The following is a 565,798-nucleotide window of genomic DNA, read 5'->3' on the forward strand; positions in this document are numbered from 1 at the left end:
ATGAACAATAAGGTCCAGGCTGATGTGGTCTCAAATGGAGATAAGGAACTTGTTGGGAACTGGAGTAAAGGTGACTTTTGTTATATTAAAGAGACTGGTGGCATTTTGCCCCTGCCTTAGAGATTTGTGAAACTTTAAACTTGAGAGAGATGATTTAGGGTATCTGGTGGAAGAAATTTATAAGCAGCAAAGCATTCAACAGGTGACTTGGGTGCTGTTAAAGGCATTCAGTTTCAAAAGGGAAACACTGTAAAAAAATTTAAGGGGTGCATTAAAGTTTGAAATATTTGCAGCCTGACAACGCAATAGAAAAGAAAAATCCCATTTTCTGAGGTGACTTGGGTGCTATTAAAGGTATTCAGTTTCAAAAGGGAAATGCTGTAAACCAAATTTGAGGAATGCATTAAAGTTTGGAAAATTTGCAACCTGACAATGCAATAGAAAAGAAAATCCAGGCTGGGCACAGTGACTCGTGCCTGTAATCCCAGCACTTTGGGAGGCCAAGGTGAGTAGATCACCTGAGGTAGGGAGTTCAAGACTAGCTTGACCAACACGGAGAAACCCCAACTCTACTAAAAATACAAAATTAGCCAGGCATGGTGGTGCATGCCTGTAATCCCAGCTACTTGGGAGGCTGAGTCAGGAGAATTGCTTGAACCCAGGAGGCAGAGGTTGCGGGGAGCTGAGATCATGCCATTGCACTCCAGCCTGGACAGCAAAAGTAAATTCCGTCTCAAAATAAATAAACAAATAAATGAAAAGAAAATCCCATTTTCTGAGGAGAAATTCAAGCTGACTGCAGAAATTTGTGTAAGTAACAAGGAGCCAAATGCTAATCACCAAGACAATGGGAAAAATGTCTCCAGGTCATGTCAGAGACATTTGTGGCAGCCCCTCCCATCACAGGCCTGGAGGCCTATGAGGAAATAGTGGTTTCATGGGCTGGGCCCAGGGTCCCCATGCTGTGTGCAGCCTAGGGACTTGGTGTCCTGTGTCCCAGCCACTCCAGCTGTGGCTTCAGAGGGTGCAAGCCTCAAGCCTTGGCAACTTCCATGTGGTGTTGAACCTGCAAGTGTGCAGAAGTCAAGAATTGAGATTTGGGAACCTCTGCTTAGATTTCAGAAGATGTATGGAAATGCCTAGATGCCCAGGCAGAAGTTTGCTGCAGGAGCAGGGCCCTCATGGAGAATCTCTGCTAGGGCAGTGCGGAAGGCAAATGTGCGGTCAGAGCCCCCACACAGAGTCCCTACTGGGGCACTGCCTAATGGAGCTGTGAGAAGAGGACCACCATCCTCCAGACCCCAGAATTGTAGATCCACTGACAGCTTGCACCGTGCACCTGGAAAAGCCACATACACTCAACACCAGCCTATGAAAGCAGCCGTGAGGTAGACTGTACCCTGCAAAACCACATGAGTGGAGCTGCACAAGACTATGGGGACCTAGCTCTTACATCAGTGTGACCTGTATGTGAGACATGGAGTCACAGGAGATCATTTTGGAGCTTTAAGATTTGACTGCCCCCACTGGATTTCGGAGTTGCATGGGGCCTGTAGCCCCTTTGTTTTGGCCAATACAAAATGGAAATAACCAGCCATTTGGAATGGCTGTATTTACCCAATGCCTGTACTCCCATTGTATCTAGGAATTAACTAATTTGCTTTTGATTTTACAGGCTCATAGGTGGAAGGGACTTGCCTTGTCTAGGATGAAACTTTAGACTGTGGACTTTTGAGTTAATGCTGAAATGAGTTGAGACTTTGGGGGACTGTTGGGAAGGCATGATTGGTTTTGAAATGTAAAGATATGAGATTTGGGAGGGGCTGGAGTTGAATGATATTGTTTGGCTCTGTGTCCCCACCCAAATCTCAAGTTGTAGCTCCCATAATTCCCACATGTTGCAGGAGGGACATAGTGGGAGATGACTGAATCATGGGGGCAGGTCTTTCCCCTGCAGTTCTTGTGATAGTAAATGGCTCTTATGAGATCTGATGGCTTTAAAAATGGGAGTTTCAGCTGAGCGTGATGGCTCACGCCTGTAATCCCAGCACTTTAGGAGGCAGATAACCTGAGGTCAGGAGTTTGAGATCAGCCTGGCCAACATGGTGAAACCCCATTTCTACTAAAAATACAAAAATGAGCCAGGCACAGTGGCACGGGTCTGTAATCCCAGCTACTCGGGAGGCTGAGGCAGGAGAATCACTTGAACTGGGAGGTGGAGATTGTACTAAACCGAGATTATGCCACTGCACTGCAGCCTGGGCAACAAAGTGAGACCTTGTCTTAAAAAAAAAAAAAAAAAAGACATACAACTCAAAAGATATTGCCATAGTTAGCTGAGCATAGTGGTGCCCACCTATAGTCCCAGCTACTTGGGAGGCTGAGGTGGGAGGATCACTTGAGCCTGAGAGGTTGAGGCTACAGTGAGCTGTGATCACACCACTGAACTCCAGCCTAGGTGACAGAGCAAGACCCTGTCCCCTGTCCCTGCAAAAAAGATACTGCCACTTTATTAAAATCCTATTCAATCATTAATAGTTAGTCCCATCCATCATATTGTATGAATGTCTCCCACGGTGACGTCATTCAGGTTTGCAGGCTTCCATTCAATCTTGTCAGGTTCCAAAAGCAGGAGTGATCTCAGCAAATATATATCACCCTTTCCGACATCTGGGATAACTGACCACAGACAAAGTCATCTCTTGCTCTGAGACTCTTTTGAGGTGATAATGTAATATTGGGTTTCCCTCAATTCATAGTCCATTTATTAATTTCTTTTTTTTTTTTTTTTTTTTTTGAGACGGAGTCTCGCTCTGTCACCCAGGCTGGAGTGCGGTGGCCGGATCTCTGCTCACTGCAAGCTCCGCCTCCCGGGTTTACGCCATTCTCCTGGCTCAGCCTCCCGAGTAGCTGGGACTACAGGCGCTCGCCACCTCGCCCGGCTAGTTTTTTGTACTTTTTAGTAGAGACGGGGTTTCACCGTGTTAGCCAGGATGGTCTCGATCTCCTGACCTCGTGATCCGCCCGTCTCGGCCTCCCAAAGTGCTGGGATTACAGGCTTGAGCCACCGCGCCCGGCCATTTATTAATTTCTTTACCCTCAGCTACTATTCCTCCTTCTCTCCATTAATATCCAAAGAGTTTACCTTTGGAAGGGACATTAGGATTGCCACTGTGCTGGTCTACATTGCAGCCAGCAATACTAGTCTAGTAAGTACTCTTCCTTAGTTCACTCCAATTCGAATAGGATAAGATAGCAAAAGTGTAGAACTTGCGGGCGATTTTTACCACCAGGCAGTACGGCTGCATTCATTGTTAACTCCAATTTTGCACAACCCACCTCCATCAGGCCTTCAGGAATTGTGACATAAAGTTTAAAAAGGTAGTTCTAGTTTTTTGCTTAGGAATCATCCCTGCTGCCAGCACTTTCCAGAACTCAGGGAAACACTTATATTTACCAGTTTATTATAAGGGATACTACAAGTGGGGACTGTGATATCGTAGCTGCAGCCCTGATCCTAGGACTACATCAGGTAGAGGAGGGGAAAAAAAAATGTTTTTGAAGTGATTTGGGGAAGAAAGAAAAACAGTTATGGCCATTGTACCAGTGTATTCCTCCCTTGGCAAGAATTGAATAATCATAACAGCATCCTCCTCACTCCCTTTTTTCCTGGTCTATTGGAAACAATGAGGAAAATCTAGCGGGGGCACTCCTTTAGTCTCCACTTGTGTTGTGTGAGCAACATGCAAGCCAGTCTTTCATGCTTTCATCTCCCCCTATTTTAGACAAGAAATGTTTCAATTACCCACTCCACTTCTCTATCAAACTATTACTTTGAGGAGGATATCTCTCTGCCCATTATTATTATTTCATTTTAATTCCTTTTTTTTTTTTTTTTTTTTTTTGAGACAGGGTCTTGCTCTGTCACCCAGGTTGGAGTGCAGAGGTACAATCACAGCTCACTGTAGCCTCGACCTCCCAGGCTCAAGCGATCCTCCCATTTCAGCCTCCTGAGTAGCCGGGACTGCAGGTGGGCACCACCATGCTTGGTTAATTATGGCAGTATCTTCTGAATTGTATGTCCTTTTTTTTTTTTTAGACAGGATCTTGCTCTGTCTTGGAGTGCATGGAATGCAATGGTGCAATCTCGGCTCACTGCAACCTCCACCTCCCAGTTCAAGCAATCCTCCTGCCTTAGCCTCCCAAGTAGCTGGGAAGTTGTATGTACTTTTGATGTAAGAAATTCAGGTTTTTAGAGGATGGGTTAATAGGTGCAGCAAACCACCATGGTACACGTATACCTATGTAACAGACCTGCACACTTTGCACGTGTATCCCAGAACCTAAATTAAAATTAAAAAGAAAAAAACAAAGAAATTTAGGTTTGAAGGCCTGGTGCAGTGGCTCATGCCTGTAATCCCAGCACTTTGGGAGGCTGAGACAGGTGGATCACTTGAGGTCAGGAGTTCAAGACCAGCCTGGCCAACATGGTGAAACCCTGTCTCTACCAAAAATACAAAAATTAGCCAGGCATGGTGGCACATGCTTGTAATCCCAGCTACTTGGGAGGCTGAGGCAGCAGGATCACTTGAACCTGGGAGGTGGAGCTGCAGTGAGCCAAGATCATGCCACTGCACTCCAGCCTGGGCGACAGAACCACATCTCAAAAAAAAAAAAAAAAAGGGGGGGGTGGTGTTTGAAAACCAGAGGTGGACCGTGATATTGTGAAATAGATATTTGAAATAAGTAATGAAGCCTCCATAAAAAACCAAAAAGACAGGGTTCCAAGAGTTTCCCAACAGCTGAACACATGGATGTTCCTGGAGGACGCTGTGCCCATTCCCCCACACCTCATTTCCTGGCATACAATTCCTAAAATCCTTGGTGTCTCCAAAGTGATGCCTTTTGTATACTAATGATTTTGTATTTGTTTATTTATTTTTTTTTTTATTTTTTATTTTTTTTTGAGACGGAGTCTTGCTCTGTAGCCCGGGCTGGAGTGCAGTGGCCGGATCTCAGCTCACTGCAAGCTCCGCCTCCCGGGTTCACGCCATTCTCCTGCCTCAGCCTCCGGAGTAGCTGGGACTACAGGCGCCCGCCACCTCGCCCGGCTAGTTTTTTGTATTTTTAGTAGAGACGGGGTTTCACGGTGTTAGCCAGGATGGTCTCGATCTCCTGACCTCGTGATCCGCCCGTCTCGGCCTCCCAAAGTGCTGGGATTACAGGCTTGAGCCACCGCGCCCGGCCTTGTTTATTTTTTAGAGATGGAATCTCACTGTGTTGCCCAGGCTGGACTTGAATTTCTAGGCTCAAGTAATCTTCCCACCTCAGCCTCTTGAACAGCTTGGGCTATAGGTGTATGCCACCATGCTTTGTATACTAATGATTGACTGATGGCTAGCAGTCCCTAGGTAGCTTGAGGATAGGGCTGGTCACTGGGAAGACCAAGGCAGGGTTAAAGGGCTGGAACTTTCAGCTCCACCCACTGAAGGGGAGAAGGACTGAAAGTTAAGTTGATCACCAGTGGCCAATGGTTTAATCAATCATTCTTATGTAATGAAGCCTCCATAAAAAAAAAAAAAAAAAAAGACAGGGTTCTGAGAGCTTCCCAATTGCTGAACACATGGATGTTCCTAGAGGACGCTGTGCCCATTCCCTCATACCTCACCCAATACATCTCTTCATGTAGCCTTTGTAATTTCCTGTATGGTAAACTGCTAACTGTGTTTCCCTGTGCTTTAGGAGCTTCTCTAGCAAATTAATCGAACCCAAAGAAGGGGTTATGGGAATCCCAACTTGCAACCAGTCGGAAGTTCCAGAAGCCCTGATTTGTGTCTTTGAGGGTCAGTGTTGAGGAGTCCCTCAACTTGTAGGATCAATGCTCTCTGCAGGTAGACAATGTCAGAATTGAATTGGAGGCTGGGCACAGTGGCCCATGCCTGTAATACCAGCACTTTGGGAGGCTGAGGCAGGCAGATTCCTTGAGCCTAGGAATTTGAGACTAGCCTGGCCAACATGGCAAAACCCCATCTTTACAAAAAATACAAAAATTATCCAGGCATGACGGTGCACCCCTATAGTCCCAGCTACTCGGGAGGCTGAGGCAGGAGGATTGCTTGAACCCAGGAGGTCGAGACTGCAGTGAGCTGTGATTGAGCCAACCTTGGTGACACAGTGAGACCCTGTCTGAAGAAAAGAAAAAAGTGCTCACTTCGTCATATACTAAAATTGGAACAATACAGAGAAGATTAGCATAGCCCCTGTGCAAGGATGACGTGCAAATTCATGAAGCATTCCATATTTTTATTTTAATAATTAAAAAAAAAAAGAATTGAGGCTGGGCGAGGTGGCTCACACCTGTAATCCCAGCACTTTGGGTGGATCACTTGAAGTTGGGAGTTTGAGACCAGCCTGACAAACATGGAGAAACTCCGTCTCTACTAAAAATACAAAATTAGCCAGGTGTGGTGGTGCAAGCCTGTAATCCCAGCTACTCAGGAGGCTGAGTCAGGAGAATCGCTTGAACCGGGGAGGTGGAGGTTGCGGTGAGCCGAGATAGTACCACTGCACTCCAGCCTGGGCAACAAGAGTGAAACTCCATCTCAAATAATAATAATAATAATAATAATAATAATAATTGAATCAGAGGACACCCAGCTGGTGTCTGCTGCTTGGGGTGTGGGGAAAAAACCCCACCCACACATCTGGTCTGTGGTGATTGTTGCGTTGAGTGAGAGAATAGAAAAAGCGGGCCAGGCGCGGTGACTCACACCTGTAATCCCAACACTTTGGGAGGCCGAGGTGGGTGGATCATGAGGTCAGGAGATCAAGACCATCCTGGTTGACACAGTGAAACCCCATCTCTACTAAAAACACAAAAAATTAGCTGGACATGGTGGTGGGCGCCTGCAGTCCCAGCTACTCAGGAGGCTGAGGCAGGAGAATGCCGTGAAACCGGGAGGCAGAGCTTGCAGTGAGCCGAGATCGCACCACTGCACTCCAGCCTGGGTGACAGAGTGAGACTCCATCTCAAAAAGGAAAAAAAAAAAAAAAAAGGCACATTAGGTCGTTTTGGTTTTTTCTTTCCTCTTAACTGTGTGGCAGGTTCAGGCCACAAAACAAGCTATGCTGCCACCTCTGATTATATGATCCAAAGATGCAGCGTTGCTGGATGTATCTGTGTAAAGACGGATAATGATTCTGTAGGGAGGAAAAAAAATAGGATTCTGTAGAGAGTCTCTGGAAGTCCACACAGGAGAATTGCAGTTAGGATTCTTAGGATTCTGGAGTAAGGCTATGGTTACTGTGGTCCCTTTGGGAAAAGAAGCCCTGATGTGCCACTGAGCCCCAGTAGTGACTATGCATCTCACCACTGGATGCCAGGTAGCTATACATCTTAAGTTGGGTATTATCAGAAAGGTAGAGCAGCAATTCCATATGTGATGGAAGCCGGGCACATTGGCTCATGCCTGTAATTCCAGCACTTTAAGACCCCGAGGCAGAAGGACCACTTGGAACCAGGAGTTGGAGACCAGCATGGGCAATGTAGTGAGACCTCCATCTCTAAAAGAAATATAAAAATTAGCTGAGTGTGGTGGCACATGCCTGTGGTCCCAGATACTTGGGAGGGTGAAGTGGGATGATTTCTTAAGCCTAGGAAGTCAAGGCTGCAGTAAGCTATGATTGTACCACTGCACTCCAGCCCGGGCAACAGAGTGATACAATCATACCCTGTCTCTAACAAATGAACAAACAAACCAACAAAACAACAAAGAGGCTGGGCACAGCGGCTCACACCTGTAATCCCAGTACTTTGGGAGGCAGAGGTGGGCGGATCACCTGAGGTCAGGAGTTCAAGACCAGCCTGGACAACATGGCAAAACCCCATCTCTACTAAAAATACAAAAAAAATTAGCTGGGCATGGTGGTGCGTGCCTGTAATCCCAGCTACTCGGGAGGCTGAGGCAGGAGAATCGCTTGAACCCGGAAGGCAGAGGTTGCAGTAAGACGAGATCACACCACTGCACTCCAGCCTGGGGGACAGTGCAAGACTGTCTCAAAAACAAAAACAATAACAACAAAAAACAAAGAACAAAACAAAACAAAAAATATATGATGGAAATGGTATATTTAAGGCTGAGCAAAAGGGGTCTAAAAGGCATGAGTAAATTAAATAAACGGGGAGCTCAGAGTCCTGTGGCACCCAACTCTGTCTCTCTGGGTTTTCTCCTTGACCCACATATATGACCTCATGGAGTGTTCCCAGCAACCAACAGATAATGGAGGAAAGGAGTCGAACCCAATTCACAGATAAGTCAGTATAATATTTTGGTACCAGCTGGAAATGGACCACTCTATTACAGCTCCAGTTGGGGGTGGCCCTGAATAATAGTGAATCCTCCCAGGGGGCAGAACTAGGAGTAGTATACCGTGTTGTTCCCTCTGTATGCAGAGAGAGAGAGAGAGAGAGAGAGGGACTGAGGTACAGGCATACACCAATTCCTAATAAGTGGCCAGTGTCTTGGCTGGTCAGTCAAAGGCATGGATAGAACAAGATTGGAAGATTGGGAATAAGCAGGTGTGGGTTGGGGCATAAGAATGAACTCTGAATGGACATAAAGCACGTGGATCTCTGTGTCTCATGTTAATGCCGACCAGAGATCACCTGCTGCAGAGGAGGCTTTACAGCCCGATGAGCAGGATGTCCCATCCCGTGGACGTCAGCCAGCCTCTCAACTTAGCCCCACTATTGCCTTGCAATGGACCTATGAGTGTCTATTGCAAGGTAAGGATGGGGGTTAGAAATGAGTCCAACAACTTGGGCTCCCTCTCACAAAAACTGATCTGGCAATTGCCAAAATGTAGCCAATCTTCCAGCAGCAGGTAGCAATATGGCAAAATTGCTCAATGAGAATAGCCAGCCATCTGGTGGCAGGTCAATTATTTCAGACCCCTTCCACTTGGGAGAAGGCAATGATTCATCCTTACCGGAATTTCTATGTTTTCCAAATGGAGGTTGCATTTCTGACCTATAGTGCTTCAACCATCACCAGCCAAAGGCTTTAAAGAATGCTCAGTTCATTACCTAGGGCCAGAGGACCCATCTTGAAACTCAAGATGTATCATGATGGCCACACGAACACAGGCTTCACTGGTCTTACCATATGCCCATGCCGCAGAAGCAGCCAGCCTGAGAGACAATGGAACAAAGTGACTTAATTTCTAAAGTTCTGGGGGATTATAAACAGCATATGGTGTGTCACATGACTACTGTGGGATTGGAAAAAGATCATGTAAATAGAGCACTTTGCACAGATCCTGGCATGCAGCAAGTGCTCAATAAATGGTAGGTGTTGTTTATCAGTTGGATTGAAGGGTGAAAGGCCTGTGTGCCCCAGGGGGAGCTGGTGATCAGGCTTCACTAAGCCCAGTATGGCCGTAGCTGTCACCATAGTGTGACATGCTTTGAATACCCTTAGGGGCTCCAAAAGTCCTCAGCTTGAAGTGTATTTTTCTGCCAGCAGGCAGCACACAAATGCTTCTGCTGGGCGGAGCTGGGAGAGAGGGGAAAATGAAACTGCAGAGTGCAGGGGCTGGGAGAGAGGGGAAAATGAAACTGCAGAGCGCAGGGGCTGGGAGAGAGGGGAAAAGGAAACTGCAGAGTGCAGAAATAGAAACTCCGGCAGGGATTGGCTGCCTGGGGTGAGACGTGGGAGGATCCGCAAGTGATGATAAAAAGCCAGCCTTCAGCCGGAGAACCGTTTACTCGCCGCTGTGCCCATCTATCAGCAGGCTCCGGGCTGAAGATTGCTTCTCTTCTGTCCTCCAAGGTAAACTCAGGAGCTATGAAGTGTGGGCATCAAGCTGCCACCCTCTGCCAGGCTGCCTACCTGCCTGTAAATCTCATGTTCTGAGAGCCAGGAGGCCCCTTCTCCAGGGAGCAGCATCCCTGGGTCCCTTTTAGTGCCCTGGGCTGGGACTTGTCTAAGAGGATGGGTTGGAGATTTTAGGGAGACTGGATACAAAACCCCAAGAGGCATGAGACCCAGGTTACAGGTGCAATATCAGCGATCTGTGGCCTTAGCCCTGTCACCTCTTGGAACCTTAATTGCTTCCTCTGTAAAAGGAAGGTTAAGTTGCCTTACCTGCTCAAAGGACTGGATGATTTTAGAAGCCCCTTTATTATAGGATCCAATGTGACAGTGAGTTCATCTTTGAGGATAGATGAAGCCATCTGGAATGGTTGTTAAAAATGTGGGCTTTGGGGCCGGGGCCGGGCGCGGTGGCTCACACCTGTAATCCCAGCACTTTGGGGAGGCCAAGGTGGGCAGATCACGAGATCAGGAGTTCGAGACCAGCCTGGCCAACATGGTGAAACCCCGTCGCTACTAAAAATACAAAAATTTGCCGGGCATGCTGGCACATGGCTGTAATCCCAGCTACTCGGGAGGTTGAGGCAGGAGAATCCCTTGAACCTGTGAGGCGGAGGTTGCAGTGATCTGAGATCACGCCACTGCACTCCAGCCTGGGTGACAGAATGAGACTCTGTCTCCAAAAAAAAAAAAAAAAAAAAAGTGGGCTTTGGGTATTAGCCAATTGTGGGTTTAAACCCTGACTTTTCCATGACCTGGCTAGGCAGCCTTGGGAATATTACTTAACCTCTCTGAGCTTCAGTTCCTTACCTATAACATGTGGTTGATAACAATGGTACCGACTTCATGGTATCATTATAGATACACGTGGACTGCATGCCATAAAGTGCTAAGTACTCAATACTTGAGAGGAGTTTCTTGTTTTTCTTTTTAATTTAAGGAAATGGCATTGAGCTGACAAAGGTCGCGTTAGAGGTGAGTCTGAGGGCATACGCATTTTCCAGTTTGGTGGTATAAAGAAAAGAGCATAGGTTCTCAATTTTGACAGTCTTGAATGTATACCCATGTTGCACAATTTGCTGTGTGACCTTTATCCCTTGTGATATTGTAAAATATATTTTTTCATCCCCCAGGTGCTGGCATACAACTCCTAAAATCCTTGGAATCTTCAAAGTGATAAATATCTTTTGAGTGTTAACTGTCTAATAAGTTGAGTGATGGCTGGCATTTCCTCTGGGGAGGGGAGAGGGGCTGAAGGTAAAGCTGATTACCAATGGGCAATGATTTAATCAGTCGTGCCTATGTAATGAAGCCTCCACAAAAACACAAAAGGACAGGGTTTGACGAGCTTCCAGATAGCGGAATACAAAGAGGCTCCCAGTGGGTGGTGCTTCTGGAGAGGAATGAAAACTCCATGCCCTTTCTCCCATACCTTGCCCTGTGCATCTCTTCATCTGCAGCATTTGTAATATCCATAAGGAATCAGTAAATGTGGCTGGGTGTGGTGGCTGACGCCTGTAATCCCAACACTTTAGGAGGCTGAGGCAGGCAGATTGCTTGAGCTCAGGAGTTCAAGACCAGGCAACATGGTGAAACTCTGTCTCAAAAAAAAAAAAAAAAAAAAAAAAAGCTGGGTGCGGTGGTGCATACTTGTAGTCCCAGCTACTCTGGAGGCTGAAGTGGGAGGATCACTTGAGCCTGGGAGGCGAAGGTCGCAGTGAGCTGAGATGGGGCCGCGGCACACCCGCCTGAGCAACAGAGTGAGACCCTGTCTCAAAACAACACAAGATCAATTTTTTTTTATAGAAAGAAACCAGTAAATGTAAGCAAAGTGTTTCCCTGAGTTCTGTGAGCTGCTCTAGCAAATTAATGCAGCTGCAGAAGGGAATTGTGGGAACCCCAATCTATAGTCAGTCAGAAGCACAGGTAAAACAACCTAGGGCTTTCAATGGGCAGTCTGGGGGACTGAACCCTCAACATGTGCGATCGGCCACTATCTACCCATAGTGGTGTCAGAATGGAATTTGGGGACCCTCAGCTGGTGTTCACCAGAGGACTGATTCCTTGCTTGCTGGTGGGGAGAAACCTCCACACATCTGCTATCAGAAGCCTCTTGTACAGTGAGGGAAACTGAGTTTCTTTTTCCACACACCCTTCCGTACTTTCTTTCTGAAAAAAATTAAATCGATGTGAGGCCAATGTTTGGTGCCTGTAGATATTCAATGCATTGTAAGAATGAGTTTATCTTAAAAAAAATTTTTTTTAAGCAAATTCAATGCGTCAGGCACTGTTCAAAGTGCCGGGGATACAGCGTGGAACAGTTACTAAATTCACAAGTACCCTCTGAAATAGACTCTATTAATACCCTAATTTTAGAAATAAATAAACTGAAGCCCAGAGAAGCAAAGTACCCTGGTATCCTGCCCAAGGTCACTTGGGTACAAGGCCAAGAACAACCACAGTCATGATATTGACATCTGCGGTAAACACCGTGCGAATCCGCACACCCACCGGTTGGGGCAGGGACATCTCTGCCACTGATGCGGAGAGGAAACAGATTCCCGAGGCTCCTGACAGGGATCCTGGATTCCATTCACCGCACCTCGCTGCTTTTTACTGATTCAGTCGGAATTGGAAGGGAAAACAACGGAGCTGATGAGCTCCAAAAATGCTCCGGTGACCATCTCCCTCTCGCCTATTCGCAGGTCTAGCGACGGAGCCTGCGCGCGGCGCCACCATGCGGCAGAAGGCGGTATCGCTTTTCTTGTGCTACCTGCTGCTCTTCACTTGCAGCGGGGTGGAGGCAGGTGAGAATGTGGGTAAGGGTGCAGGTAAGGGTGCCGGTAAGGGTGCAGGTAGGGATGCCGGTAAGGGTGCAGGTAAGGATGCAGGTAAGGGTGCCGGTAAGGATACAGGTAAGGGTGCAGGTAAGGATGCAGGTAAGGGTGCCGGTAAGGATGCAGGTGAGGGTGCCGGTAAGGATGCAGGTGAGGGTGCCGGTAAGGGTGCAGGTAAGGATGCCGGTAAGGGTGCAGGTAGGGATGCCGGTAAGGGTGCAGGTAAGGGTGCAGGTAAGGATGCCGGTAAGGATGCGGGTAAGGTTGCTGGTAAGGGTGCAGGTAAGGGAACAAATAAGGGTGCAGGTAAGGGGACAAGTAAGGAGGCAAATAAGGGTGCTGGGGGATGGGAGGAGGGTGGGATAAGGGAGAGAGTTTCAGGGTCCCGAGTGTAGAGATTCTGGCGTGCTTCTGTAGAGACCCTGGCAGGGTTCATTTCAACGGACAGTGCAGGGTTGGTGTCGCCAGAGTCCCAGATTCAAATCCCACTACTCTGTTCATTCCTCCATCCTAACGAAATTTATTCAATGCTAGTTCTGTGCCAGGCTCGGCGCCCAGGGAAAAGTCCCTTCCGCTCTGTGAGGCTCTCTGAGTAGGAGAGCGATGGCCCCCGCCTCCAGGAGTGGTCCTGAGCATCAGACACAGAGCAGGGGAGCCCTGCATTCCACCCCAACACCCCCACTACGCTTTGTCTGCTCTCCTGCAGGCAAGAAAGAGTGCTCGGAGAGCTCGGACAGCGGTTCCGGGTTCTGGAAGGCCCTGACCTTCATGGCCATCGGAGGAGGTGGGTCTGGAGGGGGAGAATCTCGGGCAGGTGGGGCGGGCCTCTGCCGAGGGCGCTCCCTCACCCGCTCCTGTTCCTCCAGGACTCGCGGTCGCCGGGCTGCCTGCGCTGGGCTTCACCGGCGCCGGCATCGCGGCCAACTCGGTGGCTGCCTCGCTGATGAGCTGGTCTGCGATCATGAATGGGGGCGGCGTCCCCGCCGGGGGGCTAGTGGCCACGCTGCAGAGCGTTGGTGAGTGCGGGGCCTGGGCCCCTGGTAGAACGTTCTTTAATGTTATTATTTTCATCATACATATGGGGAAACTGAAGCACTCAGGAATTAAGTAATTTACTCAAGCAATTAAGTAGTTTACCAGGAATTAAGTGATTATTTATTTATTTTGAGACGGAGTCTGGCTGTGTCACCAAGGCAGGCTGAAGTGCAGTGGTGTGATCTCGCTCACTACAACCTCCGCCTCCGGAGTTCAAGCGATTTTCCTACCACAGCCTCCTAAGTAGCTGGAATAACAGGCACACGCCACCACACCAGGCTAATTTTTGTATTTTTAGTAGAGATGGAGTTTCACCATGTTGGCCAGGCTGGCCTCAAACTCCTGACCTCAGCTGATCCGCCCATCTCGGAGTCCCAAAGTGCTGGGATTACAGGTGTGAGTCACTGTGCCCGGCCAGGAATTAAGTAATTTACTCAAGTCTCCCTGCTAGTTTAGACCAGAGCCTAGATTCTGACCCAGTCAGTATGATGCCAGAAACCCCATTCTCAGTCTCAAAGGCTGGGTGCCTCACTGATGCTTTGGCCAAATCACAACAAGCCTCAGTTCTCTCAGCGGTGCGTTGGGGTGATCATCCTCAGTTTAACGTATTTTGAATCTGCTCAATCTCAGAGACCACAGTAGCAAAGAAATGTAGAGTAACTCAAATCAATCTCACACCAAACGTGGTCTTGACTTGCACTTTTTGAACACCATGGAGGGAACAGATAGAGCTCACAGTGACTCTTCTATCTATCGATTGATCAGTCTACTGATCTACTTATCATAGATAAAGGTCAAAACAAGGTCTCACACAGCCAGGTTGGAATGCAGTGCATGATCACAGTTCACAGCAGCCTGAAACTCCCGGGTGCAAGCTATCCTCCTGCCTCAGACTCCCAAGTAGCTGGGACTACAGGCGCATACCACCACCACGCCAGATTTTTTTTTTTAGAGACAGGGTCTCATTGTGTTACCCAGGGTGGTCTTGAATTCCTGGGCTCAAGCAATCCTCCCACTTTAGCCTCCCAAAGTGGGAGATTGCAAGCATGAGCCACTGTGCCGGCCCAGAGTGACTCATAAAAAATGGCCTCACTTCCCTCTCTGTCCTCTCTCCCCACCCTACTCCCACCACTCTCTCTCGCTCTGAGGCCTCCAAAATCCTGGAGAAAACCTGCCCCCGACAAACTTCCCTCTCTGCCTTTCTGAACCTTGCATTTTCTCTTCTCTCAATTCTGAATGGCAAAAGCCCAAAGAACCAGCCCAAAATAAGAGAGCCCTGCTCAGAGGGGGCCACACCCCTGCAATGGAAAGGGAAGAGTGTGGGCGAGCCCAGGGACACCTCTGGGCTATAAAATAGTTGTCCTCTCACATGCCACATAGCTGTGACAAGATGAAATGATCCCCGGCTTGTGAACCCCCCACACGCACACAGGGCTCCATGAAGGTGGCTGTTGGCATGATTAATAACATGGCATTTCCATGGCAAGACATCCAGTGAAGGAGCCATTATTTTTGCCTTTTTCATCACAGAAACACATCTGTGATGTGGGATGTCAAGGCAAGGTAAAAATGGGACTCACTTTGTGGTAGTGCCATCCCCTCTCAGGGCCTCTGTTTCTCCATCTAGAAATGAGGAGTTGGACTCAACCAATGGTTTCCAGACATCTGGATTCCGGGGCCTGGCGCTTGGGCCCCACTGACTCATCTGTGTTTGCTTTACAGGGGCTGGCGGCAGCAGCATCGCCATGGGTAAAATAGGTGCCCTGCTGGGCTACGCCACCCACAAGTATCTCGATAGTGAGGAGGATGAAGAGTAGCCAGCAGCTCCCAGAACTCTTCTTCCTTCTTAGCCTAACTCTTCCAGTTAGGATCTAGAACTTTGCCTTTTTTTTTTTTTTTTTTTTTTGAGATGGGTTTTCACTATGTTGTCCAGGCTAGAGTGCAGTGGCTATTCACAGATGCGATCACAGTGCCCTACAGCCTCCAGCTCCTAGCCTCAAGTGATCCTCCTGTCTCAACCTCCCAAGCAGGATTACAAGCATGTGCCGACCATGCCCAGTATCCAGAACTTTCTCTATCACTGTCCCCAACAACCTAGATAAGAAAACAGAATAAACTTCTTCCAGAAAACACTTTGTCCTGCTGTCAATCATGTTTGCAGTGAGAAACCCAAACAATCTGGCTCTGGCCTGTGCCATCCACACACCCCCATTCCCATTTTCCCTTCGAGTCAACCACAGCTCCTGGAACACAACCAGTTGATTTTGTTTCTGGGCCTTAGCAAAAGTTGGTCTCTCTACCGGGAATGTCTTCAGAAGCTCATGTGCCTGAAAAACTCCTTTCTATCCTTCCAGACTCAGTTCAGACATCCCCTTCTCTGGACTCCTGCCTAGCAGGGCCTCCTGTTTAAATGGACAGACTCGATTCCACAGGGTGCTTGGGGAGGCAGAACTCAGTTTCTTCTCACTGAGAGAAGCTTCCAGGTACTTCTCTGATTAGGCAGAGATGGAGAAGCCAGGTCTCTATTCTCTCAAGAAGTGCTAGTGATCACCCTCAGATGGAGAATAAACTCAGCCCTTTGCTCTGAGGAAAGGGTGTAACAGCAGCTTTTCGAGGGCTCGGCAAGGCCCCCGTTTCCTCATAGGACTCTGGGGATAGGGAGAACAGTTTGCATATGGAGTTCATAGCCCTTCTGAATAGGAAGGAAAGGACAACCCAAACGCATAGGAAGCATTCCGTAAATGTCAGTTATGATTGATTAAGGACTTGCCTAAAACAAAGAGGGAACAGCCAAGTGACAACCAGGAATTAGATCATATGACTTTGGAGTCAGGGTTTACTCTCTGGGGCTCACAGACCATATTCTTCATTTCTTCCAAAGTTGGCACCAAATTAGGGTCTCTGCCCTTAGAAGAAGCCCCCTCCACTTATTCCCTTGGACAGCATCAAGGCCAGAGAGATGGACAGCTCTGCCCCGGAATTTTAGATCTGAGGCCTCAGCAGGCCTCAGGCTGAATGACACTGGAAATGACCAGTTCTTTATAGGGAGATTCCACCTTCCCCAGGATCCCTTGGGACCGGCCTGTGCGGGATAACTCCTTGCCTTCATTCTGCAAGTGATGGCGGGGGCTAAGGACACCACCGTGGATGGAACCCAGTTCCTACCTACTTGGGGCTTATGGTGCACTGAGGACCCCACCTTTTCCTTCCCTGTCACCACCTCCCACCCCTATCTCCTTTCACCCACCCTCACCCTTGCCAGCTTTCAGGGACCACAATCATCCCATCTACAAAGCCTGTGGCAGAAGGGTGAGCACACACCAGAATTCACTATCACAAGTCCAGAGATGCTCAATGCACTTTTAAGTAATTAAAATTTTTCTTGAGGCGGAGTCTCACTCTGTCGCCCAGGCTGGAGTGCAGTGGCGTGATCTTGGCTCACTGCAGCCTCTGCCTCCCAGGTTCAAGCGATTCTCCTGCCTCAGCCTCCCAAGTAGCTGGGATTACAGGCACCTGCCACCACCTCCAGCTAATTTTTGTAGTTTTAGTGGAGAAGGGGTTTTGCCACGTTGGCCAGGTTGGTTTTGAACTCCTGATCTCAGGTGATCCACCTGAGGATCACTCCCAAAGTGCTGGGAATAGAGGCATGAGCCACAGCGCCTGGCCTCAATACACTTTTAGATGCCTCCCTGGCAGCAACCTTCAGAGAGATACATGGCTGAGTCCGGGCCCAGCTCCAGGACTGAGTCACCTCAGACAAGTTAAGTACAGTTTCCTTGTTTTTTTTTGTTGTTTGAGACGAAGAATCTTGCTCTGTTGCCCAGGCTGGAGTGCAGTGGTGTGATCTTGGCTCACTACAACCTCCACCTCCTGGGTTCAAGCAATTCTTGTGCCTCAGCCTCTCAAGTAGCTAGGATTATAGGTGTGCGCCACCATGCCCTGCTAATTTTTGTATTTTTAGTAGAGACAAGGTTTCACCATGTTGGCCAGGCTGGTCTCGAACTCCTGACCTCAAGTGATCTGCCCACCTCGACCTCCAAAGTGCAGGGATTACAGGCATGAGCCACCGCGCCTGGCCTTCTTCCTTGATTTCGAAACTAGGGTGAGGGTGTTAGATATCGTGGTCTCCAGAGCTTCCTCCTCTAAAACATCTGCTGAGCCTGAAGCACATGCTTCTGAGTCCCCTCAGCCCTGTCAGATCCTGGCTTTCTGAGGATGAATTTTATTTTTGGAAGCAGCCAAAAGCCACTCTGTAGTGCCAACTTTGGTGACTAAAGTGGGTGACGGTGTGGGGCGATGCCCATGTTTGGTCACAAATGAGGGTAACTAGAAACTAGCAGGGTTTGTCTCTACCCCGTCTCTACTAAAAATAGAAAAATTAGCCGGGCGTGGTGGTGCATGCCTGTAGTCCCAGTTACTTGGGAGGCTGAGGCAGGAGAATCGCTTGAACTCAGGAGGTGGAGGTTGCAGTGAGCCAAGATCACCCCATTGTACTCCAGCCTGGGCAACAGAGCGAGACTCCGTCTCAAAAAAAAAAAAAAGAATCCAAAAATAGATCCCATCTCTGACTGCCAATGTAGAGGCCCTCTGATCGCATCACTTTCCTATGGACCTGTTTCCCACTTTGTAAAATGGAGAAGGGAAGGAGTTGGACTCTCGTCGAGACCTAGAATGTCTTGCTCAAGTGCTCAAGTTAGGAGTGTCTTGCTCTTAAATAAAACATTTTAATCTAGGGATTTCCTTGTTCTTTAAGAGCCTTTCAGGACCCCCATACCCTTGAATCACCATTCTCCCGGTAGGGGCACTCAAAATTTCATGGTGCTATGTGCTTATCTGACCACCAGGTGGCAGTACAGTCCTATCTTGAAATCCATCAGCCCTCATCAGCCTTGAGCAGCTCCACAATTACCAACAGCCCTCCCTGGGGCAGGCCCCACCTAGGTTAGCTAGAGACGGAAATGAGTAGACCTTGCCCCTGCTCAGCAGCAGGAGCTCCTGAAGCTCACGAGTGGTCCATCAGAGAATCCTTCCAGAGCCCACCTCCTCCTCTCTTCTCCAAGTCCTCAGTCCTACAATTTGGGCATCTCCAAATTCCCGAGCACAGCACTCAGGATTCTCTGCAGTCAGGTCTCACCTCCAGGCTCACTGCCTGCGCTCCCAGACCCAAGTCACAAGGATGAAAGTTAACGAGAGGAGCGAGAGGAGCACGCCACACGCACTTCTTGGCTAGGCAGCAGAGGGGGTTGCTGGGAATGAGGCATCACTAGATTCTGCCTGGAAAGGGGGGTCTGGGCCAGCCGAGGGCCTGGGGCAACAGTAGCTGGAGGCTGCCGAGGCAGGGGAGGCCTGTGGCTTCCTGTGAAGAACAGAGGAGCCACTTCCTTTAAGCAGATGGCTGGGGGAGGGGTGGAAGATGAGGGAGCATGAGCTTCCTGGCTTAGCGGGAGGAAAAGGGGTCCCAGGAAGGCCCCTTGAAGAGGCCCACAACAGATTTCTCTTTCCCTCCTTCTGGGTCTCCATGGAACAGACAGCTGAGACAAGGTAAGGTCACAACTGTGAAGTTCTGCGCCGTGAAGCCACAGAAAGGATAGTCAGGTTAGGGGACAGGCTCATTTGTAGAGGCTAGTAAAGAAATGGAGCCTTGGTTATTCCAAAAAGCAAGTCCAAGCACCTACCCCCCAGTATCCAAGTCCCAGTCTCCGGTCTCAGAACCCAGCCCCAGAAGTCCAGCCCCAAGTACTTGGCCTCAAATATCCAGCTCCCATTTCCCCGCTCCAAGCACCAGTTCCCAGAGAAACGTCCAGTGCCAAGTCAGAAGCTGGCAGGGGCCCAGCGGTTCATTATCTGTGTGAACAAATGGCGTGGCCCCACGGGAGAAATTTTTTTTTTTTTTTTTTTTTTTGAGACAGGGTGTTGCTCTGTCACCCAGGCTGCAGTGCAGTGGTGCAATCATGGCTCACTGCAGCCTTGACCTCCTGGGCTCAAGTGATCCTCCCACCTTAGCCTCCCAATTGGGACCACAGGCATGGACCACCACATCCAGCTAGTTTTTTTTGTTGTTTTTATTTTGTTTTTTGTTTGTTTGTTTGTTTTTTAGATGGAGTCTCACTGTCACCCAGGCTGGAGTGTAATGGTGCAATGGCGTGATCTCGGCTCACTGCAACCTCCACCTCCCAGGTTGAAGTGAGTCTCCCGCCTCAGCCTCCTGAGTAGCTGGGTATGCGCCACCATGCCTGGATAATTTTTGTATGTTTAGTAGCGACGGGGTTTTGCCATGTTGGCCAGGCTGGTCTTGAACTCCTGACTTTAGGTGATCTGCCTGCCTCAGCCTGACCACAAATTCTTGAGGAACCAGTAGAGCTTGCCTCCCAGCACCCACAGCTACCAGGGCACAGCGTGCTTTAGCTGCTCCAGGTTCTGATCTGCAGAAGGGGTGGGGGTCTTCACTCAGCCATGATCACTCATCCTTGGAATCCACCAAACTAAGCCCATTTCTCCTCCAGTCTTTCACACTTGGGTCAAAGGCACCTCCAGGCATGCAGGTGCCTAGGCCAGACACCTTCCCAAAGGCTTTTCCCCCTAACTTTTCAATGATGGCTCCTTCTGCACTCTTTGGTTTTCACTCAAATGTCACCTCCTCAGAGAAGCCCTCCCTGACCACCTACTTTAAAATTGCCTCCTTGTTTCTCTCTACCACAGTAATTGACAACTTGTCTGCCCCTCGGAATCACCTGAGAGCTTAAAATTGTACTGATACCTGTGTCTCACTCACGGTGTGGGAACAGCTTGCTCTAGCATGTCACCCTTTTAATTTTCTGTATAAAGCCAGTAAAGACATAGAGACTTGGTGACTCCAAGAACTAGTAGACCCAAGTACCCAACCCCAAGTACCCAAGTCCAAGTCCTCAGCCTCAGAGCCCAACTCCAAACACCCAGGTCCAAAGGTTTACATATATTAACTCTTTTCATCGTTGCAATAATTCTCTCAGGTGTTCTTAGGATCTGCATTTTACAGATGAAGAGATCAAGGTACAGAGAGGTTAAATAAGTTCCCTAAGGCAAGCAGCTAGCAAGTGACAGGACAAGGATTTGAACCCAGAGTCTGCCTCTGTAGAACAGTGCCTGGCATCCAGAGGGGCTCAATAAATAATTGTTCAATGAATAAATGACTTAATCTTAACACCCTCTGCCTCACCCACCCCCATTTTCAATCCATCAACCCACCTGCCTGAGGATTGTATCTCCTAATTATTTATTGAGTCTGTTCATGTCCCACCCACGGTAGCCTCCCTCTCATCTAGCTTACTACCTTCCATGCTGGAGGGCACCTCCTAGGTGTCCCTGTGTCCACTCTTACTCCCATGTCCACTCCTGTCTATTCTCCGCACAGAGGTAGGGAGATTTTAAAACACTAAGTATCCAGTGACTGCCCATAGCACTTAGAAGAAAATTCTATTTCCTTACTATGGCCTCCAACGTCTTAAATAATTCGCTCCCCTAAACCTCCAGAGCTTCATCTCACTCCGTTTCCTTTCCCTTATTTTCCAGCCTGCTAGCCTCATTGCCTTTGCACAAGCTCTTCCCTCTGCCTGGAACACTTGTTGCTTCAGGAGTCGGCTGGATGTAACTTCTCCAGGGACCTGAGCCCCAATCCAAATTAGACACCTGGTTATTGTAGCAGCCTGTATCTCGCCGTCCCAGAATTAATCATGACTGCAATAAAAACGATGGCATGAGCATTTGTTACCATCAGGCTTCCACCCTAGATTATGAGTTCCCTGAGGACAAGCAGAGGGTTCATCTTTCTTTATAGCCAGAGCCCAGTACAGCGCCTGGCACACAGGAGGCGCCCAATTACTTTGGCTGAGTGGACAGACATACATACAGACAGACGGATAAATGGCTGGAAGAGGAGTGATTGAATAAATACATTTCAAAATGCCCTGGCTGCGTTTCTTAGAGCAGTTATAATGCGCGCAATTCACATGGGAGTTATTTTCACCCTTTGAGGGCCAGCACCCACTGGTACCCCGTCGCATTTCCCAGGCAAGGCCACTGGGCGGGGCATCCGGGGCTGGTTGAGTGACGTCACAGAGGGGCGCGTCCGGAGCCGGCCCTGACTTCCTGATTGGCAAGCGCGGTGGCTACACCCACTGCCGCAGCCGTCGGAGTCGAGATGGTGGCAGCGGCTGGCGTAGGGGGAGGCCCGTCCTCCGCGCAGACGGCGGTGGCGCGGTGGGGCGGCCACGCGGGCTTCAGGGCGTCAGGGTCGTTCGGGTCACGTTCATGAAACCGGCGAGGTGGAGACCGGGCGCCGAGCGGTTCGCGAGGCTCGCGCGGTTCTGGGGGGCAGTGGGACGGCGAAGGGCTAGTGCGCTGCGGCTGGACCGCTCCCCGCGGCGGGCCGGGCACAGGGTGTGACCGGGCCTCCGGGCGCTCGCTGCAGCGCGTCTATTTCGGGGCCTCTGACCTCAGCGAGGAAAGTCCCAGAAACACAGCCCCACCCTCCCCCGCACCCTCCTTGACACGCTCGCCTCTTCCCCACCACCCCAAACTCAGACCCAGAGGAACTGCGGGAAACTAGGCGCCTGCAGACCTGGTTTCTTGGCCCTAACTCTGTGTAACCCAGAACAGGAGTCCATGCCTCCTGGACATTAGTCCGCTTATCTGTAAAATGAAGCGACACCTGCGTTAGATGATGCGCGGTAGGAAGTACCCTGCACTAGGGGTGCTAGTGCTAGGTGCTCCAGGGTTACTAGTTTCTTCCTAATCCTGCCACTGATGTGCTCTGTGTCTTACAGCAATTTCACTTAACCTCAGGGGGCGAGGCTTCCCCCATCCTAGGATGAATCCGTTGTCTTTCCAGCTCCAGGGTCCTGGGGGCTGGGCCTTCTTAAATCATGGAGTCAGTGGCCAGCTAAGAGCAGGCACCGCCTCCTGGTGTCCAGGCTCTTGCCTTTCTGAGCCCTCACCCTCTTCTTTCCCCATGCTCCCTACCTCCCAGCTCAGGGCCCTCTAACCTGTCTCTTCACTTCTCTGAAGTTCCTCTGACAAGTGAGTTTCCTTATCCTCCCTGATGGCTCGAATGAGGTTCTGCCTAAGATGGCTGGGCTCCCCAGAGGCTCTGTGAGGTTTCAGTCTGCTGAGACCTTAAAGGGCATCCCAGGACAACCTTCCTGCATGTTCCTACCAAGGTTGAGTCACTCCCCTGCACAAAACCATCAGTGGCTCCGTATGGCCCTCAGGCCACTTGGCAAGGCCCACAGGCCGCAATACCAAGGTCTCTCTTCTCAGCCAAGCCCCCAGCCAGGCTCTAGCCAGACTCAACTTTCAGCTGTCTTTCCTCTCTCCCAGTGACACAAACCTCTGCTGGGATCACTTCTTCCCTGAGTCATCCCCTCACAAATTTTACCTGGCTAACTCCTCATCCCTGACCATCATGGAAGAGGGTGGATCCTGACCCCTAATGTGGGTCTCAGTTCACTTGAGGACTGGTGAGTGACTGCTGACCTCACTCAGCGCAGCCACTCCCCTTCGTACCTCCTTCCCTCTGACCATGTTGAACTTTCAGCTCCTTGAAAATACATGTCTTTCTTGCCTCTGAGCCTTTGCACCTGTTGTTCTCTCAGACCTAAACACTCATCCCTTCCCTACTTAACTGGTATTTGTCCTTCAAATCTCAGTTTAGGGCCAGGCGTGGTGGCTCACGCCTGTAATCCCAGCACTTTGGGAAGCCAAATCGGGCAGATTACCTGAGGTCAGGAGTTCAAGACCAGCCTGGCCAACATGGCAAAACCCCATCTGTACTAAAAATACAAAAATTAGCCGGGCATGGTGGCATGCACCTGTAGTTCCAGCCACTCAGGAGGCTGAGGCAGGAGAGTCGCTGGAACCCAGGAGGCAGAGGTTGCAGTGAGCCGAGATTGCACTACTGCACTCTAGCCTGAGTGACAGAGCGAGACTCCATATCAAAAAAAAAAAAAAAAAACAATCAGTTTAGAAGTCAGTTTCTCTAGGGGTTGGAGGTTGGAGTTTCATGAGCAGCCCTTGCAATATGGAGCACACACTTTCTTGGCAGTATTTAATGTCTCCCCATTAGAATGTAAGTTATGGGTTGGCAGTGGTGGCTCATACCTGCAATCCCAGCATTTTGGGAGGCCAAGGTGAGATGATTGCTGAAGCGTGGAGTTCAAGACCACCATGGACAACATAGCAAGACCTCATCTCTACTAAAAAAAAAATTTTTTTTTTCTTTGAGATGGAATTTCACTCTTGTTGCCCAGCCTGGAGTGCAATGGCGCAGTCTCGTCTCACTGCAACCTCCGCCTCCTGGGTTCAAGCAATTCTTCTGCCTCAGCCTCCCAAGTAGCTGGGATTACAGGCATGCACCATCACGCCTGGCTAATTTTGTATTTTTTTTTTAGTAGAGACGGGGTTTCTCCATGTTAGTCAGGCTGGTCTTGAACTCCTGACCTCAGGTGATCCACCCACCTCAGCCTCCCAAAGTGCTGGGACTACAGGCATGAGCCACCATGCCTGGCCTCTACTAAAAATTTTTTTAAATTAGCTGGGCATACTGGCATGCACCTGTAGTCCCAGCTAATCGGGAGGCTGAGGCAGGAGAATCACTTGTGCATAAGAGGTTGAGGCTGCAGTTAAGCCAAGATCAAGCCATTTGCACTCCAGCCTGGGCAACAGAGCAAGACCCTGTCTTTAAAAAAAGAAAAGAAAAAAACTTGAGTGTGGTGGCTCACGCCTGTAATCTCAGCACTTTGGGAGGCCAAGGTGGGTGGATCACCTGAGGTCAGGTGTTCAAGACCAGCCTGGCCAACGTGGCGAAACCCCATCACTACTAAAAAAATACAAAATTTAGCCAGGCATGGTGGTGGGTGCCTGTAATCCTAGCTACTCAGGAGGCTGAGGGAGGGAGAATCTCTTGAACGTGGGAGGCGGAGGTTGCAGTGAACTGAGATTGCACCACTGCACCCCAGCCTGGGTGACAGAGTGATACTCCATCTCAAAAAAAAAGGGCTGAGTGCTGTGGGTCACACCTGTAATCCCAGCACTTTGGGAAGCTGAGGTGGGCAGATCACCTGAGGTCAGGAGTTCAAGACCAGCCTGACCAACATGGAGAAACTCCGTCTCTACTAAAAATACAAAATTAGCCGGGCGTGGTGGCGTATCCCTGTAATCCCAGCTACTTGGGAGGCGGAGGCAGGAGAATCGCTTGAACCTGGGAGGCAGAGGTTGCAGTGAGCCAAGATCGTGCCTTTGCACTTCAGCCTGGGCAACAAGAGGGAAACTCTGTCTGAAAAAAAAAAAATGTAAGTTACAGGAGGGTAAAGATGCCTTGTCACTATATCTCCTAATGACAACGATGGCCACAGGCCCTGGCCCAAAATAGAATCTCAATAGGAGTTTATTGAATTAATGAGCAAGTGAATCTCTACCCAGTGCTTGTCCAGTCCCTGCTTACATTGCTTACATACCTCCAGAAGCAGGGAGCTCACTACTCTTTTTTTTTTTTTTTTTTTTTTTTTTTGAGACGGAGTCTCGCTCTGTAGCCCAGGCTGGAGTGCAGTGGCCGGATCTCAGCTCACTGCAAGCTCCGCCTTCCGGGTTCACGCCATTCTCCGGCCTCAGCCTCCCGAGTAGCTGGGACTACAGGCGCCCGCCACCTCGCCCGGCTAGATTTTTGTATTTCTTAGTAGAGACGGGGTTTCACCGTGTTAGCCAGGATGGTCTCGATCTCCTGACCTCGTGATCCACCCGTCTCGGCCTCCCAAAGTGCTGGGATTACAGGCTTGAGCCACCGCACCCGGCCGGGAGCTCACTACTCTTGAAGCAGCCCACTCCATTTGCAATTAGAAGACCTCTGATTCCTGCCCACCCCCAACCATTGCCCAAGAGATTCCCAGGAGCTGAGGCCCAGAGAGAGTGATTACCTTGCCTGAGGTACTTGGTGCAGAGCCAGGACTTACTCAACTGTCCTGAGGGCATGTGCAGGCTCACCTGGCCCTGAAAGAGCCCCTAGGTGTCAGCACTGGCCAGATCCCCCACAGCCTGGATCTATTTGTAGGCCTGGGACTTGAGACACCATCATAGCCCATTTCCCTTTTGCCCAGGAGCAGCCAACCAGCATCTGCTGAATACAGGGATAGCAGGTCCCCAGTCTGGGAGTGGGGAGGCTAAGAACGAAGCACTTTCAGACTGGACTTCTGTTGCCCCATTCAACCCCCATGCCAGCCCTATAAAACAGGAGTTGCTCTTCCCATTTTACAGATGCACAAACTGAGGTGCTAGTTACCTAAGATAACACAGCAAGATAGTGGCAAAGCCAGGTCTAACTTCAAAGCCTGACCTCTTTCCTCTGCCCCTCAGTTTGGTGCCTCTTGTCTACTTGCCCTACTTCCAGGCCAATTCTTTCTTAAGCCTCATGAGGTCCTGAAGTGTCCTATGGCTTTTGTTCCCCAGGCTGGGTCCCGCCCACAGTGAGGACTCACCAGCTGTGCTTTGGCAGCAGCTAAGAGCTGGCTGAATAACAGGAGTCATCCCTTCCATCTGTGCTTGGTCACTCCCTAAAACTGCAGGGGGACCCAGACCAAATTAGGCAGTGGCTAAGGAGGGGTTTTGGAGAGGCCAAGCCCCTGAAACTAGGCCGGGCCACCTATTTGCTGTATCACCTTAGGTCTGTTTCTTTCATGAAGCCTCAACTTACCGGCTATAAAGGGGGCGAATTATCCTTTCTCAGGGTCTCTGTGTGCAAGGATTCAGGAAAACTGCTCTCCTCTCTGCCAGGCCACCTCACCTTGAGGAACAGATCTCCACCCACCCTCCGGCCAGGGTCTCTTTGTTGGCAGAACTCCAGCATAAACTGCACATAACCTGATTATTGATGGGGGCCACAGATCTGGGGTTGGGCAGGCATTGGGTTGGGGGCCCAGCTCCCCAGCTTCAGCCCTTCCTGGCCTTGGTTCCTGCTGGGGAACAGGCTGTCATCTTGTCTGCTTCCTCTTCTTTCTGTGGCCTTTGCAGAGCCATTTCCCAGGGGGTTCTGCCTCTCCTGCCTCCGTCTGTCTCCTCCTCTGTCCTCCCACCCTTCTTCCTCACACAGTGTTTATCCGCGCCTACTTTGGGCCTGGCACTTGGCTCGTGGAGCTGAGTAAGCTCAGGGCCTGTCCTTGCAAAGCTCACAGTTTGGTGGGGGAAAACGGACAAGGAAACCAAGTTACAATTTATTCACCCATCCCAAATCCTATTGCCCTCCCTGCCACTGCCCTCACCCCAGCAGTCTGTGCTCCACGCAGTAGCCTGAGTGATCCTGTTAAAACGGAGGTCAGAACATGTCACTCTTTTGCTCAACCCCCGCCCCCCCATGGCTCCTGGTGTCAGAGGAAAAGCCAGTGTCCTTGCTGTGACCTACGAGGCCCTGCATGATCTACCTCACTGCCTCCCACTCTCCGCTCTGATCACTCCCTTCCAGCTGCACTGGCCGCCTTGCTGTTTTTCAGCACGCCAGGCGTGCGCCTGCCTCAGGCCTCTGCATTTGCCCTTGGTCCTGCCAGGCATGTCTTCCCCCAGGTAGCCACATGGTCTCCCTTCCTTCACTCGGGTATCTCCCCCTCATCTAGGGGCTTCCCTGGCAGCCCATCTAAATATTGCCCCTTAGTTGCCTTCTGCTCTTTTACCTGCTTTATTTGTTTTCTTAGCCACTACCAAATGATGTATAATTATTGATTTTTTTTCCCTACAAGAGCATAAATCCCATGAGGTCTCCTGAGGTTCCCCACCCCCAAAAACAAACAAAAAAGGACAGAAAGAGAGAGAAAGAAAAAGAATGCCAGAAAAATTCTGGAAAAAAAAAAGAAAAGGCAACACTCACTGACTACTGTTAGTTAACAATATTTAAAGCCTCAAAAATTAAAACAACTTGGGGCTGGACGGGGTGGCTCACACCTGTAATCCCAGCACTTTCGGAGGCCAAGGCAAGTGGATCACTTGAGGGCAGGAGTTGAAGACCAGACTGGCCAAAATGGTGAAACCCCCATCTCTAAAATACAAAACTTAAGAGCCAGGCATGGTGGCTCACGTCTGTAATCCCAGCAGTATGGGAGGCCGAGGCAGGCGGATCACCTGAGGTCGGGAATTCGAGACCAGCCTGGCCAACGTGGTGAAATCCTGTCTCTACTAAAAATACAAAAATTACCTGGGTGTGGTGGTGCGCACCTATAGTCCCAGCTACTTAGTAGACGGAGGCGGAGAACTGCTTGAACCCGGGAGTTGGAGGTTGCAGTGACCCGAAATCGTACCTCTGCACTCCAGCCTGGGCAACAGAGTGAGACTCCGTCTTAAAAAATATATATACAAAAATTAGCCAGATTAGCCTGGCCTGGTGGCAGGCAGCTATAGTCCCAGCTACTCAGGAGGCTGAGGCAGGAGAATCGCTTGAACCCAGGAGGCAGAGACTGCAGTGAGCTGAGATCATGCCACTGCACTCCAGCCTCCTAGACAATGGAATGAGATTCCATCTCAAAAAAATAAAATAAAATAAAAATAAATAAATAAATAAATAAATAAATAAATAAACAAGGCTGGGCATGGTGTCTCACACCTGTAATCCCTGCACTTTGGGAGGCCGAGGTGAGTAGATCACTTGAGGTCAGGAGTTAGAGACAAGCCTGGCCAACAGGGTGAAACCCCGTCTGTCTGACAATATAAAAATTAGCCAGACGTGATGGCGGGTGCCTATAATCCCAGCTACTTGGGAGGCTGAGGCAGGAGGATTCCTTGAACCCGGGAGGCAGAGGTTGCAGTGAGCCAAGATCAAACCACTGCACTCCAGCCTGGGCAACAGAGCAAGACTCAGTCTCAAAACCAAACAAAACAGAACAGAAAATAATAATTAAAACCACTTGGTTTGGTTCAGGAAGCAACAAACAGACCAATGGACTATAATAGAAAGTCCAGAAATAGACCTAATTGCACGTGAGAATTTAGTGTTTGATAAAGGTGTCCTCTCAAAGTGGAAAATGGACTCTTTAATAAATGGTGTTGGGACACCTAGGTAGCCAACTAAGAAAAAAAAATTAGATCCATGCCTCACACTGAGCACCAGGATGAGCTCCCAAGGGATAAAATATTTAAATTTTAGAAAGATCAAAATAAAGCCAAAAAGGCATTAGAGGAAAACATGAGAGAATTTATAATCTCGTAGTGGAGAAAGTTTAACCATGACTCAAAAATCAAAAAGCTGTAAAAAAATATTGATAAAGCCAACTATATAAAAATCAAAAACTTCTGCAAGGAAAAACACTGTAAATCAACATATAAGACAAATGACAAACTGGGGGAAATATTTGCAGCTCTAATCACAGACAAGGGAACATCTCACTTATTTAGAAAGAAGTCCAGGAAATTGATTAAAAGGACCAACAATCATAGAAATAGAGGCCTAGGCTGGGTGCGGTGGCTCATGCCTGTCATCCCAGCACTTTGGGAGGTCAAAGTGGGAAGAGTTCAAGTGGGAGGCCACTTGAACTCCTGAGGTCAGGAGTTCAAGACCAGCCTGACCAACATGGAGAAACCCCATCTCTACTAAAAATACAAAAAAAATTAGGTGGGCGTGGTGGCACATGCCTGTAATCCCAGCTACTTGGGAGGCTGAGGCAGGAGAATCGGTTGAATCTGGGGGGCGGAGGTTTCGGTGAGCCGAGATCATGCCATTGTACTCCAGCATGGGCAACAAGAGTGAAACTCCATCTCAAAAAAAAGAAAAAAAGAAATAGAGGCCTAACATATGAACTGACAGTTCCCAGAAAAGTAAATATAAATGATTCTTCAACACATGAAAAGAAGCTGAAACTCAAAAGAAATGCAAACCAGAAAAACTAGACTGGGGTATTGCTACAGTTTGAATGTTATGTCCCGAAAAGCAGGTGCTGGAAACTTAACCCCAATACAACAGTGTTGGGAGGTTGGGCCTAAGGGGAGGTGTTAGGTCAAGAGGGTTTCACCCTCATGAATGGATTGGTGGTGGTGTTATAGCAGGAGTGGGTTTGTTATTTTGGGAACAGGTTCATTATAAAAGGGCAAGTTCAGTTCCCTTTTCCTGTCTCTCACCCTGTCTTTGCCCTTCCACCATGGGATGACACAGCAAGAGGGCCCACGCCAGATGTGGGCCCCATGATCTTGGAATTCCCAGCCTCCAAAACTGTGAGCCAATGCATTTCTGTTTATGATTATCCATTCTGTGGGATTTTATTATAGCAGCCCAAAATGGACTAAGATACCATGTCTTATCAGATTGGCCAAAAAAAACCCAAAAGCTGAATAACATATTCTGTGAGTATTTCTATGAGGAAATAGTACTATTCTCACACATGTTCTCACACATGACTGTCACGTGTGTGAATATAAATTGGTAAAAGGGCATTTTGGCAAAATCTATCAAAATGCATTCAGATAACCTACTTCTGGGAATTTGTGCTTCAGATAGACTTGCATGAGTAATAAATGATGTATGTATAAAGTGATTCTCTGCAGTAGTGTTTCCAACAGCCAAAGACTGGAAACAACCCAACTATCAATTAGTAAGGGGCTAGACTAGGTAGAGCACAGTCCATCCATAAAATGGAATATTATATGGCTACGAAAAAGAATCAGGGAGATCTGTGTGTTCTAGTAGGGAAAGTTTTATAAAGGATACTAAGGGCCAGGTGCAGTAGCTCACGCCTGTAATCCCAGCACTTTGGGAGGGCGAGGCGGGTGGATCACCTGAGGTCTGGAGTTTGAGACCAGCCTGGCCAACATGGAGAAACCCCATCTCTACTAAAAATACAAATTTAGCCAGGCATAGTGGCGCATGCCTGTAATCCCAGCTACTCGGGAGGTTGAGGCAGAAGAATTGCTTGAACCCAGGAGGTGGAGGTTATGGTGAGCCGAGGTTGCACCATTGTACTCCAGCCTGGGCAACAAGAGCAAAGCTCCATCTCAAAATGAAATAAAATAAAGGATACTAAGTTTGGCCAGGCGCAGTGGCTCACACCTGAAATCCCAGCACTTTGGGAGGCCGAGGCGGGTGGATCACTTGAGGCCAGGAGTTCGAGACCAGCCTGTCCAAAATGGTGAAACCCTTCTCTACTAAAAATACAAAAATTAGCCGGGTGTGGTGGCGCATGCCTGTAGTCCCAGCTACTTGGAAGAGAGAATTGCTTGAACCCAGGAGGCAGAGTTTGCAGTGAGCCAAGATCGTGCCACTGCACTCCAGCCTGGTGACAGAGCAAGACTCTGTCTCAAATAAATAAATAAATAAACAAACAAATCATATACTCTCCTGCTCAGAAACCTTCCAGTGGTTTCCCATCACATTGATAATAAAAGCACATATCCTTCCTGTAGTGGACAAGGCCCACCAGTGTGAGCACATCCCTCCAGGACAGCTCTCAGTTCATCTCCCCTCGCTCACTGTCTTCCAGCCACACCGGCCCCCAGGCAGACTCTCGCCTCGGGGCCTTTGCACTCATGGTTCCCTCACTTTATTTAGATCACTGCTAAATGTCACCTCTGCAGAGAGGCCTTCTTTCACCTGAAAAAAAAAAAATTCCTTTACACAGGCCTGGCCCCTGATTGCCAAGACGTTCTAGCCCCTTCCTTGCTTTGCTTCTCTTCAAAGCAAGTCTCACCCCTGACATCATACATCTGTTGATTGTCTCCTCCACTTCTAAGTTCCAAGAGGGGAGGGGACTGGTGCTGCCTTGTTCACAGCTCTCTCCTCAGGCCCTAGCACAGGGCCTGGCACATTCGGTAAATATTTGTCGAATGATTGGATGAAATGTGACACCAGTTGTAAAGCGCTTAGCATGGTCCTGGCTCACAGCAGGGGTTTGATAAATGTGACTTCCTTCTTCTTCCCTGGGGCACCTTCACACTCCTCTCACCCCTGGCCCTCCAGGAATACCTCCCATGTGACCACATGGGCTCCTTGTCTCAGGGTGCCCTCCCTCTCTCCTTTCCACATGGCCTTTTCATTTGGCTGTTGATCGAGGGATATGACATGTCTCCTCCGTTAGACAATGGTTCCCCTGTACAGAAACAGTGGGAACTGTGGTTCCTCCTCACTCAGCCTCCCTCCTTTTCCAAAGCTCACCCTATGAAGCTGCCTACAGGGCCCACACGTATCATTTTCTGACTCTGATAAGGAATTCCCCTCTGGTTTGTTCTCCTTCTCTGTCAGTTCCTTCTGCAGTCTAACCGAAATCATTCTTGCTGCAGTAAAGAATGAGTTTCTTTTATTTCCCTAGGGCTTCTGAGAAGGCAGCTGGGCTAATTTTTTCCTGTTATCTTTTGGTAGTTGTTAAGGGTTTGGGGGTGAACCCTCCCCATGGAGTCTGCAGTCTCATTTCTTTTTTTTTTTTTTTTTTTTGAGGCGGAGTCTCGCTCTGTCGCCCAGGCTGGAGTGCAGTGGCGCGATCTCGGCTCACTGCAAGCTCCGCCTCCCGGGTTCCCGCCATTCTCCTGCCTCAGCCTCCCGAGTAGCTGGGACTACAGGCGCCGCCACCTCACCCGGCTAATTTTTTTGTATTTTTAGTGGAGACGGGGTTTCATTGTGTTAGCCAGGATGGTCTCGATCTCCTGACCTCGTGATCCGCCCGTCTCGGCCTCCCAAAGTGCTGGGATTACAGGCTTGAGCCACCGCGCCCGGCCTGCAGTCTCATTTCTCAGGCAGAGCAACTCTTGTCAGCTGCTTGGCAGGAAGGGTTCTCTTTATTCATCTTAGAGGATTTCAGCACACCCTGCGGGGCGGCCAGCTCCCCAGGACTGTGGCCCATCAGGTGGTTGGGAGCCAGGGACAAGATGGTGGGCATGGTTGTGGGCATGATTGAACCTGGATGAGAGGTGAGGTTGGCACCTTAACCTTGACCACCTTACTCCCACCTCTCCCTTCTTAATTTCTCCATCCATTTAGTCAGTCAGTTCAGAATAAGAATCAGAAACACCAACTACATGCTAGGCACCCAGCTCTTATCTTCTCTAAGTCTTGCTTTCTCTGTCTATAAAATGGGGGTAATAGTACTTACATGGTCATTGTGAAGATTAAATGAGCTCATATATATAAAACCCTTAGCATATCCTTGGCTCATAAATATTCAATAAACATGTTATTTTTCAATTCAATCAGCAAATACTGAGAGATGCCATCTCTGGGCCAGGCCCTCAAGGATCCAGTGGGAAAGGCAGATCTGGAAATATATATTTATGTATAAAGCGCAGGCCAAGTTCACACCTGTAATCCTAATACATTGAGAGGTCAAGGTGGGAGGATTGCTTGAAGCCAGGAGTTCAAGGTCAGCCTGGGCAGCATAGCAAGACCCTGTCTGTACAAAAAAAACTAAAAATTAGCCGCATGTGATGGTGCATACCTGTAGTCCTAGCTACTCAGGAGACTGAGGCAGGAAGAGCATTTGAACTCAGAGATTTGAGGCTGCAGTGAGCTAGGACCATGCCATTGCACTCCAGCTTGGGCAACAGAGTAAGACTTTGTCTCTTAAAAAAAGTCCAAACAACAGAGTATTTGGGGACAAGGTGGGGCTGGGAGCCCACCTGCCTGCTGCTCGGCTGGGTGATCTTAGGGAAGGCACACCCTCTTTAGTCCTGCCAGGGAGAATGCAGGAGTTGAGATGGGGACTCATGCCTAAAAATAAAGCAGGGCAGGACTAAGGACTTGGAGTTGAGCCAGCTAGCCTGCTTTCCAATCTTGCCTCTGCTGAATTCTCCCGGTATGACCTTGGGCAAGCCTCCCGCCACTCTGAAACTCAGTTCCCTCCCCTGAATAGTGGGGATGGGGATAATCTCATCAGGTGGCAGCGTGGCCGTGAGGATGCAGAATAAGGCAGATGGCAAAGTCAAAGGTGCTATGCCCTGTGTGGGAGCCAGCCCTGGCCCACCTGAGGATGAGGAGGAAGTTCTCCTGTGCAGCTCCAGGTACTCCTTGCTGCTATAGCTCCTCCCATGCCAGTGGCGGGAGTGCTCCAAGAGGCTGAGGGTCCCGTCCTTGCCGTGTTCCATGAAGTCTGGTCTGGGGTTCCCTGGCACACAGTGGTGTACCTAGGCTGAAGAGTTTCAGTTTCATGCAGAGCACATCTTGGGGTGGGGTCACAGCATATTACATCTGCTCCCACCCTGAACCAGAGGGGCTGAATGCCTGGTGCGGGGCCTTGGCCTGCTCATAGAGTCACTATATTCTTGGACCTCTCTGGACTTCAGTTTCCCCATTTGTAGAATAGGGACAACGGGCCGGGCGCAGTGGCTCACGCCTGTAATCCCAGCACTTTGGGAGATGGAGGCGGGCAGATCACTTGAGGTCAGGAGCTTGAAATCAGCCTGGCCAACATGGTGAAACTCCATGTCTACTAAAAATACAAAAATTAACCAGGCATGGCGGCCGGTGCCTGTAATCCCAGCTGCTCAGGAGGCTGAGGCAGGAGAATCACTTGAATCCCGGAGGTGGAGGTTGCAGTGAGCCGAGATCTCGCCCGCCACTCTACTCCAGCCTGGGAGACAGAGTGAGACTCTGTCTAAAAATATATATATATATATAGATAGATAGATAGATAGATAGATAGATAGATAGATAGATAGATATAGATACAGATATAGACATATATATATATATATATATATATATATATATATGGGGGGGGAGAGAGAGAGAGAGAGAGAGAAAGAGAAACAATGAAATTGACCCTACGGGAGAGTCTTTCAAAATTAACCTATCTCAGGGGCTAGAGACTACCTTTCTCTAGCTTGTGGTCCACTCCATCCTGCCCTCCTCCTTCTCCCGGCCCTGGTGACGTTAAGCAAAGTGGTCTCTCCTTCAGACCCGGGGTTCCTGAAAATAGAACTGTATATCTTTCCTCAAACGGGGGCAGGGCTATGTCTCTTCCCTGAGAGCTCCAAAGTTAGTACCAATTCTAATAGTGACGGTGCACTTACATGTCAGGCACTTCACATGGATCATCCCAATTCATCACATCACATGGATTTTTACTAATATACCCATATTACAGATGAGGAGACTGAGGCTTAAAGAGTTTATGCAACTTGTTCAAGGTCATCCAGACAGTAGATGGAGGAGTCAGGATATTTCCAGAGGCCCATTTCAGGATTATGGAGAGGAGGCAATGTTAGTCAATTCAGACAGACTCTGGACCACACCCCAGCTGTTTCACTCATGCACTAGCTGTGTAACCTTGGGAAAGCCTCTGGAATTCTCTGGCCTCAGTTGCTCTATTCATATAACAGAGTGATTCTACCACAGGGAGATAATGTCTGTAAATGTCTAGACAGGATCTGGCACACAGTAAGTGCTCGATAAATGGTGTTTCTTCTCCCTTTCTTCTTTTGCTCCTCTGGTAGGAACTCCAGGCCTGAGCATATGCCAAGCCAAATTGGCCTCCTGTCTCAGAGGGACAATTTTGTGTTCCCTCCTCTCATACTGATAAGGCTTAGGGGACCACTGAGAGCCCCCACTCCCAGAGTGTCTTGAGTCCCAGGGAACCTGGGTCAGGTGGCGGGTGAGGGGACACTCTCCAGGCTGATGGGGACACAGCCCAGTCAGTGGGGAGGTCCTGGCCCCACACCTGACACTGAGGAACCACAGCATTGTGCCACCTCATTGCGCAGCTGGGGCGTGGCTGGGGTGTGTGGACACAGGAGGCACAGAGTTGGTGCTCTGGAAGGGAGCGTGTCAGGGGTTCTAGCCTATGTCAGGTTAGCCTCTGGGGCCACTCACTCTAGGGAAGGTGGAATGTGTTGCGGTGTGAACAGCAGCTGGTAAAGTTGGCATTCCACTCGTGCTTGTCAAAGCCAGAGCCCAGTAAGTAGCGAAAGCAGTGCCTGGTGTAGTGGACAGGAATTGTCCCCTGGGGGGTTGATGTCACCTAGAACTGGCACTAACCTCTTCCTTCCACCACCCACTGACACCCTTTCTAGTATTAAGCACTCCTGGTCCCCAAGGTCCTCAGATCTCACAAGTTATGGGAGGTCCAGGAGCCACTGAGGCAGAGCCCAACAGAGCGCCCATACTCAGGATTAAGCAAGCCTCCCATCAAAGCAGGAGAGATGGAAGCAGACTGCAAAGACATCCCTAGAAGCAGAAGGTTCTGTGCCCAGGAATGCTCCCTACTTCATCTGGGAGTCCCACTCTTGGGAGAGAGCTGCTGGGGGAGGGAAGGGAGTCCTGCCCGCAGGCAGAGGGATGGCCAGGTTGAACTAGTCCTTACCTGGAAGCCCCAGAGCTCAAGCAGGATGCTCTGCATTGGGTGTCCTGGGACTGGCTGCTCCTTAGTGCCACTGACTTGGAAATAAACAGCAGACATTGGCCCCCAAGGCTATGATCCCTGATGTCAAGATGTCACTTTTTGGCACATGCAGAAGGACTGCTGTGGCGGAGCTGGAGGGCTGAGTCCTGACCTGCCCTGGTAGACAGGAGAAAGCAGAAGACAGGACTCCCAGGGACCCCCAGGATCCTTGACCCGCAGACTCAGGGCTGAAGGGGGCTCCCTGGACAGCCTCCAAGGGTATACACTATTCTCACTCACCTCTGAAATATACCAGCCTACCCTGGAAGACTCCAGCATCTCACTGAAATACTCTAGGTCCCCTCCCACTGCCCATAATATGCCAGTACCTTCTGAAATAACCCAGCCGTTTGTGAAACTCTTTAGCCCCCACTGCGCAATACTCCGATCATCTCGGAAGTTCTCCAGCCCCTATGGAAAACCTCCACTCCACTCTTAAAGTCCAATCTCAACTTGAAAATTTTGCTCCAACTTTAAATATTCCAATCCCCTTGAAATACGCCAGCACCCATTCGAATACTCTGCACTCCACTTTAATACCCCAGCCCTCACTCCCACCCTCAGTGAAAATCGCCACTTCCATCACCTCCAGCCCCTCTATAATGCTCTGTCCTACCCTGAGGGAAAGACAGACTCCACGGCTTCCCTGGAGTACACTACGGTGGTCCTCATTCTGGTCCCTGCTTGTTCTCATGTCCTCCTAGGCCTCAGATGGCTCCTGGACATTAGTGTAGGGAAGTGTAAGCACTCCTCATGGGAAGAGGCTGTGTGATGACCCCACTGGCTTCCTCACTGCACTGCAGGCAGGTAGAGTCCACCCACTCTAGAAACCCACCTCCCACCCCCAGAATAAGAGTCTCACTGACCATAAATATGGCAGCAGTCACCAAAAGTTGGAGGCACCCAGGTCCTGGGGGATGGCACACTCCTGACCAGACAGGTTGACTTGTGAGCCCCCTGGGGTGGGTCAGCCCCGAGAGGTAATCCCACAGGCTCAGCCACCATACTTGGCCCAGGTTCTCCATCATGCTGCACGGAGACACCTGTCCTGTGCCTCCATGGGTCTGCTGGTAAAAGGGCAACTAGGCCAAGGCCAGGTTGCCTCCAGCCAAGAAGCACAGCCTCTGGGTCATCAGGGAGTAGAGTGGGACCCCTGGGACAGGCTAGTTGGCCTACCTGCCCTGCTTTGTGTTTAGCAAAGCACCACCATGTGGAATACTCCCTTATGTGAGAGTGAGCATAGGCAGAGCCTAGCAATCTGTCTATAAAGTGGCTGCATGGATGGGGGACATTATTACAGGTTCTACAACTGAAGGGAACTGGGTTCCAAGCTCAACTCTGCTGTGGTACCTTAGGTAAGTCACTTTCCCTCTCTGAGCTGCAGTGGCTTCACCTTTGAAGCAGAGATAATAACTGTACCCTTGTCTTGCCCCTTACCAGTTTGCTTCAAGGCTCAAGTAAGATATTGGTTGTAGGATTAATCTGTCATTCAACAAATATGTATTGAGCACTTACTATGTGCCAGGCCTACTTTAGATCTAGACATACGGTATTTAGTATTTCTCTCTGCATAAAGCAGCTTGTGATGATGAAGAGACTAGAACCTGGGATGGTGATGGGAGAGATTCCAAAACTCCTCATCAGACCTCCCTCCCTGGCTCCTGACAGCTTTTTGTATACCTGTTACATACAAGATACTTTCAAAGCCATCATTTCCTTTACTCCTCATCCTGATAATCAGATATTACTGTTCTAGTTTTATTGGTGTGGACACTAAAGCCCAGAGTTGTTAAGACATTTGCCTAAGATCACACAGCCAGTAACTCGTGAGTCCTAAATTTGAGCCATGCTGCCTTTAGCCAGAATGGAGGTGAGAGTATCACCGCAGCATGTCCACACTGTGGGGTGATAGGCTGGGTCTGTTCCTGTGGGGTCCTGGCAGGGGCCTCAGCCAGTATCATCCCTGTCCCTTCGGAGTCCTCAGTGCCATAGAGGACTAGAGGACCAGACTCCAAGAAAGACATTTGAAGATTGAACAGGACTCTTGGGGCACCTTGTCCCACCTTGTCCTTGTACAAAAAAGGAAACACAGGCCCAGAGAGAGGCAGACACTTGCTCAAGTTGGCACAGCCTGTCAGAGGCCTTGCTTCTTATTCAGGCAGAGTTGTCTGTCCGAAAAAGGCGCATCGTGCCACAGGACCCCTGGTGGTGCAGACAAGAAGTGCTCAGGGCTTAGAGAAGGGAGAAAATACCGCTATCTCGAAGGTTGAGCCTGGGCAAAAAAGGCAACAGAGAGGCCGCCAGCTGGGAGGACCTTTGGGCAAAGGCTTAGTGGTGAGACTTGTGGTGGGGGTCACCATGCAGGTGCATTCCCTGCCTGTGCACGAGGTCAGTCCGTGTGAGTCCCCTCTGCATGCTCACCTTGGTACCTCCCCAGACCAGCTATTCTGCTGCTGAGCTATTCCCACTGCTGTAGTTCTTCCTGCTCCTTAGCTGAAATCCTCCCGGCCCAAGCCTCCACCCGCTGGTCAGAGTTCTGCTGTTTGGGTTCCCCAAAAATGAGTGTCATGCCTGGCACGGGAGCCACTGAGTGGGGAGGCTGAATCAGAGATGTCACCTGTGGGCAACCTATTTGCCCTTCAGAATCCTCTGAGAATCATCCCTCTCCCCTAGACAAAGTTTTATCCTTCCTTCATTCCTGTTTTTTCAATCAGTCTTTATTAAGCACCTAGTGGGTACCAGATGCTGCAAGATGCTGGTTGAACTGTGCTAAGTTAAAGCAACAAAACCTAGTGGAGCCCCAAGTCAAGGAGGGAGAGGGAAAAACACACCAACTAATATGCACAATGATAGTTGGGTCTGGTCACCAAAGAAATCAACCAAGGTTTATACATTACATTTGGTGGTGATATCTTTTTGAAGTCCCTTATAATACAAAACAGCCACCCTCTAATCCTGACTTTTTTATGACAACACACATTTATTTATTTATTTATTTATCTTTAAGACAGAGTCTTGCTGTGTCGCCCAGGCTGGAGTGAAGCGATCTCGGCTCACTGCAACATCAGCCTCCTGGGTTCAAGCGATTCTCCTGTCTCAGCCTCCCGAGTAACTGGGATTACTGGTACCCGCTACCATGCCTAGCTAATCTTTTGTATTTTTAGTAGAGACAGGTTTCACCATGTTGGCCAGGCTGGTCTCAAACTCCTGCCTTCATGTGATCCACCCGCCTCAGTCTCCCAAAGTGCTGGGATTACAGACATGAACCACCATGCCTGGCCAAAAAAAAAAAAAAAGGATTATTTATAGCGATGGTATATACATACATAGGAAGCACGGTTATGGGGTGTCCACCAGATCTCTTCATTGAAAAGGAGTGATCCTCTGCAAATACCAAATCATCTGTGTGGGGCTCCTTTCACACTGTGCAAACATGCTCTTCTTTAAAACTTTTCACCTAGTGGTTTTAGCATCTGTGATGGATTGAATTTTGTCCATCCCAAATTCATATGTTGGATCCCTAACCCCTAATGTGACTGTACTTGGAGACGAAGACTTTCTGGAAGTAATTAAGGTTAAATGAAATCATAAGGGTAGGACCCTGATCTGATAGGGTTAGTGTCCTTATAAAAAGGGACACCAGGCTGGGCATGGTGTCTCACCCCTGTTATCCCAGCACTTTGGGAGGCGGGAGGATCACTTGAGCCCAGGAGTTCCAGACCAGCCTGGGCAACATGCTGAGACCCTGTCTCTACAAAAAATAAACAATTAGCTGGGTGTAGTTGTACATTCCTGTGGTTCTAGCTACTCAGGAGGCTGAGGTGGGAGGATCGCTTGAGCCCAAGAAGTCAAGGCTGCAGTGAGCTGTGATCATATCACTGTACCCCAGCCTGGGTGACAGAGCAAGACACTGTCTTAAATTTTAAAAAAATTAAGAGACACCAAAGAGCTTGCTCTCTCTCTGTCATGCGAGGACACAGTGAGAAGGTGGCCATTGCAAGTCAGGGAGACAGCCCTCGCCAGGAACCGACCCTGCTGGACATCTTAATGATTCTTTATTTTTATTATTTTTTTTATTTTTTGAGACAGAGTCTTGCTCTGTCACTCAGACTGGAGTGCAGTGGCACGATCTCGGCTCACTGCAACCTTTGCCTCCCGGGTTCAAGCAGTTCTCCAGCCCCAACCTCCTGAGTAGCTGGGACTACAGGTGCATGCCACCATGCCCCACTGATTTTTGTATTTTTAGTAGAGACAGGGTTTTGCCATGTTGGCCAGGCCGGTCTTGAACTCCTGACCTCAAGTGATCAGCCTGCCTTGGCCTCCCAAAGTGCTGGCATTACAGGTGGTGAGACACCACCATCAGTCAACCATTGATGATTCCTTAAATTGATGATGTAATTGGGATTACAAAATGCAGTTTTTCCTGGCTGGGCACCGTGGCTCTTTGGGAGGCTGAGGCAGGCGGATCACTTGAGGCCAGCAGACTAGCCTGGCCAACACGGTGAAACCCATCTCTACTAAAAATACAAAAATTAGCCAGGCGTGGTGATGGGCACCTGTAGTCCCAGCTATTTAGGAGGCTGAAGCATGAGAATCAATTAAACCTGGCGGGGTTGGGGTGGGGAGGGCGGGGAGGTTGCGGTTAGCTAAGATCGCACCACTGCACTCCAGCCTGGGTGAAAGAGTGAGACTCCATCTCAAAAAATAAAAATAAAAATTTTTTAAATGGAGTTTTTCCAGTTCTCACATTCCTTCTAAATTTATTAGTGGGCTTTTTTTTTTTTCTTTCTTTTTCTTATAGTTCTGGAGCCTGGGAAGTCCAATATCAAGGTGCTGGCGAGGTAGGTTTTATTTTGAGGCCTCTTCTCTTGCCCTGTAGGCAGCCACCATCTTGCTGTGTGCTCACATCTAGCTGGCCTTTTTCTTTTTTTCTTTTTATTTTTTTGAGACGGAGTTTTGCTCTTGTCGCCCAGGCTAGAGTGCAGTGATACGATCTCGACTCATGGCAGCCTCCGCCTTCTAGGTTCATGTGATTCTCCTGCCTCAGCCTCCTGAGTAGCTGGGATTATGGGTGCCCGCCACTATGCCTGGCTAATTTTTGTACTTTTAGTAGAGACGGGGTTTCGCCGTGTTGGCCAGGCTGGTCTCAAACTCCTAACCTCTGGCTGATCTGCCCACCTCAACCTCCCAAAGTGCAGGGATTACAGGCATAAGCCACCGTGCCCGGCTTGTTTTTTGTTTTGTTTTGTTTTGTTTTGAGATGGAGTTTTGCTCTTGTTGCCCAGACGGGAGTGCAGTCCCTTAATCTCAGCTCACTGCAACCTCCACCTCCCAGATTCAAGCAATTTTTCTGCCTCAGCCTCTGGAGTAGCTGGGATTACAGGCGCCCGCCACCATACCCCCCTAATTTTTTGTATTTTTAGTAGAGACGGGGTTTCACCATGTTGACCAGGCTGGTCTTGAACTCCTGATCTCAGGTGATCCACCCGCCTCCGCCTCCCAAAGTGCTGGGATTATAGGCGTGAGCCACCGCACCCAGCTTTAGCTGGCATTTTTCTACAAAGAGGAGCTTCAGCTGGAGATGAACCACAGTTTCTCCTTAAATGCTTAATTCTCTAAGGAAAGGGTTTTGTTTTTTTCTTTGTAAACAGGAGATTCTAGAATGTGTTTGTATGCTAAAAGGGTAACTCTTGGAAGGAAAAGCTGGATGGTACAAGAGATGGAGTTACAGAGGTGTAACATCCCTGGAAGGTGAGAGGATTTAGAGTCCAAGTGGGGAAGAAGTAGATGGGGTGGGATGTTGGAGGACAAAAGAAAAAGTGTGAGCTGCCCATCTGGGCAGAGTGATAGGGCCCGCTTACTAAGAAATGCACCAAAAGACTGCTGGGCCTGGTTAGTGTCTTACTGAGGCTGGGAGCTGTGGCCCTGTCTGCATAGCAAGCAGTTTTCTCCTCCACTTTCAGAAGGTAGGTGAGGTCGGGCACGGTGGCTCATGCCCATAATCCCAACACTTTGGGAGGCCGAGGCGGGTGGGTCACCTAAGGTTGGGAGTTCGAGACCAGCCTGACCAACACGGAGAAATCCTGTCTCTACTAAAACTACAAAATTAGCTGGGCGTGGTGGCACATGCCTGTAATCCCAGTTACTTGGGAGGCTGAGGCAGGAGAATCACTTGAACCTGGGAGGAGGAAGTTGCAGTGAGCTGAGATCGTGCCATTGCAATCCAGCCTGGGGTACAAGAGCAAAACTCTGTCTAAAAAATAAAAATTAAAAAAAAAAGGTAAATGGTTAGATTCCTGCAGGCCTGGGTTTTCCAGGCAGGTGCACTGGAGGGAGAGGGAGGCAGGACAGTGCCAGGTCTTTGCAACAAATGACCATGAGGACTGACAGCAGAATCTAGGCTGGCTGAAAGCAGGAGTGAGAAGAGGAGGAGAGTGATGGTTAGCTGGGAAATGGATGACAGAGGTCTCATTGGGCTTGCTGGGCTTTGATTTTTGATTTTGGTATCAGTTTTTAGAATTGTTTTATTTATTTATTTAGAGACAGGATCTTGCTCTGTCACCCAGCCTAGAGTGCAGTGGTACAACCATGGCTCACTGCAGCCTCGATCTCCTGGGCTGCCCCGGCTGGTCTGGAACTCCTGGCTTCAAGTGATCCTCCCGCCTCAGCCTCCCAAAGTTCTGGGATTACAGGTGTGAGCCACCACACCCGGCTTAGAATTGTTTTCAAAGAGCTTGTGAGTACATGGGCTGAAAGGATAGGAGACTGTGGTCAGAGAGTTGAGGTTTAATTGAATGAATGAATGAATGATAGTGAACACTTATGTGGTATTTACTTTGTGCCAAACACTCCTCTAACAGCTCACTGATTTCTCCCAAGACTTCTGTGAGGTGAGGTCTACTAAATTTCCATTTTACATATGAGGAAACTGGGTACAGAAAGGTGAAATAACTTGGGCAAGGCCCAGTGGCCCACATCTATAATCCCAGCGCTTTGGGAGGCCGAGGCAGGCGGATCACTTGAGGTCAGGAGTTTGAGACCAGCCTGGTCAACATAGTGAAACCCTGTCTGTACTAAAAATACAAAAATTAGCGGGGTGTGGTGGCTCATGCCTGTAATCCCAGACACTCAGGAGGCTGAGGCAGGAGAATCACTTGAACCTGGGAGTTACAGTGAGCCATGATCACATCACTGCACTCCAGCTTGGGAGACAGAGCAAAACTCTGTCTCAAAAAAAAAAAAGGTAAAATAACTTGTCCAAGGTCATGGAGTTAGGAAGAGGCAGAGTTGGTCTGCAAACCAGGCAGTCTGGGCCCAGAGTCTGTGCTCCTAATCAAGGTTATTCTGAAAGGATGAATGAGGGCATAGAATCCACTTGTCTCATCCTAAGAAGTGCCAGCTGTTTCCTAACCTCAGATTGGGTCAGAGCCCTAATCTGGTCAAGAGAGGTCCAGAGACAAAAAACAATGAACACAGAAATATGTAATTCCAGATGGTGATAGCCATGGAGGAGACAAACTGGAGCTGAGACCAAGAATAAGGAGACCTTAGAGGAGCAGTCAGGGGAGGCTTCCCTGAGGAGATGGCACTTCAATTGAAGAATAAAAAGGAAGCAGTATTGTGAAGAGCAAGGAGAAGAGAATCCTAGGAAGAGGGAACACCATGTAAAAAGGCCGTGAGAAAAAAATTCAATGTATTCTAGAAACTGAAAAAGATCCGAATGTGGGTAAAGGGAAAGATGGCTCAAGGTGGGACTGCGAAGGAGGCAAAGGCCAAGCACACAGGGCCTCAGAGGACAGGACAAAGCTGCTGGATTTTATTATTCTTTATTATTATGGCATCGTATGTATTGTATTTTTATTTTTCCAAGCAAAATGAAAGGTAAGCCACTGGGAGATTTTAAGCAAGGGACTAATGTGGCCCAACATATATTTTAAAAAGTAGAAGCAATTTCTATTTATTTATGTATTTTTGAGACGGAGTCTTGCTTTGTCGCCCAGGCTGGAGCCCAGTGCCGCGATCTCAGCTCACTGCAACCTCCGCCTCCCGAGTTCAAGCAATTCTCCTGCCTCAGCCTCCTGAGTAGCTGGGATTACAGGCACCGGCGCCATGCCTAGCTAACTTTGGTATTTTTAGAAGAGACGGGGCTTCACCATGTTGGCCAGGCTGGTCTCGATCTCCTGACCTCAAGTGATTCGCCCGCCTCGGCCTCCCAAAGCAATGGGATTACAGGCATCAGCCATGGTGCCCCACCTGAGAAGCAATGTTGTTATTTTGTTCTTCCATTCGTTTGCTTATTCAGTCACCAGTTCTTGAATTTCTTTATTCATTCTTTCTTACCTTCCATTACTCCGTTTTTCACTGGGCTTTCCTTTGTTCACCTGTTAATTCCTTTGTCCTTTGGTTGATTCATGTGTTCCTATACACAGAACGCCTGCTACTGTGTGCCGGGCCTTGTGTGGGTACTGGAGGCATCTACAAGAGCCAGATCCCTGCCCTTGAGGAAAACATATCCCACACACCCATCCCCCAGGAACCAGGGGTGCACCAGGCACAAGATGCTGAGGTTCTGCTGGGGGTGCGGAGTGGGTAGGAGGCAGCAATCAGGGAAGGCCTCTTGAGCAGATGCCTGTGAGCCAGACCTTGAAGGATGACAGAGCGAGCATGATAGATTGGGGGGATCCCCCAAGAGCAGGGACCAGTCTCTCATCTCTGTTTTCCCTAAGGCTGGCACCTAAGACACAATGATAAATGTTTGCTTGTTTCCTAATTGAACATGTGGGCCAATGGCCAGGCAGGGAGCATTTGATGGCGGAGGTGATGCTGCCCGGCTAGGGTGAGGCCACTCTTCCAGAGACCCTGCACCGCCACTGGCTCCTCTGTCTTCCTCCTCATCCCTCCTCCCATTTCCTAAGAGAAAAGCATTCTTATCTGCATCCCACCACTCTGTTACCCCAGTCACATTGGGACATACTTGAGCATGTGAACGCATGCACACATACATCCCCACACGCTCCTGCCCATACATACAAACACACCTGCCTGCATGCCGTGGCCTAGTTGTTGATTCCAAAAGCAAAGTCATCATGTCATTGCTTTCTCTCTTTCTCTCTGTCTCTCTCTCTCTCTATATCTCCCTCTCTCTCTCTCTCTCTCTCACACACACACACACACACACACACACACTCTCTCTCTCTCTCTCTTCTGTGTTTATACACACTCTCCCTGCCTCTCACCACATCCCAACTGACACATACTTCTCCACCAAACAGCCCTCCCCACCACACCTCTTCCTCTCCTGGACAGGAGGGATATTCCGGGTTCTTGCTTTTAAGGCTGAAGTAACAGTGGTGGGAGTGGGGACTGAACCCCAGGTTGAGGAAGGGTCAGGGATCCCTACCAGACAGAGAGATTGGAACTGATAGAGGATACTACTGTTTCTCTTGTTTTTAAAAATCTTTTTCCACATGTTCTAAGATACTCAGTTTTTCTTTTTTCTTTAAAAAAAAAAAATCATTTTCTGCAACAAAACCCACATTCTTTTTTTTTTTTTAAGGCAGGGTCTTTCTCTGTCACCCAAGCTAGAGTGCAGTAGCTCAATCACAGCTCACTGCAGCCTCGACCCGCCTGACTCAAGGGATCCTTCCACCTCAACCTCCACAGTAGCTGGGACCACAGGGGTACAACAGCACACCCAGCTAATTTAGAAAACAAAAGATGGTGTCTCCCTATGTTGCCCAGGCTGGTCTGGAATTCCTGGGCGCAAGCAATCCTCCCACCCAGCCTCCCAAAGTGCTGAGGTTACAGGCTGAGCCACTGCCCCCTGCCCAGTTTTTCTAAAACTTGGGTGTGTGGGGGAGGCTGACACCCTTCCCGCTCCTCTGAAAGGCAGTTGCCTAACAGAAAGGTCCTCTGCTGCTCACTGCCCTGTGTCCCCAGTGCCCAGCCCCTGAGGAAGGGAAGGCATGCTGACAGGGTCCAAGTGATCCATGTCCAGTGGCTCTGGTGACAGCAGTCTGAAGTCAACTGGCTGTGAGAACTCGAGTAAGGCCAGTCCCGATCTGGTCCTCAGTGATGGAGAAAAGCCCCTCTTAACCTCCAATTCAATGATCCTGAAAGAACAGGTGCTTCAGGGGTGCGAAAACTGCACTTTTGGAGGGGGCCTTTGGGAAGGCCGTGCTGGGGACTCAGGTCTGGAGGGTGACAGACCTGACCTCCCGTAACCTGGGGAGGAGGAAGGTGGGGGCGGGTGGGCCTGGGATCTGAGGGCGCCTCCTCGCTGCGGGCAGCTGGCTTGGGGCTGGGGCGTGACTGTCTCCCCGCCACCACCACCGCCCGCCCGCCGCGACTGCAATAAGAGAAGTCCGAGGCGGCTTCCTCCTCCCTGCCCAGCAGGGGCGGCGGTCAGAAGCGGGCAGCACCCCAGTTCTCCCCGCACGCCGGCACTCGCGGCTGCTGGAGCCCCGGCTGGCTCGCTCCGGGGCCAGGCAGAATTTGGCTCCAGGTAAGAGACCGCGTCGGGTGGGGGCTGGGCAGGTCAGGCAGTGCCCTCCCCCTCGGGGCTCTGGGGAGAGGACTGGGGGTGGAGGGGAAGAAAGCCTGAACATGGGTGTGGGGGGACACCTGAGCAAGGTGACAGCCAAAGGGACCCCAGCCCGAAAAGGCCTAAAGAGTAAAACTGGCGACCTGGAGAGCAAGGCTGATAAACCTGGGGGAGAGGGCGGAGGGGAGCACCGGGGAAGCCGACCAAAGGGACCCCAAAAAGGTCTAGTGGGTAGAATGGAGGGGACTTACGAGAGTTTAGGAAGGGGGGCTAAGACAGGCGGGGGAGAAGGACTAAGGGGAACCCCAGGAGGGTCTGGGGGAGAAACTGGAGGGATCGTGAGAGTGGGACTTCGGGGAGAAGCCGACGGGTCTGATGGGTCCGGGAGAAGGGAAATGGGTGGGGGTGCTGGAGGGAACAGGTGAGGAAGCTGGCGGGAAGAGGGTCGAGGAGAACGATCTCTGGAGGACGGAGAACCTGAGGTGCAATTGCGGGTCCAGGAAGTTCCCCTTTTCCGAGCCGGCCGAAGTCGGGGTGAAGCCCACAACCCGCAGGGTAACGTAGGCGGCCGCGACCCTCCCGGCCCGCCCTTGCGGTGGGTTCCGGGCTGCAGGGGACTCCTTCCCGGTGCGCAAGGCGTGGGTCCCCTCTTCCTGGGGAAGTCCCCGCCCTCAGCAGGGACTGGCCTCTCCGGGCGCCCCCTCCGCGCCCGCGGCGGTCTCGGCCCGCGCTCCCCGCGGGATCCGGGAATTGCTGCCTCCCCGACGGAAATCCTGCCTTTGACCGCCAGTGCCCGCAGGGGCTGCCTCCATGGCAACGCGAGGGCGGGCCGCACTGGGCCGCAGCGGGGCTCCTGGCGGGGGCAGCCCCCTTTGCTCTCCACCTTCGCCCCCTTTTTGAATCCTCGGTCTGGTGGGTGGGGGGGGGGGCTTCCCGACTTAGGAGGGCGCGATGCCGCTGTGTTTAGGGATCCTGAGTTGGAGGATCTGCTGTTTGAGAGACCTGGGTTCTTAGCAAGACTGGGCCCTTAATTGCTGTGTGACTGTAGGCAAGTTACGGGGCTTCTCTGGGCCTCCTTTTCCTCATCTGAACTATGGGGAGAAATTATCCTCGTGTCCACCCTTCCCCCACGAGGATCAGGTGTAGAAAGCAGTATTTGCTGAGTGTCCTAAAGGGTTAAGGGCTATCCCTGACTCAGCGAGCCTCCCCTTCACTATCTCAAAAGCATGCAGAGGAGACCAGCCTGGGCAGCACAGGAGACCCCCGTCCTGTCTCTACAAAAAAATATAGTTAGCCGGAAGGCCAGAAGTGGTGGCACCTGCCTATAGTCCTAGCTACTGCAGAGGCTGAGGCTGGAGGATCGCTGGAATCCACGAGTTCAAGGCTGCAGTGAGAGCTCCTGGGTGAGAGAGTGAGATTTTGTCTGTAAAAAACAGCAACAAAAAGCATGGATGAGGCCGGGGGCGGTGGCTCAAGCCTGTAATCCCAGCACTTTGGGAGGCCGAGACGGGCGGATCACGAGGTCAGGAGATCGAGACCATCCTGGCTAACCTGGTGAAACCCCGTCTCTACTAAAAAAATACAAAAAACTAGCTGGACGAGGCGGGCGCCTGTAGTCCCAGCTACTGGGGGGGGGGGGGGCGGGGGGCTGAGGCAGGAGAATGGCGTGGACCCGGGAGGCGGAGCTTGCAGTGAGCTGAGATCCGGCCACTGCACTCCAGCCTGGGCGACAGAGTGAGACTCCGTCTCAAAAAAAACAAAAAAAACAAAAAAAAAAACAGCAACAAAAAGCATGGATGAGGACCAGACAGCCCTGCTCTCACTGACAGGGCCTCCAGGGACCAGCGCTCAGTTGACATCTAAATAAACAGTCTATGGCTCTGATGAGGGCCCACACTGGGGAGGTCAGCAGAGTTGAAATCTGTCTCGCACCCTCTCTGGTGCCGCACCCAGTTGGCCACACCTCGGGTGTGTACTCTCAAGGACCCTGACGTCCTCAGCATCCTTCCGACTGTGGTGGTGATGGGAGAGCAGGACCCTGTTCCCACTTCACAGATGGGAAGATGGAGATTTGGGAGTTGGCAACCTGCAGGGCCAACAGTAGGGACCAGAAGTCCAGGACATCTCGTCTCTGATGTAGCCTGAGCTGAGGCCTGAATCCTTACCTCATCCAGACCAAGTTTCATGTCCCCACCAGGGAGGAGGGTGTGGGATTCCAGGGCTTCATGACCACTTCCCGTTCCAGTGAGTCGGTGCTCCCATGCCCTCCTCCAGTGAGGGTGTGAGTGTTTGTATGTTTTGGTCTCTGAGTGAATGAGCATGAACCCTTGAGCACACAGGTGGATGTTCGGGTGTTCTCTGCAGCCACCTGGAGCTGATGTGGCAAAGGAAGTGGCCAGACCTCAGGAGGCTGAGTAGGGAACCCCAGAGCTGGAGAAGTAGGGGCAGGGCTTTTCCCACGGGGAGCAGACTGGGCTGACCTAAGGTGGGAAAAGGCAGGATGTCCTCCTCACCGCCCCCCTCCCCTGAGGAACCAGGGACGGGGCTTCCTGTCTGGCCACACTGAAATCTAGACTCCCATCCCTCGCCTGCCCCTGGACACCCCCATGGCTCCCATCTCCTGAAAATCCTGAGTCCCAGGACAGATGGCACCTAAAGAGCTATGTTTTAGAGGCTGGTGGGTGGTTTTCAGCAACAGGTGGAAAAACGCTTTTACCCACAAGAAGTGGAAAAAACTGCTGATGGCTTCGGGACCACATGGAGGGTAAAGGCTACCCCCAAACACCCCCTGCACACACCTGGCCTCACCATGGTGGTGGTGGAGTCACACAGGGTTGGGTGGGCATGTCTTCTTCAGGAGGCAGTTTCGAGGCCTCAAGAAAAGATCGTGTGAGATGAAAGGTGGTTAATGAAGGCCAAGCACAGTGGCTCACACTTGTAATCCCAACACTTTAGGAGGCCGAGGTGGGTGGATCACCTGAGGTCAGAAGTTCAAGAACAGCCTGGCTATCATGACGAAACCCCGTCTCTACTAAAAATAAAAAAATACAAAATTTTAGCTGTGCATGGTGGCGCATGCCTGTAATCCCAGCTACTCAGGAGGCTGAGGCAGGAGAATTGCTTGAACCCGGAAGATGGAGGTTGCAGTGAACCGAGATTGAATCATTGCACTCCAACTTTGGCGACAGAATGAGACACTGTTTCAAAAAAAAAGGCCGGGCGCGGTGGCTCAAGCCTGTAATCCCAGCACTTTGGGAGGCCGAGACGGGCGGATCACGAGGTCAGGAGATCGAGACCATCCTGGCTAACCCGGTGAAACCCCGTCTCTAGTAAAAAATACAAAAAAATAGCCGGGCGAGGTGGCGGGTGCCTGTAGTCCCAGCTACTCGGGAGGCTGAGGCAGGAGAATGGCGTAAACCCGGGAGGCGGAGCTTGCAGTGAGCCGAGATCCGGCCACTGCACTCCAGTCTCGGCGACAGAGCAAGACTCCGTTTCAAAAAAAAAAAAAAAGAAGAAGAGAAAGAAAGAGAGAGAGAAAGGAAAGAGAGAGAAAGAAAGAAAGAGAGAGAGAGAGAAAGAAAGAAAGAGAGAAAGAGAAAGAGAGAGAGAAAGAAAAAGAAAAAGAGAAAGAAAGAAAGAAAAGAGAAAAAGAAAGAAAGAAGGAAGGAAAGAAAGAAAGAAAGAAAGAAAGAAAGAAAGAAAGAAAGAAAGAAAGAAAGAAAGAAAGAAAGAAAGAGAGAGAAAGAAGGAAGGAAAGAAAGAGTTAATGAGCAGTGGGGGTCTCAGCGAGAGAAATGGGGATTCAGCAAAGGCGCTGGGGTTCAGCAGGGTGAAGGGTCTCTATGAGAGGACTGGGGATGAGGGATGGAAGCCCGGTCTGGGGGACAGAGCCTAGTGAGAGATGCGGCACAGTGGGATGGGAGTCACCTGCTCCCTGCTCCTCCAACCCTGGCCTGCCCCCGGTCAGCCCAGAGCCCAGAGGAGAAGCCGGAACTCTTGCAGGATGGTGGTTTCCTGCCCCTGCCCAAAGTCCCAGTTCCCTTTTGGTGAAATCCCCCAGGCAGCTGGGCCAGCTCAGCCCTCTCACCTCACCCTGGGAACTTCTGTTTCTTCTCAGCCCTGCCCAGTCCTGTACCCTCTGGTCCCATACCATCATTGCCATGGAGGACCTTTCTCAAGGGAAAGGAGGGAAGTGAAAGTTCACTGGGCACTTACTGTATGTCTGATGCTTTCAAGGATGAGAACCCATTTGATGCTGAGAAGCAACCCCAGGAGGTGGACATTTGTATTCTCATTTTATAGGCAAAGATGCTGCCGCTCAGGGAGATAAACTGACTTGCCCAATGCCTTAAGTCAGTTGTCAGGCAGGCTAGAATGTGAGCCTAAATCTGCCTCTAGATCCCACAGACACTTGGTGAGGGTTGCGGGGGCAGGACATCCTGTGTCTACATCAAAGAACTGGCATAGCTTTGGGAAGTATGGGCCTCGAAAAAGAATGGGTGAACCTGGGGTTCCTATGTCCAGCAGTAGGGATGGGTGGGAGGCAGGGTCCCTCCCTGCTGGGTGACCAGCTGCCATATTACAGGGGTGGTGTGTTCGACCGGAAGTATGACATTCACTAGTTAGGAACAGGATGATCTCCTGCTCGGGCTTTGGAGAACACAGCCATGGGGGAGGGAGCAGAACTCTGGACTTGAATTAATAGTCCTGACTTTGAATCCCCTGTCTGACTGTGTGATCTTGGGAAAATAACTTCTCCCTATGCAAAAGAAAGGGTGGAGTTGTAAATGGTCCCTGGGGGCCATTCTGGTTTTGGTTATTGGTCACACTTGGCCACTGCACATTGGGCAAGAGCCACATGTCATGAAGCCCTCACAACAACTGCTCAGAAGGTGCAGATGCAGCAACTAAGGCTCAGAGGCTTATGTCAAAGATCCAAGGTCACAGAGCTACTGAAGAATGGAGCTGGGGAGGGCCACAGGGCAGATGTTGAAGTGGGGAGCACTATGGTCCAGGGTTGGACCTTAGTTTGATACTTGTAAACCTGATTTTGACCCTGATGGTGATCTCGGAGCCAACTCCTGTAAACCAGATGTTCAAGAGACATATTTATAAACAGAACTAAGTGCCCAGAAGGATGCTGTGGCTACTTTCTGAGCTGCCGCCTTTCTGGTGTTAGCAGGCAGCCAAGTTCAGTGCTGAGAAAAGAGAGACCTGGCTTCTTCAGATTCAGTGACTTCCTGAGAAAATCTGGGCAGATATGGCTCGCTCTCTCTCTCTCCCGCACCCCTCCCTCCCCCAACCTGCGCCCTGCCTGCTGGATCAAGGATTCAGAGCATGAGGCACAGGGCTCAGAACACTAGGTGCTCCTTAAGAGACACACGTTATTGCAGGGATGTCCAATCTTTTGGCTTCCCTGGGCCACACTGGAAGAAGAAAAATTGTTTTGAACCACACATAAAATACACTAACACTAATGATAGCTGATGGACTTTAAAAAATTGCAAAACAGGCCGGGTGCAGTGGCTCATGCCTGTAATCCCAGCACTTTGGGAGGCCGAGGCAGGCAGATCATGAGGTCAGGAGATCGAGACCACCCTGGCTAACATGGTAAAACCCCGTCTCTACTAAAATTAGCCGGGCATGTTGGTAGCACACCTGTAGTCCCAGCTACTTAGGAGGCTGAGGCAGGAGAATCACTTGAACCCAGGAGGCAGAGGTTGCAGTGAGCCAAGATCATGCCACTGCACTTCAGCCTGGGCAACATAGTGAGACCCTGTCTCAAAAAAAAAAATCTCCAAAAAAAAAAAATCTCATAATGTTTTAAGAAAGTTTATTCATATGTGTTGGGCCACATTCAAAGCTGTCCTGGGCCGCATCTGGCCCATGTACTGTGGGTTGGACAAGCTTGCATTATTGCTTCTACTAGGATTGCAGAATGGACCAGTGGTTACAGTGGTTTTTGGCAACAAATTGATCAGCATTGCATTTTATCATCCTTTAGTCACAGTGTAATCTTGGGCAAGTTACTTAACATCTCTGTGCCTCAGTTTCTTCATCTGTAAAATAAGGGCAGTCATAAACCCACCTCATAGGTTCACTAGACAAGACCATGACTGGGAATTGCTTGGCAAGATGCTAGTCACTATTTAATAAATTAGCATATTTTTACTGCCACCCAGATTTCTAGGAAGTCAAATTACTCTCCAAAGGATTGGTGGCACATAGAGATCAGAGTAAGGGGAGGATGACGAGTCCTAGGGCTATTTTTATGTAGATGCCTGAGCAGAGTGAACCCAATCTGCTCTCCCTCCGAGGTCTTTTCCCCTCCTTGTCTCTTTAGCTCTCTCTCTCTTTCTTTTCATCTCCGCCTCTCTCTGTTTCTGTCTCTTTCTGTCTCTCGGTTACTCTTTCTCCTTAATTCTCGTTTCTGCCTCTGTCTCTTTGTCTCTGTTTCTTGCTGGCAGTGTGTGCTGGAGCCAGCTAGTTACTGGCTCAGGGGAGTTCATTCTGCGCATCTCTTCCACCCCAGCTTTCAGGAACTCACTCTGGTAGCTTTAAATCAGCCATGGTGGGAATATTTACACCATGGAAATCAGAAAATGCGACAGATCAGGGCTTTTTTTATTTTTTTGAGAGTCAGTTTGCCAGCCTACCACGCTGTATTTCTCTGTCTCTGGCTCGTCCTTCTGTCTCTCTTTCTGTCTCTCTAACTGTCTCTGGCTCTTTCTCTTTATCTCCCTGTATCTCTCAAACTCTGCCTCTCTCTCTCTCTCTCTCTCTCTCTCTCTCTCTCTGCCTCTCCTTTTTCTATCTTTCCCCATCTCTTTCTTTCCTCTGACAAAACAGCATGAACATGGCTACATGCAGTGTGGCCCCTCACTGCCTTGGGCCATGCAGATGCCATACCCTGTGCCCTACATCCCCTGACCCCTCAGCATACTGGTCCCCAGAGAGCCAGGCCTGGCCAGGGCTTTGGTCTGTATCGAGTCTGGAAGTGGTAAGACTCAAGAACTGCCTACCTCTGCCTGCTGACAACACTGTCAGCCGTGCCAGGGCTCTTCCTGAGCCCACAGAGCTTCCTTCTCAGATGCTGATAGTCTCTCCTTCCAGCCATACTGGGCATGCAGAATTCAGGGATCCCCTTGGTCTGATGGAGATATGTTGTGGCAATATATACGTGGGTATTATTGGAAGTGGCAACATTGTATCTGTGTGTGAACATGAGAGATTGTATAAGTCTATGTTCTATAGAGGAGAGCTCTATGTGGGTCTGTGTCACCGGAGAGAGCTGTGTATATCTGTGTGTGTGTGTCTGTGTGTGTGTGAGTGTGTGTGTCCCTATGTGGGGGGCAGGGGGACAGTGTGGGGGCATCTGCATTTGTGCATGCCAGCAGGAATGGCTGCATCTGTCTGTATCTGTGATGGGCAATGGAGAGAAGTACTTGAAAGCTCAGATTCTGGAGCCAAACACCAGGATGCATCATATCTGTGGCCGCCTTTTTTGAGACAGAGTTTCACTACTTTGCCCAGGCTGGAGTGCAGTGGCATGATCATAGCTCACTGCAGCCTCTACCTCCTGATCTTAAGCGGTCCTCCTGCCTCAGCCTCTCGAGGCACGTGCCACCATGCCAAGCTAATTTTTGGAGGTTTTTTTTTTTTTTCTTATCGAGACGGAGCTTCACTATCGCTCAGGCTGGAGTGCAGTGACAGGCGTAAGCCACCGTGCATGGCCAATTTTTGCATTTTTTATAGAGCTGGAATTTGCCATATTGCCCAGGCTGGTCTCGAATTCTTGTGCCCAAGCAAACCTCTTGCCTTGGCCTCCCAAAGTTCTGGGATTATAGACATGAGCCACTGTGACTAGCCAACCCTGGGCAGATTTCCAAACCTCTCTGTGCCTCAGTTGCCTCATCAATAATAATAATACTTAGGCCAGGTGCAGTGGCTCACACGTGTAATCCCAACACTTTGGGGGGCCAAGGTGGGTGGATCACTTGAGGTCAGGAGTTCAAGACCAGCCCGGCCAACATGGTGAAACCACTGTCTCTACTACAAATACAGAAATTAGCCTGGCATGGTGGTGGGCGCCTGTAATCCCAGTTACTCGGGAGGCTGAGGCAGGAGAATGGCTTGAACCCAGGAGGCGGAGGTTGCAGTGAGCCAAAATCATGCCATTACACTCCAGCCTGGGTGACAAGAGCGAAATTCCCTCTCAAAATAAATAAATTAATAATAATAATAATAATACTTAAATCATAGGGTTGTGTGGATAAAATGAGATAATATAGGTAAAGTGCTTAATGCAGTGGCCAGCACATAGTAAGTGCTATAAATTCTATATTTGCTATTCTTGTATAGAAGATGTGTGTGTGTGTGTGTGCACATGCGTGTGCATACACATCTATGTGAAGACGCATGAGGGCTGGACGTGTGTGTATATGGGGTGTGTGTACACTGAAAGATGTTTGTGCTAAGAATCTGCAGAGTAGCCTGAGACTGCATGAGGCAGCTGAGGTAGCGTGCCATCTGAGAAGGGGCTGAAGGGCTGTGTGGATCTGGGTATCAGCACGGTGCACCATTTGAGGTGTGTGTGTGTCTTCCTGTGAGAAGGCTTTATTCTCACCCTTGGTTTTTCTGTTTTCTTTTTAAAATAGAGACAGGGTCTTACTCTCTCTCCCAGGCTAGAGTGCAGCGGTACAATCACAGCTCCTGCAGCCTCAAACTCCTAGGCTTAAGCAATCCTCCCACCTCAGCCTCCCGAGTAGCTGGGACTGTAGGTGGGTGCCATCAGGACTGGCTAATTAAAAAAATTTCTGTTTTGTAGAGACAGGGTGTCCCTATGTTGCTCAGACTGGTCTCAAGCTCCTGGGCTGAAGCAATCATCCTGCGTTGGCCTCCCAAAGTCCTGGGATAGCAGGTGTGAGCCACTGTGCCCGGCCTCACCCTCGTTTTTGTATCAGCCTCATTTCTGTTGTCACCAGTCCCTGAAATCCCTCCCCTTGGGCCCTGGATGGCTTCCAGTCCTCCACCTCTATTTTCTGCCCTGGCTCTGACTAGCCCTGTAGCATCCTGGGGCCTTTTAGACACAGTGGTTTCATCCCAGGGAGGGGTCCCAGGGCACAGGTCTCAGGCAGGGCCCAGTGAACAGGGGCTATTTTAGGGCAGGCTTCTCACCACAGCCCGCCCCACAGTTCACCACATGGGTGTGAGGCCCCTACCCCCACCCAACACACACATGAGAGCACACTTACAGCAAAGGGTGAGAGGGGCAGGTGGGGCTAGGGTGGAGACCAAAGCACTGATGTGACGGAACCATCGGCCAGGCAACTGGAGCTGGTGGATCCAGGAAGACTTCCTGGAAGAGGTGAGTGGTGCTAGGAAGGAAGGACAGGACCCAGAGAGAAGAGGAAGAGAATATCTGTAATGGTAACTGGACTGGGGATCAAGAGGAGAAGCTGGTGGGTCCTTGCTTCTAGGACCTTGGGGCCCCTCTGGGGCAAATCAGGGTTCACTGGATTGGCCCCACCCTCAACTCTCCATTCTTCTCACATCTTAGGAAACCAAGCCTTCTCACCAGTCAGTTCCTCTCTGAGTGTTGCAATGGCAGAGTTTCTGGCAGGGTGTGGGGGACCCTTGCTCAATGACCTCCTGCCCTGTTGCTCAGAGGATACAGCTGCCAGAAAAGAGTTGGCTCATTGTGGGCCTTCCCAAGGGACTCTGGTGGCCCCAACTTCTGACGTGGTCCTTTCCCTGCTATGGGGATAGGGGCAGAGCTCTGGAGGCAGGTATCCACTGTCACTCAGCCACCACATGGAACCCTAGGGTGGCTGGGAGCACAGCAGGGTTCAGAAGAAGGACTGTTTTTTGTTTGTTTGTTTGTTGTTTTTTGAGATAGAGTCTTGCTCTGTCACCCAGGCTGGAGTGCAGTGGTGCGATCTCGGCTCACTGCAACCTCTGCCTCCCGGGTTCAAGTGATTCTGCTGCCTCAGCCTCCCGAGTACCTGGGACTACAGGCGCCCACCATCACGTCTGGCTAATTTTTGCATTTTTAGTAGAGATGGGGTTTCACCATATTGACCAGGCTGGTTTCGAACTCCTGACCTTGTGATCCACCCACCTCGGTCTCCCAAAGTGCTGGGATTACTGGCATGAACCACCGCGCCCGGCCAGAAGAACTGGTTTTTAGGAGAAGGTGACTGGGGACTATGAGGGAGCTGAGCATGGCTTGATAGAAATCCTGTTAGAGAGATGATTATAATGTACAAAATCATGCGTGTCTGAGTGTGTGTGTCTGTTAACCTGGCAGGCACCACATGTATATGTGCATGTGTCTGTGTGTGTGTTATTGTGAGCTTGGGCTTGTTAGAGCCTCTGTTGGCGTGTGACGGTGTTGGCATGCACACTCATGCAAATGCATGCTGTGAGTGTTGTTGCGAGACTGTGCTGGTGTGTCCCGTGAGTATGAGTGTGAAAGAGAGCTGGTGTGGGTGGTGTGCCCTGTGTGACAGTGGTTGTGTAAGTGTGCCAGGGGTGATAGGAAGGAAACTGAAGGCAGAAGTCATGCTGGGGCAGAGCCCAGGCCTTCTGGCTTCCTGAAGAGGGCAGGAGCTGGGCAGCTGCTGACAGAAACATTGGCAGAGCCTTCATCTTCCTTGTCCTTCTGTCTCACCCTCAGGTCTCTGACCCCTCCCAAGGATCATGCCGCAGCCCCACTGACCCAGGAGTAGGGGCCTAAGGGGTGAGTGGGGTGGACTGAGGGCTTTCAGGGTCACGAAACAGGGTGGGGGTGGCCTTCCTGAACCCCACAACTCCTCACAGCCCCTTCCTCCTATAAGGACCCTGTTGCTAGGTAACAGATGGGGGAGCCAGAATGAGGCAGCTTGAGAGGCTGGAGACTGGACCCATGACAGGAAATGGCCTTGATCCCCCTCTGCAGTGACTCTCCAGGTGCAGACACACAGCCTCACACACACTCACACACAAACATGCGCAGATATATAGACATACACGCAGAGATACATCCAGAGACAGGCACACTGCTCCCACACAGAGCTACGTGCACATTCCTAGACACACAGACACAGAGACACCCACTCACACAGACAGGCACACATAGACTCACACAGAAGCACATACACACAAACACGGTCTTACAGACATACACACATGCAGCCAAACACATACATCGAGACTTTTACACACTGTCACATACACACAAACCTGCACACACAGACACACAGACATCCATAAAGAGCTGCACACACACGCATACCCACACAGGCAAACTCACCCATACTTAGAGACACACAAAGACACACATGTACAAGCACACTGAAAGAGTCACAGAAACACAACATATCAAAGCATTAGGACCCAACCTGAGCAATATAGCAAGACTTTGTCTCTACTAAAAATCGAACAAATTAGCCAGGGGTGGTGGCACGCACCTGGAGTCCCAGTTCTTGGGAGGCTGAGAGCAGAGGATCACTTGAGCCCAGGAGATCAAGGCTGCCGCAAGCTGTGATTGTGCCACTGCACTCCAGCCTGGGCAATAGAGTGAGAGCTTGTCTCAAAACAAAACAAAACAAAAAACAAAGCAATAGGAGGCAAAAATATACAAATAAGCATAGCAATATCCCAATGTAGAAAGCCAGCCCCGGAGACATAGACACGAGCCAATGGAAAGAGAAGCACTGAGCGGGGACATACTGTGAGGCAGACTGAACGGTACAGTAGGTGGCCCGGCTCCGCTTTTTTCCCTTAGAGGGAGGACCCCAATCTAGGCCCAAGAGAGAAAGTCATGTGCCTGTATGAGCGTATGAGCATGTGCGTACACGTGTGTGCACAGAGTGATGCACCTGGCAGGGGCCCTTGAGTGAGGCATGCCCCATTCTGTAGCAGGGAACCTGGAATGGGCTGTGTGTACTGCAAGAAATTGGAGCCGGCGGCCACGGCCAAAGAGGATGCCGGCCTGGAAGGGGACTTCAGGAGCTACGGGGCAGCAGACCACTATGGGCCTGACCCCACTAAGGCCCAGCCTGCATCATCATTTGTCCACATCCCCAACTACAGCAACTTCTCCTCTCAGGCCATCAACCCTGGCTTCCTTGATGGTGGCACCATCAGGGGTGTGTCAGGTGAGTCCAGGGGGCAGGAGTCAGGTGCTGCCTGGATCCTGGGAGAAACTGAGGGAAGAAGAGGAGATGCGGACTTGCCCTTAGGAGCCTCCAGTAGGATGTGGCAGACACAACCCCGCTTTCAAGATCACACAGGCTGAGGGAGTCTGTACAGCCCTACCGTCAGAAACCACAGTCTGCAGGGGAGGGTCAGGAAGCTCTACTCCCAGGCTGAGAGGGGCATGACCCTGTGACAGATGCAAGTGACAAAGAGAAACGTCTTGCCCTTTTAGGAGCCACTTCCCAGATGGGAAGTCTTCTTGGTGGGGAAGAGGAGGAGTGGGCAACAAGGGGATCCTCCGTGGTGGGAGGAATGGGCTTGAAGTTGTGTGTCCTAAGCTGTGGAGACCAAATCTGAAATTCCTTAGACTCCAAAGGCCTTTGGGAGCCGGGGCACTAGAGGAGTGGGGAGGTGCAGCGCCTGGCTGGGGAACAGGAATTTGGGGGTGCAGCCCCCTTGGTGCTTCTGCCCCATGCCCTACCCTGCTGAGTAGCCCTGACTCTGCAGGGATTGGAGTGACCCTGTTCATCGCCCTGTATGACTATGAGGCTCGAACTGAGGATGACCTCACCTTCACCAAGGGCGAGAAGTTCCACATCCTGAATAATACGTAAGTGACCAGGCCACCTAGTCAGAACATTGTCTGGGCTGGAAGCAGGACCCAGACAGGAATCCCGCCTGGTCCCTAGCCTCAGAATGCTCCAGCCTAGTTGCGAACACATATACATAAAAATAAAAACCCTGGATAATTGCAACTGTGTGCTGGGGTGGGGTGGGGGGTGGGGTGGGGGGTGGGTGGGCAGGTGTTGGGCCACTGCAACCGGCCTGGAGAAGGTGATTTTTTAAGCTGAGGCTATAAAAATGAGATAGACGGCCAGGTGCGGTGGCTCACGCCTGTAATCCCAGCAGTTTGGGAGGCCAAGGCGGGTGGAACACCTGAGGTCAGGAGTTCAAGACCAGCCTGGCCAGCATGGTGAAACCCAGGCTCTACTAAAAACACAAAAATTAGCTGGGCCTGGTGGTGTGCACCTGTAATCCCAGCTACATGGGAGGCTGAGGCAGGAGAATCACTTGAACCCGAGAGGTGGTTGCAGTGAACCGAGATCGCGCCACTGCACTCCAGCCTGGGCAACAGAGCAAGACTCCATCTCAAAAAAATAAATAAATACTTAAAAAATAAAAAATAAGAGGGAGGAAAAAAGGAAGAGAGTGACAGAGAATGAGAATAAATGATAACTTCTGAAAACCACAAAGTGGTTCACCTTAGGTGGTTCATAAAATACGGGATGCAGAATGGGAGAGAACAGAGGCTAGAGAGGTAGGCAGAGGCAGATTCTGTCAGGCTTTTTTTTTTTTGAGTTGGAGTCTCACTCTCTCTCCCAGGCTGGAGTGCAGTGGTGCAATCTCAACTTGCTGTAACCCCCGCCTCCTGGGTTCAAGTGATCCTGGGACTACAGGCAGGAGCCATTACGCCTGGCTAATTTTTTGTATTTTTAGTAAAGATGGGGTTTCACGATGTTGGCCAGGCTGGTCTCGAACTCCTGACCTCAGGAGATCCACCTGCCTCGGCCTCCCAAAGTGCTGGAATTACAGGCATGAGCCACCACACCTGGCCTCTGCCAGGCTTTTTAAGCCACGTTGAGAAGTCTAGATTTTATCCAGAAGGAAATCTGTAGCCATTTTCTGTGGGGAAGTGACCTAGTCAGCTGTCCACTGTATTCCCAATCCCCAGCCCAGCCCAGCTGAGGAGCCCATGGAAGAAGCTAAGAGGCCCAAGTGCCCCCGAGCTTATTCCTTCTGCAGGGACAAGCCCTCCCAGGGAAGCTGCAGTGGCTGGGGCAGAGCAGACAAAAGACCTGGTGGTGATGGGGTGTCCAAGATGGGGGGTTGGCAGGATTCATCTCTGCAGTCCTGTGTGGCTCCACCTGGCCCCAGGGTGCCTTGGGGGCTGGGGGTGCTGCTGACCATGCCCTGTTCTGTGCCTACAGTGAAGGTGACTGGTGGGAGGCTCGGTCTCTCAGCTCCGGACAAACTGGCTACATTCCCAGCAACTATGTGGCCCCTGTTGACTCCATCCAGGCTGAAGAGTAAGTGAGGATTGCGGCAAGGCCAGCCCTATGGACAGGACCCTGGAGTCCAGACTCCAAGGCCACCTCTTGGACAAGTCATTGCTCCAGTCTGAGCCTGTCTCCTTATCTAATAATTTTGTAAGGTCATTGTGAGAATAAAAGAAGATTATACTGATAATAATAGTAGTAGATAATACTTACAGAGCATGTACTATGTTCTGGGCACTATTGAAAGTACTGTCTGTGTATTAATAGGGTTAGAAACTACTATTACCCTATTTTACAAATGAGGAAGTTGAGGCACAGAGAAAGTAAATATCCTGTGCGAGTTCACACGGCTAGTGAGTGGTGGAGCTGATGTATGAACCCAGATAGTTAAGCTGCATTTGCTCAGCATTATACATATTGCCTCCCAGTAAAAACAACAGTGTGTGAGCTTTAAAAAATTGTAAAGTGCTGGCCGGGCGCGGTGGCTCAAGCCTGTAATCCCAGCACTTTGGGAGGCCGAGACGGGCGGATCACGAGGTCAGGAGATCGAGACCATCCTGGCTAACACGGTGAAACCCCGTCTCTACTAAAAAGTACAAAAAACTAGCCGGGCGAGGTGGCGGGCACCTGTAGTCCCAGCTACTCGGGAGGCTGAGCCAGGAGAATGGCGTAAACCCGGGAGGCGGAGCTTGCAGTGAGCAGAGATCCGGCCACCGCACTCCAGCCTGGGTGACAGAGCGAGACTCCGTCTCAAAAAAAAAAAAAAAAAAAAAAAAAAATTGTAAAGTGCTGAACAAGTGCAAGGGAGCATTACTAGGAATTAATTCTATTAAGGAGACAAGAATTTTTCTTTTCTTTTCTTTTTTTTTTTTTTTTTTTTGAGACAGGGTCTTACTCTGTCGCCCAGGCTAGAGTATAGTGTAGTGACACAATCACAGCTCACTGCAGCTTTGACCTCCCTGGCTCAGATGATTCTTTCACCACGCCTAGGTAATTTTTGTATTTTTAGTAGAGATAGTGTTTCGCAATGTTGCCCAGGCTGGTCTTGAACTCCCGAGCTCAAGCGATCCACCCATCTTGGCCTCCCAAAGTTCAGGGATTACGGGCATGAGCCACCGAGGCCTGGCCCAAGAGGCAGGAATTTACCATTCATTGAATGCCTTTATATACTTGAGCAAGTATACTACAGCAAGTATTTACCACCTTGGTTCATTTAACTCTCACAATAACACTGTTGATATTATTAGTTTTTTAAGAGACAAGGGCGTGCTCTGTTGCCCAGGCTGGGGTACAGTGACATGATTTTAGGTCACTTCAGCCTCAAACTCCTGAGCTCAAGTGATCCTCCCACCTCAGCCTCCTGAGTAGTTGATACTACGGGTGTGTGCCACCATGCCTGGCTAATTTTTATATATATATATTTTTTTATAGAAGCAGAATCTTGCTATGTTGCTCAGGCTGATCTCAAACGTCTGAGCTCAAGCAATCCTCTCACCTTGGCCTCCCAAAGTGCTGGGATTTCAGGCATAAGTCACCATGCCTGGCCTTGATATTATTATTTTAGACAGAGTCTTGCTCTGTTGCCCAGGCTGGAGGGCAGTGGCTCAATCTTGGCTCACTGCAACTTTCACCTCCTGAGTTCAAGCAATTCTCCTGCCTCAGCCTTCCAAGTACCTGGGACTACAGGTGCACGCCACCACACCTGGCTAATTTTTGTTAATTTTAGTAGAGATGGGGTTTCACCATGTTGGCCAGGCTGGTCTCAAACTCCTGACCTCAAGTGATCTTCCTGCCTCAGACTCCCGAAGTGCTGCGATTACAGGTGTGAGCCACCATGTCCAGCCCCTTGTTATTATTATTGTCCCCATTTTACAGATGAGGAAACTGAGGCTCATAAAGCTTTTAAAAAGCTATCCTCACAAATGTCATACATATATGAGAAAAGAAGGGATTGAAGAGACTGCAAAGTGAGAATCCAGGACTCTGTGATTGATTTGGGTTATGGGGAGTGGGAGGAATCAAGGGTGACTCAAAGTCTCCTTAAGGAGCTGGGTGGATGATAGCACCATTTGCTAAGGCAGGGAACACAGGAGCAGGTATAGGTTCATGAGTTCTAGGGGGTACTTGTTGGATTGTGGTTTGTGGAGAGGAACATCCATGTGGAGGAGGCTGCCAGCAATTCGATTAGGTTGTGCTTTGTATGGCAGGCAACCAGCCCATGCTAATCCATGCCCCTGAATCAGCCCAAAGGAAGGGGCACCTTTTCCTAATTGGCACTAAGACTCCTCAGTTTGTTTGCTATGGTCCTTGCAGAAGTCACAGTGGGCTAGGGCAGAAATGTGGAACTCATGAAAGTAAAGATGATCATTAAAGCTAAATAGGAGGGGGCCAGGGGCAGTGATGCATGCATGCAATCCCATCACTTTGGGAGGCTGAGGTGGGTGGATCACCTGAGGTTAGGAGTTCAAGACCAGCCTGGCCAACGTGGTGAAACCTTATTTCTACTAAAAATACAAAAATTAGCTGGGTGTAGTGGCAGGCAACTGTAGTCCCAGCTACTCAGAAGGCTGAGGCAAGAGAATCACTTGAACCTGGGAGGTGGAGGTTGCAGTGAGCCGAGATGGAGCCACTGCACTCCATCCTGGGTAACACAGCGAGATTCAGTCTCAAAAAAAATTAATTAATTAAAATTTTTTTAAAAAGCTATATAGAGGGTTAAGGAAGAGAGCAGAGAGTGAAAAAGATTGGCTCTGGGACCCCACTTTGGGGAAACCTGCCCTCGAAGGAGAAGGAGCCACTGGAGAAGTGAGGAAATCCAGACCAGGCCAAGTCAGAAGAACCAAGAGAGCGCAGAAGCTTCAGGAAACTAGAGAGGGCGTGTCAGAGGCTGCCACTGGATTTGGCAGTGGGGGTGACCTTGGTGAGAGATTTCTCTGTGCGAGGGTGGGAGGCGGAGGCCAGACAGCAGAACCTGGGAGGCAGTGGGAGGTGAGGAATTGGAGACCCAAGTGCGAAGCACTTTTTCAAGTAAAGGGAAGGCGAGAAGATACAGCAGAATGTTGATGGCAAGATGGAACTTAGAATAGTTTCCTTTGGGGAAGGGAGAAATGTGGGCATGTTTGGAGGTTGTTGGAATGGAGAGGCTGCATGCAGGTGGAGGCTGCTGGCAGGAAGTGGGTATGACTGAGCAGGAGCGGGTGGGCATCGCTGAACAGGAGTGGGCGGGCGAGGTTCAGAGGTCAAGTGCAGTGAGGCCCAAGTCTGGGGAAGTGGTAGGAGGCATGAAGGAGAGGAGGGACAATGATGCAGAGGACAGGAGGTTTGTGGGGAGCTTCATGCTTGTGTCCACATCTTGGAGCCAGTGTCACCAAGCGCTGAGAGGTGCTCAGTGCAGTGTTGTGGTTACGGGTAGTGTGGTTAGGAGCACAGGCCCTAAAGCAGACAGCCTGGGTTCCTGTTCTATCAACTGCAGTCCTGACTGTCTAATGGGGGTAAACAATGGTAGCTATCTCACAACGTTGTTAGGAGAATTAAGTAAATACATACATGTATTAAGGCAGACCCTAGCATGAAATACGTGCTGTTATTATTATACTGATTATTAAGGAAGTAGCTAATGTCATGCTTGTGGGAGGGGGGAGGGCTTTGAAAAAACTTGACAATGTGTCCTGTCTATACAGTCCTTCAACACTTCCTCCGTCCCCCTCCCGCCTGCCCTCTTGGACACACCACTTGCCAGTGCTTTCTCCTGTTTCCTGAACTGTGCCTAGTACCCAGGGGCGGACTGACTTACCCAGGGGCGGACTGACTTTCCCAGGGTCCACTAAGACTTCCATCACCCTTGGTTTGAAAACACGAGGCTCCTTTAATTCAACCCAAGATGGCCACAGGCCAGTTGCATGATCATCTGAGTCTTCTATGGCACCTGTGGTCATGTCAGCTCCCCCATTGTACCTGCACAGTTGGTTTAGGGCTACAGTTCAATCCCGGGAAGAATCACCCAGGGAGAGGAGTGATTGAGGCCTGAGGTTGAAGTTTAGACTTAGGACAACATCCAAGTCTAAGAGAGTGCAAGAAGAGCAGGAGCTGGGGCGGGAGCAGCCAGAGAGAAGAGAAGCAGGAGACCATGTTGCTCTGGAGGCCAAAGGAGGAAAGGATTTGGAAGTGGGGGTGGGAGAAGGATCTGAGTGATCTGATTACTGGAGTGGTGAAAAAAGAACTAGGGTGAGGGGCAGAGGATTTTAGGTAGATCTCATTAGCCAGCCTGTGGACAGGTCACTTTCCCTCTCTGAGCCTCAACTTCCTCATCTGTAAAATGAGTGCACAGAGGGGCTAGAGTGAGATGAACTGAGGGTCCATGGCACCCTGATGACTGGGATTGAAGCAATTTTAATTCAAGAGAAACCTAATGAGAAGAGATGCTAACCTTTGCTGGGCACCTACTGTGTGCCAGGCATTTTACATTCCCCTTCTCTGTGATCCTCCCAGCCAGGCTGTGAAGCAGGTGTACCAGCCCCATTGTACACATGGGGAAAATGGAGTATTGACTTGTGAAGTGACTGCGCAGGAGGCTGAGGTGAGGATTGAGCAGAGCACACCTGACTCTTGCCTGCCTTTCCCAACAGGTGGTACTTTGGAAAGATTGGGAGAAAGGATGCAGAGAGGCAGCTGCTCTCACCAGGCAACCCCCAGGGGGCCTTTCTCATTCGGGAAAGCGAGACCACCAAAGGTAGGGGTGGTGCCATGCGCCAAGGTGACTGGGAGGCCCAACCATTGGGGTAGGGCTAGGAGCGGTAGGGTGCTTGGGTCAAGGCCAAGACTGGGACCAGGTCCTAGGGATGCTGCTGTCGGGCCTCTCCCAGCTCCCAGACTAGGGGAGAGGAGAACAGCAGATCCAAAGTGATCCTTCTCCACAGGTGCCTACTCCCTGTCCATCCGGGACTGGGATCAGACCAGAGGCGATCATGTGAAGCATTACAAGATTCGCAAGCTGGACATGGGTGGCTACTACATCACCACGCGGGTTCAGTTCAACTCGGTGCAGGAGCTGGTGCAGCACTACATGGGTGAGGGCAGGGGCCTCAGATCCCTGAACCAACCCACTGAAGCATTGTCCAGATGGGGAGACTGAGGCCCAGAGAAGGGAAGGGTCTACCAAGCAGTATTGGCCAGACCAAAACCAGAACCCAAGGAGTGGTCTCCTAGGCCAGGAGCTTTTGTGAGCTTCTGGAGGAAAGCAGTCCATCACCACGCAGCACCTCCTAATAACTGAGCAAGGCATTGGTCAGTTTCTTGCCTCAAGGCCTCAATTTGTGGAAACTTGATGGAATGTTTGTGCCACCTGAATGCCCCACCAAGGCACCAGGACTGCCCTGTGGGCAGACAGGGAGCCATCATCACAGGGCCCTGAGCAGGGGGTGACAGAGGCTGGTCTCACTTTTGTGAGAAACTCTGGCTGCTGGTGGAGCTTGGATGCCAGGGGACAAGGCAGAATGAGGGGTCCATCAGAAGGCAGGGGCCGTTGTTGATGGTGAGACTAAATTGGTGGCAGTGGAGTAAAGACGAAGCAGATGATTTTGAAGCTGGGTAGGAGGCAGAATAGGCCTGACTTGGTGGAGAATTGGCTGTGGGGGTGAAGGCAAGGCAGGAGTCAATGCCCACGTTTCTGCCTTGATTGGTTATGCCAAGGATGAAGTCCATGGAAGACCATGCGCCTCATGTCCACACCTTTGCCTGGAATCCCCAACCCCATGTCCACCTGTGAGAATCCCACCTTATCCTTCAAGGCCCAGCTGGAGGCTACCTCCTATGGGAAGGCCCCCAGGCCTTACAAAAGGCTTACAGGGATCATCTCTCCCTCTGGGTGCCACTCCCTTCCTTGGGCACCAACATGTTCCCCTATTCAGTGGGTCGAGTTGCCTTTCTTCCTGGCCTGTGACCTCATTTGGGGCCTAGTTCCTTATAATTGATCTTAGGGTCTGGCACCAGGCTGGTATAGGATAAGGAGTGGAGGGGGGTGTCCTGGCCCTCCTGTGACTACCCCATGACCCCTCCCCTAGAGGTGAATGACGGGCTGTGCAACCTGCTCACCGCGCCCTGCACCATCATGAAGCCGCAGACGCTGGGCCTGGCCAAGGACGCCTGGGAGATCAGCCGCAGCTCCATCACGCTGGAGCGCCGGCTGGGCACCGGCTGCTTTGGGGATGTGTGGCTGGGTACGGAGCCCCCGGGGGCCGGGGCGAGGGCCTGGGATCGGGGGAGAGGGTCCTGACAAGACAGCCTCTGAGCAGGCACGTGGAACGGCAGCACTAAGGTGGCGGTGAAGACGCTGAAGCCAGGCACCATGTCCCCGAAGGCCTTCCTGGCGGAGGCGCAGGTCATGAAGCTGCTGCGGCACGACAAGCTGGTGCAGCTGTACGCCGTCGTGTCGGAGGAGCCCATATACATCGTGACCGAGTTCATGTGTCACGGTTCGGAGGCGGAGCCTGGTCGGGCGGGATTCGGGAGGAAGTTAAGAGGGGAGTTTTCAGGCGTGGGACCTGGGACGCGATCTGTGAGGGACGAGGGACAATGGGTAGAGTCCCACTAAAGGACCAGGTGTGTAAAACGACTGGAGCGCTGGGGTGTGAGCCGGGCCGAGTGAGACCACTACGGATCTGGGGCTGGGGGCGGCGCCTCTGGTGTTGGGGGTGTGGGGTTTGGGCTAACGAAGGCAGAATCGGGAATGAGGGAGGGTCTGGGGCGGAGTCTGAGTGGGTCGTGTCCGGGGCACCAAGGAACAGAAGAAATGAGATGTGGGCAGAGTCCGTGTCCGGCAGCAAGGCCAGCGCGAGACAAGTGAGGGGTTGAGGTACCCGCGGGGTCCTAAGTGAGGGGCGGGTCCAGGTGGGCAGGGATGGAGGGGCGGGGCCAAGCGAGAGGAGGAGGGGCTGGGGCCAGGGCTAGGGCTGACGTTCTGGCTTCCTCTTCCCAGGCAGCTTGCTGGATTTCCTCAAGAACCCGGAGGGCCAGGATTTGAGGCTGCCCCAGTTGGTGGACATGGCAGCCCAGGTAACTGGGCCAGCAGCCTTTACCTCCCGGACCTCCTACCTATTAACTGTTCCCAAATTCTCTGTCCCTTCAAACGCCTGGGAGGGCGGCCCCGCCCACTGCATCAGTTGTGCCTCCAGCTGTGCCTGAGAGGTACTGCCTCTCTTTCTGGGCCTCAGTCTCCCCCTCTGGAAAGTGGGTTTTTCAAATGGTCCCTCACCCCTCACACAGGCCACGGTGCTGTGAGTCCACATGAGCTCCCATCTCTCCACACTTTGGCCCCCCAGGTAGCTGAGGGCATGGCCTACATGGAACGCATGAACTACATTCACCGCGACCTGAGGGCAGCCAACATCCTGGTCGGGGAGCGGCTGGTGTGCAAGATCGCAGACTTCGGCTTGGCCCGTCTCATCAAGGACGATGAGTACAACCCCTGCCAAGGTGCCCTGCCTCACCCCACCTTCCAAGAGCTCCCCATGCAGCAAGGGACTTCCATGGGGCCCCACACACTCAGGAACCCTTCTTCACCCCAGGTCACCCGAGTCACCCCCATCCTGATGTAGTATGAGAGGCAATTCTGGGCTCAAATCCCAGGTCAGCCACTTACCAGCCATGTGGCCTTGGGCAAGTCACCTGACCTCCGGAAGCTGCCTTTTCTCTTCTGTAAAGTGAAAATATTCAGATAACAGCAAATCAGCAGATGTTTACCAGGCACCTGCTATGTGACAGGCACAGCTATAATTCTTAAATGAAAGACAATGACGTTCAACAGTGGGAATTCTGTAGCCAGAATGCCTGAGTGTGGATCCTAGCCAGGTATTAACCCTGTGATCTGGGCAAGTTACCTAACTAATCAGTGCCTCTTTTCCCTCACCTGTAAAATGAGTCTCTATCTCATGGAGGTTTTGTGAGGGTCAAATGAGTTAATGCATGCATATCACTTAAAACAGTGTCTGGCACACAGGAAAGGCTAGCCAAGTATTGGCTGTTATTAGGATGAGAATTATTGCAATGTTTGGAACGTGCCCATCACTATACTAGACACATAGTAGGTGTTGACTAGATACCAAGTCCTTTCTACTATGCCCAGAGACCCTTGTGCTCAGGATCCCCAAGATCCTCATCCCTAAAGTCCCCATTCTCTCTCTCTCTCTTTTTTTTTTTTTTTTGAGACAGAGTCTCACTGTCACCCAGGCTGGAGTGCAGCGGTGCGATCTCAGGTTATTGCAACCTCCACCTCCTGGGTTGAGGCGGTTCTTCTGCTGCAGCCTCCCTAGTAGCTGGGATTACAGGCACCTGCCACCACGCCCAGCTAATTTTTGTATTTTTAGTAGAGACGGGGTTTCGCCATCTTGGCCAGGCTGGTCTCAAACTCCTGACCTCAAGTGATCCGCCTGCCTTGGCCTCCCAAAGTGCTAGGATTACAGATGTGAGCCACTGTGCTCAGACCCCATTCTCTTAATCCAGCTGTTTCCAGGGACCCCCTCACTAACTTTCCCTGCTCCCCCATCCTCTCCAGGGTCCAAGTTCCCCATCAGGTGGACAGCCCCAGAAGCTGCCCTCTTTGGCAGATTCACCATCAAGTCAGATGTGTGGTCCTTTGGGATCCTGCTCACTGAACTCATCACCAAGGGCCGAATCCCCTACCCAGGTTTGCCCCACCAGGGGTAGGGCTGGGGTGGGGGATGGTCACGGGGAAGGGCTTCTTCCTGGCTGTCCCTTTGACTAACAGAGCCCCATCCTTCAGGCATGAGTAAACGGGAAGTGTTGGAACAGGTGGAGCAGGGCTACCACATGCCATGCCCTCCAGGCTGCCCAGCGTCCCTGTATGAGGCCATGGAACAGACCTGGCGTCTGGACCCAGAGGAGAGGCCCACCTTCGAGTACCTGCAGTCTTTCCTGGAGGACTACTTCACCTCCACCGAACCACAGTACCAGCCCGGGGATCAGACATAGCCTGTCTGGGCATCAACCACCTCTCTGGCGGTGACCACCAGTCCTTGCCAATCCCCAGAGCTCTTTTTCCAAAGTCCCCAGGCTGGCTTAGAAGCCCATAGAGTCCGAGCATCTCCGAGGAGGCGGGCTGCTCTGACACCACCTAGGGCAACTCACTCACTTTACAGATGCGGCAAAAGGAGGCCCAGAGCTGATCCCTCATCCGCTCTGGCCCCAAGCACTATTTCTTCCTTTCCCACTTAGGCCCCTACATGCCTCTAGCCTTTCTCACTCCACCCCCACCCAAAGTGCTCAGACCTTGTCTAGTTATTTATAAAACTGTATGTACCTCCCTCACTTCTCTCCTATCACTGCTTTCCTACTCTCCTTTTATCCCACTCCAGTCCAGGTGCCAAGAATTTCCCTTCTACCCTCAATTCTCTTGTGTCTGTAAGTTACAAAGTCAGGAAAAGTCTTGGTTGGACCCCTTTCCTACTGGGTGGATGCAGTGCTCCAGGACTGGGGTCTGGGCCCAGGTTTGAGGGAGAAGGTTGTGGAGCGCTTCCCACCTCTCTGAATAGTGTGTATGCGTTAGTTTACTGATTCTGTAAATAAGTAAAATGACAATATGAATCCTCAAGCCATGAAATACTCTTGAACTTTCCTTTGGGAGGGAGGATGGTCAATGGGAGGTGAACGGACAGATTTGGCCACAGGCAGCAGCAGGGGAAGCTGAGAGAGGGCCCTAATGCCTACCAAGCATGGGGCATCCAAGGTGTGGAGTTTTAGAACACCCAGAGTCCCACTGCCCATCTGCTTGTGAGTTTAGAAGACAAGCAACTGGCCAGACGAGGTGGCTCAAGCCTGTAATCCCAGCACTTTGGGAGGCCGAGGCAGGCGGATCACGAGGTCAGGCGATCGAGACCATCCTGGCTAACATGGTGAAAACCCATCTCTACTAAAAATACAAAAAAAAAAAAAATAGACGGGCGTGGTGGCGGGCACCTGTAGTCCCAGCTGCTCGGGAGACTGAGGCAGGAGAATGGCATGAACCTGGGAGGTAGAGCTTGCAGTGAGCCAAGATTGCGCCACTGCACTCCAGCCTGGGTGACAGAGCAAGACTCTGTCTCAAAAAAAAAAAAAAAAAAAAAAAAAAAGGCAAGCAACTGAAGATACATTAAAATTAAAATGTCCCCTTCGTTACTGATGTGGCCTTCAATCTGTGTACAATAGGTTTGCTAATTCTTTATGTGAGTTCGTCGGATTTGGCATTCATCACAGGCGCAGTGGGACAACCTTAGGCCTCCTTTGCCACGGCAAGGAGGAAGACCACAGCGGAACTTCTGGAGCTGTCAGATTCTCCAAAAGAGGACAGAAGAGAGGGGAGGAGAGAGGAGAGGCCTGAGGGTTAGTCTAACTCACTGTATCTCACTAGGGGAGTTTTGCCCCCAAGGGAGCTTTTGGAGAGGTTTAGAGGCAGTTTGGTTTGTTTGGCTCCTACAGGTAGGGATCAGGGATGCTGAACAACCTGCAGTGCACCTGTGCCACGATGAATCTTCACACTCCCTCATTCCCCTTAGTGAAACTCTGGAAGCTGACATGCCTCCGTGTGGAAACAAGGGGAGCAGGGAATAAAGATTCCCACCTCTCCCGTCAGTAAATTTTTGTTGACCATCTGACTGACTAAGGGAAAGGACAGGGAAGGAGTCTGGAAGCTGGGAATCACTGCTGCAATTGGCAAATCATTACTGAGCATTGACTCTGCAAAGCATTGACTCTTTGCTAAGGAGGACCCTGGGAACACAAACATGAATAAGACCTGTCCCTGCCCTGGAGGAGGAGTTCATAGTCAAGCAGAGGAGGAAAATTGTAATAATAATAACTCATTTATTAAGTGTCCTCTGAATGTCAGATGTATTTACAGCCATCTTTTCATTTTAATCCAGTCCTGAGCCTGGTTCTGTGATTAGTCCCATTTGTAGGTGAGAAAACTGAGGCTCAGGGGTTACATGATGTACCAAGGGCATGCAGCTGTATGTGACAGAGCTAGGATTTGAACCTAGATCTTACACCAAAGCTCATGGTCTTTTCACTAGACTTCATTGCCTCTAGGCTTTGGGAAGAGAGCATCTGTGGGGTGTGGTGTGTGTGTGTGTGTGTGTGTGTGTGTGTGTGTGTGTGTGTATGATCTTTCCTCCTCTAGTTATTGGTGGAAAGATTCCCTGGAAATCCTCCTATGCTGGGTGACCTAAAGGAAAGAAAGATAAGGCGATCAATGCAGACTGAGAATTCCCTGTGTCCTGCCCTGTGCTGGGGGTTGTTGAATGAGAGCAATAAGATGGAGAGAAGCCAAATGGCTGCTCAGAGGGGTTGTCATAGGGGTGGCAGCCTTAGCTCTACAGAAAAAGTCTCAGGGGCCAAGGCTTCCCAAGGGATACAGTTTCTGGTTGACCAAACTCACAAGAGCCTGATGTATAAGCCAAAGGCCAGTGATTCTACCTGCCATGAAATAAGCAGAGAAGAGCATGGCACTGGAGCTGTAGTGCCTGGTGTGAATCCTGCCTCCACCACTCACTAGCTGTGTGATTTAGTGTAAATTTTTCACCTCTCCAAGCCTCGATTTCCTCATCTCTGAAATAGTAATCAAATGATCAATACATGTTAATTCTCTTTGTCACTACCATTTGCAAATTGTTGACTCTGTGCCAGGCATCCTGCTAAGTGCATGCATGCTGCCATTTTATCCTCGCAGATCCCTATGAGGAGGAGTTTGTTGTATCTTCATGTTGCTAATGAGGAAACTGAGGCACAGTGAAGTGAATCAGCAGGACAGAAGTGGCAGAGCAGGGGCTTACACCAAGTCTTTTGACTCCAAAATCAGTGCTCTCAGTCTCCATAGCATTTTTCAGGGACCAGAATATTCTTGTCCGCCCTACAGGGCTCTGTCTGGTACTGGGATGCCTGTTTGGTTTCAACGAAAGCCCAGCAGGGCAGTGAACCACCCGGAGTTCACCAGGCCCCTCACTGCTCCTCAGTAGAGACCAGGGCCTCCTGAGCCTGGAATCCCTGTGTCTACTGGTACCTTCCTTGTCTCTCCCTCTGAAACAGCTAGATGAATTCTCCCTTGCACCCCATTTTCTGTGCTGCCTTCTGTTCCCTTTAGATAGAGCACAATGCAATTGATTAGGCTTCTGCTTTCTCAATTTCAATCACATCCTCGCCCTGCCTCCCTGAGATTACAGGCGGGTCACCTTGATTGCGGTTTGCACCGTTCACAAAACTCTTCAGTCGTTTACAAAACCATCTCTCGCCTCATTCACTCCCCCACCTGGCTCTTCTCCTCCGTGATGCGTGGATTTTACTGGTTTAAGACTCAGAGGGCAATTTTATTTCCAAGTTCATGGTGGGGGAGGAGGACACCTAATTGACTAATGCTGGGTATTTCGCATGCATCGTCTAATTTGATCTTCACCACAAGGCAGCACAGATGTGTGATTATCCCCATTTTACAAAAGAGGAAACAAGACTCTGAGAGGCTACAACACTGGCTCAAGGTCATACAGGCGGATGGTAGAGCCAGGATTTGAACTCAAAGTCTCATGTGTTCCCCGGGTCATATTTCTTTATTTGAAGGAGCAGCCTGGGAAAGTGTCATATTGACCCAGAGTCAGGACCAGGAAGGGCCTGGTGCACATAGGGCTCAGGGGTAGCTCCATACATGCTGAGGATTGTACTCGTAAAAGAACTAAGTCATTTATTAATTTCACACACATCTACTGATGTCTCCTGTAGGCTGGTCCTGTCTAGGAGGCAGAACAGTAAACAATGACAACACTTAGGGGCAAGGTCAGTCTGGGAGCCAAGTCTGGGGGATTTCTTGGAGTCTGTGAAATAAAAATCTGCTTGATGAAGCAGCCAGAGGGTGAGGTCATCTCCAGCAGAGGGAACAGCATGTGCAAAGGCCCAGAGGTATGGTGGAGTAAGGCCCATTCAGGCTAGGCAAGTGCCAATAATTAGGCATGGGAGGGCTGAGGGTGAAGATGAGGCATGGAAGAAGAGGGATGGAGAGTCAAAGGCAAGAAGTAGGAGGGGGAAAACCAAGGGGTATGGGCCCTGAGTTGTGGGGAAAATAAAGAAGAAATCTGGGGGACCCAGGACTCATTGTGGGGAATGGAGTCTAATCTGGATCCCACTGCTCCAGGACTGAGCTGAGTGGATCCTCTCTCCACTCCAGTAGTTGTCTCCCAGGTACAGTATCTAAGACACACACACACATACACACACACACACACACCCTCTCTCCACTCCAGTAGTTGTCTCCCAGGTACAGTATCTAAGACACACACACACACACACCGCGCCTGGATGGTCCTGCAGTGATGTTCACACTCTCTCTAGTGGTGACTCTGAGTACTACATCCAAAACTGCAAGAAACTTTCCCCTGGGATGGGAGAATCAGGTCTTTTTAGAAACTTCCCACCACAGGACAGGAGGTATGGCACAGTTCCTGCTCTCAAAGAGGTCACAGTTTAATGGTGATGGGTGCTAATGGGACAGATGCAGGCACAAAATGACAATAAAGCTATGTGGGAGAACAGGGGAGAGTCCTAACTCAACTGGGCTGGGGGAAGTCTGGGAGGCTTCTCAGAGGAGGTGTTGATTCACGAGAAACAAGAGTAAGAGTAAGAGTAAGAGTTTGCTTGGTAAAGAAAGAAGCAACAGAAAGGCATTCCAGACTGGACAGAATTAAGTGAGCTCAAAGGCAAGAAATGAGACTGCTCAGGGAGTTACAATTAGGTAGGTGTGCTAGGAGTGTGAAATTTCAGAGGGGTTAGTGGCTAAAGATGAAGATGGCAAAGGCAGGCATGGGTCTTGTCTGCCACGCACTCGAGCTGGGATCCTAAGCCTTGGGCAATGGGGAGCCACTGAAGGGTTTTGAGCAGGGTAGTAGCAAGGTCAGATTTACTTTTTTTTTTTTTTTTAGACGGAGTCTCACTCTGTTGCTCAGGCTGGAGTGCAGTGGTGCCATCTCAGCTCACTGCAACCTCTGCCTCCCGGGTTCAAGTGATTCTCCTGATTCAGCCTCCCAAGTAGCTGGGACTACAGGCGGGAGCCACCATATCCGGCTTATTTTTGTATTTTTAATAGAGATGGGGTTTCGCCATATTGGCCAGGGTTGTCTCGAACGCCTGACCTCAAGTGATCCGCCCACCTTGGCCTCCCAAACTGCTGGGATCACAGGTGTGAGCCACCGCGCCCAGCCAGATTCATTTTTCAGAAGGAATCCTTTGGTGACAATGGGGAGGAAAGATGGGAGGGGAAGAGGCAGGAGAGGGACACCCTTCTTGGACACAAAGAACCATACCAGGTCACCGTCATATAAGGACATGTAGCTTTGACCGCACCAATGAACCAGACAGAGTGATACAAGTTATGGCACCTACAGACATGTCAGTGGGATCCCAGGCTGAGCACCCACAGACAAACATGTACTGCTTCACACGTAGACACAGAAGTCAGGCCCGCAAGCGAAAGCAAACCGAGGACACACAGTTATCCCCCAGACACAGGCGCACAGCGGGAACTACACAACCCTGATGGCCACAGGAATTCACACACACTCAGTGTGGCTGTCAAGGGCCCGACCCTGCTCCCCCTCTGTCTCCCCCAGGTCCCTTACCACCCCGGCAGGAACAAAGCTGACCTTTGCCCTCTGGCCTCTGGCCTCTCCTCCCACACCCCCTGCCCCAGAGGGAGGAGCTGTTTGAAGTCTGGGCTGCAGCTGGGGTTTCCTGTGGCCTAGAGGAATGTGGGAGGACTTGCACGGGGGAGGGGAAAGAGGCTGGCCCAGGAGGAGGGCTAACGGGGCCTGGGGGCCTTAGTCCCCACTGTACCACAATGAGGGAGGCTTCCTGCTTGCATGGCCTCTTGGGCTCCAGCTTTGAGTTGTTCCCATCCAAAGAAGGGGAAAACCAGGGCCATAATGGCTCCAGTCCAATAGGCCTCTTGTTCCTGGATCTGCAGCTCAATAGCTTAGGATAGGCCCACAACCTCTCTAGGCCTCTGTCTCCCCTTCTTCATACTGGGCTGAACCACCCTCTAGCAGTCCACACCTCCCCTGAGGCAGCCCCAGGAGTAGGGCCAGTCCCAGAAATTCCTTATTCAGGGAGGGCCATGCTAGTCCCTACCCTATCCTGCCCTTTCCATGAGGCCCGGGGGCCTGGCTCCAGGCTGCTGGGACCTGTCAGTTATTGTCATTATTAGTGTGACTCATCATCTCTCTCACCATGCCCTTGCCAGTTTTCACAGTGCTTTTACATCTATGTGCTCAGTTAATCTTCTCAACAGCTCTGCTTCTATTTTACACACGGGAAAACTGAGACTCACACAGACTGAGGACACACAAGTAAAATCAAGATCAGGACCAGGTCTGTCTGGCTGCTACTCCACATGGCCTCTCAAACCCGACTCCACAACTTTATCTCCAGACTCTCATCTTTATTTTCTAGGGTCTAGCTACACCACCTTCTGCTTACACTGAAACAAAAGCGGCTGGAGGGAGCTGAGCCCAGAGAGGGATGATTCAGGCGCTTCCAGAACCTGTGTCCTCTGCCTCAAGCCTCCTTTCCCTCCTGCTTGCTAACTGCTGAAGCAGAAATGGAGATTAGACACTAGGTGGCAGCAGCAGCCCACGGGAAGACAGCTTGAGTTTGGGGAGACCCCCCTCCCCAGCTCAACACAATTTGGAGAGGTTCCACGAAAAAGACCAGCCCCCAGATAACAGGGAGACTCTGCAATGCTTGGTTTCCAGTGATGATCAACACTTTAAGGGCTAACGGAATTCACCCTCACAGGGGAGGGGACGCTGAAGTAGCCTGGGGTGGGAGGGGCATCCTTGGGAAACCCTACCTAACTTCTATTTCCCTCTAACTCATAGCCATGGGTCCTACTAATCTTGCCCTCTGCATCTCATTACTTAACCTCCCCCTCCCACGCTTTTCCCAAACTCCCCTTCATCCCAGCCTACTGGGGCTCTCCACACCCCAGAAACCATCCTATATTATCCCACCCAACTCCCTCCTAAAACTTGATTCAAACTGAGTAGAGTCTTCATGTCCAGGGGCAGAATCTAATGGGTAATGGGGGAAGGGAGGGAAAGGAGGAGGAACCTGGGCCTCTTCCACCTTCCCCAACGCCAAAGTTGTCTGTCCTATAGGGGGCCAGCTAGGGCAAGGTGCCAAAGCCTCATCTATTTGCGATCACTTCAGGCCCAGGCTTTGGAGCTGCAGAATTTCTAATGACTTTAGCCACTACTTTTATGAGTATATTTCCCATTCAATGAATAAATCTTCGAACCCAAGGTCTAACTTGTCTGCAAGGAGAAGCTGCTCCAAGATGATGGTCTCTCCAGCCGGTCATGGCAGCCCCATGATGCCAAATCAATAGTGTACCGTTTAGAGCCCTAGACCTCTCCTATTACTGCTGCACACACCCTCTGCCAAGGGCCAATAGAGAGTGCTCCCCAGATTCCATCTTTTGTCCTCTGGGGGTACCGGACTGCCATAGAGAAGGAGCTTGGAAGGAGTGGAGGTGTGGGGAAGATAGTGACCAGGGAGCTGCAGTTGGCAAAATGTCACCAGCTGCCTTTGTCACACACTGGCCATCACCCTGCAAGGCCAAAGGAAGAGTCAGAAACAGGGAGGCCAGAGACAAAGGCACTGCTCTAGGAACTTCAGACCTGGAGCAAGATAGACAAGGCCAGCAGACACAGAGTGTGGAACATCAGACACACAGATGAGGTGGTCCAATGAGGTGGGACCGCCGCAGGGCCAGTCAGGGCCGGCGTTGGTAGACACCTAGGACACAGGACAGGACAGCCACTATGCATTATTCATCTCCGAGTCCCCTGCAAGCCCTGCATACCTCAGTTAACATTTGTTGAATTGCCAAGAAAGGACACACAGACACAGGGAGAGAAGGTCAGTTACAGAAATGGAGGGAATCACAACTGCTTGCCATAGCCCAGGGTTTAAGCTTGTGGGGTTTGGGGTTAGTCAGACCCTGGTTCAAACCCAGCTGGGCTCAGCCACTTGCTAACCAGAAGAACCTGGGCCTCAGTGCCCCCATCTCTAAAATGGAAATAACAGCACGATTTTACCGCAGCAGTTCAGCCATCTCTGGGGGCGGTAACAAGGCCCTCAAGCAGCGCACATTCCCATCTGTGGGATAGGCTAGGGAGGGGGCCCAGGAGCCAGGGGCTGGAGAACAGATGTGACCTGAAGAGGAGGTAGGTGAAAGTGCTGAGCCCAGCCCCCGGCCGCGGCAGGAGGTCAGCACCGTTCAATCTGAATCCTGCTTCCTGACACAACGCAAATGCTCAGCAGAATTCGGAAAAGGGTGTGTGTGTTCTATCTGTGGATTATCCACGACTTCTGAGCCCTCGCCGCCCTTGGACATGTAGGAAAGCTGGGTTGCAAGGGCGAAACCCAGAGCTCGGAGTTTGAGAGGAGGGGTCACCGAGTGGGGAGGCAGCGCTGGCTGGGTCTCCTCCGCTGCCCCGCCCCAGCAGCCCTCCCGCCATAAATACTTGCGCTTTACTCAATAAGAAACCTTTTCAGAAAAGGATAACGTCCCCAGATTGAGAGAGCCGGTCCTCTCCTCCGTCCTTGCCTCCTCACATTTAACTGGGACGCCCCAGAAAGTCGCAGCCCCTTTGGTTAATCCCCTGGTTCCCTATTCCACTCCCATTCCGCTCTCAGACCCCGCCCCTTCACTCCCACTCGCAACCTCCGCTCGAACCAGAGCCCCCCGGTGGAGACAAGGAACACGGGGACCATTCGTAACTCTTGGGGAGGATCTGCGCCCGTTGGTAAACGAGGACGCGCCCCAGTCAGACGCGCCCCAGGCACGGGGTCCCCGGGGCTCCCGGCCGCGCCGTCGGAGCACCCGGCGCGGCCCCGCCCTCCCCGCGCGCGGAGCGGCCGGGGCGGGGACTACAAGTCCCGGCGTGCCGCGCGCGCGCTCCCCCCTAGGGTTCCGGATGGTGAGCGGCGAAGGTAAGGCGAGCTCGCAGAGGCATCGGCGGCGGCGGCGGAGACGGAGAGAGGCAGGCAGGCAGGGCGAGGGCGAGAGACGGAGGGAGGGAGCGAGCGAGGCGGACCAGACAGACAGACAGGCGGGCGGGCGGGCAGAGCGAGCCACCCGCCAGGCTGCGCTCAGCCCCGCTCGCAGCGGAGAGAGCAGAAGGCAGGAGGAGGGAGGGGAGGAGGGGGAGGGAGGGAGAGAGGGAATCCAGCTACCACCACCCAAAGCCAGCGTCTGCTTTCTGTCCTCATTTCCTTTTCCCACCCAGCTTGGAGAGCAGAGAAAGGCAGAGAGAGCGAGAAATAGAGACAGTCTGAGAGACAGACAGACAGCCAGAGAGAGCGGGAGGGAGGAGGGCGGAGGAGGAGGAGCAGGAGGACTACGCGGGGCGCGTTCCCTCCCAGGTTTGCAATTGGGGGGGTGGGGGCGGGGGTGTCCAGGGCTGGGAGAGTGTGTGCGCGGCGGGAGGGCGAGGGGAGCGCAGAGAGCGAAGGAGTGATCGAGGTGGGGGGGCGCCGCGGGAGCGGGGGGCCGTGTCCAGCGGAGTTAGCGGCGGAGAATGTGAGCCGAGGCGCGAGCCATGCTGTCAGCGACGGCGGGCGGCTCAGGGCTCTTCCACGACTCCTCTCCTCAGCAGCCGGGCGCCCGCGTCGCTGCCACCGCCGGAAGACAGACGCCCCCTAAAACCCCTCGCTTGGCTCGGACCCACGGAGCCGGCAGCCCAGCACTCCGGTGAGTGGCGCCTCCTCCCCAGCCCTAGACCCCCGCTGGGGACCGGCCGGCCGGGCTCTTTTGTGCAGCGCACGGTGGGGGGGGCCCGCGTCCCCCGGTCCGGTCCGCTGGACCCGGTGGCTGCGGTGCCCGCGGTGCGATCGGTCTTTGTTTCCACCGGGGCCCGCGGCTCGGCTGGGCTCGGCTCGAAGCCTGGCAGGCAGCGCCGGGAAGGGGGAGGGGGAGGTGGACGGGGAGGGGGGGGCGGGGAGGGGGGGTTCTCGGGTTTCCTGGCCGCCCCGCGGCTCCCCCGGCTCGGGGGCGAGGTGCGCGCCCAGCGCTGCCGCGCGCCCCCTCCTCCTTCCCCCTCCCTCCGCCTTTGGATTTAAAACTGCAATTTGCTCTCCAGCTTGCTGAGAATGTGGGGGGGGGGAATGAAGGGGGGACCGTGGGAGCGGAGAACAAGGCTGGATTTTAGGATCGGCGCTGGGAAAAGGGGAGACTGCGGAGGGAGGAGCCCCTCCCCTCCAACCCCCAAATCCCTAGGATCCACTGGCTCTCGGGGAGTTGAGGGGCGGGGACCTAATGACCCGGAGGGGGTGTGGGGCGGAGGAGGGATTTGGGGGCGGCTAGGGCTGAAGGGGTTGGGCCGCGTGCCCGGTTACCTGGCGAACAAAGTCGGCTCACTTTTGCATAAATAAATAAATAATCGCCTATCAATGCGTTTCCTCTGGGGCTCTGATTGAATCGGCCCCCTCTTCCCCAGGGGGTGGGGTGCTGAGTGACAGCTGTCAGCCCCCTAGGCAGGGAGCTGGGGTGAATTGCTGAATCTCTGCTTGCTGGTTGAGGGCGCCTTCCCCTGCTGGGTCTGGGTCCCCGGGCAGAGCCAGAGGGGCAGGGGGCTGGCTCTGAGTCTAGGAAATAACCTTGTTTCCTGTTCTACAGGAAAAGGGACAGCAACCCAGAGTTTGGGGGCTGGGGATGAGGACTGATGGGAGCTTGGGGGGGTTCCCCAGCAGCCTGACCCCCCAGCCTCCTGCCAGGCGAAGGGGCCAGCTGAGGGAGGAAGGATGTGGGCCTTGCTGGCCGGAGGCGGGAGCTGGGGCTGTCCCTGAGGCGGGCAGCGGGCACAGAGCGGGAGGAGGGAGAGAGAGAAGCGGGGGCGGGAATTCTCTACCGCAGACCCTGGGGGCCAGGGCCAGATGTGGAGGGGTGGGGAGTCTCCCCTCCCTCCCAGCTTGGGGGCCCTGGGGCTGGGCTGGGAGGGGCTGAGCCTGGTGCCCTCGGTTCTGCACCAGTGCCTGACTGGCAGGGCCAGCTGAATTTGGGCCCAGGCGTCACCCTGGGAGGCAGGGCCGGACTGCACCAGCCTGGTCCCTGAGCACAAGGAGGGACCCTTGGGGGGCCTGTGCCTGTCTGGCTGGGCAGGCGTTTCCCGCCGGACCAGTTGGTGTCAGGCGGGACTTGGCCCCAGCTCCCTGGGCAGAGCTCAGGGTGTGAGGACAAGCTTTGCCTCCGGGTCAGGGTGGCCACATTTTGTCCGCTGCTGCTGTCGCCGCCGGCTGGGCGGGGGCATGTGCCTGGGCCTGGGCAGAGTCCTGCCAGGGGCATTTGGGGTGTTTCTATTGTTGGCTTGTTCCTGTTCCGTGTGGCCCGGTGTGTGTGACTGTGTGAGCTGGGGCTGTAAGTGAAAGATTACCAGTCTGTCTGTCCCCCAGCCTGGCGTGGGGCGGGGGCAGGCAGGCTGGGTTGTGGGGGGGGACCCCCCAGGTGGCATGTGCATGCTGCTTGCCATCTCCCTCCTTTGAGCAGATGTATATTTATTTTTATAGTAATGGAAAATCAAACTGGATAGTAAGTTGAATTCATTTTTTTCTCCTGCTGTGTCAATAGTTGGAGTAATCCCCAGAGACTGGTGAACTTCTGGCCCCAGAGCTCCCACTCTTCAGGGGTTGCAAAGACCAGTGAGGGCATGAGCTTTGGGGGACCAGTGGCCACCAGCCCAAACCAGTGACTTGTCCTTCTTCATCCGGCTTTGGGGCAGATGCCCAGGTGGGCAGGCATTGCCCCCTCCCCAGGAATCCCCCACAGCCCAAGGTGTAGCCTGGCCTTTCTAATCTGGTCAGTGCCTAACTGTGCCCAAGCCCTCAGGGACATTCCCCTGGTGGGCTCTCTCCTCTATCTGGGCTCCCGGCCCACGTGCTGATATTTATTTTCTGTAGTAAAATCCATTTTTAATGCCGTTACTTTTGAAATAATATAGAGAGAAACAAATGTGATGTGTTTAAGTTGCCCTCTGTGAGTTTTTAATGTGATCTATGGCTGAGGTAGTGATGGAAGGAGCTGTTGGGCTTGGAGAAATTTGGTGTCATAAAGAAAAAGAGCTAGCTGTTTATTATTGTTGCTGGGCTGGGGGGTCTGGAACAGGGTCGTGGGGGCAGGGAGCCCCTACCACCCTCAGGCGCTGTGAATGGACAGCATAGCTTCTCAGTTTCAATGCATGAGGATTCTGGGGTTATTTTGCATTGCTCCCCAGCCCTTGATGGGGCCTTTGGGGAAGGGGTTTGGGAGCTGGGGGGCTTTGTTAACCCCCACTGCATGTACTTAGATCTGGGCTGGGAGGCTTCTGGAACCCCCTGCTGAGCTAAGTGGAGGTGTACAGTAGGGAAGTTGGACTTGGACTCAAAAGATTAAAAGATGGGGTCTCCACCTGATTGCTATGGTTGTGCTGGAGGCTTGAGGGGCAGACTGCCCCTGGCAGAAGACATTTGGGTAGGGGGAGCTGTTCTGGACTGACAGAGCCCCAGAGGGACATTGTTGTTCTCCAATCAGCCTGGAGCATTGACTTTGAACCACTCCCTCCTCTATGCTTCTGTTCCCCATTGGACAGGGGCTTCCTCCAGGCAAACCTGATCTCCCTCATTTCCCCCTTCCCCTCTCTGTCCCACCCCCAGGTCAACTTCAATTTTTTTTTTTTTTTTTTTTTGGTTTGTAGAACACAGAGCTCTGTGTCTCATGCCAGCCACCCAAGACCAGGGGGTGTCATGCCTGCGTACCAGATGCCCAGGCCCTTCTGGTCTGGCTTGGTGAGGTCAAGCAGACTCACTATTATGGGATGGAGCCCAGCTCTGTCTCTCGGTCCCCTGGGTCTCTTGGGACAGAGTGGGGAGGTGGAAGCCAGGATGGAGTGGAGCTGGGGACTATGGGAGGAAGCAAGGGTAACATTGTTGCTAATGCCAGCAGATGGGCCCCCCACAGGGAGAGGGGTGGGGGCATGGGGAGGAGAGACCCACAGCCACATGCATGGTGAAGAGAGAGAAAGATGGAGACCAAAGCCAGTGATGAGAGTGAAAGAGAAAACAGGCAAGAAGAGCTGGGATTACAGCCCCTGGAGGTGGGGGCCGGGGACCAAGAAGGCCTGGGAATATACCACTCCCCACCCTGGAGCCAGAGAAGAGGCAGCACTGAGGGCCTCTCACCCAGGATCAGATTCTGGGGTGGTTTTTGGAGGAGAGACAAGCAGATGTTTGGGAAGAGGGAGGAGGACAGGTGGGGGTCGGGGAGAGAGAGAGACTCTCACAGGAGGAGGGAAATGGGGAGACAGAGGGATTCCAGGGTTTTCGACAAATGCTTCTGGTCCCAGGGTAGCATCTCCCCTCTGCCCTCCCCAAATGCCTGGAACACAGCTGAGCTTTTATTGGGACCTGGGGGGGCGTGGCCTGTGGCAGGTACTGCACACTACAGGTTGTCAGGTGCTCTGTGCCAGAAGACACCCAGGTTATAAAAGTGGGAAACATTAGGGTCCCAGAGTTGCCAGGAGCATCATCCAGTTGGACACCCCCCAGTTGTTTGACAAGAGAAAGCCAAGTCTAGGGAGAGGAGCCACTTGCCCAGCGTGGGGGTCACAGATACCTTTGGCAAGGCCAGGCTGGGATCTGGGCTGTTTGCACTCCACCTCACTGTAGTTAGAGAATTAGAACAGCTGCAGGGGGCCTCCTGGGAGCGGAGGGGGCTGGAGCCTGGGGAGAGAAGCAGGCGGGCACCCTTGCGGCCAGAGCCCCCCCAGGGGAGGGGGAGGCGCCACTGCTGCCGGGAGAGAGAGGGAGGGAGGGGAGAGAGGAGGGGAAACAGTGAGTCAGGCTTCCAAGAGCTGAGGATGAGAGAGCCAGAGCTGGGAGGGAGAGGGCAGGGAGGGCTGCTCAGAACGGGGGAGAGGGAGGGGGCCCAACCAGGGGCAAGGAGAGCTTGAGAGGGAGGGAGCCAGCCCCTGGCCCTGGCCCTGGCCCAGTGGAAGGGCTGTGTGGAGGGCGCAGCCAATACGGACTTTGCCCGTGGTAGGTCAGGAAGGAGCCTGATTCTGCCCCTGCAGCATCTCTTCTTTCCTCATTTATGATCCTATCCCTGGGTCTCAGGAGGGATGACTGTGTCCTCCCATCCCTTCCTCTTGGGCCTCAGTTTCCCCATCCACTGTGGGATTTGGACTGTGAGCTATTGGAGAGGAGTGGGGGACAGGGATAAAGTAGCCAGGAAGAATGTTGAGGGATGCTGTCTGAAGCTGCTGGCTTTGTGACGGGGGCGCTGTCACCGGTGCAAGGTAGGGTGCTGGTCTCTGCGTTCATGTCATGACGGTGGGTAGTGGTGTTAGGGGGCGTGGGCAGGCGGTGCGTACTGGGATGCACTGTATATATGTGTGTGTGAGGTGCTAGACTCAGGATGGCCAGTGCCTAGACAGGGCCAGGGTCACTACATAGCCACAACCAGCCTCCACCATTGTGGGGGTGACACTGGTTTGATCCCCCCATGTCCCTATGGGTTGATGGAGGTGGGAATGGCCCCAGTGCAGTTGGCAAGAACAACCCCTCGTGCCTGGAACTGGGACCAGAGCAGGAGGGGTCCCCAGGGACTGCCTGGAAACGAGTAGGGAAGGAGCCCCCCTCCAGCCCAGCTGACAGGAAGCCCTGGCTCCCAGCCCCTCCTTCCCCCAAGGCCTGGCCTCTCCTGGCCCCTCCCTCCTGGATCCCAGCATCTCTTCCATTGGCCAGGGGATGAGGAAGGTGGGCATCAAGGATCCCTCTCCTGCAGGGCCTGGCTCCGGGGGCAATGGTGAAGTGAGAGTAAAGTGAGGCCCTGCCTCCCTCTAGCCCCCTTCCAGCCCCCCTCCACCACACACGCAAACCCAACTGCAATGAGGCCCTGTTTTCTCTCCTCTTCTGCTCTGGGGTCCTTGGCCTGGGAGCCCAAGGGAGGGGCCGCTTCTGCAGCTGGCTGGCCCCGAACTCCCAATTCAGCCCAGCTGCTACTGAAGCTTCCAGAAGCTGCAGCTCTGCACCCCTTCCCCACCCCCTGAGCCAGGAGAGGCCTTGCTGACCTGGGGGAGGGTGCCTTGGGGAGCGAGTGGGCACCCTTGGAAGGACTAACACAGACAGCCAGACAGATGGGTGGTGGAACAGATGGACAGAGACACCCACACACAGACAGACGGAGAGAGACGGACAGATGGACTGGGACAGGGAGAGACGGACAGACAGAGGTGCTGGCAGAGAGGAGGAGGCAGAAAAATGGAAGACAGAGACTTAGAGACAAGAAAGGAGACAGGGTGACTGAGATTGAGAAGGAGAGAGATGGGGAGGCTGAGAGACAGGAAGAGATAAAGAAAGGGGGAAACCCAGACAGACAGAGAGAGAGAGGGAGGGAAAGGGAGGGAGGAGAGACTGGAGGCTACAAACCACAAACAGGGATTTGATGAGAATCTGGAAGGTGTTTTCTCCCTCTTCCCTCCCCAAACCCCCAGGCCAGCCAAGTCTCCATTCCTTCCACCCCCGGCTCAGCTTCCAGCTGCTAAAGAGGTCAGGGAGAAAGAGCAAGAGAGAGAAGCCGCCCAGAGCCCCTTGCTCCCTGCTCCTCTTTTCGTAGGGGAGGGGTTGCTGAGAGGCCTGCAGCCCTGACCCCTCCACCAGTTGCAGATGTGTACCTCTCCTGTCTTGGGAAGCACCCCCTCACACTCACCTGGGGGATGTACCTCGTATAAACGCAGCCCCCATGGCCACACCTGTCTACACAGGCCCTGCGTCTCTCTCTGTCTCTCTCACACACACACACACACACACACACACACACACATTTGTGACATGTAAATCTCTACCCGCACACTCATTCTACGTTTCACGAACATAACTGGTGAACACGCACCTGTGCTTCTTTCCCCGTGCGGGTGTTGACTCGCAGGCCCTGTCATGGGTCTCAGGACATGTTATCACACCCTCACACATACAGTGGCAGTCACACCAGAGCACAGAGAACCTGCCCCTGCCGCCCGCCCCCCGCCCCCGCCATACTCTGACCCAGCTGGCAGGGTGGGGAGGCAGAAGGTCCTCTCAGTTGGTGAGAGCCCTTCTGGGAAGCTTCAGGGCCTGGCCTGGACACCGAGAAATGCCCAGTGGGTTGGGTAGTGGGGAGCTGTCTCAAAGGTGGTGAGGCATGTGTGTATAAACATGTGCTTGCATGTGCAGGTAGAAGAGATGGCGAGTGTCATGGAGTGTGACAGAGACTGGGTGTATGGGAGATAGGATATGGGTGTGACAGGGAGCTCCAAGGTGTGTGGAGTGTGTGGCTGTATGTGTGAGAGTGACTTGTCAGGTATGTATGTGTGGATGCACATTTATGTGATAGGTGTGTGTGTAAGATGGGTGTGTGTAACTGCAGGTTTTGCCGGGTGGGGTATGTGTGATGGGGGTACAGAGACGAAGGTTTAAGGGCATGGGGCAAACTGCACTGTGAGGGTGCAGTGGCAGGCATGCATGTGGGAAGGTGTATGAATGCATGTGAGTGTAGGGACTGCAGATATGAGGGTGTAGTTCAGGTGTGAGGCTGGGAGCCTGTTGCCTAGATTGGAGCAGTGTTTGCCAAGGCCTGAGTGCTACCTGAACAGGAACATCCAGCACAAGCATGTGGGAAGGGGCCCCTGGCCTGGAAGTTGGGCACTGACCCACACAGATGCACAAGGACAGACATACCCGCCCCTGTCCTCCCTCTTCCTCTCTCCTGGCGTCAGTGGTTTTTAAAGGAGCCTCCGTGAGGACTGTTTGCTGTGCAGTTCCCCCACCCCCAGCCTGTGTCTCTTCAAACACAGTGATGCCCTCCAGGCAGATTTGTGGAGGCTCCTGCCTCGACCATCTGAAGGCAGATGGGTGGGCTCAGATCTGCTGCTGCCCCCCAGGGAGCGAGGAGGCAGCTCCGCTCCTTGGGCCTGGGCACAGGCTGAGACAGATGGACTGCCTGTCTCAACACCCCCGCACAGGCACCCCATACCATAGGGGTTCTAGCAGGTAGCCCCCAGTTAGGCCCCGGAGTGAAGGCCAGGACGCTGCCCTTCATTCTCCCAGAGGGGCATCCCCCCTAACACACACACACACCCTGCAGCTCCATCACCTCTCTGGGGCACAGGGACTCAATTACAGTTCCCAACACCTTCTAAATAGACGACTGCCCCGTATACACACTCACAGCTCTAACACCTAAAACACAACTGATCCACCTACAACACCCAGCCCACACACTTCCACACACACTCTACATACAGACACCCCCCGACATCCAGCTACCTCACATACACACACCCCCAAACACACAACCACCATGTGATTACCCACACACCTGCAACACCTCCCCAACACCAGAAACCCGGTTACAGCCCTCATACCTGCCCACGCATGGACCATAGCCCGTGGCACATCTCTGATATCAGAGACCCATTCTTCCCTTCCCACATACAGAGGGACCTCAGGTCTCTAACACCTCCCCAGACCCTTGCAGGTACCCAGTTAAAATCCCAATAACCTTTCCAGAGACACTCCCCAGCTCCTCCCCAAAACCACAGTGCATCCTCCACCCACCACAACACCTTTCCAGGCACATGTTCACAGCCCTAGTACTTAAAACCCAGATTTTTATGATCCCCCAATACATCCCTAAACACCCCAACACACACACACACACACACACACACACACACACACACACACACAGAGCTCCCACACCCTCAGCATATCAACCGCCTGTCCAACCCCAACACTTTGCCAGATACACCCAGGACCCAGCTACAGCCCTGCTACCTTCCCACTGACTCACACCCTCAAAGCCCTGACACCTCCCCAGACACACACACTCTGCCCACAGCCCCCACCATTTCTCCCAACTATAGCTCAGCACTTCCCCAAACACCGGTATCGTCTCCTATACCTTTCCAAACATACAACCTCCCCCTACAACACACATACACTCACTGCTTCAAACACCCACTCAAACAAGAACACCCTCTGTAGCCACAACATTTGCCTCAAACACACAGAGACATGGCTTCAGTTATAGTATATCTCCAACAGATCAGGCCCTGAATCTTCTGATACCTCCCGAAGCTTGCACGTGCACACGTGCACACTGCCCCCTGGATCCCAGCACCTCCTCGACAGGCAGTCCTAAAGGCCCGGCCCCACCACTCCCCAGACGGTCTCAGCTCCAGTACTTTCCTCAGCCACCTAAGGGCTCAGGGACACCCCTACACCTCTCCAAACACCCCGATACCACACCTATACACAAAGACATACAGCCTCAGCAAGTCACAACCCTGCACCCATTCTGTGCTCTGCCTGCACCCCACGGCACCCTGTCACATACCCCGCCTAATTCTTCTGCAACCCTCACTCCCACCGTTGGCACATTCCAGCACACCCTCTCCCCCACCTTGTTCCCCTAGACAGCCTCAGCCTGTCACACACATTGCTCACTCTTGTGTGCTCTCTCTCTCTCTCTCTCTGCTGCCCAGGCCTCCCCCTCTTCCCAGAGCCTCCTCTGCCTGGGGAGGCATCTCCACCCCTTCACCGCCCCAGGCTCTTCATTCCTGGACAGTGAGGCTGGACATCTGGTTCAAAGCTGCCCCACCCAAGACCCTGTGCTCTGGGCACCCTGGCCTGGGCTTGAAGGTTTGGGGCCCCTTTGGGGTGGGGGCAGAGCCTGTTGGCACCTGGTCACCCTGGTCTTTCAGCCAGGAAACTCTCAGTACCCAGCCCTGCCCTGGCTCTGGCATGTATGTGGGAGAGGGGGACAGGGGGAGTTGCCCCCAGCCTACACTTTTTCAAGTGCTTGCCAAATCACTGCCCCCTCCCCCAACCCCTTGGCTCACCTGAGAGGGACATGGGGCCTGGGGCTTCAGGGAGAGGGATGGGGAAGGTGCTGGATTGACACTACCCCCCACCACCAAATCCAGGCTGCGGGGCTTGGTCTCCCTGGGAGTCAGTTCCGACAGTGAAGGTTACTTTACTAGATGCATGATTTTAAACGGAATCTCCACCATCTGTTCCACCCCCTAATTACAGATGCACAGAATCCGCCTCAGAGGGCAGCATGAGGGGAGTGATTTAGAGGCTGAGCTGCTTCTGCCTGCATTAGGACTCGGGAGATAGGGGGGCTCTGGGTATTGCTCACAGCCCCCAAATCCCTTCTCTTTCCTAGGGGTCCCTCGTGCCTCCTCTCTTGCCAAGGGAAGGCTCACAGAGGGGCTCCACTGACCCCCAAGACCTGAAAGAGGAAGCAATGGCAGTGCTGTGGGAAGGGTCCCCAAGACATCGCCTGTGTCCCAGTCCAGCAAGTCCTGGGATGCAGGCTCCATTAGGGCCTTAAAAAATTCAGTGAATCGATCTCCTGCCTGCCTCTTGTGCCCTGGGGAGCCACAGGCACTGGCTTAGTCCAGCTGTCTGCCCACCCTGGGGGTAGCAGGGATTGGTGAGATAGGGAGGGGTTCGGAGCAGAGGTGGGGCAGCCAGGTTCTGGCAGCAAAGCCCACGGGCAGGCATGCCAAGATCCACCGGGGGTGTTTGCACATATGTGCCCATCCGCCCTGGCGCAGCTGGCATGCCTGACCCCAGCTGGAGCCATGGCTGTGGGACTGGGGCAGCATCAAGGGCCAGAGGGAATGGGCCGGGGCCTGGGCCTTAGAGGGTTCTGAGGGACACAGGGCTACACCCTGAGAATGGGTCCATCTTTGCCCATGGACACCAGGGACCTGGGTCCCAGCCTGCCTGGGGGTAGTGGCGGCGGCAGCAGTGGGCACACTGCGGTAGACTCTGGAGCATTCACTGCAGGGAGAGAGGTTGGGCTGGAGGAATTTTAAAGATTGCTGCAGGCAGGAGGGTCTCTGGAACCCTGTGGAGCGGGCAGTCATGCAGAAGTAATCCTATCGCTGCCTGCCTGGAGGAGTGGAGGGGGAGGGGAGGGACGGAGCTGCTCCCCCTTCCCCACCTCAGCCCCTGCCCCAGCCAGCCCTGGAGGGAGCCCGGGACCCTAGGGGCCTTCCCTGAGGAGGCACCGTGTCTTCTCCGTTCCACCGAGGCCTGTGCCCCCTGGAGGGGCAGCACCGCAGCTGTTGCTCAGTTCTTTGCTCTGGGTTTTATAAATAATGCAGCTCGGAGGTGGGGCCAACTCTGCCCCTGGTCACCTTGGGTCACCCAGTATGGCACCTCCAGCTGGCAGTTCTTTGGCAGAGCCCCTCTCCTGTCCAGCCTGTGCCTCCTCATCTGCTGTGTGAGCTTGGGCCAGGGGCCCAGCCTCTCTGAGCTGGGCCCAAGGTAGAGTAGTGTGGAAGAACCCAGAAACCCTGGTCCTTTCGTCCCACCCCCAGCCCTCACAGGTTAACCGGCAGCCGACTCAGCCAATCCGGGCTGGAGAGGGATGGCCTGTCTACAGGGCCTCCTCCGTTCCGGCCCCTCCATTTTGCAGATGGAGTAACCGAGTCCAGAGGGGCGCAAGGGTGGTTAAGGCCAGCCAGCTGGGGAGCCCCCTCCTTCCTGCCCCATTCTGCTGTCACTCAGGCTCTTCTCAGCCTCAGCTCAGCTAAGCTAAGAGCAGGGCCTGGGGGGGGGGAGGGCGGGGGATGTTTGGGAAAGTGGTTGCGGCTGAGAGGTTGCCATGGCGATGCTGCAGGATGCCGAGCTGAAGTGGGGGTCCTACAGGGTCTCTGGGGCCCCCAGCTCTGCACCCCTGTGGTCTTCTCCTCCCCATCTCCTGTCCCCCACCCAGATGTCTGTCAGGCGGCTCTGGTGACAGGCTGGGTGGGTGACAGGTGGTGCAGGTGATGGGCTGGGTGGGTGACGAGCTGGGTGGGTGACAGGTGGTGCGGGTGCGAGGCAGGCAGGTGACAAGCTGGGTGGTGACGGGCTCTGCGGATGACAGGCAGGGGGTGTGGTTGGCGAGGATGCTGTCTCCTGGCTGGTGGCCTGTTGCAGCCCCCTACCCTCATGCGTGTGCACACATATAGACTCTGGGCTCAGAGCTTGGGGCTAAGATACTAATGAGGCTTATTACTCGTGGAGGGGCAGGTGCCCAGGCTTACTAATGAGAGGCCTTTAACGAATAGGGGAGACAGCTAGGGGGCTTCAAGGAATTGGTCTGGCCCTTCTGGGCTGAGACCCTGGGGGTCCTGATCTGGCTCAAGGATGAAGCTGGCATCGCCTCCAGCCAGGTCAGGGATCCCTCTTTCCACTTCTCCCTGGCCACTGGATTTATGTTAATACTAACCACAATTATGATCGCTACCACTGTTCAAGCCCTTATTATGTATCAGGCACTGTGCCAAGGCCTTTGCATGCATTTTCTCATTTCAGCTCAACAGTCCTAGGAGGAAGGCACTATTACCCCATTTTACAGATGGGGAATCTGAGGCAGAGAAAAGGCACAGGACTTCATATAACAAGTTACCAGTGCAGTTAGGACATTAATCCGGGTCTATGTGTCCCTAGAGCATGTGCTCTTAACCACCTCACCAGTAAAACTCAGGTCTTGGTGCAGACTCCAGATCCTCTCTCAGGGACTGGAAAATGGGCATGTGGTGGAGGGGTAATCCCCATAAACTCTTCAGCTCTGACTTGGGTGGCTTTGAGGACTCCTTCAGGTAGCTGCTGTGACCTTACCCCTTCTGGGCCAGATTCTGGACAGAGGGCAAGGCTTAATGCTAAGGGGGCTGAGCCAAAAGGGGGTCACCTGGGATATCTGAGCCACTTTCTGCATTGTGCAGTGGGAAGGCTGAGGCCTGGCGAGGAGCAGTCACCACCCAAGGTCACACACCCTGTGAGCTGTAGGGCCCCATGGGATCCCAGGTCTCCTGGCCTCTTGAAAGGGTAGAGCTGGGTGTGGTGCCAGAGCTGGGAGGCTACCTCCTCCTGGGCCCCACCCGCCAGCCTAGTTTCCTCCCTGGATGTTGTGAGCCCCCAGCTTCTGGGAGGGTGTAGGGGTCTGTTGGCAGACTCTTTAGGGCCATGCCCTCTCCCCATCAATCTGAGCCCCTAGTGTCAGTTGTGCCCCTCCCTTTGGAACCCACTGGGGTGGAAACTCCCTGGCAACAGCTGATGGATGGGTTAGGGCTTTGACATTGGCCTGGGGCCACAGCATGGCCCTGGAGGGACCAGGCTGGGGGGGGGGTGGGGGTTGGAGGGGAATTTAAGGGAGAAGAATTAGGTTCATAAATCATGGAGCATCTCGTTTCTCCTCCTCAACCTTAATCTCTTAGCAAACCTGCTCTCCAACTGCTCATCCAAGGTGCTGAGGGTTGAGGGAGCCCACCTGCCCATTCCCCACTCCCTCCAGCTGATGCTCATCCCCTCCGGAAATTGCACCCTCCCACGGGAAAGAAAGAACTGCAGCCACTATTGCTAGGCAGCACTAAGACAAGTCCAGATGACTGGGTTTTGCCTCTGACTCATTGTGATGAGTAGGGCGGAGGGCTTCACTGCCTCAGTTTCCCCAACTTTGGACCTTAAATCCTCTCCTGGTGTCTCTCAGCCCAGCCAGGAAGGAGAGCTAAGACCAAGAGGGATTTAACAGATACGGGACACACAGCCTTGTCCTCAGACCCCTAGGTCTGAGAGGAGAAGCAAAACCCTCACCTTGAGCGCCCTCGCACTTGGAGGCGAGGTGCAGAACCCAGGCTGGGTGTGTGCTGAGGGGTGGGGGGGCGGGTGGTGCTGGGTGGCTGGCCTGGGAATGCTTTCTTAAGCTAAGGTTGGGGCTTGGGGGAGGCCAGAGGAAGGGTAGTGGTTTGCTGGGGGTGCTGGGGAGCCATCTTTGGTTGGGAGGTATGGGCCTGGAAGGGTCTGGCTTTCCCACAGGCCCAGGCAAACAGTAGGTTGGAGTTGTGGGCCTCCCACCCCCAGCTCCCCAGAGAACCCGCTGCTGCCTGGCCCCAGGGACCCAGGCATCCTGGCGGGTGAGGGCGGGTCTCCAGCAGGCGCCCTGCCAAACCCCGCAGCCTGCTCACCAGGAATCTTGTTGCTGAGAGATGGAAAATCCCGGCCGGGCCTGCAGCTCATCCCTCCCCTCCAGGAGAAGGAGGGGCCCAAAGAGTCCTTCCTGCACCCCCAGCTCTCATCTCAGGGCAGGGCCCTCCTCAGCAGTGGGTGGGGCAGGGGGCCCAGGACAGGCCTCTAAGGCCCAGTCACATGTCCTGGAGCCCTGCCCAGCCCACAGTGGGCACTAGGGCACTCTGGAGGCAGAATGAGCCTGGTGCAGCAGAGGAGGGGGTGGGGGTGCTGAGGCCAGAAGGCAGCCTGGGTGGGGGCCGGTGCCTGGCCCTGGCCCCACTGGCTCCCCCAGGGTGGAGGGTGAAGAGTTGGTTCTCTCCTTGGACAGGAAGACGAATGATCCCATTATGGGAGCGTGATTTTATTCCACGTGTCACGGAGTCTGAGATTAACTTGCTCACCAGTCTGTGACAAACCCCTCACACCCAACACACACACAGACACAGACACACACATATCCTTGGTCTCACAAGCATCACACAGACAGATAAGCATCTCTATACTACAACACATGGCATAGTCTCCCATACAGAAACACAAGCACACACTTAGATACACCGAGGCCTAGACCCACAGTCTCAAAAACACAATCTGCCCTCACTCACACCGAGGCCGCATAGACCCACAAATGCAAACAGCAGTCCAGCAGGATGCTGGCACCCACTACTTAGACATGCATGGAGTCTAGGACACACGTAGACACCCACAAAACCAGACACTGCCATGCAGACAGGCATAGATCACCAGCCACACACACGGAGACAAAGGCCCAAAACATATAGAGACAAAGACAGGCACAGACACACAGCCGGAGGTACTCACACAAGCACAGGCGTGCACACCCGGACACAGACAAAGACAAAGAAATGCCCAGAGGTTTTACTGTGGACAGATGTGGAGGCGCACGCACATCTGGGCCTCCTCCTCGACCTCCCTGCCTAGGGACATGGTAATCTGGCGCCTGTGGCTCCAGGGAGGACTCTGAGGAATCTTCTGCTCTGTCAGAACCCCCCACCCTGGGCCCAGGGCCAGCCCCCACCTCTGGCACCAGGCCTGTGGTCGAGGCCATGGCAGCTGCACCCTCAGCAGAGCCCTGACACCTCTTACCTATGTTCCCCACTGGTCACACTTGCAGGGACACCATCTCCTCATGCACATGTTCACAACAGCCCCCCATATATAGTTTCTCACTCACTCGCCCCTCCTTCGTGTGTCTCCTCTTGTCTTTCTCAATGACTCCCTCCTAGCGGAAGTGCACAACCTCCATCATGTACACACACGGCATCCTGTGCACACACACAGCCTTACACACACACTCATAGATACCCAAGCCCTCATGGCATGCGTACACAGCCCCCCGACAAACACACACATGTACATGTTTGCATACTTCCCTGCCTTCTCACACAGGCCAATTCACAAATGCAGCACACACATGTGTCCTCACCTCTTCTTGCCTATGTACACACACACACACACACACACACACACACACTGAGAGCCTCCCTCACACCATCATTTTCCTTCCTCTGTCTCTCATAAACACTGTCTCTGCCAAGAGTGTGGCCTGCTGCAGATTAGCTCTGACGGTATTTGTTACTGCTCTTCACCGTGTCCTTGCCCTTCCTGGCCTCAGTCTCTCCCTGTCTACCTCCGGCCCTGCCTACTGTGGCCTTGTATTCTTTTGTCATTTCTCTGTTTAGTCAGCAGGTCTATACAGAGCATTCACTGATTCATTCAACAAATATTGATTGAGCATTGATGAGTTAAGCCCTGGGGATACTGTAGTGACCAAGATGGACATGAGCCCTTCCCTCACAGGGCTCTCAGTTTTGTGACCAGCCTATTTGTTGCCTGTCTCTTCCAACTCCATTGTAAAGTAACCCTTGATCTTGGATGTTGAGGGATGTGTAGGAATTCATCAGAGGAAGCGTGGGAAGGGTGTTCCAGGCAGTGGGAATAGCGTATGCAAAGCCTGGAAGTGAATCAAGTGTGTTATGCTGGGAAAGCGGAGGACATTCACAGACCAGAGGAGACACTGCAAAGAGGCCGGAAGGCAGATGTCACAGCGTGTAGATATCATGCCCTGGGGCTTGAGTTTTATCCAGTGGGCTACAAGGGGTTATGGGAAATCTTTGGTGGCAGGACCAAGGGAGGGAGAGACTGGAGGCAGGGAGGCTAGTTGAGGGGCTTAGGAAGTGCAAGTGGGAGATGATGGTCTAACCTAGAAGTGGTGAGTAGGATGGAGAGGAGATCCAATTAGAGTTAAGGATCAGTGGGGTTCCAGTTCCTGAGCTGAGTGACCTTAGGAAAATCATACAGCCTCTGTGAGCAAGGTTCGTCGTGCAAGGATGGGGCAGTGCAGCTGTTGGGCTTGTAGTAGCTGCTCAATAAATGACAGCCATTATTGTCAGTTATCACTTGGATATAGGGGGACATCAGATGAAGAGATTTACTGAGCATCTTCTGAGAGCTGGGTACTGTGCCAGCTGCTGGGGCCCAGACTCTTCTCTTAGTCTACAGAAAGCTCACCTGATAACCGTATCACGCAGACCGCAGAGAGGGAGTCTTCGCTTTCAGCTCCACCCCAGAAGCTTACAGGAAGTTGTCAGGGTTCTGGGTGGCTCATGGAGGAACTGGTATTGAGCTGGCTGGCAGACTTTGGGCAGGGAGAAGTTGGGGAAGGAGCTTCCAAGCAAACTATGTGAACAGCAAGCCCGAGGGCAGGAACTGAGGTTGGTTGAGGTCTAACCAGTTGCTGCACAGGACAGAAGGGAAAATTGTCAGATGGACTTATGGAGGCAAGGCCTCAGTGGCTAGCTAGACTGGGAGGGGGCAGCGTGGAACTGAGCTGCCCTCTGAAAATCCAGTGTTGTAGCGGTGACATGGAACGGACCCCTTAGAGAGCTTTAGGTTCTCCTACTAGGTCATTGGGAGACCACAAACAAAATGCCTTGTCCTCCCCGGCCTCAGTTTCCCCATCTGTGCAATGAGCCGATTAGTCTTGTGTAGGAGGCAATTCTGGCATCACGTCCTAGGGGTTGGTTGGTCTAGCCAACTGGGTCAGGCATTTTCTGGCTTGGGATTCTGGGCCTCAGCAGTGCTTTCTTCCAGAGCATCCTAAGCCAAAGAGTGGAAGAAAGTGAGGGGTCCTCAGAGATGGATTTTGGGGCACTCCAAATGAGGGGCTAGGGGCTCAGCACAGAAGTTGGGGGGTCTTGCCGAGACCTGACTCCAAGCCCCAGAGGGAACCCAGAAGAGAGGGCCAGGGGCCCTCCTTTCTTCTGCCCTGACCTGTGTGGTAGATGTGGGCCATGTGTTTAGGAGGGCCCAGTGCCCAACCCCTGACCTAGAGGGTGTCAGGACCGTTCCTGCCCACTAGGGAGCAGGGCTTGGAGTCCCCCAGGGATAAGGAGCCAGGAGGCCAATCTTGGGGTGGCAGAGCCAGGTGGATGCCTGTGGGTGGCTGGGCTCCGCCGTTGATATTTGGGGCTGTCGGGAGTTGTGGTAACAGGCAGGTTTTGGCGACGCACGCCCCCAGCCCAGGCTGCCCTGGATCCTGGCTACAAGGGGCCCGTTAAGCACCTCACCTGTGAGGTGGGGCTGGGAGAGAATTAATTTCCTGTGCTATTTTAATTTTGCTGTATTTAATCTGCTGTTTATTTTAATTAATTAATGACGGGTAATCGCCTATCATAACCTACTGCTGCTGGCTCCTCTTCCTTTTCGAATGGGTGGAAGGTTGGGCCAGGTGATTGCTGGGTTAGCGGTGGGGGAGAGGGAGGTCCTTGGGTGCCTGTCCCTCTCCCCTTCTGCCCCTCTCATCCCAGGGGTCCTCCCCACCAGGGTCCTCTCCTCCCATCTCACCTGTGGCTCCACCTTTCCCTCCCTTTTCTCACCCAGGTCTGCTTCAGGGCCTTGGAAGTAGTGACTGTGGCAATGAGGGGCCTGACCTGAGGCCCCTGCCTGTCTCTCAATAAACAGTATTTTGATGTCATAGGATGGTGGTTGGAAGGATGGGGAACTTGCCTTGGATGGTGCTTAGGCACCCTTGGGGAAACTTTTGAAGTTGGGGTCAGTTTTTAACAGCAGCCCCTTTCCCCTCTCCCCAACCCCAGTGCCCAAACAGCATCCCCATCCACATTTTCAGGACTGTGGGACACCAGCATGTCTTAGTATCTATGGACATATCCGTGGGTATGAGTTCAGTTATTCATTAATCCCTAGGACAGACCTCCAGGGGGATTATCCCCTTGTATAGAGGAGCTCGCTGAGGCTCAGAGAGGCTAAGTAACTTGCCCAGGGTCACACAGCAACTAAGCAGCAGGGCCTGAATTCTGGCCACAATCTGATTGCATGGGAAGAGTTAACAGTTGGAGGGAGGGGAGGGGAAGTGGCTTGAGGACTAGGGTGGGGGGATTAGGACAGAAGACTGATTAGGCCAGGAAATGGGGTCCTCTGTCTCTGGAGGATGTGGGGAGGAGGAGTGGGTCCCTGCCACAAGGGGCTTCCCAAAGGTGTGCGGTCTCTGCTACCTCTTCACGTTTCCTTGTGTGTCTTCAGTTATATGTTTGGAACGGGCTTTGTCAGTAGCTCTGTACCCTACCACGGGGACCTTTCCAGAGCTAGGTGGAGCTCAACTTTTATTTATTTAACAAACACGTATATAGTGTTTACCATGTCCCAGATACGATTCCAACTTTGTAAATAGATCTTCACTTAATCATTATAGCAGCCCTTTTATTAGTGTCTTTGTTTCATATATCAGAAAACTAAGGCATAGAAAGGTAAAGTGACTTGCCCAAGGTCACACAGTCAGTATGTGGTGGAGCCGCCCTTTGAACTTGAAAGGCTGGGATCCAGAGTCCTTGTTTGTTCATTTGTTCGTTCTTTTTTTTTTTTTTTTTTTTTTTTTTGAGACAGGGTCTTACTCCTGTCACCCAGGTTGGAGTGCAGTGGAGCAATCACAGCTCACTGCAGCCTCGACTTCCCAGGGTCAGGTGATTCTGTTCTCAAGTAGCTGGGACTACAGGCATGCACCACCACGCCTGCCTAATTTTTTGTATTTTTAGTAGAGACAGGGTTTTGCCATGTTGCCCAGACCAAGTAGCTGGAATTACAGGCGCCTGCCACCACACCTGGCTAATTTTTGTATTTTTAATAGAGACGGGGTTTCACCATGTTGACCAGGCTGGTCTCGAACTCCTGACCTCAGGTGATCCACCCACCTTGGCCTCCCAAAGTGCTGGGATTACAGGCATGAGCCACTGCACCTGGCCTGTCCTGCCCCCTTGTTGTCCTAAGTAGGAGATGGGAGCCCTGAATTCCTGGGAGATAAGGCATCTCTGGGGAGCCTCTAGTTTAGGTCGAAGGGGAGACCTAGCCCTGCCCTTCCCAACACTAAGTTTGATGGGGTGATAGGGCAGAGTGCTATGGGGGAAACAGGCAGAGTGTCAGGCTATGCCTCCCTAGGAGTGTGCAGATCAGCAGTTCAGAAGCCTCTATAGAACACAGCTCACCCTGCTACAGTGCTGGCCACCAATGGGAGAGGCGGAAGGGTTGGCCTCAGAGAGCTTGCTGCCCAGCTCACTGGGAAAACAAGGCAGATACGTCCATTCCCAACAGCTGGATAAAACCATAAGAGAAAAACATTGCAAAAAACATCATATCATTTAAAGAATTTGGGCTTTGAATCCTGTGTGTCCTTAGTTACTTGACGCCTCTCTGAGCCTCAGTTTCCTCACCTGTTGAGGGGAAATAATAATGGCACTGGTGCTATAGGGTTTTGTGAGGCTCAAATGAGATAAAACATGAAGGTTTAGCTTTGGAGCAGGGGCTCAGTGAGCATCTCTCTAGATGCTAAGATCCAATACTTGGAGAAAGAAAGGGTCCCTCCCTGGGGTTGGCATCAGAGCAGATCAGGATGGGAATGGCAAGGATGGAATGGGCAGTGAGCGGCCCAGCTTTGGAGTCAGACTGCTTGGGTTTAAATCCCAGCCCCTGGGAGCTGCTTTCCCTCTCTGGGCCTTGAGTTCCTTGTCTGTAACATGAATATAATACTAGTTCTTCTCTCCTCCATAGGGTGTTGTGAGGATTAAATTAGCTGATTAATTTATTCAACAACTAATACCAAGCAACTGCTGGGTGCCAGACATGTTTCCAGTCACTGCAGATCGTAAGGGGTCATGTTAGCAATCTTATTATCATCGTCATAATCTGGAAAGAAGGGACAACTGTTTGGGAAGGAGGCAGAGAGGAGGCTGAAGACTTCAGAATGGAGATAAGTGACAAGATAAGATGCTATAGAAATAATAAAGGGCTGATACTTAGTGCTTACTATGTGCCAGGCACATTTGCTCATGAAGCAAGTGCTCATATTATCCTTATTTCACAGATAGAATCAGGTTCAGAGAGGTATAGTGACATGATCAAGGAAACACAGCTAATAGGGAGAGGGTGGAGCTGCAGTTTGAGAGACTCAAAAGCCATACTATTAATCACAAAGCTTTAAACCTGATTAAGAGACGAGTTAGGGGTGAGGGCATTAATCCAGCAGAGGAAGGAGGGGGAGACCTGGCCAGGAGAGGGACAGAGGGAATAGAAAGGAAGGACAGAGGTGAGCAAGGCCTTCAACTTCAGGAAACAATTAGAGAATGAACCAAATCAACGTACACTCCCCGAGTGGGTTTTACTAGCAATAAACAACAAGGCATGAGCTCAGGGAAGGGAGCAAGTGAAGTCTGGAGGGAGGGCTTCCCGGGAGAGGTGAATCTTGAGAAATGGGTAGTTGAAAGAGATGGGGGAGCCAGAGCATTCCAGGCAGGGTGCGCAGCACCAGCAAAGGCCCTGAGGTGAGAATGAACAGCGGTTCAGGGCCGAGAAGTGGGAGGAAATTGCTGAGTGAGATCAGGATGAGGATTGGGAGGGCTGGTGGCCTCAGGGACATAGGAAGGGTGACAGATTTGAGAGGCTTAGCTAATGTAGAAATAGAAATAAACAGCCGGGCACGGTGGCTCACGCCTGTAATCCCAGCACTTTGGGAGGCCGAGGTGGGCGGATTACCTGAGGTCAGGAGTTCGAAACCAGCCTGGCCAACATGGTAAAACCCCACGTGGTGGCGGGCGCCTGTAATCCCAGCTACTTGGGAGGCTGAGGCAGGAGAATCGCTTGAATCTGGGAGGCGGAAGTTGCAGTGAGCCAAGATTGCGCCACTGCACTGCAGCCTGGGTGACAGAGCAAGACTCTGTCTCAAAAAAAAAAAAAGAAAAGAAATAGAAATAAACCCCCATCTGGACAGAAACTACAATATAGTGATGAAGAAAGCAGGCTCTGCAGTCCAATCCTAGCTAGGTTGCATCCCACCACGTGACCAGGGCAAGTCAGCTGAACATCGCATCTCCAAAATGAGGGGTCATCAAAGTACCTGACCCCTCCGATGAGATGCTCTGTGAGGAGTGCTTAGCACAGTGCCTGGCACGCTGTAAGCACTTGACTCATGCATTCCTTAACCATCAAGTGCACACTTGATGTCAGGCACTTTTCTAGGACACTCAGCAGTGAACAAAACAGACACAAATCCCTGCCCTCAAGGAGCTTACATTTAAAGGGTAAAACAGTTAATGTAAAAACAAGTGAAATAAATGGTCATTAGATGGTGATATGTACAAAGGAGGAAAATGAATCAGAGAAGGGGCATCGGGCAAGCCCACGTTACAGGGTTATTGCAGTTTTAAGTCAGTGTACAGATGGAGGCTGTTGTTACTCTTATTTGTATAGTAGGTTTTAATAGAAAAAGCATCTTCCAGTTTACAAGGCAGTTATTCCTCGTGAGAATCAAGTGACATGCAGGTATTGCCATCCCCATTTTATAGATAAGGACACTGTGGCTTGAAGACAACAATCCGACTGAATCAGGAGTCATGACTTTGAGGACAGAGCTATACCTGCTAACTCCCTGTGGGATTCGCTGTTCTGTTCCTGAAAGTCTAGAGGACAAACAAAAGAGATGGGAATTGGAGGGATGTGGGCAGTGCCGAGGTGGGTCAATGTCCAGGGATGGAGCTGCACTGGAGAGCAGGGGCAGAGGCCTGTTTCCTGGAGCCAAGCCTGGCCAGCTTCTGCTGGTCTGGCAGAATCAGGGTGAGTTCAGAGGTTGGCTGGACCCAGAGGCAATCCCGAGGGCATAGCAGGGGAGGCCTGAGACACTGTGTGATTGAGCAAAGGGGCAGAATCTGTCCAGAACGGAGTGAGTGTGTGGGTGGCATTGAGACTCAGGGGAGGGCAAGAGAGAAGAGGAAGAAGTCAGCCCTGCTGACCAGATGAGAGGGAACAGCCAGGAGGTTGGTGGGGCCGGAGCTGGCTCTGAAGGCCCTTGAATGTCAGGCTAAAGACCTCGGCCTTGATGTTGTCAGCAGTAGGGAGCTGTTAAAGGTTTCGGGGCAGAGACGCAGTGTCGTGAGAATGGGATTTGAGGAAGGTGTAGCTAGCTCGAGGTGGAGGAGATTCAGTGGAGGCGACTGGAGGTTGGGAGCCCACTGGGAAGCTGCCACAGCCAAGCAGGTGAGAAATGATGAGGTCAGATCAGAGAGACCACTTGGACTGGTGGAAGGAGTAGGGCCTGGGAGAGGATACCCCTGGGTTCTGGCCTTGGATCTGCCCAGATTTTCTGAGGGTCCCTTCTTTATTATGCACCTCTGTTTTCCCATTTGGATTGAACTAAAGGCATGTGCCTGCCCTTTTTTTTTTTTTTTTTTTTGCCTGGCTACCATTTTGGCTAAGGACCCATTTTGAGAAGATGATGAGACCTAGGGGCTTTCTCTCCAGAAAAATTAAAAAAAATAAAAAAACTTTTAAAAAAGTCTTGAGCCTGGGCGACATAAAAAATTAAGTAGCCTGGACTGGGCGTGGTGGCTCACGCTTGTAATCCCAGCACTTTGGGAGGCCGAGGCAGGCGGATCACGAGGTCAGGAGATCGAGACCATCCTGGCTAACACAGTGAAACCCCGTCTCTACTAAAAATGCAAAAAATTAGCCGGGCGAGGTGGCGGGCGCCTGTAGTCCCAGCTACTCGGGAGGCTGAGGCAGGAGAATGGCGTGAACCCGGGAGGCAGAGCTTGCAGTGAGCTGAGATCGGCCACTGAACTCCAGCCAGGGGGACAGAGCAAGACTCCGTCTCAAAAAAAAAAAAAAAAAAAAAAAATTAAGTAGCCAGGTGTGATGGCACATGCCTGTGATCCCACTTGGGAGGCTGAGGTGGGAGGATTACTTGGGCCCAGGAGGTTGAGGCCGCAGTGAGCTGTGATCATGCCACTACACTCCACCCTGGGATACAGAGCGAGACCCTGTCTCAAAAACAAAATAGGCCGGATGTGGTGGCTCACACTTGTAATCCCAGCATTTTGGAAGGCTGAGGTGGGCAGATCACCTGAGGTCAGGAGTTCGAGATCAGCCTGCCAACATGGTGAAACCTTGTCTCTACTAAAAATACAGAAATTAGCTGGGCGTGGTGGCGGGCACCTGTAATCCCAGCTACTTGGGAGTGGGAGGTAGGAGAATCACTTGAACCCGGGAGGCAGAGGTTGCAATGAGCTGAGCTCGCACCACTGCACTCCAACCTGGCGAGAGAGTGAGACTCCATCTCCAAAAAACAAAACAAAACAAAAACAGAAACCAAGTTTTTGGTTGGTTAAAATTTTGTGAGGCTTATAAACCTGCTGAAGTCCATCTACGGAACTAAGCTAGATGATCAACAGTAATAAAAATAGCAGCTAGCATTAAATGCTTACTATGTGCCAGGCACTGGGCAGAGCGATACACCTCAGGATCTTGTTAAAGCTATACAACAACCTGTGAAATAGTTACCATTGTTATTTGCCATTTTACAGATGAGAAAACTGAGGAGGCCTAGAGAGATGAAGTGGCTTGCCTAGAGTCAGAGTTGGAAGTTAAGCCTGGGCTTGTCAGATCCAGACCCTGAGATCTTAACCACAAAGATTAGCCAAGGATTCTAGGATTCAGGAAGAAGAAATGGCAGGGAAGGGGACAGGTATGGGAAGGTTTTCAAAGAAAGCCGTGGAGATAGCAGAGCAGGAGAAAAGGGAAGAGGGGTAGTGGTGCCAGCTCAGCCCTGAGGGGAGATATATCAGGTAGTTGGAGGTAAGGGGCTGGAGATGCGGATTTCATTTAGAGCTCGCTGACCTGGCTTCCAGAGGGCTTGGTATCTGTCCCACATGACCCCCAGCTAAGTGACCTGCTCTGGAGCCTGCCGGGAAGGGGTGGAGGTGGGGCTCCTCTATCTCTTGGCCTCATTATATTTTGCCCCCTTGTTCTGGAAGGACTTACCCCTAACTCTTTGACTCAGCCTCCAGTGCTGTCTCTGGAATCTACCCTCCCTCCCACATCCCAAGGCCATCAAGAAGGGCCCATGGGCCTTGATCTCTCTAGGGGAGTTAAGAAGTAGAGACACCCTTTCCATCCCAGAGAGGAGTCCTGGGGCCCATCTGCTGAGATCAGAGTAGGATTCGGAACCCAAGCACCAGGGGACCAGTGTTAGGCTCTGGTTTTAGATCCTGGTCAGCAGCACTGTCTCGAACCACAGCAGGAGGTGATCTAGATTAGACTAGGCCATGGTCTTGGACTGGAATCTAAATTTATAGTGGGTTGGATTTGTTGCTCATCTAAAACGGTCATTCTGGAAAGTAAAAATTTTAGACTTTGTAAGCATTCAGTGTCTGTCATGAGTAGTACTTAACTCTGCTATGGTACCTTGAAAGCAGTCATAGACAGTGCATAAGCGAATGAGCATGGCTGTGTTCCAATCAAACTTGAATTATAAAAACAGACAACAGGCCACATTTGGCCCATGGACCATAGTTTGCCAACCTCTGATCTAGAACCTTAGGGGTATGTAGATTTTAAACCTAATTAGACAGTGATCTAAGCAAACAATGTTGGCCTGTCAGGCTGGAACCTTAGATCCGTGGCAAGTTAACATGAAAGGTGATCTATAGTCACACTCTTGCTGAGATCTAGATATTGGGGATTGATGAACAAGAAATGCACTAAATAGTGTGTATAAAGCAGACTAAGCCATAATCTCTGGCTGAACCTAGATTCACAGAAAATTGAGGTAGGGTGGTATGGGGTGGTGAGATTTAGACTAACACATAAGGCTGTGGTCTGGATATGAGAAAGTGAGTGAGCTAAAGTCACACAGATATTGATCTAGAGAAGGCAAAGCTTTAGTCCAAAGCCAGAACCCACAAGACCTAGAACACCAGCCTGGGCAACATAGTGAGACCCTGTCTCTACAAAAACGTTAAAAAGTTAGTTGGGCATGGTAGCGTGTAGTCCCAGCTATGCAAGAGGCTGAGGTGGGAGGATTGCTTGAGCCCAGAAGATTAAGGCTGCAGCGAGCTGTGATTATACCACTGCACTCTAGCCTGAGTGACAAAGCCAGACATTGTCTCAAAAAAAAAAAAAAAAAAAAAAAAGAGTTAGAACAGGACTATCCAGTAGACCCATAATAGAAGACACATATGTGGCCGGGTGTGGTAGCTCACACCTGTAATCCCAGCACTTTGGGAGGCCAAGGCAGGTGGATCATGAGGTCAGGAGTTCAAGACCAGCCTGGCCAACATAGTAAAACCCCGTCTCTACTAAAAATACAAAAAATTAACTGGGCATGGTGGTGGGCACCTGTAATCCCAGCTACTTGGGAGTCTGAGGCAGGAGAATAACTTGAACATGGGAGGTGGAGGTTGCAGTGAGCCGAGATCACGCCATTTCACTTCAGCCTGGGTGAAAGTGTGAGACTCCGTGTCAAAAAAAAAAAAAAAAAGCCACATATGTAACTTAAAATTTTCAAGTGGCCACATTAAAGTAAAAAGAAGTAAGTGGAATTAATTTTAACAATTTAATCTTTTTTTTTTTTTTTTTTTTTTGAGACGGAGTCTTGCTCTGTTGCCCTCGCTGGAGTGCAGTGGCACAATCTCAGCTCACTGCAACCTCCACTTCCCGAGTTCAAGCAATTCTCCTGCCTCAGCCTCCCAAGTAGCTGGGATTACAGGTGCCCACCACCACACCCAGCTAATTTTTGTATTTTTTGTAGAGACAGGGTTTCACCATGTTGGCCAGGCTGGTCTCGAACTCCTGACCTCAGGTGATCCACCCACCTCGGCCTCCCAGTGCTGGGATTACAGGTGTGAGCCACTGCACCCGGCCCAACAAATTATCTTATATAACCCAGTATATCCAAAATACTATTATTTCAATGTATAAGCATTATAAAAATTATTGAGGTATTTTACATTTAAAAAATGTATTAAAACTTCAGAATCTGGTGTATATTTTGTACTTACAGCGCATTCCAGTTCTGACTAGCCACAGTCACATGTGGCTAGTGGCTACCATGTTGGACAGCACAGGTTTAGAAACTGACTTTTCTTTGGGACCAGGGTCCAGAGGAGTTATGAGCCAGAATAATCTGCAATAAGTAGGGTTGCACTCGCTAGAGGTTACACCCTTAGCAGACTTGAACTGGGTGTAGTCTGACTGCCTGGGAGAACATCTGGGCTATGGGCTGGGGAGTGGGAGTTTCCCTCCCCTGGAGTCTTGACTCCCTGGCCTCAGGTGGAATCTCTGTCAGGGCTCTGGCCTCTCAGGGTATTCAGTATCACCTCTGAGCACTGGCCCCCAGTTCCTGTCCCTTACCCAGTGTCACCTCAGCCTTGTCTGGCCTGGCAGGTCAGGGGGAGGGAGCAGGACCCTTGAGAGAGCAGGAGCTCCACCCCTCCAAGCCAGCTGCTGCCAGCCTTCCTGGAGTGACTCTGTGGAAACAGGGGGCCCAGAGACAGAAATAAACTGCCAGGTTTCCGGGGCGGAGTGGGGGGCCTGCCAGCCTTTGTGCTTCCTTGCTTGGGAGTGGGGGGAGCAGGAAGCAGCTCCAGGCCCTGTCCTAGGCTGTTCCCCCTGTATGCCATCTCCCCTCACCCCCAGGTGCCCCTGCCCCCATGGTTCTGAGGCTGGGCTGAGTCTAGAATTTGATGGATTAGTGAAACCTGGGGGCCCAGTAGTCTGGGACTGACACTTGGGAGCAGAGATTAGTCCTTAGGACTCTGATTGCAGCTTGGTGCCCATTTCTAGAACCCTATCATGGGGGCCCCTCTAGCTGCCGCAGGGCAGGAGCTGAACAGATTCAGAGGGCTGCAGTGGGGCAACCAACCAGGAGCTGAATGATTTCTGTTGGATGCCCATGTCTGTCATTAACTGGCCAAAGGCAATTTTCTTTCCTCATTTATGATCCTATCCCCGGGTCACAAGAGGGATGACTGTGTCCTCCCATCCCTTCCTCTTGGGCCTCAGTTTCCCCATCCATTGTGGGGTTTGGACTGTGAGCTATTGGAGAGGAGTGGGGGACAGGGACAGAGTAGCCAGGAAGAATGTTGAGGGATGCTGTCTGAAGCTGCTGGCTTTGTGATGGGGGGCACTGTCACCAGTGCAAGGTAGGGTGCTGGTCTCTGCATTCATGTCATGACTGGGTACTGGTGCTGGGGGGTGTAGGCAGGTGGTGAGCACTGGGATGCACTGTATATATGTGTGTGTGAGGTGCTAGACTCAGGATGGCCAGTGCCTAGACAGGGCCAGGGTCACGGGTCACCACATGCCCAAAACCAGCCTCCACTGTTGTAAGGGTGACACTGGTGTGGTCTCCCCATGTCCCTATGGGTAGATGGAGGTGGGAATGGCCCCAGTGCAGCTGTTGAGAACAGACCCTCATGCCTGGAACTGGGACCAGAGCAGGAGTCCCCAGGGACTGCCTGGAAGGGAGGAGGGAAGCAGCAATGCTTATCCTGCCTGTGTCAGGGTGTGAACACTGTGTTCAGTGGTTAATGGGTTCTGGAACCAGAGTTTCTGACTTTAGGCTCTGACATTGTGTGACCTTTGGTGGGTCACTTAACCTTCATCGTGAACTTCAGCTTCCTCGTTAAGAAAAAGGGGATAACATTACCTACTTTATGGAGGACTTATAATTAAGTGAGCGCATGCTAACAATGCAGGGCAGGTGCCCCGTGTTGGCAGTGACCATTGGGTAGTCGCTAGGCACAAATAGGTGGTCAGTGAAAACGCATTGTTCGGATGTCCGGATGCTTTCCCTGCAGAGGGTCTTTTCAGACCCCTTCATTTTAATAAGGAAAACGGAGTCCCCCAATTGTGACAGCGTTTTGCCCAAGAAGAGGAACAAAACCTTTATATGGCACCTACCCTATAAAGCCAGGTAGCTCATCCCCAATTTACAGGTAAGGAAATCGAGGCCTGTGATTGGCCGCCGGTTCACGGTGGCGCTATCCAGTTAGGCCTCAGTCCGCCGCTGCGGAGGGAGCGCCGGGCTGCCTGTGCTCTCTGGAGGAGGGGCGTGCAGGTAGCGGGCGCCCTGGAGCCACTGCCCGAGCCAGGCGCGCTATTAATAACCCCGCCAGTCAGCCCCGGCCGAGAGCGCAGGTCCGGACCGCTGCCGGGCGCCTCCAGTCCCCCGGCCGAGCCCGAGCCCGAGCCCGACCCGGATCGCGACGGCTCTTCCCTCTCCCTGCCACGTGACGCCCCCCCCCCCCCGCCCCCGATTCCGCGGGCAGCGGAGGGCCCGGGCTGGCGGGCCGGGGGCCAGGAAAAAGCCGAAAACACCGAGGGCGGGCCGCTCCCCTCCCGCTCAAAATAGCCCCCGGACGGGGCTGCCACGCATTCCGCCGGGCCCGGGGCGCAGGAAGGGGCGGCCGGCTTGGCCCCCGCCCGGCCCGACGTGGCTACCCGGCCGGGTTGGACCGGGTGGGGGCCGAGGGCGGGCCGCGCGGCCGGCCGGCATGTGGCTCTCCTTCTGGGAGCCTTGGCAGCCCGGACTGCGCGCTGCGCGGGGATGATGGAGAGCTTCTGGAATTTCCTGCAGCTGGAGAGCGCGGCCGGCCGGGGGAGCGAGCTAAGCGCGCGGCTCGGGCAGGGGCGCCTGGCGCTCGACCCTAGGGGGCGCCTCCGCGGCAAGGGTGGTAGGGGGAGACCTCGCCGCCCGGCCCCAGACTGCGGGAGTGGAGGGGGCACTCCTCGCCTCCCCGGCCTCTCTTTTTGGGTCTGGCGGGGGTCCAGTCCTGCGCCTCCGGGCCTGAGCGGAGTAGAAGGGCCAGGTGCAGGCAACGCCCCTCCCCCAGCCGCCTGGTTTCCCTCTCGGCCCGTCACCTCCTCCAGGAGCCAGAAACTCTGCGGCTTCATCTGGGAGGGGGGCGGAGGTGGCAGGGATCAGAGGGCAGTATAGCCTGCCAGGTAGCCCCAGAGGCGATGGCGGCGGGAAAACTCGGAGGCGGGCTGTTCGGGCCCGGAGAACTGCTGGGCCTGCGGACTGGAGCCTCTTGCTCCAGCCAGAGGAGTCTGAGGGCTGCTAGGAGGGAGGCAAGGCAGTCTTCTCCCAGCATGCCCCCCCTCCCACCTCCGCCGCCGCTCCGCCTCCCAACTGCGGAGCGGAGGGCTGGGAAAATCCTGGATAATTTCCCCGACGGCGACAGTGGCTTTCTTTGAGGGCAGTTCTGCACCTTGCAGGCCCCAGAGTCCAGAGAAGGGCCCCGGAGTGGGAGGGGTTTCCTTTTACAGGAGCCCTGAGAATCCAGGGGAGTAGGTAAGTGACCTCTCAGGGCTCACTCTTGGCACTGTGGGTGGGAGAAGGAAAGAGGTCTACCCTGCCCTTTGTTGGGGAGGGGAAGGGGCGCTTTCCCACAATTTTGTTCCCTTCCAGCACCATTTGGTGCTATGCAAACTGATGAACCTTTTGGCAACTCAGCAGGCGTCTTCCCCATCTGATGGTGGACCCTTCTCCCCCTGCCAGTTGCCCCTGTTCAGTTGTTTCCTGCCCCCACCTAGCATACCCTCACCATGGTAAACAAAAGCAGTGGGGATAGGCACCCTTCACCTATGCCACAGTTCCCACTTACTGGCTATGTGACCTTGAACAAGTCCCTTTACTCCTGAGTTTCCCTTTCCTCACATGAAAAACTAGGTAACACTAGATAGGCCATGGCCTTGTGGTGGGGCTTCAGGTTGCACAACGTGTCAATCAGTTAGCATAGCGTCTGCACATAGTAAGGGTGGGAAATGAAGGGCACCCGTGTGACATCAGCCCCATCCCGAGGAATAGAGGTAGCCCCCAAAACATTTGAATTCCTTTCCCCTGCACCAAGCCTGTGAGAGTTCACTTCTCAAGGTCTCTGTCACACTAGTCTCCTCACAGTGCTCCTTTTGCCTTCCACTGGGGATGGGGCGGGGGCTGGCAGAGAGCACCAGGCTGGCTCCCCAGGGGATGGTCCAGGCAAGCTGTGAGGCTGGTGGAATTCAGCTTTCCTCTTCCTCCCATCTCTTTGCTGACCTTTCACTCTACCACTGCCAGATACCCAGATTCAAATTCAGATGCCTTGGGGCTCCTCCTCAGCCCAGGATGTCGGGTCTGGGCCTGTGTGAACTCCCAACCTCCCCCACCCCCAATTCTCCCTGTTTCCTGTTTGATTGGCCTTCAGTGTCCACTGGGAAAGACCCTGGTGTACTGGAAGGAGCTCAAGGCCCCATTTATTGTCTGTGTGAACTTGAGCAAATTACCCTACCTCTTGTGAGCCTCAATTTGCTTTTCTACAAAATGGAGTTGAAATAAAAACTACCTAGCAGAACACCTCTTTACTCATGCATCGCAGAGGCTTCCTGGCAGACATCTATGTAAATAATAAAAGGCAGGGATGCCCTGGACCACAGAGGGAACTTGCATTTAAGGCCAGGTATAGGGATCCGTGTAACCTTCCCTTGCCTTTGGTTTGGGGAGACACCTCTCTGGGGCCCTGGGATAGGAAATGGAGCAGGAATGAGCATCCACTAGCTCTTTCTGGCAAAGCCTGGATTCCGCCAAATTTATGTGACCCAAATTCCAGGGCTGCGAGGTGCTCATGGCTTTGGATGCACTGCTGGGCAGTTCTCATAAACTCCTCTCTAGGACTACAGATGCCTCTTCCAACTAGTCCACCTCCCTCGGCCTCAGAAAAGTCTTCCTGGGCTAACTGTACCCTACTCCCGAGTGTCTCTCCCACCCGTAGAGGGCTCCCAGTGGGGAACTATGAAAGAAAAAGGGGCTGGCAACCAGCAGTTGGGCTGTGTGACGTTAGGCAGGCTGCTTCCCCTCTCTGGGCCTTGGTTTCCTTCCTCCTTCGTAGTGAAGGAGGTTGGATTAGTGGCTCCCTAAGGCACCTTCTAGCTCTGACAGGCTCCAAGCCTGTGTTGACTGATGTATCCTAGGAGATAGGCGCACACAGAGAACTAAGTCAGCTCGGAGATTCCTGTCAAGGTATCCCCACCCCACCCCCAGAAGGCTGGAGTGCCTCCCTTCCTGAGACACACCCTTCAAGGATACTGGTGGAGGTTGTGGTGGGTGGAGGGGGCAGATCACCCAAGCCAGTGGCACCGCTGCTTCCCTGGGTCCCTGTTGTCTGTGGAGAGGCCTGTGCACAGGAACAAGAGCTTGTGTCAGGCAGGGCTGTGAGACTGCGTGCTTCTAGGGGAAGGGAATGTGTGTGTCAGTGACCAGTCAGCCTCCAGGGAATGGGGGCGCGGTGCACAAGGCAGCTAGCTCGCGGGATGGTGGTGTCTCCAGAAGAGCGATCCCAGGGGCAGTGTGTTGAGGTGTGTGCAGGACGAGGGGGCTGGCAGTGGGAGGGAGGAAGAAACATCCATGAACCAGGCTTTGGGTCAGGACAGGCTCCTCAGGGAGGCTCCAGCCTCTTGGGGAAGCGGCTGGAGTCAGCACAGTCCCACACTGCGTGGTTTCGCCTGCGCCTGGGTTTGTCAGTTGTTTATGGATGTTGAACTGAGTGGCACTGTTCGGAATTGGAGTTGTCATGTTCTGTTGTGGGGGTATCTGTAGGGGTGTTGTCAGGGCCTCTGAACAGTGTGTGTGTGGCTGGCTGGGGTACGACGCGTAGCTGTCCAGAACGGTGTTGTAAGGCAGTAGGCAGCTCCTGGTCATTTGGGCTATCAGATGTCAGGTTGTACTGGGACCATCCGGTGGTGTTTTCAGGCTGTGAGTGAATCCTGGCCATGTTTTGGGTGCCTCGTCTCCTCTATCTTTATACAGAGGGAGGCCCCAGTACACCTGGAGGGAGGTCTCCTGTCTTAATCAGTCCCTCCACAGGTAAGCAGGCGGGCAGCCTCAAGCCCCCTCACTCTCAGTAATTTTACCACGGTGCCTAAGTCAGGAACAGGCGTGAATTGACCTTTTAACCCCTTCCCCACCACAGGATTAGACTCTGTTTCCTGTTCAATCTCCTCCAGAACCAATTCCACCCTGTCTGGACCACCCCCCAAAATGGATAAGCAACCCCCTCCATCTTTTCTCCCCCACCCCTGTTGGGCCTTGAGTGAAGGTTTGAAGGCCAGGCTGGTGCAGGGTCTGGCAGGAGCTGAGGGCCCAGGCGGGAGTGATAAATATTGAAGAGGAGGGATTTCGGTGTGGGCTGGAGCAGCTGCAGTGGTTCGAGTGTCACACTATCTCTCCCCAGGTTTACTGACCCATTTCCATTCACGCGGCTGCTGGTTTCCTAGCAACGGCAACAGTCCCCCCAGAACAGGCGGAGTGTGTGTCTGCCATTAGCGACTGCCGCAACTGTGTCAAGGTTACCCCGCTCCCTGCAAACCCACCCCGGCGGGTTTGTTTTCTGCCAGCGCCTGGCACACACCATGCCAGCCTGGGAGGGGGAGGGGAGGGGGCTGGGGGCCAGCCCCAGGGCTTGGGTGAGGTAGGGGGCCGAGGAGGAGCTGCTGTTCCCGGTCCAGTGGGAGCCAACTTGGACAGAGGCCGAAGCAGCCACCCGCCCCCCCCTTGGCTGGTGGAATTCCTGAGCCTGAGGGGAGCAGGGGGTGGGGCTGTCCCTCAGCCCTGACCCCCGAGATTCCAGAGCCTGGGGGGAGGGCTGTGGGCCGAGGGGGCCACGGGGGCCTCCGGGAAGCCTGTCCGGTCTGACCCCACCTGACTTGTTCTGCTCCTGCCCTGACTTCTTCCTCCTCCTGCTGCAGCTCCAGGCTCTGCTCTGCTCCAGGCTCTTTGTCCCAGCCTGCCTCTGTGCCTGGTCTCCCCAGTCAGACTCCCCAGGGCAAGGTTGTATTTCTCCCATCAGACTAGGGGTTCCCGAGGTTGTCTCTTCCTTCTCCATCCTCAGCACCTCTTTTCCTTCTCCACCCTCAGCACCAGCTCATGACTGTTTTTCCAAATGGCATGGGAGATGAGATGAGACATTTGGGGTGGCAGAGAATACTAGTGGGGACTCTGGGCAGATACCCTCATTCCACCCCCACTCACTGAAGGAGATTCTTCCTACACTCCTTCCACCTGGCAGCCCACACTGGCTCTGGTCACAGGAAGTAGAGTACCCTGCCTTTTCTCCCTGACAGTCAGGCTGCAAAGGGTTAAAGGAGCTCTCCCACCCCTTGCCTTGGTATGTGAGCTCCCCCAGGCTGGGGGGATGGGAGAATGGGGGGGTCTGTCACCTTATAACCACTCATGTGGTCAGCTCAGACCTGACCAGTCACATTCCTGCCCAGGAGGGCTGGGGCTTGAGGCAGAGGGACAGGGGCAGGGGCCTGGAGGGGGCTGGGTTTGCAAGAATGGAAAGGGGGGACCAAGAAGCTGGGGCAAGGGGCTGCTGGGAAGTATTAAGATACATAAAGCTTGAGTCCATCTCCTTATTCCTCTAGGCCTCAATCTCCCTATCTTTCCTCCCAATTTGCACCCCCTAAAACCTTCCAGTGGTGCACGTGCCTGTGACACAGGTACAGACCTGGTCCCAGTTCTAAACAAAGAGAAGAGTGTGGCCAAGGCAGTTTCTGACATGCAGGGCAGCTCAGGGACTTGTTGGTAGCCTGCAGTGTGACTTTCTGGTGCTTAGGGGAGGTTGGCTAGGTTTTTGGCTGGGTCAGAGGATTTGAGATCTAGGGTATGGATCAGGCTGTGCTAGACAGTAGAAAGAGACCTGGGCGGGGACCCAGGAAACTTGGTTCTTTGCCCAGCCCTGTGCCTGACTCCTAATGGCCTCAGTATCCCTGTTTGAAGGGTTTAGGCCAGTGGTCTCTAAAAGCCCTCCTGTCCTGTTAGTCAGTAGCCCTGGGTGAGGGATGAGGGGTGGGGGGCGATGGTCTGGAGGGGTGTGGGAAGCTGCCAGCTCAAGGGGGAGTTTGCAACGTGATCCCAGAGCGAAAATAGCCCAGGTCATTTTCAGCTGCTTGGGCGGAGGTATCTGATCCCGGCAGGGCAGCTTGGGCAGGGGGCAGGGAGGAGCATTCTGTAAAGCTCTCTGGGAAACCGGACCCTAGGATAGGAGGGTAGGGAAAGGTTGGCATGCCCGGCTGGGCTTCCTGAGACCCGCTGGGGGCCGGGGAATGGAAAGATGAGGAATGCAGAGGGTTAACAGGAGGTGAAGGCTGGACTCCAGCCCCCTTTGGGTCCTGGCCTGGCTGAGGTGAAAGGTCAGCTCCAGGGAGTCCAGGCACAGCTGGGGAAAGAGTAACCCGATCCTTCTCCCTAACCAGGCTCAGGGCATCACAGTGCCGCCTGCCCCAGGAAAGGTGCTTTGACATCTCCAGGAAGGAGTTTGTTTCTACTTGTTCTCAGCAGGAGTTGGGGGCTAGGGGAGGGTCCAGGCCTATGGGGTCAGGGAGAGCTACAGGCCAGGCACCCCAACCAATATGGCAGTGCTTTGTCATCCTGGGGTCAGGGGAGGTGGAGGTGAGCCTGCTGGAAAGGTTAGAGGTAGCCTGTTCTGGCCCTGCTCTCACTCTGCCCCATTTATGACTCCTGACGGCCAGCATCAGGGCTGGGGAAGCTTAGAGGTAGGAGACACTCCTTCCTTCCCCAAACACACTGAGTAGTGACAGAACCCTCCTGGTACTAGACTGTGACAGCAAGATACGTTTGGGGTGGAGAATTACACCTTAACTCTGAGATAGATGGCTTTGCTGTCTGCGGTTGTGTGTGTGGTGGGGTACTAGGGTATAAGGTGGTGTGATGGGAGGCTGAGATGATGCGACATGGAAGAACATGGGGTTCAAATACTTGCCCATCTTAGGCAGGCTATTTTACCCAAGCCTCAGTTTCCCCATCTACAAAATAAGACTAATAGGACTCACCATGTAGGTGATGATGAAGATTGGCACAGAGTAAGTGCTCAGTAAAAAGTAACCTTAACAGGCCTTATTGGATGCCAAGGTCACACAGTGTGGAGCCAACATTGCAGCTGGCAGTCTGACTCTAGAGCAGGGGTTGGTGAGCTATAGACCATATGAGGGAGAAGGCAGTTTCCAGAATGTGACTGCGTCAGTGTCCCCAGGGCTGCACACTAGGTGATGGGGGGTAGTATCCAGATGATTTGGAGTGGGATGGGGTGAGGGGGCTTTCAGTATGTGGCAAGTGGGGAGGTTCGGGGCAGGGCTCTTCTTACAGCCGACTTCTGGGGCTTTCGCCAGCCCCCCGCGCCCCACCCTGACAGGCTTTGTGTGGCTGTGTGGGTGTAGTTGTCCCTGGAGTGCGGCTGTAGGTATGTTTGAGAAGGCGCAGGCATCCCGAGAAAGAACAAGTCGCCTTTTGTACGCGTCCAGCCCCAGGCTGGGCTGGGCGCTCTCTGGGGGATCCCCTGTTTCCGCGCCCAACTCCCCGCCCACGGACAGCGCCCCGGCCCGCCGCAGGCCCCCCACCTGAGGGGCGCATTGAGCGGGGCGCCCCCTCCCGGGGACCCGCGCCGCGGCGGGGGAAAGGGTCCGGGGAAGAGGGCCGGGGGAAGAGGGCGTGTCCGAAGCCCCGACCCCGCCCCTCTGACATCACTCCAGGTGCTACCAATCTCCGGGAGCCCGGCCCGCGCGGCCCGCCCCCTCGCCGGCACGCTCCTAGTGTTCGGGACGCGCCGTGGGTGGAGTCGGCGGGAGGTGGAGGAAGAGGGAGGGCTGGCCTAAGGGGCGGAGACCGTTGAAGGCCTCGCCCTTCCAAGTCTAGGAGAGGCTGAACACGCGACCTGGAGACCGAGCTGCTCTGCTCCGGTGAAGCTCCTCACAAGACCTCTGTCCTGGAGTGCTCCACCTTCCTGCCCACCTGCCCCAGATCTTGCCAAGTACCACTTTGTGCAGGAAGCCTTCCCAGAACCTACCCTCCTACCTTTTCTGATTACCTGCACCCTCTAGGGCCCTCTGTAGTAAGGGCAGTACCAGCCCTACTGCCAGCGCTAGCTGCCGTCCACTGAGCAGTTTGCTGTGTACCCCACACTGCTCCATGTTTTTCATGGAACGTCTTACCGGCTGCATTTCTGCTGGCTGTCCACCTTGTATTATCGGGCCCTTCTCACCCACAGGGTTGGGTGTTCCTCTGGTCAAGCGTTACAGACACGGGCCCGCCTCAGAATAGTCACTACTGCCTCCAGAGTCACACAGAGCAAGGAGGTAGGAGCATCAAAGCTGGACACCAGGTTTCCCAGCTCCCTTCAGGCCTTTGGTTCAGGCATGTGACTAAGAGCAGGGAGTTGCACAGAGACTTGCTTTAGGCCTCACCTTTCCCCATAGGAGGCCTCTGCCCTTCCCTGTCCCTCCCCACAGATTGGAAGAGCCCTAAGCCTGCTTTCCTCTGCAATTCACAAATCTGGACCAGAACCCCAACTTCTGGGAAGAGGGAGAGATGTTGTGGGAGCTGGGAGGGCTTTTGCAAGCCAAAGGGGCAGTTCTGGGCTACAAGGAGTATTGTGGGCCCAGTGGATTTGGGGGTGCTTGCGTTGGGGACATAATGATTTAGCTTGCAGGTGGGAGGTTCCAAGTTAGGCAAAGAGGAGGGTTAGGAGCCACAAGTATGTGGGGTTCAGTGCAGTGCAAGGGAGGCAGGGATTATGCTGGGCCAGCACTGCCCCCACCAACAGCCTGGCCCGGTGGAATGCTGGGAGGCCCCAGGGATGGGGCCAGGCAGCCAAGGTGTCTCCGGTGGCACGGAAGCAGTTAAGAGCTGCCTCAGCCTGTTCCTTCAGACAATTAGTGACATCTCGCTTGACAACACCACACTGAGCCGATGCAGACCTCAGCCCCCCCTCCCGGCCCCCCGACGGCCGCTTCAGCTGTTTATTCTTGGGCTTTAACAATTGGGATTCTGACTTGGAGGAGCGGGCGCCCCGCGCTGCCCTCTGACCCGCCGTCGCCTTGGCAACTGGAGCCCGGTAGGCCTGGGCTCTGCGTTAGGATTACAGATCCTGAATTCACAATCTTGCTGCTCCCCTGCAAGCAGCAGCGGCAGCAAGCAGCAGCATGCAGGATCTTCAGCTAGACTGGAGGGGACAGAGAGGAGGGTCCCCAGGGCCAGCCTGAGGCGCATGCAGGAAGCTGGGATGCCCACACACAGCCTGGAGAGCAGTGCACCCTCCGCAGCCTCCCTAGGATTGGGCAGGGCCCAGAGCTGTGCTCTACTCCTAACATCTCTGTGGCTCTCTGGAAACTTTCTTCCTGGTAGAACCCCGAGGGCAGGGGCGAGGCTTCTTCCTTACCCTGCCTTTCCCCCTCAGTCAGCCCCCTACCATGCCCAGAGCGCCAAGTGCCAGCAGACTGTGCCCCTGCCGTGCCCGCCGCCATGGCAACAGGCCCCCCTCCCTCGACAGCTCTGCTCCTTCTTCCCCCCACCCTAGCAGCCAACTGCCCCAGCTGAAACCAGAGCTGATGCATCTGTGAGCCTCATGCCCAGACCCACATTCCATTTCTGTCCTCTGTCCCCCCCAGTTCTGGCAACGACATCCCTCCTCCTCCTCCTCCTCCTCCTCCTCCCTCTCCCCCTCCCTCCTCACCTCTGCCTACTCCTGCTGTTCCCCCCACACTCTAACACTTAGTGTCACCCCCTCTTCCCGCCCCATCTGAGTGTGTCTCACCCTCCGACTGTCGCTGTGGGGCTCTGGGTGTGTCAGTCCCTCTGTCTGTCTCTGGCTCCTGGGTCGCTGGTGCTCTGTGCCTCCGCCCGTCTGTGCAGACTCCTCAGGTTCCTTCTCCATCTCTTCCCCCCGTGCATGTGTCTTTGTCTCTGCATCATCCTGCCTGTCTCTCTCTTTGTCTTTTTCTTCCTCCTTGTCTCCCTCTCTTCCTGAGTCTCTTTCTTGCTGTTTTCCTTCTTCTGGCATGCTCGCCCTCTCTCTCCCTCTCTGGCTCTCGCCCCCTCCCTCCAGATCATTTTCTCCTTCAGCCTCTTTCTGCCCTGTTTCTTTTGCCTCAGTGTCCTTCGTCTTTCTGTCTCTCTTCCTGGATCTGAGTCTCTGCCTTGATTTCTCCCGCCCCCTCTCTTTCTTCTGACTTTCTCCTTCTAAATACATATCTTTCTTTCAGAGCTGGGCCTTTCAGTTCTCCTTACTCTATTTCCTACCAGGTTGTTTCCTTCACAGGCCTGTGAAGGTTGGGGAGCTGGGGCGGGGGGCGGGGCTCCAGAGTCACCCCAAAGGGTTCCTCTTTTTAGTGGGGGCCAGATGTCCTGGAAGCCCCACTGGGCTTGTGTGGTTGAACCTGAAATGGAGGGTGCAAGGTTAAAGAACCTGCAGAGAGTGTGGCACCAGGAAACAAGAGTGTGAGTCTGCCTTTCCAGGGTTTTAGGGGATGGGCTCCATCCATCTAGTGTACCTTCCACTAGCCCAGGTTAGGAACAGAAGATAGTCCCAGGAGCTAAACTGGCCCAAGAAGCTCTCTAGAGGGCAGGCCTCACTGATTCCTGGAATTTGTTCCTTCCCTTGCTAAAATGATGGCAATTTCATACTATGCCTCAGTTTCCCCAGATGGTATAGGGATACTATCCTTGCTTCATGTCTGACTTCTTTAAAGTGCTTTGAGTTCCTGGAACAAAGTCAAAGTTATGAGGAACAAGGAAAGACTAGAGTGACTCCCGCCCCTTGCTCACCAGCGCCGGGGGACACCAGACAGAATGTTTGTCCAGGGCATGGGTGGAATCAGGGTCCTGTCTCCTTAAGGGTTGGGTGGAGGACAGTGCCTCGCCTCCCCTCAAGACTGGCAGCCCCTGCTGTCTGGCCCGCCCTCCCAGTCTGGGCAGTGGCCTCTGTCCTTCCTCTCTCGCCCCTCTTCGTGGCATGAGCTTGGCATCGTGGGCAAACAGGCCCTTGGGTGGGGAAGCCAGGCCTCACCTCTGGGTATGGTGAGGCCTGGTAAGGCAGGCCGTTCTAGGATCCTGGGGTCTGGGCACTACTCACCAAGGGGCTAGGCGGGGGAGTAGGGGTGCCTGGGGGAGGCAGGTTGCACGCAAGGCATGCTGGGCCCCCTCGGCGGGTGGGTGGGGGGAACAAAGCTGGCATCGAGGCCTCAGCTAAAATTAGCCGCTTCCCTGCGCGGGAGCGAGCATGCCTGCCAGCCGCCCAGATCGCCGCTGCCTCGGCAGGCCATCTGTCGCCACGCTTTGCTCAGTCCCCCAGGGCCCCCCAGCTCCAGCCACCCCCAGGGGCTAGAGGGACTCTGCTCTGAGGCTGTTCCCGGCCAGGACTCTAGGCTCTTCTGCTGTCATGCTGTGTGACGTCAGGCTAGGCCTTTCCCTCTCTGGGCTCCTATAAAACGAGGGGCCCTAGACACTGACATCTCAGATCCTCTGGTCCTTCCGAGCACCAGGTGCTGCTGCTGGTCATGGTGGGGTGGGAGGTGGGGTGCCTCCCTCTACTTAGAGCCACTCCTCTTGTCCAAGCTTTGGACCAAGTGGGGTTTAGGGACTCCTGTCAGATTCATTGGTCTTCACTGGGCGGCAGGGAGGCACTGCATCCAACAACACCCCAGCATCTCCCCTGTCCCCCTCCACACTTGACCTCCAAGCAGTCTTAAAGAAACAGCTCCAGGTGGGTAGCCAGGAGATAGAGGCTGAACTCAGCTGATCCTAATTTGCTCTGTGGCTTGGGCAAGTCTCTTAGTCTATTTCTCCCTCTCTTCAATCAGAAGCTTCCCATTTCTTAAGCAGTGGCCCACTTTATGCTATCTTGTCTCATGAGGCTGGCACTGTTGTCCCTATTTTACGGATGAGGAAGCTGAGGTTCCTTGTGAAGAAGCAGGGGAACGGGGCTGGAGCCCTCCGTGGCCTGAAGTTTCCTGTCTGCTGGTCTCCAGCTTCAGCTTCTTTTCTCCGACCCTGGCACTTCTCTCGCTGCGGCCCCTTCCCCCCTCCCCAAAGCCAAAGAGACTGAGCTGCTGCTCCAGGGTCACCCAGCTTGGCCCTGGAGGAGCTCAGACTGGAACCCGGGCCTCTTGGCTCTTGGCCTCCCTTACCACTATGGCCAGCAGGCTGGGCCTGTTCCCTGGGTGAGTCATGTCCCTGGACTTTGGCCTCCTTGTCCCCAGCTCTGTGGCCTGAAGTTTGGAGAGGGGGCCTTTGTAAGGAAGAAGTGCTTCCCTGGAAGCTGTGGGGGTCTCAAGCCATTATCCCACCCCCTCCCCACTGAGCACATGGTGATAGCAACCCCTAACTGCCCTACTCCCCACTGATCTCTAAGCAGTCTCATAGTAACAGCTCCTCAGGCCTCAGGACAGCCCTCCCTCCACCACTGATTCGGCCCCCTTCCTAGATACACAACTACAGTGAATGAGAAATGGAGTGGAGTGGAGTGGGGGCCGGGGGAGGTGAATGGAGTGGAGTGGGGGCTGGGGGAGGTGGCATTTCCAGGTAGTCCGTGTGACCAGCAGCTTCCTCCCCAGCACTCCTCTCCCCCAGCACCCGCCACTGGGCGGGAAGCCACAGCACCTCCCCTCCTGGTGTCCAGAGACCAAGGTCACACCAGAGCCCTGTGTGCCTTCACCTTCTCTGGGACCAGTGGTGTTTGTCACTGGGGCAGTGTGTGGCTGTGCCCGGCTCTGGCAGTGCTGGGGTGACATTCATGCCCTGTGAGCTGTGACGCCTCTGCAGGCAGAGGGACAGCACTACCCAGGCTGGTGACAGTGATAGGGGAGGGGTGAGGTGGGCTGTCACCTGTCTGAGGCAGCCGGGGAGGTGACATGTTGTGTACCCATCCCACAGTCTTCAGGGAGGATTCCCAGGCAGGGGCGACGTTGTGTCCCTGCCTCATGCTGTATGGTGGGTGGAGAGCTCCATGCCTTCCTTACACCTGGAAGGTGGGACTTGTCCCGTGTGTGTGTGTGTGTGTGTGTGTGTGTGTGTGTGTGTGTCCTGGTCAACTGTGTGACAGGTTCTCTGTGTGTGCATGTGTGTGTGTGTGTGTGTGTGTGTGTGTGTGTCTTGGTCAGCTATGTGACAGGTTCTCTGTGTGTGCGTGTGTGTGTGTGTGTGTGTGTCTTGGTCAGCTGTGTGACAGGTTCTGTGTGTGTGTGCCTGTGTGTGTGTCTTGGTCAGCTGTGTAACAGGTTCTCTGTGCATTCACATCCTATTAGTGGGTGTGGGGGTGCCTGGTTGCATGTCAGTTATGCCATTGTGCGGGGTGACAGACGCCTGCCCCATGCTGTTGAAGGTGTGTCAGGTGCGCCCATCTCATGCTTTGGGGGAAGCGACAGGTTATGTGCTTAGTTCATCCCGTTAGGAGAGTTGTCACCGACTTGTGCGCCTGTCTCTGGCTGTTGTGTGTGTGAGATGTCACCATGTGCCCGTCGCAGGCTGTTGTGGGGAGTGGCATGTGTGATTCTCTCATGCTGTTGGGAAGTTGTCAGTAACTTGGGAGCTCGTGTCTCACTCTAAAGAGACGACATGTTGCCTGGTGATATGGGGCTGGCAGCTGGTGGGGCCTTCCCATGCAGACCACAGAGCCCCAAAGGGCTGGCCAGAGGAAACGCTTGGGGCCCTGAGCAGAGGGACAAGTGCGGGTTGGGGGGCGCTCAGTCCCACATGATCTACCCTCTCACCCATATGCCAGCCCGTGGGACTGTTCCCCAGGCGGAGGGACCCAGCATTCTTCAGATGGTGTGGAGAAGGGCCTTTGGGGCCAGGACAGGTGTGTGTGAGGTGGGGCACCAGGCAGGGTTTGCATGGGGAGTGGGGAGCTGTGTCCCTGAGGGCCTGGGGACCCTATTTCCTGCCTCTCCTGCCCCTGAAACTGTTAAACTAATTAAGGCTGTGGAGCCGCAGGATTAATCGGGGCAGCTCTGCGCGGGCCGGGAGCTCAGGTAGTCGATCAGTGCACCGGGGAGGATATTGGATTTCTGAACCGCAAGTCAGCACTATTCGGGCCTGTTATCTCTCCCAGGCTCGAGGGTCAGGAGGCGGGAGGCTCGGCACGCTGGCCGCCCCCGCCCGGCCAGCTCGGGCGTGTCCACTCCCCCTGCCCACACATCCCAGCTCCGGCCTGTCTGCTGCCCACATAGGCCTCCCCTCGGCCCTTCTGCCCGGCCCACCCTGCCTGTGCCTCGCCGCCTCTTTCTCAGGCTCCTGTAGAAATCCCTGGTCCCTGCTCTCCCCTGCCTTTCCCATTTCTGCCTGGCTCACTTCCCCCATGCCTCTCTTCCCTCTGGGGCTCTTCCTTGGTCCTTACTGGCCTCAGACTCACTCTGGGCCTGAGCTACCCCCTCCCCTCAGCCTCCGACGAGGTCTCACCCGGCTCTCTCTACCTTCCTCTCCATCTCCCTTCTTCCGTGAGCCCCTCATCACCAGTCCGTCTCTGCTTTTGTGTTTGTGCTTGCCCATCGCCCAGTTTCTGTCTTTCTCTGTCTCTCTGTCTCTGTTTCTCTCGCCATGTCTCTGTCTCCCTGTGTATCTTTCTCCCTCTTCCTCTCTGTCTTCTCCTTTCTCCCTCTGGCACGCTCTCTCTCTTCTGTCTTTTCCTCTCTCTCTCTTGTGTGGTCTCGGCTGGTGTCTGCAACCAGAACAAATCTCCCCCAGCCAACACCCCCTGAACAAGGAGGCCAGAGCAGCTAATGGGAAACATGTGATTCTGCCTTGCGCCTGGAGCACCGTGAAGGGAGCCTTAGTCCCAGCCCAGCCCCTGCACCCCTCCTTGCTGCGTTCTCTGCACCACACTGTCCTCTGCCTCCCAGCGGCTCCCCCAGCCTGTGTGGGCACTGTTGGAAGTTCATTTACACTGGGTGGAGGCCTGACGTTTATCTGCTGGGGAGTATCAGGTTGTGGAGGGGCTGAGGGCAGCTTTGCTCCTGAAGTCCCCCCAACCCCCAGGGCCAGGCAGACCCCATGCAGACTCCCCCCACCCACCACTACCATATGTAGGAGAACAGGGCCAAGATGAGCTGAGCTGTGGGGGCCTGGATGGGGGGCAGCCAGTCTACCCCCACTGGAGGGCTCTGGGGCCACCCAGATTTCCATCTTTTCCTTCCTCCTGGGCCTCTGGGGAGCTGCAAAGGTGGGGGCTCCCCAAGGGCTTGGGAGCTGCCGGGCTGTGTTTCTGTGCCCACCCAACCACAGGGAAAGGGGGGACAGATCAGAGGAGGGAGGCTCTGGCAGGTTGGAATTCTCCTTCTCTGCCTGTGGATAAATTGTCCCTAATCCAGGCTTGGGGAGTTGTCTGGCTCCTACAGAGAGAGAGAGGAAGGGAGGGAGAGGGAGGAAGGAGGGAAGCAGGCACACACAAACACAGTGACACAGACACACACACACCATCTCACAAAGGGTGTCTCACATGCATGCTCACACGCACTCATACACTGAGCCCTTCACAAAGGTACCACACAAACACTGGGGCACCATTGTGCTGACACACCATGGCACACAGACCTGCTCTCACATGTTGACGCTGACACACGGCCATACTGGCACAAACATACAATGACATAGCACAAGGACCCACGACATACACAGAGACACGCAGTGGTGCACAGACACAATAAGGTCACACAAATCCACACATGCATGGACACACACACAAGCACATACTGACCCATGGTGAAGGAGACCCACAGGGACACCGTGGCCAGTCACACTACCACACCATGACCCTGAAAACACAGAGAAAGGCAGAGGTGGGAGGGAGGGAACACTGATCCACAGTGACACCAGTGCCTGCAGTCACAGGCCTCGAGATTGGAAACCTGCAGGGACAGCAGAGGATCAGCCGCACGCCCCCACCCCCTGCCAAACACACATCCAGAGAGCTCTGAGACAGGCAGGAGCCGGTTTGGCTCCTGACACAGCGAGATGCAGAGAGCCAGGCAGAGCGTGTGCACACCGAGGCATGCTCACACCCAGCCACAGCTGGGCTCACCTGGCTACACACAGGCACACATGCACCCCTGTGTCCTCACACGCATACAAACAGGCTTAGCTAGACTCACACACACACACACAAAAACTGAATAGAAGAAACATGAAAAGTGCACATACCCACATGTATGACTGAAGACACCAAATCCAGGCACACACTCAACCTGGCATCACACTTACACACAGCTGACCACACCAGCCACAACTGAGCAAACGCGTGATCCTACACACAGACATGCTTAAGCCCTCGTGTACCCACACAGACATACAGAAATACAGAGAAGCACACAGACAGGCTAAATAGACCCAGGAACCCACATGCAGGTATATTTACCCAGACAGCTGAGCCTTGACAGATATGCATTTGCAAAGGCAGAATCTCAATCACACACATACAAACTCCCAGGCAACCAGAACCTGTAAGCAGTCCGTGAGGCCTGGTTCCCAGACCCCCTCTGGGCTCCAGTACAGACCTCGAGGAGGCAGACAAATGGGCAGGAAGCAGGGGGGTGGTGAGGCGGGCCATGGTGGTTAAAGAAAACAAGAGACATAACCAGTTACTGATGGAAATGGGTAAATGCCAGCTGCATATACACCCTTGTGGAAATTCACATCCACCATCACTCTGAACAGCACCTCTCACACCTACATTGTCAATAAGCTCTTTGCATTATAGTTTCCCCGGATGTTCCTCCCCATTCATAAGATCTCACTTTTCCCATTTTATAGATGAGAAAACAGAGAGCCAGAAAAGTTAACTGACTTGCCCAAAGTCACACAGTTCCGAAGGTTGAGCCAAGGACTGTCTGACTCCCAAAGGCCAGGTTCCTTCCACTATAGTATATGTGCGTGTATATGCATGTGTGTACATAGATGTGCAAAAACACTGCTTCTCAGTAGGAGCCTGGGATTTCAAGAAACAGGTTTGGCAGGCGCAGTGGCTCACACCTGCAATCCCAGCACTTTGGGAGGCTGAGGCTGGAGGATTGCTTGAGCCCAGGAGTTCGAGACCAGCCTGGGCAAGATGGTGAGACCCTATCCCTACAAAAAATTTTTAAAAAACCAGCCAGGCATGGTGGTGCACACCTGTAGCCCCAGCTACTCGGGAGGCTGAGATGGGAGGATCACTTGAGCCCAGGAATTCAAGGTGGCAGTGAGCTATGATCATGCCACTGCACTCCTACTTGGGCCACAAAGCGAGATGAGGCCCTATCTCTCTCTAAAAAAAAAAAAAAAAAAAGAAAAAGAGAGAGAGAGAGTGTCTCACAGTTCCCTGGTGGGATAATGGGGTGAGGTTGGAGCTGGATGGGACTTCATGTATGAGAGCCTCCCGGCTTGGTGTCCCTCTGCACCCTGCTGTCTGGCTGGCTTACCCTGTATCCATGCTTATCTCTGTGGTGTTGTGTTTGCTTCCACAGATGGGAGCTTGCCTGATTGTCAAGCCATCGGCCTGGACCCCAGAGCCTACCCAGCTGAGCATGTGCAGAGGGCCCCGAGTGCGGGGCGACGCTCAGGCCATTACAGAGACCACCCTGGAGATGCTGATGAAGACGGGCCTTTCCTGCTGAGCCGGGCCTGTCTGCACAGCCTGCTCAGGTAACAGTGTGCAGGGAAGCCAGGCTTGGGCCTGGGCCACCTCCAGGAAGTGGGGATCAGGGGAACTTGCCTCCCAGTCCCAACAGGGATCCCCTCCCAGCTTAGGTCAAAAAGAGGTTCTTTACAGAGTCAAAACATATTAACCCAACATTTACTCAAACTCCCCATTATCCAGAAAGGGGAACTGAGGCTCATGGATATACAGTGAGTCCTACCTCCTAGCCTGAGGACTCTTCCCTGCGCCTTGATGACCTGAGAGAACTGGGAGGAGAAAGGGGTTGTGACAATGACCAGGACTCAGGGCAGAGGTGGAAACCAGAGTGCCTGATGTGTGCAGCTGCTGACCCCCCAGGACACCTCTCTACCGGAGTCTGTGGAAGCAGAGAACTGGGAGGCCAAGGTGAGGTGCTGGGAGGGCCTGGGTAGCCCAGGTATGCTAAGGTGCCCTTGCAGGACAGGGAGGGGGGTGGGGGCAGTGGCAGTGGCAGGACCCACCTCACTACTCCTGGCCCAGGTTAGCCCACCCAGGCTCAGGAGCTGCGGAGCCAGGTGAAGCTGCCCTGCCCTGCAGAGGCAACTCCCTGAACTGACACATGAAGCCTCCGGCTCCAGGAAGCTCCCTAGAGCTGAGCCTGCCTGGGGACCCCACCCAGCTTCCAAAGGAGCATTCCTGGGGCCTGAGGTCTGGGGGTGGAGTCTCCTGGGATTGTAAGGGTGGGGAGGTACAGCTGTGGGAGGATGCAAGGCTGTGTGTATCCGACTGTAAATGTACAGGGCACTCAAGCTTGTGTGCAAGCAGGTGTGTGTGGCGGGCTCTGTCCTTCCGTGCACATGGGGTAATATACAAGAGTTGTATAAGTGGACCAGGCTGGGGAGTGTTCAAGGGCTGTGTTATGTGGTACATGGGAGTATGAATATGCAGGATTCTGGGTGTGTACTGGGCAGGTGTGGGGATACTTCGTGTGCCACACTGGATGGTGTGTGTGCAAGGGTGCTAGTGTACACTGGAGAGATGTGTGTATAGACAAGATCTGAATACACTGCGATGGTACCGTGTGTGCACACGGGGATCTGTGTGTACACTGGCTGTGTGTGTGCCCAGGGTTCTGGATGCACAGTGGGAGTGATGTGCACATGTGGCTCCATTTGTGCTTTGGAGGTGGGTTGGGCAAGCCTTGAGCTGAGCTGGGCTCAGCAGTGCCCAGCCTTGTGGCCAAATCGCTGAAGTCACTTCCTTTCCAGCAGCAACTTTCCAGGAGGAGGAGTTCTTCAGACCTGGGCGGGGAGGGAGGGGGGGCGGAACAAGGAGCTCTCTGGGGAAGGAGGTGGGCGGGGGTGAGAGGCTGCAGGGAGGGCCTAGTGGGGCTGGAGGAGGGGAGTCCTCCGGGAGACAGAAGGAAAGACAAGGACGGGAGTCTGCAAGGGCCAAGGGCAGGAGGGGAGGGGGGCGGAGCAGGGCGGGAAGCTTAGTCCCTGGGTGACCTCGGAGGGAGGAAGGGAGGGCCGCCGGCAGGGTGACCCTCGGGTCCAGCCAGAGCTGGCGGTGGTGGTGGCGCCCGCACACCTGGCACCCAGGGCAGGGGGCTGGCAGCGGGCGGTTCTAGGGCAGACCTGCTTGCCAGGTGCCCCGCTCCAGGGAGGAAGGGGGTGGGCGAGGGTTGCACAAAGGAGCTCTGTGTGGCTGGGGGTAGGGTGGGGTGGGGTGTGCAGTGCTGTGCTGTGCTGTGGGGGGGCCCCTGATGGCCCCAGGGGGTGGGGCAGGGCCAGCTCCCCTTGGGGGCATCAGTGGCTCCAAGGGGACACCTAGTGGCGAGGGAGAGTAGTGCATCTAGTTGAATGGTGGTTGGTGGGAGGTGGTGACTAGAAGCTGAGAGGAGAATAGATTAGAAGTCAAAAATTAGAACTGATGGTTGGGACTGGGACAGTTGGAGGAGGCTGCATGGGAGGGGGCTGAATCTCTGGACACCGAAGCAGTTTGATTTAGAGAAGCCCTACCTAAATTCAGACACCAGCTGAATTGAGTGAGATGGCTGTTTGTCCTTAAGGGCATAACTTAACCTCTCTGTGCCTCTATTTAAATGATGCCAAATGAGTGACAGCTGCCCTTATTATTGCCATCATTGTTATTTGTATTATGATATTGTTCCTGGGATCAGGCTGAAAGAAGATCTTCAGGTGTTACTGTGTGGGCAGGTAGGTGGCTGAAGGGAAGGAGGTGGAGAGAGGTGAGGACTCATCCCCCGAGGGGCAGATCCTAAGAGATAAGGCCGCTGGAGGAAAAAGGAGGTGATGGGAAGGTCTCAGAGCAGAAGTAATGGCCCCTTTGATGCAGTGTTTCCCATTTGAGGACATCCCAGGGCCTTCGAACCAGGCTAGGAGGGAAATGGTGGGGGAGGAGGAGTGTGCAAGCTGGAGAGAGGGTCATGAGGCCGGAAGTGAGAGCTGGGGCTGGCAGCCTGGCTCCCCTGGGGAGGCAGTGGGTGGGGGAGGGGAAGGAGGGCTGGGGAAGGGGTGGGGTGGTCACAGCCACAGCTGGGGAGGGTGGGGCTGGGGACTCAAGGATGTGGGCTGGCACTTCCCGGCACTGTGCACAGCAGGTTGGGGCCCCCAGCCTCCTCCCAGCCGGCTGGTGTCCCTATGGGCGAGCTCAGACACACTGACCCAGCAGCAGACAGGCAGACAGAAGGACCCCTTTGACTTTGTCCCCAGACCAGGGCTAGGTGGTACCCTTGGGAGGGATCCAAGAGAATGGCCGCCGGGGTGTGGTGAGGAGGGGAGCCAGCTGCTTCCCTCAGATCCTGGAGGCTGCAAAAGAGAGCAGTGGCCAGCCTCAGGAGGCCTGGCAGGAGGACGTGCCCAGAGGTCTTCATGGGTGGATGGAACAGAAGCCACCACCAGAGAGGAGGTTTTTCTCTTCTGCCAAGATCACACCCTCAGGCCCCAGCTGGGAGGTCTCCAGAGCGGGGAAGGCTCAGCTAGCCTGACCCTCAGTAAGGGAGGGAGGGGGCTTCTGGTGGTCATCTCCAAGTGGGTGCCAGGAGCCACGGCGCAACCACACTATTGGAAATTGGACTTGGAGATTCCAGAGTCTGAGCCCCTTTTCTCGTTTGTGAGGGTGTTACCCACTGTCCTCCCTGCGAGGGCAACAGTGCTCCAAGTTCTTGGACTAGAGAGATCCTGACCTAGGAGGGGCCAGGTCCACAGCCAGGCCTGGGAGAGAGCAAAGTAGGTGGGACCAGTAGGTGGGACAACGAGGAGCAGCTGAGGCCTGGAACCTGCAGAGAGAGAAGGAAGAGTGAATAGAGGGATGTTCCACCTGGGTGGGCAACAAAAGGGCCCCTTCCTGTGCCATTTTGTGACCTCAGACAAAGTCTCTTTCCCTCTTCAGGTCTCAGTTTCCTCATCTATAAAATGGGAGGGGCATGAGATGGCACTAGAAAGTGTACCCACTGGGGTAGCTGGTTAAAAATACAGATTCCCAGATGTCCCTTCACATCTATGAGTCACATTCCCCTGGACTAGGGCCTGGGTATCTGGAATGTTACACAGCTCCCCCAGGCCCAGGCTTTGGAAGCCAATGGGTTAGATAATTTTAAGGTTCCTCCCAGCCTTAAATTAGACCACGGCGCTAGAAGGAGCATTTTCAGAAGTGGCTGAAGGATTGTTACAGGAGCTGGGAGTGGAAGGAGGCTTTGGACTTAAGGCAGAATTAGAAATCCTGCCACTTAGCAACTGTGTGACTTCAGGCAAGTTACACATCCACTCTGAGCCAGTTTCCCCTGTAACATGGGGATAATAAATCATGCCTCCCAGGCTGCTGTGAGGATTCAGTGGGTCATAGATGTGTAGGTAGGTGCTTTGTAGATTGCAAATCACCATCCCCCAAAGGGGAGCGGAGAAGTGTCTCTTTCTACTCTATCCTGTCCCTACAGCTCTGCAGTCTTCCTGTGGGGTGACAGCACTGGGAGGTGGGGAGAGTCTACATGAGTCTCTGGCACATAGGTCTCAGTGACCCAGTACTAGGTCAGAGCCAAACATTAGGCAGGCATCAAGGTCAGTCTTTAAGACCCTCACAGTATTGGGGCCCATTCAGCTCCCTGCTCCCTGAGATCCCAACTCCTGGAATCAGCCATGGCCCTGAGTCCTCGGGCTCCTTTGGGAGTCAGACATGCCTGGATCTAAATCCCACCTCTGCCCTGACCAGCTCAGGGAGTCAGTCGGTAAATATTTATGTAGCATTCATAGCCTAGGCCCTAGGGTCAGGCAATACAGCGATAAACAAGACAGACGTGATCCCTGCTCCTGAAGAGCCCACACTGTTGCAGGAGACACACTAAACAGCCAGTCACACAAGTAATTGATTATAGTTGCGATAAATACTATGAAGGTGAAATAGATAGGGCTCTGAGAGGATGTAGCAGGGGCCAGGACAAGACCAGAGGTAGGATGGAGCAGCAGAGTTTTTCCGATGAAGGTGGAAGAAGGATCAGAGAATGTCCCTTTTCACACTCTTGGGTCCCTCCCTCAGCATCCTTCTTGGGTCTGGAGAAGAAGAAAGAGCCTGAAGGGAAAAGGCAGGGTTGATTGCTCTGTGTACCTATTCGTTTGTTGATTCATTCAACAAACTTTAAATTTAATGTTTTGGAGAAAGGATCTCACTCTGCTGCCCAGGCTGGAGAACAATGGCATGATCATAGCTCAGAGCAGCCAGCCTGAACCTCCAGGGCTCAAGCAATCCTCCCACCTCAGCCTCTTGAGTAGCTGGGACTACAGGTGTGCACCACCATGCCCAGCTAATTTTTAAATTTTCGTAGGGATGGGGTCACGCTATGTTGCCCAGGCTGGTCTCGAACTCCTGGACTCAAGCGATCCTCCTGCCTTAGCCTCCTAAAGTGCTGGGATTACAAGTGTGAGCCCCTGCACCTGGCCAAACAGCCATTTTTTAAAATGCTGCTATAGGCCATGTGCTGTTCTGAGTGTTGGGAAATACATATAGCAGTGAATAGGACAGATATCTTTGCTTTTATGGTGTTTACCATCTTCCAGGGGATAGTTTCTGTAAGACTGGGGAAGATAATCATATTGATCTCATGTTTGTATGGGGAATTTGATGAGATAATCTATATGAAGCACTTGGCCCAGTGTTTGGCAACAGAAAATGTCCCCAAACTATGGACTTTTATTGTTGTTGACTCCCCGTGTGATTGCTCTGACCTCAGGCATCTTCACTTTTTCTTTGCAGCTCTTATCCCACTAGTAATTAAGTAATTTATAATGATCTGATCAGTGTCTGTCTGTCCAGTCCTTGTCCAAAGTAGGTACTTCATAACTAATGAGTGTATGAATGAATGATGTTACTTTATCTCTGAGCCTCCATTTCTTCATCTGCAAAATGGGGTTATTAATAGCCCCTACCTCACAGGATTGGTATGAAGAATTAAATGAAACGATGCCTGGACAGCTTCCAGCCCAGTACCTGGCGCGCAGTAGGTGCTCACTAAACCTGAGCTGCGATGGTCCTTTCCAGGCGCTGTCCACGCCCCGAGGCCTGGGCTCAGGCCGAAGTTGCTCCACAGCACCCCCAGCTGACAGCCAGCGACTGGCAGAGCCCCCAGGCACGGGGGCCCTCTCTCTTCCAGGTCAGCCGGGTGTCTGCGCTGGATGGAGCGCTGAGGGAGCCGGGGGTGGTACCTGGAGGAGGCCGGGCCGGTGGGCAGGGGTTGAGCTGTGGCCACTAGACCATTTGGGGAATTCAAATCTATTTCCTGTCTTATTGCCCACAGAGATCTCCAGTGTGACAGCCCAGGCGGCAGAGCCGAGGGTAAGTGGTGGGGGTTCTCCTGGAGCCCTTTGGGGGTAAGAAGCAGGAAGGCTGTGCCCTTGTTAGAGCTTCCTGGCCTTCTCCTTAAGTTTGATCACCCTGCTGATGTGCTTCCCTCTCAGAGGCAGGGGTCCTGTTCTTCCTGAGCACATAGCCAGATTTCCAAAGGGGATGAGCTGTCAATAAGTGAAGCTGGGCCAGGCATGGTGGCTCACGCCTGTAATCCCAGTACTTTGGGAGGCCAAGGCGAGTGGATCATCTGTGGTCAGGAGCTCAAGACCAGCCTGGCCAACATGGTGAAACCCCGACTCTACTAAAATACAAAAATTAGCCAGGCGTGGTGGCGCGTGCCTGTAATCCCAGGTACTAGGGAGGCTGACACCTAAGAATCGCTTGCACTAGGAGGCAGAGGTTGCAGTGAGCTGAGATCACACTACTTCACTCTAGCCTGGGTGACAGAGTGAGACTCTCTTTCAAAAAAAAAAAAAAGTGAAACTGGGGCCCATGAGGGGCTTGCTGTACATATGGTGGTTTGAGAAAGGCTGGGAGTCAGCAAGGGGATTGGGCTTGGGGTGGGGATGGGAGCTTGGTAAGGAGATGAGACCTCAGGAGGGAGGGGTCCAGGAGCTCATCGAGGATATGGGAAGCTGATGAGGATGTAGGTGTTCAGTAAGGGACCTCCTGCTCTTCCTGCCTGGCAGGTCCTGGTCCCGGCTTCTCGCACCCTCATGTCAGCCCCGGCCCCGCCCGGCGGCCTGCGGAGGACAAGGTCAGGATGCGTGTGAAGCCCCAGGGCCTGGTGGTGACTTCCAGTGCCGTGTGCAGCTCTCCTGACTACCTCCGGGAGCCCAAGTACTACCCCGGCGGCCCCCCCACCCCCCGGCCCCTGCTTCCCACCCGGCCCCCTGCCAGCCCACCCGACAAGGCCTTCTCCACCCACGCCTTCTCCGAGAACCCACGCCCACCCCCACGCCGGGACCCCAGCACCCGGCGCCCACCAGTCCTTGCCAAGGGGGACGACCCGCTGCCCCCACGGGCAGCCCGTCCTGTCTCACAGGCCCGCTGCCCCACACCGGCCGGAGACGGCAGCAGCTCCCGACGCTGCTGGGACAACGGGCGGGTGAACCTGCGACCAGTGGTGCAGCTGATTGACATCATGAAGGACCTGACACGCCTCTCCCAGGACCTGCAGCACAGTGGTGTACACCTGGACTGTGGTGGGCTCCGACTGAGCCGCCCGCCTGCACCGCCACCCGGCGACCTACAGTACAGCTTCTTCTCCTCACCCAGTTTGGCCAACAGCATCCGTAGCCCTGAGGAGCGAGCCACCCCACACGCCAAGTCAGAGCGGCCCAGCCACCCCCTCTACGAGCCTGAGCCTGAGCCTAGGGATAGTCCCCAGCCTGGCCAAGGCCATAGTCCTGGAGCCACGGCTGTGGCCACGGGTCTGCCCCCAGAGCCTGAGCCAGACAGCACTGATTACTCAGAACTTGCTGACGCTGACATCCTTAGTGAGCTGGCCTCCCTCACTTGCCCAGAGGCCCAGCTGCTAGAGGCCCAGGCCCTCGAGCCACCATCTCCTGAGCCAGAGCCTCAGCTCCTGGACCCCCAGCCCCGCTTCCTGGACCCGCAGGCACTAGAGCCGCTCGGGGAAGCTCTGGAGCTGCCACCCCTGCAACCTCTTGCTGATCCTCTGGGGCTGCCGGGCCTGGCTCTCCAGGCCCTGGACACCCTGCCTGACTCCTTGGAGTCGCAGCTGCTTGACCCCCAGGCACTCGACCCCCTGCCCAAGCTGCTTGACGTCCCAGGTCGCCGTCTGGAGCCCCAGCAGCCCCTGGGGCACTGCCCACTGGCCGAGCCCTTGCGCCTGGACTTGTGCTCACCGCACGGCCCCCCCGGGCCTGAGGGTCACCCCAAGTACGCCTTGCGGCGTACTGATAGGCCAAAGATCCTGTGTCGCCGGCGGAAAGCCGGACGGGGGCGCAAGGCGGACGCCGGACCTGAGGGCCGCCTACTGCCCCTGCCTATGCCCACGGGGCTGGCAGCCGCCCTGGCCGAACCCCCACCGCCACCGCCGCCTCCACCCCCTGCCCTGCCAGGCCCAGGCCTGGTCTCAGTCCCAGAATTGAAGCCAGAATCTTCCCAGACCCCAGTGGTCTCTACCCGCAAAGGCAAGTGCCGAGGCGTGCGGCGCATGGTGGTGAAGATGGCCAAGATCCCCGTATCGCTCGGGCGACGGAACAAGACCACATACAAAGTGTCTTCCTTGAGCAGCAGCCTGAGTGTGGAGGGCAAGGAGCTAGGCCTGCGTGTGTCAGCTGAGCCCACCCCGCTGCTGAAGATGAAGAACAACGGGCGGAACGTGGTAGTGGTCTTCCCACCCGGTGAGATGCCCATTATTCTTAAGCGTAAGCGCGGCCGCCCTCCTAAGAACCTGCTGCTGGGTCCTGGCAAGCCCAAGGAGCCAGCTGTGGTGGCGGCCGAGGCAGCCACTGTGGCAGCAGCCACCATGGCCATGCCAGAGGTGAAGAAACGACGGCGGCGGAAGCAGAAGCTGGCGTCTCCCCAACCGTCCTATGCGGCAGATGCCAACGACAGCAAGGCTGAGTACTCAGACGTCCTGGCCAAGCTGGCCTTTCTGAACCGCCAGAGCCAGTGCGCTGGACGGTGCTCGCCACCCCGCTGCTGGACACCCAGTGAGCCGGAGTCAGTGCACCAGGCCCCTGACACCCAGAGCATCTCCCACTTCCTGCATCGTGTGCAGGGCTTCCGGCGGCGTGGGGGCAAAGCAGGTGGTTTTGGTGGCCGGGGTGGGGGCCATGCGGCCAAGTCAGCCCGATGCTCCTTCAGTGACTTCTTTGAGGGCATTGGCAAGAAAAAGAAGGTGGTGGCCGTGGCAGCCGCTGGGGTGGGGGGCCCTGGCCTTACCGAGTTGGGGCACCCACGCAAACGGGGCCGGGGGGAGGTAGACGCTGTGACTGGGAAGCCAAAGCGCAAGAGACGGTCCCGGAAGAATGGGACTCTGTTCCCAGAGCAGGTGCCCAGTGGCCCAGGCTTTGGGGAGGCGGGTGCCGAGTGGGCCGGAGATAAGGGTGGTGGCTGGGCCCCTCACCATGGGCACCCAGGCGGGCAAGCTGGCCGAAACTGTGGGTTTCAGGGGACCGAGGCCCGGGCCTTTGCCTCCACTGGGCTGGAGAGCGGAGCCTCAGGCCGTGGCAGCTACTACAGCACGGGCGCACCCTCAGGCCAGACCGAGCTCAGCCAGGAGCGCCAAAACCTCTTCACCGGCTACTTTCGCTCGCTGCTCGATTCGGATGACTCCTCCGATCTCTTGGACTTTGCCCTCTCAGCCTCTCGCCCAGAGTCCCGGAAGGCATCAGGCACCTATGCAGGGCCACCCACCAGCGCCCTACCTGCCCAGCGGGGCCTTGCCACCTTCCCTAGCCGGGGAGCCAAGGCCAGCCCAGTGGCAGTGGGTAGTGGTGGGGCTGGGGCGGACACCTCCTTCCAGCCTGTCCTGCCCACGCGCCAGACCTTCCCACCAGGACGGGCAGCGAGCTATGGGCTAACTCCGGCCACTTCAGACTGCCGGGCAGCGGAGACCTTCCCCAAGCTGGCTCCCCCGCCCTCAGCCGTGGCCCGCTCACCTACCACCCACCCGCCTGCCAACACCTACCTGTCCCAGTATGGCGGCTACGGGGCTGGACAAAGCGTATTTGCCCCGGCTAAACCCTTTACAGGCCAGGACTGCGCTAACAGCAAGGACTGCAGCTTTGCCTATGGCAGTGGCAACAGCCTCCCTGCCTCACCCAGCAGCGCCCACAGCGCCGGCTATGCCCCACCGCCTACCGGGGGCCCCTGCCTGCCACCAAGCAAGGCCTCCTTCTTCAACAGCTCTGAGGGGGCCCCCTTCTCTGGTTCAGCCCCCACGCCCCTGCGCTGTGACAGCCGGGCCAGCACAGTCTCGCCTGGTGGCTACATGGTGCCCAAGGGCACCACAGCCTCTGCCACCTCTGCAGCCTCTGCCGCCTCCTCCTCCTCTTCCTCCTTCCAGCCCTCGCCCGAGAACTGTCGCCAGTTTGCGGGGGCTTCTCAGTGGCCTTTCCGGCAGGGCTATGGAGGCCTGGACTGGGCCTCAGAGGCCTTTAGTCAGCTCTACAATCCCAGTTTTGACTGCCACGTCAGCGAGCCCAACGTGATCCTGGACATCTCCAACTACACACCACAGAAGGTGAAGCAGCAGACGGCTGTGTCGGAGACCTTCTCCGAGTCATCCTCCGACAGCACCCAGTTCAATCAGCCGGTCGGTGGCGGCGGGTTTCGGCGTGCCAACAGCGAGGCCTCAAGTAGTGAGGGCCAGTCGAGCCTGTCCAGCCTGGAGAAACTGATGATGGACTGGAACGAGGCATCATCTGCCCCCGGCTACAACTGGAACCAGAGTGTCCTCTTTCAGAGTAGCTCCAAGCCGGGCCGTGGACGGCGGAAGAAGGTGGACCTGTTCGAGGCCTCACATCTGGGCTTCCCAACATCCGCCTCTGCCGCTGCCTCAGGCTACCCATCCAAACGGAGCACTGGGCCCCGGCAGCCGCGAGGTGGACGGGGCGGTGGGGCCTGCTCAGCCAAGAAGGAGCGGGGTGGCGCAGCGGCCAAAGCCAAGTTCATCCCCAAGCCACAGCCGGTCAACCCACTGTTCCAGGACAGTCCTGACCTAGGCCTGGACTACTATAGCGGGGACAGCAGCATGTCACCACTGCCCTCACAGTCGAGGGCCTTCGGCGTGGGAGAGCGAGACCCCTGTGACTTCATAGGACCCTACTCCATGAACCCGTCCACGCCTTCCGATGGCACCTTCGGCCAAGGCTTCCACTGCGACTCGCCCAGCCTGGGTGCTCCCGAGCTTGATGGCAAGCATTTCCCACCGCTGGCCCACCCGCCCACGGTGTTCGACGCTGGCCTGCAGAAGGCATACTCGCCCACCTGCTCGCCTACACTGGGCTTCAAGGAAGAGCTGCGGCCACCGCCCACCAAGCTGGCTGCCTGCGAGCCCCTCAAGCATGGGCTCCAGGGGGCCAGCCTGGGCCACGCAGCTGCAGCCCAGGCCCACCTGAGCTGCCGGGACCTGCCACTGGGCCAGGCCCACTACGATTCCCCCAGCTGCAAGGGCACAGCATATTGGTACCCTCCAGGCTCGGCTGCCCGCAGCCCGCCCTATGAAGGCAAGGTGGGTACAGGGCTGCTGGCTGACTTCCTGGGCAGGACGGAGGCCGCGTGCCTCAGTGCCCCTCACCTGGCTAGCCCACCAGCCACGCCCAAGGCCGACAAGGAGCCACTGGAAATGGCCCGGCCCCCTGGCCCACCCCGTGGCCCTGCTGCAGCCGCTGCTGGCTATGGCTGCCCACTCCTTAGTGACTTGACCCTGTCCCCCGTGCCGAGGGACTCGCTGCTGCCCCTGCAGGACACCGCCTACAGGTACCCAGGCTTTATGCCCCAGGCGCATCCTGGCCTGGGAGGGGGCCCCAAGAGCGGCTTCCTGGGGCCCATGGCGGAACCTCACCCTGAGGACACATTCACCGTCACGTCCCTGTAGTGCCAACTGAAGTGCCGACTGGACCGCGAGGTTTTGTTCCTGGGTGAGTCTGGGGATGCGGGCGCAGTGGGCAGAAGCCTGGGGGTGGGGAGAGGACATCAGAGCTTAGTCAAGGACAGAAGTATGGAGTGCAGGAAGCAGATGCAGGATTTAAGGGCAAGGCTGGGGACCAACAGCAGGGCATAGGGACTGAGGATTCGCTGTTGCGGACAGCCTCAGAAGGAGATGGGGTACTTGGGCTGGGAACTCGCAAGGGGCTTGGACTTTCAGGGGGTCTTGTTAATTGAAATGGCCAGAGGACTATACACTGGATGGGTCCCCGTAGTTTGGTTCATCAAGCTTTCAGTTCTTTGTTCGTGCTATGTCTTGGATAGGAAGTATTTCCCAGGAAATACACTGATAAGGGCGGGCATTTACATTGCCCTGTGTGAGACAGGTGAAGGGAGGAGCAGGTTGGATGGTCGTCTACCCAGGGCCTATCCAGAGCACCAGCCCTGCTGGCACCCCCATTTCCCTGGGAACTTCATCGATTCTAAGAGGCAGCCTGGTGAGGGCCAGGCCAAGAGTGGCCAGTATGGCATGGTCACACACTCTGCGAGGGCTTCACAGGATGGCCCAAAGTGTCTTCCCTTGACCTCTCAAGGTACCCCCAAAGGCTATTTTCCAACATCTTTGGCCTGAGATAGGCTAGGTGTGGCCAGGAGCATATGGGGTAGGGACCCAGAAGTGGAGAAGGGGTGCTGGGATCCCACTGTCCCTGCAAACCTGCAACCAGTGAGACTATCTTCAGGCAAGGTATTTTGACCCTAGAAAAGCCAGTCCCTTTCCTGAAGCCAAAGGCTTTTCTGAGAGTACAGTTAAAGAGTGTTAAATGTTTCGATACTGTTTTTATCAGGTACTGTGACCTCATTAGTTGGAGTCAGTTTTAGTATTCTCAAGATTGGGTGTTTTAAAAAAGGAAAATAAAATACAGAAAAATGCCCCCAAAATGATCAAAGAGAACAAGGTGGAAGGAGCCATCTTCTTGAAGAACAGCCTGCTCCAGAAATACAGCCGCCACTGGCCCCGCTTTTGGACAATAGATCTGTCACAAAGTTGTCCCAGATGTGGTAGTGGGTGGCAGGGCAGGCTGGGGGCATGCCTGCGCCCCTCACCCTTCACCTTTGCTGCCACTGAAGCTTCCTGGGAGTTTCTCTTCCTGGAGGAATAGCTGGGCTCCTGGAAAGTCCCATCCGTGCTCTGGGAGGCCATTCAAGGCCAGGGTGACTCAGGGTCCTGAAGTCATGTCAGTGGAAACTTGTTGCCCGCTCTCTGCCAGACCCCAGCTCCCCTAGTGCCTGAAGGTGACAAAGGGCAGCATGCGGGAGTCAGAAGGCCTCCGGGAGGATCATTCCCAGATTGGCCACCAACTTGCCACATGCCCTTGACCAAGCTTTTGTCCTTCTCTGTGCCTCAGTTTCCCTATCTTTTCAAGGAAATTTACTTTGATAATCCCTTAGGCTCTCACAGCTCTGTATGGCAGAGACAGTGAAGCAAACTTTTTTTTTTTTTTTTTTTGGCAGTATCTTTTCCTTCCTAATGAAGCCAGGCCAAGATTAAAACGGCCTTCCATTCCCCATGCATCTCATTGCAAGCAGCAGAACCTCAGATCTGAAGCAGGCCAGGGAGAAGCTGCTTAGGGTTTAAAATGTCAAACTGTTGATCCTTCTCACTGGAGGGGAGATGTCTCATGGATAATCCAGAAATGTGAAATAATCCAAAAACCGTTCCTCCCAGGCTCTGGGTGGGAAAATGGACGGGTGTGGGGGCTGGGTGTTTGGGCAGGTCACAGCTCAGTGAAATACATAATGGAACCACCCAGTGAGGCCTGAACGCAGGAGGAACTGGGATGCCATCCAGCCCCACATTCTGGCCCTGCTCCCCACTCAGGGCTGGGAGTTAACTGCGCTGTCCTCAAACCAATGCATTCCATTGTTCTAGAGACATCTGTCCAGCACTCACTAGAAGCCAGGCATTGGGGGCATCACAGTGAACACCACAAATGAGGTACTGGTCCTCAGGGGGCTTCCCATTTAGAGGGAAAGACAGCAAACAGTGGCATTAAGCATGGATGATTCCAGCTATGGGAAGCACTGTGTAAGAGAAAAAAGCTAGAAGCTTGTGAGCGCACACAGCATGCTGACCAGACCTTGAAGCTGAGGCCTGAGGAATGATGGGGCTGGACAACTGGCGGGGAATGGGAAGAACATTCTGGGCAGAGGGAACAGCAGTGTGGAAAGCCTGGAGGCAGGAAGGGGCTCAGCTTTGAGAAACTGCCTGTGGGAACGCAGTAAAGCTAAGTGAGGGGACGAGGCAGGCAAGTCCAGATCACGTGGGGCATTGGAAGGCGTCTGAACTTCATTCCCAGACACACTGGGATCCACTGAAGAGTTCCCTGCCGGAATTCCCCGGGCCACCATGGAGCGGGGCTAGTGTTGAAGCAGGGAGACCAACTGCAGAAGTCCACACACGCAGTGATGGTGGCCCAGACCAAGGTGGTGGGAGGGCTGCCCCCTTTCCCTATCTAAGATGGCACACAGGCTCTAGGGCAACCCCACAGTGCCAGGGGATGATCAAAATCACCACGGGAATGAGAAAGAGTTGGAGATACAGAGAAAGAGAGTGGTAAGGAAAAAGAGTTCATATAGGGAGTTGCCACTTTCAACAGAGGGCTTAAGCAGAGAGGACAGGGACACACTCATTCACCAATAGCAGTGAGCGGTTTTGACGCCAGGCCCTGGAGAAGCAGTAATTGAGCTTAGTTGCCCAACTTGAGCACCTGTGTGTCCATCCAGTACTGGGTACTGGGGAGACAAAGCAGACATGGCCCCTGTCCTCCAGTTCAGCCTCCACCCCAGGAAACTAAAACAAGTACACAAAGAACCTGAAAACACCTGGTAGAGAGTGGCAGGTGCCCAGAGGCAGTGAGAAACAAAGATTTGCACTGGGCAGCTGGGTGTTGTAGTCAGAAGTCAGCCCTCTGCTCCCTTGATGAGAAAAGGGACACTTGTGCTGGGCTGTTTATGTAACGCTGCCTCCCTGACCTTTCACAGCAGACTATGAGGTGGGGTGTGTGTCCCCACCACAACCCCCTGCCTCCCGCCCTATCCCACATTAGAGAGAGTTGAGGAAATGGGTGCAGCTCTGAACCTTGCCCAGGGGATCCATTAGCAAATAGTGGACCCAAGATTAGAACCCAGTACTGTCCCTCCTGAGCCTGGGTACTCTGCCGTATGGCTGCCTGTCATCTCCCCATGCCTGATTCCCCATCTGCAAAAGGACAGATTAGATTGAACAATCCCTACAACTTATGTATTTATTTATTTATTTGAGATGGAGTCTCACTGTATCGCTCAGGCTGGAATGCAGTGGCACGATCTCAGCTCACTGCAACCTCTGCCTCCTGGGTTCAAGCGATCCTCCTGCCTCAGCCTCCTGTAGCTGGGATTATGGGGGTGCGCCCCGCGCCCAGCTAATTTGTTTGTATTTTTAGTAGAGACGGGGTTTCACCATGTTGGTCAGGCTGGTCTCGAACTCCTGACCTCGTGATCCACCTGCCTCAGCCTCCCAAAGTGCTGGGATTATAGGTATGAGCCACTGCGCCTGGCCCAGTCCCCACAGCTCTTGCTGGTTCTGATATCTTAAATGGATTTTGAGGTTCTGTGGAAGAAGCTGCACTTGAGCTCAACCTTGAAGAATAGGCAAGGTTTGGACACATGGAGACCGTGAGAAGGGCATTCTGGGCAGAGGGAGCTGTGGGCAAAGGCAGGTCACATCCCAATGTGAATTAGAAGATAAAAGCTCCGGCCGGGCGCGGTGGCTCAAGCCTGTAATCCCAGCACTTTGGAGGCCGAGACGGGCGGATCACGAGGTCGGGAGATCAAGACCATCCTGGTTAACACGGTGAAACTCCGTCTCTACTAAAAAATACAAAAAACTAGCCGGGCGAGGTGGCGGGCGCCTGTAGTCCCAGCTACTCGGGAGGCTGAGGCAGGAGAATGGCGTGAACCCGGGAGGCGGAGCTTGCAGTGAGCTGAGATCCGGCCACTGCACTCCAGCCTGGGTGACAGAGCGAGACTCCGTCTCAAAAAAAAAAAAAAAAAAAGATAAAAGCTCCGAGGAGACAGAATGGGGAATGTGGGGCCCGACTGATCTGAGAGCTGTGGCTGATGGGACAGGGAACAGAACGGGTCAAGCAAGGAGGGGGCCTTGGGCCTGTGCAGACATCTTCTCCAGGCCTCTAGATGGAAAGTAGAGCCAGACAGACTGGCTCCACGTTGGGCCCTGTGGGCTAAAGATCGACCCTGTCAGACACTGGGGACAGGGGTGGGAGGGTACGAAGGGCCCTCCAAGGTGTTCAGGAATCTGGAGTCCCTCTCCCCTCCCTACTCCCTCTCAGGCCTGACCTGAGGCCAAGAGAAATGTCACAGGTCCTCCAAGGTTACTCCAGCTGGGGCCTGACCGGAGCAGGAAGCAGTTTCCAAGGCCACCATCCAGCCGGGGTCAGCAGGCATGCCCGGGCCTGGGCCAGGCCCCAGCTGCTCTGGGCTTTGTCTCTTCGTGTCTTGAAACCTCGAGAGGTCACTTGATCTTGCCTGTGACTCTGAGCAAGAGGCCTTACGTCAGGGCCCAGCCAGTCCTGCCCTGACTCTTCTGGGCACAAGTTCTTCCCCACACTCTCTGAGGCCATCCTCCCTCTGATCCTATCTCTTGCCACTCCTGCAGCCATGTTTAGGCCAGGCCTTGTTCTGAGCCCTCATTTCCTGAAAACGTAATCTCTCCACAACCATGCCGACTCACCCTCCTTCTTTCTTATCTTCCCACGTCCCAGAGCAGGGCCACGGAACTGGAGGGTGGTGGCTGGGAGCCTGCCTGTGGACACAGATAGGCCTCTATGCACAACCCAGTTCCATCCCTTACCAGCCAGGTGACCTGGTGAGTCATGTCACCTGATGAGTCACGTCACCTCTCTGCGTCTCTTGTGAGAATTAAACGAGATTACACGTGAAACCCTTGGCCAGGTCCCTGGTACACAGTGAGCACGTAGTCAGTGGCTGGTGATGGGTAGGTAAATACCCCGCAGAGGCTGAACTCTGGGGCCTCTGACCAGCCTGTGTGAGTCACACACCTCCAACCCTCGCCTCTTGTACCTTCGCCCAGGACCACAGAGCCGGCCCTCCCTCGCCTGTGCCCCTCCTAGGAAGGAGCTTGTATTCTAGTGTGGATTTGGGGCCTTGGGGGAGGCTTTGTGATAGCACCTAGTTCTTTGCTTTAGCAATTGGGCCGAGTCCTCCCTGGGGAACCCAAGGACAAAATGACCTGGCTCAGCTAGAAACCCTGTCATCACAGTTATGCACACCAATCCTCTCCCCCACTGCAAATATGAAAAATATTTTCTCGTGACTGTAATATGTCATGATTTTTCCCCTGGCAGTTGTGCCATCTTTGTCAGCATAACCTTTGCTGCCATAGGGCACTGCGTTTGTGCTGGAAGGCTGGGGGAAGTAGATGAATTCTGTGTTCACACACATGAGCTAGTGACCTGTTTGGGGCCAGGCATTGTATCCCGTTCTGAGGGTATCACTGAGCAAGACAGGCAGTGCCCTGCCCCCACAGGGCTTGCAGCCTTTTACAGGTGTTTGTTTAAAACCTCCTTGCCGGGCGCAGTGGCTCACACCTATAATCTCAGCACTTTGGGAAGCCGAGGCGGGAGGATCACCTGAGGTGGGGAGTTCGAGACCAGCCTGGCCAACGTGGTGAAACTTCGTCTCTACTAAAAATACGAAAATTAGCCGGGCATGGTGGCAGGTGCCTGTAGTGCCAGCTACTCGGGAGGCTGAGGCAGGAGAACTGCTTGAGCCCGGGAGGCAGAGGTTGCAGTGAGCCAAGATCGCACCACTGCACTCCAGCCTGGATGACAAGAGCAAAAACTCCGTCTCAAAAAAAAAAAAAAAAAAAAAAACCTCCACATGGGCTGGGCACAGTGGCTGACGCCTGTAATTCCAGCACTTTTGGAGGCCGAGGCGGGCAGATCACTTGAAGCCAGGAGTTCGAGACCAGCCTGGCCAACATGGTGAAACCCCCTCTCTACTAAAAACACAAAAGTTAGCCAGGTGTGGTGGTGTGTGCCTGTAATCCCAGCTACGTGGGAGGCTGAGGCAGGAGAATTGCTTGAACCTGGGAGCCGGAGGTTTCAGTGAACCACAATCACACCACTGTACTCCAGTCTGGGCAACAGAGCAAGACTCCGTCTCAAAAAAAATAAATAAAAAATTTTTTTAAAAATCCTCCACATGAGCATCACTGTGTAGAGCAGGGCCTGGGACACTCCCACGAGAAGGATCAGGGACCACCCTCTAAAACCATTGTGAGCAGGGCAGGCAGCAGGAGATTCCTGGAGGCAGGAAATGGGTCTTGACAAATTTGAGACTTCAGAGGCTTTAGTTCTAGCTCAGCCACCTGAGTTTCTGGCCCAACTCCCTCCCTGCTCCAGGCATGTACCCCACCCCCAGCCCCCCAGTTCATTCTCCCCATATGGCCACCAAAGTGCTGGGGAATTTTTTTTTTTAAGCATTTTTAGATGCACAGTGTCTGGAGTCCCTAAAATATTTATTGGATGAATTGATTAAAACACATCTGCTCCTGTGACTCCATTGCTCTACACCTTCTGATTGCATCCCTCCCTCTCCAGCCTCCTTCCTTGCCTACAAAATAAAGGCCCAGCTTCCCAGTATGGTATTCAAGGTATTCCAGGCTTCCGTCCTGGCATCCAACCTTTTTTCCAGCCCCGATCTTCCTCACACACACCCTCCCTTAACAGCCAGGAGCATGTGTGGAAACAGGAGGGAGCACTGGGAGGGCTGGCTCCCAAAGGTGCCCTGTGCTTTTGCTGTTCCTGGCCTGGGTGGCCCTTTCCTACCCCATCTCCCACCTGTCAGTTCCTATCTTTCACTCAGACATCACTTCCTCCAAGAAGCATTCCAGAGTCCTTCTCAGGCCCAATTAATCTCTCACCCTTTCTGCATCCGTGACAGCCCTTCCTGGGAATGCCCTCCTTGCCACGCCATCAACTCCTTTAGGGCGATTACTCATCTCTGGGCACCGTCCTCCCCTCCCCCACCCAGTGTCTCATCATGCCTGGGACATCTCAGGTTTTTTGTTTTTTTTTTAAACTTGAGTTGAAGAAAAGCATGTAGAATAGGGAGAATTCTAAGAGGAAAGGTTAAGCCCTGGGGAACGGGATGGGACAATTTCACCCTGTCATCAGGAAGTGCTCCTAATAGAAGGGCAGGGACCAGTTCAAATTTTCAGGGCTCACTGGGCCTGTGGATGTCTCCAAGCACAATCCCTCCGGTTTACACAGAGGGAAGGGTCCTCGCCTGAGGACTCAGAGCCACCTACCTGGTCATTGAAGCACGGAAGGTAGAGCCAGGAAGGGCCCCTGGGGATTGCCTGGTTCCATGGTTCTTGCTCTTTCCTCAGCCTCCACTTCAGTTGCGTGTCCGACACAAACCTGTCAGGAACACCTGTCTTTACATATGGCATCTCCAGCCACAGGGTAGAGGGGGAGAGAGAGAGAAAGAGAGAGATGGAGGAGGTGAGGCTAGCCTCCTCCCAGGACAGGTAAGGAATGTGAGGCTCTGAAAGCTGGTGGAGACACAGGGTCACACAAGGCTGGGGAACCCCATTTGGTCCTACTGCCCCACAGCTGCGGAGACAGGGAAAGAACCTTAAGGAGGGAATGGCTGGCAGAGCTAGAGTTTAAGGAGCACCTCTGGTCAGTAGTGGACACACATTTGAAAAAATTCTCAGGCCAGGAGCAGTGACTCACGCCTATAATCCCAGCACTTTGGGAGGCCCAGGTGGGTGGATCACAAGGTCAGGAGTTCGAGACCAGCCTGACCAACATGGTGAAACCCTGTCTCTACTAAAACTACAAAAATTAGCTGGGTGTGGTGGTGCGCACCTGTAATCCCAGCCTCATCAATAATTCAGTGAATTCCAGGTCCACCTCTCTAACGGTATTTCTGCATACCAGTTGTGGGCTGAGCCCCCAGGAAGCAGTATCCTCTCCACATGGAGGTGACTCAGAGGCCTGGCTGCCTTAAAATGTTACAGGGATGGATCAGGCTTTGAGCCTCTGTGGTTTGCCCCTGACTCTTTGTCTTTGGGGCACCATCCCAGTGCCTGAAGATCTCTCCCATCACCTGTTCAACTCCCTTATTTTATAGAATAGAAACTCAGGCTGCCACGGTGGCTCACACCTGTAATCCCAGCACTTTGGGAGGCCAAGGCAGGTGGATTGCTTGAGTTCAGGAGTTTGAGTCTAGCCTGCACAACATAATGAAACCTTGTCTCTACAAAAACTAAAATAAAGTAATTAGCCATGTATGGTGATGTGTGCCTGTAGTCCCAGCTACTCAAGAGGTTGAGATGGGAGGATCGCTTGGGCCTGGGAGGTGGAGGTAGCAGTGAGCCATGATTGTGCCACTGCACTCTACCTTGGGTGATAGAGTGAAAACCTGTCTCAAAAAAAAAAAAAAAAAAAAAAAAAACTGAAGCCCAGAGAGGGAAGGGACTTACTCTGGGTCACACAGGAAATCAGTCTCTCAAATTCACATGGACTTTTTCCTTTTTTTGAGACAGTCTTGCTCTGTCACCCAGGCTAGAGCGGAGTGGTGCGATCTCAGCCCACTGCAACCTCCACCTCCCGGGTTCAAGCAATTCTCATGCCTTGGCCTCCCAAGTAGCTGGGATTACAGGGTGTGTGCCGCCACACCTGGCTAGTTTTGTGTGTGTGTGTGTGTGTGTGTGTTGGTTTTTTGTTTTTGTTTTTGTTTTTCTTTTTGTTTTTGTTTTGACAGGGAGTCTCACTTTGTCACCTAAGCTGGAGTGCAGTGGCATGATCTCGGCTCACTGTAACCTCTGCCTTCCGGGTTCACGCCATTCTCCTGCCTCAGCCTCCTGAATAGCTGGGACTACAGGCACCCACTAACACGCCCGGCTAATTTTTTGTATTTATAGTAGAAACGGGTTTCACCGTGTTAGCCAGGATGGTCTTGATCTCCTGACCTCATGATCTGCCCACCTCAGCCTCCCAAAGTGCTGGGATTACAGGTGTGAGCCACCGCGCCCGGCCCAGTTTTTGTATTTTTTCTGTAGAGATGGGGTTTCACCATGTTGGCCAGACTGGTCTCGAACTCCTGACCTCAAGAGATCCACCCACCTCGGCCTCCCAAAGTGCTGGGATTGCAGGCGTTAACCACCTTGCCCGGCCTCATGCACTCTTTTTGCCTTCTGCTCTACTGCCTTGTTTGACATTGGACCCTTTCAAGAGAGTAGAGACCAGATAGTAGAGGTTAGACCTTAACTCATGTCCTGGCAGCCAGTGGGCATGAATACATGTTTGCTGGTTGCTTAAATGAAAGCACCAATATAGATTCCTTTTTGGAGGAGAGCAGCCCTCTCTGGACAACCTGATTTATATGTGCTCTGCAGCACTTTGAATCTCTGCTCAGCTGTCCCTCAGTGCTGCCAGTGCCCCCCCCCGACAGGCAGAGACCACTTAATGCCCTGGCACCTCAGATGGTGAAACCACCGGAGCGTGAGGACTCAGAGGAATGTGACTCTGCAGTTGTGTGTCACAGAGGCACTAGAAGGTGAAGTCTGCGTAACAGTGGTTGGTGTGCTGGGGGCTGGTGCGTGCTAGTGCTGGGTGTGCAGCAGTACCACATACAGGTTCCTGCCCTGGAGGAGCCAGGTCGGGATGACAAGGGTACCGTAGCTATGGTAACAGGGTGGTATAAGGAGGTGTTCTGAAGGTGTGCAAGGCCCGAGCTGGACCTTGACATGCTGACCAGACTCAGGTCAGTCCCTGCTCTGTCATTCAGTCAGCGCATGTCTCAGCCCCAGCATGTGCTGGGCAGTGTTCAGTAGTGGTTGAAGAGCCACAGTCTCCTGCCATGACCAGGTTAGCTGCCTCCCCAGGACCTTCCGTGGCACAGCCACTATCTCCCTGCATGGTAATTACCTGGTTTGGGGTCTGCTTTGCTTTCCCCTCTATCTGCGAGCCTCTCAAGGACAGGAACCAGATCGGTCTTGGTCTCTGCTTTGTCCCCAGTGCCTAGCACTGGGCTGCGTGTTAGTGTCTGGTCCTGCTTTGTGGAGAGCTGAACCTGGTGAGGTCAGAGTTCCACACAGCCACAGCATTCTCCTCCCACCTCCATGAGAACCCTGGGGCTTTTGGGCTTTGATTCCCCCCTCCCCCACTCCCTCCCATCCTGAAGATTCTGCCAAAGTCTCTGGCTGGCCAAGTCCTGAAAGCTGGGGAGGGTAGTGGGAGGAGGAAGGTGAGACGCGATGGGCGGCTTAGCAGAGGGTGAGAAAGCCTCCTGCTGCCTGGCCGCAGGCACCGCGGGAATGATTCTGGCAGGAGCCGCCTGCTGGGCTGAGATCACCATGGAGACCTGGCTTAGAGAGGGTCACTGGCAGTGGCTAAGGGCCGGGGGTGGGGGTGGGGGTGCAGGGATTTATGCAGAGGCTCCCAGCCTGCCCCAGGGCCCTTGGAGGGAGCAGAGGAGGCTGGCATTGGACAATATCAGTTTGCCAGTGGTTTGGAGCAGCCCATCCTAAAGTCCCCTTCCCTTGTCACCCAACACCCCAACAGAGGTTCTTTAGCTTGACAAGTGTTCTTCAACCGCAATAGAGCTGTCCTCTGGATAGATGCCCCCAGCCCTCTGGTTCAAGCAGTTACCCCAGATAAAATCCTTCTGCTCCCTAATACACACCCCTCTTGTCTCTGCAGCCTGTTTACCGCCTGACTATGGAGAGCTTGCATTCATCCCAACAGCAGCCCCTGCCCCAAGAGCTGCTTTTCTACCTATCACCCCATTGCAGCACAGCTGTCACCCTCCCAGGCACACCGCTCGCCCCTACGGCTAGTATTCCATCCTCCTGTAACTGCAGGCGACCTGACAGCTTAACAAAGATGCAGCTCTTCTCCTCTCCCATGCCTCTGCCTGCCACCTGGTCTGATCCACCAGAACGGGGTGCTGCCCTGCCTCTGCAGGAGCCCACCTGGTTCCCCTGGACCTTGGGGTAGTCCTGGCAAGTCCAGCCTCAGGACAAAAGTCGTCCCTGGGGCTGACTGCCCAGCAGACAGCAGCCGAGGCTGAGCAGAATTTAAATGTGGCTCTGGTAGAAAGGAAAGCCAAGAAAGTACAAGGGAGGAAAGGCTTTCTGTCGCTGCCTGGCTCCTGCTGGTGTGGGGGAGGACTGATGGGCTCCTAAGGAACCTGAGGAGGCCGCTTCAGCATCCTCACCTCGCCCCTTAATTCGGATGGAGATGGTTGCACACTGAGGGTGGGAGATGTGTGTCTCGGGGCTCTGAGAGGAGGACAGAAGTCTGAAAGGACCAGGCTAATGACTGGAGCTCTTAGGAAGTCCCGAGCCCAACCCTGTCCTTCAGGGGACCTTCTCACTCACCCTAGCAGAGCTGTGAATCCAGGGGGTCTAGCCAAGCTGGGGGTCTGGGTAGGGAAGTCAGATCCCCAGGGCCCCGCAAGCATAATGAGAACTGTCTGGGAAAAAGGGGTACTTCCAATCTCGAGTGTCTGGCGATGGGAGGAACTGGGAGCTTGGGAGTGTCTGAGCTTCAGGAAGGCAGGGTTAAGCCAAACACAGATGGCATTGTGTTGGGCAGTTTCTGTTCCTTCACTGAGAAAGACTTCCTCCTCACCTCACCTCTCTAAGGAACAAAATGGCATTGGTAAGAAGAGGATTGGATTTAGAAGAAATAAAAGCAGTGGTTCACACCTGTGCTGTGTGCTGAGGCCCTGCCCTCCCCATGATGTCATTCCTCAGAACAGCCTAAGTTGGAGGAATTACTAAACTCATCATGACATGAGGAGGCAGGTTTGGAGAGCCCAACTGCCCCAGAAAAATAATAATGAATAGTAATCAGTATAATTTATTATGCACTTAAGGACCAGGCTTCCTCTGCCCTATATCACTGAGTCCTCCCAACAAACCAGTGGGGTAGTTCAGTTATCTTCTTTTTACAGATGGGCAAACTGAGGCTCACAGAAGTCCAACAACATGCCCAAGGTCATAGCGCTATTAAAGGGTAGCGCTGGTATTTGAACTCAGCTGTGTCTGATTCCAGAGCCCAAGCTCTTAACAAATTCCACTGCCTGGAACCCCAGCTCCTCAACCAGCACCTGCTTCACCCTGTGGTTTGGGGCTTGGACATGCATGTTTTACAGATGGGTAAACTGGGCTCAGAGAAGGCAGGTCTGAGTTTTCAGGAAAAAGAACAATGGGTAGCTTTCCCGGACAAATCCTAGGAGGAGCTGGGTGAGGGTCTCCCTCTTCACTTCCCTGATCTCAGAGCAGTCAATGCCTGCCGCTCACTCCTGCCTCTTCTCTTGTGTTTCTTTGCAGCTTTCAGAAAACCAACGCCAAGATCCCTCCCAGCGTCCACATCGTCCTTTGGCAGGAGCGCCTGCCCCTCTGCCTCCCACCCTGCCCCCTACGCCCCTTGCAGACCCATCTCCCTCCACCCCCTCCCGCCCATCTCCTCCACGCAGAAGCCGAAGGTGAGCCCTTTCTGCACAAAACCAGCAATTGTAAATACTTTTTAAAAATGTACAAAACTTAAAAACAAAACACAGTTTTAGAAAAAGACAAAAAAAAAAAAAAGAGAGAGAGAGCGAGAGAGCGAGCGTGTGCAAGAGGTTGCGAGCAGGGCCCCGAGGTGTCCAGAGCCCCTGCAAGTATGCACTGAGAAATTTATCTACAGGTCGTTTGACAAAAATGAACAATATCCTATTTATTGTATATACTGTTTTATTATAAATCGTGGATTGTATATTGCATTCTGTAAACCTGCTGTGGTCCCGTGGTGTGCAAATTCGCATGGTGGGGGGGAGGGAGAAGAACCTCTTGCGGGAGCTTTTTTTTTCTTTCTTATTTTTCACTCTTTTGGGTTTTCTCTTCTGTTGTTGTTGTTGTTGTTTTCTGTTGGCAGGACACACCCAAAGATCCAAGTTTGTATTAAAAAGAAATGAAAAAAAGCAAAAAAAAAAAAAAAAAAAACCAACCTTGTGTCTTGTGAAAGGGGGAGTGAGGGTGGAGGGCCATGGAAGGGACACCGCTGGGTTTTGTCACCAGCTACTGGTTCTCCAGAGGAGTTGAAATACCTGCATGTGTTGCCAGCCACTGAGTTCTCCCTTCTGCCTGAGATCTTGGTCACCCTTGGATCTGGGTTCCCCCCCATTTCACTCCAGGCCCTGGGTCCCCCCCTGCCTCTGAGCTCCCCACTCTGCTACCAAGGACATCCTGGCCCTTGATCATGCATTCAGTCCCAGGTCCAGGGATTCTACCTCTTGGACCTTCATTTTGTCCTAGGTCCTGGGTCTCCTCTGACTCTGAGACCCTATATTCTATCCAAGTCCAAGGTCTCCCCAAATCCTGGATTTCCTCTCCCTGAGGAACCTCCATCATGGACCAGAGTTTGGGGCTCCTGCTTGTGGATCCCCTTATTCCATCCAAGGTCCATGGTGTACTTTGGAGTCCCTTTGTGTGTCCTGTGTATTCATGGCTTTTGGGCCTCACAGTTCTACTTTGGTTCAGGGACACCTCTCTTGGCGACACTCATTCCATCGTAAGTCCAGGAACCCTCATGGGGCCTCCCTTTCCCACTAAGAATGGAGTACCCCCTGTCTGTGTATCTCCCATTTGCCCCGGGTCATCAGTCTTCTCTGCCTCCAGGCCCTTCATTTTACCCCAATATACCCACATCTGCTTATGCAGAACCTGGGATATCATCAGGCCAGTCACCCCAGTGTTGCTCTGCCCTCCCCTTTCTGTCTACCCTGAACTCCAAATGTTTCCTCCCAGCTTTGGTAAACTGTGGAAGAAGAAAACTAACCGTGTGCCTGCGTCCGGTGGGCTGGAAGAGCTGAGCTGTTTCCTGATCCCTGACTTTGGGGACTTCTTGGGTGCCCTTGCCCAAATGGTGCCCACTTTGGCCTCCCTGGTCTTTGGGAAGCAGTTTTTCCCATAGACCCATTTTATGTTTAAGTTCTGCTGAGTGTGGCTTCATGTCCCTCCTCAGTGAAGCTCAGGGAGACGTCAAGGGGTAGTACCATGGCGCCTGCCCTCCCTGACCCAACCAGCTAGGCCCTGGCCTCAGGAGAGTCAGAGGAGCCCGTGGTCTGAGGAGGAAACACACCTGGGCACACCTGTCTGGAAGAAGAGGCAGGAGGACTCAGGCCACAGTCCCCTGAAACTGTAGCCTCTGTGCTGGATGTAAAAGGCTCATCCACCCACCAAGCCCCCTCCTTGCATCCCCCAGACTCAGAGATGAAGACATTACCCTACACTTCCTGACTGCTGACGGGGAAGACAACACTACACTCAAGCTAACGATGCTGTATGGAGCTGGAAGTGGGGGCAAGAAGCAGTGAGACTCCCTGAGAGTTAGGGAGGAGGGCTTCTCCCAGGAGAAAGTGTTTATGGAGCCAGGCCTAAGGTGCTGGGAGGGGGTTCCTGGAGGAGGAAGAGGATGTGCAAAGGCCCAGAGATTCGAAAGGCTAACAGGAGGCAAGAGCCACATGCAGTTAGCTCTGTTGGGCACACCCTGTGTTGAGGGAGGGGAGAGGGCTTTGGCAAGGTCACTCTGGGTAGGGTGGAGCCTGATTGCAGCGGGTAGGGAGCATCAGAGAAAGCAGTGGGTGAGGCTGAGACAGGCCAACCCAAGAGAAGCCTGTGTTCAGCCCCAAGAGTCACCTGCAGGGAGAAAATGCCTGTGTGCAGCAGCTGCTGAGGAAGCAGAAGAGACTCGAGGAGGCTCTCCAGGTGGGGCAGGCTGGGCCCAGTTGGCGTTAGGAGAACCAGAGTGGGGCCTGGTGAGTCCAGCTGAGGGCTCAGAGAGGTGACGGCCCAAAGGAGGTTTCGGGGAGGGGAGGGGACAATGGTGGATTGCTCAGTGGAAGGGACTGGGGCTCAACATGAGATAGGAGAGGAACTTGAGAGGGAGAGGAAGGGCAGTGAAGGGTTGTGGGCCCCAGGGCTGTGGAACTGGGGCAGAGAGACAAGACCCAGGAAGGAAATGGAAGTTTGACGAGGTGATTATGGCACAGTGAAGGAGCCCCTTAACTCAAGGGAAGATGAGAGTTCACTATGAAAAGAGGCGCATAGCGAGAGGGAAGGGATGGGAGGAAGGCTTGGTGAGAACAGGAGCTCCAGGAGATGGGAAGGGAGGGGCAGGAAGGGAATGGGCGCTCAGGGAAAGGAGAGGTTTCAGCCTAGGGTCTGCTGCTTAGGAAGGGGTGAGGCGGGCCGTGGTGTACTTTGGAGACCAGACTCAGGAGATGGACCAGGGCCTCTGGGATGGAACGTTCTCTGTGCCCTTACGCAAGGGCAGCAGACACCCTGCACAGTGTATGGTGCAGGTTTGGGGCACGCTCTGTTTTGATCTGTTCTTTTCAGAGGTCGGGGCCCTACCGCCACCACAGTGCCACACCTGATCCCAGAATGCATCAAGGCAATGTGGTTCTCAGATACGTGGGTTTCGCCATCATTTATTAAACACTTCCCTGAGGTGTTTATTCTTCGAACAATCCTTGAGGTAGAGAAAGATGCTCACTTGGGTTTACAAATGAGAAGACAGGTTCCCAGACACAGAGTAAGGGCCTGGTCCAAAGCTCACATGGAAAGTGGCAGAAGTAGGTTGGCCTAGGCTTTAAGCCCTTCCTTTATTTTTCCCCCCTTTTTGTATTTTTCTTTTATTTCTGCTTTTTAGAGATGGCGTCTTGCCATGTTTCCCAGGCTGGTCTCAAACCCCTGACCTCAAGCAATTCTCCCAGCTTGGCCTCCCAAAGTGCTGGGATTACAGGTGTGAGCCACCATGCCCAACCTTTTCTTTTCTTCTTTAAATTTTTTTCCCTTTTTCTTCTTCTTTTTTTTTTTTTTTTCTGATACGGAGTCTTGCTCTGTCGCCCAGGCTATAGTGCAGTGGCAAAATCTTGGCTCACTGCAACCTCCACTTCACAGGTTGAAGCAATTCTCCTGCCTCAGCCTCCCAAGTAGCTGGGATTACAGGTGCCTGCCACCACGTCCAGCTAATTTTTGTGTTTTTAGTAGAGACAGGGTTTCACCATGCTGGCCAGGCTAGTCTTGAACTCCTGACCTCGTGATCCGCCCGCCTCGGCCTCCCAAAGTGCTAGGATTACAGGTGTGAGCCACTGCACCTGGCCTCCCTTGCTTTTCACAGTTTTGGGCGGGGGGGCATCTGCTTATAAAATCCAAAAATCCATTCTATAATTTAAAATTTTTAATAATAGATATATGGCACTTATATATGCCAGCTGTTCCAAACACTTTGTATATATATTAATGCGTTTGGTCTCCACCAGAATCCTATGAGGCTTCTTTTTAATGATTATTATCCCCATTTTACAGACAGGAGACTCAAGTGCAGAGAGAATTTATGAAGACCACTCAGTGAGTACGTTCAAACCAGAACTTGCTAAGTGGTGACACCAGAGTACAGACCAAGCAGTCTGGCTCAGAAGTCTGTGCTTCACTGTACAGTTAAAAGTGAAAATCCCTGGGCATGGTGGCACACGCTTGTGGTTCCAGCTCCTCGGGAGGCTAAGGCAGGAGAATTGCTTGACCCGGAAGGCACAGGTTGCAGTGAGCCGAGATGGCGCCACTGTACTCCAGCCTGTGTGACAGATCCAGACTCCATCTCAAAAAAAAAAAAAAAAAAAAGTGAAAATCCTCTCTACTCCCATCCCGGGCTATAACCCCTGTGTCAACACTTGTTAGTCTCTTCATGTACATAAGGGGTTCTAGATCCTAGAACGGAATTGCCTGGAGAGCTTCAAAATGCTGATGCCCAAGTCTTACCCAAAAATATTCCGATTTTATGGGTCTGGGGTGGGGCCTGGGCATGGGGATTTGTGAAGGCTTCTTGGGTGGTTCCAATGCACAGCCAACTGGATAACCTCTAATTGAGCTGTTGAGCTGAGTGTCACACACACCTGTATTTAGTGTACTGTCCTAGGTGTGCATATGATGCCTTCTTGTATGTACACTGTCGTATCCATTCGTGTTTTTCACTCCGAGTGGCTGTCAATTACTGTGGGTTCTCTGAGAGACCTGGTGTGAACACATTCATTCAAACATTTCTTAAGCACCTTCCAGGCACCGTCGAAGGCACTTAGGGAATCAACAGTGAGCAGGACAGTCAGGGGCCCTGCCTTTGAGTGTCTAGTCTGATGGAATTGACATATTTAGTTACGAGTTTTTCCCTGTGAATGGCAGGGGTTCGAGCCCCTCGAGGGTTGCTGAGTGGGGGAAGGGGTGGACATCTGACCCGCAGAGCTTAGGATGGGCAGAGACTTTCTGGTGGGGCTGTGTGTGCTGGGTCTTCTGGCCCTTTGTGGATGGGATTGAGAGAGGGAGGCCCAGGACATGTTTCTGGACTTGAATGAGTGTGGCTGGCTGTGTGGCAGGTGTGTAAAGGTGTGCATGATTTGGGCCTGTGAAAATGTGAACAGTGGTGGTGGGCAGAGGAGGTGTTTAATGAGGGACGGCTGTGTACAAGGTAAGCACTAGCCCAGTGCGTCACACAGATGCGCACATGCATGTACACGTGTCCACACACACACAGCCAGCTGTGAGGAGGAGGCTGGCTTCCAGTCCCAGGGCCAGGAGAACTCTGCTTTGGGTATGTGGGGGAGGCACAGCTGGGGCTGGAAACTCTAGAGTGGGAGGGAGGGAGAGAGGAAGGGAGGCTGGGGAGCTGCATCCTTGATCTCTTCTGTTTCTGCAGTTCCGGACGCCGTGCTCTGGGTCTCTGTGTGCCTCTGAGTCTCCCTCTCTCTAATGTCCGGATCTTGGCATCTCTGTGCCTCTCTTCTCCGTCTTGGGCTTTGAGGCTGATCACGTGACTGGATCTCCACCTCTCCAGCCTACTTGGCTGTGTCTCCCTCCATGTCTCTGTCTCTGCCTCCATGTCTGCCTCTGCCTCTGCCTCCCTGTCCTTCCCTGTCCTTGCCAGGTTGGGGGAGGGGGGCCCAGTGCTCAGGGAGCAGGTGTCGGCTCACTCAGGCAGCAGGGAGTGAAGCCGAGGAGGGCAAAGAGCCAGCAGCCCCTGGACACACAGCTACACTCCAGGAGACGTGGGGCACTCACAGGAACACACAGTGCCATGCGTGGAGAGAGGGGCTCCTGGGGGCACTTACAGGGACATACACGTACAAAAGTCCACACACAGCCACACCCAAAACACGCATGGATGCCAGACACAGATATCCACGGGCCACACACACAGGTACTCATTCAGACACACACGGACATCCAGAGTCGCAGACACACCCAGGGCGTTCCTCCTGGGGAAAACCCAGAGCCATGGACGCGGATACGGACACACACACACCCCTCGGAAGCGTACAGACACACAGAGGCACAGGTACGCTCGGTTAACAGTGGCAGTCACACTTAAGCACTTGGGGCTAAGGAGGCAGATGAGCACAGACAGGCACAGACCCTCCAGGACAAGCGGAGACCGACATAAAGGCACGGAAGGCCCGCCGAGAGACCCACTGAGGGGCACACCCAGGCACGGGTAGAACGTCCTCGAGGACATACTCCTCCCTCGGGCCTCACTCCGGAGCACCTGGGGACACGCCCATGGGCGGCTGCACGGGCGTCAGGACGCCCCAGCGCACCTGGCGCCCCCGGCGCTCCCCTAGGCTCCCGGGCCGAGTGTGCGTGCGTGCCCGTGCGCGCCGCCACCTGTGGGAGGAGAGGTGCGCGCTGCGCCCGGGGCTGCCCGGCTAGCGCGGCGCGGGGGGAGCTGTTGCCATGGCGCGCGGAGCGCGGCCGCATACTAATGGGGCGGCCACGGGCGCTGCCCCCACAACTGCCCCCTTGCCGGCCGGGCTCGCTCCTCCAACTCCTTCCTCCGGCTCCAGCCAAGTCACCCCGGGGGCTGGTGGCCTCGGCCCACGCACCCCCTCGGAGGGCCTGATCCCCTTGCCGAAGGCCTGGGGGCCCTCGCCTCCCCTTTCCCGGCAGAGAAGTCCCAGGCCGGGCAAAGGGCGACGCTGGGGCGGGCAAGGGCGAGGGCCGGGGCGCTGCGAGGGCTGCCTGGCCTGGGCTCAGGCACCAAGCGGGCACGGCAGCTGGGAGCGCAGGTGCTGCCCTGGAAATGGGGTGGCTGTCCTGGAGGGGGCGGGACAGGGGAAATAAAGGGGGAATTTAACCCTTCCTTCCCCCAGGCTTGGCTGGGGAAGGGAGAGGCCTTGACCAAGCCCTGTGCCATCTGCCTCCAGCATCTCTCCAGTCCTGGTTGTGGCTGCTCTGAGGGTCCCCATCCCTCAGGACCTGCTCCTCATCACTCCCGGCCCTAAAGTGACTGGTGAAGTTAGGGGTGTGTGAAGTGCCCCAGGACTAGGTGGAGGGGGTGGTGGCACGTGAAGGGTTAACACCTTCTCATACCTTAATTCCAGTCCCGGAGCTACGCTGACCCCCTACCCCCTCAGTCCCGCTGTGTTAATTGGCGCGGAGGGGCGAGGCCTATCCTGGCTTGGGGGGAGCCAACAGAGGGTTTGCAGGTAGAGCCAGTGGGAGGGGGCCTAATGGAGGGGGGAGCCAGGCGGTTGCCTAGCAACCCCACAGCTGTCTGTTGACCTAGAAGAAGCTGCGCCGTCTTGACACAGCTGGTGTTTACATGTAACCGAGGCTCTGGCTTAGCGCTTGCTTGGAGGAAAGCTGAGGTAGGGCCCTCGTGGCAGCCTGGCCCTGGCCCCCGGCTGTCGTGGGCTCCCTGCCTGCCTGCCCTCTTTGCTTCAGCTCCCACCTGAAGTCCAACGGAGAAAGAGTGGGAGAGCAGATCTCAGGGCTGCAGGCTTTGGGGCTGGAGAAAGTTGCTGTACACACACACACACACACACACGCACACACACAATGCCTAAGGCCTTCCACACAGAAATGGTGGGAGACTAGGAAAAGCAGAGGCAGATTCCAACCCACATGGAAAACACCAACATACAGAGGGACACATGGCCCTACAGACCTGCAAAATCAAACTGACCTAGGCACACAACACAGGCACGGAAGTGCCATAGACATAACGACAGCCAGGAAGACAGACATACAGACACACAGAAACATGGTAATTGAAACACTGACACACAGATGCACCCACATACACCTCCATACACAGGACAGGCACTGACCATCGGACAGAGACACACGCTCGAGCACACTGACACACAAACAGAAACCCCCATGGTGACATCGGCAATTCCCGCATGAATGCAGAGTCCATCCCGGCTAGTGTCTGCAGGCCTGCACAATGAAAGGCAGAAACCCACATACAGAGTCATCCATGTGCACACACAAGAACACAGAGAAGGCCGGGAGTGGTGGCTCATACCTGTAATCCCAGTGCTTTGGGAGGCCAAGGCAGGCAGATCATCTGAGGTCAGGAGATCGAGACCATCCTGGCTAACGTGGTGAAACCCTGTCGCTACCAAAAATACAAAAAATTAGCCAGGTGTGGTGGCACACGCCTGTAGTCCCAACTCTCGGTAGGCTGAGGCAGGAGAATAACTTGAACCCGAGAGGTGGAGGTTGCAGTGAGCAGAGATTGTGCCACTGCACTCCAGCCTGGGCGACAGAGCAAGACTCCATTTAATTAAAAAAAAAAAAAAAAAAAAACAGAGAAACACACAACACATCCAACTTGTACTGATTGACCACAGTGCCCAAGGCGGGCAGTCGCTGACACCACTGATGCAGGCAGGAGCCCGACATGTGGAGAGGCACAGGCCCCCAGAGGACCACGGGCCCTGACATGTCCCACCTGCACCCACACAAGTACCCATAGCACAAACACGTGCCAGCCTAGGGTGTGGTGTGGGCAGAGCTGAGACTCCTCCCTACCCACAAGCTCTTCATCGCAGCAGATCTGCCCTGGGGTCAGAGGGCCCTAGTGGCCCCAGAACCAGAGCCCAGTGAAGCCCTGTCTGGCCTGGGCTGCATCCGTAACCCTCAGGCTTAGGAAGGAGACAGCACTAGTCTTTTCCCTGGGAGCCCCTGGTCTGAAGCAGACAGAGCTGTGTCCCCTGGAGTCCCTAGATGGGCAGAAGAGGCAAAGACCTGCCCCGTGGAGCTCCAGTCTGATGGGGGCCATATCTCCTTGCCAGGTAGACAGACACACAGACACACAAGCTCCTGGGGGGTTCCTGAGGGCTTCCTGAAAGAGGTGAGCCTGTAGCCTGGCTTTGGAGCCCAAGAGGAAAGGGGGAAGGGTGTGTACTGAGGAGGGCCTCCCTTCCTTCCCCTGTACCCCGCCCCCTCATCCAGCAGTTCCTCCTCCCCCTAGGGCCCAAGGGGCCGGCTGGGGCCCCACAGTCCCATCAGCTCGAGCAGTGAGCAGAAGGAGGAGAGCAGATATTTTTAGCTTCTCTGCCACTGACATTTCGCAGCAGGCGACCTGGGGTGAAGCTGAGTGAGTGCTGAAGGCTGGGAGAAGTCGACAGCGCCTTCCCAACCCCATGTACAAGCACACACAACTGTGCACGCACACAGACGTGGCCCAGCTTCAGGTACACAGTCACACACCTAGACACACATGCACCTGTGCACGCACTTGGTTCATAGGCCACTTATGCTAGAAACCTCACATATCCGGACACAAAAATGTATCCATTCACACATCCAGACACACACGCACGATTCATACGCATAACACACTTCCCACACCCTGCCAAGCATGCACACTCTTATTCATCATTCATTGGAGAAATACGTATCCAGTGCCTACTAAGTATTGAGCCCTATTCTGGACACTAGGAATACAGTTAGCAAAATAGATAAAAATTTCAGTCCTCATAGAGTTTACATTCTGACAGGGGAAGTTCAACAATAAACAAAAAATAAAGTATAGCCTTAAGAATCACAAATATAGGCCGGGCACGGTGGCTTGCACCTGTAATCCCAGCACTTTGGGAGGTCGCAGCGGACAGATCACTTGAGGCCAGTAGTTCGAGACCAGCCTGGGCAACATGGCAAAACCCCGTCTCTACTAAAAATACAAAAATTAGCCGGGCGTGGTGGCACACACCTATAATTCCAGCTACTCAGGAGGCTGAGGCACAAGAGTTGCTTAAACTCAGGAGGCAGAGGTTGCAGTGAGCCAGGATCCTGCCACTGCACTCCAGCCTGGGTGACAAGAGTGAAACTCCATCTCAAAAAGAACCACACATATAACCTAATCCCCCAAAATACACAACCGCACATGTGAACAGCTTCCTAATATTCACTACTCCACAAATACACACGACTGCACATACAACCTACAGGCAAGACTCATACAGATAACTCCACACATATACCTCAAGGTAATTACAAACACGTGTACACATCTACACATATATGCAATTACACATTTAACATATAAATACGCAATTCAAACACATGATACACATTCATCCAGACACACAACACACACAACTGTACAGAGCTATACAGTTCACCTGCCTACGTACACAGGATACAGCCCTCGCAAGAACATGTAAGGCAGGTTCACACAAATCTTTCCACGCATACATAACCACTCCCTGCCGGTCACAGACACACATTCCTGCAGTCCTTCCCCTCCCGGCTGAAGTCCCAGCTTGTTCATAGCTGTCCACACAGAGTCCCAGCATACTCACAACCTCACGCACACTCTCAACAACCCTGCTCCAAAGAGACTACACACCCTAAGTCAATGCATGCCCAGGTTCATGCCCGCTCAGTACCCGCAATCCCCTCCCTCCTTTTCCCATGAGGGCAGTTCGGTCACTGTACCCCACACCTGCACCCTGAATACTGCTCCCAGGACTCCAACCCAGCTGCCCCCAGGGTTTGGGGGTTGGGCTCAGACCCTGGAGGAGCCCTGATATCCCCTTCCCAAGGCCCCAAGAGGCAGGACTCAGAGTCTCTGAGCTCAGAGCTCGCCCCTGTGCCCAGGCTGGAGGTGGAGGTAAAGGGGAGCCTGGGCTTCTCAGCTCTGCCGCCAGTGCCCTCCCCTAGCTCTTCTCTCTTCCTTCCTCTCGTCTCAAATTTCTTTCTTTCTGTTTCTCTGTCTCCCCATCCCACCCCTACCTCTCCAATAGCCCTTGACCAAAAACCAAGCTCTCTTCTCTTCCATATTCTGCCAGAGGGTATTGAAGCCCTGTGACAAACAGATGGACTAACAGGCAGACAGACATATCACCTGGGCAACAACAGCAACACAAAAAAGAGGTCATTGTCATATCCCGAAGACCTGGGAGGGAGAAAGAGTTAAATGGACCAAGGGAAAGATCGGACTAAGTGGCCCACGGGCCAACATGCACAGCGAGGAGAAGGAACCCCGGGTTCCAGTCCTGGTTCTGCTGTGTGACCCTGGATCAGCTGCTGCTCCTCTCTGGGCCTCTTCTGCCTCTCTGCAAACAGGGAGTTGCAGTAGGTGATTTTCTGAGGCAACAGGACTCTCAAAGACACTGCAGCAGTTGTATAAACAGGGAGAGGGGCTGGGGACCTTGAGGGCCTGGTTAGGGCCATAAAAGTCCCTCCCCAGAGGCTCTCCGCAGCCTCTTCCCCACCCTAGGCCTGGGCTCCAGTCTGGATTGAAGCACCGGAGGCCAACAGCACCCCCTGCCCCCAACATACATAAACACATGTGCTCCTCCAAGACTCAGCCACTTCCTTTGCCCTCTCTGGACCTCAGTGTCCAGGGTTGTGCATTTAGGGGGCTCAGGTTTGGGCTCTGTGCCTATGAGCCAGTCTATGTGTGCACTGTCTGTCTGTCTGTCCGTCTGCCAGCAGCCTTCAGGCGCCAGGAGGGGAGGCAGCAGTGGAAGGTGGGGGCAGGGAAGGAGGTAGCGTTGACAAGTTCCAATGTCTGGCTTTCCCTCCTGGAAACCCCGAGCTGGGGCTGGCCCCCCCTTCCCTTCCTGTCTCTCTCGCTCAAGCACGTCCCTTCTAAGAGCCCCTCTCTGCAGACACCCCCAGTGGAACCAAGCCCAGATTTGCTGCCAAGAAGGCCGACATTTCTTAGACTTGCCACGTTAAAGGGGCCTGCACAGGCACGCACTCAAATCCCCCCCCCCATGTCCTCCGCCTGTGCACATTCAGGCGACCCGAAACACACAAAGACACGGTTGGACACAGCGGCCACCTGTGCACACAGGAGGTAGCACATGGAGCGCATCTGACCCCGGGCTCACAGACAAGTACAAACACAGCCATGGACTCCCTCCGCCCTCCTCCATTCAGCCTGCCACAGACCCAAGCACGCAGTTTCCAGCACACCGCGCTCACAGACACGCACAAACGCAGTCACACGCAGGGCCTTGCCACACAGAGAAACAAGTGCAAACCTGTAGCACAGCACCGTCACCATCACCACCACCACTGCCGCCACCGCCCTGTGTAAATGCAACCACAGAAACACAATGCCTGTGCTGCCTGTTCCCTGTACACACAGCCAAAGCATATACAGTCACACAGTGTTCCCCTGAGTCACTCTCAACAACCACACAGACAAAGTCTGTTGGGCACAGAAGCGCCCATACCTACCCTCTGGACATTTGGACTGGCCCACACCACCAGTACAGTGCCTTCCTGGGCACGAGACATGCACAAAATCCCAGCCACCTGCAGCGTTCCCTTCTGCACATACACTGTCCCTTGCACATACACAGACAAGCTCAAACCCACAGTTATGCTATTATCCTCTTGTACACCATAAAAATCACAGGGGCTCCCAACACACCCAGACGTGACATACACAAACTCAGGCACACGTACCAACTCTTTTGTGCATACAAATATTTATTGGCACTGACGTGGTGCCCATCCGCTACCATGTGCACACACTGCTAGATCCCACGTGTCTCTGTACACAGGCCCGAGTTCAAACTCAGGGCACACAGCTTTCCCTTGTGCTTACACAAACACACAGTGGCCCCGATGTCGGCACAAACTCACACACATAGCATTATCACCTGTGCACATTGAGGCAAACACAGACTCACAAATCACCCCAACATGCTCTTCCATGCACACACGTATGTGTGCATGCTCCCACGGACAGACCCAGCTATCGGAACCTCACTCTCAGATACTGCAGCCCCCAGCCCCCAACCCCAGCTTCCTGCCTCCTTCCCTTGGCCAGTGAGGGTGGGGAAGGGCTGGGAAGGCTAGGGGCTGGCTCAGCCCTTGTTCCCTCCCTCCACCGGCTGGCTCGCTCCCTCCTGTCTGGCAGAGTCAGCCAGCCAGCCCAGCCCCGGCTCCGGCAGCCCTGACTGCTCTGGGCAAACTCTCGGCGGGTTGGTCTCGGCTGATGCCGCATCAGCAGCAGCAGCAGCAGGGGCGAGAAGGCTGAGGGTGGATGCCAACGTGGCAGACGGCGGGCAGGGCGGCAGGAAGGAAGCTGGGCCCATTCTGCGCCCACTCACTGGGGGAGACAAAACCAAGGGGGCTGGATGAGCAAGCGAGGCAGCTGGGCAGGGGACCTTGTGCACAGCCTGGCTCTTGGCCCACACTGGCCCCAGACTCACAGGGTGACCTTGGGGAACTTGCTCCCCCTCTCAGGTTCTATTTGCTCCTTCAGTAAGTGAATAGTATGGACTGGACGCTTCCTCCAGCTCCAAATCCTTGCATCCAGTTCAGTGCTCTGTGGTCTCAGGCTAGTCCCTCCCCCTCTGGAATCTTAGCCTTTCAGCCCAACGATAAAAATTCTTCGCCTCTGTGTAGCTACCACTATTGACAAAAGGTTTTCAGTCTACAAAATTAGCACCATTTTAGAAATAAGAAAACTAAGGTTCAGAGAGGTCAAACAATCCACCCAAGGTTACCCAGCAAGAGTGACAGAGCTGGAACAAGACCTCAGGCCTCCTGCTTTAGTCTCCGGAATCAGTGCTGCCTCCCTTCTCTTCCAGCCATCCCATGCCCCAGCTCACCCTTCAGGGTTGTCTGCCCACCCCACCTCCCAGCCCTGGGCCCCACTAGAGCCACCTGGCTCTGCCCTGGGGAGTCAGGGTGCAAAGGCCAGATAGGCCTCCCACCAGCATTCCAGCTGCCACTGGGAACACAGCTGTCAGCAGGGCCGGGAGAGCCAAAAGCCGCCTCCCCAGCAGGCCGGCATAATTGGTACATTGTCAGCTCAAAAACTGAACTGCTGTGGGATCTTGGGCTGTCCAGGCCTCAGTTTCTTCATCTGGCTGGCTGTCGTGGATCGGAGGAGATGATCTCCAAGGGCCTTTTCAGCGTGGAGTGTTGCCTAAGGAGTGACCGAGGGAGGAGGCAGCTGTGCCAAGGTCCTCGGCCAGCCACGGGTGTGCCTCAGGTGTCCGGAGCCCCAAATTGGGTCCCTGCCTCACCTTTAGTTTGGGATGGGATCTGCGTCCTCTCTGAGGCCCCACAAAAGGGAGGGGCTTGGAGAGTTTGCAGGCCGGATGGAGAGACACACAGATGGAGGAACAAAGGTCTGAAGGAGAGAAGGAAAGAAAGTCTTCAACCTGCACTAAAGGAGGGTGTGAAGGCAGAAGACTGAGGGAGGCCCCCACGCCCTTCCTTTGTTTCTTCCGCCACCCTCTCCTGAGGCTCACTCTGCCCAACCTCACAGGGCTCAGTCTGTAGGAAGGACAAATGTGGGACAGTCACAGGCGGGTGCAGTGTGCTGTGGGATGAGCCCGGGGACTGTGGAGGAGGCCCCGCTGGTTTGTGGGGGTGAAGAAGACTCTCGGGGAGGCATCACAGGTGTTGAGCTCAGGTTTCCAGGAAGAGGAGGAGTTAGCCTGTATGTGCAATGATTACCCCCGTTTTACAGATGGGGAAATCAATGCTCAGAGGTAGAGAAACAGAGCCAGGCCTTGCACCCAAGCCTGCTTGACTGCAAAGCCAGTGTTTTTTGTGCTATGCCACGCTGCCTCCTGAAGGAGTGCATTGCTAATGGTGGCATTTCAGATGTAGTGACAGTGCACCGGGAAGAGGTTCTGGACAGATGGTTCCCAACTGGGTCCCTGCCTCGGGCTAGCAGAGCAGAGGGTTGTCAGGGCAGGCAAAGCGTGCCCTCCTCCACTCTGCTAGTGTGTGGGCTGCGGGCAGGTCCCCACTCCACTCCTCACCAACCCCCTCCAGCCCTTTGGCCTTGCCTGGGTGACCTGCATGAGCTCAGCTTCCCAGCAGCCCTGCAGAGGAGTCAGCCTGGGCAGAGGCTGCCTCTGCCCTCTCGCTGCTTGGCAGTGCCAGGGGAGGCGGGGCTACAGAGGGGTTGGGGAGACTTCCAGCCACCAGACCTCCGGTCCTGTCCCCTGGCTCTGACGCCCCTGAGGTCTTCTGCAGAGGGCCAGGCTGGGACAGGTAGTGTGGAGCTGGGCACACTGGTCAGGCCCATCCCTGTTGCTGCAGCCTTGTTGAGCTGCCATTAACAAGTGGCCGGAGGTTGCCGTGTCTCCATGGAGACCAGACAGTTAGTGCGGCTCCGGGGTGAGGGCCGTGATTAGTGAGTGTCAGCTTTGCCAGCCCTGCTCTTCCCACCGCCCGCCCGCCGCTGGGCTCAGAGACAACAGGCCTGGCAGGGGGATGGGGAAGGACTAGGAGGGGGCTCAGGGCCCTCACAGGCAGGGGGGCTCCCAGGCCCAGCCCCAGGTGCTGCATCTTTGTCTCCCCCAGTGGCTCCTCAATTCCCCTTCCTCTAGTCTCCCGCCTTCCCTCCCCAATCCATCTTCCACACAGCCACCAGGGTGAGCTTTCTAAAACCCGAGCTGCATCCTGACACTGCCTTCCTTTAGAACTTTCCATGGCTCCCCGTCTCCTGGAGGCTAACAGTCAAATCCCTTATCATGGCGTTCAAGGAATTCATTCATTCATTCATTCATTCATCACTCATTCATCCAACAAATATCTTTTGAGCACATACTATGTGCCAGGGAGCCTGACAGGTACACATGGTCAATAAAACCAGCGAGATCCCTGCCTTCATGGAACTTCCAATCTAGTGAGGAAGACACACTGAAAATAAAATACAAATCAAGGGATACACAATTACAATCATGAGGTTTGGGAGGAAGTGGAGAGAGTGCATTGGTAGAGAATAATTTGTAGGGTAGGCAGCCTAGTTAGAGTGCTCAAGGTGGCAGCATTTGGACAGTCACAGACATTGCTGAGGATCCACTAGTCTACACAGCATCCCAGAAAGGAAGAATACTCCAAGGAACGGCCTGGGCCAGGACCGAGTCTCCTACCAAGGGAAGGCTCTGCCCTGCTCCTCTGCCCTGTCCTACTCCTCCCTCCCTGCCTCCAACCCCCTCCTCCATGGTTCCTATCTTGATTAGAGGCACAGGGCTTACCCAGATGAAAAAAAAACCTCTAAGTCATCACCAACTCCTTCTCTCCCCGTGTTCCCCTCTCGTGATTCCTGGGTCCTGTCAATTCTATCGTGTCTCTTCTCTCCTCGCTGCCACCGCAGACCCCGTCACTTTCACTCAAACTATCACACCTGCCCCAACAGGCTTAGCCATTCATTTGTTCCCTCTCAATCATGGATTGAGGCTCCAGGCACTATGCCTTAGGGCCTTGTGGATACAGCAGTGAGCAGTGCCACAAGGTCCCTGCCATTGGCCACAGTCCAGTCGGCGAGGCAGGCAGGTGGGCAGGTTTACAAGCGCAGAGGAGAAGTAAGTAGGAGGATCTAATCTGGACTGGGAGGGGTGTCTAGTAGAGCTTCCGGGTGGAAGTGCTGGCTAAACTGAGACCTGAAGGTGGACAAGGAGTTAGCCAGGCAAAGTCACGGGAAAGATACTCTAAGCAGAGGCAAGAGCACATGGGAAGGCAGGAAGTTGGAGAGGTCTCAGCGTGAGCTAGGGCTGGTGGGAAGCATGCTCAGATCTGCTCCCTGATAGCCAGGCTCTCCTCGTCCAGTTCACAGTCTACACTGCGGTTAGAATCATCTTTCTAAAATAGGCGCAATAAGGCCAGGCACCGTGGCTCACGCCTGTAATCCCAACACTTTGAGAGGCCGTGGAGGGTGGATCACGAGGTCAGGAGTTCAAGACCCAGCCTGCCCAACATGGCAAAACCCCGTCTCTGCTAAAGATACAAAAAAAAATTAGTCAGGCGTGGTGGTGCACGCCTGTAATCCCAGCTACTCGGGAGGCTGAGGCAGGAGAATCCTTTGAACTCGGGAGGCGGAAGTTGCAGTGAGCAGATTGTGCCATTGAACTCCAGCCTGGGCAACAGGGCGAGACTCCATCTCTAAATAAATAAATAAATAATAAGAATAAAATAGGTGCAATCCTGTCCCTTCCCAACTCTTAAAATCCTGCTCTGTCTCCCCAGTCCTTTAAAGTCTGCACTCAATAGCAAGGCACTGGAGGCCCTCAAAACTGCCTTTGGAGCCTCATTTCCTACCATTCCTCTCAGTCAACTCTGTGTCCAGCCACACCCAAACAGGTCATATCCTTCCATATCCCTAGGCCTTTGTCCACAAAATACATTCCTCCCGGAATGCCCCCCACCACTTTTCCAGGTGAACTCTTCATTCTTCAGAGCCCAACACAGATGTTCCTTTTCTCTAAGATGCCTCTCTGGACCCCACCTCTCCAACAATAAGAAGTTTCTCTTCTATGCCCCATTACAATTTATTTTCATTTATTTTTATTTATTTACTTTTTTGAGACGAAGTCTCGCTCTGTCGCCCAGGCTGGAGTGCAGTGGCGCGATCTCGGCTCACTGCAAGCTCCGCCTCTGCGGTTCACGCCATTCTCCTGCCTCAGCCTCCCAAGTAGCTGGGACTACAGGCACCCGCCACCTCGCCCGGCTAGTTTTTTGTGTTTTTTGGTAGAGACAGGGTTTCACCATGTTAGCCAGGATAGTCTCAATCTCCTGACCTCGTGATCCACCTGTCTCGGCCTCCCAAAGTGCTGGGATTACAGGCTTGAGCCACCGCACCCGGCCTATTTTCATTTTTTTTTTTTTGAGACAGAGTCTTGCTCAGTTGTCCAGGCTGGAGTGCAGTGGTGGGATCTCGGCTCACTGCAACAACTGCCTCCCAAGTTCAAGTGATTCTCTTGCCTCAGCCTCCTGAGTAGCTGGGATTACAGGTGCACTCCATCATGGCTGGCTAATTTTTGTACTTTTAGTAGAGATGAGGCTTCATCATGTTGCACAGACTGGTCTCGAACTCCTGACCTCAGGTAATCTGCCAGCCTTGGCCTCCCAAAGTGCTGGAATTATAGGCGTGAGCCACTGCACCCAGCCTATGCCCCATTACATTTAATTCCAGATAGCTAATACTCACTGAATGCTTCTTTCTATGTGCTGGGGTTTACATAAACATTCCATGTTCGTGATCATATTTAATCTTCATGGTTATATCATAAGAAAGTGTCATGTCATCATTCCCATTGTGCTCGTGTGAAACTGAGACTCAGAAAGGTTAAGTGACCAGCTCAGTTCACAAACATAATCAGTGATAGAGCTGGGATTTGAACCCAGGCACTTTGTTGCCACAGTTTATGTGCTTAATCCTTGTTCCACACTGCTCTACAGTAAGGTTTTCTAGCAATGTATTTGCCTCCCCTACCAGACTAGCAGCACTTGGAGGGCAGAGGCCAAGACTGATTCATCCAGGTTCCCCAGGGCCCAGCACATGGCTCCACACACAAGTTGCGGTATGCAAATGTGTGTAGAATGAATAAATAACTTTAGCTAGAATGCTGCCAGACGTTGAGATGGGCTTAAAGGTTACTTAGGGCAAATTGAGCCTTCGTGTCCTGTGTGGGTCTGGTCATTATCTTGGGACAGATACCGTGCCCACTCCAGCACCTACCTCTGGCACAGCCTCAAAAAGGATCTGCTGGTGGCCTTGGGATTCCCACCCCTTGGCTAGCAGCCCCGTTGGAGTCAGACAGATTCAGCTTTGAGTCTCAGTTCTCCCCTTAGATATAGCAAATGACTTCACCTCTCTGAGTCTCAGCTCTTCATCTTCAAAATGAGCGCAATAGTACCTGCCTTTCAGGGTTGTTGTGAAGATAATGAATGGCAGCCATTTTTACTATTTCCCAAGTGTCAGCTATGTGCTGTGCCAGCATTTGTCATTTACTCTTAATTAGTACAGACCCTAGGCCCAGGCAGCCGTGGAGACAGGGGCCCCAGTGTTTTAGAAGGCCACCCTAGCCCTCCTCCCCTAGGTCCCTCCCCATGGAGTGAGGAGTCAGAGAGGCCAAGAGGACATACCCACCCGGAGCCCACCCTTACCCCTTTCTAGACCACCTCTGAGTACCCAGGATCCTAAATTTCGCTGAGCTAGTTTCCAGGGCCTGGGTGGGCCCTTCCCTCATCCAAACCACACTTCCAGGGTAGATTCCTAGGCCTGAGGGGTGGCCAAGGGCAGCAGGGGTGGGTGGATACAGCTTGACACGCAGGCAAAGGGGCAGGCAGGGAATGTGGGAGGAGAAGGGCCTCTGGTGTACTCTTTTTTTTTTCTTTTTGTTTTTGAGACAAGGTCTAGCTCTGTCAACCAGGCTTGAGTAACATGCCTGGCTTATTTTTGTATTTTTGGTAGAAATGGGGTTTCACCATGTTGCTCAGGTTGGTCTCAAACTCCTGGGCTCAAGTGATTCACTTGCCTCAGCCTCTCAAAGTGCTGAGTTAACAGGCGTGAGCCACTGTGCCCGGCCCACTGCTATACTCTTATTAGGGACCAGTTTGCGCTTACTAATCTTCACAAATGCCCTGAAGCAGGAACTATTAGCCCCATTTTATCTATTATCTTCTATCTATCTATCTATCTATCTATCTATCTATCTATTTATTTTTTAGAGACAGGGTCTTGCTCACCCAGGCTGGACAGGCTGGAGTGGAGTGGTGTGACCATAGCCCACTGCAGTCTCAAATTCCTGGGCTCAAACAATCCTCCTACCTCAGCCTCCTGACTAGAGGGTTTTGTTTGTTTTGTTTGTTTGTATTGATGGGTCTCACTATGTTGCCCAGTATGGTCTCAAACTCCAGCACTCAAGTGATCCTTCTACCTTGGCCTCCCAAAGTGCTGGAATTACAGGCATGAGTCACTGAGCCTGCCTTGTCCTGTTTTATTTATTTTATTTTATTTTTTATTTATTTTTGAGATGGAGTCTCTTTGTGTTGCCCAGGCTGGAGTGCAGTGGCACGATATCAGCTCACTGCAACCTCCGCCTCCCAGATTCAAGTGATTCTTCTGCCTCAGCCTCCCGAGTAGCTGGGACTATAGGCGTGTTCCACCAAGCCTGGCTAATTTTCGTATTTTTATTAGAGACGGGGTTTCACCATGCTGGTTTCTAACTCCTGACCCCAAGTGATCCACCCGTCTTTGCCTCCCAAAGTGCTGGAATTACAGGTATGAGCCACTGTGCTTGGCCCTGGCACCCCATTTTAAAGATAAGGAAACTAAGGGTCATCTAGAGGAGTGACTCCAAAGCCTATTCATTTTACTGCCTCTGAGGAGGCTTTAGATCCAAATGTTTTACATATATTATCTCATTTAATCCTCGCAATGACCCTATAATGTAAGTAATGTTATTATCTCACTTTTCAGATGATGAGACTGAGGCGCAGAAAGGTTAAGAAACTTGCCTGCAATTGCATAGCTCATGAGTGGCCGAACTGGGAGTTGAACCCTAATAGTCAAGCTCTTAACCCTGGGCTCTGCTGTCTATTACCATGATCATAGTTATCACTCAGTTCCTTAACTTGGCTAGCAACCCCCTGCCTCAAACACCTGCCTGAGGACAGGAATACAGTGAAGGTGCTCTGGGTGCGCCCTGGGGAAAAAGCCAGAAAGAGGTAGAAATGGAATCCAACACGAAGGCATCTGGGCAGAACGTGTGGAAGGAGCTAGGGACTGGGTCTTTTTTTTTTTTTTTTTTTTGAGACGGAGTCTCGCTGTGTCGCCCAGGCTGGGGTGCAGTGGCGCGATCTCGGCTCACTGCAAGCTCCGCCTCCTGGGTTCACGCCATTCTCCTGCCTCAGCCTCCCAGTAGCTGGGACTACAGGCGCCCGCCACCACGCCCGGCTAGTTTTTTGTATTTTTAGTAGAGACGGGGTTTCACCATGTTAGCCAGGGATGGTCTCGATCTCCTGACCTCGTGATCCACCCGCCTCGGCCTCCCAAAGTGCTGGGATTACAGGCTTGAGCCACCGCGCCCGGCCGGGACTGGGTCTTGACCCTGCTCCTCACCCTCTGTCCTTCAGTGCCAGGACAGCTGGGCAGTGCCCCGGGGGCCGTTCAGAGAGAGGGACCTCTGGCCTGAGCCTGATACTATGTCCGTCCTTCTTCCCAGCCTGTGGCTTGAGAAGATGGCGCTTTCCCAGGACCGAGGCAGAGGCTGCCCCCCTACTTCCCCTCCAAGGCCCAGCTGTGAGGCGCCTGCCCAAGCTCCCACCAGCCCCGCCTCTCCCACTCCCCGGCCAAGCTGCTGCTGCTCTGTGGTCACCTGGACCCAATTTTCTTCTTCCTGCCTCCTCCCATCTCTGGGAAGCACCCCTTGGTTGCCCTGCCAATTTCCAAAGGCTTCTCCCCCAGGAAGCCATCTCTGTCTTCACCCCAGTCTTATCCCCAAGGTCCCCTACCTCCACTCGGAACACTCTGGCTCCTGTCCTTTCACCCGCACATGCAGAGAATCACTTGGACCATCAGCCCATTTTCCATTTGGTTCCTGGCGGAACACTGGGTCTGCCTGGCCAAACTATGAGTTCTCTTTCCCTGGGCAGTATCACTTCCTGTGCTTCCCTCTCCCCCAACAGTGCCTGGCAGGGAGGAGGCCAGAGCTAGAGAGCTGCCCATGCATCAGGAACTGAACCTTAGCACTCACAGGCCTGGAGTCAGCGTGACTATTATTCAAGCTTTTGAGGTCAACCTCCCTGTCACTTGCTAAATGAGAAAACTCAAGAGGCCCAGGGAGGGGAAGGGACTTGCCTAAGGTCACCCAGAGGCCAGGCCAGGACTCAAATCCAGGTCTTCCAACTCTCAGACCCAGGCTTTTCACGCTATGTGAGATCAAGTTTCCAACCCTCCCCGATCCTCCTCATTTTCAGACAGATGACCAGAATAGTACCTGAGAATGTACTGTCAGAAACTCAGGGGTTAATTCTGCCCCAAGGGCCATATCTGGAAAAGCCCCAAAGAGATTATTAGTCCAATCACATCACTCTCCATCCACATCCACTCCCATCCTTTTTCTTTTTTTTTTTTTTTTTTGAGATGTAGTTTTGTTCTTGCAGCCCAGACTGGAGTGCAATGGCAAGATCTCGGCTCACTGCAACCTCCGCCTCCCGAGTTCAAGCGATTCTCCTGCCTCAGACTCCTGAGTAGCTGGGATTACAGGCGTCTGCCATCACGCCCGGATAATTTTTGCATTTTAGTAGAGATGGGGTTTCACCATGTTGGCCAGGCTGGTCTCAAACTCCTGACCATAGGAGATCTGCCCCCCTCAGCTTCCCAAAGTGTTGGGATTACAGGCGTGAGCTACTGCGCCTGGCCATCCACTCCCATCTTACAGACAAGCACGCTAAGACCTAGAAAGCAGACTATCTCTAAAGAAAACAAAAAGGGGGCAGGGCGCGGTGGCCTGTAATCCCAATACTTTGGGAGGCCAAGGTGTGCAGATCACGAGGTCAGGAGTTCGAGACCAGCCTGGCCAACATGGTGAAACCCCGTCTCTATTAAAAATGGAAAAATTAGCCGGGTGCGGTGGCTCACGCCTGTAATCCCAGCACTTTGGGAGGCCGAGGCGGGCGGATCACAAGGTCAGGAGATCGAGACCACGGTGAAACCCTGTCTCTACTAAAAATACAAAAAATTAGCCGGGCGCGGTTGTGGGCGCCTGTAGTCCCAGCTACTCGGGAGGCTGAGGCAGGAGAATGGCGTGAACCCGGGAGGCGGAGCTTGCAGTGAGCCGAGATCGCGCCACTGCACTCCAGCCTGGGCGACAGAGCGAGACTCCGTCTCAAAAAAAAAAAAAAAAAAAGAAAAATTAGCTGGGCATGGTGGCAGGCACCTGTAATCCCAGCTACTCGGGAGGCTGAGGCAGGAGAATCTCTTGAACCTGGGAGGTGGATGTTGCAGTGAACTGATATTGCTCCATGGCACTCCAGCCTGGGCAACAAGGGCAAAACTCCGTCTTAAAAAAAAAAAAAAAAGGCCGGGCGCGGTGGCTCACGCCTGTAATCCCAGCACTTTGGGAGGCCGAGGCGGGCGGATCACAAGGTCAGGAGATCGAGACCACGGTGAAACCCCGTCTCTAATAAAAATACAAAAAATTAGCCGGGCGCGGTTGTGGGCGCCTGTAGTCCCAGCTACTCGGGAGGCTGAGGCAGGAGAATGGCGTGAACCCGGGAGGCGGAGCTTGCAGTGAGCCGAGATCGCGCCACTGCACTCCAGCCTGGGCGACAGAGCGAGACTCCGTCTCAAAAAAAAAAAAAAAAAAAAATACTGGGCGCAGTGACTCACGCTTATAATCCCAGCACTTTGGGAGGCCGAGGTGGGCAGATCACGAGGTCGGGATATCGAGACCATCCTGGCTAACATGGTGAAATCCTGTCTCTACTACAAAATGCAGAAAATTAGCTGGGTGTGGTGGTGGGCACCTGTCGTCCCAGCTACTTGGGAGGCTGAGGCAGGAGAATGGCATAAACCTGGGAGGCAGAGCTTGCAGTGAGCCGAGATTGTGCCACTGCACTCCAGCCTGGGGGACAGAGCAAGACTCTGTCTCAAAAAAAAAAAAAAAAAAAAAAGAGAGAGAGAGAGAACCTGTTAATTCCAGGCTCTGTTCTGAGTGCTGAGAATATAAGAGTAAGAAAGACAATCATAAGGCCAGGTACGGTGGCTCATGCCTGTAATCCCAGCACTCTGAGGGGCCGAGGTGGGTGGATCACCTGAGATCAGGAGTTTGAGACCAACCTGGCTAACATGGCAAAACCCTGTCTCTACTAAAAATACAAAAATTAGCCAGGTGTGGTGGCACACGCCTGTAATCCCAGCTACTCAGGAGGCTAAGGCAGGGAGAATCGCTTGAACCCAGGACGCAGAGGTTGCAGTGAGCCAAGATCACACGACTACACTCCAGCCTGGGCCACAGAATCATTGCTGGAAAAAACAGGAGGTGGCTTCTGGGTACAGGAAATGTTCTGTGTCTTGATCTGGGGACTGGTTATATGAGTGTGTTCAGTTTGTGAAACTTTATATCAAAGTGTATGTTTTGATATGTGTATTTTTCTGCATGCATATTTCAATAATATATATATATATATATATTTTTTTTTTTTCCTTTTTTTTTTGAGACGGAGTCTCACTTTGTCACCAGGCTGGAGTGCAGTGGCGCCATCTCGGCTCACTGCGGCCTCCACCTCCCAGGTTCAAGCGATTCTCCTGCCTCAGACTCCCCAGTAGCTGGGACTACAGGCACTTGCACACACACAGATAATTTTTGTATTTTTAGCAGAGACTGGGTTTTGCCATGTTGGCCAGGATGGTCTTGATTTCTTGACCTCGTGATCTGCCTGCCTTGGCCTCCCAAAGTGCTTGGATTACAGGCATGACCCACTGCACCTGGCCTGATTTTTTTGTTGTTTTTTTTTGCTCTGTCGCCCAGGCTGGGGTGCAGTGGTGCCATCTCAGCTTACTGCAACTTTTGCCTCCTGGGTTCAAGTGATTCTCCTGCCTCAGCCTCCCAATTAGCTGGGACTACAGGTGCTTGCCGCCATGCCTGGCTAATTTTTGTATTTTTAGTAGAGACAGAATTTCACTATGTGGACCTGGCTGGTCTTGAACTCCTGACCTCAGGTGATCCACCTGCCTCAGCCTCCCAAAATGCTGGGATTACAGGCGTGAGCCACTGCGCCCAGCCTAAAATGGATTTTTTTTTTTTTTTTTTTTTTTTGAGACGGAGTCTCGCTGTGTCTCCCAGGCTGGAGTGCAGTGGCGTGATCTTGGCTCACTGCAAGCTCCGCCTCCCGGGTTCACGCCATTCTCCGGCCTCAGCCTCCCGAGTAGCTGAGACTACAGGTGCCCGCCACCACGCCCGGCTAGTTTTTTGTATTTTTAGTAGAGACGGGGTTTCACCATGTTAGCCAGGATAGTCTCGATCTCCTGACCTCGTGATCCACCTGCCTCGGCCTCCCAAAGTGCTGGGATTACAGGCTTGAGCCACCGCGCCCGGCCTTTTTTTCTTTTTTTTGAGACGGAGTTTTGCTCTTGTTGCCCAGGCTGGAGTACAATAGCATGATCTCCGCTCACCGCAACCTCCACCTCCTGGGTTCAAGCAATTCTCCTGCCTCACCCTCCTGAGTAGCTGGAATTACAGACATGTGCCACCACACCTGGTTAATTTTGTATTTTTAGTGGAGACATGGTTTCACCATGTTGGTCAGGCTCCTGATCTCAGGTGATCTGCCCGCCTTGGCCTCCCAAAGTGCTGGGATTACAGGCGTGAGCCACCGCTCCCAGCCTAAAATGGATTTTTTAAAAAGACAGTCACAAGCACTGAGCCCACAAGGCTGCAGTACAGTAGGGGGGATGAGATATTAAACAAGGAATTACACAAATAATTGTTTAATTACCGTTGTGACAAGCGCTACAATCAAGTGGAAGGTGTGATGAGATATGGAGTAGGATGACCTGATCTAGTCTGGGAGTAGTAAAGGAAGACTTCTCAAAGGAGGTGGGGTATCAGCTGAACTGTAAAGAATAAGAGTTAACAGAGTAGGAATGATTCTCAACCCCTACTTCACACTGCACAAAAGTTAATTCAACATGAATCATGGACCTAAATGCGAACACAAACACTTTGAAGCTTCAAAACCTATGGGGCTGGGCGTGTTGGTTCATGCTTGTAATCCCAGCATTTTGGGAAGCCGAGGCAGGTGGATCACCTGAGGTCACAAGTTTGAGACAGCCTGACCAATAGGGTGAAAGCCTGTCTCTACTAAAAATACAAAAATGAGCCAGGCATGGTGGCGTGCACCTGTAGTCTCAGCTCCTTGGGAAGCTGAGGTACAAGAATCGCTTGAACTCGGGAAGCGGAGGTTGCAGTGAGCCAAGATCTTGCCACTGCATTCCAGCCTGGGCAACAGAGCAAGACTCTGTCTCAAAAAAAAAAAAAAAAAAAAAAAAGGAAAGAAAGAAAACATATGGGAATATTTTCATGACCCTGAGATAGGCAAAGATTTCTTTTGTTGTTGTTGTTGTTGCCGTGTTTTAGAGACAGAGTCTTGCTTTGTTGCCCAAACTGGAGTGCAGAGGCATAATCATGGCTCACTGCAGCTTTGGACTCCTGGGGTTAAGCAATCCTCCTGCCTTGGCCTCCCAAAGTGCTGTGACTACAGGTGTGAGCCACTCTTCCCGGCCTAAGCAAAGATTTCTGAGGCATTGAAAGCACTAACCATGAAACAAAATTATCAGGCAGTGGGGGAAACATTCAAGACGGAGAAAACAGTATATGTGAAAGCCCAGAGGAGAGAAGGGGAAAGGTGTGTTGGAAGAGCTGAGGAAAGGCCAGAAGAAGCAAAGTCAGGGAGAGAGTGAAGTGTGACAGAAGGGCCAAGAGGTTGGAGACAAAGGTCAGCGATAATGTGACTTTAACCAGAGTTTGCAAAAACCTAGTATGACCCTCTTTGACGTGCTCAGGACTACAAGGTGTTGCCTACACAAAAAGGAGAATAAAAGGGAACATGCCCCCTTCTCCCAGCTCAGCAACAAGGCAAGGCCAGGCTTGGATTCTGCTTCTTTGCAATCGAGACGTAGTTTTTTTTACAACTTGAAAAGTCACTTAATCCAGGTGCCAGGATGAGGTGGGGCATTGCAGGTGGGGACTCGGGCTGTTAGGCCCCGTCCTGCCAGGCCCAGCCCTGGTCTTAGAGGAGCTAGAGTTTGCCAGTTCCCACCCACGCCTCAGCTCCTGCTATAGCCCCACCCCACTCCTGCTCAGCACCTGGACCTCCTCATCTCCTCTTCCCTCTCCCCCTCTCTTGGAGGGCTGATAAGTCCCACAGGAAAGAAAGAGCTCAGAGGTCAGGAGTTTCCTCCACCCACTCGCACTCCCACATACATCCCAATATACCCTAAACCAGAGCTGGGGGCGGGGGGTGGCCTCAGGCAACCAAGTAGCCACAGAGTTCAACTGTTTCATCATTAAGGCCTCTTCCCCGCAAGGCGCTCAGGAAAGACTGATGGTGGTGACTCCATTCAATTCAACCAACATTGAGTACTTGCTGCATGCCAGGCCCTGTGTTAGAGTTAAGAAGGGTGTTGTTCCTACTCTCTGGGAACTCTTGGGGCAGTGGGGGAAAGATAGTGCACACAGCCCACAGTATTATATGTGCTTTATAGTGGTGCAAAGTGCAATTGAGTATAGAAAGTGAGACTGATTTCACTTGGGGAATGCTGAGTGGATATCAAAGAAGATTTCCTCTAAGAGGTGGCATCTGAGCTGGGCCATAACGAATCAATAAGACTGCCAGTAAGAAATGCTCTTTGAGGCCAGGCATGGTGGCTCATGCCTGTAATCCTAGCACTTTGGGAGGCTGAGGTGGGAGGATTGCTTGAGGCCAGGAGTTCAAGAGCAACCTGGCCAACATAGCGAGACCGTCTCTAAAGAAAACAAAAAGAAGCCAGGTGCGATGGCTCATGCCTGTAATCCCAGCACTTTGGGAGGCCGAGGCAGGCAGATTACAAGGTCAGAAGATTGAGACCATCCTGGCCAACACGGTGAAACTCCATCTCTACTAAAATACACACACACAAAAAAAATTAGCTGGGCATGGTGGTGCGTGCCTGTAGTCCCAGTTACTTGGGAGGCTGAGGCAGGGGAATCACTTGAACTTAGGAGGCGGAGGTTGCAATGAGCTGAGATCCTGCCACTGCACTCCAGCCTGGTGACAGAGCAAGACTCTGTCTCAAAAATTTAAAAAAAAAAAAAAAGAAGTGCTCTTTTTAACAGAGGAAAGTATGAGAATTATAGTGACTACCAGGAATGTGAGGTAGTTTGCTCAGCACCTTATGTATTCACTCAATTGTCACGATGACTTTGTGAAATTGTATAATTATGGCCATTCTCCAGATGTGGCAGCTGAGGCTTTGAGACATACAGCTAGTAAGAGGCAAAACTGGGATTTCAGCTCAGTGCTATCTGCTTCCATGAGTTGAACTTCTGCCACCTAGAGTAGCCTGAGCAAAGGACATGTGGCAACATGAGCAGAAGACCATGAGGTGAGGCTGGAGGGCTGAGTAGCAGGGGTTGGGTTCGGGGAGCCTTGGTTGAGGAGTGTGGGCTTTAGCCAGCAAGCAATGACGGGGGGTCATGGGAGGTTCACTAATGGGGGTGTGGGGTAAAGAAAGATGATGCTTACGATAAGCTTTCTGTTTTCAGAGGCCCACTTTGAAGAGAAGAAATTAGAGGCAGAGAAACCTGTGTGGGAGTTGCTGCAAAAATCCAAGAGAAAGATGGGGGTTGAGGGATGAAGAGGAAGGGATGCATCCAGGAGATACCAAGCGGAACCTAGGGATTGATTGGTTCCGGTAGACAAGTGGAGGGAGGAGTCCAAGCTGATGTCTCAGGCTTTTGGCCTGTATGCTCCAAAAGGAAGCCCAATAATTAGGTTTTGTGTTTCGTTTTGTTTTTCGTTTTTTGAGACAGGGTTTCACTCTGTCTTCCAGGCTGGAGTGCTATGGCACGATCAGAGCTCACTGCAGGCTCGACTTCTCTCCACACTCAGGTGATTCTCCAACCTCAGCCTCCTGAGTAGCTGAGACTACAGGTGTGCTCCACCATGCTCACCCATTTTTTGAATTTTTTGTGGAGATGGGGTCTTGCCATGTTGCCCAGGCTGTTCTGGAACTCCTGGGCTCAAGCGATTCTCCCACCTCAGCCTCCCAAAGTGCTCAGATTACAGGCATAAGCCACCATGCCCGACCTTGGCTAATTTAATTTTTTTTTTTTTTTTTTTTTGAGATAGAGTCTCGCTCTGTCACACAGGCTGGAGTGCAATGGCGCGATCTTGGCTCACTGCAACCCCTGCCTCCCAGGTTCAAGCGATTCTCCTGCCTCAGACTCCTGAGTAGCTGGGATTACAGGCACGCGCCACCATGCCCAGCTAATTTTTGTATTTTTAGTGGAGACAGGGTTTCACCATGTAGGTCAGGCTGGTCTTGAACTCCTGACCTCATGGGGATCCACCCGCTTCGGCCTCCCAAAATGCTGGGATTACAGGTGTGAGCCACTGCGCTTGGCCAATTTTTAAAATGTTTTGTAGAGACGGGGTCTCGCAGGACAGGCGTGGTGGCACACACCTGTAGTTCCAGCTACTCAGGAGACTGAGGTGGGAGCCTGGGAGGTTGAGGCTACAGTGAACCCTGATTGTGCCACTGTACTCTAGCCTGTGCAAGAGAGTGAGACCCTGTCTCAAAAAAAAAAAAAAAAAAAAGGCCAGGTGCAGTGACTCACACCTGTAATCCCAGCACTTTGAGAAGCCAAGGCAGGCAGATCATTTGAAGTCAAGAGTTCAAGACCAGCCTGGTCAACATGAGAGATTGGATCTATGTTGCCCGGACTGGTATTAAACTCCTGGGCTCAAGCAATCCTCCTGCCTTGGCCTCCCAAAGTGCTGGGATAAGAGGCATAAGCCACTGTGTCCAGCCCCAGTAATTAGTTTTTGTTTTGTTTTGTTTTGTTTTGTTTTGAGACGGAGTCTAGCTCTGTTGCCCAAGCTGGAGTGCAATGGCCGGATCTCAGCTCACTGCAAGCCCCGCCTCCCGGGTTCACGCCATTCTCCTGCCTCAGCCTCCCGAGTAGCTGGGAGTACAGGCGCCCGCCACCTCGCCCGGCTAATTTTTTTTGTATTTTAGTAGAGACGGGGTTTCACCGTGTTAGCCAGGATGGTCTCGATCTCCTGAACTCGTGATCCGCCCGTCTCGGCCTCCCAAAGTGCTGGGATTACAGGCTTGAGCCACCGCGCCCGGCCCAGTAATTAGTTTTTAACAACATACTGGGTACCTCCTAGTCCCCTACCATGACTCAGCCCTACATGTGGCACCTGCAAAACTCACTCCTGAAAGGTGCTTTATTCTTCTCCAAATATTTATATTCATCACCTATTTGTGCATGTATTTATCTAACATATATGGAGCACCTACTGTATGCCAGAGGCTGTGCCAGGAACCGGGGATACTTCAGGACACAAACTAACCTCGTGTCATTAGTGATATAATGGTTACAGCCAGGGGTCTGCATTTGAATCCTGATGTGCAGCTTATTTGTGGTGAGTCCTGGCTCAGCCTCCAACTTGCTGTGACTTCAGGTGAGTGAGTGAACCTCTCATTGTCTCAGTTTCCTCATCTGTAAGATGGTGATACCAACAGTACCTACCATGCAGATTAAATGGGTTAAACGTAAAGTTCTGGGCCCCGGGTCAGCATTTGACATTAGCTATTATTAGAGTTTACATTTTAATGAGGATCCAATTGCACTACTAATTATTTAATTTGTTAGTATTATTGAGACAGAGTCTTGCTCTGTCTGTCGCCCAGGCTGGAGTGCAGTGGTGCGATCTCGGCTCACCACAACCTCCGCCTCCCGGGTTCAAGCAACTCTCCTGCCTCAGCCTCCTGAGTAGCTGAGACTACAGGTGTGTGCCACCACACCCGGCTAATTTTTGTACTTTTAGTAGAGATGGGGTTTCACCATTTTGGCCAGGCTGGTCTCAAACTCCTGGCCTCAGGTGATCTGCCTGCCTCAGACTCCCAAAGTGTTGGGATTACAGGTGTGAGCCACACCACCTCTGGCCTATTTAATTTATTTTTATTTTTATGTTTGAGACAGGGCCTCGCTCTGTTATCCAGGCTGGAGTTCAGTGGCGCAATTACAGTTCACTGCAGCCTCCTCGACCTCCCAGGCTCAATCCATCCTACCACCTCAGCCTCCCGAGTAGCAGGGACTACAGGCACATGCCACCATGCCTGGCTAATTTATTTTTTGTAGAGACAGGGTTTTGCCATGTTGCCCAGGCTGGTCTTGAACACCTGGTTTCAAGTAATCTTCCCACCTCAGCCTCCCAAAGTGTTGGGATTACAGGCCTGAGGCACCACACTGGCCAATAATTTTTTTTTTTTTTTTTTTGAGACAGAGTCTCGCTCTGTCGCCCAGGCTGGAGTGCAGTGGCCAGATCTCAGCTCATCACAAGCTCCGCCTCCCAGGTTTAGGCCATTCTCCTGCCTCAGCCTCCCGAGCAGCTGGGACTACAGGTACCCGCCACCTCGCCCGGCTAATTTTTTGTATTTTTTTGGTAGAGACGGGGTTTCACCATGTTAGCCAGGATGGTCTCGATCTCCTGACCTCGTGATCCGCCCGTCTCGGCCTCCAAAAGTGCTGGGATTACAGGCTTGAGCCACCGCGCCCGGCCACTGGCCAATTATTTAATTATGTACAACCATGATAAATACAGCACTGCTGTCTTTCTTCTTCTGAAGGTGCCTCCAGCTGGAGGTAAGGGAAGGTTTCAGAGCAGACGATGGTCCCACTGAGCTGAGCTAAGTGAGTTGGGGCTGGCCAGGGAAAGCATGAGGGAGGGAGGGGCATTTAAGGCAGAGGGCACAGTGAGAAGGCAGACCAGCAGGTGGAAGGAAGCGCTGAGAGCTTTGTATTTCCAGAATTTTACTTGGAGCCTCAAAACAGTGCTGAGAAGTAGATCAGGCAGATACTGTGCCCCCATTTTACAGAAAGGGCACTAAGGCCCAGAGAGGAACAATGACTTAGCAGGTCTGTGACAGAGGAGGTGCTCGTCAATGTTCTGCCAGCTGATCCAAGGGGCTGGAGAGGACAGGCCTGAGAAGAGGCCTTTGTCCCTTTGCCGGCTGGGGCGGGAGCAGCAGAGGCTGAGGCTGCAGCTGGCCACCAGCAGCTGTGGTGGCCAGAGCTGCATTCCTTCCCCTGCCAGCGAGCAAGTCCAGGCTTATGACAGGGGTTGGGAATTTTCTTTTTGTCTTTAAGAAAAAAAGCACTTTAGTCAACATTAAGTTGTGACTTCAAACAGACACAGCTCCTAAGTGTCCTCCTCAGCTCTCCAACTCCCCAGGGTAAGCCCCCAGGCAGCCAAGTTTCTGGGAAAGGCAGGAGGCCTGGAGGTGGAGTCCAAAGACTGTGGTGAGCCTTGGCTCAACCTCCCACTTGCTGTGTGACCTCAGGCAGGTCACCACCCTCTCTGGGCCTGAGAGTCCTCTGCAAAACAGGGAAGGGAGGGTTGGATGACATAAGGTGGGGTGGGGAGCCCAGCAGCTGGCTCTAGCCAGTGGCAACACAGCTCTGCTGCTCTCCAAGTTTGAGGCAGTGGGGCCTTGGGGGTCCGGAAGCTAGGGACAGGCAGCCTTTCATCTCTGCTGGCCCAGGGTCGCTGCAGGTTGGCAGGCCCCACATCCCGAGATCGCGTTTCAGGCTGGAAGAGGCCTTCCTGTGACCTCAGCTGGCCAGGCCTGCCCCTGCCTCCCTCCTCCCCATTCTCACCAGAGGGAAGCAGGCAGTATCCCGCCCAAGGTCACCAGCCAGCAAGTGGCTGTCCTTCGGCCTGCCCTTCCCTCCCACCCGAGCCGGCCCCCACCGGCCTCCCACTGTAAAGCCTCAGGTCTCCTGGGCCATTAGGAATCTGCCAGGCGAGGCGTGGTCTTTTTCCTCTCTCTTGTTTCTTGGCTTGTTTTCCCAGTTCTCCAACAGCCGCCTCCTGCAAAAGCCTCCGGGTGCGTGTACAGGAACATTTTTCTTTAAAAAAAAAAAAAAAAAAAAAGAGAGAGAGATTGAGAGAAAGACAGAGAAATACAGCAGAGTTTGGGTAAAAAAGCAAGGAACTCCTTAATCCTTTCTCTGTAACCTCTGGCTTCTCAGCTGGGTTGGCCCCAGGCACTGGGAAGGCAGGCTTTGCTGGGGTGAGAGGCCTGGGCTTGTCCCCCACCCGCCCCCTCCTCACCCGCCTCTGTTCTCCGGGGTTTGGTCTGGCTTTTGGAGCCAGGAGGAGACGAACTGCAGGGCTCAGCAGGGCTGGGAAAACATGGGGGTGCTGAGGGGCTTGGCTGGGACTTTGCCTCCCTGCCCACTTGGCCACCTTCTATGGAGGTTACAGGATCTGAATATTTCACCCATAACCCATTCTCTCTCTTCCTGCTTTCATTCCTTTATCCTCTGTCTTCGGAATCACTGGCCTGTCCAGTGCTAGCTCCCTGAGTGCCGTCTCCCATCCCTGGACGCAGTCACCCCACACGGGGCGTGGCTTTCTTGTTTTGTGAAAGTCATACACTTTCACACTTTGTCTTTATCCAGTCAGACCCCTCTGTAGAAGTGGCACTCAGTGTCCTGCCCTTTGTCCTGTCTGAGGAACGCCTAATTATCTGTTATAGTCACAGTTCCTGGGTCCATGCCTGACACATAGGAGGTATGTTGGGGTGCTTCTCGAATGAATAAATTCAAACCATAAATAGGTCGCTCAAAATATTCAGAGTAAGCCGGGCGCGGTGACTCATGCCTGTAATCCCAGAACTTTGGGAGGCCGAGGCAGGCGGATCACAAGGTCAAGAGATCGAGACCATCCTGGCCAACATGGTAAAACCCCATCTCTACTAAAAATACAAAAATTAGCCAGGCGTGGTGGCGTGCACCTGTAGTCCCAGTTACTCAGAAGGCTGAGGCAGGAGAATCGCTTGAACCTGGGAGACGGAGATTGCAGTGAGCCGAGATCGTGCCACTGTACTCCAGCCTGGGCGATAGAGCCAGACTCCATTTCAAAAAATACATATATATATTCAGAGTGATCCTGCAAAAGGGACATTTGATTGTGACACATCTCTGTTAAAACTCTTCCATGCCTCCCCAGCACCCCTAGAATCCAGTCCAATCTTCCATCTCCACCTCTCCCCACTCACCAGCCCTCATCAAAGGATGTCCTTTCCCCCAATGAGTCATCATTTTTTCTCTTGCCTCTGGGCCTTTGCACATGAAATTCTGACCACCTGCCTGCCTCTGCTGGCTGACTGTCTCAGACCTGTTCCCTTGTCAAATTCAGAGCCCAGCAAAGCAGGGACACTCAAGACTTTTTTTTTTTTTTCCCCAAATAGTTTGACATTCAATAATTTTTTTAAACCACTGAAATAGCCAGGCGCGATGGCTCAAGCCTGTAATCCCAGCACTTTGGGAGGCCGTTCTGGGCGGATCACGAGGTCAGGAGATCAAGACCATCCTGGCTAACACGGTGAAAGTCCGTCTCTACTAAAAATACAAAAAATTAGCTGGGGGTGGTGGCGGGCTCCTGTAGTCCCAGCTACTCGCCAGGCTGAGGCAGGAGAATCGCTTGAACCCGGGAGGCGGAGCTTGCAGTGAGCTGAGATTATGCCACTGCACTCCAGCCTAGGGGACAGAGTGAGATTCCGTCTCAAAAAAAAAAAATTAATAAAAAATAAATAAATAATAAAAATACAAAAATTAGCCAAGCATGGTCGTGGGCGCCTGTAATCCCAGCTACTTCAGCAACTGAGGCAGGAGAATCACTTGAATCCAGGAGGTGGGGGTTGCAGTGAGCTGAGATCCAGCCACTGCACTCATTCCAGCCTGGGCGACAGAGTGAGACTTCGTCTCAATAAAACAAACAAACAAACAAAAAAACACTGAAATAGTGTTCATGGGAAAATTCAGAACTCTATTGGAGCTTCTTGGTCTTATTTTCTGGATGGCGAGTTTTGTTTTTATGTTGAATTTATACCTAGGCTGGTATGGCACTAGGTGACACGATCTGGCTCTGGTCTTGAAGTCTCAGCCTAGATGTCAACTACTCCTCCAGACCGGTTTAGATCTCTTCTTGGTGCTCCTGAAGCCTCTCTCTCTCTCTCTTTTTTTTTTTTTTTTTTTTTTTTTTTTTGTGGAGATGGGATTCTCACTATGTGCTGGGATTGCAGGCATGAGCTGCCACACCTAGCCCCCTATGGATTTTTTATATCCATATTTTTGTTTTACTTATTACTTTCCATTTCCTTACCCCAAGTCTGTAAGCTCCCTGAGGGCCTAATATTTTTCTACTTTTTTTTTTTTTTTTGAGACGGAGTTTCGCTGTTGTTGCCCAGGCTGGAGCACAATGGCATGATCACGGCTCACCGCAACCTCTGCCACCCAGGTTCAAGCAATTCTCCTGCCTCAGCCTTCCAAGTAGCTGGGATTACATGCATGTGCCACCATGCCCGGCTAATTTTGTACTTTTAGTAGAGACGGGGTTTCTCCATGTTTGTCAGACTGGTCTTGAACTCACAACCTCAGGTGATCCACCCACCTCGGCTTCGCAAAGTGCTGGGATTACAGGCATGAACCACCACGCCCAGCCATATTTTTCTACTTCTATACCTGCAGTGCCTAGTATAGAACCTAACATAAAACTGACCCAAGACATGTTACTCTCCAGTCTTTTTTTTTTTTTTTTTAATTTCTTCTAAAAAAAATGGGATACATGTGCAGAACGTGCAGGTTTATTACATAAGTATTCATGTGCTATGGTGGTTTGCTGCACCTATTGACCCATCCTCTAAGTTCCCTCCCCTTACCCTCCACCCCCTAAACAGGCCCTGGTGTGTGCTGTTCCCCTCTCTGTGTCCATGTGTTCTCAATGTTCAACTCCCACTTATGCGCGAAAACATGCCATGTTTGGTTTTCTCTTCCTGTGTTAGTTTGCTAAGGATGATGGCTTCCAGCTTCATCTATGTCCCTGCAAAGGACATGATCTCATTCCTTTTTATGGCTGCATAGTATTCCATGGTGTATATGTGCCACATTTTCTTTATCCAGTCTCTCATTGATGGGCATTTGGGTTGGTTCCACGTCTTTGCTATTGTAAATAGTGCTGCAATAAACATACGTGTGCATGTGTCTTTATAGTAGAATGATTTATATTCCTTTGGGTATATACCCAGTAATGGGATTGCTGGGTCAAATGGTATTTCTGGTCCTTGAGGAATTGCCACAATACCTTCCACAATGGTTGAACTAATTAACATTCTCACCAACAGTATAAAAGCATTCCTATTTCTCCACAGCCTCACCAGGACCTACTGTTTCCTGACTTTTTAATAACTGCCATTCTGGCCAGGCATGGTGGCTCACGCCTATGATACCAGCATTTGGGAGGCCGAGATGGGCAGATCACGAGGTCAGGAGATCGAGACCATCCTGGCTGACACGGTGAAACCCTGTCTCTACTAAAAATACAAAAAAAAAAAAAAATTAGCCAAGCATGGTGGCGGGCACCTGTAATCCCTCCCAGCTACTCAGGAGGCTGAGGCAGGAGAATGGCCTGAACCTGGGAGGTGGAGCTTGCAGTGAGCCGAGATTGTGCCACTGCACTCCAGCCTGGGTGACAGAGCAAGACTCTGTCTCAAAAAAAAAAAAAAGAAAAAAAATTCGCTAGGTATGGGGGCACGCACCTGTAGTCCCAGCTACTGGGGAGCCTGAAGCAGGAGAATCACTTGAACCTGGGAGAGGGAGGTTGCAGTGAGCTGAGATCACGTCACTGCACTCCAGCCTGGTGACAGAGATAGACTGCACTCCAGCCTGGTGACAGAGCGAGACGCCATCTCAAAAAATAAATAAATAAATAAATAAAAATAACCGCCATTCTGACTGGCGTGAGATGGTATCGCATTGTGGTTTTGATTTGCATTTCTCTCAAGGCCAGTGATGTTGAGCTTTTTTTCATATGTTTGTTGGCTACATAAATACCTTCTTTTGAGAAGTGTTCATATTCTTAACTCACTTTTTGATGGGGTTGGTTTTTTCTTTTCTTTTCTTTTTTTTTTTTTTTTTTGAGACGGAGTCTCGCTCTGCCGGATCTCAGCTCACTGCAAGCTCCGCCTCCCGGGTTCAGGCCATTCTCCTGCCTCAGCCTCCCGAGTAGCTGGGACTACAGGCGCCCGCCACCTCGCCCGGCTAGTTTTTTGTGTTTTTTAGTAGAGACGGGGTTTCACCGTTTTAGCCAGGATGGTCTCGATCTCCTGACCTCGTAATCCGCCCGTCTCGGCCTCCCAAAGTGCTGGGATTACAGGCTTGAGCCACCGCGCCCGGCCGGTTTTTTCTTATAAATATGTTTAAGTTCCTTGTAGGTTCCGGATATTAGACCTTTGTCAGATCGGTAGATTGAAAAAATTTTCTCCCATTCTGTAGGTTGCCTGTTCACTCTGAGGATAGTTTCTTTTTTTTTTTTTTTGAGACAGAGTCTCGCTGTGTCGCCCAGGCTGGAGTGCAGTGGTGCAATCTCGGCTCACTGCAAGCTCCGCCTCCCAGGTTCACGCCATTCTCCTGCCTCAGCCTCCCGAGCAGCTGGGACTACAGGCGCCCGCCACCATGCCCAGCTAATTTTTTTGTATTTTTAGTAGAGATGGAGTTTCACTGTGTTAGCCAGGATGGTCTTGATCTCCTGACCTTGTGATCTGCCCAGAACGGCCTCCCAAAGTGCTGGGATTACAGGTGTGAGCCACCGTGCCCGGCCGATAATAGTTTCTTTTGCTGTGCAGAAGCTCTTTAGTTTAATTAGATCTCATTTGTCAATTTTGACTTTTGTTGCAATTGCTTTTGGCGTTTTTGTCATGAAGTCTTTGCCCATGCCTATGTCCTGAATGGTGTTGCCTAGGTTTTCTTCTAGGGTTTTTGTTCTCTAGGCTTTTTTTATTCAGTCTGCTTTGCAGGGTAGATCATATTCTGTTCCTACTTCCTAATTCTGTCTGAGGAACTCCTACTCACCCTTCAAAACCCCTTCCAAACCCCTTCCAAATAGCCCCTCCTCTGTAAGCCTGTCCCAATCTCCCAGTTAAGTTCTCTACTTCTGTAAGCTCATAACTCCTACTGCAATCAGTGTCTTCCACTTTTATTGTCATTTTTATGTGTATCTTCTCCCTCATCAGATTGGGAGCCACTCAAGGGCAGAGTCTGAGTGGACTGATCCCTCCATCCCCAGTGCCCTGCACAACCCTGGCCAGGGCAGGCAGCAATATATCCTTATTAAATGAATAGACTGGAAGATGTCACAAAGGAGGTAAAATTGAGGCAGGATTTTGGACTGGGTGCTGTGGCTCATACCTGTAATCCCAGCACTTTGGGAGGCCAAGGTGGGCAGATTGCTTGTGCTCAGAAGTTCAATACAAGCCTGGGAGGCTGGGCCGGATGGCTCATGCTTGTGATCTTAGCACTTTGGGAGGCCAAGGCAGGAGGATTGCTTGAGGCCAAGAGTTAAAGACCAACCTGGCCAACACAGCAAGACCCCCTGCCCCACCCCCCATCTCTATTTTAAAAAAGAATAAGAAGAAGAAGACCAGCCTGGGCAACATGGCAAAACCCTGTCTCTACAATAAATAAATAAATACATAAAAGTTAGCCGAGCATGGTGGCATGCACTTGTAGTCCCACTACTTGGAGGCTGAGGTGGGAAAATCACTTGACTCCAGGAGGTAGAGGCTGCAGTGAGTTGAGACAGCACCACTGCATTACAGTCTGGTGCCAGAGTGAGACCTTGTCTCAAAAAAATAAAAAATAAAAAATAAAAATAAATAAAAAATTCAGGCCAGGTGCGGTGGCTCACACCTGTAATCCCAGCACTTTGGGAGGCTGAGGTGGGAGGATCACCTGAGGTCAGGAGTTTAAGACCAGCCTGACCAACATGGAGAAACACCATCTCTACTAAAAGTATAAAATTAGCCAGGCATGGTGGCACATGCCTGTAATCCCAGCTACTTGGGAGGCTGAGGCAGGAGAATCGCTTGAACCCAGGAGACGGAGGCTGTGGTGAGCTGAGATGGCGCCACTGCACTCCAGCCTGGGCAACAAGAGTGAAACTCTGTCTCAGAAAAAAAAAAAAAAAAATTTCAGGCAGGATTTTGAAGGTAGGAGGAAAGAGAATAACAAGTACTTACTGAGGACACAGTACCAATAAGAACAGGCTGGGCACAGTGGCTCACACCTGTAATCCCAGCACTTTGGGAGGCCAAGGTGGGCGGATCACGAGGTCGGGAGTTCGAGACCAGCCTGGCCAACATGGTGAAACCCCATCTTCCAAAAATTAGCTGGGCGTGGTGGTGGGTGTCTGCAATCCCAGCTATTCAGGAGGCTGAGGTGTGAGAATCACTTAAACCCAGGAGGCGGAGGTTGTAGTGAGCTGAGATCATGCCACTGCACTCCAGCCTGGGTGACAGAGAGAGACTTCAACTCAAAAAAAAAAAAAAAAAAGAAAGAAAAATCATAATCGTCATCATCAGCAGCAGCATCATCATGTCATCACGGGAACTATCACTAAGTGTGCCATAGTGTGATGAGTAAGAGCACAGATTAAGCTCCACCCCTTACTGGCTGTGAGAGCATGTGCAAGTTATACAAATATCCTTGTGCCCGGTGGCTCAAGCCTGTAATCCCAGCACTTTGGGAGGCCGAGACGGGCGGATCACAAGGTCAGGAGATCGAGACCATCCTGGCTAACCCGGTGAAACCCCGTCTCTACTAAAAAAAATACAAAAAACTAGCCGGGCAAGGTGGTGGGCGCCTGTAGTCCCAGCTACTCTGGAGGCTGAGGCAGGAGAATGGCGTGAACCCGGGAGGTGGAGCTTGCAGTGAGCTGAGATCCAGCCACTGCACTCCAGCCTGGGCAACACAGCGAGACTCCGTCTCAAAAAAAAAAAACAAAACCAAATTTCTTTGTGCCTCAGTCTCCTTATCTGCAAACTGGGGTTGGTAATAGTATCTACCGTATCAGGAGTTAAATAGGTAAATATATGCAAGGCGCTGAGAGCTGTGCCAGGTACACATGGGCACTGTGTATTTCCTATCACTGTTACTCTCTCAATCGCTGAAAACTTTGGTCCTGCCAGGCAGTTTTATCTGCCATCTCACTTGGTCCTCACAACAGCCTGAGAGACAGGGACTGTTGTCCCCTTTTACAAAGAAATGAGGCATAAACAGGCCAGGCAGCTTGCTAAGGTCACTTGCTGGGTAAGTGGCAGGAATGGGATTTGAACCTAGGTCTCTCTGGCCCTGCCACCCACCCCATTTCCCTGACCGTGGGACCTGCCTGGAGGAGGAGGAGGAGGAGGAGGAGGAGGAGGAGGAGGAGGAGGAGGAGGAGGAGATGGCATAGTGGGAAGGCAGGGAGGCTTCACCGAGCCGGGGCCTCGGAAGCAGAGCAGCAGGCATTTTTCCAGAGCTTTCATTTCCGTCTGCTTCTTCTAAGCAGGTGAAAAACCCCACAGAGGGCCCTTCCCTGAGTACCCCCGCCCCCACCCTGTTTCCTCCCCCACCCAGCACTGCCTCCATCCCCCACGCTGGCAGGGGGGAGGTCAGGCATGCAGCATGGGGGATGCAGGGGAGGGGAGTGAGGAGGTGGGGGAGCATCATTCCAGATCCTTCTCCTCAGCAACCCCCTCTTCCCCATCAAAGGCACTCAGGGAGGAGAGAGCATTCCAGGTGGAAGGAATGGCAAATGCAAAGGCTGCAGATTAAGGATGTGGAGGTGGGGAAAGCCTGCAAGCTTGGCTGGAACCGAGGTTCGGGGCCCCCTGGGATTGCTCAGTGGAGAAGAACTTGTTTGACGAGAGAAAGAGAGAGAGAGAGAGAGAGAGAGAGAGAGAGAGAGAGAGAGAGACTGTGGACCCAGCAAGAGCTCAGGATGCTAGAGGGAGGGGGGTGACCTGGAGATCATTCTGGGCTCTGAGTACAGTGCTCTCCACCCTTCTCCCCTCAGACAGGGGTCGGGGAGAGGGGAAGAGTGATTCTTCCTGGTCCCTGCGCTTTGTTGCTCCCCCTGGAATTCGTCAGCTGACTGCACTCTGTCAGTTCTGTACCTAGTGCTGGCTCATAGCTTTTTAACACATTCTCTCACTGTATTTGTATTTTCTCTCCAGCTCCATAAGACTAGTTTTATTCACTCCGTTTTATAGGTTAGAAAACTGAGGCTCAGCCAGGTTTTTTGTTTTTTGTTTTTTTTTTTTTTGGCCGGGGGGCTGGGAACGGAGTTTCACTCTGTTTGGCTGGAGTACAGTGGCTTGATCTTGGCTCACTGTAACCTCTGCCTCCCGGGTTCAAGCAATTCTCCTGCCTCAGCCTCCTGAGTAGCTGGGATTACAGGTACCCACCACCATACCTGGCTAGTTTTTGTATTTGTATTTTTAAAAAATGTTTTTCGAGACGGAGTCTCACTCCATCGCCCAGGCTGGAGTGCAGTGGCACGATCTTGGCTCACTGCAACCTCCACCTCCCGGGTTCAAGCGATTCTCCTGCCTCAGCCTCCCAAGTAGCTGGGACTACAGGTGTGTACCACCATGCCCAGCTGATTTTTTTGTGTTTTTGGTAGAGACGGGGTCTCACCACGTTGGCCAGGATGGTCTCGATCTCTTGACCTGGTGATCCACCTGCCTCGGCCTCCCAAAGTGCTGGGATTACAGGTGTGAGCCACCATGCCTGGCCTCAGTCAGGTTTTGTAACTTGTTCAAGGTAAGACAAGGCATAAAAGGCAGATCTGAGACTTGAACCCAGATCTGTTTCCAGAGATGGCAATTTGGCCTGCTGTACCGACTTAGGCAGCTTTCCCAAAGTGCTCACTGTCCCCATAGCAACAATGAGAAGAACTCTTGTGTGGACTGCACTGCAGGGCCTATTTCTTCTCCTCACAACCGCCTTGTACACAGAGCTGCTACTCCTATTTCACAGATAAGGAAACTGAGGCTCAGAGAGAGTGTGTGACGTGGCCAAGATTATCCAGCCATTCAGCAGCAAAGTTCTGGCGACTTTAAATGTCTTCTTGCTTCTCCTTGTGGAGGAAGACTGTCTGTCACCGGGTCTTATCAGGGAACAGGCAGGGGTTCCTTTTGAGAATTCGTAGGAAAGGAATAGGGGTTGGCCTTTGGAACTGGAGAACTTGCTACCAGCAGTGAGTAATTTCAGTGCTCTGGGAAACAGCTTTAATTCCTTGGGAAGCAGAGGAAAAAAGCTTTTTTTTTTTTTTTTTTTTTTTTTTGAGACGGAGTCTTGCTCTGTCGCCCAGGCTGGAGTGCAGTGGCGCAATCTCGGCTCACTGCAAGCTCCGCCTCCCGGGTTCACGCCATTCTCCTGCCTCAGCCTCCCGAGTAGCTGGGACTACAGGCGCCCACAACCGCGCCCGGCTAATTTTTTGTATTTTTAGTAGAGACGGGGTTTCACCGTGGTCTCGATCTCCTGACCTTGTGATCCGCCCGCCTCGGCCTCCCAAAGTGCTGGGATTACAGGCGTGAGCCACCGCGCCTGGCGGAAAAAAGCTTGAGAGTGGTAGCAACCCCTCTCAAGTTCCATGGCTGTGTTTGAATTCTACCTGTGTTGCTTCGTAACTGGGTAGCGTCCTTGGGCAAGTCACTTAACCTATCTGTGCTTCCTTTACCTCATTTGTTATTGATGTTTTGGAGACAGAGTTTTGCTCTTGTCACCCAGGCTGGAGTGCAATGGCACGATCTCAGCTCACTGCAACCTCCGCCTCCTGTATTCAAGTGGTTTTCCTGCCTCAGCCACCTGAGCAGGTGAGATTACAGGTGCCTGCCACCATGCCCAGCTAATTTTTGCATTTTTAGTAGAGACAAGGTTTCACCATGTTTGTCAGGCTGGTCTTGAACTCCTGACCTCAGGCAATCCGCCTGCCTCGGCCTCCCAAAGTGCTGGGATTACAGGCATGAGCCACCGCACCTGACCCTGTTTTTTTACATTTTTATCTATTTATTTATTTATTTTGAGCCTAGATTATGAAACTGGCTAAATTTTGTATTTTTGGTAGAGATGGGATTTTGTCATGTCACCCAGCTGGTCTTGAACCCCAGGCTCAAGCAATCCCCCGCCTTGGCCTCCCACAGTGTTGGGAATACAGACAGGAGCTACCATGCCTGGCCCCTTCCCCTCATTTGTAAAATGAGGATGATAATAACAGGACCTAATTTATAGGACTGAGGCTGGGCATGGTGGCTCACGCCTATAATCCCAGCACTTTGGGAGGCCGAGGCGGGCAGATCACTGGAGGTCTGGAGTTCACGACCTGCCTGGTCAACATGGTGAAACCCCGACTCTACCAAAAATAGAAAAATTAGCCAGGCATGGTGGTGTGAGCCTGTAATCCCAGCTACTTGGGAGGCTGAGGCAGGAGAATCGCTTGAACTGGGGAGGCAGAAGTTACAGTGAGCCAAGATTGTGCCACTGCACTGCAGCCTGGACGACAGAGCGAAACTGTGTCTCAATAAACAAACAAACAAACAAACAAATAAATAAATAAATAATTTATGGGACTGATATGAGGATTGATGAGTTAATGCATGTAAAGCAATTCGCACATTCCTGGCACATAGCAAATGCTCACTAAATGTTGATCCTTATTAATATTACCACTAAATGCACAATACCACCTCCCACCCTGAAAGCAACTTCTTTATCTGCATTGCCTAAAAGGAAAAATTAAGGCTCCTATTTTTGGACAACCTTCAAGCAATCAGTGTGCTAAGTTTTTCACATTTATGATCATGTTTAATTTGAACATATCTGGGAAATAAAAATAATTATGGCCATGCCTGGAGGCTCACGCCTGTAATCCCACCACTTTGGGAGCTGAGGTGCTGAGTCCAGGAGTCCTAGACCAGCCTGGGCAACACAACAAGACCCCATCTCTATTTTTTTTTTTTTTTTTGAGACAGAGTCTTGCTCTGTTGCCCGGGCTGGAGTGCAGTGGTGCAATCTCGGCTCACTGCAACCTCTGCCTCCCAGGTCCATGCCATTCTCCTGCCTCAGCCTCCTGAGTAGCTGGGACTACAGGTGCCTGCCACCACGCCTGTCTAATTTTTTGTATTTTTAGTAGAGACGGGGTTTCACTGTGTTAGCCAGGATGGTCTCAATCTCCTGACCTCGTGATCCGCCCGCCTCAGCCTCCCAAAGTGCTGGGATTACAGACGTGAGTCACTGAACCCAGCCAACTCCATCTCTATTTTTTTTTTTTTTTTTTTGAGACGGAGTCTCGCTCTGTCGCCCAAGCTGGAGTGCAGTGGCGCGATCCTGGCTCACTGAAAGCTCCGCCTCCCGGGTTCACGCCATTCTCCTGCCTCAGCCTCCCGAGTAGCTGGGACTACAGGCACCCGCCACCGCGCCCGGCTCATTTTTTGTATTTTTAGTAGAGACGGGGTTTCACCGTGGTCTCGATCTCCTGACCTTGTGATCCACCCGCCTCGGCCTCCCAAAGTGCTGGGATTACAGGCGTGAGCCACTGCGCCCGGCCCCCATCTCTATTTTTAAAAATTATTAAATAAAAACAATTATGATTTTCATTTTATCAATAAGGAAATAGAGGCTCAGAGAGGTGAAGTCACCTGCCCAAAGTCACACAGCTAGGAAGTGGTATAATAGTAATCCCAGCACTTTGGGAGGCCGAGGCAGGTGGATCACCTGAGGTGAGGAGTTCGAGACCTGCCAGACTAACATGATGAAACCCCGTCTCTACTAAAAATACAAAAAAAATTAGCCGGGTATAGTGGTGGGCACCTATAATCCCAGCTAATTGGGAGGCTGAGGCAGGAGAATCGCTTGAACCTGGGAGGCAGAGGTTGCAGTGAGCCGAGATCATGCCATTGTACTCTAGCCTGGGCAACAGAGCAAGACTTTGTCTCAAAAAAAAAAAAAAAAAAATTCAGCCAGGCACGGTGGCATGTGCCTGTAGTCCCAGCAACTTGGGGGCTGAGGTGGAAGAATTGCTTGAGCCCGGGAGTTCAAGGCTGCAATGAGCCATGATTGCACCACTGCAAGCCAGCCTGGGTGACAGATTAAAACCCTGTCTCAAAAAAAAAAAAATTAAGTTCAGATGACAACTTGTCCAGTTCATGGATGTGTGTATCAGCTTGAACCCAAACCATCTGCTCCAACTGCTGCCTCAGGCTCACTTCCTTCCATGCTGGGAAGACCAAGCATTGTTTACTGAGCAACTTTTATGTGCCAGACAATTTACATATATTTCCCATTAAATCCTCACCCCCGCCTTATGACCCTCTATTGTTATCCCCATGCCTTAGAAGAGTAGCTGAGACACAGTGAGGTTTGATGACTGTTCAGGTCACACAATCCTCTGTGAGTTGGCAGAGCTAAGATTCAAACCCAGGTCGGTCTGCCTCAAAGCTTGCATTCTTTTTTTTTTTTTTTTTTTTGAGATGGAGTCTCTCTCTGTTGCCCAGGCTGGAGTGCAGTGGCCGGATCTCAGCTCACTGCAAGCTCCGCCTCCCGGGTTTACACCATTCTCCTGCCTCAGCCTCCCAAGTAGCTGGGACTACAGGTGCCCGCCACCTCGCCCGGCTAGTTTTTTTGTATTTTTTAGTAGAGACGGGGGTTTCACTGCGTTAGCCAGGATGGTCTCGATCTCCTGACCTCGTGATCTGCCTGTCTCGGCCTCCCAAAGTGCTGGGATTACAGGCTTGAGCCACCATGCCCGGCCAAAGCTTGCATTCTTTCAGGGACTATAAGAAAAGTACAGAGACCCTTGATGAACAGCACCACTTTATTTGTTTATTTATTATGTTTTTAAATAAATGAGATGGGGATCTTACTTTGTTGCCCAGGCTGGTCTCAAACCCCTGGCCTCAAGTGATCTTCCCACCTTGGCCTCCCAAAGTGCTGGGATTACAGGCAAGCCCCCACTTTCAAAGCTGAGTTTCCTCCCCTGTAACATCCTCACTCATTCATTAACAACCATGATACTTTCCTTGGTGGCCCACAGGACCTGAGTGCTCCACCCTTCCTCCCCACTGCCACTATCCCCATTGGTTTCCATGCCTTTCCACACCATTTCCCTTGGCCTGCGACACTTTTCCCAACCTCTAGTTTATTCAAGAACCCCAGGCCAGGTGTGGTGGCTCATGCCTGTAATCCCAGCACTATGGGAGGCCAAGGCAGGTGGATCACTTGAGATCAGGAGTTTGAGACCAGCCAGGGCCACATGGCGAAACCCCGTCTCTACTAAACGTACAAAAATTAGCTGGGTGTGGTGGCACATGCCTGTAATCCCAGCGACTCAGGAGGCTGAGGCACAAGAATCGCTTGAACCCGGGAGGTGGAGGTTGCAGTGAGCCGAGATTGTGTCACTGCACTCCAGCCTGGGTTGTAGCCTGGGTAACAGAGCAAGACTCTGTCTCCAAAAAAAAAAAAAAAAAAAAAAAAAGAGCAAATGAACCCCCATTCATTAACTCACCTCAGACATCATCTCTTCAGGAAAGTCTCCTTTGACCCCACCCCATCCCCTGACATTCACTCTCATAAACACATTGCACTTTACCTTCTGCTTCCTTATCTCAGTTTCTGTTTTTGATTTGTCTGATCATTTGGTTAACAACTTTCTTCCTTCCCAGACTTTAAACTCCATGAGGGTCTGAGTCTGTTTTGCTTGCTATTGTAGCTACGCCACTGTCAGGCTGCCCTCGATGTGGGTGCTTAATAATTTTTCACTGAATGGATGAATCCATGAATGAATAAATAGCTACCAGGCACTTTATATACATGACTCATTAATGCCACAATTAACTCATTGAATCCTCACAACTGCCCTTTTGTAATCATTTCAGAGAAGAAGTAGGTGAGGCTCAGAGAGCTAGAGAGTGGTGGCGCTAGGACTCGATCTCAGGTCTGCCTAACCCCAAAGCCACTGCCTTCGGCACAGCTGCCTCCCAGCACCCAACAGCCACAGCCAGGATTTAAATAGTCCTCGGTTGTCAGACCACATGTCCCAGTTTGAGCCTGGAGGACACCAATTCGGATGGCACCAGGGCCCTGCTGGCACCACCCCCTTGGCTGTCTCTGCCCTTCTGAAGTCTTAGGCTGCTTCCCCTCCCACTCCCTTCTTGGCCTCCTTCCTTTCCAGGGAGGGAAAAGGACTAGGAATTACAGCCAAGCAGCTCTTCTGGGAAAAACAATCCTGTGGTGAAAAGAGGCCTGTTCTGAGAGCAGAGAAACCTGGATTTAAGTCCTGGCATGGAGGCAGCCCTGCTGAGGGCTCACAGTGGCATCACTGCCCCCCTCTGAGACTCTCCATCCTCATTTGAGATTCTGCGTAGGTTCTCGACCCATCTGTCACCCCCTTTTCACGTCCTGACTCCTCGGACCCCAGAAACAGCCTGGGCACACCCCTAGTGTCACTTTTCTTCAGGAACCCTGATGGTTAACAATAGCTGGGGGGTGGCCTGTGCCCAAGTCTATGTTGATCAGAGAGATGAGGGACTGGCCTGGCACCCTTAAGACCTTTCCTGGAATGCTAAAGGGATGCGTGAGGGAAGAGTGCGGGGGGCGAGGGGAGGGAAGTCATTCTCATATGATAATAGGCCTGAAAAGGGAGAAATACAGGAGTGGAAACCAAAAGATACAGGTTTGAGTTCCGGGGCTGTTTCAAATTCCCTGGAGGACCCCGGGTAAGTCATGCAACTTCAGGAAGACTCAGTTTTCTCTTCTGCAAAAACGAGGGTAATAATCTGCCTTACAGAGTTGCCCTAGAGAACCAAGTGAGGTATCTTTGCTAACGTGTGAATTTGTCACATTTCTATCTAGCTGCGGCCTTTTTTTTTTAGACTCGTTCTGTCTCCCAGGCTGGAGTGCAGTGGCATGACCTCGGCTTACTGCAACATCCAACACCCAGGTTCAAGCGATTCTCCTGCCTCCCAAGTAGCTGGGATCATAGATGCGCACCACCACGCCCAGCTAATTTTTGCGTTAATAGAGGCAGGGTTTCTTTTTTTTCTTTTTTTGAGACAGAGTTTTGCCCTTGTTGCCCAGGCTGGAGTGCAATGGCGTGATCTCGGCTCACCGAAACCTTCATCTCCCGGGTTCAAGAGATTCTCCTGCCTCAGCCTTCCGAGTAGCTGGGATTACAGGCATGGGACACCATGCCCGGCTAATTTTTTGTATTTTTAGTAGAGACTGGATTTCACCATGTTGGCCAGGCTGGTTTCAACCACCCGACCTCAGGTGATCCTCCTAGAGGCGGGATTTCACTTAGCCAGGCTGGTCTTGAACTCATGACCTCAAGTAATCCACCCGCCTCGGCCTCCCAAAGTGTTGGGATTACAAGCATGAGCCACCGCGCCAGGCCTTTTTTTTTTTTTTTTTTTGAGACGGGGTTTCGCTCTAGTTTCCTAGGCTGGAGTGCAATGGCGTGATCTCCGCTCACTGCAACCTCCGCCTCTCGGCGGAGAATTCAAGCGATTCTCCGGCCTTAACCTCCTGAGTAGCTGGGATTACAGGGATGCGCCACCACGGCTGGCTAATTTTGTATTTTTAAGAGACGGGGGTTTCTCCAAGTTGGTCAGGCTGGTCTTGATTTCCCGACCTCAGGTGATCCGCCCGCCTCGACCTCCCAAAGCGCTGGGATTACAGGCCAGAGCCACCGCGCCCGGCCAGCTGCAGCCTTTTATAATCAACAAGACGATCATATTCCCCACTCATGCATGAATCCTCAACAAACACTCCCGCATGTGAGGCACAGACGACTGCTCCTATTTTGCAGAAGGACAAACTGAGACCCAGATAAATTCTGGAAGATGTCTGAGGTCGCAGAGTGAAGTGGCTCAACCAGGGATCCGCTCACTTTGACCATGGCTTTTCAGTACTATCCCCCATTCCCAGCACCCGGGCCTCACCCCACATGGACAGTGCAGGGCGGGCTAGAGCTTGTGACTCACTCTCCCCACCCTACTTTCTGCCCCGGCTGAGACCGGAGTGAAGGGACAACACCATCTGCAACTTGAGGGGTGTCCACAGAAAGTTTACGGGCTTGGCCCCTTCCTTTCGCCAAATATAGCGGTTCTTTGAAGGCTAACAAGAAGAATTAATCTTTCAACACACTCTGTACGAGGTTTTACACTCTCTTCGGTGAGTTTTCCCTACTTTGAACTTAGGAGTCCGTTTGCCTTAATCTCTGCCCCCCACTTCACTTGGTTTGCACCCCGCTGTTTACTCGGATTGCGGAAGTCGCCCGGGTGGAGCTCCGGGGAGGGTACCCGTGAGTACGTCTTTTGCGTAGTTATTTAACTGGCATTTTACTCAGGCCAATGGAATGCCCCGAAGCCCCGGGTGGGTTGGGCAGTGAACCAATCAGGGCCATTGGCGGGGTGTGGCTGCGTCCCAGGGCGGGGAATACCGTAATGGCGGACACGGGCCGGGCGAGCGCGGCTGGGGGCGTAGCGCGCTGAGGGGGGTCCGGCCGTGTGGCAGCCCGCGAGGCGGTCCGCGGGAGCACACTCTGTGCGGAGACTGTGCGGCCGGCCGGCCTTTCCTGTCGCTGACGGCGACTGCGGGAGGCCAGGTGAGCAACAAGTCCCCTTGGGTAGACCCCGCCGGGAGGCGCGGGCCCCGGCCGGGCCGCTCCTCCCGAGCCGCAGGGTTCCGGGGGAGTGGGTGCCGCGACTCTCACTGCGGAGTGGCAGAGGCTGGGCGAGTGGTCAGCGCGGGGTGGTGTTTTAGTCCACCCCACCCCCTCAGGGAGGGAGGGAGTGACCCGGAGTCCCCTTCCGAAACTTGGAGGGGTCCGCAAGTCTGAGGGACTACGAGTGTCCCGACCTGACCTGGTTCTGCCATCAGCTCCCTGTGTGATCTTGAGCAAGTCACTTTCCTCTCTAGGCCTTAGTTTCCCCATGTGTAAAACGAGGGTTTCGTTGGCAGATGTATGTACAGGAGTTGGGTCCCAGCTGTTGTCTGAGATCTTGGACAAGTTCTTCCGCAGGCTGAGCCTCAGTTTCCATCTCTGGACCACGAAGTAACTGAGGTGCTCGTTGAGGCCCCGACCTGCTAAATATTGAGGAGCGGGAGGAGGGCACTGTGTGTGTGTGTGTGTAAGAGTGCGTGTGGGTGTGTGCGCGTACAGGATGGTCTGCAGAGTAAGGAGGAGAGTTGTCTAAAGGGGCTATTCCAAGGAGGACGTGGGTGCTACCCAGACCATGATGGGGTGAGTTGGGGTCCTCTTGGTTCTCCAGGAACGCTAGAGCCTCTGAGAGGGGAAGTTTTAATACGGTTGTCCATAGAACCAGAGAAGAGGAAGGACTCCTTGGAGCCCCTTGGGGCTCTGATTGGAATTTAGGCCCAGAAATCAGGAGGGTTAGAAGGAGGAGGAAGAACTTTTATGGCAGCCCTACTAGGTGCCAACCCTCGCTTAGGCCTATGAACTTTTACAGTGACCCTTGAGAATTTACACATAAGGAAACTAAGTTTCAGAGGAGTTAAGTAACTTGCCCAAGGTCACACAGTAAAGGGCAGAGGTTACTTAACTAAATTGTTTCCTCTCAGAATCTCTAGGCAAGGGGGAAGTCACTGCCCACTTAAAAGATAGTGTTAGGGAAGTTTGCCTTGTTGCAGATGGGGGCAGAGGTCTGGCCCCAGGTATGTGATTTGACTTCTGGCATGGGGACAGTCTTGATCTCTGGAAGGTTAATTATAAGTCCAGCCCCTTTATCCAGTCTGTAAGTTGGAAAGAACTATTTGTAAGTCGTAAAAGTCACTTTGAAGTGTGTCAGATCCTCAGAGAGCTCCATTTGAATCCTGGTAGGGTTGCCTGTAGAAGAAAGTTCAGCAGCTGTTGGTGTGTAGACTAGACTTTGGTTCAGGGTGGTGCCAGCCCATTCACTTTTCTCCTCCATCAGAGGGCCACATTTTCTTGGGATGGGAGAAATTTCCCATTTTTTAGTTCAAATTTCTTTGGATTTCTTGGGGTGAAAGGTTCAATAGCCCGCCTCTGATTAAGCTTAATACCCCTTTCTTTGTGCAACCTGTTATTTGACTTCTAAAGAGTGAAGATTGTGGATCTGAGGTAGGTGGTAGTTGGGTACAATAACTTGCTGCCCTTAATTTTTCCAAACCTCAGAGCTTTTGATTAATCAGAATGGTAGGAATGGCTATGGGTATTGTTCTCATATGTGAATGGTGGAGAAGAAAACTGGAAGAGGAAGTTGCTGAGAAAAAGGGCGTTTCTTAGCAGTGGAGCCAGTATGTATTTCTTTGTTTGAAATTCTAAAACCAGAAAAGCAGCAACTAAAGGAGGAAGGAAGGAAAGAACTGTGAAACTCTTTTTCCCGTTCAAATATCTTTAAGAACTGTTCCTGTCTCTAGCCATGTCCCAGGCTCTACTTTCATAGAAAAAGTCAATTGTAATTTGTTCAGAGTTTTCTTCTAGAATGAAATAATTTTAAATCTTAAAACCTCTGAGAATAATTGTTTAAAAATCAGAGCATTTTATTGAGTAAGTTATTTACAGTGGATTATTCTTTTTCTCAGCATATTACTAATTCGGTCTTATATATAAAATATATAATATAATAAAAATATATAATATAAAATAAATATATATAAATATAAATATGTAACATATACAATATATATTATAAATAATATATGAATTTATATATAATACATAAATATGTCATATATCATAAAATATATAATATAAAAAATTTATATATAATATATAAATATATATTATATATAAAAATATATAAAACTTATAGTATATAATATATAATACATATAATATATAAAAATATATGTATTATATATAACAAATATATATATATATCTGTCACCCAGGCTGGAACGCAGTGGCGTGAGCTCGGCTCACTGCAACCTTTGCCTCCTGGGTTTGAGCAATTCTCCTGCCTCAGCCTCCCAAGTATCTGGGACTACAGGCATGCAACCCCACACCTGGCTAATTTTTGTATTTTTTAGTAGAGATGGGGTTTTGCCATGTTGGCCAGGCTGGTCTCAAACTCCTGACCTCAGTTGATCCACCTGCTGCGGCCTCCCGAAGTGCTGGGATTACAGGCGTGAGCTGCTGCGCCCGACTGAGTCTTTGGCTGTATTTTAACTGTGATTTCAACCTAAGGAATTGATTTAGATATTACAGGATGCAAATATCACCATCACTTGAAAAACACATAATAATGTGTTTGGCTTTTGACACGTTAAGTCTTTTATTTTCTTTTTTTTTCTTTTGAGACAGAATCTTGCTCTGTTGCCCAGGCTGGAGTGCAGAGTGATCTCAGCTCACTGCAAGCTCCGCCTCCTGGGTTCATGCTATTCTTCTGCCTCAGCCTCCTGAGTAGCTGGGACTACAGGCGCCCGCCACCACGCCCAGCTAATTTTTTGTATTTTTAGTAGAGATGGGGTTTCACAGTGTTAGCCTGGATGGTCTCCATCTCCTGACCTCGTGATCCGCCCGCTTCGGCCTCCCAAAGTGCTGGGATTACAGACGTGAGCCACCGCGCCTGGCCTGACATGTTAAGTCTTTTTATGCTTTATTTTCCAGGATTGTGTGTACATGATAGTTGTGAAGACCCTGAATTTATTGCACGTGAAGCTCTATTAATACATTAATTCTCAATGTGTTGTATTTTCTGTAAAATAATTAGTCTTACTTGGTATACCAGTTCACAGTACCTTATTCAAAATCCTTGGCGCCAAAAAAAAAGTTATTGGGACCAAATGTATATCCAAATTTAAAAATTTTTGGATTTTTGGGTTTTGGAAAATAAATATGATACTATGTGTTATGTAATACCCCAGAGAGGTCAGGGCAGCACTTTTTAAATCAGATGCATTATTATTTCTGTAGTAAAATATCTGGATGTTCATACTAACTGGGATAAATAAATACTGCACTATTATTAGCCTTAAGTCATTTCTTGTCAGGTTTTGCCTCCAAATGAATAATGAAAAACCTATTTTTCACAGCCTTTGAATTTTGGAGATAAAGTGAAGGGATTTTAGATCTCTATAGGAAAAACTTACATGACAGGCCGGGCATGGTGGCTCAAGCCTGTAATCCCAGCACTTTGGGAGGCCAAGGCGGGCGGATCACGAGGTCAGGAGTTCAAGACCAGCCTGACCAACATGGTGAAACCCCGTCTCTACTAAAAATACAAAAATTAGCCGGGTGTGGTGGCGCCCGCCTGTAATCCCAGCTATTCAGGAGGCTGAAGCAGGAGAATCACTTGAACCCAGGAGGTGGAGGTTGCAGTGAGCTGAGATCACACTACTGCACTCTAGCCTGGGAGACAGAGCGAGACTCTGTCTCAAAAAAACAAACAAAATTACATGATAACAAGAGCAATTACAAGGAAAAATATTGTATAGCCCAGCTAATTTCAAAGTCATGGGTCCTAAAAATAATATTACATAGAAGACACCTTTTTTTGTTTCTGTCATACAGAAATCTTACTGTGATTAAAATGTGCCTGATAAGCATTTTTCCTTAAGTACCACAATTTATCTTTTAATATCTTCACTGGTCTCTGAAATGTTAGAATGACACCCTCCACCTCTTTTATTTTTAATTTTTAAATTTTTATTTCTTTTATTTTCTTTTTTTCTTTTTTTAAACAGTAGAGATGGGCTTTCGAAATGTTGCCCAGGCTGGTCTCAAACTTCTGGCCTCAAGTGTTCTTCCTACCTTGACCTCCCAAAGTGTTGAGATTACAAGTGTGAGACTTCACACCCTGCCCCCACCTCTTATTTAAATAGTAATTTGTAGGGTCTTTGCTCATCATTTTTTTGTGTAGCATTTAAGAGAATTGTACTTTTTGCATATAATTCAGAGAAAAACAAATCAAATGCAGATCTGTAGATTCATGTTTGCCAATTTTTTTTTTTTTGAGACGGAGTTTCACTCTTGTTGCCTAGGCTGGAGTACAGTGGTGCAGTCTCGGCTTACTGCAACCTCTGCCTCTTGGGTTCAAACAATTCTCCTGCCTCAGCCTCCTGAGTAGCTGGGATTACAGGCATCTGCCACCACGCCCGGCTAATTTTTGTATTCTCCAAGTTGGCCAGACTGGTCCCAAATTCTTGACCTCAGATGATCCACCCACCTCGGCTTCCCAAAGTGCTGGGATTACAGGCATTAGCCACCGCGCGTGGCCATGTTTGCCAAATTTTAAAGCTGATTTTTTTCCTTTAGAGTATTCTTTTTTTCTGAGATGGAGTCTCGCTCTGTCGTCCAGACTGGAGTGTAGCGGCACGATCTTGGCTCACTGCAACCTCCACCTCCCGGGTTCATGCCATTCTCCTGCCTCAGCCTCCTGAGCAGCTGGGACTACAGGTGCCGCCACCATGCCCAGCTAATTTTTTTTTTTTGTATTTTTAGTAGAGACAGGGTTTCACCTTGTTAGCCAGGATGGTCTTGATCTCCTGACCTCGTGATCCGCCTGCCTCGGCCTCCCAAAGTGCTGGGATTACAGGTGTGAGCCACCGTACCCAGCCTAGATAGTATGAGGTAAAAACTGTGGATGAGATTTGGGTCAAAATTTTGTTTACTTTTAATTTATGAAACTTCCACAATTTGCACATCTTGGTGTAAGGAGTTTACTAAAATACATTTAATTTTGAGTATTTTTATTTTAAGTGTATGCTATATGAGAAACTTCTGTTTACCAGCCATATGAATTTGGGTGGTTTCTTTAAATGGCCAAGGGCCTCTACTAGCACATTTTCAATAACTCAGGCTACTCTTAGTTTTCTCGGACATCTCTACTGTAGAGTGAGATGGACTGGTATTATTGGAGGATGAAGAATTATTTTTTCTCTTTAGAAGAAAGCCCCATGACAGCATGGATTTATGGAATTCTGTCCTTTAAGAAACCACGTAGTTGCCTGGTTTGAGGGCCTGAATTCATCTACCTACTTGGGGTGGCTCCATAGTTCCTAAGAATGGTACCTTCACTGTCTTGGAGATACAAGGGATGAGAAGCTGTATCCAGAGTTGCAGGAGTATGATTGGACTTGGGAATGGGAAAAATTATTATTGTTATTATTTGAGACAGGGTCTCACTCTGTTGCCCTGGCTTGAGTGCAGTGGCAGTATCACAGCTCATTCACTGCAGCCTCAACCTCCTACGCTCAAGCAGTCCTCCTCTTGCCTTAGCCTTTCAAATAGCTGAGACTATAGGTGCGCGCTACTATGCCCACCTAATTTTTAAGATTTTTTAGAGATGAGGTCTCACTATGTTGCACAGGCTGGTCTTTTTTTTTTTTTTGAGACGGAGTCTCGTTCTGTCACCCAGGCTGGAGTGCAGTGGCCGGATCTCAGCTCACTGCAAGCTCCGCCTCCCGGGTTCACGCCATTCTCCTGCCTCAGCCTCCCGAGTAGCTGGGACTACAGGCGCCTGCCACCTCGCCCGGCTAAGTTTTTGTATTTTTAGTAGAGACGGGGTTTCACTGTGTTACCCAGGATGGTCTCTATCTCCTGACCTCGTGATCCGCCCGTCTCGGCCTCCCAAAGTGCTGGGATTACAGGCTTGAGCCACCACGCCCGGCCCCAGGCTGGTCTTAAACTGAGCTCAAGCCATCCTGCTGCCTTGGCCCCCTAAAGTGCTGGGATTACAGGCATAAGCATAAGCCACCATGCCCAGACCCCTCACCCCCTTTTTTTTGTTGTTACATGAGATGGAATCTCACTCTGCCACCCGTGCTGGAGTGCGGTGGCATGATCTCGGCTCACTGTAACCTCTGCCTCCCGCGTTCAAGGGATTCTACTGCCTCAGCCTCCCTAGTAGCAGCTGGGATTACAGGTACGCGCCACTATGCCTGGCTAATTTTGGTTTTTTGTTTTTTATTCCGAGACGGAGTTTTGCTCTTGCTGCCCAGGCTGGAACAATGGCACGATCTCGGCTCACTGCAACTTCTGCCTTCCAGGTTCAAGGCAAGTCTCCTGCCTCAGCCTCCCCAGTAGCTGGGATTACAGGCATGTGACACCATGCCTGGCTAATTTTTGTGTTTTTAGTAGAGATGGGGTTTCACTGTGTTGGTCAGGCTGTTCTTGAACGCCTGACCTCAGGTTATCTGCCCGCCTCAGACTCCCAAATTGCTGGGATTACAGGCGTGAGCCACTACGCTTGACCTAATTTTGTGTTTTTAGTAGAGACGGGGTTTCACCATGTTCACCAGGCTGATCTTGAACTCTTGACCTTAAGTGATTTGCCCACTTCGGCCTTCCAAAGTACTGGGATTACAGGTGTGAGATGCTAATAATGCTTTAATTATGGCCTCTGTATTGTGCTTCATTCTTGTGTGCTCCTCTTCCATTTCATGGTCAGACCAGGAATACTTAAGCAGCATCCTTGGTCTCTACTCACTGGATGACTGGATGCCAGTAGCACCCCCCTGCCCCAGTTGTGATAACCAGAAATGTCTCCAGATATTGTCTCTTTTATCCTGGGGGGATAGATTTCCCCCTGTTGAGAGCTACTGTATCAATAGGGGTAGAAGTGGTAGAACAATAGAGGAAAGTGATTATAGATGTCCTCAAGTGCATGTTCTCCTTTTTCTCCTTTTTTCTGGTAATGCAATTCCTGTCTCTGACTTTGGATAAGAAAATGAGAAAAATCAGGAGGTGACCACTTAAAAATAGCCCCATTATTTTTATTCTGTTCAAATTTTATTTTATTTGGTTTAAATACATTAGAGCAGGGCAGATAGCTGAATTATTTATGCAGATCTATGTAAATTTAATTTCTACCACTGATTAATATTAGATGGAGTAAAGAACTACTGGAATATTATTACCTACCTTGCATGAAAGACTGTTTCTCACAAAAGCTCATAGCTGAAAAGTTGAACACCTAAAGGATAACCAGCATTGCTTATATAAAGAACTTGCCAGAACTTGTCAGGATTCTTTGCTAATTTTTGAGCTTCATGGCTAAGATGTATCTCTTGATGTCCCTGCATAGACACTTTATAACTCCAAAAAGCATGTTTAGAATGGGCATGCTTTTCTAAGCTCAGTATTTTTTGTGACAGGCGGATTGGTCAAGGCAGTGGTCCTTGGTTCCTCTGGGCATTCATAAATTAATGACAAGGTAGTGGTAATATTTGAAGACTTAATTCTCTTTTGGCCAACTCTATACAATATAACATTATAATCATTCATGTCTTAGTCACCATTAAGGTAAAGTTGAATGAGTGTTTTTTCCCCATTCTGTTTGAAGTTATGAATGGTACTTTACAGAATTCAAATGTATAGTTATGAATAGTATCTCAGAATAGTTACCATTTATGCAAATGAAACACACTTCTTAACTTAGAAACCAAACAGAATTGAATTAGAAAAGAGAAGAATAGAAACAAGAATTGTTGAATGCTTGCTGAAGAAATAATGTTCAGATATAGAAGTATCTCAGAAAAATTTGCTTTTCATCATGATTTCCACAAACTAATAAACAATTTGAGATTGATAGGAGACGCTATTAAACTGCCTGTGATATTTCTTTTCAAGCTCTGTTTTTCTTTCTGGTAAAATACGGAGAAGTCTGAGATGTACTCTCAGCTGTAAGATTAATTCCATTTGAACAAAATAGTTTCTTTTTTTTTCTTTTTTTTTTTGAGACGGAGTCTTGCTCTGTCGCCCAGGCTGGAGTGCAATGGCCCGATGATCTTAGCTCACTGCAGCCTCTGCGCAAGCCCTCCCCACCCACCGCGGGCTCAAGCAATTCTCCTGCCTCCTCCTCCTGAGCTGAGTAGCTGGGATTACAGGTGCCCCACGCCTGGCTAATTTTTGTATTTTTAGTAGAGACGGGGTTTTGTCACGTTGACCAGGCTGGTCTTGAACTCCTGGCCTCAAGTGATCCGCCCACCTCTGCTTCCCAAAGTGCTGGGATTACAGGCGTGAGCCACTGTGCGTGGCCCCAAGTTGTTTATTTTGAGAAGACAGAAAGCCTTTTGAGAAAAAGCAGTGGTTTGACTCATTTCCAATTTGAGTGAATATGTGTATGTGTATACACACATGCATTATTTTTTTTTCATACGGAGTCTCCCTCTGTTGCCCAGGATGGAGTGCAGTGGTACGATCTCAGCTTACTGCAACCTCTGCCTCCCAGGTTCAAGTGATTCTTCTGCCTCAGCCTCCTAAGCAGCTGGGACTACAGGCGCATGCCACCATGCCTGGCTAATTTTTTTTTTAGTAGAGACCAGGTTTCACCGTGTTAGCTGGGATGGTCTCAATCTCCTGACCTCTATACATGCATTTTTGTTCTTTTTTTTTTTTGAGACGGAATCTCACTCTGTCGCCTAGGCTGGAGTGTAGTGGCGCGATCTCGGCCCACCACAAGCTCTGCCTCCCGGGTTCACGCCGTTCTCTGCCTCAGCCTTCCAAGTAGCTGTGACTATAGGCGCCCGCCACAACACCCGGCTAAATTTTTGTATTTTTAGTAGAGATGGGGTTTCACCATGTTATCCCAGATGGTCTCGATCTCCTGACCTCGTGATCCACCCGCCTTGGCATCCCAAAGTGCTGGGATCACAGGTGTGAGCCACCGCGCCCAGCCTTATTTTATTTTTATTTTATTTTTTTTGAGAGGGAGTCTCATTCTGTTTCCAGGCTGGAGTGCAGTGGTACGATCTCAGCTCATTGTAACCTCTGCCTCCCGGGTTCCAGCGATTCTCGTGCCTTAGCCCTCTTGAGTAGCTGGGATTACAGGTGCCTGCCACCACACTTGGCTAATTTTTGTATTTTAGTAGAGCCGGCACTTCACCGTGTTGGCCAGGCTGATCTTGAACTCCTGACCTCAAGTGATCTGCCCACCTCGGCCTCCTAAAGTGCTGGGATTACAGACATGAGCCTCCACTCCCGGCCATAGTACTCAGTTTTAAAAGTTTGCTCTTTTTTTTTTTGAGAAAGAGTCTCACTCTGTCACCCGGGCTGGAGTACAGTGGTGCGATCTCGGCTCACTGCAAGCTGCACTTACCGGGTTCATGCCATTCTCCTGCCTCAGCCTCCTGAGTAGCTGGGACTACAGGCGCCCGCTACCATGCCCGGCTAAGTTTTTGTATTTTTAGTAGAGATGGGGTTTCACCGTGTTAGCCAGGATGGTCTCGATCTCCTGAGCTTGTGATCCACCCGCCTCGGCCTCCTGGGATTACAGGTGTGAGCCACTGTGCCTGGCAAAAAGTTTGCTCTTAAATCAGGTCTTGAGAAATTTTGTTTAACTGTGTAGAAGAAGGTTTTGGGTCATGCCTATTGATACTCCTTTTCATTCACAATTGGGAACTATAAGTGAATTTCCCTTTGTAGAATATTGATAGTCTTTAAAGAATAGTATTTCTGAATACCAAACACATCTGTGGAATTATGAGAATTAGAAGACTAACTTCTTCCCTCTCTTTACTTTTAAAGTTCCTTCAGCATTCATTGGATGGAAATTTGCAAAGCACAGTGCTCCACTTTGTTGTATTCCATTACAGTTAGTCCCTAGCACTTGAGATATGTTAGTAGCTACAATTTTTTTTTTTTTTTTGAGACAGTCTTGCCCTTGTCACCCAGGCTGGAATGTAGTGGCGCCATCTCGGCTCACTGCAGCCTCTGCCTCCCTCGTTCCAGTGATTCTCCTGCCTCAGCCTCCTGAGGCTGAGACAAACCACAACTACTAATTTGCTTATTCTTACATCATATACTAGGATTATAAGCATGTGCCACCACATCCAGCTAATTTTTGTATTTTTAGTAGAAACGGGGTTTCACCATATTGGCCAGACTGGTCTTGAACTCCTGACCTCAGGTGATCCACCTGCCTCAGCCTCCCAAGATTTTTTTTTTTTTTTTTGAGATGGAATCTCACTCTGTCGCCTACCCTGGGGTGCAGTGGCGCAGTCTCGGCTCACTGCAACCTCTGCCTCCTGGGTTCAAGCAATTCTCTTGCCTCAGCCTCCCGAATAGCTGGGATTACAGGTGCCTGCCACCACGCCTGGCTAATTTTTTGTGTTTTTAGTAGAGACGGGGTTTCACCGTGTTGGCTAGGGTGGTCTCGAACTCCTGACCTCGTGAGCCACCTGCCTTGGCCTCCCAAAGTGCTGGGATTACAGGCGTGAGCCACCATGCCCGGCCCTAGCCAAGATTTTTAGAGGTAAAACTTACATACAGTGAGATAGAAGTATATAATTAGATAAGTTTTTACAAATATAAACACCTATGCAGCCAACACCCACATCAAGAAACAGAACATTTTGGCTGGGCGCGGTGGCTCACACCTGTAATCCCAGCACTTCGGGAGGCTGAGGCGGGTGGATCACCCGAGGCTGGGAATTGGAGACCAGCCTGACCAACGTGGAGAAACCCCGTCTCTACTAAAAATACAAAAAATTATCTGGGTGTGGTGGCGGATGCCTGTAATTCCAGCTATTTGGGAGGCTGAGGCAGGAGACTCACTTGAACCAGGGAGGCAGAGTTTGCAGTGAGCCGAGATCAGGCCATTGCACTCCAGCCTGGGCAACAAGAGCGAAACTCCATCTCAAAAAAAGAAATACAACATTTTTATAACCCTCCAAAGTTCCCTCCTTCCAGTTCCCCTTCCAGTCAATCTTCCCCATTTTATAGGCAACCAATGTTCTGATTTCTGTCCCCACATATTAAATTTACCTGTTCTTGAATCATACAGTATGCACACTTTTGTGTCTGACTTTTTCTGTTCAACATAAAGTTTTTCACATTTGTCCATGTTGATGGGTATATGAACCCAACTCCTTTGATGCGTGTCTAGTGTTCTTTCCAACAAACCGCAGCTACTAATTTGCTTATTCTTACATCATATCCCTTTTTTTTTTTTTTTGCTTTGCTATTTGCATGAAATTTATTTTCCACTTCTTTCTTTCTTTTTGAATTTTTTTTGGAGGCAGAGTCTTCCCTCTGTCCCCCAGGCTGGAGTGCAGTTTCAGGATCTCTGCTCGCTGCAACATCCACCTCCCGGATTCAAGCAGTTCTTCTGCCTCAGCCTTCCAAGTCTCTTTTTAGTAGAGATGGGGTTTCACCATGTTGGCCAGGTTGGTCTTGAACTCTTGGTTTCAAGTGATCTACCTGCCTCAGCCTCCCAAAGTGCTGGGATTACAGGCGTGAGCCACCATGCCCGGCCTGCCTCCCATTTCTGATATCCTGGATTTATTTGTTTAAAAAATCTCTTTAAAGTTACAAAAGTAATACTTGCTCATTGCAACAGATTATTTTTTGTTTTTTGAGATGAAGTCTCGCTCTGTCACCCAGGCTGGAGTGCAGTGGCATGATCTCTGCTCACTGCAACTTCTACCTCCCTGGTTCAAGTGATTCTCCTGCCTCAGCCCCTCGAGTAGCTGGGACTAAAGGCATGTGTCACCACGCCCAGCTAATTTTTATATTTTTAGTAGAGATGGGATTTCGCCATGTTGGCCAGGCTGGTGTCAGATTTCTGGCCTCATGTGATCTGCCAGCCTCAGCCTCCCAAAGTGCTGAGATTACAGGCATGAGCCACCGTGCCCAGTCATTGCCACAGATTATATAATCAGAAGTGAATAAAGAGTGAAAGTTTCCTGAGATTTATTTTTGTTTCTGCCTTTTCCCAATTATGAAAATAATGAGTGTTCTTTGTAAAAAAAAATAAATAAATTTAAAAAAAAAGATAATATGAAGCAGAAAATAGGTATCAGTCATTATCCTACCAGTTAGCATTTTGATACATTTTCCTCTCTCCCAGAACTTTGTTTACTACAGCTGAGAACATAGTTCAGGGATTTTTAGGTTTCTCTTTTTGTTAGGTTTGTCACCTCCTCATTTATCAGTTCATGTTATTTCAGTGTTCATACTTTGGGCCACCCTAAATCTGACTAGCTGCTGGTACCATGGCTGGCTTGGCCTAATGGGGCACTTCTTTTTTTTTTTTTTTGAGACAGAGTCTTGTCTATCACCCAGGCTGGAGTGCAGTGGCGTGATCCTCTGCTCACTGCAACCTCCGCCTCCTGGGTTCAAGCGATTCTCCTGCTTCAGCCTCCTAAGTAGCTGGGATTAAAGGCACCCGCCATCATGCCCGGGTAATTTTTGTATTTTTAGTAGAGACGGGGTTTCGCCATGTTGGCCAGGCTGGTCTCGAACTCCTGACCTCAGGTGATTCACCCGCCTCGGCCTCCCAAAGTGCTGGGATTGGAGGTGTGAGCCACCGTGCCCGGCAATTGGGCACTTTTTTTTAACATTTACTGTACACTCCTTTGGCTGGGTGTGGTGGCTCATGCCTGTAATCCCAGCACTTTGGGAGGCCAAGGAGGGCAGATTGCTTGAGGCCAAGAATTTGAGACCAGCCTGACCAACATGGTGAAACCCCATCTGTTATGAAAAAATACAAAAATTAGCCGTGTATGGTAGTGTGGCTACTCAGAAGGCTGAGGCACGAGAATCGCTTGAGTTTGAACCTGGGAGGCAGAGGTTGCAGTGCGCTGAGATCATGCTACTGCACTCCAGCCTGGGTGACAGAGTGAGACTCTGTCTCAAAAAAAACACAAAAACCAAAACCATTTAGTGTACACTCTTTTATCACGTACCTCATTCTTGCATACCCACCACTCAACATTTCTTGTAGAATAGGAGACAGTATTGTTCCATGGTTAAGAGTATAGATTCTGGAGTCAGACCATCTGGGTTCAGTTGTGGGCTTCTCCACTTACACTAGCTCTGTAGCCTTAGGTAAATGATACATACAGCCTCTCGTAGCTTCAGAGATCTCATCTGTAAAATGGAGACCTATCTCATATTGTAAAATACAGAGCATATATCAGAGGCGTGTTGGAACTATTATGTGATATTACTTAGTCCAGTGCTTAATAAGTGTTAACAGTTGTTATAATTAAGAAATGGCATATTTGGTTAGAACATCATCTACCTAATCCAGAATTCTACCTTTTTTTTTTTTTTTTTTTTTTTTGAGACGGAGTCTCACGCTGTTGCCCAGGCTGGAGTGCAGTGGCGCGATCTCGGCTCACTGCAAGCTCCGCCTCCCGGGTTCCCGCCATTCTCCTGCCTCAGCCTCCTGAGTAGCTGGGACTACAGGCGCCCGCCACCGCGCCCGGCTAATTTTTTTTGTATTTTTAGTAGAGACGGGGTTTCACTGTGGTCTCGATCTCCTGACCTTGTGATCCGCCCGCCTCGGCCTCCCAAAGTGCTGGGATTACAGGCTTGAGCCACCGCGCCCGGCCTTTTTTTTTTTTTTTGAAACAGAGTCTTGCTCTGTCACCCAGGCTCTAGTACAGTGGCATGATCATAGCTCACTGCAGCCTCGAATTCCTGGACTGAGGTGATCCTCCTGCCTTGGCCTCCTGAATAGCTGAGACCACAGGTGCCTGCTATTGCACCTGGCTAATTTTTTTTTTTTTTGAGATAGAGTTTTGCTCTTGTTGCCCAGACTGCAGTGCAATGGTGCAATCTTGACTCTTTACAACCTCCACCTCTCAGGTTCAAGCGATTCTCCTGCCTCAGCCTCCTGAGTAGCTGGGACTACAGGTGTGCGCCATCAAGCCCAGGTAATTTTTTGTATTTTTAGCAGAGAAGAGGCTTCACCATGTTGGCCAGGCTGGTCTTGAACTCCTGATCTCAAGTGATCTGGCCTCCCAAAGTGCTGAGATTACAGGTATGGGCCACTGCGCCTGGCCACATCTGGCTAATTTTTGTATTATTTGTAGAAACAGCATCTCCCTGTGTTGCCCAGGCTTGTCTTGAACTCCTGGGCTCAAGCAATCCTCCCACCTTGGCCTCCCAAAGTGCTGGGAATATAGACATGAGCCACCACACCCAGCCTTTGTGTATTCATGGTTAACCAGCTGAACTCAAGTTGGATGATTCCAATTTTGCTGGCAACATCGAAAGCATAGTCAGGAGCTGGTCAAACATATGTTGTCTTCCATTCTGATCAGGGTGTTGACTTTGACCACTTCAGTGTTGTAGAGCTTCTTCACAGCCTGTTTGATCTGGTGCTTGTTGGTCTTGACATCTACAATGAAAGTAAGTGTGTTGTCTGTCTTCTTCATGGCAGACTCAGTGGTGAGATGATGGCATAGGGTTCAAGTTTGTTTCCCCTGGGGGTGCTCTTCTGAGGATATTTGGGCTGTCTCTGGAGCTGCAGTGTCTTGGGCCACCAAAAGGTAGGTAACGTGTGGATCCTGTTTTCTTGTGTGTGGCTGTGGATGCCTTTTAGCATCGCCTTCTTGGCCTTCAAAGACTGCTTTGGCTTTGGCTTTGGAAGGGGCAGGAGCTTCCTTCTTCCCCTTTGGTGCCATCTTGGTTAAAAGGCAGAATTCTACTTCTTAAAACCTTCCAAAGGGTTGTTTGAAGGGAAGGCATGAAAATGTTCAGCTTCAAAATTCAGGCCTGTGTTGCCCCAAATTGACAATTTCTCTTATGGGAATGTCACCTATGAATTTATGCTATTTTTGAATTTTTTTTTCTTACATTCTGTACTCCCCACCTGAGTAATGAGTGCTATGCTGTACTGTACTTCTTGTTTTTTTTCTTTTTTCTTTTTTTTTTTTGAGACGGAGTCTCACTTTGCTGCCCAGGCTGGAGTACAGTGGCACAATCTGGGCTCACTGCAACCTCTGCCTCCCTGGTTCAAGCAATTCTTCTGCCTCAGCCTCCCAAGTAGCTGGAATTACAGGCATGCACCACCACACCTGGCTATTTTTTGTATTTTTAGTAGAGACAGGGTTTCACCATGTTTGCCAGGCTGGTCTCGAACTCCTGACCTCAGGTGATCTGCTTGCCTTGGCCTCCCAAAGTGCTAGGATTATAGGCATAAGCCACCGTGTCCGGCCTATACTATTTCTTATATATACTAGATTGGGTAGTAAACCATTATTTTTTATGGGTTCTGATACAAGCAATAGCTACTATATAGTGAATATATACTCTGTGCCAGGCAATGTGCACATCTTCATCTTCACAGCAATCCTTCAAATTAGTTGTTACTTACTGGTAAAAGAGGCACAACAAAATTAAGTAACTGCCTGTGGTCACATAGCTAAGCCTACTGGGACTAGAATTCAGAATCCCCATTTCTCTGATTTTAAAACCTGGGCTTAAGAAATTCTTTTTAAATGTATTTCTTGGCCAGGCGTGGTAGCTCACGCCTGTAATCCCAGCACTTTGGGAGGCCAAGGCAGGAGGATTACTTTACCTCAGGAGTTTGAGACCATCCTGGGCAACATAGCAAGGCCCTGTCTGTAATTAAAAAAATAAATAGGCCGGGCGCGGTGGCTCAAGCCTGTAATCCCAGCACTTTGGGAGGCCGAGACGGGCGGATCACGAGGTCAGGAGATCGAGACCATCCTGGCTAACACGGTGAAACCCCGTCTCTACTAAAAAATACAAAAAAAACTAGCCGGGCGAGGTGGCGGGCGCCTGTAGTCCCAGCTACTCGGGAGGCTGAGGCAGGAGAATGGCGTGAACCCGGGAGGCGGAGCTTGCAGTGAGCTGAGATCCGGCCACTGCACTCCAGCCTGGGCGACAGAGCGAGACTCCGTGTCAAAAAAAAAAAAAAAAAATATACTTCTTTCTTTTTCTTTCTTTCCTTCCTCCTCCTCCTCCTCCTCATTCTTCCTTCTTCCTCCTTCCTCCTCCTTTCTCTCTCTCTCTCTCTCTTTTTTTTTTTTTTTTTAAAGAAACAGGGCTTCATTGTGTTGCCCAGGCTGGACACAAACTCCTAGGCTCAAGTAAACCTCCTTCCTCAGCTTCCCAGGTAGCATGTGCCTTTCGTTGCACATGGCTGTTTCTTTAGATTTCTAACTGCTTCATAATTTCTTTTTCTTTTTTTTTTTTTGAGACGGAGTCTCGCTCTGTTGCCCAGGCTGGAGTACAGTGGCCGGATCTCAGCTCACTGCAAGCTCCGCTTCCCGGGTTCACACCATTCTCCTGCCTCAGCCTCCTGAGTAGCTGGGACTACAGGCGCCAGCCACCTCGCCCGGCTAGTTTTTTGTATTTTTTAGTAGAGACAGGATTTCACCGTGTTAACCAGGATGGTCTCGATCTCCTGAGCTTGTGATCCGCCCGTCTTGGCCTCCCGAAGTGCTGGGATTACAGGTGTGAGCCACCGCACCCAACTGCTTCATAATTTCTAAGATGTGATACAGAAGTCTCTATCTACCACTTTGTTTCTTGTTAAAGTATCTAATTTACCATATTTTTAAAAAGACATTTTTTTCCCCCAAGACAGAGTTTCGCTCTTGTTGCCCAGGCTGGAGTGCAATGGCGCGATCTCAGCTCACTGTATCCTCTGCCTCCTGGGTTCAAGCAATTCTCCAGTCTCAGCCTCCTGACTGGCTGAGATTACAGGTGCATGCTACCACGTCTGGCTAGTTTTTGTATTTTTAATAGAGACGAGTTTTCATCATATTGGTCAGGCTGGTCTCGAACTGCTGACCTCAGGTGATCCGCCCGCCTCAGCCTCCCAAAGTGCTGGGATTACAGGCGTGAGCCACTGTGCCTGGCCTTAAAAAGACATTTAAAAAAATCTGTGCTCATATGGAAGCCCCTCTGGTTCCTTTGGTCTTTTGCGATATCTTTCTAGGCCTTCTCTATTTTACCTTTTTTGTGCTATGATGACTACAACTACACATTCTACTCAAGGTACAGGTACACTTTGGTTTGTACAAGGATAGGATAATATGTTCTGTGTTTCCAAAGCTTTCATAATGACAGCCACTATTTTGTTGCCTTTTTGTAGCTGTATTCAGGGTACAGTCTAGGGACTTTGAAACCCCTTTCCTATGTTAAAACAGGTAGCTTTAGAGCTCATCATCTGATACAGTTTGAGCTATTTTTCTGTCACTAAATTACCTTATTTTTGTCTACATGGAAGCTGTTTTTCACATTCCTGAACACATAGAGCCTTGCACCATTGTACTTCTATGTGTTGCTGTAGAGTCATCTGCAAACTGGGAAGATTTCACTATTGTTTTTTCTAGATAATTTCTAAAAATGTTAATTGTGGTAGATTTCAGCCTTGATCCCTAGGGGACCCTTTATTTATACATCTTTAGAGAAGGGACTGTGTCACAACTCTCTTATTTCTGTTTTTAGATGAATTCTCTGGGGGAAAAATAGTCTACTTATTTGCTTTTTTTGTTTTTTGTTTTTTAGTTTTGTCCACTTAATTCTCATTACACCATGTGATGTAGTTTGAATATGTATCCTCTCTAAATCCCATGTTGAAATGTAATTCCCGGTGTTGGAGATGGGGCCTGGTAAGAGGTGTTTGGGTCATGAGAGCAGGTCCCTCATGAATGGCTTGGGCCATCCCCTTGGTGATAAGTGAGCTCTCACTCTGAGTTCATATGTGAAGTGCCTACATGCACTTTTCCTTCCACCATGAGTAAAAGCTTCCTGAAGCCTCCCCAGAAGCACATGCTGGCACTGTTTTCCTGTACAGCCTGCAGAACTGTGAGCCAGTGAAACCTCTTTTCCTATAAATTACCCAGTCTCAGATATTTCTTTATAGCAATGCAAGAATGGCCTAATATACCATGTATCTTCTCATCAAATGTGTGTATGTGTTACCTGAGGCCTCGTAAACAGTAGGTTTTCTGTAAGCCTTTGCTATATTAAACATTCAGCAATAGGCTAATGCCTAGTATTGGGTTATTAGTTTAACATTCAACAGATTTATTAAGTGCCACTGTGTGTCATATACTACTAAGGATGCAACTCAGTGATCTTGAAAGAAACAAGGTCCATGCCCTCATGCAGTTTGGGAAGCCTTGGATAGACAGTAAAGACATAAATAAGACTGGCTGTAGTGGCTCATGCCCACTTGGGGAGGCATGAGGCCAAGTATTTTGGGAGGCCAATGTAGGCAGATCACTTGAGCCCAGGAGTTTGAGACCAGCCTGGGTAACATGGTGAAACCCCATCTCTACAAAAAATATAAAAATTAGCTGGATGTGGTGGTGTGCACCTGTAGTACCAGCTACTCGGGAGGCTGAGGTGGGAGGATCACTTGAACCCAGGAGGCAGAGTTGCAGTGAGCCAAGATTACGCCACTGCACTCCAGCTTGGGCAACAGAGCCAGACACTGTCTCAAAAAAAAAAAAAAAAAAAAAAAAAGGCATAAAATGTTAAAGATTGTGATGTATGTTAGAAAATAAAATAGAGTGCTATAATAGAGAGTAATAGAGGAACTTAGATAAGGATGGTCAGGAAAGACTTCTCTGAGAAAGTGATATACTGAAAGTAAAGAATGAAAATGAACCATCCAAATAAAGAAATGAGGGAAGAGAGTTCCAGGGAGAAGGAACTGGTAACGGCAGAGGCCCTGAATCAGGAAAATCCTTAGTGTATTCTGAGAGTGATGGAAGCCTACCATGGCTATATATTAGTGAATGATGGTAACAAAATATGTGATTGGAGAAGGGTAGGAGCCAGATATTTCAAAGCTTTTTAGGACTATTAAGGGGTTCTGTTTATTTATTTTTTGAGACAAGGTCTTGCTCTGTTGCCAAGGCTAGTGGCACAGTCATGGCTCGCTGCAGCTTTGAACTCCTGGGACTGAAGTGATCCTCCTGCCTCAGCCTCCTGAGTAGCTGGGACTACACCACACCTGCCTAATTTTTCAATTTTGTGTTTAGAGATTGGCTGTCACTATGTTGCCCAGGCTGGTCTCAAACCCCTGGCCTCAAGCAGTCCTCCTGCCTCAGCCTCCTAAAGTGGTAGGCTTTCAGATGTGAGCCACCACATCTGGCCAGGAGTTTTGTTTTGTTTTGTTTTTGAGACAAGCTCCCACTCTGTCACCTAGGCTGGAGTGCAGTAATCTGTGGCTCAAATGATCCTCCCACCTCATCCCCGTGGGTACTTGGGACTACAGATGCAGGCCACCATGCCAGGCTAATTGTTTTATTTTTTATGGAGATGGAGTCTCACTATGTTGCCTAGGCTATTCTTGAACTCCTGGGCTCAAGTGATCCTCAGCTTCAGCCTCCCAGAGTGCTGAGATTACAGGCGTGTGAGCCACTTTGCCTGGGTGTGTTTTATTTTTAAGTAAAATGGGAAGTCTGGAAGAAGTGTTTTGTTTTTAAATTGAAGTGCTTGAAGATTAAAAAAAAAACTTTTTAATGAAAAATATCAAGCATATATAAAAGTAAAGAGAATGATGTAATGAACTCCTGTGTATCTATCTCCTAGCCTCAACAAGTATCAACTCATGGCCATTACAACAGGTCTTTGAATAACATTATTTTGTTCAACTTCATTGCGTTATAATGTTGATGAGAAAAAAAAATGTGTTTCTGGCTAGGGCTACTGTCTGTGTAGTTTGCACATTCTCCCCACATCTGTGTGGACTTTCTCCAGTTTTTTGGTTTCCTCCAGGTACTCTGGTTTCCTCCTGCATCACAAAATTGTGCGTGTTTGATGAATTGGTGTCTCTACATGGTCCCAGTCTGAGTGAGTGTGGGTGTGTGTGTAATTGATGGGATGGCATCCTGTCCAGAGTTGGTTCCTACCTTGCTCCCTGGGCTGCTGGGACAGGCTCTGGCCACCCATGACCCTGAACTGGAATAATTAGGTAAATACTTATCTTTCTTGTCTTTATTAATCTTTCTTAAATGTTTGTATAGCTCACATTTGTTTCAGTGTTTAATATTAGAAGTGTTTTGGTCTTTAGAAGTTTGGTGATGTTTTTTGTGACCAGAAATATGCTATAGGAACTTAACTTTACATTAGACTATGGTTAAATTGGTTTTGTTATACATTGTGTTGCTTAAAATGGTGATATCCAAGAATCTGTTGATGAGTTAAGTGAGGACTTACTGTGTTGTTTTTTCCAATACCCCTCTTTCCTCCCCTATTACAATCTTTTCAATGATTAGCAATGTACCTTTTTTTTTTTTTTTGGGCCATGGGGTCTGGCTCTGTTGCCCAGGCTGGAGTGCAGTGGCGCAGTTTCGGCTCACTGCAACCACCGCCTCCTGGATTCAAGTGATTCTGCTGCCTCACCCTCCCGAGTAGCTGGGACTACAGGTGCCCACCAACACGCCCGGCTAATTTTTTGTATTTTTAGTAGAGACGGGGTTTCACTATGTTAGCCAGGATGGTCTTCATCTCCTGACCTTGTGATCCACCCGCCTTGGCCTCCCAAAGTGCTGGGATTACAGGCATGAGCCACCGCTCTTGCCCATTTATTGGCTATTTGTATGTCTCTTTAAATCTGTTGCTTCTTTTAAAATTGGGTTATTTGTCCTTTTATTGTATTTTAATAGTTCTTTATTCTGGATACAGGTTCTTTATCAGATACATGATTTACAAAGATTTTCTCCCATTCTGTGGGTTGTCTTTTCACTTTTCATGATCATGCCCTGTAAAGCACAATTTTTTTGTTGTTGTTTGTTTCCCTTTTTTTTTTTTTTTTTTTTTTTTTTTTTGGAGACAAGGTCTTGCTGTATCTCCCAGGCTGGAATGCAGTGGTGCCATCATGGCTCACTGCAGCCTTGAATTTCTGGGCTCAAGGGATCCTCCCACCTCAGCCTCCTAAGTAGCTAGGGCTACAGACTCACATCCTCATGCCATGCCAATTTTCTTCCCCCTTTTTTTTTTTTTTTTTTTGTAAAGATGGGTCTTGCTTTGTTGCCCAGATTGGTCTTGGAACTCCTGACCTCAAGTGGATCCTCCCCTTGGCCTCCCAAGGTGCTGGGGTTACAGGCATGAGCCACCCTGCCTGGCCTGATTTCCCCCTCGCTTTTTTTTTTTTTTTTTTTTTTTTTTTGAGACAGGGTTTCACTGTGTCACCAAGGCTGGAGTGCAGTCGTAGAATCTCAGCTCACTGCAACCTCTGCCTCCTGGGCTCAAGCAATCCTCCCACCTCATCCTTCCAAGTGGCTGGAACTATAGGTGCTAGCCACCATGCCTGGCTAATTTTTGTATTTTTTGTAGAGACTGGATTTCACCATGTTGCTCAGGCTGGTCCTGAACTCCTGAGCTCAAGTGATCCACCTGCAGTGGCCTTCCAAAGTGCTAGGATTACAGACTTGCGTCACTGTACCCAGCCCTGATTTCCCTTTTTTTTTTGAGATGGAGTCTTGCTCTGGCACCCAGGCTGGAGTGCAGTGGCATGGTCTCAGCTCACCACAACATCAGTCTTCCGAGTTGAAGCAATTCTCCTGCCTCAGCCTCCGGAGTAGATGGGATTACAGGCGCCCGCCACCACAGCTGGCTAATTTTTGTATTTTTAGTAGAGACGGGATTTCACCATGTTGGGCAGGCTGATCTCCATCTCCTGACCTCGTGATCCGCCCTCCTCTACCTCTGAAAGTGTTGGGATTACAGGCGTGAGCCACCGCACCCGGCCCTGATGTCCATTTTTAAAAGACTAACCCAATTGCTACAAAGAGAGTGGATTATTTGGGGGCAGGACTTGATTGAGGTGGGTTGAACAGAAGGCTACTGCAGAAATCTAGGCAGTGATAAAAGTTTGAACTACTAGGTAGGTGGCTAAAGAGATGGAGAGAAATAGATGTGTTTAGTATATATTTTGGAGGTAGAGCTGATAAGACTTATTGATGGGTTGGATTTGTGGGTCAAGGAAGAAGATAAAGATTGAACAGGTCTTCCTTCTGGACATTCTTCTCTTAGCTTTTATGACACAGTATTGTTCTGGTTCTCTTTCTGCCTTTCTGATCCTCCTTTGTCAGTCTCTAAGTTGTCTCAGGCCTTGCTTCTCTTTTTTTGCTTTTGCATGGGGAGGTCATCTACTCTTGTGTGTGTGGTTTTTTTTGTTTTGTTTTGTTTTGTTTTGTTTTTTGAGACAGGTTCTTGCTCTGTTGGCCAGGCTGCAGTACAGTGGCGCCATCCTGGCTCTCTGCAGCCTCAGCTTTCTGGGCTGAAGTGAGCCTCCCACCTCAGCCTCTCAAGTAGCTGGGACCACAGATGTGTGCCACTATGCCCAGCTAATTTTATTTTTGTAGAGCCAAGGTCTCACTGTGTTGCCAAGGCTGGTCTCGAACTTACGGAGTCAAGTGATTCTTCTGCGACGGCTTCTCAAAGTGCTGGGATCACAGGTTTGAGCCTCTGTGTGCAGCCTACTCTTGTGTCTTCTATTACAACCTTCATGCAGTAACTCCCACATCTATATTTTTGCCTCTGAGCTCCAGTACCAGAATTCCTATTGGACCACTTCATTGATGTCCTGCTTGCACCTCCAGCTTTTCATGAGCTGTCTGCTTTTGAGAACCTGTGGTCAGATTGTACAGGTTGTCTCCTCCTTGCTTGGGAGGCATGTTTACTGGCTTTAAGGATGAGTTTTATACCTTTTATGTAGGTTTTAATGATGAGTTCTTTTTTTTTTTTTTTTTTGAGACGGAGTCTCGCTCTGTCGCCCAGGCTGGAGTGCAGTGGCCGGATCTCAGCTCACTGCAAGCTCCGCCTCCCAGGTTTATGCCATTCTCCTGCCTCAGCCTCCCGAGTAGCTGGGACTACAGGCGCCCGCGACCTCGCCCGGCTAGTTTTTTGTATTTTTTAGTAGAGATGGGGTTTCACCGTGCTAGCCAGGATGGTCTCGATCTCCTGACCTCGTGATCCGCCCGTCTCGGCCTCCCAAAGTGCTGGGATTACAGGCGTGAGCCACCGCGCCCGGCCAATGATGAGTTCTTTGCTTTAGAGAAGTGCATTCCCAAGAAAGATGCATAGCACTCCTGGGCAGCATTTTGTTCTTCAGAACCTTGTGAGGAACACAGGTTCAATGAGAAGGGTCAGCTTATCTCCTGCCCATCCCACTCCCCAGCCCCCCAAATCCCCTGACTTACTGTTCTTCATCCTGACTCATGTATTTCTATTTATTTATTCACTCAGCCAGTCATTTATTGAACACTATTCAGGGCTGGTATAGGTCTGCCAGCATGCGAAACGTGGGCCCCACCATTCTCCCAGTTCATCCGATTTTAAAATCTTAGTTACTGTTGACTTCTCAACTCCTGCCTGTTTTCTTGCCCAGATACTCTCAGATCCCTCCCTGTCTTTTCCTCCCACTACTCCATTTTAGGTCCTGTGTTATCTTTTGCCTTGATTATGTATCCTTATTTTCATCCCCCTCCCCAGCTCTATTCTTTTCTGCTATACTTAGGTGAGGTGTATAGTTTCTTCCTAAATATTCTATCATCTAGAACTCCAAATGTGTGACTCCCAATGCTTATTGACTAAATTACAAACTCAGCCTGATATTTAAGATTCTATGGTCTAGCCCCTACTTGTCTTTCCAGCCCTGCTTCCCACTATGGGTGCAATAATGCGCTCATCTTCATTTCCCAAAAATGTTTCATTATATTCTGCCTCTGTGCTTCTGCTGACACTGTCTGTACACTTCACATATAATACTCCCTTCCACTACATGTCCAAATCCTATTTTTCATGCCGTTATATGACACTCTTCTCTGATGACTTCTGATATACTTAAAAAGTACCTTGCTTATGATACTTAAACCATAACTTCACCTTTTTTTCTTTTTTTGACACAGAATCTCATTCTGTTGCCCAGGCTGGAGTGCAGTGGTACAATCTCGGCTCACTGCAACCTTTCCACCTCCCGGGATCAAGTGATTCTCCTGCCTCAGTCTCCCGAGTAGCTGGGACTACAGGTGCACACCACCACACCTGGCTAATTTTTGTATATGTAGTAGAGATGGGGTTTCACCATGTTGGCCAGGCTGGTCTCTAACTCCTGACCTCAGGTGGTCTGCCAGCCTTGGCCTCCCAAAGTGCTGGGATTACAGACATGAGTCACTGCGCCTGGTCAACTTCATCACTTTTTACCTTGTTTTATGTTTAGGTACTTTTCTCATTTCTCTTATATGACTAAAGTCCTGAAACAGAAACTGTTTCTTATATTTCTGTGCATCTTCTATGTTAGCGCCTTTGTGCTTAATAGTTAATAAATATTTGCTGAATGTGATAATGTTGTAGTGTGTCCTGGAGGCAGTACACTGGGATCGAATGATCTCTTGAAGTATTAGCCAACTCTGTGACTTATTTTCATATATTTTTGTAGATTCAAAAGCTACAAGAAGTTTTTATAGATAAACTTGTCTGCTCATCTCATTTTTTGGAAAATTATATAAAATTTCAAACATATACAAATGTGGAGAGGATGATATAGTGAGCCCTTATATGTCCAACACTCAGCTTCAACAATTATCAGCTGATGGTCAGTCTTGTTTCATCCATACCCCTATTCGTTCCCTCATCCCCCTTGGATCATTCTGAAACAAGTCCCAGACATATCATTTCAATGCTAATTTCTGTGTATAGCTGTAAAAAATAAAAGACACTCTAGGCCGGGCGCGGTGGCTCAAGCCTGTAATCCCAGCGCTTTGGGAGGCCGAGGCGGGCGGATCACAAGGTCAGGAGATCGAGACCACAGTGAAACCCCGTCTCTACTAAAAATACAAAAAATTAGCCGGGCGCGGTGGCGGGCGCCTGTAGTCCCAGCTACTCAGGAGGCTGAGGCAGGAGAATGGCGGGAACCCGGGAGGCGGAGCTTGCAGTGAGCCGATAGCGCGCCACTGCACTCCAGCCTGGGCAACAGCGTGAGACTCCGTCTCAAAAAAAAAAAAAAAAAGACACTCTTTAAAAAACATAACCACACTGTATCCTGTTGATGTTTAGATTTCCACAATTAATTTATCTTTCCACTCTCCCTTCATCCCTGCCATCCTTTCTCTCTGAACATTTGGTTTATTTGAATCAGGTTTCAGACAAGGTTGATACATTGATTTGGTTTACATAGCTTCTATGTCTCCTTTTTTCTTTTTTTTTTTTTTGAGACAGAGTGCCCCCTCTTTTGCCAGGCTGGAGTGCAGTGACGTGATCTCAGCTCATTGCAACCTCTGCCTCCACCATGACACCCAGCTAATTTTTGTATTTTTGGTAGAGACGGGGTTTCGCCTTGTGGGCCAGGCTGGTCTTCAACTCCTGACCTCAGGTGATCTACCCTCCTTGGTCTCCCAAAGTGCTGGGATTACAGGCGTGAGCCACGGTGCCTGGCCTCTTTTACGTCTTTTTTAATCTACAGGTTCTCTCCGTTTTTTTTTGTTGTTGTTGTTTGTTTGTTTGTTTGTTTCCGGAGACGGAGTTTTGCTCTTGTCGCCCAGGCTGGAGTTCTGTGGTGCAATCTTGACTCATTGTAACCTCTGCCTCCTGGGTTCAAGTGATTCTCCTGCCTCATCCTCCTGAGTAGCTGGGATTACAGGCGTTAGCCACCACGACCGGCTCATTTTTGTATTTTTAGTAGAGACGGGGTTTGACCATGTTGGTCAGGCTGGTCTCTAACTCCTGACCTCAGGTGATCCACCTGCCTTGGCCTTCCAAAGTGCTGAGATTGTAGACGTGAGCCACCACGCCTGGTCAGTTCTTTTTTTCTCTTGTGGTTTTTTTGTTGTTGTTGTTATTGATGCTGTTGTTAAAGAAACAAAGTTGTGTAATTTTCCCGTCTGGACCTTGCTAATTGAATTTCTGTAATTCACTTATGTTCCTCTATTCTTTTTATTCCCTATAAACTGGTTGTTAGGTCTAGAGAGTGTTGTCTAATAGAAATATTCAAGCTTCAAATTAAATTTAAAATTTTAGCCTGGTCAACATGGTAAAACCCCATCTATACTAAAACAGAAAAATTAGCCGCTTGTGGTGGCATGTGCCTGTAACTCCATCTACTTGGGTGGCTGAGACTCGAGAATTGCTTTAACCCAGGAGGTGGAGGTTGCAGTGAACTGAGATTGTGCCACTATACTCCAGACTGGGCGACAGAGTGAGACCCTGTCTCAAAAAAAAAAAAAAAAAAAAAAAAAATTATTTGGCACGTTAAAAAGATAAGAAGAAACAGGAAAATGATTTGTCACCCAGGCTGGAGTGCAGTGGCGCCATCTCGGTTTACTGCAACCTCCGCCTCCCAGGTTCAAGCGATTCTCCTGCCTCAGCCTCCGCAGTAGCTGGGACTACAGGCGTGTGCCACCACGCCTGGCGAGACAGGGTTTCACCGTATCAGCCAGGCTGGTCTCCATCTCCTGACCTCGTGATCTGCCCACCTTGGCCTCCCAAAGTGCTGGGATTACAGGTGTGAGCCACTGTGCCCCATGGAAATTCATTTTAATAATATACTTTATTTTGGCCAGGCACGATTTAAAAAGTAGCTGGGTGTGGTGGTGTGTGCCTGTAGTCCTAGCTACTTGGGAGGCTAAGTTGGGAGCCCAGGTGGTTGAGGCTGCAGTGAGCTGAAATCAGACTACTGCACTCCAGCCTGAAAAACAGAGAGCTCATCTCAAGAAAAAAAAAATCACAATAATTTTTTATTGATTATATGTCATTATATCACTGTTAAAATAATAAGAGTTTTCAGGCTAGGGTGTGGTGGCTCACACTGGTAATCCCAGCACTTTGGGAGACTGGGGCAGGCAGATCATTTGAGCCCAGGAGTTTGAGATCAGCCTGGACAATGTGGAGAAACCCCATCTCTATAAAAAATATAAAAATTATCTGGGTTAGTAGTGCACGCCTGTAGTCCCAGCTACTTGGGAAGCTGAGGTGGGAGGATCACTTGAGCCTGAGAAGTGGAGGTTGCAGTGAGCCAAGATAATGCCACTGCACTACAGCCTGGGCGTCAGAGTGAGACCCTGTCTCAAACACACACACACACACACACACACACACACACACACACAAAACAACTAATGAAAAAAATAATAGTTTGCAGCTATTGGTAAAATAAAGTTTTTTTGTTTGTTTGTTTTTGAGACGGTGTCCAGGCTGGAGTGCAGTGGCCGAATCTCAGCTCTCTGCAAGCTCCGCCTCCCGGGTTTACGCCATTCTCCTGCCTCAGCCTCCCGAGTAGCTGGGACTACAGGCACCCGCCACCTCGCCCGGCTAGTTTTTTGTATTTTTTAGTAGAGACGGGGTTTCCCCGTCTTAGCCAGGATAGCCTCGATCTCCTGACCTCGTGATCCGCCCGTCTCGGCCTCCCAAAGTGCTGGGATTACAGGCTTGAGTCACGGCGCCCGGACTAGATTTTAATTCTGTCATTCTTTTTTTTTTGTTATTTATCAAAAAAGAACAAATACTGAAATACTAAAGAAAAAGTTTACCATATCAACTCTTTGGTTACCCTGGGGTTTGATATGTACAAGGAAGGCAAGATAAATACTTTTTTTTTTTTTTTTTTTTTTTTTTGAGACTGAGTCTGGCTCTGTCGCCCAGGCTGGAGTGCAGTGGCGGGATCTCAGCTCACTGCAAGCTCTGCCTCCCGGGTTTACGCCATTCTCCTGCCTCAGCCTCCCGAGTAGCTGGGACCACAGGCGCCCGCCACTTCGCCCGGCTAGTTTTTTGTATTTTTTAGTAGAGATGGGGTTTCACCGTGTTTGCCAGGATGGTCTCGATCTCCTGACCTTGTGATCCGCCCGTCTCGGCCTCCCAAAGTGCTGGGATTACAGGCTTGAGCCACCGCGCCCGGCCGCAAGATAAATACTTAATTCATTCCCTTTATTCTTTTATTTACTAGTTTTCAAAATAATTAGTTGGTTTTCAGATATACTCCAGAGAGGACCAGTGACTTTTTAGGGTTTTTTAGGGAATGATCAGGAACTTTTAGGTGTTAACATATTTGATGTGTTTTAATCCATTGTAGTTATTCTTATTGATGTTCAATTTGTTTCATATTGGACCAGTGGAAGTTCTTCAAGCTCGCTCCTGATTCCTTTTGACATAACTTCAGCAGTCTTCGATAGTGTTCCTTCCTTTCTAGTACGATAAGGTGTTCCCAACTCATCTTGTACATTTTCTGCCCTTTCGCTTAAGAGCTCTGGATCCTTTTAGTGGAATATTGTGTTTAGAGACCACATTATTAGCTCCCTAATTTTGTAAAAGAGGCAACTGAAGGCAAGAGAATTCGAGTGATTTAACTCAGGTAGCACAGATTTAGTGCCATAATCTGCCCTAGAACCCTAGGCTTCCTTAGCCATTGCCATTTTGTCTTGCTTCCTCTGCCTAGTCTCTAGGACAGGTGGTTTAACTACATTTTAACTTATACTCTAGGGGTCATCAGGGGAAGATAGGTTTTGTGGGTCACCATGGAGGTAGTATTAAACCTCATTAATTTGGGCTAATTGGGGGAAAACCTAGTGAGAGTGTTATAGGTTGTTTTTCTTTAGGTGCAGCTGTTACTTTGAGTTCATACAGTAATTGAAACTAGGCTAATAGTGTTACCAGGTTATTTTGTTAGATAGAGATCCTTGTACCTGGTTTAATGAATAGCTGAGAATGATGTGCAAATTAACTTTAATTGTATGTAAATTAGACTTGAAATGCTTAAAAACAGCTCATTAAACATTTCTCCCTGCGATCTTATTTACACTGTTTTCTTAGTCTTTATTAGAGTGCAGAGGTAAACTTCAGCTCAATTCTGAATTTATCTCAACTTTCATGTGTGGAGTCTGTATTAATAAAGTGTTGCTGTAACGTTCAGAGAATTTTAGAGAGATATTTGAGAAGTAAAGAGGAACAGCATCTGAAAGTCAGACATCTGGCAGTCTCAACCAATCAGAATGTATTTCCTTGCATCTAAAAGTAAGCTGTTTTTCTCCTGCTGCTTTTGGAAATAAAAAATAAAAGTAAAGGCTGTAATCCTAGCACTTTGGGAGGCCAAGACGGGTGGATTATGAAGTTCAAGATCAGCCTGGCCAACATGGTGAAACCCTGTCTGTACTGAAAATACAATAATTAGTTGGGCGTGGTGGCACGCGTCTGTAATCCCAGCTACTCAGGAAGCTGAGGCAGGAGAATTGCTTGAACCCAGGGGGCAGAGTGAGACTCTGTCTCAAAATGAATAAACAAATAAATAAATATAAAAGTAAGCTGAAAGTGCTTCTAAGTGGTAAAGATTGTTCATTTTACCTCAAAAGTAGCATCACCTCAGGGCCTCACTCAGATAATTGTGTGTGTGTGTGTGTGTGTGTGTGTGTATTTTTTTTTTTTTGGTGAGACAGAGATTTACTCTTGTTGCCCAGGCTGGAGTGCAATGGCTCACTGCATCCTCCGCCTCCCAGGTTCAAGCGATTCTCCTGCCTCAGCCTCCCGAGTAGCTGGGATTACAGACATGTGTCACCACGCCTGGCTAATTTTGTATTTTTAGTAGGAAATGGGTTTCACTGTGTTGCCCAGGCTGATCTCGAACTCCTGACCTCAGGTTATCCGCCCGCCTCGGCCTCCCAAAGTGCTGGGATTACAGGTATGAGCCACTGCACCCAGTGAAAATTGTGTATATTGAGACACAGAGGACCCAGGTGTATGAGGGCTGACTGTGTTGCCTATTGAGTCTGTGGCCCAAAGTGTCATTTGACCTCTTTGAGCCTTAATTTATTTGTCTATAATTAGGTAGTTAAAATTGGGAGTAGTAATATATGTTTTTTACTTCACAGACTGCTTGCAAGATTCATATCAGCTAATTAATCAAGTGATATATTTATTGAATTAATGAGAGATATGAAGGGACTTTCTGTTTTTTTTTTTTTTTTTAGACAGTTTTCGTCTCTCGCCCAGGCTAGAGTGCAATGGTGTGATCTTGGCTCACTGTAACCTAACCTCTACCTCCTGGGTTCAAGTGATTCTCCTGCCTTAGCCTCCCGAATGACTGGGATTACAGGCACCCACCACCATGCTCGGCTAATTTTTTTAATTTTTAGTAGAGATGGGGTTTCACCATGTTGGTCAGGTTGATCTCTAACTCCTGACCTTAGGCGATCCACCCTCCTTGGCCTCCCAAAGTGCTTAGATTACAGGCGTGAGCCACCATGCCCAGCTGAAAGTACTGTTTAACTAGAAGCTTTGTATGACCAAAAGTATTATTAGAATAATATAGTTGAGGCTAGGAGGCCGGGGTGGGCGAATCACCTGAGGTAAGGAGTTCCAGACCAGCCTGACCAACATGGAGAAACCCTAATCTCTACAAAGAATACATAATTAGCCAGGCGTGGTGGCGCATGCCTTTAATCCCAGCTAACACGGGAGGCTGAGGTTGCGGTGAGCCAAGATCATGCCATTGCACTCCAGCCTGGGCAACAAGAGCGAAACTCCGTCTCAAAAAAAAAAAAAAAAAGAATAATATAAAGGAGGCATGTTAATACATACTCGTGATCAGAAGCAGGACAGCAGATGGAGATTCAAGTTGTCTGTCCAGAACTTTGTAGCCATTTTACTATATAGGCATATATAAACCTCACACCTCAGGTGCCTCTGACAGTATCACAGTTTTTTTTTTTTTTTGAGGTGGAGTCTCGCTCTCTCACCCAGGTTGGAGTGCAGTGGCGCAATCTCAGCTCACTGCAAGCTCCGCCTCCTGGGTTCACGCCATTCTCCTGCCTCAGTCTCCCGAGTAGCTGGGACTACAGGTGCCCGCCACCACTCCTGGCTAACTTTTTGTATTTTTAGTAGAGACGGAGTTTCACCGTGTTAGCCAGGATGGTCTTGATCTCCTGACCTCATGATCCGCCTGCCTCGGCCTCCCAAAGTGCTGGGATTACAGGTGTGAGCCACTGCACCGGGCCAGTATCACAGTTTTTTTTGTTTTTGTTTTTTTTTTTTTTTGAGACGGAGTCTGGCTCTGTCGCCCAGGCTGGAGTGCAGTGGCGCAATCTCGGCTCACTGCAAGCTCCGCCTCCCGGGTTCACGCCATTCTCCTGCCTCAGCCTCCCGAGTAGCTGGGACTACAGGCGCCCACAACCGCGCCCGGCTAATTTTTTGTATTTTTAGTAGAGACGGGGTTTCACTGTGGTCTCGATCTCCTGACCTTGTGATCCGCCCGCCTCGGCCTCCCAAAGTGCGGGGATTACAGGCGTGAGCCACCTCGCCCGGCTCAGTATCACAGTTTTATAGCAGTACCATTGCAGATGTGAAGACCCCGAGTTTCTAAGAAAAAGTTAAGGCTGGGCGCGGTGGCTCAAGTCTGTAATCCCAGCACTTTGGGAGGCTGAGACGGGCGGATCACGAGGTCAGGAGATCGAGACCATCCTGGCTAACACGGTGAAACCCCATCTCTACTAAAAAAATACAAAAAACTAGCCGGGCGAGGTGGCGGGTGCCTGTAGTCCCAGCTACTCGGGAGGCTGAGGCAGGAGAATGGCATAAACCTGGGAGGCGGAGCTTGCAGTGAGCTGAGATCCGGCCACTGCACTCCAGCCTGGGCCACAGAGCGAGACTCCGTCTCAAAAAAAAAAAAAAAGGCCGGGCGCGGTGGCTGAAGCCTGTAATCCCAGCACTTTGGGAGGCCGAGACGTGCGGATCACAAGGTCAGGAGATCGAGACCATCCTGGCTAACACAGTGAAACCCCGTCTCTACTAAAAAATACAAAACACTAGCCAGGCGAGGTGGCGGGTGCCTGTAGTCCCAGTTACTTGGGAGGCTGAGGCAGGAGAATGGCGTAAACCCGGGAGGCGGAGCTTGCAGTGAGCTGAGATCCGGCCACTGCACTCCAGACCGGGCGACAGAGTGACACTCCGTCTCAAAAAAAAAAAAAAAGAAAAGGTTAAAATATCTATAATACATTCTGTTTAGAAAATAATTGATATGTACAATATATTTTACATATTTTCCTTAAAAATAACTTCAAAAAGCATAGTGTCTAAATAATTATTTCCATTATCTGGCCGGGCGCGGTGGCTCAAGCCTGTAATCCCAGCACTTTGGGAGGCCAAGGCGGGCGGATCACGAGGTCAGGAGATCGAGACCATCCTGGCGATCGCGGTGAAACCCTGTCTCTACTAAAAAAATACAAAAAAACTAGCCGGGCGAGGCGGCGGGCGCCTGTAGTCCCAGCTACTCGGGAGGCTGAGGCAGGAGAATGGCGTAAACCCGGGAGGCGGAGCTTGCAGTGAGCTGAGATCCGGCCACTGCACTCCAGCCCGGGCGACAGAGCCAGACTCCGTCTCAAAAAAAAAAAAAATATATATATATATATATATATATTTCCATTATCTGACAGTTTTACTTTATATGAAATCTGCCATTCTCTAAAAGCAGCTAACGGCCAGGCATGGTGGCTTATGCCTGTAATTCCAGCACTTTGGGAGGCCAAATCAGGCAGAGCACTTGAGGTCAGGAGTTCGAGACCAGCCTGGCCAACATGGTGAAACCCTGTCGCTACTGAAACTACTGAAATGAGCAGGGCATGGTGGCACGCACCTGTAATCCCAGCTACTCCGGAGGCTGAGGCACAAGAAATGCTTGAACCCAGGAGGCGGAGGTTGCAGTGAGTCTAGATCGCACCCCTGCGACAGAGTGAGACTCCATCTAAAAAATAATAATAATAAAAATAAAAGCAGCTAACACCTGCACTAAATATCAGCAAATGTTCTAAATTCTTTTATTATATTTACTCTTTCATTTTTCTCAATAATCTTATGAAGTAGGTGCTATTATTAATCTCCATTTTACAGATGGGGAAACTGATATACAGAGAGGTTAAGAAATCTACCCAAGATTCTTTATTGGGATTCTGGGTTGAGGAAAAAATTTTCCATAAAGAGGATTAGTATGGGAGGCTATGGTGGCTCATGCCTGTCATACCAGCTCTTTGGAAGGCCAAGATGGTAGGATCACTTGAGCCCAGGAATTTGAGACCAGCCTGGGCAACATGGAGAGACCCCATCTCTCATTCTCTCTCTCTTTTTTTTTTTTTCTTCAAGAGTATTAGTGAGACAACTGGTAGAATTTAGATAATGACTTCACGAAGTTAGATAATAATAGTGTGTTGGCCAGGCGCGGTGTCTCACGCCTGTAATCCCAGCACTTTGGGAGGCCGAGGTGGGTGGATCACGAGCTCAGGAGATCGAGACTATCCTGGCTAACATGGTGAAATCCCGTCTCTGCTAAAAAAAAAAATACAAAAAATTAGCTGGGTGTCGTGGTGGGCGCCTGTATTCCCAGCTACTCAGGAGGCTGAGGCAGGAGAGTGGCGTGAACCTGGGAGGTGGAGCTTGCACTGAGCCAAGATCGCGCCACTGCACCTTCAGCCTGGGCAGCAGAGCGAGACTCCGTCTCAAAAAAAAAAAAAGTGTTAATTTTCCTAGTGTGATAATTGTACTGTAATTTCTTTTTAGAAAATAACCCATTGAAGTATTTGGAGAAAGGACATGATGTCTACAACCTATTATCAAATGGTTAAAAAATTAGTAATAAGGCCGGGCACGGTGGCTCACACCTGTAATCCCAGCACTTTGGGAGGCTGAGGTGGGCAGATCATGAGGTCAGGAGTTTGAGACCAGCCTGGCCAGCATGGAGAAACCCCTTCTCTATTAAAAATACAAAAAATTGGCCGGGCGCGGTGGCTCAAGCCTGTAATCCCAGCACTTTGGGAGGCCGAGACGGGCGGATCACGAGGTCAGGAGATCGAGACCATCCTGGCTAACACAGTGAAACCCCGTCTCTACTAAAAAATACAAAAACTAGCCGGGCGAGGTGGCGGGCGCCTGTAGTCCCAGCTACTCGGGAGGCTGAGGCAGGAGAATGGTGTAGACCCAGGAGGTGGAGCTTGCAGTGAGCTGAGATCCGGCCACTGCACTCCAGCCCGGGCGACAGAGCGAGACTCCGTCTCCAAAAATAAATAAATAAATAAATAAATAAATAATACAAAAAATTGGCCAGGAACGGTGGCATGTGCCTTTAGTCCCAGCTGCTTGGGAGGCTGAGGCAGGAGAATTGCTTTAACGTGGCAGGCGGAGGTTGCAGTGAGTCGAGACTGCACCACTGCACTCCAGCCTGGGTGACAGGCAAGACTGTCTCAAAAAAAAAAATTAGTCATAAAATAGTGAGTGGCTGGGTGTGGTAGCTCAGACCTGTAATCCCCACACTTTGGGAGGCCAAGGTGGGAGGATAACTTGATCCCAGGAGTTTGAGGCTGCCTGGGCAACATGGTGAAACCCTGTCTCTACCAAAAATACAAAAAAATAACCAGGCCTATTGGTGTGTACCTGTAGTCCCAGCTACTTGAAAGGCTGAGGTGGGTGGATCACCTGAACCTGGGAGGTCAAGGCTATAGTGAGCCATGATAGCGCCACTGCACTCCAGCCTGGGCAACAGAGTGAGACCTGGTCTTAATTAATTAGTTAATTAATTAATTGTGTGTGTGTGTATGTGAATGTGTGTAGAGAGATGTGTAAAGTAAATGTGGCAAAATGTTAGCAGTTAGTGAACCTAAGTGAAGGGTATATGGGAATTCTTTGTAATATTCTTGCAACTTTTCTCCAAGTTTGAAATTATTTCAAAATAAAAAGTAAAAAACTTTTCTAAGTTATACAGCTGAAGAGTATATGTAGCAGGACTAAGATTTGAACCCAGGTCATTTGATTTCAGAATTCATGTTCTGAATTATAGGACTATTTTGCTGTATTCACAGCGTTAGATAAATGAGGTATATCTGTACTGCATTTTGACTATGGGACTATGATTGAACCCTGAACATGGGGCTATGTTAACAGCTCTGCCTCCTGGTTCTTCAAGGATAGGATGATCATATAATGTAAACTGGTTCACTTTTAAGAGTGAGAGGAAATACTTTTAATAATCACTCTGGGATTATTGATATAGCAAGGTGAATGGACACCCTGAAATGATACCTCTTGGCAGAGTTTAGTTTTCACAAATGTGACAGGGCATGATAATTGCTTCATTTTAATTGAATCTTGTTTACCATGGATTGTTATTTACGTAATACAGGTGCATTTTTTCTTCTGCCATCAGAACTCAGGCCTTTACCTGGTTCATTTTCATATTCTCTCGATTTTGCTAATTCTTTTACTTCCCTCCAGACCACTCAGGAAATACTCTTTGTCAAACTTCATTTCCTCCAAGTCTGAAAAATACCAGCAGGAATTTCTATAACACTTGTCCCATTAAAAAAAAAAATTGGCATTTAAAGCCATAAATCCCAAAATATCTTTATTAACATGATTTCTACAAGGAGAGGAGCTGGTAAATGCATCTGCATTACTAGACTGGCAGAGAAATATTACTGTCATCAACTTCCTATAGATATTTGGAAATAACCTTATTGTATGGTACTAGAGGCTGTGTTAATGTTTGTTAAAAAGGATTATACCAGTCTAGACTCAAAGCATATATGTTGTCTCATTGATCTGTTGTATCATACTTATTTGCAGTAACACTGTTCTGGAGCTGCATCCAATTAGAGGTTGTCCTTCATTGATAGAGGGTTAGTATTTGTAGTCAAATCGCTAAACTTTCAAAATTATTCTAATAGAATCTATTCTGGATTTTTAAAGATCAAACTACCTCTTTGCTTCCTTATACAGTATGTATTTAACCAAGTATGTATCCACTAGGGTGATAGGGGGTGGGACAGGCAAGGACACTGAAATTTATATCAGATAGCTTTCTTACCAGTTAACTACTATGGTATAAAGTTTGGGGGAAGAATGGATAAAACAAATGTGAACCTAAGTTTTTTTTTAAACCACTAAAATTACTTTCCCCTTAAATTATGAGATGTACTTTTATAGTAACAATAGTCTTAATTACATTTTTATTTTTTAAAAATAATGTATATTTTATAGTTCAAAGCTGTTTAAATTTCCTATTCTTGGTGGCTGTTTTCTTTAAATTCAGTGAATTCCTATATTTAAAAGGATAGATGTTTTATTTATGTCAAATTTTATGAATGTGGCCCAGCAGGGTGGCTCAATGCCTGTAAATCCTAGCACTTTAGGAGGCTGGATCACTTGAACTCAGGAGCTGGAGACCATCCTGGGCAACAGCCAGACCTTATCTCTACTAAAAATTTTAAAAATTAGCCAGGTATGGTGGCACATACCTGTATTCCTAGTTACTTGGGAGGCTGAGGCAGGAGGATCACTTGAGTATGAGAGATTGAAGCTGCAGTGAGCTATGATCACGCCACTGCACTCCAGACTGGATGACAGACACGGCCAGGTCTCAACAACAACAAAAAAATTCACAAATGAGAATGGCCTCTGAAACTTTTTTTTTTTTTTTTGAGACAGAGTCTCACTGGTGTTGCCCAGTGGAGTACAACGGTGCGATCTCGGCTCACTGCAACCTCTGCTTCATGGGTTGAAGTGATTCCCCTGCCTCAGCCTCCTGAGTAGCTGGGATTACAGGCGCACGCCACCTCACCCAGCTAATTTTTGTATTTTTGTTTGTTTGTTTGTTTTTTGAGACGGAGTCTCACTGTCGCCCAGGCTGGAGTGCGGTGGCGCGATCTCGGCTCACTGCAAGCTCCACCTCCCGGGCTCATACCATTCTCCTGCCTCAGCCTCCCGAGTAGCTGGGACTACAGGCACCCGCCACCACGCCCGGCTAATTTTTTATATTTTTAGTAGAGAAGGGGTTTCACCATGTTAGCCAGGATGGTCTCAATCTCCTGATTTCGTGATCCGCGCGCCTCGGCCTCCCAAAGTGCTGGGATTACAGGCGTGAGCCACTGCGCCCGGCCTAATTTTTGTATTTTTAGTAGAGACAGGGTTTTACCATGTTGGCCAGGCTGGTCTCAAACTCCTGACTTCAGGTGATCCGCCCGCCTCAGCCTCCCAAAGTGCTGGGATTACAGGCATGAGCCTCTGCGCTAGGCCGCCAATTTTTACAATTTTTATTTTTTTTTGAAACGGAGTCTCGCTCATAGTGGCGTGATCTCAGCTCACTGCAAGCTCTGCCTCCCGGGTTCACGCCATTCTCCTGCCTCAGCCTCCAAGTAGCTGGGACTACAGGGACTACAGGTACCCGCCACCATGCCCGACTAATTTTTTGTATTTTTAGTAGAGACGGGGTTTCACCGTGTTAGCCAGGATGGTCTCGATCTCCTGAGCTCCTGATCCACCCGCCTCGGCCTTCCAAAGTGCTGGGATTATAGGCGTAGGTGTAAGCTCCCACGCCCAGCCTTTTTTTTTTTTTTTTTTTTTTTGAGGCAAAATCTCGCTCTGTCACCCAGGCTGGAGTGCAGAGGAGTGATCTCGGCTCACTGCAACCTCCACCTCCCAGTTAGTTTCAAGCAATTCTCCTGCCTCAGCACCCCATGCAGCTGGGATTACAGGCGTGCACCACCACGCCCAGCTAATTTTTGTATTTTTAGTAGAGACGGTTTTTCACCATGTTGATCAGGCTAGTCTTGAACTCCTGGCCTCAAGTGATCCACCCTCTTTGACCTCCCAAAGCGCTGGGATTACAGTGAGCCACCGTGCCTGGCCTAATTTTTGCTTAATTTTTAAAAATCTTTATTTTTGAGGATAACTACAAGTATTAGTTATCTTTAACTAGGATCAACCTTGCATAATCACAATGAGCTATTACAGTAACAAAATAAATACCTATTTGCCTTGAATTACCAATTTTGTGTTTTTTATTTGATATAGGAAATCAACAAGGCCTTTTTTTTTTTTTTTTTTTGAGTCTCCGCTCTGTCACGCAGGCTGGAGTGCAGTGGCGTGATCTTGGCTCACTGCAACCTCCGCCTCCCGAGTTTAAGCAATTCTCCTGCCTCAGCCTCCCGAGTAGCTGGGACTACAGGCGCAGGCCACCATACCTGGCTAATTTTTTTTGTATTTTAATAGAGACAGAGTTTCACCGTGTTGCCCAAGCTGGTTGTGAACTCCTGAGCTCAGGCAATCCGCCTGCCTTGGCCTCCCAAAGTGCTGGGATTACAGGAATGAGCCACCGCGCCTGGCCAACAAATACTTTTGACAACATAGTGTGTGCAAAAGACACAATCTCCTGTCCAAAAGAAACCTACATTCTGAGAACACAGAGATACATTAAAATATTGAAATATTAGGCTGGGTGTGGTGGCTTATGCCTGTAATCCTAGCACTTTGGGAGGTAGAGGTGGGAGGATTACTTGAGGCCCAGGAATTCAAGACCAGCCTGGGCAACATAGTGAGACCTAATTTCTACAAAAAATTTTAAAAATTAGCCAGGAGAGGTAGCTCACATCTATAGTCCTAACTACTCAGGAGCCTGAGGCAAGAGGGTCACTTAAGCCCAGGAGTTTGAGGCTGCAGTGAGCTATGATTAAGCCACAGCACTCTAGCTCGGGCAACAGAGTAAGACCCTGTGTCTTTAAAAAAAAAAAAAAAAAAAAAGGCCAGGCGCGGTGGCTCAAGCCTGTAATCCCAGCACTTTGGGAGGCCGAGACGGGCGGATCACGAGGTCAGGCGATCGAGACCATCCTGGCTAACACGGTGAAACCCCGTCTCTACTAAAAAAAGTACAAAAAACTAGCCGGGCGAGGTGGCGGGCGCCTGTAGTCCCAGCTACTCGGGAGGCTGAGGCAGGAGAATGGCGTGAACCCAGGAGGCGGAGCTTGCAGTGAGCTGAGATCCGGCCACTGTACTCCAGCCTGGGTGACAGAGCGAGACTCCGTCTCAAAAAAAAAAAAAAAAAAAAAACCAACAAAACAAAACAAAAAAAAAGTGACAATATTGTTGAATCCCAGATCTTTATGTCTGGATTATACTCTGCCATTATTCCATTCTTCCATTCTTCTATCCATTTTATCTTAATAACAATAATTTTTACTAATCCGCCTCGTGGGCTCAAGTGATCCTCCCACCTCAGTCTCCTGAGTAGCTGGGACTACAGGCGTCAGCCACTATGCCCGACTAATTTTTGTAAGGTTTTGTAGAGTCAGAGTTGTCCAGGCTGGTCTTGAACTCCTGAGCTTAAGGGATCCACCTACCTCAGCCTCCCAAAGTACTAGGATTATAGGCATGAGCCACTGCGCCCGACCCTACTAATCAATTTAAGAAATACTGTGCCAGTTAATTTGAAGACTTACATAAAAATGGACAAACTCCTAGGAAAAGATAACTTATCAAGATGATGTGAGAAAAAAATAGAAAACCTGGTCGGCGTGGTGGCTCATGCCTATAATCCCAGCACTTTGGGAGGCTGAGGCAGGTGGATCACTTGAGTTCAGGAGTTCAAGATCAGCCTAGCCAACATGGTGAAACACCCCATCTCTACTAGAAAAAAATACAGGCCGGGCGTGGTGGCTCACACCTGTAAATCCCAGCGCTTTGGGAGGCCGAGATGGGTGGATCACCTGAGGTCAGGGGTTTGAGACCATCCTGGCCAACATGGCGAAACAGCATCTCTACTAAAAACACAAATAATTAGCCGGGCGTGGCGGTGGATGCCTATATTCTCAGCTACTCCGGAGGCTGAGGCAGGAGAATCGCTTGAACCTGGGAGGCGGAGGTTGCAGTGGAGCTGAGATCGTGCCACTGCACTCCAGCCTGGGTGACAGAATGAGACTCTGTCTCCCAAAAAAAAAAAACAAAAAAGAGAAAAGAGAAAACCTTTAACTGTTAAATGAATGGAAGTTTTACTTAAACAACTTCTTCCAGAAGAAAGCACCATGACCAAATTATGTATTTATTTATTTATTCCTAACCACTACGGAATATCCAAGTAACTATCCAGTTAGATTTGATCACTTTCAAGATACAGCTGTAGTTTTAAAATCAGTTATAAATTTCACTTTCCATGTTGTTGTCCCCCACATTAAAATGGTGAACTATGGTTTACATTTTTACTTCCTGGCCTATTTGATATGGATCTCTACTAAGGGGACCCAATTGTCCTATTTTCTTTTTCATTAGCTCCTGCTCCTTATCTCTTTCCTTGCTTTTTCTCTGATTTTTTTTCTTCATAGTCTGCAAGAGTCAGAAAGAACCTTTCCTTTTTTTTTTTTTTTTGAGACAGAGTCTTGCTCTGTAGCCCAGGCTGGAGTGCAGCGGTGCAATCTCAGCTCACTGCAAGCTCCGCCTCCCGGGTTCACGCCATTCTCCTGCCTCAGCCTCCCGAGTAGCTGGGACTACAGGTGCCCGCCACCACGCCTGGCTAATTTTTTGTATTTTTAGTATAGACAGGGTTTCACCGAGTTAGCCAGGATGGTCTCAATCTACTGACCTCGTTATCCGCCTGCCTCGGCCTCCCAAAGTGCTGGGATTACAGGCGTGAGCCACTGCGCCCGGCCTAACTTTTCCATTGTTTAGAGATTTGTTTCCCAGTAGATTTCTGTTCATCTTTCTATCCACTTATCAGGAATTTTATGAAGATTTGATGTGTGACAGAAGTGCTGCTTAGCACGACAAGATTTGAAAGATAGTACCTTCCCTCAAAGAACTCACAGTCTTCCCGTTCCAACTGTAATATGGGATGGGTTCTATAATAAAGTAATAATAGAGTGCTCTTAGAGTAGATGAAAGCTTGATTAATTTTTTCTGGGGAATGGGGTCAGGATAGTTTCATGGAAGCAATTACACTTGAACTGGGCCAGGAAGCATTAATCACATTTTAAGAAGCAGGAAAAAAACAAAAAGGTAAGTAACCCAGGAAGTGGGAAATGTCTTGAGTGAAATCACAGAGACATCGGAGTGCAGGGCTTCTGTGGTGAGCAGTGAGTGACGAGGCTAGAGCATTGGAAAGGTGTGGCCAGAAATGAGGCTAAACAAGTACGTTCGTGTCAGATAGTGAAGGGCCTTAAATAACACATATTCTCTCTGATCATTCTTAGTCTGATTTTTCTCAGTCTCGGCCTTTCTCACATCCCACCTCAGTCTCCTGAGTAGCTGGGACTACAGGCGTCAGCCACTATGCCTGACTAATTTTTGTAAGTTTTTGTAGAGGCAGAGTTTTATCATGTTCTCAGATAAAAATTTTCAGCTTTCCTGCTATGTCATGTGTTGATACATGCCAGAGATTTGGTCATATAGTTTTACCTTAGTGCTGAAAGAGACCAGACTTCATCTGGTTAATTATTAGGAGGTAGCTGCTGGCACATACTCTAGCCATTCCAGGCTTGCATAGAGAGAGCTTGATCTCAGTGTTTTGGAAAAACAAAAAGTAGCTCCTTCCTATGAAAAGGGTTGGGGATGCTCAGCCTCATCAGTAATTGGAGGAATGTAAATTAAAACTGCGGTGATTTATTGGTTTTATGTTCATCAGATTGGTAAAAATTAAAGTCTGACAAAAAATATTGGGAAGGATGTGAACTAACTAGAACTCTGCAAGCAGAAGTGTAAATGAGCACAACCATTTTGGAAGAACAATTTGGTATTGTCTCATAATTAAAGATGTATATGTCCTGTGACCCAGAAATCCCACTCCGGGGTATCTACCCTAAAGAACTCTTACATATGTGGACTAGGAGACATGCACAAAAACATCCATATAAACACCATTGACAATAGCAAAACAAACTAACAAAAATTCAAGTGGGAGAAAAAATCCCAGTGTCGATCAACTTGAGATTGGATAAGTAAATCATGATATGTTCCTATAATAGAATACTATATAACAGTGAAAGTGAGTAAACTGCAGCTATAGCAACATAAATTAATCTCAAGAACAAATTTTAGAGTAGAAAATGTTGCAGAAGGGTATATATGTTAATATTAGAAATAAAAAAATCAGGTCAAGACCAGCCTAGGCAACATAGACACCGTCTCTACAAAAAAATTTTAAAAGTGGCTGGGCACAGTAGCTTATGCCTGTAATCCCAGCATTTTGGGAGGCCAAAGCAGGAGGATTCCTTGAGCCCGGAAGTTTGAGACCACCCTGGACAATATAAGAACACCCTGTCTCTACAAAAAATTTTAAAATTATCTTGGCATTGGTGGTGCATTGCCTATGACTGCAGCTACTTGGGAGGATCACTTGAGCCCAGGAGTTTGAGGCTGCAGTGATCTGTAATTGTACCACTGCACTCTACCCTGAACAACAGGACAACAGTCTCAAAAAAAAGAAAAAAGAAAATTAGTTGGGTGTGGTGGCACATGCTTATGGTCCCAGCTACTTAGGAGGCCGAAGCAGGAGGATTGCCTGAGCCCAGGAGTTACAAGTTACAAAGAGCTGTGATCATGCACTGCACTCCAGTCTGGGCAACAGAGTGAGAGCCTGTATCTTTAAAATGAAAGAAAAGAAAATTTTAGAGTCATATGAAGTTCTAGAATGTGAGACTAAACAATATAACATTTAGAGATAGAAATGTGATAAAACTACAAAGAAAAGGAAATGGTAAACACATTTAAGATATTTCAGGATAAAGAAAGGTGATGGCTTTGGGAGAGTATGCAGGGGGCTTTAAGGCTGTTTTTGAGATGGAGCCTTGCTCTGTTGCCCAGGCTGGAGTGCAGTGGCATAATCCTGGCTCACTGCATCCTCCACCTCTCAGGTTCAAGCATCCTCCTGCCTCAGCCCCCCAGTAGCTGGGATTACAGGTATGCACCACCATGCCCGGCTAGTTTTTGTATTTTTAGTAGAGACGGGGTTTCGCCATGTTGGCCAGGCTGGTCTCGAACTCCTGACTTCAGGTGATCCTCCTACCTTGGCCTCCCAAAGTGCTGGGATTACAGGCGTGAGCCACCGTGCCTGGCCCTTTTCTTTTTTTTTTTGAGACAGAGTCTCACTCTGTCACCCAGGCTGGAGTGCAGTGGCGTGATCTCCACTCACTGCAACCTCCGCCTCCTGGGTTCAAGCAATTCTCTTGCCTCAGCCTCCCGAGTAGCTGGGATTACAGGCACCCACCACCACACCTGGCTAATTTTTATAATTTTAGCGAAGATGGGGTTTCGCCATTTTGGCCAGGCTGGTCTCAAACTCCTGACCTCAGGTGATCCATCTACCTCAGCCTCCCAAAGTGCTGGGATTACAGGCGTGAGCCACTGCTCCCAGCAATATTCTTCTTAAACTGGGTAATAGATAAACTGGCATTTGTTATATCATGATTCTTTCATATATATATATATATATATATATATATATATATATATATATATTTTTTTTTTTTTTTTTTTTTTTTTTTTTTTTTTTTTTTTTTTTGAGATGGAGTCTTGCTCTGTCGCCCGGGCTGGAGTGCAGTGGCGAGATCTCGGCTCACTGCAAGCTCCGCCTCCCGGGTTCCCGCCATTCTCCTGCCTCAGCCTCCCGAGTAGCTGGGACTACAGGCGCCCGCCACCTCACCCGGCTAATTTTTTTGTATTGTTTTAGTAGAGACAGGGTTTCACCGTGTTAGCCAGGATGGTCTCGATCTCCTGACCTCGTGATCCACCCGTCTCGGCCTCCCAAAGTGCTGGAATTACAGGCTTGAGCCACCGCGCCCGGCCTCTTTCATATATTTTTAATTTTTTTAATTTTTATTTTTATTTTAATTTTTTGAGATGGAATCCCACTCTGTCACTCAGGCCGGAGTGCAGTGGTGCGATCTCAGCTCAGTGCAAACTGCCTCCTGGGTTCAAGCAATTCTGTCTCAGCCTGCCAAGTAGCTGAGACTACAGTTGTGTGACACCATGCCTGAGTAATTTTTTGTATTTTTAGTAGAGATGGGGTTTCACCATGTTGGCCAGGCTGGTCTCAAACTCCTGACCTCAGGTGATCCACCCACCTCAGCCTCCCAAAGTGCTGGGATTACAGGCATGAGCCACCGCGTCCAGCCTATTTATTTATTTATTTATTGACAGAGTCTCTGTCACCAGGTTGGAGTGCAGTGGCATGATCTTGGCTCACTGCAACCTCCACCTCCCTGGTTCAAGCGATTCTCTTGCCTCAGCTTCCCTAGTAGCTGGGACTACAGGCACGTGCCACCAAGCCCAGCTAATTTTTGTATTTTTAGTAGAGACAGGGTTTCACCATGTTGGCCAGGATGGTGTCCATCTCTTGACCTCGTGATCCACCCGCCTTGGCCTCCACTGTGCCTGGCCTGCATCCGGCCTATTTTTTAAAAAAACTATATCTCTAAATAATGTTAAAGCATTAAGAAAAGATTGGTGGGCCGGGTGTGGTGGCTCACGCCTGTAATCCCAGCACTTTGGGAGGCTGAGACGGGCGGATCACGAGGTCAGGAGATCGAGACCATCCTGGCTAACACAGTGAAACCCCGTCTCTACTAAAAATACAAAAAATTAGCCGGGCGTGGTGGTGGGCGTCTGTAGTCCCAGCTACTGGGAGGCTGAGGCAGGAGAATGGCGTGAACCTGGGAGGCGGAGCTTGCAGTGAGCCGAGATCACGCCACCGCGCTCCAGCCTGGGCGACAGAGCGAGACTCCGTCTCAAAAAAAAAGAAAAAGAAAAGATTGGTGACACTTGATCTAGCCTAGTGTTCTCCCTAGTTCTTCTTTTGCAAATAAACACATTTTTCAGAAAGTAAAAACTGAGGCTCAGAGAGATTAAATACAGTGGTCCCCCCTTATCCAGTTTCAATTACCTGTGTTCCACTCTGGTTCAAAAGCAGGTGAATACAGTGCAGTAAGATGTTTTGAGAGACCACATTCGCTTAACTTTTACTACAATATGTTACTATAATTGTTCTGCTACTGTTCTTAATCTCTTATTGTGCCTGATTTATAAATTAAGCTTTATCATAAGTATGTATGTATAGGAAAAAAATACAGAGTTCAGTACTATCTGTGGTTTTAGGCATCATCTGAGGGTATTGGAACTATGATCTGACGATAAGGGGTGACTACTGTAATTTAACTGTTCAAGGAAGAAAGTGTGCCTGGTCTTTCAAACCCAGTATAGCACACTTTCTATCATCCTGTTTTGCAACTCTCCCATTCTGTAGATTCTGCCAATTAGAAGTGCTTCTACTTGGACTGCTTTTTTTTTTTTTTTTTTTTTTTTTTTTTTTGAGACAGAGTCTCGCTCTATAGCCCAGGCTGGAGTGCAGTGGCGCGATCTCGACCTCAGCTCACTGCAAGCTCTGCCTTCCGGGTTCAGGCCATTCTCTTGCCTCAGCCTCCTGAGTAGCTGGGACTACAGGCACCCACCACCGCGCCCGGCTAATTTTTTTTTTTGTATTTTTAGTAGAGACGGGGTTTCACTTCTACTTGGACTTCTACCTCAGTCTTTCACTCCCTCATGTAGTACATTTTCCATACTGCTGCCAGAGAGTGCTTTCTAAATGCAAATCTGATCATGTCACTCTCTGGCCTCAATCTTAAATAGCTCCCTATAGCTTTCAGCACACTCTATAAGTGCTGTAACCCGGCATACAAGGCTCTCTGTGCCTCCGCTTCTGTCTGCCTTATTAGCCTCATCACTCATGACTTCCTGCACTTCAGCCACATAAGCCATTTGCTGTTCCTGGAACACGGTTTTTGCCTCTGCATATGCTACTTCCTCCACCTGGAAGTTCTTAACTAGGCTTATTTGTCCTTTACCTTTTCTTAACTGACCCCCCCCTCTTTGCCCCAGCTTGAGCTGGATATTTCCATTATACTTTGAACTTAATATTTGTAGTCACACTTACCAGAGTATTATTGTCCCCTTTATTTATATCTCCAGGAGCTTGCACACTCTCTGAGAGCAGAGGAAGTATTAAATTAATATCCTAAGTGTATGTCACAGTGCCTGGTATATAAGTTTCATTGAATGAACAAATAATTGTGTATTACTTTATACAAAGACAATATATATGCATGCTTTTTTTTTCTTTTTTTCTTTTTAAGAGATGGGATCTCACTATGTTGCTTAGGCTGGCCTCAAATTCCTGAGCTCAAGTGATCCTCCTGCCTTGGCCTCCCAAAGTGTTGAGATTACAGGTGTGAGACACCATGCTTGGCTCCATATATATTTTATAGTTGTCATTTGTGTGCCAGATTTTCATCAGGTCTACTCATATTTATTGAGGAAAGAAATGAAGAAGGAAGGGAAGGGAGGAGAAGGGAAGGAAACAGAAAAGAAGGGAGGGGGAGGCTGGGTGTGATGGCTCACACCTATAATCCCAGCACTTTGGGAGGCCAAGGCGGGCAGATCACCTGAGGTCAGGAGTTCGAGACCAGCCTGGGCAACATGGAGAAACCCCATCTCTACTAAAAATACAAAATTAGCTGGGCATGGTGGCGCATGCTTGTAATCTCAGCTACTCAGGAGGCTGAGGCAGAAGAATCGCTTGAACCCGGGAGGCGGAGGTTGCGGTGAGCTGAGATCGCGCCTTTGCCTGGGCAACAAGAGTGAAACTCTGTCCCAAAAAAAAGGATGGGGGGCCGGTGCGGTGGCTCAAGCCTGTAATCCCAGCACTTTGGGAGGCCGAGACGGGCGGATCACGAGGTCAGGAGACTGAGACCATCCTGGCTAACACAGTGAAACCTCGTCTCTACTAAAAAAAAAAAAAATACAAAAAGCTAGCCGGGCGAGGTGGCGGGCGCCTGTAGTCCCAGTTACTTGGGAGGCTGAGGCAGGAGAATGGCATAAACCCGGGAGGCGGAGCTTGCAGTGAGCTGAGATCTGGCCACTGCACTCCAGCCTGGGCAGCAGAGCGAACTCTGTCTCAAAAAAAAAAAAAAAAAAAGGTGGGGAGGGGGATAAAAGAAAGGCAGACAGCTTGGTGGGTAGATGGGTGGGAGAAAAGTATTGAGGAGAGGAAAACAAGAAGCTGGTTTGGGAGATTCAGGGTCTTATTAACATTTTAGGCCAAGTACCTGGGAAGTTTAAAACACCCTGTATTTCTTTGGACGTGTGTTAATTTTCATGACTTATTCTGACATTCCTTAGCCTTTTTGGAGATTTCTCTCCCTTGGCTGATAACTATCATTTTTCTTTTTCTTTTTTTTTTTTTTTGAGACGCAGTCTCGCTCTGTCACCCAGGCTGGAGTGCTGTGGCCAGACCTCAGCTCACTGCAAGCTCCGCCTCCTGGGTTTACGTCATTCTCCTGCCTCAGCCTCCCGAGTAGCTGGGACTACAGACGCCCGCCACCTCGCCCAGCTAGTTTTTTGTATTTTTTAGTAGAGATGGGGTTTCACCGTGTTAGCCAGGATGGTCTCGATCTCCTGACCTTGTGATCCGCCCGTCTCGGCCTCCCAAAGTGCTGGGATTACAGGCTTGAGCCACCGCGCCCGGCCTATCATTTTTCTTTCTTTACATTAGGGAGTAAGAGCTTTGAGGTACAAGAATGAGATGATTATGGCAGACAGCTCATGTTGGTCAGGGTAGTCTTGGTTTCTAATTTTTTTTTTTTTTTTGAGACGGAGTCTTGCTCTGTTGCCTAGGCTGGAGTGCAATGGTGTGATCTCCACTCACTGCAACGTCTACCTCCCGGGTTCAAGCGATTCTCCTGCCTCAGCTTCCCGAGTAGCTGGGATTACAGGTACCTGCCACCATGCCTGGCTAATTTTTGTATTTTTAGTAGAGATGGGGTTTCACCATGCTGGCCAGGCTGGTCTCGAACTCCCGACCTCAGGCGATCTGCCCGCCTCAGCCTCCCAAAGTGCTGGGATTACAGGCGTGAGCCACCATACCCAGCCAATAGTTTTTCACTTCTTTCTCTGCTCTGTCCCAGATTGGACCCTTGAGTTTGAGGGGTAAATGTAGATCCTGTCTCGCGACCTGGTGGGATACCAGGAATCTATTTCTAAAACAAAGGTTGAACTTGGGTTATCTTCTCTCAGGAAGCAGTGCTATGAGACTGGAGGTCCAGACACCCTCTTTATCCTTATCTTTGTGAGAGCCAAAGCACGAGAACCAACTATGGCTTCATTCATTTGATAAGCTTTTTTTTTTTTTTTTTTGAGATGGAGTCTTGCTCTGTTGCCCAGGCTGGAGTTCAGTGGCCCGATCTCAGCTCACTGCAACCTCTGTCTCCTGGGTTCAAGCGATTCTCCTGCTTCAACCACCCAAATAGTTGGAACTACTGGCACACGCCCCCATGCCCAGCTAATTTTTGTATTTTTAGTAGAGACGGGGTTTCACCATGTTGGCCAGGCTGGTCTCGAACTCCTGACCTCAAGTGATCGGCCCTCCTTGGCCTCCCAAAGTGCTGGGATTATTGGCGTGTGCCACTGCACCTGGCCTTGATAAACATTTATTGACCATTCTCTTAGTACCTAGCGTGGTGGTAGGCACTAAGAGATGACTCATAGCAGCATCCTCAGAGAACTCACAGTCTAGTGAGAGAGCAAGTAAAAAAACCACTCATTTTAATCCCGTGTGATGGTACAGACATGGACAACGTGTTATGGACATTTAGAGAACCATTATGGCATGTGGAAGAGGGGACACCAACTTCCTTTGGGGCAAGGCCCATCAAGAGGTGTTTTGCTTGAGCTCAGACTTGGAATACCTTATAGGCTGGTGGGAATTGTGGTGGGTGGTCAAACTTGAGCAAAGGTATGGAGGTAAGAGAGAACATGGTACAGTGGGGAGCGATGGGAAGGTCTGTAGGACTGCAAAGAAAGGTATATGTGTATGAGAATGTGACAGGAGATGAAACCAGAGCCATATAAAGGGCTGTATTGTGGATGCCTGTGCTTTTTTTTTTTTTTTTTTTGAGATGCGGTCTCTCTCTTGTCACCTAAGCGGGAACACAGTGGTGTGATCTTGGCTCACTGCTACCTCTGCCTCTCAGGTTCAAGCAATTCTCCTGCCTCAGCCTTCTGAGTAGCTGGGACTATGGGCATGCACCACCGCACCTGACTAATTATAGTAGAGATGGCATTTCACCATGTTGGCCAGGCTGGTCTTGAACTCCTGACTTCGAGATCTACTCACCTCGGCCTCCCAAAGTGCTGGGATTACAGCTGTGAGCTATTGTTCCTGGCCAGTGGATGACCTTTTCTACTTTCCTAGATAAACGGGATTGTCAGTAGAAGTGTTTCCATTCGTCCAATGTTTGGTGTTAGTGTTTCTCTTACTATTGTCTTTTGAGTAAATGAGTTTTATCACTTTTCATTTCTTTGATTTGTTATTTTTATGATGCCCAAATTTGGAACTCTCTTTTTATTCTTCAGGTGATTCTGCTTTGAGTACGATCTAGTCAAACCCTACACTCAGGCATTGTGGAATGGATGATACATTGCTTTTAAGGCAGTTTGGAAAGAGGAGGATTTAAATGACCTTCAAAGACTAATGTCAAGCCCCCATGTCAATGTCACTGCAATTCATGCATGCATGGAGAATGGGAAAGCAACTTAATTATGGAGGAGGGGAATTGTAACCCTGTTTGAATGGGTAGTTCAAAGTCCTGGGCCCGCCCCTAAGGCTCAGAAAAGGACTTTCTTACATTTGCTGCCAAGAGGTCAGAGGGAGAGCCCATATAAATACCATCCTCCCTCGGGGTGTGTGAGCCAGTCTTACTCTTTTACTTCCACAGATGCAGAATAGGTTCACCAAATAGTATTCTGATCTCCATTGAACAGAATCTGGCATCATATTGTCCTTCTTTAGAAAAGCAATCCCTTTAAAGCATAGAACATGGCAATTTTAGGTCAGCAGGCATTTAAAGACACCTTTTTAAATTTCAAGGGCTGGCCTAGTAAGATATATTTTGTACAAAATACCGGTGTTACCAAGATCAAACTTGAATCGTTTAAATTTTGCAAGGGACTTAGTTTTAGATGCTGGTATACCTTTTACCTGTGGAATTACTTCTTATTTTCTTTTAATGGTGCTGTCCTTCTGGAGCACTGTGATCATCATCAGGTATCAGGCTCCATTCCTTCAGCTAAACTTTGGTAACTGTTCGGAATCCATTAGTGTTTGAGATGAGGGAACCTGCAGTAACCTATGTCACTGTCTTTTTGGATCATAAAATAACTTTTCGTCGTTAGGCTGGATGACTGCAGAAACCAGTGCCTTACATAGTCAGGAGCTGCCGCAACATAGATATAATCTGAACAACCAAAGGAATTAATCACAGCCAGCCTCATGCTTTTCATTAATTTGTTTTGCCAAATGGTATCAGTGAGGCAGAGATACACCTTTGGCTCATTAATATAAGATCTGAATGGGAAAAATCTATTTCATTGAAATCCTTAAGAGTTGCTGAAAACACATGATACGTCTTAGTTTTTTTTTTTTTTTTTTTTTTTTTTTTGAGACAGAGTCTCGCTCTGTCGCCCAGGCTGGAGTGCAGTGGCCGGATCTCAGCTCAATGCAAGCTCCGCCTCCCGGGTTCACGCCATTCTCCTGCCTCAGCCTCCCGAGTAGCTGGGACTACAGGCGCCAGCCACCTCGCCCGGCTAGTTTTTTGTATTTTTTAGTAGAGACGGGGTTTCACCGTGTTAGCCAGGATGGTCTCGATCTCCTGACCTTGTGATCCGTCCGTCTCGGCCTCCCAAAGTGCTGGGATTACAGGCTTGAGCCACCACGCCTGGCCACGTCTTAGTATTTTAAATAGAACTCTTCTAATTTGGAGGGAAACTGCTGTACAAACATAGCCCATTGCTACCTTGACAGCTTATCTATTCATACCGCTCTTGCCTTTTCTGAATTTTGGAAAAAGTTCTGTGTTAATGTAAATATAATTTTATTTTTCTAAATACATATTCATATCTTAAAATAATACTCATTAGTAGATTTTGGTAGGAAAGCTCCATCTTCTTAATTTCTCATTTATATAAGCTTCTTCCCTGCATTCTAGAAGACATTCTTCGGTGTATAGACGGTGTCAAAGCCCATTTTCAAGGCAGTTTATAGAGATTTAGCTATGCAATTTATTTACCATTGGTCACTAAGAAAGTAAAAATGGAAGAACCAGAAGTCCGCTGAGGGAAAATGTTATAACAGCATACTCCAGGGGCTAGAGACCAGAGAGCAAGAAGAATACTGAAGGGTGGTCCCAGGGAGCCGTGATTGATAGTAACAGAATAACAATTAGGTAATGGAAAGTTTCGGCTACTGTACCAGAGACAGTCCTCTTCTTTTTTTCTTTTTTTTGAGACAGGCTGTCACCCTGTCACCCAGGCTGGAGTGTGGTGGCACAATCTTGGCACACTGCAGTCTCCACCTCCCAGGCTCAAGCGATCCACCCACCCCAGTCTCTTGAGTAGCTGGGACTACCGGTGTGCGCCACCACACCTGGCTAATTTTTGTGTTTTTTGTGGAGATGGGGTTTTGCCATGTTACCCAGGCTGGCCTCCAACTCTTGGGCTCGAGTGATCCACCTGCCTTAGCCTCCCAAAATGCTGGTTGGGATTATAGACGTTTCTTCTAACAAATTTTGTCTTGGAGTTGTCTTTACAAGTGAAGCTTTTGTGATTATTGGAATGCGATAGAATTCATCTCTAGGCTTCTTGTCCCACTAAAGCATTAGAATTTAAAACAGACCCTTTAACATGATTTATAGCAGACAAGAAATAGCAGTTCAGTTTGGGCAGGTGGTATTTAATTGACCCTCTTTGCGGTTCCTGTAAAATTGTTTGTAGGTGAAATCACAACAAAGATCCATAAAGAACAGCTTTATATATATTTTGAAAGAAATATCAGTTTCTTGCATTTTTCTAATGTCAAAGGTTAATTTAAAATACTAATGCTGAAAAGATTAATTTAAGATATTAAATCTAGGCAAGAATACATGTACATATTGTAATTACTTTTTACAATTAAAGTAATTGGATTATATTTAATGAGCTATTTACATTTAATAATTAAAAAAAGACTCATCTTTTCAGTATTCCCTATATGCAGAAATAGATGGGAGATAACTCACTTCTGATGTAATTATCTTAGTTTGGGCTAAATAGGAAAAACAACTGTGCTTTGTAGAAAAAGAGTCGGAAGAATATTATATTAAAATACACATATACAGGTTAAGAATTACCCGTAGGAGCATTTTAGTTCATCGTAAAAGAAGATGAAAGATTAGGTGCTTTAAAAAAAAAAAAAAAAAAAAAAAAAAAAGTCCCTGATGAGAAGATTTGATGAGCTAAACAGAGAATGAAACTTAAAGTGATTCTCAGAGACCCTGCAGATAAAAGTAACCTGTCAGAAGTGTTGGAACCCCTAATGCCTAGCTGTTTGAAAACAGGAGTTTGAAAAGCAGTAACATCTGCACATGTTATCTGAGGCTGGGATTTTAAATAAGCCTGTGTTTATGTTGTTTAAAGGAAAGATGTGAAGCCCCTGAGCATCTGGCTAAAACTGGGTGCAGAGAGGGAGAAAACAGTATGTTTTACTCATTAAAACCATTTCAGTTTTAGGGTAAATAGGAAGGGTTTCTTGTGTTATCATGCAGTCTTTTTTCCATGGGAAATAAAGTAGTCTGGAATTTGATGGCACTTGTGTATAAAGATGAGAAGTCTAGGCATATTTGTCTAACTTCTTAGTTTGGGTGTTTTGTGTAGAGTCAGTGTGGTGTCATGGAAAGAACATGAAGTTGGGACACAGTTGGATGTGGGTTTGAAAGCTGTCTGTGTGACTTTCATAAAGTTATGAATCACTCTGGGTTTTAATTTTCTAATCTGTAAAATCAAACTACTACTACTTACCTTGGAAAATTGTTTGGAGGATTAGAAATATTCAAGAAAATGTGAATAAATATCTGGTACATTTTAGGAATTTAATAGGTATTTATTGAGCAGACACTATAGGATGAAAAGAAATTTTAAGAATCTTACTTTGTCACCAGATAGTTGCTGTTGCTACTACTGCTTTATGTTAGGTTTGAAGATACTTTGTTTTTCAATTCCTGTACTCGAAGAGTTGTATACACCAAAAATCTATGCTATAAAATAGACTGTAGTGACTGCTATAAAAGAGGTTCAGCATACCTCATTGACACTTGGAGAGAGGAAAATGACTTTAGACTAGAAGAGTCAAGGAAGGCTTCTTAGAAGTGGTGACACTCACCTCAGGCTTTTAAGATGAAAGGTTTTTTGTGTGTTTTTATAAAGAAATACCACAATCCAGATAATAGTCTCTTGAAGAATGTTTTGCCTTCAAAGTACATAAAGTGAAAATACTGGATTGACTCTTGACTGTGATTTGGAAGACTGATACCCTTTGTTGTAATCCTTAAAATAGGTGTAATGTAAGCAGAAGCCATCCATCTTTTTCAGTATTTGTCTCCATATTCCTGAAGAGCCTGTCTCAGAAGGTAAGAGGCCCACCTACTTCTTGGCCTCCACTGAAACCAAATAAAAGAGGACCATTTAGGAACACCTTTGTGTAATGCTCATTGTTGTTTAATTTGACCTGTTCTCTTCAGATTATTTCATTACTAGGAGGTACGTCCATATAAACTCATCATTCCTTCGAGTTAGTAATAATGAGAGCTATCAGTTACTGAATACCTACTGGGTGCTGGGTACCCCTCTGGAATGCTTACATATGTTATCCCATCTTATCCTTAGAACTATCCTAAGTTGGCCGTGATGGTTTATGCCTGTAATCCTAGCAGTTTGGGAGACTGAGGTGGGAGGATCACTTGAGTTCAGGAGTTTGAGACTAACCAGGGCAACATAGTAAGACCCTGTTCCTACAAAAACTAAAACATTAGCTGGGCATGATGCTGCACGCTTCTAGCCCCAGCTACTCTGGAGGCTGAGGTGGGAGGATTACTTGAGCCCAGGAGACTGAGGCTGCATGAGCCACATTCACACCACTGCACTCCAGCATGGGTGACCGACCCAGACCCTGTCTCAAAAAAGTAAAAATAACTAAGGCCAGGCTTGGTGGCTCACTCCTGTAATCCCAGCACTGTGGGAGGCCAAGGTGGGCAGATCACAAGGTCAGGAGTTCGAGACCAGCCTGGCCAACATGGCGAAACCCTGTCTCTACTAAAAATACAAAAATTAGCTAGGCATGGTGGTGGGTGCCTGTAATCCCAGCTACTCTTGAGGCTGAGGCAGGAGAATTGCTTGAACCCAGAAGGTGGAGGTTGCAGTGAGCCAAGATCGCCCCCACTGTACTCCAACCTGGGCGAAAGAGTGAAACTCCGTCTCTAAATAAATAAATAAATAAATAAAACTATAGTATAAGGTAGTTTGTATTTTCCCCATTTTATGGATGAGGCTCCGAGAGATTAACTACCCTAAGGTTATATAGCTAGTGACTCAAGAAATCCTTGCTCTCTTTGTCTGGACATTCTTCTGGATTTACCAAGCTATATTAATTTTTTTTTTTTTTTTTTTTGAGGTGGAGTTTTGCTCTTGTTGCCCAGGGTGGAGTATAGTGGCATGATCTTGGCTCACTGCAGCCTCCTCCTCCCAGGTTCAAGCGATTCTCCTGCCTTGCCTCCCAAGTAGCTGGGATTACAGGCATTTGCCACCACACCCAGCTAGTTTTTGTGTTTTAGTAGAGATGGGGTTTCACCATGTTGGTTAGGCTGGTCGCGAACTCCTGACTTCGTGATCTGCCCACCTCGACCCCCAACAGTGCTGGGATTACAGGTGTGAGCCACCAGGCCCGGCCCTTTGGCTAACTTTTTATGTTTTTCATAGAGATGAGGTTTACCCAGGCTGGTCTCAAACTTCTGGGCTCAAGCAATCTGCCCATCTCAGCCTCCCAGAGTGCTGGGATTACAGGCATGAGCCACCATGCCCAGCCTATTTTCATTATTATTATTATTATTATTATTTTGTTTTTTTTTTTTTTTGAGATGGAATCTGGAGTGCAGTGGCACAATCTCGGTTCACTGCAGCCTCCACCTCCTGGGTTCGAGCGATTCTTTTGCCTCAGCCTCCCGAGTAGCTGGGACTACAGGTGCATGCCACCACCCCCGGCTTTGTATTTTTAGTAGAGACGAGGTCTCACCATATTGGCCAGGCTGGTCTTGAACTCCTGACCTTGTGATCCGCCCACCTCGGCCTCCCAAAATCCTGGGATTACAGGTGTGAGTCACTGCGCCGGCCTTTATTTTTAGTTTTTAACTTTGTAGGTACATAGTAGTTGTATATGTTTATGGGATCCAACAAATTTTAAAATTTCTTTGTAAAGATAGGGTCTTTCTGTGTTGCCCAGGCTGGTTATATTGATTATTTATTTTATTTACTATTTTTTTTTAGAGATGAAGTCTCATTTTTTTGCCTAGGCTGGAGTGCATTGGAGCAATCAGTCATGGCTCACCACAGCCTCAAACTCCTGGGCTTAAGGAATCCTCTTGCCTCAGTCTCCTTAGTAGCTGGGACTACAAGTGCACACCACTGCACTCAGCTGAGTTTTTCTTTTCTTTTTTTTTTTTTTTTTTTTTTGAGACGGAGTCTCGCTCTGTTGCCAGGCTAGAGTGCAGTGGCACAATCTTGGCTCACTGCAACCTTCGCCTCCTGGGTTCAAGCGATTCTCATGCCTCAGCCTCCCGAGTAGCTGGGACTACAGGCGTGTGCTACCACGCCCAGCTAATTTTTGTATTTTTAGTAGAGACAGAGTTTCACCCTGTTGGCCAAGCTGGTCTCGAACTCCTGACCTCAAGTGATCCGCCTGCCTCGGCCTCCCAAAGTGCTGGGATTACAGGTGTGAGCCACCGTGCCCGGCTGTGTTTTTCATTTTTTATAGAGACAGGTCCTTGTCATTTTGCCCAGGCTGGTCTCAACATCCTGGGCTCAAGTGATCCCTCCACCTTGGCCTCCCAAAGTACTGGGATTACAGTCATGAGCCACCACTCCCAGCCAGTATGTATTTGTATATCCAAACATACCTAAACCTAGAAAAGGGGCTGGGTGCGGTGGCTCACTCCTGTAATCCCAGCACTTTGAGAGGCTGAGGTGAGCAGATCACTTGAGCTCAGGAATTCGAGACCACCCTGGGCAACATGGTGAAACCCCATTTCTACCACAAATACAAAAAATTAGCCGAGCGTGGTGGCACGTGCCTGTGGTCCCAGCTACTCGGGAGGCTGAGGTGGGAGGATAGCTGGAGCCCAGGAAGGGGAGACTGCAGTGAGCTGAGATTGTGCCACTGCACTCCCGCCTGGATGACAAGTGAAACCCCATCTCAAAAAAAAAAAAAAAAGTGTTATGATCTTATGGGACCTCTGTCATATAGGTGGTCCATCATTGACTGAAACGTTGTTATGTGGTACATAACTGTATTCTCTTGTAAGTCTGAGTTATAGAATGCATTTTAGTGTTAGAGAGATTTTTTAAAGACCACCTTGTCCACCTTCTGAAGCCGGAGGATTGCTTGAGCTCAGGAGTTCATGGCTTCAGTGCACTATGATTGTGCCTGTGAATAGCCACTAAATTTCAGCCTAGGTAACATGATGAGACCTTATCGCTAAAATAATATGTTTATATTTCATTGACTCGAGGTATACATTTTTTCCTCACATTTTAACATCGCTTTTTTTTTTGAGACAGGGTCTCACTCTGTTACCAGGCTGGAGTGCCATCACTGCTCACTGCAGCCTTGACCTCCTGGGCTAAAGCGATCCTCCCATATCAGCCTCCTGAGTAGCTGAGACTACAGCTGCACGCCACTGCATTCAGCTAATTTTTGTATTTTTTGTAGAGATGGTATTTCTCCACATTGCCCAAACTGGTCTAAAAAGCCTGAGCTCAAGCAATCCACTCTCCTTGGCCTCCCAAAGTACTGGGATTACAGGCATGAGCCACCATACCCACCCCATTTTAATATCTCTTGAATCGTAATACCTCTTTCAATCAGTGGCATCCTAAATTTGATGAAATATGGTAGAAACCTGTTGGAATTGTAACTTTTCCATTAATACTAGTGGTAAAGTTCAAGACTTCTGTTTATCATATTAGATCTCCTTGAAAAACCTTTCCCTCTGTTTTTTACATCCAAATTCTACCCAGTTCAGATCTTGGGTTTTGGGTTTTGTTTTGTTTTGATTTTTTGAGACAGAGTCTTACTCTGTCCCAAAGGCTGGAAGGCAGTGGCATGGATCTTGGCTCATTGCAGCTTCAACCTCCCGCGTTAAAGTGATTCTCCTGTCTTAGCTTCTCAAGTAGATGGGACTACAGGTGTGTACCACCACACTTGGCTAACTTTTAAGTTTTTTTGTAGAGACGAGGTCTTACCATGTTGCCTAGGCTAATCTCGACCTCCTGGGCTCAAGTGATCCTCCACCTCGGCCTCCCAAAGTACTGGGATTACAGGTATGAGCCACTGCACCCAGCCCCAGTTCAGATCTTTAAGGTTCCAAGGAATCTGTTCAGTCCTTTCAGTTCACAGTGATCTTTTCATCCTTTCTATTGTCATAATTGAACTTCTATTTATTTGCTATATTGTTACTTAACTGTGGTCTTCTTTCTCTCTCCTCAACTAAATTATAAGCTCCTGGAGTCAAGGAAGAGATTTTATACTTCTTTGTGTCTTTTAGTGTCTTCTTGATAAATATTCAGTGACTGATAAGAACACTGTAATTAGTAGTTAACCATTAATACGACCTGAAGCTTATTAAGACAGTATTGTATAATGGTTAAGAGAACCATATATAAAACATTTAGAACAGTGCATGTGCTAGATAGATGTTAATCATTCTACTGCTACTACTACTACCACCACCACTACCATGATACTACTATTACTACTACTGTTGTTTTAATTATTCTGTGCCAGGCACTGTGCTAAACATTTTATAAATGCATTATTTCCTTTTTCTTCACAATAATTTTACAGACGAGGGGTCATGATAATTATTTAACAGGCTAGGAAATAGACTGAGAGATTAGACTGCTTGCCAAGGTTCCAAAGCTATAAAATGTGGCAGTGGTGGAGTGAAACCCACACCTGTGTCTCTTAATGTTCATGCTCTTGCTCTGCCCCACTGCTTACTAGATTTTTAGGGCTTTGGCAACTTCATGGTAAACTGAGGTTAGAAATGAAAGAACAGATACTTATTTTTCCCTCTGCTCAAGGACTTTAGCTTGTAAATCTCATGCTTTGAGTGCTGACTAAACATTGTGAGAGATGTACAGCTGCCCTTTGCTGCTGACTCTTAGTCACTTGGTGGCTTGGCCATTAGTGACAGATGTGTGTGTGACACTTTTTCAGGAATGAATTCTTGTTACAGCTGGCTATTGAATAGTTCATATGGAATTGCATGGCAGTTTGCTCCATAATTCCACTCCCTGTCTCACATGTAGTTGTGATTGCTAGGTCTCTCTCCTCACTTAAGTTGGTGTATTAATAGTCACATCTCAGGACTGCTGCTTCTGCCTGCTCCATGAACACACGGCGTGTTTGTGTATTGCCCTGAAGTGTCAACAGAACATTTTGCTGAATTTTCTTTTTGTTGTTGCTCTGCAACCTTGTTTTCCCTGGCCTTTCTCAGTTGTGTAAAGTTGGTTTCTTTTTTGGTCTTTCCATCCCAGAGAGGGTGCAGTTACTGCAAAGAGAAGCTCGAAATAAGAAGTAAGGCATCATAACAATTAAAACAAATGGTTACACAGCTAGCCAGATGAATTGAGACTTAGTGCCTGATGTGTAATTCAGCTCTTATTATCTCCTTCCTCTTCTATTTTCAAACCTGCCACTGTAGCTAATCCATCAGTGGGTACTCTAATATCTTGTCCAAAGGAAGTTTAACCTAGTACAGTACTCAGTGCAACTTGCAAGAGCCAAGAAAGAGAGGTTGCAGTCTAGCCCCATCTTCTCCATCCCAGAGTAGGATAGTAAAATGGGGTTAGACCCTTCCATAAAACCAGGCTGTGTATTGGACTTTTGGCTGTTTGTCTAGGAGAATACATGCCCAGGTTTGGCTTTCTCCCAGGTTCTTGGAGAGGTAATGCATTTTGTGTCTGTCCTCTTATCTCAAATTTCTGGGTACCACTAATTGGAGAGCACTCTCTTCTGTCATTGGCTATAAATTTAAAAAGAAGCGTTTGAATATGAAGGGTATTTTATTGCGGCTTGTGTGAGTTATTGACATATATCTAGTAATCTAGTGAACTGATTTGTTGAGGTTTGATACTTTTTTTGTTTTGTGTGTGGGTGTTGTTTTTTCAGAACAGCTTAGTTGTTTTTCATGTTAAACTCCTGTGTAAATTTAATGTTCACTTGATGACAATGGCTGAAAGAAATCTGGTACCTTATTAGGGGTAAAGGGTAAGATTTCTCCATTTATGAGTATAATTATTCGTAATCTATATTTATCCAATCAAAGTAAAACCCCATTTAGATGGGTAGTTTGAAGTATTTCAAACCATACAATTTTGGTGATATGGGTTTTACTAGAAATTGGCATTAGATTGGGAAAGTAAAATGAACTTTGTAACTGAAAATCATCAGTGACCACGTTGTAGATCCTGTGTCATTTAAGTGGCTCCATAACAGGGAATTGGGCCAAGATGGAGATACAAGAAATATTTTATGCGGGTAAATCTTTTCCTCAGAGCTCTGAATACTTTGCATATAAAATCTCTGTTTCATATAGCATCTTTCAAGCATTTTTTAGTGTAGTTTACAGCTGGACTAGAGGGATGAATTGAAATTTTATCCCCGATTGCCTGTCATCATTAGACTTAAGAGCTAGAATCCAGGTTTCCAACTCATAGTTTAAATGTATTTTCTTTTGGACAACCAGATGGATCCTGCTAAAAAGAGAGTCTAATTTTGGCCATTTAGAAGACAGTTTTCTATGAAAAAGTTGATACTAGAAGAAACCAATTTTGAAGGTTAAAGAGATTCCCCCAATTTTAGTTTTAAGAACAAAACTATGATTAGACCCTGAAGTGTAAAAAGGTAAGAACAAAAGGTGCTATTGCCCCCAAAAGATAATAAAAAGTGACGGAATTACCAGGTGTGAATGAATGGTCCTTCATGGATGTACCTTGTGCTCAAGGAGTAAGATACTGGAGTGTAGAAGTTCTGTTTCCTCAGCTACTGTCTTGAAGCCTTATCAAGACAAGAAGTATCCCTACATTGATTGGATGTAGGCACAGAATTGGTGTGTCATTCCTTTATTAAATTGGAAATATCTCTTTTAGATCACAAGTAATCTATTTTTCTCAGTTTTCCCAGTCAAATACTTTCTGTGTCTACCCGCAGGAGTTCCATTTCTGTCCTACTAGCTCCTTTGGACGTTGTTTTAGTGACCTAAACGGATTTGTCATTCCTTGTGCTTGGAGAGAGAGAGTGGTTATATTTGTTAGTTCAGCCCCACCCTGTATTTCAACAGGAAGTGGGTGGGTGCATAAGCCTATAATGAAGTGTTCTTCCTTGTAGTTGCTGTATCGTAATGAGGACTGCTATATGCAACAGTAAATTCATACTTTAAACATTTTAATATACAGACTTAAATTACAGTAAGACCATGTATTGTCTATCATTTTGAAGTCAAATGACTATTCGACTTTCCAACTGAAATTCTTAAACCTGGTGAAATGCATATTCTTTTTCTTTTTTGTTGCCTTCTTTTTGAGACAGGGTCTGGCTTTGTCACCCAGGCTGGAGTGCAGTGGTGTGATCATAGCTCTCTGCAACCTCCAAGGCTCAAGCAATCCTCCTGCCTGAGCCCCCTAAGTAGCTGGGACTACAGCCGTGTGCCACCACACGCAGCTAATCTTTTTGTTTTTAGTAGAGATGAGGTCTGACTTTGTTGCCCAGGCTGGTTTCAAATTCCTGGGCTGAAGCAGTCCTCCTGCCTCTGCCTCCTAAAGTGTTAGGATTACAGGTGTGAGCCACCCCACCCAGCCATATTCTTTAACATAAAGAAATGTACCTCTTGAAAGAGGTAACTCGAGAGTAAACCTCTTCTCATATGTCCCCATCCAAAGTGCTGTTAACTACAGAACAGTGGGAAACGCTGAAGTGAAAGCAGAAGTCCTAATTGCCACACATGCAACATCCCCACATGTTCCATCCCCTGCTACTGCTGATCAGCATTTTGGGGGTATGTTTCAAAGAGGAACTGCCTTGAGAAGCATTTCTGTTGTGACGGTTATTGCTATAGCTCAAATATGCTTGCTTTTTGGATATGACCATAGAAATCTGCAGGTGTTATCAGTGACCTTGGCTCAAAATGTAGCATTGTTTATTTGTCATGAACAGCTAGTAATAAACATAGCCAGAATGAGCAGTCATCTGTCTTCTGTCCTGGTAATAACAGGAATTAAGAGTGTGGGGCACAGATGAGTGTATCCGCCCTTCTCTCACAGATATGCCTCCCATTGTATTTTCTTCTACCCTCTAACCCCCAGCTCACCTCATCCTACCCCACCCCACCCCACCCCAGGCTGTTGGGAGCAGAGTCATGAGAGTTCAGAAAGTAGGGTGGATATCAGAGTCTCTGTTGCCCAGACTGGAGTACAGTGGCACAATCACAGCTCACTGCAGCCTCAACCTTCTGAGTTCAAGTGATCCTCCCACCTCAGCTTCCCGAGTAGCTGAGACTGTAGGCATATAGCACCACACACCCAGCTAATGTTTAAACTTTTTTGCAGAGACAGGGTCTTGCTTTGTTGCCCAAGCTGGTTTTGAACTCCTGAGCTCAAGCAATCTTCTGGTCTCAGCTCCCAAAGTGTTGGGATTACAGGTGTGAGCCACTGTGCCTGGCCCCAGAGTCTCTTTTTAACTTTATACTGACCAAATATGATATATAAAAATATTCCATGATAGGCCGGGTGCAGTGGCTCACGCCTGTAATCCCAACACTATGGGAGGCTGAGGTGGGCGGATCACCTGAGGTCAGGAGTTCGAGACCAGCCTGACCAACATGGAGAAACCCTGTCTCTACTAAAAATACAAAAATTAGCGGGCATGGTGATGTATGCCTGTAATCCCAGATACTCGGGAAGTTTGAGACAGGAGAATTGCTTGAACCTGGGAGGCGGAGGTTGTGGTGAGCCGAGATCGCGCCATTGTATTCCAGCCTAGACAACAAGAGCAAAACTCCATCTCAAAAAAAAAAAAAAAAAAAAAAAATTCCATGATAACTTCAAATACACAGACTTGAAGAATCTCACTGTTTGAGGGGACCTTAAAGGGCCTCATCCAGTTTCCATTTCAAAGCACGAATACCATCATGGCGTTAACAGTCCAGACTGGTCAGTATACTGCCAGGCCATGGCTAGAAAGGCCTGGCAGTCTTTTATTTGTTTTCACACTCATTCTCAAGTCCCTTAGGCTGAAACTTGCTACAGATGAAGATGGGGTTACTGCTGAATCTGGCCTGGATGTTTGGAGCTGGTCCAAAATACAATTTTTCCTTTGGAATTTTTTTGGGTAGCTAACTCCCCCATCAGTCCAGGAGCCTCTTGGGTATAAATAACCTCAGGGCTCTGTCTGGAACTTCCTTTGGGCCATTCTAGATCTCACAGGTCCTGGTAATTAGACAAATGTAGACCTGGAGAAGGGGCATGATTCGTGGCCATAATCCACCCTTCTCTACAGTCCCTAAATGTGCCTCTGATTGTGTGTTCAGAATGCAAGTGGATGTTGGCTGAGTGAGGAGATTATGGCAGCTTGGGTAGAAGCACATCTAGAAATTTTAGAGCTGAGAAGCTTCTAAAAGATTGTTTAGCTTAGTCCGTTTATTTTGTAGATGAGGACACTAACGCCCAGAATAAACATTATAACATCTTTGATTTAGAAGGCATTGTAGAGGTCATCTAGTCTGACCTTCCAGCGCCTTCATAAGTGCTAGAAATTTCTCCCCCAACATGCCTGATAGCTGATCATCCAGAGCATGGGGCTGGAGAACTCATAACCTTATCTAAAGATAAGCCATTCTACTATAGGACAATTCTAATTAAAATGACCTAGATAAATTGAAATCTACTTCCCTGTAACTTTTATATTCTCAGCAGTTCTAATTTAATTCCTTTCCTATTTAACATCTCCCAAGGTAAGACCTTCTCAAATCCCCAAATTAGCAGATATCACTATAGTATATAATTTCCCTAATCAAAGTAAAAGATGTCTGAAAAAGACCTTCACAGATTCCATAGAGATAAGGCATTCCACTCTTTTGTGTATCCAGAATTTCTTTTTTTGACCAAGAACCACCACTTCATTGGTTTTCTTCACTTTCTCTTCGTTTTCCTTCATTGGGGCTAGCATTCAGCTCTTTTCTGACGCTTTTAATAAAGAAACGTACATTTTATCATTTGTGAGTGTAACTGTATAAAACTAAAGAGAGCAGCAGGTGGGGCTGAAGGGCTGGACTCACCCCTGCAACTGCCACCTGTCTAGTTTCTCAGTTCATATTTGCTAGCTATGGTGGGGTGGGCCTTTACATTTCTACTTTCTCCTTCTCAGCCTGTGAAGAATTTCCCAATTGGTCTTCTTACTTCCAGCCTTCTCCTGCCCAAATATAACTTCTGTGCTTATGCAGAATGATTTGTCTAAAATGCAAATGTGGCCCTGTTGTACTTCCTTAATTCAGTGGTTCCCCAACACCCAGTGCACTATACCAGTAAAGTGCTACTGATGATAGAGAAGCCTTTCTCAACTGGAGTTCCATGAAAGAATTAAATCTTAATGTCATTAGGCATTCATTGTATGTAATATATTAACTTTCCTCCAGTTCGCCTAGAATGGTGCTAGTTATGTACAGTCTTGAGGGGAACTGAGAAAACTGTCATTCTAATCTTTTTTCTGTGGTTCACATGAGGAATCCAGTTATGAAAGACTGGAAGAAAGAGATAGTATATGTTCTTCAGGAGGTCCAGGATCACAGCTGGAAACAGCCTCCAGGAAAAACCCACCAAATTCCTTTGAAGGCTACAGTTTTGTCTTTAAATTTTTTATGTAAATATTGCATTCCACCACATGTCTATGGTTAAAAGTATTTTTAAATATTTATCAATGAGGGGCCGGGTATGGTGGCTCACACCTATAATCCTAGCACTTTGGGAGGCCAAGGTGGGAAGATTCCTTGAGGCTAAGAGTTAGAGACCAGCCTGGACAGCATAGCAAGGTGCCATCTCTATAAAAAATAATAAATTAGCCAGGCATGGTGGTATGTACCTGTAGTCCTAGCTACGTGGGAGGCTGAGGTGGGAGCATCACTTGAACTCAGGTGTTTGAGGTTTCAGTGAGCTGTGATCATGCCACTGCACTCCAACCTGGGCAACAGACTGAGGCCTGGGTGACAGAGTGAGACCTTGTCTCTTAAATAATAAAATAAAATATTTATCAGTGAATAGGATTTATTCTACAGGAGGATTTGCCTAGGATCTGTGGAACCACAAATAACTGCCTTTTTTTTTTTAAAGCCCTGTAGTGGGTATTTTATTTTATATATATTATTTAATGTCTCTAGGAAAATTGCCCCCAAGATCACACAGTTAGTAAGGTGTACTAGTCAGGGTACTAACCTAAGAATGTCTTGACTCCATAAAACCCATACATTTTCTATAACTTGAAGTGTGAGAGAGAAAGCCTGGAAATCTTTTTGCCCAATTCTAAGTTTATCTTCACCTGAATGTAAGATTTTTTCTTCTTGGTCAAGTTACTGTTGTGGTTCAGATCATGCATAACTCCATACTTCTTGTACAAACCAGTCCTTGATTATCCAAAAGAAAAATGAGCAATGGTGCATGTAATTTCACATAACAAGGAATTTTGTCTCTTTTTGGTGGCTTTGAAACAAATCACTTTAAACAATAGCAGATAAACTTTTCTAATTGTTTTGCCCTAATAGATATTGACATATTGTTATTTCTTGAGTACCCTCCCGCTGTTTGTAGTAACTGGCCTTTTTGACAAGAAGCCATTTGCTTTTGAAAACTTGGTTCCAGGTAAACCCTAAACAGAATTTTTTGTTCTGCTTATCCAAGGCACTTAGAAAACCACAAATGCTAAAGTACCAAGGTGTTAGAATTTGCCCCCCACCCTCAATCTGAAATTTATGTAGCCATCTGGAATCTAGTTTCCATTAGGTATCCAGAGGGAAAGTCCAGAATGCTCTGTCATTGGTCACATTCAGCACAGCATTTCAAGGTGGTCTGGTTCTTTTAGCTCTTCTGAGAAACTGGAATGAGTACTCAAATGATTACCAGTGGAAGAGCCACAGTGGCTGTTTTCAGTCATTCCTGGCTGTACACCAAATTTCTGGTTGATCTTGAAAGTTTGAAATTTGGGAATCTAAGGACACCTAGAGGATGGTGTTCAGAGCCCTGCAAGGTTCTTTCATGTGTAACCTCCTCCCACCTTTCCGGTTCTAAACTCTTTTTACCATGTGTTGCTGAAGATTGCATCTTAGGACCTGATACCCTTTACATTAAATAAAAGAGGGAAAGAGTTAAATTGGAAAGTCCAGGATTTGGACTAGAAAACCCATGGGGTCAAAGGGAGAATTTAGCAGAGGAGTGGAATGGAAATCATTTCCTTAGACAGTAGACAAGTATTCAGGAAACACCTCTGCACCCCAAAGATAGGCACAGCTGCCACACAGTGACTATTAAAGGGAGGTTCAAAGTTATAAGCAAACAGCTGATTCTCTTGGTTCTTGGGCTGTTGCTGTTGGTGACAGGAAATCTTGTTCCCCAAGCTGCTGGCTTCCTGTTTTATTTTTACTTGTAGCAGATCAGAATGTCCATAACAAGGAGCAGTCTGTTCCAAAGGGTTCTACTCCCCCTTTGAGCCTGAAAGATTTTTTTTTTTCTCTTTTGGTCAGACAATATGTCTGTAATGTTTAGTTTGGTTTAAGCATTTTGTATTCACAATCAACTTTTTGGTGATGAGCTGGTATTTTAAGATTTGATGTAAGTAAACCCTTGTTTTGCTTTATATATTTATATATAAAGAGGAGTTTATAATATTGGGGACTTGGCCCAGCTACTCAGAAAGCTAAGGTGGGAGGATCATTTGAGCAAGGCGGTCAAGGATGTTGTGAACTGTGATTGCACCATTGCACTCTGTACTGGACGACAGAGTGAGACCCCGTCTCAACAAAAAGGCTGGGCGCGGTGGCTCATGCTTATAGTCCCAGCACTTTGGGAGGCTGAGCTCAGGAGTTCGAGACAAGTCTGGGCTACATGGCAAAACCTCATCTCTACAAAAAATACAAAAACTAGCTGGACATGGTGGTGCATGCCTGTAGTCCCAGCTACTCGGGAGGCTGAGGCGGGAGGATCGCTTGAGCCCAGTAGTTGGAGGTTGCAGTGAGCTGAGATCGTGCCACTACACTCCAGCCTGGGTGACAGAGCCGAGACCCTGTCTCAAAAAAAGAATAAAAAATAAGAAAAAAAATTGAGGACTTAGATATGTTAACTTTATGCTTCACCTTTTCACGTGAAGTGAATTTGTCATTTTCCCTAGCATGAAAACCATTAGGCTGTTTTAGATTTTTTTAGTTTCATAAGATGTGGAAAGAGGACCAGTCCAGTGTGCCTTGACTGTAGTCATATCCATTTTGTGGAAATTAAAACTCTCTCCTATCCTTATAAAACTGGGAATTTGGTGATCTAAATCTAAAACAATAGCTCAGCATGAACCTGAAGTGCTGGGGGATTTCCTAGGGAAAGGGGCTCAGCCCACCGGATAAGAAACAGTAACTGGAAGGTTTCCGGATCTGCTCCAGACATTTCCTGCTGTCTCTAGAGCCTTTTGGCCCAGGTGTGTTGAACCGGATGGGAGCGAGAAAGGGAGCTGTTGGGTAGAAGAGAAAGCACCAGGGAATCTTACAGCACAGTTTACTCAGCATCATGTTTGACATATTGAACGTGTAAAATGTTTACTTTATATTCTCTCATTCTGTCAATTTACAAACTAAACTTCAGAGATACTGGCATTAGTAGTTAGCTATACTTTTTTTTTTTTTTTTTAGATTTTGAGACGGAGTCTTGCTCTTGTCACCCAGAATGGAATGCAGTGGTGCAATCTCAGCTCACTGCAACCTCCGCTTCCCGGGTTCAAGCAATTCTCCTGCCTCCTGAGTAACTGGGATTACAAGTACCTGCGACACGCCCGGCCAGTTTTTTGTATTTTTAGTAAAGACCGGGTTTCAGCTGGGCGCAGTGGCTCAAGCCTGTAATCCCAGCACTTTGGGAGGCTGGGACGGGCGGATCACGAGGTCAGGAGATCGAGACCATCCTGGCTAACACAGTGAAACCCCGTCTCGACTAAAAAAATACAAAAAACTAGCCGGGCAAGGTGGCGGGCGCCTGTAGTCCCAGCTACTCGGGAGGCTGAGGCAGGGGAATGGCGTAAACCCAAGAGGCGGAGCTTGCAGTGAGCTGAGATCCGGCCACTGCACTCCAGCCTGGGCGACAGAGCGAGACTCCGTCTCAAAAAAAGACGGGGTTTCACCATCTTGGCCAGGCTACTCTCGAACTCCTGGCCTCAGGTGATCCACCTGCCTCAGCCTTCCAAAGTGCTGGGATTACAGGTGTGAGCCACCGTACCTAGCCTAGCAGTTACCTGTACATTAACAGCCATTCACCAAGGAAGGACTGGAAAAGTTATATCCTAATGTATATCAGTCACTATTGGCAGCTTGATTTCATTGTGGAGATTATCAGGTGAGAGTGTTCTTTTTTGATTTTTATAATTGGTGGCCTAGAATCTGATCTGTCCTGGTTATGAACACCCCAAGGATAGGATCTATACCGTCCAGTGTCTGCTGAATGGGCTGTTTTCTAACCATGCCTCCTTGCCTCTGGGGACTCTTGTTGGTTGGAGCAGTAGTTGGCACTTTAACGTTTCTGTGCTGCCTATCACCAGTCCAGAATTTCTAAACTTACATAGCAGATCTTCTAATAGCAAACCTTTAAAAGGGCAGGGGAGGGAGAACTTAAAAATGAAAGAAAAAAAAAGATAGGGGGAGTGAAGATTTTTTTAAAAGCTGTTTTAGATCAGAGTAAGACCAAAAAAAAAAAAAAGGAAAGATTCACACAGCCCTAGTGTGCCTGGAATTTGGAATTTGTGGTTGAGTAATACTTTCCTGTTATTTCTTTTTTAGGTTGTTTTTCATCATTCAGAACATTGCCTGAAGCAGGTCCACCATGCCGTTAGTAACGAGGAACATCGAGCCAAGGCACCTGTGCCGTCAGACGTTGCCTAGCGTTAGAAGCGAGCTGGAATGCGTGACCAACATCACCCTGGCAAATGTCATCCGACAGCTGGGCAGCCTGAGTGAGTGCCTCGGAGAGCCTATGCTTTGCCCTCAGGGGTCGTTGGTGCTCTTTATTTAGTTTCCTTCTCCTCCCGCGTTCCTGTTTCTCCCCCATCTGCCTTCCCTAGGTAATGCGAAAATGTATCCTCCCTCTCCTCCCCAAAGAGAGGCTCCCTTTTGGTGTAGCTTCTCCTCTTCAACCTTCTTTATCTACCACCACCCTCTAAATTCCCTCCCCCCTCCCCCTCCACCTGCTTCAACAGAAATCTGTGGGAAGGGTGGCAGGAAGGGCTGCAGCAAAAACTGCAGACGGAATGACAGAGCAGAATTCTGTGTGTGTAAAGTGGGAGGTTCACAGAGCAGTATCTTGGGTCGGGGAATGTGCCTGTAATTACACGAGCTGTTCGATGTAGCTTGACTTTGTTGAAGCCTCAAATGTGCCAATAGTCTTTATCTACCCAACACCCCCACCCCTTTTCTTCCCAAAGAGGAGTAAAGCAAACATGCCTTTGGAGAGATTCTGACTGTCTTGTCCACCCTGGTACACATTTAATTGTGCTGCAAGCCCCCAGGTCCAAGTTCAGGGTACAAATTACTTCTGCATTCTCTGGGGTATTGGGAGTTTTGCAAGCTGTGTGAACATACAGTGACACAAATAGTAGCTGGAGCCATTCTTCCTTAGGAGGAAGATGGGGGTTAGCCCAGACTGTTTTGGAGCTGAAGGAAAGCCAGCTCAACTATATATATTTTTTTAATTGGCAAGAATGAATGAGACTGCCTTGGGTGGGGTACATGCATGTGGTTTGGATTTCATTCTGAATCAAGTTGACTTTGTTTGCTTGAAGCTGAGATATGGGAAGGGCAGATGCTTGGATTGGCTCTGCATTTGTCTAGTGCCACTCCAGCTCCCATAAGAACCTCCGTCAAAATGCCATTTTAGTGATCTTCCTTAGCAAAGGCATTTTGGTGTGAATTATTTCAGATACTCACGCCTCCTGTCGCATCACTGCCCTTAGTGAAGGCAGTGGAATATCAAGAAAGCCTGCATTCCCCTGTATAGCAATAGGCCCAGCCTTTAAAATAGGAGCCTGAGGAGACAGAACTCTATGACCAGATGATGTATGGAGTCTGAGATTCCTAAGCCTTCACGTACCTCAGGGACCATCTCAGTTGATCCAGGGCTTAGAGAAACCTAGATGGGGCATCATGAAGAAATGAAACCCTGCCGGTGCATGTCTTATACAAAGGAACACTGACAGTAGCGCAACAGCAGTGCAGCTGACAAGGAAGCACATCAAGGCTGCAGAGATCTCACTGATTTTTAAAGGCATAATTTCTGCCTCTCTCTCTGAGAAGGCCAAATGGGTGGAAGTCAGTCAATCACACACTGGTTCCTTCTTCATAGGACAAAGAACATCTAGCTAATGATGCTTCTTATTTCCACTTACTGAAGTTATGCTCTCTCTCAGCTATATTTCCAGGGTGGTGTTGATGGATGCCGTTGCTCACACTCCCACTTGTGATCAGACCACTCCTATCTTGAGGAAGCTGATCTGAGGGCCAAAGCCACCTTATGCCCAAGGAAACAAGATTTTCTTACATTGTGGGGGCTAACTGACCCTTTATTCATCCAATAAACATGTGTTGAACATATTTTATGTACCAGATGCTGAGGGGATACAGCAATAATAAGAAATGGTCTCTGCCCTCTAGGAGCTCATAATCTATAAGGGGAGGCAGAAATAAATAATTCCTAAGAGGAGAGAATGGGGAGAGAGTGAGAAGGGAACCCACATTTGTTGATTGCCTACTTTATGCAAGGTTTGGATAAGATCTTGACATAGATTATCTCATTTAATCTTCTCAGTAATCCTATGAGATTAGGTGGTGGTATTCCCATATTTCAGATAAAGAAAATAAGGCTCAGAAAAGTAAGGTAACTTGTCTAGGCACAGTGGCTCACGCCTGTAATCCCAGCACTTTGGGAGGCCGGAGGGTGTAGATCAGTTGAGGTCAGGAGTTGAAGACCAGCCTGGCCAACATGGTGAAACCCTGTCTCTACTAAAAATATAAAAATTAGCCAGGCATGGTGGCACACACCTGCAATCCCAGCTACTTGGGAGCCCGAGGCACGAGAATTGCTTGAACTCGGGAGGCGGAAGTTGTAGTGAGCTGAGATTGTACCACTGCACTCCAGCCTGGGCAATAGAGTGAGACTCTGTCTCAAAAAAAAAAAAAAAAAAAAAAAAAAGTAACTTGCCTAAAGAGATACAGCCAGTAAGAGGCAAAGTCACTGTTTAAACTCAGACTTCCTACAAATTTCTCAACTCTGTCCCTTACTCTCTGTCTCTGCCAGTATTGCCCTATTTTAGACTTCATTGACTTTCACCAAGCCTCCCTCTACCTTCTTTCTCTGATCCAGCCCCCTTAAATCTGTTTCTATATCCCTGCAAGAGTGATCTGCCTAAAAATCAAATCTTACTTTTTACTTTTATTATTCTGAATTTCTGAAGCTTTGAAAGTTAATTCTGGGACGGGCGCGGTGGCTCAAGCCTGTAATCCCAGCACTTTGGGAGGCTGAGACGGGCGGATCACGAGGTCAAGAGATCGAGACCATCCTGGCTAACACGGTGAAACCCCGTCTCTACTAAAAAATACAAAAAACTAGCCGGGCGAGGTGGCGGGCGCCTGTAGTCCCAGCTACTCGGGAGGCTGAGGCAGGAGAATGGCGTAAACCCGGGAGGCAGAGCTTGCAGTGAGCTGAGATCCGGCCACTGCACTCCAGCCTGGGCAGCAGAGCGAGACTCCGTCTCAAAAAAAAAAAAAAAAAAAAAAGTTAATTCTGTGTTAACTTTTGTAATGTAACAAGTGTTTTTATAGTCAGAGTACACATCTCAACTATTTCTCTCCCCTCTTCTTCACTGTGGAGTTATTTAAGTTCCTTGGCCTAGCATTCAGGACCCTGCAAGACCTGTCTTCCTTTCTAGCCTCATTTTCTACAATTCCATGTTAACAATTTTTAAAATTTTTTTTATTTTTGAGACAGAGTTTCGCTCTTGTTGCCTAGGCTGGAGTGTGATGGCGCGATCTCGGCTCCCTGCAGCCTTTGCCTCTGGGTTCAAGTGATTCTCCTGCCTCAGCCTCCCGAGTAGCTGGGGCTACAGGTGCATGCCACCACACCCAGCTAATTTTTTTTTTTTTTTTTTTTTTTTTTATTGAGACGGAGTCTCGCCTAGGCTAGAGTACAGTGGCGCCATCTCGGCTCACTGCAAGCTCCGCCTCCCAGGTTCATGCCATTCTCCTGCCTCAGCCTCCTGAGTAGCTGGGACTACAGGCATCTACCACCATACCTGGCTAATTTTTTTGTATTTTTAGTAGGGATAGAGTTTCACCGTGTTAGCCAGGATGGTCTCGATCTCCTGACCTCATGATCTGCCCACCTCAGCCTCCCAAAGTGCTGGGATTACAGGCATAAGCCACCGCGCCTGGTCAGTTTTTTGCATTTTTAGTAGAGACGGGGGTTCACCATGTTGGCCAGGCTGGTCTCGAACTCCTGACCTCAGGTGATCCACCCGCCTCGGCCCCCCAAACTGTTGGGATTACAGGCGTGATCCACCATGCCCAGCCTTCACTTTAGTCTTTTAAAATGGAAAAAGGGGGCCTGGCACACTGGCTCACACCTGTAGTCCCAGTACTTTAGGAGGCTGAGGCACAAGTATTGCTTATGCTCAGGAGTTCGAGACCAGCGCTGGCAACATACTGAGACCCTATTGCTACAAAAATTTAAAAAGTACCCAGGTGTGGTGGTGCACACCTGTAGTCCCAGCTGGTTGGGAGGCTAAGGTGGGAGGATCGCTTGAGCCTGGGAGTTCAAGGCTGCAGTGAGCCATGATCATGCCACTCCAGCACTGGCCAACAGGGCGAGACCTTGTCTCAAATAAATTAATTAAATAGAAGGAAAAAGGAAAGGAAAAAAGAATGAATTATCACCTACTAGTAGTTCTCCTGAGACAGACCATGCTCTCTCATATTTCCAAACAGTGCTCTTGCTATCCTCCCTGGCTGAACAGCCCTTGCCATCTTTGTCTGCCTGGCTGCCTGTAGCTAATCCTTCAAGGTCCAGCTCAGGAATCTTCTCTTCCAGGTTGGGCTAAGAGTGCTCCTCTGAGCTCCCATTATATGCCTGTATTATCCTATCACATTATATCACAAATCACCTATGGCTCATACTCAATTAAAAATTCTTGACTGGGCACAATGGCTCATGCTTATAATCCCAGCACTCTGGGAGGTTGAGATGGGAGGATTGCTTGGGCCCTGGAGTTTGAGATAGCTTGGGCAACATAGTGAGACCCTTTCTCTACAAAATATAAACTAAATTAGCTGGGTGTGGTGGCATGAGCCTGTACTTCCAGCTATTTGGAAGGCTGAGATGGAAGGCTGAGGTAGGAGGATCGTTTGAGCCCAGAAGGTCAAGGCTGCAGTGAGCTGAGATGGCGCTGCTGCACTCCAGCCTGGGTAACCAAAAAAGAAAATTGTTGAAGGTAGTAATCATGTGTTATTTGTCTTTGAACCCCAGTGTCTACCTTGTGTAGTACCTGTCACCCAGTAGAACCTCATTAAATGTCGAATAACTCACGCCTATATATCTCCCACTATTCCATGCTGTTGATGCACAAAGAATGTAGGAATGGAAATAATACTTTCTGTGGGTAGTGGGGGCACAGGTAGGGATAGGCAGGGTCAAGGAAGACTTCATAGAAGAGGTTACATTTGAATGGGACCTTGAAAGATGACTGGGATTTCATCTAGCTGAGAGGAGTGCAGGGAAGGGTTCATATGTGCTTCAGGCTCATGACCTTGGCCTCATGTGCATTGTACCTGGGTGGAACTTCTCAATTTAGTACTGAAAGGCTGATTATGGAATGGATAAAGCATAAAACTAAAAATCCCACAGCCATAGATTGCTCCGTGACAGCACATCCAGAATTCTTATTTTTTTCTCAGAACAGTGAGATGGCATTTCGCATATTCGGTTGCTGTATCTTAGAAAATACAGGCACAGCCAGCCAGCACTTTGTATCAGTATTGTGGCCACCCAGGAGAATGGAACCCCCACTTGGGTCATTAGAAAATCAAGCTAGATATTAGGTTTCTAACTGACTGCAGTGTGGGTGAGGGGGGTGGGGCATGCCATTGGGGAGCTCCAAGACTCCCACTCAGACTTCAATAAGAGCAACTTCACATTTTTAAAAATCAGTTTTACCTGTTCTACTTCCACGTAACATTTCATTTGAAGAGTTCTGCTAAGGAAAAAACAAAAATTGAAGACTGCTTCCTAGAATCTTCTGCAAAATGTGGTATCTGTTATGAATGTTGGATAATGATGGATATTGGGTCTCTCTTGGTAATCTGAATGAGTGAAGTTTAACTCTGAACAAGACACTTTGGTTTTCCCTAGTTCAATATCACATTTCTGTTTTCAAAAGTTGGAGTAAATTTTAGCACTTGAAGAATAGAGACTATCAAATTACTAATTGGAATTATATTTAAAATTTTCCTCTAAACTTAAAACTTAGGATATTTAGGCTGGGCACAGTGGCTCACGCCTGTAATCCCAACACTTGAGGAGGCCAAGGCAGATCACTTGAGGTTGGGAGTTTGAGACCAGCCTGGCCAACATGGTGAAACCCCTTCTTTGTTAAAAATACAAAAATTAGCTGGGCATGTGCCTGTACTTCCAGCTACTCAGGAGTCTGAGGCAGGAGAATCTCTTGAATCCAGGAGGCAGAGAGGCAGAGGTTGCAGTGAGCTGAGATTGTGCCATTGTACTCCAGCCTGGGCAACAGAGCAAGTATCTATCTAAAAAATAAAAAAAAATTTAAAAACAAAAACTTAAGGTATTTAGAATTTACGCTGTTTTGTTTTGTTTTGTTTGTTTGTTGTTTGTTTGTTTGTTTTTTGAGATGGAGTCTTACTCTGTCACCCAGGCTGAAGTGAAGTGGTGTGATCTTGGCTCACTGCAACCTATGTCTCTTGGGCTCAAGCAGTTCTCATGTATCAGCCTCCTGAGTAGCTAGGATTACAAGATGGTATGCCACCATGCCTGGCTAAGTTTTATATTTTTAGTAGAGACAGGGTTTCACCATGTTGGCCAGGCTGGTCTCAAACTCCTGGCCTTCAGTGATCCACCTGCCTTGGCCTCCCAAAGCGTTGGGATTATAGGCATGAGCCACCGTGCCTGGCCTTAGGTATTTATACCATTAAGTCATGTAATGTGGTTGAGGAGTATAAGGAAGAATATCATTGTAACAACTCACATTTTTAGCTCACTTAATCCTTATGGTAACTTGATGGGGTAGTATTATCCCTACTTTACAGATGAGGAAACTAAGGCTGGGAGATTGTGACTTGCTGACGAGTACACAAGTATAAATAGAAAGAGCTGAGACTTTGATTCAGATTTTCTGATTTGAAGTCAACTGCTCCTTCCATGTCTCATAGTATAGTTCTAAGTCTGCCTCAGGCCTGAGGTGATGAGACAGTGGGGAAGCCCTCACACCACTTCACTTCCTCTTAAAATAGAGATCTTATACTTACTAGTTTTATATGTTGAGGTTCTTTGTAAGATTTTATCTTGAAAACCACTGTGCCACACAGAGCCTCTACTTCTACTATCACTACCCTCTTCACTTAAGGACCAGGAAATCCTAGGTACTCTTGGTGACTCTTTTGGTGTAAGTTGATTGGTATTTTTTTTTCCCCTCCAGAATAGCTGGAAGATTAATTGATATTTTTCTTTTTTCTTTTATTTCATTTTATTTATTATTATTATTTTTGAGATAGGCTGGAGCCAGTGGCACGATCTGGGCTCACTGCAACCTCTGCCTCCCAAGTTCAAGTGATTCTCATGCCTCAACCTCCTGAGTAGCTGGGATTACAGGTGTGCACCACCACGCGCAGCTTTTTTTTTTTTTTTTTTTTTTTTGAGATGGAGTCTCGCTCTGTCACCTAGGCTAGAGTGCCGTGGTGCGATCTTGGTTCACTGCAACCTCTGCCTTCCAGGTTCAAGCGATTCTTTTGCCTCAGCCTCCTGAGTAGCTGGGATTACAGGTGCCCGCCACCATGCCCAGCTCATTTTTGTATTATTAGTAGAGATGGGATTTCACCATGTTGGCCAGGCTGGTCTCAAAATCCTGACCTTAGGTGATCCGCCTACCTTGGCCTCCCAAAGTGCTGGGATTACAGGCATGAGCCACCATGCCTGGCCTAATTTTTTTGTAATTTTAGTGGAGGCAGGGTTTTGTCATATTCCCCAGGCTGGTCTCGAACTCTTGGCCTCAAGTGATCTGCCCACCTTGGCCTCCCAAAGTGATGGGATTACAGTCATGAGCCACCACGACTGGCCTTTTATTTTTAACAGATATTTTTGAGCTTGGTTTATTTTCCACACATAATGTTGCATATTTCTCTGTTTTAGCCTTCCAAACACAATTTTCCATTACCTAGACAAGCATGATACAGTATGGTTTTTGTAGGAACTTAGCCATATTATGAATAGGGATCAGATAAAATCCTCAACCTGCAGAGTAGAAATGCTTATCAGCTGATTTGAGTTATTTGCGCCCAGGAGCTTCCCATAATTGTTTAGGTCACAAATGATCAGTATGCAAGGACTTGCTTCTTCCTTGATTAGAAGTCCTTATTGACTTAATAAGCAATTCAAAATATGCAGTTGATTGGTCTTATCCCCACTCTTCAGGTTGTACTGGGAAGGTGAGCTGCAGTTCACCCTGAAGGTGTGGTTTTGGCCTTTCAGGCTATTTTTTTTCCCCTCAAATATGGACTAAGCATAAATGTAGTTTCGAAGCTAGAAATTAAAGCCTACTTTAAATAGTTCTCAAAAAAAAATTATCATTTGATTGGGCACAGTCTCTTATGATTGCCTTCACCTTGCAAGAAGCTCAGATGGTAGGTCTGTGCGCAGTGGCTCGTGCTAGTAATCCCAGTACTTTGGGAGGCTGAGGTGGGCAGATCATCTGAGGTCAGGAGTTTAAGACCAGCCTGGCCAACATGATGAAACCCTCTCTCTACTAAAAACAAAAAACAAGCCGGGTGTTATGGCAGGCACTTATAATCTCAGCTACTCGGGAGGCTGAGGCAGGAGAATCGCTTGCACCCAGGAGGCAGAGGCTGCAGTGAGCCGAGATTTTGCACCACTGCACTCCAGCCTGGGGGATAGAGCAAGACTCTGTCTGGGGGAAAAAAAAAAAAAAGCTCAGATGGTATATTTATTCATATGCACTACTTTTCATTCCTAGTAAGAATGTGCCTGTGGCTTGGAATGACAATATAGAGGTAGTGTCAAATTGCTGTTATGTTTCTTTGGCTGCAGATTCTCCTTGCATTCCAGGGTTGAAAGTACGGAACTTTTCTTTTTCTAAAAAACAAGACATTGTGGAAAGAGACCACTGGTATGCTGCTTTTCAGAGGGCTTGAAAGTTTCAGCTTTTCACTTGGTTCCTGAGATGTAGATTTGAAGGATTGTAACCTAGAGCAAAGACTTTGAAAGTTGTAGGTGACAAGCTGGGCATGGTGGCTCAACACCTGTAATCCCAGCACTTTGGGAGGCCAAGGTGGGCAGATCACTTGAGGCCAGGAGTTTGAGACCAGCCTGGGCAACCTGGCAAATCCCCGTCTCTACCAAAAATACAAAAATTAGCCTGGCATGGTGGTGCACATCTTTAATCTCAGCTACTCGGGAGGCTAATACATGAGAATTGCTTGAGCCCAGGAGATAGAGGTTGCAGTGAGCCAAGATCATGCCACTGTACTGCTGCCTGGGTGACAGAGGGAGACTCTGTCTCCAAAAAAAGAAAAAAAAATTATAAGTTATAAAACATAAAGTAACCTTTCTACCTCTTAAAAGAAGTTGTACATCTCTGCTATGGGTTGTTGATAAGCTCAGGGCCCCTCACATTTAACACACTAATCATAGTTGTTCACTGTACTTTCAAGGCTCCATTGAGGAACTAATTTCTTACTTTTCATGTTAATTTTAGATACCTAGAATGTCCTCTAAACTCCCAATCTGTTTTTCAGAACCATTTTATAAGGTACTTTTACAGAACAATAAGAGGCTAAGGGCTATGGGCAAATGTGTAGTGTTATTTTATTAGTTTAGTTTTAGTCTCACTCCGTCACCCAGGCTGGGGTGCAGTGGCTCGGTCTCAGCTCACTGCAACCTCCACCTCCCAAGTTCAAGTGATTCCCCTGCCTTAGCCTCCCCAGCAGCTGGGATTATAGGTGCCTGCCAGCACACCTGCCTAATTTTTGTATTTTTAGTAGAGACGGGGTTTCACCGTGTTGCCCAGGCTGGAAATGTGTAGAAATATTATCTGTTCTTCCAGGCTTAATTTTTTGCATTACACCTTTCAGTTTTATTCAGCCTGTTTTGAGTCTCATGACTGTTCACATCTGTCAAGAAGACTCTATTAGTTATAGAACATATGCAGACTTCCTAAACTATGAAGAGTATTTCTCTAAGAGCAGTCATCTGCATATAGCCCAAACCGTCTTAGGGTATGTGTGTGTGTGTAGTATGTGTTTGGTGGTTAGGGAATACAATCTTTAGTAGCCAGTTTTTCTGACCATTTACATTACTTCTATGCACTAGTGACTTGGTTTCTTTGCTCTTTCCAGGTAAATATGCAGAGGACATTTTTGGAGAGCTCTTTACTCAGGCAAATACCTTTGCCTCTCGGGTAAGCTCCCTTGCTGAGAGGGTCGACCGACTACAAGTTAAAGTCACTCAGCTGGATCCCAAGGAAGAAGAAGGTAAGAAAGCTGAGCTCAGCATTTGCAGGCTTTGCTGAGCAGTTTTATAGAATTTTTTCCCCCTGATTTATTTTTTAAAAAGTGAGGGGAGAAATCACAGAGACCTATAGAGTTCTGCTTTGAAGTGACACAAGCCTGAGTGCTGGAAAGAACCTTTTTAGCTCCACCACACCCTCATGCACTCCTTTCTCCCATTCCCCCAATTCCTTCTTTCTCAAATTTCCCCTCCCTCAATCGTATTTTGCTACCATAAAAGTACTTGGAAGATTCATTCCTCCTAAGGAGAGGCCTGCTAGATCTGGCCACATAGTAAACCTTTGTGTTGCCTCATTTTGTTCAGTCGTGAAATGACTGGGCTGCTGACAGCCTTGTGGGGCTTCCCCAGAGGGGGAGGGAAAAAAAGCCTTACTGCAGACAGCCGCAGCCAAGAAATGCAGCAGCTGAGGCCTCTCTGACTGGTGTGACTCAGTGTTTGCTCAAATAGCCTGTCGTCCATTTTCTAACGCCTTCCATCTTCTCTCAGTGTCACTACAAGGAATCAACACCCGAAAAGCCTTCAGAAGCTCCACCATTCAAGACCAGAAGCTTTTTGACAGAAACTCTCTCCCGGTGCCTGTCTTAGAAACATACAATACCTGTGATACTCCTCCCCCTCTCAACAATCTTACCCCTTACAGGTAATGGCTGGCTAGCTCCTCCCTTTTTCAACCTGTGGTTTAATAACACTAAATTGTCTTTTTATCTGAAGCAGTTGTTTACATGAGAGGATTGTATCTAAAAGCTTACTGCCTACCCCAAAGTTGTCTGTGGCAGCAGAAACTAAAATTTACCCCATAAACACTTGTCACTTATTATTGTTTGGTTTCTGAAATTCACAGTGAATGTAATACATATTGAAAGTTTACTGTAACCATAGCATGCTACAGAGTTTAATTTCATATAAACCAGGTCCATCTTGGATTCCATCCAAGGAATTTAGTTATTATAGAACCAAAAGGACTTTGTTACAAGGCGGTCCTACAGCATGGATCCCAGGGGCAACATTCTAGCAAGGCTCCCACTTACTTGGAAACCACTAGATTACCAGATGTTTGGGTGTGTTAGTGGGGCCAGCCTCTTGGACTGGCTGCTCTGGGCCCAGAGGGGTCTTTCCAAAGCTTAAGGAGTAATTGGCATTCTTCCAAATGAGCATCGTTCACTTTGTTTTGAACATCCTTTGGACATTTCCTTCTGAAAGGACCTACTCTGCTGTCCCCGGACTTGAAAAAGAACATAGCCTTATAGACAACTTAAAGCCCCTCTCCTCTAGTGGTTTGGTAGTATTGTCATCCTGCAAAAAACCACTGAAGAGGGACAGAAGGTGAATATTTATCTTGCTTACATCCGTACATATCTTTGGAGCAGGTAAAAAATAATTACAGATAGCTGGAGGCGGATGTCTTCTATCAGACGTGTACACTGCAAGGTAGAGTGTGTGTGTGTGTGTACCCATGTGAAATTCAAGGACACCAGTCCAATTCAGGGAGCCTTCTCACACAGATACAAAGTACATGGCATCTGTCCTTCATTTTACTGTGTAAAATTATGTTTGCCCCTTGGCTTTCAAAGGGACCAGCACAGCAGGACAGAGGTTTGACTCTGCAGCCTCCATTATTGAGTCTAGTTGGGTTTGGGCAGAGGAGTTATTGGGCAGAAAGGGGTCATACAACTGATAATATTGTAGGGAGTATGACATAGGGTTTGTGTAGTGGGATTAGATAAACAAATGATATTAGGAGAATTTTTTTCTTCAGTTAATGGTATTTTTCTTTTTAGCATATAGTATCAGAATTAGCATGGCCTCTCAGTTATCTGAACTTGGCCCAACAGAAATGAGTAGTGGTGTATCTAACTCAGGAGAAGATTTAATATAGAAATTATTAATGTTTTATTTGGAAGCACTTTCTGTGTTGTGATAGGATTGGAGGGCAGGGAATAGAATTGCCTTTCCATTTCTTTTTAGTTCAGAATAATGTTAAGATAAATGTTCACTCCTAAGCACATACTTTCTGGATAGTGAGAGGACCTTATCTATGCCAAAGTGCAAGATTCCAACCAGGACCGTTGAGTCTGGCAGATAGCCCTTATATGGACACTCAATAGTTTACTCTGTCCCACTGGCACAGCCACTAATTAGGAACTGGTGATTAAACCTTGTGGTCTTAAAACAGCTGGCCGTCTTTTCTCACTGGAGCCCCCTTGTGGTTGGGGTGTGTGTGGATGCTGAGCTATTCTAGAAGGGAGCAAGAAGGTGGAGTGCTGTGGCTGGTTTTCTGTGTGTGCAGAGAAATAACAGCCATACACACACACTTTTCATGTATATATGTGTACATATGCATACACATGAACCCCCATATGTGTACACAGGTTTCCGGTGGGTAGGAAGCTACTGATGCTTCCTAAAGAGTCCTGCGGAACTGGTGGGAAAAGAGGAACCAGTGGTAGAAATCCCCTCTGATGTACCAGGATATCCGAATATCCTCAGGGAGCTCTCTGTGGCCATGCAGATCATTAGAAGTAATCAGGATCCCTGCTGCTATCACCTGTTCTTGCCCTGACAATGCAAATTCATCTACCAGGAATTGAAAGTAAGGCTAAGGTTCTTTAAAAGTCTGATAAGTAGAGAGGTGCCATTCGGGGGCATTGAAATGCTGGTATGGGAGAGGAGGTATGCAATCGATTCAAATGACTTCTTGATTCCTTGGTGTAAAAACTGCTAACTGGTAGGTGTTTGGAATATTGGATTTGGTTGGGAGCTCATCTGTCTACTGACAGCTACTTGTCTTCATTTCTATCCCAGGGACGATGGAAAAGAGGCACTCAAATTCTACACAGACCCTTCATACTTCTTTGATCTTTGGAAGGAGAAGATGCTGCAGGACACCAAGGATATCATGAAAGAGAAGAGAAAGCATAGGGTGAGGGGAAAGGGGCCTCTGTTCTCCACATCAGTAGGCACGATTGTGGAGGGGGATAAAAAGGAAGCCAGTCTTATGTGAAGTAATCATTTCGAGTGGCTGCTTGCTTGGATGCCAGGTGAAACTCTTAAAAAAATGTGTCCACACCAAGCACAACCAAGATGAAAGTATAAATCACACCAAAAATGTGTTTGTTCCCCCCAGTGCTATTAACAATTGAGTATATTCAGGCTGAGTTTTAGAAATTGACTTTTCTATTCACCATTTATTTCTCTTGCAATTTGCACCTGACTCTGCTGGACACTCAAGCTAGGCTAGTCCCTTCTCCGCCAGTTTTGCAGCTCATTTCTCAGAGATCAGCACAAGGTTCTGCAGTGTTTGATTTGCAAAAGGAGCAGTTTAATGCCTTCACTACTGACTGGATGGGGCTAAGGTGGGGGGATATATATGTAGGTTTCGGAGATTCTCCCTCCCCATAGACTCTCCCTGGTATGTATGTGACCTACCAGTTGCAACCTCAATCCCATTAGCATGGCTGCCAGGAGGCCCAGGAGAGTGCCAGGGGCAAGAGCAGCTGCACAGGCTGAAAAATTCTTCATTGGGTTTTGTTTTGTTTTGTTTTATTTAAACTATTTCCTTATATATGCCCCAGGTCTCATTACATCTCATCTCTCTTGACTGACCTTTGGGGCCAAGCAAATAATAAATAGCTGTTCACTAACTTCTAGCAATTAGAGCTTTTCAAAAATATGAATGAGTTATCCAAAGAGGAAGTGGGGTTCCCGTTGCTGGAGGCATTTGAGTGTGGGATTGAGCAAATGTTTCACCCAGGGATGGTTTGGATTAGATGGCCTCTAGGTCACTTCAAACCCAGTAATTCTGTAAGTTCTGTAGTTATTATGTGTTGTCTAGGCAAATCATCTCTTAGATATGCATCCATGAAGATGGGTAGAATTTTAATGAAGAACTTTGGAAAATGTTCTACAAAGACCTTCCTGTTCCTTTTCATTATAGAAAGAAAAGAAAGATAATCCAAATCGAGGGAATGTAAACCCACGTAAAATCAAGACACGTAAGGAAGAGTGGGAGAAAATGAAGATGGGACAAGAATTTGTGGAGTCCAAAGAAAAGCTGGGGACTTCTGGGTAGGTAATGCTTTTGTACTGTTGGTAGCATTCTTTGAAGGGAGTGGGGACAACAGTCTGACAGCTCTGGTGTGACACCTTTCACACCCCCTGAAGTCTGTCTCTGTGGCTTAGATCAATACCACTGTTAATCAGCTACTTTAAAGTGCATCCCTCTGGTGATTAAAATTTGCTAAATAAATCAAGAGACTCAGCAATTTAAATGAGGTGACTGGAGGGGTCTGGAAAAGAAAGCCCATGACTCCTAGTGCCCTTACTCTGCGAGACACACATCTAAGGGCCCCAGAGGAAAGACTGGAAAGGGAAGAAAAGTGGTCTTGGGAATCCTTTGCCTCCAGAGCATTGATTTGAAGGTCATGCCTAAGAACTGGGCATTTCACTCTCAGGGCTGGGGAGGGCCAGGCAAGAAAGCTGTTCACATCACCAAAGCAACTTTTCAGTCAGCCTTTGTCAGTCTTGGGAGAGAGGCTGGCCAAGGGACTGAATGCAGACCTCATAGACAGTGTGGGAAAGGTTGCTCGGCCAGTATTGAAGCTATATATCTCTGTGGAGAAATAAGAGGTGTCAGTCTGACCCCATTTCCCAATACCAAATCACACTGGAGGTTTAAAGGGGGGAAAAGATGGTTTTAAAGGTTGGTTTGATGCTTATCCTGGTGTCTGACCTGGTTGACATTCAAAGCCAAGTCACCATGACTGCTTGGCATGAATGTCGCCCTGGTTTTTACTCTAAATACATTGCATCATGGCTGTCAGAGAACCATGCCAGCCTATGCTGGGTGTCTAGGAATGATAAAAGAAAAGAGTTGAGTTGTTCTTGCTTTTAGAAATAACTCTACCATGAAAATCTCGACTTTTAAAAATCTTGACACTTCTGACACTTGTTCTTCGTGGATTAAGAGATCTGTTTTAAAGAGTGATGAAGATGGTGAAAGAAAAAATGAACCTTTTTCTCTACTGGGAAATCAGCCCTGAGGGTACCTTCATTACCTTCACCTCCCAGTAAAGGGGGCCATTTTGTTCCATGGACCCCTTTTCACTACTGATTGGGTGGGGCTAGGGTCAGTAGCACTGTTCAGACAGGTACTTGTCATAGGTTCAGTGACTCTAAGGCCAGAAGCTTGTGTGTTCAGAATGCCAGCTACCCATGTGTGTCTTTTATTTGTGGAGTAGGAAGATGAGGATTTGTCTCCCATTTTCCTGTTGTCCAGGCGGTTTGGAGTTGGGGCTTCATGGTTAGTCTATCTGGACATGCCTGTTGGTGAACCTATAAAGAGACGTGCCAAGGCTCCAGGGCTCCAGGCCTTGGGGATTTTCCACATCAGAGCATCTTTTGATTCAGTTAGTTTCCTCCAACTCTGTTCTCCCTGGGGTCTGTTTTAGATGAGTTCTTTAGACCCCAACAATAGTGGAAAGAGGGGGAAGTGGAGCAGAGCAGGCCAGATTTTGTTAGCTGATGCTTGGTGTATTTGTGCTTGTTTGAAGTTTTGTTGTTGTTCACCCAGAACAAATTCACCCAAGGCCCAGTGCACTGAGGGACAGGTTTTCATGAGGCAAGCCCTAGCACCCTACTTTAATCGTCAGCTCATTTTGTTTGATAAGAGACCTGGCAGAAAGACCACATTTACTACCACATAGCACCCTGCATTCATCCGGAGCTTGATTTTGCAATCCAGTGCCTCCTTGGCCTTCCAGCTTTCCAGAGGCTTGCTGACCTCAAAATCAGGCTGTGTGCCAGTCACGTGTTTGCAGCTCACTAGCCTCTGGGATTTGGCTTCACCCTTTGCCACAGGACTTTGGGATTCAGGTATATCTGCACCTGACACTGGGGAGATAATTTAAAAGAACTGCTGGGCTTGACAAGGCCAACACTGGGCAAGGAGCAGTTTTGATAATCTGGGTTGAATCCTGTTACTACAAACAATTCAGCAGAAATATCTGGGATATATTTGACAATAGAATATTTAGTCTTAAAATAAAATTTCAGTGTAACAGAAAATATGTGGGAAATATACCTATTTTATTTCTCCCTAATAGCTTTTGTATCAAATGCATTTTTGTAGTACCTTTTAAGAAGAAAAAACCCACTCAGGCTCTTTAAATGACAGTTTTTGGCATTCGGTTCATTGACAGGTATCCACCCACCTTGGTGTACCAGAATGGCAGCATTGGCTGTGTTGAAAACGTGGATGCAAGTAGCTATCCGCCACCACCACAGTCAGACTCTGCTTCTTCACCTTCTCCTTCCTTCTCCGAGGACAACTTGCCTCCTCCACCAGCAGAATTCAGGTAAATGGTGGTACCTACTCCATCCACTGTCGGTGGTTATACACTCAAGAACAAAAGGATGGACCAAGAGCAGTGGCTCATGCCTGTAATCCCAGCATTTTGGGAGGCCAAGGTGGGAGGATCTCTTGAGGCCAAAAGTTCAAGACCAGCCTGGTTAACATAGCAAGACCTCATCCCTACTAAAAACCAAAAAAATTAGCCAGGCTTGGTGGCACACGCCTGTGGCCCCATCTACTCAGGAGACTGAGGTAGGAGGATCGCTTGAGCCTGGGAGGTTAAGGCTGCAGTGAGCCATGATCATGCCACTGCACTCCAGCCTGAGTGACAGAGCAAGACCAAAAAAAAAAAAAAGAGTTAAAACCCTAGGTCAGGATCACTAAAATAACTTCAAACAAGACTGTCTAGATCATAGAAATAATTAACACTCTATATATATGTTGCTTCATTCCCATTGGAGTCCTCTTTTGAGATAGGTACTGTTATTCTCATGTTATAATGAGTAAACTGAGGCACAGGGGGAGTCAATGAAATGACCCAAAGGTCACAGCCAGTAAGGGCAGAGCCATGATTGGTCAGTTGGACTCCAGAACCTATATTCTTAACTACTCCTGTTTAGCCTAGACCCAAACAAATAGAAGTTACCACCTTCTTTCTTGTTTTTTCCTTAACTTTATTCATTTATTTATTTATTTATTTATTTATTTTATTTTTTTGAGACGGAGTCTTGCTCTGTCGCCCAGGCTGGAGTGCAGTGACCAGATCTCAGCTCACTGCAAGCTCCGCCTCCCGGGTTTACGCCATTCTCCTGCCTCAGCCTCCCGAGTAGCTGGGACTACAAACGCCCACCACCTTGTCAGGCTAGTTTTTTTTTTTTTTTTTGTATTTTTTTAGTAGAGACAGGGTTTCACTGGGTTAGCCAGGATGGTCTCGATCTCCTGACCTCGTGATCCGCCCGTCTCGGCCTCCCTATTTATTTATTTGAGACAGAGTCTCTGTCACCCAGGCTAGAGTACAGTGGCGTGATCTTGGCTCACTGTAAGCTGCGCCTCCCGAATTCATGCCATTCTCCTGCCTCAGCCTCGCGAGTAGCTGAGACTACAGGCGCCCGCCACCACGCCCAGCTAATTGTTTGTATTTTTAGTAGAGATGGGGTTTCACTGTGTTAGCCAGGATGGTCTCGATTTCCTGACCTCATGATCTGCCCGTCTCGGCCTCCCAGAGGACTGGGATTACAGGCATGAGCCACTCTGCCGCACAGGCCTTTTCCTTAACTTTAACTCATCATGAAATGAAGTGGTACAATCCGCTCTTCAGGAAATAGTTAGCAGATACCTTGCCCAGTTGTCTAGGAACCTAGCATAGAGTCACTTCCTCTCTTAGTGCTGGTTAGTTTCACTGCTATGTTGAATCTCCAGAAACAATGAAACAAAGGGAAAAGGGGGATGAAACTCCAAATTCGTCCATTTTTATATTTGTCAGTGTCCCTGGCAGAGGTGTACAATGGAAGTGTTAGGCAGTAATGACTGAAAAGAGATCTGAGAATTGTTCAGATTGCACTGTTTTCTCCGTTACTTTTGTCCCTTCTAATGCCTGATAAATGAGAGCTTTGAAAGATGCACTTTTCTCCTTGGATACTGCTTAATTAGAGATTGAATATGTTGAGGACCCCTCAGATGGAGACCTAAAGCAGTGCTGCCCTCCTCCTCTCCCCTCGTTCTTCTTGGCCCTAGAAACCATTAATCCCAAATCTCCTGCTTCCCAAATCACTTCCTGCTGGTGGCCCTGTCAGATGCAGCTAAGACTGGAAGGTCTGTGGAAAATTCCAAAATGGCTGCTTTTCTAAGGCGTAGCTGTTAGTGCAGGGCAGATACAAAGGTGGAAAAAGAAAACCTTCTGCTTCACACATGGCCTGAGACCTTGCAGCTGCAGCCAAGCAAATCTGATCCCAGGAGAGGTGTAGCCGTAATCCTCTTTCAGGCCTGGGTCAAGAGTCTGGTGGCACATTCATTTCCCATCTCTGCGGATTCTCAGATTGAGATTCATTCTCTCTCAAGATTTTCCCACATGAGCACTGAAGATGCATTCACCTAAATCTATATCCCACTCAGGTGTGGTCAGCCTGGCTTGGGTTTCCTGCCCTTTCCAATGCTGGTGAATGTTAATAGCCTGAGAAACAGAGCCTAGTGTGTGGGTGGTGTTTGAATTTTTATTCCAGTTCTTTCTTGCATGCACCCTTAACCTGGCTCCAGGATTAAATTAGCAACTGCCATGGACCATCCTTCTTAGAGAAAGGGAGGGAGGGTGCCTTCCCCTTAGAGCTGGAAAGGCAGAGGGGTCTGAGAGATGTCTCAGCTAGCCCTTACCTGATAGAGGAATCTCAAGTCCACTTCTTTCAGGTAGTTTTACTCAATCTGGCTATCCTCCTCTACTGGTGGGAAGCTCATTACCTTACAAGGCTGCTTATTTCATTATTTGTCTGTTCTGACCATCTGTAGGTTTTTCTTTCTGTTTAAGCCAAAGTGAAATGGTATAGTCAACCAAGATAAACCTCGGCTTATAGACAAGGCTAACTGTAGGTAGGTGTTTGCATTCTAAGGGTGATGGTGAGTGTTTTTTCTTTGGCCTTTTAGTTACCCAGTGGACAACCAAAGAGGATCTGGTTTGGCTGGACCCAAAAGATCCAGTGTGGTCAGCCCAAGCCATCCACCACCAGCTCCTCCTCTAGGCTCTCCAGCAGGTCCTAAACCTGGGTTTGCTCCACCACCTGCCCCTCCGCCACCTCCGCCTCCAATGATAGGCATCCCATCTCCACCACCACCTGTAGGATTTGGGTCTCCAGGGACGCCTCCACCACCCTCACCCCCATCTTTCCCACCTCACCCTGATTTTGCTGCCCCTCCACCTCCTCCTCCACCACCGGCAACTGACTACCCAACTCTGCCACCACCTCCCTTGTCTCAGCCAACAGGAGGAGCACCTCCTCCTCCCCCTCCTCCTCCTCCTCCGGGGCCCCCTCCTCCCCCTTTCACTGGTGCAGATGGCCAGCCTGCTGTACCACCACCGCTTTCTGATACCACCAAGCCCAAGTCCTCCTTGCCTGCTGTGAGTGATGCCCGTAGCGACCTGCTTTCAGCCATCCGTCAAGGTAAATTTCAGTGGTGGGTTTGGGACTGTGGAGCCTTGTCTTTCTGAAGCTGGGATGATTGATTGGGGGGTGGGTGAAGGGGTCCCTTTGCCCTTCCCAGGAAACAGCTTTCATTGGGTGGGGAGAGATTGGGACATTAGGTCTGGGAGCAGCCTGAGAAAAGGCTTCACCCTGAAAATATGGAGATTTAGATTTCTTTCCACCTTGGTTTAAAAGTAAAGGATTCTTTTCTTTTTTTTTTTTTTTTTTTGTTTGAGATGGAGTCTCACTCGGAGTGCAGTCAGTGGTGCGATCTTGGCGCACTGCAGGCTCCGCCTCCCAGGTTCACGCCATTCTCCTGCCTCAGCCTCCAAGTAGCTGGGACTACAGGCGCCCGCCACCACGCCCGGCTAATTTTTTGTATTTTTAGTAGAGACGGGGTTTCACCGCGTTAGCCAGGATGGTCTTGATCTCCTGACTTCATGATCCGCCTGCCTCGGCCTCCCAAAGTGCTGGGATTACAGGCGTGAGCCACCGCGCCCGGCAGTAAAGGATTCTTAAGCTGGGATCTTTGAAGTCCTTGGAAATGTATGCTTATGCGTGTTTGCATGCATTTTTTTTCTTGGGAAAGGATCCCCATTTTTCATCAGTTTCTCTGAAGGGTTTTGTGCCTTCGAAAAAAACAAGAATCACTGTCCTAGTGGGCCTTTGTTCAACTGGACTCAGCAACCCCCAGCCTTCTTCACTGCTCTGCCTTTTGTGTCTTCCTTCCTTGCCCCCTGCCCTCTTTCTCACCCCTTTTTTCTCCCATTTTCTTTTATCTCCTCTTTTCTCCTCTTCCCTCCCCTCCCCTCCCGCTTCATCATTTCACCCTCCTGGAACATTTGAGCATTTGTTCTATCAAGGGGCCAGGTGTGGTCCCAAGGGGTTATCGTGGTTTGTTCTGTTTGTGATCCTCAAAAAACTTCTAGTCTAGAGAAGACAGTCTATGGCAGCTGAGCCCCATTATAATTGATGGAATTGGGCAGGCTGAGGATCTGCTGGATGGAATGTGGTGCCTGCTCCCCACTTCAAAGCCTCATGAGAAGTCCTTACCAGCCTGAAAGTGTGTAAACCAGAAAGGACAGCAGGCTGCCTTTCAGACACACCTCACCAGTTTCATACACTCATCTTCTGCTTTTCCATAACAACCTTCTTTTTCTCTGTCCTTTGCAATACCCCTTACCCACTGGTGGCCACTCCCCCTTACCCAGTTCCAGATGGATTCCAAGGCTGAGGACACGCCTTCCTCACCCCTCTGTCTCTTTGCCACCAGGTTTTCAGCTGCGCAGGGTTGAGGAGCAGCGGGAACAAGAGAAGCGGGATGTCGTGGGCAATGACGTGGCCACCATCTTGTCTCGTCGCATTGCTGTTGAGTACAGTGACTCAGAAGATGATTCCTCTGAATTTGATGAGGACGACTGGTCGGATTAACGCTTTCTGCCTGCTGTCCACCTTCTTTTTCTTTCCTTCCTACCTGCCTTCTTTGATGCCAACCCCAACAGATCCGTAGGGGAGAAAGGGGAGGAAAAAAGTAATTTTAAGGGGCCAAAGCTTTCCCTGAAGCAACCAAAGATATATCCAAGTGCTTCCTCCAAATCAACATGTATTTCCTCTCCCCATTGTCAGGCCCTTTGGGGCTCCTGAAGTTCAGTAGCTGGGATGTTCCCTCTTTCCTTCAAGTGCCTGTTGCATATTGAAGGGAAGGAGAAATCCCAAAGCAGATTCCTTTGATCAGGTTTCCGTTGGAGATGGGGCCTTCCCTTAGGAGCCATATTCAACTACAGTCTTCTAAAACCTGTGCCCTCAGCCACTTCAAATAATGCCAGCCACTCTCTGGTTCTAAAGCAGGGGGAGTGGCCTGAATGGACACAGCTGGCCCCTTTTCTGTGCCCTGAAAGGGCAGAGCAGGCCGAAGGCTCCAACGGCCAGACTGCCTCACCCTTTGTCCTAATCAGCAGGGTGGGCCTGCCTTGTGCTAAACGATCTCTTATGCCTGGGATGCCCTTTATTCCAGAAGGCATCAAGCCTCTAAAGAATGTCTCACCTCCTCTGCCCAAAAATGATGCCTTTCTGTAGGCTGGAGTTGTTGCCTCCCTCCCAGGATCCCTTTGGTGAGTATGGTGTTCAGGATGCACCACCACCACCTCTAGATGCCTTCAGGCAACACAGCCCAGTTTTAACCTCTAGTCCATGACCAAACTGTCCCTGACACATGAGAACAGGGGCCTCTTCTGGCTGTCAGGAGCAAAGCCTGAAGACTTGGAGCTGCAGGACTGGAAGAACAGCGGAGCCCCATGGGTCCCACCCTTTAAGGGTGCTGAGGCCTAGAGATGGGAAGTGACTTGCTCAAGGTCACACAATTGGATAGTGACATAGCTAGAGCCCAGAGTTCCTGATTCCAAGTCACCTGTGCTTTCTGGGACCAAAGAATGGGCACCTACTGGAGTCTGGGCAGAGCTTTCTCGGCTGTATTGCTACTCCAGACCTCACCATAGGTTGGGGTCCCAGTAGGAGGGCTCAGGGTCTGTGCCAGCCCTGTCAGTGCTGCTCAAACCTTCATAACCTCTCTTGTCATTCTTTGTTGCCCCTTTTCTGTCACCAACCAACCACATAGCCTTGGGACCAGCCCTTTTGGGGGACCAGAAGTAGTGAGAGAAGGAGGGGGATAGGCAGCTGTGACAGGTGCTGTTTTCAATTCCTCTGCAACTCCTCCCCCTTTTATTTCCCCAATTTAAACAAAGATTCTGCCAACTGTGGAAACTTCAGTTCCTCAGGCTGCCAGCCGTGCCGATACCTGCCTTGGGGGGCCTGGCAGCCGTGAAGTAGGCTGAAAGGCAGAGGGGCTCCAGGTCCTGTTTCCAGCTCCCCTCACTGCACATGGTGAAGCTCCCTCCCTGCCTCCCTCCCTGCCTCCCTCCCTGCTTTTCCCAGAGCTAATACACAGGTGCTATTATTCAGAAAAAAACTGGTCAGCTCTAGCCAACAGTGAGGCTTCTTCTCTTCTGCCCTAACTATTGTGTAGCCTCATATGCTGAAATCGGCTTCTGCTGGCTTCTCCGGCTTTCAGAGCCCTGAAACAAAGAGAAACAGGATCTGTCCCTACCCAGCACAGCAAATAGTCGTAGTAATTGCCAAAGCCCTCCTAAAGCCCTCTGGCTTGAGGGGAGAGTGTAGTCATGGGTTCTGCTTCTGTGCCCTTGCTGGCCGCTTCCCCTCTGCTTTCTTTCCTGGAGCTCAGGGTGTGGGGACTGAGCCTGTAGGGGCCAGGATGCACTCCTGCCGTGGCCACTCCCAAGTGTGCCCTCTTCCCTCTCTCCAGATCAGGTGTCTCTGGCACAGGACTTGGCACCAAGCTCCATGCTGAGACACCAGGCTCTGTGGACCCCCACCTTGTTTCCCAGCCTGCACCTTAGAAGCCGAAGGCGCTTTCATCAGAACCCTAAAATGGCCGTTGAAGGCGTCTGGGCCACAGCCCAGCAGTAGCTAGAGAGGCAGGCAGAGGGCAGTGGTTCTCCCAAATAGGAGACCTGGGGCCTGGCCAGGCCAGGGTTTGGACCTAATGGCTTTGACTGAATTACCCCCATCCTCCTCCTTTCCGGAAAAGGGAGAGCTAGAGCCACTCACTGTCATTCTGCTCTGACCTTGAAGGGGGCGGTGTTGGCCTGCCTTCTGGAATGGACTGAGTCCATCATGGAAAGGACTGGGGGCAGGAGGAGGTGGGGAGGGGCACTGCCTGCGGAAGGTAGGATTAGATCATTAGCTCAGTGACCTCCTAGGGTTTCGATGTGCTGTGTTCTCATCCTACAGCTGGTTTGGTAATGATCTGCAAGTCCCGGAGAGCAACAGCACAGCTCTGCCTGACGCTCTCATTAAAATCTATGCAGCCAAGCTCGGCACTTTGTAGCAGCCGGCATTGCGAAGCCTCCTCAACTCGGGGGGCCGGGGACCCAGTGAGCTGAGAGGCCCTCTGGGCTCCACTTATGCATATGCACCAAAAAAAAAAAAAAAAAATGGCTTCTTTAGACCCAGAGCCCTTTAAGATGATAAAGGACCCAATGCAGGTAATCCTGTTTTTGGACTCACGTAACACAGAATGCAAAGTTTAGTGATTATTTAATCTGGGCCTAAGCTAGTGAGAGTATGGAACAATGGACCATAAGGACTCCTAAGCGCTGAAGCCAAGGAGTTTCCTCCCTTCCTGGTTCACCCCGCCCAGGGGACCTGCCCCCATTCCTGTGGCCCTGGGGCCCAGCTTCCAATAGTGTCAGAAGCGACTTGTGGCTTTGCCTTGGTTGTGAGATGGGTACATTCCAAAGGAGCAGCTCGGGGGAGGAGGCGGGCTCAGCCAGCCCTTGGAGGCTCAGAGCAGCTGGCCCAGGCTCCAGCTCGCCTCTAGTGGAAGCTCGAGCGCCCTCAGAAACGACCCTGGCCGATGTCACTGCATAGCCGAGGCGGTGTTGTCAGGGCTAATGTGAAATCTCTTCCCGTGGCGCCGATCCTCCGACTCTGCAGCGCCAACTTGGACAGATTGAGGTCTCTGTGGTTTTGGTGACCCTGCTTAAGCATTCCCACCGTGTCCCAGCTCTGCTCTAGGACTACCTCCCACTGTGGCCCCTCACCTGACCTCAGGGCATGGGGAGGGAGGGAGCCAGTGCTCCAAGGCCAGGGGGCTTTGCTCATGAGAGATGTCAGGCTTCCTGGAGGCATCAGGCTTTGAGCCCTGCTGGGGTCCAGCTGACCTGGGACCAGGTGTCGCACAGAGATGTGCCTCATTGTGTGCCTCCTGCCGTGTTCACTTTAACTGTGCCTCAGTGTGGGTTAGGGAACAATTGTGTTATTGTATTAAGTTTATTCAGTTAATTCACTTGAGGAACTAACCAAGTTTTACTTTCTGTCTAGAATGATGTACATGTAGTAGAGTAAGCCATAATGCTCCCGAAGTGCCTTGTTTTCTCTGATACAAACATATTTATAAGGACGTATTCCAGTGGGTTCTTGGGTGTGTTTGCCACATCAAGATTTTAGGGAATGCGTGTATGTGTAGTAGGGACGCTGTTTGAAAACAGGCCCTCTTCCCTTGAGGATGGGAAAGGAGTTCTTCAGTTGGAGATCTGGGCAGTGGGTTAAGCCAGACCCCTAAAGTGACCCTTTCCTATTCTGCCCTGTTCTTCTCAGACCGTCAGAAAGACATCCAATTTTTTTAAAGCCCTGTAGCTCCAAGCCTGGTCTTACTTGCTTCCCTGCCAGGCTCATCGTGTGTATACCACCTTTGCGCCCCATTGACCTGAAGGTTCCATGTAACTGGATACACATGAATACTTAAATGCCAACATTTTAAATAATTTGATAAAGTCTTTGTAGCCACTCAGCCACCTCTGGTGTTTGTGGTATTGTTTTAATGGGACAAGAGATTAGAAGGAAGTGATACTAATAGTCACAGGTGGTGGCCAGAGCTCAGGAGGGGGCTCCAGTGTGGGTGGGCCTGAAGGGCAGGAGGCTTTGGGTGCAGAAAGTGCACCATGTGCAGAAGGCTGGAAACCATTTCAATTTAGGAGGAGACCCAGGTTGGAGGGCCTGCAGGCCCAGATACCCAGTCCCCTTCTCACCATGAGAAAGGGGGTGTGCTGGGGCCGCAGGAGACAATCTGCTGGCAACTGTTTGCATCAAGCAGGAGAGGAATACAGGCTGAATGCTGATGCTGCGCCCAACATCTGGCCGGCATCTTGTCTGCCTTTCAGACCCAAGCAACTTACCTTAAATAGAACGATTTACAATGGAATCCGATAAAAGGTTTAGGCTGCTGCATGCCCCTTCTGCCTGAGGAAGGCGAGGGGGCTGGGTTTGTATTCTGACCCAAAAAATGACCTACCCAGGAAGCAACGGTTGTTCCAAGCACAGCTGCTGCGGGTAACTGTCCCTGGGGGTAATTTATGAGCAGACACCCAGTTCCGGACCCAGCAGACACAGTGTAGTGGCCCCCGGGAGAGGGGCGGGAGCAGAGTTGGTGACTCTGCGGGTCACGCCTGCTGTTCGGAGAGTCACCCACTGGCGTCCCAGGAGAGGGGGCAGAAGTTTTGAATTGTCAGCAACTGCTGCGCCAGCCGCTCTGAGCTCATCGCTGGAGGTGGTGGTGCAGAGAAGGGGGCCGCGGAGCCAGTTCGCCCCTGCAAAGCCCCTTCCCTCCACCCGTCTGCTCAGGCCTGTGTTTAGTCAGCACTTGGCTTCCCAAGGCCGGTGACTGACAGGCAGCCAGACGCCCGCCCTGGCAGAAGACAAAATGGTGGTTCGGGAGCCGCCCTTGCTAGGGAATTGGAGGGAAGGAATGTGGCTCTGGGAAGAAAGAGGCCTGAGCTTGAATTCTGGCCCTGCCACTCGGGAGCTGTGACCCTGTGCAAGTCTCTTCACCTCCTTGGGCTGATCCTAAGAAGAATAAGCATTTATTGAGCGCCCACTACCTGCCAAAGACGGCATATCTTTTATTTCATTCTTAAGAGGCAAGGGTCCCCCATTTTACACAGGAGAGAAACAGGTTCACAGTTGCCTGAGATCACAGCTGGCCAGGAACAGAACGTGGTTCAAACACAGGCCCCTCTCTAGCCAGAGCCCAATGCTGTGTTTACCATGCAACTGAAACAGCTTAAGAGTCTCCATCCAAAATCATTGAGGGCTTTAACGTCGTAGGGAGCCTGTTAAAGGTTTCCATTCTTACCTGCCCCACTCCCTGGTGCCCACTTTTATAAGGGCAGTAAATGGTGATGGTCATTTTTGCTCTTGCTTTGAAATACAGTGAGCTTGGCTGAGGGCCTGCCTATCCCAGACTGTTAGAGCAGAAGTGTCTGCACCCTTGGCTGCCTAAGAACAAAGTGGATTCCCTGGGTATGGGCTGGGGCTTCATAGAGCCACACGAGTGGGCACACATGAGGACCAGTGTACATATTGTGCGCAGATCCCTGTCATTTACACAAGGACACAAACCAGCACATGATTACAGGAACCCATAATCGCAGGCAGCCCTCACACATTGCTCAGGAGCTGTCCTCCCTACTTGCTGCCTCCACCAGTTCCTCACTGCCCCCTCCTGGCTGCCCAGTGGCCAGGGCAACCTGGCACTGTTTCCTGGAAGTTCTGCTCTGGGCTAGTTAACTAGTTCCCTCCTAGGTCATGGGGCTGGGAGCAGTTTCAGGTGCTCCCCCTGAACTGCTCCTCAGCCCCAGGAGGTGTGGGTGGTTAGAGGGTGCCTTTGAAGCTTAAGGACAAAAAGCCTTTTGTGGACCAGGCACAGTGGCCTACACCTGTAATCCTAGCACTTTGGGAGGCCAAGGCGGGCAGATCACTTGAAGTCAGGAGTTCAAGACTATCCTGGCCAACATGGTGAAACTCCATCACTACTGAAAATACAAAAACGAGCCAGATGTGGTTGCGTGCACCTGTAGTCTCAGCTACTCGGGAGGCCGGGGTACAATAATCGCTTGAACCCAGGAGGCACAGGCTGCAGTGAGCTGAGATTGTGCCACTACGCTCCAGCCTAGGCAACAGAGTGAGACTTCATCTCAAAAAAATAAGTTAAATAAATAAAAGCCTTTCACATCCAAAGGAATCTTTTATGGGAGAATTGCCAGTCCCTTGATGACAAGGAGAGCAGTTAATACTTGGGGGCAAGGGGTCCTGCCTAGATGCCTTCCCTGCCTTTACCGAAGAAGCTGTCCATGCATGTCCACAGTATGCACACACGAGCTCACACTGCACACATCGTTAAAAAGGAGCAGACTTCCTGGCTGAGAAGTCAAAGGTCAGATCTAGCTCCCACCTTGGGCCTCAGCTTCCTCACCTATTCAACAAAGAGTTGACTGTGATGATGTATGCAGCCCCTCCACTCTGGCTTTGCACCATCTTGGGAACTGATGCCACTCCCAGAGTATGAGTCTTGGAAATATTACAAATACAACGCCTTTTGTTTCTATTGTATAGATGAGGAAACAAGGTACAGAGAGCCACAGCAACTTGCCTGAAGTCACACAGCAAGCTAGCAGCAGACATTTGAAATAGAAACCTTCCTTTTTCCAATGCCCTAGACTGCCTAGGAGAGCAGTAACACCTTGTGGGCTTGAGCCACAGCCAAGGAGACTGAAACTGCAAGGGAAGCCAGAAGTTCTGGCCTTTTGTCTTGGAACCATGACAGGGTCCCTGTGGCTGCCTGAAGGCTTAGGGGGAACCCAGAGGAGGTCCCAGGCTTAGGTATTTAGCATGGAGGCTGGGAAGAGACAGGTTGGAACTTGAGTAGGTTCCATCACTCCCTCTCCCCAGTAGTAGACTGAGCAAACCTCAAGCTTTTATGTAAAGCCAGAGGCTAGCTAAAGAGCGTTCTTCCTAGCATGTGGCCACTTGGTAGCTTGTTCATCAGGGTATATACACACATGTGAGCTGTGTGCATGGATGTATGTGCATGCATATCTGGACTCCACATGTATATATCACAATGTGGATAGTAGTTGGATGTTGGTGCATGCCTGCAAGTACACTTAGGACCTTCATGGGCATGTGTATGTTTGTGAGCCCATATACATGCAACTGCATGTGTGTTTGGATGTAAATATATAAATGATGTCTGCATATCTGGCAGGTGACTATGAACATGTAAAATTTTGCTTGCATGCATACTTGGTACATTTTTGAGTGTACTTGGGTATGTGCAGATGTTCACCTGTTAGTGTGCCAAGCGGGGTGGAATATGTCTGCACACATGGCTGGTGAGTGTGTGTAAATGTGCATGCAGGGCTGGCTTCAGGTGACTATGTAGATAATGAATCATAGGAGTACCCTCCCAAGAGAATAGGAAGCCACTGTTCTGCCCAGCCCTGGAATAGGGGGTGCACTGCCTGGCTCCACCCAGGCACTGCGCTTGCAGTGCCCCCACCCTCATCCTCTATATGCACAGTATTCCCTAGACCAATCCTGCTTGGCCAATTTGCAGCCTCTTGCTCCCAGCTCCTGAGAAGGCCTGCAGCAAAGTCAAGGGGCTGGTGGCCAATTAGCGAGGGGGTTAATCAGGATCGGGGGCTCCCCAGGGGGCGGGAAGCTGAAGGCAGGCATTGGGGTTGGCAGGAGCATGAGCTGCCTGTCATGAGGCAAGGGGAGAGGGGAGACAAGGAACGGAAGTTGAATCAGCTGGTTGGTTCTGGAAACCGAGGGTCAGCCTGTAAATTCAGGATTGCTGAGCACTGCCAGCAGCAGGGAGCATGTGCGAGTGTGTGTACGCTGTGTGAAAGCGCGTGCACATGCATTCAAGTCCTTGAATCTGGTGCTGCTTGCAAATGTGTATACATGACTATGGACATTATATACACGTGCAGTTGTGTGTATGTGTGAATGTGCTAATGGGTTTAGGTATGCATACATGTTTGTTGTGTCTGTACACATACTTGTACACAAGGGTGTGCAAGGGCATATGTGTGCTTCAGCACTAAACATGCACAGAAAGTTGACATGGTCAGTGTACACATGTACAATGATGTATCTGAACAAGTGTGTGTGTGCTAGTGTGCTGGTGTAGGTATGGTTGTACCTACGTATGTGTCTGCATGTGTGTGCTCAGAACAGCCAGGGGCCTAGACATGTGTGCCTGCATGTGACATGAGTGTGTGTCTGTGCCCTCAGGTCTCAGCATGGAAGGAGCAGGGGGATGTGGGACCGGCGGTCTCCAGGCTCCCGGAGGGAATCTGACAGCCGAGCCTTGCCGCAGCCCCCAGCCCCAGGAGCCTGTTTTCCAGCCTGCGGAAGCTGTGAGCCTGTGAACTCATCTTATATTAATAGCTGCTGTCTCCTCACTTATTGCAAGGAGAGGCGGACATGGCCCCTGCGGAGGCTCAGCACTCAGGGCTGCCCCCACACACCCACACAGGACCAAGGGAGGCGGGGAGGAGAGATGGGCTCCAGCCCCATCCCAGGGCCTACCCCAGCAGGAAGGTGGAGCTCTTGGCCCTAGCCTTGCCTACCCCAATTCGGGGGCCATGTCACACCCCAGCTGACCTTCCTGGACCCCTGTAGCTGGGTGGGATCAGGCTTGGGGGTTGGAAAGCTGGCAGAGGCAGAGAGACACGCAAGCAAACGCGTGCACGCGCGCACACACACATACACACACACACACAAGCATGCGGTGCTAAGCAGCTCCAGGCTGAGCACCAGAGGACTCTGAGGCTTGAAGGAGACACAGGAGGCCTCAGTCTGAGTGGGTAAGACAAAGTCCTACCCTCAGGGGTCCTCAATCTGAGGCAAAAGACATGACCCTGTTCTCAAGAGGCCCCCAGCCTGAGGGGGAAGACAGCCCAGCTCTCAGAAGTTCCCAGCCTGACGGGGGAGACATGACTTTGTATTCAGGAGCCCCTAGTTCTGAGGAGAGAGAAAGATCTGCCTTCAGGAGCCTTTGGTTTGAGGAGACAGATATCCCTTCTCTCGGGGACCCTCAACTGGAGAAGGACATGCAGCCCCGTCTCCATTCTGAGGACGGGGGAAGACTTCTCTATACATGTTTACTCAGGGGAGGTGTAGTAAGTCATATTGTATGGATCACATTCTCACAGCCACAAAAGGGCTCAGGCAGGGAGGCTTCCTGGAGGAAGCAGGGAGTGGAGGTACTGGGAAGAAGCGCTAAGCTGATATGCAGAATTCTGAGAGGAGGGAAAAGCCAGCCAGCCCCACCATACACACAGGGCCCAACCTGAGGGACAGATTCAAACACCCCTCAAAGTAGGCCCAGGACCCAAGGCAGAGACCCCAGATCCAGGCTGCCAGAAACACCTCAGCTCCAGCCCACAGCCACCCCCAGAGGGACAGAGGAAGCCCCTCGGTGCAGGGGCCTGACACAGGCCCTCCCAGACACAAGGATGGCAGCAGGTCCCTTCTTGGGCCCTGGAGCTGGAAGCTGGGCTGGGGAAGCAAAGGGCTGAGCCTCACCCAACGTAGGACGGGCACTTGGCCCCTCTCCTCTGGACCTTGGAGGGCTCCTCAGGAGCATGATGGTGGGGGCAGCAACAAGGCCCTGCCCTGTGCCGTGCCTCCAGAGGTCTGGGTTTAACCCGGAGACGCCCTGCTTCCCCCAGCCTGGGGATTTGTCCCAGTTTCCTTGCTTGATGTTTCTGGGTTGTTCCTGAAACACCCTCCCTCATCCAGGAAAGAGAGATTTGGAGTCAAATGGACGTGGGTTCAAATCCCAGCTCAACTCCTTACCAACCGTCTGACTTTGGACCAATCCAATGTCACCTCTCAGGGAGGCTTTTCCTGGGCACCCTCATTTAAAAATTACTCACATCTTCCCTATCCTTCTTCCTCTGCTCTTTCTCTGAGGACTTACCACTGTGTAATGTTACATTTTTGGAAAAACTTTGTATTACTATTTCTCCCAGCTAGAATTTAAGCTGTCCACAAGGACAGCAGTGAATGAATGAAGGCCCACTACTCTTGGAGCCTCAACTTCCTCTTTTGTAAAATGGGGAAGAGCAATGGTATCCATCTGACGAAGCCACAGTGATGGTGTGGAAGGTTTGGCGTGGGGCAGGGGCTTGCTGAGTAGGAGCTTTTCCCAGGGACCTGTCAGGAGGGTGGGGATAGAATAAAGCTTGGCCTGACCTGGTGCAGCCTCACCACTTTGTGCCTGGGCCTGTTGGCATGACGACCCTCTTCAGACTGTTGGGGAGGAATTTTTTTTTTTTTTTTTTTTTTTTGAGACGGAATCTCGCTCTGTCACCCAGGCTGGAGTGCAGTGGTGCGATCTCGGCTCACTGCAACCTCTGCCTCCCAGGCTCAAGCGATTCTCCTGCCTCAGACTCCTGAGTAGCTGGAATTACAGGCTCCACATCTGGCTAATTTTTTGTATTTTTAGTAGAGACGGGGTTTCACCATGTTGACCAGGCTGGTCTTGAACTCCTGACTCAGGTGATCTGCCCACCTTGAACTCCCAAAGGGCTGGGATTACGGGCATGAGCCACTGCACCTGGCCAAGGGAGGGATCTTTACACTAGACAAAAGGGCTCTGCCAGAGAAATGGAGAAAGGCCTGTGTCCCAGCCTGGCACAGCTGTGCGAGTTTGAGCAAATGGCTGCTCCTCTTTGGGCCTCAGGCTCCCTGTCTGTATATGGAGGGGTGAGCCAGAAATGCTCTGAGAGCCCCACCTCCAAGCTTTGCCCAACAATAAGGCCTGGGAAGCTGGGAGGCTTGGCCAATCAGAGTTTCCTCTTCAGCCACACCCCAAACCTGTTGCTGCCCTGGCATGATAGACACTTTCCTTCTGGGGTCAGCTTCCTCTCCCCAAATACCCAAACTCTGGGTCCTGCACACATATGTCCCCAAAGGCACAGACTGATAGTCACCCGCCTTTGCGTAGAAAAGCTCTTCTGACTCCAAAATGACCAGACCCCCTCTGACCATTTCCCAGATGTGGCCCTAAAAATGAACCCCAAAACAAATCAGGGTTCAGCTGGGCGCGGTGGCTCACGCCTGTAATCCCAGCACTTTGGGAGGCCAAGACGGGCGGATCGCCTGAGGTTGGGAGTTCAAGACCAGTCTGGCCAGCATGGTGAAACCTCCGAATCTACTAAAAATACAAAAATTAACCAGCGTGGTGGCAGGTGCCTGTAATCCCAGCTACTTGGGAAACTGAGGCAGGAGAATCATTTGAACCCGGGAGGCGGAGGTTGCAGTGAGCCAAGATCGTGCCATTGCACTCCAGCTTGGGCAACAGAGTGAGACTCCGTAAAAAAAAAAAAAAAAAAAAAAGGCCAGGCGCGGTGGCTCAAGCCTGTAATCCCAGCACTTTGGGAGGCCGAGGCGGGCGGATCACAAGGTCAGGAGATCGAGACCACAGTGAAACCCCGTCTCTACTAAAAATACAAAAAATTAGCCGGGCGCGGTGGCGGGCGCCTGTAGTCCCAGCTACTCAGGAGGCTGAGGCAGGAGAATGGCGGGAACCCGGGAGGTGGAGCTTGCAGTGAGCCGAGATCGCGCCACTGCACTCCAGCCTGGGCAACAGCGTGAGACTCCGTCTCAAAAAAAAAAAAAAATCAGGGGTCCAGAATGCCCTAAGCTCCAGGCTTGGGAAGGAAGGAAATTGCTCACTACACAGCACAGATTCTAGAAACAGATGCTCCTGGCTTTACCATTTTTTAGCTGTTATGTCCTTGGGCTAGCCACTGTCCCTCACTCAGCCTCAGCTACCTCGTTTGTAAAATGGAGAAGACACTACCTGTGCCATGGGATGCTTATTAGGCATAAGCGAGGTGGCATGTGTGCCAGACACACAGTAGGCACCCACAATTAGAAGGACCTATTATTATTAAGGAAACACATGCTTTGAGCACATTCATCATGCCTAAGCCCCACAATGGCCAATGTGGGCAGGATGTGGGCATCCTTGACCCAGGAAGAGCCAAGCACCCAGGTTCCTGTCGCCAGGGGGAGGTAAGGTCCTTGCCAGTCAGTGCCCAGGTCTGAGCAGAGGAGCACTGACATCTGAGAGGGAGTCACCTGCCAGCCACCCTCCACCCTCTGTCCAGCTCCCCAGTTCCCTCAACAGCCCCCCCAGGCCTGGCTTGACCCTCTCATTCCAGGCCATCCTCCATCAGGCCCCACTCCATGCCCTCCACACACACATGGGGAAACATATTTATGACAAAATCATTTTTTATTGAGTTAGGTTGGAGACAGGAACAGGGAATGCACTGGGGGCCATACCCCGGTTGGCAGAGGGGTGGGGTGTTGGCTCGTGCCCCCCCCTCTTCTAGGGCACCGCAGGATGAGGCTTGGCCCCCGGGCCATGGCTGTGGCGCTGGACGCCAGGCTGGAGTGGAGCTGGGGTTGCATTCTGGTCCCAGCTGCCTGGCTGGGCTGCAGTTTTCCCCAAATGGCCACCAGAGGGCAGTCGGACCCCAGCGCAGAGGAATTTTTGGTTGCTCAGGTGATGGCTTCTTAAAAAAATAAAAAACCAGAGGCTGGTGTGTTCCCCTTCCAAACCCAAAGAGGGCAGGCCTGGGGAGAAGGCTCTGGTTTCTATGATCTCTTCGATAAAAAATAATCCAAAATAATAACAAAATACGTGGTTTCTCTTTCTCCCTTTCCCCCCTCCAGGAACTGAGGTCAGAAATGGGGGTGAGGGGACAACGGGTACCCTGGTATGGCCTGGATATCAAGGTGTGGGTATCTTTTTCCCCCCTTACCACCCATAAGTAAATTTATAAATAAATAAATCATAAATAGACACTCTCTTTGTATGTGCGCGTATATAATCTTTCTCTCTCCTATTTAGGCAACTATGTGACTAATCTCTCTGACTCTTTAGTTCAGAAATTCAAACGTAAAGTGACATGGTTAAGGTCAAGTATGGGGGAGGAGGGACATCTGGGACTTGGAATGGCACTGTAAAACTCCCAGCATTCCGGAATTGCAAGCCAGCTGGGCTGTGAGACATTTCTGAGTAGATCCCTGACCACCTGAACATTCTGGAACCATGGAGCCAGCTGGACCCCCACAGGGATCTGAACAAGAACCTTCAAACACCCAATGTCGTAGAACTCCAGAACCAGCTGGGTCTGGGGGGTGTGGAGCTGGGGGTTTGGAAAGAAGCCCTGGAGAGCCTAACATTCTGGGATTCTGTAGTGATCAGGGCTGAAGGATCACGAAGACTCAGCTAGACATCACTGGGGGAGCGGGATCGGAAGGGTATCTTGGAAGAGGAACAGCAGCAGCAGACAGCCCACAGCACTTTCTGCACATCCTGGTTGCGGAAGGCATAGATGATAGGGTTGATCATGGAGTTGTAGGTGGCGGGGAGCAAGGTAAGATAGGTGTAGAGAGGCGGAGAGTGGGCATCACCCAGCAGGCAGTAGACAGTGAAGGGCAACCAGCAGGCGGCAAAGGCTCCAAGCACCACGGCCAGTGTGGCAATGCCCTTGCGGGTGGCCACATAGTGGGAGGCAGGCAGCAGGTGCCGCTGGAGGGCAATCTGCTGGGCATGGCGGCAGACGATGCGGCAGATTTGGGCGTAGAGCTGCAGCATGATGCCAAACACCATGAAGAAGGCAATGGCCAGGACTACCAGATGGTTCTTGGAGAGTGGATAAACCACGCCACATGTGGTCAGGCCATCCAGGCAGTTCCAGGCCATCACAGGCAGCAGCCCCAGGCCCAGGGCACCTCCCCACACTAAGGCCAGCATCACATAGGTCCGTGTCACTGTTGTCTCTGAATAGTAGGTGAGGGCATTGTACAGAGAAAGGTAGCGGTCAACAGTGATGGCCAGTAGACTGCCGATGCTGGCGGTAAAGGCCATTGCCAGCACGCCAACCAACACCAGGCTCATCTCCGCTGAGCCGATGCAGAAGACAGCAGCAAAGTACAGGACCAGGCCCAGGCCTGCCAGCAGGTCTGCCACGGCCAGGCTGCCCACCAGCAGGAACATGGGGGCACGGAAGGCGGGCGTGCCCACGATGATGGCCACCACTAGTGCATTCTCGCAGGACACCAAGGTGCCTGAGATGCAGAGCACCACATCCCAGGCCTTAGGTGAGGGCAGCGGTGCAGCTGGACCTGTGGGCCCCTCTGCTGGGCCCACGCTGCTTACATTCACGTTGCCTGAGCCAGCTGAGAGCCAGGCCAGAGGGCTGCCTGCACCCCACATCATGGTACCTGTAGGAGAAAGGCCTTGTGAGAAGCTGACCAAGCTGGATGATGCGAGGTGGGGTCTGGAGGGGGTGAGGTGCCCCTCAGGATACATGGTGGGAGTCTCTCCTCAGGATACCTTATAGGGTCCCAACGCCTTATCCCCACATTCATCCCCTGGGGCTCCTCCCAGGATACCGCTGTCCTCTCCAATGCCCCCAGGCCTCTAAACAGGGGTCTCTTCCTGGGGATCCCTGTCCTAGGTCCTGCACGTCTCTTTTTCCATGTGTGTGACCAGAGGAGAGACAGAAGAAGGGGTACTATAAGCGGATGAGGGCCATAGGATCCAGGGGATGCCCCCAAAGGCTCAAGATTGGGGTAGGGAAACATCTGGAGACTGAGCGGCTCTGCTCCCTCCCATCAGAGATGATGATGCTAGCTCGTGCCTGAGTCTCCCAGACCCCTCACGATTCTCAGTACTGCCAGCCTTAGACTCCGCCCCCGGGGAATGCGCGTGAAGCTCCCACCAGCCACCACCCCGCACTCCCGCGGTAACACCTGGGAACTCAGACCCCACCCGCCACCCTCCCAGGCTTCTGTCCCTGGCTGGACCCTTCTTTCTGCCTGCATCTCTAGGTCTCTAGGCAGACCCCCCTGCTGGAAGCCCGGATCCCTGAGTCAGATGCCTTCTTCTGCCCGGACACCTGGATTTGGGGCCTGACTCCGCCTTCTGTCTAGATACCTGGATTCCCAAGTCGGACACCTCCTGCTGTTCGGACGCCTGGGTCCCTGCCCCAGACGCCTCCTGCCGGCTTAACCTCAGATGACCATCAGTCCCTCCAGGGCCTCGGGTCCCTGCAGGAATGCTCACCCTTCGCCGGGTCATCCAACTGAGCCCCAGCACTCAAGCACTTAGGCCCACGTCTGCTAACCCAGAATCGCCTAAACCCAGAATTCCCACCTGGAATTCGGACCCTGGCCGGCCGCTAGGAGTCTTCCGCCGGCCCAGTGCCCCAGCATCCTGCGTGCCCTCCAGGACCCCTAGTGTCCGCGGCGGGGCCCACTACTCACCGCTCAGGACCAGGCGCGGCCAGGCCGCGGGGAGGCTCCGCTCGGGTCCTGGCGGCGCAGGGCGTGCGTGGACCCCGAGAAGCCCCCGCGGCCGCGGGAGAAGCGGCGTGAGTCACCCCGTCCCGCCCCGCCCCCGGCCACCGGTTCGGTGACGTCAGCGGCCCGATTAGCCAATGGGCGCGGAGCGCTGGGGCGCAGAGCGCGTTGCGCGGCATAATAATGAGGCCTCGCGCCGCCCGCTCCCCCATTCATAAAAAGCGACTGTGGCTGCGGCCCCGCCTCCTCCCGAGTCGGCCCGCGCTGTCCTTGACGCGGCGCCCTCTGCGGGCCGGGGGTTTCAGCGGCGCCGGTGGGAGAGCCTTGTAGTCTCAGGGAGGCTGCTGGGAACGTGGTGGAAGGGGACCCGGCTAGGCTGTGGGGTGATGGGACCCTTGGGTGGCAGAGAGGCTGACGAGATCCAGATGACGAAGGAAGAGCTTGTGATGGGGCTGGTTGGGCGTCCCTGGTGAGGATGACAGGGTTGCCAAGATGATGGGGCCCTGAGGTGACGATGACGGGGAGCACGAGGGAGCGGGGAGGTGGGTGGCAGTGACATTAGCATGGTGACAGAATCTTGGGGGGCGTGATGGCCGTGGGACACCAACGGTAGAGAGGAAACCCCCAGGGCAACCATGGCAGTGTGACGGTGACTCTGCAGCAGGGAGGAGTTCAGGGACCCCGGGATGGCAGAGGCGGCAGCCTGGGAACATGGAGTGTCCAGGTGACTTCAGGTCACTATGACCCTGTCAGAAGGGCTGGGGTACTGAAGCGACAATGCTAAGCCATGAGGGCCGTGGGGCCCTGGAAGGAAGATAGCAGGTGGCCGTGGTGAGTGGGCTCCAGGGTGAGGGGCACAGGGTAGAGCGTCCGGACTGACAGTGACCAGGCAGGTAAGTTGGTGCCAGGGCAGGTCCCATGATGCTGGGGCTGGGATAAGAGCTGGGTGACGTCACTCATGTCAGCCCAATAGCGCCCTCACAGCACCGGAGGGGTGGGCCTGGCAAGATTTCAAAACCTGAATTATTTATTCAAGGATCTAGAAAGCCAGAGGGGAGGGAGTCGGGGGTGCACTTCCCCGAAGCAGGAGGAGATGGGGAGCCGGGAAGAACTTGGAAGCAGAAAGCCTGGCAGCTCAGTCCTCAGGGCAGGCCCCTCTCAGCCTCTCATTTTAGGCATCCTGATGGGTGGAGCAAGAAGGAGCTCCCTCTTCCCCAACGCCGACTGCCCTTAGTCCAGGGGAACCACTCTGGGCAGATTTCTCCAGATGTGACAGATGTGGCCAGTCCTGTGGCAGGGGGACTGACTGCTCTTTCTCCCTGTGTTTCTTGCCTTGATGCTCCCTGGAATCATGCAGGCCTGTGGGAGGGAAGATGAGGTTAAGAGGCCTGAGGATCCCAGGCCCCACTGGACACCCCCATCACAGCACTATCACTGCAGCCCCATGGTCAGCCTCCACCAGGCAGGTTTTGGGTTTGAGTGTGAGGCAGCAGAAGGTCAAGTGGCAGGAAACATGGGAAGAGGAGGGGTTGGAGCTGGAGAAGAAGATTCATTTCAGGTTGGATGTGGTGAGTTTAGGGGGCTTAGGGAGCGGAGGTGGTCAAATCTCAATTTCTCCATTTCCTAGCTGTGTGACTTTGGAGAGTTTCTTTAGCTCTCTGTGCCTATTTCCTCATCTAAAAATAGGGATAATATTAGTTCTGGCCTCATGGGGTTGTTGAGTGGGATCTGCACGCCGTTGGCCATCAATGTTACAGTTGGCCAATGAGGGACACACCTGGCGGTGTAGGTGTGCAGGTGGCACACCTGCCTAAAGTTTTAGGGGTAGAGGACATCACCCAGGGGCGGGAGCAGAGAGTGAGGAGGGGCTTCAGGGGTTCCTGTTCCTGGGCTCTTGCTCCTGACTGTTCCCTCTGCCTACAACCCTTCTCTTCATCCAGGTCTCTGCTCCCAAGTCACTTCTGAAACAGGCTGCTCTGAACTCTCAGATCGCCACTGACCTCCCCATCAGTCTCCCTCCCCTTCTCTTGATTTATTCGTTTTCGGAGGATGAAGTGCTCTTGAAATTATAAATAAATTCATGTTTGTTTGTTTTACTACGTGTCAACCCCACTAGAATCTAAGCTCCAAGAGGATAGTGACTATATCCCATTTCTGCTGGAGAACAGTGCCTGACATGTAATGGGTGTTGAAGAAATAATCATAGACTGGATGATTGACCTAAAAGGGAGCAACTGGAGGAAAAAGGAAAACAGAGAGAATAGTAATATGCCTGGTGCCCAGGAAGGTGGGGGTGTCAGAGAGAGGATCCAAGGGCATCAGGGCCCCAAGCCTCAGGGATCCACTTTCTCTCCCATCAGAGCTAGGTCCCTACAGAGTTCTGGTCTCAGCGATGGGTGAAGGCTGCGGGGAGGTTGGCATCAAAGGGGAGTATGGGGGACTATCTTCTGCTACTCTGAATGGCGATTATATATTTTTTAAGTTTTCGTAGTTTATTAATCCTCTGGTGAAAAATCTGCACCGTCGCTGCAGCTAAAGTCATTCCTGTTTGCCAGCACCGGCACCACACTCTTGTGACTCCCTGACTATCTTCATTCTGTTCTTGAGTTCTCAGCTCACTGCAAGCTCCGCCCCCCGGGTTCCCGCCATTCTCCTGACTCAGCCTCCCGAGTAGCTGGGACTACAGGCGCCGCCACCACGCCCGGCTAGTTTTTTGTATTTTTTTTTAGTAGAGACGGGGTTTCACCGTGTTCGCCAGGATGGTCTCGATCTCCTAACCTCGTGATCCGCCCTTCTCGGCCTCCCAAAGTGCTGGGATTACAGGCTTGAGCCACCGCGCCCGGCCTCGAGGTCTTTTTCTTTCATGTCTTGCAAGTCTGCGTTTGGATTAATTTTTCTTTGCATAATCCAAGGAATCATAAATCATACCCAAGCCAACACCACCAAAATAGGTTCTGTTTTTATTTTATTTTTTTGAGACAGGATCTCAGTCTGTCGTCCAGGCTGGAGTGCAGTGGTGCAATCACTGCTCACTGTAGCCTCAACCTCTTGGACTCAAGCAATCCTCCCATCTCAGCCTCCAGAGTGACTGGGATTACAAGCACGCGCCGCCACACCCGGCTAAGGCGTGAATTTTTTGTAGAGACAGGGTTTCGCCACGTTGCCCAGGCTGGCTTGAACTCCTAGGCTCAAGCGATCTGCCCACCTTGGCCTCCCAAAGTGCTGAGATTACAGGCATGAGCCACTGCGCCCGGCCCAAAATGGGTTCTAAATACAAAGATGACATCCAGTGTGGTCTTCTACTTTTTGAGTGGTTTTCTGTGTTAGGCATTGTTGCCTTCCCAGGGCGAAGGACACAGAAAACCATTTATTTCCGCTGAAGTACTGGTTGGTCGTGAACTTCCTGATCCCGATAGTTATCCTGTGGTTTGCAAGTGAGGTTGATCCCAAGGCAGCCAGGGAGGAAAAGAGTACAGTGACATTTCTTTTCTTTCTTTCTTTTTGTTTTTCTTCTTTTTTTTTTTTTTTTTTTTGAGACAGAGTTTCCTTCTTGTTGCCCAGGCTGGAGTGCAGTAGCGCAATCTCGGCTCACTGCAACCTCCGCCTCCTGGGTTCGAGCAATTCTCCTGCCTCAGCGTCCCAAGTATCTGGGATTACAGGTGCCCGCTACCATGCCCAGCTATTTTTTTTTTTTTTTTTTTTTGAGACGGGGTCTCGCTCTGTCACCCAGGCTGGAGTGCAGTGGCCGGATCTCAGCTCACTGCAAGCTCCGCCTCCCGGGTTCACGCCATTCTCCTGCCTCAGCCTCCGGAGTAGCTGGGACTACAGGCGCCCGCCACCTCGCCCGGCTAGTTTTTTGTATTTTTTAGTAGAGACGGGGTTTCACCGGGTTCGCCAGGATGGTCTCGATCTCCTGACCTTGTGATCCGCCCATCTCGGCCTCCCAAAGTGCTGGGATTACAGGCTTGAGCCACCGCGCCCGGCCTTTTTTTTTCTTTCTTTCTTTCTTTTTTTTTTTAGTAGAGACAGGGTTTTACCATATTGGTCAGGATGGTCTCGAACTCCTGACCTCAGGTGATCCACCCTGCTCGGCCTCCCAAAGTTCTGGGATTACAGGTGTGAGCCACAGCACCCGGCATGCAGTGACATTTCTAACCCCAAGAAACCCAGGAGAGCCAAGAGACTAACCGGGGGGCTATGTGTTTTCACATGAACTGCATGTGCTCTCCCTCACGCACCAAAACTGCTCATACCAATCAGGTCTCCATTCCCTGCATACTTGCTCTCTAAAGGAAGAGATAGTTCCTTCTCTCCTGTTCTCCTCTGTCCCTACCTCATTGATACCTCCTCCAACCCTTCCCACCTACCAGGTGCCGGGCCAGAGCCCAGGGCTTACAACAACCTGGCAAAAGTGAGGGACCATGTCCCCATTTCTTGGGTGAAGTCCAGGAAAGCCAAGGGATTTGCCGCAAATCACATAGTAAATGGCAGAGCTGGGATCTGAAGCCAGGTCCATCTGTCACCAAGTCCAGCGTGCCTTCCATTCTGGCCTAGATGTCACCTTCTTCCCAGAAGGGGCTGAGGCTAAAGTTTGACTAGGGCTGACAATATCTGCAGTTCTCCAGGTGGCCACCAGATGGCTGTGAGGACTCACTTCCAGGTGAGACTTTTTTCCTTGCCTCTTCTGTCTTCACCAGTCCGAGAAATCCCTTGGGGAGGGAGGAATTGGTGGGAAGCGGGTGTTCGTGCGTGTGTGTGTGTGTGTGTGTGTGTGTGTGTGTGTGTGTGTGTCGGTCATAGATAATCTCCACACCTGAGTCCTTTGTCTAAGACCCAAGGGTCTAGGCATCATCAGTGCCCATATTCTATTTTTTTTTTTTTTTTTTTTTTTTTTTTTTTTTGAGACGGAGTCTGGCTCTGTCGCCCAGGCTGGAGTGCAGTGGCACGATCTCGGCTCACTGCAAGCTCCGCCTCCCGGGTTCACGCCATTCTCCTGCCTCAGCCTCCCGAGTAGCTGGGACTACAGGCGCCCACAACCGCGCCCGGCTAATTTTTTGTATTTTTAGTAGAGACGGGGTTTCACCGTGGTCTCGATCTCCTGACCTTGTGATCCGCCCGCCTCGGCCTCCCAAAGTGCTGGGATTACAGGCGTGAGCCACCGCGCCCGGCCCAGTGCCCATATTCTTAGCATAGACCCATTCATTCAGCCATTATTTATTGGCAGTTCCCCTGGGCTTAGGGTTTGTTCAGTGGGTGTTAGGGACAGAAAGATGATCTGGCCACATTCCTGCCTTTTCAACTGTCAATAGACACATTTATTGAGTATCTACTATTTCCCAGGCACAGAGGATACAGCAGTGAACAAAAATCCCTGCCATCTTCAGTGAGCTTCAGTTTTATTAATTAATTAATTTAGTTAGTTATTTTGAGACGGAGTCTTGCTCTGTCGCCCAGGCTGGAGTGCAGAGGTGCGATCTCAGCTCACTGCAATCTCCGCCTCCAAAGTTCAAGCGATTCTCCTGCCTCAGCCTCTCAAGTAGCTGGGACTACAGGGGCATGCCACCACACCTGGCTAATTTTTGTATTTTTTAGTAAAGACAGGGTTTCACCATGTTGGCCAGGCGGGTCTCGAATGCCTGGCCTCAGGTGATTCATTCGCCTCGGCCTCCCAAAGTGCTGGAATTACAGGCATGAGCCACTGTGCCAGGCCAAGCTTCAGTTTTAATGCAGAGAGATGGACAATCTACAAATAGATCCTTAAAATCTATTCAAGTAGGGAGCTCCTGGGGGCCTCACAGACCAGTGGGACAAACATGTACACAGATGGTCACAACATGGCATAGTAAGGTTACTTAATAAACATCTGGCTGGGCACGGTGGCTCAAGCCCGTAATTCCTGCACTTTGGGAGGCTGAGGTGGGTGGATCACCTGAGGTCAGGCTTTCAAGAGCAGTCTGGCCAATGTGATGAAACCCTGTCTACTAAATACGCAAAACATTAGCCGGGCATGGTGGCAGGCACCTGTAATACCAGCTAGTCAGGAGGCTGAGGCAGGAGAATTGCTTGTATCCGGAAGGCGGAGGTTGCGGTGAGCCGAGATTGCCACTGCACTCCAGTTTGGGCAGCAAGAGCAAAACTCCGTCTCAACAAACAAACAAACAAACAAAAACTCCAACATCTATTCAGCCCTTACTGTGTGCAAGGAGTTCACTGAGGAGGGAAGATCAACGTGGTTCCTACCTTCATGAAGCTTACAGCCTAGGAAACAAATGAGTAATTAATTATACATTAGATACATGCTCTGAAGAAAAGAGCAGCTGTTGGGATGTAGAATCACCAGGTGGCCTCTCTTAGGAAGAGAGGTCATGGAGCAAGTCACGTGAAGAGAGAACAGGAGTCTTAAGGAGAGGACATGACAAGTGTAAAGTCCCCAAGAAGAGAAAGCACTGATGGGTGTGAGGACCACAGAGAGGAGGCTAGTGTGTCTGCAGCTAAATCAGCAAAGGGGAGAGGGAGGAGAGGCGAGGTGGGCAGAGGCAAGATCGTGTGAGACAGAAGTGAGCTCTTGGGGGCTCACAGGCCGGTGGGACAGACAAACATGTACACAGAGGGTCACAACATGGTACAGTAAGGTTACTTAATAAACAACTGGCTGGGCACAGTGGCTCATGCCTTTAATTCGTGCATTTTGGGAGGCCAAGGCGGGTGGATCACCTGAGGTCAGGAGTTCGAGACCAGCCTGGCCAATATGATGAAACCGTGTCTCTACTAAAAATACAAAAAATTAGCCAGGCATGGTGGCGGGCGCCTGTAATCCCAGATCAGTGAGACAGATGTCATTGGTGGGAAGGAAGTGTTGTGATCTGACCTGACACGTTTTCAAAGGGTCACTCTGACTGCTGAGTGCAGAACAGACTGGAATGGGGAGCAGGCCTCCACTAGGAGGCCACTGCAGTCATTCAGGCAAGAGATGGGGAGGGCTCTGAAGTGGAAAAGCAGATGGATTTAGATCTCTAGCTAAGTGCTGCGGCAGCTCAGCCTCATTCTGTGGCAGTCACAGAAGGCTTCCTGCAGGAAGTGGTCTTGTAGTAGTGTCTTGAAGAATTAGTTTGCCAGGCAAATGAAGTCCAGGGTTGAGGTGGACCCTCTAAGAGAGAGAACGGCTAGGATAAAGGAAGAGAGATATAGGGGGAAGGCACTGTTCTATCTTCTTAGAGGGTAGGAAGGTGATGGGAAGCACCCAGGCCAGGATAGAGAGATTTCTAGAGCCAGAAATCAAAGGGTTGTGGAGGTCAAGCCATTGTTGAAAAGTTATTAAGTGGGGCCAGGCATGGTGGCTCACACCTGTAATCCCAGAACTTTGGGATGCCAAGGACATGAGATGTGGACATGAGATGAAATTGCATATGAAAGCTCTCAAAATGTACATTCTGCTAGTAAGGGGTCAATAATTGCTAGCTATACATTGTCAGTTACAGGTGTGGCAACTGTGAAGTCAGAACCGGCCTGGAGATGATTAAGAGACCTGTTGGCTTTAAAAAAAATTTTTTTAATGGGTGCATAGTGGGTGTATATATTTATTGGCATAAATGACCTGTTGGCATGCATGCATTCATTCATTCATTCAAGACAGGGTTTCGCTCTGTCGCGCAGGCTGGAGTGCAATGCCATGATCACAGCTCACTACAGCCTCAAATCCCTGGGCTCAAGCGATCCTCCTGCCTCAGCTGTTGGCTTTTAGATGGGGACTGATGGCAGTGGAATGTCCAGGATGACCCCAGGAGAGTGTGGAACAGGGCTTGGGACTAACCTGGGCCACCATCGATTAAGAGATGGTTAGGAGAAGCAGATGGGGGAAGGAGGGGAGAGGAGGGGAGAAGGAAGAGGAGGGAGAGGAAGTGCCCCCTAAGGAGCCTGAGGAGAACCAAACGAGGCTGGTGCCAGGGCAGGAGTGGTAGCCGTAGCCGTGGGGAAGGCTGCGGAGAGGCCCAGTTGGCCTAGTAATGGCGTCACCCCTGACCTGGCCAGAGGATGTGGTAGGCCGGAGGCAGACACAGCGGATGAGGGGCAGAAGGGAGGCGGATGGAGGGGTGCAGTGAACAGAGAGGGAGCAACGGAGCTGAGCTTGGGCAACCAGAGGGCAGGGGCCAGCTGGGGCCTGGCCCAGCGGTCATGGGGCCTGGGTGGAGGGTGTACCCGAGAAAGCGGGGCCTGCACCCAGCTCTAAAGACAGGAAGTGACCTTGTTTCGAATCCAGATTTTTGCCACTGCCTCTCTCTGTGACCTCGAACGAGTCACTCATCTTGTTTGAGCCTCAGTTTCCTCACCTGTGAATCAGGGATCAAAGTAGTCTCTACTTACTAGAATTTTCAAGAAGTTGCCCTTGGAGGCACACAGTAACCATGCCAGCCACCAGTCCTGGACCCCGCCTGCTTTAGTCCAAGCCCCGCCCCAGACCCCCGAACTCACCTGGCCGCGAGCACTAGCCACGCCCCTAATTGGCCCCGCCTTCACCTGGCTCCGCCCCGACCGACGAGCCCTGCCCCACCTGCCGCTCCCACTGGCCTCGCCCCCACCTGGCCACGCCCCGGTTGCCCAGGTCTCGCTCCGCACACGCTCAGCTGAGCCCAGTCTGGGAGGGACGCGCACGGCCGCTGTCCGCCGCCCACGGCCCCCGTCCCGGAGCCCATGGAGGCGTCGGGACCCCGCGCCTTGCGGACTGCGCTCTGTGGCGGCTGTTGCTGCCTCCTACTGTGTGCCCAGCTGGCTGTGGCTGGTAACACGCGGCAGGGTCTGGTTAGGGGCCTGACGGGGGCGGGTGGAGCTTGCACCTCAGCCAGCCGCCTCCCCAGGAGCAGCCTGGGCTTGAGAGGAGGGGCCTTTCTGGACGAGTGCAGGCCTCCAGGGGTGGAAGAGGGGGCTCCAGCTCTGTGTGGAGCCCTGTGTGTAAATATAGGCCCCAAGTGTGGGGGCCTAGGGAGCTTCAGGTGGTCTGGGGGAGGTGGCTCCAACTGAATCTGGGAACCCCAGATGTATGCAAAGGGAGGGGCTCTGGGTGAATGTGGGGAGGCTCTAGGTGTGTGTAGATCTGTTCTGTGGAAGCTACAGGTGTGCACTGGGGCTTGGGGATCCGGGGGCGAGTGTATGTGAGAGCCCAGATGTGTGCAGAGGGGCGAGGGCCGCCGGAGTGTTGGGTGGGAGGGTGGGCGGATGCCACAGCTTGGCTTCGAGGAGTTCTCCCTTCCCACTCTACCGCACTACCAGGTAAAGGAGCTCGAGGCTTTGGACGCGGAGCCCTGATCCGCCTGAACATCTGGCCGGCTGTCCAAGGGGCCTGCAAACAGCTGGAGGTCTGTGAGCACTGCGTGGAGGGAGACAGAGCGCGCAATCTCTCCGGCTGCGTGTGGGAGCAGTGCCAGCCAGAGGAGCCAGGTAGGGAGCTGAGCCCTCCCTAGGTTGAGTACCCCCAGCTCTGAACCCCAAGGACCTGGCCCCTCTCCCTAAATCTCCCCCCTGCACCTTCTTCCTCCAGGACACTGTGTGGCTCAAGCTGAGGTGGTCAAGGAAGGTTGTTCCATCTACAACCGCTCAGAGGCATGTCCAGGTAAGGGGATTCTTGCGCCTACGCCAAGTTGCATGGGTCTCCCCAGCCATAGCCTGCCCCCCAGGAGGAAACAGCCTCTCTCAGGGGTGGACTGTGCTCATCAATACCTGGGCCCGGTATCAGTTCTGCCTTTAGCTCACTGAGAAGTCCCCTCCTCTCTCTGCCTGTTTCCTCATCTGAAAATTAGTACAGGTGTATGGAGGGGATGGGAGCCTTAGCTCTTCTTCTAGTTTAAGGCATAGCAAGGACTTTGGAAGTTCAGAGGGAATGAGAGGGGGTGCTTCCTGGAGGAAGTGGCATCAGTAATGAGCCTGGAAGGTAGAGATGGAGAGAGAGCACATCTGGTGGAGGGAACTGTGTGACTGGGGCTTGCAAGTATGTTGAATGTCTAGAGCAGGGACAGGGCTGCATCTGAATCGGAAGTTTAGCGGTGAGTGGGGGCTGGGGTCTTGATGGGAGTCAGGGTGAGGAGGCTGCTTTGCTATGGATCCCCTGTCTCCTCAGCTGCTCATCACCACCCCACCTATGAACCGAAGACAGTCACAACAGGTGGGTACTCCCTGGGTACGGGGCAGTGGGAGGAGCATAGGTGCAGGGGAAGACAGCTCTGGGCTCAGGCACTGACATGCTCTGTGACCTCAGCCCTGCACCTTCTCCCTCGGAGCCTGTCTCCGCATCTGTGAAATGGGCTGGATGATGCCTTCCTCATAGAGTTGCTGTGCAGGTTTTATGAGAAGCTGTATGGTGCCCACTTCAGTGTCTGATTCACTGAAGGCAATCAAGAAATGACAGTTCCCATCCCTCCTCCCCATTGCCAGTTCTGGGAACTCAAGGTGACCCCTCGGGACTTGTCCTTGGAGGTGAGGGTGTGCAGCTCGAGTTGCTCAGGAGACATCCTCAGGGCCTGCCTACTGTATCCTCCAGGCCCAGAGAGGGTCACAAGGTGGATTCCTGGCAGAGCAGAGGCGAGAACACCACCCCTTGCTTCCCATTCCCTCTCAGGGGCTGGAGGTCACCAGACTTGGCAGGGATGGCTGAAGAGGCCCTTGGTTAATTAAAGCCAGAAACTGATCTCAGAAGCTGAATTATTGATGGCTCAGCTCCCTCAGCTGGAGCCCCAGATCGGCCTCGTGCAGCTCATTTCTCCCCTCTTCTGCTCCTCATCCCCCAGCTTCCTTCTCTGGGGCTCCCTGAGCAGGAGCTGGGACCATTGTTTGCCCTTCATATTGTCAGACTCCTTCCACCCCTTATACCTTCTGGGAGGTGGACCCAGCTCAGGCTGGGCCCCTTTCCACTGTCCCAGAATGCTTTTCCATCCACCAGCCCTGCCCTGTTCTGGGCACCCAGCCCAGGGCCTGAAATTGAATCCCTGCTAGGAGTGGACAGGTACCGTGGCACAGCTGGGAGCCACCCAGGCATAGCCTGGCAACCATGGCCCTAAGGCTCTACCTTCTAAGGGGCAGAGGAAATGGTCAGGGGACCCTGTGTGAGTCTGACTGTGTCTTGTGAGGTGACTTTGGCCAAGCCTGTCCCTCAGCCCTGTTCCCCCCAACACACGCTGTCCAGTTCTCGCTTACCCACTTAGCAGGGTGACAGCTGGGCCTTCCACTTCTCCCCCTGCTCTGAGGGCTCTGACGTTGGGTGACACTGGGGTCTTAGGGCTTAGGGGTCCTAAAAAGGGACTATATCATCTGCATCTTGGCTCTGAACCCTGAGGTCCAAGACTGAAAGGAATTCTGAGCAGGGGGTCTGAGTTCTGGCTCTGTCTTCACCCTATTGGGCTAGTGAGGCCCAGGGAGTGTGGGAGCCCAGTCACTGGTCCAAGACACCTATTGGACCATGTGATCATGAGGCCCAGAGAGAATGTGGGTGGCATAAAAGCCACAGAGCAAGCCAGGAGCAAAGCCAGGGCTGGACAGCACCCCACCCTCCCCTGCCACTGTTCCTCCCACCAGGCGCTTCCCAACTGCCTGCAGGATCTGGACTAAACTTCTGAGCCCGGGGTTCAAGGACCCCATATTGAGGACCGGGGCCTCCAGGTTACTTGTGCCAGTTGTGGGGGTGGGACTGGGATCCTGGTTCACAGTGACTGCTATGACCCCTGCCCTGCCTCCCCCCTGCAGGAAGCCCCCCAGTCCCTGAGGCCCACAGCCCTGGATTTGACGGGGCCAGCTTTATCGGAGGTGTCGTGCTGGTGTTGAGCCTACAGGCGGTGGCTTTCTTTGTGCTGCGCTTCCTCAAGGCCAAGGACAGCACCTACCAGACGCTGTGAGTACCTGGCCAGCAGTACCTGAGTCCCAGCTCACCTCCTGGTTCCTGCCCCACCGTTCCCCTTCAGTACCCAGGGTGCTGTCTTCTCCATGGGCAAGCCCTCAGGACAGTGACAGCATGCCCCACGTGAGCCGCACCCCCTTTGTCTCCTCCAGTTGCGGGGCTTTCTTTGTCAGGTGTTGGCTGGAACCAGGACTCAGCCTGGGCTGGCCTAGGAGCCCAGCTGAGCCCTCCCATGTCTTTTCCCTTCATGCTGCCAGCAGGGAAGAGAACCAGTAGGTGCCAGCCCAGGCAAGCCTGTGGCCTGCATTTGTGTGGCTGTGGGCAGGAGCTGGGCCGTGTGTCTAGCTGGGTTTTGCTCTGAGAAGGGGAGCTGTGCCTGAGGCCCTCTGCGTGCTGTGTGTGCTGTGGGGCGGCTCGCCGCAGCCTGTGTTAAAGTGTTTGCTCTTCCTCTGCTGCCTCCTCTCGAGGCAGGGGGTCCTTGGCTGGCTGAGGCAGGGTCACCTCCCTGAGTGTCCTCTTTGGCCTCCGCAGAATCTGACCCCCTTGGGCCTGCACTCCATTCTGAGTGGAAAGGAGGATGCAGAGGCTGGCCTCTTGGCCCCCTTGTGGGCAAGTGGGGGGCGGGGGTGGGTAAAACTCTGGCCACCAGTTTTTGGCTCCTGTGGGCACCAAGCAGGCTTAGTGTCTGATGCCTGACATCTCCTCCTGTCTTGGCCCTGGAACTTGCAGCTGAGAGCATCCCTCAACCGCCTCGTCTCCTCCATCACCCCTGCTGGGCCCCCCAGCCTGGCACTGGGTTGTGTGCCTGCCTCTTTCCACCAACTGGCCTGGGCACTGCCCCCAAATAAAGGAACTCTGCACTGCACTTCATGTCCTGTGTCTTGGGCTGTGTGTGGATTGGATGGGGTGAGGGTACGGCCATTGTCCTCTTCTTAACGGGAATTCCACCTAGGACTCTCGCTGTTACCTTTTAAAATATTTTCACCTGGCCGGGCGCAGTGACTCACGCCTGTAATCCCAGCACTTTGGGAGGCCGAGGCGGGTGAATCACCTGAGGTCAGGAGGTCAAGACCAGCCTAACCAACATGGTGAAACCCCAACTCTACTAAAAATACAAAATTAGCCAGGCGTGGTAGTGCACACCTGTAATCCCAGCTACTTGGGTGGCTGAGACAAGAGAATCGCTTGAACCTGGGAGGCGGTGGTTGCGTTGAGCCAAGATTGCGCCATTGCACTCCAGTTCAGGCAACAAGAGTGAAACTCTGTCTCAAAAAAAAAAAAAAAAAAAAAAGTTCATCTTTGACACCTGCTTAACCCCCACCCCCTGCCCTTTTACAGATGAGAGACTCAGGTAAGTACACATGCTCAAGTCATACAGCCGGACAGGACAGGGCTGGGGTTTCAGTTCAGGCTCTTCTGGGCTGGGCGTCGTAGTTCATGACTAGAATCCCAGCACTTTGGGAGGCTGAGGCGGGCGGATCGCTTGAGTCCAGGAGACCAGCCTGGGTAACATAGTTGAGACCCCATCAATAAAAAAGAAAAGGAAAATAAAAATAAAGAATAAAATGAATTCAGGCTTTTCTGACTCCAGAGTGAGCAGAACAGCATTCCAGACGCATCTCCAGGCTTGCTCAGCCTCCAATAATTAGGTCTCTGTCCCAGTGCCAAGGTGGAAGTGCCCAGGGACTCCGAGTAGCCATTTCTGGCCTTCCTCTCTCAGGCCCTCCTGGGAAGCCCTGCCTTCTGTCCCCAGACACCGAAGTCTTCCCTGATGGTAACATCTCCCACGGATGGGTACTTGTCAGGAGCCAGGCATGTAGCTGCAAATCTTATAACTTTTTATTTTATTTTATTTTATTTTTTCTTTTATTTATTTATTTATTTATTTATTTTGCAACAGAGCCTCACTGTGTCGCCCAGGCTAGAGTGGCAAGATCTTGGCTCACTGCAACCTCCACCTCCCCCTGCCAACCACAGTCCACCTCCTCACCCCTCCCTCGAACCCTCACTTCCGCCAAAGCTCCCAGCCTCTGGAAATCAGCCTCCCCTTTGTGCACTCCCTGCTGGCCTCCTAGAGCCCCTGCTGCTTCCCCTCTATGGGATATGATAACATCCCATCTGCTTTGCCTTCTCTCTTCTCCAGCCTTCTGCATAAGCAGCTCCTCCTGCCTGGGTCACCCTGCCCTTGTTTCTCCCCCAGCACGAGTTTTCTTCTTCACCCTCCTCCTTTATTGGATGCTTTCTTTTTCTTGCAAAAGTAGTAAATGCCTGTGAGGGTTTGAAAAAGGACTATACAGAAGTTTATATGAAGAGTGAGAACTGGGCTGGGTGTGGTGGCTCATGCTTGTAATCATAGCACTTTGGGAGGCCCAGGCAGCAGGATTGCTTGAGCTCAGGAGTTAGAGACCAGCCTGGGCAGCATGGCGAAACCTTATCTCTACTAAAAATACAAAAATTAGCTGGGTGTGGTGGTGCACACCTGTGGTCCCAAGTACTCAGGAAGCTGAGGTGGGAGGATCACTTGGGCCTGAGAGGTCCAGGCTGCAGTGAGCCAAGATCATGCCACTGCACTCCAGCCTGGGTGACAGAGTGAGACCCTATATATATATTAAAAAAAAAAAAAAAAACTGGCCAGGAGGTACAGTGGTTCACACCTGTAATTCCAGCACTTTGGGAGACTGAGGTGGGATGACTGTTTGAAGCCAGGAGTTTGAGACTAGACTGGGCAATATAGTGAGAACCCATCTCTACAAAAAATAAAAATGTAGGCCGGGCACAGTGGCTCACACCTGTAATCCCAGCACTTTGGGAGGCCAAGGCAGGTGGATCACTTGAGGTCAGGAGTTTGAGACCAGCCAGACCAACATAGTGAAACCCCATCTCTACTAAAAATACAAAAACTAGCTGGGCATGGTGGCATGCACCTGTAATCCCAGCTGTTTGGGAGACTGAGGCAGGAGAATCGCTTGAATCCAGGAGGCGGAGGTTGCAGTGAGCCGAGATCGAGTCACTGCGCTCCAGACTGGGCAACACAGCAAGACTCTGTCTCAAAATAAATAAATAAAATAAAAATAAAAATTTAGCCCAGTGTGGTGGCTCTGCCTGGAGTCCCAGCTACCTGGGAGAATGAGGTGGGAGGACTGCTTGAGTCCAGGAGGTCAGGGCTGCAGTGAGTTATGATGGCACCACCGCACTCTAGCCTAGGTGAGAGAGTGAGAGCCTGTCTCCGAAAAAGAAAAAAAAATGAGAACCACCTCTTCCCTGGTCCTACTCTCCAGAAATAACCACAGTTCACAAGGTCTGTGTCAGAACTTTTTCTGTGAATTTACTATACACACACACACACACACACACACCTCTAGCATTTTAAAAATACAAAGGGGGATAACACAACACTGTGCATACTGTCTTGCATTTCCGCCCCTCTCATTTTTAGATCAGATTTACCCTATGAGTTGTCTGAATGGTCCTAATTCATGTGAATCCTATCAGTGGCTGGTTGGGTCATTTCCACGTTGATGCTTACAAACAGCACTGTGGTAAATAGGCTTATCTGCAGATCTTGGCACACTCGTGGGACAGTCTGGGGAAGACAGATTCCTAGAACTGGAATTGCAATCTCAGGGCATCCGTCTCGCTGGCACATCCTATCAGGCAAACACAGCCTCCACTCCCCCTGACACCTCTTGTACCTCAGCCCTCCCCACAAGCACTGGGGAGGTGCAGAGGAGGCCTTGAGGGAGGGTTTGCTGAATGAGTGAATGAATGAGCCGTTCCTCTCCTCCCTTATCACCTGAGGTCCCTCTCCAGCTCAGGCCTCATCCTTCACATCTGGACCCTGGCTGCTGCGTCATCCCGGCCTCCCGGCCTCCCGGCCTTCCTACAAGGGCTTCCTGCTCGATTGGCCTACATTAGCAGCTGTTTCCCAAGCCTCACGGGACTCAAGGTTGAGCATGGAGTCACTTTCTTTTTTTTCTTCTTTTTTGAGATGGAGTTTTTGCTCTTTTGCCTAGGCTGGTATGCAGTGGTGCAATCTCGGCTCACTGCAACCTCTGCCTTTTGGTTTCAAGTGATTCTCTTGCCTCAGTCTCCCGAGTAGCTGGGATTACAGGTGCATGCCACCAAGCCCGGCTGATGTTTTTATTTTTAGTAGAGATGGGATTTTACCATGTTAATCAGGCTGGTCTCGAACCCCTGACCTCAGGTGATCTGCCTGCTTTGGACTCCCAAAGTCCTGGGATTACAGACATGAGCCACCACAGCCAGCCAGAATCACTTTATTAATGGTGCTTTTCACTGGGGGTCATGGGGCTTGGGTAAAACTCTGTGGCTCTCAGCATATAAGTGGCCAAGAGAACAGAAGTCACGTCCCATCCATGGGCCTCAGTTTCTCTTTCCTTATTCATTTAACTATTTTTTATTGAGCACCCATTTTGTACCAGGCCCATAATGCAATAATAAGGATTAATAGCAAGTCCGTGTAAGGATCGGAGGTGACATCAGTATGACACTGGAATGCAGTAGATGCCCAGTAAATGGTAGCAGTTGTCACTATTCATAGCATTGACAAGGATTGAGGAAGGATTCCCAGTGGTGATGGCTGTAGAGCTAGACCTTCATGGACAGATGGGCCTTCATAGGTAGAGATGACTGTGAATGTAGAGGTCTAGAGAGATGGCTGGGGAGCCCTGGAAGCCAGGATCAGAAGTTGGACTCCTTCAGCGTGCGGTGGCTCACGCCTGTAATCCTAGCACTTTGGGAGGCCGAGGTGGGTGGATCACCTAAGGTCAGGAGTTCGAGACCAGCCTGGCCAACATGGTGAAACTCCATCTATGCTAAAAAAAAAAAAATGCAAAACATTACCTGGGCATGGTGATGGGCGCCCATAATCCCAGTTACTCAGGAGGCTGAGGCAGGAGAATCACTTGAACCCAGAAGGCAGAGGTTGCATTGGTTGCAGTGACCTGAGATTACACCATTGCCCTCCAGCCTGGGCAACAGGAGTGAAACTCCGTCTCAAAAAAAAAAAAAAAAAGAAAAGAAGATGTTGGACTCCATCCTGGTTGGATAGGGCAGGGATAATGCCCTTTCTCTCTGGGGTTGAGGAAGGAAATACTCCTACTCCCTGCTGGCTCCAGTCTGGGTGGGGTGTCCCTGGGGAACAATGGAAGGAAGTCTTACTTCATGTCCTCCCACCAGCCTGGCCGCCTTATAATCTGGCATCCTTCCCCTGGTGGCCCCAGCAAGATGGGTCTACGGTGGATCCTGCCTTCCCTGTGGCTCCTCCTGCTTGGGGGACCTGCCTGCCTGAAGACCCAGGAACACCCCAGCTGCCCAGGTAGGTACCTAGGGTGCCCTCCTCACCAACCCACTCCTCATTCCCTCACTGGGTGTCCCTCCACCAAGGCTCATCAACCTCAAGGAGCAGGATGGGAGTTTCATAATCTGGGCTCTGCATGTAAATATATGCAAATGCATGCAAAGCATGTGAAACCTTGCCAGCTCAGGAGACAAGCATCCTGACAGAGGGAATCTGGGAGACAGGAAGAGAACTGAAGAGGGGTCTGGAAGAGACAGTCTACCCTGTGTCCACCCTGCCTGTGTCTCCCTGTAGGACCCAGGGAACTGGAAGCCAGCAAAGTTGTCCTCCTGCCCAGTTGTCCCGGAGCTCCAGGAAGTCCTGGGGAGAAGGGGGCCCCAGGTCCTCAAGGTGAGAGAGGCTGGGGAGTGGGCTGGGATCTTGGGAACAGGGAAGGCAGGAATGCAGCAATTTTTGTCTGTGCTGAGGGGCCATGACAAAGAAGCAAGGAACCTACTCTGTGCCAGCTCCAGGCTGGGCACCTGGCATCCTAAGACCAACTCTGCCAGCTAGGTGGTTTCATCCCCATTCTGCTGAGGAGGAAAGGGAGGTTCAGAGAGGATAAGATATTTGCCCACAATCACAAAGTGAGTGAAGGGTGAAACTGGGATTTGAACCTCTGGCTCCAAGTCTCTTGTTTCTTTTTGGTCCAGGGCATGGGGTGGGACTCAGGGCATCTCTGCCTTTGAGATTTCAGGGCAACCTGGACCACCAGGCAAGATGGGCCCCAAGGGTGAGCCAGGTGAGTAAGTGGGGCTGGAGACCTCCCTGCTTTCTTTGCCCCTGTCTCTGGACTCTAGGGTGGGATCTCTGCTTGACTGCTGCGCCTATGACGGCTCTCTCACGGGGGAATGGATGGCTGGGAGGAGTGGGAAGGATTAGGAGAAGGGCCCGGGTACCCTATGATGGCCCTCCCACAGGGTATGGAAGGCTGGGAGGAGTGGGAAGGATTTGGAAAAGAGCCTGGGTACCAGCTCCGCTGGTGGCTCAGTGCTGGGGTGCTGAGACATCAGAGCCAACACTCATCCTTCCTCTGGAGCAGGAGATCCAGCGAACCTGCTTCGGTGCCAGGAAGGTGAGGCAGCCCTTGCAGGAGGTGGGAACTTGGGATCACATGGTGTTAGGTGTTGGCAGACCCCCAAGTGTGGCCAAGCCCCTCCCCACAGCCTCCTTAGAACCCCACTTCAGCGACCTGAAGGAGCCAAGAGGATCCCTGGGGCCCCATACTTGTTCCACTGCCTGGGGGTGGGGGTGAGGGAATAACCTGGGCACCACCTCCCGAGTCCATCTTCCCTTTCCCAGGCCCCAGAAACTGCCGGGAGCTGTTGAGCCAGGGCGCCACCTTGAGTGGCTGGTACCATCTGTGCCTACCTGAGGGCAGGGCCCTCCCAGTCTTTTGTGACATGGACACGGAGGAGGGTGGCTGGCTGGTGAGTGTCTGAGAAATGGGCTAACAGGCCAGGCCCAGTGGTTACTTCTCCTCCTTGGCCCCTAGGGGAGCCAGAGCCCACCAGAGTAAGGCATTTCCTAGAGGAATTCACTGACAAATGTTTAGTGAACCCCCAATGGGACCTGAAGAAGTATGAGGGCTTCACAGAGGAGGTGCCATTTGAAAGGACCTTGAGTTGGGTGCAGTAGCAGGTGCCTGTAACCCCAGCAACTCAGGAGGCTGAGGCAGGAGAATCGCTTGAACCTAGGAGGCGGAGGTTACAGTGAGCCAGTGAGCCGAGATTTTGCCATTGCATCCAGCCTGGGCGACAAGAGTGAAACTCTGTCTCAAAAAAAAAAAAAAAAAAAAAAAAAAAGGGTGTGGAGGGGCATTCCAGCTAGAAGTAAAGATAAACTCAGGGAGGCAGCAGAGTACAAGAAGGTTTGCAGGGAACGCGTGACTGAGCTGAGAGCAGGCGTGGGTGTCGGCTAAAGTCTGCCAGCACTGAAGGAGCGTGGATTGAGGACCTCTGTAATGGCCAGTTCATGGAAGGCACTAAATGATCAACTTAAGTGTGCAGGGCACCCAGGCGCAGTGGCTGGCTGGACGCGGTGGCTCACACCTGTAATCCCAGCACCCTGGGAGGCAGAGGTGGGTGGATCACCTAAGGTCAAGAGTTCGAGATCAGCCTGGCCAACATGGTGAAACCCCGTCTTTACTAAAAATATAAAAATTAGCTGGGCATGGTGGTGCGCACCTGTAATTCCAGTTATTCAGGAGGCTGAGGTGGGAGAACTGCTTGAACCCAGGAGCTGGTGGTTGCAGTGAGCCAAGATTGAGTCACTGCACTCTAGCCTGGGCAATGGAGTAAGACTCTGTCTTTAAAAAAAAAAAAAAAAAAAAAGGCCGGGCGCGGTGGCTCAAGCCTGTAATCCCAGCACTTTGGGAGGCCGAGACAGGTGGATCACGAGGTCAGGAGATTGAGACCATCCTGGCTAACACGGTGAAACCCCGTCTCTGCTAAAAAAATACAAAAAAAACCCCCAAAAAACTAGCCGGGCGAGGTGGCAGGCACCTGTAGTCCCAGCTACTGAGGCAGGAGAATGGTGTAAACCGAGGAGGCAGAGCTTGCAGTGAGCTGAGATCCGGCCACTGTACTCCAGCCTGGGCGGCAAAGCGAGACTCCGTCTCAAAAAAAAAAAAAGAAGAAGTGTGCAGGGCAATGGGTAGCCCCAAGAGAGTTTTAAGCAGGGGAGGGGCCAAGTAGAACTTCTGTTTTAAAAAGATGATTTGGGCTACGCTATGAAAGATGCACTGCACTGGGGGACCAGTGGAGGCAGGGACGTGGTTTAGGAAGACAGCAGGGAGCCAGGCAGTAAAGACAGTGGAGCAGGCCTGACGCAGTGGCTCACGCCTGTAATCCCAGCACTTTGGGAGGCCGAGGTGGGCGGATTGCCTGAGCTCAGGAGTTCAAGACCAGCCTGGGCAACATGGTGAAACCCCGTCTCTACTAAAAATACAAAAAATTAGCTGGGCGCGGTGGCAGGTACCTGTAATCCCAGCTACATAGGAAGCTAAGGCAAGAGAATTGCTTGAACCAGGGAGATGGAGGTTGCAGTGAGCCGAGATCATGCCACTGCACTCCAGCGTGGTGACAGAGCGAGACTCTAGCTAAAAAAAAAAAAAAAAAAAGACAGTGGAGCAATGGAAATAGAGGTACTTAGGTTGAAAACTCTATAGGGCCTGGGGCCTGCTTGTCTTGGAGGGGGAGGTGGAAGACATCAGGGTAAGGCCAGGGGTCCAACTTGGGCTGTGGGGGTGGCCTCTCTAATTTAAATATCTTGATTCTTTTTTTCTTTTTTTTTTTGAGATGGAGTCTTGCTCTGCCACCCAGGCTGGAGTGCAGTGGTGTGATCTTGGCTCACTGCAACCTCCACCTCCCAGGTTCAAGCAGTTCTCCTGCCTTAGCCTCCCAAGTAGCTGGGCTTACAGGCGTATGCCACCACACCCAGCTAAATTGTTTTTGTATTTTTAATAGAGATGGGATTTCACCATGTTGGCCAGGCTGATTTCAAACTCCTGACCTCAAGTGATCTGCCCGCCTGGGCCTCCCAAAGTGCTGGGATTACAGGTATGAGCCACCGCGCCTGGCCAAATATATTGGTTCTTACAGTAAATGAAATTGGGTTATTTTGACTGACTCCCAGCAGCGCTGGCCATCTCCTGAGGGTGGGGACAGTGTTTCTGTCAATTCAATCTTCCCAGGGCTTGCAAGCCTGTGACATGAAGTTGAGTGTCAGTGAAAGCTAATAAAGGAATGTAGAGTTCATAGAAATATTCAAAACTGACTTGAAGGATCCCCATTTTATCAACAGGCCCCAATCCAAAGAGAGAGAGGTATCCACCCACCCCTCACAGTTCCTGCATCCTCAGCAGCTGGTGCCCAGCCTGGAGTAATAGCTGCTGTACCTCCCCACCCCCGCCCCCGGCTAGGTGTTTCAGAGGCGCCAGGATGGTTCTGTGGATTTCTTCCGCCCTTGGTCCTCCTACAAAGCAGGTTTTGGGAACCAGGAGTCTGAATTCTGGCTGGGAAATGAGAATTTGCACCAGCTTACTCTCCAGGGTGAGTTCCCAGCAGGGACCTGGAGTTTGGGGGTTACTGTCTGCCATCCTGAATCCCTGCCCCACTCCCAAGATCTGAGGGTTCCTCCATCCTTGCCTCCTCTTCCTCCCAGGTACCTGGGAGCTGCGGGTAGAGCTGGAAGACTTTAATGGCAACCGTACTTTTGCCCACTATGCGACCTTCCGCCTCCTCGGTGAGGTAGACCACTACCAGCTGGTGCTGGGCAAGTTCTCAGAGGGCACTGCAGGTGAGTGAGCCTAAGGGCAGCAGAGGAAGGAGGCCGGATCCTTTCCCAATGCTGCCACTGCCCCCATGAATGCCCAGGGCAATCCTGTCTCCTCTGTGGGCCTTAGTTTCTGCATCTGAGAAATGGCAATCATGAAACAGGATGGTGCAACAGTGAAGAATTTGGGCTCTGGAGGCAAACAGACCTGAGTTTGAATCCATCTCTGCCACGTAGCACCTATGTGACCTTGGGCAAGTCCTACCCCTCCACTGAGCCTCAGTTTCCTCCTCTATAAAATGGGCAGGGAGGCTGGGCGTGGTGGCTCATGCCTGTAACCCTAGCACTCTGGGAGGCCGAGACGGGCAGATCACTCGAGGTCAGGAGTTCAAACTCAACCTGGCCAATATGGTGAAACCCTGTCTCTACTAAAAATACACACAAAAAAAATTAGCCGGGTGTGGTGGCAGGTGCTTATAATCCCAGCTACTCAGGAGGCTGAGGGCTGAGAATTGCTTAAACCTGGGAGGCGGAGGTTGCAGCGAGCCCAGAAAGTACCACTGCACTCCAGCCTGGGCAACAGAATGAGACTCCATCTCAAAAAAAAGAAAAAGAAAAAAAAAAAGGCAGGGAGGCAAGGAGGAGGTTTTGGGTACCGCCTGAGGCTCTGTTGAATGTTAGCACTCTCTGCTTTGGAAGAGGAACCAGGGAAGTCTTCTTTTAGAGAAACAGTGACTGTTGGGGAGAGATTTAAAAGAGGGAAGTGGTTATGAGGGAGTGCCTCAGGGAACCACCTTTCCTGACCAGGCACCTAAGAGGTTCCTCCCAGCTTTTCCTAGCAGAGTTGCTCAGACTGGATGGGAGCTGAGAGAAGACAAAGGAGCTAGAGAGAGGCTGGGGATTCTGGAGGGGGTAAGACGGGAGGAAAAGCTGGGAGTTTTGGAGCCAGACAGTCCCAAGTTCAAGTCCTGCTGCTGCTTCAACTAGCTGAGTGACCCTGCGCAAACAACCTGGCCCCTTGGTGTTGCTTGTGGGGACTGATAAAATTCAACTCGTAGCTGCTTTGAGACTCCCATGGGATTATATCTCCAAAGGTGCCAGGCATGGTGCTGGGCACCAAGGTGCTTTCCATCCCCTCCCTGCCAGGGGATTCCCTGAGCTTCCACAGTGGGAGGCCCTTCACCACCTATGACGCTGACCACGATTCAAGCGGGAGCAACTGTGCTGTGATTGTCCACGGCGCCTGGTGGTATGCATCCTGTTACCGATGAAATCTCAATGGTCGCTACGCAATGTCTGAGGCTGCCGCTCACAAATATGGCATTGACTGGGCCTCAGGCCGTGGTGTGGGCCACCCCTACCGCAGGGTTCGGATGATGCTTCGATAGGTCCCTCTGGCAGCCATTGTCCTTACCTCTCCTGTGCAGCTTCCAGATCCTCAGCCACCTTGCCTTTGCCAACCACCTCTGCTTGCCTGTCCACATTTAAAAATAAAATCATTTTAGCCCTTTCAAGACTCTTTCAGTTACTGGGAAAAACCCTAGAGGGCAGAGCAGGGACACAAGTTTCAGCTCCTTTCAGGGAAGAATTTCCTTCCAGTCAGGAAGACGGAAAGGACAGCCTCTAAAGTAGTGAGGCTTCTCTCTCTGGAGGTGTGCAAGACAAGGCCAGAGGGGCATATGGTGGAAGGAGTGGAGGAGATTCAAGCATCCATTGACAATTTCCTCTGTGACAAGGCCCTCTGTGTCCTGCAAGTGGATGGCTTTGTGGCAGGAATTGCACAATTGCACAGCCTTCTTTTTTTTTTTTTTTTTTTTTTTGAGGTGGAGTCTCGGTCTGTCGCCCTGCATAGGTTGGAGTGCAGTGGCACGATCTCCACTCACCTCAACCTCTGGCTCCTGGGTTTAAGCCATTCTCTTGCTTCAGCCTCCCACGTAGCTGGGATTACAGGCACATGCCACCACGCCCTGCTCCTTTTTTTTGTATTTTTAGTAGAGACGGGGTTTCACCATGTTGGCCAGGCTGATCTCGAACTCCTGACCTCGTGATCCACCCGTCTTGGCCTCCCAAAGTGGGATTCCAGGTGTGAGCCACCTGGAATTGCACAGCTTTCTCAGCCTGTCAGTTGCTCATGCTTGTCCCTTGTAAGTTGTCCGTTTTCCACTCCAGCCTCTGTTGCAGGCCAAGTTCTCAAACTCTGCCACTTCCTGCCTGTCCCATTGGGTGCTAGTTCGAATCCAAGGTCAAACCAAGGAAGGTACATTTTTCTTCCACAAGGCAACAGGGCAATGAAAAAGCCATTGAGTAGCATTTAAGCAGTTTATTTGCCCAAAGCCACGTTCTAGTAAGTGGCAGAATTAAATAGTTAAGAGCCTGACAGGCGGTCCTGGGTTTGCACCCTGCTCTGTCATGTGCTGAGTGATCTTGGAGAAATTATTCAACTTAAGTACCCATTTCTTGATTTCAGGGTCCACTGAGGCTTATACCAGGTTGCTGCCTCACCAAGAAAGTTGGGGATTCTTGGGGATTTGAAGCTGAGAAGCTTTGTAGTGCAAAGGGCTGGGGTTGACTCCTTCAAGGGGTGGCTTAAGAAATGTTTAAGAGTGGGAAGTGCTTCTCAGGTCCAATGGTCACCTTTCGCATAGAAGTCAAAGGTCAGCGGGGGTCCATAGCAGGTTGGGTCCTGGGGAAAGCAGCCCCCTAGCGACAGTAAAGGCTCAGATGCCAAGTCCCACTCCAGGATTGAAGGCTTTCGGACAAGCAGCCTAAGGTGTAGGTTTCCCCCATCCCAGTCCCTCCCTGCCTGCACTCACTGGGCCCGGGAGGACACCCACTGTTCATCATGCTCTGAGCACCCTAATGTCTCTAGAGAGCCATTCATTCAACAGATCCCTGCAGGGCAGGCCTTGAGGATCGAACCTTTTCCCTATAGCCCCGGCCTCGTCACACATTTTATGTGCGCTTGCTGTGAGCAGTCCACAATCTTTGGCGTGCACAGGGGCACAGGCTGTTCCGGAAGCCGCCAGTCTCCAAAGTTCTGGCGGGAGAGAAGGGAGGGGAGAGGCTGAGTCTCAAGCCGCTAGGGAGCGGCGCTGCCCCAGGGCCGAGGGTGGAGCTTTCTGGGTCGGCCGGGAAAGGGCTGGGCTCAGCCTACAAGTGAAGGCAGGACAGCGTTGGCGGGCGCTCCCTTGAGGAGTCCAGGTGGCGGGCACCTCCGAGCCGATTCCCAGGATCCCTCAAGTGGCTCTGAGCTGCCGACCATCGGATGCCCCAGATTCCTAGGACCCAATCCCGGATTTCAGAACCTCAGGACCTTGCAAGTCCGAGCTCGGATTTCTCCCTGGACTTTAGATTTCTGGAAAGGGACGTCAGGCCGGATTCCGGATCCCTAGATCCCGTGGGAGATTCTCCGATTCCGACCGGATTCCAGGTCCCAAGATTCCTGATCTGCCGGCCCAGGCTCCTGCCCCGCCCCGGGTTCCCAGTGCGCAGCGCCCAGCGCCTGAGCGCCCCCGCATGGCGGGGCAGTGTCCCCGGTCCGGGGCGGAGCGCGCCGGCAGCTGCTGGCAGGACCCGCTGGCCGTGGCGCTGAGCCGGGGCCGGCCGCTCGCGGCGACCCCGGGCCGGGGCTGTGCGCGGAGCCGGCCGCTCAGCGTGGTCTATGTGCTGACCCGGGAGCCGCAGCCCGGGCTGGAGCCTGGAGAGGGAACCGAGGCAGAGCCGCTGCCCCTGCGCTGCCTGCGCGAGGCTTGCGCGCAGCTCCCCCGGCCGCGGCCGCCCCCGCAGCTGCGCAGCCTGCCCTTCGGGACGCTGGCACTAGGCGACACCGCTGCGCTGGATGCCTTCTACAACGCGGGTGAGCGCGCTGGGGGCGGGGCCGGATCCGGGCGGGACTCAGGGTCCTGGGAGGGGACCCAGCCGGGCTCGACGGCTCAAGGGAGGGACCGAGAGGGTTACCGGGTCTAGGGGACTTAAAGTGAGATGCAGCTGAAGGGCTTGGGACAGGGCCGTGAAAAAAGTGGGATTTAGGGGATCTGGGGCGCGGCCAGGCTCGGGACGAGACAGGGATCTGGGCGCAGCTCCAGGGCTCGGGGTTGGGGCTTAGGCACCCTTCAGTCGGAGCAGTGCCCAGCGAGCCGGGCGAGGATGGGGCGGGGCTTTGGAACTCTGGGGCGGGGCGGGGAGCGGCGCGGGGCTGGACTCAGCCTCAGCCTCAGGAGGATGTCACGCGGATCTCTTGAGGACAATTACTGGGAGAGGAGCTTGGACTTAGGGAAAGGGGCTGTACCCGGGAGGCTGGAGTTGAGGAGTCCTAGCATACTGTTTCCGAGGATCGGGCTGGAGAAGTAAACAGAGAAGCGAAGGGGCCCAACGGGACTGGATACTGGGTGAGGGAGCTTAGGTTAAGTGGCCTCAGCGGCCAAGAAAGAATGGGCGGGGAAGTGGGCGGGGAAGGATGGGCCAGGGGCGGGGCCAGAAGGAGGCTATTCCCCCGCGGGTCACTCCTCCCTCCAACCAGCCCGGATGCTCCGCCCCCATACTTACTTGCTCATGCTGGAGTCCGGTAGCTGTGCTTCCTGGATGTCCATGAAATCGTAGCCTAAAATGAAGGCTGACCCGACGACCACTCGGACACAAAGACACAATTATCGACAGACACAAATCGCATACATGTTGACTCGTGCAGGCCCTAGCAGACGCTGTCATACACACAGGTACAGTCAGACATAGTAAGCTGTACATGTCACACATATACACATACATACATTTAGGCACAGCGTTGTCCATGCACACTGATGGTAGCCCCTTTCAAGAGACTGTGCTGAAGACCAAAGGGAGGGGACTTCTATGTTTGCGCAACTCCCACCTCCCAAATGTCCTGGAACAGACTCAATTGGTCCACAGCCTCCCTTCCCCCATGCCAGGTGCTCACAGGCTCTGAACCGTGGCCTGAGGGTCCCAGCCCAGTGATCCCAACTCCTCTCCTGCAACACCACAGAGATCAGTTCTGTGAAAGTGCCGGGGGCCCCTAAAAAGGGCCGACTGAAGCCCAAAGCAGAAACAGACCCTACTGGAGTCCCACAGCAAGGCAGGTCAAGCCAGGATGGACCCCAGCTCCTTCCCCATCAAGCTGGGCTTCAGGGATCAGCGCCGCCCTCTCTGTGCCTGCAGACGTGGTGGTGCTGGAGGTGAGCAGCTCGCTGGTACAGCCCTCCCTGTTCTACCACCTTGGTGTGCGTGAGAGCTTCAGCATGACCAACAACGTGCTCCTCTGCTCCCAGGCCGACCTCCCTGACCTGCAGGCCCTGCGGGTAGGTGGCCTGGGGCTGGTGGGGGCAGGCACGGGGCTGGGGTAAGGCCTACACAGAACACCAGTATCTGACTGTCTGCCTCCTGCAGGAGGATGTTTTCCAGAAGAACTCGGTGAGCAGAATCCACCTCTCACTCGAAAGTGCCCTTTGACTTCCACTATGACCTCTGACCTCCACTAATCCTCCTGGCTTCCTCAGTCACCTAACGCCCCCCTGACATCCCATGTGTTCCTCTGTTTCCTGTTGCCTCCTCTCATGACGGGTGCCCCTTTCCTGCGATTCCAATTCCCACTGGTGCTGACCTTTGATGCTCTCACTCCCCTTGTCTAGCCCTGTGCTGACCTCTGACCTCACTGATTCCTGCCTCCCTCCCACCAGGATTGCATTGGCAGTTACACACTGATCCCCTATGTGGTGACGGCCACTGGTCGGGTGCTGTGTGGCGATGCAGGCCTTCTGCGGGGCCTGGCTGATGGGCTGGTACAGGCTGGAGTGGGGACCGAGGCTCTGCTCACTCCCCTGGTGGGCCGGCTTGCCCGCCTGCTGGAGGCCACACCCACAGACTCTTGGTAATGAGGGCCCCCAGGGAGGGTGCTCCAGGAGGGGGTTGGTGAGGGTACAGTGGGCTGGGGCTGAGGTGCAGGCCCCACCATTCTCTCTCCCTGCCTCCCCTGCCCTGGGCATCAGTGGCTATTTCCGGGAGACCATTCGGCAGGACATCCGGCAGGCGCGGGAGCGGTTCAGTGGGCCGCAGCTGCGGCAGGAGCTGGCTCGGCTGCAGCGGAGACTGGACAGCGTGGAGCTGCTGAGCCCCGACATCATCATGAACTTGCTGCTCTCCTACCGCGATGTGCAAGTGCGTGGTGCTCAGAGAGGCAGTAGGGCAGCTGGCATTTGAGGTCAGACAAACCCAAGTTCAGGTCCTGGCTGGGCCACTTGCTCACTGGTGGCTTTGGGCAAATGATCAAACGTCTCTGAGTGTTGGCTTCCTTATTTGTTAGACAGGATGAGCATGTCGCTGCCTCCTGGGGCCGTTGTGGGGTTGGGAATGCCCAACATGGGGCATACAGCAGGTTCTCCCTGTGAGGTGTGGTGTCTGCTGGGCCTGAGGAGGCATGCAGAAGATGGTGGCTGGGTGGGATGTCAGGTGTGGGAAAGGACCCTGGCCCAAGGTTCCTCGGGGCCTGGAGGCCCATGATGCCAGTACTTGCCGTTCCCTGATGCAGGACTACTCAGCCATCATTGAGCTGGTGGAGACGCTGCAGGCCTTGCCCACCTGTGATGTGGCCGAGCAGCATAATGTCTGCTTCCATTACACTTTTGCCCTCAACCGGTGAGTGGCAGAGCAAGGGTTAGGTCATAGCCACATAAAGGTTTCCGAAACCTGGGTCTCTGCTGTGCAAAGCCATTGCTGTCTGGGATCACTGCTGTTCGGGGAATTGGCTGACCAGGGTCACTGATGTCAGTAGGTCCCTGTTGTTCTGAGTTACTGCTGCCTGGTCGGGGTGGGGGAAGTGGTGCTGCCTGTGGTATGGTCACCACTGTTCAAGATCACTGCTCCTAAGGGTCATTGCATCTAGGAATCACTTCTATCTGAGGTCACTACCCCTAGAGAGGTCAGTGCTGGCCAGGGTCACTATCATTTTGAGGTCATTATTGTCAGGCCCATGGAAGGGTCCCTGCTGTTCAGTGTCTGGAGGTCCCTGAACAGAGTAGGCCAGGGCCATCAGGGAGGGCCTGACCCCATCTTTTTCCTAGGAGGAACAGGCCTGGGGACCGGGCGAAGGCCCTGGCCGTGCTGCTGCCACTGGTACAGCTTGAGGGCTCCGTGGCACCTGATCTGTACTGCATGTGTGGCCGTATCTACAAGGACATGTTCTTCAGTTCAGGTTTCCAGGATGCCGGGCACCGGGAGCAGGCCTATCACTGGTAAGGAGCACAGTGAGTGGCTGGTGGGCTGAGCTATGAGATGAGGGATGGTGCTGTGGGCATCGGTCCAGCCTTGTGCCCCCTACCCCCACCCCAGGTATCGCAAGGCTTTTGATGTAGAGCCCAGCCTCCACTCGGGCATCAATGCAGCTGTGCTCCTCATTGCTGCCGGGCAGCACTTTGAGGATTCCAAGGAGCTCCGGCTAATAGGTGAGCACAGATCCTGGCTCTTGTCTCGTCACCCACAGGGGTTCAGAGGGGCCTGGGAAGAGGGCAGGGAGAGAGCACACTAGGTAAGAGTTAGGACGAGTTCATCCATTTGGACTGTCCTGCCCATACCCACACCTGGCTCCTAATACCTGTTCTGGGCCCTCAGGAGCCCTCAAACCCACAAATGTTCCCTAACACATCTGCATGTTCATATACCTGTGCCTGAACTCCTGTTCCCACCCGAGATCTTGCCACACCCAATGGTTTACTCATATCTATGTTCATGTCCACACTCGGGCCCACAAAAATGGTGGGCCTCACTCACCCCTGCACCCACACTCACTGGAGCCCATGCCCCTCTCCCCCAGGCATGAAGCTGGGCTGCCTGCTGGCCCGCAAAGGCTGCGTGGAGAAGATGCAGTATTACTGGGATGTGGGTTTCTACCTGGGAGCCCAGATCCTCGCCAATGACCCCACCCAGGTGGTGCTGGCTGCAGAGCAGCTGTATAAGCTCAATGCCCCCATATGGTAGGTGGCCCCCTCTGCATTCTTGGCCTGACCTGGGCTGTCAGCTCCTGCACCTATGTCTGTTGGCATGCTAGACTGAACCCTGAGGCAATGACCTGGCTACTTTTAGACCAGTGCCCGTGGCACCCCATGCCAACGTTCTAGCTATATCCAGGCCAGTTTCCTCTCCCTGGCAGTGCTGGTTGGTGCCTGCGCTGAACTGAGGATGCGGCTTTGCATGCAGGTACCTGGTGTCCGTGATGGAGACCTTCCTGCTCTACCAGCACTTTAGGCCCATGCCAGCAGAGCCCCGTGGAGGGCCACCACGCCGTGCCCACTTCTGGCTCCACTTCTTGCTACAGTCCTGCCAACCATTCAAGATGGCCTGTCCCCAGGGTGACCAGTGCTTGGTGAGGCTTGTAGGGGTGGTGGACCTGGGAAAGGGGTAAGCCCCTTCTGACCGACCCTACTCTCCCACTGCCTGCAGGTGCTGGTCCTGGAGATGAACAAGGTGCTGCTGCCTGCAAATCTCGAGGTTCGGGGTACTGACCCAGTGAGCACAGTGACCCTGAGCTTGCTGGAGCCTGAGACCCAGGTGAAGTCGCTGCTGAGGCCCCTCACTCACCTCTGCTGGGACCTTTTCTGTGGAGCCTTTCTCCCATTCTCAGACCCTTCTCCTGTCCCCAGCACCCCTGATCACACCCCATTTCTTCTTGCAGGACATTCCCTCCAGCTGGACCTTCCCAGTCGCCTCCATATGTGGAGTCAGGTGATAGGCGGGACCTGGGGCCACTGGAAAGACGGGAGGTGAGGGTCGCTGCCACCCAGCCTGACACTCACTGGGTTCTTCATCCCTTCCCAGCGCCTCCAAGCGCGACGAGCGCTGCTGCTTCCTCTATGCACTGCCCCCAGCTCAGGACGTCCAGCTGTGCTTCCCCAGCGTAGGGCATTGCCAGTGGTGCGCAGTCTTTCATGGTCAGGGTACTCTGAGGACCAGGATGCCCGGGGGAGTGGGGGAAAGAAAGGGACGACGTCCCTCGGGTGCCCCGGGTTATGTAGGGACCAAGATGCCCCTCCCGTGAGTCTTACCTCCCCCACCTTCAGGTTCTGCGGCCTGATCCAGGCCTTGGTGACGAACCCGGATTCCACGGCGCCCGCGGAGGAGGCAGAGGGCGTGGGGGAGGTGTTGGAGGTGAGGACGCGGGACTGGGAGCTCGCGGAGGGCGAGGGGCCGCGCGCCCTGCTGAACCCCATCTCACTCCGTGCCCGGCAGTTTGATTATGAGTACACGGAGACGGGCGAGCGGCTGGTGCTGGGCAAGGGCACGTATGGGGTGGTGTACGCGGGCCGTGATCGCCACACGAGGGTGCGCATCGCCATCAAGGAGATCCCGGAGCGGGACAGCAGGTGCGGTGCGTGGCCGCGTGGGCGGGGCTGAGGGCTTGTGAGGGCTGAGTGGCTCCTGTGGGCGGGGCCTAGTGGGCGGGCTCGTAGGACCTGAGAGTTCGAGCCCTGTGGACTGGGCCCGTGGGCGGAACAGCCAGGACCGTGCGGGCGGGATTGAGGTCTGGAGGGTCCTACGGGCAGGGTAGTAAGGGTGCGGAGGTTGGGAGAGGGCTTGTGGGCGGGGCAGGTCCTTGGGGCGGGGCCAGGCTGGGGCGGGATGGGCTGGGCTTCTTTGCCCACATCGGTCCCTTTCCTCTCTCCCCTACCACCCCCCAGGTTTTCTCAGCCCCTGCATGAAGAAATCGCTCTTCACAAACGCCTGCGCCACAAGAACATAGTGCGCTATCTGGGCTCAGCTAGCCAGGGCGGCTACCTTAAGATCTTTATGGAGGAAGTGCCTGGAGGTGCCTGCCCTGTGTGGGATGGGAATGAAACCGAGGTGTGGGGCATGGTACCGAGGCAGGCAGGGTTGGAGAGCCCAGGGGGAAATGCACCCTAGTGCGTGTGGGTGGTGTAGCCTAGAATTAGCTGAGGAGTGGCGCTGGGTGATGGAGTTGGGGCTACGACATGGGTGTGTCTGGGCCTTGAGCAGAGATGTGGGCTGGAGCCAGTGGGTGGGAACAATGAATTTGGACTGTCCCCACCCAGGCAGCCTGTCATCCTTGCTGCGGTCAGTGTGGGGACCCCTGAAGGACAACGAGAGCACCATCAGTTTCTACACCCGCCAGATCCTGCAGGGACTTGGCTATTTGCACGACAACCACATCGTACACAGGGACATTAAGGTAAGCCCTGGGGCTGGCCCGCCCTCATCTGCTGGGGGTGGCAGGGGAGGACATGGTCTCAGACGCAGGCTGGCAGATTAAGTGAGCAGACCTGTTGCAAAGGGTAGGAAATTAATCAGGGAGGCTCTTTAGAGAAGGAGGGGAGAAGTTCAGCTCTGAAGCCAAACCAATTGTCAGCTCCCAGCCCCAGAGGGCCATGTAAGTGGGATGGCAAGGGGAGAGTGTTGACAGAGGCAGGACCAGGCTGGGATCTCCAGGAGATGGGATCCCAGAAAGAGGGTCTAGTTCTGCTGGCAGGGGCCCAGCCCAGTGTCCACTAATGACTATTGACCAGGGGGACAATGTGCTGATCAACACCTTCAGTGGGCTGCTCAAGATTTCTGACTTTGGCACCTCCAAGCGACTGGCAGGAATCACACCTTGCACTGAGACCTTCACAGGTAACAAGGTGTGGGGGTGCTGAGTGGGGATGCTGACCTGGGGCAGAAGATGTCTTGGAACTTTCCAGGGAATGGGATTGCTCCTAGGCATGGAGTTAGAGTCCTAATGGGGAATGAAACCCAGGGTGAGTGATTGGGCCAGGGCTGAGGTGATGGCATCTAGAACTGGAGCTTGGATAAGTGATGAAACTGACTTTAGCACTTGAGGAGTGTCGATGTAGGCCAAGGTGGGAGTTGGAGGAAAAAGCTGGTGATGGAGTTCAGGGGGACGATGCAATCCAGGATGTGCGCTGGAGCGCTACTGTGGGTGATGGAGTCTGCGAATGTGGTGGAGCCCAGGGTGAATGATGGAAGCCTTGGCAGGTGATGGAGCCTCGGGTGGTGATGGAACTCAGGATAGATGTTTGATGACCAGGATAGGTGTTGAGGTACGTTTTGGATGATAGGTTCAGTATGGGTGCAGTCGGCCTGAGGATGATGGCATTCCCCTCCCCTCTCCAACCCCATGTTAAAGCCTAGATGGGGCCAGGCACGGTGGCTCAAGCCTGTAATCCCAGCACTTTGGGAGGCCGAGACGGGCGGATCACGAGGTCAGGAGATCGAGACCATCCTGGCTAACACGGTGAAACCCCGTCTCTACTAAAAAATACAAAAAACTAGCCGGGCGAGGTGGCGGGCGCCTGTAGTCCCAGCTACTCGGGAGGCTGAGGCAGGAGAATGGCGTGAACCCGGGAGGCGGAGCTTGCAGTGAGCCGAGATCCGGCCACTGCACTCCAGCCTGGGCGACAGAGCAAGACTCCGTCTCAAAAAAAAAAAAAAAAAAAAAGCCTAGATGGGCATCAGTGCTCCTGCTTCTGTCCTAGGAACTCTGCAGTATATGGCCCCAGAAATCATTGACCAGGGCCCACGCGGGTATGGGAAAGCAGCTGACATCTGGTCACTGGGCTGCACTGTCATTGAGATGGCCACGGGTCGCCCCCCCTTCCATGAGCTAGGGAGCCCACAGGCTGCCATGTTTCAGGTAAGACCCCTTTGGGCCTGGCACATGGAAGTGGCATAGGGCCAGGCTGGGCCTTGGACACCTCTGAATGTCACCCTTGTTCACCCTCCCCCAACAGGTGGGTATGTACAAGGTCCATCCACCAATGCCCAGCTCTCTGTCGGCTGAGGCCCAAGCCTTTCTCCTTCGAACTTTTGAGCCAGACCCCCGCCTCCGAGCCAGCGCCCAGGCACTGCTGGGGGACCCCTTCCTGCAGCCTGGGAAAAGGAGCCGCAGCCCCAGCTCCCCCCAACATGTTCCACGGCCCTCAGGTGCTTGGAGGTGGCAGGATGGACACACTGGAGGGCAGAGGAGTTGTGGAGCTGTGAGGGGGGAAGAGGGCCCTGCTGACAGCTCTGTCCCTCCCTCAGATGCCCCTTCCGCCAGTCCCATTCCTTCAGCCGACTCAACCACCCAGTCTCAGACATTCCCGCGCCCTCAGGCACCGTCTCAGCACCCGCCCAGCCCCCCGAAGCGCTGCCTCAGTTATGGGGGCATCAGCCAGCTCCGGTGAGACCTAGGCTCCTGGGATGGGTTCCCTTTGCCTGGTTTTGCCTTTTTCTCCCCTCCTACAAAAGCCCTCCTTGGGGACTTGGGCACCTTGACCACTTGTGAATGTGGCATTTGGTGCCTCCCCATGCCCTGTTCTGGCAACTCTAACTTGGACTTGTTGTGTCCTCTCAGTGCGGGATTTATCTATGTCCATCCCTGTGAGGTAGGCATAAAAGTAAGAGAGCCAGAATTCAAACCCGGCAGCAGAGGTGACTGGCTGGTTGCTGCCGGTCTTCAATCAGCCGCTCGCCCTTGTGCCCAGGGTGCCCGAGGAGCCTGCGGCCGAGGAGCCTGCATCTCCGGAGGAGAGTTCGGGGCTGAGCCTGCTACACCAGGAAAGCAAGCGTCGGGCCATGCTGGCCGCGGTGCTGGAGCAGGAGCTGCCAGCGCTGGCGGAGAATCTGCACCAGGAGCAGGAGCAAGAGCAGGAGCAGGAGCAGGAGCAGGTGGGCGGCCCACCCTAGCGCCCCCTGGTGGTAGCACGGGGTCAGGACACCTGTTGATGTCCCCGCACCCCACCACCCCACCTCCGCGGCAGCGTCTCATTTGGCTGGAACACTCGCTGACCACTCCTCTCTTCCTTCTCAGGGGTCCCGTCTGGGCAGAAACTATGTGGAAGAGCTGCTGCGATGCCTCGGGGCACACATCCACACTCCCAACCGCCGGCAGCTGGCCCAGGAGCTGCGGGCTCTGCAAGGACGGCTGAGGGCCCAGGGCCTTGGGCCTGCACTTCTGCACGGACCGCTCTTTGCCTTCCCGGATGCGGTGAGGGCGCCTTCTGGTAGTCAGAGCTGCCCAACAACAGGTAGTGAGCTCCCCGTGCCTGGGGAGGTGCCAGGACTTGATGTTCCAAGATTCCCTGTCTCCTCCCTGAAGATCAGGCCTGCAGCAAAAAACCGTCTGCCCAGTCCTAGCTTCCCAGCCCCTCCCTGGACCTCAAGCCCGCCCATCCCACTTGCCTCCCGCCGAAGACTTTCTAGGCCTTTCCAACTCAAGCCCTGCCTCTAGTTGAGGCTCAGCTGTCTCAGCGGCGCCCTCCCTCCCCCTGCAGGTGAAGCAGATCCTCCGCAGGCGCCAGATCCGTCCACACTGGATGTTCGTTCTGGACTCACTGCTCAGCCGTGCTGTGCGGGCAGCCCTGGCTGTGCTGGGCCCGGGTAGGAGGGGAGTGCCACGGGCCTCCTGCCAGCGAGGGTGTGGTGCTTGCTGGGCGCGGTGAACATCGAATGGGGCCGGTGGGGGCCAGGCGGGACAGGGGCAGGCAGGCGCCGGTGGGGGCGTGACTAAATGGCCATCTCCCATACCGGCACTGCCTGGGGCCTGCCCAGAGCTGGGCACCCTACCCCCGCACTCCCTTGCTGGGGTCTAGGGGTCCCAAACAGGCGTTGTAGCCTTGCCTGAGTTCACGGCACCCGGCTGCAGAGGTGGAGAAGGAGGCGGTCTCACTGAGGTCAGAGGAGCTGAGTAAAGAAGGGGACTCCCAGCAGAGGCCACAGCAGAGCCCAGGCCAGCAGAGCCTGCTTCCAGTGGAGCCTGAGCAGGGCCCCGCTCCTCTGATGGTGCAGCTGAGCCTCTTGAGGGCAGAGACTGATCGGTAAAGCCCCTTGGAATCGCTCATAGCCTCTGCCGGGCTTCAACTCACTCCCCACTCACCACTCCATTCTACTCTTCTCTGCCCCACAGGCTGCGGGAAGTCCTGGCGGAGAAGGAACGGGAGTACCAGGCCCTGGTGCAGCGGGCTCTACAGCGGCTGAATGAGGAAGTCCGGACCTATGCCCTGGCCCCAGAGCCCCCAGGTGAGTGGGCCTTGGCTGGAGAACACTATTGGTGGGTTCGAGGCAGCTTCTAGCAGGAGGCACTCTTGGGCTCATCACCTGACTGCTTCTTGACAGCCGCTCTTTCAACGGACCAGGGCCTGGTGCAATGGCTACAGGAACTGAATGTGGATTCAGGCACCATCCAAATGGTGAGGTGGGGAGTGCTTGGCTATCTCTGACCTCACCAGCCAAAGCCTCCATCTCTGTCCATCTGCCCGCTCTTCTCACTGTGCCCTCTGATGCAGAGAATCTCAATACTGGAAGAACACTTAGTATTCTCTTTCCATTGTATGGATGAGAAAACTGAGGCCCAGAAGGGGGGTGTGATCTGCCTCAGTATTTTGGCAGCAGAGCAGAGCTAGTACCTGGGTCTCTGGACACATCTTTCTGTAATTTCTTATTTCCCTGTTTCTGCGGGTCTTTGTCCACATCCAGCTGTTGAACCATAGCTTCACCCTCCACACCCTGCTCACCTATGCCACTCGAGATGACCTCATCTATACCCGCATCAGGTACGTCCTGGGTCCCCCAAGGGTGAACCATGCATGTGGCCTCATCCTGGCCAACTGCAGGCCTGCCTAGGTTCCTTCCTGGAAACCAAAGGGGCACCTGGGTCCCCTAAGGACAGAGGGGGCACTGGGCAGACAGTGGGTGCAAGAGAGAGTCCAGGGCCACCTTCTGGCTGAGCCACACAGAGTCCATTACCCCCAGGGGAGGGATGGTATGCCGCATCTGGAGGGCCATCTTGGCACAGCGAGCAGGATCCACGCCAGTCACCCCTGGACCCCGAGAGGCTGAATGAGGGCATCAGAGGCCAGACAGATCCAAGGATGGATGAATGGAGAGGACAAAGGCAGCTTCTGACACACCAGCCCCAGGACCTGGGGTGACTGGAGGAAGCCAGGCGAGTGGGGGCCAGGACTGGTTCCAGTGAGAGAAACCAACCACAGGCACCCAAGCACTACCAGACAAAACGTATTAAACAGAACACTTTTGAACCTTTGTCCTGGCAATTTTGGAGGTGTATGGGGGGAGGGGTACCCTGGGAAGAGCCTCCTAGGTCTTTTAAAAAAAAATTTTTTAGGCCGGGTGTGGTGGCTCACGCCTGTAATCCCAGCACTTTGAGAGGCCAAAGCGGGTGGATCACGAGGTCAGGAGTTCGAGACCAGCCTGACCAACATGGTGAAACCCCGTCTCTACTAAAAATACAAAAATTAGCTGGGTGTGGTGGCTTGTGCCTGTAATCCCAGCTACTCAGGAGGCTGAGACAGGAGAATCGCTTGAACCCAGGAGGCAGAGGTTGCAGTGAGCCGAGATCACACCATTGCACTCCAGAGCAAGACTTTATCTCAAAAAAAAAAAAAATTTTTTTTAGAGACAAGGTCTTACTCTGTCATCCAGGCTGGAGTGCAGTGGCATAGTCATATTCACTGCAGCCTCAAGCTTCTGGATTCAAGCGATCCTTTCTCCTCAGCCTCATGAGTAGCTGGGACCGCAGGTGTGCACCACCACACTCAGCTAATTTTTAAACTTTTTTTTGTAGAAATAACATCTTGCTTTGTGGCATAGCTCACTGCAGCCTCAAACTCCTGGGCACAAGCAATCTGCCTGCCTCAGCCTCCTGAGTAGCTGGGACTACAGGCATGTGACACCACCACTTACAGCTAATTTTTAAAATTTTGTAGAGATGTGGTCTTGTTATGTTGCTGAGACTGGTCTTGAACTCTTGGGCTCAAGTGATGCTTCTGCCTCAGCCTCCCAAAGCATTGGGATTACAGGTGTGAAACACTGTGCCTAGCTTCTCTGAAGTCTTTGTGGCGGAGTCTAAAGTTCCTTAATCTGGCCCCTCTTACTTCCCTGGCTCTTTCCTGCAATCACTTTTCTTCCTCCCTGCCACAGCAGACACCAGCCTTTTATTGCCCTTAGAGCAGACTTTATTGACTTTAGCCAAGGGCAGGCCCTGAGATGGGGGTCCAGAGAGAGAGGCTTGGTCAGGCTATGTCCTGGGGGCCAGGTTGGTTCTGAGGGGTAGAAGGCCATCCACCCACTCGCATGGCTGCTCCAGGAGGGCCTGCCACAGCCGCTTCTCCTCCGGTGTGGAATCCATCCAGGGCACCTGCAGCCCATAGCTGCTGCCTGGATGTGGGTGGGCAGGGGTTGAGGGCATGATCACATTGGACACCCTGGGGCCCCCAAACACATAATCTGCCTGGTCCCAGATTATGCACTGTCCCCCATTACCACCCTCAGTTCTCAGTAGATATCAAAGCTCAGGAAAGGACAGAGAGGTATCCAGGGCCACACGCTGAGCCCCCATCTCCCAGGGCCTGTCTCAGGGAGCTACCCCACTTACCGGTGCCCAGGCTGAGGCGTGTGCCCCCCAGCTGGCGGCTGGCCAGGGCCCCATGGTCCCAGAGGGAGAGCTCGGCACAAGCCTGGCGCAGGTCGGCAGGCCCAAAGCCATCGTACACCATGGTGTGGTTGAACACAGGTCTGAGGCTGCGTCGCACAACCCTTGTACGCTGGCGGCTGGCCCGGCTGTCATCAGGCAGTACGAAGCTGTGCGGGAGGTGGCCTGGCATCAGGTGACCACCCCTCACACTCCCTAGAGTCATCCAGTCACCATGTCCCACTCATTCTCCCTCACATATGTCCATGTCCCCTGGCTCCTGCCTGCCTGACCTCAGACCCTCACTGCCCTGGGACCTTTGCAGCAGCCTCCTCTCAGGTCTCCTGGCTTTAAAAGTTACAACTCCTGGCTGGGCACAGTGGCTCACACCTATAATCCCAGCACTTTGGGAGGCTGAGGTGGGTGGATCACCTGAGGTCAGAAGTTCGAGACCAGCCTGGTCAACATGGTGAAACCCCATCTCTACTAAAAACACAAAAATTAGCTGGGTACGTTGGCGTGCACCTGTAATCCCACCTACTCGGGAGGCTGAGGCAGGAGAATCGCTTGAGCCCAGGAAACTGAGGCTGCAGTGAGCTGAGATCGTGCCACTGCACTCCAGCCTAGGCAACAGAGCGAGACTGCGTCTTAAAAAAAATAATACTAAAGAAAAAATTACAACTCCTATTCACAGGGCTGCCGAGCGATGTCTCTGAAATGCAATTCTGCTACTCTCGCTGGCTCAGTGACTTTCATTATCTCCCTGTTGCTCCACCACCACCCCTCCTCAAGCAGTTTCCAAGGTTTTTCTTTCTTTCTTCCTTTCTTGTTTTTTTGAGACAGAGTCTCGCTCTGTTTTGCCCAGGCTGGGGTGCAGTGGCATGGTCTTGGCTTACTGCAGCCTTCCAGGTTCCAGTGATTCTCTCGCCTCAGTCTCTCAAGTAGCTGGGATTACAGGTGCCTGCCACCACGCCTGGCTAATTTTTTGTACTTTTAGTAGAGATGGGGTGTCACCATGTTGGTCAGGCTGTTCTAGAAATCCTGACCTCAAGTGATCCACCTGCCTCAGCCTCTCAGAGTGCTGGGATTACAGGTGTGAGCCACCATGCCTGGCCTGTTTCCAAGGTTTTCAAAGCCCGGGAACCCCCTCTTCAAAATACAGTGTTGCTCAGAAGTACAATACCTGAAAGAAAGAACGCCTCTGGCTGCATCAGGGTGGACACCCAGAAGTGATCTGCCCACGGCCATTTCACTCTCTAAGGGTGGGGGCAGCACCTGGAGGCACCCCTAGAAGTCCCCTGGAAGCTTACTTTGAAGACCACTGAACTGTAAGTTCCAGGCCAAGCCCCACAGCCTGACCTCTCAGGTTCTCTGTGGAAGGACCCCTGCAGCCCTCAGCCTCAGCTTTTCAACAAGTCCTACAGGCGGCAGTCACACTGAAATGCAGCTCCTCAAAGGTGTCCTCAACTTTCCTGACTCCAGGCCTTTGCTCAAACCATCCCCTTCACCCCTGCTCAGTGGGGAAAGCCATGGCTGCGTGATCAAGGGTTGATTAGTAGGGGTTTGTCGAGGTTGGGCACTCCACTGCAGTCAAAAGAAAGGGAAGCCCCGAGGGCCAGCACTCCTCACCATTGTACGTAAGTGTCCAGGGATCCTGCCCGCAGTGGCAGGAGGTCCCGAGCCTCCTTCACCCAGAAGTGCAGCTCCCCGCTCGGGGGCAGTCCAGCGCCTGCGGAGAGGCTCGGCTCAGGCCCGCAAGTCCACCACCCCTAAACCCAGGGACAGGAGTCTCCCGCTTTTCAGGGCGTGTCCAGCTTGGCCTCTCCGGCTATCACTCACCCTCGGAGCCGGCGGGGACGTACTTGAGGGACAGGGCGAGTAGCCCGCGGCTCGGAAGGTCGTCGGGAGAGAGTGGGACCTGCGAGAGGTGGGCTTGTCGTGGAGCAGGGGCTAATGGAAAGGGGTCTCAGGAGGGTGGGGTCTGCAGACCCGGAAGGGGTGCGGTTAGCAGAAACGGCGGGGCCTGCAGGGCGGAACCTAGGGGTCCCAGTGCCCTCATGGAAGGGGCCGTGGCAGGCCGGCTCCACCTGGGGCCGTGAGGTTAAGAGGTTGAGGGGAGGCTCTGTCGAAGGAGGGGTCTGAGGGGGCTGCGGGAGAGCCTGGTGGGGTAAATGCAGGAGACCCGAGCCGCAGGTCTCCCCACGCGGCCTGGCTGCCTCACCCGGGGCTGCAGGGGGAGCCAGGTGGGCTCAGAGCCCCAGTCCCACGTGTCCAAGGGCACTTCAGCTTCACCCAGAAAGATGTTGCGACCCAGGCTTTCGCGGTGCCACACGGACAGGCTCAGCACGCGGCCCTGCAGCTCGGCCTGCGGGACGGAGTACTGGGGACAGGAGGTGCACTTTAGCGGAGCACTGCTGGTGGCCCGCGTAGATGCTGCGCGAGTTGGCTGGGGCGGGTCCTACCGCGTTCCTACCGTGAAGGAATTCTGGGGAGCCCCGAAGGGCATTAATGGGGGCCTGGACTATCACCACGCCCACCACAAGGCTGACACACTGGAGAACGAGTTAATAGCCCCCCCGCCGATCCTCCAGGCTGCCCTTGCCACCTCGCCCCGCAGGAAGGGGCGTCCTGTTCATTAACGGGGAACCTCACCGTGGTCCCAGCCTTACCCGGAGAGTCTCGTTGAAAACCGGATTCAGATTCCGTTTCTTCACTGCCGTCTTGCGCTTGCTCTGCTTATCCGGGAGGAGGTAGCTTTTGACGTAGCTGGGAAGGTGAGAACCCGAGGTGAGGAGGGGCCCTCCCAGAGTCTTCTCCCCTGCCTGTGGGCTCCCCCAGCCACCACCCTGAACACATGCCAGGCCTCGTGCTAAGCGCTTTACAGGGATTGTCTCAATCCCACACCTCCCAATAACGCTGTTGTTCCCATTTTGAACATGAGAACGAGGAGGCCGGCCGAGACCCTGTGAATGGTGGGCTGGGCTGTGACAGCCGCGCCCCGCTTGGCCGACCGGGCACTCACGGGTCTGAGCGGCGGCGTCGGGCGGCGGCCAGGCCCTGGCACTGGATCACGTGCACGCGCAGCTCGGAGGCACCCGGCTCGTAGTGCAGCGCGAAGTGCACGGAGCCGCGGACCTGCACCGCCTCCGCCTCGCCGGACAGGCTCATCTGGCTGCCGCTCAGCTGCGGACGGGATTGGGTGGGAGTCAGGGCCGCTCGCAGGGCTCACGTCGGGGCCGGGGGCAGCGCGGAGGCTTCAGACCGGAGTTATGGGTGGTAGGCCAGGGGGCTGCAGCGTTGGGTCCCGCGGCGAGGGAGGGGCAGGCAGGGGCTACGCGTCGGAACGTGTCCACCTCCCCGGCCGCCCGGGTCCCCTCCCTCCCGCCTCACCGTGGAGGAGTTAAGGCTGGACACCGAGGAGCTGCTACTGAGCATGCGGTCGAGTGAGGGGTCCGGCCCCGGGGCCTCCTCCCCGTTCTCCAGGATCTGGGACTCGGCCTTGGTCTGCAGAGGGGGCAAGTGACGGGGCGCCCCTTCTTTCCCCGCCCCTGCCTCGAGCGCCCTGGGTCGCGGGCGGCTCGCAGCCCTGGGCAGGAGCGCTCCCCGCCCGGAATCCGCTCCGGATCTTGAGAGCAGCCGCGGGCCACTCCCGCCTACCTGGGCTTGCGGGGGCCGCGGCTCCTGCCCTCCCCTCGACGCGGGCTCCAGCTCCGGGTCCGCCTTCTCGGCACAGACCAGCAGGTCTCCTTGGCCAGGGTCTGGGGTGGGGCATGAGACGCTAAGCGAGCCCTCTCCTGCCCGCCCCTGAACGAATTTGGAGGAACTGGTTTACAACCCCAGCGAGCTGCAGATTCAGGCCCCGGTGCTGCCCTGGGATCGTCCCCACCTCCGAGGCAGGGTGGGAGTGGGGGTGAGGAGGGTGAACGCAGGTGGTTGGGGCCCTTTAGAGCTGCCTCTGACCCCTGAAACCTCTCTGTGCTCCCCAACAGGCGCTCCCACTCACCTTCCTGGGCCTGGGACGCCTCCTCAGGATCTGAACCCTTTAGCGGGACAGAAGGCGATGGGAAATCAGGTTCCTGAAGGAAGGAAGGGATAGAGGTCACAGTGTGGGGGCTGGTGAAGAAGGAGTCAAAGGTCATATTGGGGTCAGAGGTCACAGACTCCAGCCAGCTACCCCAGTTTCAGGTTTAGGGCAGCCCACGGGGCAGGGCTGGCAGCAAGCTGCAGGAGCGGTGGGACCGGGGCTTCACAGCCCACCCCGCAGGGCTTGTGCCGCCTGACTCCCTGCTCCCATTGGTGAGAGCATTGGTACCTGAGTCCTGCACCTCTGCCAGGCCAGGCCAGTCCCAGTCCCTCCACACTCCTTTTTTTTTTTTTTTTTTTTTTAATTGAGAGGGAGTTTCACTCTTGTTGCTCAGCCTGAAGTGCAATGGCGCGATCTTGGCTCACCGCAACCTCCACCTCCCAGGTTCAAGCGATTCTCCTGCTTCAGCCTCCTGAGTAGCTGGGATTGCAGGTTATGCACCACCATGCACGGCTAATTTTGTATTTTTAGTAGAGACGGGGTTTCTCCATGTTAGTCAGGCTGGTCTCGAGCTCCCGACCTCAGGTGATCCACCCGTCTCAGCCTCCCCTACAGACGTGAGCCACTGTGCCCGGCCTTTTTTTGAGACGGAATCTCGCTCTGTCACCCAGGCTGGAGTGCAGTGGCTGGATCTCAGCTCACTGCAAGCTCCGCCTCCCGGGTTTCCGCCATTCTCCTGCCTCAGCCTCCAAAGTAGCTGGGTCTACAGGCGCCCACCACCTCGCCCGGCTAGTTTTTGTATTTTTTAGTAGAGACGGGGTTTCACCGTGTTAGCCAGGATGGTCTCGATCTCGATCTCCTGACCTTGTGATCCGCCCGTCTCAGCCTCCCAAAGTGCTGGGGTTACAGGCTTGAGCCACCGCACCCGGCCCTTTTTTTTTTTTTAATTTTATTTTTTATAGAGATGGGGGGCATTTTGCTATGTTGCCCAGGCTGGCCTTGAACTCCTCAGCTCAAGCGATCCTCCTGCATCAGCCTCCCAAAATGCTGGGATTACAGGCATGAGCCACTGCGCCTGGCCCCACTTCACCCCTTAATAGCCAGATTCAGAAGTTCCCTTAGAGGCTGGATCCATACCACTGTTCACCACTGTTCCACCCAGGAGATGATGAGGTGCAGACACGGCAAGGGACATGTCCAGGGTCTCCCCATTCCCAGGCTGGGGCTCTTTTCCCCCCTGCCCCCCCCCACATTCCACCTTCCCTCCAGGGACACTGTACTGACTTGCTGGTTCATTCACTCTTACCTCAGTCTCCCTGAGCCTCTCCTGAGGGGCCTCATCAATGGTGAGCCTAGGAGTAGGAAGAGGACGCTCTCAGAGGGAGGGACCCTGGTTACTGGTGGGCACCATCTCCCTCTTCCCGAGACCCCTCCTCACCTGGGTTCTGGCCCCTCTTCCTTCTCTTTCACAGCAGCCTCAGCCTCCCCGTCGCTGCCTGGAGCCTGGTCTCCTGGGCGCAGGTGAGAAGTTCTGTGAGCCCCCATGCTCAGGAAGCCTGGCTGTGACTCGAGAGAGGCCCTGGGAGATGCCCACCCGCCCCACGCCCACAGAGGAGCATTGCCCACTCAAAGACACACAGTACCAAGGGCAGTCAGGACTGGAGCCCCGGTGGTCCTCTCTCCCTGTCCACATACAGACAGCGCCCTGGACGGCACATGGCTTGCCCTGCCCCGAAGATCTCTCACCCCTGGCGCTCTTCTTCCTGCGCATAGAGGCTCGGACAAGGTCAGAGCCGAAGTGGGCATTGTGGTGCCGCTGGGAGCGTGCTTCCTGGAACCAGTCCCCTGTCAGGATCTTCAGCTGCCCAGGGTCTGCCAGTGAGGCCCGGAGCTTGCTGGAGGAAGGGGGAAGGTGTGGCTGTCATGACTCACTCAAGCAACATTCCACCACCCACATGGTACCAGGCTTGGGACCGGGGGCCAGGGACCCAACAGCAAATCAGACTTGATCTGTGCTGTGGAGGAGCTCGGGCTGCTGGGGAGACCGAGTCCAGAAGAGACAAGTACACTATAGTGAACCGGATGATGTGATAGAAATAAGAAGAGCCAGCTCTGCCTGGGAGAATCCGGGAGGGTTTCCCAGAGGAGGTGACATTCGAATTGCCTTTATTTATTTATTTACTTAATTATTTTGAGATGGGGTCTCCCTCTATGCCCAGGCTGGAGTGCTGTGGCGCAATCTCAGCTCACTGCAACCTTCACCTCCCAGGCTCAAGTGATCCTCCCACTTCAGCCTCCCGAGTAGCTGGGACTACAGGCGCGTGCCACCTTGCTCAGCTAATTTTTTTTATTTTGTTTTGTAGAGACGGGGCTTTTCAATGTTGCCCAGGCTAGTCTCTAACTCCTGGACTCAAGCAATCCACCTGCCTCAGCCTCCCAAAATGTTGTAAACCACTGTGCCCAGTCTTGAATTTCTTCTTAAAAGACAAATTGGAGTTCTCCAGGTAGAGAAGGATAATAGTTATTACACTTTTTATTTTATTATTATTTTTTGAGATAGGGTCTTGCTCTGTTGCCCTGGCTGGAGTGCAGTGGCATGATCATGGCTCATTGCAGCCTGACCTCCTGGGTTCAAGCAATCCTCTCACCTCAGCTGCCTAAATAGTTGGGACTACAGGCACATACCACCACGCCAGGCTAATTTTTTTATATTTTGTAGAAATAGGGTCTCACTGTGTTGTCCAGGCTGGTCTTGAATTCCTGGGCTCAAGCAATCCTCCCGTCTCAGCCTCTCAAAGTGCTGGGATTACAGGAGTCGCCACTATCCCTGGCCAATTCCTCTTAAATCAGTGAAGTAGGACTCCTTAGCCCCATTTTATAGACAAGGAGCGTGGTGCTCAAGGAGGTCAGGTGAGTTGCCAAGGTTACAAATCTAGGAAGTATCTGTCCCCAAACATTGCTTGTAACACCCATGCTCTTCTACCACCGTGCTCTTCCAGTACCAGCATAGGCATAGAAGTGAAGTGTGGGTTCAGGGACTGGGGAGCACCTGAGTGGCTGGAGGGGTCACTTTGTGTCTGTGTGTTGGGTGGGGGTTATGGTGGAAGAGGAGATGGTGGGGGCTGGCAAGGACCGACCAGGGAGGCCCAGTGGACCATGCCTAGGAGCTTGTCCTTGACACTGGGGAGCCAGGAGAAGTTTCAGCGGGGACATTAAGGACAGATCTGGCCAGGCACGGTGGCTCGCATCTGTAATCCCAGCACTTTGGGAGGCCGAGGCGGGTGGATCATCTGAGGTCAGGGGTTTGAGACCAGCCTGGCCAACATGGTGAAACCTCATCTCTACCGAAAATACAAAAAATTAGCTGGGCGTGGTGGCATGTACCTATAATCCCAGCTACTTGGGAGACTGTGGCAGGAGAATTGCTTGAACCCGGAGGGGCGGAGGTTGCAGTGAGCCAAGATTGTGCCACTTCACTCCAGCCTGGGCAAAAAAATGAAACTCTGTCTCAAAAAAAAATTAAAATTAAAATTAAAAAAGGACAGATCTGGGGAGCATCAGCTGCAGGAGGTGGGCCCAAGAGGCAAGCCTGGAGGCAGAGAGGCTGGCGAGAAAGCTGGTGCAGTCACCCTGGAGAAGTGATAAGCTGTGAGCTGGCCAAGGCCAGAGGAGACTAAAGGGCGAAACCAAGAACCACGCAGACATCTGACGGCAGTGGTGTCAGTAGGGAGCAGGGTGGGGGCCACTCAAGCCTCTCAATGCTCCCTGGCCAGGGTCTGCCCTGCCTTACCTGACCCGCCCTGCCTCCAGCTGGCGCAGGCGGGCATCTCGTTGGAGGACACCAGCAATGGCCTCCTGCTCCTCCTCTGTCAGGAAGCTGAGGTCCAATAGTCCTTCAGTCTCAGGCTTTGGCCCATGCGCCATGGGGAGGGAGGGCAGAGCCCAAAGCCCCTCTTGAGATGGGTGGCCCCTCTGGGGCATCAGCTGGGGCTGTGCCCCAGCTGGGCACACGTAGCTTCCTGGGGGCAGACCAAGGGTCAGGTCAAGCCCTGCACAAATGCTTGGCACATCCTGGAACCAACAGCCCTTTTCTCCCCAAACACTTGGCCAGGTATGGGTAGGGTGCCACCCCAGGACGGCTGAGCTCAAGGTGGGGTGCCAGGCACTCATGCACACATGCATACACTGGCCCTTGAACGCACTCAGGGACACAGTGGAAGACGCAAGAGACACACATGCACACACCCTGAGGTAGGGCCACACAGAACTGCAGCGATGGAACACACAGACACACGTGCACACGCGGATCCACGTAGGCATAGATATGGCCGCACATGCACATAGACACCTGCATAAAGACAGGCGCATGTACAGCTGTTCCCCCAGAAAGGGCCCTCTACAGACACAGACCTGGACCCGTGCCCACGAGAGACATGCACACACATTCTTTTTTTTTTTTTTTTTTTTTTTGAGAAGGAGCTTTGCTCTTTTTTTCCCAGGCTGGAGTACAGTGGCGCGATCTCATCTCACTGCAACCTCCACCCAACGGGTTCAAACAATTCTGCCTCAGCCTCCTGAGTAGCTGGAATTATAGGCACACACCATCACGCCCAGCTAATTTTTGTATTTTTAGTAGAGACGGGGTTTGACCATGTTGACTAGGCTGGCCTGGAACTCCTGATCTTGTGATCCGCCCGCCTCGGCCTCCCAAGGTGCTGGGATTACAGATGTGAGCCACCACGCCCAGCCCTACACATGTTCTTAAATCTGCACACAGTGGCCAGGCGTGGTAGCTCACACCTGTAATCCCAACACTTTGGGAGGCCAAAGTGGGCCGATCACCTGAGGTCAGGAGTTTGAGACCAGCCTGGCCAACATGGTGAAACCCCATCTCTACTAAAAATACAAAAATTATGGCCGGGTACAGTGGTTCACCCCTGTAATCCCAGCACTTTGGGAGGCCGAGGCGGGTGGATCATCTGAGGTCAGGAGTTTGAGATCAGCCTGACCAACATGGACAAACCCCATCTCTACTAAAAATATAAAATTAGCTGGGCGTGGTGGTGCATACCTGTAATCCCAGCTACTTGGGAAGCTGAGGTGGGAGAATTGCTAGAACCTGGGAGGCAGAGATTACGGTGAGCCAAGATCACACCATCGCACTCTAGCCTGGGCAAAAAGAGCGAAACTCCGTCTCCAAAAAAAAAAAAAAAAGAAAGAAAAGAAAAATTAGCTGGGCTTGGTGGCTCATGCCTGTAATTCCAGCTACTTGGGAAGCTGAGGCAGGAGAATCTCTTGAACCCGAGAGGTGGAGGTTTCAGTGAGCTGCGATGGTGCCACTGCACTCCAGCCTGGGCAACAGAGTGAGACTCTGTCTCAAAACAAAAACAAGCAAAAAAACCTGCACACAGCATATGCACACCAACAGGGATGGGCCCACCCGGATGGGTTCACCTAGACAAGAACAAGTCTGGGGACAAATGTGTCCCTCAATAAAGATATACATAAAAATCACACAGACTCTGGCACACACACATTGTCCAGCTATCTGAGTTGTGAGCTCCTTGGAGGCAGGGAGAGGGAGTGACCCTCAAAGCCAGTACTTTGCACACAACAGATGGTTGGTAAAATTTTGATTAATTAAATGCAGAAATATACCTGCACATACATGGGAATGCACACATACAACCACCCACCTAGACAGACACACACGCGCATACACACACACATGCACGCGCACACACACGTACGTGCACACACACACATGCACACACACACACATGCTCACTCCCCTGGGCCAGGAACCTCACAGCCTGGGTCCCCTCCCGCCACCCTTCACCTCCACCCTGCCCTGGCCCACTTGGCCTTCCTGTCTGAGGCAACCTCCTCCTCAGCCCACACCCCCAACTTCCTCCCCTGAGGTAACTGCCGCACACACTCCCACCGAGGCCTCCAACCCAGGGATGCCCCCGCCGCCAGCCCTGCCCTCTTGCCTGGAGCCACCGGGCCCCTCTGCTCTGGCCACACGGTTCTCCCAAGACCAGGGTGGGGTCCCGGCGGTGGAGGCCTAAGCTGGCACAGCAGCCCATGCTCAGGTACCACAGTGACTCCGGAAAGAAAACATTTGCCCAGCGCTGAGGGGCATGTAGACGTGGCAAGGGGCCCATGACTTGGTCAGGGCTGTGTCCTGAGCCCACTGGGCGGCCTCTCCTCTCTTCCCCGCCCCTTCCATGCCAGGGCTCCAGGTGGGGCCGGGACCGGTGGAGGCAGCTTGGCAGGCAGGTCCTGGCTTGTGTCCACCGCCTGCTATGTTCTGTCCCCTCCCAGCTGAGTCAGTGGCCGAGTCCCAGCGATCCCTCCTGACACCCTCAGGAGCTGAAGGCCTCGGCCTGGCTGCCCGGTGTGCATTCGCTCTGTGGATACCTGTGTGCTCCACAACAGCAGTGTCCCTGAACTTCTATGGCCAAGGTGTGGGTCTTGCAAACGCACAGTTTGGGCTCCCCCGTGGATTGGTGTGTGAACCCATGTCCCTCTCTGTGCCCTGGTCCGAGTCTGGTGGGCATGTCTGCGTAGTGTGGGTCTGTGAGCTGTGTAGTTGCTGTGTGAGTGTGTCTTTGTGTCCTGCTGCGGTGTGATGCTGCATGGTGACTATATTGTCTGTGCGGTGTGTTCAGTGACGTTCTAGGTGACAGCGCCATGTGGGGTGTGTGCAGTATGCATTGTGCGTTTCCTCCTGTGCTGTACGTGTGACTGGGCTGTGTGCTGTGGGGTGTCCCCTGGTGCCTTGGGGGCCACCAGGTATGTGTGTCTGAGTGTGGATGGAGGTGGGAGAGGACATTTGGCAGAACTGGGCCTATTTCTGTCCTGCAGGCCTGCCTGAGCTGGGCCATGGGCATCAGCCCAGCCTCCTCAGCAGTTCCCCTCCCTGAAGTCCCCTCTCCTACCAGAGGCAGAATCAAGTGTTTGGTCTTCCCTGCTGTTTTGACACTGTGGGACAGACCCATTGGTCAAGAGGAGGGTCTGTCCATCTGTCCGGCTGTTCCAGTTCCAGACATGCGCCCACCTCCCCCAACCCCAAGGTGCTGGAGGGTGCTCAGGATACCAGGTGGCAGTGCCTGCGTCTCTGGACCCTGGCAGGGGACCCTGGCACCGACATGTGTTACCTGTAGGGGTCCAGTATGGGAGGACACCTTCGCAGGTGACTCCAGCTCCCCTGGCAGCCGAGTTTCAGGGACTGGGAGAAGAGCCGTGAGGGAAGAAGGCTGACTCAACAGGCAGCCCAGCCAGCAGCTGCCCCACACTGAGGAGGAGGAAACACCTCGGCAGGGCCTGATGCAAAACCGGGCCTGGACTCCCAGCGCCCCGGGGTGCGCCCCCGCAGCTGACTGGAGAGGCCGGGCTTGGCCCCAGCTCCCCAGTTAGGCCACCCTGCGCAGAGTCCCTGCTCTGCCACTGGGTGTGTGACCTTAAGCAGGTCTCTTCCATTTCTTCTGATGCAAACTGTGGGTAGCAGTGTGCAAGGGGCCTATTCTAAGGGAAGTGAAAGTGCCCGGTGTGAGCTGGCAGAGTCGGGGTGAGGTGTCCCCACTCCAGCATAGTCCAATGCCCATGGCCATTTCAGCAGCTGCTGCCCTCTGTATCCACATGTACCTCTGGGACATGCTGGCCACAGCAGAGCAGCCCTCTCTGTCCGCTCTGCTGTCCTGGGCCCCATCTGTTTGAGGAGGCCTGAAATCTTCCAGTGCCAAGGTGAGGGTCCCACACTGGCACCCTGAACACCCCTGAGCCCCTCTGAGCACCCCATTCTACACCCAGCTTCTGCCCACCCTGAGATTAGAAGGTTTAGGCCCTAGATTACATTGGCTTCAGGACCCTGAACCTCCTGGGTTGTCTTGGGCACAAGAGGCCACACCAAAGCTTTCTGACTCCCCCCAAGTCCACTTCACTTTCCATGGCCTGCCCTGGCCCGACCCCCTCCCCTGAACCTAGGGCCATGGATTAAAGATTAGAGGGCTCCTCATAGACCCCTGGGAGAGGTAGGGCAAGGGGTGGTTTATAAACAAAACCGGTCTGGGCACGGTTACTCATGCTTGTAATCCCAGTACTTTGGGAGGTCGAGGTGGGCGGATCACTCTAGGACAGGAGTTTGAGACCAGTCTGGCCAACATGGTGAAACCCCATCTCTACTCAAAATAACAAAAATTAACTGGGCATGGTGGCGAGTGCTTGCAGTCCCAGCTACTCGGGAGGCTGAGGCAGGAGAATCGCTGGAACCCAGGAGGCGGCGGTTGTAGTGAGCTGAGATCTTGCCACTGCCCTCCAGCCTGGGCAACACAGCGAGACTCCGTCTCAGAAAAGCAAACAAAAAACCCACTCTTCCTCCCCGTCATCAGAACTGGCTCCCACCACCACTGAGAGACAGAGGGCCCCTCCTCCATCTCAGCCCACAGTTGAGGCTTCCCTACTTATTTTTTGCAAGTTAATCTTATTTTTCTCATCTGTTAAATGGGGGTAATAATCCCTCCTCAGGATTTTCACTAAAATTCAGTGAGATCCTTGAAGACTTTATTTATTTGTTTGTTTGTTTTGAGATGGAGTCTCGCTGTGTTGCCCAGGCTGGAGTGCAGTGGCACGTTCTTGGCTCACTGCAGCCTCCACCTCCTGGGTTCAAGTGATTCTCATGCCTCAGCCTCTCGAGTAGCTGGAACTACAGGTGCCCACCACCATGCCCGGCTAATTTTTGTATTTTGAGTAGAGATGGGGTTTTACCATGTTGCCAGGCTGGTCTTGAACTCCTGGCCTCAGGTGATCCACCTGCCTCAGCCTCCCAAAGTGCTAGGATTACAGGAGTGAGCCACCTTGCCCAGTCCCCAGTAGACTCTTGATTAATGCATTTATGCACCCACACATGCAATACCCATTGAGCAGCTGCTGTGGGACCATTACTGTGATGCTGCCTCCTCCATTAAGGCCCTCAAAATGGAAGGAGAGTGGCCAACAGTATCCTCACGCCTTCCTGCCATCCTGGTCCCGGTGCCTGCAATGATGTTTCTCTGCCCCCTTCTCACCTCTCAGCAGCCCTCCCTCCTGGAAGGCATGAAACTTCATTATCTGGTCTTCGGGTTTCTAAATTTCCCTTCCTTTCTCTGTTCTCCTGTCCTTCCTATAGCTGTGACTCCCTGACGCTGATACTTCCAGCCATCTCTCCTGCTGTGTTTCAACCTGCATTCATCTGGCCTCTTCACCACTTGAAACCTATTTCCAAGTTTCCACCTCTAACCAGCCCCCATCATCCTGGCCCCTGGCCTCCTGCTGCTTCCTGCCACCTCCGGGTGCTGTCCACACTTCACTCCAGGTGCCCTCCCATCTGTCTGTCTCCACTGTCCTCCCCCTGCCCAGGTCTCAGTCCTCGCTCAGCCTCTTCTGGAAGCCTCCTCTTCTCCTGCCTCCCTGTGGCCACACGAGGCCCCTCTGGCCCTTTGTTGCACAGCTTTCGAACATACTTTTCTTTGTCATCCTCTGGTTTGGAACGTGCCAGCAGACAGCCAGGCCATCCCTCGGGCCCATTCACACATTTCCAAACCAGTCCAGTCCCATTTAGACACGTCCTGAGATGGAAGCCTCACCACTTCCCAGGACAGCCTGGCCCTCAGCCTGACCCTCAGGATTGCTGCCCTTACTCTGGCTTTCTCCCCTTCATCACCTATACCCATAGAGCCTTAGCTACGGACTATTTCCTGTCCTTCAACACCCCTGGGCCTTCTGTGCTCCCTGTGGGAATACTTTTCCCCAGCTCTAGGACTCGCTCAGCCTCCTCGAGTTCAGTGCCCCTGCACTGCAGCCAGTCTCTAGGCAACGTCCCTCTGTTAAGAGGCAGGGTGCTAGAGGCCAGCAGATCTGGGTTAAAATCTGGCTCTGCCGCATGGTTCCCTTGTGGCCTGGGATCAATGACAATCCCTGTAAGCCTCACTCTCTTCCTTTATGAAGCGGGGACAATAGCCATCTCACAGGCCTGCTGCCGCCAGGAGAGCTTTTCACCTCCGCGGTCATTCTCCTTTTGCATCACAGCACCTCTCATTTCCACTCCTGTGCTCCAGTGAGGGCATCGCACAGGGTGGCTCTGAGTGGGGGCGCTGGAGCCCAGCTGCTGGGTTTGAACCATGGTTCCACTTTTCCTACCTCTGTGACCTGGAGCAAATCACTTCTCTGCTTACTTCTTCATCTGTAAAATGGGATGGTGGCATCTACCTTGTTGTGGGGCTGTTGTGAGGCTAAGACGATATTTCATCACAAGGCCTAACACAGAGTAAGCACTCGCTGTTGGTGACTTTTTTTTTTTTTGAGAGACAGGGACTTAGGCCGGGCACGGTAACTCACACCTGTAATTCCAGCACATTGGGAGGCCGAAGCAGGCAGATCACGAGGTCAGGAGTTTGAGACCAGCCTGGCCAACATGGTGAAACCCTGTCTCTACTGAAAATAATGGCTTCTGCCTATAATCTCAGCATTTTGGGAGGCTGAGGCAGGCGGGTCACCTGAGGAGTTTGAGATCAGCCTGGCCAACATGGTAAAACCCTGCCTCTCCTAAAAATACAAATTAATATTTGTATGGTAGGCACCTGTAATCCCAGCTATTTGGGAAGCTGAGGCATGAGAATTACTTGAACTCAGGAGGCAGGCGTTGCAGTGAGCTGAGAACGCACCATTGCACTCCAGCTTGGGCAACGGAGTGAGATTCTGTCTCCCAAAAAATAAAGAAAGAAAAAGGAGAAAAAAGAAAAGTAAATGGAATTGCTCTGAAGTGGGGAGAGGGCACCTCTGCCTTGCCCTGGAGAAGTCTCAGGCTTGGAGACCACAGCACTACAGGGTCTGGGGTGAGCTGGCAGATGCCTGACCAGGGACTCCATGGTCAGCTGCTAGAGCATGTCCTCAAGGTCACCTCCGAGACCAAATCCTTGGCTAGTTCAACTTAAGTGATGCATGGACAGGATTGGGAAAGGCTTCAGGGAGGAAGCAGCTTTTAAGCTGGGCCTTGGTTAGGCAGGGCCGCCATGAGAGGGACGGTGGAGAGCAAAGGATCAGAGGTAGGCGAGGGCTGGATGGATACAGGGGCCAGAGGCTGGCAGTGCTCTTAGCTCATCCCCAACTCTGCACCCCTGGGGGCGGTGGGGACAGCAGTGGAGGCCCTACTCAGCCCTAACCCCAATCCTACAAGTCCTTCCCAACAGGGACAATGGAAGGGGTTTCAATGCTCACCTGCCTCAAGAGGAAAGCTTTGGAAGGGAATGTAGAATGGCAGGGAATTCCCAAACTGCAGGGGCGGGATATACCTGAGGGGTGCTGATGGCTCCAGGCATTGGACATAGACTCAACCATGGTGCTGGCAACCAGACCCTTGTCAAGGGTAAGAGGGTCCCAAGAATACCAAGACGCTATGAGCTGAGGGGCGAGGGGGCCCCAGAGAGGGAGAAAACAATGACAGGGCACCAACTGGAGTCAAAAGTCTTTATTGTCCTGCCCCGGAACCCTTCCCAAAGGAATCCACAGAGCAGAGGGGTGAGGCGGGCGGCACAGGGCCTTGGTGATGTGAAGAAAGGGGGAGCTGGAGTTAGGCGGTGGACAGCCCCTTCAGTTCCCTGATGGCACTGGCTGTGCTGGCAGGCCACCCAGGGGAGCCATCACCAGCGTGACGTCCACACCTGGGGCTGGGGCTGAGTGCTGTCTACAATGCTCTGTCTACACAGTCACTCTGGCACTTGTCAGGTCCACTCACCTCTCTCGCCCCAAACTGCAGGGGTAGATGGGTCCAATGCTGGGAGGCACTGGGAGGCCGTGGGACAGTGAAGAGAGGACTGCATGGGCTGGAGGATGCCAGGTGGGCACACACGTCCCCCAGGGCAGTTGCCGGCAGAAGTCTGACAAAGGGACCAGCCAGCCCCTCCGGACCATTCTAGAGGTCACTGGTGAAGGTCCTAGGGCAGCTTGGCTTATAGAGACTACTAAGTGTACCCCACCCCATGCTGGGACCAGAGCTAATGCAGGACAGGCTCCCAATCCAGCTCTGGTCCCAAGGCCACCTTGACAGGTGAGCCCAAATGTCCTCCTCTCCCCGTTCTGGGCTGGGCTGAGGCAGGACCCCAGCAGGCAGTGACGGGAGCAGCTTTACAGAGGGAAAACAAGGCCTTTCAACAGAAGAACAAAGGGGCTTCCAGGGCCGGAGTCACAGGCCTGGGGAGGAGGGAACAGGGTGCTTCTGAGAGGCAGGGAGACAACAAACCCCCGCCTCATGCTGGTCCTCAGCCCTTCCATCCTGCCAGCCCCGATCCCCGGTCCACAACAGCAGGCCCAACCGTGCCTTTTGGGGTGAGGAGAAAAAAATCTGGAACCAAAAGGGATGGCGGCTGTTTCCTCGGGACCCTGGTGGGTGCGGGGCCACAGAGCAGCCATCACCGGAGGTTAAAGACCAAGCTGACGGTGAGGATGATGCCCAGGAGAAGGATGAACGGCAGCCAGGTCTTCACGAAGGCCCCAACACTGACAGAGAGAAAGGAGAGAGCATAGGTGGGCAGGGCCTGGTGAACAGGTATGCGGCCCACAGCCCTGTGCACCCACAGACCCTGATGGTGCTGCCATCCCTAAGGAAAACCCTACAACCAACCCCTCACCCCAAACTCGGTCAATCAAGGAAGCAGGGTGGGCCTGGTTGCTCACTATGGGGGATCACCAGCTATGGTCCTGGTCAGGGGCTGCTCCACGCTCCTGGTGGAGATTTACGGACACCTCAATGGTTGGGAACAGGAGACATGCTCCCCCTTTCTAGGCTTCACTGGCTCCATCTATAGCCACCCACCTCTGGGGTGAGGTCTCCAGCAAGAGGACCAGGAATTGCAGTTTCGGTATGGAAGCCACATGTGCCCTCTGCCCACGGACTTCATAATGGGGACTGCTGGGAGGTCTGGGGCTGGCAGGGGTCAGCAGTGTTGTGGCTGCAGCAAAGCAGCTGGGAGCCGGCGGCCTGAGTTCAACCTATGTGTGACCACAGTTATTCTCACGGGACTTCTAAAAGCCATGCAGTACTTAAAAATATCCCTAAAAGTCTGCTTTTCAGAAGCTCTTAATGATGAACATGGCTAAGAGGAAAGCTTGGAGAGGCGGCCAGATCAGCACTAGCCTATGCTGGCTCACGAGTCTGGGCTCTGCTGTGGCCATGCTGTGGGGACCATGGGCGACTCACTCAACCTCTCTGCCTGGGAAGGGACCTGTGGGGGCAGTCATTCTGAGAGGATCTATCTGCTCACTCTACCGGAGCACAGGTATCTGTAGAAGCCTCCCTGAGGCGCCGGAATCATTGTCTGCATTTCACCAAGGACAGCTGTGGCTCAGAGAGACCAAGGCAGTTGCCCATGGTCTCACAGCGGGTAAGTGCCAGAGCTGCATTTGGGGCCCAGGTGGAGCTGGACTCCAGTACAGCCACCTCCCTCTCCACCAGGCCCTTAGCTCGTCACTCTAGAACCACCACGGCTCCAACTGGCATCTAGATGTTCCAACTGTCCCGGCTGACTGAAGTTCGCCAGGAATGGTCTTTCTAGGATCCTTGGGAGAGCAGCCTCTGCGCAGCGTGTGGGTGGGCGGGCAAGAGGGCAGCTCACCTGACGTACTTCCCATAGAGCAGGCAGAAGAAGCAGAGCGTCACCATATTCCAGTTGGTGCTGTTGTTGTAGCGCATCAGATTCAGGGCCAATGCCACGTGCGAGTGGCAGTTGTCACAGCAGAGATTGTGCTGGAGGCACCGGAAGGGCTGGTCAGGACAGGCTGCAAGGGAGTCTCCCCCCTGGTCCCAGCCTGGGGAGTGCTGGTGCCGCCCTGGCCCACCTACCATGCGGTGCTTGTACTCCTCAGAGGCATCATGCACAGCCGTGTCCCACGCGTTGGGCCCGCTAGCATAGACCTGAGCAGGGTCCAACTTCCAGTACCTGGTGGGAGAGAAGGGCTCTGGAAACTGACTTGGCTCCTTTGTGCCCTCAGCTCTACGCATGTCGTCTGAGGCCTGCCCTGTGCCCGGGCCTGAGCTGGGTGCCAAGGTGTGCAGTGAACCACATCTGGGGTGTCACGTGGCAGTCAACTGTGACATAGGGTGAGGTGGCCGGTGTCATGGGGGATCCTGGGGGGATATGGAATGAAGTTAGGGGTGCTATGCTCTGAGAGTCTGTGTCCCCACTAAATTCATATGTTGAAATCTTAACCCCCAAGGTGATGGTATGAGGAGGTGGGGCCTTTGGGAGGTGATTAGCTCTCATGAATGGGATCCATGTCCTTATAAAAGAGCCCTGAGGGAGACCCCTCACCCCTCCACCACGGCGGGACACAGTGGGAAGGCGCCTCAGGTCCTCACTAGACACTGACTCTACCAGCACCTGCACCCAGGACTGTCCAGTCTTCAGAATTGTGAGAAATACATTTCTGCTGTTTCTAAGATACCCAATCGATGAGATTTTGTTATGGCAGCCAGAAGGACTAAGATGGGGTGTGAGGCGGCTTCCTGGAGGTGACACCTGGGTCCAGTCTGAAGGAAGAGGGTTAGCCAGGCAAAGAAAGAAGAGGTGGGCATTCCAGGCCAAGGGAACAGCTTAAGCTAAGTGAGAGGCATAAAATTGTGCAGTGTGTCCCATAACTGAAGTGACTGAGCCCTCCTGGAGGATGCGGAAGGAGGAACACGGTGATGGAATGCTGGCAGCTAAGGCTGGAGATGCAGGTGAGGCCACATCATGTGGGGAGTTTACCCAGCAGCAAGCACTCTCCCTGTCTCCCATGCAGCTTGCCAGGGTGAGTGGGAGGGAAGCTGATGGTGCTAAAGCCCATAAACCTCAAGGTGGGTGAGGCTCCAAGCACCAGAGTGCCTGGTGGGTCTCAGGCCAAGGAGAGCTAGGAGGTCAGGGTGCCCCCTGGCTGTTGTGTAGGGGAATGGCTTGGTGGAGGAGTCTAGAGACCACGGCCTGGACTGGGGCCGCTTAGGGGCTACTGCTTGGAAAATGATGCCCTTAAAGCTGTCCTTGAAGAGCAGCTGGCAGCGAATACCTGGCGGCCCAGAGGCTCCTGGACCACACTGCCGCCTGCCGGAGGAAGCCAGAGCAGGCAGCAGGAAGCCCTGCTCCAGGCCATCTCGGCTGTGTGGGACACCAACTCCTCCTTGGCCCTGTCCCTCCCCCCAGTGCAGCCTTGGGCAACAGGTCACCTGAGGACACTGATGACTGAGGCACTGTCACCAGGCCCGCAGCTGAGGTGGGCACCCAAGACTGCAAAGATGAAGACAAAATGTCCCAAAACCAAACCAGCAATAGCTCCCAAAAGGCTGAACAGTTTTTATTCTCTCCAACCAGAACTTTCCAGCAGAGCTCCAAACAATGCCTCTCTTCTACCTTCCATAGCTCATTTGTTCCCAAAGGGCGGGAGAGTGAGTCTCGAGGGAGACAGATCTGGGTGTGGGTCCCAGCTCTGCCACTTCCTGTGTGACCCTGACCAAGTCCCCTCCCTTTCCTCACCCTTGCCATGGAGTTGAACATACAAACCTGAAGAGCTGTGGTAAGGCCCAGATGGTCTACAGGTAAAGGCCCTAGCCAGGGGCTGGTGCGGTAGGCACTCCGTACAGGGCTGCCATGCTCTGGTGGACCCTGGCTGACTCCCCCTCCACCCCAAATACTCTATCCTCAGGGCGCTGTCCCCTACTGTGCCCCAGAAGGCCTGGCCCACCTGGGCAGGAGCAACCTGCCTCTAGAGCCAGTCACATGGGTGTTCATCACTTACTTGGCAGGCTTTCCAAAGGCCATATTGTCCTCCTGTTGAGGGACAAAAGCAGAGGTCAGTAAAGAACTTACATTGGGGTCAGATGACAAACCTGGGTAGGTGGTGGAAGCGCAGTGACTTAGAAGGGGGTATGTCTGGGGTGGGGGGGCCAGAAGTGGTGCCTGGGTCCTGCCTTGGGGCTGGCATGGCATCTGAAGAGCTAGTGGCTGTTCTGCAGGAAGAAGGCAGTGTGGCACAAGTGCACAGAGCACTGCATCAGAGATAAAGACCTAGGGCTCCAACTGCCACTGTCCCTTCGTGTGGCACCCAGGAATTCTCTTGCCCTCTCTGGGCCTCATTGTCTCCAAGTTCTCTGGTCAGTCTTCTCTGATCTTTGAGGTTTCCATCATGGTCTGGCCTCCAGACTCAGCAGTGGTGGCCCACATGGAGCCCATTTCCGCACCCAGCAGTCTGACTGCATTCATAGCAGGGCGCAGGCCCTGGGCCCAGAGGGACTTCCTGTGAGGGAGACTCTGCAGTGAAGTCCTAGACTCATCACATTAGACCTGGGGTACAGGAGTTACACAGAGACAGACTCTGGGTGCAGATCAGGGAGACCCTGCTGACAGACCTGGCCAATGATTAATCACCATAAAAATATATGACAAAGTAATGGATGTGAAAGTATTTTTAAGTACAAAGTGACAGACCTTTGTCGTGTTAAGATGATCATGACAACTATTAATATAAATAGGTTGGTGCCACCACACCCCTTCAGTCCAGTCTCTGACACCTGGAGACAGGATGATGCATGCTTCTCTGCTGCTGGCCCACTGGACCAGTCTCGGTCACATCCCCAGGGAACAGACCTGAGAACACAGCTGGTTCATTCTAAAGCCCCACCCCCTCTTCTCCATGACCACACCCAGGGAACCGTATCAGCCTCCCCTGTCCCCCCACCTTGACTCCCACCTTCTGAAGGTCCAGAGATGTGGTTCCTGGATGGTCTGACTCTCCACTCTTGCCTCTAATCCCTACCCATGTCTCGGTACCCCAGGGGTGGGGGCAAAGGGCTGGGTCAGTTACTTAAGAATCCTTCTGGCCACACTGCCCTCCCGGCCTGTCCTGGAGGCAAGAGAAGGGGGAAAGGGGTCAAACACTGGTGAGGGGTACAGGGCCAGGGCCAGGACTGCGGGTTATCTGTGTTCTCCTGGGTCTGGGGAGACAGGAAGCCTGCAGGCAAGACAGGACAGCCTTCCACTTAAACCTTGGACCCCCCAGGGTGGGCAGAATGGGGACTCACCGAGACAAAGTAGGGGCCTGCGAAGTCCCGAATGACTCCTGTGGATGTGCAGATGCCCATGTGGCCGATGATGGGGAAAAACCACCTGTGAGGAAAAGGACAGGGAAGGGACAGAGCTTAGGGGATCTTTCAGCCAGTTAAGACAGATGCTGGGGACGCTTCATACCGCACAGAAGCATGTGAATATTACGTTTCGTTGATGAATGGCCATTCGGGTGATTCAGAGGGCTGGGGAAGCACAGACAAGGGCAACTGCAAACTGACAGCACAATGGGATACCTCGGCATCCCACCAGGACAGCTGTAACTCAAACGACAGCAACACCGATGCAGGTGAGGGCAAGGGACAACCAGCGCTCTCTCATTCATTGCTGGTGGGAGGGATGAACTGTTTCTACCACTTATTTATTTATTTTTAAACAGAGTCTCACTCTGTCGCTCAGGCTGGAGTACAGTGGCATAATCTTGGCTCACTGCAACCTCCACCTCCCGGGTTCAAGCAATTCTCCTGCCTCAGCCACCTGAGTAGCTAGGACTACAGGTGCATGCCAGCATGCCTGGCTAATTTTTGTATTTTTAGCAGACACGCGGTTTCATCATGTTGGCCAGGCTGGTCTCGAACTCCCAACCTCAAGTGAACTGCCTGACTCAGCCTCCCAAAGTGCCGGAATTACAGGCGTGAGCCACCGCGCCCGGACTGTTTCTACCATTGGGGAAAACAGTTTGGCACTATACTCTATGCCTCAGCAGCTTCACTTTTGGAGCCCTCTTTGCCCTCACCCCTGGGAAATAACATTTGCCAAAACTCACTGAACTGTACTCTTAAAATGTGTACATTTTATTGTATATAAACTATAATTCAATAAAATTGATAAAAACAACTATAAAGAATCCAAATGTCCAACAGTACAATGAGTAAGTGTGGTATAGTTATACATTGAAATAGTCCATAATAATGAAAAAGAGTGTAACTTCTTTTTTTTTTGGAGTGTAACTTCTGATACACACAACATAGGCTTTCACAGACATAAGGGTGAATGAAGGAAATCTTACACAGAGTACATAACACAGCACTCTGTTTACACGAAGTCCAAGAAAAGGCAAAACTGATCTATGGCTAGAGGTCCACAGCAGGGAGGAATCTGTGGTAGAACTGACTGTGAGGGCACAAGGGGGTCCTGTGGGTGTTGGCAATGCTTTCTAGCCTCTGTCTGGGTGGTGGTTACATGAGTGTGTGATATGCAAAAATTCTTTCAGCTGTATACCTGAGATTCGTGCACCGTTCGGTACATAAGTTATACCTCAATAAGAAAGTTAAAAAAAAAAAAGGTGGGCGGACATGACACCAATGTGGGTGGGGGAGTTCAGGAAAGGCTTCCCTGAGAAAATAACGAAGAAACAGAATGTGCAAGGGTAGAAATTGGAACAGAAGCATAGTGTATGCCAGGAAATAAAAGTTCCTTTTAAAAAAAAACATGGGCATTAAAAAACAACAACAAATCCCAGATGCACCCCAATATGCCACACATAGGAACCCCAGACCTGTCTGCGTTCTAAGAACCATGGCCCTACAGGACCTGGGTGCTGGAGAGACTGATGCAGTTTAAGGAGAACTCACAGGGCCAGTGGTCAGGTCCTGGCCTCAATGCTGTCTGGGCACGAGCACAAAGCACCTGGCTAGGGGTGGAGGCCAAGCCTCCAGAGAGGCAGTTCAAAAAAGCAGTTACAGGGGACTGGGGTGGAGTCAGTAAAGATTTCACAGAGGAGGTGACTTTTAACCTTGACCTGTGAAAGGACAGAACATCGACAGGCAGAAAACACCACTGCAGAGCAAGAAAGTGGTGCATGTGCCCGCAAGAATGAAAGGGGGAGAGGTCAGCTCAGGGGCCACTGCTGTACCACTGGCAAGAGATGACGGAGGTCCTGACTAGAGGTTCCGGGCAGGGTGGTGAAAAGCACATGGATTCAAAAGATCTTTCAAATGAAGACTGGAGAGTTTACAACTGACAGGACAGGGGTCTTCCGGGTCTACAGCTTCAGCGCTTGAGAGGATGTTGGGGACAGAGTGTTCTTTTGAGAACTGAATTCAGATTCCATCATTCCCCTGCTCAATGCCCATTAATGGCTTCCTACTACACTTATAATACACTTCAAACTTCTTCCAACACTGTGGCGGTAATTATCCCTCGAACCTCTTCTCACTCCCCTCTCTAGCTACACTGCCTGCTTGTGGCTCCTCAAACATGCCGAATCCTCCCACCCCATGCTTTCTCTGTATCTGCCCTCTCCACCGTCTGCAACACTCTTCCCCAAGAGCATGGCACAGCTAACTCCTCACTGATTAGGCCTCAGCCTCACTGTCAGCTTCGGAGGTCTTGCCTGAACGGTGTCTTCCTGCACAGCCACCCAATCCCAGATTCCACTACAATGCTTTACTTCCCTCATAGTATCTACTACTATCCAAAATTATCTCAGTTATTTACATGCTGTCTCTCCACTAGCACATAAGCTTGGAGACAGCAAGGATTTTGTCTTGTTTATTACGGCAGTGCCTGCATATAGCTGCAACTCACTAAATATTTGTTGACTAAATAATGAATGAACATCCTGCATTTAAGAGTGGAGTCAGGGTCTGGGTGCTGTGGCTCACGCCTGTAATCCTAGCACTTTGGAAGGCCAAGGCAGTTGGATTGCTTGAGCCCAGGAATTTGAGGCCAGCCTGGGCAACACAGTGAGACCCTGTATCTAAAAAAATATCTAAAAATTAGCTGGAGGATCGCTTGATTCCAGGAAGTTGAGGTTGCAGTAAGCCAAGGCCAGGCTCAGTGGCTCACGCCTGTAATCCCAGCACTTTGGGAGGCAGAGGCCGGTGGATGACTTGAGGTCAGGAGTTCAAGACCAGCCTGGCAAACATGGGGAAACCCTGCCTATATTAAAAATACAAAAATTAGCTGGGCATGGTGACGTGTGCCTGTAGTCCCAGTTACTCGAGAGGCTGAGGCACGAGAATCACTTGAACCCCAGAGGCGGAGGTTGCAGTGAGCTGAGATCACGCCACTGCACTCCAGCCTGGGTGACAGAGCAAGACTCTGTCTCTAAATAAATGAATAAATAAATAAACAAACAAATAAAAAATTAAAAACAACAAACACACACCAAGAGTGAAGTCATGCTCAGATATCATCTGGGTTGAGGCTTGACTTTGTTCTGGGCAAGTTACTCATTCTCATCTCTCTGTGGATAGTAAAAATTACCTTAATGAGGAGCTACTGTGAGGATTAAATGGCTAGACTTATCCATTTACACAGTGCCTAGGACCCTGCTTTCTGCTTGGCAGCTGCTCAGTGTTGTCATCTCGAGGTATTCAATACATAAGCACTATCTGACTGACTGCACTAACATAGAATAAGTTGCAGAAGATCCATAGGCCACAGGATGAACACTCAGGATTATGGGAAAGTAGCTCATCCTGATCTCAGGACTGCCCTCCACCCCCATCTCTGCCCCCATTCCTTTCATCTGCTTGGGAGGAAGTCTGGGTCCAACCAGGATTCCACACGCCACAGCTGTGCTGGCAGCAGCTGATGGAAATCAGAGTAAAGGCTGGAAGCCCCAGAGAAGAAACCCTCAAAGTGGTTTGTCAGCCTGGAAGCTCCAGGAAGGCAGGTCCAGAGCCGCCTTGTGGACTAACTTCTATTCAGGATCTAGTATATAATAGGTGCTTTATAAAGATTTAATGAATGAATAAATGACTCACTCACCCTGGAGCTCAATCTGGGAAGGTAGGCTAACTCAGCAAAAAAGCCCCACACTGGCTTCTAAGCCTTACTTCCTCATCTATAAAATGGGGACAACAGTATCTATTTTCATAGGTTGACATAAGGATTGAATGAGTGAACATACAATGTTTAGGACAGAGGAAGCATCTAATCTAGCTGTTTTTTTAGTAGCAGCAGCCATTAAACTGGTTTTTATTTCTTTTTTTTTTTTTTTTTGGTTACTGCAGCACTTTTATTTTTCCTTCACAATGACGTGCTGCTGGGGCCTAATGTTCTCACGTAACAGTAGAAAAACAAAATCTGTTCTCATCTCTTTAAAGAATTGAGAACTGCATACAAAAAACCTTACATAAATTAGAACCATGAATATATTTACAGGTGTAAATGCAAACCGCTTCCAACTCAAGGCAAGTAACGGCCCACAGTGTTCTGGCAGGAAAACATCAGCTAAGAAAGGAAACTGGGTCCTATGGCTTTGACTTGCCAACCCTGACAGACCCGCAGGACAGAAACAACTGGTTCAGGAGCCCTTGCCAGCCTCCAGAGAAATCCCAGAACACTCAGCCATGATATATTAATACCCTGCACAGATTGGAGACTGCTGGCCACGCAGACTCACCAAGCCACAGGCTTGTCTTCCACAAGCACGTTCTGACCTTACCATGCAGTGACCAAGCCACATGTACTAAGGGTTGAAAGCAAAGATGCGTACAGGGTATTAAACAAATACCAAGGGGAACAGTTAACTTGAATACAAGGTCAAAATCAGCAACAAGTTCTACAATCCCGTGCTGATATCAGATACAAGCTTCAAGGACAATTTCTTTTCGAAGGCTTATTACAGTTTCGTGAGGCTAGCATGAGGTGTATGCATTTGCCAGGGGCAAATTTACACTTCTGAATTAACCCATGCAGCAAATGCTATGCATCTGCTCGCAGTCCATTTAGAAGCATTTGCAGTGGACGACAGAGGGGTCTGACTTGTACTCCTGCTTGCTAATCCACATCTGCTAGAAGGTGGACAGTGAGGCCAGGATGGAGCCGCTGATCCACATCGAGTACTTGCACTATGAGCTTCATCTTCATGGTGCTGGGTGCCATGGCATTGATCTCTTTCTGTATCCTGTCGGTGATGCCCGGATACATGGTGGTGCCGCCGGACAGCACCACGTTGGTGTACAGGTCTTTGCGGATGTCCACGTCACACTTCATGATGGAGCTGAACGTGGTCTCGTGGATTCCGCAAGATTCCATACCCAGGAAGGAAGGCTGGAACAGCGCCTCCAGACACTGGAACCGCTTGTTGCCGATGGTGATGACCTGGCCATCGGGCAGCTCGTAGCTCTTCTTCAGGGAGGAGGATGCAGCAGTGGCCATCTCCTGCTCGAAGTCCAGGGTGACAAAAATATGGAATGCTTCACGAATCTGCGTGTCATCCTGGCACAGGGGCCATGCAAATCTTCTCTGTATTGTTCCAATTTTAGTATACGTGCTGCCGAGGCGAGCACTAAACTGGTTTTTCAAGCAGAATTACCAACATCTCTGAGAGGGTAGACAGATCTTTGGGTTCCATTTCCTCCTCTGATCTCTCCTCAAGACAGGTGAGAGTTCCTTGTGTCACATCTATGCCTAGCTCTGCAATCATCACTATACACTAATACTACAATGGCTAATTGACCTTTACCTCCCTCCTGCTGGAGGTAAGTCCTTTGAAGGTGACATGGTTTGGATCTGTCCCCACCAAATCTCCTGTCAAACTGCAGTCCCCATGTTGGAGGTGGGGCCTGGTGGTGGGATCATGAGGCTAGCTTTCTCATAAATGGTTCAGCACCATCCCTTTGGTGCTGTTCTCGTGGTAGTGAGTTTTCCCAAGATCTGGTTGTTTCAAAGTGTATAGTATCTCCCCCCTCACTCCCTCTTGCTCCTAATCCTGCCATGTGAGATGCCTCGCTCCCCCTCTGCTTTACACCATGACTGGAAGCTTCCTGAGGTCTCCCCAGAAGCAGAAGCTGCTATGCTTCCCATATAGCCTGCAGAAGCATGAATCAATCAAACCTCTTATCTTTACAAATTATCCAGTCTCAAGTATTAGTGCAAGAATGGACTAACACAGAAGGGAACATGAACCGTTTGACAGGAACAGAGCATCTTATTCATCTTGTCTTATGAACACCTGTACACAGATCTGAACAGAAATGGGCTATGAGCTGCTTTTGGCCCAGATGATCAGGCATTGTGGTGCCTCCACCTCACGCTGCTACCACCCTCTGTGGAGGACCATGCCACAAATGGTGTTTTTGAGAATAAGAAAGGCTAAAGAGAGTTTAGGATCACAAGACAGTTTTAAGAAAATCAATACATTTCCTGAGTATCCCTCCCTGTTATTTTCTTTCTTTTTTTTTTTTTTTTTTTTTTTTTTTTTTTGAGACGGAGTTTTGCTCTTGTTGCCCAGGCTGGAGTGCAAAGGCACAATTTTGGCTCACCGCAACCTCCACCTCCTGGGATCAAGCGATTCTCCTGCCTCAGCCTCCTGAGTAGCTGAGATTCCAGGCATGCGCCACCACCCCGGCTAATTTTGTATTTTTAGTAGAGATGGGGTTTCTCCATGTTGGTCAGGCTGGTCTTGAACTCCCGACCTCAGGTGATTCGCCTGCCTTGGCCTCCCAAAGTGCTGGGATTACAGGCGTGAGCCACCACACCCGGCCCCTCCCTGTTATTTTCACACTAATATTTTATTTTCTTCACATCACTAATCACTATCAGGTGCTCTTTTATTAGCTTACTTATTTACTGTCTATCTCCTTCCACTATGACTTAAACTCTCAAAGGTGTAAAGACCATATCTCCTTTATTCATCACTGTATATTCACATCACCTAGAACTATCTGGGAACACAGGGGTCACTTAGCACATGTGTTAAAAGAACACTGAATGAATTAATGTACACATTTTCCTAAGATTTTATTTCATTATTTGAGACGGAGTTTCACTGTGTTGCCCACGCTGGAGTGCAGGGGTGCAATCTCGGCTCACTGCAAACTCCATTTGCCGGGTTCAGGCAATTCTCCTGCCTTAGCTTCCAGAGTAGCTGGGATTATAGGCACGTGCCACTATGCCCAGCTAATTTATCACCACGTTGGCCAGGCTGGTCTCAAACTCCCGATCCACCTGCCTTGGCCTCCCAAAGTGCTGGGATTACAGGCATGAGCCACGGCGCCTGGCCCAAGATTTTATTTTTAAAGAACAGTTGGATGCTCTTATGTGCATAAGTATTTGAAAACACAAAATAATTCAAGTATTTTAACATAATTCAAAAACTACGATCTTTTTAGAATCAGCAACACCTAAGGCCCCAAATGATCCCTTCTCCACATCACCACTTGGCTGTTACTGATATCAGGGGAACAAGTTATCCCATCAGGTGAGAGTGGATAAAACATAGGGCAAAGAGCAAGTTAGATCAGAAAACTGAGTTCTTAATGCCTTTGCTTATTGGGGTGCGAACCTGATCAAGACACTTAATGCTACAAGCAGCTCAGCTTCACCATCTGAGAAGATAACCCACCTTAGAAAATGGATGTTTAATTCTGAGAAAATGGATGTTTAAGAGCTTGGCAAACTGTCCAGCACGGTGAGGAGAGGTTATATTTATCAGCTGTCAAGGCTGAAGCAGGAGGGCAAACCACCTCTCCCCTTATGAGAGCTCCTCCCAAAAGGCGGCAAGCGGTACCAGAACACCTGCTTCTCCCCTGACAAAGGCTGACGTTATAGAAAGAACTTTGGTCTGTGAGGCAGACAACCTGGGATCTAAACCCGCTTTGCAACTGAGATGGCACGTGAGACAAAGGGTTGGACTTCCAGATCTCTGGGGGCCCTTCCAATGTTGACATCCCAGGATCTTGTGTGGTCCCAACCAAACTCCCACTCCTGCTCCCAGACCCAGCAGGATGTCGAATACGGTAAGCGACCAGTAAGCATTTGCTCAATGAGTGAATAAACCAGTGAATTAATAAAAATGTCTCCTCAGATCCGATGAGGGACTCCCTCTTCTACACACTCACAGCTCGAGTCTCCCAGCCACTTGCCCTTTCCTGCTGGCCTACAACTCTCTACCCGGCTACACTAGGTGTATTGAGAGCAGGGAGCGTGTCCCAACGGTGTGCACAAATTGGCACTGCATGGACGGCGGGGTTCTGGTGACTGGGCGAGACGTGCGGGCCAGACCAGAGGAAAAGGCTTGCTGCGCGTCGGGGCCGGAGGCTAGCCCGGGCCAGCCGAGGGACACCAAGTGGACTCCGGTTCTCCCTGGGCCCTCCTCGTCCCCAGGCGGATGCCGGAAGAGACTCACGTGAGCACCGGGATGGGCGTCCACACCACGCAGTAGGGGAAACGGCTCCGTTCCACGTCCATGGCGACGCCGCCGGAGCCGTGATATTGCTTCATGTCCGTCTCGGCCGCCGTCGGCGCCTCCACTTCCGCCATCCTGGGCGGGGGTGGCGGCGGCGGCAACAAGAGCGGAGAACCCCCTTCCGCTTCCGCCATGCTGCGCGCGCCCCGCTGCGACTGGCCCCGGCTCTAGTGGCGTCACTTCCGGGAGATGGGTCCGCTCCGCTTTGCTTTCCCCCGGGAATCCGAGCCGCGTCCTTCTGGGCCCGGCCAGCCCCGCCCCACTCCGTCTGGGCCTGCCAGCCCCGAGTCTTTGCAGCTTACGCCCCGCGGCTGCAGAAAGGATGCCCTCAGGCAGTTCGCAGTCTAGCGCCGGAGACTTATAAAGAACTCTGTAATTCAGTACGCTGAGGGCTCTTAGGAGGTGTGGTACAGTCGCTATTTATTGAGCACTTCTTAGGTGCCAAGCACTTGACAAGAATTGTTTCTAATCCCCATAAACTGATTAGACATCCAAATTAGGTATTTCCCTTCTGTTACAAGTGAGAAACTGAGGCTCAAGAGGTGAGGTGAGAGGCCACGATTCAAACCCAAGTCTTTTTTTTGGGGGGGGCGGAATTTTTTGCTCTTGTTGCCCAGGCTGGAATGCAATGGCACGATCTCGGCTCACTGCAACCTCCACCTCCCAGGTGCAGGCGATCCTCCTGCCTCAGCCTCCCGAGTAGCTGGGATTACAGGCGTGCGCTACCACGCCCGGCTAAGTTTTGTATTTTTAGTAGAGGTGGGGTTTCACCATGTTAGCCAGGATGGTCTCGAACTTCTGACCTTGTGATCCGCCCACCTTGGCCTCCCAAAGTGTTGGGATTACAGGCGTGAGCCACCGCGTCCGGCGCAAACCCAAGTCTTATACCTCCCTTGCCCTTTTCATTCTGTGGTCCTCTCACGAGGTAGTGGTAGCGTAATGAGAGACTACGATTGTGTGTGCGCACGTGTGTGTGTGTGTGTGTGTATGTATTTTATTGTATATACAGGGAAGACCTGCTAGAAGATAGGATATTATTGAGTCTTGATGTCTGCCATGTGGCACGGGAGTGGGGGTATGGGTGCAGCGGTGCAAAGAAAGGAAGGCCGTGCAGAGCACTATGTACAAGAGTGTGAATACTTAATAAGCCTTAGATGTGATCCAATCCCTTCATTGTACAAATGGGAAAACGGGCTCAGGAAAGTTAATTGTTTGAGATCACACACAACCATACTTACAGAGAAGCCAGGCTCAAATGTTGGAGCCTTTTGGCTTTTTTTTTTTTTTTTTTTTTTTTTGAGACGGAGTCTCGCTCTGTCGCCTGGGCTGGAGTGCAGTGGCCGGATCTCAGCTCACTGCAAGCTCCGCCTCCCGGGTTTACGCCATTCTCCTGCCTCAGCCTCCCGAATAGCTGGGACTACAGGCGCCCGCCACCTCGCCCGGCTAGTTTTTTGTATTTTTTTTAGTAGAGACGGGGTTTCACCGTGTTAGCCAGGATGGTCTCGATCTCCTGACCTCGTGATCCGCCCGCCTCGGCCTCCCAGAGTGCTGGGATTACAGGCTTGAGCCACCGCGCCCGGCCGCCTTTTGGCTTTTTAAAGGATACCAAGACAGACAAAGGAAATGAAGTCTACTGGGGTGGGGAGGGGAAGTGGGGGAGAGTCCAAAGTCAGAAGGAAGACTGCCACTAAAAATCAGGCTTAAAGAAAAAAGAACAGAAAGAGTAATCAGGTAAAGGTATGGACAAATGCACTCAGGAAGTTAGGAGCTTCCCATTTGGGGAAGGTCCTTCTTCCATTGAATTACCCTCCCTCAATGCTGATCTGTGGAGAGCTTGCTGTCCTGTTTGTAGCACCTAATATTTTCATGTTTTTTTTTGTGGGGGATGTCTGCCTCTGCTATGGAACTCTAAGGTCCTTGACTTCAGTAGCTGGCACAGTTCCTGGTGCAAAGCATATGCCCACTAGATGTTTACTGATTTATTAAATGATTGAATAAATTGATGTTTTATAAAGACCTCACAGATTCACAGGTGTGATAATGATTATGGTGGGTTAGAAAGTGATTATAACCCACTCTAAATTCTTTGAGCACATTTGTACCTCTCCTTGACCCCTCTGCAGTGTGTGATCCTTGAAGGGCAACAACCAGCATCCAGCACAGGGTTTGGAATAGATTAGGTGTGTAGTTTACAGTTGTTGAGAATAAATTACATTACTTCTTGATTCAATCACTGTAGTTATCTAATCTTTTCTGGACCACAGGCTGTGAGGAAAGTCTGTGCCTTAGACATCTCTCTACCATGACTGTCAACCCATAATTCTAGCATAGGGTTGCTGGGTACCCTTTAAACATTTATTGTAGGTATTGATGAATAACCAACCAAAGTAAGTCTCTCAGGACCTGCCATAAGTTTGGTAGTACTAATATACGTACCACATTTAATCTGCCAACCTTCAATGGCTTCTCATTGCACTTAGTATGAAACACAAATATCTTACCATGGCTCACAAAGCCCTGCACCATCTGGACCACGCCCCTTCCTTATTTACTATACTACAGCCATCCTGGCCCTTTTTTTCAGTTCCTCTCATGCACTTCTTCATATTCCAGGGACTTGGCACACACTGTTCCCCTCTGCCTGAAATACTCCTCCTACCCACTTAAAGTGGCTAGCTTTCATTCTTCCTGTCTCAGATAAAATACTACTTTCTCAGAGAGCCCATCGCTGGCCTCCCAATCTAAATGAGAAAGCCTCTGTTAATCGCCTGTTCTTTTTCTTCATAGCTTCTTTGTAGCTGTATACTATTTGCCTCCCCCACTTGACTGGAAACTCCGTTTGTCTTGCTCACATGTGTATACCCAATGCCCAGTATAGTGCCTAGCACATGGTATTTGTTTAATCAATATTTGTTAAATTGAATGAAAAGCAAATACTTACAGGCTTGGTATCACATGCTGGTTACAGTCGAAACGCAGGAACCTAGCTTGTTACCTGCTACCTCTTGGTGTCTCAAGTCTTTTTAATGGGCTTGGGTTGGTGGGCACAGTGCTCAGGCAGAGGGTCAGACCACAGAGCCCTGGCTCCTTTCCTAAGGTCCACATCATCCTACCCTTGGCCTAGGCAGCTGCAGAAACAGGGGCATGAGGAGAGCCAGGTACCTGGAGATAGAAGCCAGATCCTCTGGGGCCTGTCTCCCAGGTTTGGCTTGCCCCCCACCACAACCCATCCACAAGATTTTTTTTTTTTTTTTTTTTGAGACAGTCTCTATCATCAGGCTGGAGTGCAGTGGCATGATCTCGGCTCACTGCAACCTTTGCCTCCTGGGTTCAAGCGATTCTCCTGCCTCAGCCTCCCAAGTAGCTGGGACTACAGGCGCGCGACATCACACCCAGCTAATTTTTGTATTTTTAGTAGAGATGGGGTTTCACCATGTTGGCCAGGATGGTCTTGATCTTTTGACCTTGTGATCCACCCGCCTCAGCCTCCCAAAGTGCTGGGATTACAGGCGTGAGCCACCACGCCCAGCCTTTTTTTTTTTTTTTTTTTTTTAAATGATGGATTCATCCCTGCAGAACGCTCCTTCTCACATATACACCTTGGTTCTCTCACCCAATTGTAAGAGTCTCTCTGGCCTGTGCCCTGGACTCCTCTGCTGTTGCTTCCTCATCACCCATAAACAGATGGGAAATCTCCATCAAAGACTAATATTTCCTTCCAGGCTTACAGGATCACAGCAGGGTCCTGGAGGAAGCTCCTGTTATGGCTGAGCTTGGGACAGGATTGATAGGTTTCAGAGCTATCCCTCCCCCAACACACACCCCAACCTAAAATAGGAATGACCATCTGGATCCACTTATGGGTTTGGCTGGGGGAGGGAAGGATGCCAGAGCTGAAACTGTCAAGCTGGGAAACCTTTGAGGGTAAGATGCTGCTTATTTGAAGGGTGAGCTTAGGGCATTTCCTCTCTTGGTGGGTGTCAGAGCACCCCCTCAATTGGCCCCATGTATAAGTCCCCAGGACTCACAAATCTCCTCTCTCAGGCTATCTCGCTACTGGCTTTCAAGGCCCCTCATGATGCCCTCAAATTTTCTTTCCAGATTCATTTCTCACAGTCTCCTTTGGGACTTGCCTGGAGTTAGCCTCACTGGCCTGTTTGCCCTTCACAGAATGAGTCCTGCACTTCATACCTCGTGTGTTTGCTCACACCGTTCCCTCATCGGGGACGTCCTTCCTCTCCTCTTCTACACTACTTTCAAGGTTTCAGGCAAATGCTCCCTCTTTGCTCCCAGAGCACGAAGGCTGTGTTTCCACCTATTGAATATTCATGTGTACTTGCATTAGCATTAGCTGTTTACATGTCTGTCGCTCCCAAGAGACTGTGAACTCCTTGAGAAGGGGACTAACTGGATCTATTGGTCCCTGTATCCAACCAGGCAACTGGCAGAGAGGAAGTGCTCAGGTAATGTCACTGGAGTTATTTGTTGACTGTAGATGGTCTCCTTAAGGGCTCTGGGGAAGAATCACCTCAATCCAGGGAAAGAGCCTGAGCCAGGGGCATGCTGCAGTGTACGCAGCATGTGGGAGGGCAGCATCCTCTCTTCTGCTCAGCCCTCTCTGGCCCCTGGAAGCTGGGCCTCTCTCCATTCTGACTCCAAGCCTTCCCATGGTGGGGAGGAGATTAAGGGGACCAACTCAGTGCAAGAAACCATTTCAGAGCAAACCCACTGGCCCTTTAGACATCAGAGTTCACAAAACGACTTCCTTTTCCATTCAATTTTTTGTTTTATTTGGAAATGGAGTCTCCCTTTGTTGCCCTGGCTGGAGTGCAGTGGGGCCATCTTGGGTCACTGCAACCTCTGCCTCATGGGTTCAAGTGATGCTCCTGCCTCAGCCTCCTGAGTAGCTGGGATTACAGGTGCCTGCCATGACGCCCAGCTAATTTTTTTTTTTTTTTTTTGAGATGGAATCTTGCTCTGTTGCCCAGGCTGGAATGCAGTGGCGCTATCTTGGCTCTCTGCAACCTCTGCCTCCCAGGTTTAAGCAATTCTCCTGCCTCAGCCTCCTGAGTAGTTGGTACTATAGGTGTGTGCCACCATACCTACAAATTTTTTTATTTTTTGTAGAGACGGGGTTTCACTGAGTTAGCCAGGCTGGTCTTGAACCCCTGACCTCAGGTGATCTGCCCACCTTGGCCTCCCGAAGTGCTGGGATCACAGGCGTGAGCCACTGTGCCCGGCCCCAGCTAATTTTTGTATTTTTACTAGAGATGGGGTTTCACCATATTAGCCAGGCTGGCCTTAACTCCTGACCTCAAGTGATTGTCCACTTCGGCCTCCTAAAGTGCTGGGATTACAGGTGTGAGCCACCAAACCCGGCCTCCATTCCATTTTATAGATGGGCTAAGTTACCCAAGGTTATAGAAAGCACAGCTAGGACCAGGATCTAAGTCTCCCACTTTGGGGTGCCCAGTAAAGCATGATGGCTATACATGTGGACTCAGGAGTCAGGCAGCTCAGTGTTTGAACTTCAGCTCTGTCAGTATCTGTCGCACCTTAGAAAAGTAGCAGAACCTGTTAGGGCATCAGTTTCCTTCTCTCTAAAATGAGAAATAGGCCAGGCATGGTGGTTCACACCTGTAATCCCAACACTTTGGGAGGCCAAGAGGGGAGGATTGCTTGAGCTCAGGAGTTTGAGACCAGCCCGGGCAACACAGAAAGACCTCATCTCTACTAAAAAAAAAAAAAAAAAAATTAGCTGGGCATTGTGGCACATGCCTGCTGTAATTCCAGCTACTTGGGAGGATTGCTTGAGCCTGGAGGAGCCGCAGTGAGCCGCTATTTTTTTGTTTGTTTATTTATTTCAGACGGAGTTTCACCCAGGCTGGAGTGCAATGGCGTGATCTCGGCTCACTGCAACCTCCACCTCCCAGGTTCAAGTGATTCTCCCTGTCTCAGCCTCCCGAGTAGCTGGGATTACAGGTGCTTGCCACCATGTCCGGCTAATTTTTGTAATTTTAGTAGAGATGGAGTTTCATCATATTGGTCAGGCTAGTCTTGAACTCCTGACCTCAGGTAATCACCCACCTCGGCCTCCCAAAGTGCTGGGATTACAGGCGTGAGCCACCACGCCCAGCCAGTGAGCCATTATTAATTTCATCATCCAGGTATTAAGCCTGGATGTTGATAGTTATCTTTTCTGCTCCTCTCCCTCCTCCCACCCTCCACCCTCCAGTAGACCCCAGTGTTGTCTCCTTTGTGTTCCTAAGTTCTTATTATTTTTTTTGAGACAAAGTCTTGTTCTGTCACCTAGGCTGGAGTGCAGTGGCACGATCTCAGCTCACTGCAACCTCTGCCTCCTGAGTTCAATTGATTCTCATGCCTCAGCCTCCCAAGTAGCTGGGATTACAGGCGCACACTACCATGCCCGGATAATTTTTGTATTTTTAGTAGAGATGGGGCTTCACCATGTTGAGCAGGCTGGTGTTGAACTCCTGGCCTCAAGTGATCCTCCTGCCTCAGCCTCCCAAAGTGCTGGGATTACAGGCATGAGCCACTACATTTGGCCTGGTGACGACCCCTTTTAGGGCTTACTAGAGTGATGAGGGGAGACCAGTGTGAGAGTCTCTAAATCACTGTAAAATAGGGGTAAACTATGGCCTCATTAGGATCAGGACCTTATTTTATATGTAAAAAAGAATTGAGTGGGAGCAGGAGGCCGAGCAACCAAGTGGGACATTCCTTCTTCAGGCCACCACCCCTGCCAGACATGTTAATATCCCTAGACCTGACAAAGAACCTGGCACGTGTGGGGCACTGAATGATGGCAGAATATACTGGGGAGGACTCACATTTCACAGTAAAATCCAGTGTTCAGCAACCATGCACAATCCCTGTATTTGCTACTCCTCCAGATAATCTGGAGGCCCCAGGAAGGCAAGAAATATGTTGTGTACAATTTTGTTATGCCAGTGCCTAGCCCAATGCCAGACACAGAGTAGGAGTTCAAAAGTATCATGGGCCGGGCATGGTGGCTCACACCTGTAATACCAGCATTTAGGGAAGCTGAGGCGGGAGGTTCACTTGAGCCCAGGAGTTTGAGACCTGCCTGGGCAATATGGCAAGACCCTGTCTCTATTTAAAGAAAAAAAAACCCGGGCGCGGTGGCTCACACCTGTAATCCCAGCACTCTGGGAGGCCGAGGCAGGCGGATCACGAGGTCAGGAGATCAAGACCATCCTGGCTAACATGGTGAAACCCTGTCTCTACTAAAAATACAAAAAATTAGCCAGGCATGGTGGCGGGCACCTGTGGTCCCAGCTACTCGGGAGGCTGAGGCAGAATGGCATAAACCAGGGAGGCGGAGCTTGCAGTGAGCCGAGATTGCGCCACTGCACTCCAGCCTGGGTGACAGAGCGAGACTCCATCTCAAAAAAAAGTATTGTGACCTATTACATTATAAGAAAATGGTTTATAAAGAATTGTACTAGGCCAGGCGTGATGGCTCATGCCTGTAATCCCAGCACTTTGGGAAGCTGAGGCAGGCGGATCACCTGAGGTCAGGAGTTTGAGACCAGCCTGGCCAACATGCCAAAACTCTATCTCTACTAAAAATACAAAAATTAGCTGGGCATGGTGGCACATGCCTGTAATCCCAGCTACTCGGGAGGCTGAGGTAGGAGAACTGCTTGAAGCTGGGTGGCGGAGGTTGCAGTGAGCCAAAACAAATTTGCGCCCTGCACTCCAGCCTGGGTCACAGAGTGAGACTTCATCTCAAAAAAAAAAAAAAAAAAAAAAAGGACTAGGAATTAGGGATCAGGAATCCAGTCCTGGCTTTGGTTCTAATTCACTAGGGGGCCTCAGGCAACACCATCCCTTTTCCTGCCCCTCTTTGAAACTCATGGTCCCTATCTGTACAATGTGGAGAAAGAGCTAGATCAGTGGTTCTCAGCTCTGGCTGCATATTAAAAATGAACCTGGGATGATTTAAAACAATGGATGCCAGCCCAGGTCAGAAACGGAGGACAAAACTCCCATGCTGTTTAGTAGCGGGAGCGCCTGTGAAGGCCACTGCACTCCAGCCAGCGCAACAAAGCAAGACCCCATCTCTTAAGTTAAAAAAAGGAGAAAAAAAAAAAAAAAAGGACAGATGTCTGGGCTCCACCTCAGACCAATTAAAACAGAATCTCTGGGGTGGGGCATGGAAAGTTACAAAAGCATCCTGGGTGATTCTGATTTACAGCTAGGGCTGAGAGCCTCTGAGCTAGATGACTTCTCATCACCTTTTAAGTTCTGCAACAATATTTGGGCATGCTCCTAAGCAGAGACAGGAGCAGCCCTCTGGGGCCACAATTGCCCTCCACAAATGCAGAAGTCTCAATTTCTCATCTCTGCTTTACTGTAGACTCTCTTATCAGCAGGGCTCGTGAATGCTTTGGAGGAGTCACACATGTGGACACTCTTCAAAAACGCAGCACCACTCATCTTTTTGCTGTTTCTGTAGTTTTGCCTTTTCCAGGAAGTCATATAGTTGGAATCATACAGGATGTAGCCCGTTCAGTCTGGTTTCTTTCCCAAAGCAATAAACATTTAAGTTTCCTCCATATCATTTTGTGGCTTGATAGCTCATTTCTGTTTATCCTGAATAATATTCCATTTTATGGCTGTATCAGTTTATCTGTTCACTTTTTTTGTTTGTTTGTTTTTTGAGACAGAGTCTCGCTCTGTCACCCAGGCTGGAGTACAGTGGCCGGATCTCGGCTCACTGCAAGCTCCGCCTCCTGGGTTCACGCCATTCTCCTGCCTCAGTCTCCTGAGTAGCTGGGACTACAGGCGCCCGCCACCTCGCCCGGCTAGTTTTTTGTATTTTTTTTTTAGTAGAGATGGGGTTTCACCGTCTTAGCCAGGATGGTCTCGATCTCCTGACCTTGTGATCCGCCCGTCTCGGCCTCCCAAAGTGCTGGGATTACAGGCTTGAGCCACCGCGCCCGGCCTGTTTTTTTAAATTGAAACGTTGTCTTGCTCTGTTGTCGCCCAGGCAGTGGCATGGTCTTGGCTCACTGTGACCTCCACCTCCTGGGTTCAAGCAATTGGCCTGCCTTGGCTTCCCAAGTAGCTGGGACAACAGGTGCACACCACCATGCCCGGCTAATCTTAGTATTTTTAGTAGAAATGGTGTTTCACCATGTTGGCCGGGCTGGTCTCGAACTCCTGATCTCAAGTGATCCACCTGTCTCAGCCTCCCAAAGTGCTGGGATTATAGGCGTGAGCCACCGCACCTGGCCTCCATTCACCTTTTGAGGGGCATCTTGGTTGCTTCCAGTTTTTGGCAATCATGAATAAAGCTGCTATAAACATTCATGTACAGGTCTTTACATGGTCATGTTTTCAACCCCTTTAGTTAAATACAAGGAGAGTGACTGCAGCACTGTATGGTAAGAGTATGTTGAGCTTTGTAAGAAACTGCCAAACTGTCTTCCAAAGTGGCTGTACTATTTTGCATTTCCTCTGGCAATGAATGAGAGTTCCTGTTGCTCTACATCCTTGTCAGCATTTGCTGTGGACAGTTTTAACATTTTAGCCATCCTAGTAAGTGTGCGATGTGTAATGGTATCTCATTGTTTTAATTTGCAATTCCCTAATGACATAATATTAAAAATCTTTTCATATGCTTACTAGTCACCTGGGAATCATCTCTGGTGTGGTGTTCAGATCTTTTGCCCATTTTGAAATTGGGTTGTTTCCATATTGTTGAGTTTTAAGAGTTCTTGGCTGGACGCGGTGGCTCAGGCCTGTAATCCCAGCACTTTGGGAGGCCGAAGCGGGCAGATCACGAGGTCAGGAGATTGAGACTATCCTGACTACACGGTGAAACCCCGTCTCTACTAAAAATACAAAAATTAGCTAGGCGTGGTGGCGGGCGCCTTTAGTCCCAGCTACTCGGGAGACTGAGGCAGGAGAATGGCATGAACCCAGGAGGCGGAGCTTGCAGTGAGCTGAGATTGCACCACCGCATTCTGGTCTGGGAGACAGAGCGAGACTCCGTCTCAAAAAAAAAAAAAAAAAAAAAAAAAAAAAAAAAAAAAAAAAGGCCGGGCGCGGTGGCTCAAGCCTGTAATCCCAGCACTTTGGGAGGCCGAGATGGGCGGATCACGAGGTCAGGAGATCGAGACCATCCTGGCTAACACGGTGAAACCCCGTCTCTACTAAGAAATACAAAAAAACTAGCCGGGCGAGGTGGCGGGCGCCTGTAGTCCCAGCTACTCGGGAGGCTGAGGCCGGAGAATGGCGTGAACCCGGGAGGCGGAGCTTGCAGTGAGCTGAGATCCGGCCACTGCACTCCAGCCTGGGCTACAGAGCGAGACTCCGTCTCAAAAAAAAAAAAAAAAAAAAAAAAAAGAGTTCTTTGTGTATACAAATCCTTTATCTGTGTTTTACAAATATTTCTCCCAGTCCTTGGCTCTTCATTCTCTCCACCGTGTTTTTCACTGACAAATTTTTTATTTTAATGAAGTCCAACTTACCAATTTTTTTCTTTCCTGGATTGAGGTTTTGGTGTTGTATCTAAAACTCATTGCCAAACCCAACAAAGTGGCTGGGACTACAACTCGGATTATGTTAAAGCTATAGATCAAGTTGGATGTTTTTCCTATGTTATCTTCTAGAGGTTTCATAGCTTTGTATTTTAAATTTAGGTCTGTCATCTATTTTGAGTTAACTTTTGTAAACAGTGTTAGGTCAGTATTTAGATTTTTTTTTGCATATGGATGTCCAATTGTTCCATCACTGTTTGTTGATAAGACTATCTTTTCTCCATTGAATTGACTTTACTGCCTTGTCAAAGATCAGCTGACTATATTTGTGTGGGTCTATTCCTGGGTTCTCTATTTGTTCCATTGGCCTATTTGTCTATTCTTTTGCCAGTACCACACTGTCTTGATTATTGTAGCTTGATAGTAAGTCTTGAAGTCAGCAGTGTTAATCCTCTGAATTTGTTTTTCGTAAGTATTGTGTTGGTTATTCTGGGTCTTTCTTCTTTTTCTCCATTTCTTTTTTTTTTTTTTGAGACGGAGTCTCGCTCTGTCACCCAGGCTGGAGTGCAGTGGCGCGATCTCGGCTCACTGCAAGCTCCGCCTCCCGGGTTCACGCCATTCTCCTGCCTCAGCCTCCTGAGTAGCTGGGACTACAGGCGCCCGCCACCGCGCCCGGCTAATTTTTTGTATTTTTAGTAGAGACGGGGTTTCACCGTGGTCTCGATCTCCTGACCTTGTGATCCGCCCGCCTCGGCCTTCCAAAGTGCTGGGATTACAGGCGTGAGCCACCGCGCCCGGCCTTTTTCTCCATTTCTTTTTTTTTTTTTTTTTTTTTTTTTTTGAGACGGAGTCTTGCTCTGTCGCCCAGGCTGGAGTGCAGTGGCCGGATCTCAGCTCACTGCAAGCTCCGCCTCCCGGGTTCACGCCATTCTCCTGCCTCAGCCTCCGGAGTAGCTGGGACTACAGGCGTCTGCCACATCGCCCGGCTAGTTTTTTGTATTTTTTAGTAGAGACGGGGTTTCACCGTGTTAGCCAGGATGGTCTCGATCTCCTGACCTTGTGATCCACCCGTCTCGGCCTCCCAAAGTGCTGGGATTACAGGCTTGAGCCACCGCGCCCGGCCCTTTTTCTCCATTTCTAACAAGAAGTTTATTTAAACAAGAAGATGCTTGATTTGAAGGGAAAACTATTTAGGATTTTTTTTTTTTTTTAAAAGAGTAATTTATCCCTACTTACAGACAGATTGCCCTACGTGTAAGAGCTATATACAAAAAAAGTTATAAAATTGTCCTTGGTTTTACAATTAATAAATGAAAAACACTAAAATTCTCCAGGTGAGTAAGGTATGCAAGGATTTTTGTTTTTTTGTTAAAATAGTGACAGCAAAATAACATTGCAATATAAGAGTTGAATGAGTATGCCACTGATGGAGAAAGGGAGGTAATTTTCAAGAATCAGTATTTTTCCTCACGGGTATGTTTTGATTGACATCAAGTGGATGTCACTGGCCATTTAATATTTAAGACAGCAAAATGCTTGTGAACATACACCCGTTATTTTATGTACAGTAAAGGAATAGGTAAGGGAAAAATAAAAGAATAGAGAAAACTATACTATAGTAATAGTCATGATGTGGTGGAACCAAATTGCAGTTTTCTAATTGAGAATATAATCTTGATCTATAAGAACAAAGTTCTGGGTAAGGGAAAAATAAAAGGCCGGGCGCGGTGGCTCAAGCCGGTAATCCCAGCACTTTGGGAGGCCGAGACGGGCGGATCACGAGGTCAGATCGAGACCATCCTGGCGAACACCGTGAAACCCCATCTCTACTAAAAAATACAAAAAAAAAAAAAAACTAGCCGGGCGAGGTGGCGGGCGCCTGTAGTCCCAGCTACTCGGGAGGCTGAGGCAGGAGAATGGCGTAAACCTGGGAGGCGGAGCTTGCAGTGAGCTGAGATCCGGCCACTGCACTCCAGCCTGGGCTACAGAACGAGACTCTGTCTCAAAAAAAAATAAAAAATAAAAAATAAAATAAAATAATAGAGAAAACTATACTATAGTAATAGTCATGATGTGGTGGAACCAAATTGCAGTTTTCTAATTGAGAATATAATCTTGATCTATAAGAACAAAGTTCTAGAGTAAAGAGGCAGGTTCCTTTTTCAGTAGATACTTCTTGTCTGTTGCTGAAACACATCAATTGTTATCTTCATCCTCCATTTCCAACTGTGCAGGTGTGTTTGTTTCATTGACTGGTTGCCTGTCAAACTAGAATCTGATCTGTCTCACTGACAAACTGTCCTTCACAACAGGCTTTCATTACTCTAGTAAGTGGTATATGACTCTTTTTTTTCTTTTATGAGATGGTGTCTTGTTCTGTCACCCATGCTGGAGGGCAGTGGTGCGATCTTGGCTCACTGCAACCTCCGCCTCCCGGGTTCAAGCAATTCTCCTGCCTCAGCTTTCCGAGTAGCTGAGACTACCACCACGCCCGGCTATTTTTTTGTATTTTTAGTAGAGATGGGGTTTTACTATATTGGTCAGGCTGGTCTTGAACTCCAGACCTCAGGTGATCCACCCACCTCAGCCTCCCAAAGTGCTGGCATTACAGGCGTGAGCCACTACACTCGGCCGGTATATGACTTTTAATCTTAAACTGCACCACAGAACCATCCTGCCCTATTACCTTCAAATTAATAAGATTGTTATTCTCAGTCTTGACTCCTTCCTTGGGCTTTTTAGCCACGTGAGTGCTGGAGTCTCCTCAGCTGCTGCTTCACAAATGAGGCACCAGGTCTGCACAGAATGAATGAGCACACAAACAGCACTAGGAGAAGCAGAAGGTGGAACAGTGGAACTATTCTGGGTCTTCTATATTTTCATGTAAACTTTAGAATAATCAGTTGGTGATACAAAATAACTTGCTGGGACTATGACCAGGATCATGTTGAAGCTAGAGATCAAGTTGGAAAGAACTGACATCCTACTATTGAGTTTTCCTATACGTGAACATGGACCATCTCTCCATTTACCTGATCTTCCTTGGTTTATCAGTTTTGTAGTTTTGCTCATACAAACCTTGTACATATGTTGTTAGATTTATTCCTAAGTGCTTTTTTGGGAGGATGCTAATGAAGACTGAATAGGTTGAGGACAAGGTGCTTTTAGAACAGTGAAACTATTCTGTATGACAATGTAATGGTGGATACAAGACATGCATTTGTCAAAACCCATAGAACTGTGCAACACAAAGAGTGAACCGTAATGTAAACTATGGACTTCAGTTACCATAATGTATCAATACTGGTTCATTAATTATAACAATGTACTAATGCAAGATGTTGATAATTGGGAAAATTGAGCTGGGGAAAGACGGGTATATGAAACTCATTATACTATCTGCTCAATTTTCTGTAAGCCTAAAACTGCTCTAGAAAGTAAAGGCTATTAATTTTTTTAAAAAATGGAGTACCAACTCCAAATGAAAAGGAGACCCTGGTGAAGTCTTCCAATGCCTCCCTTGCCTACAGGATCAAGTCTATGGTCTCTCACCAAGCACAGGAAATCCTTCACAATTTGACTGCCCCTCCAGTCCACCCTCTACCATCCAGCCAAATGGAGTCATTCAGGGCTCATGAAGGAACCTGGGACTCTGCACTACTCCCTGGTCTGGAACACTGTCCCTTCTTTGCCTGGTCTGGAAATGCCTTCAAGAAGCTTCTGCAGATGTTAATTTGGGTACACAAAGGAATAATACCAGCCCATAGTATCTGCTTTATAATACCACCTATGGTATTTCTGGCAGGACCTCTCAGTAGTTTCAGTAGTGAAACTACTGTTCCCATAGACTACACCACAGTTCCCAAACTGTGCATCAAGGCACCTGAGGGCACCCACAGCAAATTCACAGGGGGCAAAGTAGGATATTTTGAAAGATACTCAACATCTTTGGCTAATGAGTGAACTACTAGCTCAAGGTAGTTCACAGTTCCATTATTAGATTATGCCACAATCCTTTTGATTATGTCATCTTTAAGAAGCTGGGTCTTTAGTGGTTGCTGTGATAAAAAGCAAATGAAAGTCGATGTGGGACAGGAAATGAAGGTAGCAGTATCTGCTTTCATTAGAAAATTTAACAAGTTGTTCAGTGCCCAATGGGCGGCATAGATTCCGTTAGTAATTGCAGTTGTTTAAGAATGAAGGCTGGGTGCGGTGGCTCATGCCTGTAATCCCAGCACTTTGGGAGGCTGAGGCGGGCAGATCATCTGAGGTCAGGAGTTTGAGACCAGCCTGGCCAAGGTGGTGAAACCCCGTCTCTACTAAAAATACAAAAAATTAGCTGCGTGTGGTGGCAGGCGCCTGTAATCCCAGCTACTTGAGAGGCTGAGGCAGGAGAATTGCTTGAACCTGGGAGGCAGAGGTTGCAGTGAGCAGAGATCACGCTATTGCACTCCACCCTGGGGGACAAAAACGAAACTCTATCTCCAAAAAAATAAAAATAAAAAATAAAAATAAATAAAATAAAAATAAAAATACAAAAAAAAAAATTAGCCAGGCAAGACTCCGTCTCAAAAAAAAAAAAAAAAAAAAAGAATGAAATATTGTTTCTTCCAATTCAGATGTATTATTTTTTAAATGGCAACTAACTTGTTAGGACATAAATACTTTTTAAGTTATTTGGGCTTAACTACTTAATAAATTGAACTGTTAGGTATTTCTTTTGGCTTAGAGGCTCCATGAAAAAATTACTGAGATGGTAATGGTGCTGTGAGCTGAGAAAGTTCAGGAACCTGTAGTCTAAGAGATTATTTAATCCAGGGCACATCAAAAACTTGCATATGTGAAATCAATTTAGTGGGTTATAACCATATTTTTTTCCCTAACAAAACAGAAAGGTAAGCAGAGCACATTGCGTGTAGCAAGGGTAAATATTATTGTGTAAAACTTTTGTTCATTTTATATATATATATATACACACACACGCATATATATACAAGTAATCATGTGTATATTGGGTCACAATGTAAATTGGTTTGAAAAACCACTAAGATTCCAAGCCCCTTATTTTACTGATGAAAAAACAGCTGGAGAGTGAAAGCTGATGACTACAAATCACAGCCATGAGAGCTTGGCTCTGCACTCAGTCCTGCTGGGCGGGGTGGTCACTGCTCACAGTGACCCTTCAAGGCAGGATTCTGCCCAGTAGAGGTGTGGTTACTCAAAGTCATAGAGCTACAGAGGTGAGGGACCAGGTGCCCTCACTTTGGTTCCAATACCCATCTGCACCCCACAAATGCCACCAGCCACACCTAGAACAAAATGGTTTTAATCAATTGCGTCACCCTCACTCTCCTGGGAGCGGAGCAACAAAAAGGCTCGGCTCCTGCCCCCAGAGGACAGTAAGGCTTATGTGTCTCTCCACACTGCAGGGCCCAGGCTGGGCAGGCAGGGGGTGGGAAGCAGGACAGGAGGCAGGGAGGGAGGGTGGGAGGCAGGGAGGAAATGGCAGGTGGCTGGAACACAAGAAAGCAAAGGGGACCCAGCTGGTACTTGGGCCCCAGGGCCCAGTCCCAATACTCCTGCTCTCCCTTCTCCCTGGCTAGAGAAAGGTCACGGAGAAGAGACAGGGGAGCAGGGCCCAGCAGCAGGAGAAGCAGCAGCAGCTGTTTCCGTCACCAATAAATATACTTCATTACCAAGCTAGAAGAGAGGGATGGGAAGAGGGACTGGGGTGGGAAGGAAGGGGGAGAAGCTGCCACCTGTGTTGCTGGGATTAAAGCAATGAGATGGTGCCAGACCCCCCACCACTATCCTCACCCTCCCCTTGTCTTCTTAAAACTGTGAAAAAGCTTTTAACATGGCCCTCCTGTCTCCAGGGCTGCTCTGAAGCCTGAATGAGAGGAGGCACCTGGCAGAGACAGGGGCTGAGGAAGGGAGGGAGGGAGGAGAGGGAGAGGAGAAGGGAGGCTGCTTTTCCCCAGGGGCTGCAGCTGGAGGGCTGGAGCCAAGTAAGCACTGAGGGGAAGCAGGGAGGGAGAGAGGGGGAAGGATGAACCAACTACCTGGAGCAGCTGGAGCTAAGAGCCAGGGGGCAGAGGGGAGGGGAGGCCTGGTGAGTGGTGGGTTGATCGCTGCATCCAGTGTAAAGCTTGGGGCTGCTGGGGAGGGAGGGGCCGAGTAAGGGACTTTCCCATCTGAGTGGCTCAGGAGACCCACCCCTCTCCCCTCAGAGCAGCAGGGGACAGAGAAAAGCCATCACTTCTTTGGTCTTTGTGGCGGCTCAGCATGTGGGATGGGAAGGCGGGCAGAAAGGACAGAGAAGGGCCCTTAGCAGGAAGCGCCACCTCAGCAGAGTAGGCCTGGCTGGGAGCTCTGGCAGAAAGGTCACAGTGAGGCTGAGGAGCGCCCAAGAGGAGAACGGCCGTAGTGCAGAAGTGCTGGCATGGATGGGTGGGGTAAGGTGCAGTGCCCCACCCTCTGCCAGGGCCCTTGGGAAAGGCAGAGCCTCCAGAGGTGGCCAGTGAGAGTAGGTGCAGGGCCAGAGCTAGTAGCCAGGAGAGGAGTGAGGGTGCTCCACTGCGACCTCAGCAGGTAGCCTGGTCTTGCCCACTCCAGGGCTCCCGTCCTTCCTTTTGGTTCTGCTCTAACACTAGTGGCTCTGGGGGGAGGGTGGGACCCATCCTTTTTCAAAACCTTTCCTGAAGACCACAGGGGAGCTAGCCTTGCAGGCTTGGGAGCAAGAGTGGCAACAGGCCAAGGTGAGCCCTTACCAATTGGGAATCCCACTCCCCCTCCTGCTGCCAGCTGAAGGGCAGGACAGTCCCTGAAGACAGTTCAGCTTGTTCCTCCCCACCTGAGGCAGAAGGGATTCTGAGGCAGGCCAGAGCCCTCCAGGGACATGGAAGCAGGAGGTGGGGGGGGCATATGGAGGGGTATCCCCTCGTGCTCTTTTTTTTAGGGCTGGGGATAGTCAGGGGACACAGCCCAGAGTCTGAAAGCCAGCAAGTTGTAGCAACCTCCACCCCTAATGCCAAACAAACAAACAAAACAGGGGAAATGAAAAAAAGTGGGGTGGGAAGACAAACCAAAACAGAATCCCCCGACCTCCTGCCCAGGGCGGAGGGTCCAGCCAGTAGCAGGGGCTGGGGACCAGGGCTGGAGGGTCTAGCTGGGCCGGCACTGCACCTGGCCCTCAGAGCTGTCCTCGTCATCAGAGGCCCCGGCACCTCCACTGCTCAGGCCCGTGATCCGGTAGCCCATGTTGAGCAGCATCACCTCCAACGGGTCTGCATTCATGCGCCGCTGGTTGGCCTGCGAAGCACCCTCCATATCTTCCACGACTCGGCCTGTGAGGTCTTCACTCTGTGGTGGAGAAAGGGGTAACACACATGAGGCTCAGGGAGGGAGAGGCACCAGGGTACACGTATGGGGCGGGGGAGGGAAATACACAGACTTAACTATTTATAGGGGGAGGTACACGTACATGCCAGGAGGTGTACACACAACCGTGCTACATATTGTTGGGGGTGCTCACACTGGAATATATATGGGGAGACATGCCACCTCAGGATATATAGGCAGGTCATAACATGCTGGGATATACGTGGGGGACAGTACACACCAGGATATGTTGGACACACATACTGGGACACCTGGGACAAGGGGCAGACACAACTTCCCCACCCTACTCTGTTTTGTTGCCACAGCAACTCTTCATCTTCCTTTCTCCTCTCCCCTCAATGGGGAATCCTACAGGAGTCCTCTCTTTAAAAGTCACAGCAAATTATCTTGGGAATCAGACATACCACTTGACTTTTGTTTTGCCAGCTGGGAAGAGGGAAGCAGTAGGGCAGAGGGGAAGGGGAGGCACCAAGCCAGCTTCCCTGGCTACCCACCCTGGGAGTGGAGGAGACTACACGTCCTAAGTGTCCTTGTGGGCTGGACACTTCACAGGCATCTCTTCTTTACTCCTCACTGCAACCTTTCAAGGTGATGCTGTCATTCCCATTCCCCACGTACAGATGATTAAAAGCCTGGGTCAGAGATGAAGTCTCTCAGGCAGTGAGGAGACTGGATTCAAACTTAGGCCTACCAGATGCCAAAGCCTGCATAGCTCCCTTGTGACCAGGGCCTCTGTACAGTTTCTAGGCAATTGCCACTGCATTTGGAGCTTCTGGAATCTGAGGACACAGCCTTGGGCCCCAAGATAAGAGATACTCAGCAGCTTCTAGCCTCTGGGTGGCTCATTTCTCTTCCCTGCGTTAGCAGGCTCCACTGGAGCCTTCCACAGAGTCCCTGCCCTCCTCTCTGCTTGGCTTTGGTCACCTTGACTGCACCCTCACCTCTGGTCGGGGGTTCCAGAGCCGCACAACAGGATCGATGCCGCTGGTGGCCAGGAAGCAGTAGCTGGGGTGTGGCTGCAGGCAGTTGACAATGGACTCATCCCCTTGGAGCACACGGACCAGGTTGGTGGTCTCCTTTTCCCAGATGAAGAAGGAGCCATCGTCAGAGCCACTGACGATATACTGAGCGTTGCTGGCGGGGGGGCAAAGGGCAGGGAGGTCAGGTGGGGTACTGCCCTATAGCCTCAAGCAGAGGCTGCATGGCCTAGGTAAAGGGGGAGCAAGGAAGTCTGCAGCCACTCAGTCCCCCACACGCTGGGGTGTGCACTTGACCCAGAACTCCATGTACATAGCCCTGGTCACTGTTCTCTTAAACCCAGGGCCAGCAACTGCCTGGATTTCTCCAAGACAGTCTCCCCCACAGTTCATTATTCCCTCCTTGGGCCAGGATCATCTTACATCATCTCTCGGGTCTCTAAAATACCCTGTTCTAAGCCTTCCCTGAGCAGTCCCAGGCTTCTGGCATCCAGAATCCCCATGTAGCCCCTCACACACCACTGACATTTAGAGGGCATCTTGATGGATTCTTTCTTTTCTTAGAGACAAGGTCTCGTTCTGTCACCCAGGCTGGAGTACAGTGGCATGATCATGGCTCACTGTGGCCTTAACTGGTCCTCCCATGTCAGCCTCCTGAATAGCTGGGACTACAGGTGCATGTCACCACACCCAGAAAATTTAAAAAATTTTTTGTAGAGATGGGGGTCTATGCTGTCCAGGCTGGTCTCAAACTCCTGGGCTCAAGCGATCCTCCCCAAGTGCTGGGATTACAGGCATGAGCCACTGTGCCTTGCCTATGGAGAGATTATTGATTCATGTTCACGTGTCTCACCTACCCAAAGAAAGTACATCTACAAATGAGGGTTGGGGGTGATGGTGTCTGAAACACAGAGTTTGTCCCTTAGTACCCAGGGCACAGTTTTGAGCACAAAACAGATGTGCCAAGATCCCCAGCCTTGGAGGGCTGCTGCCTCACTCCTAAACAGAGGGAGGTTCCCTGAATGCAGATAAAGCAACCAAGCTCTGGCACATGCAGACAGAAGGAGAAGGAGGTGGGGGATGAAGGAGTAGTCCAGGCACTGTACTGGAGGCTCTACTTGGATTATCTTATTAGTCCTTGTTATGGCCTCATAAGTGGGCATGGCAGGTTGGTCATCTCATAGATGAAAAAACTTCAGAGGCTGACAAAGGTGAAGCCACTTGCCCAAGGGTACAGAGGCAGAGCAGGGATTTGAGATTCTTCTCTAAAACCATTATGCCCCAATACTCCCCACTCAACCTCCTGCTGCCAACTGGGCTGCACCCTCCTCTTCAGGGCCTCGGACCTGCCAAAGAAATTAGCCTCCTTGATATCCGTGGTGGTGTTGCAGTGGCCGCAGTAGCGGAATTGATAGTCGTAGCTTCGCTCCCGCAGCACCATTTCATCCTCTGAGATGGAGTCCTTGCGGCTTGTGCTGCGGAGGCGGACTGGGGCGCCGCCACCAGGTCCCTTCTTCTCCTCTGGGGGCAGAGATCCAGAAAAGGTAAGCGTCCTGTTCCTTTCTCTGCTTCCCTATTTCCCCCCACCTATGGCTCTGTTTTCAGTCTAAAGTCTGACAACATAGAGCTACCTGCCTCCACCCTTATCCTGGAAAATTGGGGAAAGGTTGTGAGGAAGATGCATCTTTGGATCTAGCCCCTGAGGATGTTCACGAGACCTTTGATGCTACGAGGGCCTGAAAGCCCTAAGGATGCAGAGACTCAAAGTGTGTTTCTGTGGAGATGAGAGGCAGGGGAGGGTAGAGTGAGGCACTAGCAAAGAGAGAATGGGTGACTTTTTTTTTTTCTTTTTCTTTTTGAGATGGAGTCTCGCTCTGTCACCCAGGCTGGAGTGCAGTGGCATGATCTCGGCTCACTGCAACCTCCACCTCAAGGGTTCAAGCAATTCTCCTGCCTCAGCCTCCTGAGTAGCTGAGATTACTACCAGGCATGTGCCACCACATCCAGCTAATTTTTGTATTTTTAGTAGAGATGGGGTTTCACCACGTTGGCCAGGCTGGTCTCGAACTCCTGACCTCAGGTGATCCACCTGCCTCTGCCTCCCAAAGTGCTGGGATTACAGACGTAAGCTACCGAGCCCAGCCTGGGTGACTTTTATAAACAGATTCGTAGCGCTTAGGGCAGTAAGGACCATGCCCTTACCCTCTGGAAGACAAGTTATTAGGGTTCCAAATGAGAGACACTGATCAGTTAAGTGACAGGTATTCACACAAGTTTTCTCAGTTCCTTAAAAGTGACTCACTCGTGCCTGCTTCAGGGCCTTGGAGCATCCTGGTCCATATGCCAGGAGCTCTGCATCTCCCACGGCTACACTTTGTTGTTGTTGTTGTTGGAGATAGGATTTTGCTCCGTTACCCAGGCTGGAGTGCAGTGGTGTGATCATGGCTCACTGTAGCCTTGACCTCCTGGGCTCAAGTGATCCTCTTGCCTCAACTGCCCGAGGAGCCGGGACTACAGGTGTGTGCCACCATCCTTGGCTAATTTTTTTTTTTTTTTTTTGAGACGGGGTCTCACTCTGTCGCCCAGGCTGGAGTGCAGTGGCCGGATCTCAGTTCACTGCAAGCTCCGCCTCCTGGGTTTACACCATTCTCCTGCCTCAGCCTCCCGAGTAGCTGGGACTACAGGCGCCCACCACCTTGCCCGGCTAATTTTTTGTATTTTTTAGTAGAGATGGGGTTTCACGGTGTTAGCCAGGATGGTCTCGATCTCCTGACCTTGTGATTCGCCCATCTTGGCCTCCCAAAGTGCTGGGATTACAAGCTTGAGCCACCACACCTGGCCGGCTAATTTTTAAAATTTTTCTTTTGTTGAGATGGGATCTTGCTATGTTGTCCTGACTGATACTGAACTCCTGGGCTCAAGCGATTTTCCCATGTCGGCCTCCCAAAGTGCTGGGATTATAAGCGTGAGCCACTGCACTAGGCCACACAGCTATATTTTGTATCTAGTTAATGCTTCCTTTGGATCCTTTAGATCTTAGCTTAAATGTTTCTTCCTGAAGAACCCCAGAATGCCATCAAGCCCCCCCAACACACACACCATTCAGGCCCCATGGCACTTGTCATACTTTTTGTTTCTCCTTTATCACTTGGTTCCTTCACTAGACTGTACATGCCATAAACACAGAAATTCCATCTGACTTAGTCACAGCTCTATTCCCAGGACTCAGCACAGTGCCTGACACATGGCAAGTGTCTGATAACTATTCATTAAACAAATGAATTTATCACATGGTTGGTAAACTGCAAAGGAGAGAGGTGAAGATCCATGTCTGCCTCCTGTGAGCTCACCGTTCATGTTCACAGACCACACACCAATGGCCCAGTTCATTCTCCAGCACATTGAAGTGAGCTGGGCAGGGCTTCGTGCTCTTTGTGCAGGTAAGGCAGTAGGTAGAGAGGCTGTGCTTTCTCCAAAGCCACACAGTCACGTAGTGGAGCTGCATTTGGAACCAAGGCCCCACGTTCCAAGCCTGAGGCATTTCTACTGCTCTGCGCTATTGTCTCTGCTGCACTTGTACACTCGGAACAAACACAACGACCAGCTTCTGCTTCTCAGATGCCCAGGTGGAACCACCAGGGCCCTGTCTGAGCAGGTGAGGATGCCTAGTGGGAGCCTGACTGAGCTCAGCTTCCTCCTATTCTGGGCACCAGGCACTCCCCCAGGTGCTTTAAACATGCCATTTAAACATGCTGATCCTCAATAGAAACGCTCAGTGGGAGGTGCTGGCATGTCTCCGTCCTTTTCAGACAAGGAAACACTCTCAGAGAGAGACCAAGTAACTGCCCCAAGGTTGCATGGTTTCTGAATCAACATCTGAACCCAGGCCTCTCCAATCCCGGAACCATGACCTCTCCAGAATGTCATGCAGCATCTCAAAGAGAAAGAGTAACAGCACCCCCTCCTCAGTGCCCACTCACCACCATCATTTTTGGAGAAGAGGGCAGCTGTGATGTCACGACCCAATGCATCACAAGCGCTGCTGTGGGCCTGCTCCGGAAATTTCCCTTTGAAGTCGTCCAGGCACTCCAGGGCTTCAGCCACATACTTGAGCTCAAAGAGGCAGCGGGCCAGGCGAAAGTGTGCCTTCAGGTGGCATGGGTTTAGGGAGATGGCCTTGAGGCAGTCCCTCAGGGCATCATAGTGGTCACCATCCCTGGGAAGGTGGGGAAGAGTGGCTTAGAGGTGGAGCCACGTGGCAAGCAAGGGGTCCCCACTCAGTCTCCTCTACTTCCTGTGGCCACCCCGGCCCACCACTGACAGATCTCATGGCAAGGGGACTTGAGGACGAAGAGAATCCTGGCTCAGCCCAGGCCTCCCCCATCAGGAGACAGTATGGTTAAGGAGCAAGCCAGGAAACCCTGAGGTCTTGAGGGTGGCAAAAGCTGGTGTCAGGCTGCCCTCTGCTGGGCACAGAGTGCAACTGCACACTGGCTCACCCCAGGCACCCGCAGCTCTGCAGCAGAAGGCCTGGCATCTTGCCCACCACAGGCTCCCCAAGCCCTCTTCTCTCTTCCCCCATCCACCTCCTCAAATCACCCCCAGCTGGCCTTCAAAGCCATGTCCAAGGCAGGGGGCCCTCAAGGACAGTTCTGTGGTCTGGGGAAGCCAGAAGTGCCAGGCTGGGGACGCAGGGTCTGATCAGCAGGCAGCAAGCCCTCAGCCAGACCCCCCTCTGTCCTGGCTGACTGATCCACAGCAGCTGTGGCCTCTACCTCCTGGGGCTGGAGGATGGGGCCTGACAGTCTGGCAGAGTCGGCTCTCTGGAAGCTGATGGTAAGGGGGGTTGTGCACACCAGGAGCTCCAAATCGTCCCCACTCACTTCTCCAACCTCCTGAAGCATGGATGAAGGGAAGTGGGAGTGCTTTTAGTGGGGAAGTGGGGAAAGAGGAAGTGAAAGGAGGTCAGAGAAGCCCCTCCTTTTCCCACCCTGTGCCAGAATATAGGAAGCACACTCCCCCAGCACCCACAGACCTGTCTTTGCCTCTTGTCTGGAGAGCCAGACGGGCCCCACAGGAGCTGCTTCTTTGGAAGCCTTTTTTTTTTTTTTCCAACTGGGCTGGGGTAGGCCTACGACTCAACTGTGCCAAGCAGCAGTAAGAGACACCCCCTAGAGTTAATAGCCCCTTTTCCAAGGGCACAGCTCACAACAATCCGGCATGGCTAAGGCAGGTCTGACATGGGAAGGTCCTTCCCGAGCCTCCTTCTGCAGCACTCAGAGGGAGCACCCAGTCCTTGAAGCAGCCATGCTCAGACCAGCAACCAGCAGCTCAGCCCATGTGGGGGCAGGCAGGAAACAGAGCTGCTTCAATGGTGTGGCCTGCGTCAGGATGAGTGGCTGTGACGAAGGAGCAGGCACTGTGTGGAAACCCAATTACTGCCTGCAAGGTGCCCCTCTGAGCTCCTGGGGAGAGCCAGACCAGAGACCAGCCAGGAGCCAGAGGGTGACAGCTCCCACTGCATCCAGGAGCAGATGGCAGCCCTGGGGAGACTGGCCTAGGACAGAATGTGACATTCTAGGGGTCACTGGCAGGCATGTGGGGATGGGGGTAGAGAGCAGGCTGGCCCCAGGGCTCACCCTTCCTAGACTCATTGCCAGATCAATCTCCCTGAAAGGACAGCCCTCGGCACATCCCTCTCCTGCTCAGAACTCTCCAGTAGCTGCCCATCATGCACTGAATTGAGGCCAACGTCACCGCTCTGCATTCCAAGCCCTCCCTAGGCCGGCCCCAGGCTACCTCACAGACTCATCTCCTGCCAGTCCCTCTCCGAACCCTCTGCTCCAGCCAAATGGATTTGCTGTTCTGCAAACAAGCTCTTCAGTCAGTCCCCCACCCCCACGCCTTTGTTCACACCATTTCATCTCCCTGGAATGTCCTTCCCCCACAGGCCCCTCCTCTCCTTCATCTCCTGTCTAAGCCTGCCTACACTTAAAGCCCATTCAGACGCCATGTCTCTCTGATGCTTCCCTGCTCCCCAGCTAAAGCGACCCAACTTTTCTTGATGCCCACAGCCCTTTACCTGACCATTTACAAGACTCACTGCTTTCTATCTCTTTAATGCTGAAGTATGTCCACTACTTTACCCACTGTCTGGCGGCTCCTCTGGAGCACAGGAACTTTGTGTTCCTAGTACCTAGCACATAGTAGGAGCTCAGAGAACATGCTGAGGGCACATATGGATTGGGAAAACACCAACCTCACTTAGCAAGAATGCAGGAGTGAAGCTGAGCTCTCAGCCTACAGCTTAGATGAGGACCACTGAGTTCTACCCAACTGTTGGACAGAGAGGTGAATCAACTCAGGATTCACCCAAAACAGTCATCTCCTGGGTTTGGCTGCCACTTGAGCCCTTGGCCAACTCCTGATGCCTCAGCTAAGGCTGGGGGATAGCATCTTCCCCACTCCTACCTAGCACTACCATCCTGCTGACTTGGGTGGGTTTCTTAAGCTTCCCTCTCTGGCCTGCCTAGTTGCAGCCAGACGATGGCACACCAGCTGGCCTGTCTGTCTGGGCAGAGCCGACGGATGCCAGACGGAGCAGAAATGGCTGTGGGCCCAGCTCTATCCATCTCTAGTCCTGGCCCTGGCTAGGGGATGGGGGGCGGGGTCTGCATGTCTGCTTGCCTGCTGGTGCTGCAGGCAGAAGGGCTGGGGGCCCTGATGGTCTCCAAAGATGAGGAGTTCTTTCAGATATGGTCTACTTCTTTATTACCAGCCACCATACCCTAGCGTGACCCACAGCCAGCTTTGGATTTCTGGAATATGGTTTGTACTCAGTCCAAAGGGTCTAAGAACACAGAAAGCAAGCCTTAGGGGGGGCCGAGGGACTGCAGAATATTTTAGACACATACCAACTGAATTCACCAAACCCCTCATTTCCACTTAGCAAGATTCCACTGCTCTTCAAAGTCCAGTTCTCCAACAGTTGGGACTAACAATCCTCAACTCCTACTTCCCCAGGGGCCACAGCACTTTATAATAATATGCCATGTAGGAACTAGCTTTGAACATGTTCCACATAACTGTGAGCTTCCTTAGTGCTTGATTGGCGCCTGCCCACCATTAGCCTGGAGGTGGGGAGGAGAGGCCAAGAAGCCCTAAGAGGCAGCAATATGTTCCTGCCACCTTCCCTGGATGCCTTGGCAACTTGGCTCCATCAGGCCCCTGCCTTTTGGTCCAGTTGCTTTGTCCCTCATCCTGACCCAGATCCCCTCTGCAGTGGCCACTCACCACTTGCGCTTCATGTAGGCTGCTGCTCGGTTTCCATAAAGCATGGCATTGTGAGGGGCCCTCTGCACAGCCTTGCTGTAAAGCTGAATGGCTTGGGTCCACTGCTGGCAGGCAAAAGCCTCATTGGCTTGCTGTTTCACACGCTCCAGGTATGGCGGTAGCTCTACTTGGGGGCTGCAGGGGAAATAGAGCCAAGTCAGAACAGTCAAAGAAGGTCAGAGCAGCCCCTCAGGAAGTCTGTAACACAGCCTGAGGGTCACCCAGGTTTTCTTGGCTCCTGGGATCTGACTGCTTTCTGGAAGAGGGGACCACTACCCTGGCCTGGGCTATTACCTATTACCGTGATAGGGAACAGACACCATTCCAAATACTCTCAGCCAGTGAAAAGAGGAAGGGCAGAAACGAAGCTGTACTTAAACTCCTGGGCATGGCAGTAGCTGACACCACCTGCCTCCATACTGAGCTGAACTTTATGACCACCCGAGTCCCTCCTATGGATCACTGTCTAAAGAATTCTATTTCTCTCAAGGCTAGGGAATTTGAGCACCTCTGTATCCAAAGCCTAGCACAAGGCCTGGCAGAGAAAAGAGGCAAGGATATGCTATAGGATGGGGAATAATATAATGGGGAGGCCCATTTGTATGCAGCCCCTTTTTGGAGAGAGCTCAGTGCCAAGAGGCAGCTAGCCCCTGGGTCCTGACCCCAGTTACTGGTACCAACAGGCTAGAGCTACAGTCTGACTAGGACTAGTGTCCTGCCAGGCAGAGGGGCACTGGAAACACTAGCCACCCTCCAAGAAGCCTCTTTGCCTTGGTCCTCACTCTCTGGGATGCATGAGTGGGTGTGGGTCAGGAGGAAAATTTACAGGTTATGTCCCTCCCTCCAGTACATATAGTGTAACTGGGGCTTGGAGGGTTGGACAAGCCAGCTGGCCTCACCTGACATGTCCCCTACTCTCCGGCAGCCGGAAGCCATTGCTATGAAGGTGCAGGCCATTGGACACACCGTTGGATACACCGTTGGTGGACATCTTGCCATTCTGGACTTCTGGCAGGAGATAGTGAGAAAGTGACAGCAACAACTCAGGAAGAGGACCCATTTCTTCCTGGCAGCCCTCCAGCTTCCATCACAGGGTCTGATGGTTCCATCGTGGGACTACTCAGAGTAAGATCCATTCCCAGAAAGCAAGTTCTGACATAAAGAAAAGCCCGTGCGCCCTCTGCTGGCTGGCGAGAGACACAACTTCACTGTGGCATTACTCAGCTAGGGCTCCGGCTAGGGCTAGGGCTGGGGCTGGGGCTGGGGCTGGGGGTGGGAATGGAGGGAGGATGTGCCTAAATCAACTGCAGGCCCCAGGAAGAAATCAATGAGAACACTGGGCCAGGATACAAAGGAGAGGAGAACTACTTCAGGTTCTCAAGAGCCAAGCCATGGAAGGAACCTGTCTTTCCAGAGGGAAGCAAAAAGGGCAGTGATGCAAAGCTCTTTAAGAGATCTCTGCTCTATTGTCATCTTCTTTCTTACTGCATAGGCAGGGTTATTTCAGAGATCTGCTCTTTTTGAGGATCACCGTCCAGAGTAAAGGGCAGGCTTCTCAGCAGGTGTAGCATGCACTCAAGCTCCCCTACACCGCCTCAGCAGAGATACCCTAAGGGAGAACTTACCCCCTGAGGAGTGGCATTTTCTAGGTAAGAGGAAGGTGTACGGTCGCTGCTTGTAAGTCAGGTCAAACAAATAGACCTAGAGTTGAGGGGACAAAAAAAGAGATGGAAGCTGTGAGGTAAAGATGTGGTTGAACCAGTAACCAGGACTGCTTCTCAAGAACCAGGGTCTTGGAACACAGTGAGTGTTGAGCATAGAACCATCAAGCTATACTAGAAGGTGTTTCCAGCAAACTTCAGGCCAGAAAATCTTCCTAGCTCTGGCATTCAGGGTGGGCTATCTGATCTACCCAAAGCCCTGCTTGAAATACTATGATTAATTAGAATCACATTTGGCTGGGCATGGTGGCATAGCCTGTAATCCCAGTGCTTTAGGAGGCTGAGGCAGGAGGGTGGTTGCTTGAGCCCAGGAGTTTGAGACCAGTCTGGGCAACATGGCGAAACTCCATCTTTACAAAAAATACAAAAATTAGCCAGGTGTGGTGGCATGTGCCTGTGGTCCCAGCTACTCAGGAGGCTGAGGTGGGGGGATCATTTGAGCCTGGGATGTCGAGGCTGCAGTGACCCGAGATTGCACCACTGCACTCTAGCCTGTGTGACAGAGTGAGATCCTGCCTCAAAAAAAAAAAAAAAAAAAAAAAGAAGGTCAGGTGCGATGGCTCATGCCTGTAATCCCAGCACTTTGGGAGGGTGAGGTGTGTGGATCACCTGAGGTCAGGAGTTTGAGACCAGCCTGGCCAACATGGTGAAACCCCATCTCTACTAGAAATACAAAATTAGCCAGGCATGCTGGTGCATGCCTGTAATCCCAGCTACTTGGGAGGCTGAGGCAGGAGAATTGCTTAAATCCAGGAGGTGGAGGTTGCAGTGAGACAAGATTGCACTATTGCACTCCAGCCTGGGCAACAAGAGCAAAACTCCATCTCAAAAAAAAAAAAAAAAAAAAAAAAAAATCACGTGTCATATGTTTAAAAAGGTGAAGAAGTCCTCAAAGGTCACAAAGCCAAAGGTCTCATTTTACATTTACCCTGGCACTACTCCTGAGCCTTTCACAATTCCTTGGACAGGTGCAAGAGTGTCTGGCTTATCCTCACCTATTTTGCATCCCATTTCCTTTGTATATATTTGGGCCTTGCCTTGTAACATCATTAACTGTTTCATTTGTCATGTCTCCCATCAGCCTGGGGATGGATCATATTTCCCACTTGTCTCTCTTATATTGACAATAATGCTAGTCCCAGAGTAAGTGCTCAGTGTTGGTAGAGTAAATAAATGTATGCAAGGCTTACTAAATATCCTGAGAGCACACAAACAGAAGGTTTAGCAACCTGCCATTATCAAAGAACACTTCCCAAAGCTGGCCCTAACCCATAGCTTGCTCTGAGCTGCATGCTCTGAGCCCCAGGGATTTCCCCCTAGGAAAATAGCAGATGAGGAAACTGAGGCTCAGAAAAATAAAGAGATTTGCTCAAAGTCACAGTAAACAGCTGGTAAACAGCAGGCCAGCATTTGAACAGAAGTCTGCCAATTCCAAATTCCACATTCTTAATACCATAATATCCTATTTCTATCTAGTTCCTTAAGAAAAAATGAAATAAAAAGACTGAGCTAGGACACCTCTCTGGGAACTCCAATGATGCCACATCACTGCCACATTTCACTGTAACATCATTTACCATAAGGCTGTTGTGTCTTGTCTGCCTCAGCAGTGAACATAAGGTACACGCCCCTGGCTGCTGGGCATGGAATGATGATGGGGCAGAACCACCTTATGCTGTACATACCTGTTCCCCTCCCATGTTGACTAGCAGCTCTGTGCCATTGGGGCTGAAGGTCACATAGGTGGCAACCAGCACTCTTAAACGGTTGTTGTAGTCAGGAAGCTTCACTGGCAGGTGACCTGCAGGGAATAGCCCAGTCATACTAGGGTCCCAGTCCTCTTCAAAGGGGCATGAGATTGTGTGAAGTCAGTCATAGCAAAAATGATACCAATCAACTTTAGCATAAAAGCAGCTACAAGTGTTGAGCCCTTACTATATGCACTGGGCCAGCTGCTTTATATATTTAATCTCATTTAGTCATTATAATCCCATTTTACTTAACCTTAATGAGTTTCTTTTCTGTAATTTGCTGAAGGTGACATAGCTTGTCCATGGCAGAGTTGGGATTAAAACTCAGGTCTGTCTGACTCTAAAACTCTTCTTCTTGACCACCATGCCATGCTGTCTCCCTGGACTGCCCCCAAAAGAGTCAGCATCTAGCCAACAATTTGGGGCCAGAGCTGTGCTGAGCACTACCTGCTACGTAATATTGTGCTGCACCATCCGGAAGCGGTTTCTGCCGGTCACAGAAGGTGTGCACACCCGCTGAAGGGCTCTGCTTCATGCTCTTTCTGGTAGGAAGGAAAATCATATAGGTTAAAGTCACAGCACTGCCCCTGGCTAGACCAGACCACACTCACTAAAAGAAAACTTACATTTGTATCTGAGAGATACAGGAGGTATTTTTCTTCCTTACCTAAGCAACCCCAAAGGCCCACCAACTAGACAATTACAGACATATACGTTACAGTGCTTTACCAAGTAGGTCTTATAAGCTGTCTGGGTCTTCATAACCACCTTATCTTTCCCATTTTACAAACAAGCAAGCTAAGGTTCAAGACCCACTCCAAGCCATGCAGTGTGTGAGGGGAAGCAGTGGTCACCAAGCCCATGAATGAAAATAAGCAGGCCAGACATTCCTGTATCCATCCCAAGAATCATGGAAAGCCTGGGCAACAGGCTCGAGAGGCAACTCAGGTCTGGGAGTGCTGTGGGGGTTCTGAGTATTATAAGAACAAGCAGGAAATATTATATACAGTGATTTCTTTCAGAAAGACACTATAAGAGATTTGTATAAGAAATTATAAGAATAAATAAATATAAGGAAATTATAAGGAATTTATATAAGAAATTATATAAGAGATTATGGGTAATTTATACTTTTCATATTTTCCAACATAAGCAAGGATTAAGTTTTTAAAAAATCACAAAATTGAACAAAGTCCATTTCATAAAGAAGAAGGGGCCAGGCTGGGTGTGGTGGGTGACGTCTGTAATCCCAACACTTTGGGAGGCTGAGGTGGGCAGAGGTCAGGAGTTGAAGACTAGCCTGGCCAACATGGTGAAACCCTGTCTCTACTAATAATACAAAAATTATCCGGGTATGGTGGCAGGTGCCTGTAATCCCAGCTACTCAGGAGGCTGAAGCAGGACAACAGTTTGAACCCGGGAGGCAGAGGTTGCAGTGAGCTGAGATTATGCCACTGCGCTCCAACATGGGTAACAGAGCAAGACTATGTCTCAAAAAAATAAAAAATAATAAATAAATAAATAAAAGAAGGGGTCAGGCACAGTGGCTCATACTTGTAGTCCCAGCACTTTGGGAGGTCGAGGTAGGAAGATTGCCTTAGCTCACGAGTTTGAGACCAGCCTGGACAACACAGAAAGACCCTGCCTCTATAAAAAAATTAAAAAATTAGCCAAGCGGGGTGGCGTTGTGACTGTAGTCTCAGCTACTAGAGAGGCTGAGGTGGGAGGATTGCTTGAGCCTGGGAGGTCGAGGCTGCAGTGAGCTGTGATAGAAGAAGAGGGCATGGCAATGGCAGTGAGGGAAAGGGGCAGCAGGTTCTCCAGGGACTTACCCATAGGAGACAGGAGGCTGAACTATTCATACCTGTGGTTATGGATCATGCGGATGTCATAGAGCCTCACGAAGGGCCCGCTGGCCCCAACTGCCAGGCAGTTGTTGTCCTGGGGGTTGACGGTGAGGCACTTGGCCTCCACCAGCTGGCCACAGTACTCTGTCAGGTCAATCAGCACCTCCGAGTGTTTGCTGTTCTCTCGAAGGTCATACTGGCTGTGAGAGAGGACAGAGTTAGGGAATTGGGGCTTGGGATCCTTGTGTGGAAGGCAGGGGAAAAGACAAGTTCTTGTTATGCAAGAGGATTGGGATGGACTTTGGACCTGTTTCTAAATAAGAATGTCAAAAACAATTCCCATTTCTTGAGTGCCCACCGTGTGCCAGGTACCTGTAGTAGGCTTCTCACACATTCTATTTTATTCCATTAAAACTCCTAAGGTGGACACTACTGTACATATTCTACAGATGTCAGTATTATTGCTACTATTATACTACTACTGATTACCAATACTTAGTGAAAATGTGCTTTATGTCCAGTATTGCCCCTTAATTAAATCCTAACGTCATCCCTAGGTACCATTAGAATACTGAGGTTCAAAGATGTTGAATAACCTGACTGAGATGATACTGCTAGTAAGTGCAGAGCTGGGGAAGCTTTCTAAGATGGCATCTTAAACACTCTGCTCCACTCCTACCTAATCTAGTTTCTTTCATGAAACAAGGTATGGAGGTGACAGAAAAGAGAATCTGCAGATCATCTAAGAGCTATCTAGATATACCATGGGCCAAGGCAAGCCTAAAAGTCTCATCCATGTAGTAAAGGTAATGCCAAAAAGGCTACCAAACAGCAGCAAACTCCCACTGCTCCAGATGGGGAAACTTTCTGCTGCCAATACACAGGTATCCTCAGAGAGTGGTGGGTAGTGGGGACATCACCCATATGCTCACCCCTCTTGCCTGGACATCTGTTACCACCTCTTTGCTGTTCACCTTGTCTTTCTAAGCCATCTTCACCAGGTTGCTCTTCCTAAAATATTATTTTACATCACTCTCCTGCTCAAAAAATTGCAGAGATTCCTCAATACTTTTAGCACAAGTTTACTTTTACCAAACTCCTCAGTCTGGTTTTCAAGACTCAATTTCACATCTCTCTCCAACCTTATTCCTCAGTTTTCTAAATGTGGGTCAATTATAACTACAGAATTCTTTATCCTGCACATGCCATGTTTATTTCTGCCTTTGCAAACTCTGCTCAAGCTGGGGAATACACTCTGCTTTTCCTTGCCCATCCAAATCCTGTCTGTTCTGGAAGGCCCAGCTTATGTTCACCTTCTGCTAGGACACCTTCTCTGACTGTGCCTATGCCTAAACACTTAGGATCCTACCCGATGTGCTAGACGCTCAGCTTCTACCAGCTGGCCCTGGCAAAATCTGGTCAGCCAAGGTCAACAAGTGCTACACGGAGCTGGACCTGCCACTGACCAAGTGCATTCTGTCTTCTGAGGTTCAGGGATGCAGTGACTTATCCCAGTCAAATACTGAGTGAGAGAGCTAGGATTTGACCCCAGGTCTGTCAGACTTTATTGCCTTGTTCTTGACTATGTTATAATTTATATATGAGTTAGATATTCCTCATTTGTAAAAGGAAAGAGGGCACAAAGTCCTACAGGAACTCAAGGGAGACAGATTAAAGCAGGCTGGGGAGATAAGGAAGAAGTTCTAAGGTCACATCTGAAGAAAGGAATTAAAGAAGGGCAACAACACCATTTTAGAATGAAGGGAAGTAGAGGCAAATGTGTAACAATGTAGGGCACTGGAAAAGGGGTCAGTCCATTTTACCATTTCCAGCTGGCTTGCCCCCTCCCAGGTATATGGCCACTGAACAACTGTTCAAGAGAAATGTATGAAGCAGCTCTGTGTGCCAGGCACTGTGCTGGGCTCTAGGGACACAACCAAGAACAAGACAGACATGGAGTTGCTCTAAGAGAGTTTACTTTTCTATTTAGTGAGGATACAGACAAAAAAGTAAACCAATAAGTAAAAATTAAAATAAGACCAGGTGTGGTGGCTCACACCAGTAATCCTAGCACTGTAGGAGGCTGAGGTGGGAGGATCACTTGAGTCCAGGAGTTCCAGACCAGCCTGGGCAACACAGAGAAACCCCATCTCTACAAAAAAAAAAAAAAAAAAAAAAATTAGCCAAGCATGGTGGAACGTGTCTGTAGTCCCAGATATTCAGGAGGTGGAGGTGGGAGAATCACCTGAGCCCAGGAAGACAAGGCTGCAGTGAGCCATGATCACGCCACTGCACTCCAACCTCGGCAATAGAATGGAGTGAGACCCTGTCTCAAAAAATAAATTAATTAATAAAAATAAAGTAACTACAGGTGGCAATTAGAGTTATAGAGGATATAATTAGTGTGTTAAAACAAGCAATAATGTCTGTCTACTTTAGACAGGATGGTCAGAGAAGGTGCTTCTGAAGAGGTAACTCAAGCTGATCTCCTTAGGATAAGAAAGAGTCCGACATGGGAAGAGCTGGGGACAGAGAATCTCAAAGTAAAGCGTAATGTGAATGCCCAGAGGCAGAAGAGACCGTGGACACCTGAGGTGGTGAGAAAAGGCTTGTGGGCCTAGAGGTAGTACAAGGGAGGGCAAAGGAGGAGGAAGGTGAAAGCAGAGTAAGCAAATGTTCCCAATGGAGTTAGTACACAGACAACTGCCCTGGGCAGACAAAGGAGGTTGGACCTCTGCTAGAGGGAAAGAGCTAGGCCTGTAGAAGGAAACACTATAGGATGATGGGATGGGGGAGCAACAGGCCCCACTAGATGCCCAAGACTCTTACCGGATAAGCCCATCCTCAGCAGCACTCCAGAATGTGTTGGGCCACATGGGCGCTGTGGCGATGCGCTTCACCCGGTTTGTATGATCTCCGAACATGTGGATGGTCTCCTTTACCGTCAGGTCGTGCACATGTACCTTAGAGTCGGCTGCCCCCGTGATCAAGATGCGGTCCCCAGCATGAGGCAGGAACTATTCAGGAGAAATGGAGGAAGGGGTGGGTGGTGAGAGTAGAAATGGCTACGGAAGGAGGCTAGCCTGGATGTCTGCACCCTTTTCTCTCTCCATGTCAGATAAGAGAATGAGCCCATTCAGGCTGGGCATGGTGGTTCATTCCTGTAATCCCAGCTGCTCAACAGGCTGAGGCAGGAAAATCTCTTGAACCCAGGAGGCAGAGGCTGCAGTGAGCCGAGATTGTGCCACTGCACTCCAGCCTGGGCGACAGAGGGAGACTGTCTCAAAAAAAAAAAAAAAAAAAAACACACACACACACACAAAAACAAAACAAAACAAAACAAAACCCTTGAGGTTCAGCAGTAATATGCAGCAGGATTGTGTTCAAGCCGAAGTCTGTCTGACTCCCATATGCCCTACCTGCTTCATGATGACTACTTAGTAACCTAGAGATTGAGTAATAAATTAGTCCTGAAGTGAAAAAGACTTTCAGTGTTTTAAGGGTGTTTTGTTGTTGTTGTTGGTTTTTGCTTTTTAAGACAGAGTCTCGCTCTGTTGCCCAGGCTGGAGTGCAGTGGTGCAATCTCGGCTCGCTGCAACTTCCACCTCCCGGGTTCAAGCAATTCTCCTGTCTCAGCCTCCTGAGTAGCTGGGATTACAGGCATGCACCACTACACCCAGCAAATTTTTGTATTTTTAGTAGAGACAGGGTTTCACCATGTTGGCCAGGCTGGTCTTGAACTCCTGACCTCAGGTGATCCACCTGCCTTGGCCTCCCAAAGTGCTGGGACTGCACACATAAGCCAGCATGCCTGGCTGGGAATGAGTGTTTTAAATTAGTTTGACTGTTTCTGAAAAACAATCTGGCAATAGTAACAAAGATTAAAAACAATTTCCATCTTTTGACTCAAAACTTCCACTTCTAAGAAATAATCCAAAAAGAAAAAAGGGACCTGGTCAGAAATGCTTGGATGCTTTTTGTAATAGCAAATATTGGAAACAGCTCAAATGTTGGACCATAAGGAAGGGCTGAGCATCTAGAGGATACATCTCTGTGCAGTATTTATTTAAAAAAAAAAAAAAAAAAAAAAAAAAAAAGGCCGGGTGCAGTGGCTCACACCTGTAATCCCAACACTTTGGGAGGCCGAGGTGGGCGGATCACCTGAGGTCAGGAGTTTGAGACCACCCTGGCCAACATGGTGAAACCCTGTCTTTACTACAAAAAAAATTAGCTGGGTATGGTGGTGTGCACCTGTAATCCCAGCTGCTTGGAATGTTGAAGCAGGAGAATTGCTTGAACCCGGGAGGTGGAGGTTGCAGTGAGCTGAGATGGCATCACTCACTCCAGCATGGGTGACAGAGCAAACAAGACTCTGTCTCAAAAAAAAAAAAAAAAAACCACACAAACCACCATCCTGATAAAGGCAAGAACAAAATGCTCCAGATGACATCTGATAAGAAAAAAACAGCTGTAACCATAGCTTCAAATAATGAAAAAAGAAAGTATGCAGTTCTCGGCTGGGCACTGTGGCTCACACCTGTAATCCCAGCACTCTGGGAGGCTGAGGCAGGTGGATCACCTGAGGTCGGGAATTCGAGACCAGCCTTACCAACACGGAGAAACCCTGTCCCTACTAAAAATACAAAAAAATTAGCCGGGTGTGGTGGCGTATGCCTGTAGTCCCAGCTACTCAGGAGGCTGAGGCAGGAGAATCACTTGAACCCGGGAGTCGGAGGTTGCAGTGAGATGAGATCGTGCCACTGCACTCCAGCCTGGGTGACAGAGCAAGACTCTGTCTCCAAAAAAACAAAACAAACAAACAAAACAAAACAAAACAACAACCAGAAAGTATGTAGTTCTATCACATAACTTTGAGAATGAAAAATATTTGGGAGTGGTGTTGAATTCTCGTGTAAGTTCAAAAAATTGAAATATCTTTTTTTTTAATTGAAAAGTTGCTCCCTACCCACAACAAGGCTGAGTGGTAGTATTGGGGGAGGGGCAATGTCCTACACTGAAACAGCTGATGTCCCACTTGACTTTAAATGTTCACAAAGAGCAACAATTCACTCTTTCCACATAGGCTTCTCTCTAAGGGCTCATTAGAACAAGGTCTAGCTGGGCACTGTGGCTCATGCCTGTAATCCCAACACCTTGGGAGGCTGAGGCAGGTGGATAACCTGAGATCAGGAGTTCGAAATCGGCCTGGTGAAACCCTGTCTCTATTAAAAATACAAAAATTTGCCAGGCGTGGTGGTGCACACCTGTAATCCCAGCTACTCAGGAGGCTGAGGCACAAGAATTGCTTGAACCCGGAGTTGGAGGTTGCAGTGAGGCAAGATTGTGCCATTGCACTCCAGCCTGGGCGACATTCAGAGTGAGACTCAGCCTCAAAAAAAAAAAAAGAAAAGAAAAGAAAAAAAAAGAACAAGGTCTAGATGAAATAGACATGATTTAATCATTTTTTAGGGACAACCAGCAGTCTTTAATCCTGTCTAGAGACGGCACACACTCAATGCACATAAGAAATAAACTGGGGCGCTCTTGTCATGATCTTGTGTCTACTGCCACACGCATCACATACCATAGTCACCACCAGGGGGAGCGCATGAGTTAAATACATACAAATTTGCAGTGTTTCCACTACCTAAAGAAAGAAGAATCCTCTTTGGTTTTTTTTTGTTTGTTTGTTTGTTTTTAATGGAAGAGGAGGCTGAGAGTCTGCGTGTAAGTGCCTTTCCCAAGGTCTTACCGTTAGGGAGTATCAAGACCATTGTGAAATTCTGGTATTAGAACTTAATGTCTTATGCTCTGATGCTAAACTAATGGCTTAGGTTCCCTTCCCCAGGCCTGACTGTACAGACTAAAATTGGACCGAAACTCTTTGCAGGGGCAGAAAGCAGTTTCCGTTAGTCATGTAAGAAGTAAATCATCACTGTTCTGTCTCTAAAGGTGAGAATCACAGCTTGAGAAAAAAAAAAAAAAGGTTTAGGAAAACAAGTAGGTTAGGAGCTATTGTCTTATTCAGGTATCTTGTAATTCCTCTTGATATTAATTAGGAAAATATTTCTTAGAATAGTGAGACTTGGCCGGGCGCGGTGGCTCAAGCCTGTAATCCCAGCACTTTGGGAGGCCGAGACAGGTGGATCACGAGGTCAGGAGATCGAGACCATCCTGGCTAACACAGTGAAACCCCATCTCTACTAAAAAAATACAAAAAACTAGCTGGGCGAGGTGGCGGGCGCCTGTAGTCCCAGCTACTCGGGAGGCTGAGGCAGGAGAATGGCGTGAACCCGGGAGGCGGAGCTTGCAGTGAGCTGAGATCCGGCCACTGCACTCCAGCCTGGGCGACAGAGCGAGACTCCGTCTCAAAAAAAAAAAAAAAAAAAAAGAATAGTGAGACTTTCTGAAGGACAACTTCATTCTCACATCTATCCATTTTAGAATCTCAGAGCTGGAAAGGCCCTTCCTTGCAGGCCATTTCTTCCAACTTTAAACCTTGGAGATAAAGCACCTGGCAAGTGGACAAATGCAGGGATAGGACATTTACTCATCTCCTCCAGGGGCCCATTCTACATTTTTCAAAGAGCTCTAAGCATTAGACAGTTCTTCCTTTCCTCAGGCCCACATTTAATTCTGTGGACTTAGAGTCACTAGTCCTAGGTCTGTTTTCCGCAACAAAAAAACCCGTCTCATGTCATTTCCAGGGCTTCAAAAGAGCTTCAAAGGTCTGAAGACACTTGTAAGTCCCCTTCTCACCTCTCCTTAGCTCAACTGTCCTCCTCCAACAAATCGAAATATTCATTTCCTATTAAGAGGTAGAACAGATAAAAGCACTGGGCACAGACTTTATTTTTATCAATTATCTCATTGAACTGTCACATCAACCCTGTAGACTATTATTTCCTTTTTAAAAAATTCATTTGTTTACAAATCTGGGAGATTTTCCTTCGCTGCTTCCTTTTTCACAGATGAGCAAACAGGCTCAGACAAGTCAGGTGATTTTCCCGGTTCACACAATGCCCAAGAAGCAGATAAGGGAGTCAAACCCAGGTATGCCTGCTCTCTAAGTTCATGTTCAGAACTATTCCCCCACCACTACCATTCACATAAAGATAAATTCATCTAGAATTGGCCTCTTAGCTCTAAAAGAGGAAGAAGAACATGGAAGAGAAATGAAGTTTTAGGAATCACCAACAGATACTTAAGGTTGTCTGTGACCCTAGGCGGTATATGGGACATACACATACCAACATGGCGTGGCTACAGCCCATCCCAGTCACTCTTGTGCTTGCTCTGTGGCTTGTCCTGCTCACCTTGACAGAGAAGATATTTGCAGTGTGTCCCGTGTGCATGGAGAGAAGCTTCTTGTGGTGCAGCGGGTCCCACACAATCGTGTGCTGGTCGTCGGAACCAGAGGCCAGCAAGCTGAAAGCAGAATGAGGGATTGTAACCTCTCCTCTAATTTCTAGGCTCCCTTTCCCCATCCCATTTTCTAGGCTACAGAACTTGAAGAACAGTAAATGTCACAGAATTTAAGGATGCCTTGTAAACAGCTGCTTCTCTTGTTTGTCCTGAGAAATTTCCATTATTCTTTTTTTTTTGAGACAGAGTCTTACTCTGTTGCCCAGGCTGAAGCGCAGTGGTGCGATCTCCACTCACTGCAAGTTCCGCCCCCCGGGTTCATGCCATTCTCCTGCCTCAGTCTCCCGTGTAGCTGGGACTACAGGAGCCCGCCACCGCGCCCGGCTAATTTTTTGTATTTTTAGTAGAGACGAGGTTTCACAGTGTTAGCCAGGATGGTCTCGATCTCCTGACCTCAAGATCCGCCCATCTTGGCCTCCCAAAGTGCTGGGTTTACAGGTGTGAGCCACCATGCCGGGCCAATTTCCATTATTCTTAAACACATTGGCTTATTAAAAAGACAGGGTTTTGGGCTGGGTGCGGTGGTTCATGCCTGTAATCCTAGCACTTTGGGAGGCTGAGGCGGGTGGACTGCCTGAGCTCAGGAGTTTGAGACCAGCCTGGGCAACATGGCAAAACCTTGTCTCTACTAAAAATACAAAAAATTAGCCAAGAATGGTGGCACGTGCCTGTAGTCCCAGTTACTTGGGAGGTTGATTAAGGAGAATCGCTTGAGCCTGAAAGGCAGAGGTTGCAGTGAGCCAAGATCACGCCATTGGACTCCAGCCTGGGTGACAGAGCGAGACTCTGTCTCTAAAACAAAACAAAACAAAACAAAACAAAACAAAACAGGGTTTGGATGGTCATCCAACTTTCCATCTATCTGAGATTAATTGTTTAATTGTGTTGAAAATTATGGGCTAAACTGAAGAACAGCAGAGAGCAGCAGTCTCTCTTCATTTGGGTCCACTCTTCCTTGGATCCACTCAGGAGCTCCCTTGTTCCACCCTCCTCACTTCCTTCCCCAGCACCCTTCAGGTGCTCTAGCTCATACTTACTCTCCTTTCTCATTCCACTCCAGACAGTTGACACATCCTGAGTGACCCTGCGGGAGCAAATGAAAAGGGACAGGAAGAGAGTTGGTTAGGGGTTCTCTTGGGGAACTCAACACCAAGAAGTGGAACTGAACAGGTAAACCAGTCTTTCCATTTTCAATATTTCCCAAGTGCATGTGAGTAGCCAGAGTGGACTTAAAACTGACTAGCGTCTTACAATATATAAAGTTTCATATTCATGATCTCACTTGATACTAGGTACTTCTGAGCCATAAAGGACAGGTTTCATTGATTCCGTTTTGCAGAAAAGTAAACTGAAGTTCAGACAGTACAAAGAAGTAAAAGTGAGATCCAAACATATTTTTGCTTTTACCATTAGGAGTACGTCAGCCAGGCACAGAGGCTCACACCTGTAATCCTGGTGCTTTGTGAGGCCACCCAATCTGCTTGGGGCAGATTGCTTGAACTCAGGAGTTGGGATCAACCTGGGCAACATGGCGAAACCCCGTCTCTACAAAAAATACAAAAATTAGTTGGGTGTGGTGGCATGTGCCTGTAGTACAAGCTACTCGGGAGGCTGAGGTGGGAGGATGACTTGAGCCGGGGAGGTGGAGGTTGGAGTGAGCTGAGATCGCACTGCTGCACTCCAGTCGGGGCAACAGAACCAGACCGTGTCTCAAACAAAACAAAACAAAAACAGAAAAAGAGATATGTCTGAAACAGTACCTTCAAGGGACATCCTCTCAGCCACAGAAAATTTGCCAGGAAACATTCAATCCAAGGACAGCCAATTAACTAGAAGGCTAATCTTTTATTCACCCAGCATTTTTTTTTTTTTTTTTTTTTTGAGACAGAATCAGGCTGGAGTGCAGTGGCGCGATCTCAGCTCACTACAACCTCCGCCTCCTGGGTTCACACCATTCTCCTGCCTCAGCCTCTCAAGTGGTTGGAGACTACAGGTGCCCGCCACCACGCCCAGCTAATTTTTTGTATTTTTAGTAGAGACAGGGTTTCACTGTGTTAGCCAGGATGGTCTTGATCTCCTGACCTTATGATCCGCCCGCCTTGGCCTCCCAAAGTGCTGGGATTACAGGCGTGAGCCACTGCACCCGGCCTTTTTTTTTTTTTTAAAGAGACAGGATCTCACTATGTTGCCCAAGCTGGTCTTGAATGCCTGGCCTCAAGCCACTGCCCCCACCTCAGCCTCCCAAGTAGCTGGAACTATAGGTGTTCGCCACCGTGCCTGGCCTTCTTCCCTCTTTACTCCTTGTCCTGTAAAGAATCTCATCTGAGGTAAAACTCATTCTTCCCAGGCTCTCTACTTCTATACATTACTGCTTTGTTCAAGCCTGCCAGATCACTTGCTGATCTAAGGTCTTTTACCTTCCCATGGCATGTGGATCAAACCTCACGCATGACTCTGGTGTCTCTGGGTCAGAATCATCTCTGCCCTTAGTGCTCTCATTTTTCCAACAAGCTGTAAATTACTTGTACCAGGGGTGGGGGTAGGGTAGAGTGGGGCAAGAGGTGATGTCACAGCTTCAGTTTGGAATCTCCCGGAACACCATGGACCCTGAATGACCACCACTTATTGAGGGCTTACAAAAAGCAAGGCACAGTGTCTAACTGAGCACTTGTGGCAAAATATGGCCTCCTACAGATGTTCATATCCTAATCCTCTGAAACCTATGAATATGTTATTTTAGGTAGCAAAAGGGACTTTGCAGATGTGATTAAGGTTAAGGACCCTGAGATGGGAAGATTAGCCTAGATTATCCAGGTGGACCCAATCTAATCATATGAATCCCTAAAATTGGAGTACAGTACCTTTCCTGGTTGCAGAGAACTGGAGAGATGGAGGTATGAAAGAAACTGGACCTGCTGTTGCTAGCTTTGAAGATGGAGGAAGGAGGCAGGGAGCCAAGAAATACAGCAGCCTCCAAAGCTCAGAATAGCAAGGAAATAGATTCTACTCTATAGCCTCCAAAAGCCTCATGCCTGTAATTACAGCACTTGGGGAGGCTGAGGTGGGTAGATCACCTGAGGTCAGGAGTTCGAGACCAGCCTGACCAACATGGCAAAACCCCATCTCTACTAAAAATACAAAAAATTAGCTGGGAGTGGTGGTGCACCCCTGTAATCCCAGCTACTTGGGAGGCTGAGACAGGAGAATTGCTTGAACCCGGGAGGCGGAGGTTGCAGTGAGCTGACATCGCACCACTGTACTCCAGCCTGGGCAAGAGAGTGAGACACCCTCTCAAAAAAAAAAAAAAAAAATTAGCTGGATGTGGTGGCATGCACCTGTAATCCCACTTAGGAGGCTGAGGTGGAAGGATCGTTTGAGCCCAGTTTCAGGTTGCAGTGATTGTGCCACTGCACTACAGCCTCCAACCAACCACTCTAGTCCCTGGTAACCATGATGCCACTTTCTACTTCTATGAGACCAACTTTTTAAGATTTCAAGTGAGACCATACAGTATCTGTCTTTCTGTGGCTTGCTTACTTCATCTAACATAATGGCCTCGGAGTTCATCCATGTTGTTGTAAATGGTAAAGATTTCCAGGGCTTTTTTTTTTTTGAGACAGGGTCTGGTTCCATTGCCAAGACTAGAGTGCAGTGGCATGATCACGGCTCACTGCAACCTCCTCCTCCTGGGTTCAATAAAGCTTGACTTTTAATCATGATGTCACACTACTTTTATTTTACTTAAAGCTGTCTCAAAGCATTGCACTGGGCTCAGGGAGACACGACTGAATCAGACAAACACATATTCTGTCCTCAGGGAATTGGTGAGATTTTGCTTTCTCCCCCTCTTCTCCAAACCTGTAACATTAGCTTTCCCCCATGTTACTATGATCTCCTCACAAGCATCACTTCAAATAGCTTATAGAGGCTGGGTGTGGTGGCTCACACTGTAATCCCAGCACTTTGGGAGGACGAGGTGGGCGGATCACCTGAGGTCAGGAGTTCCAGACCAGCCTGGCCAATGTGGTGAAACCCCATCTCTACTAAAAATACAAAAATTAGCTGGGCGTGGTGGCATGCACCTGCAATCCCAGCTACTCAGGAGGCTAAGGCAGGAGAATTGTTTGAACCAGGGAGGCGGAGGTTGCAGTGATTGCGGTGAACTGAGATCACGCTGTTGTACTTGAGCCTGGGCAACAAGAGCTAAACTCTGTCTCAAACAAACAAACAAATAAACAAAACCCAAAACCCAAAACCAAATGGCTATAGAATATTCATCCAAAGATTAAGCCATATTTATTCACTTCTCCCTTAGTGTTGTACATTTAGGTCAGTTCTGATTTTGGTGAGTCAATGTATTTTAAAAATCCAATGAGAAAAGAACATTTACAGTGACTAGGCAGCCCAGACTAGGCCCAATGCCATAATTTTTGGCATTTGACCGAAATATTTAAAATCTGTATTATAAATCATGCTGCTCAGGAAGTTCTGATGAGTAGTCATGCTGTGGAAAAGTGTTTTAAAATGGGAAACGTTATTAACAAACACAATTTAGTAGATAGCAATCAATAAAAAAGTGGGGTCCACAGAGAAAAATAGTAAGTCATATAGGCAGTAAACAGGCAACTCATTTATTCAATACTCATTATTTATAAGGTAATGAGAGAAAAGGGAGTAAACAGTAGGATAACACAGGTCCATGTTTATAGCAACAAGAGACAAAGTTCTATCATAATAGAAAAAAGAGGCCAAGCGCAGTAGCTCACACCTGTAATCCCAGCACTTTGGGAGGCTGAGGTGGGCAGATCATTTGAGGTCAGGAGTTCAAAACCAGCCTGGCCAACATGGTGAAACCCCATCTCTACTAAAAATACAAAAATTAGCCAGGTGTGGTGGCGCATGCCTGTAGTCCCAGCTACTTGGGAGGCTGAGGCAGGAGAATGGCTTGAACCCAGGAGGCAGAGGTTGCAGTGAGCTGAGATTGCACCATTGCACTCTAGCCTGGGCAATAGAGTGGGACTCCATCTCAAAAAAACAAAACAAAACAAAACAAAACGAAAAAACAGGCAGCTGGGTATGGTGACTCATGCCTGTAATCCCAGCACTTTGGGAGGCTGAGGCAGGTGGATCACCTGAGGTCAAGAGTTCAAGACCTGCCTGGGCAACATGATAAAACCCCGTCTCTACTAAAAATACAGGCCGGGCACGGTGGCTCATGCCTGTAATCTTAGCACTTTGGGAGGCCAAAGTGGGCAGATCACCTGAGGTCAGGAGTTACACACCAGCCTGGCCAATATGGTGAAATCCTATCTCTACTAAAAATACAAAAATTAGCCAGGCATGGTGGTGCACACCTATAATCCCAGCTACTCGGGAGGCTGAGGCAGGGAAAAAAGGTTGAACCTGGGAGGTGGAGGTTGCAGTGAGCCGAGGTAGCACCACTGCAGTTTAGCCTGGGCGACAGAGTGAGACTCTGTCTCAAAAAAAAAAAAAAAAAAAAAAATAGCCGGGTATGGAGGCTCATGCCTATGGACGCAACAACTCAGGACGCTGAGACAGGAGAATTGCTTGAATCTGGGAGGCAGAAGTTGCACTGAGCCAAGATTGTGCCCCTGCACTCCAGCCTGTGTGAGAGAGAGACTCTGTCTCGGGAAAAAAAAAAAAAAAAAAATATATATATATATATATATATATAAAAGAAAAAGGAGATACCAAACAAACCAGAAGAAAATAGGAATGTCAGGCTTTAGGAACAGGCTTAAAGGATCTTTGAGAACATTTTCTGACTTTCAGGCAAAGCCTGTGATCCAGTTTGTGTAGCTACATATAAGGACCCTCTCTTAACTGTAACCCAGTGAGATTCATCATATACACATTTAACGTACCTGCTGACTTCAGGCCTAAACCCTTGTGTAATGAGGCTCAACCTAAAGGGTCAATGTCAAAGAGCGTGAAAGTTACAGATATTTAATGAAGCCTCCACAAAAAATGCCAACTAGGAAAGACAGGAAGCAGACAGCCAAGTGCTTCTCTCTAACTTCTTAAAAAACAGCATGAATGAGTCTGAACAAGCAAGATTTAGATTAAAATCCAGCAAAATTAACAGAACACTTACTAAATTCCAGGGTAGATGCTAAGCTTTCACTTTTGTCAATTTATTTAAGCTTCACAATACACATATTTATTACCATGTATTAAGGTTATGTAGGTGCAATATTTTAACAGAATGGAGTAAGTTCTGACAGCAAATAAAACTTTAAAAAATTCCTCACTCACTATTCACTTAACGATATGTTGTCTTAAAGTCAGAATGATTTGTATATCCAGACATTTCCATAAAATCTTTCCTTTTGTTCCTTCTTTAATCTAGCTCAATGTTTTCTCAAATTTTAGTGGGCCTAAGAACTACTTATATGGAGTAGTATTAATTATAAGAATAGCTAAACTTAGCTTTCTATGTGTCAGGCCCTGTCCTAAGTACTTCACATAATTACCCTTGAAAATCCATTAAGTTGTCCATAAAATACAACAAATATCATTTTATGTGTACAAGCTGTATTTCCTTGAGCAAGTTCTTTAACCTCTCTGTGTCTCAGGCTCTACATCAGTAAAAGAGATAATAACTGTAGATAGCCTCATGGGGTTGTTGTGGGAAACGAACAGTATTTGTAAAGCACTTTGAGTGGCTACTTTGATAGCTGAGTGGCAGAATCAGAACTAAAATCCAAATATGTCTTTTCCATTGTACCAAGAGAGTTCAAGACTTACAGCACAGGCTGGGCATGGTGGCTCACACCAGTAATCTCAGCACTTTGGGAGGTTAGGCAGGAGGACTGCTTGAGCCCAGGAGTTTGAGACTAGTCTGGGCAACATAGTCAGATGCTATCTCTACAAAAATTTAAGAAATTAGGCCGGGCGCGGTGGCTCAAGCCTGTAATCCCAGCACTTTGGGAGGCCGAGGCGGGCGGATCACAAGGTCAGGAGATCGAGACCACAGTGAAACCCCGTCTCTACTAAAAATACAAAAAAAAAAAAAAAATTAGCCGGGCGCGGTGGCGGGCACCTGTAGTCCCAGCTACTCAGGAGGCTGAGGCAGGAGAATGGCGGGAACCCGGGAGGCGGAGCTTGCAGTGAGCCGAGATCGCGCCACTGCACTCCAGCCTGGGCAACAGCGTGAGACTCCGTCTCAAAAAAAAAAAAAAAAAAAAAAAGAAATTAGCCAGGTGTGGTGGCGTGCGCTTGTAGTCCCAGCTACTGGGGAGGCTAAGGTGGAAGGAACTCTTGAACCCGGGAGGTGGAGGCTACAGTGAGCCATGATCATGTCACTGCACTCCAGCCTGGGCAAGAGAGCAAGGCTCTGTCTCATAAAAACCAAAAAAAAAAAAAAACAAAAAAAATCCCAAGAAACAAAAAACGTAAGCACAGCCCAATGTGAACTATATTGGAGAAAGAAAAATCCTCCTAAAAGTCATGAAAAGGAGCAATTATATTTCTGGTCCGGCTCCAGTGATCCTCCCATCTCAGCCTCCTGAGTAGCTGGGACTAGAGATGCGTGCCACCATACCTGGCTAATTTTTGTATTTTTTGTAGAGATGGGGTTTCGCCATGTTGACCAGGCTGGCTGGTTTCAAACTCCTGGGCTCAAGTGATCTGCCTGCCTCAGCCTCCCAAAGTGCTGGGATTATAGGCATGAGTCACCGTGTCCGGCCTTAATTCAATCTTTTAATAATTATTCAAGCACCTATTATATACTAGGCATTCTTACACATGCAAAGGTTGTTGTGGTAAATAAGATAACTCTAGTAAGGGGTAAGAGAGAAAATAAACAAACATATAAATCAGTAAGATGAATTCAGATGGTGATAAGTGTGATGAATATACGTTATTTATTTTTATTTTTTGAGACAAAATATCACTGTGTCACCCAGGCTGGAGTGCAGGGCACAATCTCAGCTCACTGCAACGTCCGCCTCCCAGGTTCAAGTAATTCTCTGCCTCAGTCTCTTGAGTAGCTGGGCTTACAGGCACGCATCACCACACATGGCTAATTTTTGTATTTTTAGTAGAGACGGGGTTTCACCATGTTGGCCAGGCTGGTCTTGAACTCCTGACCTCAGGTGATTCACCCGCCTTGGCTCCCAAAGTACTGGGATTACAGGCATGAATCACCGCACCTGGCCTGGATATACTTTAGACACAGTGGTCAGGGAAAGCCACTTTGAGGAATTAATATTTGAGGTGAAATCTGAATGCTGAGAAGTAGCAAGTTACATAAATATCTGAAGGAAAAGCATTTCAGGCATATGGAAGAACGAGTATAAAAATAAGAACAGGCCTGATAATGCCGAAGAAACAGAAGGAAAGCCAATGTGGTTAGAGCATAGTGATGAAGGGGACAGAGTAAGATGAGCAAGATGGGCTCAGGGAGGTGAGCAGAGGCCAAATCCTAAGGGTGTTTTACACGTCATGGCAAGAAGCTTCGTGGGGCCAGGAATTGTGTTGGTCTTATTCACTGCTATATTCTTTTCCTAGTGTCTAGAACATTTCTGTCATATAGCAGGCATTCAATATTTGCTTGAAAATATGACTGAATTAATGAATAGTTCTTAGTTCTGCCCTCTGGTACTTCAAAGCATGAGTTTACTCCATCATCTAAAGCAGAGGTTAGCAATCTTTTCTGTAAAGGCTCAGACAGTAAATATTTTAGGTCTTGCAGGCCATATGGTCTCTATCACTACTACTCAATTCTACCACTGAATCACTAGAGCAAACATAAGCAATACATAAGTGAGTATGCTGTGTTCCAATAAAACTTTATTTATGGCCGGGCGCGGTGGCTCACGCCTGTAATCCCAGCGCTTTGGGAGGCCGAGGCGGGCGGATCACAAGGTCAGGAGATCGAGACCACGGTGAAACCCCGTCTCTACTAAAAATACAAAAAATTAGCCGGGCGCGGTTGTGGGCGCCTGTAGTCCCAGCTACTCGGGAGGCTGAGGCAGGAGAATGGCGTGAACCCGGGAGGCGGAGCTTGCAGTGAGCCGAGATCGCGCCACTGCACTCCAGCCTGGGCGACAGAGCGAGACTCCGTCTCAAAAAAAAAAAAAAAAACAAAAAACAAAAAAAAAACTTTATTTATAAAAGCAGGTGGCAATAAATTTGAATTTATTTATAAAAGCTGGGTGTGGTGGCTCATGCCTATAATCCCAGCACTTTGGGAGGCTGAGGTGGGCTGATCATTTGAGGTCAGGAGTTTGAGGCCAACATGGTGAAACCCCGTCTCTACTAAAACATACAAAAAATCAGCTGGGTGTCGTGGCACATACCTGTAATCCCAGCTACATGGGAGGTTGAGGAAGGAAGTGGAGGCTGCAGTGAGCCGAGATCATGCCACTACACTCCAGCCTGGGAGACAGAGTGAGACTCTGCCTCAAAAAAATTTTTTTAAATTAAAATAAAATAAAGCTTATATGGAAATACCGGGGACCCAGAATAGACAAAACAATCTTGAAAAAGATGAACAAAGTTGAAAGACTCATACTTCCCAATTTCATAACTTACTACAATGCTACAGCAATCAAAACAGTGTGGTACTGGCATAAGAACAGACATTTAGATCAATGGACTAGAGTTGAGAGTTCATAAATACATCCTTAAATTTATAGTCAATTGATTTCTGATAAGAGTGTCAAGACAGGTTGGGCACTGGGGCTTGCACCTATAATCCCAGTTATTTGGGAGACTAAGGCAGGAGGATCACTTGAGACTAAGAGTTTGAGACCAGCCTGTGCAACATAGCCAGACTCTATCTCTTAAAAAAACAAAACAAAACAAAACAAAAAGAGTGTTAAGCAATTCAGTAGAAGGAAAGAATAGTCTTTTCAGCTCATGGTGACAGGACAAGTGGATGTCCACATGTAAAAGAATGAAGTTGGATCCCTACCTCACACCATACATAAAAATTAATTCAAATGAATCAAAGACCTACATATAAAATCTAAAACTATAAAACTCTTAGAAGAGGCCGGGCGCGGTGGCTCAAGCCTGTAATCCCAGCACTTTGGGAGGCCGAGACGGGCGGATCACGAGGTCAGGAGATCGAGACCATCCTGGCTAACACGGTGAAACCCCGTCTCTACTAAAAAATACAAAAAAAACTAGCCGGGCGAGGTGGTGGGCGCCTGTAGTCCCAGTTACTCGGGAGGCTGAGGCAGGAAAATGGCGTGAACCCGGGAGGTGGAGCTTGCAGTGAGCCGAGATCCGGCCACTGCACTCCAGCCTAGGTGACAGAGCGAGACTCCGTCTCAAAAAAAAAAAAAAAAAAAAAAAAAAACTCTTAGAAGAAAACACAGGTGTATATATTCACGACCTTGGATTAGGCAATGTTTTTTAAGACATAATACCAAAAGCACCAGTAACGAAAGAAAAAAAGTTTAGTTGGGCATGGTGGTGTGTGCCTGCAGTCCCAGCTACTCAAGAGGCTGAGATGGGAGGATTGCTTGAGCCTGGGAGGTTGAGGCTGCAGTAAGCCATCACTGTGCCAATGCACTCCAGTGAGGGTTACGGAGAGAGATCCCATATCAATTAAAAAAAAAGATAAAACATAAATTGAATTCATTAAAATTAAAACTTTTATGCAAAGTCATCATTAAAAAATGAAAAGACAACACACAAAGGAAAAGAAACAAAATTTCAAACCACATATATCTAACTCAACAACAAAAAAGGGCAACCCAATTAAAAAACGAGTAAAGGATCTGAATAGACATTTCTCCAAAGAAAATATGACACAAATATGACAACAAGCACATGAAAACATGCTCAACATCATTAGTCACTAGGGAAATGAAAATCAAAACCACAATGAGATACCACTCCACACCCACCAGGAGGGCTATAATAAAAAAAATTTTCTTTTTTTTCTTTTTGAGACGAAGTCTTGCTCTGCCACCCAGGCTGGAGTACAGTAGCGCAATCTCGGCTCACTGCAACCTCCACCTCCTGGGTCCAAGCAATTCTCCTGCCTCAGCCTCCCGAGTAGCTGGGATTACAGGTGTGTGCCACCATGCCTGGCTAAGTTTTATATTTTTAGTAGAGATGGGGTTTCACTGTGTTAGCCAGGATGGTCTCGATCTCCTGACCTTGTGATCTGCCTGCTTCGGCCTCCCTAAGTGCTGGGATTATAGGCGTGAGCCACCGCGCCTGGCCTATAATAAAAAATATTGATAATGAGAAGTGTTGGCAAGGATGCAGACAAATTGGAACCCTCATACATTTCTGTTGGGAATGTAAAATGGTGGTACTACTTTGGAAAACAGTTTGGCAGTTCCTCAAAAAAGTTAAACACTGAGTTACCATCTGACCCAGCAATTCCACCCTTGGGTATATACCAAGAAAAGTGAAGAAAACATGTCTACACAAACTTGTACACAAATGTTCATAGAAGCATTATTCATAATAGCCAAAAAATAGAAATAACCCCATGTTCCACCAACTGATGAATGAATAGACAGAATGTGGTATATCCAAATGACAGAATGCTATTTGGCCACAAAAAAGAAAAGTACAGATTCATGCTATAACATAGATGAATCTTAAAAACATTACGCTAAAAAGCCACAAACTTTATAATTCCATTTAAGTGAAATGTTCAGAATAGGAAAATCCATTGCAACAGAAAATAGATTAGTGGTTTCTGGGTAGGGTCAGTATGGGAGAAGGGAGTGACTGCTAAGATGGGTAAGAGGTTCCTTTTTGGGGTGATGAAAACGTTCTGGAATTAGAGAGCAGGGATGGTTGCAAAACTTTGTGAATATAGTTTGTGAATAGTCAAAACCACTCAATTATATAAAATAACAAACAAGTAAACAGCCAACATTCTGGATTTGGTCCACTGGCCATAAATTGCTGATCTGTGATTTAAAGGACAGTCCTCACGAAAGGAAATGTCTCACAAAGTCAGATCCCCGCTCCATCTTTTTCTTTATTTTTTATTTTTATTTTTATTTTTATTTTTATTTTATTTTTTTGAGACAGAGTCTCACTCTCTCGCCCAGGTTAGAGTGCAGTGGTGCAATCTCGGCTCACTGCAACCTCCGCCTCCTGGGTTCAAGCAATTCTCCTGTCTCAGCCTCCCGAGTAGCTGAGATTACAGGTGCCTGCCACCATGCCTGGCTACTTTTTTGTATTTTTAGTAGAGATGAGGTTTCACCATGTTGGCCAGGCTGGCATCTTTTTCTTTAAACATGACTGTTTAATGAACTTGGTATCTAGTTTACTTCTCTAAAATGGTATTATCTTAAAAAGCTCTGACAAGTGTTTGTTAGAATAAGGTTACACTATGCCTATGGAACTGCTCTCATCTACCAAAGTTATTCAAAAAGGAAATCAATCTAGTTTCATACGACTTGTTTCCATAAATTCATAATTTGAATTTATGCTAAAATGATATAAGAAACAAAATGGAAAAAGCAAGCAGGACAGATTGTAAAGGTAAGACAGATACATAATGTTTGCAATTGTTTAAGGATAATATGAAGAAAACTAATAAGGCAAGAGAATAAATCCACCAAGCCAGGAACTATCTATTAAGCCATTTTTAAAACAGATACATGGTTGAGGCAGAAAGGATATGAACTCTGGAGCCAGATAAGCCTGATATAAATCTTTAAAATCTTATTTCTACCACTTATCTGACCTCAGAAATGCTCAGTTTTACTCTGATTTGTAAAGTGAGATTCCTTTCTTCTTCTCTCTACCATGCATCTAATACTGTGCCAAGAAATCCCACAAGTGAATGAAGTAGCAGGAATCAAAGTGTGATCACAACTTCCAAGGTGATCTTGGAAGATCCATGGTAATACATACAAAATGAAAGCAAGCAGCTCCCCAAAAAAGTGAGGACTGCAGGCCATGGCTGGAATCCCAGGATATTTGGTTCTTGTCCAGTTGTGACAATAAAACTCATGAGATGAGCTGGCACATGTAACTAAAGAGGGATGTGGAATGCTCAGCAAAAATGTCCAAGGAAAGTGGAAAGCTGATTGGGTCTTATATACTAGAATGGCTTAAAATTAATCCTCATTAATTTAAATTTAAGTTGTTTAATCTCAACCTCCCTTTTGGCTCTCTTACTTGGTTGCTGCCACTACAACAGTTCTTTGTATTTTCTTTTACTTTTAAAAAATGTTTTATGGAGATGGGGTCTTGCTATGTTGCCCAGGCTGGCCTCAAACTCCTGGCCTCAAACGATTCTCCTGACTCCCAAAGTGCTGGGATTATAGGCATGAGCCACTGTGTCCCAGCCAGTTCTTTGTATTTTATTTTGTTTTTTCTTTCTCTCTCTCTTTTTTTTCAGACAGGGTCTCCCCCTGTTGCTCAGGCTGGAGTAAGTGGTATGATCATAGCTCACTGCAGCCTCAAACTCCTAGGCTCAAGCAATCCTCCCACGTCTGACTCCCTAGTAGCTGGGACTACAGGCGCACACCACCACACTTGGTTAATTTTTGTATTTTTTTGTAGAGATGAGGTCTTGTTATGTTGCCCAGGCTGGTCACAGCTCTGGGCTCAAGTGATCCTCCCACCTCAGCCTCCAAAGTGATGGGATTACAGGCGTGAGCCATTGTGCTCAGCCCTTTGTATTTTCCTAATGAACAACTTCAACTTTCTATTTTGAAACAATTTCAAACATAAAAAGTTTGCAAGAATAGTATAAGAATGCCTATATATACGTTTTACCTAATTCATAAATTAAATAATCTTTTTTCCTCTCCCTCTCCTCTTTCTCTCTCTACACACACACACACACACACACACACACACACACACACACACACACACACGTGCAAAGTACCTTTTTTCCTGAACCATTTGAGAAATCAGTTGTAGACTTCAGGACCCCTTACACTTAACTACTTCAGTGTATAATTCTTGAGAACATTGGTCATTCTTTTATTTAACCAGAGCATATTTATCAAAATCAGAAAATTTAACACTGATACAATACTGTTGTCTAACATATAGTCCATATTCAAATTTCACCAACTGTCCAATAATGTCCATTTTATTTTCCTCATTCAGAATCCAATCCAGGATCATACACTGCATTTAGTTTATGTTTTCTTAATGTCATTAAGAAAATTAGTCATTTTCTGTTTCTTTTAATCTGGGACAGTTCCTCAGCCCTTTTTTGTTTCCTATGACACTGACATTTTTGAAGACTGTATCAACTTTTGCCCTGTCCCAGCCCTAGAATTAGTTATTTCTCCAAAAATCCCTGCTTCCTTTTAATAGAGAATGGTATTTAGAAACTAGCAACCCATAATTACTATGGTATCACTGCTTCTAAATTACCATTTTGTGGACAGAGCTGGAAATAATAGATAAATACAAATTTCTATATATGTGGTTTATTTTTATGTTTTTTAGAGACATTTATTTTATTTTTTTGTTGCCAAGGCTGGGGTGCAGTGGCGCAATCATAGCTCAGTGCAGCCTTGACCTCCTGGGCTCAAGTGATCCTCCTGCCTCAACCTCCTGAGCAGCTAGAAGTACAGACATGTGTCACCATGCCTAGCTATTTTTTATTTGTGAAGACAGGGGTCTCACTATGTTACCCAGGCTGGTCTCCAACTCCTGGCCTCAAGCTATACGTGCTTTTAAAATCATGAGTTTATATTGAAATAGGCTAATTCCAATCCAGTACCTCAGAGTTCTTCCTCGTCTTTCCCTATTCCATATTTGAATTTCCCTTTTACATGAGAACTCTGGCTCCCAATAACATTGACTTCTTTATTCAATTCTGTAACATACACGAAGTAGTTACAGAATTGCTACAGCAATACTACAAATGACAAATCTACTAAGTAGAGCTCAAGATTTCTTTGAAGTTCATTTTATCTTTATACTGAAAATATATACAAAGTATTACATTAAAAAATTGGCTGGGCATGGTGGCTCACGCCTCATCCCAGCACTGTGGGAGTACTTGAGAGGCCAAGGCGGGATCACTTGAGCCCAGGAGTTTGAGACCAGCCTGGGCAACACAGCAAAACCTTCTCTCTACTAAAAAAAAAATTTTTTTTTTTTTTTGAGACAGAGTTTCGCTCCTGTTGCCCAGGCTGGAGTGCAATGGCGCCATCTCAGCTCACCGCAACCTCTGCCTGCCAGGTTCAAGTGATTCTCCTGCCTCAGCCTCCCGAGCAGCTGGGATTACAGGTATGCACCATCTCGCACAGCTAATTTTTGTATTTTTAGTAGAGACAGGGTTTCACCATGTTGGTCAGGCTGGTCCTGAACTCCCAACCTCAGGTGATCCTCCTGCCTTGGCCTCCCAAAGTGCTGGGATTACAGAAGTGAGCCACCACGCCTGGTCTATTTTTTATTTTTTAAAAAATTTTTTAGGCCGGCACAGTGGCTCACACCTATAATCCCAGCACTTTGGGAGGCCGAGGCGGGTGGATCACCTGAGGCCGGGAGTTTGAGACCAGCCTGACCAACATGGAGAAACCCCATCTCTACTAAAAATACAAAAGTTACCAGGCACGGTGGTGCACGCCTGTAATCCCAGCTGCTCAGGAGTCTGAGGCAAGAGAATCGCTTGAACCCGGGAGGCGGAGGTTGTGGTGAGACGAGATCACACCATTGCACTCCAGCCTGGGCAACAGAGTGAGACTCCATCTCAAATAACATAACATAACATGGCCGGGCGCGGTGGCTCAAGCCTGTGATCCCAGCTCTTTGGGAGGCCGAGACGGGCGGATCATGAGGTCAGAAGATCGAGACCATCCTGGCTAACACGGTGAAACCCCGTCTCTACTAAAAAATACAAAAAACTAGCCGGGCGAGGTGGCAGGCGCCTGTAGTCCCAGCTACTCAGGAGGCTGAGGCAGGAGAATGGCGTGAACCCGGGAGGCGGAGCTTGCAGTGAGCTGAGATCCGGCCACTGCACTCCAGCCTGGGCGACACAGCAAGACTCCATCTCAAAAAAAAAAAAAAAAAAAAAAAATAACATAACATAACATAATATAACATAACATAAATAAAATAAAATACAAAAAGTAAATTACATGAATTAGTTGGCATCCCACTTCCCAACTTTGTTGATTTAATTTTACTTTCTGAAAATGTAAAGTCTCAACATGGTTCTAAAAGTAAACAGGCATGGTGGCTCGTCCCTGTAATCTAAACATTTTGGAAGGCTGTGGCAGGCAGGTCACTTGAGGCCAGGAGTTTGAGACCAGCCTAGCAAACATGGTGAAACCTTGTCTCTACTCAAAATACAAAAATTAGCAGGGCATGGTGGCAGATGCCTGTCATCCCAGCTACTCAGGAGGTTGAGGCACATGCATTGCTTGTACCCAGGAGGCAGAGGTTGCAGTGAGCCAAGATCATGCCACTGCACACCAGCCTGGGCAACAGAGAGAGGCTCTGTCTCAAAATAAAAATAAAATAAATAAATGTAAAAACTACAAAAAGGTCCAAAGAAGAGTTACTCACCTTTCTCTACTCTTCTATCTTATACCTCCCACCCGCTGCAGTGACTAATTTCATTAGTTTCTCCTATCCATCCTGTGCTTCTGTTTACAAAAACCATGCAGGTGCATATATCAATCCTTATTCTCCCTCCCTTTTTACACCAAAATTGGCAAAAATTATATTAAAATGGCCCTCAAGCATATGGAATATATATTAAACTTCATTCATAAGAGAAATGTAACTTAAAACTATACTGAGACACTTTTTACTAGTTAGAATGATAAAAAAAAAAATTCAAAAGCTCAACCACACAGTCTACTGATGAGTTATAGAAAAACAGGCACATTCATGCATTGCTGGTGGGAAGACAAAATGGTGCAAATTCCATGGTGGAGAATTTGGCAACATCTGGTTTTTTTGTTTGTTTGTTTGTTTGTTTCTTTGTTTTTGAGATAGGATCTTACTCTGTTGCCTAGGCTGGAATGCAGTGGCACGATCTCAGCTCACTGTAGCCTCAACCTCCTAGGCCCAGGTGATCCTCTTACTTCAATCTCCCAAGTAGCTGGGACTACTGGCACGTGCCACCACGTCTGGCTAATTTTTGTATTTTTTGTAGAGATGGGGTCTTGCCATGTTGCCCAGGCTGATCTTGAACTCCTGAGCTCAAGCGATTCACCTGCCTCAGCCTCCCAAAGTGCTGGTATTAGAGGCGTGAGCCACCACGCCCGGCCAGCAATATCTAACAAAACTACATATACATTTACCCTTTGACTAGTACTCTCACTTTTAAGTTTTCTACCCTAAAGATACATCTCCAGCAATACTAAACTACCTATGTATTTAATACAAGGTAGTGGCCGGGCACGGTGGCTCAAGCCTGTAATCCCAGCACTTTGGGAGGCCGAGACGGGCGGATCACGAGGTCAGGAGATCGAGACCAGCCTGGCTAACACGGTGAAACCCCGTCTCTACTAAAAATACAAAAAACTAGCCGGGCGAGGTGGTGGGCGCCTGTAGTCCCAGCTACTTGGGAGGCTGAGGCAGGAGAATGGCATAAACCTGGGAGGCAGAGCTTGTAGTGAGCTGAGATCCGGCCACTGCACTCCAGCCTGGGTGACAGAGTGAGACTCTGTCTCAAAAAAAAAAAAAAAAAAAAAAAAAAATACAAGGTAGTTTGATTATAATAATTATTCTTATAATTACAAACTCTTAGAAACAACTCTACATGCCCACACATGGGAAATTCAATGAATACATCTTGGTGCATCTACACAATGGTGTACTCTACAGCTGTAAAATAATAAGTAAGGGCGGAAGGGCTGGGCGTGGTGGCTCCTGTCTATAATCCTAGCACTTTGGGAGGCCAAAATAGAAGGAATGCTTGAGGCCAGGAGTTCGAGACCAACCTGGTCAACACAGCAAGACCCCATCTCTGTTAAAAAAAAAAAATACAAAAATCAGCCAGGCGTGGTAGCGCGTGCCTATAGTCCTACCTCAGGAGGCTGAGGTGGGTGGATTGCTTGAGCCTGGGAGGTTGAGGGCTTCAGTGAGCTGAAATTGTGCCACTGCATTCCAGCCCAGGCAACAGAGACACTACCTCAAAAAAAAAAAAAAAAAGGAAGAACTCTGTGAACTGATATGGGATAATTTTCAAGATATATTGGTAAGTGGAAAAAAAAAAAAAGCAAAGCACAAGACAATCTTTCTCTCTCTCTCTCCCCAGTCCTTAAAAGACCTCCAAGTCCAGTCAACCAACCCATCTACTCTCTCCTTATAGGCAAACTCATGTCTTTACTTCCTTCCCTATCCAGCTAAGAATCGATGATTCATTATTACAACTGTTCTCTTACAACATTCATCTGACACATCCCCACTCTGGATAATCTCCTTGCTTTCCTGTGTCTTCAGCTTTCCCTTTCCCTGCCAGTTATTTCCTCTTCAGATTACACATGCTTGAGTTTCTTTCTTTTTTTTTTTTTTTGAGACGGAGTCTTGCTCTGTCACCTAGGTTGGAGAGCAGTGGCGCGATCTCGGTTCACTGCAACTTCCATCTCCCGCGTTCAAGCGATTCTCCTGCCTCAGCCTCCTGAATAGCTGGGATTATAGGCACACACCACCACACCTGGCGAATTTTTTTGTATTTTTGGTGGAAACAGGGTTCCACCATGTTGGTCAGGCTGGTCTCGAACTCCTGACCTTGTGATCTGCTTGCCTCAGCCTCCTAAAGTGCTGGGATTACAGGCATAAGTCACCGCGCCCGGCCGAGTTTCCTTAATTTATAAAAGTCCTTCCTTGATGCCAACTTCATACATATCTAGCTACAGCCTACTATTTCTCTCCCCCTTCCTTCATAGCCAGACTGAAAGAGTAATCTATACTTGATATTTTCACTTTCACTTCTTCGTTTTCCAATAATTCCTCAACCCACTTCTATCTATCCACACCACATTCCACAGAAATGGTTCTTGCCACGGTTACCACTATAGTGTCTTTGCTCTAAATCAATGAACACTTCTTGGTCCTTATTTTACTTTTCCACTGGCAGTAATGGCAGTACTATTTCCTTCTCATTCTGTCCACCAGGCTGGAGTTCAGTGGCATGATCATATCTCAGTGCAGCCTCAACCTCCCTAGGCTCAGATGATCCTCCTACCTTAGCTTAGTAGCTGGAACTACAGGTGTGCGCCATCATGCCTGGCTCTATTTTTTTTTTGTAAAGACCATGTTTCGCCATGTTGCCCAGGCTGATCTCAAACTCCTGGGCTCAAGTGATCTGCCCGTCTTGGCCTCCCAAAGTGCTAGGATTACAGGTGTGAGCCACTGCGCCTGGCCTAATTCTACCTCTTTTTAAAAATTATTTTAATTTTTAATTTTTTGAGGGAGAGTCGCTCTGTTGCCCAGGCTGGAGTGCAGTGGCACAATCTTGGCTCACTGTAACCTCCACCTCCTCCCAGGCTCAAGTGATTGTTGTGCCTCAGCCTCCCAAGTAGCTGGGACCACAGGGGTGTGTCACCACCCCTGCCTAATTTTTGTATTTTTAGTAGAAACAGGGTTTCACCATGTTAGCCAGGCTGGTCTCAAACTCCTGAGCTCAAGTAATCCGCCTGCCTTGGCCTCCCAAAGTGCTGGGATTACAGCACTTGCCCCAATTATACCTCTTAAATGTCTCTCAAATCCACTGGCTTCTCTCCATCCAAATTACTGTTATTTTAGTTCAGGTAACCCATCACCTCTTCCTGAATCACTGTCATAACCTCTTAACTGGTTCTGCCTGTCTCCAGTTTAAACTCCTGCAATCTATTCTTCATTTTGAAGCCAACATTAATTTTTTAAAAAGCATAACTCTGCCCAGGCATGGTGGCTCATGCCTGTAATCCCAGCACTTTGAGAGGCCAAGGTGGGTGGACTACATGAGCCTAGGGGTTCAAAACCAGCCTAGGCAACATGGTAAAACCCTGTTTCTAACTAGCTGGGCATGGTGGTGAGTGTCTGTAGTCCCAGCTACTTGGGAGGCTGAGGTGGGAGGATCATCCAAAGCCCAGGAGGTCAAGGCTATCGTGAGCCATGATCGTGTCACTGCACTCTAGCCTGGGTGACACAGTAAGACTCTGTCTCAACAACAACAACAACAACAAGAAGTCCGGGCACGGTGGCTCATGCCTGTAATCCCAGCACTTTGGGAGGTCAAGGTGGGCGGATCACAAGTTCAGGCGTTTGAGACCAGCCTGGCCCATATGGTGAAACCCCGTCTCTATTAAAAATACAAAAATTAGCCAGGAGTGGTGGTGCACACCTATAGTCCCAGCTACTCAGGAGGCTGAGGCAGAATTGCTTGAACCCGGGAGGCAGAGGTTGCAGTAAGCCAAGATCGTGCCACTGCACTCTAGCCTGGGTGACAGAGCAAGATTCCATCTCACAAACAAATAAACAAACAAAAAAGCATAACTCTGATCATGTTGCTCTTATGGTAAAAACCATTCAGTGGCTCTCCATTGTCCATAGTCTTCCACGTAGCTTACAACATCCTTCATTACAAATAGCCCATCCACACTTACCTCACCAATCTCATTTCTCATTCCTCTTCCACTTGAACTCTAATTGTTCTCTTAAATTGAGTATTCTCTATTCTCTCTTGCCACACTCATATGTTAGCCTAACATATTTATTGTTTGTACTTTTTTTTTTCGAGGCAGTCCCACTCTGTTGCCCAAGTTGGAGTGCAGTGGTGTGATCATGGCTTACTGCAGCCTCAACCTCCTGGGCTCAAGTGATCCTACTGCCTTAGCCTCCCAAGTAGCTGAGACTACAGGCGTGTGCCTCCACGCCTGGCTGATTTTTTTTTTTTTTTTTTGAGAAACAGGGCCTCCTTATGTTACCTAGGCTGGTCTTGAACTCCTTTCTTGACTCCCCATCCTCTTATCTCAGCCTCCCAAAGTGTTGGGATTTATAGGCATAAGCCACTGCACTGAGCCTACATTTTTCTTTTTTTTTTTTTTTTTTTTTTTTTTGAGACGGAGTCTCACTCTGTCCCCCTTGCTGGAGTGCAGTGGCCGGATCTCAGCTCACTGCAAGCTCCGCCTCCCGGGTTCAGGCCATTCTCCTGCCTCAGCCTCCCGAGTAGCTGGGACTACAGGCGCCCGCCACCTCGCCCGGCTAGTTTTTTTGTATTTTTTTTTAGTAGAGACGGGGTTTCACTGTGTTAGCCAGGATGGTCTCGATCTCCTGACCTCGTGATCCACCCGTCTCGGCCTCCCAAAGTGCTGGGATTACAGGCTTGAGCCACCGCGCCCGGCCCACATTTTTCATTTTAAAAAGTATCTTGGGCTGGGCGCAGTGGCTCACGCCTGTAATCCCAGCACCTTGGGAGGCTGAGGTGGGCAGACCACCTGAGGTCAGGAGTTCAAGACCAGCCTAGCCAACATAGTGAAACTCCATCTCTACTAAAACTACGAAAATTAGCCAGGTGTGGTGGCATGCACCTATAGTCCCAGTTACTTGGGAGGCTGAGGCAGGAGAATCCCTTGAACCCAGGAGACAAAGGTTGCAGTGAGCCAAGAATGCGCCACTGCATTCCAGCCTGAGTGACAGACTGAGTCTCTGTCTCAACAGAACTAAAAAATTGGCTGGGCTTGGTGGCTCAAGCCTGTAATCCCAGCACTTGAGAGGCTGAGGTGGGTGAATCACGAGGTCAGGAGTTCGAGACCACCCTGACCAACACTGTGAAACCCCATCTCTACTAAAAATACAAAACTTAGCCAGGCATGGAGGCATGTGCCTGTAATCCCAGCTACTCGGAAGGTTGAGGCAGGAGAATCACTTGAACCTGGGAGGTGGAGGGTGCAGTGAGCCAAGATCGCGCCACTGCACTCCAGCCTGGGTGACAGGGCAAGACTCCGTCTCAAAAAAAAAAAAAAAACAGGCCGGGCGCGGTGGCTCAAGCCTGTAATCCCAGCACTTTGGGAGGCCGAGACGGGCGATCACGAGGTCAGGAGATCGAGACCATCCTGGCTAACACGGTGAAACCCCGTCTCTACTTAAAAAAAATACAAAAAACTAGCCGGGCGAGGTGGCGGGCACCTGTAGTCCCAGCTACTCGGGAGGCTGAGGCAGGAGAATGGCGTAAACCCAGGAGGCGGAGCTTGCAGTGAGCTGAGATCCGGCCACTGCGCTCCAGCCTGGGCGACAGAGCGAGACTCCGTCTCAAAAAAAAAAAAAAAAAAAAAAAAAACCAGAAAACAAACAAACAAAAATTAAAAAATAAAAATTAAAAGATAAAAATAAAAAGTATCTTGAAAGCCAATCTGTGATCTCTCCGGCCTATCATTCTGCACTCATCTATGAAATCTCTCTTTTTTTATGTTTTCATTTTTGATGGTATAGAGACAGGGGTCTTGCCATGTTGCCCAGGCTGGTCTCAAACTCCTGAGCTCAAGTGATCCGCCTGCCATGGCCTCACAAATTACTGAGATTACAGGAGTGAGCCACCATGCCTCACCTGTGAAATTTCTCAAAATGATGATGAACACATTGTGGTTTGAGAGAGAATATTTGTTGAGCATTATGTTTGAGATAAGAGTGAAGGAATATGATAGGAGTAAAACTTGGTACAAACACCATGGAAGACAATTTTGGTAATATTTATCAAAATAAGAGATGCATATATCCTCTGACCTACAAATTCCACCCCAGGTATTCATCTGATAGAGATGTAACTGCATGTGCCAAATGATGTCATAAGGAATGACCCTGTACATGCAAAAAATTAGAAGTAATCTACATGTCTATTGGTACGGACAATTTAAGTAAATTATGGGTCCACATACACAACAGAACACTCTGAACCATGAAACAATTAGAAATTAGAAATATCTTATATATGAATATGGCAAAATTATGAAAGTATCTTTTTAAAGATACTTCATTGTTTTAGACCTTTTTTTTAGTAAGTTGTTGATTTTCTTACTGAAACAGTAAACATGTTAGGCTAACATTTGTGAGAAAAGGTAAGAATTTTATGCATAAAATTCCTCTGAAAGGATACTAAAACTGATTATATTAGTTGATTCCACGTAAATGGATTAGGTAGCTGGGAAAAATAATGAGGAGGTGACTTTTTAAACTTTTGAATTTGAAACATATGAATGTTGACCTATTAAAAAATAAGGTGAGTGGATCACTTGAGGATAGGAGTTTGAGACCAGCCTGGCCAACTTGGCGAAACTCCATCTCCAGCAAAATAAAAAATTTAGCTGGGTGTGGTGGCACATGCCTGTAATCCCAGCTACTCAGGAAGCTGAGGCATGAGAATTGCTTCAGCCCAGGAGGCAGAGGTTGCACTGAGCTGAGATCAGCCACTGCACTACAGCCTGGGCGACAGAGTGAGGCCCTGTAGCCAAAAAAAAAAAAAAAAAAAAGAAAGTAATCCAAGTTAACTTGGAGGCTTTTTAAACAGTCAGTTCTGTAGGTACAAATTCTATTAACATACAGGAAGGGTAAAAAATATCAAGACTAGCTAAAGTCTGAATTTTAAACGAACAGAAAATGCAAACTATAAAGTCAAAAAGTAAAAATCAGACCAGATTATTAAGGCGGAAGCTAGAGAAATCGCATGGCTGAATAGGGATAAGGTTATGAAAGCTACCTCTAATGTGGAAAATCAAAAAGCCAATCACACCAACAGGTTTTTATTGAGCATCTACTAAATGTTTGACACTATGTCATAATAGTTCTCTTTCAGCTTCCCTTTGCATTTTTCAAAAGCATACAGAGTAGAAAATTGGAAAACCCAGAAAAAAAATGTTTTGCCCAGATCATAAAGAAAACATCATAACCAGTACACACCAAAAGGCAGGAGCTTTTACTGTTGATTTTCCCTCTTATCCCACCCTTACCTCACACTAATCACCTTTTCTGAATGCCAAAGACAATGTATTATTGACTAACATGAAGTCCATATGTGACAATGACGGAAATAAAACAGGGAAGGAAATGACTGAAGAAGTTTTAAATAGCTAGATGCCATCAAATCAGCATCTTGGGACTGGTATCTTGGAAAACTTTAAGAGCTTTCCATAAATAACAACAATAATAGCAGCTAATGTTTGTGTATGTCATGGACTTATACAATATACTGGACACTGTGCTAGGTACTTTACATAAATTAACTTACTTACACCTAAGAGACATTACTTTACAGATGAAGAAATGGCCTTTAGAAGTTAAAGGGCTTCTCCAAGTTCACATTGCTTATAGAGGTATTTTAATTACCATTTGGGGTAATGCAAATAGTATTCTCTCCAACTCCAAACCAGGAAAGAGGAAAACAGATGGCTTTTTGAGAGTTAGACTGTAAAAATCAACACAGTCGAGCTTTCTCTTCTCCTTGGCTATCATGATACCATGTTCTCCTCAAACCTCTATGGCTATTCTTTCTGTCTTCAGTGGGTAGAGGAAGAGGAAAAGCAGGTACTCTCTAAATGCTGAAACACGTTGGTTCTTGGTCCTAGACCCTCTTCTTGCTCCTCCTACTTTTTCCCCAGGCGATATTATTCAGGCATCCCATTCCATTGCTCCATAGAGCGGTGGTTCTTAAAATTTTTAGTTTCAGGATCCCTTTACACTATTAAAAATTATTGAAGATTCCCAAGAGCTTTTGTTTATATGGGTGATATCTGTCAATATTTATCATATTAGAAATTAAAACAATTTTTTTTTTTCTGAGATGGAGTTTTATGCTTGTTGCCCAGGCCTGGAGTGCAATGGCATGATCTTGGCTCACTGCAACCTCTGCCTCCAGGGTTCAAGCGATTCTCCTGCTTCAGCCTCCCAAGTTGCTGGGATTACGGGCATGCACAACCACAGCCAACTAATTTTTGTATTTTTTGTAGAGCTGGGGTTTCTCCATGTTGGGCAGGCTGGTTTTGAACTCCTGACCTCAGGTGATCCGCCCGTCTCAGCCTCCCTAAGTGCTGGGATTACAGGCGTGAGCCACTGCGCCCAGCAATTTTTTTTTTTTAAACAGGGTCTCACTCTGTCACCCAGGCTGGAGTGCAGTGGCACAATCACACTTCACTGCAGCCTCAACCTCCTAGGCCCAAGTGATCCTCCCATTTTAGCCTCCCAAATAGTTGGGACAAGTACGCACCACCATGCTTGGCTAATTCCTTTTTAAAAAAATTTTTAGTAGAGACAAGGTCTCACTATGTTGCCCAGGCTGGCATATTATTAATTCGCTAAAAAAAAACAATAAAAAACACATTTTAAATGAAATAACTGTATTTTCCAAGGCAAAGAATTTAATGAGAAGAGTGGTGTTGTTTTACATTTTTGCAAACTTCTTTAATGTATAGTTTAATGGAAGACCAGTAGATTCTCATCTGCTCTTGTATTCAGCCCACTGCAATGTCAGTTTTGGTTGAAGTATGTGAAAAAAAATCCAGCCTCACAAAGAAGCTGGAATTGGAAGGAATATTTGAATAGCCTTTTTAGATAATTGTGTATATCCTTCTTTGATACTATGCCAAAACTCAACAAGTACTAAGTTCTTAAAGATTATAATGTGGGCTAGGCACAGTAGCTCACACCTGTAATCCAAGCACTCTGGGCGGTTGAGGCAGGTGAATGGCTTGAGCTCAGGAGTTTGAGACCAGCCTGGGCAACATGGTGAAACTCTGTCTCTACAAAAAAATACAAAAATTAGCTGGGCATGGTGGCATGTATCTGTAATCCCAGCTATTCACGGGGCTGAGGCAGGAGGATCACTTGAGCCCGGGAAATTGAGGCTGCAGTGAGTCAAGATGGCACCACTGCATTCCAGCCTGGGCAACAATACAAGACACTGTTTCAAAAAAAAAAAAAAAAAATTAGATTCAAAATGTGATCTTGGCTGGGTGAGGTGGCTCATGCCTGTATTCCCAGCACTTTGGGAGACCAAGGTGGGAGAACTGTTTGAGGTCAGGAATTGGAGATCAGCTTGGGCAACATAGCAAGACCCCAACTCTACCAAAAACAAACAAACAAAAAAACAAACAAACAAAAAAAACAAAGACCCACAAAACACAAAACACATGACGTTGAGGAAGAAAAGAGAATGGAACTAACATTATGGAGTCTCTATGTCAGACACAATGAAAAAGCTGAATTTCTGGACCAAAGGTCTGGCCTATCCGTGGACTGGACAGGACAAACTTGAACAAGTGTTTTGGTTTTTGGCTTTTTTTTTTTTTTTTAACATTTTATTATTTTAATTTTTAGAGACGAGGTCTTGCTATATTGCTCAGGCTGGACTTGAACTCCTGGGCTCAAGCAATCCTCCTGTCTCAGCCTCCCAAATAGCTGGGACTATAGGCATGTATCATTGAACCTGGCTTTCTTTTATTTTTTTCTTTTTTGAGAAACAGTCTTGCTCTGTCATCCAGGCAGGAGTGCAGTGGCACGATCCTGGTTCATTACAACTTCCGCCTCCTGGATTTAAGTAATTCTCATGTCTTAGCCTCCCGAATAGCTGGGATTACAGGCATGCACCACCATGTCTGGCTAATTTTGTATTTTTAGTAAAGTTGGTATTTCACCATGTTGGCCAGGCTGGTCTCAAACTCCTGACCTCAAGTGATCCATCCTCTTTGACCTCCCAAAGTGCTGCGAATATAGGCATGAGCCAGTCTTTTTTTAAAAATACCTATTCTCAGTCTACATACCCATAGCATTGCTTTGATGCCAAAATAAGAAAGTGTGTATGTTTGTGTGTGTGTGCATGTATACATTATGTGTATGTGTATATGTACATGAAAACACTATAAATTCTATATTACTGTATACAGGTAGGAATCTGTATTCACTGCCCAAGCCAATAGTAAAAATAGTGGTATGAAATTGAACAAACTTTTTTAAAGCACAAAGCAAATAATATGTCCAAAAAAATAATTTATACGTGACTATGTCAATAGCTGACTTGATTCAGATTTAGTTGTCTATTGAAGGAGAAGTAACCATCAGATATGGTCTGCAGAGAAACACTTGTTTATGCCTTGATGAGGCCAAGAGGATTTCTGCAGGCAAAGAATGGACAGCAGGTCATCTGCATCTAGGGTGTAAACTGGATCTCTTACCTGCAGCTCTGCTTCCAGGCCCAGTCGCCGGATAAAGGGGTCAGTGACATGGTAGCGCCGCTCAAAGCTCAGGGCACCCCGCTCCTAGAGGACAGAAACAAATTCTTGATTTCATCGATTCAATTAAATATGATTTATTATGTGCCTACTATATATCCAGCCCTTTCCTGGGCACCACAGGAGCTAAAGAAGACAACAAAGAACTGGCCTACAGGACTTTGTATTATTCTTGGACAAGGATTAGAGAAGACTAGAAGACAGTAGTATATAATTAAGCAGTAAGTGGTGCTGTCCAGTTTTTTTTTTTTTTTTAAAAAAGCAAAAAATTTTTAAAAAGGAGAAGAAAAATTGGAAACAACAATGGGGAATAGTTCCATATTTAGGATGAACAGGGTGGGAATCATCTTTAGGACACACATTGCACACAAAGGGGAAAAAAAACCCTGCTGATTCTGTGCCTCTAGGAAATGGCCCCTGTCTTTAAGGACTACTCAGTCTAATGAAATCACACACAAAAAACTTCCACAAATGGACAAAGCTAAAAGGATTCAGGGGCTGTGCATGGTGGCTCATGCCTGTAATCCCAGTACTTTGGGAGCCAAGGAGGGCAGATCATCTGAGGTCAGGAATTCAAGACCAGCCTGGCCAACATGGTATAACCCCATCTCTACTAAAAATACAAAATTAGCCAGGCATGGTAGCACACACCTGTAATCCCAGCTACTCGGGAGGCTGAGGCAGGAGAATCACTTGAACCTGGGAGGTGGAGGTTGCAGTGAGCCAAGATCATGCCATTGCACTCCAGCCTGGGCAATAAGAGCAAAACTCTGTCTCAAAAAATAAAAATAAAAATAAAAATAAAAATGAGATAAAAGGATCCAGGGATTCAGGGAAAAATACACAAATACACCAAGTACATGGCTCATGTAGAGGCACATACTCAAACCTTCTAAATGGTGACCACAGCTTATGCTGCATGCCACTTGATTTTTAAAAATTTTTTCAGTTAAAAATTTGTTTAGGCCAGGCGTTGTGGCTGACACCTGTAATCCCAGCACTTTGGGAGGCCAAGGCGGGTGGATCACAAGGTCAGGAGATCAAGACCACCCTGACTAACATGGTGAAACCCCGTCTCTACTAAAAATACAAAAAATTAGCTGGGCATGGAGACATATGCCTGTAGTCCCAGCTACTTGGGAGACTGAGGCAAGAGAATTGCTTGAACCTGGGAGGCGGAGGTTGCAGTGAGCCGAGATCACACCACTGCACCCCAGCCTGGGTAACAGCATCACAGCGTCTCGGAAAAAAAAAAATTTTTTTTTAGTACTTTTTAGCACTTAACTTGTCAAAGAACTTTCTCAAGGTCAGTCTCCAGGCAGACAGCCATTATCATCATTTAACAACATAAAACTGAGGCACAGGAGGTAAAATGACTAAAGACCTATAGTTAGTTAATTAGGGCAGTGGTGAGATGAAGCTCCTGACTCCAGCTGGGGATTCTTACCAGCGCTGGAGCGCATCATGCCTTGGTTTAATGTATTCCATTAAACCTCCATGGGTCCTTTACTGAGGGTTTCCCTGACAAAGCCTGGGGCTGCTTCACTAACTGAACTTGACTGCCCAGTCATCCATTCATCTCACAGGTATCAGAGTGTCTTCTACATATAAACTGCAGAGGACAGGCTTTAGCACAGGAGAGCCTCAGAGAGAATACAAGCTGAACTGGGACTAATGCTCTCCCAGGATCTCATACATACACAACTTGGCAGCTGGAGCAACATGAAGAAGTTATATTTACTCTTGTGCACCACCTGCCCAACACAAGAATGTGTATGTATCTGCACAACACATTGACAGCTCCCCTCCCTCGCCAGCCTGCATTAATCTCAGCAGCCCAGGCACAAGTATGTGGACAGAGTCTCCATGAAATCCACGTTCTTAGACAACACAAGATGGAGAGGAAGAGACCTTGATTCTAGTCCTGGGTCTGCCACTAACTATGTGACTTTCGGCAAGTCACAGACTGTAGATTTCAGTTTTTTCACCTGTAAAATCAACCTGTGGGAAAGAAAGGATCTCATGATCTGGTTCAGAAGTCTGGGCTGCTTACCTTGATCTGCCTACGGATGAGGTCTCTAGTTATGTTGACTTTTGCCATCTTTTCTTAATGGGTTTAACAGAAGGTAGCTATAAAAGGATCTTCAGGACTCCTGAGCATTCCAGCCAAGCCCAGGTCCACAAAATACACATTTAATTACCTGGGGGAAAAAAAATCATCAAACTTTGGAGGATGGATAATAAGGTGGCTCCCAGGACCTAATTCCACCCCTAAAACAGCCCACCCAGTGAACTGGCCATTGCCTGTCATTTGCGGCATGGTGGGCTAGCCCTGCTCCAGAGTGTTGAAAAACCTCTAGAATGGGTGAAGTCAGTGGGGAGAACAGTAGCACAGTCCCAAGAACCACTGGAACAAACACGGAAGGAATATGTTATACTTCATCAGAAAATGGCAGGTTGGGTATAAGTATGAAGGATGATGGTAGCATATCCTTAAAGTTAGAACAAGGCAAAACCAGAAAGACATCAAGTTTCACTTGCTCAGTAGGCATCTGTGGCAGCTCATCTGAACTTTTAGTCATGCTTCAAATCTCTGATCCTCAGCTTGGCTCTCCCCAAAACCAAATCAGTATCACAGACAGAACTCTCAAGCCTCTAATAGATTCATGGAATCAAACAGTGTAAAGGAAATGTAATGGTGACCATGTCCAAGACCCAGCCTAACGAAGAAATTCTTCTTTAACATCCTGGTAGGGCTAGGCGCGGTGGCTCATGCCTGTAATCCCAGCACTTTGGGAGGCTGAGGTGGGTGGATCACGAGATCAGGAGATCGAGACCATCTTGGCTAACATGGTGAAACCCCGTCTCTACCAAAAATACAAAAAAAAAAGTTGGGCATGGTGGTGGCCGCCTGTAGTTCCAGCTACTCGGGCGGCTAAAGCAGGAAAATGGCATGAACCTGGGAGGCGGAGCTTGCAATGAGCCGAGATTGCACCACTGCACTCCAGCCTGAGCAACAGAGCAAGACTCCATCTCAAAAACACAAAAAACTGAAAAAACAAAACACAAAACAAAACAAAACAAAAAAACATGCTGGTAGGTAGACTTTTAGTTTCACTCCTCTTTTTTTCCTTTTTTGAGACAGGGTCTCACTCTGTCACCCAGGCTGCAGTGCAGCGGCATGATCATGGCTCACTGTAGCCTCAACTTTCAAGGCTCAAGTGATCCTCCCATCTCAGCCTCCTGAGTAGCTGAGATCACAGGTGCACACTACCCCTCCCAGCTAATTTTTTCTTTTTTTTTTTTTTTTTTTGTAGAGATGGAATCTCGCCATCTTGCTGAAGCTGGTATTGAAATCCCGGGCTCAAGAGATCTGTCTACCTCAGCTTTCCAAAGTGCTGGGATTACAGGCACGAGCCACTGTGCTGGTCTAGCCTTACCACTTGTTGAAGCAACCTATTCCTGTGTTATACAACTCTGATTGTTAAAAATAATAAGCAATCCTATTTCTGAGGATTTGCCACAAGAAAAAGAAAAGTTGGCCGGGCGCGGTGACTCAAGCCTGTAATCCCAGCACTTTGGGAGGCCGAGGCGGGTGGATCACGAGGTCAGGAGACCGAGACTATCCTGGCTAACATGGTGAAACCCCATCTCTACTAAAAATACAAAAAAACTAGCCGGGCGTGGTGGCGGGCGCCTGTAGTCTCAGCTACTTGGGAGGCTGAGGCGGGAGAATGGCGTGAACCCGGGAGGCGGAGCTTGCAGTGAGCCGAGATCACGCCACTGCACTCCAGCCTGGGAGACACAGCGAGACTCCGTCTCAAAAAAAAAAAAAAAAAAGAAAAAGAAAAGTCAGGTGTGGTGGTACACTGCTGTGCACCTATAGTCCCAACTACTCAGGAGGCTGAGACAGGAGAATCACTTGAGCCCAGGAGTTCAAGTCCTGCTTGGGCAATATATTTTAGAGACTCTGTCTCTAAAAAAGAAAAACAATTTTATCATAAGAAAATTCAAAATATGGCTTGGCACAGTGGCTCAAGCCTGTAATCCCAGCACTTTGGGAGGTTGAGGTGGGAGGACTGCTTGAAGCCAGGTATTAGAGACCAGCCTGGGCAGCAAAGTGAACCTTATCTATATTAAAAAAAAAAAAAAAAAAAAGTTGGACATGGTGGCATGCGCCTGTAGTCCCAGCTACTCAGGAGGCTGAGGTGGGAAGATCACTTGAGCCTGGGGGTTTGAGGCTGCAGTGAGCTATGATGACACCATTGCACTCCTGCCTGGGTGACAGAACAAGACCCTGTCTCTAAACAAATGAAAAATAAGTAAAATAATAGAAAGAAAACAATAGTTCTCTTTGGGTAATGATATGACTGACTTTTTCTACTTTTTAATATTTTCAAAATTATTCTATAAAAGCACACTAATTTTGTAATCAGATTTAAAAATACTAGACTTTCAAGGAAAGTTCTGCCTCCTGTCATTTTCACTTTTTAGTCCTGGTTCCACCTCTGAAGCCACACAGATGTTTAGTCTTTCTTCCCAATGATGGCCCTTTGTACTCGGAAGATGGCTCTCAGGGTCCACCAGTTCTCTCTGCCAACCCCGCCAGTCATTAGGACCTCACAAGGCTACTTTTCAATCTCTCACCAGTTGGCCTTCTGCAGATTCCTAGTACGCCCTCCTGAAATCACATTTTTCACCTGATCTGTGAGCAGGCTCCTTCCTTTCCTCTGTCATTTAACCACAAAAGAAAACTCGACACTTAAACATTATGTTATTGCAGATCTTGTTTTCCTTTAGTGCTAGGCATGCAGTAGGACAAAAAAAAAAAAAAAAAAAAAAAAAAAAAAAAACTAGCTGCCAAATTAGATGTTCTCATTCAGCCCGAGTTCTTTGGGGCTTATGCCTCCATAATCAATTTTGGGATAACAAGCTCTTTCTTTCTTTCCTTTATTTCCTTCCATTCTTTCCTTCCTTCCTTCCCTCCCTCCCTTCCTTTTTCTTTCCTTCCTTTTCTTTTTTTTTTTTTGGCAGAGTCTTGCTCTGTTGCTCAGGCTGGAATGCAGTGGTGCGATCTTGGCTCATTGCAACCTCTGCCTCCCGGGTTCAAGTGATTCTCATGCCTCAGCTTCCCAAGTAGCTGGGACTACAGGCACCTGCCACCACGCCAGGCTAATTTTTGTATTTTTAGCAGAGGCAGGGTTTCACCACGTGATCGCAAACTCCCGACGTCAGGTGATTCGCCTTCCTCAGCCTCCGAAAGTGCTGAGATTACAGGTGTGAGCCAACGTGCCCGGCCATTTTTTTTTTTTTTTTTAATTGAGATGGGGTCTCGTTATGTTGCCCAGGATGTCTCGAATTCCTGGGCTCAAGCAACTCTCTCACCTCGGCCTCCCAAAGTGCTGGGATTACAGGCATGAGCCACCGTGCCTGGCAGGATCATAAGCTCTTAAAAAGACAAGAACTGCCAGGCACGGTGGCTCATGCCTGTAATCTCAGCACTTTGGGAGGCTGAGATGGGTGGATCATGAGGTCAGGAGTTTGACACCAGCCTGGCCAATATGGTGAAACCCCGTCTCTACTAAAAATACAAAAATTAGCAGTGTGTGGTGGCACGTGCCTGTAGTCCCAGTTATGTGGTGGCACATGCCTGTAGTCCCAGCTACTCAGGAGGCTGAGGCAGGAGAATCACTTGTACCCAGGAGGCGGAGGTTGCAGTGAGCCTAGTCTGTACCACTGCACTCCAGCCTGGGTGACAGAGCAAGACTCTCAAAAAGAAAAAACAAACAAACAAAACAGGCAAGAACCTTCCCTTACAACATGAAGCCATTCAGCATTGCCATCTTAGTGTCATTACCAGGGAGATATGGCAGTCGCTGGCATTTTTAAGGGTAAGCATCAAGAACACCAGAATACCAGTTGACAACTATAGTTTCATGATGATTTTTGCAGGGGTCTTTGGCCATCAAATTAAAAATGTGAATTTGGACAAATTAATGTAAGCCAAACACTAGCCCGAAATGGCATCTATAGCTCTGCTTTGTGATATACTGGTCAAAGCCAAACAACAACAATAATTTCCCCCACAGTCACCAAGAATATGAGGTGAGGATGATTACATTGGAAATAAGACCAAGGAAGTGAGTGGATCTGGTATTAAGTAAAAACAGTTGTGTGGCCTTAAGTCTCTTAATCTTTCCAAGCAGGCACTCACACCTGTGACTCACGGGCATAGGACGCATTGGAACACTCACTCACGGGGTTATGTACGCTTCACCCGAAAAAGGCTCATTCCTTACCCCCAATACCCTTCTCCTTGGAAGACTGCTGTGGAGGTCAAATGAAACAATGTAAGTCAAAAGGCTTTTCTTTTAAAAATATACATGTTTTTATTTGCTAAGAAAAATATGTTATCAAGTATTAAGCACTTACTATGTGCCAGGCATTGTGCTAAGGGTTTTATAGTCATTCATTCAACAAATGAACATAAGGAGCTTTTACTACATGCCAGGTGCTGTTCCTGGCACAGAATGAAGGGATGTATCAATGAGCAAAACAGGCAATGTCCTTGCTTTCATGGTACTGACATTCTAGCAGGCGGGGACAGACAATAAACAATGAAATAAATAAAAATAAGAAAATATCCAGCAGTGGAAAGTGCTATGATGACAATAACACAAGCTGAAGTGACAATGACTGGGGAGCTACTTTTAGACTTCAGGTCAAAGAAACTGTAGTGGACATTTGTCGAATTTTCTGGCTTCTCAGCATTTGAACCCTTCTTATATTTTGGAATTCCCCTTCTGAGTCTAGTGGGAAGCAGAGCCCCTTACCACTATAAAGTGAGAAAGAAGGTGACTGAGATTCTCTTTCTGAGGCCACTTGCAGCTACAGTGTGAATACATGGCCCAGGCTATGCCAACCAGACACATCACCCCTAAACCTTGAACTGGAATCTAGTATCTCAGAGTCAGAGGACCACAGAGAATCCACCTGGAGTGCGGCAAGGGGTGGCCACAGCGGCCATTAAGTCCAGTGCAGCAGGTGGTGTTAGCTGTGTAAGTAGTGGTGGCAACAGTGTGTTCATCAGGCTGAGTCTATGAATGCTTTTGGTTGTGGGTTCTGCCTGCTGCCCAGTTTCTCTTGTTCTAGCATTCTTCAAGCATGACTCTATGACCTTCCCTGATGTTTTGTGAATTTCCTTAATATCTTTTCAGTAATCAGCCAGAGTTGGTTTCCGTTGCATACAACTACAAATCCTGCCTGATATAGAGGGGTTCTCTAAGATGACATTTAGGCTGAAACATGAATGTCAAGAAGCAGCAAAGAACTGGGGGAAAAACACTTCCAGGGAGAGAGTGCTAAGACCACAGAAGAGTGGTTCAAAAAGTTTTGGCCGGGTGCAGTGGTTCACGCCTATAATCCCAGCACTTTGGGAGGCTGAGATGGGCGGATCAACTGAGGTCAGGAGTTCGAGACCAGCCCGGCCAACATGGTGAAACCCCATCTCTACTAAAAATACAAAAATTAGCTGCGTGTGGTGGAGCATGCCTGTAATCCCAGCTACTCAGGAGGCTGAGGCAGGAGAATCGCTTGAACCTGGGAGGCAGAGGTTGCAGTGAGCTGAGATCGCGCCACTGCACACCAGCCTGGGCGACAGAGCGAGACTCCATCTCAGGAAAAAAGGTTTTGTGGGCTGGTTCAAAAGTACCAAGTTATCTCAATTGATTATTCACAGTTACAGATTGAACTCCTTGTTCTACTCTTTCCCCTCTTTTCACTACTGCACTTGAATTGTCTTAAAACAAAAAAAGCTTGTAGCGTAGATGCTCTTACTGTCGTAATTTTACATATAAGGAAACATATTCATAAGACATGCAACAATTTTCACAATGTTACATAGCTAAAACTGGAGCTGGAACACGAACTCAAACCCAGGGCCATGTGATTCCATTCTCTTGACAACTATGGTATGTAATTTCCTAGCATACCGATCGCTATGAGAATCCACCAAAAGAGCCCACTAAATTGCCATAACTTATTCATTAATTTTCTTAAAACGTTAACTGGGTATTTACCTAGCACCAAGCGCTGTGATAGAGAAGGAGGAATAATGAGATGAAATACACATACTAAGAGAGCTCAGTATCAAAGACAAGGGGTTTTTAGCTAAGACTGGTGTGTGGCTTGGAAATACCAAAAGGAACAAAAGTTGGGGGGAAAAGAGAAACCAGACAAGCAGGAAACCACAATTCAGGTAAATAGTAAAATGGAAGTTGGGATCAAATTGATAGACAGGTTTAAAAAAAAAAACAAAATGTCAAAATTTGGCTAGGCGCGGTGGCTCACGCCTGTAATCCCAGCACTTTGGGAGACCAAGGTAGGCAGATCACCTGAGGTTGGGAGTTCAAGATCAGCCTGGCCAACATGGTGAAACCACGTCTCTACTAAAAATACAAAAAAATTAGCCAGGTGTGGTGGTGCACGCCTGTGATCCCAGCTACTGGGGAGGCTGGGGCAGGAGAATCATTTTAACCCGGGAGGCAGAGGTTGCAGTGAGCCAAGATCGCACCATTGCATTCCACCCTGGACGACAGAGCAAAACTCCATCTCAAAAAAAAAAGTCAAAATACAACTGATGCCTAGTTAGCATTTTTTTTCTTTTCTTTCTTTTTTTTTTTTTTAGATAGAGTCTCACTCCGTCACCCATGCTGGAGTGCAGTGGCACGATCTCAGCTCACTGCAACACTGCCTCTCAGGTTCAAGTGGTTCTCATGCCTCAGCCTCCCAAGTAGCTGAGATTACAGGCGTGCATCACCATGTCTGGCTATTTTTTATGTACTTTTTGTAGAGATAGGGTTTCGCCATGTTGGTCAGGCTGATCTTGAACTCCTGACCTCAAATGATCCAACTGCCTCCACGTTCCCAAGTGCTGGGATTACAGGCATCAGCCACCACGTCTGGCCTGGTTAGCATTCTGGTGAATATTTCTGCTCCCATCCTGAGAAGAAATGATAGCATACTGGTAGAGAGCTCATCTTGGAGTGTGCCTATCTTCTCTCCTCTCAAGAAAAATAGGGATTCAGTGCGTTTCCACAAACTTTTACAGGCAGACAAACATAACTAGAAACACTTCATTTTTAAAAATCTTTTTTTTTTTTTTTAAACTGGAAACACTTCTAAGTAGAGATTATTTAAAAGGTTCACATCAGGAAGGAAATACCCTTAAATCTACCAAGGGGCATAACAAATTTCATACTTCAGTCCAAAAGTCTCTCAAACACAAATAATCAGATCAATAAATCAATAGTTATCTGAGGATGAGAAGATTTAATCATGATCAAATTTTAAAAGCATTATTTTAAGGAGGGCTTTGAGCTCAGCTATAAAATGACATGAATGAGAGATTTGGAATTGACACAATAAAGTTACACATATGATTAAACACTAGAAAAGACTACATCAAGGGGATTTCTATCTGGTGCAGCATGCAAATTACATAATGTTCAGTTCTGCTAAGAGGCAAAAAGGCTGAAATTAGTGACTTTAAGAATTCATAAAACAAAATTTTCAATGCCTATTATGCCAGGCACTGTGATAAACTTTGAAAATACAGCAGATGACTGAAAGTGGTGGCTCACACCTATAATCCCAGCATTTTGGGAGGCAGAGGTGGGAAGATCTCTTGAGGTCAGGACTTCAAGACCGGCCTAAACAACACAGCAAGACCTTGTCTCTTAAAAAAAAAAAAAAGAAGAAGAAAAGAAATGCAACAGAGAGGAGGCTGGGCGCCGTGGCTCACGCCTGTAATCTCAGCACTTTGGGAGACCAAGGTGGGCAGATCATGAATCAGGAGATCGAGACCATCCTCGCCAACACAGTGAAACCCTGTCTCTACTAAAAATACAAAAAATTAGCCAGGTGTGGTGGCAGGCACCTGTAGTGCCAATTACTCGGGAGGCTGAGGCAGGAGAATCATTTGAACCCAGGAGGCGGAGGTTGCAATGAGCCGAGATCGCACCACTGCACTCCAGCCTGGGTGACAGAATGAGACTCTGTCTCAAAAAAAAAAAAAAAAAAAAGAAAGAAAAAAAGAAAGAAAAGAAATACAGCAGAGACTAAGCCAAACACAGATACTTCTCTTCAAAGACACACAATAGGCCGGGCATGGTGGCTCACGCCTGTAATCCCAGCACTTTTGGAGGCCGAGGCAGGCAGATCACCTGAGGTCAGGAGTCTGAGACCAGCCTGGCCAACATGGTGGAACCCTGTCTCTACCAAAAATATAAAAATTTGCCAGGTGTACTGTTGGGCGCCTGTAGTCCCAACTACTTGGGAGGCCGAGGCAGGAGAATTACTTGAACCCGGGAGGTGGAGGTTGCAGTGAGCAGAGATCACACCACTGCACTCCTGACTGGGTGACAGAGTGAGACTAGGTCTCAAAAAAAACAAAACGAAACAAAAAACAAAGAGAGGCAATACAGTTGTCCTTCATTGACTACAAAGTCATTGTAATCAGAGTACCATAAAGAGACTAAAAAAGAGAAATGTAACCAAATGACCAAAAGAAATAGGTAGGACACTAAATTCAGAAAGAACTCAGGCTGGGCGCAGTGGCTCACATCTACAATCCCAGCACTTTGGGAGGCCAAGGCGGGTGGATCACGAGGTCAGGAGATTGAGACCATCCTGGCTAACATGGCGAAACCCCGTCTTTACTAAAAACACAAAAAATTAGCCGGACATGGTGGCAGGCGCCTGTTAGTCCCAGCTACTGGGGAGGCTGAGGCAGGAGAATGGCATGAAACTGGGAGGCGGAGCTTGCAGTGAGCCGAGATTGAGCCACTGCACTCCAGCCTGGCTGACAGAGCAAGACTCCGTCTCAAAAAAAAAAAAAAAAAAAAAAAAAAATCTGAAAGAACAACATGAATTAATAAGTTAAACCTTCTTTATACTCATTTGTTCCTATATCTTAGAAGCACAAAAATGACAGTGAGGGAAATGAACTAAACACATCATAGTAGAATAACAAAGACAACTTGAAAAACTGTAATAGAAAAAAGGGACCACAGGGACCATAACAGACCACGAGTAACTTTTTTTTTTTTTTTTTTTTGTGAGACGGCGTCTCACTCTGTCACCCAGGCTGGAGTGTAGTGGTGCGATCTCAGCTCACTGCAGCCTCCACCTCCTGGGTTCAAGCAATTCTCATGCCTCTGCCTCCCGAGTAGCTGGGATTACAGGCATGAACCACCGAGCCTGGCTAATTTTTGTTATTTGTTGTAGAGAAAGGGTTTCACCATGTTGCCCAGGCTAGTCTCGATTGCCTGGCCTCAAGTAATCTGCCTGCCTCGGCCTCCCAAAGTGCTGAGATGCGCCTGGGCACAAGTAACCTTTAATGTGTATTCTTCATTCTAAGAAGAGCACAGTTAACAATATACCCTGATTTGCATACTTGAAGCTCTAATAACATTAATGGATAATTTGTCTGCAGAATATGAAAGCTCAACAAAAACTTTCTCTAGGTAGAGGACAAAGGGTTTTTAATTTTACTTTTCTTATTTGAGACAGGATCTCGCCCAGTCGCCTAGGCTGGAGTGCAGTGGTGCGATCACTGCATCACTGCACTCTAGCCTAGACCTCTCCAGTTCAAGTAATCCTGCCATCTCACTCTCCTGAGTAGCTGGGACCACATGTGTGTGCCACCACGCCCAGCTAATTTTTAAAATTTTTTATAGAGACATGACCTCACCATGCTGCCCAGGCTGGTCTCCAACTCCTGGGCTCAAGCAATCCTCCCATCTCAGCCTCCCAAAGTGCTAGGATGACAGGCATGAGCCACCACACCTGGCAGGTTTATTTTTTTATTTTTGAGACAGAGTCTTGCTCTGTTGCCCAGGCTGGAGTGCAGTGGCATGATCTTGGCTCACTGTAGCCTCTGCCTCCCAGGTTCAAGCAATTCTCCTGCCTCAGCCTCCCGAGTAGCTGGGATTACAGGTGCCTCCCACCAAGTCCAGCTAATTTTTGTATTTTTAGTAGAGACGAGGTTTCACCACGGTGGCCAGGCTGACACACCTGGCAGGTTTTGATTTTAACAGAGGCAGGGTCTTACTCTATCACCACAGTGATATACAGTGGTGTAATCATAGCATACTATAACCTTGAACTCCTGGTCTCACACAATCCTTCTTCCCACCTCAGACTCCCAAGTAGCTAGGACTACAGGCATGCGCCACCATTCCCAGCTAATTCTTATTTTTTTCTAAATTCAGGGTCTTGCTATGTTGCCCAGGTTGGTCTCGACTGCCTAGCTAGCTTCAAGATATCCTCCTGCCTCAGCTCCCCAAAGTGCTGGAATGACAGGCATGAGGCACTGTGCCCAGGCCCAAAGGTCTACTATAAGTTAGGATATTGTGGACCAGCTCTAGTAGATACTCAATGAATTAAGGAGAAAGAAAGCAGCTGATTTCTGGGAGCTGGGATTATGAAAAATGTAAAAATACTTAAGGTACAGAGGAAAACACAAGACATAATGTTACAAAGAAAATATGTGTTGCTATGCAGATGTTATACCTCCCAAAAGGTATTCTATTCCTGGAGCTCTAAAATGTCTAGCATATCACCATGCAACCCCATCATTTCTACAAAGTTTTAACTCAGGCTACTGGAAAACTTTCTTCAATAAGCCTATCTCTATGATTTTAAAGGATACTAACAAGAAAATAAAAATCTGGCTAGGTGCGGTTGTTCACACCTATAATCCCAGCACTTTGGGAGGTCGAGGCGGGCAGATCACCTGTGGTCAGGAGTTCGAGACCAGCCTGGCCAATATAACGAAACCCTGTCTCTACTTAAAAAAAAAAAAAAAAAGATTAGCCAGGAGTGGTGGCGCACACCAGTAATCCCAGCTACTAGGGAGGCTGAGGCAGGAGAATCACTTGAACCTGGGAGGCAGAGGTTGCAGTGAGCCAAGATCACACCATTGCACTCCAGCCTGGGTGACAGAGTGAGACTGTCTCAAAAAAAAAAAAAAAAAAAAAAAGTCAATTAACAGCTCGATTTGGAGGAATTAGTCTAATCATAATGCCAAGGTGATCAGTAATATAATACCTGAATGACTTAAAACAAAGTACATTTGTGAAGATCACTCATCTAGAACCAAGAATTGAATGGTAATATCCAAATATGAAGAACCACCCCTTTCATGTGTGCTATAGTCTTTTGATTGGCTCTGGATAATGTAGTAGAAAGAAAAAAACATATAATACTTAGGCACCTGGGCCTGAGTTCCAGCTTCCCCCTCAGTGTGCCAATTAGTACCTATGTAGGGAAGTTACTTAAATTTTCTGAGTTTCAATTTCCTCACTTGTAAAATGGGGATGCTAACACCTACTTTAATGGGTTGTTGTGAATACATGATAAAATATATATGAAAATACATAACAGGGCCGGGTGTGGTGGCTCACGCCTGTAATCCCAACACTTTGGGATGCTGAGGTGGGTGGATCACCTGAGGTCAGGAATTTGAGACCAGCCTGGTCAACACGGCAAAACCCCGTTTCTACTAAACATACAAAGCTACTTGGGAGGCTGAGGCAAGAGAATCGCTTTAACCTGGGAGGCAGAGGTTGCAGTGAGACGAGATTGCACCACTGCACTCCAGCCTAGGGGATACAGCAAGACTCTGTCTCAAAAAAAAAAGAAAGAAAGAAAGTACATAACAGTATCTGGATTGCAGTAGGTGCTCAACAAATGTCAGCCAAATTTGAATTCTACTAAAACCTGGTAACCCCTGTTATATTTGCTCAGTAGCATGGATCATAACATGTCCCCCCTAATTTCCTTACCAGAGATGAAGCTGACAAGGGGTATTTCATTGTAGGACAGAGGAGGCAGAGTATAGGATGTCTTTATCACCTGTTAGGTTTGAAATGCAAAATCAGAAGGAAAATCGTGACTTTGTTAAAAGTGAAGAAATGCCACACTCTGCGAGAATGTATTTATAGCAAGGCCAGGTGCACTGGCTCACACCTGTAATCCCAGCACTTTGAAAGGCCAAAGAGGAGGATCACGTGAAGCCAAGAATTTAAGACCAGGCTGGGCAACATAGCAAAATCCCATCTCTACAAAAAATAAAATTAGCCAGGTGTGGTGGCCATGCATCCATAGCCCTAGCCACTCAGGAGGCTGAGGCAGGAGGATTGCTTGAATCCAGGAGTTTGAAGTTACAATGAGTTATGATAATGCCACTCCAGCCTTAGTGAGACAGAGATTCAGTCTCAAAAAAAAAAAAAAAGTTTAGAGCAGCATTATTCATAATAGCCAAAAGGTGGAAACATCCATCAATTGATAAACAGATAAATAAAATGTGGCATATCCATACAATGGAATGTTATTTGGCCATAAGAAGGAAAGAAGTACTGATACGTGCTACAACATAGATGAACTCTGAAAACATTATGCCAAGTGAAAGAAGCCTACATATTGCATAATTCCATTTATATAAAGTAGAACAAAATAGAATAGAAATAGGAAGTAGATTAATGGTTGCTTAGGGCTGAAGGGAATTGGGGGATAGAGAAGTGACAGCTAAAGGATATGGTTTTTTTTTTTTTTTTTTTTTTTGAGAGAGAGAGTCTCACTCTGTTGCCCAGGCTGGAGTGCAGTGGTGTCATCTTGGCTCACTACAGCCTTTGCCTCTCAGGTTCAAGGGATTCTCATGCCTCAGCCTCCGGAGTACCTGAGATTACAGGCATGCGCCACCACACTCGGCTAATTTTTCGTATTTTTAGTAGAGATGGGGTTTCACCATGTTGGCTAAGCTTGTCTTGAGCTACTGGCCTCAATGATCTGCCTGCCTCAGCCTCCCAAAAGTGGTGGAATTACAGGTGTGAGCCACTGAGCCCGGCCAGGATATGGTTTCTTTTTAAAAAATTTAAGGCTCGGTGCAGTGGCTCAAGTCTGTAATCCCAGCACTTTGGGAGACCAACGTGGGAAGATTGCTTGAGCCCAGGAGTTTGGGACCGGCTGGGAAACATGGTGAAACCCTGTCTCTACAAAAAGTTAAAAAATTAGCTGGGTTTGGTGGCGCACCTACAGTCCGAGCTACTTGGGAGGTTGAGGTGGGAGGAACGCTTGAGCCCAGGAGGTTTCGGCTATAGTGACCCAAGATCACACCACCGCACTCCAGCCTGGGTGACAGGGCAAGACTCTGAATCAAAAAAAAAAAAAAAAAAAAAAATTTTTAAGTGAAATTCACATAAGATGAAATTAATCATTTTAAAGTGTATCATTAACAAATAACCTAGAGAATGGGAGAAAATATTTGCAAACTAAGTATCTGACAAAGGTCTAATATCCAGCATCTATAAGGAACTTAAATTTATAAGAATAAAGCAATCCCATTAAGTGGGCAAAGGACACGAACACTTTTCTTTTTCTTTTTTTTTTTTTTTTTGAGATGGAGTCTCGCTCTGTCACCCAGGCTGGAGTGCGGTGGCCGGATCTCAGCTCACTGCAAGCTCCGCCTCCCGGGTTCACGCCATTCTCCTGCCTCAGCCTCCCGAGTAGCTGGGACTACAGGCACCCGCCACCTCGCCCGGCTAGTTTTTTGTATTTTTTAGTAGAGACGGGGTTTCACCGTGTTAGCCAGGATGGTCTCGATCTCCTGACCTCGTGATCCGCCCGTCTCGGCCTCCCAAAGTGCTGGGATTACAGGCGTGAGCCACCGCGCCCGGCCACGAACACTTTTCAAAAGAAGACATACATGCAGCCAACAAGCATATGAAAAAAAGCTCAGTATCACTGATCATTAGAGAAATGCAAGTCAAAACCACAATGAGATACCATCTCATACTAGTCAGGATGGCTATTATCAAAAAGTCAAAAAATAACCTGGCGAGGTTGCAGAGAAAAGGCAACACTTTTACACTGTTAGTGGGAGTGTAAATTAGTTCAACCATTGTGGAAAGTAGTGTGAGGATTCCTCAAAGAGCTAAAAACAGAACTACCATTTGCCCCAGCAATCCTATTACTGGGTATATACCCAAAGGAATATAAATCGTTTCACCATAAAGACACATGCACTGTGCAGTATGTTCATTGTGGCACTATTCACAATAGCCAAGACATGGAATCAACCTAAATGCTCATCAATGGCAGATGGGATAAAGAAGATGTGGTACAGGCCAGGCGCAGTGGCTCACGCCTATAATCCCAGCACTTTGGGAGGCCGAGGCGGGAGGATCACCTGAGGTCAGGAGTTCAAGACCAGCCTGGCCAATGTGGAAAAACCCCGTCTCTACTAAAAATACAAAATTAGGCAGGCATGGTGGCAGGCGCCTATAATTCCAGCTGCTCGGGAGGCTGAAGCAGGAGAATCACTTGAACTCGGGAGGCAGAGGTTGCAGTGAGCTGAGACTGCGCCATTGTACTCCAGCCTGGGCAAAAAGAGCAAAACTCCATCTCACAACAACAAACAAAAGAAAGAAAGAAAGAAAGAAAGAAAATGTGATACATGTACACCATGGAATGACCATGCAGCCATAAGAAAGAATGAGATCATGTCCTTTGCAGGAACATGGATGGAGCTGGAGGCCATCATCCTCAGCAAACTAAAGCAGAAACAGAAAAACAAATACAGCATGTTCTCACTTATAAGTGGAAGCTAAATGATGAGACCTCATGGACACAAAGAAGGGAACAACAGACACTGGAACCTACTTGAGGCTGGAGGGTGGGAAGAGGGAGAGGATCAGAAAAAATAGCTATTGGGTACTAGGCTTAGTATCTGGATAACGAAATAACCTGCACAACAAACCACTATGAAATGAGTTTACCTATATAAAAAAACTGCACAAGGCCGGGCGCGGTGGCTCACACCTGTAATCCCAGCATTTTGGGAGGCCGAGGCAGGTGGATCACTTGAGGTCAGGAGTTCAAGACCAACCTGGCCAACATGTTGAAACCTCGTCTATACTAAAAATACAAAAATTAGCTGGGCATGGTGGCAGGCGCCTGTAATCCCAGCTACTCAAGAGGCTGGGGCAGAAGAATCGCTTAAACCCAGGAGGCAGGGGTTGCAGTGAGCAGAGATCGTGCCACTGCACTCCAGCCTGGGCAACAGAGGGAGACAGTCTCAAAATAAATAAATAAATAAATAAAATAATAATGCAGAAACAGGCTGGATGCGGTGGCTCATGTCTGTAATCCTAGCACTTTGGGAGGCCAAGGCAGGAGGATTACTTAGGCCCAGGAGTTTTAGGCTGCAGTGAGCTATGTTTGTGGCACTGAACTCCAGGCTGGGCGACAGAGTGAGACCCTGTTTAAAAAAAAAAAAAAAAAAAAAGACCAGGCACGGAGGCTCACGCCTGTAATCCCAGCATTTTGGGAGGCCGAGGTGGGCAGATCACCTGAGGTCAGGAGTTCAAGACCAGCCTGGCCAACATGGTGAAACCCTGTCTCTACTAAAAATACAAAACTTAGCCAGGTGTGGTGGCAGGCACCTGTAATCCCAGCTACTTGGGAGGCTGAGGCAGAATTGCTTAAATCTGGGAGGCGGAGGTTGCAGTAAGCCAAGATATGCTATTGCACTCCAGCCTGGGCGACAGAGCAAGTCTCCATCTAAAAAAAAAAAAAGAAAAAAAAAGAAAGAAAACACATGTCCATACAAAAAGTTGTACATGAATACTCAGAGCAGCATTATTCATAATAGCCCAAATTAGAAACAACCCAACAATCCAAACGGCCATCAATTGATGAATAAATACATACAATGTGGTTAATATCCACTGTAATGGAATATTATGCAGCCATAAAAAGGAATGAGGTACTAATTCATACAACATGGAAGAAACTTCAAAACATTCTGCTAAGTGAAGGAAGCCAGTCACAAAAGACCACACACATTGTATGATTCTATTTAAGTGAAATGTCAAGAATAGGAAAACCTACGGAGACAAAAAGAGACGGGAGTGTTAGCTCAGGGGAGGAATGTGATAGCTCAGGGATAAAAATGTTTTGGAATCAGGCCGGGTGCGGTGGCTCAAGCCTGTAATCCCAGCACTTTGGGAGGCCGAGACGGGCGGATCACGAGGTCAGGAGATCGAGACCATCCTGGCTAACACGGTGAAACCCCGTCTCTACTAAAAAAATACAAAAAAACTAGCCGGGCGAGGTGGAGGGCACCTGTAGTCCCAGCTACTCGGGAGGCTGAGGCAGGAGAATGGCGTGAACCCGGGAGGCGGAGCTTGCAGTGAGCTGAGATCCAGCCACTGCACTCCAGCCTGGGTGACAGAGCAAGACTCCGTCTCAAAAAAAAAAAAAAAAAAAAAGAAAAAAAAAAATGTTTTGGAATCAGATAGTGGTGACAAGTTGCACAACTTTGTGACTATATTAAAACCAATGAATTGTATAATTTCTAAGAGTCGATTTTGGCCGGGCGTGGGGGCTCACGCCTGTAATCCCAGCACTTTGGGAGGCCGAGGAGGGCAGATCACAAGGTCAGGAGATCAAGACCATCCTGGCTAACATGGTGAAACCCCGTCTCTACTAAAAATACAAAAAATTAGCCGGGCATGGTGGCGGGAGCCTGTAGTCCCAGCTACTGGGGAGGCTGAGGCAGGAGAATAGTGTGAACCCGGAAGGCAGAACTTGCAGTGAGCCGAGATCGTGCCATTGCACCCCAGCCTGGTCAACAAAGTGAGACTCCGTCTCAAAAAAAAAAAAAAAAAAAAAAAAATTCGATTTTATGGTACGTGAATTATATGTCAATAAAGAAGAAATACCTTAAAACCCTTTCTTGGCCGGGCACAGTGGCTCATGCCTGTAATCCCAGCACTTTGGGAGGCCAACGTGGGTGGATCACGAGGTCAGGAGTTCGAGACCAGCCTGGCCAATGTGGTGAAAGCTCATCTCTACTAAAAATACAAAAATTAGCTGGGCATGGCGGCAGGCACCTGTAATCCCAGTTATGCACGAAGCTGAGACAGGAGAATCTTCTGAACCCAGGAGGTGGAGGTTGCAGTGAGCTAAGATCGTGCCATTGCACTCCACCCTGGGCGACAGGGCAAGACTCCATCAAAAAAGCAAAACAAAAAACAAAACAAAACAAAAACCACTTTTCTCTACCTCAAAATCACAGGCTATGAAAAGAAAATTTCATTCTTAGCCTTTCCTTCATCTGTCTCCTACCTTGAGCTATGGTTATTTACGTGGCTTCTCTTTCTAAGAAGATTAAAAGCATGCTGAGGGCCTGCTCTTCATCCGATTCATCCATTGATCCCCCCGGTCTCCCAGGAGTGATGTAAGCTTAGTAGGCACCAATAAATATTTGCTGAATGAATAATGGCATGACTACCTTGCATACATACAATGTTTTATAGCTATCAAAGTACTTTTGTTCAAACTTTTAATTTGAACTTTGCAACAATCCTTTGAGGAAGGTAGAAAGCTAATATAACGCTGCTATGAATAATGCTGCTATGAATATTCATGTACAATAATAATCCCCATTGAATAAGGGAGAACTGAAGCAGAACACTATATGGTACTGAGGAAGAAGCACTGGATTGGGAGATCTAGGGTCTTGTGCTCCAGGCCAGCCTCTGCCTTTATCTGGCTGTATGACCAAGTGAGGCATTTTGCTCTCTCAGTCTATTCTGCCATTTATAAAATGAGAGGTGGACTCTGAAATAAGCTACAAAACCTCTTCCAATGACACTATCCTGCGATTTTAAGTAGACACTACTGGTTAGCAGCAAACCAGAGATGGAACCTAAAACATCTGTATTCTCTTTTCTCTGGACATGCTACCTCCCATAGCAGGGACGTGCCCCCAACCAGGGTGACAACTGACCCCCTTTCAACATTCTGAATTATGCAAAGATGTATGCAAGTTTCCTTTCACTCTATTTATAGTGGTTCTATTGGAGCAATCCTACAAAAATGATGAAAGATGCAACGAAGTGAGGACTGAACTTCACTTTCAATGCATAAAGGTCATTGGAAATAGCATAAGGCCAGGTGTGGTAGCTCATGCCTGTAATCTCAGTGCTTTGGGAGGCCAAGGCAGGAGGATCACTTGAAGGCCAGGAGGTTGAGAGCAGTCTGGGCAACAGAGTAAGACCCTGTGTGTCTACAAAAAATTAAAAAAAAAAAATTAGCCAGGCACGGTGGCACACTCCTGTAGTCCTAGCTACTAGGAAGGCTGAGGCAGGAGGGAGGAGGGAGGACTGCTTGAGCCCAGGAGTTTAAGGTTATACTGAGCTATGATTGTGCCTCTGCACTCCAGCCTGTGTGACAAAGTGAGGCGCTGTCTCAAAAACAAAACAAAACAAAACAAAGAGCATAATAAAATGAAGAGTGTAGCTGTGGACCTAACAGATCTTAGGTTCAAATCCCAGCTCTGCCACCTATTTTCTGCCTGACTTGACATTTCTTTAAAAAAAATTTTTTTTTCTTTTCTACATTTCCTATGTCTCTTCATCTTTTTAATTTTTTTTAAAAAAAATTTATTTGTTTTGAGACAGGGTCTGGCTCTGTCACCCAGCCTGGAGTGTGGTAGCATGATCTCAGCTCACTGCAACCTCTGCCTCCTGGGCCCAATAGATCCTCCCCTCCCAAGTAGCTGGGACCACAGGCATGCGCCACCACATCTGGCTAATTTTTGCATTTGTTTTTGTAGAGATGGGGTTTCACCATGCTGCCCAGGCTGGTCTCGAACTCCTGGGCTCAAGCGATCTGCCCATCTCAGCCTCCCAAAGTGTTGGGATTACAGACGTGAGTCACCGTGCCAGATCCTGATTTGACATTTCTAAACCTCAGTTTCCTAATCTGATAATACCTACCTCTGCAGGGTGAGGAGGAACAGAAGCACTTGCATGTAAAATGCCTGACACTGATCCTATTAAATAATATTTATTGAATATTCTAACATTTTACAAGTGTCATCTCATAGACTCCTCATAAAAATCCTATGAGACAGGTGCTATTGTTATCCTCATCTTACAGATGCAGGATCTGAGGCACAGAAAAGTAAAGTTGCCAAAGTTACACAGTTCTTAGACAGAGAGTCAATCTATACAGTCTGACTCCAGGGGCCAGGCCAATGGCCACTAAAAAATAATTACTTGGCCGGGCGTGGTGGCTCACACCTGTAATCCAGCACTTTGGGAGGCCAAGGCGAGCATATCGTTGAGGTTAGGAGTTCCAGACCGGCCTGGCCAACATGGTGAAACCCCATCTCTACTAAAAATACAAAAATTAGCTGGGCACGGTGGCAGGCGCCTGTAATCCCAACTGCGTGGGAGGCTGAGGCAGGAGAATCACTTGAACTTGGGAGGTGGAGGTTGCAGTGAGCCAAGGTCGAGATCATGCCACTGCACTTCAGCCTGGGCAACAGAGTGAGACATTGTCTCAAAAAAAAAAAAATCACTGGCCAGGGAGCAGTGGCTCACACCTGTAAAATCAGTATCCACACAATTTCAGGAAGCTGCTGAAACTCTGTCTCTTACCATTCCTTAGGGTTAAGCTGCCTTGACTCTGCTGATCTCAAACACAAATTTAAAGAGTGCCATTTCAGGGTCATGGACTAAGTTGGCACAAGGACAGTTTCTGGGAAAGGTCTGGCTGGTAGAATAGACTCATCACCAAAGCATCTTTAGGAAACTTCTTAGCCATCTTTGAGGCTCCTGGCTTAAATAATCCCATGTAGGACTAATTGAAGTTTTCTCTGTAGAAGAGAGATGCTTCTAAGCAATGCTTCACTTTCTGGGAAGTTTTAGATTAAAACTCACCTTGATGTCTTCTCCCTCACCCAGCAGGCTCTGTATTGCTGTTTGAGCTTTTAAGAGACAGGGTCACCTCGGTGCAGTGGTTCATGCCTGTAATCCCAGCACTTTGGGAGGCCGAGGTGGGTAAATCACCTGAGGTCAGAAGTTCGAGGCCAGTCTGACCAACATGGTGAAACCCTGTCTCTACTAAATACAAAAAATTAGCCGGGCATGGTGGTGCACGCCTGTAATCCCAGCTACTTGGGAGGCTGAGGCAGGAGAATTACTTGAACCCAGGAGGCAGAGGTTGCAGTGAGCCGAGATCGCACCATTGCATTCCAACCTGGGCAACAAGAGCGAAACTCCATCTCCATCTCTAAAAAAAAAAAAAAAAAAAAAAAAAAAGAGAGAGAGAGAGAGAGAGACAGCATCTAGCTCTGTTCCCCAGGCTGGAATGGAATGTAGCACTATCACAGTTTACTGCAACTTTGAACTCTAGGCTTAAGGGATCCTCCTGCCTCAGCCTCTTGAGTAGCTAGGATTACAGGCGCAAATCGCCATGCCTGGGTTATTTTTATTTGTAGAGATGGGGGTCTCACCATTTTGCCCAGGCTGTTCTCAAAGTCCAGGCCTCAAACAATCCTCCCACCTCGCCCTCCCAAAGTGCTGGGGTACAAGTGTGAGCCATCTGGCCAGGCACAGTGGCTCATGCCCATAATCCCAACACTCTGGGAGGCCAAGGCAGGAGGATCACTTGAGGTCAGGAGTTTGAGAGCAGCCTGGCCAACATGGTAAAACGCCATCTCAACTAAAAATGCAAAAATTAGCCAGGTGTGATGGCACACGCCTGTAATCCTAGCTACTCAGGAGGCTGAGGCAAGAGAATCACTTGAACCCAGGAGGCTGAGGCTGCAGTGAGCCGAGATTGTACCACTGCACTCCACCCTGGGTGATAGAGCGAGACGCTCAAAAAAACAAACGAACAAACAAACAAAAAAACAGTGTGAAGCAACACACCCAGCCACTTGTTTGAGCTGTGTGAAAATTTTTTCTGGATGTTTTCAGAACTTTGTTTTCCAGTGATCATAGCTAATTTTCCTGTCTGCTCTTAGGCCCCACAATTACCTTAAGATAGTGGAAGGAAACAGAGAAAAGGAAGCATATTTTGATAATGCTATACTCTCTCACTATTTAAGAGCATCTGCAGTCTTGGATTTTGCTTTAACTTTCATCCTGACAACTCCTGCCACAATTCAAAATATCTCTTGTAGAGAAGGCTCTGGAGTTTCATCCTCTAACTCTACTACTAGCTGCAAGGTCAAGGAAAATTAAACCATTCAATTTAGAAATGTTTCCCTTCTAACTCAGTGACAGTTGTGTTACATCCAGATGTGACTGAAAAGGGAACCAGGTAGGCCATCAGCACCCAAACACTCGAGCCTCAACTGATGAAGCTCCCTGACCAGGAAGGCCTAGCTCCCATTCTCAGGAAGGCTCCCTAAGAGGTTCAGGGATAAGCAGTTTTATAGAATTTGGGGGTCATGAATAAGGACAAAATTGTACAGAAGTCCTGATCCAAACACTGCCCTCAACAGCCTCTGGAGAGCTCCCTGGGCAAGGTCTGATCCTGTTCCCCACCCCACCCCCAAGAAAATGGGGTTAATACCTCCCCAGATGGCTACAGGGAGGATTAAGGGTCATTATTCTTGGCACTGAGCTCTCTCACAGCTCTAGCAGTTATGACCTTGTATCCTAAAAGAAGATAATAAACACAAAAATGCCAACGGTGACCCTCAAATCTGGTTCTGCAGTAGTAGCTGAGAATTTTCTTTGCACGGGGCCTATGACACTGCCTCCTATACACTCTGGCCTTTTGACAGCATCCTCCCCTTATTCAGCCTTAAAGTTTGTTTTGTTTTGTTTTTTTGAGATGGAGTCTCACTCTGTCGCCCAGGCTGGAGTACAGTCTTGCGATCTCAGCTCACTGCAACCTCTACCTTCTGAGTTCATGCGATCTCCTGCCTCAGCCTCCCAAGTAGCTGGGATTACAGGCACCTGCCACCACGCCAGGCTAATTTTTGTACTTTTAGTAGAGACCAGGTTTCACCATCTTGGCCAGACTGGTCTCAAACTCCTGACCTTGGGATCCACCCACTTCAACCTCCCAAAGTTCTGGATTACAGGTGTGAGCCACCGTGCCCAGCCCAGGCTTAAAAGTTTTTAAGGTATTAGTCATCAATGCTAAAAAGGCCTTCAAGGAGTCAGCAGCTATTACTTAATAGCACATGGGCCCCAGAACTCTCAGGGTTACATGCAGACCTGAATTTACCCAGAAAAAGCCGACTAAGTGGTACCCCTTTACATCCAAGACCTGGCTCTTGAGGGCAATCAGTGAGGTCTAGTAAAAAGGATATATTTCATCATTTAGTTCTCAGAAACCCACTACAAAGTAGGTACTACAATAAGCCTCATTTTATTTTATTTTATTTATTTTTTTTTTTTTGAGACGGAGTCTCGCTCTGTCGCCCAGGCTAGAGTGCAGTGGCCGGATCTCAGCTCACTGCAAGCTCCACCTCCTGGGTTTACGCCATTCTCCTGCCTCAGCCTCCCAAGTAGCTGGGACTACAGGCGCCCGCCACCTCGCCCGGCTAGTTTTTTGTATTTTTTAGTAGAGACGGGGTTTCACCGTGTTAGCCAGGATGGTCTCGATCTCCTGACCTCGTGATCTGCCCGTCTCGGCCTCCCAAAGTGCTGGGATTACAGGCTTGAGCCACCGCGCCCGGCCAAGCCTCATTTTATAGGTGAAACTATAGCTGTGAGAGGATACATGATTGACCCTAGGTCACACAGCTAAGGAAGAGACATGGGTTCAAATATCAGCCCTACACTACTAGCTGTGTAACCTCCAGCATATTCCTTAACTTTCTAGAGTCTCAATTTCTCATTTGTAAAATGGGGATAATGGTAATACCTTCCTTCCAGGGGAGTTCTGAAGATTACAAGATACATTGCAGAAAAAGTAGGGCTGGGCCTGGTGGCTCACACCTGTAACTCCAGCACTTTGGGGGGGCCAAGGCGAGTGGATCACCTGAGGTCAGGAGTTCGAGACCAGCTTGGCCAACATGGTGAAACCCCATCTCTACTAAAAAAAAATACAAAAATTATCTGGGCATGGTGGCGTGTGCCTATAATCTCAGCTACTCAGAAGGCTGAGGCAGGAGAATCGCTTGAACCTGGGAGGCGGAGGTTGCAGTGAGCCGCGATTGCGTGCACTCCAGCCTAGGCAACAAGAGCGAAACTCTGTCTTAAAAAAAAAAAAAAAAAAAAAGGCCGGGCACGGTGGCTCAAGCCTGTAATCCCAGCACTTTGGGAGGCCGAGACGGGTGGATCACGAGGTCAGGAGATCGAGACCATCCTGGTGAACACAGTGAAACCCCGTCTCTACTAAAACTACAAAAAAAACTAGCTGGGCGAGGTGGCGGGCGCCTGTAGTCCCAGCTGCTCTGGAGGCTGAGGCAGGAGAATGGCGTGAACCCGGGAGGCGGAGCTTGCAGTGAGCTGAGATCAGGCCACTGCACTCCAGCCTGGGCGACAGAGGGAGACTCCGTCTCAAAAAAAAAAAAAAAAAAAAAAGAAAAGAAAAAGTATCTAGCAAGTGCCTGGTATATACTAAATATATGTTAGTTTTTTGGTTTTGATTTTTTCTTTTTTTTTTGAGACAGAGTCTCACTCTGTCCCCCAGGCTGGAGTGCACATGATCTTGGCTCACTGCAACCTCCGCCTCCCAGGTTCAAGCAATTCTCACGATTCAGCCTCCCAAGTAGCTGGGAATACAGGTTTGTGCCACCACGGCTGGCTAATTTTTTGTATTTTCAGTAGAGATAGGTTTTGCCATGTTGCCCAGGCTGGTCTCCAACTCCTGAGCTCTGCCCACCTCGGCTTCCCAAAGTGCTAGGATTACAGGCATGAGCCACCACGCACCCGGCTTTGTGTGTGTGTGTGTGTGTGTGTGTGTGTGAGACAGGGTCTCTGTTTCCCATGCTGGAGTTCAGTAGCACAGTCTTGGCTCACTGCAACCTCTGCCTCCTGCACTCAAGTGATCCTCCCACCTCAGATTCCCAGGTAGATGGGAATACAAGCACATGCCACCACACCTGACTGCTTGAGACTGCTCAAGCAGTCTGCCTACCTCAGCTTCCCAAGGTCCTGGGATTATAGGTTTGAGCCACCATGCCCAGCCTCCCTGTCTGTTTGATCTGTAAAACTTAACATGGCTTGGCATGGTGGCTCATACCTGTAATCCCAGCACTTTGGGAGGTCTAGGTGGGCGGATTTCTTGAGCCCAGGAATTTGAGACCAGCCTAAACAACATAGTGAAACCCCATCTCTACAAAAAAATTAAAAAATTAGCCAGGTGTGATGGCACACACCTGTACTCCCATCTACTCGCGAGGCTGAGGCAGGGGGATCACTTGAGCCCAGGAGGCAGAGGTTGCAGTGAGCTAAGACTACACTACTCTAACAGTCCCACCTGGGCAACAGAGTAAGACCCTGTCTCAAAAAAAAAAAAAAAAAAAAAAGCCAGGAGCAGTGGCTCATGCCTGTAATTCCAGCACTTTGGGAGGCCGAGGCAGGTGGAACCCAGGAGTTTGAGACCAGCCTGGGCAACATGGCAAAACCCTGTCTCTACTAAAAATACAAAAAAATTAGCCGGGGCTGGGCGCAGTGGCTCACGCCTGTAATCCCAGCACTTCGGGAGGCTGAGGCGGGCGGATCACCTAAGGTCAGTAGTTCAAGACCAGTCTGGGTAACATGGTGAAACCCTCTACAAAAACACAAAAATTTGCTGGATGTGGCAGTACATGCCTGTAATTCCAGCTACTCGGGAGGCTGAGGCATGAGAATCGCTTGAACCTAGGAGGCAGAGGTTGCAGTGAGCCAAGATCATGCCACTGCACTCCAGCCTGGATGATGAAGTGAGACGCTGTCTCAAAAAATAAATAAATAGGCCGGGCGCGGTGGCTCAAGCCTGTAATCCCAGCACTTTGGGAGGCCAAGACGGGCGGATCACGAGGTCAGGAGATCGAGACCATCCTGGCTAACACGGTGAAACCCCGTCTCTACTAAAAAATACAAAAAAACTAGCCGGGTGAGGTGGCGGGCGCCTGTAGTCCCAGCTACTCAGGAGGCTGAGGCAGGAGAATGGCGTGAACCCAGGAGGCGGAGCTTGCAGTGAGCTGAGATCCGGCCACAGCACTCCAGCCTGGGTGACAGAGCGAGACTCCGTCTCAAAAAAAAATAAAATAAAAAAATAAAATAAATAAATAAATAAATAAATAAAATGTGGCAAACTCTCTGCTTGAATATCTGCAATGATGGGTAACTCACTCCTTCACAAGGCAGCCCATTTTGTTTTTAGAAAGCTACATTATCTCCTATTAAACCAAAGTCTACCCTCTTGGAAATTATGTCATTTAATCCTGAGATGCCTTCTAGAATCACAGAGAACATCCAGTTTTTTTTCCCCATGACAATTCTTCAGGTATTTGAATGAAGTATCATGTTCCCCCAGGCTCTTAGCCTTGGTCTTTTCAGTTCTTCCTCATGTGTCACAGTCCCAGAGGCAATTCAGTATCACAGAGCAGACAGACCTGGGTTTGAATTCCAATCCTTCCTCTTACTTGCTATGTGACCTTAAGCAAATTACTTAATCTCTCTGAATCTGTTTCTTCATAGGTATAATAGGGAAAATGATTCTCACTTCACAGGACAGTCATGAAGGTTACACTGGATAAAGTAAAAATACTAGCTAGCACTTAGCCCAAGATATACCAGGCCCTGAATAAAATGTCAGTCACTTTTTAGGACATATCCCAACTGGTAAATACCTCTCAAAGTAAATTAACCACACCAAGGAACCGGTTTCTTTCTTTTTTTCTTTTTTTTTTTTGAGACGGCGTTTCACTCTTGTTGCCCAGGCTGGAGTGCAATGGCATGATCACAGCTCACTGTGACCTCTACCTCCTGGGTTCAAGCGATTCTCCAGCGTTAGCTCCTGAGTAGCTGGGACTACAGGCGCGTGCCACCACGGCCAGCTAATTTTTTTGTATTTTTAGTAGAGATGGGGTTTCACTGTGTTAACAAGGATGGTCTTGATCTCCTGACCTCGTGATCCACCCACCTCAGCCTCCCAAAGTGCTGGGATTACAGGCATGAGCCACTGCGCCCAGCCAGGAACTGGTTTCTAATAGCAATTGCCAGAACTTTGGCTTTTGAAGAGATGATAGCTAAGAAAGTACAACCTAAGGGTTTTGTGGGCCCAGCAATCTGCAATGGCAGCCTAAAGATGCAGTGGAGCATCTGGAAAGGTGAGGCAGAAAGAAGAAAGGAAACAGAACAGATAACTAAACCAATGACCCAAAGAAAACACAAGTATTACCAGATTACATGTTCTGTTTGACTTCCTCTCTGAGACTCAGAACTGCATATGTCAGCAACATTACTTAATTTAAAATGAGAGAAGAGAGTGGTCATGGTGGCCGTGTCTGTAGTCCCAGCTACCAGGGAGGCAGAGGCACAAGAATCCCTTGAGCTCAGGAGTTTGAGACCAGCCTGGGCAACAGAGTGAGACTCCATCTCAAAAAATAAAAATATAAGGAGAGGCCAGGCGCGGTGGCTCACACCTGTAATCCCAGCACTCTGGGAGGCCGAGGTGGGTGGATCACGAGGTCAGGAGTTCAAGACCAGCCTGGCCAAGATGGTGAAACCCCGTCTCTACTAAAAATACAAAAATTAGCCGGGCATGGTGGCAGACACCTGCAATCCCAGCTACTCGGGAGGCTGAGGCAGAGAATTGCTTGAACCCAGGAGGTGGAGGTTGCAGTGAGCGAGATCGTGCCACTGCACTCCAGCCTGGGCGACAGAGCAAGACTCCATCTCAAAAAATAAACAAATAAAATTTTAAAAAGCAGAGAAAAAATAAAAATAATTAAAGAACAAGTCATAGTCTAGATCTTCCTTAGCAGTTGGCCCCTCAAGATCCACAAATGTTTGGCAGTGGGCTTCATGATTTTCAGTTGTCTTTCCAAATCCTAAAGTCTAGGTGTGCAAAAACACCCTACATAAGATGCCCAATGAGTCAATACTGAACTCCTTCCAGCTAAAAAAAACTGCCAATTGTATGAAACTGGTAAATAATCGTTAGCTTCGTCATCATAATCTTTACACGTGTTCTCTCTTTCCCTCATGACCCTCAGAGAAGGTGTCCCAGGCAGAAATATGGACTACTGCTCAATTATTCTGCAGAGTTGATCCAAAAGCACTGTTCCTTCAAATTGAGATAAGACTCGAACAGAAGTGCTCCCACATAGGTCAAAAAAGGAAAAGAGAGCAGGACTCCAGACTTTAAGCAGCATGATCACAAACTATGACAGAAAAGGTCATTTCCTACCTGCCAGTGAAATACAACAACCTACAATGAAGAAATCTCAGTAAGTCTCAGACTCGGCCCAAAGGAGCTCCACGGTTACTCCCTGGTCTGTTATAGAGGATCTGGCTATTACACTCAACAGCAAAAATTCAATTCAATCCCGCTAAAGATATAAAATCACAAGGAAGAATAAGCCAGAACTCAAGACAGAAATAGCATTAAGTAGTTCCTTCAGTACAGTGAGCAGAAGCTGGCCACTTAAGACACAGAAAAGCTTAGTAGGGACTACTGGGCATACCGGTGTCCTAGGTGGGGATTTCATAATGTCTTTGAATCAGAAGCTGCCCTCAAAAAGTTTTCTTCTCAAAACGGTTTCAGGCTTTGTTAGAAAGGGAAGGCGTCACTGCCACTTTACCCAGATCATCTACCCCATCCTTGGAATGAATGGGGAAGCTTCAGCCACCCCACCAGGCTCCTAAAATCACCAACTTGAGAGAAAAACCATAACGTTGCTCTACCAGTACTTCAGGAGGTTAAAGAAAGTCACAGAAGAAAAGAACTTTGGGGAAAACAGTCAAATTCGGCTGTTAGACATTACTCACAGGCCCCTGTACCTCTCCTCTAGAAACCCTGGGAGTACACCCGCAGAGGAGAGAGAGCCCAAGGCACCAAGCAAAGTCAACCAGGCTGGCAAGGGGGCGTCCCACTGCGGCTTTCAGTGCAAGAAGTGGATCCTGCTGGTTCGCAGTCTCTCTTCTATCTCCTCACTTCCTATTTACCCTTTGAAGTGGGTACTGAATGGCCCATTCCCAAGCAGAGGCCCTTTGTATACGGGGTGCTACAGTCGCCTGGTGGAAGCACCTTGGCAGAGTTCAGTTTGGTGCCAGAATGGGCCACTGAAGGCATCTGCGGTGGACACACACACACACACACACACACACACACACACACACAGAGAGAGAGAGAGAGAGAGAAACAGAGAGAGCGAGCGAGAAACTAAGAGGTCAGGTCGGCGTTGCCCTCCCGGCACTTACACCTGCCCCTTCTTCCTGACTCCGGCGCCAGATCAGATGTCAAACAAAAACTCCGCAAAAAAGTCCCGTGATGGAATGACTTCCACCTCTCCCTCCGCAGAGCCCCCTGGACTCCCACAGCCTCCCCCCGCGTCTCGACCAAACCCTCAGCCCCCACCCCGCCCCCGGACCACTCTGCCCTCCGCCCCGGCGAGGCCTGGCCCCTCTCGGGACACCCGGGGCCCCGAGACGGGCGGGCTCAGGCCCCCAGGCCGGTAGGGCTGGAGCCGGCCCAGAGCGGGCAGCCCGTGCGCCGGGGCTGCGGGAGCCAGTCCCAGCCTCGGCGCCCGCGGAGGGCAGGGGGCGACGGCGACCCGTACCTGTCAGGTCTCTTTCCCCACCGGCAGCGGCGCAACTTCAGGAGCCCATATCCGTCCGGGGGGGCGGCCCCTCTCCCGGGAGGTGGGGCGAGGATCCCGGGGAGGGGGCTGGGGGGCTCCAGCAGCTCTAGCCCCTTCCCATGCTCCCCGCCCGGCGCCTGGCCGGGGCCGGACAGCGCCTCCGCCCGCCCCTGCGCACCGCCTCACACCCGCGCTCACACACACTCACACTCCCTCGCGCGCTCTCACACACGCACTCCCCTCCCTCCTCCTCCTCTGTTTATCTCCTCCAGCTGTCTGGGGACCCAAGAGAAGCCCAGCAACGCGCCTGCGCCACGCAGTCTCCGCCTCCGCCCCGCGCCTCGCAGCCGGCGGGTACGCTACGCAGACTGCGCCCGGCAGCTTCCAGAATGGCTAGCTGGGCCCCCCCACTTACCCCCCCGCGCCCGGTCAACGTCTGCTGCCGGCGGCGCCCACTAACCTGCTAGTGGGGGAGCCCCGCACCGCCGTGGCCAATGGGCTTCGCCGCTCGCGGGACCGGCAGCCAGTGGGCGGGCGGGAAAGCTGGGCTAAGCCCCGGGGCACCCTGGGAGTCGTAGTTTTTCGCCGTCGAGGAGTTCCTGCCGAGCGGGCTCACCCCGCCCGGTTGCCATTAGTTACCCGGACGCACCTCCCACCCCACCACCGGGTAAAACGCTCCTCACACTGCTTCTGGGACACCCGGTCACACGCTCGCCCACTGGCCCGCAGGCCCCCGCACAGCCCCTTAAGAGCTCCTTAAGACTTACTCTGAGCCCCCGAATTGTGAGACCTCTCAGGCTAGGGCCCCGAGGGCTCTCCAGAACCGAGCCTCAGCCCACTCCTTCCTGCTCTGGGGGACTGCTGAAGTGGCACAGTCCTCACTCGCGTCTCCTGGGTCTTAAGGAAGAGGATGAAAGAGAATCGGTCTTACGCTGAGTAGCCTGGAGAGGAGTCAGCCACACACACTCTGGGTGCCCTCGGGGTGATGGGAGCGACTAGGTCCATCTGACCCTCGCCGAGTCACTGCTGCTCCCATCTCTGAGGAAGAGACGCAGTTCCAGCCTTGTGGAGTCCCAGGGCTGATGGAGGAGACACCCTCCTCTTTATTAAGGAAGTTCCCAAGGTGACAAGGGTGGTACTAAGCCTATCTTCTTAAGGCAGAGACCAGGCCCCACCCATGAAACTTCAAGTCAGAAAGGGAAGACAAGTGTCATCACCTTCTAACAAGGGAAACTTGTCACTCATCCATAGGGTGCCATTTGTCAGATACAATAATTCACTTTTATTTGCACTGGATTGGGTACAGTCCCTTAGCTAGGTACTATTGCTGTCTGTGTTTTGCAGAAAAGGAAAGAAGCTGAAGCAGAAAGGCTAAAAGCAACTTGCCCCCGGGGTCCTGATAAGTTGGCAAATTGGGAATTAGACCCAGATCTGCCTGACTCCAGAGTCTGAGCCTCTGAACACTGCCTGTCTTTCCTGTGAAAACCAGACAGCAGGCCGGGCGCGGTGGCTCAAGCCTGTAATCCCAGCACTTTGGGAGGCCGAGACGGGTGGATCACGAGGTCAGGAGATGGAGACCATCCTGGCTAACACGGTGAAACCCCGTCTCTACTAAAAAATACAAAAAACTAGCCGGGCGATGTGGCGGACGCCTGTAGTCCCAGCTACTCGGGAGGCTGAGGCAGGAGAATGGCGTGAACCCGGGAGGCGGAGCTTGCAGTGAGCTGAGATCCGGCCACTGCACTCCAGCCTGGGCGACAAGCGAGACTCCATCTCAAAAAAAAAAAAAAAAACAAAAAAAAACAGAAAACCAGACAGCACCCGCTCTCAGTAAGGACTGAATATATGTATTTGGCATTTATAGTGTTTATCACTCCGTATGTAGCTTGTTTCTTTTTTCCAATTCTGCTCACATCATGAGTATGAATTTTTCTGTGAATACCTGAATACTCCCAGAGACAAAGGTAGTATTCTAGTTGCTGGTGATTTATCCCCAAGGGAGATTTCTCCCCATTTAGAGGAGTAAGAACCTACCCTTGTGACATCAGCTCACAAAGTCTTTTATGCCTTTCTCCTAAAAAATGCTGTGGGTCATTCCCCCGACCTCTCCCCCACAGCTGTTCCACTGAATATAAAAAATCATAGACTTTGGAACTAGAAGAAAGCTTTGAGATCATCTATCTGTAGCTTCCCAGGTTCAGGCTGCAACCTTGGTTAGGGTCATTGGGTTAATTAAACTGAATAATAGCTAACATTTATTGAATACTTACCATGGGAGATAAGTGCTTACTAGTGGATTAAGAAACACTCCCGGACTGGGTGCAGTGGCTCACGCCTGTAATCCCAGCACTTTGGGAGGCCGAGGCCGGCAGATCACGAAGTCAGGAGATTGAGACCATCCTGGCTAACACAGTGAAACCCCGTCTCTACTAAAAATACAAAAAAATTAGCCAGGCGTGGTGGCGGGCGCCTGTGGTCTCAGCTACTCAGGAGGTTGAGGCAGAAGAATGGTGTAAACCCGGGAGGTGGAGCTTGCAGTGAGCACTCCAGCCTGGGCGACAGAGCAAGACTCTGTCTCAAAAAAAAAAAGAAAAGAAAAGAAGCACTCCCACACTCCCAGCCGGGCCCAGTGGCTCACACCTGTAATCCCAGCACTTTGGGAGGGCAAAGGCGGGCGGATGGCCTGAGGTTGGGAGTTCAAGACCAGCCTGGCCAGCATGGTGAAACCCCGTCTCTACTAAAAATACAAAAATTAGCCGGGCGTGGTGGCGTGCGCCTGTAATCCCAGCTACTCAGGAGTCTGAGGCAGGAGAATAGTTGGAACCCAAGAGGCAAAGGTTGCAGTGAGCCGAGATCGTGCCACTGCACTCCAACCTGGGCGACAGAGAGAGACTCTGTCTCAAAAAAAAAAAAAAAAAAAAAAAAAAAAGAAAGAAAAGAAAAGAAAAAAGAAAGAAAGAAAGAAAGAAACACTCCTACAATCACATAGCTAGGAAGTGGTACAGTTGGGATTAAAGCCTAGACTATTCAAATCCAGAACCCCCACTTTTAAATCGTTTTCGCATACTGTTTTTTGTGGCAGAGAACCCCCATTTTAAACTCTTGTTTAATGCTGGCAAGGTCACAGAGGATCTTAGATATACCGACAGAGAAGAGTGGGTGATGTTTCTGTGACGCCTAGCACAGTCTATGGCACATACCAGAAACTCAGTAAACATTTGTTGTCAGAATGAACTTTTGTTGGTAGAGACTGATGACAGGAAGAAGACTATTTTTTTTGAGATGGACTTGCTCTGTCGCCCAGGTTGGAGTACAATGGTGCAATCTTGGCTCACTGCAACCTCCCCCTCCTGGGTTCAAGCGATTCTCCTGTCTCAACCTCCCGAGTAGCTGGGACTACAGGTGCGCACCACGATGCCCAGCTAATTTTTGTATTTTTAGTAGAGATGGGGTTTCACCATAATTGGTCAGGCTGGTCTCGAACTTCTGACCTCAGGTGATCCACCTGCCTTGGCCTCCCAAAGTGCTGGGATTACAGGCATGAGCCACCTCGCTCCACTAGGAAGAAGACTATTAACAACTGCAGTTACTAGTTATCATTTTCTAGTAGGTACTCACTCGTACTCTTACGCTTCCTTGAGTTTCTCTCTTTCTTCCTCTCTCTCCATATAGCAGAGACTTATACGTAAATCTATACATAGTGTACACACACACATTTATATACATTAACACCCACTAACTCATTTGATTCTTCCAACCACGTTGTGAGTTAGGTATGATTCTTACTCCCATTGTACCTAGAAGAAACAGAGACTCAGCTAGGCACGGAGGCTCATGCCTGTAATCCCAACCTTTTGGTTCCAGACAGCCTGGGCAATACGGCAAAACCCTGTCTCTACAAAAAATACAAACATTGGCCAGGCGCGGTGGCTCACACCTGTAATCCCAGCACTTTGGGAGGCCAAAGCAGGCAGATCACCAGATCAGGAGTTCGAGACCAGCCTGGCCAACATAGTGAAACCCCGTCTCTACTAAAAATAAAAAAATTAGCTGGGCATGGTGGCATTTGCCTGTAGTGCCAGCTACTTGGGAGGCTGAGGCAGGAGAATCGCTTGAACCTGGGAGGCAGAGGTTGTGGTGAGCCAAGATCATGCCACTGCACTCCAGCCTGGGCAATAGAGCAAGACTTCATCTTAAAAAAAAAAATTAGGGTGGGCATGGTGGCTGGTCTGGGTGTAGCTCATGGCTGTAGTCCTATCACTTTGGAAGGCCGAGGTGGGAGGATCACTTAAGCTCAGGAGTTTGAGACCACCCTGGCCAACATGGCCAAACACCATCTCTATTAAAAATACAAAATAATAATAATAATAATAATAATAATAATTAGCCGGTTGTGGTGGTGTGTGCCTGTAGTCCCAGCTACTGGAGAGACTGAGATAGGAGGATTGCTTAAGCCTGGGAAGCAGAGGTTGCAGTGAGCCAAGATGGCACCACTGCACTCCAGCCTGGTACACAGAACGAGACCCTGTCCAGAAAAAAGAAAAAAAAAAAAGAAAGAGAAGAAAGAAAAAGAAGATGGTTAAGTTCAAAATCAGATACACACTTCCCAGCCACAGGTGTTTTCAGATTATGAAATAATTTTCTTCTTCTTCTTTTTTTTTTTTTTCCAGAGTCTTACTTTGCAACCCAGGTAGGAATGCAGTGGCAAGATCTTGGCTCACCACAACCTCCGCCTCCCAGGTTCAAGCGATTCTCCTGCCTCAGCCTCCTGAGTAGCTGGGATTACAGGTGCACACCACCTTGCCCAGCTAATTATTTTTAGTGGAGACAGGGTTTCACTATGTTGGCCAGGCTGATCTCAAACTCCTGACCTCGTGATCTGCTCACCTCAGCCTCACAAAGTGCTGGGATTACAGGTGTGAGCCACCATGCCTGGCCTAAAATAATTTTCTAACCAACAGAGCTGGACTACTTTGAGAGGTTGTAAGTTGTTTGTTTCTGGTAGTATTCAAGTACAGGCTATATACACGTGTGTCCAAGATACTCTAGAAGCAATTATTGTATTAGGTAGATATTTAATTAAGTGACCATTTCCAATATTTTTTTATTTGGCTTTTGGAAACAGACAAGGATTATTCAAACAAAGCTATGGCAGTGAATGTTGCTGTTTTTCCTCTCCTAAGAGCATGAGATGATGCCTCAACTGATCACCAGCTCTGCAGAGGCAGTCACTGATACCATCATTTTCATCTCCTAATTGGATTCCTAGGCAAAAGTGGGCATGTTCAACCTACAATTAAAGATGCTTATATTTTACAACCCGGCAATTCTACTTCTGATACCTTAGGGGAACTATTGCACGTGTGCACGAGGAGACATTGGCAAGAATACGCCTTCCAACTGTATTATAATAGCAAAAATGGCCGGGCGCGGTGGCTCATGCCTGTAATCCCAGCACTTTGGGAGGCCGAGACGGGCGGATCACGAGGTCAGGAGATCCAGACCATCCTGGCTAACACGGTGAAACCCCGTCTCTACTAAAAAATACAAAAAACTAGCCGGGCGCGGTGGCGGGCGCCTGTAGTCCCAGCTACTCGGGAGGCTGAGGCAGGAGAATGGCATGAACCCGGGAGGCGGAGCTTGCAGTGAGCTGAGATCTGGCCACTGCACTCCAGCCTGGGCAACAGACCGAGACTCCGTCTCAAAAAAAAAAAAAAAAAAAAAAAAAAAATAGCAAAAATGTCGAAATATCCTGTCTTTCTGTAAGGGTAATCAATGGATGAATCGTGGGTTAGTCATACCATGGAGTACCATACAACCAATTAAATGATTTACATGTAATCGACATAGATAAATCTTAAAAACATAATGAGTGAAGGAAGGAAGTTTAAAGATAATACATTCAGTATGGCACTTATGTAAAATTTAACACAAAAATGTCATATATTTATAGATATATATGTAGAAAAATACAAAAAGTTAAATGGGAAAGACAGCAATTTTGGGAGAGTGCTTCTTTTTTCCTTTTTTTTTTTTTTTTTAACAGTACTACTTCTGGCCAGGCTGGGTAGCTCACGCCTGTAATCCCAGCACTTTGGGAGGCTGAGGCGGGGTGGATTGCTTGAATTCACGAGTTTGAGACCAGCCTGGGCAACATGGCAAAACCCCATCTCTACTAAAAAAAAAAAAAAAAAAAAAAAAAAAATTAACCGGTGTGGTGGCACACCTGTAGTCCCAGCTACTAGGGAGCCTGAGGTGGAAGAATCACCTGAGCCTGGGAGGTTGAGGCTGCAGTGAGCCCAGATCATGCCACTGCAGGGCATGTCCAGCCAGGGCAACTGGAGTGAGACCCTATCTCACAAAAACCCCCCAAGTCCCCCAAAACAGTACTGCTGCTTGTGGAGCAGGGCTAACTCATAGTCAACCAGCAAGTGTACTCACTTCTAAGAAAGGGGAAGAAAAGAGGTGAGGATGGGGTTTTAGCTGTAAAGGGATCATTTTATCTCTTAAAAAAAGAGATTAGAAAAAAAAGATTAGAAAAAAAGAGATTAGAACTATTATCTTGGTGGTTATATTATCTGTAGATTTCTGAATATTTGAAGTAGTTTCTAATTAAACATTACAATTTTTTGTTTTTTTGTTTTTTTTTCTGGAGGCAGTTTCACTCTTGTTGCCCAGGCTGGAGTGCAGTGGCGCGATCTCGGCTCACTGCAACCTCTGCCTCCCAGGTTCAAGCAATTCTCCTGCTTCAGCCTCCCAAGTAACTGGCACTACAGGCACGAGCCACCATACCTGGCTAATTTTTGTATTTTTAGTAGAGACAGAGTTTCACCATGTTGGCCAGGCTGGTCTCGAACTCCTGACCTCAGCTGATCCTCCTGCCTTGACCTCCCAAAGTGCTGGGATTGCAGGCATGAGCCACCACACCCGGCCACAAATTTTTTAAAATTAAATGAAGAAAAAAAAATCCATCTTGACAGGCACTAAGCCTGACTAAAAGTTAAAGGTCCATAATCTCTATACTGTGATAATTTTTTTTTTTTTTTTTTTTTTTTTTTTGAGACGGAGTCTTGCTCTGTAGCCCGGGCTGGAGTGCAGTGGCCGGATCTCAGCTCACTGCAAGCTCCGCCTCCCGGGTTTAGGCAATTCTCCTACCTCAGCCTCCGGAGTAGCTGGGACTACAGGCGCCCGCCACCTCGCCCGGCTAGTTTTTTGTATTTTTAGTAGAGACGGGGTTTCACGGTGTTAGCCAGGATGGTCTCGATCTCCTGACCTCGTGATCCGCCCGTCTCGGCCTCCCAAAGTGCTGGGATTACAGGCTTGAGCCACCGCGCCCGGCCGATAATTATTAAAATACAAAAACGTCATCCTTTTTTTTTTTTTTTGAGACACTGTCTCATTCTGTGGCCTAGACTGGAGTGCAGTGGTAGGCTCATAGCTCCCTATAGCCGAAATCTCCTAGACTCAAGAATCCACCCACCTCAGCTTCCTGAATAACAGAGACTACAGGCATGCACCACCACTCCTGGCTAATTTTTTCTTTTTTTTTTTTTTTTTTTTTTAGAGATGGGATCTTGCTATGTTGCCCAAGCTGGTCTTAAACTCCTGACCTCAAGCAATCCTCCTGCGTCAGCCTCCCAAAGTGCTGGGATTACAGATGCGAGCCACCATGCCCAGCCTCATACAAGAATTTCATTGTTTAAATAAAAACAACAGGCCGGGCGCAGTGGCTCACGTCTGTAATCCCAGCACTTTGGGAGGCCAAGGCAGGAGGATCACTTGAGGCCGGGAGTTTGAGATCAACCTGGCCAACATGGTGAAACCCCTGTCTCTACTAAAAATACAAAAATTAGTGGGGCATGGTGGCGTGCACCTGTAATCCCAGCTACACGGGAGGCTGAGGCAGGAGAATTGCTTAGACCTGGGAGGTGGAGGCTGCAGTGAGCCGATATCTGTGCCACTGCACTCCAGACTGGATGACAGAGCAAGACTCTGTCTCAAAACAAAACAAAACAAAACACAGTAACAACAAAGAAGTATTACCTCCTTTTATTTCATTTAGGACTTCTGGTTGCAAAGAGTCTCGGGAGTACAATCTAAGCCACCATGAGAAAAGATAGAGATCCACTGATTTCAGTCAGTTCCTTCGTTTAACCAAGGAGAAAACTGTGGCCTAGGACAATTCAGTAACTTGCTTAAAGTCACAAATCACCAAGAGCCCAAACTCTACACTCTAGTCCAAATCATTGAGAGTTTCCAAACTTCTCTTGGGCACATACCGTACCTGTGTTCCAGCTGTGCCTTCCACTTGAAATCACTCTCCTACTCCCATCTCTGTTCCTCCTCTAAAACCTTACTTAGCTAGGCTAAGAAAGAATTAGCCAATCCAGGCCCAATGCGGTGGCTCATGCCTGTAATCCCAGCACTTTGGGAGGCCAAGGTGGGCAGATCACAAGGTCAGGAGTTCAAGACCACCCTGGCCAACATAGTGAAACCCCGTCTCTACTAAAAATACAAGAAATTAGCTGGGCATGGTGGTGCATGCCTGTAATCCCAGCTACTCAGGAGGCTGAGGCAGGAGAATCACTTGAACCTGGGAGGAGGAGGTTGTGGTGAGCAGAAGTTCGCGCACTGCACTCCAGCCTCAGCCACAGTGTGAGACTCTGTCTCAAAAAAAAGAAAAAGAAAAACAAAAACAAAAACAAAAACAAAATTAGCCAATCTTACTCCCCAGACTTGAGTCTGAACCTTAGATTTGAGTGGGCCCTAATTAGCTTCCTTTCTCTGTACCTTCACTTTTCTGCTCAACCTTTCCAAGGAAAACAAGTTCTCTGTTTCACAGGTGACATGTTTTAAAATTTTCATTTATTAAATTTTATGTTTTTTGTAGATACAGGATCTCACTTTTTTGCCTAGGGTGGTCTTGAATTCCTGGCCTCAAGCAATCCTTCTGATTCAGCTTCCCAAAGTGCTGGGATTAGAGGTTAAGCCACTTCACCCCGTCAGCAGTATGTTTTCTTGTTGGAACTACTCTGATCATTAAGCAGTTCTTCTTAATGATAAAGTTTTAACTTCCACTTATTTGCCCCAACTCTGTTATCTGTGGCAACATAGGTTTTATATATTAAATGAGGTGATATTTGTGTAAACTGTAAAGGTCTGGGACAATTTGGGGGGATTAGCCGGAGTAGTAATCATGATGATCCCTTTTGCCCTTAATAAAGCTTCAAGGGCTGGGTGCAGTGACTCATGCCTGTAATTCTAGCACTTTTGGAGGCTAAGGCAGGAGGATTGCTTGATCCCAGGACTCTGAGGCCAGCCTGGGCAACACAGCGAGAGCCTGTCTCTCCAAAAAAAAAAAAAAAAAACCTTCAGTGTATTGTGACTCACACCTGTAATCCCAGCTACTTGGGAGGCCTGGACAAAAAGATAGTTTGAGGCCAGGAGTTTGAGACCAATCTCGGCAACACAGAGAGACCTCGTCTCCGAAAATACTTTTTTATTTTTATTTATTTTTATTTTTATTTATTTATTTTTTTGAGACGGAGTCTGGCTCTGTCACCCAGGCTGGAGTGCAGTGGCCGGATCTCAGCTCACTGCAAGCTCCGCCCTCAGGTTCACGCCATTCTCCTGCCTCAGCCTCCCGAGTAGCTGGGACTACAGGCGCCCACAACCGCGCCCGGCTAGTTTTTTGTATTTTTTTTTAGTAGAGACGGGGTTTCACCGTGTTAGCCAGGATGGTCTGGATCTCCTGACCTCGTGATCCGCCCGTCTCGGCCTCCCAAAGTGCTGGGATTACAGGCTTGAGCCACCGCGCCCGGCCGTTAATCTTTTAAAAAAGTATCTTTTAAAAAGTACTCGGGAGGCTGAGGCAGGAGAATGGCGTGAACCCGGGAGGCGGAGCTTGCAGTGAGCTGAGATCCGGCCACTGCACTCCAGCCTGGGCCACAGAGCATGACTCCGTCTCAAAAAAAAAAAAAAAAAAAAAAAAGATTAACCAGGCATGTGGCATGGTGGCATGTGCCTGTAGTCCTAACTATGTAGGAGGATGCCTTGAACCCAGGAGTTCAAGGTTACAGTGAGCTATGATCATGCCCCTGCACCCCAGCCTAGGTCACAAAGTGAGACCCTGTTTCTAAAATAAAAAATAACTTCGGGCAATGAAACTCTCATGTCCCCACTAAGCCTTCTGTTTCCCAAGCTAAACGTCTCCATTTCCTTCCAATCCAGCCAACAAAGGCAAAGATTGCCACCAGTGAAAACATTCATGAGACTATGTCAAGAAATCCTGTGGCATTTCCAGGAGTCATTCCAAAGATGTTTATGCAATGATGGCCCCACTAGAATAGTTAGATCCGTTGAGACTGTTTTCAGTTGCAAATAACATGCAATCTGACTAGCAGTGGCTTAAACAGAGGAGGTTGAGTTTTCTCACACAGCAAGTTCCGAAGTGATTATTGTAATTAGTTCAGCCATTCAACATAATTTATTTCTATCTTTTTTCTGTTCCAGAATCCTAAGTTTTAGTTTTTCACTATAGTTACAGAATGGCTGCTGTAGCACCAAGCATCTCAACTGTGTTCAAGGCAAAACGAACAAGAGAAAGGGAGAGGCACTAGCTGCTTTTTATCAAAAAAGCAAAAGCTTTTTAGAAGACCCCAACAGATTTCTATTTATATCTCACTTGCCAGGGCTACGTCTTGTGATGACCTCTATCTACAAGGTAGATCTGGAAAAGTCTGGAAAGCAATTATTTAGTATTTCTAGCCTCTATATGGCAAGAGAAGGCAAAGGAAAAGAAATTGAGGCATGGATTTGAGCTAGCCAACCAGGAATATCTGCCACAGAATATTTCAAGGTGATAATTTTGGGTAGAACTCAAATCCATGGCTCTAACCTAGTTCCATATGGACAGACTCTCAACTGTGTCAGTCAAAATCAGGGGGGATAGGTCAGGCACAGTGGCCCACACCTGTAATCCCAACACTTTGGGAGGCTGAGGCAGGAGGATTGCTTGAGCCCAGGAGTTCGAGACCAGTCTGGGCAACATAGCAAAAACCCAAACAAAACAAAACAAAACAAAATAAAATGAATCAGGGGTATAACTTCTGCTAGTCAAACTCAGAAAGGACATATCAAATAGAATTCCAGGGGCCAGACATGGTGGCTCACGCCTATAATCCCAGCACTTTGGGAGGCTGAGGAAGGGGGATCACTTGAGGTCAGGAGTTTGAGAACAGCCTGGCCAACATGGTGAAACCTCATCTCTACTAAAAATTTAAAAATTAGCTGGGTTTGGTGGCACACACCTATAGTCCCAGCTACTTGGGAGACTAATAGCAGGAGAATCGCTTGAACTCAGGAGGTGGAGGTTGTAGTGAGCTGAGGTTGCACCACTGCACTCCAGCCTGGATGACAGAACAAGACACCGTCTCAAAAATAAACAAACGAACTGAAACAACAGAATTCCAGTGTTTTAATGTGCAGTGGGGAATAGTTGTTAACCTTGCTTGACAATACAGACAGAGCATGGTTCCTCTCTCAGGGAGCAGGTTAGTGCATCAAGGCACTGAAAAACCAAGACTGTTAACCTGTTAGATGAGCAGGTTATTTAACCTTTTTATATCTTGTAAATAGGGTATACCATATGTCACCACCTACTTGATGAGTTATAAATAGAAATTCACAGTATGCTTGTAGAACATATTGAAATAATGAAATTCAAATTTTAAAACTGACACCACCCAACTTCCAGATTACTATAAAGCTACAATAATCGACTGGGTGTGGTGGTTCACGCCTATAATCCCATCACTTTGGGAGGCCAAGGTGGGCAGATCACCTAAGATCAAGAGTTGGAGATCAGCCTAGCCAACAAGGCGAAACCCTGTCTCTACTAAAAATACAAAAATTAGCTGGGTGTGGTAGCACACACCCGTAATCCCAGCTACTTGGGAGGTTGAGGCGGGAGAATCGCTTGAACCCAGGAGGCAGAGATTGCAGTGAGCCGAGATCATGTCACTATACTTCAGCCTGGGTGACAGAATGAGACTGTCTCAAAAAAAGAAAAAAAAAAAAAAAGCTACAGTAATCAAGAGAGTGTGGTACAGGTGAAAGAATAGACAAATAGATTAATGGAACAGAATATAGAACTCAGAAATAGACCCACACAAAGGCAATTCAATGGAGAAAGGATAATTTTTTTTTTTTTTTTTTTTGAGACAGAGTCTCACTCTGTCACGCAGGCTGGAGTGCAGTGGCACAATCATGGCTAACTGCAGCCTCAACTTCCCAGGCTCAGATGATCCTCCCACCTCAGCCTCACAAGTAGTTGGGACTATAGGGGTGCGCCACGACACCTGGCTAATTTTTGTAATTTTTGGTAGAGATGGGGTTTTGCCATATTGCCCAGGTTTGTCTCCAACTCCTGGGCCCAAGCAATCTGCCCACCTCAGACTCCCAAAGTGCTGGGATTGCAGGCGTGAGCCACCATGCCCGGCCATGGGTAGTTTTCTTTTTTTTTTTTTTTTTTTTTGAGACAGAGTCTTGCTCTGTCACCCAAGCTGGAGTGCAGTGGCGCGATCCTGGCTCACTGAAAGCTCCGCCTTCTGGGTTCACGCCATTCTCCTGCCTCAGCCTCCCGAGTAGCTGGGACTACAGGCGCCCGCCACCGCGCCCAGCTCATTTTTTGTATTTTTAGTAGAGACGGGGTTTCACGGTGGTCTCAATCTCCTGACCTTGTGATCCGCCCGCCTTGGCCTCCCAAAGTGCTGGGATTACAGGTGTGAGCCACCGCGCCCGGCCGGGTAGTTTTCTTAAGAAATGATGTGGCTGGGTGCGGTGGCTCATGCCTGTAATCCCAGCACTTTTGGAGGCCGAGGTGGATGGATCACGAGGTCAGGAGTTCGAGACCAGCCTGACCAACATGGTGAAACCCCGTCTCTACTAAAAAAAAAAAAAAAAAAGAAATGATGCTAGAAGCCGGACACGGTGGCTCACGCCTGTAATCCCAGCACTTTGGGAGGCCGAGATGGGCAGATCACAAGGTCAGGAGTTCAAGACCAGCCTGGCCAATGTGGCGAAACCCCATCTCTACTAAAAATATAAATTAGCCAGGTGTGGTGGCTGGTGCCTGTAGTCCCAGCTACTCCGGAGGCTGAGGCAGGAGAATCGCTTGAACTCAGGAGGCGAAGATTGCAGCGAGCAGAGATCGCACCACTGCACTCCAGCCTGGGCAACAGAGCAAGACTCCATCTCAAAAAAAAAAAAAAAAAAAGAAGTGATGCTAGAACAACTGGACATCCACATGTAAAAAATGAATCGAACACTATGATTTGAACATTTGTGTTCCCCCAAAATTAGTATGTTGAAATCCTAACTCCCAAGGTGATGGTATTAGGAGACGGGGCATTTGAGAGGTGATTAGGTCATGAGAGTAAAGCCTGCATGAATTAATGCTCTTTTGAAAGAGACGCCTTTGCTCCCTACCGCCATGTGAGGACACAGCAAAAAGATAGTACATGTACCAGGAAGTCGGCCTTCACCAGACTTCAAATTTGCTAGTGCCTTGATCTTGGACTTCCCAGCCTCAAGAACTGCAAAAAATAAACTTCTGTTGCTTATGAGCTATCCAGTCTATGTTATAGCAGCCCAAAGAGACTAGGACATCCAGACACTAACTTTATAACTTTGACAAAAACCAGCCAGGCGAGGTGGCTCATGCCTGTAATCCCAACACTTTGAGAGGCTAAGGCAGGCGAAGTACTTGAGGTCAGGAGTTTGAGACCAGCCTGGCCAACATGACAAAACCCTGTCTCCACTGAAAATTCAAAAATTAGCTGGGCTTGGTGGTATGTGCCTGTAGTACCAGCTACTCGGGGGCTGAGGTAGGATAACCCCTTGAACCCGGGAGGCGGAGGTTACAGTGAGCGGAGATCGCACCACTGCACTCCAGCCTGGGAAACAGAGCAAGGCTCTATCTCAAAACAAACAAAACAACTTCCACAAAAATTAACTCAAAGTGGATCATAAACCTAAATGCAAAAACATAAACTTCTTCAAGATAACATAGGAGAAAATGTGGGTGACCTTGAGTTTGATGATAAATTTTTAGATCCATGAAAGGATAAATTGCTACCTGCTCTATAAAAGATGTTGTTAGGAGAATGTAAAGACAAACCACAACTGGGAAAAAACATTTGCAAAGACAAAGTACTCTTAAAACTCAACAATAAGACTGGGAATGGTGGTTCATGCCTGTAATCCCAGCATTTTGGGAGGCAAAGGTGGGAGGATTGCTTAAGGCCAGGAGTTCACGACCAGTCTGGTCAACAGAGAAAGATCATGTCTCTAAAAAAATTTAAAAATTTAAAAAAAATTAGCCACACATGGTGGCACATGCCTGTAGTCCAAGCTACACCAACTATCCAGAAGCCTGCGGTGGATCACTTGAGCCCAGGAGTACAAGATTGCAGTAAGCTATGATCATGCCACTGCATTCTACCCTGGGCGACAAAGCAAGACCCAGTCTCAAAAAACTAAAAGCAAAACACCAAAAAACCTCAACGATAAGAAAATAACCCAATTTAAAAATGGGCAAAAGGTCGAAACAGACATCTCACAAAAGAAAATATACAAGTGGCAAATAAGCATATAGAAAGGTGCCAAACCACATATATCATTAGGGAATTATAACTTAAAATGAGATACCATTACACACCTATTGGAATGGCTAAAATCCATAAAACTAACAACAACAAATGCTGGCAAGGCTATGACACTACAAGAACTCTCATTCATTGCTGGTGGAAGTGCACAAAGGTACAGCCACTTTGGAAGATAGTTCGGCAGTTTCTTACAAAGCTAAAAATAGTATTACCCCACCATCCTGCAATTGCAGTCTTAGGTAAATACCTGGGAGTATTTACTAGGGTAAATAGTAGTTTATTTACTTTAATAAATACCCTAATGAACCAAATAGACTTATGTCCACATAAAAACCTGCACATGAACATTTATCTAGCTTTATTCATAATTGCCCCAACCTGGAAGCAGCCAAGATGTCTTTCAAAAGGTGAATGGATAAACAAACTGTGGCACATTCACACGACAGAATGTTATTCAGTGATAAATGAGCTATCAAGCCACAAAAAGATACGGAGGAAACTTAAATGCATATTGCTTTCTGAAAGAAGCCAGTCTGTAAAGTCTTCCTATTGTATGATTGTAAATACATGACTTTCTGGAAAAAGCAAAACTGTAGAGACAGTAAAAAGATCAGTGGCTGCCAGATGTTCAAGGGGAAGAGAAGGGGAGGGATAAAAAGAGGATTTTTAGGGCAGTGAAACTATATTATGTGATGCTATAGTGGTGGATATGTAACATTTTGTATTTTTTTCAAAACTCATATTGCTATATGACACAGTGAACCTTTTTTTTTTTTTTTTTTTTGAGACGGAGTCTCGCTCTGTCGCCCGGGCTGGAGTGCAGTGGCACGATCTCGGCTCACTGCAAGCTCCGCCTCCCGGGTTCACGCCATTCTCCTGCCTCAGCCTCCCGAGTAGCTGGGACTACAGGCGCCCACAACCGCGCCCGGCTAATTTTTTGTATTTTTAGTGGAGACGGGGTTTCACCGTGGTCTCGATCTCCTGACCTTGTGATCCGCCCGCCTCGGCCTCCCAAAGTGCTGGGATTACAGGCGTGAGCCACCGCGCCCGGCGACACAGTGAACCTTAATGTAAACTATGGACTTTAACTAATAATAATAATATATTCAAATTATGATTAATAATAACATATCCATGTTGGTTTAATCAGTGTGGTACAAATGTACCACACGAATGTAATATTAATAATAGGGGAAACTGTGAGGGAGGGAGTGGAAAGGAGGTATATGGGAACTCTACTATCTGCTCAGTTTCCTGTAAATCTTTTTGGACCGAGTCTCATTCTGTCACCCAGACTGGAGTGCAATGACACAATCTCGGCTCACTGCAGCCTCCACCTGCTGGGTTCCAGCAATTCTCCTGCCTCAGCCTCCTGCGTAGCTGGGATTACAGGTGCCTGCCACCATGCCCAGCTAATTTTTTTTGTTTTGTATTTTTAGTAGAGATGGGTTTTTGCCACGTTGGCCAGGCTCTCAAACTCCTGACCTCAGGTGATCCGCCCTCCTCGGCCTCCCAAAGTGCTGGGATTACAGGCGTGAGCCACTGTGCCTGGCCAGTTTCCTGTAAATCTAAAACTTTTCTAGAAAAAGGAAACACGGCTGGGCGCAGTGGCTCACGCCTGTAATCCCAGCACTTTGGGAGGCCGAGGCAGGCGGATCCCCAGATGTCAGGAGTTCGAGACCAGCCTGGCCAACATGGCGAAAGCCCGTCTCTACTAAAAATACAAAAATTAGCCGAGTGTGGTGGTTCACACCTGTAGTTCCAGATACTCAGGAGGCTGAGGCACAAGAATTGCTTGAACCCGGGAGGTGGAGGAGGTTGCAGTGAGCTGAGATCATACTACTGTACTCCAGCCTGGGCAACAGAATGAGGGGTTGATCTCAAAAAAATAAAAAGAAAAAAAAAAGAAAAAGAAAAAAGAAACACACACACACACACACACACACAAATAAATAAATAAATAATAAAACAACTCTAAAAAATAAATTCTCGTGGTGGCTCACAGCTATAATCCCAGCACTTTGGGAGGCCGAGACAGGTGGATTTCTTGAGCTCATGAGTTCCAGACCAGCCTAGGCAACATGGCAAAACCCCCTCTCTACAAAAAATACAAAAATTAGCCAGCTGTAATGGTGCATGCCTATAGTTCTAGCTACTCAGGAGACTGAGGTGGGAGGGTGGCTTGAGCCTAGGATGGCAGTGAGCCAAGATTGTGCCACTCACTCCGGCCTGGGCTGTAGAGCCAGAACTTGTCTCAAAAAACAAAAACAAAAACAAATAGATAATTCTATTAATTAAGAAATATACGGTGGGTTGGGAGTGGTGGCTCACGCCTGTAATCTTAGCACTTTGGGAGGCCCAGGCAGGTGGATCACCTGAGGTCAGGAGTTCCAGACCAACCTGGCCAACATGGTGAAACCCCGTCTCTACTGAAAATACAAAAATTAGCCGGGCGTGGTGTCATGCGCCTGTAATCCCAGCTACTCGGGAGGCTGAGGCAGGAGAATCACTTGAACCCGGGAGGCAGAGGTTGCAGTGAATCGAGATCGTGTCACTGCACTCCTGGGAGACATGAGTGAAACTCTGTCTCAAAAAAAAACAAAAAAACAAAAAAACAAAAAACCGTAGTTTTTGCTTTTTGGCAAAATGTGTTTTTAGATTGCATTTCTTTCTTTCTTTTTTTTTTATTTTTTTGAGATCGAGTCTCCCTCTATTGCCCAGGCTGGAGTGCAGTGGTGCGATCTTGGCTCACTGAAACCTCTGCCTCCTGGGTTCAAGCAATTCTCCTGCCTCAGCTTCCCGAGTAGCTGAGATTACAGGTGCCTACCACCACAGCCAGCTAATTTTTGTGTAGTTTTTTGTTTGTTTGTTTATTTAGTAGAGATGGGATTTCACCATGTTGGCCAGGCTGGTCTCAAACTCTTGACCTCAGGTGATCCACATACCTCAGCCTCCCAAAATGCTGGGATTAAGGTATTAGCCACCACACCCGACCAGATGGGGAAGGATGGGCAACCTTACATATTGCTAAAATAAAAGGTAGACCACAAAGGAGGAGAAGATATTTACAACACATATAAATAGACATGTATTCAGGATATACCATATAAAGAATCACTATAAATCAATAAGAAAAAAGATGACTCTGGCTGGGCTTGGTGGCTCACACCTGTAATCTCATCACTTTGGGAGGCTGGGGTGGGTGGATCACCTGAGGTCAGGAGTTCGAGACCAGCCTGGTCAACATGGTGAAACCCCCATCTCTACTAAAAATACAAAAAACTAGCCGGGTGTGGTGGCGGGCGCCTGTAATCCCAGCTACTCAGGAGGCTGAGACAGGAGAATCACCTGAACCCAGGAGGCAGAGGTTGCAGTGAGCTGAGATTGTGCCACTGCACTCCAGCTTGGGTGAGAGACCGAGACTCTGTCTCAAAAAAAATAAAAAAAAGAAAGAAAAAAGATAACTCGATAAAAAATGAGCAAGATGCTTGAACAGGAACATTACTGACAGAAAATGCGTATGATTATTAAACATATGAAAAGTTTATCAATCTCAAGTCATGAGAGAAATACAAAGTAAAAGTACAATGAGAGCTCACTACTCACCTACCAAAATGGCTAAAATGTAAAATATTGACACTACCAAGTTTTGCTGAGGATGTGAAGCAACTGATACTCTTATTCACTGTTTGTAGGAGTGAAGAAGAGTACAACCACTTTCAAAACTATCTGACAGTATCAAATAAAGCTGAACACACGGCCGGGCACGGTGGCTCAAGCCTGTAATCCCAGCACTTTGGGAGGCTGAGACGGGCGGATCACGAGGTCAGGAGATCGAGACCATCCTGGCTAACACGGTGAAACCCTGTCTCTACTAAAAAATACAAAAACAAAACAAAACAAAACAAAACAAAACTAGCCGGGCGAGGTGGCGGGTGCCTGTAGTCCCAGCTACTTGGGAGGCTGAGGCAGGAGAATGGCGTGAACCTGGGAGGCGGAGCTTGCAGTGAGCTGAGATCCGGCCACTGCACTCCAGCCTGGGTGACAGAGCGAGACTCCGTCTCAAAAAAAAAAAAAAAAAAAAAAAAAAAAAAAAAAAAAAAAGCTGAACACACATATGCATATCCTCCGCTCTAAAGTGGATTGTGAATACGTGTTCATATGTTTACCAAGGTATGCACAAGAATATAAGAGCCAATGCAACCATCACAACCAAAATTTGAAAACAACCCAATGATCATCAGTAGTAGAGTGGATAAATAAATGTGTATATAAATTGCAGTGTTATTCATACCAGAGGTTACTATATGGCAACAAGAAGGAGAAAACTACCACCACATGTAACTATCTAGAAGGATCTCACAAACATAACACTGTAGGAAGAAGTCAGGCATGCTTCTTCCTACATGATTTCATTTATCCAGATTGATCTTCCTAGACCTAGCTCATTTAACAGCTGTGTAGTATACCATGGAGTAAAGATCCGATGAATGTTGTTTAACCATTCCTGTATTGATAAACATTTAGGGTACTTGCAGTCTTCTTTGCAATTTTAAAAAATGCTGCAATGGGATTGATTCCCTTTGATGCTTAAGTCAGTTAATTTAGTTATTTAACAAACGTTTATGTAGCACTTACTAAGTGCCAAGAATTATTGTAAGCACTATACAAATATCAACTCGTCTTCATGACAACTCTATGAAAGGAGGTAATATAATTATTTTCATTTTATTTATTTATTTGTTTATTTATTTATTTGATACAGAGTCTCTCTCTCCCTCTGTCACCCAGGTTGGACTGCAGTGGCATAATCATGGCTCTGCAACCTGGACCTCTTAGGGTCAAGCAATTGCCCCAACTCAGCCTCCTGAGTGGCTTAGGACTACAGGCGTGTGTTACCATGCCTGGCTATTTTTTTTAAAAATTTTCTTTCTCTCTTTCTTTTTTTTAAGAGATGAGATTCTTACAGTGTTGCCCAGGCTGATCTCAAACTCCTGAGCTCAAGTGATCTTCCTGCCTTAGCCTCCCAAAAGGTTACAAGCATGAGACCACCGCACCTGGCCATAATTTTTTTTTTTTTAATTTTGTATAGAGACAAGGGTCTTGCTATATTGCCAGGGCTGGTCTCGAACTCTTGGTCTCAAGCAATCCTCCTACTTTGGCCTTCCGAAGTGCTAGGATTACAAGCATGAGCCACCATGCCCAGCCTATTTTCATTTTAAAGATGAGAAAACTGAGGCACAGGGAAGCTAAATAACTTGCCTGGGTCTTTTTTGGGATGTTTGCTTTTGGAAACTAGCCAGGATTTTCTCTGGTTCCAGATCCCATGTGCTGAATCCTTTGCCAGTATTTCTTAAATGCTCCTCATTTACCTTCCATCTCTATCATTGTGACCATAGTCACAGACCTTCTACCAGGGGCATCCAATCTTTTGGTTTCCCTGGGTCACACTGGAAGAAGAAGAATTTTCTTGGGCCACACTAACTAAACTAAACACTAACTAAAATACACTAACAATAGATGATGAGCTTTAAAAAAAAAAAAAAGAAAAAACTCAGGCCAGGTGTGGTGGCTCACGCCTGTAATCCCAGCACTTTGGAAGGCCGAGGGGGGCGGATCACGGGGTCAGGAGATCGAGACCATCCTGGCTAACACGGTGAAAACCCGTCTCTACTAAAAATACAAAAAATTAGCCGGGCATGGTGGCGGGTGCCTGTAGTCCCGTGCCCGGTCGTAGAATAATTGTTTAAAACTTTCTTCTGCTGAGCAATCTAGGGACTAATTAAAAAAGAACCCTTGCCAGGCACAGTGGCTCACACCTGTAATCCCAGCACTTTGGGAGGCCAAGGCAGGTGGATCTCATGAGTTCAGGAGTTTGAGACCAGCCTGACCAACATGGAGAAACCCCATCTCTACTAAAAATACAAAATTAGCCAGGTGTGGTGGTGCATGCCTGTAATCCCAGCTACTTGGGAGGCTGAGGCAGGAGAATCGCTTGAACACAGGAGGGCCAGAGGTTGCAGTGAGCCGAAATCGCACCATTGCACTCCAGCTCTGGGCAACAAGAGTGAAACACCGTCTCAAAAAAAAAAAAAAAGAAAAAAAAAAACCCTCAATACAGAAGAAGGCAGGAAAATAGGAACAAATAAGAGATACAACAAATTAGAAAACACATGGTAACAAAGTAAATTTAAATCCAACCATATCAAAAATTACACTTAAAATAACCTACACACCCCAGTTGAGAGGCAGAAATTGTCAGATTGGATTAGGAGAGCAAGACCCAACTATACCCTGTCAATAATAAATCCATTTTAAATATAAAGATATAAGTTGGTTAAAAGTAAAAAAAAAAAAAAAAAGGGGGGGAGAAAACAATATATCATGCAAACACTGATTACAAGAAAGTGAAACAGCAATACTAATATTAAAAAATGAACTTCAGGTTGGGCGTAGTGGCTCACACATGTAATTCTAGCAATTCGGGAGGCCGAGGTGGAAGGATCACTTGAGCTCAGGAGTTCGAGACTACCTTGGGCAACATAGTGAGACCTCATCTCTAATTAAAAAATAAAAATGAATAAGTAAGTAAATAAGAAAATGAACTTCAGGCTGGGCGCATTGGCTCATGCCTGTAATCCCAACACTTCGGGAGGCTGACCAGGGGTGGATCACTTGAGCTCTGGAGTTTGAGACCAGCTTGGGCAACATGGCAAAACCCCATCTCTACAAAAATACAAAAATTAGCCGGTTGTGGTGGTGCACACCTGTAGTTCCCACTACTCAGGAGGCAGAAGTTGCAGTGAGCTGAGATGGCACCACTGCACTCCAGACTGGACAAGAGAGCCTGTCTCAAAAAAAAAAAAAAAAAAGAAAAGAAAACGGGAAATGGACTTCAGAATAAGTAGTATTATTAGGGACAAAGAAGTGCCTTTTTTTTTTTTTTTTTTTTTTTTTGAGACAGAGTCTCGCTCTGTCGCCCAGGCTGGAGTGCAGTGGCCGGATCTCCGCTTACTGCAAGCTCCGCCTCCCGGGTTTACGCCATTCTCCCGCCTCAGCCTCCCGAGTAGCTGGGACTACAGGCGCCCGCCATCTCGCCCGGCTAGTTTTTTGTACTTCTTTTTAGTAGAGACGGGGTTTCACCGTGTTAGGCAGGATGGTCTCGATCTCCTGACCTCGTGATCCGCCCATCTCGGCCTCCCAAAGTGCTGGGATTACAGGCGTGAGCCACCGCGCCCGGCCAAAGAAGGGCCTTTTACGAAGAAGATGTAACAATTCCTAAATGTGTATCTATATACCAAACAAAAGAGCTTCAAAACACATGACACGAAAACTGATAGAAAAGAAAAAAGACATACAGAAATCACAATTATAGCTGGAGACATCAACATGACTTTCTCAGTAATCGATAAAACGCTGTCAAGCCTGGGCAACATAGTAAAAACCCCATCTCTACAAAAAAAATTTAAAAATAGCCAAGTGTGCCTGTAGTCCTAGCTACTAGGGAGGCTGAAATGAGAGGATCACTTGAGCCCAGAAGGTCGACTGTGCAGTGAGATTGCACCACCACACTCTAGCCTGGATGACAAAGTGAGATCCTGCCTAAAAACAAAAAGGAAAGAACAGCACTGTCAAACAACTTGACCTAACTGACATTTACAGAATATTCCAACATCCCACCCACCAACAGGAAAATGTACATTCAGGCCGGGCGCGGTGGCTCAAGCCTGTAATCCCAGCACTTTGGGAGGCCGAGACGGGCGGATCACGAGGTCAGGAGATCGAAACCATCCTGGCTAACACGGTGAAACCCCGTCTCTATTAAGAAATACAAAAAACTAGCCGGGCGAGGTGGCGGGCACCTGTAGTCCCAGCTACTCGGGAGGCTGAGGCCGGAGAATGGCGTGAACCCGGGAGGCGGAGCTTGCAGTGAGCTGAGATCCGGCCACTGCACTCCAGCCTGGGCGACAGAGCGAGACTCCGTCTCAAAAAAAAAAAAAAAAAAAAAAAAAAAAAAAAAAATGTACATTCAATTCAAATGCACATGGAACATTCATCCAGATATACCATATTCTGGGCCATAAAACAAATTATAATAACACTTTAGCTCACACCTGTAATCCTAGCACTTTGGGAGGCCGAGGTGGACGGATCACGAAGTCAGGAGTTCGAGACCAGCCGGGCCAACATGGTGAAACCCCGTCTCTACTAAAAATACAAAAATTAGCTGTAGTCCCAGCTACTCGGGAGGCTGAGGCAGGAGAATGGTGCGAACTCGGGAGGCGGAGCTTGCAGTGAGCCAAGATCTCACCACTGCACTCCAGCCTGGGTGACAGAGGGAGACTCTGTCTCAAAAAAAAAAAAAAAAAAAAAAAAAAAAATTAGCCCAGTGTGGTGGCGCATGCCTGTAATGCCAGCTACTCAGGAGGGTGAGGTGAGAGAATTACTTGAACCAGAGAGGCGAAGGTTGTAGTGAGCCGAGATCACACCATTGCAATCCAACTTGGGTGACAGAGTGAGACTCCATCTCAAAATAATAATAATAATAGCACTTTAAAATACCCATGAGGCTGGGTGTAATCCCAGCACTTTGGGAGGCCAAGGTGGGTGGATCACCTGAGGACAGGAGTTCAAGACCAGCCTGGCCAACAGGGCAAAACTCCGTCTCTACTAAAAATACAAAAATTAGCCAGATACAGTGGCTGGGGCCTGTAATCCCAGCTACTCCAGAGGCTGAAGCAGGAGAATTGCTTGAACCTGGGAGGCGGAGATTGCAGTGAACTGAGATTGTGCCACTGTATTCTAGCGTGGTTGACAGAACAAGACTCCGTCTCAAAAAAAAAAAACCAAAAAAAAAAAAAATTAGCTGGGTGTGGTGATGCACACCTGTAGTCCCAGCTACTTGGGATGCTGAGGCTTAAACTGGGGAGGTGGAGGTTGCAGTGAGTTCAGATCACACCATGACACTGCAGCCTGGGCAACAGAGTGAGACTCCGTCTCAAAAATAAAAAATAAATAAAAAATTTAAATAAAGTTACTCATGAATCAAAGAGGAAGTCACAAAGGAAACTAGAAAACATTTTGAATAGAATGACAATGAAAATAATGTAGCGGCTGGCCATGGTGGCTCATGCCTATAATTCCAGCACTTTGGGAGGCTGAGGCCGGTGAATCATCTGAGATCAGGAGTTCAAGACCAACCTGGCCAACATGGTGAAACCCAGTCTCTACTAAAAATACAAAAATTAGCCAGGCGCGGTAGTAGGCACCTGTAATCCCAGCTACTCAGGAGGCTGATGCAGGAGAATTGCTTGAACCTGGGAGGCAGAGGTTGCAGTGAGCCAAGATCACGCCATTGCACTCCAAGCCTGGGCAACAAGGGTGAAACTTTGTCAGAAAGAAAGAAAGAAAGAAAGAAAAGAAAGAAAAGAAAGAAAGGAGGGAGGGAGGGAGGAAAGGAGGGAAGGAAGGAAGGAAGGAAGGAAGGAAGGAAGGAAGGAAGGAAGGAAGGAAAGAAGGAAGGAGGGAAGGAAGGAAGGAAAATAGTGTAGCAAAATTGAAAATTGGTGGAACATAGCTTAAGCTTAAAGCAGTGCTTAGGGGAAATCTTATAGCACCAAACTTAAAAAGAAAGGTTTTAGGCCAGGCGCAGTGGCTCACGCCTGTAATCCCAGCACTTTGGGAGGCTGAGGCAGGCGGATCACAAGGTCAGGGGATCAAGACCATCCTAGCTAACTTGGTGAAACCCTGTCTCTACCAAAAATACAAAATACAAAAATTAAAAAAAAAATACAAAAAATTAGCCGGGCATGGTGGCGGGCGCCTGTAGTCTCAGCTACTCAGGAGGCTGAGGCAGGAGAATGGCGTGAACCTGGGAGGCAGAGCTTGCAGTGAGCTGAGATTACGCCACTGCACTCCGACCTGGGCGACAGAGCGAGACTCCGTCTCAAAAAAAAAAAAAAAGGTTTTAAATCAATAATCTAAGCTTCCACCTTAAGAAACTGGAAGAAGAGCAAATTAAACCTAAAGCAAACAGAAAAAGAAAATAATAAAAGAAAGAGTAGAAGTCCGTGAAATTGAAAATAGATAAATAGGCTGGGCCCAGTGGCTCAGGTCTGTAATCCCAGCATTTTTGGAGGCTAAGCTGGGCCGATCACCTGAGGTCAGGAGTTCGAGACCAGCCTGACCAACATGGAGAAACCCCATCTCTACTAAAAATACAAAATTAGCCAGGCATGGTGGTACATGCCTATAATCCCAGCTACTCAGGAGGCTGAGGCAGGAGAATCATTTGAACCCAGGAGGCGGAGGTTGCAGTGAGCTGAGATTGTGCCATTGTACTCCAGCCTGGGCAACAAGAGAGAAACTCTCTCTCAAAAAAAGAAAAAGAGATAGATAATCTAAAAAATTAAAGAAGCCTAAAGCTGGTTCTTTTTTTTTTTTCTTTTCTTTTTTTTGAGATGGACTGTTGCTCTGTCGCCTAGGCTACAGTGCATTGGCACAATCTCAGCTCACTGCAACCTCTGCCTCCCGGGTTCAAGCGATTCTCCTGCCTCAGCCTCCCGAGTAGCTGGGATTATAGGCACCCGCCACTGTGCCTGACTAATTTTTGTATTTTTAGTAGAGATGGTGGTTCACCATCTTGGCCAGGCTGGTCTCAAACTCCTGACCTCGTGATCAGCTCTCCTCCGCCTCCCAAAGTGCTGGAATTACAGGTGTGAGTGACCGTGCCTGGCCGAGATCTGATGGTTTTATAAGCGTCTGTCATTGCCCCTGCTTGCACTCGCTCTGTCCTGCCTCCCTGTGAAGAAGGTGCCTGCTCTCTTTTGCCTTCTGCCATGATTGTAAGTTTCCTGAGGCCTCCCCAGTAATGCAGAACTGTGAGTCAATTCAACCTCTTTCCTTTATAAATTACCCAGTCTCGGATATTTCCTCATAGCAGTGTGTGAACAGACTAACACAGAAGCTAAAAAGATAATAAGGATATTAATATTATTAACAACTGTATGCCAATAAATTTGGTAACTTAGATGAAATAGATAAATTCCTTGAATGACACAAACTAGCAAAGTCCCCTCAAGAAGAAATAGGTAACTTGCATAGTAGTCTATTAAATAACTTAAATTTGTAGGTACAACCTTCCAACAAAGAAAACTTTCTGGCCGGGCGCGGTGGCTCAAGCCTGTAATCCCAGCACTTTGGGAGGCCGAGACGGGCGGATCACGAGGTCAGGAGATCAAGACCATCCTGGCCGACACAGTGAAACCCCGTCTCTACTAAAAAATACAAAAAAACTAGCCGGGCGAGGTGGCGGGCGCCTGTAGTCCCAGCTACTCGGGAGGCTGAGGCAGGAGAATGGCGTGAACCCGGGAGGCGGAGCTTGTAGTGAGCCAAGATCACGCCACTGCACTCCAGCCTGGGCGGCAGAGCGAGACTCTGTCTCAAAAAAAAAAAAAAAAGAAAACTTTCTGGGCGCAGTGACTCATGCCTGTAATACTAGCATTTTGGAAGGCCAAGGCAAGAGGATCTCTCCAAAAAAATTATAAAAATTAGCCAGGTGTGGTGGTGTACACCTGTGGTCCTAACTACTAGGGAAGCTGAGGTGGGAAGATCGCTTAAGCCCAGGATGTTGAAGGCGAAGTGAGTCACAATTTTGCCACTGCACTCCAGACTGGGAAGCCTAGGTGGGAGGGGCACTTAAGCTCAGGAGTTTGAGACCAGCCTGGGCAACATAAAGAGACTCCATCTCTATTTTATATATATGGGTTTTTTTGTTTGTTTGTTTGTTTTGAGATGAAATCTTGCTCTGTCACCAGGCTGGAGTGCAGTGGCAATATCTCAACTCACTGCAATCTCCGCCTCCCAGGTTCAAGCGATTCTCCTGCCTCAGCCTCCTGAGTAGCTGGGAATACAGGTGCACACCATCACACCCAGCTAATTTTTGTATTTTTAGTTGCACGGAGTTTCACCATGTTGGCCAGGATGGTCTCAATCTATTGACCTCGTGATCTGCCTGCCTTGACCTCCCAAAGTGCTAGGATTACAGGCGTGAGCCACTGTGCCTGGCCTAATATATATATATTTTTAAATAACAATAATTTTTAAAAAAGGAAACCTCCAGATCCAAATTGCTTCACTGGTGAATTCTACCTTATTCTTTTTTGTTGTTGTTGAGACAAAGTCTCGCTCTGTCGCCAGGTTGGAGTGCAGTGGTACAATCTCGGCTCACTGCAACCTTTGCCTCCTGGGTTCAAGCAATTCTCCTGCCTCAGTCTCCCAAGTGGATGGGACTACAGGTGCACGCTACCACGCCCAGCTAATTTTTGTATTTTTAATAGAGACAGGGTTTCACCATGTTGGCCAAGATGGTCTTGATCTCTTGACCTCGTGATCCACCTGCCTCAGCCTCCCAAAGTGCTGGGATTACAGGTGTGAGCCACCGCACCTGGCCTCTACCTTACTCTTAAGGAAGAAATGATATAAATTCTATACAAACTTTTCGTAAAAAAACAGAAGAGAAGGGATCGCTTTCTGACTCATTTTATGAGGCTAGCATTACCCTAATATTAAGCCCAAACGAAGACATTATACAAAAATAAAAACACAGACCAATATCCTTCATGAACACAGATGCAAAAATCCTTAAAATATATAAGAATTAACTGAAAAGGGATCATCAACTTAAATGTAACACCAAAAACTATAAAGTTCTGCCAGCCTGGGCAACATAGGAACATCCCATCTTTACAAAAAAAATTAAAAATTATTAGCCAGGAATGATGGTGGGTGCCCATAATTCCAGCTACTCAGGAGGCTGAGACAGGAGAATCACTTGAACCTGGGAGATGGTTGTTGCAGTGAGCTGAGATCATGCCACTGCACTCTAGCCCCGGGAGGCTGAGCGAGACTCCATCTCCAAAAAAAAAAAAATTAACCAAGTGTGGTAGCATGCACCTGTAGTCCCAGCTACTCAGGAGGCTGAGGCGGGAGGATTGCTTGAGCCCAGGAGGTTAAGCCTGCAGTGAGCTATAATTGAGCCAGTGCCCTGCAGCCTGGGTGACAGAGTGAGACTCTGTCTCCAAAAGATAAAACAGGGCCAGGCGTGGTGGCTCACGCCTGGAATCCCAGCACTTTGGGAGGCCAAGGCAGGTGGATCATGAGGTCAGGAGTTCAAGATCAGCCTGGCCAACATGGTGAAACCCCATCTCTACTAAAATTCAAAAATTAGCCAAGTGTGGTGGTGAGCGCCTATAATCCCAGCTATTTGGGAGGCTGAGGCAGGAGAATTGCTTGAACCTGGGAGGCGGAGGTTGCAGTGAGCCGAGATCATGCCATTGCACTCCAGCCTGGGCAATAGAGTGCGACTCCGTCTAAAACAACAACAACAACAAACAAACAAACAAAAAAAGAAAACAAACCCAACAGTATACATTTCTAGGAGAAAATAGAAATGCTTCATGACCTTGAGTTAGACAAAGATTTCTTAGCTATGACAACAAAAGCATGATCTATAATAAAAAATATTGATAAATTAGACTTCATCAAAATCAAGAACTTCTGCTCTTCAAAAGATAACATAAAATGAATGGACAAGGCACAGATGGAGAAAATATTGGCTCTAATCACATGTCTGATCCAAATATGTAAAGAAAATAACTCTCAAAACTCAAATTGTTGGTTAGGCACGGTGGCTCATGCCTGTAATCCCAGCACTTTGGGAAGCTGAAGCACACAGATCACTTGAGGCCAGGAGTTTGAGACAAGCCTGGCCAACATGGTGAAACCCCATCTCTACTAAAAATACAAAAATTAGCCAGGCGTGGTGGCAGGTGCCTGTAATCCCAGCTACTCAGGAGGTTGAGGTGGGAGATTGCTTGAACCTGGGAGGCAGAGGTTGCAGTGAGCCATTCATACCACTGCACTCCAGCCTGGGCTACACAGTGAGACTCAGTCTCAAAAAAAAAGAAAAGAAAAAAAAAAAGGAAAGGCAGTATAGCATGAATAAAGCCAGGTTAGGGGAAGAATAAAGGATGACAGATGCCTAGAAGAGCCTCCATAACCTAGCACTGAAGATTAGGAAGAGTGAGCTACCCAGCAGTGCGATTTAAACCCAGGTGTCCCGGGAAGATCCACAATATAAACACATTATTTTAGTTGACTCACACATATTGTGTTTGTATTTTTAATTTTTTTTGAGACGGAGTCTTGCTCTGTTGCTCAGGCTGGAGTGCAGTGGCACGATCTTGGCTCACTGCAAGCTCCACCTCCCAGGTTCTCGCCATTTTCCTGCCTCAGCCTCCCGAGTAGCTGGGACTGCAGGTGACCACCACCATGCCTGGCTAATTTTTTGTGTTTTTAGTAGAGATGGGGTTTCGCCGTGTTAGCCAGGATGGTCTCGTGGTCTGCCTGCCTCGGCCTCCCAAAGTGCTGGCATTATAGGCGTGAGCTACCATGCCAGGCCATATGCCACAAGACTTGCTACTTAAAGTACACTCTGCGACCAGCAGCATTGACATCACCAAGGAGCTTATTAGAAATGTAGGTTTGGCCGGGCGCGGTGGCTCAAGCCTGGAATCCCAGCACTTTGGGAGGCCGAGACGGGCGGATCACGAGGTCAGGAGATCGAGACCATCCTGGCTAACCCGGTGAAACCCCGTCTCTACTAAAAAATACAAAAAACTAGCCGGGCGAGGTGGCGGGCGCCTGTAGTCCCAGCTACTCGGGAGGCTGAGGCAGGAGAATGGCGTAAACCCAGAAGGCGGAGCTTGCAGCGAGCTGAGATCCGGCCACTGCACTCCAGCCTGGGCGACAGAGCGAGACTCCGTCTCAAAAAAAAAAAAAAAAAAAATAGAAATGTAGGTTCACAGGCTCTACCCCAGACCTGTTGAATCAGAAGTTGCATTTTAAACTAAATGGGTATGTATATTAAAGCTAAGACACGCTGTTCTTAGCTACCTTGATGGCAGGAGCTGTGGATTTTGTACTCAGTACCCTAGGCCCGTTAGAATGTAAATTCTGGCTGCGCATGGTGGCCCACACCTGTAATCCCAGCATTTAGGGAGGTCAAGACAGGTGGATGGCTTGAGCTCAGGAGTTTGAGACCATCTTGGGCAACATGACGAAACCCTGTTTCTAGAAAAAATACAAAAAATTAGCCAGGCATGGTGGCATGTGCCTGTGGTCTCAGCTACTGGGGAGGCTGAGATGGGAAGATTGCTTAAGCCCAGGAGGTTGAGGCTGCAGTGAGCCGTGATTGTGTCACTGCACTCCAGCCTGGGCAACAGAGTGAGTCCTTGTCTCAAAAAAAAAAAAAAAAAAAAAAAAAAATCAGCTTCACAAAGGGAAGATGTTTATCTTATCTTCTGTATCCCCCAGTGCTTGTATTTGGTTAAGAACTCCGGCTAAGGCTGGGCATGATGGCTCATGTCTATAATCCCAGCACTTTGGGAGGCCGAGCTAGGCAGATCACTTGAGGTCAGGAGTTCAAGACCAGCCTGGCCAACAAGGTGAAACCCCGTCTCTATTGAAAATACAAAAATTAGCTGGGTATAGTGGCACATGCCAGTAATCTCAGCTACACGGGAGCCTGAGGTAGGAGAATCACTTGAACCCAGGAGGCGGAGGTTGCAGTGAGACAAGACCACGCCACTGCACTCCAGCCTGGGTGACAAAGTAAGACTCTGTCTCAAAAAAAGAAAAAAAAAGGCTGGGCGCGGTGGCTCAAGCCTGTAATCCCAGCACTTTGGGAGGCCGAGATGGGCGGATCACGAGGTCAGGAGATCGAGAGACGATCCCGGCTAACACGGTGAAACCCCGTCTCTACTAAAAAATACAAAAAAATAGCCGGGCGAGGTGGCGGGCGCCTGTAGTCCCAGCTACTCGGGAGGCTGAGGCAGGAGAATGGCGTGAACCCAGGAGGCGGAGCTTGCAGTGAGCTGAGATCCGGCCACTGCACTCCAGCCTGGGTGACAGAGCAAGACTCAGTCTCAAAAAAAAAAAAAAAGAAAGAAAGAAAAAAAAAAAAAAAAAGAGAGGGAGAGAACTCAGGCTGAGAGCTGGAATCCTACACCCTCCAATAGTCACACAGAGGAGCCATGGGATACTAAAGCTGGAAGGACCTTAGCTACCATCTCATTGTTTTCATCCCCCAATGCTGTTTACTAGAACTATTTGCGATAATGGAAATGTTTTATGTTTATGCTGTCCAATATGACAACTACTATCTACAATTATTTATTCAGCTCTTGAAATGTTGCTAGCTGAGAACTGAATTTTAAATTTTAATTAGTTTTAATTAATTCAAATAGCTACATGTGACTAGTGGCTACCGTATTGACATCACAGATCTAGACTATACATCTGTGTAGACAATAAGAAAAAAATGTCCGGCCACAGTGGCTCACGCCTGTAATCCCAGCACTTTGGGAGGCTGAGGTGGGCAGATCACGTGAATTCACGGGTTCAAGACCAGCTTGGCTAACATGGCAAAACACTGTCTCTACAAAAAAAAAAAAAAATAATAGTTAGACAGGCATAGTAACGTGTGCCTGTAGTCCTAGCTACTCAGGAAGCTGAGGCAGGATAATCGCTTGAACCTGCTAGGTGGAGAGTGCAGTGGCTGAGATTGCGCCAATGCACTCCAGCATGAGTGACAGAGCAGGACTCCATCTCAAAAAAAAAAAAAAAAAAAAGAGGGCGATGTTTCCTCTCAGAAGTCCCCTCTCTCTCACTGGAGAGAGAGCTGTTTTCCTTTCTCTTTCTTTCTCTTTCTCTTGCCTGTTACACCTCCACTCCTAAACTCCTCATGTGTGTCCACCTCCTAAATTTTCTTGGTGTGAGATAATGAACCCTGGGTACTTACCTAGACAACATAGCTGCTTCATATTGGGGACCTTGTCCAGGATACCAACGTACATCATTCATTGAAACGGTGAGTAGAGGAGCAGACTCCAACTCTGTCCTTTCATTTTGGGGCTCTCAGCCTCCATTTTATTTTATTTTATTTTATTTTATTTTGAGGCAGGGTCTTCCTCTCTGACCCAGGCTGGAGTGCAGTGGTGTGATCTCAGCTCACAGCAACCTCCACCTCCTAGGTTCAAATGATTCTCATGCCTCAGCCTCCCAAGTAGCTGGGATTACAGGCCTGCACCACCATGCTGAGCTAATTTTATATTGTTAGTAGAGATGGAGTTTTGTTGTGTTGGCCAGGCTGGTCTTGAACTCCTGACCTCAGGTGATCTGCCCGCCTCAGCCTCCCAAAGTGATGGGATAACAGGCGTGAGCCACACCGTGTCCGGCCTCCATTTTAGAACCAAATCAAATCACTAACAGGCATCCTTCAGCCATTTAAGAATACAATTAGCATGGCTATGTTCTTAAAGACTTAGATGTGAGGCTTGCTGAGGAGAACACAGAGAATCTCCCAGTACCCACAGGTTGCTGGGCATATTAGCCAGGTTTGAACCAGCTTCCTTTCACAGAGGACTTAGTTGTCATGTGGCGCTGGAAGAGGTCTTGGAAGTAACCAAGGATTTCTGGCTGAGGCTACCCCATGGTGTTATCCAAAGGCTTCTGGACTGACCCCAGCCTCCAACCACCCGATGGGGTGTCAGCAACAGGATCTCCAACTTTTCTATCGTAATCCCCTCCTTTTCTGTCCATGACTGCCATGTCTCCTATCCTTTCTGTGTATGCAGACAGCACCTCCTCAAGCCTGCATATAAAATCCAGTGCAGGCCGGGCGCGGTGGCTCAAGCCTGTAATCCTAGCACTTTGGGAGGCCGAGACGGGCGGATCACAAGGTCAGCAGATCGAGACCATCCTCGTTAACACGGTGAAACACCGTCTCTACTAAAAAATACAAAAAACTAGCCGGGCGAGGTGGCAGGCGCCTGTAGTGCCAGCTACTCGGGAGGCTGAGGCAGGAGAATGGCGTAAACCCGGGAGACGGAGCTTGCAGTGAGCTGAGATCTGGCCACTGCACTCCAGCCTGGGCGACAGAGCTAGACTCCGACTCAAAAAAAAAAAAAAAAAAAAAAATCCAGTGCATCCACCACTGACCAGCCTTTTCCTCTCAGAAGTCCCCTCTCTCTCTCACTAGAGAAGAGAGCTGTTTTCCTTTCTCTTTCTCTTACCTATTAAACTTCAGCTCCTAAAAACAAACAAACAAACAAACAAACAAAAAAACCAGGCACGGTGGCTCACACCTGTAATCCCAGCATTCTGGGAGGCTGAGGCAGGCGGGCCATTTGAGGTCAGGAGTTCGAGACCAGCCTGGCCAACATGGTGAAACCCCATCTGTACTAAAAATACAAAAAAATTAGCTGAGTGTGGTGGCGCATGCCTGTAATCGCAGCTATTCGGGAGGCTGAGGCAAGAGAATCACTTGAGTCTGGGAGGTAGAGGTTGCAGTGAGCCAAGATCATGCCACTGTACTCTAGCCTGGGTGACAGAGTAAGACTCCATCTCAAACAAAAAAACAAAAATATAAAAATAAGGCCAGGCATGGTGGCTCACGCCTGTAATCCCAGCACTTTGGGAAGCTGAGGCAGGCAGATAATGAAGTCAGGAGTTCGAGACCATCATGGCCAATATGGTGAAATCCTGTCTCTGTTAATAATACAAAAATTAGCTGGGTGTGGTGATGCGCGCCCAAAGCCCCAACTACTCGGGAGACTGAAGCAGGAAAATCGCTTGAACCCGGCAGGCAGAGGTTGCAGCGAGCTGATATCGCGTCATTGCACTCCAGCCTGGGCAACAAGAGCAAAACTCTGTCTCAAAATAAACGAAAAAGAAAAAGAAAACCCAGATCTAGACTAGTCCTATATTCTATGGTCAGGAAGACTGAGACTCAGAAATACATCAGTGACTTGAGCAAGATCACACAATGAATGGGTAGGAATCTGTAGATGTGATTTGGTGAGCATTACAGGTTAAGTGCACCAGACTTAGAAACAGACAGACCTGGGTCTCTGGTACTGGCTTAACCACAAAACTCTACAACTTGGATAACTTCTCTGGACCTCATATCTCTTCTGTAAAAGGAGGCGTTTACTTTACATTTCTCTGCTGTAAAATGTCTTCTAATCTTTCACGTCCAGAGGTTCTAATTCGGTACTTTGTGTGCCCTCCTCTCACAGTGCCACCTCGTGGCTCACTATGAACCCTGCATCTTCTCTTCTTGAATTAAAATTTTTGTTGGAGAGGATAGAAACCCTTGTGAGTAATGGTGGACCATTCCCTTATTGTGAGTGATCTGCCTAACAGATCCCACTCCGATCTACTTTCCATGTGTAAGATGTGGGCATCACTTCAGTGCTGATGCAGCTAGAAGATGTCTCAGTGCTTTTCCTGACCACCTGTCACACTCTGCATTCACAGAACCAGGGCTTTGTGACAGTGCTCTGGGTGGAGACGTATCTTACTTTTCATTTTTAAAGTCTCCTGGCCAGGCGCGGTGGCTCACGCCTGTAATCCCAGCACTTTGGGAGGCCAAGACGGGCGGATCACCTGAGGTCAGAAGTTCAAGACCAGCCTGGCCAACATGGTGAACTCTCGTCTCTACTAAAAATACAAAAATTAGCCAGGCATGGTGGTGGGCCCTTGTAATCCCAGCTACTCAGGAGGCTGAGGCAGGAGAATTGCTTGAACCCAGGAGATGGAGATTGCAGTGAGCTGACATGGTGCCGCTGCACTCCAGCCTGGGTGACATGGTGAGACTCCATCTCAAAAAAAAAAAACAACTCTCCTCCTGTCCGGGCGCAGTGGCCAATGCTTGTAATCCCAGTACTTTGGGAGGGTGAGGCGGGTAGATCACCTGAGGTCAGGAGTTCAAGACCAGCCTGGCTAACAAAAAAATCCCATCTTTATTAAAAATACAAAAAGTAGCTGGGTGTGGTGGCAGGCGCCTGTAATCCCAGCTACCTGGGAGGCTAAGGCAGGAGAATTGCTTAAACCTGGGAGGAGGAGGAGGTTGCAGTGGGCTGAGATTGCACCACTGTACTCCAGCTGGTGACAAGAGTGAAACTCCATCTCAAAAATAAAATAAAAGAAAATAAAAGTCTCCTGCTGCCCTGTGTCTGGTCTGTGGCATGACACTCACCCCCTTTGCCAGGCCCCAAGTTTGATTTATTTTTTCTTTCTCTGAACACAGCTCAGCTTATGACCAAGAGAGGAAATGGCAGGAGGAAGGCCATGAGCCTGTTAACATTAAGCTGGGGAAAGTGCCAGAAAGACCCCCAAGGTCCCTAACCAACAGCTCTGTGACCTTGGACAAGTAATTTAATTTTTTTAATCCTTAGGTTGCATCATGGAGATAAAATTACTTGTCTCCTGGGTAGTTCTGAGAATTATAAATACAGCTATGCGGGCCAGATGTGGTGGCTCAAGCCTGTAATCCCAGAACTTTGGGAGGCTGAGGCGGGCAGATCACGAGGTCGGGAGTTCGAGACCAGCCTGGCCAATATGGTGAAACCCCATTTCTACTAAAAATACAAAAATTAGCTGGGTGTGGTGGCGCGTGCCTGTAGTCCCAGCTACTTGCGAGGCTGAGGCAGAAGAATCACTTGAACCTGGGAGCTGGAGGGTGCAGTGAGCCGAGATCGCGCCACTGCACTCCAGCCTGGGTGACAGAGTGAGACTCCGTCTCAAAAAAGAAAAGAAAAGAAAAGAAAAAGAACTACAGCTATGCGTTTCTTTTCTTTTTTTTTTTTTTTTTGAGACGGAGTCTCACTCTGTCGCCCAGGCTGGAGCGCAGTGGCCGGATCTCAGCTCACTGCAAGCTCCACCTCCCGGGTTTACGCCATTCTCCTGCCTCAGCCTCCTGAGTAGCTGGGACTACAGGCACCCGCCACCACGCCCGGCTAGTTTTGTGTATTTTTTAGTAGAGACAGGGTTTCACCATGTTAGCCAGGATGGTCTCGATCTCCTGACCTCGTGATCCGCCTGTCTCAGCCTCCCAAAGTGCTGGGATTACAGGCTTGAGCCACCGCACCCGGCCTAGCTATGCGTTTCTTAACAACAAGGATACATTCTGAGAAATGCATTATTAGGTGAATTCGTCGTGTAAACATCATAGAGTGTACTTACACAAACCTAGACAGTAAGGCCTCTTACACACCTAGGCTATATGGCATAGCCTATTGCTTCTAGGCTACAAACCTATACAGCAGGTTAGTGTACTGAATGCTGTAGGCAATTGTAACACAATGGTAAGTATTTGTGTATCTAAACATACCCAAACATAAAAAATGTACAATACAAACATGGTATTCCAATCGTATGGAACCACTGCTGGTATTCCAATCGTATGGAACCACTGCTACACCACATATACAGCAGTGTGGTTGAGTAAAACATCATTATGCAGTGCCTGACTGTAATATATGTAAGGTAATTAGTGCATAGTAGCTGATAAATAAATGGTAGTTGGTTATAATCACATACACCTTCTATTTGCTCAGCACCAATCTCTGAACTCCAGGGGATGCAGAAGAGCTAGAGAAGAGAACCTAGCTGGCTTCCACTCTGGTTGTAGAGAGCAGATCACTGGAAGCAGGATATAATGAAATGCAAATGGCAGGTCACGGCCTGTGAGCGCTGCAGGAGCACAGTACCAGGAGAGAATAATCATCCTCACGTCTCTATAACACACTGCAGTGTTTACATTGTCCTTTAACATCTCTTTTTCTTTCTTTCCTTCCTTCCTTCCTTCCTTCCTTCCTTCCTTCCTTCCTTCCTTCCTTCCTTCCTTCCTTCCTTCCTTTCTTTTTCTTTCTTGAGATGGAGTTTTGCTCTTGTCGCCTAGGCTAGAGTGCAATGGCACTATCTCGGCTCACTGCAACCTCCACCTTCCAGGTTCAAGCAATTCTCCTGCCTCAGCCTCCTGAGTAGCTGAAATTATGGGCATATGCCACCAGGCCCTGCTAATTTTTGTGTTTTTAGTAGAGACAGTGTTTCGCCATGTTGGCCAGGCTGGTCTTGACCTCCTGACCTCAGATGATCCATTCGCCTTGGCCTCCCAAAGTGATGGGATTCTAGGCGTGAGCCACTGCACCCGGCCAATTGTCCTTTAACATTTATAATTTTACTTGTAACAACTGTAAGGTGGATATTAATGTTATCCCCATTTTACAGTGACACGCCCAAGGTTGTATCACTAAGAAGTGGCAGAGGTGGCTTGAGCGTGGGGCATCCTGACTCAGAGGCTGCCTTCTTTTTACTCCCCAGAGAGTTTTCTGGACAACAAGTCTAGAAAGATAGGTCTTGAAGGGTAAGAGGCATCAGAGAAGCAGAGACGGCTATTTAAGCAGTGACACCAATCAAGAAACGGAAAAGGGTGGAAATGGGACCAGTGACCACTGGCAGTCCTCCAGGTAGGGAGAATGCCCTGATTCTATACCCTAAGATACACTAAGGACCCCTAGCCCAGCCTAGTTGGACAGAAGTCAGGGAGGCCTTCCTGGAGAAAGCAACATCCAAGCTGAGACCTGAATGATGAGCAGGAGTTGGGCAGAGCTCCCAGGCAAAATAACTATCAGGAGCACATTTGGGGAACTGGAAATAGTTCAAACAGGCAGGAGCAGAGTATGGCTAAGAATGAGACTGTGGTCAGATGGGGCAGGGCTTTGTAACCCATATTAAGATCTTGGACTTTATCTCAGGCCGCTAAGGACTCAATGCTTTGTTTACCGAGGCAATTTAAGCTTTAGACCAATCACTGATTGCAATGTGGAGACTGACTGGCCGGGGCCAAACTGGAGGCAGGAGGCTGGTGAGAAATTTGATGCCGTAACCCAGGGAAAATAGGAGGGTTGCCTGGTAGAGGGGGCGTAGCAAAGATTGGGAGAGATGAGCAGATTTAGGAGATATTAAGAGACAGAATGGAGGCCAGGCATGGTGGCTCATGCCTGTAATCCCAGCACTTTGGGAGGCCAGAGGTGAGAGGATTACTTGAGCCCAGGAGTTTGAGACCATCCCGGGCAACAGAGTGAGACCCTGTCCCAAAAAAGTTTTAAAAACAGGCAGAGTGGACTGGAGCTGGTGATTAATTGAACACTGGAAGTAGTGGGGAGTCGGGGGGCAGAGGTGGAAAGAATGAAGGAAGAGGTGAGGATATCTTCCAGTTCCTGGCTGGAGCAGCTGGGTGGGTGGCTGTATCAATCCCTGGGCTGGGGAAGATGAGGGAGAAGTCCCTGAAGAGAGGACAAAGGAGCAAGACTTTGAGGGGTAAGATGAATTTAGCCCCTGAGGAAAGCGGGAGTGTCAAATACTTAGTGAAAGCAAGTTGAATTTTCCCTTTGTATTCATTCAACACAATTCCAACACTTTGGGAAGCTGAGGTGGGTGGATCACTTGAGGCTAGGAGTTTGAGACCAGCCTGGCCAACATGGTGAAACCTCTGCCTCTACTTAAAATACAAAAATTAGTGAGGCATGGTGGCACAGGCATGTAATCCTAGCTACTCATGAGGCTAAAGCAGGAGAATCGCTTGAACCTGGGAGGTGGAGGTTGCAGTGAGCCGAGATCGTGCCACTGCGCTGCAACCTGGGTGACAGAGCAAGACTCTTTCTCAAAAAACAAACAAACCAACCAACCAACCAACAAACAAAAAACCCACATATTTGTTAGGGGCCTACTATATGTCAGGCACCAGTCCAGGCATTGGGAATACAGCAGTGAACAAAACAGACCAGGTCCTGTCCTCATGGAGTTTACATTCTAGTGGGTGGAGACAGACAATAAGCAAAGAAATGTCTGTAAATATGTCAAGGCGTGGTAGGTGCTATGAAGACAAATTAGACTGATTATGAGGCTACACATGGAGGTTGTTCTCATGCGTGTCCGTGTGAAGAGACCACCAAACAGGCTTTGTGTGAGCAATAAAGCTTTTTAATCACCTGGGTGCAGGTGGGCTGAGTCCGAAAAGAGAGTCATCGAAGGGAGATAAGGGTGGGGCCATTTTATAGGATTTGGGTAGGTAAAGGAAAATTACAGTCAAAGGGGGGTTGTTCTCTGGCGGGCAGGAGTGGGGGTCACAAGGTGCTCAGTAGGGGAGCTTTTTGAGCCAGGATGAGCCAGGAAAAGGACTTTCATAAGGTGAAGTCATCACTTAAGGCAAGTACCGGCCATTTTCACTTCTTTTGTGGTGGAATGTCATCAGTTAAGGTGGGGCAGGGCATTTTCACTTCTTTTGTGATTCTTCAGTTACTTCAGGCCATCTGGGCGTATGTACATGCAAGTCACAGGGGATGCGATGGCTTGGCTTGGGCTCAGAGGCCTGACAGTTGTCATTTGGATAGGGTGATCAGAGAAGTCTTCTCTGATTTTTAGGCAGAGACCTGAATGAAGGGAGGAGATGAAGGGAGGAGGGACACATGCAGATACAGGGACTCACCCTTCTGGGCAAAAATATGGGTGTGGCTTTGAGGTCACGGGTTCTATCCATGCTGTAACCACTTCAGTCACAGCGGGGGTCAGAAATGGGCGCTGAATACCCTGAAAGGAATAAGGGTTTTACTGTAAAACCATTTCCTTCTCCCCTGAAAGACGAAATTCCCCAAGAGCACTTTTAAACCCATGCAGTCTTCTGAAGACTTGAATTGGTTGTGCTCTTTGCCAGCTCGGTCACATACTGGCTGCATAAACCTGGGCACATCCCTTACCTTCTCCAAGCCTCAGTTTTCTCATTTATAAAATGGGTATACTAATATAGATTTGCCATGAGGAATAAATGAATTTATGCATACAGTGCCTGGCACAGAACAGACTGTTTAATAATGTTAGCCTTTTGTTAACAACCAGGATGGAGAAAACTGGATTAATTGGGGTGTGAGAATCTAATTAATTCTAGCCTTGAACTCTCATTGCCCTATTGCTGGCAGAAAAAATGTACACAAACACACACATTTATTCCACTTCAACTTCTTTTTCTATCCAACTTTCTTCCCCCCAGCTTCTGACCTGGACATATGTGTGGTTTCAAGAAGGCCCGTTGGAGAAAGAATTGACAATTCTCCTGGTGGCACAATATTCTGGTTTAGTCTTGAAGCCCCATCTTCTTCTGCTCCTGAGCCCCCTTCCTCCACCGATGGACTGGACTTATCTCACTGGGGGAGGAGAGAGTGAGCAGAGCGGGTGTGGTGGAAGAAATGACTCAACCTAGAACTTGTGGAATTTTGCATAAGGCTCCACCCTGCAACTCCCTGCCCAAAGGGTCTCTGTACTGGGTCGGTGGAATGGTGCCAGCCCTTACCAGGTGTGGCATGTTGAGATTCTAAATGTTGAGCCTCATCGGTAGTCTCAACTACTCAAGAGGCTGAGGCAGAAGGATCACGAGCATAGGAGTTTGAAGTTGCAGTGAGCTATGATTGCGCCATTGCACTCCAGCCTGGGCAACAGAGCGAGAATAAAAAAGAAATGTCAAGAGTCAGGCGTGGTGGCTCACACCTGTAATCCCAGCACTTTGGGAGGCCAAGGCAGGTGGAGGCCAGGAGTTTGAGATCAACCTGGGCAACATGGTGAAACCTTGTCTCTAACAAAAATACAAAAATTAGCTGGGTGTGGATTACAGGGCACGCACCTGTAATCCCAGCTACTCTGGAGGCTGAGGCAAGAGAAACATTTGAATCTGGGAGGCGGGGATTACAGCGAGCTGAGATTGCGCCACTGCAGCCTGCACGACTGAGACTGCTTCTCAAAACAAACAAAAAAAGAAATGCTGAGTGTTTAAAGACACCTGAACCAGGCTGGGGCAAGTGTGGGCAGTGGAGGTGCTCATCTCTATGCTAGTGACTTAGAGTTGTGCCAGAGCTAGGCCTCTGGAGGCAAAGAAGGAAGAGCACATGGAAGGGAGGGGCAGTGGGTAGTGGGAGGGAAGGATCGGGGGAAGCTGGACTGTGTGACCTTGGCTGAATCACTGTGTAATCAGGCCACACCCTTGCTCAATAGCCTTCAATGACTCCCCATGCCACAGGATAAAGTCCCAAAAACTTAACCCTGATCCAACCTATGATTTCATTTGGCTTGCTACTCCACCGCTTCCCCATGCTTCCTGAAATGCAGCCTCAGAGGTCTCTGCTTGGTCTCTCTCTTTTTTTTTTTTTTTCTTTTTCATTGTTTTTTTCTTTGTTATTCAACCAGAGCCAAGTCAGAATCTTTTTTTTTTTTTTTAATTTTGCCTTTCCCCCCGGGCTTCCTAATATGATACACACAAAATATAATATCTATGTTTAATAAACCTTTTATTTGGAATAATTTTAGATTTACAGAGAAGTTGCAGAGATAGTCAAGGGAGCTGGGCGCAGTGGCTCACCCCTATAATCTCAGCACTCTGGGAGGCTGAGTTGGGAAGATTCCCTTGAGGCCAGAAGTTTGAGACCAGCCTGGGGAACACAGCAAGACTCTGTCTCTCTTTTCTTTTTTTTGAGACAGAGTCTCGCTCTGTCACTCAGGCTGCAGTGCGGTGCTGTGGTCTTGGCTCACTGCAGCCTCCACCTCCTTAGTTCAAGTGATTCTCTCTCCTGCCTCAGGAGGGGAGAGTAGCTGGGATTATAGACGCCTGGCTGACTCTGTCTCTTTTTTTTTTTTTTTTTTTTTTTTTTTGAGACGGAGTCTCTGCCGCCCGGGCTGGAGTGCAGTGGCCGGATCTCAGCTCACTGCAAGCTCCGCCTCCCGGGTTCACGCCATTCTCCTGCCTCAGCCTCCCGAGTAGCTGGGACTACAGGCGCCCGCCACCTCGTCCGGCTAGTTTTTTGTATTTTTTTTTTAGTAGAGACGGGGTTTCACCGTGTTAGCCAGGATGGTCTCGATCTCCTGACCTCGTGATCCGCCCGTCTCGGCCTCCCAAAGTGCTGGGATTACAGGCTTGAGCCACCGCGCCCGGCCTAGACTCTGTCTCTTAAAAAAAAAAAAAAAAATTAGGAGCCGGGCACAGTGACTCATGCCTGTAATCCCAGCGCTTTGCAGAAAAAGCCTAAAGTCGGCCGGGCGCAGTGACTCACACCTGTGATCCCAGCACTTTGGGAGGCGGAGGCGGGCGGATCATGAGGTCAGGAGATCGAGACCATCCTGGCTAAAACGGTGAAACCCCGTCTCCACTAAAAATACAAAAAATTAGCCGGGCGTGGTGGCAGGCGTCTGTAGTCCCAGCTACTCCGGAGGCTGAAGCAGGAGAATGCCGTAAACCCGGGAGGCGGAGCTTGCAGTGAGCTGAGATTGCGCCACTGCACTCCAGCCTGGGCGGCAGAGCGAGACTCCGTGTCAAAAAAAAAAAAAAAAAAAAAAAAAAAGAAGAAGAAACAAAGTCAGCATTATTTTACCGTTTAGGGGAAAACTTCCTATCAGAGTGGTCTGAGGATGGAATAGGATCCCTGTAAGTCTGTGCTTCATTCACCAGCCCCATGTGGCTGATGAGCACATGAAATGGTCTACATGGAGATGATTTTTTACATTTATTATTTATTATGATGCTGACTATTTTTGAGACAGGGTCTTGCTCTGTCACCCAGGCTGGAGTGCAGTGGCTTGATCATGGCGCACTGCAGCCTTGACCTGGGCTCAAGCAGTCCTCTCACATCAGCCTCCTGAGTAGCTGGGACTACAGGCATGTACCACCATGCCCAACTAATTTTTCTATTTTTTGTAGAGACAGAGTCTTGCCATCTTGCCCAGGGTGGTCTCGAACTCCTAGACTCATACAATCCGCCCACCTTGGCCTCCCAAGTGCTAGGATTACAGGCATGAGCCACCACACCTGGCAAGACGATTTAATACAAAAAAATCTCCTTAACAATTTTTTATAATCATATCATGTTGAAAGATAAAATATTTCAGATTTGCTGAGTTAAATAAAATATATTATTAAAATTAATTTCACCTCTTTCTTTTTACTTTTTTGGTAGTTACCAGAATGTGTTCAATTATATACATGGCTTGTGTTAGATATATTTGAGCACTGGGTGGATTTGGGTGTAGGGTGGTGGGTGGTGGTAGCAGAGTTTGGATTAGGTGATTTTCTTTTAATTATTAAAAAGTATGTTTTGTTGGCCAGGTGCGGTGGCTCACGCCTGTAATCCCAGCACTTTGGGAGGCCAAGGCGGGTGGATCACGAGGTCAGGAGATCGAGACCATCCTGGCTAACACGGTGAAACTCTGTCTCTACTAAAAATACAAAAAAATTAGCCAGATGTGGTGGCAGGTGCCTGTAGTCACAGCTACTTGGGAGGCTGAGGCAGGAGAATGGTGTGAACCTGGAAGGTGGAACTTGCAGTGAGCCGAGATTGCACCACTGCACTCTAGCCTGGGCAACAGAGTGAAACTCTGTCTCAAAAAAAAAAAAAAGAAAGAAAAGAAAAAAGTATGTTTTGTGTGTGTGTGTGTGTGTGTGTGTGTGTGTTTTCCGAGATGGAGTCTAGCTATGTTGCCCAGGCTGGAGTGCAGTGGTGCCATCTCGGCTCACTGAAACCTCTGCCTCCCAGGTTCAAGCGATTCTCCTGCCTCAGCCTCCCGAGTAGCTGGGACTATAGCTGCGCACCACCACACCCGACCAATTTTTGTGTTTTTAGTAGAGATGAGATTTCACTATGTTGGTCAGGCTGGTTTCGAACTCCTGACCTCGTGATCAGCTCTCCTCCACCTCCCAAAATGCTGAGATTACAGGTGTGAGCCACCGCAGCTTGCCCATTATATCATTCTTATGCCTTTGCATCCTCGTGTAACTGGTAGAGGGTGTCCAGGTTCTTGGCGTCTTGAACAAAGAATTGGACAAAACACACAAAGCAAGGAAAGAATGAAGCAACAAAAGCACAGATTTGCTGGGTGCAGTGGCTCACACCTGTAATCCCAGCACTTTGGGAGGCCGAGGCGGGTGGATCACTAGGGCAGGAGATAGAGACCAGCCTGGCCAACATGAATGAAACCCTGTCTCTACTAAAAATACAAAAATTAGCTGGGCATGGTGGTGCGCATCTGTAATCCCAGCTACTCAGGAGGCTGAGGCAGAGAATCACTTGAACCCAGGAGTCGGAGGTTGCAGTCAGCCGAGAGAATCATTGCACTCCAGCCTGGCGACAGAGCGAGACTCCCTCTCAAAATAAAAAATAAAAAATAAAAATAAAAAAAGAAAAAGAAAAAAAAGCAAAGATTTATTGAAAATGAAAGTACGGCCGGGCGCGGTGGCTCAAGCCTGTAATCCCAGCACTTTGGGAGGCCGAGGTGGGCGGATCACGAGGTCAGGAGATCGAGACCATCCTGGCTAACACGGTGAAACCCCGTCTCTACTAAAAATACAAAAAACTAGCCGGGCGCAGTGGCGGGCGCCTGTAGTCCCAGCTACTCGGGAGGCTGAGGCAGGAGAATGGCGTAAACCCGGGAGGCGGAGCTTGCAGTGAGCTGAGATCCGGCCACTGCACTCCAGCCTGGGTGACAGAGCAAGACTCCGTCTCAAAAAAAAAAAAAAAAAAGAAAAAAGAAAATGAAAGTACATTCCACAGGGTGGGAGTGGGCCTGGACATAGGGCTCAAGAGCCCCATTACAGAATTTTTTGGGATTTAAATACCCTCTAGAGGTTTCCATTGGTTACTTGGTGTAGCCCCTATGTAAATGAAGAGGATGAAGTAAAGTTACAAAGTTATTGGCCAGGCACGGTGGCTCACACCTGTAATCCTTTGGGAGGCTGAGGAGGGTGGACCGCTTGAGGTCAGGAGTTCAAGACCAGCCTGGCCAACATGGTGAAACCCCATCTCTACTAAAAACACAAAAATTAAGGCTGGGCGTGGTGGCTTATGCCTGTAATCCCAGCACTTTGGGAGGCCAAGGCGGGCGGATCACCTGAGGTCGGGAGTTCAAGACCAGCCTGACCAACATGGAGAAACCTGGTCTCTACTAAAAAATACAAGAACTAGCTAGGCGTGGTGGTGCATGCCTGTAATCCCAGGTGCTCGGGAGCCTGAAGCAGGAGAATCGCTTGAACCCTGGAGGCGGAGGTTGTGGTGAGACGAGATCGTTTCATTGCACTCCAGCCTGGGCAACAAGAATGAAACTCCGTCTCAAAAAAAAAAAAACAACAAAAAAAGCCAGGTGCGGTGGCTCACACCTGTAATCCCAGCACTTTGGGAGGCCGAGGCGGGCAGATCTCGAGGTCAGGAGTTCAAGACCAGCCTGGCCAACATGATGAAACCCCTCTCTACTAAAAATACAAAAATTAGCTGGGCGTGGTAGTGGGTGCCTGTAATCCCAGCTACTCAGGAGGTTGAGGTGGGAGAATTGCTTGAACCTGGGAGGTGGTGGTTGCAGTGAGCTGAGATTGTGCCATTGCACTCCAGCCTGGGCAACAAGAGTGAAATTCTGTCTCAAAAGAAAAAAAAAATTAGCCAGGCGTGGTAGCACATGCTGTAATCCCTGCTACTTGGGAGGCTAAGGCAGGAGAATCGCTTGAACCAAGGAGACTGAGGTTGCAGTAAGCCGAGATTGCGCCACTGCACTCCAGCCTGAGCAACAAAGAGAGACTCCATCTCAAAAAAAAAAAAAAAAGTCATTTATTCTGTGTACACCCTATGTAAATGAAGAGGATATTTCCTGTCATAGCTGAAGTGTTTCCATTTGATTTAGTTCTAGGATGTCCTTAGGTTCCCTGTCTCCAGGCCCTATTCTCCTGCCTCATTTCCCCCTTGAAAGACATGATTCCTATAAATCTTTATAGGAGGCAGAGGGACCGATGGTGTTTTTTCTGTAACTGCTTCATCCTGGCTTGGGGCATAGTGCCTACCTATTGGGGACCACAGAACTCTCACCCTGCTCTGTCTAGTGGAGACGGGGTAGCTCCTTGAAGGCCAGGGATGGTGTCTTCACCTGGAACTGGCTGGAACAGTTGTCACGTGATCATCTGAAGCTTGATTGTCTCTGGGCAAGAGGAAATGAATTTGGTTAAAAGAATTAATGGTAACTTCATAGGGTGGATAGCTATGCTGTGAGGAATGTTTGTTATACAGATCTGCAGGAGAAAAACAAAACCTGGTCTGTTGCCTGTTCTAGGACCTATGTGTTTCCTTAAAGTCTTAGCATGAGCGACTCCATTTTGGTCTAGTTTGGTCTATGGGGACCTAGTGCATGAGCTCAATCCAAAACAATGGCCTCTCATAATTTTGTTTTTAAAAATTCCCCCTTTTTGGTCAGGTTCTCACTTAGGTGAGAGTGACCAAAACTTAGGGCCTTAGTGCTACTGTCAGTTACCATCGTTTTGAGTTTCTGGTCTCAGCACATCATTCATCGGTTACAGTATCCTCATGGTCACACATTTCTTTCAGCTCTTGTCATTCCAGTTGAAGAGAGACCACTTGACATTCTAGAGATAGCTGCATGCAAATATTTCAAACCTTTGAGAGAGTACAGCACACCGAGGGTTTGGAGTATGCTCCTTACCCAGGGTCCCCATAAACCAAATCTCCCATAATCAAATAGATCAAAGAATGAGCTAAAGAGTCTATTCACCTAACTAAGCAATCTCTTTGCTAATCCCCTACCACTGAATCTCTATAATCTTCATTTGATGTATTTTTCCATAGGCCACAAGTAGCAGCAGTTGCACAGATATTTCCTTGTTCAGCCAATTCCAACTTTCACAAGAGAATTTAAAGTCTATCGTGTGGCCTGTAATCCCAGCACTTTGGGAGGCCAAGGCGGGCAGATCACTTGAGGTCAGGAGTTTGAGACCAGCCTGACCAACATGGCGAAACCCTGTCTCTACTAAAAGCACAAAAATTAGTCAGGGATGGTGGTGGGCCCCTGTAATCCCAGCTACTTTGGAGGCTGAGGAAGGAGAATTGCTTGAACCCAGGAAGCAAAGGTTGTGGTGAGTCGAGATTGTGCCACTGCACTCCAGCCTTGGTGACAGAGTAAGACTCGGTTTCAAAAATAAAATAAAATAAAATAAAATAAATAAAGTCTATCATGTAGCTATAGCCTTTGCAGTAGAATCTGCTATAGAGCCTATCATGAGGGATACATGTCTAATCACTGCATTTCCAAACCATGGGAAAAGGACCTAACAAATGATGCCCTTTCAGAAGAATGAAGGCTCCTGACAATGTTCTCTTTAACCCACTGTGTGGGTGAAGGAGAGTGAGCCAATTTTATGTTTCTGACTGATTATGAGGCAATGTATGTATCATTAAAGTTTCTCACTTACATTGGCCTTCATCTTTTATCTGTCAAAGTATGAGCTTATCCATTTATAAGGCTGGCTGCAAAACCCTTCATACATAAAAGTATGCCCCACAAGTGCACACAACAGACCCCTTTTCCATTTCTATTGTTCACAGAGGCATAAGCAAGGGAAAAATATTCAAAGAGTCTCAAGATAGTAGAGAAGTCGAGAAGGGCGGATCACGAGCTCAGGAGATCGAGACCATCCTGGCTAACACGGTGAAACCCCGTCTCTACTAAAAAATACAAAAAATTAGCCGGGCGAGGTGGCGGGTGCCTGTAGTCCCAGCTACTCGGGAGGCTGAGGCAGGAGAATGGCGTGAACCCAGGAGGCGGAGCTTGCAGTGAGCTGAGATCCGGCCACTGCACTCCAGCCTGGGCAACAGAGTGAGACTCCGTCTCAAAAAAAAAAAAAAAAAAAAGATAGTAGAGAAGTCTTGAGTCTCACGATGATAGAGAAGTCTTTTTTTTTTTTTTTTTTTTTTTTTTTTTTTTTTTTTGAGACGGAGTCTTGCTCTGTAGCCCGGGCTGGAGTACAGTGGCCGGATCTCAGCTCACTGCAAGCTCCGCCTCCCGGGTTTATGCCATTCTCCTGCCTCAGCCTCCGGAGTAGCTGGGACTACAGGCGCCCGCCACCTCGCCCGGCTAGTTTTTTTTTTTGTATTTTTTAGTAGAGACAGGGTTTCACGGTGTTAGCCAGGATGGTCTCGATCTCCTGACCTTGTGATCCACCCGTCTCGGCCTCCCAAAGTGCTGGGATTACAGGCTTGAGCCACCGCGCCCGTCCGAGAAGTCTTTATTTATTTCTTTTTTGAGACGGAGTCTTGCCCTGTTGCCCAGGCTGGAGTGAAATGGCATCATTTCGGCTCACTGTAACCTCCGCCTCCTGGGTTCAAGCGATTCTTCTACCTCAGCCTCCCAAGTAGCTGGGATTACAGGCATGCACCACCACACTTGGTTAATTTTTTGTATTTTTAGTAGAGACGGGGTTTCGTCATGTTGGCCAGGCTGGTCCTGAACTCCTGACCTCGTGATCCTCCCGCCTTGGACTCCCAAAGTGCTGGGATTTCAGGCGTGAGCCATCGCTCCCAGCCTGTAGAGAAGTCTTGATCCATGATCTTGGGAAAAGCTGTTCACACCAAGGATGCCATCTTCTTCTGGGGAGAAACTTCTTTAGCGTTATCTTAAGGATTCTAATGGGTGTACAGTTCCAAGAATGTGGAGGGACCCTTCTTAGTTGTGAGATTATGAATCCAAAGTTCAAGGTCCCACAGTTTTGCTGTAGTGTGGATGGCAAGGGGAGTCTTTCTCTGATGTTCTCAGAAGATCCAATTTTTGGGTTCTAGATTGTGAAGGGGTTGATTGTCCTATCAGTGAACTATAAAAAACTTTCTTTACCTGGTGAAAATACACTGTAGCATAATAATCTACTGTTATAAAATCAGCCCTCTTGCATGGGAAAGCTATTGTGTAACCAGAAAACAGGCATTGAAAATGACAATTGAAATGTTTAAATGGCCTGTCAGGTAGCCAAATGTACCTGAAGCTTTGGGGCCAAGTGCAGTGGCTCATGCCTGTAATCCTAGCACTTTGGGAGGCCAAGGCGAGTGACCTGAAGCTTTGACTGTCTTCCCGAGAATATGAATTTGACAAACCAAACATTGGTTATAAACTGAATTAGCAATGTATAAGTCAGCACACCAATATATATTTAATTTGGATCATTTTATCTTTTCCATGATGAGTCATGGAATGCATAACCTTTACTAATGAAAGCTTTAAGGACTCAGGAAGGACAGGTGGCTGCGTTGGTTCACCATGAGTCCATGCTTAACATTGAACTTATGTCCTTTTGAATATCAGTTGTTTCTCCAATTTAGGTGCATAGCACTGATAACGAATGGGTTATCACAGGTAATTTCACTTAGACCATGGAGTTTATTCAAATTGTATATCTAAACAATTTCAGTATCAGCTGATTTAGCATGCAAATCTGGGAATGTATTTTCTTGGTATTCAATTAATTTTTGTTCTACTTAAGTTAGCAGTTTTATACAAGGAAATTTGCTTATTTCTGTGGTCTACAGTAACTCAACATAATAAACATAATTATGATTGATAGCATATACTCAGACATTTAGAATTTTAGAAATCCCATGCAATTTTCTAACATACATTAATATTTACTAAAGTATAACTTGAAAAAGATTAAACTTTTTTTATTTTGACAGTGCTTCCCAGGGAACTAAACATATCAAATAAGCCTGTTTACTTCTCTTTTGAATGCTTCAGGAGCATGCTATAGTATCTCAAAGTTAGGTCAGAAAAGAAACTTTTATAATCCCAGCATTTTGGAAGGTCGAGATGGGCAAATCACCTGAGGTCAGGAGTTCAAGACCATCCTGACCAACATGGTGAAACCCTGTCTCTACTAAAAATACAAAAAATTAGCCTGGTATGGTGTGCACCTGTAGTCCCAGCTACTCGGGAGGCTGAGGCAGGAGAATCATTGGAAGGTGGAGGTTGCTGTGAGCCAAGATAGCACCACTGCACTCCAGCCTGGTCAACAGAGTGAGACTCTCTCTTAAAGAAAAAAAGAAAAGAAAAGAGAATTTTGAAGCAGAAATTTGATTTCGGGACGCCTATTAAATAAGTTAAAGGTGAGTTAATAAAGTTTTTTTGTTTGTTTGTTTGTTTGTTTGTTTTTTGAGACGGAGTCTTGCTCTGTCGCCCGGGCTGGAGTGCAGTGGCCGGATCTCAGCTCACTACAAACTCCGCCTCCCAGGCTTACGCCATTCTCCTGCCTCAGCCTCCCGAGTAGCTGGGACTACAGGCGCCCGCCACCTCGCCCAGCTAGTTTTTTTGTATTTTTTAGTAGAGACGGGGTTTCACCGTGTTAGCCAGGATGGTCTCAATGTCCTGACCTCATGATCTGCCCATCTCGGCCTCCCAAAGTGCTGGGATTACAGGCTTGAGCCACCATGCCCGGCCAACAAAGTTAAATAAGTAAAAAAAAAAAAAATTGGAAAGATTTGTCTATAAGGTTTTATTAAAAATTGGGTTTGGGGTTGACATTAATAACACAGTAATGCAAGGATGAAAATTTGGCTTTCTCTCTTGAACAAGATTTCCACGTAATTTTAAAAGACAATGAAAGATTTTTGTTTGCCTTTTGAATAAACTACTGGGGAAAAAAAAAAAAGAAGGGAAAGACAAGAGATAGAATGTTTGGAAAGCTAAGTCTTCCCTCTATCAATAAGTAAAGGTTTTTGCCTTTCAAAAGTCTGTTAGTCACCATTTTGGCTAAATGAATGACTTATGGTAACCTGGAATTCTATTTCATAATATTAAGTGTTTTAAACCTTTAACTTATTATTATTATTATTTTGAGATGGAGTTTTTGCTCTGTTGCCTGGGCTGGAGTGCAATGGTGCAATCTCAGCGCACTGTAACCTCTGCCTCTTGGGTTCAAGTAATTCTTGTGCCTCAGCCTCCCAAGTAGCTGGGATTACAGGTATCTGCCACCATGCCCAGCTAATTTTTTATTTTTAGTAGAGAGGAGGTTTTACCATGTTGGCCAGGCTGGTCTCAAAGTCTCTCTCTTTTTTTTTTTTAAAGACCTAATCTCGTTCTATTGCCCGGATGGTGCACAGTGGTGTGATCTCGGCTCATTGCAACCCCTGCCTCCCAGGTTCAAGTGATTCTCCTGCCTCAGCCTCCCGAGTAACTGGGACTACAGGTTCATGCCACCATGCCCAGCTAATTTTTGTATTTTTAGTAGAGATGAGGTTTTACCCTGTTGGCCAGGGTGGTCTCGAACTCTAGACCTCACCTCAGGTGATTCACCAGCCTTGGCCTCCCAAAGTGCTAGGATTATAAGCGTGAGCCATCGCACTCAGCCCAGAATTTTTTACAAGATTAATTTTTTTACAAACCTTTCACAACTTGTTCAAACCTTTAGCTTTATCCTAACTTAAAACAATCTTTTAACTCTTTAGGCAAAAAAATCCATATTACCACACCTGTTTATAATCTTTTACAAAAACACATTTCAGTTTTCTTACATACTTGCACGTAAAACTGTTTCTTCAGTATTCTCAATTACAGGTTACAATGTTAACTCTTAGCGACTTTTACTTTTGGTGAAAACCTTGGTAAGTTAGGAATTTTAATTATGTATTAGGTGTGGAGCCTAGACCCAGACAGAAGTGCAGATGAGGTCTGACTCTTTCCAGCATCTAACGCCATGTGTCCCAGGCCTTAGCTACCTGTAAGGCAGGCAAGTTGTACAGTGAAAGAGTCATGGTGGGCCGGGCGCGGTGGCTCAAGCCTGTAATCCCAGCACTTTGGGAGGCCGAGACAGGTGGATCACGAGGTCAGGAGATCGAGACCATCCTGGCTAACATGGTGAAACCCCATCTCTACTAAAAAACACAAAAAACTAGCCGGACGATGTGGCAGACGCCTGTAGTCCCAGCTACTCAGGAGGCTGAGGCAGGAGAATGGCGGGAACCCGGGAGGCGAAGCTTGCAGTGAGCTGAGATCCGGCCACTGCACTCCAGCCTGGGCGACAGAGTGAGACTCCGTCTCAAAAAAAAAAAAAAAAAAAAGAAAGAGTCATGGTGGCATTTTATGAAGTAGTTATGAGGACTAATCATTTTTAAATTGTTAAACATTTCTTGCATAAATTCTCTCATAAATTCTTTCACAGCTGGGTGCAATGGCTCATGCCTGTAATCTCAGCACTTTGGGAGGCCAAGGCAGGCAGATCACCTGAGGTCAGGAGTTCAAGATGAGCCTGGCCAACATGGTGAAACCCTGTCTCTACTAAAAATACAAAAATTAGCCAGGCATACTGGTGGTCACCTGTAATCCCAGCTACTCAGGGTTGAACCCAGGAGGCGGAGGTTGCAGTGAGCTGAGATCACGCCATTGCACTCCAGCCTGGGTGACAAGAGTGAACTCCGTCTCAATAAATAAATAAATAAATAAATCCTTTCATGACTTACACAGACCGTGTAGGACATGCTTGGACTTTCTGACTTGTCCTAAACATCCCTTTTTTTTTTTTTTTTTTTTTTTTTAAGACAGAGTCTTGCTCTGTCACCAGGCTGGAGTGCAGTGGCATGATCTTGGCTCACTGCAACCTCTGCCTCCCAGGTTCACGTCATTCTCCTGCCCCAGCCTCCTGAGTAGCTGAGATTATAGGCGCCCATGACCATGCCCAGTGGTATTTTTGTATTTTTAGTTTTTGTATTTTTAGTACAGATGGGATTTCACCATGTTGGCCAGGATGGTCTCAATCTCCTGACCTCGTGATCCACCCTCCTCAGCTTCCCAAAGTGCTGGGATTACAGACATGAGCCTCTGCACCTGGCCTTTTTTCTTTTTCTTTTTCTTTTTTTTCTGAAATGGAGTCTCGCTTTGTCACCCAGGCTGGAGTGCAATGGCATGATCTCAGCTCACCGCAACCTCTGCCTCCCAGGTTCAAGCAATTCTCCTGCCTCAGCCTCTCCTGAGTAGCTGGGATTATAGGCATGTGTCACCACACTCGAATATATATATATATATATATATATATATATATATATATATATATATAGTATTTTTAGTAGAGATGGGGTTTCACCAAGTTGGTCAGGCTGATCTTGAACTCCTGACCTCATGATCCACCCCCCTTGGCCTCCCAAAGTGCTGGGATTACAGGTGTGAGTCACTGTGCTTCGCCAACACCCCCCCTTTTTGAACAACCAGTTATTTTACTTTAGGACAAGAATTTACCATAAAAGATCCTTTCTTATGTAAAAGCTCTTTTCTTTATAACCTTCTTTGCATAGCTAGGGGGCATGGCTAATTTCACATGTCCCCAGGCCTTATATAGAATCTAATGTTCCAAAATAAATTAAACAATCTTTAAAAATCAAAGAAACAGCTTATGACCATAAAGCATTTAGCAAACCTAATATCTGACCTGCATAATTTAGACCAAATGTTCACATTTTTGAAGATATTTTTATTTTACCAATAATCTTTAAACTCTCTTTGGCCAGACTCTGTGGTTCATGCCTGTAATCCCAGCACTTTGGGAGGCCAAGGTGGGTGTATCACCTGAGGTCAGGAGTTTGAGACCAGCCTGGCCAACATGTGAAATCCAGTCTCTGCCAAAAAAAAAAAAAAAAAGGCAGGCATGGTGGTGCACACTGGTAATCCCAGCTACTCGGGTACTCAGGAGGCTGAGGCAGGAAAATTGCTTGAACCTAGGAAGCAGAGGTTGCAGATCATGCCACTACACTCCAGCCTGGGTGACAGAGCAAGATTCCATCTCACAAAACAAACAAATAAACAAAAAACTTTCTTTATTTCCCAAAGATTACTTAAGTCACATAAACTAAATAAAAGGTATTACACCTTTCCCTTTTCTGACAAAATATTTTATTTAAGCTTTTATTAAACTAATTAATTAAAGCTCTTCTATAGTTTATATAGAAGACATATAAATACACAGACAGACAGAAAACAAAGGACTCATTCCCTAAGCCAGGAATTGAACTCTAAACCTAGGCTGCCATTGTGAAAAGAGAAAGCATGGCCACGTGGTTACTAAATGTCAGCCTCCCAAGGACATGACTGACCAGTTTGCTGGGCCATCTTGAAGACCTATGGGGTCCTAGGCATGCATTTTATCCTAAGGTACCCCTCTTTATGACAGAACAATACAGAAAAACACAAAGCACACCAAATTCACTACAACTTAAGACCAGCCCCAGAATTCTTTTTTGTAATAATCAAAACTTTACAGAGGCGATGAACAGTGACTTTTATCCTTCAATAAACCAGTTTGCACAGAGAGAGAGAGACCAGAGTAAGGTAAGAAGTTCTTACCCTTTTGCCTGCATGTCAGGTTTCTGGGTTCTCTCTGAGCAGCCCTAGCAACCCTGCTCAACTGTATGCAAACGAACACATTGCCATGAATTAAGAATATTCACAAATAGTTTAGAAATTTTGGAGAAACTAGGCAGATAGAGAAATATGACTCAAATTCTATCTATGAAAGTATACTTAACACACTTAAAGTATCAGGAAGCCTAAACTCCAAAAAGTTAGTTTAAGGTTAAATAGTTGGTGTTTTCCATTAATTCCTGCAGGCCTAGCAGAGGTAGCTTAGGAATGCCAGATAAATGGAACAAATGATGACTTGCTAGAAATGCATAGGAAACAAAATAACTATTCATAGAACCAAATAAAAACCTTCCACTAGAAACTAAAAAAAAATCATGGTTTTATATGTATGCATACACAAGTAAAGCTCAGAGGACAATAAACAGCAAATGAATGAAAATTAGAAGCAAACAACCAACCAACCCTTAATTTTCCTACTCAGTCTACTCTGGAAGCTACAGTGTTACCCAGGGCCCCAAAAAACACACATAATGAATATTTTATTCCTGATACACAATTGAATATCCTGAAGTCCACAATATCACCATAAGTCTAGTGCAATCAAGAAATTCACTCCAGGCGCATGACAAATACGTACTCCAGTGCCAGCACTATCCAGGCAAAACAGTAAACATAATATGAAGCAATGCAAGCATGTATGTGAAATTTGGCTCCACACCAAATCTGGCTTCATGCTTAACTGTATTTAAAAGAGAATGGCCAAACTGCCAATGTGTTTCTTTCCAGTACTTTTTTTTTTTTTTTTTTTTGAGATGGAGTCTTACTCTGTCGCCCAGGCTGGAGTACAGCGGTGCTATCTCAGCTCACTGCAACCTTCGCCTCCCGGATTCAAGCAATTCTCCTGCCTAAGCCTCCCGAGTAGCTGGGACTACAGGCACCCACCACCACGCCTGGCTAATTTTTGTATTTTTATTAGAGACAGAGTTTCAGCATATTGGCTAGGCTGGTCTCAAACTCCTGACCTTGTGATCCACCCGCCTTGGCCTCCCAAAGTGCTAGGATTACAGGCGTGAGCCACTGTGCCCAGCCTACAATACTTCTTATTTTACTTTAATCAAGACTAAGAGCTTTAACTACAAAAATGTTAATTAGCCAAATGTCTTCAATTCTCTATCAGGTTTATTTGTTTGTTTGAGATGGAGTCTTGCTCTGTCGCCCAGGCTGGAGTGCAGTGGTGCCATCTCGGCTCACTGAAACCTCTGCCTCCTGGGTTCAAGCAATTCTCCTGCTTCAGCCTCCTGAGTAGCTGGGATTACAGCTGCGCACCACCATGCCCAGCTAATTTTTAAATTTTTAGTAGAGATGAGGTTTCACTATGTGCCAGGCTGGTCTTGAACTCCTGACCTCCTGATCAGCTCTCCTCCCACTCCCAAAGTGCTAGGATTACAGGTGTAGGCCACCGCAGCTTGCCCATTATATGATTCTTATGCCTTTGCATCCTCATGTAACCAGTGGAGGGTGTCCAGGTTTTTGGCATCTTGAACAAAGAACTGGACAAAACACACAAACAAAGCAAGGAAAGAATAAAGCAACAAAAGAAGAGATTTATTGAAAATGAAAGCACACTCCACATGGTGGGAACGGGGCCGGATTTAGGGGCTCAAGAGCCCCGTTACATAATCTTCAGGGTTTTAAATACCCTCTAGAGGTTTCCATTGGTTACTTGGTGTAGTCCTTATGTAAATGAAGAGGATGAAGTAAAGTTACAAAGTTATTTACTTGATGTACACCCTATGTAAATGAGGAGGATATTTCCTCTCATAGCTGAAGTGTCTCCATTTGATTTAGTTCTAGGAAGTCCTTAGGTTCCCTGCCCCCAGGCCCTATTCTTCTGCCTCACTCATAGCTTAGCTTCAGGATTAGGTGATCTTTATAATAAATTTTTTTTTTTTTTTTTTTTTTTGAGATGGAGTTTTGCTGTCGTTGCCCAGGCTGGAATGCAATGGCATGATCTCAGCTCATCGCAACCTACGCCTCCCAGGTTCAAGTGATGCTCCTGCCTCAGCCTCCTGAGTAGCTGGGATTATAGGCATGTGCCACCATGCCCACCTAATTTTGTATTTTTAGTAGAGAAGGGTTTCTCCATGTTGGTCAGGCTGGTCTTGAACTCTCGACCTCAGGTGATTCGCCTGCCTCGGCCTCCCAAAGTGCTGGGATAACAGGCATGAGCCACTGTGCCCAGCATTCATTTCTTAATTTTAAATTATATTTTTAATTTTCTCAGGAATACTCATTCTCCTGTTTCCTATAGTCAAGTGCTACCTGTCCTTCAAATGTCATTCATTCATTCATTCATTCATTCATTCATTCATGCAGCCAGTGAATCAACCATTTCCTGAGCAGGTCCCATGCCCTGGCACTGGGAATTCTCTGGAAAACAAGAATTCCTAGCCCAGAGTGAGAAACAGAAGTGCCCAGCCAGAGGAGCCCTAAGCCAGCATGGGAGGGGATGATGTACCTTCTGTAATGCACCCTTTTCCCCCATCCCTATTCTAATTTTCCTTCTACAGTGAACTCCCAGGGCCTCTCTCTCTCTCTCTTTTTTTTTTTTGGAGACAAAGTCTCACTCTGTTGCCCAATTTGGAGTGCAGTGGCGTGATCTCGGCTCACTGCAACCTCTGCATCCTGGGTTTAAGCGATTCTCATGCCTCAGCCTCCGGAGTAGCTGGGATTACACACAGGGATGCACCACCACGCCCAGCTAATTTTTGTATTTTTAGTAGAGATGGGGTTTCACCATGTTGGCAAGGCTGGTCTCGAACTCCTGACCTCGGGTAATCTGCCCGCCTCAGCCTCCCAAAGTGCTGGGATTACAGATGTGAGCCACCGCGACCGGAATCTTTCTTTTTTTTTTTTTTTTTAAAATACCGGGGCGTTCATGACTTTATTTGGGGCACATACCGGGCCAGGGCCCTGTACCTAGAAGAAGGTGTTGGGTCTCCTGGTGGTGAAGTGTGGCTTGTGCTGACAGCACAGGACCCCATGGGGCAGCAGGAACTTGATCTTGGAGTCGTGGAATTTCTTGTCGGCGGCCGCGGGCATTTGCTGGCTGCGATCTCCTCCACCTTCATGATCTGGATGGAATGGGTCCAGGCGGGGTGCCGGGCGCCCATATCTCTGTAGCACTGGGTGACAGTGCCCGCAGTGTTCAGGTCCCGGTATTCTCAGTACATGCTGTGGGTGCCGCGCGGGAGTCATAGCACAGCCAGATGCCGAAGTTCTTCAGCCGTAGGGGGGACTTCTCAGACACCAGCCCACAGTAGACAATCTCCCCTGAAGACTCCTTCATCTTCTTTGAGATATGAAGTACCAGAAGTGGGACCTGTCGACGACATGATTAGGCGCAAAGATTCCCATGCGGTAGAGGGGCGGTGTGTGGCATTTGGGGGTGGGCAGGGAGCGACCCACCACCTTGTACTCTCATAGTGTGCCCAAGGCCTTCATGGCATCCTCTAAGAGCTGGTTGACACCCGCAAAAGGACTCTTTCTCCTTTTTTTTAAGTCAGGGTCACACTTTATTGCCCAGGCTGGAGTGCAGTGGTGTAATCCTAGCTCACTGCAGCCTCAACCTCCCAGGTGCAAGTGATCTTCAGCTCCCCTACTCCCAGGGGTCTCACTATGTTGCCCAGGCTGATCTCCAACTCCTGGGCTCAAGGGATCCTCCTACCTCAGCCTCCCAAATTCCTGGGTTTACAGGCCTGAGTCACCCTGCCTGGCCAGGTCTCACTTTTGCATTAGTTTCCTGTATTTCTAGGAAATTGACGTCCAGGTCCCCAACCTCCATTGGTTTTCTTTCCTATGATCCATCTTCAGGAGAACTGACACTGACATCCACGTGCTGCTTCTTTCCCACCTCCCTCCTCACACTTTGCAAAGGAATTTTACCCTACAGCATTGGGGGTTGGGGACTGGAGAGGGAATGAAAACCTCCAGGGGCACCAATCAAAGGTGAAGGGCTCTATTGACCAAATAACAAGGAGCTTTGCATACCTGGCAGTTGCCAGATCTTTGCTTTCAACAAAGGCAAAGGAGGTTCTAATTCTATTGTCATTAAAAATAAGTTTCAGTGATAGGTCACTATGTGATTTTTGGCTTGTAACCCAGAAGGAATTCAACTAATTAAGTGACATTACTGTGGCCAGGTGTGGTGGCTCACGCTTATAATCCCAGTACTTTGGGAGGCTGAGCAGGTGGATTACTTGAGGTCAGGAGTTCGAGACCAGCCTGGCCAACATGATGAAAACTAGTCTGTACTAAAAATACGAAAAACATAGCCAGACATGGTGCCACACAACTGTAATCCTAGCTACTCAGGAGGCTGAGGTGGGAGGATTGCTTGAACCCAGGAGGCAGAGGTTGCAGTGAGCTGAGATCATGACACTACACTCCAGCCTGGGTGACAGAGGAAGACTCCATCTCAAAAAAGAAAAAAAAAAAAAGGCCAGGCATGGTGGCTCCTACCTGTAATCCCAGCACTTTGGGAGGCTGAGGTGAACAAATCACTTGAGGTCAGGAGTTCGAGACCAGCCTGGTCAACATGGTGTAACCGTCTCTACTAAAATACAAAATTAGCTGGGCACGGTGGCGCATACCTGTAGTCCCAGCTACTCGGGAGGTTGAGGAATGAGAATCGCTTGAACCTGGGAGGTAGAGTTTGCAGTGAGCCAAGATTGTGTCACCACACTCCAACCTGGGTGACAGACATTATTGTAACACAATTCCCTCCATTCTTTTTTCTTTTTTCTTTTTAAAGACAGGGTCTTGGCCAGGCTTGGTGGCTCACACTTGTAATCCCAGCACTTTGGGAGGCTGAGGCGGGTGGAACACAAGGTCAGGAGTTCAAGATCAGCCTGGCCAACATGGTGAAACCCCGTCTCTACTAAAAATACAAAAATTAGCTGGGTGTGGTGGCAGGTGCCTGTAATCCCAGCTACTCAGGAGGCTGAGGCAGAGAACTCCTTGAACACAGGAAGCAGAGGTTGCAGTGAGCCGACAGCGCACCACTGCCCTCCAGCATGGGTGACAGAGCGAGACTTTTTTTTCTCTCAAAAAAAAAAAAAAACAAACAAACAAAAAAAAACAGGTCTTGCTGTGTCACCCAGGCTGGTTTTACCCAGGCTGGAGTGCAGTGGTGTGATCATAGCTGATTGCAACTTCAAAATTCTGGGCTCAAGTGATCCTCCTGCTTTGGCCTCCCCAAAGTGTTGGGATTATAGGCATGAGTCTCTGTGTTTGGCCTCCAGTAATTTTTTTTTGAGACAGAGTTTTGATCTTGTCGCCTAGGCTGGAGTACAGTGGCGCAATCTTGGCTCATTGCAACCTCCACCTCCCGGATTCAAGCAATTCTCCTGCCTCAGCCTTCCAAGTAGCTGGGATTACAGGCATGTGCCACCTCGCCCGGCTAATTTTTGTATTTTTAGTAGAGACGGGGTTTCTCCATGTTGGTCAGGCTAGTCTAGAACTCCTGACCTCAGATGATCCACCCACCTCAGCCTCCCAAAGTGCTGGGATTACAGGCATGAGCCACTGCATCTGGCCATAATTTTACTTTTTAAAGATAGCATCTGGCTCTGTCACCCAGGCTAGAGTGCAGTAGTATGACCTCAGCTCACTGCAACTTCTGCCTCCCAGGCTCAAGCAATCCTCCCACCTCAGCCTACCAAGTAGCTGGGACTACAGGCATGCACCACCATGCCCGGCTAACTTCTGTATTTTTTTGTAGAGACAGGGTCTCACTATGTTGCCCAGGCTGGTCTCGAACTCCTGAGCTCAAGCGATCCTCCTCGGCCTCCCAAAGTCCTGGGATTATAGGCATGAGCCACTGCACCTGGCCTATTATTTTTATTTTTTAGAGACGGGGTCTCGCTGTCACCCAGGCTGGAGTGCAATGATACAGTCACAGCTCGCTATAGTCTCAAACTCCTGGCCTCAAGCTCAAGCAATCCTCCCACTTTGGCCTCCCAAAGTGAGCCAGCACCTCCTGACCCCCAAAGTTGTAAACTGTAATTTAACACTATATAAATTTCTGTGAAAATATAAGTTAGGTGATCAATAACAAGCTTTCTTTTTTTCTCGCTCTGTTGCCCAGGCTAGAGCACAGTGGCACACAATCTCGACTCACTGCAACCTCCGCCTCCCAGGTTAAACAATTCTCCTGCCTCAGCCTCCCAAGTGCCTGGGATTACAAGAGCACACCACGGTGCCTGGCTAGTTTTTGTATTTTTAGTAGAGACAGGATTTTACCATATTGACCAGGCTGGTCTTGAACTCCTGACCTCAGGGAATCCACTCACTTTGGCTTCCCAAAGTGCTGGAATTACAGGTGTGAGCCACTGCACCCAACCAAATAGCAAGCTTTCAAGCATAAAATATATTACACTAGAATACCATTCTGTAAGAGGAAGCAAAATATAACCATACATTCAAGAAGAAAAGTAATGATGTAGCATTTCTGTTTGTTAACGTAGAGTTTGTTCAGTATTTTCTTTTCTTTGTTTTCCCCCCAGATAGAGTCTTGCTCTGTCACCAAGACAGGAGTTCAGTGGCACAATCTCAGCTCACTGCAACCTCCGCCTCCCGGGTTCAAGCGATTCTCCTCCCTCAGCCTCCCAAGTAGCTGGGATTACAGGCGCCCGCCACCATGCTGGCTAATTTTTGTATTTTTAGAAGAGACAGGGTTTTGCCATATTGGCCAGGCTAGTCTCGAACTCCTGTCCTCAGGTGATCCACCTGCCTCAGCCTCCCAAAGTGCTGGGATTAGAGGCATGAGCCACTGCACCTGGCCAAGTACTTTCTTTAAATGGATAATAGTGGATATCAAATCACCATGGTACTTACATTCAGTCAAGTGATAGAACAGTTTTATTTAAAATATTAGTATTGGCTGGGCACGGCGGCTCACGCCTGTAATCCCAACAATTTGGGAGGCTGAGGCAGGTGGATCACCTGAGGTCAGGAATCTGAGATCAGCCTGGCCAACATCGTGAAACCCTGTCTCTACCAAAAATACAAAAATTAGCCAGGCATGGTGGCAGGCGCCTGTAATCCCAGCTACTTGGGAGGCTGAGGGAGGAGAATCGCTTGAATCCAGGAGGCATTGGTTGCAGTGAACCGAGATCATGCCACTTCACTCCAGCCTGGGCAACAGAGTGAGACTCCATCTCAAATAAATAAATAAATAAATAGATAGATAAATAAAATATTAATTAATTTTTATTAATTAATAATCAACAAATGTTAATTAATAAATAATTAAATAAAAATAATTAATTTCCAACATGCTAGGAGGTATAGCATTGGCAATGATTTGTGTTTAAGGTGAACAGTTTAGTGGTATCCCTGCAGATCCAGGCTCTGTCCTCCACCCTGCCTCTCCCCTGGTTGACTTATTTGGACGGAAGGTATCAGTGGCTCCTGTGCCCTCTGGTCTTGGGTTCTGCTTTGGTTTGGCCACTAAGGAGTCCTGGAAGGAAATCCGAGAGAGGCAAAGGAGTGAGGCCAGGATGTATCCCTCTGGTTCCTGCCCTGTGAGGCCTAGTGAAGTTGGTCCTGTCCCTGGACAGAAAGTTAGTAGTGCTCCTTTTAAGACAGAGGATTTGCCCCTTCAGGCCTAGGGTGGTAACAGCCTGGCTGCTACCAGTCCCAGCTTCCTGCCCTATCTCCTGTGATTTTCCTACACCCTGACCACACATCCAAATTAGTCGTTTTGTGTATATAACCTCCTTGAATTGTGTTGATTGTGCCATTTGTTTCCTGTTAGAATCCTCACAAAGAGGGGGTGCAAAGTTTTAAAAAATTATTTTAAGCCAGGTGTAGTGGTTCATGCCTATAATCCCAGCACTTGGGAGGCCGAGGCGGGTGGATCACTTGAGCTCGGGAGTTTGAGACCAACCTGGGCAACATGGTGAAACCTTGTCTCTGCCAAAAATGCAAAAATTAGGCAGGCGTGGTAGCATGCACCTATAGTCTCAGCTGCTTAGGAGATTGAGGTGGAAGGATCACTTGAGCCTGCGAAGTCAAGACTATAGGGAGCTGAGATCGCACCACTGCACTTCAGTCTGGGTGATAGAGCAAGACCCTGTCTCAAAAAATAAACAAAATAATAAAATAAAATAAATATAAAACATTATTTTAGGGGGCACAAGAGAAAAACGTCCAAGGACCACTGATCCAGACAGTAGGCTCATTCATTCATTTCCTCATTCATTCGTTCAGTAAACACTGACTGCATCAAGCTCAGTGCTTGGTTAAAGACAAACCGAATAGGGCCCCTCTTCTCAAGTAATAACAAAGTAGTGGGAGCAACAGGCACGCGATTAAACAAACGACAATTAATAGAGTGCAACATGAGCTTTAATAAAGATTTGGGGCAGGGGTGTGGTGGCTCATGCCTGTAATCCCAGCACTTTGGGAGGCTGAGATTGGTGAATCACCTGAGGTCAGGAGTTCAAGGCCAGCCTGGCCAACATGGTGAAACCCCATCTCTACTAAAAATACAAAAATTAGCCGGGCTTGGTGGTGAGCGCCTGTAATCTCAGCTACTCGGAAGGCTGAGGCAGGAGAATCTCTTGAACCCAAGAGGCGAAGATTGCAGTGAGCCAAGATCACACTATTGCACTCCAGTATGAGCGACAGAGCGAGACTCCATCTCAAAAAAAAAAAAAAAAAAAAAAGAGAGATGTACAAGGATGTTTGATACAACATTGTTCATAATAACATAAAATTGGAACAACCTGAACAGCTATTAACAGGAGAACAGAGGCCGGCCTTGGTGGCTCACATCTGTAATCCCAGCACTTTGAGAGGCCGAGGTGGGTGGATCACCTGACGTCAGGAGTTTGAGATCAGCCTGGTCAACATGGCAAAACCTCATCTCTACTAAAAATGCAAAAATTAGCCTGGTGTGGTGGCACACTGCTGCAATCCCAGCTGCTCAGGAGGCTGAGACACGAGAATTGCTTGAACCTGGGAGAGAGAGGTTGCAGTGAGCCAGGATTGTGCCACTGCATTCCAGTCTGGGTGCCAGAGAGAGACCCTCTCTCAAAAAAAAAAAAAAAGATATAAAAATTGACATATATTAATATATGGAATATTTAAAACAGTTAAAAGGACACGATGAGATTTATATGTATCAGCATGGCTTGATGTTATAAATATAATGTGTTAAAAAGTAAAGATGAAGAAGAATGTATATGATATAATGCTATTAATACAAATTTTAAGGGCACACAAAAATGCCATTGTTTATGTATGCACATGTCTTAATTAATTCATCTCACAAATTTTTTACTGAATGTCTTATTATGTTCTAAGTGCTATTGTCAGGTCTGGGGATACAGCAGTGAACACTTATATAGGAGTTACCAGGAGCCGTTTTTTTTTTTTTTTTTTTTTTTAGACAGAGTCTCATTCTGTTTCCTAGGCTGGAGTGCAGTGGCACGATCCTGACTCACTGAAAACTCTACCTCCCAGGCTCAAGCAATCCTTCCACCCCAGCCTCCCGAGTAGCTGGGATCACAGCTGTGTGCCACCACACTTGGCTAATTTTTTCTATTTTTAGTAGAGATAGGGTTTCACCATGTTGCCCAGGCTGGTCTTGAACTCTTGAGTCCAAGCAATCTTCCTGCTTTGGCCTCCCAAAATGCTGGGATTACAGACATGAACCACTGCGCCCAGCCATTCATAAATAATAATAATTGCAGCAAACACTTACGTAGATACAATTCCAAACAGTTTACATGCATTAACTCATTTAATCCTTACAATATCCTTACCACATAGGTTCTACTATTATCCACCCCCCTTTTTTTAGAAACAGAGTCTTGCTCTGTCACCCAGGCTGGAGTGCAGTGGCACGATCTTGGCTCACTGCAACCTCTGCCTCCCAGGTTCAAGCAATTCTCCTGCCTCAGCCTCCCGAATAGCTGGGACTACAGGCGCCCACCACCACACCCAGCTAATTTTTTTTTTTTTTTTTTTTTTTTTGGTATTTTAGTAGAGATGGGGTTTCACCATGTTGCCCAGGCTGGTCTCGAACTTCTGAGCTCAAGCATTCCTCCTGCCTCAGCCTCCCAAAGTGCTAGGATTACAGACGTGAGCCACTGCACCCAATCCCCCTCCCTCATCTTTTAGATGAAGACACTGGGGTGCAGTGAAGTTAAATAACTTGCCAAAGGTCACATGACTAGACAGTGGTAGAGGCTGGGGACAGTGGCTCACGCCTATAATCTCAGCACTTTGGGAGGTCGAGGAAGGAGGATTTCTTGAGCTCAGGAGTTTTATGCCAGCCTGGGCAACATAGCAAGGTCTCACCTCTACAAAAAATAAAACATTAAGGCTGGGTGCAGTGGCTCACGCCTGTAATCCCAACACTTTGGGAGGCCGAGGCAGGTGGATCACCTGAGGTCAGGAGTTCGAGACCAGCCTGGCCAACATGGTGAAATCCTGTTTCCACTAAAACTACAAAATTATCCAGGCCTGCTACTCGGGTGGCTGAGGCAGGAGGATTGCTTGAGCCCAGAAGGTCAAGGCTGCACTGAGCCATGATTGTGCCACTGCCCAGCCTGGGCAAGAGGGTAAGACCCTGTCTCAAAAAAAAAAAAAAAGAAATGAAAAGAAAAGAAATGATAGTGGTAGAGACAGCAATCAAATCCAGACAGTTTGGATCCAAGTCAGCCCTATTAATCATTATGCTCTACTGCCTCAAATTTCTGCCGTTGAGGAGCTTACAGTCTAGTGGGTCAACACAGGCAATAGAAAAATATGGTACAGCTGGGCACAGTGGCTCACGCCTGTAATCCCACCACTTTGGGAGGCCGAGGCAGGTGGATCACCTGACGTCAGGAGTTCGAGACCAGCCTGGCCAACATGGTGAAACCCCCGTCTCTACTGAAAATACAAAAATTAGCCGGGCATGGTGGCACGTGCCTATAATCCTGGCTACTCGGGAGGCTGAGGCAGGAGAATTGCTTGAACCCAGGAGGTGGAGGTTGCAGTGAGCCGAGATCATGCCACTGTACTCCAACCTAGGCGACAGAACGAGATTCCCTCTAAAAAATATATATATATGTATGTATATGGACTTATATGTATATATAGACTTTATATATATATATATATATATATATATAGAGAGAGAGAGAGAGAGAGAGAGAGAGAGAGAGGGACTGGTCAGGGAATGCCTTACTGAGAGACATTTGTGCAAAGATCGCAAGGAAGTGAAGGAGGAAACCATGTAGCTATCCGGGGTTAGCCGTAAGCTCAAAGGCTCTGATAGGGATAAACCTGGAGTATTTAAGGAATAAATAGCAAGGAAGCCAGGGTGGCTAATGCAGAGAGAAAAGGGAAGAGGAAGGAATAAAGGAGAGGAGGCTAGAGGCAGAGGTGGGAGTAGACTGGGTGGGGCTTTGTAGGTCATAATAAGGACCCCGAGGCGGGGTTCTGGCAGGAGATGACACCATCTGACTTAGGCTTTTAAAGGGATCCTTCTGGCTGCTTTGTTGAAACAATAATCTGGGCGGGGGAAATGGCACTGCTACGACCAGAGTGGGTAATGGAGGTGGTAAGAAATGGATGGATTCTGGATATATGTTGAAGATTGAATTGACACTATTTGTGGAGGATTGATATGACAGAAAGGAGCCAAGGATGACTCAAGTTTTTGGCCAGAGTAAGTGGGAAGATGGAGAGGCTATCTCTTGGATGGGGAAGACAGTGGGAGAAGCAGGTTTGGGGAGAGGGTGGAAAGGTCTGGAGTTCAGTTTTGGACATGCTGAGTTTGAGATGCCTGTTGCACAACCATGTAAAAATGTTGAATGTTCAGTTGGATGCAGGAGTCTGGAGTTTACAGTAGGGAACTGGGTTAAAGATAGAAATCTACGAGTTGTCCTCATAGAGCTGGGGCTTGAAATCATGAGAAAAAATGAGGTCATCAGAGAAAAGAATGTAGATAGAGCAGTGAAAAGGCAAGAACCAAGCCCTGGGGCCCTCAGTATTTAGAAGTTGTGGCAGAGGGGGAAATAGGAGAGAAGGAGGAAGAGTCAACAAGGGGAAATTGAGAATGAACAGCCAGTGAGGTGGGAGGAAAGCCAGGAGGTTGCAGGGTCTCATAAGCTAATTGAAGAAAGTGTTTTCAGAAGGAGCAAGTGATTATATGTGTTGAAGTCTGCTGATGGGGAAAGAAAGATGAGGATCGAGAAATGACCATGTGATTGAACAACATGGAGGGTCACTGGCAACACTGAGAAGGACGGTTATTTTATTTATTTATTTATTTATTTATTTATTGAGACAGAGTCTTGCTCTGTCACCCAGGCTGGAGTGCAGTAGCGCGATCTTGGTTCACTGCAACCTCTGCCTCCCAGGTTCAAGCGATTCTCATGCCTCAGCCTCCAGAGTAGGTGGGATTACAGGTGCACGCCACCATATCCAGCTAATTTTTGTATTTTTAGTAGAGATGGGGTTTCACCATGTTGACCAGGCTGGTCTCTAACTCCTGACTTCAGTGATCCGCCCACCTTGGCCTTGCAAAGTGCTAGGATTACAGGCATGAGCCACTGCACCTGGCCTATTTTATTTATTTTTATTTATACATATGTATACACACACACATATATACACATATATATGTATATATAATATATAATATATGTATATACACACATATATATGTTTATATATATATAAACTGTTTGCCTTAGCCTCCCAAAGTGCTAGGAATATATGTTATACTATGTGTGTATATATGTATATTATATATATACACATATGCATATATACCTATGTATATATACACATATACACATATATACATATATGCATATATATCTATGTATATACACACACATATATACATATATGCATATATACACACATACACATATATACATATATGCATATATACCTATGTATATATACACACATACACATATATACATATATGCATATATACCTATGTATATATACACATATACACATATATACATATGTATACACATATACATATATATGTACATATATACACACACACATATATATTTTTTTTTTTAGAGATAGGGGTCTCCCGATTTGCCTAGGCTGGTCTCAAACTCCTGGGCTCAAGCGATCTTCCCACCTCAGTGTCCCAAAGTGCTAGAATTACCGGCATGAGCCACCGCACCTGGCCAAGAGCAGGTTAGGGACAGCATATGAGAGGGCAAGCCCACCTGGACCAGTTGGAGACAATAGGAGAGAAAAACAATACGGGCAATGTAGACAACTCTCTTAAGCAATTGGCAGTGCTGGGAGTGGGTGCGGGATGAAGAGATGAGATGTATGTTACAGTGTTAAAATAACACATTATACTTATGTTAGACGTTGCCTGGGGCATCAGGAAGGCAGAAAAGTGTCATTGATAGTTTAAAATACTTTAAAATTTGATAAAAATTTTACAGATATCTGTAAAACACATTAAAAGCACACACACACACACACACATACACACACACGGGAGTTTTTTGTTTGTTTTTCGTTTTGTTTTTTTGAGATGGAGTCTCACTCTGTCACCCAGGCTTGAGTGCAGTGGTGCGATCTCAGCTCACTGCAACCTCCACCTCCCAGGTTCAAGCAATTCTCATGTCTCAGCCTCCCGAGTAGCTGGGACTACAGGCAAGCACCACCACGCCCGGCTAATTTTTGTATTTTTAGTAGAGACAGAGTTTCAGCATGTTGGCCAGGCTGGTCTTGAACTCCTGACCTCAAGTGATCTGTTTGCCTCAGCCTCCCAAAGTGCTGGGATTACAGGTGTGAGCCACAGCATCTGGCCAGTTTTTTAAGAGACAGAGTCCTGCTATGTTGCCCAAACTGAAGTGCAGTGGCATGATCATAGCTCACTGTAACCTTGAACTTCTGGGCTCAAGTGATCCTCCCGCCTCAGTCTCCCCAGTAGTAGAGACTATAGGTACATACTGCCATGCCTGGCTAATTTTGAAATTATTTTGCCAGGCACAGTGGCTCATGCCTGTAATCTCAACACTTTGGGAGGCTGAGGCAGGAGGATTGCTTGAGTGCAGGAGCTTAAGATCAGCCTGGGCAACATAGCAAGATCTCGTCTCTACTAAAAATAAAATAAGAAAATTAGCTGGGCATGGTGGCACGCACCTGTAGTCTTAGTTACTCAGGAAGCTGAGGTGGGAGGATGGCTGGAGCCCAGGAGTTTGAGGCAACAGTGAGCTATAATTACACTACTACACTCTAGTCTGGGTGACAGAGTGAGACCTTCTCAAAACACCGCCACCACCACCACCACCACCAAATAAATACATAAATTATTTTGTAGACACAGAGTCTCCCTATGTTGCCTAGACTGGTCTCGAACTCCTGGCCTCAAGCGATCCTCCCACCTCAGCCTTCTAAGGTGCTGGGATTACTGGAGTGAACTACTGTGTCTAGCCAAAATATACATATATTATTGAAAGTAAATAAACTGTTACAGCTGATAATTCTGAATTTGGATGTTTGCTATATTACCTTTATACTTTTAAAATTTCTTATAAATAATTAGGGGAAAAAAAGGTTTGTGGGCCAAATTGTGTGCAGGATTTTGAGTGCCATGCTGGCATGGGGTGTGTGCCTGTCTAAACCAGGGATGACCATGGCTCAGACAACTCTTCCCGAAAGCTGTGTAGGCCGAGGGTGGTGGCTCATGCCTGTAATCCCAGCACTTTGGGAGGCTGAGATGGAGGGATCACCTGAGGTCAGAAGTTCAAGACCAGCCTGACCAACATGGTGAAACCCTACCTCTACTAAAAATACAAAAAAATTAGCTGGGTGTGATGGCACGTGCCTGCTGTAATCCCAGCTACGCGGGAGGCTGAGACAGAAGAATCCCTTGAACCCAAGAGGCAGAAGTTGCAGTGAGCTGAGATTGCGCCACTGCTGCTGGGAGACAAGAGCAAAACTCCCTCTCAAAAAAAAAAAAAAAAAGTCAATCCTGGACCCGTTCCCTCAGATCTGATAAATCCTAACTTTTCCAGCACGGTCACACACACACACACACACACACACGATTCTGACAGTGTAGAAAGGGGGCAAGTTTAGTGGAAGATGGTGGGTGAAGTCGATGGAGGTGCCTGTGGGACATCCAGTCAGTGAACATTAGGGTGTCAAGTTTGCCGATGTGTGTTTGTCAAATCCATTATTGATTTTCCTCCAGCAGAAAGCACAGGGAGTTGCACATAGTAGGAACTCACTAAATGTGTATTGCAAAATTATGAACTTAGCTTAAAGGCAATTTGCTGGATCCTAAGTTCCAACTTCTTACCAACCTCCGAACTCTCTTCTAGTTACCCAGGGTGTACATGCTTTTTCATGGTAGCTATTGGCCTGGAGAACTGGGAAAAGCCTGGACAGTTAGGCCGACCTGCATCCAAACCTGTCTCCTCTTCTTCCCAGCTCTATGGCCTCAGACAAACAATTCTCCTCTGGGAGTCTTGGTTTTCTCATGGATAACGCATCCTGTGATTCATTCACTCAGCAAATATTTATTGAGTACCAATATGCACTGGGCATTGTTCTACATGGTGGAGAAACAGTGATGGATGAGATAGACGTGGTCCCTGCCCTAGCTGAGCTCACATCCTGAAGGGAGAAAAATGCAGTAAAAAATAAAGGTAATAGGCTGGGCGCAGTGGCTCACACCTGTAATTCCGGCACTTTGAGAGGCAGAGGCAGGCGGATCACAAGGTCAGGAGTTCGAGACCAGCCTGACCAACATGGTGAAACCCTGTCTCTACTAAAAATACAAATATTAGGCAGGGTGCAGTGGCTCATGCCTGTAATCCCAGCACTTTGGGAGGCTGAGGCGGGTGGATTGCCTGAGGTCAGGAGTTTGAGACCAGCCTGGCTAACATGGTGAAACCCTATCTCTACTAAAAATAAATTAAAAAAAAAATTAGCTGAGTGTGGTGGCAGGTGCCTATAATCCCAGCTACTAGGGAGACTGAGGTGGGAGAATTGCTTGAACCCAGGAGGCGGAGGTTGCAGTGAGCCAAGATCGCGTCATTGCACTCTAGCCTGGGCAACAAGAGCAAAACTGTCTCAAAAAAAAAAAAAAAATCAGCTGGGCATGGTTGCACACGCCTGTAACCCCAGCTACTCAGGAGGCTGAAGCAGGAGAATAGCTTGAACCCAACAGGCAAAAAAGAATAAAAGTAATAAATAGGAGAATTATACCATATGTGAGAAGGTGAAAAGTGCTACATAAGAAAAAAAAAAAAAAAAAAGAAGCAGGGGAAGGGGCTGGGTGGTAGTGGTGGTGGCCAGGGGCAGGGGAAGCATCACTATTATATAGGATTATAATGTAGTAGGCCACGTCAGGAAGTGAGATTCGCAGAAAGGCTTGAAGGAGGTCAGGTAACCAGCCATGTGGATATCTGGGGAAGAGTGTTCCGGGCAGAAGGAATAGTGAGTGCAAAGGCCCTAAGGCAGAAGTGTGTCTGCCAGCGTATGAGTGCCAGGGAGATCGGAAGAAGGCTTTGCTGGGCTGTGACGTTATGACGAAAGAAGGAGTGGCTGAGAACAATGACTTACCCTTGTAATCCCAACACTTTGGGAGGTCGAGGCAAGAAAATCAATCAAGGCCAGGGGTTTGAGACCAGCCTGGGCAACATAGTAAGACCCTATTCCTACAAAAAATATTTTTAAAAATTAGCCAGGTGTGGCGGCATGTGCCTGTAGTCCAAGCTGCTCGGGAGGGTGAGTCTGGAGGATCAATTGAACCCAGGAGTTTGAGGTGGCAGTGAGCTATGATTGCACCATTGCACTTTAGCCTGCAAAAAAAAAAAAAAAAAGAAAAAGAAAGGAAATGAACCCAGTCACTGAGCACTGACTGTGTACCAGAAACTATGTTTGACATACATTGGCCTTTTCATTCTTACAATAAAACTCACAAAGCAAGTAATGTGACTTCACCCACCTTTCATATACATGAACACCCCGAGAGACAGAAACAAGGTGTGACTTGCTCATAATGCGCAGCTAATAGGGGCTGAGCAGATTCTTTCCTAGGGCCGTGCATTATGTGTCATAAAACTCCAAGCACTTTTAGTGAAAGGATTCAAGGAGGGGATTGGGGAGCAGACATGGCTTAAGCAGTGGGAGATGCCACCCAGGGCCCAGGCTTCCTGAGGCTGTCCTGGATCTGCAGGGGAAGGGTCTGCAGAGACCTGGCCTGTCTAAGTCAAAAGCAGTGTGGGCCTGCAATGGTTAAAAAATGAGAACTTGGCCAGGCGTGGTGGCTCATGCCTGTAATCCCAGCACTTTTGGAGGCTGAGGCAGGTGGATCACCTGAGGTCAAGAGTTTGAGACCAGCCTGGCCAACATGGTGAAATGCTGTTTCTACTAAAAATACAAAAAATTAGCCAGGCATGGTGGCAGGTGCCTGTAATCCCAGCTACTCGGGAGGCTGAAGCAGCAGAATCGCTTGAACCCAGGAGGCAGAGGTTGTAGTGAGCTGAGATCGCGCCCTTGCATTCCAGCCTGGGCAACAAGAGTGAAACTCTGTCTCAAAAAAACAAAACAAAACAAAAACATGGTTACAAATATTGCTGTGTATTTGAATTGATTGTCTTTAAGAAGACAAGGCTTTTAAGGCCGAGGTGGGCGGATCATGAGGTCAGGAGATCGAGACCATCCTGGCTAACACGATGAAACCCCATCTCTACTAAAAATACAAAAAATTAGCCGGGCGTGGTGGCGAGCGACTGTAGTCCCAGCTACTCGGGAGGCTGAGGCAGGAGAATGGTATTAACCCGGGAGGTGGAACTTGCAGTGAGCCGAGATCGCGTCACTGCACTCCAGCCTGGGCGACAGAGCGAGACTCTGTCTCAAAAAAAAAAAAAAAAAAAAAAACCCATAGCAATGTGATTTATTTACAAATATTAAATTCATATCATGCTGCAGGTAGTGTGGTCTGAGGGTGGGACCCATCTCATGGATGTGAGGGTCTGTTTCCAGCCTGTCAATTTTCTCTGTGACTGAAGGCATAACTTCATGTGGTTTCCAACATCAAAAGTCTACTCTTGAGGTCCTCGGTGCATGTAAAAAAAATAGAATGACAGTAAATATACGTGGTACTTGCTGGGGGCGGTGCTAAATGCTTCACATACATTGGCTGATATCTTCATGAGAGCCCCATGAGGTTGACACTATTGTTGTCCCTCCCTATGGAGGAAAAAGCCGCAGAACAGGCACTGATTTGCCCAGGTTCTCGTGACTAGTGAGCAGTGGTGCTGGAACACTGTACAGAGACAATGTGGCTACCCATGTTCGGCAGCCCCAGCATTTAACTATTCATTATTCTACACTGCCTGGCCAGGCTGGGCCTTGGCCATCAGTTCTCCCATGTGGTTTCTCCCAAGGCCAGTTTCCTGATATTGTCCTGTTGTTATAACCTTCTCCACGCTGTGGAGGATCTCAGGGCTGGCATTTCCTGGTTGTCCTGGGATCTACCACGTCCCAGACTGGCACCCAAAGACTCGCTGAGGCCTGAGTGAGGGAGAGTAAGAGAGTGGGGAGCACACCAGTGAACGCTGCCTTCAAGACTGGAAAGAACAGTAGGTCTTGGGCTTCTGGCCCTGGGGCACCTGTGGAAAGTCACTCCACCAGCCCCATGCTTTCCCTCTTTTCTTCTTTCTACACTGAACCTGTGATGTTTTAAAAGAGTGCTGGATTTAGGTGTTAGAAACCTGACTTAAGTCCTGGATCCGCTTCTTTTTTTAAATTTTAATTTAATTTTATTGACTCACTGCAACCTCTGCCTCCCAGGTTCAAGTGTTTCTCCTGCCTCAACCTCCTGAGTAGCTGGGATTACAGGTGTCTGCCACCACGCCCAGCTAATTTTTGTATTTTCAGTAGAGATGGGGTTTCACCATGTTGCCCAGGCTGGTCTTGAACCTCTGACTTCAAATGATCTGCCCGGCTCGGCCTCCCAAAGTGCTGGGATTACAGGTGTGAGCCACTATGCCAGGCATGGATCTGCATCTTAATAGATGTGTGACTTTAGGCAAATAGCTTTATGTCTCTCTGCCTTTGTCTTTTCACCTGTAAAATGGGAATGAGAATAATAGCTACTCTTTGGCCTGGTGCGGTGACTCACGCCTGTAATCCTAGCACTTTGGGAGGCCGAGGCAGGTGGATTACCTGAAGTCAGGAGTTCGTGACCAGCCTGGTCAACATGGTGAAACCCCGTCTCTACTAAAAATACAAAAATTAGCTGGGTGTGGTGGCTGGCGCTTGTAATCCCAGGTACTCGGGAGGCTGAGGCAGGAGAATCACTTGAACCGGGAGGTGGAGATTGCAAGTGAGCCGAGATCGTCACTGCACTCCAGCCTGGGTGACAAGAGTGAAACTCCGTCTCAAAAAAATAAAACAAAATAAAATAAAATAAAATAAAATAAGAATAATAGGTACTGTTTTTTTCTGAGACAGGTTTTCACTCTGTCACCCATGCTGGAGTGCAGTGGTGTGATCTCGGCTCACTGTAACCTCTGCCTCCTGGCTTCAAGTGATTCTCGTGCCTCAGCCTCCCAAGTAGCTGGGACTACAGGCACGTGCCACCACACCCAGCTAATTTTTGCATTTTTAGCAGGGACAGGGTTTTGCCGTGTTGGCCAGGCTGGTCACGAACTCCTGACCTCAGGTGATCCACCCGCCTCGGCCTCCGAAAGTGCTGGGATTACAGGCATGAGCCACCACACCCAGCCTAGCATTTGGATCATTGATAAACCTGGGGCACTTGGTTGTGAACTCTAAAGGGCTGAACAATTGTGATGCATTATTGTTATTATTCTGATCCTTGCTCTAAATGCTCTTTGGTTACTTTCATTATAGCTGATGTTCTCCTTTCATCTGCTCCCAGATGACACAAGTCCCCTGCCCTTCTCTGAAGTCTCCTTTGTCATTTCCCAGGTGGCTGGAATTTGTGCCTGGAGAATGTGAGGTACACAGAACTCAGTTTAGGCATGGGATTATAAAAAGAGAGGAGAGAATTCAGTTTAATGTTGCCACCCTCAGTTACTATCATATCACTCAATTAATTACTTTATTTTTATATTTATTTATTTATTTTGAGACAGAGTCTCCCTCTGTCACCAGGGTGGAGTACAGTGGCATAATCTCAGCTCACTGCAACCTCTGTCTACTGGGTTCAAGGGATTCTCCCACCTCAGCCTCCTGAGTAGCTGGGACTATAGGCGTGCGCCACCATGCCCAGCCAATTTTTGCAGTTTTTGGTAGAGACAGGATTTCACCGTGTTGGCCAGGCTGGTCTTGAACTCCTGACCTCAAGTGATCTGCCTACTTCAGCCTCCCACAGTGCTGGAATTACAGGCGTGAACCACCGTGCCTGGTTTAATTAATTTTTAGAGATGGGTCTCACTATGCTTCCCAGGCTGGAATGCAGTGGCTATTTCACAAGCACAATCATAGTGCATTACAGTCTCAAGTTCCTGGGTTCAAGTGACTCTCCTGCCTCAGCCTCCCAAGTAGCTGGGACTACAGGTGCATGCCACTGCATCTGGGTATTATTATTTTATTTTACTTATTTCTTTTAGAGACAGGGTCTCGCTATGTTGCCTAGGTTGGTCTTAAACTCCTGGCCTCAACTGATACTCCCATCTCAGGCTCCTGAGTTGTTGGGATTACAGGCATGAGCCACTGCTCCTAGCTTATTATTATTTTAATATATTTTTCTGTGGAAGGATTGCATACCTAGACAAAATTGCACACATCTTGAATCTTCAATGAGTTATCACAAAACAACTACGTCGCTGTAACCTTTGTAGTTATCGCCCAGTAAAGAAATAGAACATTACCAGCATTCTAGAAGCTCTCATTATGTCCACTTTATGCCCCCTCCCAATTCCTACCACGTCCTTCCTCCCTCTGGCTTATCTCTGTGTTGCCAGAGCCCAGCACAAAGCCCTGTCAAGAGGCCCAGTAAACATTTGTTAAACTAAATTGAACCTCAAGTACTTGTGATGTGACCTTGTGCTAGACGCTTTGAATGTTTTGGCCTTACTCTTCCGCAAAACAGGGACAGTATTTCAGTGATTTCAATACCTCCCAACCCTAGTTGTACATCAGAGTCTTTGAAAAAAATACTTGGGCACACCCTGAAGCAATTGAATCTAAATCTCTGAAGGTGGGTCCCAGGCAATGGTATTTTACAAAAGTTTATTCTTCTTATTATTATTGACAGGGCCTCCCTTTGCTGCCCAGGCTGGAGTGCTGTGGTGCAATCATAGTTCACTGTAGTCTCAAACTCCTAGGTTCAAATGATACTCCTGCTTCAGCCTCCCAAGTGGCTAGGACTACCATGGCCAGCTAATTTTATCAGACAATGGTATTTATTATTATTATTATTATTTTGAGACAGAGTCTCTCTCTCTGTTGCCCAGGCTGGAGTACAGTGACGCAATCTTGGCTCACTGCAACCTCTGCCACTCAGGTTCAAGCGATTCTCCTGCCTCAGCCTCCTGAGTAGCTGGGGTTACAGGCACACACCACCATGCCCGGCTAATTTTTGTATTTTTAGTAGAGACGGGGTTTCACCATGTTGGTCAGGCCAGTCTTGAACTCCCCTCGTGATCCACCTGCCTTAGCCTCCCAAAGTGCTGGGATTACAGGCATGAGCCACCACGCCCAGCCTAGACAATGGTATTTTATTTTATTTTATTTATTTTATTTTATTTTATTTTTTTTGAGACGGAGTCTCGCTCTGTCGCCCAGACTGGAGTGCAGTGGCCGGATCTCAGCTCACTGCAAGCTCCGCCTCCCGGGTTTACGCCATTCTCCTGCCTCAGCCTCCCGAGTAGCTGGGACTACATTAGCTGGGACTACAGGCGCCTGCCACCTCGCCCGGCTAGTTTTTTGTATTTTTTAGTAGAGACGGGGTTTCACTGTGCTAGCCAGGATGGTCTTGATCTCCTGACCTCATGATCCACCCGTCTCGGCCTCCCAAAGTGCTGGGATTACAGGCTTGAGCCACCGCGCCCGGCCCGACAATGGTATTTTAAAAAAGCTTTCCAGTGATTCCATTGTATAGCCATGATCCCTTGAACCTCACCAATTTCAACCAACACCATAGATTCAAATTTAAGTTCCATTACTGAAAGCATGCCACTGTTGTAGGTTGAATTGTGTCCCCGTAAAAGAAGTTGAAGTCCTAATGCCCAGTGCCTGTGAAGATGGACTAATTAGGATGGAGTCTTTGAAGATGATCAGGTTAAGATGAAGTAATTAGGTTGGATTCCTAATCCAATGACTGGTGTCCTTATAAAAAGGGGATATCTGACTGGGGGTGGTGGCTCACCCCTGTAATCCCAGCACTTTGGGAGGCCGAGGCGGGCGGATCACCTGAGGTCAGGAGTTTGAGACCAGCCTGACCAACATGGTGAAACCCCATCTCTACTAAAAATACAAAAATTAGCTGGATGTGGTGGTGGGTGCCTGTAATCCCGGCTACTCTGGAGGCTGAGGCAAGAGAATCGCTTGAATCCAGGAGGCAGAGGTTGCAGTGAGCCGAGATTGCACCACTGCACTCCAGCCTGGGCAACAAGAGCGAGATTCTATCTCAAAAAAAAAAAAAAAAAGAAAAGAAAAAAGAAAAAAGTGGAGGCGGGGAATCTGGACGCAGAGATAGACACTAGGAGAACTCCATGGAATACCAGCTATTCCCAACAAACCACTGGAAGGTAGAAAGGCATGGGACAAATTCTCCCTCATAGCTCTCAGCTGAAACCAACCCTGCCAACACCTAGATCCGACCTCCAGCCTCCACAACTGTGAGACAATCAATTTCTGTTGTTGCAGCCACCCAGTTTGTGGTACTTTGTTACAGTAGCCCTAGTAAGCAATACAACTACTTACATAGTAGCCAGGAGACTCTCTTCACCTGTTTCCTCATCTGTAAAAGTGGAATTGTAATAATGTGCCAGGGTGCATTCCAAATAGTTTACACGGATTGTCTCAGTCATTACATCATCCCTCTGACATAGTCACTACTACTATCTCCACTTAACAGATGAGAAAGTTGTGAAACAGAAAGGTTAAGTAACTTGCTCAAGGTCACACGGTAACTAAATACATAAACTAATAATACATTCTTTACAGGATTATTGGAAAGCCCTTATGAGACTGCAGATGTGGACGTGAAATCGCGTTGTAAGTAGTCGGCGTTTTACCCGCGTTAGTGAGGTTCTCTGTATATTCAGGACTTTTTCAGGACTTTTTTTTTTTTTTGTCATCTCTGACTCTCCTTCCTCTTCCTACGCGATACTTCCTTCCCTCGGCGACAGGGGCCGCTGCGCTGCGCGGTCACCGACGGTCTCTCTAGCCCGCCGCACCGGCTGCTCGCTGGTGCCTATAAGTGACAGCGCCGGGCTCAGCGAGGCTTCAGTCCGCTGCCGCCGGGGCCGGGGCTAGGGTTAGTTCTGGAGCTGGATCGGGAGCTGCAGCTGGGCCGGGGCGGAGCGCCGCGCTGCGCCGGGGCCGCGAGGAGGGGCGTGTTGCTGCTGGCCCACCGCGAGCCGCCCCCAGCCCGCGCCGAGGCGCCTTCCCGCCAGGCCGCCTGCCTCCGCCTTCCGCCTCTCTCCATTTCCCCGGAATCTCAGCCCGGCGCGCCTGGACCCCTGCCCTTCTCTGGGTGGACAAACTCCCGGCCGCTTCCCGGTTTCACTCCTTCTCAGCCTGGGCTCCCAGCCCCCTCTCTCCTTTTCCTGGACTGGGTCTCACCCCCTTCGGTCCCCTTCCATTAGCTCAGGCTCCCTACCGCTTCCCTTAGCCCACAGCCCAGAGTCCCAGCTCCTCAGTCACTTTCCTCAGCCAAAGGTCCCAGCCTTCCCTCTTCCTTTCCCTTGCACGGGTCCAGCCTATCCTGCCCCTTCCTCTATCCCTAGGGCTCTGTTTCCCACATCCCTCCTCCCCCTTCCCAGGCCCGGAGTTCCAGACCTTTTGGTCTCCTTCCGTGGTCCTTCCGGGGTGCTTGCCCCCTTTCTCCACTTTGGAGTTCCAGGTTGCAAACCCAGCCTCCCTCCACCCCCAGAAAATTGCTTCCATGGAAATGCCTCTCTAAAGCATGAACTTTTCCTAGAGACTACACCAGTCTCTCTTCCCACTTGCTGACCCCTTGCTACCTATGTGCCCGGTTTTACTCTCACTTGGGTAAGGTCGAGGCCGGCTCTGGGAGCAGCACCATGGTTCTGCGGTCTGGCATCTGTGGCCTCTCTCCACCTCGGATCCTCCCTTCCTTGCTCGTGGTGGTCGCTTTGGTGGGGCTGCTCCCTGTTCTCAGGAGCCATGGCCTCCAGCTCAGCCCAACTGCCAGCACCATTCGAAGCTCAGAGCCACCACGAGAACGCTCGATTGGAGATGTCACCACCGCTCCACCGGAGGTCACCCCAGAGAGCCGCCCTGTTAATCATTCCGTCACTGATCATGGCATGAAGCCGCGCAAGGCCTTTCCAGTCCTGGGCATCGACTACACACACGTGCGCACCCCCTTCGAGATCTCCCTCTGGATCCTTCTGGCCTGCCTCATGAAGATAGGTAAGTCCCCTTTGCTCCGATGCTGCGGCGGCCGCCAGACTGGTGAGCTTCTTGCCTCATCTCGCACCATTTGAGGCTGTCCAGGAGTAAGGATCTGAACTACCCCCATAAGGTAGGCAGTCTCCATCCTGCCACCTTGGTCCTTCTCAAGCTCCAGTTCTGTGACTTCTGATTTGTGACCTGAGGCTTCCCAAGATGGGAGCCAGCACTGTGCACAGAAGAGAGCAGGTTTAGAGGATGGGATGCTTCTGATCCTAGCTCCCTTCAGTAAGGCTTCCACGACTGGCAAGCCTTCTCTGGCTGGGCCAGATCCCCAGGAGAGCCAGGCACCCTGCTGTATGTGAGACAGAAAGGAGTGTCTTCTGGCAAGTGGCACATTCTGCTCTGTCAACAGCAACCAGTGCAATTTATGACCGGCTTTATTGGAGTGTGTTCCAGGATGGAGTATATTTCTACTTGGCCTGCTTGAGGAGTTTAAGCATAGTGGAGACCTGGGCAGGAAACTTACAAGTGTGGTGGAACACAGGGGATCCCCATATTCCCACCTTTCCTTCATCTCCGGAATGTTATCTGTCAGCTTTCCTTGCCCAGGCTAGTTAGGAGCCCCTGAGTCAATTTCCGGTCCAGGAATGCCATACTTTATAGGATCTGTGGGACAAGGGGCCCTGGAAATTTCTGAAGTCTGTTTTGGGAGTGGAGGGAGAGTAGAGGAGGTTGAGGCTTGGTCCGACCCCAGCTCACCGCCAGGTCGCTGCCTGGCTGTGTCTCGGTGCTGTCTGGTCTGCTGCTCAATCAAGTAGGTGAGGTACATAGGGGGAGGCTAGGGATGTTCAGGCCTGAAGAGACTTTGAAACCTTTTGGGGAGAAGGAAATAGACAAGTTATTCCCTCTCAGAGTGTCGGTCTCCCTGCTAGGCCTGAGCGCTCTGTTCTGCTGAGTGACTGGGGTAGCTTACTGGAGCCTACACAGCCCAGAAGTCCCTGGAAGTGGTGTTCAGGGGGCCTTTGAAAGCTGCCTTTGCATTTTCAGCTTGCCCCCAGCTGGTTGTGGAAGGCGTGAGGTCCTGGGACTCTGCTGTCCCCTCTGCCTGAGATTTGGGTTTGGGGATTTGGCAGGAAACCTTCCACCTCTCCCAAGGACGTGCAGGAGCTGAGCGGTGCTGCTGGGCTGGTGTGAGGCAGACTCTGGGACATGCTGCGGGAGGAAAGTGGTGCCTCTAATTTGATAGATCCAGGAGCTGGGTTCCTGGTGCAGGGCTCTTGTGCCAAGCTAGTCACAGTAGCAGAGCCTTACATGGAACTAAGCCATCAGCACCTATACCCTGATGGCACTTAGCTTCCTGGAGAGAAATCAAGGACTGGACAAGGGGAACCATGTGTACTGATTCCGACATAAATGCATGACCTTGAATAGCTGAGGCCTTTTTCTGCAGGTCTCCCTCACCTGTGAAATGGGTAAGACTCTCAATTTTACCATACCAATTGAGTCATGAAATGTCGTCTGATTTTGCTGTAAGAAGCTGAAGTGACAGTGATGTCATTTGACTGTGTAAGACCAGGAGGAGACCTCACAAGTGCAATCTATAAATTGCCTCCTGTCCCCAATCCCCTCACCTGCCCACCACAGCTGGCATTCTATTAGGGCATTCAGGGCTGGCAGACACGCTTTGAGTCTCAGTGGCTGCTGGTGGGACGACAGCATGACTACAGAGACCCCACTCTAGGCAGTCAGAAGTTTGTCCCTGCAGGCATGGTATCTCTAGTGCTAATGAGGTCAGCTTGGCCTGGCCTGCTTTGTCGCCACCCAAGTGCTGTGCCCGGGACCCTGGGCAGCTGGAGAGCAGAGACGGTGCCATGGCAACAATATCAGTCTAGAGGTGAGGAAAACCCGGCTTCTCTTCCCACCTCCCTCTGTCCTTGGACCAGTCACGCCTCCCTACCCGTCAGTTGATTTTGGTGGTCCCTTCTAGGTGTGATATTTCTGTCATTCCACTGACTCTGGAAACTCTGGCAAGTCACTCAGCCTTGGACCTCAGTTTTCCCATTGTGAAATGATGAGGCTGGACGTGGTCTCCTTCCCAAAAGTCTGTCTCTGCCATGGAAAGGCGTTTTTCTGCCTCTGAAAACAGGAGCTGTAGCATCTGGCCATGCGTGGAGAGAAAGGTGGTCCAAAGATCTGAAGACTCCCTGTTCAGGCCTCAAAAATGAAAGCCCATTTTTCCCAGCTTCCCCTTTGCAGTGTAGAATTCAGCTACCACTCTGCCACTTAGCAGCATCTCTGAGCCTCGGTTTCCTCATGTATAAAAGGGGAACTAAGCTGGGCGCAGTGGCTCACGCCTGTAATCCCAGCACTTTGGGAGACTGAGGCAGGGTGGATTGCCTGAAGTCAGGAGTTTGAGACCAGCCTGGCCAACATGGTGAAACCCCGTCTCTACTAAAGTTATAAAAAATTAGCTGGGCATGGTGGTGGGCGCCTGTAATCCCAGCTACTCTGGAGGCTGAGGCAGGAGGATCACTTGAACCCGGGAGGCGAAGGTTGCAGTGAGCCGAGATTGCGCCATTGCACTCCAGCCTGGGCAACTATAGTGCAACCCCGTCTCTAAATAAATAAATAAATAAATCTTTTAAAAATGGGAACTAATAGTATCCAGTTACAGTGCTATTAATGTGATGATTACATAAATTAATGCACATAAAACTGAGTTTGTATATACAGGAAGCATTCAATGAGTAACATCTGCCCCTGTTAATATTTTAACCACCTACAGCAAATGCATCCCTACCTCAGCCTCCTACAACCTTCCTCTGAGCTGAAGGATTACAAATCTCTCAAACCTAGGCTGCCACCGGTGTCCTTCCTTAAGGTATCAGGGTTTCCATGTGTCCTATACTGTTCACTTGAGCTGGTCATGGCAGGAGGGAAGATGGCACCAGCTGCCTTGTGGGGATAAGGGTGGGGGGCTGAGGCCATGCTCCGTCTGCACTCTCAGATACCCAAGAGCCTGGGAGCTGATTTTGGGGTCTTGCCTATTCTCTCAACACCCCAGCGTGGGTAGGAGTTCCGTTGGAGCCCTCATTCTGTCATCTATGGCAGCTGCTTCCCTTGCAGGTTACCCCTCCTTTAAGAATAGAAAGTACTTTGTGCAGTTCTCCTTCCTACCCTAACCATGGAGCAGAGCCTCAGGTAGACTCTTGCAGAGACTGGGGTGGGAGGAGCAGGGTGGGAGCTGAAGTTCTAGAACAGTTGCTTCTGGGTTCTAGTCTACCTCTGACTCAGTGGGTGACATTAGGCAAGTCACCTTCCCTCTCTGGGCCTTTTTTCTCCCCTCAACAGTCAGGAATTCTTACTTGTCCTTGCTGGGGAGGGGCTAGTGGTGTGAAGAGGATTTAGGCTATTGGGAAAACTATGGGAATGACCCCAAGCCTTAGGAGTTAGATGCATTCCCCACCCCACATTGTGCTTTGGACCCTGCATGAACTCTGCTTTGTTCCGAGTTCACCTGACTCCCGGGCTAGTACTTGTTCCAAGGGAGAGCTTCACTGTAACTCAGCTCAGCACTGGCATCTCCTGCATTTGTTTACCCATGTTCCTGACCCGGAATGCCTGGCAGAGGCCCAGGAGCCCATAAAGCAGGTATTCATCTTGTCTCCTGACCAGGGACACAAAAGGCTTATTTTGTCCCTTTACATCTTATAGCTTTTTTTGGTTTTGGTCTTTGCAAGGCTAATCCTGCCATCTCCTCTGTAGATTAAGTCTGTGAATAGGGGAGATGTGGTCACTGCCCACTTGACATGCATGGATATCAGACCCAGCAACTGGTTTCCTGTGAAAGTGACACTAGAAGGTGCCTCTCTCACTTCTCAAAAGAAGAGAAGAACAAATAGCTTAAAGGTCACCTTGAAACTGTCTCAAGAAGCCCAGATAGGACTCTGTGAAAAGGAAGAGATGACCTTTTTCCCTTTGGGAAAATAGCAGACTGACTGCAGAACAGTGGGAGGGAGGTCAACTGGGGACTGGAGGAAGGCTTCAGGTAGGACATGTGTCTCTAGGAGTGCCAAGGCACTTAGAGGGCTTAGTTGGTCAGATTGCCCAGACTTCATTCTGCTGAGCACCCACGAAGCTTGCCTTTTCTCTCCTTCCGAGCCAGCCCCATGGCATCCAGCCCTGGTATAAAGGAAAGACGTGGTCAAAAGCCCCGGGTTCTGCTCCTGACCCTGCCTCTCGGTACCTGTGTGACCATGAACCTTAAGGTCCATGCACCTCATTCTCTGAACCTGACTTGCCTCATCCTTAAGACCAGTGTAGAGGCTGAATGTGGGAACGCCTGGTAGAATGCCCAGCTCACTGTAGTAACTTTCAGGGCCATGCAGATTCTTCCCCTTTTGGGAGGTCTTCCCAACCCACAGCAGTCACTTGCTCTTTCTCTCCCAAACCCTTTTCCCTTATTGTTTATCCATAACATTGGCATGAGGCCTTGCCTGCCCTGTGACATCTCCCGTGTTGAACGGGTGTGTGTGTTTTAATAATAGTTGCCACTTGGTATCTGCAGAGTAGTGTCAGGCACTTTATAAAAGCAATCTTATTTAATCCTTACTCAAATCATAAGAGATAAAAGATGTCTGTGTTTTGCAGATGAGGAAATGGCTTAGAGAGGTTATCATCAGTGATGTTGAATCGCTATTTATTGTCTGTTCGAGTCTTGGCATAGCCTCCTAGAGGGGTGCAGCTGCATCTCCTGCCTCTGGCATTCCCTGCAGCAGATGCGCACAGCCCTGCACTGAGAAGCTCCCAGCTCGCTGCACCTGCACTCAGGAATTGTAGGACTCCCTCTAGGAGTTGGGCGCGTGTCATTGGTGGGAGCCCTGTCCCTGCCTTGAGAAAGCTGTAGGTGTTCTGTGTCTGGCTGTGCGCCTGTCCTTTGTTTTTGTGAGTCTCCTTGGATGCAGCCGAATCCTGCATTCAGGTAGGGCCTATCCCTTGTTCTCTGCTAGCGACCCTGCCTGCCATCTCTCTGTCGGGGCCCTCTCAGCCATCAGACCAGAGCTTGCTTCTTCCCTGCTTGGGCAGGGGAGTGCCAGGTAAAGGGTGATCTCCTTTAGCCACAAGGGGTGGCTGACCTTATGACCTCCTGCCTCTGAGCAGGAAAGGTGACAGGCTGCTTTTGGTTACCCTCAGGGCCCAGCAGAGTCCCCTGAGAGGCAGCCTCTGTTGGGAGCAGGTGGCACAACTTTGTTTAGCTCTACAAGGCAGGAGGAGTTTAGTAGTACTTCTCATTAGCGCTGAAATTTGTTTCCAAAGCACTTGCATGTACAATCTTTAATTTAGATCTTCTCAGTGGTCCTGTGGGTTGGAATAGCGTGTGGTATTGATGTGTTCATTTTACATCTAAGGAAACTGAGCCTTCGGTTGTGACCTGCCTGAGGTCACTTAGCAAGCCTGGGACTAATCACTCAAGGCCAAACTCTCTCCTGCCAGGCCAACATGCTGCGTTCTTGTTGGATCAAGGGGGATGAGCGATTTAAAGGGGCTTTGAGGAGAGTAAATGACCAGACACATCCACATTGGTAACTTGGATTGTTGTCAGGAGGGACACCTGTTCCTTCTGTAGGAAGGAAGGGCTAAAGGGTCCAGGTGCTCTGGAGCCCTGACAGCTTTGGCTCAGCTCCAAGTTCTTTTCTACAGCTTGAACATACCTGTATTTGCATGAAGGAGGATGAGGGCCAGAGTCGTACTGGGGACTGTCATTCTCATAGCCCTTATCTGTGGAACAGCAAATCTTTGAAATGGAGGACTTATCCTTTCCCCCAAAATGTTGTATGCCCTCTAGGAGAGAAAAGGAGGCAGAGAAATGATTACAATGGAGAACATGCAGGATGGGGTGAAAGGTCAAGAGACCCGAGATCTAGTCTCAGCTGTCTGTTGCCCAGCTGTGTGACTTTAGGCAAGGCTCTCTGAGCCCCTGTTTTCTTTTTTCTTTTCTTTCGAGACAAGAGTTTCGCTCTTGTTGCCCAGCCTGGAGTGCAGTGGTGCAATCTCAACTCGCTGCAACCTCTGCCTCTCAGGTTCAAGCGATTCTTCTGCCTCGGCCTCCTGAGTGGTGGGGATTACAGGCATGTGCCACCACACCCGGCTAATTTTGTATTTTTAGTAGGGATGGGGTTTTGCCATGTTGGTCAGGCTCGTCTTAAACTCCTGACCCCAGGTGATCCGCTCACCTTGGCCTCCCAAAGTGCTGGGATCACAGGTGTGAGCCACCGCTCCAGGCCTGAGCCCCTGTTTTCTAATTGATATTATAGATACTTAATTTTTCATGTTTTTTTTTTTTTTTTTTAGAGATGGAGGATGGGGGCCTTCCAATGTTGTTGTCCAGGCTGGTTTTGAATCCCTGGCCTCAAATGACCCTCCTGCCTCAGTTTCCTGAGTAACTGGAATTACAGGCATGAGCCATCATGCCTGGCTCCCTATTATTTTATTTTTATTTTTTTGAGATGGAGTCTCACTCTGTCGCCCAGGCTGGAGTGCAGTGACATGATCTCTGCTCACAGCAACCTCCGCCTCCGGGTTCAAGTGATTCTCCTACCTCAGCCTCCCAAGTAGCTGGGACTACAGGCACGTGCCACCACCCCCAGCTAATTTTTGTATTTTTTTTTTTTTTTTGAGACGGAGTCTCGCTCTATTGCCCAGGCTGGAGTGCAGTGGCGCGATCTCGGCTCACTGCAAGCTCCGCCTCCCGGGTTCACGCCATTCTCCTGCCTCAGCCTCCCGAGTAGCTGGGACTACAGGCGCCCACAACCGCGCCCGGCTAATTTTTTGTATTTTTAGTAGAGACGGGGTTTCACTGTGGTCTCGATCTCCTGACCTTGTGATCCGCCCGCCTCGGCCTCCCAAAGCGCTGGGATTACAGGCGTGAGCCACCGCGCCCGGCGTTGTTTTTCTTTTCTTTTTTGTTTTTTGAGACAGAGTCTCGCTCTGTCACACAGACTGGAGTGCAGAGGCATGATCTTGGCTCACTGCAACCTCTGCCTCCCGTATTCAAGTGATTCTCCTGCCTCAGCCTCCCGAGTAGCTGGGATTACAGGCACCCACCATTGTGCCTGGCTAATTGTATTTTTTTTTTGGTAGAGACCGGATTTCACCAAGGCCGGTCTCGAACTCCTGACCTCAGGTGATCTGCCCACCTCAGTCTCCCAAAGTCCTGATATTACAGGCATGAGCCGCTGTGCCCGGCCTAATTTTTGTATTTTTAGTAGAGATGGGTTTTTGCCATGTTGGCCAGGCTGGTCTTGAACTCCTGACCTCAGGCGATCTGCCTGTCCCGGCCTCCCAAAGTGCTGGGATTACAGGCATGAGCCACTGCGCCCAGCTGATAATTGGTGATGTATTTGTTAAATACTTGTTAATTATATTAGCTGCCACTTACTAATTTTTTACTTTGTTTATTTTTGAGACAGGATTTTGCTCTGTCTCCTAGGCTGGAGTGCAGTGGCGCAATCACGACTCACCACAGCTTCAACCTCCCGGGCTCAGGCAATCCCCCCACCTCAGCCTCCTGAGTAGCTGGGACCACAGGCACAGGCCACCACATCTGGCTAAGCTGCTACTTATTCATACCTAGTTTAGAGGTTGTGAAAGGTACTTGCACAGCTAGAAAACATTGGGGTTTAAGCCCAGATTTGTCTGACTTCAGAGCCTGTGTTCTTTTCATTCTCATGCCCTGATTCCAAGGGCTTTTCAGTTTAGAAATTTAATTTTTCCCATAATCATTTTGAATTGGGGGAGTTTTTTTTTTTTTTTTTTTTGAGATGGAGTCTCTGCCGCCCGGGCTGGAGTGCAGTGGCGTGATCTTGGCTCACTGCAAGCTCCGCCTCCCGGGTTCACGCCATTCTCCTGCCTCAGCCTCCCGAGTAGCTGGGACTACAGGCGCCCGCCACCTCGCCCGGCTAGTTTTTTGTATTTTTTAGTAGAGACGGGGTTTCACTGTGTTAGCCAGGATGGTCTCGATCTCCTGACCTCGTGATCCGCCCGTCTCGGCCTCCCAAAGTGCTGGGATTACAGGCTTGAGCCACCGCGCCCGGCCGGGGGAGATTTAAAGGCTTTAGTATTTTGAGCCTTGGATCACTTCTTGGGTTTGGGGAAAAAGCTTACCCACTCCAAGTCCCACTGTGAAGCAAATAACCTTTCTTGGAGGTGGCAGCATGCAGAAAAATACAGGAGTGACAGGGAACTGGAGCTGGGGGTCTGAGGCTGTCTCTGGGAATGCCAGCCCGTACACAGCCTCCTTTCCTCCTCACCGCCTCTCTCACCTGCCCCCTTTCCTCCTGAGGCAGGGAGAGAAGGCTCGCTCAGCATACCCAGGACCTGGGTTATTCCTGAGTCATCCATCGCCTGTGTGGGCCTCATTTTGCAGCACTTGCTCCCCTTGCAAATGTCTGAGTCAGACATGTCTCCCCAAGGTTGTCTGCACACACTGCACTGGGCCAAACTGTCTCTAGATGCCGATAAACATCAACTGATACTTTAAAGCAGCCCGTGATTATATGTTGGTATTTTAATCTTATGGGCTAATCTAATTTTAACCGAACTAAGTTTTGGGTTGGGCCTGGATCAGTGGGCTGCCCCGCTTCCCTGGGATCATGCTGACTTCATTTTCTTCCCCCTAAAGCTCATCTAATATACAGGGCCAGTTTTGGGGTCTATTAGGCCAGACCTGAGCCCTGAGTTTTTATACTACTTGCCAAGAATCCAGAATTCCCCCAAATTACCCCAGCACGTTCTTTCCTGAAAAGATACGTCCTTAAGCAGTTCCAACTGAGATTCAGGATGAGAAACTCTGTTCCTTCCCAGGCCCCCTTCCCTGTCCCTTGGGGAGCACTTACCCCTAAGCCCAGACTGGCCTTTCCACAGTGCTGAGCCTATTTGAGACCAGGCCATAGAAGGCGGAGGAGTGATATCACAGCTGTGTGTTAGAGCCCACAAGTTCACAAAACCAATAAATAGCTAACACTTGCATAGCATTTGCTGTTTGCCAAGTGAAGCTGGAAGAGGCTGTGTCTTTGCACCAGCCAGCCGGGACCAAGAGCAGCTCACTAAGATCCTGGGTGGAAGAGGCAGGTCAGCTGAAATCAGCCAGCAGGCATTTAGCATATGGCCATCAAGGAACAAAGAAGAGTAAACCCAGGCCCTGCTCTTTAGGAGCTTCCAGCCTGCCAGGGCTGGGCAGACTCCTGGCAGAGGCAAAGTGCAGAGGGAGCAAGCAGTCCCTGAGGACTGGGGTGTTTAGAGAAGGCCTCTCAAAGGAGGTGGAACATGAGTCTGAGTCTTGAAAGATGGAAAGGAATTAGATAAGCAGGCCATACTTAGTACCAATTTCCATAAGAATGTAAGCCTCTTGAGGACAGGGCCTTTGTTCACTTTCTTTTTTTTCCTTTTTTTTGAGATGGAATCCTGCTCTGTCACCCTGGTTGGAGTGCTGGAGTGCAGTGGCGTGATCTCATTTCACTGCAACTTCTGCCTCCCAGGTTCAAGCAATTCTCCTGCCTCAGCCTCTGGAGTAGCTGGGATTACAGGTGCACATCACCACACCCAGCTAATTTTTTGTGTTTTTAGTAGAGATGGAGTTTTGCTATGTTGGCCAGTCTGGTCTTGAACCCCTGACCTCAGGTAATCCGCCCACCTCAGCCTCCCAAAGTGCTGAGATTACAGGCGTGAGCCACCACGCCCAGCCTGTTCACTTTCTTATCTGTGCCTGGCACAGAGTAAGGGCTCCATAAATATTTGGGGAAGGAATACATGAATGAATATGTGATTGACTTCAGTGTAAAGATAGGATCCCTGCAAAGCCCTAGGGCAGACAAGAAACCAGTTTGACTGCTCAGAGAGGAGGGAGAGCAAAGGTTGCAGAGGCTCCTTGGCACCAGACTGCCAAGCCAGGGAGTTTAACTGAGCTTGCTGGGAGGACACTCACAGAATGATGCCTTAGGCGCCAGTCAGTGTTTACATGGTGCTGCCGTGGCCACCTCCCTCTGCTTGGCTCTAATGGAGGGTCTGCAAGGGCATCCTCTCTGGGCTGGGTGGGGTATCTCTGGGAAGATCTGGATCTGTTTGGTCTGCCCTCAATTTGTGTAAGTAAAAGTAAGATACCAGAGCTTCCTTGGGGAGCTGCCGAGAGCCCTAATTGAATTAAGCTTTTCCTGGGAAGATTCCTCAAGCCATAAACTGCACTGTGACTGTAAATTAATGAGACCAGTGTCTGTAAACCATACAAGAAGGCAATCTTGTTAATTTATAGTTGTACCTGGACATGTTTACTTATGGCTTCTCTTTGCTTTTATGTGTATTGGGAATGGGTGGGCTGGGCCAGAATCTCCTTTCTATGGCAGGCTTATTTGTATAATATGAATAAATAAAACATGTCAATGGTAAAAACAAAATAAAACAACAAAAATAAAACCCAACAGTACAGAGGGTATTGAGGTGAAAAGGAAAAGTCCCTCTCATTACTTCTGTGACCACTCCCACTGTCATACATTCCAGAGGTTACCACTGTTTACTGTCTTGTCCATCTTTTTTAGAAATTCTCCATGCATATATTGAGTATGTGAGTATGTGTGCATGCAGGGCAAATTTAGTTTTCATAAAGCCATTGCATAAAGGAAAAGAGCTCTAGGCTGGTAACTGGGGACCTGGGTCCTAGTCCTAACTCGCCTCTTTCCTGCATATTGACCTTTGCTAAGCTGTGTTTGCCTTCCTGGGCCTTAGTTTCCCTATCTGTCAATTTCATCTTGAAGGGCTCTCTGGGGAAAGGCAGTCATTCCAGGGAAGCCCCTGTTCTGTTGAGGCCTAAGCAGACTGTGAGGCCGTCAGACGGAAAACTCCGCAGCTCTGTCCTTTGGGAGTAGGCCAGTGCTGTCAGTGAGCCCTGGCTTCAAAGCACAGAATTCAGTACAAGTACAGATCACGGTCATCTCTAAGTCCAGCTGAGGGTTACAGGGTTGAAGAAATGAGCCCACAGGGAGCCAGCCGTCTTGCTGGGGAAGTGAGACAACATACAAGGGAGAAAGCACAGGTGGGAAATTGGGTGGTTCAGGCTGGATGCTCAGGGGAATCAGAGGAAAGGAGGAGAGATGAGGGAAGCTTCTTAAGGGAGGTGGCCTTGAGAGATGGGCTGGGGTAGAAGAGGAACATCATTCAGGAGGGGTTGCTAAGGGCTTCTGGTTTAGGTGAGAGGATGGACTGGATGATCTGATCTGTTGTTCTTCTAGGATCTAGGTTTCTAAGATTGTTTCTGAGTCCATGATAAAGTTTGTGGAGCTCCCAAAATAGTCTGCAGACAGTTGTATATATGTGATTTTATCAAGGGAGAAGGCCCATAGTAGACTCAGATTTTTTTTTTTTTTTTTAACACAGTTGATTGTCATGTGTAAGACAGATTCTGAAGGCTAAGAGCTTCTGCCTTTTATGCGGTGGGAACTTGAAGAAGGATATAGGACTAACTGGTCTGGGATGAATCCTTGGAGGAGGTGGTACTTAATTCTGGGATGAGTAGGGTTTGCCTGGGGGACTGCAGAATATCTTCCAGGTAAGGAGAAGGACCCTAGAGTGAGTAAGCTGTGTCCTGAGAGAAGAGAAAGGAAAATGAGTACTTAAAGTAGAGAAAAACTTTTCTGGGTTGGAAATCAAAGCAGATGCAGCATGCTCCGCCTACACTGTGCAGGCAGAGAAGGTACTGGCTTCTTTATGCCCTCTGGGTCTGCTGGGTTGCCATGGTGAGCCCAGCTCACACCCAGTAGGTGACTCAGACCTCCTGCCCATTTCCCTAAAGCGGCTAGGGCCCAGGCACATCTCTGAGGTTCTGCTAGCGGGGAAGCAGCCACCTTTGAGGCAGCAGACGCAAGAGAAAGCCTCTGAAGGTGGACAGGCTTTGAGGATACAGCTAGGAAGCCCTGACTGACCTCTGCTGTTTCCTGGACTGAAGGTCCCTGTTCTCTGTTCTCACTCTGCTTCTGGGAGTGAAAGTATAGGATATTCTAATTCTAGAATGTTAGAGATGGAAAGATCCTTATCATAGCTTGTAACCCCCAGGCCCAAAGGGGAAATGGAGATGTTTTGATCAAGTTCTCTTTTTCCAGTTGAGGTCGGAGACGATTGGCCCCAGGCCACACATGAATTAATGGCAGAGGCAGGCATCTTCCCTGCTCTGTTAACTAACTCAGGCGTCTCTAGGCAGTAAGACCTGGACAGTGGATCAAGAGGAGGGGCTGTGGTTTTTGACTTGGATATTGGTAGCACTGGCAAATCTCAGTTCTTCCAGTGGGCCCTTTAAGCCTAGAGAAGGGCAGCTTCCTCCTGGGGTATCTATTAGGGAGCTGTCCTTGGCAGAGAAACCACTGGTCCTTACACTGGTCCTTACAGGGGAGCCAAGTACAGGTCTTAGGACCTCTGAGCCAGCCCAGAGGCTTCTGCCTTCACGCATTGAATCCCTCAGGTCGTGTAATCCATCACAAGCCAGTGTTGCGCTTGGGTGCTGTACTTTTTATAGCATCTTTGTCATCAAGCCAGGGAATAAGATCTTACCTCCCCAGTGGCCAGGGCCCACAGGAATCTGGATGCTGTACCAGGTAGGCATTATGCCAGCGTGAGGTGGGGCCAACTCACCTAGCTGGGCAAAGCCTAAGACTCAGATTACAGCAAGATGGGGGAGGGGGAGCAGGCACCCTACCCCACCCTCTTCCCTGACTGAGCCCTACCTGCCTTGCTGGTGGAAGGTGCAGAGATGCATGAGAACTGCTTTTCTTACCGAGCTCAACGCCTTGTTTGAGAAATGCGGTTCAGATGCAGAACAGTCAGACAGTAGAAAGGGGGTGTGATTTGAAGTACAGGTAGAATTCTATGGAAATTTAGAGATGGGAGAGAGAACTTCGTACCTGGGAAGATCCCGGGAGGCTGTGCAAGTGATCACTGAGCTAGGCCTTGAAGTATATGTAGGATTTAGATGAGATACTTGAGTGAAATCTCACTGGGCACAACCAGAAGCTTCTACTTGGTTCAGAACCTCTGGATTGCAGAAGAATGCCCCAGAGCAGGTCCCTTTGGAAACATGCCCACAGGCATGGTGTTTAGAAAAACAAGCTTTACAGCTTGACAGAACTGTGTTAAAATCTCAGCTTCACTACTTTGTAGCACCGTGACCTTGGGCAAGTCACTTATCCTGTTGTAAAAATTTTTTTATTTAATTTTTTATTTTGAGATGGAGGTTCTCTCTGTCACCCAGACTGGAGTACAGTGGCACAATCTTCGCTCACTGCAACTTCTGCCTCCCTGCTTTAAGCGATTCTCCTGCCTCCCAAGTAGCTGGGATTACAGGCTTGTGCCACCACGCCTGGCTAATTTTTGTATTTTTAGTAGAGATGAGGTTTCATCATGTTGGCCAGGCTGGTTTTGAACTCCTGACCTCAAGTGATCTCCCCACCTGGTCCTCCCAAAGTGCTGGGATTACAGGCGTGAGCTGCCGTGCCTGGCCTGTGGAGGTGACTTGCCTAGTGTCATATAGCCTAACTGTGGCACAGTTTAAGCTGGACTCCAGGGCTTCCCCTTCCAAGTCCTGTGCTATTTCTCCGACATAACATTTATGTTATGTTACCCCACCTAGCTGGAGTAGCAAGACTGATCGCCTGAAACATTTAATGAGCAAAGCGTGATTTTGTATGACAACTTGATGTGTAGCTATAAAAGCACTCAATTTTGCAGAACAGATGATGGTTTTAAAAATAGTTCCAGCTATGATAAGTGCTAGGTGAGTGATGCCAGTATTAAGGGGAGAAGGTGTGCCCTTTTTAAGCTACATCATCCTGTCTGAGCCTCAGTTTCCCCAGTCTAAAGGGGTTGATGTCTGTAAAGCCCTGAGCACATTAAAAGTGCTCAGTAATGGCAGTTGCTACTATTCCTGGAGCCTTAAAGGAAGAGGTGAGGGTGGGGTCAAGCACTGGAGGATGGTTTTAGGTATATGGACTAGAGGACATTGGGGTAAGCTGAGTACTGAGGTTGGGGGTGCAAGTGAGACCATGAGCTGAATTGTCTGAGTTTGTTCTTTAGTTGCGAGGTGGGGAGACACATGTTCAGCAATGGGATTCATGCTGATAAATACTGTACTGAAGATGGAAAGATGGATAAATATAATCCCAGCCTCAAGGGAGAGGCTGGCATGTAAACAGGCACTTGTGATGTGCTGTGAAGTGCTGCAGCAGGAGCCTGCAGAGCTGTTGGTGCGCAGGAGGGAGGAGTGGAGGTGGATGGGTCAGGAAGGCTTCCCAGAGCTTTGAGCTGGGTCCTTAAAGTTAAGAATAAGTGTTTTGGCCAGGTGCGTTGGCTCACACCCGTAATCCCAGCACTTTGGGAGGCTGAGATGGGCGGATCACTTGAGGTCAGGAGTTCCAAACCAGCCTGGACAACATGGTGAAAGCCGTCTCTACTAAAAATACAAAAATTAGCCAGGTGTGATGGCGCAAGTCTCTAATCCCAGCTACTTGGTAGGTTGGGACAGGAGAATGGCTTGAACCCAGTAGGCGGAGGTTGCTATGAGCCGAGATCGCCTCACTGCACTCTGGCCTAGGCGACAGAGCAAAACTCTGTTTCAAAAAGAAAAAAAAAAAAGAGTGAGTGTGCTTAGCTCACACAGAGGGGAGAGCTGGAGAAGGACACAGAGACGTGAATGATGCAGAGCCATAGATCATGCAGAACCATTGACCTTTGCTTCTGAAACTCATTGTGATGTTTCCAACCCTTCCACCTCATCCCCAAACACGCCTCACTCACCTGCTTGGCTGGGCAGAGAAGCTAACTGCACCTGTGGGGCAGTGAGCACCTGTGATGGCTGTCGCCCTGGTACAGGCAGTGAGGACAGAGCTACCTACCGCTTACTGAGACCCTGCCAGTGCTTGGCTTTGTTCTGAGGATTTCGCTTAGTGCATCATTGTCTTCTGCACTATGAGACGCCCCGAAGGTGCGAGTCATGGTTTCTAGCTTTATTTAGCTTATAGCTACTTTAGGAAAGTGAAACAGGGAATCATTAAGTGCTCAATAATTGCTGTGCTGTTGCCTCAAAGAACAGGAGACCTTTAGGGAGGGGGGAAATGTGGCTGGAATGAGCATGGAGCAGAGATCTTTGCGCAAACACCTTCACCAGACCCTTCTAAGAGGGAGGGAAAGTGACCAATCAGGCAAGGACCATGACAGTGGTCAAGGCTCTTTGCAAGCTCTGAGTACTGGGTATGAACAGGCACCTGTTAGGGGGCCCAGCCAGCTGCAGGAAAAGTCTGGGTGAGGAGTCAGTGAGAAATAAGACTGGGTAGGTGGGTGGGGCTGGATGAAGCATCTGGAACTCCAGAGGGGTGTAGACTTGGCCAGGGCTTCTCAGACTGGTGGCAGACACAACCACACTTGTCAAAGGCTTGCCCCTTCACTCCATCTCCACTATGAGCATCTCCAACCTGGGTGACTCCCGGGCCTCCCGAATGGTCTTGTGGCTCCACTGCTGTCTGCCTGCAGGCAGCTCTCCACAGAGCAGCCACAGGGAGCTTTGAGACCTGTAAACCAGAGCATGGTGTTCCCCCTGCTGAAAACCTTTCAAATGCTTCCTGATGAACCTGGGAGAAAATGCAAGGAAAGCGTGGCCCACCCCTTTCTCCACCTCATGCCCCTCTACCCTTTCCCCTACTACAGTCATACCAGCCTTCCTGTGTCCCTCATGCACATCTGCCTTGCCAGGCCCGTTCCTCCATACAGCTGTGGCACTTGCTCGTTCCCCAGCCTGGAGCACTGCCTCTAGACTGCCGCATGCCGGCGCTCTCATTCAGGTCCCACATCAAACGTCATCTCTTCAGAGAGGCCTCCCTGACTGTCCAGTCTAACGTGCAGCACGCGCCCCACCAACTGCCTCTGCCCCCATGTCAGACACTATTCTGGATCTGAGGACACAGCCAGGAACAAGACAGAAGAGGCTCCTGATGTCAGGGAGCTCCCATGCCAGCATGGAGCATTGGATGTGGACACAGCAGTGTCAGGCAGTGGTAAGTGTCCTGAAGAAGGCAGACATGAGGGAGAGGTGGGGCTGCTGGATGGCCAACAAGGGTTCTCTAAGGAGCTGGCGTCTGAGCTGAGACCCAAAGGACAAGAAGAGCCCATCTTCCAAAGACTAGGGCCCCTGAGAAGGGTGTGTTTGAGGAACCTGAAGTGCGGGGGAAGAAGGGAAGCGTCGTGTGAGAACGGAAAAGAGGGCAGAAGCCAGATCATGTTGGGCCCGTGGGCCTGGGGCTAGGATTCATGGTGCTGTATGGTGCCATCAAAGGCTCTTGAGTAGCATAACATGGTCTGACCTGGGGAGGGATGTGCGGACAGCTTGGGGGTGCGATAGAGTCGGCTCAGGCCCTGGGCTGGCCCCAGAGTGCCCTGCCTCTCCCAGCAGCTCAGCCTGGGTCTATGAGGGCAACAGAGTAAAGCTTCCCGACAGGCAGCACTGGCCAAGCCAGCAGTGAGATGGAAGCTGCAGCCTAGGAGAGCAGCTAGCAGGGAGAGGCGAGCAGGGTGCTGGAGCAGAGTGGGCGTGGAGTCGGGGGCACGTGGGGGAGGGAGGGGCTGAGTGGTCACCAGGCTCTGCTGGACTCCTGCCGGCCACCCCTCCCTTGGTGAGCCTCAGCGCCTGCAGGCAAACAGTCACCAGACCTGTCATGTGGGAGACGTGGCATTGGTGAACACCAGGGTTGGACATGCCTGTTCCCTGCTGAACCCTATGGTCATGACCTGGGAGTTGTCAGCTCAGGAAAGGGCAGACCTAGAATCAGAACCAGACTTTAGCGCTGGGAGGGATCCTAGAGACTGCAGGAGTCCAGGAGGAAAAGATAAGGGGTTAGGGAATCAAAAGACCTGGACTGAAACCCCTCTCCCCCACTTGCAGCTATGTGGTCCCCGTGTGCAAAGGTGTGGCGGTTACATGAGAATGCTGTGGCGAGCACCTAGCAGTAAGGGCTTCTAAATGTCTGACATGATGACAGCCTGTCCCAACCCCCTCAGCTCACAGAGGAAGCAGAGGCCAGGGCGGAAGTGACTTGCTCAAGGGCCACAGAGCTGCATTGAGCTCAGCTCCCCGACCTCTAGTCCAGGCTCTCCTGTGATGCTATAAGTGGTCCTTCTTCCCACATCGTTCCCTCTGCAGAGGTGAGGCGGCCTCCTGCCTGTCCCACTTTCTTTTCAGCCTGCCTCTGAGCACCTACCATGCAGCAGACACAGCTGCGTGGTTGGTGGTTCCCACCCTGGAAGCGCTGACACTTGTGTGTGGGAGACAGACACGTAAACAGCTAAAACACAAGGCAGGCTGAAGTGCCGCAGGGACACAGCACGTTGCAGGTGGGCCCTGGGGGCAGATGGGGCTCCATCTGGCACTACCACTTACAATGGAATGGCAGTGAGGCCCAAACCGAAGTTAGAACAGATCAAGAGGGCCTTGGATTAAATGCAGAGGAGCGTGGGCTCTTTCCTGAAGATGGGGGAACTGCAGAGGTTCTGGAAGAGCCATGGACCATGACTGGCCTGTGTTTAAGATGAGGGCTTTCCTGGCTGATGGAGAAGGGACTAGATGAAGCTTTTTCCCCAGTGTTCTTGGCTCTGGGAATTTTCCACCTCCTCCTTCCATGGATAATTATCCTTCCTGAGAAACTGATCAGATGGGAAACTGCAGGAAATTGTTTGGGACAGGGATTGTGTAGGAGTTGGGGGGAGAGTGGAGAGGATGTAGCCGGAGAGGGGGATCCGTGCCAAGCAGCAGGTGGTGGCTCCCTTCAGAGGGGAGGGAGGGAAGCCTGGGCAGGGCTGGGAATTTAGAGCAGGAAGATACAGGTGCTTCTGGGGGAGCTGAGTCCCTCAAAACTCCTGGTCTTGTCCTCGGTTGAGGATAGGGATTAGGGTGACTGGAAGGGTCTGACTTTTCTGAGTCTACAAGAGCTGGGGAAAGTGTGAGGCAGTGTGGCCCAGTGGGTGGGGCCAAGCCCAGTCCCAGCTTTGCTTGGAAGTTCCTGTATTGTGGGCCAGGGTTAGTTAGGAGTGGTGAGTGTGCACTGGGCATCCTCCCTTGGCACAGAGCAGTCCTCCTCCTGTCCCCTGCTCCCAGCAGACCAGAGCTTGAGTCGTGGACCTGGCTGCTGTCCCCTTGCTGGTTAAGCAGCAGGTCTCCATGTGACTGAACCACAGGGACGGGTGCTTAGCACTGAGGAGAAGGGGCTCCCCACTTCTGAAGCCAGGAGCAAGACTGCCTCTAGAGGGGCCCAGAAGGCTCTGCAGGTGGAGATTCAAGGCATCCTTCTGGGCAGTCAGGGGCCAATAGAGACTGCAGAGTCCAACAGACCTGTCTGAATCCCAGCTCCACTACCTGCCTGCTATATGCCCATAGGCTGATTATCTGACCTGTGTCATTTTTCTGCAGATAATTCTGGGGTAACCACAATTCTGACTTGGATCATCATCAGTTGATCTTACCTGTTCTTGAACTTCATCTGAATGGAATCATAGGTACTCTTGTGTGTCTGGCTGCTTTTGCTCAGCCTCTCTGTGAGATTCCTCTTCACTGTCACATGTAGCAGAGGTTTGTTCATTTTATTGCTGTTCGGTGTTACCGCGTATGAATACAGCACAGTTGGCTCACTCTCCTGTTGATGGGCTTTTGGATTGGTTCCCTTTTTTTTTGACAATTGTGAATAAAGCTGCTCTGAGCATTCTTGTACTCCATAGGGTTTTGTGAGAATTAAATGAAATAATCTGTGACAGTAAAGTGTTTAATACTGAATTTTGACTCAGAGCAGGTGCTCAGAACATTTTCCCTCCAGATTTTTTTTTTTTTCAGAAAAAAGGAAGAAATAAAAAAAATTCAAACACTGCTTAAGTATATAAAGAAGAAAAATGCAAGTCATACCCCTTTTACTCCCTTGCTTCTCGGGCTGAGCACTCTGAATAGTTCATCCTGGACTTTTCTCTACAGTGGTGTGAACCGCTTTTTCATAAAAAATGTTAAGCCGGGCGCAGTGGCTCACCCCTGTAATCCCAGCACTTTGGGAGACCAACGTGGGAGCATCATTTGAACCTGGGAGTTTCAGACCAACCTGGGCAACCTAGGGAGACCCTGTCTCTACAAAAATAAAAAATGAGCAGGTCATGGTGGCACAGGCCTGTGGTCCCAGCTACTTGGGAGGCTGAAGCAGGAGGATTGCTTGAGCTCAAGAAGTCGAGGCTGCAGTGAGCCATGATTGTGCCACTGCACTCCAGTCTGACAGAGCGAGACTCTGCCTAAAAAAAAAAAAATTGGCATAAAAGCAACCATGCTGGTCTGGCATGGTGCCTCATGCCTGTAATCCCAGCACTTTGGGAGCCCGAGGCAGGCAGATCACCTGAGGTCAGGAGTTGGAGACCAGCCTGGCCAACATGGTGAAACCCCATGTCTACTAAAAATACAAAAATTAGCTGGACATGGTGACACGTGCCTGAAGTCGCAGCTACTCGGGAGGCTAAGGTGGGAGAATCATTTGAACCCGGGAGGCAGATGTTGCAGTGAGCTGAGATTGCACCACTACACTCCAGCCTGGGTGACAGAGCGATTTGCTCTCAAAACAAACAAACAAAATCATGCTGTCTGTACTCTTGCAGCTTAACTTTTTAAATTAAATCGGATCTTTTGAAAGAGTTTCCTTATCTGCATCAAGGGAATAGCTTCAAGATTGAGAGTCTGGGATGGACCCTGAAACCAGTCACTTGCGGCCTTTCACCCTGGCTGGGCAGATTTCCTTCTAGGTGGAACCCAGGATCTGGCTTCCGGAACCTGGGGTGCAAATCTTGGCTCTGTTGCTCCCTTTCTGGGTGTGTTCTCAGGCTTAAATGCCCTGAACTTTGGTTTTCTCATCTTTAACGTAGGAGGACCCTCAGAGAGATACCATGAGGTTTAAATGATATAATGTACATGAAAGAACAAAGCAAAATGAAAAGTGATGTGTTCTGGTTATTATGTAAAATCGTGGGCTGTCAGAGCTAGAGGAAATCTCTGAGAAGTTAACCCAGCCCCATCATCTTATCTGTGAGGAAACTGTAGCCCAGGGAAGGTCACAGAGCCAGCAAGTAATAGAGTCAAAACTGAACCAAGGGTTTCTGACTCCCAGAAGTCTGCACTGTGCCTCTTCCTGGGCAGTGGGAACTCCCCTGGAGGGTTCTCACTGTCTCTGGGCCAGAGCTTAGCTCTGACCAACTCACTTCTTAACTGTAGGGCTTCCTGCTACAGTGGAAAGGCACTTTAGAAAATGTCTAGGGCTCAGACCGGGCACGGTAGCTCACGCCTGTAATCCCAGCGCTTTGGGAGGCTGAGGTGGGTAGATCACGAGGTCAGGACTTCAAGACCAGCCTGGCCAAGATGGTGAAACCCTGTCTCTACTAAAAATACAAAAATTAGCCAGGTGTGGTGGCAGGCACCTGTAATCCCAGCTTCTCAGGAGGCTGAGACAGGAGAATTGCTTGAACCGGGGCAGCAGAGGTTGCAGTGAGCCGAGATGGCACCCCTGCACTCCAGCCTAGGCAACAAACTGAGACTCTGTCTCAAAAAAAAAAAGAGAAAAAAATGTCCAGTGCTCCAGTTCTTCTCTCCCCATCCCTAGCTCAGGGACTTCCAGGCAGTGAAGTGTGCCCAACATCCTTTGGTCTAAGAAGGCAGGAGAGTGGGTGTTTGGATGGGGCGGGAGATGCTGACCCAATAGGGCACAGCACCCTTCCTGTCCTAACTACCTCCAAACCTGGGCCTTAGTTCCCTGCTCCCACCAGGCTCACTCCCATCCCCAAGAAGTCAAGCTAGGACCCCACCCCCTGACCTCTTAGATGAAGTCCTGGCTTTGAGTAGTCTCTTACACTTCTTCTAGCTCAGTGTTTGGGTCTCCTCACCTTCAAGAAGATAAAGAGGGAGCCCCCATACTTACGAGATTACAACCTAGGTTGACATCAAGAATCAGGAAATGGGCCAGGTGTGATGGCTCATGCCTGTAACCCCAGCACTTTGGGAAGCCAAGCACGGGTGGGTCACTTGAGGCCAGGAAATCTCTGAGAAGTTAACCCAGCCCCATCATCTTATCTGTGAGGAAACTGTAGCCCAGAGAAGGTCACAGAGCCAGCAAGTAATAGATGCAAAGGATGAAGCCCAGAGAGGGGATGGAACTTGGCCAACATGATGAAACCACACCTCTACTAAAAAATACAAAAATTAGCCGGGTGTGATGGTGCATGCTGTAATCCCAGCTGCTGGGGAGGCTGGGGCATGAGAATCGCTTGAACCCGGGAGATGGAGGTTGCAGTGAGCTGAGATCACACCACTGCACTCCAGCCTGGGCAACAGAGTGAGACTCCATCTCAAAAAAAGAAAATCAGGAAATGAAACCCTGACGGGCATGG

The 565,798-nt window shown here is 49.7% G+C and overlaps 12 protein-coding genes, 6 long non-coding RNA genes, 1 other non-coding gene and 4 pseudogenes across 188 annotated transcripts in view; 11 read left to right on the forward strand and 12 right to left on the reverse strand.

The window, feature by feature from the left end:
• The first annotated feature begins 6,205 nt into the window (after positions 1-6,205).
• LOC114674814 (U6 spliceosomal RNA) lies at positions 6,206-6,305 on the forward strand (annotated as a pseudogene).
• A 3,455-nt stretch (positions 6,306-9,760) lies between these two features.
• On the forward strand, positions 9,761-15,874 carry IFI6 (interferon alpha inducible protein 6). Of its 12 annotated transcripts, none has more exons than XM_077995004.1 (6): positions 9,761-9,830; positions 11,006-11,081; positions 12,578-12,703; positions 13,416-13,493; positions 13,576-13,725; positions 15,467-15,874. In XM_077995004.1, the coding sequence occupies exons 3-6, from the start codon at positions 12,610-12,612 to the stop codon at positions 15,559-15,561; spliced, it is 417 nt and encodes a 138-aa protein (XP_077851130.1). In that variant the 5' UTR covers positions 9,761-9,830; positions 11,006-11,081; positions 12,578-12,609; the 3' UTR covers positions 15,562-15,874.
• Positions 15,875-19,613: 3,739 nt separating this feature from the next.
• LOC144334950 (uncharacterized) lies at positions 19,614-21,688 on the forward strand. The gene is made up of 2 exons (XR_013405264.1): positions 19,614-19,729; positions 21,135-21,688. It is a non-coding gene; the product is annotated as an uncharacterized LOC144334950 (long non-coding RNA).
• Positions 21,689-46,039: 24,351 nt separating this feature from the next.
• FGR (FGR proto-oncogene, Src family tyrosine kinase) lies at positions 46,040-70,486 on the forward strand. 20 transcript variants are annotated; one of them, XM_077994754.1, is made up of 15 exons: positions 46,040-46,226; positions 55,473-55,565; positions 56,704-56,840; positions 57,324-57,386; positions 58,547-58,785; positions 59,333-59,435; positions 60,814-60,912; positions 65,508-65,611; positions 65,799-65,948; positions 66,942-67,097; positions 67,173-67,352; positions 67,856-67,932; positions 68,199-68,352; positions 69,431-69,562; positions 69,659-70,486. In XM_077994754.1, the coding sequence occupies exons 5-15, from the start codon at positions 58,560-58,562 to the stop codon at positions 69,865-69,867; spliced, it is 1,590 nt and encodes a 529-aa protein (XP_077850880.1). In that variant the 5' UTR covers positions 46,040-46,226; positions 55,473-55,565; positions 56,704-56,840; positions 57,324-57,386; positions 58,547-58,559; the 3' UTR covers positions 69,868-70,486.
• Positions 70,487-78,828: 8,342 nt separating this feature from the next.
• On the forward strand, positions 78,829-149,332 carry AHDC1 (AT-hook DNA binding motif containing 1). Of its 50 annotated transcripts, none has more exons than XM_077966433.1 (9): positions 78,829-78,903; positions 79,200-79,335; positions 79,566-79,663; positions 124,609-124,786; positions 124,962-125,186; positions 130,209-130,425; positions 130,570-130,607; positions 131,309-136,237; positions 148,675-149,332. In XM_077966433.1, the coding sequence occupies exon 8, from the start codon at positions 131,383-131,385 to the stop codon at positions 136,192-136,194; it is 4,812 nt and encodes a 1,603-aa protein (XP_077822559.1). In that variant the 5' UTR covers positions 78,829-78,903; positions 79,200-79,335; positions 79,566-79,663; positions 124,609-124,786; positions 124,962-125,186; positions 130,209-130,425; positions 130,570-130,607; positions 131,309-131,382; the 3' UTR covers positions 136,195-136,237; positions 148,675-149,332. The 50 variants fall into 50 exon arrangements, with proteins under 50 accessions (XP_077822559.1, XP_077822521.1, XP_077822543.1 ...); XM_077966395.1 differs by having other exon boundaries at positions 79,569-79,663; positions 130,314-130,425; XM_077966391.1 differs by having other exon boundaries at positions 78,880-78,961; positions 130,314-130,425.
• On the reverse strand, positions 137,105-140,779 carry LOC114673482 (uncharacterized). Its single transcript, XR_013405260.1, has 2 exons — positions 140,640-140,779; positions 137,105-137,531 (listed from the first exon to the last, which is right to left on the reverse strand). It is a non-coding gene; the product is annotated as an uncharacterized LOC114673482 (long non-coding RNA).
• Positions 149,333-179,949: 30,617 nt separating the features above from the next.
• On the reverse strand, positions 179,950-181,558 carry LOC114678312 (uncharacterized). The gene is made up of 2 exons (XR_003729651.2): positions 181,270-181,558; positions 179,950-181,064 (listed from the first exon to the last, which is right to left on the reverse strand). It is a non-coding gene; the product is annotated as an uncharacterized LOC114678312 (long non-coding RNA).
• A 15,898-nt stretch (positions 181,559-197,456) lies between these two features.
• On the forward strand, positions 197,457-299,290 carry WASF2 (WASP family member 2). Of its 35 annotated transcripts, none has more exons than XM_077966716.1 (13): positions 197,457-197,640; positions 202,462-202,590; positions 203,760-203,884; positions 204,009-204,057; positions 212,132-212,240; positions 265,665-265,837; positions 275,520-275,654; positions 276,178-276,331; positions 278,494-278,611; positions 279,626-279,756; positions 281,889-282,044; positions 284,675-285,189; positions 286,484-290,578. In XM_077966716.1, the coding sequence occupies exons 6-13, from the start codon at positions 265,708-265,710 to the stop codon at positions 286,639-286,641; spliced, it is 1,497 nt and encodes a 498-aa protein (XP_077822842.1). In that variant the 5' UTR covers positions 197,457-197,640; positions 202,462-202,590; positions 203,760-203,884; positions 204,009-204,057; positions 212,132-212,240; positions 265,665-265,707; the 3' UTR covers positions 286,642-290,578. The 35 variants fall into 35 exon arrangements, 34 of the variants coding, with proteins under 34 accessions (XP_077822842.1, XP_077822822.1, XP_077822847.1 ...); XM_077966696.1 differs by lacking the exon at positions 203,760-203,884 and adding an exon at positions 211,555-211,622 and having other exon boundaries at positions 203,936-204,015; XM_077966721.1 differs by lacking the exon at positions 203,760-203,884 and having other exon boundaries at positions 203,936-204,076.
• On the reverse strand, positions 206,642-229,643 carry LOC144334944 (uncharacterized). The gene is made up of 2 exons (XR_013405255.1): positions 229,583-229,643; positions 206,642-207,858 (listed from the first exon to the last, which is right to left on the reverse strand). It is a non-coding gene; the product is annotated as an uncharacterized LOC144334944 (long non-coding RNA).
• On the reverse strand, positions 224,835-227,649 carry LOC144334940 (uncharacterized). The gene is made up of 3 exons (XR_013405252.1): positions 227,343-227,649; positions 225,587-226,742; positions 224,835-225,264 (listed from the first exon to the last, which is right to left on the reverse strand). It is a non-coding gene; the product is annotated as an uncharacterized LOC144334940 (long non-coding RNA).
• Positions 298,864-302,073, reverse strand: GPR3 (G protein-coupled receptor 3). 2 transcript variants are annotated; one of them, XM_001111240.5, is made up of 2 exons: positions 301,927-302,073; positions 298,864-300,882 (listed from the first exon to the last, which is right to left on the reverse strand). In XM_001111240.5, the coding sequence occupies exon 2, from the start codon at positions 300,875-300,877 to the stop codon at positions 299,885-299,887; it is 993 nt and encodes a 330-aa protein (XP_001111240.1). In that variant the 5' UTR covers positions 300,878-300,882; positions 301,927-302,073; the 3' UTR covers positions 298,864-299,884. The 2 variants fall into 2 exon arrangements, with proteins under 2 accessions (XP_001111240.1, XP_077823054.1); XM_077966928.1 differs by having other exon boundaries at positions 301,817-302,025.
• An 8,468-nt stretch (positions 302,074-310,541) lies between these two features.
• On the forward strand, positions 310,542-319,177 carry CD164L2 (CD164 molecule like 2). Of its 4 annotated transcripts, none has more exons than XM_015132718.3 (6): positions 310,542-310,738; positions 311,227-311,394; positions 311,495-311,566; positions 312,071-312,115; positions 313,690-313,834; positions 319,040-319,177. In XM_015132718.3, exons 1-6 carry the CDS (start codon positions 310,651-310,653, stop codon positions 319,053-319,055), a joined length of 534 nt encoding a protein of 177 aa, XP_014988204.1. In that variant the 5' UTR covers positions 310,542-310,650; the 3' UTR covers positions 319,056-319,177. The 4 variants fall into 4 exon arrangements, with proteins under 4 accessions (XP_014988204.1, XP_077823123.1, XP_077823138.1 ...); XM_077966997.1 differs by lacking the exon at positions 319,040-319,177 and adding an exon at positions 314,101-314,705; XM_077967012.1 differs by lacking the exon at positions 319,040-319,177 and adding an exon at positions 314,372-314,705.
• On the forward strand, positions 319,082-327,292 carry FCN3 (ficolin 3). Of its 4 annotated transcripts, XM_077966943.1 has the most exons (9): positions 319,082-319,178; positions 319,455-319,550; positions 319,897-319,941; positions 320,242-320,274; positions 320,502-320,629; positions 323,122-323,251; positions 323,364-323,498; positions 324,621-324,723; positions 326,826-327,292. In XM_077966943.1, coding segments are annotated over exons 1-9 (762 nt in total). In that variant the 5' UTR covers positions 319,082-319,087; the 3' UTR covers positions 326,827-327,292. The 4 variants fall into 4 exon arrangements, with proteins under 4 accessions (XP_077823069.1, XP_014988170.3, XP_014988177.3 ...); XM_015132684.3 differs by lacking the exon at positions 326,826-327,292 and having other exon boundaries at positions 324,621-324,988; XM_015132691.3 differs by lacking the exons at positions 320,502-320,629; positions 326,826-327,292 and having other exon boundaries at positions 319,853-319,941; positions 324,621-324,988.
• Positions 326,429-338,513, forward strand: MAP3K6 (mitogen-activated protein kinase kinase kinase 6). 9 transcript variants are annotated; one of them, XM_001111161.5, is made up of 29 exons: positions 326,429-327,330; positions 328,647-328,786; positions 328,875-328,898; positions 329,165-329,355; positions 329,474-329,642; positions 330,013-330,119; positions 330,545-330,715; positions 330,813-330,925; positions 331,294-331,453; positions 331,677-331,842; positions 331,920-332,027; positions 332,152-332,201; positions 332,295-332,390; positions 332,537-332,624; positions 332,706-332,839; positions 333,155-333,282; positions 333,527-333,663; positions 333,998-334,103; positions 334,967-335,124; positions 335,222-335,414; positions 335,514-335,652; positions 335,957-336,140; positions 336,283-336,459; positions 336,746-336,851; positions 337,117-337,288; positions 337,378-337,490; positions 337,587-337,660; positions 337,947-338,023; positions 338,223-338,513. In XM_001111161.5, exons 1-29 carry the CDS (start codon positions 326,991-326,993, stop codon positions 338,311-338,313), a joined length of 3,912 nt encoding a protein of 1,303 aa, XP_001111161.4. In that variant the 5' UTR covers positions 326,429-326,990; the 3' UTR covers positions 338,314-338,513. The 9 variants fall into 9 exon arrangements, with proteins under 9 accessions (XP_001111161.4, XP_077822693.1, XP_077822699.1 ...); XM_077966574.1 differs by having other exon boundaries at positions 326,639-327,330; positions 328,400-328,786; XM_028837369.2 differs by lacking the exon at positions 326,429-327,330 and adding an exon at positions 327,700-327,862.
• Positions 338,514-339,422: 909 nt separating this feature from the next.
• On the reverse strand, positions 339,423-351,451 carry SYTL1 (synaptotagmin like 1). Of its 4 annotated transcripts, none has more exons than XM_001110913.5 (15): positions 351,088-351,451; positions 347,715-347,943; positions 345,671-345,819; positions 345,363-345,435; positions 345,231-345,276; positions 343,904-343,976; positions 343,558-343,658; positions 343,291-343,404; positions 342,923-343,083; positions 342,570-342,666; positions 342,122-342,280; positions 341,740-341,818; positions 341,530-341,629; positions 339,865-340,070; positions 339,423-339,647 (listed from the first exon to the last, which is right to left on the reverse strand). In XM_001110913.5, exons 2-15 carry the CDS (start codon positions 347,903-347,905, stop codon positions 339,508-339,510), a joined length of 1,689 nt encoding a protein of 562 aa, XP_001110913.3. In that variant the 5' UTR covers positions 347,906-347,943; positions 351,088-351,451; the 3' UTR covers positions 339,423-339,507. The 4 variants fall into 4 exon arrangements, with proteins under 4 accessions (XP_001110913.3, XP_077822713.1, XP_077822710.1 ...); XM_077966587.1 differs by having other exon boundaries at positions 345,568-345,819; positions 351,088-351,413; XM_077966584.1 differs by having other exon boundaries at positions 349,918-351,154.
• A 3,964-nt stretch (positions 351,452-355,415) lies between these two features.
• On the reverse strand, positions 355,416-369,377 carry TMEM222 (transmembrane protein 222). Of its 4 annotated transcripts, XR_003724250.2 has the most exons (7): positions 369,134-369,377; positions 361,008-361,092; positions 359,726-359,757; positions 357,801-357,897; positions 357,574-357,704; positions 356,280-356,458; positions 355,416-356,152 (listed from the first exon to the last, which is right to left on the reverse strand). XR_003724250.2 is itself a non-coding variant. In XM_015132606.3 (6 exons), exons 1-6 carry the CDS (start codon positions 369,325-369,327, stop codon positions 356,371-356,373), a joined length of 627 nt encoding a protein of 208 aa, XP_014988092.1. In that variant the 5' UTR covers positions 369,328-369,377; the 3' UTR covers positions 355,416-356,370. The 4 variants fall into 4 exon arrangements, 3 of the variants coding, with proteins under 3 accessions (XP_014988092.1, XP_014988083.1, XP_077824045.1); XM_015132606.3 differs by having other exon boundaries at positions 355,416-356,458; XM_015132597.3 differs by having other exon boundaries at positions 355,416-356,458; positions 357,574-357,897.
• On the reverse strand, positions 365,588-366,314 carry LOC144335112 (actin, cytoplasmic 1-like; annotated as a pseudogene).
• On the reverse strand, positions 366,187-366,293 carry LOC114674797 (U6 spliceosomal RNA). The gene has a single exon (XR_003725904.1). It is a non-coding gene; the product is annotated as a U6 spliceosomal RNA (small nuclear RNA).
• A 12,398-nt stretch (positions 369,378-381,775) lies between the features above and the next one.
• LOC144337597 (small ubiquitin-related modifier 2 pseudogene) lies at positions 381,776-382,745 on the reverse strand (annotated as a pseudogene).
• A 2,290-nt stretch (positions 382,746-385,035) lies between these two features.
• WDTC1 (WD and tetratricopeptide repeats 1) lies at positions 385,036-466,397 on the reverse strand. Of its 13 annotated transcripts, none has more exons than XM_077967501.1 (17): positions 465,909-466,245; positions 437,370-437,517; positions 435,260-435,343; positions 409,587-409,724; positions 409,217-409,263; positions 408,071-408,182; positions 403,584-403,771; positions 400,772-400,954; positions 399,355-399,449; positions 398,842-398,957; positions 397,061-397,136; positions 396,335-396,440; positions 395,397-395,570; positions 392,084-392,319; positions 389,450-389,624; positions 388,068-388,260; positions 385,036-387,087 (listed from the first exon to the last, which is right to left on the reverse strand). In XM_077967501.1, the coding sequence occupies exons 2-17, from the start codon at positions 437,415-437,417 to the stop codon at positions 386,890-386,892; spliced, it is 2,169 nt and encodes a 722-aa protein (XP_077823627.1). In that variant the 5' UTR covers positions 437,418-437,517; positions 465,909-466,245; the 3' UTR covers positions 385,036-386,889. The 13 variants fall into 13 exon arrangements, 12 of the variants coding, with proteins under 12 accessions (XP_077823627.1, XP_077823643.1, XP_077823618.1 ...); XM_077967517.1 differs by having other exon boundaries at positions 388,068-388,202; positions 396,335-396,443; XM_077967492.1 differs by having other exon boundaries at positions 396,335-396,443.
• On the forward strand, positions 447,938-449,976 carry LOC144335135 (uncharacterized). The gene is made up of 2 exons (XR_013405596.1): positions 447,938-448,198; positions 449,463-449,976. It is a non-coding gene; the product is annotated as an uncharacterized LOC144335135 (long non-coding RNA).
• Positions 466,398-522,480: 56,083 nt separating the features above from the next.
• On the reverse strand, positions 522,481-523,347 carry LOC715741 (large ribosomal subunit protein eL20 pseudogene; annotated as a pseudogene).
• Positions 523,348-538,189: 14,842 nt separating this feature from the next.
• SLC9A1 (solute carrier family 9 member A1) overlaps positions 538,190-565,798 on the forward strand; it is a 68,444-nt gene continuing 40,835 nt past the window's right edge. For 9 of the 24 annotated variants that reach the window (XM_077967207.1, XM_077967220.1, XM_077967228.1 and 6 more), the window contains exon 1: positions 543,187-544,336. Coding sequence is in view for 10 of the 24 variants with exons in the window: in XM_077967137.1 (XP_077823263.1) it covers positions 543,985-544,336 (352 nt within the window). In the remaining 14 variants the exon portion in view is untranslated. The other 15 variants (XM_077967187.1, XM_077967190.1, XM_077967178.1 and 12 more) reach the window with 15 other exon arrangements.

Source organism: Macaca mulatta, chromosome 1, assembly GCF_049350105.2.
Source record: "Macaca mulatta isolate MMU2019108-1 chromosome 1, T2T-MMU8v2.0, whole genome shotgun sequence".
NCBI lineage: Eukaryota > Metazoa > Chordata > Mammalia > Primates > Cercopithecidae > Macaca > Macaca mulatta.

Bases quoted from the DNA above. Each gene is read 5' to 3' on its own strand.
- IFI6 (XM_077994992.1), top strand. From the start codon at position 13,313: ATGGCCCCCGCCTCCAGGAGTGGTCCTGAGCATCAGACACAGAGCAGG. The intron at 13,494-13,575 runs GTGGGTCTGGAG...CTGTTCCTCCAG, and splicing joins CTTCATGGCCATCGGAGGAG to GACTCGCGGTCGCCGGGCTG. The intron at 13,726-15,466 runs GTGAGTGCGGGG...TTTGCTTTACAG, and splicing joins GGCCACGCTGCAGAGCGTTG to GGGCTGGCGGCAGCAGCATC.
- FGR (XM_077994754.1), top strand. From the start codon at position 58,560: ATGGGCTGTGTGTACTGCAAGAAATTGGAGCCGGCGGCCACGGCCAAA. The intron at 60,913-65,507 runs GTAAGTGAGGAT...CTTTCCCAACAG, and splicing joins GACTCCATCCAGGCTGAAGA to GTGGTACTTTGGAAAGATTG. The intron at 65,949-66,941 runs GTGAGGGCAGGG...CCCCTCCCCTAG, and splicing joins GCTGGTGCAGCACTACATGG to AGGTGAATGACGGGCTGTGC.
- AHDC1 (XM_077966433.1), top strand. From the start codon at position 131,383: ATGCGTGTGAAGCCCCAGGGCCTGGTGGTGACTTCCAGTGCCGTGTGC.
- WASF2 (XM_077966716.1), top strand. From the start codon at position 265,708: ATGCCGTTAGTAACGAGGAACATCGAGCCAAGGCACCTGTGCCGTCAG. The intron at 278,612-279,625 runs GTGAGGGGAAAG...TTTTCATTATAG, and splicing joins AAGAGAAGAGAAAGCATAGG to AAAGAAAAGAAAGATAATCC. The intron at 279,757-281,888 runs GTAGGTAATGCT...GTTCATTGACAG, and splicing joins GAAAAGCTGGGGACTTCTGG to GTATCCACCCACCTTGGTGT.
- GPR3 (XM_001111240.5), bottom strand. From the start codon at position 300,877: ATGATGTGGGGTGCAGGCAGCCCTCTGGCCTGGCTCTCAGCTGGCTCA.
- CD164L2 (XM_015132718.3), top strand. From the start codon at position 310,651: ATGGAGGCGTCGGGACCCCGCGCCTTGCGGACTGCGCTCTGTGGCGGC. The intron at 310,739-311,226 runs GTAACACGCGGC...CCGCACTACCAG, and splicing joins TGCCCAGCTGGCTGTGGCTG to GTAAAGGAGCTCGAGGCTTT. The intron at 311,395-311,494 runs GTAGGGAGCTGA...TTCTTCCTCCAG, and splicing joins GTGCCAGCCAGAGGAGCCAG to GACACTGTGTGGCTCAAGCT.
- FCN3 (XM_015132684.3), top strand. From the start codon at position 319,088: ATGGGTCTACGGTGGATCCTGCCTTCCCTGTGGCTCCTCCTGCTTGGG. The intron at 319,551-319,896 runs GTGAGAGAGGCT...TTGAGATTTCAG, and splicing joins GGGGGCCCCAGGTCCTCAAG to GGCAACCTGGACCACCAGGC. The intron at 323,499-324,620 runs GTGAGTGAGCCT...CCTCCCTGCCAG, and splicing joins GTTCTCAGAGGGCACTGCAG to GGGATTCCCTGAGCTTCCAC.
- MAP3K6 (XM_001111161.5), top strand. From the start codon at position 326,991: ATGGCGGGGCAGTGTCCCCGGTCCGGGGCGGAGCGCGCCGGCAGCTGC. The intron at 333,283-333,526 runs GTGCCTGCCCTG...GTCCCCACCCAG, and splicing joins TATGGAGGAAGTGCCTGGAG to GCAGCCTGTCATCCTTGCTG. The intron at 335,125-335,221 runs GTAAGACCCCTT...CTCCCCCAACAG, and splicing joins CACAGGCTGCCATGTTTCAG to GTGGGTATGTACAAGGTCCA.
- SYTL1 (XM_001110913.5), bottom strand. From the start codon at position 347,905: ATGCCCCAGAGGGGCCACCCATCTCAAGAGGGGCTTTGGGCTCTGCCC. The intron at 341,819-342,121 runs GTGAGGCAGCCA...CACCTCTCGCAG, and splicing joins GGCTCCCCCTGCAGCCCCGG to GTCCCACTCTCTCCCGACGA. The intron at 341,630-341,739 runs GTGAGTGATAGC...GCCTCTCCGCAG, and splicing joins CGTCCCCGCCGGCTCCGAGG to GCGCTGGACTGCCCCCGAGC.
- TMEM222 (XM_015132597.3), bottom strand. From the start codon at position 369,327: ATGGCGGAAGCGGAAGGGGGTTCTCCGCTCTTGTTGCCGCCGCCGCCA. The intron at 359,758-361,007 runs GTGAGTCCCCAT...GTCCCTCAACAG, and splicing joins CAGGCCCCTACTTTGTCTCG to GAGGACAATATGGCCTTTGG. The intron at 357,898-359,725 runs GTAAGTGATGAA...CTCTCCCACCAG, and splicing joins GCCTTTGGAAAGCCTGCCAA to GTACTGGAAGTTGGACCCTG.
- WDTC1 (XM_077967492.1), bottom strand. From the start codon at position 437,417: ATGGCAAAAGTCAACATAACTAGAGACCTCATCCGTAGGCAGATCAAG. The intron at 408,183-409,216 runs GTAAGTATGAGC...TTCTGCTTTCAG, and splicing joins GAGTGGAATGAGAAAGGAGA to CTTGCTGGCCTCTGGTTCCG. The intron at 403,772-408,070 runs GTGAGCAGGACA...TCTCCTGAATAG, and splicing joins CAAATATCTTCTCTGTCAAG to TTCCTGCCTCATGCTGGGGA.